This window comes from Malaclemys terrapin, chromosome 4, assembly GCF_027887155.1.
Source record: "Malaclemys terrapin pileata isolate rMalTer1 chromosome 4, rMalTer1.hap1, whole genome shotgun sequence".
Taxonomy (NCBI): domain Eukaryota; kingdom Metazoa; phylum Chordata; order Testudines; family Emydidae; genus Malaclemys; species Malaclemys terrapin.
The window spans coordinates 25,804,592-26,323,682 of record NC_071508.1 but is presented as its reverse complement, the minus strand read 5'-3'; the positions used below and the strand labels follow the sequence as shown (position 1 = coordinate 26,323,682).

The 519,091-nt window shown below is 51.1% G+C and overlaps 8 protein-coding genes and 1 pseudogene across 13 annotated transcripts; 4 read left to right on the top strand and 5 right to left on the bottom strand.

Moving 5' to 3' along the window:
- Positions 1–16,357: 16,357 nt before the first annotated feature.
- PTPN7 (protein tyrosine phosphatase non-receptor type 7) lies at positions 16,358–34,177 on the bottom strand. 2 transcript variants are annotated; one of them, XM_054026800.1, is made up of 11 exons: positions 34,094–34,166; positions 31,248–31,354; positions 29,587–29,821; positions 28,568–28,751; positions 27,775–27,859; positions 27,348–27,424; positions 22,415–22,552; positions 20,817–20,927; positions 19,223–19,380; positions 18,121–18,234; positions 16,358–17,013 (listed from the first exon to the last, which is right to left on the bottom strand). In XM_054026800.1, exons 3-11 carry the CDS (start codon positions 29,715–29,717, stop codon positions 16,920–16,922), a joined length of 1,092 nt encoding a protein of 363 aa, XP_053882775.1. In that variant the 5' UTR covers positions 29,718–29,821; positions 31,248–31,354; positions 34,094–34,166; the 3' UTR covers positions 16,358–16,919. The 2 variants fall into 2 exon arrangements, with proteins under 2 accessions (XP_053882775.1, XP_053882776.1); XM_054026801.1 differs by lacking the exon at positions 31,248–31,354 and having other exon boundaries at positions 34,094–34,177.
- Positions 34,178–64,951: 30,774 nt separating this feature from the next.
- Positions 64,952–139,298, top strand: LOC128835324 (receptor-type tyrosine-protein phosphatase V-like). The gene is made up of 40 exons (XM_054024710.1): positions 64,952–65,013; positions 78,909–78,986; positions 80,938–81,004; positions 82,027–82,293; positions 83,522–83,791; positions 85,243–85,512; positions 87,506–87,778; positions 88,502–88,768; positions 89,783–90,055; positions 91,597–91,866; positions 95,434–95,703; positions 96,486–96,758; positions 97,158–97,430; positions 97,960–98,229; positions 99,746–100,018; positions 102,895–103,167; positions 105,305–105,577; positions 107,031–107,303; positions 107,762–108,040; positions 108,263–108,397; positions 108,504–108,714; positions 109,176–109,243; positions 110,008–110,134; positions 110,463–110,510; positions 111,225–111,318; positions 112,069–112,159; positions 123,891–123,967; positions 124,873–125,007; positions 125,622–125,744; positions 126,626–126,786; positions 127,316–127,451; positions 128,310–128,389; positions 128,907–128,994; positions 129,722–129,812; positions 130,282–130,358; positions 130,847–130,981; positions 131,927–132,049; positions 132,862–133,019; positions 133,577–133,712; positions 137,657–139,298. The coding sequence occupies exons 2-40, from the start codon at positions 78,924–78,926 to the stop codon at positions 137,714–137,716; spliced, it is 6,831 nt and encodes a 2,276-aa protein (XP_053880685.1). The 5' UTR covers positions 64,952–65,013; positions 78,909–78,923; the 3' UTR covers positions 137,717–139,298.
- Positions 139,299–154,880: 15,582 nt separating this feature from the next.
- LGR6 (leucine rich repeat containing G protein-coupled receptor 6) lies at positions 154,881–370,963 on the top strand. Its single transcript, XM_054024751.1, has 18 exons — positions 154,881–155,242; positions 222,461–222,532; positions 246,193–246,264; positions 269,846–269,917; positions 293,701–293,916; positions 312,000–312,071; positions 332,774–332,842; positions 336,472–336,543; positions 337,622–337,693; positions 338,848–338,916; positions 339,970–340,041; positions 342,332–342,397; positions 344,482–344,553; positions 348,359–348,430; positions 350,449–350,574; positions 353,475–353,635; positions 366,902–366,982; positions 368,080–370,963. Exons 1-18 carry the CDS (start codon positions 155,022–155,024, stop codon positions 369,315–369,317), a joined length of 2,895 nt encoding a protein of 964 aa, XP_053880726.1. The 5' UTR covers positions 154,881–155,021; the 3' UTR covers positions 369,318–370,963.
- Positions 370,964–375,123: 4,160 nt separating this feature from the next.
- UBE2T (ubiquitin conjugating enzyme E2 T) lies at positions 375,124–399,089 on the bottom strand. 5 transcript variants are annotated; one of them, XM_054028374.1, is made up of 8 exons: positions 398,689–398,754; positions 396,810–396,934; positions 390,395–390,507; positions 389,082–389,151; positions 387,988–388,093; positions 387,195–387,293; positions 386,947–387,030; positions 375,124–375,491 (listed from the first exon to the last, which is right to left on the bottom strand). In XM_054028374.1, exons 3-8 carry the CDS (start codon positions 390,501–390,503, stop codon positions 375,363–375,365), a joined length of 597 nt encoding a protein of 198 aa, XP_053884349.1. In that variant the 5' UTR covers positions 390,504–390,507; positions 396,810–396,934; positions 398,689–398,754; the 3' UTR covers positions 375,124–375,362. The 5 variants fall into 5 exon arrangements, with proteins under 5 accessions (XP_053884349.1, XP_053884350.1, XP_053884346.1 ...); XM_054028375.1 differs by lacking the exons at positions 396,810–396,934; positions 398,689–398,754 and adding an exon at positions 399,025–399,089; XM_054028371.1 differs by lacking the exon at positions 396,810–396,934 and having other exon boundaries at positions 398,689–398,787.
- Positions 377,632–379,918, bottom strand: LOC128837313 (uncharacterized). The gene is made up of 2 exons (XM_054028370.1): positions 379,043–379,918; positions 377,632–378,097 (listed from the first exon to the last, which is right to left on the bottom strand). Exons 1-2 carry the CDS (start codon positions 379,419–379,421, stop codon positions 377,709–377,711), a joined length of 768 nt encoding a protein of 255 aa, XP_053884345.1. The 5' UTR covers positions 379,422–379,918; the 3' UTR covers positions 377,632–377,708.
- Positions 399,090–442,416: 43,327 nt separating the features above from the next.
- LOC128836066 (lens fiber membrane intrinsic protein-like) lies at positions 442,417–444,559 on the bottom strand. Its single transcript, XM_054026089.1, has 5 exons — positions 444,555–444,559; positions 443,729–443,859; positions 443,155–443,301; positions 442,799–442,933; positions 442,417–442,457 (listed from the first exon to the last, which is right to left on the bottom strand). The coding sequence occupies exons 1-5, from the start codon at positions 444,557–444,559 to the stop codon at positions 442,417–442,419; spliced, it is 459 nt and encodes a 152-aa protein (XP_053882064.1).
- A 692-nt stretch (positions 444,560–445,251) lies between these two features.
- Positions 445,252–485,673, bottom strand: LOC128837041 (protein NKG7-like). The gene is made up of 5 exons (XM_054027863.1): positions 485,485–485,673; positions 446,857–447,080; positions 446,413–446,559; positions 445,731–445,865; positions 445,252–445,527 (listed from the first exon to the last, which is right to left on the bottom strand). The coding sequence occupies exons 2-5, from the start codon at positions 446,891–446,893 to the stop codon at positions 445,487–445,489; spliced, it is 360 nt and encodes a 119-aa protein (XP_053883838.1). The 5' UTR covers positions 446,894–447,080; positions 485,485–485,673; the 3' UTR covers positions 445,252–445,486.
- LOC128836065 (cryptochrome-1-like) lies at positions 452,469–471,858 on the top strand (annotated as a pseudogene).
- A 1,934-nt stretch (positions 485,674–487,607) lies between the features above and the next one.
- LRIF1 (ligand dependent nuclear receptor interacting factor 1) lies at positions 487,608–514,033 on the top strand. Its single transcript, XM_054026088.1, has 4 exons — positions 487,608–487,938; positions 491,629–491,891; positions 507,276–507,554; positions 513,070–514,033. Exons 1-4 carry the CDS (start codon positions 487,608–487,610, stop codon positions 513,535–513,537), a joined length of 1,341 nt encoding a protein of 446 aa, XP_053882063.1. The 3' UTR covers positions 513,538–514,033.
- The last annotated feature ends 5,058 nt before the right edge of the window (positions 514,034–519,091 follow it).

Here is a 519,091-nt window from a genome sequence, read left to right as displayed (position 1 = left end):
TAGTTAAAGGTTAAAAACAATTTCCATTATGTCAGTCACTATGAAGCTGCTTTTGTTTTCTGAGACAACAGCCATTTTGTTTTCAGAATTGCTGCAGCCAGTGAAAGGAGGAAATTCCTGCTCTCTTTCATGGAGACTTTAAAGAAGTAATTTTGGGCTGAAAGCATAGGATTGCCACACATTTTGGCCAAAGTTTCCCAGTGAGAGTTTCTGTCTGAAGAACTTATTTTTGGAAGGAATTAGAAAAGATTTTGCTCACCTCTTAAATGAGCATGTGCAGCATAGGGACCATCTCTGAACCAAATTTCAGATTCCATACCCCAAATCACAATGACACTAGGGCTGTTTTAAAAAAAAAAAAAAAAAGATTACCAAGACTGTTACAGTGGCAAAGTGTATCACATTCTTCAGACCCACAAGTGGTCCATATGTTACATTACACATTTTTGGGTGATTTTCAAGACCAACCCACCCCTTGTAACACTGAAACAAACATGCAAAATTAAGGACCTCCTCCCAGCCCCTAATACATTATGTAATTTGTGGACAGCCCTTCACCCCACTGCTTTGTACTTTAAGCCAGCTGGACAGTTTTGCTCAAATAAAAACAAATCCTCAGACAAAGACCTGGAATACTTTATCCTGTAAGGTGAAAGTTTAACAGCAAGCAAATGAAAATGCTTTTGCAACCATAACTGCTGGGGTTGCTAGACACATTAGTTATAGACCAGCTCTCTGCTGTGTCTTCCTGGTCATGATGGTTAATTCTTTTGTCCCATCCTCCATTTCTCTATTCAGCTCACTCTCCTGTCCCTGGCGATGTTCTTGTCGCATGCTGTGCCTTGCCCCTGCTAACCTCCCCATCTCACCCTCTACCCCCAAAAAATGGAAGTGCACACAGACACTGGACGCTACTTCAGTTCTCAGTCTCTTTCCAACCGACACAGAACCTTTTGGGTTCCAACTTTCCATCCCTTTCCCTGGTAAATAAGTGTGGCCCAGAACATCCCAGTCAACTTCTACCAGCTGGTAAAAGTTTTCATTACAAATGTAGCTCATCTCCTGGTTACTGAATTGTTTGTGAACGGGTCCTGATTTCTGCAAATAGTCAGTGATTGCAGCATAGTTTAAAGGGTTTTTCCAACCTATTAGTTGATACCCTGGTCTATGATGGGGACATATATTGCCTTTTGGCTAAAAGACCCATTCCCCATCTCTCCACCCCTTGAACTTAGACTAGATTTGTTTTGTTAAGATAAAAAAGCAGCAAACAGATTCTTCCATTATCCCTGATAAAATACAACTCATTAGGCATGTAACCCACATGAATCTGCACACTGTACTGACCCACAACTGCATATGATACCACACTGACTATACCCAGGGTGAGCAAAGATTAGAATTCAGGCTTCACATAGTCATACCTTTACCCAATAAATGCATGGGGCATTATCGTTTAGCCAGCCAGTTCACAATGGTTGAAATTCATCCCATACAGAAGGCCAGAACAAGGGTTATCAACCATTTAAGTCCCAATTAAGCTCTCAAAATACTGTACTTACATGGAACTTATGTATTGCCTAAGCCTTGTGCTAACCCTCTACCAAGGAGTGAATTTTGCCCTCCAGGTGCAGACAGCTGATTCAAGTCTGTCCATCTATACAAGCAGCATTGCATGAGTGTTCTTTGCCTCACTCCTTTTCCCATTGCTAGCCAGCCATCTCAACTATGAGACTACTCATGCCAGTTCGCTTGCAGGTTCCATGGTTAGGTCAGTCTTCGGTGTCCTTCCCAGCCTCTCCGGCTGCTCTGTGGTCTGCTAAATGGAATTTACGTCACATGCACAATAGAATGAAGCCTGTGATTAAAGTGACCTTCAAAGGGGAAAAAAAAAAAAAGTGTCCTCTTGATTCTTTACACTGGATTAGAAAAGCCTTAGGCCTGGTCTACACTAGGCGTTTATGTCGAAGTTAGCGCCGTTACATCGAATTAACCCTGCACCCGTCCACACCGCGAAGGTATTTAGTTCGACATAGAGGTCTCTTTAATTCGACTTCTGTACTCCTCCCCGACGAGGGGAGTAGCGCTAAATTTGACATGGCCATGTCGAATTACGCTAGGTGTGGATGGAAATCGACGCTAATAGCTCCGGGAGCTATCCCACAGTGCACCACTCTGTTGACGCTCTGGACAGCAGTACGAGCTCGGATGCTCTGAACTGCCACACAGGAAAAGCCCCGGGAAAATTTGAATTTGAATTCCTTTTCCTGTCTGGCCAGTTTGAATCTCATTTCCTGTCTGGACATCGTGGCGAGCTCAGCAGCACTGGCAACGATGCAGAGCTCTCCAGCAGTGATGGCCGTGCAATCTCAGAATAGAAAGAGGGCCCCAGCATGGACTGATCGGGAAGTCTTGGATCTCATCGCTGTGTGGGGCGATGAGTCCGTGCTTTCCGAGCTGCGATCCAAAAGACGGAATGCAAAGATCTACGAGAAGATCTCTAAAGACATGGCAGAGAGAGGATACAGCCGGGATGTAACGCAGTGCCGCGTGAAAATCAAGGAGCTGAGACAAGGCTACCAGAAGACCAAAGAGGCAAACGGACGCTCCGGATCCCATCCCCAGACATCCCGTTTCTACGAGGCACTGCATTCCATCCTCGGTGCGGCCGCCACCACTACCCCACCAGTGACCGTGGACTCTGAGGATGGGATAGTGTCCACGGCTGGATCCTCGGACATGTTAGCGGACGGGGAAGATGAGGAAGGAGATGAGGAGGACGAGGCAGTCGACAGCGCTCACAACGCTGATTTCTGCATCTGTAGCTTTCACTCTATGCATCCGAAGAAGTGAGGTTTTTACTCACGAAAGCTTATGCCCAAATAAATCTGTTAGTCTTTAAGGTGCCACCAGACTCTTTGTTGTTTTTGTAGATACAGACTAACACGGCTACCCCCTGATACTTGAAAACTAATCATGAGAAACCCATTTTTTAAATTGTTAATATTCCTGTTCTGTTACAAATAAATGTTTAGATTTTTACAACACTTACTGGCTGATCCTTCCCCAGATTCTGTGTCCGGGGTAACGGCTGGGGAGGGTTGGTAGGGGATCTCTGTAAGGGTGATGAAGAGATCCTGGCTGTCGGGGAAATTTATTTATATAATAAATCTGTTAGTCTTTAAGGTGCCACCAGACTCTTTGTTGTTTTTGTAGATACAGACTAACACGGCTACCCCCTGATACTTGACAACATGCAAGGCACTAAATTTAGCCGTATGGAGTGGAAATCCATCAACCTCAACAAAAAACTTGCACAGATACAGACAGACATCATCTTCCTCTCCAAATGCAAACAGATGGACATCATACCAAAAGGACTGAAGGTAAAAAATCCATTGCAATCAACATACTACACTGAGTATGGTGAGAGACTGTGCCACACACTCTCAAAGAAACTGAGGAACCACCTGATCAGCATCCTATACAGCAGACAGGAGAAGATCAAGAATGAGCTCTCAGAACTGGAGACTCTCATACAATACCAGCCTTCTACACAAACTTCAACGTGGCTGGACTTTACAAAAATGAGACAAGCCATTTACAATGCACATTTCACTTCTCTACAGAGGAAAAAGGACTGTAAGCTATCTAAACTAATACCTGCCACTGGGGGCTATAACAATGGTACCCTCAACTCATCTAACAACATTGTCAATCTTTCCAACCACACACTTAGCCCAGCAGAAGAGTCTGTCCTATCTCGGGGACTCTCTTTCTGTCCCACCATCCCCACGAACATGATACAGTTCTGCGGTGATTTGGAAGCCTACTTTCGTCGTCTCCGACTCAAGGAATATTTTCAACGCACCACTGAACAGTGCACTGACCCACAGGAACCTTCCTACCAACACTACAAGAAGAGGAACTCTGCGTGGACTCCTCCTGATGGTCGAAATGACAGACTGGACCTCTACATAGAGTGTTTCCGCAGACGTGCACAGGCTGAAATTGTGGACAAACAACATCACTTGTCCCATAACCTCAGCCGTATAGAACGCAATGCCATCCACAGCCTCAGAAACAACTCTGACATTATCATCAAAGGGGCTGACAAAGGAGGTGCTGTAGTCATAATGAACAGGTCAGATTATGAACAGGAGGCTGCCAGGCAACTCTCCAAGACCACATTCTACAGGCCACTATCCTCTGATCCTACTGAGGAATACCAAAAGAAACTACACCATCTGCTCAAGAAACTCCCAGCTACAGTACGGGAACAAATCTACATGGACACACCCCCAGAACCCCGACCAGGGGTATTCTATCTACTACCAAAGATCCATAAACCCGGAAACCCTGGACGCCCCATCATCTCAGGCATTGGTACTCTGACAGCAGGATTATCTGGCTATTTGGACACTCTCCTCAGACCCTATGCTACCAGCACTCCCAGCTATCTTCGAGACACCACCGACTTCCTGAGGAAACTACAGTGCATTGACGTTCTTCCTGAAAACACCATCCTGGCCACCATGGATGTAGAAGCACTTTATACCAATATTCCACATGAGGATGGACTACAAGCTGTCAGGAACAGTATCCCTGATGAGGCCACAGCAAGCCTGGTGGCTGAGCTTTGTGACTTTGTCCTCACCCACAACCACTTCAGATTTGGGGACAACTTATACCTTCAAGTCAGTGGCACTGCTATGGGTACCCGCATGGCCCCACAGTATGCCAACATTTTTATGGCTGACTTAGAACAACGCTTCCTCAGCTCTCGTCCCCTAGTGCCCCTCCTCTACTTGCGCTACATTGATGACATCTTCATCATATGGACCCACGGAAAGGAGGCCCTTGAAGAATTCCACCTGGACTTCAACAATTTCCACCCCACCATCAACCTCAGCCTGGACCAGTCCACACAAGAGATCCACTTCCTGGACACTACAGTACAAATAAGTGATGGTCACATAAACACCACCCTATACCGGAAACCTACTGACCGCTATAAGTACCTACATGCCTCCAGCTTCCATCCAAGACACATCATACGATCCATTGTCTACAGCCAAGCCCTAAGATACAACCGAATTTGCTCCAACCCCTCAGACAGAGACAAACACCTACAAGATCTTTATCAAGCATTCGTAAAACTACAATACCCACCTGGGGAAGTGAGGAAACAGATTGACAGAGCAAGACGGGTACCCAGAAATCACCTACTACAGGACAGGCCCAACAAGGACAATAACAGAACACCACTGGCCATCACATACAGCCCCCAGCTAAAACCTCTCCAGCGCATTATCCACGACCTACAACCTATCCTGGAAAATGATCCCTCACTCTCACAGACCTTGGGAGGCAGGCCAGTCCTTGCTTACAGACAACCCCCCAACCTGAAGCAAATACTCACCAGCAACTACACACCACACCACAGAAACACCAACCCAGGAACCTATCCCTGTAGCAAACCTCGTTGCCTACTCTGTCCCCATATCTACTCTGGCAACAGCATCAGAGGACCCAACCACATCAGCCACACCATCAGGGGCTCATTCACCTGCACATCCACTAATGTCATATATGCCATCATGTGCCAGCAATGCCCCTCTGCCATGTACATTGGCCAAACCGGACAGTCCCTCCGCAAAAGAATAAATGGACACAAATCGGACATCAGGAATGGTAACATACACAAGCCAGTAAGTGAACACTTCAATCTCCCTGGTCATTCTATCACAGATTTAAAAGTCACTGTCATTGAACAAAAAAACTTCAGAAACAGACTTCAAAGAGAAACAGCAGAACTAAAATTCATTTGCAAATTCAACACCATTAATCTGGGCTTGAATAGGGATTGGGAGTGGCTGGCTCACTACAGAAGCAGCTTTTCCTCTCCTGGAATTGACACCTCCTCATCTATCATTGGGAGTGGACTACATCCACCCTGATTGAATTGGCCTTGTCAACACTGGTTCGCCACTTGTGAAGTAACTCCCTGCTCTCCATGTGTCTGTATATAATGCCTGCATCTGTAGCTTTCACTCTATGCATCCGAAGAAGTGAGGTTTTTACTCACGAAAGCTTATGCCCAAATAAATCTGTTAGTCTTTAAGGTGCCACCAGACTCTTTGTTGTTTTCATGATTAGTTTGATTAGCTTAACGGTTCAGTCATGGGCAGTGCAACTATTGAAAAAAAATCTAGCAATGTCCGGTTTTGCATGATTGTCCTGCCCAAGCCGCTCTACTGGTTAGTCACTGCTACAGCAGCTACAGTAAAATGCGGTCTATATGTCCGGGGATGGAGCAGAAATCCTCCTGTGACATCTCGAGGAAGCTCTCCTGGAGGTAATTGGAAATCCGCTGCATTAGGTTCTTGGGGAGAGCGGCCTTATTGGGTCCTCCGTAGTAGGACACGTTGCCACGCCACGAGACTATCAAGTACTCTGGAATCATTGCTCTGCACAGCATGGCGGCATACGGCCCTGGTCTTTGCAGGCTTTCCCGGAGCATTCTCTCTTTCTCGCTGTCAGAGATCCTCATGAGGGTGATGTCGCTCATGATGACCTGCTTTGAATGAGGTAGGGGAATGTTAGTGTTGGGACTGCTTTGCCGTTCCTTTACAGAACTGTAACCGCTGGTTTGCAGCCACGCGGTGGAGGCGGGAGAGGGGCAGCCGAAAGGGATCGTTCCCGGGGACAGCCGCGAGGGTGTGGGACAGGAGCAGACTTCCTGCTTGCCGAATTGCTGGCAGCAGGGACCGACATTGATTTCAATGTGAAATGAGGCCATTGCTAATATTAAAGTTTTAAGCTGCCACAAGTCTACGGCTTACCATGTCTGCCTGCAACAGAAATTCCGTTCTCCTGAGAGGCTTCTCAAATGTGCTGTAGAAGACCCCAGGCACTGAATGCGAAGGCCGAGAATTCGACCTTGTGCTGAGTGCGCATGTGAGAGGTGCTGTGCATGGTCTTGTTAACAGAGAAAGACTATGTTCTTTGTTCACAACTACATTTATCTTTCTGAGGAATTCACTCCCTTTTTCCCATTCCCACAGCCCCATCTGCGACTGTCTCACAACCTAGCCTGTCATCACACTCCCAGAGGCTAGCGCGGATTAGGCATAAGAAGAAGAGGACACGGGAGGACATGTTCTCGGAGCTTATAGCCTGCTCCAGAGCCCAGGCAGCACAGCAGACCCAGTGGCGGGAGAACTTGACCCGAATGCACCAAGCCAACATGGATCGGGAGGAGAGGTGGCGTCAGGAAGACCAGCAGGCGACTCAAACCCTGCTTGGACTAATGAGGGAGCAAACGGACACGCTCCGGCGCCTTGTGGATGTTCTGCAGGAACGGAGGCAGGAGGACAGAGCCCCGCTGCAGTCCATCTCTAACCGCCCTCCCCCGCCACCAAATCCCATACTCCCCTCACCCAAAGTGCACAGAAGGAGAGGCGGCAGAGTCCCTGCTAACTCTCACTCCACCCCTGCAGAGAGCTCGAGCAGCAGAAGGCTCTCATTCCCCAAAATTTGACAAGTTCTTTCCTTCCCGCCTGACACAAGCCCCCGTCCAAGTTTCACTTTCCCAGTTCCATGTTTGGTTGATAATAAAAAATACGTTTCTGTTAACTACTGTTTCCATCATGTTCTTTTGCAGGAGGGGGGGATAGGGGGTTGGTAATTCGACAGGACAGTCACCTTTGGCAGGGTATATAGTCGGGGGCAGGCACAGCAGCAGGGCACATACATAGTGCAGTGATGCAGTGACTAGTTACCCTGGTTAGTCTGGGAGGTTGTTTTCATGTTATGTGGTGGGGGGTGGGTTGCTCTGTGACTTTGTGGCAGGGGAGGGCAGTTACAGATCTTAAGCGGCGGTCCTTAGGCAGGATCACAGAGCCACACAGCAGGGGATCTGTAACCGTCCTCCCCCTGCCACAAAGTCACATAGACCCCCCCATACACACAGTCCCTATCAGGAGGGGTGACAGGCTCCGTTGAAACAACCATCCCACCGCAGCGGAGCCTGTCAATCCTTGAGTTTAGAAGCTGCATTCGCGCCACTACAGTACACCCGCTCCGCACCACAGTCTGCGTCCCAGTTTTAAAAAATTCCCGCGAATACAGTATTAAAGAAAACGGTGTGCTTTAACAAAGTAGAACTATTTTTATTTTGAAACGTGTGTTGGAAGTGGGGTGAAGGGGGTATGTAACTGGATAGGATAGTCAACATTAACTGGGCAAAGAAATGGGGGCAGGTTTAGCTTCTCAATACACAAACTTTAAAGTCACAGGTTACCCTGCTCACTCAGGAACTTTGCTTTCAAAGCCTCCCGGATGCACAGCGCTTCCCGCTGGTCTCTTCTAATCGCCCGGCTGTCTGGCTGTGAGTAATCAGCAGCCAGGCTATTTTCCTCAACCTCCCACCCCGCCATAAAGGTCTCCCCCTTGCTCTCACAGAGATTGTGGAGCACACAGCAAGCTGCAATAACAATGGGGATATTGGTTTCGCTGAAATCACAGCGAGTCAGTAAGCTTCTCCATCTCCCCTTGAGACGGCCAAAAGCACACTCCACCACCATTCTGCACTTGCTCAGCCGGTAGTTGAAGAGTTCTTTTTCAGTGTCCAGGGCGCCAGTATAGGGCTTCATGAGCCAGGGCATTAGCGGGTAGGCTGGGTCCCCGAGGATGACTATAGGCATCTCCACATCCCCAAGAGTTATTTTGTGGTCCGGGAAGTAAATACCTTGCTGCAGCCGTCTAAACAGACCAGAGTTCCTGAAAACACGAGCGTCATGAACCTTGCCCGGCCATCCCACGTAGATGTTGGTAAAACGTCCCCTGTGGTCCACCAGTGCTTGCAGCACCATGGAAAAGTAGCCCTTTCTGTTAATGTACTGGCTGGCCTGGTGTTCCGGTGCCAGGATAGGGATGTGAGTTCCATCTATGGCCCCACCGCAGTTTGGGAATCCCATCGCTGCGAAGCCATCTATGATCGCCTCCACGTTTCCCAGGGTGACTACCTTTGGCAGCAGTACATCAACGATTGCCTTGGCTACTTGCATCACAACAACCCCCACGGTAGATTTGCCCACCCCAAACTGGTTCGCGACTGACCGGTAGCTGTCTGGCGTTGCAAGCTTCCACAGGGCTATGGCCACTCGCTTCTGGACAGTCAGGGCTGCTCGCATCCGGGTGTCATTGCGCTTCAGGGCAGGGGACAGCAACTCACAAAGTTCCAGGAAAGTTCCCTTCCGCATGCGAAAGTTTCGCAGCCACTGGGATTCATCCCAGACCTGCAGCACTATGCGGTCCCACCACTCAGTGCTTGTTTCCCGTGCCCAGAATCTCCTTTCGACGGCATCAACATGACCCATTGCCACCGTGATGTTCTCGGCGCTGGGTCCCCTGCTTTCTGAGAGGTCTGTGCTACTCTCAGACTTCAGGCCATCACCGCGTTGACGTAGCCTCCTCGCCTGACTTTTCTGCATCTGCCTCAGGGAAAGGTGTATGATAAGTTGCGAGGCGTTGAGAGCGGCCACAACTGCAGTGATGGTTGCAGCAGGCTCCATGCTCGCAGTGCTGTGGCGTCCGCGCTGTCACTGACTAGAAAAGTGCGCGAACTGATTTCCCGCCGGCGCTTTCAGGGAGGGAGGGCGGGAGTGATGGACGGATGACGACAGTTACCCAAAAGCACCCTGGACACCTTTTTTTTACCCAGAAGGCATTTGCGGCTCCACCCAGAATTCCAATGGGCAGCGGGGACTCCGGGAACTGTGGGATAGCTGACCACAGTGCACCACTTCCAATGTCGACGCTTTCCCCGTTAGTGTGGACTCACAAAGTCGAATTACTGTCCTTAGTGTGGACACACACGTTCGACTTTGCAATATCGATTCCAAAAATTCGATTTAAGTAAAATCGAACTACTCTCGTAGTGTAGACAAGGCCTTAGATGCAATCTTGTCCCCACTGAAGTCAATAGGGATTTGGCCATTGATGTAGGACCAGGATTTCACCCTCTTTTTATTTAAGGATTGTGGTGGGGTTAACTTTGTTTCTTACATTACAAATTCAGGTGCTGTGACCCTCCGATTTTCCCATGGCTGAGGGAGGAGAAAGGCAGACTGGCTCCGTGGTTAGGGCCTAGGTTCAATTCTCTGCTCCAGATTTCCTGTATGACCTTGGGCAAGTCACTTAGGCTCTCTGGCTCAGATCCTCATAGGTATTTGGGGACCTAATTCCCAGTGGAAAGCAATAGGTGGTAGGCACCTAAAATGATGGATTTCAAGATCAGGGCCTCTGGTCCCTTCTGCACTATCCTACCACACAGAGGAGTGCTTTTAATGCAAACAGCTACCCAAATTTGGGGTCCTGTGGATTGTTCCAGCTAGAAGGAAAAATTGAAGATGAAGTCTGGTATCTTTGATCCAATTTTGTTGGTTTACTCTGGCAGCTCTCACCTTGGGACCCTTCAGGTGAAAACTCACCCCACTGCAAGTCTCCCCTGGTATGTTTCTGAGGGGAGAGTAGCAGCACTGGGGCCCTTCAGCCAAAGCCCCCCTTTCAGGGCATTGACATTCAAAGGTACTAAGGAACAAAAACAAACCACAGTCATCCCACAGACCTTCACAAGGACCTCACCCTTCTATTCAGGGCTTGTTTCCAAAACAGTCTGTGCTTCTGCCAATTCCCTTCCCAGGGTCTGGTCATCCCTTCCAGGAGGCTTGAGCCAACGGACAAGCAATTGCCATCTCCGGGCTAGAAGTGGGCATTTCTTCCCCAAGAAATAGCACTCCACCTGCCTTCTTGGTCAGCACTCAAAGAAGAGTGGGCCCTCTCCTTTTATCTCCCCTCTCCATGCCTGACATTGGCGGCAGGTGCAGTGGGGCGGGGCCAATTGTGTGACAGGTCCACATGTTTTCCCTAACCCTTTGATTGCCAATGGGGAGCCAGTCAGTCTCCTTAACCCCCTCATTGCCAGTGTGGGGCCTCTCTGCCCCACCGCAACAAAGAATAGCCAAAGTCCTGTTTCCACAAACACAGGAGGAACCAAACAATAGGAGACCATTTCTTCCCGAGCCTCGTTAGCCAGTTAGTTCAGCCCCCTCTCTGGGCTTCTCCCTGGGTCAGGGTCCCACACTGCTTGTCCCAGCTATGCCTGTCTCCTGCTGCTCTCTTACTCACACAGCCAAAACCCTTCCACACCACTTCTTAGAATTCCTGAGTGGCCTTGGGTATGTCTACACTGCAATTAAACACCTGCAGCTGGCCTGTGTCAGCTGACTCAGGCTGGCGGGATTCAGGCTACGGATTGTTTAACTGTGGTGTAGATGTCCAGGCTTGGGCTGGAGCTCGGGCTCTGGGACCCAATGAGAGGACAGGGTTCCGGAGCCCAGCCCGAGCCCAAACATCTACACCGCAGTTACACAGCCCCGTAGCCTGAACCCCACAAGCCTGAGTCAGCTAACAAAGGCAGTCACAGGTGTTTGGCTGCAGTATAGACATACCCTTAGAGCCTGCTAGTGCTTTTTTAACATTTAACCTGACAGAAATCAGCTGTTACACTCATCAGTTTAAAGGAGGTTTTAACTCAACCCACAACACTACATTATAGATTGTGAGCTGCTCAGATCCTATGTATCTTTTCTTGTTGATGTACACATCCTTGAGCTGTACACCCTCGTTAGTGCCTTCAAAACTTTCCCTCATTATCCCTTCTATGTATATATTGAATAGTTGCAGAGACAGGATACAACTTGGGTGTACACCTTCCCTGATGCTGTGTTTGGTTTGCTGCTTTCTGTCCCCGGTACGTAATTATATTTGATAATGACAGCTGTTGGCATAGTCTGTAGATACTTCTTTATTAGTAGCAGTATAGCACCTCTAGGCTCCATTGTGTTTGGTGCTGAACATACACAGAGGGCAGCTCGACACTACAAAGTTTTGTTGGCAGAGCTATGTCGGTCAAATATGTGAAAAAAACCACCCCCTAGCCAACAGCTATGCCAGCAAAACCCCTGGTGTGGACACCGCTCTCCCAACATCAGCCTGCCTCTGTTAACATAGTTGGGCTGGCTCGGTATCTAAAACTTAGATCGACCTAGCTGCATCGTTCAGGACTGTGACAAATTTGTCCCCTGTGCGAGAGGTAGCTCAACCTAACTCCTACTGTAGATGCAGCTACATTGCCAGAAGAATTCTTCTGTTGCCCTAGCCCTGTAGTGTAGTGTAGACATGCCCCTAGAGTCATTCGGGGATGGGGGGTTATGCCAACAGAATAACGTCTTCTGGCAACATAAACTGTGTTTACATTAGAGGGTTCCGCCAGTACAGCTATACCAGCTAAGCGTTTGTAGTGTAGACAAGGCCATAGTAAGAGAATCCTCATCCCAAAGAGCTTGCAGAGCAGTGTAAATAGAGGAGACAGCAAGGCCGGGCATGTGAGCAGAGGCACACAGCAGGTTATTGGCAGAACTGGGCATAGAACCCTGATCTCCAATGTCCAAGTCACTGCCCATTCTGCCGCTAGTTATGGCGGAACCCACATGCAGGGCAGAAAATAAGACTCTAATCAGTAATCACACTGGGCCCTTCTCAGGGTATAGCTGCAGCTCCGCTGCTGTCAGCAATGGAAGGAGTTTGCCATTGGTGTAGTTAGTTCACCTCTCCAAGAGGTGGCAGCGAGGCTGACCGAAGAATTCCTCCATGGACCTCACTGCATCTACAGTGGGGATTAGGTCGACCTAACTACGTAAGGCTTGTCTATGATTGAAAATAAATGCTACAGCTGCATAGCCGCACTGCTGTAGCACTTCAGTGTAGCCATTCAATGGGAGGGGTTTTCCTGTAGGTGGAGTTAATCCACGTCCCCAAGAGGTGGCAGCTAGGCGGACAGAAGAATTCTTCCAGCAGCCTAGCTCCCGCCTCTTGGAGAGGTGGGTTAATGGATGGAGAAAAGCCCTCCTGTCAATGTAGGAAGCATCTACGGGCAAGCGGCAAAGCTGGAGCTCCATACCTGTGCCATTGTAGCAGCTATAGTGTAGACATAAACGGAGTCTCCTTTACAGATGAAGGGGCTTGTCCACTGTCAGGGTGGATCAGCAGCAGAACCAAGTGGCAATAGAAGGTTTCTGTGCAGTTGCTCTAACCGGATCTTACAGTCCTTCCCCAGAGAAAGGAGATGGCCCAGGAGGGACCCTGCTTTTTCATCTGTTAAGTGATAACTCTTTAGTGAATGAAGCCTGCACTTCTGGTTTCAGAGACTTTCACTCTGGCAGAAACATGGGGAAAAAACATAAATTAAAAGGCACCAATGTAATGATTGGACTTGGCTCGTATTTTGCTGTGTCCTCTTTGCTATTATTTCCGATAGTTGTGCTCTTGCTCCAGCCCTGTGGTGAAATCACATGCCATGACAATGCCATGGAAAGATCACATTCTTGTCATGGTCACAGACGGTCAGCTGGATATGGATACAGTAAGCGTTGTCCTTAACCTGCTCTGCCCCACACTCAACCTCCACCCCCCGCTCAACCTGCCTCCAAACAAGCACACCTTCAGTTTCACGTCCCTCTGCAGAGCCTGGGACCCGAAGCAGAACCATCCCAATAGCACAGCAGGGCTGTTTTTACAGTATTTCTGGCCTGACTCAAAAGAAAAATGACCCAGGATCTCCAGGGAAATCTGTTCCTGAGCCATTTCCAGTCCCAGATCAACCGGACTAAGGAGAGGTTTGTGTGAGATTTGTCTCTCACTCTGAAGGAAACGGACCATTACAGAGGCAACCCTTGTTAAACACATTTTAAGTGAAAGGTTCATTAAACCAGGGTGGTTTCATCTCTCTTCCAGTCACAGAGTGCAGTTTTTAGGACACATAGCAAGCGGAGAGTAATATTCTGGGCTTTCATGAGGTTGTGTTTGTGAGGAGGGTGTTAATATTAGGAGCCACACCAGGAACAAACAAACAAACACCAGAAGAAACCATTTAAATTCACCATCCAACTTCTGCTATCGGCTGAGATCGCAGATCAGCCAGACGCTTCTTCTTAGTCCATAACAAGAGTTACAGACAACTGCCATCTCTTGCAACATTCCACATGTATCCGTTCTATGCGAGGTGTAGCCTGCTATGGGATAGGAAATAACCCAGACCCAACAGCATTGATGGCACTTTGCATTTTAATAGCTACACAGAGCCATTTAAACAGAGAGGCTCAAATGGCTGACTATCCTCTCTGGGGCTGAAATGACTGGCTGCCTCTCTCTTTTGTTCAAAAGCTATTTACAAAGAAAATGATATGGTTTTTACTCCTCTCTGCCTCTAAGGACATGATGATAAAAACCGAGTAATTGACATATTATATCAGGGAGACAAGGCAGGTGAGCTAATATCTTTTATTGGACCAACTTTCGCTGGTGAAAGAAAGAGACAAGCTCTGTAGCTACACAGAGCTCTTTGTCAGGTCTGTGACCGGAAGAAGCTGGAAAGCTTGTCTCTTTCACCAACAGAAGCTGGTCCAATAAAAGATATTAGCTCACCCGCCTTGTCTCTCAAATATCCTGGGACCAACACAGCTACAAATAATATTATATCCTCTGTTATAATAATTGCCCTGACAAACACTCTAGCAGGAGCATCAGCAAGCACATGTGGGAAGAGCTAATAAGGAATGACAGGCTTCAGTGATACATCAGAATTTCTGTAGTACTGGCTATTTTTATGACCAAAATGCTCCCTGAGCTGTCCCCGAAGCCCCATTGAATTTGCTGCTTAGAACCAGCAAGATTAAGCAGAAACAACCAACTTCTCTGCTCATGCAAGCCAAAGCCTTTCCAAAGCCTCCCTCCCCCCCATGCATGCCTGGGAACTGCTCTGGAGGCAGCCCCTGGGCTCAGCACAAGGTGTGCTGGGCAAGCGGGATAGTGCTGTCGGGGAGGATGAGGCTACACAACACGGAGTTCGGGATCAGGGGTGTAGAAGGCCTGCAGGGCTGTATCAGCAGTGTCAGGGACCCCACGCACATCCTCATTCCCCAGGAACGTCTACTGCAGGAAGCGAGCCTTGCTTTATTAAACCCAAATTTGACCTGCACCCACACAGCCCCAGAACGAGAGCTTCTTTCCTCATGAGGATTTAATGCTGATGAATTTATTATTATTTTTATTGTCGTAGTGCCTAGGAACTCTAGTCACGGACCGGACCCCAGTGTGCTGGACGCTGTACATGATTAGGTGTATTACAGTAACACTGCGGAGCCATAGTCATGGACCAGTTGCGGATTGGTCCTGCTTTGAGCAGGGGGTTGGACTAGATGACCTCCTGAGGTCCCTTCCAACCCTGATAGTCTATGATTCTATGACCAGGACCCCAGTGTGCTGGGTGCTGTACATGATTAAGTGTATTACGGTAACACTGCAGAGCCATAGTCATGGACCAGGACCCCAGTGTGCTGGGTGCTGTGCAAACAATGAAAACTGCTGTTTTGGCAGCCCAGGGTGCTGGAGATCTGCTTATTCCCAGGGAAGGTACAGCATGGGCAGCAGCAGGGCAATCTTCCAGTCACAGTCTACCTACCACTGTCCACAGGCGACACGTAGAGGTGAGAAGGGAGTTTGATCTCCACGGCCATTCACTTCTTGGACCCTCTTTTCAGACTGTCAGTGAGGGAGCCAATCAGTGCCAGTCACGCTTGTGGTTTTGTGCTGTGGAGGGAGACTCCCCAATTGATTTCACATCAGCCGCCGAACAGGCATCAAGTTTTAGTCTCTGACAGTTTGGTCTGGGTCAGGACCTGTGTCCCCAAGAGCATTCCCCAGGTTGTTCTCTCCCTGCGTAAACTCTCCCGCAGGTCCCCTGAGATTAACACCGCCAGAGGCGCGGCACTTTGGGGATGCGGAAGCCACAGAGCTACCCCCTTTCCCCTTCTGCAAAAGCCCTGAGGCACTCCATGGGAGTGGGAATCTCTGGGAGGAACCTGCACAGTCCCTTGCCTATGGGAATTAGCAAGGGAGGTGGTGAGAGATCACTTGAGTGCCCAAGCACTATACTGGTGAATCCCTTCCTTTCTGGCTCCCCCACTACGTGGCACTCCCTAGTACCTTGCTGCAAATTCCCCAGGTTCGAACGCATGAAGCGGAGGCCAGGTGAGCCCAGTAATGCTCACTCCCACCCCCTCTGTCAGCAGGTCACCTACGTGACCAGCCACACACACTGAACAGTAAATAGTCGAAGTGAGCCATTAGCAACGACCCTGGCACTCAAATTTGTTCACATCAACTCTGCAAGCCGTTCCAAAGAGCGAAGTCACTCCTGTGAATCAACGTTTACTCACAAAGGATTGACAAACAGAATCAAGGGTGCTATTTATTTGCAATGTAATGTAACCAGCTCCAGTCCGCACTTGATGTAACTGGTTGGAGGGTTCAAATGCAAACCATGCTCCAGCTCCTAGCATATATCCAGTTCCTTAGCACAGTTTGCTGGTCGAGTCGGGGCTAGAATGCCACAGGTTAGAAAGCAAAAGCCCGTTTCCGTCAGTGAAAATGGCATCATGCTCATAGCAAATGGCACCAACAAAACCCCACCGGAATCCCTCTTTTTGTTCAAATCTGCTCACAAACCAACCTGTGCTAGCAATGCATCGCTGTGTGTTGGGACACTTCTAAGCAGCTCTAGTTAATTACCCCAATTACAAGATGCCAGGAGGTAATTAGCGTGATTCAGGGCGGGTTTGCCACGGCTTTCAAGGGTGCCACAGTTCCTCTCATGCTGCCAGGGTGGCATGATGTGAGCAGAAAGGAGCCAGGGCTAGCTGGAGCCCTTTCCTGGTAGCTCTACTGTCGGCTCAGGTGCTGGAGACTTCAGAGTACCCCGGGGAAAGTCAGAGCCCAGCAGACGGCTGGGATTATTATGGGCCTGTCATCTCGGGGAGCTGCGAAGCATACATAGCCAGCGTGTGATGGAGGAATTGGTACTGTTCACTGGTCTGAATCATTCCACCTCTGGAAGAAGAAAAGATGGTCTGTGGTAAGGTTTAATTAAACTGCAGCCACCTGATCGATTAATTCCTTGGAGAACTCTCCGCTGCATTGGCATTCCAGCCCTGCCTGCTATTCCCAAATAACTACAGTGAAATGCAACCTCGCTGACCTGGAATTCTCTAAGCAGTATTGGGGATTTGGAAGCCTTAGCAGGTGGTTCCCAGCCCGGATTAAAGGACAGAGTCTGCTGATTTTCAATTGGTGCAAATGTGGAGTAACTCCACTGAAGTCAGGATCCCCCTGTTGTAACTGGGATCAGCATCTGGTCTACTCCAGATTCTTACTGGAACAAATAAATGCTGCTTCAGCATCTAAGTGTGGATAGCAGTGTTCAGACATGGGATTTGAATGCTCTGTTTGGCGGCCACATATGAAAAATAAACTCACAGCCTTGAAGCCTTGATACCTAGAACTGGACCATAAGGATAGGATCGGACCTTCCAGCATGTGGGGTCAGAATTCAAGCGAAATTCATTCAGGTTGTGGGGAGCTAGAGCAGACTGAGTCTCTGCTATCCCTGGATGCAATGTATCCCGGGAAAGCCGGCAAGGCATGTGGGGCCCTCCCAATGGACAAGCCCTGGAAGGATGGTGAAAAGGATTGCACTAGACCCTCCTGAAAGGGGATCCTCTGCGGTTTTGTGTAAATAAGTGAGCATCTCTTTGTAGAGTTCTAAAGCAGTCACTTGAGGACAACCTCACATCTTGAAGTCCCTAAGATCCATTGGCCCTGACTGTGGGAGCCAAAATAGCTTATTGTCGGGCTTGTGGCAAGGGCTGCTCTGAGCTCTGTCTCACAGAGGCCATCCCACATGTAGAACACCAGGGTGGGCGGGGTGAAATGACAAGGATCTGCTGACGTGTTGGGGGCTGTGCTTTGGAGACAATTCCCTGTGCCTTGAGGTTGATTCTATGGCTTGAGGCAGGTCAGATCCATTAGTGGAACATCCTGCTTAATGCAGGGTGGGCAGTTTGGATGAGATTTTCAGGTGCTCTGCGCTCACAGTTGGAGTCAGGTTTTCCATACGCCCCAGGTGGCCCGGGCCCCTTGCTGTCACTCTGCATGTACCTGTCTATGCGGAGCTGGCACACTATCCCCAGGATATCCACCTCTCCTTTGGCCTTCAGCTGTTGGCATCCAATCCTGGTAGCAATAAAGCAGCCCGTCCGACCAATCCCTGCACTGAATGGGACACAGAAGGCAGATCAAACTGAAGCTGGGTGGATGATACAGGACACTGGAAAGCTCCATGGACAGCGCACAAAGCCTTTTGTCTCCAGCTCCCTCCTGACCTGGGTCGGTCATGTCTGTGGATTGATCAGCTGCCTGAGGCTAGTTCCTTATGGTCCCTGCTTTTGTCCACATCACAACTGGGTCCCTTGTCTCCAGGATCAGCTATCTGTCTCGCTTAGGTTTATAGCCCCCTCATCACTGCAGTATTTGAGCCTCTCACAATCTCAGACACCCGGGAGGCAGGGCAGTGCTTTTACCCTCAAGGTACCAGTGGAGAACCAAGACACAGGGAGGCTTCGGCCCAGATTTCCACTGATGTCAATGGAAGTTAGGCCCTGAGCCAAAGTGACTGACCTAAGGTCACACTGGGAGTCTGTAGCAGAGCTGGGACTCAAACCTGGGTCTCCCAATTCCCAGGCCATCCTCCCACCCCAAGAGGCCAGCTGATGAATTGGTCATGGAGCCTGAAGGGCCAAAGGCTGACTAGGTCAGCGGGACACCTTCCACCAGCCCAGGATTCGCTTGTCAGTAATGTGGCGAGTCAGTGAGCAGGCGTGGAAGCTCTGTGGGGAGGTCACTTGCCTAGGGAGGGATTCATGGGGAAACCAGCAGGATAGCTCAGCCCCCGAAGTGTGTGCATGGCACTCAGCCCATTGCACGAGCCTCAATTCCCAGAGTCCTGCCGTGAAGCCAACCCGCTGCACCCAGGATGAAGGGAGCAGAAGAGACTCCCAACCAGCGTTCACACCCGCGGGTGCAGCGAGGAGAGCAACGGGAAAGAGGGCGGGTTCCTGCCGCATGCTCCTCCTCTACAAGTGGCTCGGCTGAGTGGCCAAAGGTCCCCTCCCAACCTCTGCCAGCCCACCCCACTGTTCATTCAGGCGGAAGCAGACTCCACACTCCTCCTCCCACCCTGGGGTGCAGGGAAGGCTCTCACCTGCAGTGAACGACCACGGGCCCCGTGCTGGGTGCAGCCTGCAGGATCTGCTCCACCTCCGACACCAGGTGCAGCAGGGGCTTGGCTGACTCGGGGGCCTGCTGGTCGGGCCAGGAGGGGAAGAAGACGTGCTTCACTGAGCGACATTCACCTTCGAGCTTCCCAGCCATCGGAGTGAAAGAGAAACAAGAACATAGGAACATGGCCTGGCCAGGCTGGATCAGACCCCAGGCCCATCCAGGCTAGTGTCCAGGCTCCGACAGTGGCCAGCAACAGCTGCTTCCGAGGAAGGTGCAAGAACCCCAGAGCAGGCAGACATGCGATAACCTGCTCCCATGAAGGTCTCCTCCTGATCTCTAATAGCTAGAGACCGGGTGAAGCCCTGGGCACCAGGCGCTCTCTCAGTTCCAATACTCTTTGTCTGCATTAACTCGCACACTGGATAGTCTCACTATCCGCGTAAATGTCCGATCCCTCTTTGACTACGTCCTTGATCTCAATGGCATGCGGATGGATACGGTGAGTACTGCCCTTCCAGTCCCAGAGGGCTCCTGTTCCCAAAGACAGGGACCCAGACACTGGGGCTAAGGCCAGCATGGTCTGACTATGCAGAGCCAGTGGGTCATCGCCAGCAATGCAGACAGGCAGGTCTTTCCTGAGGCTTCACCCGGCGGGATCCCCAGCCCTTGCTCCCCTCCTTCTGCCCTGACAGGCTATGCACTTGCCAAAGGAAATTCAACCCCAAAGTGTTATGGCCCAAACTCTCCTCTCCATTAAACCGGGGTAAATACACCAACTCCATTTGATTCAATGGTGAAACCCAGATTGCACCAGCATCACTGAGAGCAGGGAGTGGTTAGGGGCTGGGGATCCAGAGCTCTCCCCTTAACTCTGGCCACTTGTGGGGAGAGGGCTGGTGGGCTGGGAATTAAGGCCAGAGAGGAGCTCTGATGGTGAACTCCTTCTCCAGACAGGGAGAGGAGAGCAGGGCCAGCGCTTCCACTAGACGACCCTAGGCAGTCCCCTAGGGCGGCAGGATTTGGGGGGCAGCATTTTGCCACCCTCAGCGGAAATTCAGTGGTGGGGGGTCCTTCCACTCTGGATCTTCGACGGAAATTTGGCGGTGGATCCTTCACTCGCTCCGGGACCCGCAGCCGAAGTGCCCCGAAGACATGGAGCGGAAGGACCCCCGCCGCCGAAGACCCCAGGCCCCCTGAATGCTCAGAGGAGGAGCGCTGCTGCCTAGGGCGGCAAAAACCTTTGCGCCACTCCTGGAGGAGAGACCCCTCCCTTCTGCAGGGATCAAAAGTCTCCCCATCCTTCCTGGGATGGATTCTTTTACCCATGTCACTGCTGCTCAATCCCACCCCCGCACTCCTCCATCATAGAATATCAGTTGGAAGGGACCTCAGGAGGTCATCTAGTCCCACCCCCTGCCCAAAGCAGGACTAATCCCCAGACAGATTTTTGCCCCAGATTCCTAAATGGCCCCCTCAAGGATTGAGCTCACAATCCTGGGTTTAGCAGGCCAATGCTCAAACCACTGAGCTATACCTCCTCACTACTGTCCTGGGCTCGGGGGGCTCCAACTCACCTGGAGGGTGAGATCCCGGACTGTGTACTCCGCCTGCTCGCTCACTCCCTGAAGGCGGATGGTGAACGGGCCGTAGGTGGCTTCCTTTTCAGGCCAGTAATGGACGCATTTCTGGAAGTGGAAGGCAGGGATTCACTGTGAGGGAGCGTCCAAGGGCACCCGCTCGGGGTCTGAGCGCGGCTGGCACAGTGGCTTACGGGGACAGCAGGGGGCAGTGCTGAGTGTGGGGATACATGATGAACAGGGACATATCGCCGTCCCTTCCCCCATCTTCCAGCCTCCTGCGTGTCCCTTCCTGCCCTCAACTTGGGCTCCCCCGACCTCGTAGGTACCAGGCCCAGCAGCAGCCTCTGTGCAGGGCCCCCTGCCTGGCTGTGCTCCCCGCAGGCAGCCACGACTGTGCCATCCCACCTCCTGCCCAAAGAAAGAAGCAGCAGGGTAGGCAGAGGACACCTGGAAATCAGCAGAAGCGGCTGGAGTGGGGCAGGGGCAGAAGCTGGCGAGACGGCGGGGTGGCATCCAGGCTGGTTTGGCCGGAACAGGGCCAAGGTGCTGGAATCAGCAGAACCAGCCAGGACCCGGGGCCAGCTGGGGCGAACAGGCCACTGTCCCCTAGTCGGCATTCATAGTGCCAGCTGCCTCTGACCGTGACTGTGCCGCCCACCCCATCCCTCGGGGCTGGCTAAGAGCTCTTCCCAGAGCCAGGCCCGGGAAGTGCTAGCGGCTCAGCTTGCTGCTAGCCTGCTCCCCTTCCCGCCAGCTGCCCTGAGCCTCCTTATCCCATTAGCTCATCAGCCAGCCAGCTTCCCAAAGAGCCCTTTGCCCAGAGCCCGCGTGACCAGGGTGCAGGGTAGGGTCGGTAAGTGCAGCTCAAACTGTACGGTCACAGGGCTCGAGTCCCCTCTCACTCACCCCAGTGTGAGTCAGGAGTAACCCCACTGGGCCCAATCCGCCCTCACTCCGGTGTAAATCAGGAGTAACCCCACTGGGCCCAATCCCCCCCCACTCCGGTGTAAATCAGGAGTAACCCCACTGGGCCCAATCCCCCCCCACTCCGGTGCAAATCAGGAGTAACCCCACTGGGGCCCAATCTCCCCCCCTCACTCTGGTGTAAATCAGGAGTAATCCCACTGGGCCCAATCCCCCCCACTCCGGTGTAAATCAGGAGTAACCCCACTGGACCCAATCTCCCCCCTCACTCTGGTGTAAATCAGGAGTAACCCTACTGGGCCCAATCCCCCCCCCACTCCAGTGTAAATCAGGAGTAACCCCACTGCGCCCAATACCCCCTCACTTACCCAGGTGTGAGTCAGGAGTGACCCACTGGGCCCAATTCCCCCTCACCCTGGTGTAAATCAGGAGTGACCCACTGGGGCCAAAGGGGTTATTCCAGTGTACAGTGAGAGGATAGTCGAGCCCCATGTTTGGAAAGCTCCAATTTCACAGCAGTTTTGATTAATCTTCATTCTGTGTACGGTCTCCTATATCAGGGGTTAGTTGTAGCCCCCACTGCCACCAGCTCTGGGCGGTGGTTAAATGCCACCCGTCTCCCTTGGGTACCGTACAGCCAGCAGGGGCGAAGCCAGCCCGGACCGTACCTCTTTGCCTTCCTTGAGCTTGGTGATCATGACGATAAGCGGCACGCCCTCCTGCCACACCATCTGCCAGAAATCCACCACTGTGTTCAGCATGGGCCCCTGCGTGGCGATGTACTCTCGGGCGCGCCCTGCATAGCCCTAGGAGGGACAGAGGGGGAGAGAGGGCTAGGTAAGAGCTGCATTGGCAGGGACAACAGCCAGGAGTCTCTGGTCTCTCGGCCCATAAGTCACAGCGGGTTGTGGTGGATATGGAAGATTGGTAGTTTTGCTAATTATGCTAACTTAAGCTCTGTAGCAGCACCGTCCTAACCAGCCTCTGCACTGGAGCAGAGAGCTGGCAAAATCATAAGTCCATCAAATGCAACCCAAACAGCTTGCAATGCAGGTGTCTGCGTGGAGCATGCAAAGTCCAATGGATTGAGAGAATAAGCAACGAGGAGGCCCTCGAATGAGCACAGCTACCTACAACAGTGTAAGTAGTAAGGCAAAGAGAGGGACATATTTGGGGTGTCTTTTAAGAATGCCCAATATTAGGCTTGGGCACCCAGGGCAAGAGACGGAGGGGCCCAGCACACTCTGTAGCATGACAATGACTGAAGCTGCATTATTACATATAAAAGCATCTCGCGGCCCGCCAGGGGCTTATCCTGAACAAGCCATGAACCAAGTCTGGGAACCCCTGCTCTAAGGCCTGGTCTACACTTAAAAGTTAGTTCAACATAGCTATGGTGCTCAGGGGTGTGAAACATTACATTTCTGAGCTCCAGAGTTAAGCTGACCTAACCCCAGGTGTAGACACAGCTGGTGTTGACAGATGAATTCTTCCAACAACCTAGCTACTGCTGCTCGGGGAGGTGGATTACCTACATCAATGGAAAAACCTTTCTATGACTGTAGGAAGTGTGCTACATTACGATGCTACAGAGGCACAGCTGCGGCCCTGTTGTTGTGCTGGTGGAGCCATAGTGTAGACATGGCCTAACTATTAGGGACCATGAAGAGACCTAATGCAGAGGGGATGCAGATTATCCCACATCTGTTACTACAGGGTTCTTACACCTACCTATCTCCTAGAACTGGAAGGGACCCTGAAAGGTCATCGAGTCCCGCCCCCTGCCTTCACTAGCAGGACCAAGTTCTGATTTTGCCCCAGATTTTACCTCTGAAGCATCTGGTGCTGGCCACTATCTGAGACAGATTACTGGACTAGCTGGACCTTGGCTCTGATCTAGTCTGGCTATTCCTATGTTCTTATCACATGAAGATAATATTTTTTACCCAGGTGGGTGGTGCAGTAATTGATTAACATTTGTCATTTGATTAGCTCTTTCAAGAAGAAAAATCCAGTGTTGTCAACTCTCACAATTTTATCACGAGTCTCATAATATTCAATGTCTTTTCTCCAGCTCCTGGAGTCATCAAAATCTCAGTTTTATTTGTTTAAAAAGTAGTAGTAAATTTCCAGCCCTCATGATTATGTGGGAAATCCAGAAAATATGACCCAAGTGTAACCTAAACACTCAAACCAGACAGCAAACCACACTTTTTAAAAAAATCTCATGGTTTTTAAGCCAATAACTATTTTTGGGCCCCATTGTTTCTGAATGCATGAGGCTGGCAGTGCTGAGAGCCTTATTCAAGTGCTAGGTGTTATTACTGCAGAATGCTAAATTGCCAGGGGCTGTTCTGTCAGAGAAGTGTAGAGAATTCGTCTTTTAGGGGACAGAGGTTGGCAGCTCACAGGAGACACACAGCAAAGGTCTCCGGGGTCTGGCCAAGGTGAGTTCTTATCCCCACCAGCTACTCACTGCAGAAAGTTTTCACAGTGAAACCTTATCTGGAAATAGGCTCATTTCCATGTGGGGGCTGATGTGTCATCAAATGTGTTGGAGAGATCTTTACAAGAGATCATGCCCTGCCAGGTATTCAAATATGACACAAATTAGCCAGTTCCCTGCTGTGTTACAGCTATTTTTATATAGTGGCACAAGCTGAAACTATGTACAGTGGGTTTTGTGAAACACTGAAATCAGATATGGAAATGTGTGTGTGTGTGTGTGTCCATTTGTGTGTGTGCACAAGGGCAGAATCCAGATATCGAAATATGTGTAAGTGTGCAAGGGGAGGGTATGCACAAGGGCAGTGTGTGTGTGTGTGTGTGTGTGTGTGTGTGTGTGTGTGTGTGCGCGCGCACCGTGTATGGGTAGGGCAGTGATCTCACACTTGGATGGCATGACCGCTGTGTACCTGTGACGTGATGCATTTTCACACGGCAATGCAGTGTTACACTGGGTCTAGGCCTGACTGTTGGACTGCCCCATCAAACGCCCCTTGAGACCTTAACCGTCTGCTGCCTGTGTTCAGACAGCTGCATAAATGAGGCTTGTAACCTTACAAGAGACTCAGGTTTGGTGCCTGTGGCCTAGCCACAAGACTGGGAATCAGGAGTCCTCTAAGCTAAGCTCGACTCTGGCACTGACGTACTCTATGACCCTTGGGCAAGTGACCTAACTGTTCTGTGCCTCAGTTTACCCATCCAGCCCACATGGGTGATGACACTGATTTAGTATTTGTGAAGCTCTGGAAAGAGAAGACCTGCTAAGTGTTATTATTCCAATCCCTCTCTCACTCGGTACCAAATCCATTCAGATTCACCCAGGAAATGGGTTCCTGAAGCTCCCTGTGCAGGGTTGGGGATGCTGTGAACTGAGCATGCACCTTGTTGAGGTGCTAATTAAACCCTTGCCCTGCTTTCTCTTGGCCCCCCAAGTTAACTGATCCTGGTGTGTTTCAGTGGGGATCACAAACTGACCCTTACTCCCCCCCTGCAAGTCCCTGTTCCGCTGTTCGTTGCTTTTGAATGTTGGCTCCTATGGAAAATGTTTCACAACCCTGTAAACGCTGGTGAGTGGAGGGTGCAATACTTCCTCTGGCCACAAGAGGGCACCACCACCAAATCAGTCTAAAATCGCACTGCACAGAGGGTGTTTCTGCATTAGTGTTTCCTCCTGTAAAGTTCTGACGCATTTTTCCCCATTTATGTTCCCCAAGGTACAATAATGCGCTGTGTGTCTGTTGGGTAGGAGACTCCATCTGCTGAACCTCCCTTTGGGAGCAGAGTTCTAGAGAGAGACATTGCTCCCAGCCAGCAAACACACCTCCCTGCTTCCCAGATCCCACTTCTGACACCACTTGGCATTGGCTGAGCTGGTAGTTCTGGGGACCTAATCCCTGGGAAGTGGGTGGAGACCCATCAACTCATGTCACTCAGGCCAATGAGCACATCAGTCACTGCCTAGCTGGGCTGGATCAAACAGGTGAAATAAAAGAATTCCTACTTGACACCCACTTCTCTGAGTCCTCCCCCCCACACCCAATGGAAATTCCCCACCTCATTCCTGGAGCACGTCAGACCAAGGGGTCACCACCTCACAAGGGCTGGGATTCCCCCATTAATAATAATACACAGCTCTTCTCTAGCACTTATTATCAGTAAATCTCAAATCAGTTTACAAAGGAGGTCAGTAGCGTGATCTCCATTTTACAAATGGGGAAACTGAGGCACAGAGCAAGAGGAAGGTTAGCTTCACAAAGGTGCATTGCAATGCCTTAACGTCTAGGTGCCTGCTGCCCAGGGGAAGTCTCAGCCCCGAGCCAGGTGCCCAGGCCAGCCCTTTCCTGCAACCCCCACCCAACCACAAAGAGAGAGCCTCCCTCCACCCCACTGTAGGTAAGAGCCTGGTAGATGGGGCCCTCACCTGGGATGTGGGAGAGCTGGGCTGGGCAGGAGCCCCGCTGGCAAGCTAGGCAAGGGAATGCCTCGCTTGAGAGTCCTGTCTCAGTGCTCTGAGCTGCTCGGCAGCATCAGGACAGAGCCATGCCTGCATGCACCACCTGGCGGAAGCAGGTGCCTACAAGGTTAGGCAGCAGCAGCACCTGAATGTTGGACTTAGGTGCCTAAATCCCTTTGTGAACCTAACCCAAAGTGACCAGCCCCAGCAGCACAGCCTGGAATAGAATCCAGGGTCTCCTGAGGGCCAGTCTAGTGCTCTAACCACTAGATCACGCTACCTCTGCTGCAAGCCAGAGTGGGGAAATGGTGTCTGGCTAAATCCGTGTGCCTTGTAGACTCGGGGCAGCTGACAGCTCAGTGTCATAGTGTCCCCAAGGGATGGGGGCGGGGCCCCGTTCACTCCCCCCGGGATCCCTGTCATCTAAAAATCATGAGTTAAGTGCCCCACCCCATGAGACTGGCTTGCAAAGGAAAACAGCAAGCACCAGGCAGGTTCTTTGGCTCCTCTCCAGGGTTAGCAGCCTCTAGGGTCGCCTTTTCTAGCTCTGCTCTGCAGCCACAGAGGCTAGGAAGGGTTTTTAAGTGAACACTGAGATTGCCACACAATCCCAGGCTCCCGGGAGCTGGGGCTTCCCGACGCCCCGAACATCGCGAGAGTTGGCAGCTCTGCAGGCAGACTCTGGCTGGCTGCCTGTAGCCGTCTGGAGGCCGTGCAGATGGCTCAGGGTCCGATGCAAGGAGCATGCGTGATCCCACGGGCCGCGTGGCACTGGCCTGAGTGATCTACAGCAAAGGGCCCTGTGCATAGGCTTGCAGCAGGAATTGGGGTGAGCCAGCCGGGGCACGACACTGGAAGGAATGGAAGTGAAATGGCTGCAGCTCTAGCCCCAGGTCTGCCGCTGTGTGACCGTGGATGCAAAGCACCCAGCAGAGATTTCACTGCCAGCAGCCAGCACCCCCTGGCACACAGGTCTAAACTGACTCAGGGGACGCCACGTCCTGCCCGCTTAAATGCTCGGCCAGGTCTCCTCGCCCAGCCCTGCAGATCAGATCAGCTGGGTTCCCAGGCCCAGGGCTGTGGGCATGTGGAGAGCTCCAGCTCCTGTGGCTCTGCGGGTCTCAGGATGGGCAGACACTCACCTGGATGTAGTTGGCATTGATGTAGTCCTGCTCCTCCTGGCTGCCGGCTTTCCTGAGGCAGACGCGACTGTGAGGATCTAGGAGACGGAGACGAGATTAGCCCCGGAGCAGTGGAGCCCGCAAGGCAGGACCGACCTCGGCCCGGCCTCCACTCCCTTGCAAACACACTCAGTCCCAGGCCCTCACGCGAAGGGGCAAAATCCATTGAGGAACCCACACGTATGCACAGAGCTCAGTGACCATGGGCTGAACATTGCTCGCCGGGTGTCTAGGAGAAACAGGGGGCAGCTGGGCTGAAACCCAGGGGATGCTCGTTAGGGTGCACCCCTCACTGTCCCAGGACACACGCTCCCAAGCAGAACCTTCTCCAGATGCCCCCGGGCCCTAGCTTACCCCCCCACACACAGCAGGAGGGAGTGGCACGTACTCGGGAGGATGGTTTTGTATCTGTCCTTGGAGGCCCGTCCGGGGATGTCCAGCTCCTCCGGGTTGACAAAGTTGGGGGGGATTTTCTGCGAAGGAGAAGGAGATGGCTGCTGAAATCCCTTCGCCACCGCTCTGGCTGGGCCAGGCTCAGAGAGACGCCTGCTGCCCCCCAGGACTCTGCCAGCGCGACTGGGTTCTGGCGGGACCCATTTTCCGGCCCCTCCTGACACGTTTGTGAGAAGGGCTTGTTGGCAGCATTTGTTCCTGACCAGGCTACGGAAGGGCCCTTCCTAGCCAATGCCCGGGGCACCTGAGCATAAGCCTTGGGCACCATGCCTGCTCCCACTGCCCCAGGGATGGAGACCCCCGGCACAACCCGCCTGGAATGGGCAGGTAATGAGAGCAGAGACAAACATCCCAGGGGGCAGAGAACACTTCCTGCACATACTAATGATCCAGATTCCCAGCTGAGGAGAGCTGCGCCCCACCAGCACCGGGCCTGCTTCCCCTGTGCGGTCGGATAGCAGCTCTGCCAGCATAGCCCACTCTGCGAGGGCCGTGCCCCGGAGAACCCCCAGCTCAGTCCCCTAGATTGTTCTGCAGAGGGGGGGATGCCCAGTCAGTCCCGGCCACGGATTGGGTAGAGCTAGTGCCCTTCCCTGTGAGGTACTGAACACCAGGCCGACGGGTGTGCCCTCGGGAAGGCTGGTGGGAGGGGAGCGGCCTGACTGTGGGCAAGGGGGCACCCTGATGAGACTGGGAGGGGTGGGCAAAAGGCAGAGCCAGCGTCTCACCGAGAACTCCTCCTGAAGCTGTGCCAGATTCCTGGCTCGCTGCTGCAGCTCCACACCAGTCAGGACGTGGCTGGATGTCCTGAGGAACCGCAGCGTGATGTCCCGGGGGGTGCAGACTGAGCGGATCGGCTCCACACTCGCCAGCGAGCTCATGTCCAGCACCAGAGACACATTGGAGCCTCTCCTGCAAGGCAGAGCGGCTTGTTGAGATGAAGCTGTGCGCTCCCCCTTTCCCCCCCTGCCTGGCCCCCAGGCAGAGTCAATAGGGATGAGAGTGCAAGTCTGGGCAGGCATAGCTCTGCAGAGGACACTGTGCCGGGTGGGTCTGTGGGGCTCTAATGGCAGGATGCCATGGGGGCAGAGCAGGGTCCCTGAGGATATGTGAGGGGAGGTGCTGCCCAGGCTCGGGGGGGGGGGGCAGGAAGAGCACTTTACCGCCATCTTGGACCCACATGTGACTCTCCAAGGCCCTGGATTAGGGTCAGGCAATTCACCTGCAAACCCAGCCTGGAACAGCCCCAGCCCGACTGGCCCCCAGCAGCTCCTGCTCCAGGCCCTGCAGCCCCCTAGCAGCTGACTGGGCACCCAGCGCACATAAGACCCAGGCTGCTGTTGCTTTGGGTATAAAACGGGCCCAATGAGCGTTCTCAAACCATGGCCACGCAGGAGCTGTGGTGGGTGCAGACGGCAGTTCCCCACCCCTCCTGCAGGCTGGCACCAGCTCCCCGCAGCCCTGGGGCTTGGGCGTTGGATCCCCAAGGATGCAACTTCTCTCCCCATGCTGAGCCCAGCTGGGACGCATTCGCTGGGGGTCCCTAGGCCTGACTGGGGGCTTAATCCAGGGCCTGTCTCCCTCGGGGGCCGGCTGGCAGCTCAGAGCAGCAAGCGGCCTAGAGCCTGCTGTCTCCTCTCTCCGACGCTGCCTGCTGACGCTCTGCCAAGGCGGCTCAGTGCACTGCTCAGAGCCCTCTACCCCGGACGTGGCCTGTAAGGCCCATCGGTGCCTGGCTGCTGCTCACCTCTCCTGCAGCCGCACATGTTTCTTAGCAGAGGGACCGGGCGTGCCGACCTTGTCCATCGCTGCCTGGGCTGCCCGGCCTGGCAGACTGGCGCTATGAACTCCAGAGCATGCCGAGCAGTCCTGGACCATGCTGTGTCAGCAGCGGAGCCCTCACACTGAGGCACAGAGGGTGCAAACGGGTCCCAGCGGGCCAAGGCTCAGAGAGGATCAATGAGCCATCGGGGGAAAGGCGTCTGGAAAACACAAAACACCCGTTCAGCTGCCAGCAGGGGCGCAGCAAGGCCCACTGCTCCTCTCTGGGGCTGGCCAGCACAACCTGGATAGCCAGCGGGCAAGTGGCCCAGCGTCGGCTCAGTCAACAGAGCAGAGCATCTCAGCCCACAGCACTCCTGGCAATCAGGCCTATGAGTTGGAGCTGGACTCCCAGGAACGGGCCCCAAACTCAGGTGAAAACTCTGGCCTAGGTCCTTTGGCTGGTTCCTGCTAGCAGGGCCGGCTTTAGGCACCGCGGGGCCCAATTCGAAGGAGCTGCCACCAAAGTCCCACCGCTGTCTTCGGCGGCAGCTCAATCGCTGCCACGGAGGAAGGACCCCCTGCTGAAATGCCGCCAAAGACAGCGGCAATGATTGAGCTGACGACGACGACAGTGCCGGTACTTCAGCGGCAGCTCAATCGGCTGCCGGTGCCTTTGGTGGCACTTCGGCGGAGGGACCTTCCTCAGCGGCAGCAATTGAGCTGCCACCGAAGACAGTGGCGGGACTTCGGCGGCAGCTCCTTTGGGACGTTGCGGGGGCCTCTTAGGGGCATGGGGCCCGATTCTGGGGAATCGGCTGAATCGCCCTAAAGCCATCCCTGCCTGCTAGGGCAGATCTGTAACTCCCAGAGCGTGAGGGGGTGGACATGGTGCTGGCACAGCCCAGCTGCAGCCTCTGACCTGGGGGGCACGGTGCCGGTGCCGGCATGGCCCCGCTGCAGCCGCTGCCCCAGGTGTCCCGGCTTCTGCAAGGCGCCACAGCAGCCTTTCCACCCCGATGCTCCCGATGCTGCTTATGGTTGCCCCTCCTGGCAGAACCATGCGTCGTTCCTGCCTCTACACCACCCCCAAACCCTGCCACAGAGCTAGCCAGAGAGTGACGCTCCTTGCTGCCCTACGCCTTCACCCCCAAGTGCCCCACGGCACGGGCTGCCGTATCCCTTCGCAGACCCCTGCCCCTTCCCACGGCCAGGCCTTCCCTCCTCCCTTTGCAGTCACTTACGGCTTGGGCTAGTCCCACGCTCCCCGCTCAGCCTCTGGCAATGATTTGTTTGCCCCTTTGTGTCACTTGCCTAGTGACCTCCCTCTCCACCCTCACCGGGCCAGCTCCTCCACTGGGGTAAGTCGCTGTCGCTCCGGCCAGGCCAACAGAGCTGAACGAGTGACCCCAGCTGGGGATCGGGGCCCATCGGCTCCGGGCTCTCTGTGGAGCTGCAGGAGGGACAATGCGAGCGGGAGCCAGGGGCAGTGCCAGCTTCCCTGCCCTCTGCCATCAGGAGGGAGGGGAAGGAGAAGGGTACAGGGGGTGGAATGGACCGGGGTAGGGGGAAGAAGGGTAAAGACAATGGGGAGGAATACGGCTGTAAGCAAGCAGCGGGAGCAACCGTTCCCTGGCACTCTGCTACCTGAGCAATGGGCAGGGCTGGCGCTGCTTCTCTGCCCCAGGCAGCACAGCCCTATGGGCCAGGCTCTCCAGTGCCATGGGGATCCATCCTCTGCTGACACGGGAGCTCTGAGGAGAGAGGGCACCGGCTCAGAGAGATTCCCCACCCCCTCCACACCACTGCCCCCGCACCAACCGTTGGAGGAAGCTGGCTTAACCATGCAGTTGAGCAAGACGGCATGCCGCCAAGGCTGATTAGCTGGGGCAGCGGGGCGCAACTGGCAAGGCTGCCGGCAGCAGAGGGTCCAGCCTTGGAGAGCACGGGCTCACCCCAGCTGCCCAGCTTCTGGGAGGGTTGAGACTTGGGGGGCTGGCACCAGAGGGCGAACGCAGGGAAAGCGGGCAGGGAGTGGGGATGTGAGACAGCGGGCCAGCAGGCGGGAAAGGGCCAAGGAGATGGGTCCTCCCCTGCTTCCTTGCCTTGGTGCATGGGAAATTGCACCGCTTTAACTCAGGCCTGCTCTGCACCCAGGTTTTAGCCATGTCGATTAGGGGAGGGATTTGTTAGCTACACCGATAGCACCAGACACCATTACATTGGGATAAAGGCGCCTTATTCCCCTTCTTGTACGGAATAAGCAATCCCGGTGTAAACCCCTTTACACCAGGACAAACCCCTTTGTACCAGCACAGCTGCCCCTGCCCTTTCATTAAACTGGGAGAGCGACAGCAGGATGTTTGTGTGTGTGGACAAGGTCACCGATTGGCTTTTAAACCAAGACACTTCAGTTGATGCAACCCCCTGCGTGGGCTCCAATTTCAGTTTAAAAGCAGCTTGTTTGGGTTTAGATTAAACCTGCTTGCAGCTGACCTAAGCTAGACTGAAATCAGCCTACTGGAAACCCCACATCTGAGCATCTGTGCAGCCTTTGACGCCGGTTTCGCTATTGTCTCTAAAGCCACACCTATAATTAAGCAAAAACAATGAGGAGTCCTTGTGGCACCTTAGAGACTAACAAATTTATTTGGGCATAAGCTTATTCTCTAAGGTGCCACAAGGACTCCTCATTGTTTTTGCTACCACTCTGATACCTATAATTAAGGTGTCAGTAGAGTAACTTCTATGGCCCCAAAAGAGACACTCCAGACTTCCTCTAAAGGGAGTGAGAGGGGAAACTTGCATGAAATCAGAGTGATGTTCTCCTGTGGACAACCTTCCTTCTTTCCGCCATTTTGATGGAGAGAATCAAGCGGGCTCTGGTGCGCGCTCTCGGGCCCTGGCTAAGGGAAAGCTGCAGCAGCTGAACTTAAATCAGGTTTTAGGCCGGTTTTGTTAGAACGGTGCGCTAGGCTGTGTGGACAGGCTTATTCCACATTAACTAGGCTTAGTCAACGGAGGTTCCTCCGAGTGCGAAGAGGTTGAAACCAAACTGCAAGCCGCTGCTTTTAGCCTGAAATCTGAGCGTCCACACAGGGATTAAACCTTAAACTAACCTGGTTGGAGAGAGCCCTAAGCTAGCCTGGTGCAGCTTTCCTGTGCAGACAAGGACGTGTCGCTCTGCTACAGTCTGCTGGGTTCGGGGACTAGCCAGCCCCAGGCTGGGGCCTGCCTATCAACCTCACATGATCCGAAATACCGAGGAGCCAGCAATGGGGAATTGTGAGGGAGAGAGGTGGAGTCTGGAACAGAGATTGAGGGGCTAGGATGGGAGGTGGGGGGGTCTATATTTCTCCTTCTCCATCCAATTCCCATGGGTCCTGCAGCACCTCCTGGCTCTCACGGGGGGTGTCCAGAAGCCCTACTCATCTGGGCCTGGGCACAGCCTCGTCATGGGCTCAGATCCTCCTTTGGAACCAGTCCCAGTTTCAGCATAACTAGAAAGCTAGTCTAGATCTGCCCCACGATCCCCAAGCCCAGGCCTCACTATTAGCCTCTCCCCCGGGCACTCCGCTCTTGGCATTAAAGATGAAGTCAAGACCAGGCTGGCGGGGCTAGGCCTTGGGACCTCCCCACAGCAAGGGGGCTTAGAGGGCAGGACAGCCCAGAGGGATGGGGTTTGAGCAGGCTGTGTCCAAAAGTGTGGGGATGAGGCACTGCACACGGGCAGCTGGGGACGATGGGCCAAGCCGAATCCAGATCCTAACAGTGCCCAGGGCTCATGGGGCTATGGCTGGGACACATCTGTTGTGGAGGGGGCCAGGGTCACTGTACCACTTCCCTGTGGCTCACCATGCTGTGGAGGAATGTGGCACCCAGCTTGCCAGGTTTATATCCGGCTCCATGCCAGGGGGTCCGTGCCTGGCTGACTGGCCCCAGGGAGACGGGAGGAGTTTCCCTGGAAACTCCACCGTCCCTGCGTGACAGGCCTGAGGTGCACCTGTTTGGGCTAAGGGAGGGAGGGGCTGAGTTCTGGCCTTCCCCGCTCCTCCCGCCAAGGCCTGTGTGGGGAACCCCACTGGCAGGCCGGGGCAGGTGTCCCCAGAAGAGTCCAGCCTTGGAGTGTGATCACTGGGTAAAGGGCACCAGCCTTCTAATGCTAATGCAGCCCCTCGGCCATCTCCAGACACACCTAGTTAGGAGCACCCGGCCGGTGCCACACACGGTGAACCTGGGCGCCATGTCGGGACAGGCCCCACCATAGCCTCTGCCTGGCGCTGCAGTCCAGGTCCTAATCCTGTGCCCATCCCCATGGTATCTGTGCTGCCCTCTCCTCAGGAAGCCATCAAGGCACAGACCCGCCCTGCACATCGTCTCTGCCCACAGCTGCAGCCCAGAGGTGCCCGGGACCTGCTGCCCACCCGTCCCCAGCTCGGGGCCCTGGCTGCCCCATCGCTGCAGGCTAGTTCAGGATCGCGCCGGGTGCTTACCTGGGGCCCTGAGCGGGCCGGCCCCGCGGCTCCTCAGCGCTAGGGCTGCGCGTGGTGCATGAGTGGGTCAGGCGCCAGGGTTTGAAAGTGTTCAGGAAACTGCTTATCAAGGAGACTCTGTTGCCTCTGCTGCTTCCTCTCCCCGCTTCTCCCCCCACCCTGCCTGCCGCCCACGCACATACCGGCCACACGCTCCGCAGCTCCGCTCCATCCGGCCTGTGCTAGGCAGGCACACTCCCACCCCTCCCTGGTGAGCTCCCCACGGGGCTCAGGTGGGGCCAGGCCCTGCCCGCCCCTCTGCTGCCCCTGCGGAGCAGGGGTCTGCCTGCCAGGGCAGGACATGCTGCCACAGCGCAGGGGGCAGCGGGGCTGGCCCTGGGGCTGGCCCAGGGGGGGCTGTCGTCCTGCCCAGAATGAGGGTGTTCCAGCACATGGCCGCCCCAACAGACTCGCTGCAGCTGAGGCCGACCTAGGCAACAGAACAAACAGGCAGGGATCCCCAAGGGGGCATGAGGCGGGGGCTGGGGCGGGCAGGGCATGGGTTAAGCAGAAAGAGACTTTGGGTCTAGAGAAGCTTCCTGCTCCCCATGCTGTGGTACTGCCCCCTCCCCGGTGGGTGGGAGAGGGGTTCACCTGGCCCATACCTACCTGCTGCACGATGACCTGTCTGGCCCTACACAACCTCCCACTGTGCCCCAGAGTCCCCGCAGGGCTGTTTCCAGCCACCACTCCCCGGCCTGGTCTGCATGGGATCCCTCTTCCCCATCTGCCTCTGCCTCGACTGCCGCTGAGTTCTGCTCATGGCCTCAGTCCGGGGGAGGAGGGGGGAACGTGCTGTGCCCCCGCTTCAGACACTGCTCTCCTCCTGCCCCAGGGAGAGTCCGCAGCCAGCGAGGGTCTTTGCATTCCCTGAGGAGGATTCCCGAGTGCACAGCTCCATCAGTGCTCAGATCTGGAGTGAGGAGATCGCTTGAGCCCAGCCTCATCGCCTCCTTGCCACGCATCTTCCCTCTAACCAGAAACTTTCCGTCTCCTCCCAGCTCTGAATCCCCAGTCGTATTCACAGCCCCTCTCCCTTCCAATTCTGCCTCCAAGGAAACCCTCCTGCAAGCTCCCACTCCTCTCCCCTCCCCTGTCCTCTTAATGGCTGCCCCCAGCCAGGCAGGAAGTCATCCCTAGTCCATATGCGGAGGCCACTGGCCATTAAACAGGGAGGCGAGGAGAACTCCCATGAGATCAGTGCTTAACTTGTAATGAGAGGTGCTGGGGCTCAAGCAATTTTTTAAAATTCATAACTGATGCGGCAAGCCCAGGGGTGCCGGGGCTCTGAACCACCAGGCACAGAGGCACCGGGGCTCTGAACTGCCAGGCCCAGGGTTGCCGGGGCTCTGAACTGCCAGGCCCCAGGGTGCCAGGGTTGGAAGCGCCAGGCCCAGAGGCACCGGGGCTCTGAACTGCCGGGCGCGGAGGCGCCAGGGCTCTGAACCGCCGGGCCCAGGAGTGCTGGGGCTCTGAATCGCCAGGCCTGGAGGCCCCGGGGCTCTGAACCGCCAGGCCCAGAGGTGCTCGGACTATGAACCGTCGGACCCGGAGCTCTGAACTGCCGGGCCCGGAGGCGCCGGGGCTCTGAACCACCGGGCCCGAAGGCACCAGGGCTATGAACCGCCAGGCCCGGAGGTGTTGGGGCTCTGAACCACTGGGCCCGGAGGTGCTGAGGCTCTGAACTCCAGGCTCAGAGGCCCCGGGGCTCTGAACTGCTGGGTCCAGAGGTGCCAGGGCTCAGCCTGGGCATGCCCTGGCACAAATTAAGCATAGCATGAGATGGAGGGCCTGGGGCTTCCCTGCTGGAAACCTGCTCCGGGAGCCCCGGCCCTGCATGGTCCCCACAGCACACGCTCCCCGACTCCTCTGTCCCCAGGCTCTTTAACCCAGAGGCTGTCAAAGCTTCACCGTCAGGAGAGCTGTTCTCCCTCGGCCAGGCAGTAGCCACCATTCCCCCTCCTGCCTTTAACCTCCGAGACTTCCCATGGAGATGGCCGTGGCTGGAGGGTGAATTGAGGACAGAGCTCTGCGAACCTAACCCCTGGGGTAGATGTGACTGGTCAATGGGAGAATGCTTCCGCCACTCGGGGAGGTGCAGGAGTTCCTACCGACGGAGCTATCCCTGCGGGCTATCGGCTGTACTACAGGGCTACGCTGGCATAGCTGTGGCACCATAGCCATGCCGCTAGCCTCCCCTTGGTGTAGACAAGCCCGGACTCCCCTGCCCTGGGTCCTCTCCCACCAGCCCCACACACATCCTCCTACTCTTCCTGGCCCAGCCCCTCCAGCTCTTCCTGTTTATCTTGGCCCAGGCTCTCGAGAGACACACTTTGCTGCTCGCTTCCTTCCTCTCTTCCGCCCCCACCCCGCTGTGCCCGAACATTTGCCTCAGGGGCCCTGCTCCTCACCTTCGAGGTGCCTGGACCATGCTCTGCAGGAATGCTTCCTGGCTCTGGGCCCTTCCTCCTCCTCCTGGCCAGTAGTCACCTCAGGGATCCCAAACACCCTCTACTCCGCCTTCTCCGCAGCCTGCTTCCGGGATCAGCAGTGGTGCTGGAGAGCTGGAAGAGGCACCAGCGTTGGTGATCTCCAAGCCCTGCTCAGCCCCCCATGTGGCTACCCATGTCACTGGGCTCATAGCGGAAGTGCGTGCATGGAAGGCCTGGGGGGTGGGGGTGTTATATATTCATTCCTCTCACAGCTTTACAAAGATTCCCATCTCCATTGATCCTGGAAGTTGGGACGAACCCTGCAAAACATACAAGCCATGATGTAATAATAACCCAGTGCAGAGGTGTGCTGGGAACAGAGCTCCATCACCCGGGCCAAGTGCAGAGCAAAGAGACAGCCTCACCAGGCGGTTGGACTAAGGAAGGACATGATCCTAGACCCAAGTGCCTCCAGTGGAACTGCCCCATCTGCAGCTCCTGCCGTTCCTGCCCAGGCTTGGCCATCAGGAGGGCATCAGCTGTTTCCAGCCATTGCTAGTGGAAGAAGTGGGTCTCCCCGACAGCCAGGACTGAAATCATACAGCGCTTTGCACATCAGTTTCATGCCCTTGACTTGCAGCCAGAGCTGAAAAAGAAGCAAGGGCAGGTCCATGGATGACCCCTGGCCAAGAAGCCTGCTCCCTTCTGCACCAGCTGTAGGCTTCAGGGGAAGCTCCATGTAGAAGTCATGAGAGCAATCTATTGTAGGAATCACAAAGTCATGGCTAATGGAGAACGGGTAGGGGAAGAGAAGGGCAAACCCCACCCCCAATGCCAAACCCCGCACAAAAACTCAGAATGGTTGCTAACATGAGCAGCAGGGAATGAATTAACGATGTGGCTATTTACACGGCCTTTGTTAGGGTTCAGAGTCAACACCCCAGAGAGATATATGGAGCAGTTCACCCCTATTCTGAGCTTCAAGCCCCCATCAGTAAAACAGCCCTGCACCGAATCACACCTAGAAAGTTTGCTTGACAACAGTGTGGGCTAGAGCAGCATTTGTTTTTCTTTAGGTGAGATGACACAGAGAGCTAACCTCCGGCACTCTGGCTACCATTGGTGCTCCCAACCTAGGGAACCACACTAGTGCTGCAGCACTAGCAAAAACCCAGTCATGGGCAGAAATGCTCTCTAAGCGCCTCCCCCAATTATCCCCAGCTTCTCTGGACTGAGCCTCCGCCAGTTCGCTCCCATGCAGCTCCTGAGCTCAGCCAGGTGCTGGGAAAGCAAGGACGCCTCTCCATGCAACGGGGCTGAAGCAGAGACGTAGAGCGGAGCATCGCCTACATGCTGGTGGCATTGTAGTCCAGGCTACTAATAGCCCCCCCACCCCCACTGGCCTCACGTACGTGACCAAATGCAACCTGAGGCACTCAACATGAGAGTGTCACTGGGTGGATGAACAAATATATTTTCCCGCTCCTTCATCCGCATCCCCACCCCTATTCCCCTCCATCCCCAGACACATCCCATCCATCCCCAGACATGTCCCATCCCCAGATATATCCCATCCATCTCCATACAGATCCACCCACCCATCCATCCCCAGACATCTCCCATTCCTCTCCATATGCATCCACCCACCCATCCATTAACAGCCCTCATCCTGGTATCTAGGTGCCTAATTGCTGAGATTTCAACTGCTGGGAATAGCAGAACCAATCCAGCAGGATGCGACATGCTCTGAGCAGATCCACAGATGTATCAACAAAACCTCACAATACCTTGGAAAGGTCAATACAAATTGGATCAGTCGTGTTCAGCTGCGCCAGCAGCAGAGAGGATGCTGATGCATGCATCCTCCTCTCTCATTATGAGATAAGGGCCATGTTTTCAGCTTCCACAGACTTCCCCGGTCTTGGAGGCCCCACTATCACTTCCTTCAGGAGGGACACTGAGTTGTGCCCATTACATAGAGCACATGGCTCCCTTAATGCAGATCTAGGAACATGGGGGATCTTTACACTTACCTGCTGTGGTTCCTATAGTGGCTGTGCTAACATGGGTCCCCTGGTGTGTACAAGCTCCACAGGGCAGGCCAGTGTGTGGAGCCCAGAGAGCTGAACAAGCCTAGTTTGAACATTTGCAAAATTTATGCTGAGGGGCATCTCATTCCTGCGGCTTGTCTCATCCAATTCAACCCATAAGTTATGAGATGAAGGATAGGTACAGTCGTCAATATGGAACAGGGCTAACAGTAGGGTTACCATTCGTCCGGATTTACCCGGACATGTCCTCCTTTTTGTGCTAAAAATAGCGTCCGGGGGGAATTTGTAAAGCACTCACAATGTCCGGGATTTCCCCCCCGCAGAGCAGAGCGAGCGGCTGGGAGGGCTGCAGGGAAGTCCCGGGCTGGATTCAGGAGCAGCTGTAGAGGAGCCGGATCCGCCCTGCATTCTGAGCCGGCAGCTCCCTTGCAGCCCAGTCCGGCAGCACTGTGCAGGGCCAGACCGGGTTTTGTTGTGCAGGGCCAGGGACCGGGTTTTGTTGTGCTGGGGAGCTCAGCCACGTGTCAGGCTCGGCTGCACAGAGCCCAACACTCTGTTCTGAGCAGCAGGGTAAGGAGGTCAGGGGGCAGGAAGGTTCTGGAGGTGGCAGTCAAGAAATGGGGGGGGCTTTTTGGGGGGAGTGGAGAAAGTTTTGGGCAGTCAGGGTACAGGTCGGGGGTAGGGTCCTGGGGGGCAGTTGGGGGGGGTCTTAGGAGGGGGCAGTTAGGGGACAAGGAACAGGGAGTCTTAGGTAGGGGGTGGGGTTCTGGAGGGCAGTTAGGAGCAGGGGTCCCAGGAGGGGGCAGTCAGGGGACAAGGAGCGGGGGGGTGGGGAGCTGGGAGTTCTGGGGCGGGACTGTCAGGGGGCAGGAGTGGGGAGATGGATCGGAGCAGTCAGGGGACAGGGAGCAGAGGGGTTTAGATGGGTTGGGAGTTCTGGGGGGGGCTGTCAGGGGGTGGGGAGTGGTTGGATGGGGCGTGGGAGTCCCAGGGGTCTGTCTGGGGGTGGGGGTGTGGATAAGGGTTGGAGCAGTCAGGGGACAAGAGGCAGGGAGGCTTAGATAGGGAGTGGAGTCCTGGGGGGCAGTTAGGGGCAGGGGTCCCAGGAGGGGGCAGTCAGGGGACAAGGAACGGGGGGAGGGTTGGGGGTTCTGGGGGGGCGGGAAGTGGGAGGGGCAGGGGCGGGGCTAGGGCGGGGCTCCTCCCGTCCTCTTTTTTTCTTGCTGAAATATGGTAACCCTAGCTAACAGTGAAACTGAACCGGATGGGTGTCCTTTAACATATTTATTAAAGCTGGTCAGAAAATTGGGGGATGGGTGTTCCACTGAAAAATTTGACTTTTTGGCTAAAAAAATGTGAAATATTTCAATTCTGAAAAGCTGCTATAGTGCCTTATAGGAGTTGTAGTTTGGGTGCCTCATACTCCCCATTCTCCTCTATAGGCAGGGAACCCTAGTAGGACTACATCTCCCATGAAGCACCACAGTTTCACCTCTTGGTTAGGGGAGGCAGTGCATCAAGGGAGATGCAGTATGCCCCCTATAGGAGAAGGGGACACTGAGCAACTGAACTCCAGCTCCCATGAGGCCCTGTGGTAGCATTTGCAAGTGGAAATATTCCTAGTTTTGGCTGTAATATTTCAGTTTTCAGGTGTTTGGTTTTTCAGTGAAAGGTTAAAATTTTCCAAGGAAAGCAGACACTTGTTGCAAAAAAGTTAATTTAATCAAAATTGTGATTTTTCCATCAAAAACAGTTTTGACAGAAAAATTTTGACCAGCTCTGTTATTTGTTATTATATGGGGAGGGGGCGAGGAGGGGGAATGAGCAGTGATAGGGCAGATTTTGTGGATGTTGCAAAATGATCTGAGTTATTCAATGTATGCAATGTTATTGGAGCCGTGTTGCCCCAGACTATTAGAGAGACAAGGTGGGTGAGGTAATAGCTTTATTTGGAGCATTCCGTGTACCTCATCCAGTGCACTAAATGTCCCAATAACAACTATTTGGATGAAACTGGACAATCACTGTGCTCTCGAATGGCCTCGCACAGGAAAATGATAAAAGACAAAAACACCCTATCACCTGCGTAGGGTTGCCAACCCTCCAGGATTATCCTGGAGTTTCCAGGAATTAAAAGATTAATCTTTAATTAAAGATTATGTCATGTGATGAAACTTCCAGGGATACTGCCAACCCTACACCTGTGGGTGAACACTTTTTCACAAAGCGATCGCTCCGTAGCTGACCTCTCAGTCCTTGTCCTCAAAGGAAACCTGCATAACACTTTCAAAAGCCAAGCCTGAGAGCTGAAATTCATAACTTTGCTAGACACTAAAAATCATGGTCTTAATAAGGACACTGGATTTATGACTTATTACAACAATCTGTAACCCACTAACTCCCCTTTTTGTCCTATGACTGCAGAGATGCTAATGGGCCATTTCACCTTGAATGTTCCTTTCGAATATGTGCTAACTATGTAGGCTAAACTGTCTGTTTGTTCTTGTATTTAGCCATGAACTGAGTACCTTTCCCAGACCTAAAGAAGAGCTCTGGGTAGCTCCAAATATTGTCTCTGTCACCATCAGAAGTTGGTCCAATAAAAGATATTACCTCACCCACTTTATCTCTCTGAGCTATTCAAGACTGAGGAATTCCAGGAAGCCCTACCAATGCAAGGCAATTGGCCAACACACAACCAGTTGCAATCGCCTGTAGATATGTGCAAATGTAGATAATGATCATTGGCAGGAACAATTTGAACTTCACCATACATTGCTGGCTTCTACATGAGCTGTAACACCTCAGGAGAAAGCTCTGCGTGTCATTATGTCCACAGGCAGTGACAAGAGCAAGCAAAATGGTAGGTTGTATCTAAAAAGGAGTATCACTATTATTAATTAGATGTATTACAGTAGTGCCCTGAAGGCCTAGCTATGGGTCAGGGCTCCCTTGTGTGAGGCACTCTACAAACACAGAATATAAAGACAGACAGGGTTGGAAGGGACCTCGATAGGTCATCAAGTCCAGCCCCCTGCACTGAGGCAGACTGGAGCACATGATTTATGAGGAGAGGCTGAGGGAACTGGGATTATTTAGTCTGCAGAAGAGAAGAATGAGGGAGGATTTGATAGCTGCTTTCAACTACCTGAAAGGGGGTTCCAAAGAGGATGGATCTAGACTGTTCTCAGTGGTACCAGATGACAGAACAAGGAGTAATGGTCTCAAGTTGCAGTGGGGGAGGTTTAGGCTGGATATTAGGAAAAACTTTTTCACTAGGAGGGTGGTGAAGCTCTGGAATGGGTTACCTAAGGAGGTGGTGGAATCTCCTTCCTTAGAGGTTTTTAAGGCCCAGCTTGACAAAGCCCTGGCTGGGATGATTTAGTTGGGGATTGGTCCAGCTTTGAGCAGAGGGTTGGACTAGATGACCTCCTGAGGTCTCTTCCAACCCTAATATTCTATGATTCTATGATAAGTAACCTAGACCAGCCCTGACAGGTGTTTGTCCAACCTGCTCTTAAAAACCTCCAGTGATGGGGATTCCGCAACCTCTCCTGGAAGCCTGTTCCAGAGCTTAATTATCCTTAGAATTAGAAAGTTTTTCCTAATATCTAACCTAAGTCTCTCTTGCTGCAGATGAAGCCCATTGCTTCTTGTCCTACCTTCAGTGGACATGGAGTACAACTGATCTTCGTCCTCTTTATAACAGCCCTTCACATATTTGAAGACTTATCAGGTCCACCCTCAGCCATCTTTTCTCCAGACTAAACATACCCAATTTTTTTAACCTTTCCTCACAGGTCAGGGTTTCTAAACCTTCTTTTAGTATCTTGGTTGCTTTCCTCTGGACTCTCTCCAATTTGTCCACATACTTCTTAAAGTGTCGAACCCAGAGCTGGACCCCAGATGGAGCTCCCGTACTTTATGTACAGCTCTCCTGTTAATACACCCCAGAATGGCAGTAGCTTTTTTCACAACTGCATCACATTGTTGACTCACTATTGCCTAGCCAATTATTCCCCATTTTGTAACTGTGCATTTGATTTTTCCTTCCCAGGTGTAGTATTTTGCACTTGTCTTAATTGAATTTCATCTTGTTGATTTCCGGCCAGTTCTCCACTTTGTCACGGTTGCTTTGAATTCTAATCCTGTCCTCCAAAGCGCTTGCTCTCATGTGACCGGGATGTAGCGGTCACGTCTAGTGGTCAGAGCAGGAGTCAAAGGGCAGATGCCAGAGTTAGGGGTCAGAGCCAAAGTCAGAGGTCAGGAATTGGAGTTGAGGGTCAGAACTGGGTTACCTGGGATGAGGCAAGACAGGGCCAAGACAGGGGCAGGGCTGGAAGCAAGCAGGTGCTGGAGCTATCACAGCCATGGGCAAATGGTTTGAGCAGCCACCGAACTGCTGCTGCTGGCTCTTACCACCAAACAAGTCAGGTAGCCAGTCAGGCAGCCTGTTACAGGCCACCTGCACTCATTAGGTTATCCAGAGACTGGCTCCGCTGCAGGCCCTGATTCCTGACACTTGCAGCCCCTCCCAGGTTGGTGTCAGCTGTAAACTGTATAAGCATGCTCTCCACTCCATTATCCCGATCACTAATGAAAATATTGATTAGTGCCAGACTCAGGACTGACCCCTGTGGGATGCCACTAGATACATCCTTCCATTTGGGCAGAAAACCATTGATAACTACTCTTCTGAGGATGGTCCTTCAACCAGTTGTGTATCCACCTTATAGTAATTTAATCTAAACTGTATTTCCATAGTTTGCTTATGAGACTCTCCTGTGGGACTGTGTCAAAAGTCTTACTAAAATCAAGATACATCACATCTACGGCTTCCCCCCAATCCACTAGGCCAGTAACCCTGTCAAAGAAGGAAATTAGGTTGGTTTGGCATGACGTGTTCTAGACAAAGCCATGCTGGCTATTCCTTCTAACTCTATTATCCGCTAGGTGCTTACAAACTGATTGTTTAGTCATTTGTTCCAGTATCTTTCCAGGTATCCAAGTTAGGCTGACTGGTCTATAATTTCCCAGGTCCTCTTTGTTCTCCTTTTTAACATTCTCTGGGACCTCACCCGTCCTCCATGAGTTCTCAAAGATAATTGCTAACGGTTCTGAGATTGTTTCAGCTGGTTCTTTAAGTACCATAGGATGAAAGTCATCAGGCCTCGCCCCATTAATTTGAATACATTTAATGTATCTAAATATTCTTTAAGCTGTTCTTTCCCTGTTTGGGCTTGCATTCCTTCCCCTTCCTGTGAATATTAATTGTGTCGAGTATCTGGTCATCATTAACCTTTACAGAGAAGACTGAAACAAAATAGGGATTCAACACCTCAGACTTTTTGATGTCTGTTATTAGCTCTCCTTCCCCACTAAGTAGAGGACCTACACTTCCCTTCATTTTTCTCTTGCTCCTAATGTATTTTAAGAACCTCTTTTGTTGCCTTTTGAGTCCTTTACTAGGGATAACTCATTTTGTGCCTTAGCCTTTCTGATTTTGTCTCTACATGCAGGTGCTATTCTTTTGTACTCCTCTTTAGCAATTTGTTCATGTTTCCCCTTCTTGTAAGATTCCTTTTTGATTTTCAGGTCATTAAAGAGCCACTGATAGAGTCTATTGGCCTCTTACTATTCTTCCGATCTTTCCTTCATATCGGGATAGTTTGCTGTTCTGCCTTAATATTATCTCCTTGTGAGACTGCCAGCTGTCCTGAACACCTTTGTCCCTTAGATTTTCTTCCCACGGGACCTTACCCTACCAGTTCTCTGAGTTTGGTAATCTCAGCTTTTTTCAAGTCCATTGTACTTATTCTGCTGCTCTCGCTCCTTCCTTTCCTTAGAGTCATGAAATCGATCATTTCATGTTCACTTTCACCCCGATTGCCTTCCCCATTCAGATTCCCTACCAACCCCTCCCTGCTGGTCAGAATCTAGTCTAAAACGGCTATCCCCCTGGTTACTTCCTCCACTTTCTGAAACACCACAGGAATTTTGTGGCCGAGGCAGGGAGAGAATCCAATTCTCTAGAGCAGCATTCAACTGATTTATCCGTTCTCCTCATTTAGACCACTGCCTCCTTCACTCTGTGCTTTCCAACTTCTGCAACAAATGAATCTGAGTCCCAGTCCTCTTTCCACCTTGCCTCCCAGTCCCAGTCCCCTTCCCCAGGCTCTGCATGCCTGGCTCCTCTGCAAGGTCCTTGCCCAGCCAGTCCCAGTCTCCTCCTAGCCCTCATGTGGCTCCTTCCCCAATCACAATCTTTTCCATGCCCCAAATCCCTGGCTCCTGGTCCCTCACACCAGCTCCAGTCTCCGTCCAAAGGATCTTGTGGCAATCTAATCCCCTCCTCCCCACCCAGGTCTAGCTTTTCCCCTTAGCCACTGTGGAGGATTTGCACCTTACACTGAAAAATCTGGTGCTGGCCACAGTCAGAGACAGGATACTGGACTAGATGGGCCAGCTCCAAGATGGAATCTGACCAGGGCCTTGGGCCCAGAACCCCTGTTCTTGTGGAAAGTGCCATGTGATATTTAACAGCCCAAAGTGCACGGGAGATCAGTGTGCATCTCATCTAAAGGGCAGCCCAGCCCCAGGCATTCAAAAATCATGAGTCAGGCCCCCCAAATCATGAGATTTTTAACATAAATTTGAGGTGTTTTTTCCTCTTCTGAGCCTTTAGGGGGCATTCGCTTCACGTTCTCAGGCAAACACAAGGGCTTTTTGTGGTTTGTTTCAAATGAAAGCTGAGAGGCACAGGCGCTCTCCTGATTCTGGCAGCTGGGGCTTTTGGGAAAAAAACCACCAAATATAACGAGAGTTGAGTGCTCTGGAGCTATGGGCTCAGCTCTGAAACTGGGCCACAGTCCACCATCCCTCGCTCACGGTGGGGAGCTCCGTTGCAGTTAATGGAGTGAGGCTGGTAGAATGAGCCCATCAGAGAAAAGAGGGCCTCCTGCTAAATCCATCTGTGGTTCCCACCTGGCCCATTACCCTGGTATCGAAACACTTCACTCTACAGTATTTATTCGTACATGGCAGGGCAGTGCTATTACCCCCACGGCCCAGCTGGGGAAAACGAGGCACAGAGTGACTTGTTCAAGGTCACATGGGGCACTAAACCCAAGACTCCAAACTTCCAGGCTAGTGACCATCCTCCTGAAATGACCATGCCTCTCCCTTCCCTGGACTGACCTGGGCCAGCCCTGCTTAGCTGGTAGCTCTAACGAGCAAAGGGCCCACAATAGTACTGTTGCAGGACAGCAATGCAAGCTTGGCCTCCGCGGTGCTTCCCGCCCTAATGGGTCAGGGTTGCTGCGATTGCTATGCAATTGCTTCCAGAGTAAGCCAAGCAGGATTGTCCCAGCCCTCTGGGATCCAGAGCTCTTCATGCGGCACCAGCCCTTTGTCACAGGTTACATCGTGATTGCAGAGCCATTGACTCTCATGGTGATCGGGGGATGTCCCGGATGACTGGGAAAAGGCTAATGTAGTGCCCATCTTTAAAAAAGGGAAGAAGGAGGATCCGGGGAACTACAGGCCAGTCAGCCTCACCTCAGTCCCTGGAAAAATCATGGAGCAGGTCCTCAAGGAATCAATTCTGATGCACTTAGAGGAGAGGAAAGTGATCAGGAACAGTCAGCATGGATTCACCAAAGGCAAGTCATGCCTGACTAACCTAATTTCCTTCTGTGATGAGAAAACTGGCTCTCTGGATGAGGACGTGTTATTCCTTGACTTTAGCAAAGCAAAGCTTTTGATACGGTCTCCCACAGTATTCTTGTCAACAAGTTAAAGAAGTATGGGCTGGATGAATGGACTATAAGGTGGATAGAAAGCTGGCTAGATCATTGGGCTCAACAGGTAGTGATCAATGGCTCCATGTCTTGTTGGCAGCCGGTATCAAGCGGAGTGCCCCAAGGGTCAGTCCTGGGGCTGGTTTTGTTCAATATCTTCATTAATGATCCAGAGTATGGTGTGGACTGCACCCTCAGCAAGTTTGCAGATGACACTAAACTGGGAGGAGTGGTAGATGCGCTGGAAGGTAGGCATAGGATGCAGAGGGACCTAGACAAATTAGAGGATTGGGCCAAAAGAAATCTGATGAGGTTCAACAAGGACAAGTGCAGAGTCCTGCACTTAGGATGGAAAAATCGCATGCACCGCGACAGACTAGGGACTGAGCGGCTAGGCAGCAGTTTTACAGAAAAGGACCTAGGGGTTACAGTGGACGAGAAGCTGGATATGAATCAACAGTGTGCCCTTGTTGCCAAGAAGGTTAATGGCATTCTGGGCTGTATGAGTAGGAGCATTGCCAGCAGATCGAGGGATGTGAAGATTTCCCCTCTATTCGGCATTGGTGTGGCCTCATCTGGAGTACTGTGTCCAGTTTTGGGCCCCACACTACAAGAAGGATGTGGAAAAATTGGAAAGAGTCCAGCAGAGGGCAACAAAAATGATTAAGGGGCTGGAGCACATGACTTATGAGGAGAGGCCCAAAGAGATCAGGAAATTGGCCCCCAAAACCTTCCTACCTGACTACACTGTGTTTTTTGCCTATCCCCAGTGTGCAGATGACAGCGTTGCCCCCTCTCCCAGATTTATTGGGTACAGCGATTTGGGCTCTCGCTGCAGGAGCTCTCACCCCATCAGTCCATCCACTGATCTGCCTCCCAACCTCCAAATCAAGCCTGTTCCCCCAAATCCCACATCAGTTTTTTCCTCCTCCTTTCTGGGATTCTTCAACCTCTATCCCAGGCCTGGGGGGAGGGACTGCAGTTGGGTCCCCTCCCCCCATCCAGGCTAGGAGGTGGCTCCAGGGACTGTTCCCACTCGCACCCCTTCCTGGGGGTGCTGCAAGGAGAACTGTCCTGTCCCTGCTGCTCTGCCTGCAGGAGCTGTGATTGGTTGCTCAGCCTCAGGAGGCAGCCAATCGGGGAGTGGTAGGGTCCCCAGGTAGGGCTGAAATTCAGCAGAGGAGTTTCCCCTAGTCATGGCAGGGCTGGCACCAGCCTTGGCCAATATCCCATCACTCACAGAGAAATCACGAGAGATGGCAACACTGAAAAAGGCCGGAAGGGCAAAGTGAGGCACAGAGCCTGGAAGTGACTTGCTCCAGGTGACACAGCAGGGATAGAACCCAGGTCTCCTGGTTCCCAGTCTGGTGCATGCTCCCTGCCTAGACAGCCACCGGCCACATCTCCCTGCTGACGCAGGGGTCCTCACACTCCGCCCCCCCGGGGGATGACTTGGTCACATCCCTTTCCCCACACATGCCACCAGGATGACAGTTCTGAGCACAAAGCCCAAGCCAGCGCCTCACCTGCCCTGGGCCTGTCCTGCTGCCGATTGGGTGCGATCTCTGCCCGCTGCGGGCACTGCCTTCCTGGCACATGGCTCTCTGTGAGCACAAGCCTTTGCAGTGAGTTTCTGGTGCGGTTCTTCCCTCCCGATTGCAGACACGACTCGTCAATTCTGCCTGTGCTTATTGTTCCTCCCACTCCGCTGATTCACCGGAGAGCGGAGACCGTGACAAACAAGTTGGTACCAGAGGTGCAGTGGGGTGGGCGCAGGTGGGGTGCATGGAGGGTGTGTGTGTGTGTGTGTGTGTGTGTGTGTGTGTGTGTAAATAGAGGCATTGGCCTGACAGGGCACAAAGGAACAGGGCCTGAGAAGATGGGTCACCCATAGGCTGGGTAGGAGATGGGGAGGTGGAAGGGAAGGGACAGGCCAAAGAGGGCATGGGATAGCGGGGGGAGGAAGCAAGGGAGGTGATGGGGGTTGAGGGAGCCCAATGGCAGGTGGGGTCCAAAGGGGGAGGGGAGGGACCAGGGGCTGGGGGAGCTGCTGATGAGAGGTGGGGGAGGTTAGCAGGGGAAGGGGACGCACCATGCAGGGAGGGAACTGGAGCTGAAGGCCCCTGACAAGGCTAACCTGGCCCAGAGTCTAGCACAGGCCGAGGGGGCAGGCCGTAGAGGATTACCCCACACGTTGGAGCGCTTGGGGTCTGGAGCGTGAAGCACCTGTGAGTTTGGGGGCCTTGGTTCACTGCCAGGTGCCGGTGGGGATGGGGAGGCCAGCGCAGCCAGCCTGGACCCAGGGCCGTTCACCGAAGTGCAGCACTGCACTCTGAGCACTCAGTCTGTGCAGCGGGCGGGAGCGACACACAGAGGATGTGCCAGTGGGGAGAGATGGGCAGGGACAGGGCTGGCTTCTGTGCAGAGCGTGGGGCTGCTTGGAGAACGCCAGGGCTCTGTTCATCTCACTCTGCCAGTCACGTAGCTGCAGAGGCAGGCACCCCACACACATATGCACACCCGTGGCACAGCACACACCCCATTTGCACACCTGCGCGCACACACATTTGCATATGTGCACACCCTCCTGGGCATGCCCACTCCCCCACACCGCTGAGGTGATAAGGAGGCTGCTCCCCAGGTCCGCTGAGGTGATAAGGAGGGGGAGACCCTGCGGGAAGTGGGTGTTGTCCTTCACTCCAGCCTGCACAAGGAGACACAAAGGAGATGAGAGTTAGAGGACTGGGGTACTGCCCGTGCCACTGGGAAAGCAGTGCTGGGCCATGCACAGCCATGCCAGGGAGGTGCCCCGGGCTCAAACAAGGTCAGTGAATATCTTTTTGGGGTGAAGAGGTGAAGCAAGGGTCCTGGGGAGGTCATGCACCCCTGGAGAGAAACGAGAGGGGAGCCCTTAAGGAGAGCTCATAGGAGCTGTAGGCTACAGAAATCCATTCCCTCTAGGTGCAGCCAGCCAGCCTGGCACGACCCTCCCACTGATGAACGCTTGACCTGCCCAGTGTACAGAGCTCAGTGCAAACAGGCCTGTGCCGAGCGCTACTTAGACCGCCTCAGCTCTCCCTGTCATGCTTCCTAGCCTCAGGCCACACCACGCTCCCAGCTCCACCAGTGCAAATGCTGAACCTCTCCAGGGGCTTTTCCCATTCCCAAAGAGCAGCCGGAAGGGTTTAAATAGAGAACTGGAGCGTACCGGAATTGGGTAATAGCTCTTTAAATCGTTTGTGAGTCCTCCAGTGGTGCTCACTGGGTTCTATGTGTTGGAAGCTGACAGACCTGCCAGCGCAATTTCTGGATTCGTTCTGGCTGCGTGCAACAGCAAGAACAACAAAACAAGGAGACTCAGAATCCACGTCTCAGGCGGGAGAGCAGCGCATGTGTCTCCCTGGCCGGCTCATGGCGCCGGACACAAACCAGCTGCTTGTCTTTCCAGCCTGCAGAGTCCAGGACTCCTCAGTCCTTAAAGGAGCAGGACACCTAGAGTCACAGCTGTCCCGGCTGGCTTTCCATGAACATTGGATGGCTCCTTCCCTTTGGCTCGTTTGGAAACCCCAGCCCCTGTAGCTGTGCGCGGGTTTAGCCTAGTCTGCTTTGAGGTCATGGCCTAATGTGTCTGGCTGCAGGGGCGTTGGGTGCTTCAGCGCTGGTTCCTCATTTGCATTTCGAGATTCCTCTTCTGCAGTATCGCTTCCACCCACTGCGTCCTCCAGCCGCGATAAAGCACAATCATTTCCCTTCACCGGAACGACATCACCGTCAGCGTCACATTTAGGGCGCACTCACCCCTTATGGGCCCTTGTCATGGTCTAGATGGGCCCCTCCATTCTGCTGGGCACAAACCTGATCCCAGCCCCGCAACGTCCTCCCCACCGGCCCCTGCTTTGTGTTCTTTATGCAGCTGCTTTACGTGAGCAGCGGAAGGATGGCCCAGGGGTTAGGGCAAGCGCCTGTGACTTCACTCACCCAGCTGCAATTCCCTGCCATGCCCCAGATTCCCTGTATGATTTAAGTCACTTAGCCTCTGGGCCTCAGTTCTCCAGCTGTAAAATGGGGATAATAGCCCCAGCCTAGCTCACAGGGGGTGTGAGAATCACAGCTACTACGGTAACGTGAGCCAGAGAAGTACCTGAGCTAGGAGATGAGGCCCCAAAATAAGTGGGGCTTCCTGCTTGCTGTGAGTGCTTAGCGCTAGCGTGGAAAAGCAGGCTGCTTTTATTTAGCTGCTTAAATATGGACTGGGAGCGGCTGGACTTTGGGCCCCCCCCTCCGAACACTTCAACCCCCCTGCCTTTGCTACCACTCTAAAGCAAATTTACTGAGCTTCAGGATCGATGTTTCAGAATTCGGGGGGTGGGGGGAGAGGAGGAGGAGGTGTCTGATTTTGTAGATAATCGCAGAAAAGGTGCCACACAGCACTGCAGGAATCTGTGTTCTCCTCCCCCTGCCATGCTCTTGTGAGTGGCTGCCCAGGAGGCGCCGCCAATCCCATTGATGCTGCATCAGAAACAGCAGATCTAGAGGCTTCCTGGGATTTCTCCCAAGGAATATTAATCCCCAGACCTTGATCCTACAGCTTACTCCAGGTAGGTGGAAGTTCTCCCCTTAGCTTCCAAGTGCCACCCTGGTGTCACAAGGATTCAGTCACACACAACAAGAAGCAGGAGAGGAGCCAAACTAAGCCCCATCCCACCCCCCACCCCAAAAAAACCCCTCTGCAGGTGAGTCACATGCCCCAAACGCCTCCCACAGCACCTGCCAGCAACGTCCGAGCACAACCGTGCTGTTTGAATGAATGTTCCGGCAAGCAAATGACTCTACCAGCCTATTCCTCGGGCATGAATTTGCCCCCAAACCCCATTGATTGTCCGGATAATTTGCTGTTGTCTCTGCTCAGCTCTCCTTAGAAGCACTTTTGCCATCACTTTTAACGTGAGCGTGTTTGAATTAGCGCAGAGTCTCTTGCTCTTGGGGGCAGGAGGGCTCTCCGAGAAACTGCTGTACATCAGCCCCCTCCATCAGCCAGGCCAGCACAACTGCTACCACCAGCGGAGAAGGTCAGTGGGAGAAGGGAAAGTTCAGCACAAAGGGAGAGTTCAGGGCTGATGTCACAGGGAGATCAAAGCAAGGACGCAGCTCAGGCTGGCCGGCCGCTAACAGAAACCTTGTTTCTTTCCTGGGGGCATTGGCAGGTGCAAGTAACCATTCAAGAAACGCCATGAAATGGAAGAGGAAGTGGCTGGAGCTGAAAGAACCTCATTATAGCCCCTGACTGCGAAGAGCACAGGCCAGAATGTTCAGAAGAGTTCAGTTCCCATTTGGACGCCAAAACAAGTGACCAGGTGCTCAAAGCAGTTCAGCGGCTTGGGTGCTTAGCGCATTGGAAAACCTGCCACCCGCTGTGGGTGCTGCGCCCTTGCAAATCTGGCCCGAGGGGCTTCGAAGCGGTGCCTCAGGCTTGTGTCTGGTAGTGCACTTCACAACGTCGGAGCTGTTTCCTACAGCTCCTGTGCAGAAATACCTCAAGCTACTTTTTTGTAGATTTAAACCCTTGGTGCGGCGGGGGTGGTGATCAATAACAGGATGTGAAATTGACAAGGGGGACGAGAGAGAGAGAAAGAGACAGAGAGGGAAAGGAAGTGGTGAGAAACCATTCACTTCCATTTCTGCTGCAACAGATCCTGCACCCACGCACTGCAGTCCTGGTGTGAAGCGACATGGGCTGCTTATCTGGCCTGGGATCGGCCGTGAGTCTTTATCAAAACACACAAACCCTCCCCTAGTTTGCAATAATAAGGAGGGGATTGGCTGTGGAGATGGGCTTTTTAAAAAATCTCCTTGTTTGTTCTGTCTCCCTGTGCAGAGATAGGCCTGTTGGGGCAAACAGAGAAAACTGGGCAGAACAGCCACCGAATCGGCCTTGTTTCATGGGGCACAGTTCCATCCAATCTGTATTGCTCAATCCCATGGGAAAAGATCAACCATTAACAGGTGTAACGTGATGGCTGAATGTCTTGTGGGAAGAGCCGATTACGATCCTGGAGTGACCTCCTGTGTATCACAGGCCACAGAATCTCACCCAGTGACTCCTGTATTCATTCCAGGACTTCTGGGTGAGACAGAGCTATTGGCGAGATCCAGTCTTGTCCGCTGTTAATTATTTGTATTTCCATGGTAGCGAGGCGCTCCGGTCCAGGACCAGGGCTCTCTTGTGCTAGACATTGTACAAACACAAAACTAATAGTGAATGTACAATGGTCCAACGTCAGTTGGTCAATTATGCTCATTAAAACTCGCATCTTATTTCCTGTTTGAATTTGTCTAGCTTCTATTTCAAGCCATTGGCTCTTTCTCTGCTAGCTTGACGAGACCTCTACTATCAGAAACCTTTGCATCACATCGGTGCTTCTGTACCATGATCATCTCTCCTCTGGATCTTTTCTTGGCTAAACTACGTAGTTTGAACTTTGCAAGTAGGGCTGGCCAGACAATAAGAATTCCCTTGCATAAGAGATTTTCCCATTTGGGTTAGTGAGCGCTTTCGAAATTTTTCATGAAAAAAACAGAGCGTGCCCCATGTAATTTGGGGAATCTGTCTATGTACAATGTATGAATTCTGGCTGATTTTATGAAATTGCTGCATCATTAAATACCTCAGTGGCTAGCGAGTCAACCATGAGCTGACGCGATCCTTGCCGTGTATCAGTCATCCTGTCTGGAAGAAGCTTCAGAACAAACAAAAGAAGTTGTTAACCTCATTGACTGGGCTCTGGTCAAACAATGGATATGCTAAGAAGGGTGCCTGAGTCAGAAGACACTGATCTGTAGGGAGCGGGGGTTGGAGCACTGGAAAAAGAAAGGAAGGATGGTGGTGTTGTTAGGGCAGTAGCCTAAGACTCAGAACCCAAGTTCACTCCTTGTGTGACCTGGGGCAAGTCACTTAGCTGCTCTGTGTCTCGGTTTCCCCATCTGTAAAGATGGGGATGATAATTTTTCCCTACCTCACAGGGGTGTTGTGAGGATAGCTGATCTAGACAAAATAGAACACCTGCACCCCATTCCCTGCCTCAGTTTCCTCACCACTCTTGAGTTTGGTCAGAGACCTTTTGGGTCCAGGATAAATCCCTCCATGGCTTCCATGAGCGGCAGGTACCATAGGCTGGGGGAGGCTGTGCTTCCCCAAACAGCCAGGCATTGCCCCGTCCATGCTCTGCCCCCAAGCCACCCCCTCCTGCTTTCCACTCTGTGTGCGGCTCCAGTCCCCCAGTGCTGCGCCGCCCACCCTCCTGGCTGTCTGGGACTGGGGAGGATAGCCGGGGTGGGGGCTGGATGGGGAGGGGGCTCTGGGCTGGGCGGAAGGGTGCAGGCTTGGGCAGAAGGGGTGGGGTTGGGGGCTAGCCTCCCCCAGCTGTTGGTTCATACGCCGCCCATGGTTGGCTTCTCTGGATCAAGAAGGAAGCTAGCGATAGAAGAGAGAGCATGTGCCATGTAGAGGAGGGAATTCTGTTGTTTTGTCTAGACCAGTGTATTTAAAGACAAGATTAATTATGTTAAAAACGCTTACAAAGGCCTGGTCTACACTAAAAAGTTAGGTCGACCCAGTTATGTTGCTCAGGGGTGTGAAACATTCAAACTCCAAGCGACATAGGACGGCTTAACTAACCCTAGGATAGACAGCGCTAGGCCAACAGAATATGGATTGCCTATGCTGATGGGAAGACCCCTCCCGTCAGGATAAGTAGTGTCTACACTGCAGCGCTGCAGCGATAATGTTCCAAGTGTGGACAAGCCCAAAGTCTGTGTGTTATGTGCTTCAATTATCACACGGCCCTAGAGAGGGAAAAGGTCAGTGCACTCCCAGAAAGAGTGTGTGTAAGCTACTGGGCTGCCTGGGGCAGGGGGCTCAGCACTGGGTCACAGGGGAGCAGGCCAGCTGGACCATGAAGTTTCACTTCTGTGAAAGGGTCATGGACAGTCTGTGCCCAGGAAACGTGCCAGGGAGGCCAAAGAATACAGTGCTGGAGCCTACGCACATCAAGGGACACTTCGGAGCACATAGGTCCAGCGTGAGGGACCCCCAACATAGAAACCTGGTGAGTGTCCAGCTGGGGGAAGCTGTACCAGGGCTGTGACGTGGTGGCAGTGTGTGTGTGTGTGTGTGTATCAGCCTGATAGCAAGCGTTTTAAAAAGAGGCTTTTGCAAGGCCCTGAAAATGTGCTACTCTTGGACTGAAAGCCAAGAGCCGATTCATGAGTCTGCTCCGGGTACAGCCAGGTGGCACGTAGAAGTTACAGACAGCCCAGGAAGGAGCAGCCTTTGAACATGGTGAGGTTTGTTCAGGAAGATGGAGCTGGTGTTTATGCCATGCTCCCACCATCCGGGGCAGGATGGTACACCTGCTCCAGAGCGGGGTCCAGAGAAGGCCCCCACCTCTCCTACACATGATCGAGGAGATGGGCTACGTACACAGCAATGAGGAGGGTTGGTTTCCAGCGAGACCCTGGCGTCCTTTTCAGCATCCCTGGTTTGCAGGATCCAGTCCCCCTTCCTTTCATGTGACCTTCATAGCGAGGCGCCAAAAATAACTTCTCCTTCGGGCTTGTTGACACAGACTCTCCACTTGTGGCAAAGCTGGGGTGTGAATCTGCCCCGAACTCACCTGCCGCAGTTGTGGACCCAGCTGATGCTCATTAACAATGAGTTAACGTTTTTAGATCTAATCCTCTTAAAAACAGGCGCAGACGAAAGCACGTTCCCACACCGGTAATGCGTATCAGTGGTGTCCCGGGGGCCAAGCTAGTGCAGGGCAGATTCACAACCTGGCTTGCCGCAAAGGACTTGTTTGTGTCAACTAGCCCGTCGACTTTTCTTGTAGGGCACCTTGGGCTTCCAGCCCAGGGACCCTGCCTTAGGCTGCAAAGGACTGCACCTTACAATCCCTTGCTGCTTCCCCGAGCTACTCCTACCTTTCCCCTTCTCATTCCAGAGTCGACTCCTCGGCTCCAGAAACACTTCCTCCAGGCCATGCTTAGCCTCCAGAGTCCGCCTCTGTGTTGCACCGTGCCTGTCTCTGCTGGGCCTGACGCTGCTCCCAGGTGTAAGCTGGTGCACCGTTAACCCTTCATTTACCAGTGTGGGGCACACACCCATCACAGCCCCTGCCCCATGTGCCTGTGACAGTCATAACACAGCCGGGGCGTCCCCCCCGGGCAGTTGGAGGGTGCAGAATGCTATAGAAATGCTGAGTCCTGACATTACTGACAGCTCCGTGGGCAGGGCCCTGGCGCGTCCAGCACTCGCTGGGGCGCTCTCTGTACCAGCATGATGACAATGGCTGGGAACAGTTCTGCAGGCGACGCCTCTGCCTCCTGCTGCACCTCTGCCTCCTACTGCCCCCTTCCCCTGGGGACCGCGCAGAGCGTTTGAGTGCAAGGCTGTGTCGAGTTTGTCCCGTGGAGATCTCCCAGCCTGCAGGTGGCCAGGAGGCTCACAGCACAGCGGCTTAGAGAGTAGCCAGCTTGCAGGAAGGTCCCACCAGCGTGCAAGCCCTGAGACCTGCCTGGCCCCCCCGCAAGCCCCTCTGTTGCCATCAGTCACCAGAGTGACTCAGCTGTCCCAGCCTGCAGCCCACAGGGGAAATATCCTCCTCACCCAGCACATCCTGCCTGCGGCTGCGACCCACTGGGGAGCTGGGTGAGCATGGGAAGGGGGTGAGGGGAAGGGCTTCTGCGGGTAGTGTCGTGTGTGCAGCAAAGCAGCTTAGCTCTGCAGGACCCTGTGCGCTCTGTCTGGCCGCCTGCCTGGCTGGGCTGGACTCGTGGGGCCAAGCACTCACCCTGCCCTGGGACTGTGCTCAGCCCAGAGGGGGACAGCCTCAGCGACGGCTGGTTCTGCACGGCGTCACCCAGGGTGTGGAGGAGACACAGGGCCTGGTTCTCCTCTCGCTTACACCGGTGTCACTCCATTGACCGCAGTGGGGTTCCTCCTGATGTGCACCAGGGCGAGTGAGAGGGGAAGAGTTCCAAGCTGAAGCTGTGGCTGCTGTTTCTAAGGGTCTGTCTATGCTGCAGTGTAAGCCCAGGGCTAGTGACCTCGAGCTGGCAGACCCCGGGGTGTTAAACTAGGGCTGGAGCATCTGCACTTATTTGTAACCCCAGGTTATGAATGGTTGAGCGCTGGCTCCCAATCTGAGGCTTCAGCGTCTCCACTGGATGTGGGTCCGAGTCCGACCACCCCATCCCAGACTTCCTAGCGCCCCCCCAAACTGTGGCTGCTCGAGCCTTTTGTTTGTGTGGGAAAACTCAACTGTCCACCAAACTTAACTGTCCAGGACAAAGAAAGTGGGCCCATGGGATTGTGGGATACTTTTGGCTGACTTCCAGAGCATGAGTCCAGTGGGGCTGTGTCTACACTGCAAAGCAATAGGGCTTGAACCCTGGGCGTAGCTTGACTCAGGGTCAAACCCTCCAGCCCCATGGGGTCCTGGGTCTGAGCCCTGGGTTAGTGTGGTTTGTGTGTAGACAGAAAGGGGATTAGGTTTGAGCCTGAGTTTGAACCCTGGACATACATTGCAGTGTAGACATACCCTAAGGGACATCTGATCACTTCTGTACAATAGCAGCACCTGGGGCTAGACATCTGCAAGAGCTGTTTGTCCTGGGCTCCTGTGCTGGGAATCCCATGAGCACACAGGGAGTGTGGTGTGAGAGAGAACGCTACTGACCCCTGCTGGATTATGTGGATCAGCACCTGTGGAACAGACCTCGCAGCCACTAGAGTTGGGTAGGGATGGGGAGTGTGTTTTGGAGGCGACAGCTAATAGCTCTGCCCACAGGTGATCTCAGCCCACCGGCCATCTCGGGAGCTGGGTTGCTAACGGGCTGTCTCGGTCTCCGTTGGGTTTCTACCTCCCAGCTGGCAGGGAGAGGCACTCCGGTGTGTCCTAGGCCAATCTATTGAGTGCAGAGTGTGTCTGGTGTCTGGGACAGGGCGGGGCTAGGAGAATGGGGTTGATGGGGTGTCACACCTGGCGTCCAGCTCCCAGCACTGCCCATTTCTGTCTCCGGGCTGGCACTGGCAGGCTCATGCTGGGAGGCTGTTTCTGCTGTGGCACAGACTTTGCTCTCCTTGGGGTTTGGCCGGAAGACTTTTCCCTGATGCACGATCACATTTTAAATAATGGCGTTAAAAGAACACAATGAAGGTTGCAAAGTCAGGCATTGAGAAGGTAGGAAATGCCATCATTAAGGTAACCCACGCAGTTTTACTTCAGCTCCCATATACATATGCTTTCCAATCATTAATTACATGGTCACATAGTATTTTTCCCACAGGACCCCTGGAGGATCTATTTAATCTAATCGATCCCAGATCTTCCTCTGAAGAGCTGCTCTGGCTCTATTTAGTCCCCACAGACTATCTGAGGTGGTGCTAAGATTTCCTCTGCATGGGTCAGGTTTGCCTGGGATCCCTCTAAACTGTTGATTTTATTTGACCTTTATTTTGAGGCTGCTTTGTCAGCAAACGGGAGTGAAAAGAGCTAGAAGCTGTAGTAGCTTCCTGTGCCACTAGAGGGGGTTTCTTCCCCGATGCAGTGCACTGGCATTTTATCATGCTGGAGTTAATGTGTTTGTCTCCGAGGCAGCTGTGGGCTGATTGGTTTTCCGCTCCGTGAAGCACAGAGTCAGCACCAGGCCCGTGCCCAAGGAAGTGCAGAACTACTGTCCTACACATTGTCTGGCTAATGTTCATCCAGACTATTCCTACCAGAGAGATGCCCTTTCCCGGGTAAATGCAGGAGGAGAAGGGCGGCCCGTGAATTACGGCAATCAGTAAAAAGCAAAGGAAAAGATTCAGAGTGATTAAGGGATCTCAGCCAATCCAGGGTGGAATCCGGCCCACCAAGGCTGGCTGATCGGCATGTTAGTCTGAGCTGTACTGGTGTGACAGGGAGCGTTTCTCTGGGTGTCATGAGCTGATAGCAGCACTCAGAATGAGTTACTGGCCATACCCAGGTTTTGGAGATGTGGCAAAGTGTAACTCGCCCAGGGGACACTGTCACTGCACCAAGCAGCTTAGTCCACATGGCCTCAGTTCATGCCTCCACCCCTGGTCTCTTTGGAGGTGCAAGAAAGTTCCATTCACTTTTTTGTGGATCCCACCAGCCAGGAGCGAGAGTGTTGAAATCCAGGGAGAGAGGCTGCACTCACGGGCTCTCTGCCTCTCCCCCTTGGCAGCTTCCCAATGCACCTTTGTGTTTGTACAGCGCCTGGCACAATGGGGCCCAGGTCCATGCCTGGGGACCACAGGCGCCACCACAATACAGATCAGAACCAAGACCTCTAATAAGGCATAGGCCAGATGCCACAGAGGAGATGCTGAAGGTGTGGAGGCCAATTTCAGCCAGAGCTACTGGAGAAACAGAAAGCCCTATGGATTCAAACAGTGATCAATGGCTCCATGTCTAGTTGGCAGCTGGTATCAAGCGGAGTACCCCAAGGGTTGGTCCTGGGGCCGGTTTTGTTCAATATCTTCATTAATGATCTGGAGGATGGCATGGACTGCACTCTCCGCAAGTTTGCAGATGACACTAAACTGGGAGGAGTGGTAGATATGCTGGAGGGTAGGGATAGGGTCCAGAGGGACCTAGACAAATTGGAGGATTGGGCCAAAAGAAATCTGATGAGGTTCAACAAAGACAAGTGCAGAGTCTTGCACTTAGGATGGAAGAAACCCATGCACCACGACAGACTAGGGACTGAGCGGCTAGGCAGCAGTTCTGCAGAAAAGGACCTAGGGGTTACAGTGGATGAGAAGCTGGATATGAGTCAACAGTGTGCCCTTGTTGCCAAGAAGGCTAACAGATCGAGGGACGTGATCATTCCCCTCTATTTGGCATTGGTGAGGCCTCATCTGGAGTATTGTGTCCAGTTTTGGGTCCCACACTACAAGAAGGATGTGGAAAAATTGGAAAGAGTCCAGCAGAGGGCAACAAAAATGATTAGGGGGCTGGAGCACATGACTTATGAGGGGAGGCTGAGGGAACTGGGGTTATTTAGTCTGTAGAAGAGAAGAGTGAGGGGGGATTTGATAGCTGCTTTCAACTACCTGAAAGGGGGTTCCAAAGAGGATGGATCTAGACTGTTCTCAGTGGTACCAGAGGACAGAACAAGGAGTAATGGTCTCACGTTGCAGCGGGGGAGGTTTAGGTTGGATATTAGGAAAAACTTTCACTGCGAGGGTGGTGAAGCACTGGAATGGGTTACCTAGGGAGGTGGTGGAATCGCCATCCTTAGAGGTTTTTAAGGTCAGGCTTGACAAAGCTCTGGCTGGGATGATTTAGTTGGGGTTGGTCCTGCTTTGAGCAGGGGGTTGGACTAGATGACCTCCTGAGGTCCCTTCCAACCCTGATATTCTATGATTCTATGAATGTCAGTTTGTGGGGGGAGGGATTTGCCCCTCCCCTTGTTTTAAAAATGTTCTATTTCATTCAATTTTTTGTTTGAAACCTGTCTCCCCACAAGAGCTGCCCCTGTCCAGGTTTTCCAGGATCTCCGCTTTGTCCGGGAGCTTAGAGCACGCTGCCAGCTGGCCTGTGTTCTGGGCTCAAGAGCATCCTGGATGTCTTGGTTGTTTGTACCTTAGTGCCCTAGTCCCAGCTCGAACCTGATCCTTTGAGGGTCGCTCCTCTCTCATCATCGCAGCCAGGACCCTGCCCGTGCCGCCCATGCCGTCTGGAACAGCCCTGACTGTTGCAGGGCGCAGCCATGAGGCAGCCCCGGAGCAGTCGCCAGCTGGTCCTTAGCCTTTTCTGTTCCATCCCCTGCCGCCACTGGTCAATCCCTGCGGAGAATGAGAGTGGAGAGGAGGAGCACTCAGATCCTGACTTAGGGGCCCAGGGCTAGATCCCCACAGGGCCGGCTCCAGCATTTCTGCTCCTAGAGGGAGTGAGGGACCTGCCGCCCCCGAATTGCCGCAGGTGCCGCCCCTTTCCCTTGGCCGCCCCAAGCACTTGCTTGTTAAGCTGGTGCCTGGAGCCAGCCCTGTCCTTGTGGGCCCCGCGAGGGATGGTCCAGCTTTGAGAGAGCTGGGATGATCACACAGGCATCACTAGATGGCATCATGCCCTTCTCAAGAGCCCTGTGTCACGGAGAGTGGGGGAGTCAGGGCCCTGCACCCCTCTTCCTGCGATTCACCGTAACTCTCAGCCAGCCAGTAAAACAGAAGGTTTATTAGAAGACAGGAACACAGTCCCAAGCAGAGCGTGTAGGTCCAACTAGGACCCCTCAGTCAAATCCTTCGGGGGGCGGGTGTTAGGGAGCTTAGACCCCTGCGTTTCACCACCCAGCCCAAAACTGAAAGCAAAACCCCCTCTAGCCGTCTCTCTCCCCCTTCCCCCCAGCTCCTCCCCTCCCTTTGTCCAGTTTCCTGGGCAAAGGTGTCACCTGGCACCACCCCCTTCCTGGCTCAGGTTACAAGCTCAGGTAACCCTCAAGTAAACTCATCCCATACTATCCCATCCCCAGTGCAGACAGTCCCAGTAAAACTAGACGACATTCCCGGGTCAATCTTCCCTACTCCGTCACACCCTGCTCCATCCCCCTGGGCAGGTGGGGGTGGCATCTCCCCAGGGCTTCCTTGTGCCCTGAGCTGAGCTGGCCCCAGTGTGAGGGGTGGAGCTGGGCAGAGGCAATAGCAGGTTCCCCGGGGGATGGGACCCGACGGTTGGTGGAACAGCTGCAGGGAACGCCACTGGGTTGACAGCTCCCAGGGGGCAGTGAGGGGAGAGGATTTGCTTGGGGGGCACAGGTGGGAGGCTGCCAAAAACCCTTCTCCCAGTTCTCCTGGTGCCCTGTGGCCTGAGCCTGGCGGATGGGCACCCGCCCAGCAGCCTTACTGAGGGGCCATCAACCGTGCTGCCCAGCAAATGGGCGGCATGAACGCTTCTTCCTGGGCAGTGACTCTGAGTGCCAGGTCCCAGGAAGCACCTGGCCGATCCCAGACAAACACTGCCTTGGAGCAGGGCTGCTCTCTTGCTGGGCAGGGGGAGGCGAATTCCCCCCTCACTCCCCTTCACACCCCAGTGCTCGAGGAGAGCGATGGTGCCAAGGTGTTTGGGAATCGTCTGAGCCGAGCCTTTCTCCCTTTGCTCCCTTGGGCCTGCCGGATTCCTCAGGGACAGGGCCTGGGGCTTGGCTGCCGACTGCGATGGCAGCTCAGGCTGTGCCGGGACAAGCCCTCCGCCCCAGAGGGCTGGAAAAGAGGAGCCGTGTTTGGAAACACTTTGCTGCCATGTTTGGCCTTGTTCTTTTCTTTCCCAAATGTGATTTTTTTATTTTGTTTAGGATTTTCCAGCCAGCTCAAGTACAGAGCAAACAGCTGATCTCCCACCCCATGCCAACTCCCAGGTGAGAAACAGCAACATGGCTTCGGATGTCACATGAGTGTTATTATTAGAGAAGGGTCCCAAGGACTGACTGGATTTGTCAGTGGTACCTCTCTGGCCTCCATTGCTGTACTGGCCAAACACCTCACAATCTTTATCCTCCAGCCAGTGCCATTATCCCCATTTTACAGATGGGGAAACTGAGGCACAGAGAGGCTAAGTGATTTGCCCGGTTACCACGGCAGCCTGTAGCAAAGCAGGGACTTGAACAAGGGCCACCCAGTTCCCAAACTAGCACTCTATCTACTAGGCCATCCTTCTAGAGTCTGATTGATGCCCTTGGATTTTAACTGGGAAAGAGTCCAGCTCCCAAGTCCATGCATCAGGCTTTAAATGCCAATGAACTGTGGCCAGAATTGTCACAAGTGGCCACTGATTTGGAGAGCTTTGTTTCCTGGGCACCCGGCGGGAGACACTTCAGCTGTGGGCTCCCACACGCAGGTCACTCGTCTCTCCACCCCCGCCCCCCAACTGCCCCGAGTCCCTTGGCTAACCAGGGGTCCCTCTCCCTCCGTTTTTGTGCTGGTCTTGAGCCGTTCAGAGGTGAGTGCTGGCAGAGCAATTGGAATGAGTCAAGTGGCCCGTGCACCGGCCAGCTCAGCCCACTATGAGCAGCAAGAAATCCCTTGGGGTCCCTGGTCTCTGTTCACCTGGGGACGCACCTGACCCAAAGCCCGAGCCATGAGTGGCTCCAACCCCCATGAGCTGTCCAGCCTCCCTCCACCCTGTTGCCTTTCCCCCTCATCTCAGGTAGCAGCAGCCAGCAACCCTGCAGCCTCCACCCTCTGAGGCCAGCCCTATTCATCCAGCCCCAGCTGTGCAAACAAGCCCTGGCTGGCAGCCACACACATCTGACTGCTCTCATCTAGACGAGGCCGTGGCCCATGCTCCCTGGCCCCTGCTGAACTACACCCGAGTACCTGCCTCTCCCTGCATTGGGCCTGCAGCGCTTGGTGAGCCGCCACCATCATTAAGGCAGTGGAAATAACGCGTCCCAGCGTGGCCAGCCCTGTGTAGTCTGGGACTGCCCTGCACCTGCATGTTCCCAGGGATGTCTCGAGACATGTGCATTAGCCTCCCCAGTGCCCCCTAGTGGTAGTGTCCCAGCGCTCCTCCTGTCTGACAATCAGGCCTCGCAACTGAAGACTGCAGGGTCAGGCCCCCAGGGAAAATTCTCTCCTTTCCCTTCAGAGTAAGAAGACGCTTGTCCCACTCCTCCTAATCCTGAAACTGAAGCTGGAGTCCCAGGACTAGGAAAGGAGCAACTCAGTTTTCCAAATGGGGGTTAGCAGGGAGATCTCTGTGTGAAATAATGCAAAGATGTCCGTGCATAGGGACAGAGTCTGCTCTCGGTGACGACAGCGCAGACACTCTGGATTGCCGCACATTTTCAACATTGGGGATTTTGTTTCTTGCCTTTTTTCCCCCCGTTTTGCTGCTGACCCAATAGAACGAGTGGTGTCTGTCTAATGCTTTCTTGGCTTTCCCCATATGGCATGCTGCTGCTTTGTAACTGTGATGAAGTGGGGGATTTTCATGCAGAAGAGTGGGACTCAGTGTCCCTGGGTGTTACTGGTTTAACGAGGTGAGGGGAGAGGGAGTTTGTTGTTACAGAGGACCGGAGAGAGAACTTGGGACCACAGCCGATGGCCTGGAGAATGGACATCCCAGCGACTGGTGACCTGATGACCCGGAGATGCAGCGCAGGAGTCGCAGCCTGTTCTGGCCAGTGGGAGGACCAGGGGCTGTAAAGAGAGGACCCCAGTGACCTGACCGGCCGGTTCCAGCCAGAGGGGGCCAGAGGACAGAAGAGAGGAGAGGAGGCCCAGGCCACCCTGTTTATGACCCTGTTTACCTGGAGAGAAGACAATGGACAGAGGCAGGGCTTGGGGCCGGTGATATCAGATGCCCAGCTGGGAAGCAGGGGGGCTCTGGGCTGGAGAGTGGGAGCAGGCAGAGCCCACCTGGATGCAGGGGAGACTGGGATGTGCTGGGCTGAGGGAGACCAGGCCTGCGGTCCTGAGAGTTTCCTGTGCTGTGTTCAACTCTCAATAAACCCTCCTGTTTTACGCTGGCTGAGAGTCACTGCGGTCTAGAGAACAGGGTTGCATCCACCTTTGGGGGGTGGAGACCCCGGGGGTCCAGAGCGAGTGGACTTCCTGAGGGGGTCCACGGTGAGAAACAGGTGTGCTAAGGCTCAGAGGTGCAGCTTAACCCCAGAGAGAGAGTGGACCCCCGAGAAGGGCTGTCTCACTGAGAGGGGCAACCCCCACGGACCGCACGGGGCCAAAAGTGGGCACGATCTGTGAGTCCGTGACAGTAACAGCAGAGGATGTTTGGAAAATTCACAGAGTTTCATTTTTCTGTTGTCCGTGTGGTAAAGGTTCCAAAGCTGGAGATTTTTTGAAAAAGTTACAAAGTGTGGGAAAGGAGGTGGGTGTGTGACCAAAAACCCAAAGAGGGGAAAGATGGGGGGAGAGCTGGCCCATGCAGGGCCCCCAGGCCTGGAGGAGGAAATGTACCCACCTAATCCTAGCTAGTGGGAGTGAGTGTCTCTGTGACCTGAGCACAGGCCTGGGAGTCAGGAGACCAGTTCTGCCAGTGCCCCCTGCGTGGCTGTGGGTGGGCCTGCGTGCCTCAGTTTACCCATCTATAAAATGGGGGTGAGCATACTAAGCCTGGAGGTGTGTGAGGCTTACCCACTCGTTAGGGTATCTCCTTGGCATCCAAGCCAGTCACCTGAAAGGCCCCGTGCTGGCGTGGGCACTGTAAGAGGCAAGGAAGCCTGTGTGGGGCGGCCAGGGATGCTGCCAGTGGGAAGTGAGAGGAGTGCCCAGCCTGCAGGTTTGGGGGGTGACGCCCCTGGGCTCACGGGAAGAGCCCAACTCTCCGCCCCCTCCCAGGATGCAGAGTGCCATGGTTACCAGGCAGTAATGGACGCCCCCGTCCTGCTAGTTCCTCTTCTCCCTCATCCTGCGGCTGTGGGGAGAGAAGCAGGGCGGGCCCAGGCGGGACTCCACAGGGGCCAGCTCAGACTTGATTGCCAGAGAGGCGAGGCAGGAGAGAGCATGCACCACCAGCACTAGCGTCACCAGGAGAGCCCCTACTGGAGCGCCGACCGGAGAGTGCCAGCCAGGGAAGGTAACCGCATCGCCCCCTGCCTCGGTGACCCACTGAGCAGGGAGCATGGGGGCTGGGCCTGGCTCCTTGGGGGAAGTATCAGTTCCAACTCTGAGCTCGGTCATGGAATGAGCCAAACCCTGTCGGATCAGGCTGTGGCTGGGCTGAGCTGGGCTAGGTGGGCCCGTAGGGGCACTGGGACGGCCTGCCACTAGGCTCCTGTTCCCGGTGGGAATGGACAGTCTCACCTTGGCTTCCCTGAAGGGCGTGGTTCAGGGACTGCAAAGCACTGCTGAGCCTTAAAGCAACCGAGCCGACACAATGCCCCCTTGGTGCCCATTCACGCCACTCCTTTGGTGCCACCCTGCACCATGCGCCTGCGAAGTGGCATGCTGTGAAAGAGCCCAGCAGCAGCAGGCATCATCCCTGCTGGGTTTGGCCGTGCTGGGCTCAACTGGGGGCCCTGCTGGCCCTGGGAGGCTGGCGGCACTACTGGGCACAGGGCCCCTGCCCCTTCGCTGTGCTGGGGAGTTTGGCGCCAGGGAATTTTTCCTGTTGCTGGGGGTGAACTCAGCACTGGGCCATGCAGGGAGGGGAGCACGCCCTGTCACCACCAGGAGCATGGAGAGCCAGAGGGACCAGGCATGGGGGGCACCGTTCTGCACCCTGTGTGTGCCCTGCTGGAACCAGGGCAAGAGCGTCACGTGACACTCTGCGCCAGCCCAGCATGGCCCTTCTCGGCCTGGCCAGGGGGCAGTGACGCCCGGCCCACACCGGCTCAGCACAACCCCTGCCAGCTCGGGGGTGCATGACTCCTGGGGGAGATCAGCTAGGCCCTTTGCTAGCTTGCTGGGTGTGGACTCCCTCTGACTCACCAAGCCGTGGTACGCCTGGTAGCGGGGCCGCATGCTGCAGGGGCTGCTGGGTCCCCATTGCCCAGCACCTTGGCTGGTCCTTACAGTGAGCTCCAGCGGGTGCAAAGCGCTGCCGGGCATAAGGAGAACGTTTCTCACACTCTCAGCACGGCTGTACATGACGCAGGCCTAGGGAGCTTGCCTGGTAGCTGCAGCATCCTGCTCTTGGGTTCCTCTCTCTGCCTAAGGGCTCCAGGGGAGGCAGCACAGCCTAGTGGATAGACTGGGACTCAGGGTGCCTGGGTTCTATTCCTAGCTCTGGCAATGGCCACCTGGGGTGCTCCAGGCAAGTCACTTTGCCACCCTGTGCCTCGGTTTTCCCATCCTGGCCTCCTTTGTGGAGTGCTTTGAAAGCTACGGATGAGAAGCGCTAGGGACTGCATAGGCGCTCAAAGGGTTAAAGCGGCTGCTGTATCACAGCAACCCAGGAGCGGGTTCTGCCAGGCTGATACCCTGGAGCTAGTGCTGGATGTCAGGTCCACACCCTAGGCAGTGTTCATGCCTGATACAGCTGTATCCCTCCCCCCGCCCCAGGGCACTGCAGATTATACAGAACACGGTGCCTGAGCCTGTCAGAGGGGAGGGACCTGGGATCCACCCCCCACCCCCTCCGGCTGACTCCACATGCTGCCTGGCTCCCCAGCTAGGCCATGCATTTCCCCTTGCCCCAGACGCTTTGCTGGATGGAGGAGCCTGGCCCCGGGAATGGCTCTGCTCCCCTATTGGGCTTCGTAGGGCCCAGTGCACAGCCTGGGGGTGGCAGGACTGTGCTACATGGACTGGCCAGCGTGGGAAGGGGGCTCGGCAGTGGTCACTGGCTCCCCTAAGGACCCGGTGGCAGAGCAGGGTGAGCTTCCGTACTGTAATCCTCCGGGAGACCCCGGATGGGAGCCTGGTCCCTTCCGCGCCCTGGCACTGGAGAGTCTGGGCACATGCGTCTCCGAACAGGCCCTCCAACCCAGGGAGAGTCCATCCCTCCCAGTCCATCCCCTGCCTGCGAATGGTGCCGCCAGCTTCCGCCCCGCCTTGGGCTAGGCCTGTGCCATCCCTACTGGGCGCAGCCCAGGCCAGCTGCCGGGCGAGCAGCTGGTGTTGGCATGTGTGAGTGGCCCCAGCAGGTATCAGAGGCAGCTACTGATACACAGGAAAGGAGCAAGCCCCTTTGGATGGGTGGGAGGGGCTCAGGTCATTGGTCATTATGTCCCCACTGGGGCAGCTGCCTGCCTTCCACCATGGCTTGGTTCCCACCAGCATTGCTGCCGTGTCCTTGTCCGTATCTGTCTCTCCCTGCCGGCCTGGCCTCCTCTGACTCAGCACGACGCTACTAATCCTGAGCGGCTCCCCCCTGGGCCCAAGCTGAGCGGGGTTCTTCCCAATGGGCGGGTGGAGATGCAAGTCACAGCGTGAGTGAGTCACTAGCTCCGAGCGAGCCCCTGGCTCCGAGGTCCCTGGTCTGACTCCTGGGCACGGCAGGCCAGGCCAGTTCATTCAAACCCCTCTCAGCAGAGCGTCTGTCCCAGCTGGCGGCTGCTTGGTGGCCCGGCTGTCGTGAGTGGGTCTGGCAATCACAGCGCAGTTCCTAAGTGTCCTCCCCCCCAACCTACCACCACCGTGCCCAGGAACCGGCGCTCCCAACTCTGGCCACCGCTGCTTTCAATTATGCCCGGGGCTGCTCGGGGGCTCCACCCCCAGCTGTGGCAGCTTTTGCTGCTTTGTGGGAAATGTGATGACTCAGCAGCCCCTGACTTTCCCGGCCTGGTTCCAGCCGCTGGGCGGAGAAGCCTCCCAAGATTGTTTTTGGGTCAGGCACAGCTTGAGGTTTTGGTGTCGGTGGGGGTGGGGGAGTGGCGGGGGACAAGAAGGGAAGTTCTGGCTTCCGCAGATCCTGCAGGCTTTCCCAGCACCCGGCCTGCATGGCTGCGACAGGGCCATGCAGCGAGTGGTGCATTGCACCCGGCTCAGCCCTAATGAGAGGCTTGTTCACTCCTGTAGGGACGGCTGCAGCTGCCTGCCACAGCCCTGTGGTGCGGGGGACTGGGCCGGGACTGACCCTGGCTCCACATCGGGGCGTGTCCATATCAGAGTGCAGCTCTGAGTGAGTGGCTTGAGCTGATCTCAAGAACGGGCCTGATCCAGACCCCTTGAGCTCTGGGATGGCTCCGCTCCAGAGCTCAAACTCCCCACAGCAGGAGCGTTTGGACCCAAGGGTTTGGTTCTGGGAGGCAGAGTTTGGAGCCAGGGAATCAGATCCGGCCTGTTCCTGCCCTCAGTGAGGCTGGGTGGAGATGGGTGGCAGCTCCATCCAGGCAGTCTGACACCCCTCCCCGCTGCTGTTCCCTTAGATTTGCATCCATTTGCATGATTCTTCCCTGCCCTCATGCTGAGAGACAGGGACATGAGACACGCAGGAGGGCTGGGGAAGATATCTCAGCCCAGGACAGGCGCCCGGGGGGCACTGACTAATACCCCAGGGGCTGGTATCCACTCACCTCCCTGGTCGTGGGGGCACTGACTAATACCCCAGGGGCTGGTATCCACTCACCGCCCTGGTCGTGGGGGCACTGACTAATACCCCAGGGGCTGGTACCCACTCACCGCCCTGGTCGTGGGGGCACTGACTAATACCCCAGGGGCTGGTATCCATTCACCTCCCTGGTCGTCATTACGGTTCTTTGCACAGGCTCCTCTCCCTTGATTTCCAGGTCGGCAGAGCAGCCGGTTCCATTCCTGCGGCTGCCTGAAAGCACGTTGCCTTTGCTGCTCCATCCCCTGCCCCCTCTTTAGACCCTGACTTTAGCAGGCTCGAGCCGTTTCTGGGGCTCCGCACACCTGCCTGGCTGACTAAAGCCGTGGCCGATGGTGTTTCTTCGCTTGCCTGCAATGTGAGCAGTTTTGATCGCTGCAGCTGGTCGAGTCCAACATTGCAGGGAATGTTCAAGGGCCCCCCGGGGCACAGCCCTGTTGATTTGGGGGAAAACAGGAAACACCCTTTACTCCTTGTGCTCACTGCTGAGAGCCCCCTAGCAGCTGTGGGGCAGAGAGAAGAGGGAAGAGCTATGCTCAGCAGGTGAGAAAGGTCATTCCTTCCTCCCACCTAGTGCTGTCTCCCCAAGTCCTGCTCCCTCTGCCCAACTCTTCCAACCCAGGGGGAAGAAAGGTACTTTGGAGGAGGCCCCACAGTATGGGGGAAGGGGGTGCAGGGAGGGTGAAATACAGGGGGTGGGAGGGTGGCAGACAGGGAGCTTGTGAGGGTGGATGGAGGAATGCAAGGAGAGGGCTGAAGGCTCACTGTGAATGGGGCAGGGCAGAGGAATGGGGGGGGATCGAGGGGAGTTACCGAGACTCAGTGGGGCAGGGAGATAGCCAGCACCAGACTGGGAAGGGGTCCCAGCGGTTCCTACCTGCTCCCTGGTGCCATGGCAGCCATGCCAGCCCCTCCAGGTCCCGCCCTCGCCTCCCTTCTCCCCCTCCCCCCCCGGGCGTGCATGAGTTTATATGGGCGGAGCCCCCATAATATTTCCACTGTGGAGGTGCTAACCCTTCCTGCTCCCCCTGGCTGGGGCCAGGAGCCCCTGGTGTGTGCAGCGAATTCGGGCACCAAGCTGCAAAGCGTGCAGCCCTCTGGTTTATCTGCTTCGCACAGAGTCCCGCCCGCTGTCCTGTCTTCACTCGGGGCACCCATGCCAGTCAGCGCCCAGTCCTTAGCCAGCTCACCTGGGTTCTAGTGGCTAGAGCACTAGGCTGGGGCTCAGGAGACCAGGGCTGTATTCCCAGCTCTGCTGGGTGACCTTGAGCATGTCACTTACCCTTCCTGTGTCTCAGTTTGCCCATCTGTAAAATGGATTAATGATACTGACCTCCCTTGTAAAGCACTTTAAGGTATATAGATGAAAAGATGACACGAGCTAGGGATTATTAATTATTATTTATTATATGAGTTGCCTTGCCCCTGGCCCTCTGCTATAGCATGGAAACCCTGGGTTAGCTTTGGAGGTGTCTTCTTTCTCCTCAGCTGCCATTTCATTTAAGTCTTGTGTATGCTGGTTGACTTGTGAGAGCGTACCCCGTAGGCCGTGCCGTGCCTAAGACCGACTGCTTGGGAGAGGTTTAGGTAGAAGAGCTGCACTCCATCGGACAATGAGCATTTCTCCATGGGCTGCTTCTGCACCCAGAGAAACAGAACCAGCTACTGCAATAGTGCCCTCCAGTGCCTCGATTCTCAGTAATGTCACCCAGATTTTTAAACCATCTGTTTCAATCATCTCTGCTGCCATTATTAACACCTGGGTAGCGGAAAAGGTCTTTAATGTTCTGAACTTTAATGTGTCAGGCTGGCCTCAAAGCGTGTTTGTGAGTAAACACTTGAGCATGCCTTGCTGTGACTCAGTCACATAACTCAGGAGGGATTTTTTTTTTTACAAACACTGGGGATTTGAGGATCCCAAAAGCATGTGATTCACCAGGGACGATGCTATTTACAGCTCACTAGCCAATCAGGGAGAAGACACAACAGTAACAATCCCTAGCTCTTATCTAGCCCTTTTTATCAGGAGATCGCAAAGCTCTTCACAAAAGTCAGTATCATTATCCCAGTTTTACAGATGGGGAAACTGAGGTACTGAGCAGCAAGGTGACCAGCCTGAGGTTACCAAGCAGGCCCATGGCAGAACCAGGACTAGAACCACATGATAGCCAATACTTAGGTGACCAAATACACAGCACACACAGTTGCTGTGGCTGTTGTTTATGTTCTGGTAGCAGCTGGAAGTCCCAAATCCAGATCAGATTCCCCATGTGGTCAGGCACTGTACCGGCATAGGCAAAGGAGACCCCCCAGAGCTTACAATTTAACTAGAAGAGGCAGATAAAGTACTTTACAAAGAGAACAATTTGGCTGGCGGGTGGCAAATGGGACATTAGGTCTTGTTTGAATTTTTAAAATGGGGGGCTGTTGTGAACTAATAGGGCATAGTGAAGCACAGCTGCCTCATAGTGCCTCCTTCTGCTCAAGTGTGGCACACTCTGCCTCAGTTTCCTCCCCCCCAAGTCAGGGAGGTCTCCTCAGCTCTCCACACAGTGCTCTGTGCTAGAGAGGCAGCTTAGCCCTCTGGCCATGTCAGAAACAAATCTGACCTCTTCCAGGGTAGCAAAAAGTCCAGCCTAGGAGTTCCCACAAACAAGGAGGTTCTTCTACTCTTCAGAGGCTTCCCTTCAGCCCACCCTCTAGACCCTGTTCCAGCCCCTTTCTGGACTATCTTTGAGAGTCTTTCTGGTTCCAGTATAGAGCACTGGGCTACTAGGCTGGACCACCAATCTCACCCCTGCTAGTCTTTGGGCCTTGCAGCCTTCCCTGTCCAGTTAAGAGCACTGGTTCCCCTAGACTAGAGTACCTAGCCTCCTGCAGACCCCCCATGAACCAGCCCACACCCTAGGATTCCCCTCCTTAGGCTGGCTTGCTGAGCTCAGCCCTTTTATAAAGCCCAGGTCCTCCTCACCTGACCCCCTTAGGCTGGGAAACAGCTAATTAATTATAGCACAGGTGTGGCTGGCCCCATTTCCCCTTGAAGGGAGGGGGAGAAGAAGCAATTCCTTGGAAAGGCAGATCTGCTGGGGGCAGTTCCAGCTCTTAGCCTCCTGGGACTGACCCGATCCCTACCTTCATCCTGGCAGCTAAGGAAGGGCTGGATCCCTTTCTAATATGTTACTAGAAATCAGGGGCTGCTTGCTAAGTGTAAGTCCTGCTATTGTGGGGAACTTTCCCGGCTTCTGCACTACTCTGGTGAAATGGGCTAGTGGAAGGATCTGAGTTCTTGCTCCCACTTCCTTTACCCAGAGGCCTCCCTGCTCTCAAAGACTCCCCTTCCACTCTCCTGTGTGTGGCAGAGTCCTCGTAACCCCGACAAGGCTGGGCCCAGGATTCCTGGGAGGCTCAACCCCCAACCCTGCTGTGGTCCCCTAAGTCGGGGCGAGGGTGTCCCCACTCCGGAATGCTGTCTCTGCACTGGACACTTCCCTAACCCACTGATCATTTCATACAATTTAAAGCAAATACAAGTTATTTAATCAACAATTAATTTAAAAGAGAATAAAGAAAAAGTTAAAGGAAAACACATCACCCAGCTCTGTGGCTGGGAACATTACAAACAGTGGCTCTGGAATGTCAGGGCAGTTCACCGTCTGTTCCTTGTAGGTCCCAGGTCTCCTTCTCAGGCCTTGGCTGTGCTGCAGGGGGTTGGACACTTGCTCTGGTGGTGGCCACACACCTCCGGGCTTTGGGTGGTGGGACCCTTCTTCCCAGCGTCAGCCCCCCGTCGGGTTAAGATCCCCCTCCCAGTCTGGCCTGCACGGACCCTTGTCTGGGGGTATCTTTCTGCACTGGGCCCTTTGCCCAGGGTCCCCCCCTTGGCTGGCCCCAGTTGCTCACCGCACCCAGCTTCAGACTGCTCCAGCCCCAGCTCCACTGTTCTAGCTCCAGTTCCACTCTGCCTCAGCACTGCTGCTCTGCCTCCAGCCCCTTGGGCTGCTTCGCTGGCCCCTCTGGCTCTGTGGCTGCAGCTCTGCTCCAGCACAGGTCTGCTCTGTGGGCTGCTTCTGTGACTCCACTCCCAGCTCTGACCTGCCTCCTGGGCTGCTTTCTGGCCCCTCTGGCTGGCAGGGTTCTGCTCTCTCCTTAGCTTGGCCCCACTCTGTCTGACCCAGGCAATTCCAGCCTGTCCCCCTGACAATCACGCTGACCTGCAGCATTGGCCTCTCCCCATTCTTTTAGTGCTGGGAGCTAGCCAACCAAAACACCTCCACTGAATGTTAGTAAGGGGGTCCCCTTACATAAGCATGAAAGGGGGCTTGATCTGTCCCACTTTTATGAATGATGTGCTGGCCCCGATGGGAGCGAAATCAGGTAGGAAGGAGGGTTTGTGGTCCCAGAATGCACATCTCTGTGGGTGGGTTAGTGAGAGTGGGGCAGACTGTGGGGCAGGTGCCTGGGCCTGGTGAATGCTGCAGGGGTCTTTGCTCTGGTTTAGCTGTAACTGGGAGAGGGGATCCCAAATCAGTTGGAGACAAGACCTATGGCTTAATTCTAGCCCCCCCCCCCTCCCCGAGCCCTTGGCTGCCACTACCCAGGAGAAAAGACACTGGGAGATCTGGTGTGGGGGAGGGGGATGCCTGTAGACCCACTCAGTATCCCCCTGGGAAGCATTAACCCCTTCATGCCAAGAATGCCTGGGCTATTCTACAGGTCAGTGTAATCCCTGGGGTGTCCATCCCTCCTTTGCTCTGTCTGTCTGACTGTCACTCCCTCTCCTTCTTTAGTCACATGGGTCTAGCCCTGGGCCCCATGGGGATAGGCGCTGTGCAAACACAGGACAACGAGAAGTTCCCTGTCCCAAGCAGCTTACAGTCTACCCACAATTGCTGGCCTGGTCCCTCAGCATGGGACTGGGCTGAAGGGGGAATGCTGTATTCTCTGGGACTGTGCTGCAGGATTTGAAACCCCGGGATCTGTCTTCACTGGAGTGAAGCCAGGCTCTTACCCGGGTGTTGCCCCCTCCTGTCCCCCCACACAGTCTTCTCACCCGAAGGTGCTGGTGCTTTACACCTGGCCTAGGTGGCCTGGGCGAAGTCTGCAGTGAAGACAGACCCATAACCTCTGGATGGGCGATAGAGATTTACCCACGGTCTATGGCTCCCTCTGCAGATCTGCGAGAGGAGCACAGCTTCTGAGCCAAGGAGCCCCCATAAACCCCAGCCTCCCATTGTACCCACACTGCAGCTTTGGGCTGCACGCTCCACAATCCACCTAGCCATTGCATTGCCCAAGTGACATGAGCCCTGGCATCCCGCCTGTTCTGCAAAGGACCCCATGGGGGCACAGAAGGAGCTACGCAGCGCAGCTGGGTCGGTGCTGTCCCTTTCCACTGAATGATTGGGGATTAGCCGCTGTGTCAGGAACCTGTGACCCAGTGCTTTGATCTGCATTACCCTGCACCCCTGTAGTGTACAGGCACCACACCCCACTAAATCCAGTGTAACTCCACCTGTGTCAGTGGGAGGCGGAGAGGGTCGGGTCTGTGAAGGTGCATCTTTGTCCTGCGGGACTCCATTCAGCTAAGAAGGTATCTTGTTCTTGCTTGGTCCATTGCCTGCCTGCCCAGGGAGAATGGTGCCCAGTGCTGGATGCTGCCAAGTGGGGCTTGCAAAGGGGGAGAGACCTGGGGAGTAGGGGATGAACCACTCAGAGCCAGGCCTGCGAGTTCCATCCATCTGGGTGAGAGACTAGCAGAGCAGCAAGTGCCCCGGCATGACCCAGCCAGCTACCTCCGCTGGCTCTGTGCTGTTTAGGATATCAGGGTTCAGATTTCAGAGTAGCAGCCGTGTTAGTCTGTATCTGCAAAAAGAACAGGAGTACTTGTGGCACCTTAGAGACTAACAAATTTATTTGATCATAAGCTTTTGTGGGCTACAGCCCACTTCTTCAGATGCATAGAATGGAACATATATTGAGGAGATATATATACATATACAGAGAGCATGAAAAGGTGGGAGTTGTCTTACCAACTCTGAGAGGCCAATTAAGTAAGAGAAAAAGGGTTCAGTTGTGGTCCCTCTCTGACTCAGCCCCCTGGATCTGCACTTCCCCCTGGCCTGCAGGGGATCCTCCCTGCAGCCGAGTGACCTGGCATGGCAAGAGGGTGTGTTCCCGGCTGGCTGAGCCATGCACATCTCAGATCTGGGGGATTCCCTTCAGTCCAGCAGGGAGAGAGTTAGAAGAGCTGAGCCTAGTGGATTCAGGGGCAACTACAGCTGGAGCTTTATCGGGGTGGGACCTATTCCAGTGGGAGGAGCATGGCCTAGTGGTTAACATGGGGGAGGGGGGGCCAGTCAGGAGTCCTGGGTTCAATTCCCAGTCTTGCTATGTAGCCTGGAGCAAGTTGCTTCACACGTGCCTGCGTGTGTCTGTTTGCCCAGTTGTGAACTGGGGGTGGTGATCAGTCCTGTCTCCCCAGGGGCTGAACTCATTAGTCTCTGAAGTGCTTTGAGCTCTGGCTCCCAGGGAGAGGCGGGAGCATTTCAGTTGTGGAAGAGGGGAGGACGTTTGAGAGGAGCTGGGCCTTCCCTCCAGACGGGACGGGACAGGCCAGGCCCGCCGCTGGCGAGGAGAGCTCAAACTGCGGCTAAGGGCAGCATCTCCATCAAGCCAAGCAAGGCAGGTACAGCCCAGACCTCACAGGTCATGACCTCAGCGAATGAACTAGTCCCCACACTTTTCAGGGGCCTGGAATTTCCTGCTGTGCTCAAAGACAGTGGGGCCTCACCCTTTGCTCTGTACCCGTGGCTGCCCTGGGGGAAAGACACCTGCTTTGTTTCCTCATGGAGTCACACCCTCGTAACGTCACCTTCGGAGAAGGGGAAAACCCAGGGGCAGGGAGCAAGCTGTAGAGGTTTCAGTGCAGAGCGGATTCACCTCCTAGCGAGATCCAGGAGCAGCAGAGCGATGCCAGCACCCACACTCCAGCACGCTGCCTCCAGACAGGTCAGACACTGCATCCCCCGCCTGTCTCGCCGCATCCTCCTCTAGTCCAGATCTCCGGCTCCCACCCCCCATGCATACAGCTCTGCACTACCTCCCCCTAGTCCAGTCAGGGGCTCCCCAAACAGCTGGGCTGCTGCCCCTCAACCCTACCCACTAGCCCCTCACCTATCCCAGCCCTGGGCTCCCCACTCAGCTCTGTCTCTCCCCCTCAATCCTGGCCCTATTCAAGCCCCAGGCTGCCCACGCCGCTCACCCTGTTCCTCTTCTCCCTCCCTTGGGGCACCCCTCGCTGTCGCTGTGGCTCCCAGGGTGTCCCCCATGCCCCATCCCTGTGGACCGCCTTGCTGCACGCCTCGTGTTCCCACCACACAAACCTGTCAAGCGACATCAGGCTCGACAGTAATGTCGGAAGTGTCTGTGCGAACGTCGCAGGGCACTGGATGAGCCGAAATCCCCTAACCACGCGAGGCTGACGACCGTGCCGTTTCCAAGGGAAATTTAAAGCCAAACCTCTCCTGGCTGCAACCAGGACGTGCTGGAAAGGGGCCTTTCTAAACAGCCTCTGACTCAGCCAGCCGGCTCCAGCAGCCAGCCCAAACCCCGGCCAATGGAAAGAGACTCCAGCCCCTTGTCTGCCTGCCAGCACCCAGCCCTCCCCGTGACTTCCTACCGCCCTGCAGAAGGGGCCAAACCACGTACAGGGATCGCTTTGCTTCAGGCCACGTGTCCTCTGCTTTAGGAACAGATCCCTGCCTACTGGGGGATCCTGCTCGCACTAGTGCTGGCTACACACCTGGCAGGTGGGGGGGGGGGGAGGCATCCTGCAAGCAGGGGGGCATCTTGGCAGTGTCCCCTTGGCTTTTCCTGGGGCTTCAATGTGCACTGGCTGTTTGTAGAGAAACAACTAGGGAAGCAAAGTACAAACCGGAAAGACAATTTTCCTATAATTGTTCCCTGTGAATTGCTACCTGTGGGTATCTAGCTTCCTTCCTTTCTACCTGTTGATCTCCTACCCTGTCTATCCTCTCCAGTCTATCCTATCCACAGTAGCGCCAATGAGGGAGGATTCTCATCGTAGGTATTAGTTGGTCGATGTTCCCCCTTTCCTTGCCATGCACCTTCCAGGTGCTCCCCACGCCACACTGGGATCTGCGCTCCGATTCTCCTGATCCCGTCTTACTTCTCCAGCCACCAGATGGGACCTTTCCAAGCTCAGCCCCTAGGCCTGCCCTGCTGGGGCTGTTCGCTCCTTCCTGTCTGAGTCCCAAAGGAGCAGTCACGACGCTCGGGTATTTTGGTCCCCAGCAGCCTGGAGAATCAGGCCAGGCCCATGTTTAAGGTTCTTTTTAAAACTTCTTGCCACCATTAAACTCAGTGTCTGCCAGTCTGGGCTCCCGTTGCATTTCCCATGGGCTCCATGTCAGGCATGTGCTCCGTGTGTTAGGGCCCTAGGATACACACTGTGGGAGCTGATGTTGCAGAAATATGTATCTGAGCAGGAACATCTCACTCTGGCTCCCATCAGGTGGAAAGGGACAGGTTGTGGGGGGGCCCACTAGAGCAGGCCCCATGTCCTGGTGTAGCTGGAGCCCAGGACGGTGCTGATCCAGCCCTGGTAGGGTCTGCCTCCCCCCAGGGAGCCACCCCCAGACCTGGATGATCCCAGGAATCCAAGGGAAGCCAGGACCATCCATGTCCCCACTCTGGCTGTGACCCCCATCGGTACCCGCTCCCTGAAGTGTGACCCCGGGTACCCTTGGTGCCTTGGCAGAGCTCCCAGGCCTGTGACCGCAGTCTGGGACTCTAGTGACTATTCTCCTTTTCATGGATTTCTGTGAGCAACTTCTGTGAGGCTGGCACAGTGGGCGTCTGGCCTCACTCTCCCCAGTGCAGCCCCAGACCAGGCAGCCAGAGCTGCACATGGCCTGGGCAGGGCTAGGGGGATGGTTCAGAGTCTGAGGGGGTGTTGGGGGCACAGTTCAGAGTTGGCAGATGGATTTGGGGGGACAGTTTGGAATCTGGGTGTTGGTTCGGGGAGAAGTCTGGAGCTGTGGGAGCTGGGCTTGGGGCAGGTGCTTTGGCGGGTTTGTGGGGAGCGGTTCAGGGTCAGGGGAGGTGGATTGGGGGGACAGTTTGGAGTGGTCCTGCTTTGGCTGTTGCCCCAGGCGTGAGGCTACCAGCCGCCACCTGGTGCTGGCAGAATGGCCTGGGTCAGGCTGGGAACCGGGGGCCTTTGGGGCAGCTCTGCTCTGCATGGCCCCCATCACTGGGTGGCAGGTTCCAGCCCTTCCAGGCCCTGCTTGGCTCATGTCTGTGTCTGGGTGGGCAAGTCCCATGTACAGCAGGCCCTGTGGCCCATGCCAGCTGGAGGGGGTAGCTCTGGCCCAGGCAGGGCACTAGGCCTACAGGATCTGGAGGGGGAGTCCGCTGGGAAGTGGGGCTTGATCATCCCCTGCCCCACCAAGTTCTCGGGCTGCCTCGGGACCAGCCCGGCAGCTCGTCCCATTGCCCGGCCGTGTGGGCTCCTAGCCGAGCGTTGCCAGAGCAGCCATGCTGGCTATTGGGTCACACTCCCCTGGGCCGGGTGCTGCACGCTGCACCAGTTCTGGCTAGCCACGTCTTTGAATGCTTCCCCTCCCCCCAGCCTCCTTCAGGAGCCCAGCTCAGCCATCCTGAGCCAGCGTGGAGCCAAACGTGCTGTGTCAGCCCAAGACAGACCTGTACACCACAGGCACAGCTGGCCTCAGACTTCAACCCGCCTTTCCGTCGGGGAGGTGTGTGTGTGGGGGGGCGGGGGCTGCCCGGGATGCTCCCAGGGTACGTTCCTCTCCAGCTGGGAGCCCCGGACAGTCCCCTCCCGTCGCTGCACCAGCTCCTGCAACTTCACAGGACTCCTTCTCCCAGCTGGAACAGGTCCCGGAGCCCTGGCTACAGAGCTCACCCAGAGGCACACACCCGCCCAGAGGTACACCCCCCCACCAAGGCACAGCCCAGCACACTGCAAAACAGACCCACGTAGGCAAGAGACACACACACACACATCCACAGGAACACACACAGACGCACAGAGGAACATTAGAGGCAGACTCTTGTAGACAGGATACAAACACCCAGGGGAATGAACACACACGAAACTCATGCACTGAAGAGATCTCTCTCACACACACATACACTTACACACACAGACAGGAGCACAGGCACTGGAGATCTCTCTCTCTCTGACACACACAAAATCCCCCCTCAGCTCTCTCACCTCCGGCAGGCACACAAGGCCCCCGCACACGCACAGCTGGCTGGAGTTTGCCCTGAGCAGGCTGGCGCCAAGCCTGTAGCCCCACTGATGTCATCCCGTCCCATGTGAGCTTGGATACCATGTGGGGACGCAGGCCGGAGCTGCCACGGGGAACGGAGCTGGCCGGGGACAACTGCACCTAAGAGGGGACCAAACTTTCTGTTCCTTTTCTCCCCAGCCCACCTTGCTCCTGATGAAGCCACAGCTGCTGCTGCCCCTGCTGTGGGCATCCTGGCTCCTGGGGACCCTGGCCGAGGTAAGCCTGTGTCTCTTGCACCCCCTGTTTCTCCGCAGAGGACGCTAGCTTCAGGTTTCAGGGCTCGCCTGCCCCACTGGGGAATGACAGCATTCTTGTGGGCTGCCATTTCAGCTGCACAGCTGCAGCGCATTAGCAAGGTTTGCAGCCACAGGCTGGCTCCTTCCTCCTCCTCTCCCTCCTCGGTGCCCTCTAGCCCCTGCAATCAGAGCTGGTTGTTGTTGCCACGACTTCGCTTGGGGAATCGGCTGTTTGCAGGATGTGTGTGTGTGCACCCCGCCCCCCGCATACACACAAACACCTCCCCATGGTCCAGGGCTGAGGCAGGCAGGGGACCCAAGAGGGAAGAGACTCCAGAGAGATGATCAGTTCTCTGCTGCCTACTGGGGGCATGGGACCAAGCAGAGCCACTTCCCTTAGCACCGAAGGAGTCAGTGTCTCCGATCCAGGGGGTGGGGGATGCTCCCAAGAGGGATTGAACATCCGGCACTGCTGTTGGGGGGCACTGGGTGCTCCAAGCTTCTCAGGCTGCTCAGTTTGCACCCTGCCCCCCATCTGCCTCTTTTCCCAGCACCTCCAGCCCAGGCGGTCCCTGGGGGCTGGCCATAATTATGTAACACATTTTGGGGGTGATTTTCAAGACCTACCCCCCTTGTGACACCGAAACAAACATGCAAAATGAAAGACCTGCAGACTCTCTAGTGCCTCGGGTAATTTATGGACAGCCCCCCGGCCGCAGTGCCGACACCTTGATGGTAGGCGCGGAGGTAGGGGGCAGACAGGAGCCGACTGGCCTGATTTTTGGTTGCCGGGGACCAGTGGCTCGGACAGGGGTCATTCAGTGTGGCTGGGAACAAGGGCTGAAGCCATCACGGCTCCTGCTCCCGTCTGGCCCAGCTTGGGAGTGGCTGTGGGGTGTCCTTAGTCCAGGTCCTAGGGCACTGACTGCCTTGCGCCCCTGCTGGGAGAGGCCAAGGTCGGGGGAAGCTGTGCGGGGTGAACTCCCCTCTCCTCCCTAGAGGTGAGACCCCCTCCATCCCAGCCAAAGTCAGCCCTGGTGTAAATCCATTGCCCTCGGTGGAGCTGTCCTTGCTTATGCCAGAGCAGAGTTTGGCCCTGCAGGGCCAGGGTGGGGGAGGGATGAGTCTCCAGGCTGTCAGCCCTGCACCTACCGTGGGAGGGAGGAGGGGATTTGCTTCAAAGGGAGTGGGCGTGTTGGGAGTCACTAACGGGGAAGGGGTTCTGGGGCAGAGACCAAGGTAACCAGCTTTGGCTGCCTCCCCGCTCATCCTCCTCCCGTGGCATCTGGGATCTCGGCAGCTCCATCCACGCTGCAGATCCTGCTGTGCCTGGGCACTCCAGCCCCCTCCAGACCAGGGGGACTCCCCCCTCGGGGCCCCAGAGCCTGGGCGAAAGGCCTGGGCAGCCCAGGGCTTTGCATGGGGCAGTCTAGGTCCCGGCTGCGCTGCCGAACGGCGACATGGACAAGCCTGCTGTGACTGCACCCCCAGCCCCATTAGTGCCATAGAGGGAGCCCTTATCTCTGCTTGCCAGATACCCCGGGCTGTCGCCATAGTGATGCTGGGACCTGTGAGCAGGGAGAGTCCCAGAGCCCCAGCTCCAGCCCAAGGCTAAGCATCTACACAGCAATTAAACAGCCCCATGGCCCGAGCCCAAGTCAACTGACTCAGGCCAGCCGTGGGTGTCTGATTGCAGTGTAGACGTACTCCAGGTGATGGGGAATCCGCTGCATCCTAGGTAATTGGCTCCAATGGCTAATTCACCTACTTGTTAAAAATCTGCACCTTGGGTCTAGCCTGAATTTGTCTAGCTTCAACTTCCAGCCATCTGCTCTCCTGCCCTCGTTAAAAAAGGGATCAGAAACCTCCTCCTGATAGACTGTGTCTGAGCCACCTCACGGGTCTCACTCACACCGAATCCAATCCCACAGGGCGAGGGTTGTAACCGGACCACCTCCGAGGGGCATGCAGGAGCCGAAGCGGTGCCTGGTGAGAGAGGTGAGCAGCAGGGAGTTCTCTTCCTCTGGGGCTGGGCTGTGAGCTGGGCTAGCTCAGGGAGCGTCTCTTTAGCTCTTTATAGGCCTTGTTTAAGGCTCATAGTACTGCTAGGACAGGGGTGGGCAAACTATGGCCTGGGGGCCACATCCAGCCCTCCAGCTGTTTTAATCTGGCCCTCGAGCTCCTGCCGGGAAGCGGGGTCGGGGGCTTGCCCTGCTCCATGCAGCTCCTGGAAGCAGTGGCATGTCCCTCCTCCAGTTCCTATGCGTAGGGACAGCCAAGGGGCTCCGCACACTGCCCCCGCCCCAAGTGGCTAGGAACCACGGCCAATGGGAGCTGCAGGGTTGGTGCCCGTGGATAGGGCAGTGCGCAGAGACACCTGGCTGTGCCACCATGTAGGAGCCAGAGGGAGAACATGCTGCTGCTTCTGGGAGCTGCTTGAGGTAAGCGCTGCCCAGAGCCTACATCCCTGACCCCTTCCTGCACCCCAACCTCCTGCCCTAGCCCTGATCCCCCTCCCACCCTCCAAACCCTTCGGTCCCAGCCTGAAGCACCCTCTTGCACCCCCAACCCCAACCCCACCCCAGAGCCTGCACTCCCAGCCGGAGCCTGCTATACAATTTCTCTACCCAGATGTGGCCCTCAGGCCAAAAAGTTTGCCCACCTCTGTGCTAGGAAGTAAGTATCATAATGAATGGATTAGTGTAGATGTCACCACCACCCTCTGCTGGATGGTCTCAGAACTCCTTACTGTGGGTCATAGGCATTGCCCTGTTAGTAACTAACGGAGCAATCGTGCAATTTTGCCTGAGCGAGCCGAGGTGCAGCCTGCGTTGTGGTGGGAATGACCGTTCCCTCCCACTGGCCGAGGCCCTAGGCCCTGCAGAGCTGGGAGAAGGTGAGACCCAGGCCGGCGGGGGCAGTGCTTAAAGTGTGCAGGGGGAGGAGAGTCTCAAGGGGTCGCAGACTCGACCAAAAAAACCAAAACCAAATTAAAAATGGAGCTGGTGTTGATTCTGCAGGGAGCCTCCTGAACGTGAGCGTCAGCAACCAGGGCCGCCCTGACTCCCTCTTCCTGTCGTGGGATGAGCCGGACGGGGGTGCCCTGGGCTACACCCTGGCAATCTACACGCTGGAGCCGGACGTGCTGCTGCAGAACGGATCGGCTGGACCCAACGCTACCAGCTTCCAGTTCCAGGGGCTTGTCCCCGGGGCAGGCTACAGCATCGAAGTCACTGCTGCTCTGGCCTGCGCGGAGGCCTCCAGCCAGAGAGTCAGCAGCCAGACAAGTAAGGGCTCCCTACGTTCCCCGCTGCTATCACCCTCCCCTGCCCCAGGTTGGAGTGATGTGAGCCCCGAGGGGGGCACTGAGAGAGCAGGTTTCATGTTACCCCCAAACCAGGGGCTGTGATTGCAACTGGCCCTTGTATAGGAGGAGCCCTTTTCCAGAGCTTGCAAAGGGCAGAGGACAGGAAAAGTCCTGCATGGCAGAGGAAAAGGGGACGCAGGATGAAGCACTGCCTGTCCTCCCATTAGTCTCCCACCCCCTCCGGGGTGAGTCCCTTTTCCTGCCCCCTTGGCACTTAACCAGCACCAGCTCACACTCCCCCCAGGGCTCCAGAGACCAGCTGATGGCAGCCAGGTGGGGGCTCCGGCCAGAGCAGGGATCTCTGGATGGAAACATGAACCCCTTGCTGGCTTCTTTCTAAATCAGCCTGGCATTCAACCTTGCAGAGGAAGGCGATCCAGACCCAGGGCAGGGTGTCCTGCTGTACCTGCATCTCCCCCCCGGCTCCTTCAGTGTTTGGGAGAACCAGGGGCATGGCATGGATGGTGGCACCAGCACTGCTCTGAGGTGCAGCCCCACCCCACCCCCCGCTCTTTCAGCCTGGTGGCGGGCAAGGGAAACATGGAGATTCGGGGCTAGGGGGATTGGTGGGGAAAGGTGCTGAGGAGGGAAGCAGAGCGATGAGGGGTGAAAGGAAAGTGACAGAGGGATGAGGATGGGGAAGCAGGGCAGGCACTGGACTCCCAGGGCCATGGCTGGGGGCTATTTATGGTCAAACTTAACAGGATGACCTTCGTGGGAAGGTCACTCTGCAGAACTGGCACCCGGTGGATTCAGAGGGAGATGCTCCAAGCCCCCATTTTCCCAGTGAATTCCCAGAACCTGACTCTAGGGCAGATCCCATTAGATCCCATTGGGTCCCTAGTATGGGCACATGGAAATCCCTGCCAAAGCGTTTCCCAGGGACAGAGTGGTGGCGGAGCTGGGCTAACAAAGGGGTGATCTGCTCAGGGGGTCCAGCTGGGAGGGTGCTCTGGTCGAGAGGTCTGGCAGTGGGGTTTGGCCAGGTGGCTCTGGCATGGAGACTAACTAGATGGATCCAGCATGTGGGGGGATCTGACAAGGACCTTCTCCATGCTCTGTGGGTGCCTGGTCAGTCTCACGCCATGGCTGTGTGGCGGGCACACTGTGGCTATCAGGAGACGCTGTCTGTGTTGTGTTTGGCACAGGCCCTGCTCCCGTACACAACGTGAGTCTGAGCAGTGACGGGAGCCCCTCGGCCCTGCGAGCCTCCTGGACGGACGCCCCCGGCCAGAAGGACGGCTACCGGCTTGTTCTCTACCACCTTGACTCCCAGGGGGCCGTGAGGAACGAGTCTGTCCCCGGAGCCATCTCCACCTTCCTGTTCGATGGGCTGCTGGCTGGCAGCGAGTACGCCCTGAGGATCAGCACGCTGGCTGGAGTGAGGCAGGCCAGCACCAGTACCCATCAGTGGACAGGTAAGCAGAGCGGGTGGTCTGCAGCCGCGAACCAGGGTGGGGCTATTTGCCAGTCATGGCTGTGCCCTGGTGGGGACGGGCTCTCCTGGGTCTGTGGGAGCTGGGCCAACAGCCAGCTTTAGCCTAGGGTGACCAGATGTCCCGATTTTATAGGGATAGTCCCAATTTAGGGGGCTTTTTCTTAAATAGTCACCTATTACCCCCCATCCCCTGTCCTGATTTTTCACACTTGCTATCTGGTCACCCTAGCTTTAGCCAGGCCCGTTATCTGTGTGAACTGGGGCTGTGGGGAGTGAGACTGGCCTGCGTGTGAGCTGGGCATTGGGTGGGGAGGTTTGGTCCACCCCCATTGTATGTATGTGAATGGGAGGGGGGCGCCCCTGACTGGTGGTTGAGGTCTAGAGAGCAGATTAGCCTGCTCACCTCTGTTCCCATCCCGGCGCTGGGTGGGTTTATTTCTATTTACCGTGAGGTGTTCATCCCCGTGGTGCGAAAAGCAAGCGACACCTGCACCTAAACTGCCCCGCCCAGCCTCAAGGCCATTCACAGCTGCCCCCTTGCCTGGCCCAGACTGGTTGCTGTGCCCTCCTCCCTCCCTCCAGCAGCCTTGGGCCTGGGGCGGCTGGCAGAAGGGACCTAGCTACTCTGAGCTATGGAGCTGGTTCAGCGTCCAGGCCTGTCCCTTCCCACTGGTCCCGGCACCCCGAGACGGCCCTTTCCTATGAAGCAAGAGAATCCGATTTGGACTGTGCCCAGCTGCTCCTGCTTAACCTTCCCCTCACCTGGGGCAGCCCAGCCTCGGGCTGGCACGTGCCCTAACACCAGGGTTGCACAGAGGACACAGGCTGTCCTGGTGCAACGAGGGGCTGCTCTCAGCTGGGAAGGAAACAGGAGGAGAGCAGCATTGGCAGTGCCCCAGGGCCGGTGGGACAGGAGGCTGTCTGCATGGCTGTCTCTAGCACAGACGCAGCGAGTCCCACAGTAGCGAGGATGTCAGCAAGGCTGGGTGCCGGAGCCCTCAGGCATTCAGCACGCTCCGCTCAGCACTCAGGTGTGAGATCTGCTTGGGGCAGTCTGTAACAGCTCCTGCCAGCTCTGCCAGGCTATCTCTTGGTCCCGAGCATCCCGCTCTGGCCTCTGGGCACATCTCAGCGAGAGGAGCCCAATGACTCTCTTGAGGGCATTCAGGAGTCTCCCATAGGGAGCCGTGGCCAGGCCATCCCAATCCTCTATCCGGCATGCTGGGGGAGGCCTAGCTGGGAGCCACTCAGTCCCCCTTGGGCTTCTCTGGTTACTGCCCGGCTGTCCCACCAGCGCTGGAACCTGGTGCCAGGCAGGCCCTCCAACTCCACCCTGTAAAATGATCAACCTCCCCATCCACGCACCTCGTACCCCTGGCAGGCTGGGCACTGCCAGCCACACACCTCCCCAGCTCCTGTCTGTGTCTTCAGCACCCACCACGCCAACAGCGCTGACACTCCAGAGCATGGGCTCCAGCACCAGCCTCTTTGCCTCCTGGAGTGGTGCCGAAGGAGCTGCCTGGCTGCACTTAACCCTCCACAACCTGCTCTCCCGCACGGTGACCAGGACAGTATCAGCCAAGAGGGGCCTCTCCAATTACACCTTCCAGCACCTCAGCCCTGGCACCCCGTACCATCTGGGGATGAGCACCGCTGCTGGGCCGTACTGGGCAGTGGGGCCCAATGCCACCGCCTGGACATGTGAGTACAGCTCTCCGGGGACAGGGGAGGGGGCATAAGAACATAAGAGCGGCCATACTGGGTCAGACCAAATGTCCATCTAGCCCCGTGTCCTGTCTTCTGACAGTGGCCAATGCCAGGTGCCCCAGAGGGAATGAACAGAACAGGGAATCCTCAAGTGATCTCTCTCCTGTCGACCATTCCCAGCTTCTGGCAAACAGAGGCTAGGGCCACCATCCCTGCCCATCCTGGCTAATAGCCATTGATGGACCTATCCTCCATGAACTTATCTAGTTCTTTTTTGAACCCTGTTATAGTCTTGGCCTTCACAACATCCTCTGGCAAGGAGTTCCACAGTCTGACTGTGCGTTGTGTGAAAAAATACATCCTTTTGTTTGTTTTAAACCTGCTGCCTATTAATTTCATTTGATGATCCCTAGTTCGTGTGTTATGAGAAGGAGTAAATAACACTTCCTTATCTACTTTCTCCACACCAGTCATGATTTTATAGACCTCAATCATATCTCCCCTTAGTCATCTCTTTTCCAAGCTGAAAAGTTCCAGTCTTATTAATCTCTCCTCATACAGAAGCTGTTCCATACCCCTAATCAGTTTTGTTGCCCTTTTCTGAACCTTTTCCAATTCAGTATATCTTTTCTGAGATGGGGCGACCACATCTGCACGTGGTATTCAAGATGTGGGTATACCATGGATTTATATAGCGGCAATATGATATTTTCTGTCTTATTATCTATCCCTTTCTTAATGATGCCCAATATTCTGTTCACTTTTTTTACTGCTGCTGCACATTGAGTGGACGTTTTCAGAGAACTATCCACAATGACTCCAAGATCTCTTTCTTGAGTGGTAACAGCTAATTTAGACCCCTGGTGATGCAGCACCTGCCTTATGCCATGGCCCGTCACTGTGGAGCAGGGCATCTCAGGAACCAGGGGGCAGCGTGGCCAGCTCCCGCGATGGTGCTTTTTCTGAAAGCCCTGGCTCCTGGAGTCAGGTGATGACATTAGACTCTCAGATTCTGTTTTTAAAAAGAGTCAGTTTCCACTCCTCATGATTGGGGAGCAGAGCCTGAGACTGTGAACCCTTGATGTTCAGGTCAGACAATGGAGAGAAGGAGAGAGAGAATGGATCATTTGAAAACATCCCATGTTTGTTTTTTTTTAGGGCGATCCTATGATTTTTGGTGCCCCACTCCTGATTTGTGAGATTACAGATATTCCTGCACCCTCTTTTCAACTAACTATCCAGATAGCTACATCTTGGAGAGATGCTTCTTGTTAACTGTGGTGCAGTTACTTTTGGAAGCTGTGCATCTCACCAGCTGCCTGCTTTCTGCCATAGAGCGTCTCTGACTAGACTCATTCTCTGATGCAGCTGCTGCCTAGAGATTAACAAAATGTTATGTGGTGCCAAAACATTCCAAGGGTCTGTTCCGAACTGGGAGTTAGTTTCAAGGACAGGCCCCGAATCAAAGAATGAAACAGTAGCAGGAACAGGATGAGATGAAGCCGGGGAGAATTTAGGCTGACTATCCAGAATGATGTCCTGACGAAGAGCTCTATGAGGCTGTGGCCTTGTCTCCCAAGGGGGAGGGGTGCAGGTGCCATTACTTGGGACAGGTAAACCGAGTCTGGTGTAACATGGTGTAAGGAGAAGTTCTCCTCTGGCCTGTGTGAGAGGGAAGGGTTAGCTGGTCTCAGTCTTCTCCATCTCCTACATCTCTAATTCATGCTTCTCTCTCTTCTGGGGAACTCCCTTTGGGACAGAAGCTGGGGAGGGCAGGATAGAGATATGGGGCAAGGCTGCATGGGGGAGGCTGGCACTGCCTGCTCTAGCCAGCGCAGTCACTGACTTCTCCCTGAAAAGGAGACGGCTTCTGCCCTGGGCGAGTGGATGAGGCTGTCTGGGGGCAGCGTGTGCCTGGGGGTTCTTTTTAGGAGATGTTTGAACTGCTGGGCACTGACCCTCCACCCCGTGTTCTCTTTCCTCCCAGACCCCCTGAGCCCAGTCAACCTGACCCTGAGCATCACTGGGGAGGCTGGCTCATTGCAGGCTCGCTGGACCCCACCCGCTGGAAAGAGGGACTATTATCTGGTGACCTTGCATCAGGGAGAGAGCAGAGCCCTGGCCAGGAACGTGTCTGTGGGAGGAGACAGCACTCACGTCAGCTTCCATGGGCTGAGCCCTGGGAACCAGTACTCACTGCAAGTGACAGCCGTGGCTGGGCCGCACAGGGCACCTTCTCCGAGTGCTGCCGCCTGGACACGTAAGCAGCGAGCCTGTGCTCGGGACCCGAAGGCACTGAAGGGGCAGGGAGGCCAAGACAACCCCTCGCTGCTGATAGGCTGGGCCGTTAGAGGTCCCAGTGGGTAAGCCTGGCCCATGCGTGGCTCTGGGGTGGGCAATGGCACTGGAAGGTCCTAGAGGAGGGAGGGCAGGGCTGCCTGGCTGGGCATGCTGTTGGCACCGGGGTCACTCTTGGGGGACTGTGATGAATAAGGATCATTCTGACAGAGGAGTTCTGGTATCTCAGCTGGCCTGACACAAGGTCACCTGGCCATTGATCACGTGGTTGGTGCTCAGGATTGGCAAGCTTTGTGAGCATGCTACCTGCTGTCACCAGAAACCAGAGCCTGGGGCCTGGCCTGGAGTGTGGTGCCCGATGGCGATGGAGTGCCAGGCTTTGCACAGCACAAACCTCACCCTGAATGGGTCACGAAGACAGAGCTTCCCTGTTGGGGTCACCCTGGCTCTGTGGCAAGCAAAAGGCTGTCAGTCCTGCCTCTCCCCACAGAGCTGAAGTCCCTTTAAGTGAGTGACAGGGCATCAGAGTGATGCCACCAGCTGCCCCCAGAATTCCATATGGCTGTGCCTACGATCTCATGCATGGAGCAGTTGCTTGGGTGCTGCACAGGGAGGGGCCCCTAGGTGCCCCCGTGCAGCGTGGTTCTGAGTGTACTGACCACATGGGGCTCTTTCTGCTTTGCAGAGCCACTAGCGCCACCTGGCGTGAGCCTCTCCAGCCAGGGGAGCACCTCCACCCTGCATGCCCGTTGGAAGGAGGTGGCTGGAGCTGGGTACGTGGTGGCGTTGTACTCCCTGGAGCCCCCTGCACTGGTGAAGAATAGCTCTGAGGTGGGAGGTGTAACCAACCTCATCTATGAGGGGCTGAGCCCAGGGACCCACTATGCCTTTGTGATCAGCACGGTAGCTGGGCCTTACGCCTCCCCACCCCTGCGCGTCACCAACTGGACATGTAAGTGTCACCGGTGCCCGCCAAGGGGGCTGACAGGGATGGAGATGGAGCCAGGGGCATGAGTTCCCAGTGTTTCCCAGTGGGCTTCTCAGCTGCTCATCCTGGTGATGTCACAGATCAGTGCTTGTGACATCACAGGTGCATCCTTTGTGACCTCACTGACTAGAACAGCAGAAGGCTCAGAAGGACCATGGGGTTTAGTGACACATGGAATCCATGGGTCAGTCCTGTCCAGCGTCTGGACTAGCCCACCCGATCAGAGCATAGGTCTGTCTAGCCCAGTCCCCTGCCATACTGCATCAGGCCATAGGCCCGTTTACTAAACTACCTCCCCTCTGCTGCATCTGATTGGGCCACACGTCCACCTGGTCCGTTATCCACCTACCTCCTGTCTTAGATTGGGCCAGAGGTCTAGACTGAGTCCAGTGCCCACCCCCCGTCACACCAGTTCAGGCTGTCAGCCCAGCCAGCCGGCCTCCCACCTCTTGCCGCACTAGCTCAGACCATCAGTCCGTTATCCCGCCTCCCACAGGGACCAGCACTTGGCACATCATTGGGAAGCTAAACTCCCCAAAATGCCCTGGTGGCTCTGAGTGGAGGATCGGCAAGTGACCCATTAGTGGGGAGGGATAGCTCAGTGGTTTGAGCATAGGCCTGCTAAACCCAGGATTGTGAGTTCAATCCTTGAGGGGGCCATTTAGGGATCTGGGGCAAAAATCTGTCTGGGGATTGGTCCTGCTTTGAGCAGGGGATGGGACTAGATGACCTCCTGAGGTCCCTTCCAACCCGGAGATTTTATGATTCTAGACCCTCAGCAGAAGGCCTGATGGCTGAGGTTTGTTTGCCCTGAGAATATGGGGCAGGATTCTCCCCTGGGGCTGTGGACCCCGCTGTAGCAGTAATGGTCACAGGGGAGGTTGTTCCAGGCCAGGCAAGTCTGGGACCATGGGAGGCTCTAGCCGTCTGCTCCCGATCCATTGCCCAGCTTCAACTGCAGTCCCTTTTCTCCCCTAGATCCTTTGCCCGTGGAAGAGCTGAGCCTCAGCAACCAGGGACAAAGCACCTCCTTGCACGCCTCCTGGAAAGGAGCTGTTACCGGCAGCGTGAATTACAGCGGTGTCCTCCTCAAAGCCAGGTCGCAGGCCTGGCTCAGGAACGTGACCGTAGGGGAGAGCTGCACCAACGTCACCTTCCAGGGGCTGAGCCCCGGGCATCAGTATACCCTGGAGATGGCTGCCATGGCTGGACCTTACAGATCGCCTGTGCGGACGGCCACGGACTGGACATGTGAGTGGGGGCTACTCTCCCACACCTGCCTGTCTCCTGAGCCAGCTGTAGCATGGGCAGTTTAGGCTCCAGAGGAATGGAGAACAGTGACAGCCAGGGGTCTAGATACAACAGTGTAGCGATGAGCGCTTTGGGAATGCTGGAGCCGTGAAGATGGCTGGCTGGCTGGTCAGAGATGTGAGAATGGAGGTGGCTAGCCAGGAGGATTCTGAGGGCCCAGTTCAGCCTTGGTAAAAGCAGATGAGACTCTGGTGCAATGGGTGGAGTTAAACCAAGACCAAAGATAGCCCCAAATGGGCCTGATTCTCCCCTCCAGGGCCCTCGTGTGTCCTGCCCACTTGTGCAAAATGAGTGCCAACCCCTCGGGATACCCAGCATTCGACACTCACTTTGCACAGGTTTAAGCGGCACCCAAGGTGCCCGGCAGAATTAAATGGGGCCTGGAGTCTAGCTCTGGTTTAGATCCACCCCTATGCCCAGGCCAAGTTTCTGTAGGTCCCATGGTACTCTGTGTGGACATATGTGAAACATTCCTCTACACACGAGCTTGACGCCCTAGAGATACCTCCCATCATATGTGTCTGTTTCACCCGAGCAGTGAGATCCAGTAGTTCTGCCCCGTCTCCGCGCACGTGGAGGTGTTTCTGGCTTCCCACCTGTAGGCTGTGCTCTCCATGGAAGGAATTCCATTTGGGGTTACAGGAACTCCTAACTCTTGCTGGCAAACATTTTAAAAGCAGCAAGGTGGGTGCCAACTTCAGGCGTGAGAACGCTGCTCCGTGCAGTGATGTTGCTCGTACGCGGCGCAAAGTTGCTTGATCCTGCCGGCTGATCGTTGGTGCCAGGGCTGGCTTTAGGACCTGCAGGGCCCGATTCGAATACCTGGTGGCGGTCCGGGTCTTCGGTGGCACTTCGGCGGCGAGGGGCCCACTCCGGGTCTTCCACGGCACTGAAGGACCCCCCGCAGCCGAAATGCCGCTGAAGACCCGGAATTAAAAAATTAAAAAGGCGCTGGGCCTGATTCCGGGGAATGGGGAGAATCGGCCTAAAGCCGGCCCTGGTTGGTGCTTAGCAGAAGGCTGGCTATTTGTGGGGTCTGGCTGGGCAGATTATCTGAGATAAATGCAGCTGGAATCCCAGTCCCCTACCTACACTGTGTCCTTTTAGGACTGCGGTTAATACAAACTTATTTTATTAGTGGGCTTTTCTATGGTGCCCATCACCAGAATATCTGGACACTTCCCTAGCATCAGGTTCAGCCTCCCAGTGGCCCTGTGAGCGAGGGAGGTATTATACCCATTTTACAGATGGAGGCACACCAAGGCTGGCTGATCGGCTCGCACCATGACAGAGATGGGAATAGAACCCACATCTCCTGCCCCGGCAAGCCTGTGTCAAAACCTCCAGCCCAGCCCAGCCCAGCCTTTCTCCCTCACGAGCCCCAGCTCCAGATCCTGGGCCCCCATCCCACTCTCTGCATTTCATTCCTCTGCATCCATGGCAAGGCAGCTACTAGCCACTTACCCACCTCTTTCTTTCAGACCCTTTGGCCCCATCTCGCGTGACACTGACCAGTAAAAGACACCCCCCGGGTCTCTCTGCTGCCTGGCACAGCGCTTCCGGGGACAGAGACCGGTTCTTCATCCACCTCTACAGCAAGGAGATCTTGATGCAACAGAACGTTTCAGTGGGGCCAGACACTCAGAACTTCACTTTCCTGGGGCTTCTCCCCGGGATCCAGTACTCCGTGGAGGTGACAGCCCTGGCGGGACCCTACAGAGCCTCGGCGCCATCTGCCACGGCGTGGACGTGTGAGTACAGGCTGTGGCCTGTGGGGATGGTCTCCTGCATGGTGTGGGATCCTGGCATCACCTGCAGTACTGGAGACTCTGGGTCTGTTCACGCTGCAATCAGAGGTGTGGCTGCAGCATGTGTAGACGTAGCTTTGATCTAGCTGGCACCAATAACAATAGCAGTGAAGCTGCGGCAGCATGGGCTGGTGTCATGTTCCTGTACCAGATGTGGACTGGCTACAAGCTTGCTTATAAACGCCAGATGTGTTCAGCATAAGATCCTTTAATGCTCTGCCCGCTATGGCTGAGGTTAGCTTTAAATAAGATATTTTACACACAGTATAACAGCATATACTGAACAGTATAACACAGTTCAGCATTCCATTACATCTCCCCCTTTACGTTCTACATTCCTACCATTTACAGTATTCACAATGTCACGATTTGGGGTAGGCGGTCCAGACTGACTGATTAGGCTTTGGACTTCATTGAGGGTTTTGTTGTTCTTCCATCAAAGATCCATATATCAGAATATCGTCCATGAAAACTACAACTCCGTTTGAGTTCGTTAACAGTTCGGCCATCTTTCTTTTGAAAATTGTATGGGGCATTGGCAATCCCAAAAGGTGATCTTTGAAAGCAAAACCATCCAAACGGTGTGATAAATGTAGTCATATTAGCACTTTCTTTGGCTAAAGGAATTTGCCAGAATCCGCTTGAGGCATCCAGCTTGGAGAATACTGTCACTCCTTTCACTTTGGGGAGGAAGTCAGCCAGTGTTGGGCAGATAGATTGTTTCTCTCACAACTGCTTCATTAAGTCTTTTAAGATCCACACAGATTGATATTTTCCCATTTTTCTTTATAACCAGTACCACTGAGGCATACCATGCTACTGGCTCAGAGATTTTCTCAATTATGCCAATCCGCTCCATTCTCTTTAACTCGGTTTCCACTCTATGAAGTAATGGGATAGGAATGCTGTGAGGTGTACGTACACTATATGGTTCAGTATTGTCTCGAAAGGTTATTTGTACTGGATTTCCTCTCAAAAGTCCAGTATCACCAAATATTCCATTGAGTTCTTCTACCTTTCTCATTAGGCCCATCATGGTGTCACGCTGTGGCTGAGAAGGCTGTTGGTCTGTGGTCCTTTGGTCACATACAATCTGAATGCACAGCTTTTGTCTTTGTAAGTTGTTTCTGTGGTGAACTAGCCCATGCAGTTCAGAATACAACCAGGGCTAGTGAGAGCTGTGTCAGGTAACTTCAGCTCTGGGGGAGGGTTGAAGATGGTTGTAAGTACCCTCTGAGATATGACTATGACATCAGTTGCTGAGTCAGTTTTAAAGTCAATAGTCTTGCCGAGAATATTCAGTTTCACTCTCCAGGCAGGTTCTATGTCATCACAAGTGATAGATCGCAGAAACAATGGCTTTTGATTGTCTGCAATATGAGTCAACTCCCTGACTGCTTTGTTGCAGCAAACAGCTGCAAAATGTCCATATTTAATGCATTTATTAGACCGTGTGCCTCTGGCTGGACATGCATCATCTCTTGGGATATGATTTTTTCCCACACCTTGTGCATGTAGGCTGGAATTTGTCCCTCTTAGCCTGGGAGTTCTCTCACCTTGCCTCAGGGATTTTATGATAATGACTTTTAACACTCAAGTGTCTGTTTACAGTTTCTAAGCTGGTTTCAGGACTTTCAAGTTTGTCAGTTTCGCTAGAAAAGATATTTTCCTGTTTTGCATTCCACAAATCAGTTTTCAGCCAATGTATGCAGAGCTCTTATAAAACAGTCAACATTTTCCTGTTTCTTGAATTCTTTGGTGAAAACATGCTCTTCCATAAACCATGTTTCTCTGAGGTATAGAGTATGCATCAAACATAGCCAGAACCTTCTCATAGTCATCTTTGTGACTGTCTTTAATAAAATCAAAGGATTTAAAGATATGCTCTGCCTGCTTCCCCATAGAAGCAATTAAAGCAGGTATCTGTATATCTCCAGTTCATTTGTGCAGCTTGTTTGCAATTTGAAATCTTGCAAAATACTGCTTCCAGTCTGTCCATTGGGAAGGTTTGTGAAAGCTGCAGTTCTCTGGAGCATTGAAGAGTGGCATGTTGATGATATCCTGCAACCTTTGTTGCTGTTTTCCTTCTTTTTTTGCTCTTAGTTTACTCTTGGCACCATGTCATGCTTCTGTATCAGATATGGACTGGCTACAGAGCTTGCTTCTATACCAAATAGGTTCATTATAAGGTGTTTTAATGCTCTGCCTGCTGAGGTAAGCTTTAAATAAGGTATTTTACACTACATTTTACATGTAATGGCTGAACAGTGCAATGCACTTTAGCATTCTATTGCACTGGGTATGTTCCAGAGCAGGTAGCCTGCACTGCCATGGCGTCACTGCTATCAGTGTCCAAGCTAGCTGGGTACATCTGCAGAGGCTGTGGTTACACCTCCGGACTGTGGTGTAGACATCCCCTTGGTCTCTGCTTCCAGCGTTTGCAATGATACGACCACTAGCAGCAGATATCTCCAGTGGCTGGGGATGGGACACTAGATGGGGAGGGCTCTGAGTTACTACAGAGAATTCTTTCCCAGTGTCTGGCTGCTGGGTCTTGTCCACGTGCTCAGGGTTTAACTGGTCGCCATATTTGAGGTCAAGAAGGAATTTTTCCCTGGCTCAGATTGGCAGAGACCCTGGGCATTTTTCGCCTTCCTCTGCAACACGGGACACGGGTCACTTGCAGGTTTAAACTAGTCTCGGTGGTGGATTTTCTGTAAAGTCTTTAAACCATGATTTGAGGACTTCAGTAACTCAGCCAGAGGTGGGGTCCATTGCAGGAGTGGGTGGGTGAGGCTCTGTGGCCTGCGATGTGCAGGAAGTCAGACTAGCTGATCACGATGGCCCCTTCTGGCCTTAAAGTCTGTGAGCTTATGATACAGAGACTGCTAGGCCAAAGCGGATGGGTGAAGAGGAGTTCAGCAAGAGCCATGAGTGCTCAGCGCTGCTGGAAATCGTTGGGTGCCTAATATGGATTTAGGGGCCTGGCATTAGCCTCAGTGGCTGGGATGGCTTTGAGGGGCCTGCCTGCCAGTTCCAGCGTCCACATGTGGAACTGGGGTCCTAACTTGGACACGGGGTTCGCGCTATAACAGGCATGAAGGGAGCGGAGGAGAGGCAGCTTCCGAGGCCAGCTGTGTCTGCCCATTGCTCTCATTGCGGGGATGCTGGGCTGAGAGTTGTCTGCCCTCAGTGGCAATGCCAGCCTCATGTGTAGCGCTGGAAGTACACAGGGCACCTCAGAACTGTGTCCCAAACAGCTTGGGTTACGCACTGGCCGGCTAGATAACAGTCTGCTATTGCTGCTGCCAATGAATGGAACTTCTCCTTTTGCCCAAGTGATTTGTGCTGCAGATAGGAAGGTCCTGGGTTCTGTGGTGCCTATCACCATAGTATCTGGGCACCTACCATACAGATGAATTCAGGCTCCCAGCATCCCCATGAGCTATGGCAGTTTTTCTTCTTTCCCCCTGTCTAACACATCTTCCTGCCTTTGTTTCCCCTCCCCAGACCCTGTGTCGCTGGCCAACATGAGTGTGACACGCGGGCCAAGCCCGCGGGAGCTGCATGTGGGCTGGATGGAGTTGGGCGGGGCGGGAGATCATTGGGTGCAGCTCTACGCGGATGAGTCTCTGTCCATCATCAGGAACGTGTCCGTACGGCGCGGAGCTGCTCACGTCGACTTTGACGGCCTGGTGCCCGGGGTGCGGTACCGGGTGGAGGTCGTCTCGCAGGCCGGACCCCACCGCACCTCCTCGCAGACAGCCATCGGCTACACAGGTATAGCATGGGCCTGGTGGTGTGGGTGTATCCGCCTGCTGTGTTAAAGGGCCCCCCTCTCCATTGAGCCACTCAGGGTGTGAGTCTGTTACAGGCCTGGGCGTTCCGCTCAAGCCGTAGCAGCTCCTGCTCTTAGCTCTGGAGGTCCCTGGTTCAGACCCCGCTGCATCAGCCCAGAGGGCGGCCGCCACACCGAGGCTTCCACAGGGCACTGCTTTGGGGTACAGATCCCCCAAGACTGACCTGCTCATCCATATCAACGCTAGGCAGAATCCCGGGGATCTCAGCCAGGCCTCTGATCCAAACCAAACCCCTGCTGGTGGGCTGGTTTGGGTCAGGGAAGTGCCCCCCGAGTCTCCTTTACGTTTGCGGCTGGGCTCAACAGACTCGACCCCTCTGATTCTTAGTGCTCCCCTGGGGGAGGATGGCACTAGCAGGTACCTGGCTGCAGGGGCACGGCACAGGGGGAAAGGGGGTCTTGGCTGGGGGAGGAGTGCCGTTCTGCCCTAGCCCCAGGCCCTTGCTGCCCAGGAAGGAGTCAGAGAATGGGGCCCTCTGGCCCTCACCCCCGTCAGACACGTGCTATTACCCTAGGCTGTCACCGTCGTCGTGCAGCCGCATGGAACGGGAACGGGGTGAGGAACTGAGATCTCAAGCACCCACCGTGCCTTAGTCTGGCTGTGAAGTGCCTGGGGCGCTGGCTCTCCTACCCTTGCTCTAAGGACACGGGGCACGTGCTGTGTTTGCCCTGTGGGCCCCATGACACACTTTCTCCCTGCTAGCCCCTCTGACACCGCTGTCCCCAGCCGTGACCAACGGGGGCAGCACCTCTGCTCTGGCAGTGTGCTGGGAGGCCTCTGCAGGACAGAGAGATGGCTACCTGGTCAGCGTGTATGAAGAGGGCTCCCTGGCAGCTGGGAGACGCGTGAATGCGGGGAAGGACAGCACCAACGTCTCCCTGGCGGGGCTGGCACCAGGATCTTGTTACCACATTGGAATCTCCGCTCTCGCCGGACCCTACAGCTCCGACCCCCAGAATGTCACCGGCTGCACAGGTAAGCGCCCTGCCTGCCGCCGGGCTGTGCATTCGCAGGGTCTCAGTCTGGCTCAGAGGGGAGAACAGCCAGGAGCACTGGAGAGGTGATGGCGTTAGAGAGGGGGGTGCCCCTGTGCAGGGCTGGAGGTGTTGTCCTGCCAGAGGTGCCATGCTTTGGCACCATGTATAAAAAGCTGATCTCCTGGCCAGATTGCTACAGGAACAATTGCTGTCTGCCTCCGTCCCCCTGCCCTTTCAACTGCACAGGATCCTTCATCACGTCCCGAGCTGTTGCTGTGGGCTGTTGAAGGAGTGTCAGGCTCCTCCTCAGAGGTGGCTGCACGCGAGTGGTGGGATTTTCTCTTCCCTTGTGGCTCCCTCTTGCCCTGACTCCTCCCTCTCTGCCTTTGCCCTGCAGTTCCAGCTGCTCCTGCCAACGTGAGCCTCACCAACTCAGGCAGCTCCTCGGTGCTGCACGCTGCCTGGGACGAACCCCCTGGGAGCAGGGACCACTACCGGGTTATTCTGTACAGCCTGGTGCCCTGGGGCATAGAGACAGCTCAGTCCCTGGGACCCAATGCTCAGAACATCACCTGGACTCGCTTGGCAGCGGGCAGCAGATTCACTGCACAAGTCACTGCTGTGAAAGGTCCCTACGAATCCTCCTCTGTCAACGTCACCCAATGGACATGTGAGTGTGACTGGCCCAGATCAACCCCCCAGCTCTGACCCTACGCCCCCCTCTGCCCTGCTCAGAGCCTGGCTCCCTCTCCCCCATTCTGATCCTTCACTGCTAGGGACCCCTCTTCCCCTGCCGCCCCTGGGGAACAGCCCCACTTTGCCCAGCCCCACTGCAGCATCCCTGCCTTTGGCCTTCGGGTGCCAGGCCCCACTCTGACCCTGCCATCCCTGGGGGCCAGTCCCTGACCCCCACACCTCCTCCCTTACCCGGCTGCAGGTCCCAGGGCTGTTGCCCTCTGTGCTACATGGACCAGTACCCCCCTTGGAGCTGCCGTGTGGCCAGCTTGGTCCCTGGTGTCTGTGATGTGAGCTGCTCTCGGGAGATGCAAGCTGGAGACCAGTGCTTGGTAGCGCCCCCACCTGCTGGATGAGAGGAGGCTCCTGCTGGGGCGGGCTGTGCCCCTGGCAAGGACAGGTGGGACAGAAGCTGTGATTGCTTCTGCCAGCGGAGGCTGACTGTGTCTCCCCTTCTTTTCCAGACCCTCTGGCCCCTGCCAACCTCACCCTGGCCAGCCCCTCTGCCTCCGCCCTGCAGGTCTCCTGGACGGGGGCGGAGGGGGGAGGAGAGGGCTACACCGTGGATCTGTACGACGTCTCCTCCAGCAGGCACGTTGGCCACACTTTGCTCCCCTGGGGCGCTAGGAACCACACCTTCCAGAGCCTGATCCCGGGCACCCGGTACAGCGTGGGAGTGAGCACTGTGGCAGGGCCTTACCACTCCAGCACCCCCAACCTCACCCACTGGACACGTGAGTGCCCCTCCCTGTTGCCAGGGGCCCCTTGGCTCTCCCGTCACAGCCTTGGCTTGGTTTCAGAGTAACAGCCGTGTTAGTCTGTATCCGCAAAAAGAAGAACAGGAGTACTTGTGGCACCTTAGAGACTAACAAATTTATTAGAGCATAAGCTTTCGTGGACTACAGCCCACTTCTTCGGATGCATATAGAATGGAACATATATTGAGGAGATATATATACACACATACAGAGAGCATAAACAGGTGGGAGTTGTCTTACCAACTCTGAGAGGCCAATTAATTAAGAGAAAAAAACTTTTGAAGTGATAATCAAGCTAGCCGAGTACAGACAGTTTGATAAGAAGTGTGAGAGTACTTACAAGGGGAGATAGAGTCAATGTTTGTAATGGCTCAGCCATTCCCAGTGACTGGGCTAGCTTGATTATCACTTCAAAAGTTTTTTTCTCTTAATTAATTGGCCTCTCAGAGTTGGTAAGACAACTCCCACCTGTTTATGCTCTCTGTATGTGTGTATATATATCTCCTCAATATATGTTCCATTCTATATGCATCCGAAGAAGTGGGCTGTAGTCCACGAAAGCTTATGCTCTAATAAATTTGTTAGTCTCTAAGGTGCCACAAGTACTCCTGTTCTTCTTTTAGCCTTGGCTTGGGGAGACCCATCTCCTCCCAGAGTTGTGTCCTGCATGGCGTCCAGTCCCGGGTGCCACTTCCACTCCATCTGCCCATGTGCAGTTGGGACCTGGGGGACGCCACCCAATCCTGCCTGGTACTGGGGGGCACCTCCACGACGGGGTCAGCCATTGAGAACAGTAAATATATTGCCAGTGTTTTCCTAAGGCCTTCTCCCTGGATCCTGGCAGGGCAGGGCACAGGAGCTGCTCTACCAGTCCTACAGCTCTGTCCCTACTTCCCTCCTGCACTGTGCCTGGACACTGGGATCATGCCCAACATCCCAGAGAGGTCTCGGGGGCAGCCTGCCTTCCCTGCCTGCACCCCATGCTCCGGGCTGTGGGCTCTCGATGCCTTGGATCGGGACTGGAGTTGTGTGGGGGATAGGCAAGCCCTTTAGGTCCTTGCAGATCATCCCACCCCAAAGCAGGGACCGTTCTGATCCCAGCCAGCTGGATTTTCCCTGCCCCTCCTCCCCCCGCAACCCCTTCACTCACATCCTCCCACTACATCCAGCTCGAGCAGCCTCTGCTGGGAACATGGCCAGATCTCATGGCCCGGGGAATCCAAGAGAAAGGCGGGGGCAGGGCAGGGGGAGGTGGGGGAGTCCCAGTCGAGGCTGGTTCAGAAGCCCCAGTGGTGGCGAGGCAGTTCTGTGACAGAGCCGAGGCCATCGGCATCTTCCCGCCAGCCCCAACAGAGCCGGGTGGGACAGATCAGGGGCCCCAGCCCAGCTTGGACGTGCCCGGCTCTCCCCCGGCATGCCCTAGCTATGAGGCTGGGCTGGGCGGTCCACAGTTGCAGGCGCCGTACCCTGAAGTGTTTGGTTTCACCCCCAGGCCCTCTGGCCCCTCTGGCCGTGCGTGTGGCAAACCAGGGGCACCCCGACAGGCTGAGCGCGTCCTGGGGAGCAGCCACCGGGGGCCGCGATGGCTATGTACTAACCCTGTACCACGCGGGATCGGGTGCGGTGGCAGCCAGGGCCGTCGCTGGGGAGGACGCCCACAATTTCACCTTCGCAGAGCTGGCCCCAGGATACAGGCACTCGCTGGAAGTGGTCTCCATCGCCGGGCCCTACAGGGCGGCCGCAGCCAATGTCAGCGACTGGACCTGTGAGTGCTGGGGTTGTAAAGGGGGAACGCATCAGGGGGGTGCTGCTTGCAAATGGAGCAGGAGGCCCTTGCAAGCGCAGAACAGCATCTGGGACGCTGCTGAGTGCTGGCAGGTGCTCAGATGCCAGCCGGTGACATCAGTGGCTAAGGCAGGGGTGGGCAAACTATGGCCCACGGGCCACATCCGGACCGCGAGCCGATGTAATCCGGCCCTCGAGCTCCAGCCGGGGAGCAGGGTCTGGGGTCGCTCTGCGTGCATGTGCTGTGGCTCTGCACAGCTTCCAGAAGCAGCAGTGTGTCCCCCCTCCAGCTCCTACGTTTAGGGGCACACAGGGGGCTCCGCGCGCTTTCCCCCGCCCCAAGCGCCGCCAGTGCACAGGAACTGCAGCCAATGGGAACTGCAGGGGTGGCGCCTGTGGATGGGGCAGCGCGCAGAGCCGTCTGGCCACGCCTCTGCGTAGGAGTCAGAGTGGCACATGCCACTGCTTCCAGGAGCTGCTTGAGGTAAGCACTGCCCGGAGCCTGCACCCCTGAGCCCCTTTCTCACCCCAACCCCCAGCCCTGATCCCCCTCCCATCCTCCTACACCCCAAATCCCTCATCCCCAGCCCACCCCAGAGCCCACACCCCCTGCCAGAGCCTTCACCCCCTCCTGCACCCCAACCTCGATTTTGTGAGCATTCATGGCCCTCCATACAATTTCCATACCCAGATGTGGCCCTCGGGCCAAAACATTTTCCCACCCCTGGGATAAGGGGAGGTGGGCTACCCTCCCCTGCACACTGCCCGTTCCCATGGGGAGAAGCGTGTGCACACCGGTGTGCACACACATACACACTCACACAGACACGCACCGGATATACACAGCCATGTGCCCAAACACAGAGAGATGCACTCTCACATAGGTGCGTGCACATGCAGGGCCGGCTTTAGGCCGATTCAGCCGATTCGGCTGAATTGGGCCCCGCGCCTAATAGGGCCCCGCAGCTGTCCACTCCACCCCCAGCTCACTTCCCCCTCCTCCCCTCCCCTGAATGCTCCACCCCCTGTTCCTCCCCCTTCCCTGCTTCCCGCGAATCAGATGTTCGCGGGAAGTCTGAAAAGAAGCAGGGGCAGGCGGCGGCAGCAACAGGTAAGCTGGGGGGGGGCGCGAGGAGGGCTCCTGGGAGGCGCGGTGCGGCCCAGTCCGGCCCCGGCCCCGGCCCCGGCCCCGGCCCCGGCCCCGGCGGCTCTGGCTCCAGCCCAGCACGGGCCCTGGGGCACCGGCCCCGGCCGAGCGCGCCGGCCCGGCCCCATGGCTCCGGCCCGGCCTTGGCGCCGGCCGAGCACCCCCGGCCCCGGCCCGAGCGGCTCCGGCCCCGGCCAAGTGGCTCTGGCTCCGGCCCGGCTCAGGCCCTGGGGCGCCAGCCCGGCCCCAGCCGAGCGGCTCTGGCTCCAGCCCCGGTTTGGACCCCAGGGCGCCAGCCCGGCCCCGGCCGAGCGGCTCTGGCTCCGGCCCGGCTCGGGCCCCGGGGCGCCAGCCTGGCCCCGGCCGAACGGCTCTGGCTCTGGCCCGGGCCCCGGGGCAGTGGCCCCAGTTCCGGCCGAGCACCCCCAGTACGGCCCCACGGCTCCGGCCCCGGCCGAGCACCCTCCGGCCCCGGCGGCTCTGGCTCGGGCCCCGGGGCGCCGGCTCGGCCCCGGCCCCAGCGGCTCTGACCCGGACCCAAACCCCGCAACCCCAGCCCTAGCGGGGCCCGATTCCTGGGGGCGGGGCTTGCCGGCGGCCAGGAATCGGGCCCCGCTCTTGCTAAGGCCGGCCCTGTGCACATGGACAGAACATGCCCACGGTGACGTGCCCATGTGCACGATCACACAGATGGATGCACACGTGGATGTGCACACGCTCACACACTTCCACTTACGCAGACGTGCAGACATGGACACCTGCCTGCTCACACACATGCTAAGCGTTAGTGTGTACAGAGACTAAAGGTTCAAAGGCTAGTGAATGAGGATATTGGAAATGAGTGGCTGCATATCAAACAAAATCAGAACACGCTTTCTAGAGACTAAACTTAACTACCAAGGTAACCTCCAGTCTGTCGACATTTTAGCTCACCCAAAGTTCTCTCCCGCCTTTCCAGCCAGGACTGCCCAGCCCGAGACCTGCATTCGGGAAGTGAAAAGCGCTGTCCTTTCTGTTCTTCAGTGAAGGTTGCCCGGGTGTTATCCTTGCCTTCTAGAAATACCCCCTGCCCCGTTCATTGTCTTTGCTCCCAGACAGGAGAAAAGCTCCCCTCCTCCCTCCCCCCCCCCCGCCTGTACTCCTTTCCTGGTGATTTCACAGCTCTTCGTTTAACAGTTGACTTTGTATGTAAATGGGTGTCTGCTGTGTTAGCTTAGGGTGCTTGATTCACATTGCGACAGAGAGGGAGAGACACTTCTCAGCCTGGTTTCCTTCTTTGCTGGTGACTAATCCCTTGATATAGATTTCCAATGTATACATATCTCCTCACATAGCATCTGTGCTGACCTTTCACAGTGATGGTGGTGAGCGGAGTGACACCGGCTTTCATTTCAAACTTCACCTGATAGTCTTTGGGGAACCAGAATGTACAGACCAGAATCAGGAGATTCCTGTAACCCTCTTGCCAGGTGGCATTCAGAAGTTCGTGGGTCACAGGCTGTCACAACAGGGGCAGATGGCAAAGTAGCAGCACTGCATGGGGTGCAGATGGAGGAGTGCAGGGAAGTGTGTCAGTGGGGGGAGGGATGTGTGACAGCAAGGCCCCCCCTTACCCTCAGGACGCACATACCACGCAGTGCACTGTCTGTCATGCTGAGGATCCCATTCGCTCTGCCCTGTTTGTGATATAAGATCTGATGTTTCCCCAGATCCTCTGGCACCCCTTAACATGTCCCTGATGAATCAGGGGCACCCCGACAGGCTGACCGCATCCTGGAGAGCTGCAACAGGGGGCCGGGACAGCTACATGCTGACCCTGTACCACGCGGGATCGGGTGCCATGGCAGCGAGGGTCTCTGTTGGGAAGGACACCCACAATTTCACCTTTGTGAACCTGGCCCCAGGAAGCCAGTACCTGCTGGAGCTGGCTTCCACAGCTGGGCCCTACGGGATGTCTGCGGGGAACGTCAGCGACTGGACATGTGAGTAGCGGGATTTTCATAGTGAGCCAATCCGAGCCTTAGACGGGTTCCCCAGCAGCTGTCAACAAAGCCTCTATGAGTTCACAGCCCTGGGAGCCAAGCAGAACTGGTCCGCCCTTCCCAGCTGTGAATCCCAGAGATGGTCTGTGGCATTGATCAGTGAGTTCCCAGTTCCCTCTGGATCCTGTGACGTGTCACCAGAACCATATGCACTTTAGCTCCGCAGCTATGTGGGAGCCAGAGGTGAACCTAGAACCAGGGGGCATCTGCTCAGTGAATTCAGGATGAGTAAGCCGAGACCCACCCCGTTGGAGGATTGGGGTATGACCTCATACTTAGTGGCCATGACGGATCGAACCTGTGTCTACTCTGGAAATCGATTCTGTAAAATGAGCCCTGGGGTTATTGTCTTTCACTGATTTCTGTATCAAATCCACTCAGTTTCACAAGCAAATGGTTTTTGTTTTCCCCTAACAGCCAGCCCTCCCCACTCAGCCTGGGATCTGAGAGTCAAGCTGGGTTCTTTCCATCTCATGCCTCCTCCCCAGTAACCAGGAGCCAGTTGATGAGTATACAGGATTATGTCTCAGTCACAGGTTACACCTATAACTCTCCTCACCTGCGTCCGAGTTTCTGAGGATGATGTGCATGGAGGAAAGAGGCTGGCTTGACTCTCAGCTCCCAGGCTGAGTGTGACGGGCTGGTCGTTAGAGAAAAGCATCTTTATATGTATAAACTGAACTAATCTAACTGGAATTCCTTGAGACACAATGGCCATGAGACCCCTGATGCCCGTTTGGCCAATCTTTGAGTTGACCCGCAGGCAGCACTGGGAAGGATCTGGCCCTTGCTAATAGAACCGTGGCTGTTTCCAAATGCACTGAAAGGGGAGCGGGAGAGATTTAGGGTCAGATGTGCCCGAGGGGCCCAAGACTCAGGAAGAGTCACTGGGTCTTAGGCTCCTAAGCCCCCTGGGTGTTTATGAACATTTTACCCATAATCCTCTAAAAAGCAGCTTGAGACCCCAAACCATTAACAGAACTACACCTGCTGACAGACACACACAATCAGTTCCCCTCGTCCCTGTCAGCCTGCTGCGTCCTGAGTCCCCTCTGCCAGGGGGTGCCATCTGTGCCCTCCCCCTGGCCCATTTCCGCTCCCCACTCTGCCTTAGGGACCGCGCTGTCGCCTGCCATTACACAGCCCTGGTCTTGGGGCCTTGCACTTCGGCCATGTTGAGCTGTGATTTGAAGGCTAAGTCGCAGCAGGTCCCTGGATCCAGTACGCGCAGCTCTTTGAGCTGGTGCGAGGTGGCATTGGCGCCTGCGCGCAGAGCCGGGCATGTAGCTGATTTCTTGGTGCGGGAGGCTCACGCGGGATTTTGCTGCCAGTTTGGCATCAGTTTGACACTGAAGCTCAATCAGCAGATGCCCTGGGCTACACCTGGCCAGATCTAACAGAACAGGGGGTAAGGGGGAGTGAACCCCACGGCACGCTCCCTGGTACAGCTGTGTTAATCCCTCTTGGGCTGAGCTCTTGGCTTGCAGGACACCCATTACTGCTGTCTGGGAGCACGTGGGGCAAGGGGAGAGATGGACTGGGGCTGCCTCCCAAGCAGTGTGTGTGTGGGGGGGGGAGATCATGTTGCATCCTGAGAGAGGCTGCAGCAGAGTATGCCCTGCTGCGAAAGGGGTGTGGGAGGTTGTAAGTGGGGCACAATTTTTTCCTGGGGATCTCTACACAGGGCAGTGCCAAAAGGCGCAGTCTATCGCTGCCCTGAGACAGCTGGGAGCCGCTGTAAACTCTTCCCCATTGGCACAAACACATCTGGGAAGGGTCAGGGCTGCCTGTGCACGTCCCCCATGGGACGTGGCCGCATCCCGTCTCCACAGGGATCGCTGCACGGACCCGAACTCAGAATCAATAGCACCTGGGCTGGTCCGGGAAAGGAAATGGGAATCCTCTGCCCTATACCTGAACTGGGAACGTGTCACCCACCCTCCCCCAGAGGGACATGAGTGAAGAAGGCAGTTAAAGCCAGGTGCCTTTAGCTAATGATAACAAAGGCAGGCCTGGGTGGCTGACAAACCCCTGCTAGTGCATGCGGCTTTCATGGTCTCTCCTGGTGTTTCCCCAGACCCTTTGGCACCCCCTAATGTGTACCTGACAAACCAGGGGCGCCCCGACAGGCTGAGTGCGTCCTGGGGAACAGCTGCCGGGGAGCGAGATGGCTACACGCTGACCCTGTACCACGCTCGAGTGGGCACAGTGGCAGCTAATACATCTGTGGGGAAGGATGCCCACGAGTTCACCTTCTCAGGCCTGGCTCCAGGACACAAGTATTTGCTGGAGGTGGCCTCCACGGCTGGGCCCTACCGGACGTTCGCAGGGAACATCAGCGACTGGACGAGTGAGTGGTGGGAGTCCCAGTGATTTTGCCCGGTGCATGAGATACAACACTGCTGAGCTGGGTGGGGCTGTGCACACAGAGCAGTGGGCTGGGGCGAGGGAGTAGCTAGTGCTGCTGTGTGACAGCTTGCGGGCTGCAGGCACCCTGGAGGAGGTGGGTTTGGGCTCTGGTTTAGGAAGCTGATGGGGAGCCGGCGGCCCCTGAGGACCCCAAAGCCCTGGCTAGGGAGCAGCCAGTGGAGATCCTGCAGCCCGGGATTGCTCTCTTTGGCCAGGCATTCTGGGCTTCCCAGTGTCCTTTGCTCTCAGGGCCTTGCACCAGCCGCAGCGAACGCTTTTAATCGTAACAACGCAGCCCCAAAGCCATCATTCCTCCCCAGCCAGGGAAGGGCTGTTTCAGCCAAAGACCCCTAGCGCACGCCTGCAAGGTGTCGACGAGGCCAAGAACTTAGCGAGACTCCAGCAGGGATGGGAGCCTCCGGGGCTAAACCTGTGTCTTTGTTCCAATCTTTCCAATCAGGGGCATCAAACCTTCAAAATAAAAAATGACATCAGTGTTAGCAGACAGGGGGTTCAGCTTTCAGTGCATTCCCAAAGTTCTGTTGGACTTTTTTTCTGCAGCCAGGCCAGTCTAATCAAGAGCAGCTGAACGTTAGGTGCCCGAGCCTAGATTTAGGCACCTTCAAAAGCCCTTATGTGGGTTCAGAACCCAGCTCGGGCAGGTGGACATGCACTAGCTCGGCAGGAGCCAGCGTGCCAAAAATAGCCTCATGGCCATGGCGGCACAGGCAGTGGCTCTGGCTAGCTACCTGAGTACGTACCCGGGGGGCGGAGGGATTATATCACAGCCACCCTGCTATTTTTAGCACGCTAGCCTGAGCAGAGCTAGTGCATGTACGTCTACCTGCATGGGAATTATACCTCCCAGCTGCTGGATAGAGGGGCTAATTGCTTATCCACGTTGCCTTTGTTCTGGCTCAGGATGGTGAGGGGAGCTGGTGTTTCAGCCGAGATGAGCGTTTAAAGGGTGACACTTCCTGATAGGAAAATAATCTCATAGGTAAAATCTGAAAGAGTTCATAGATTCATAGATTCTAGGACTGGAAGGGACCTTGAGAGGTCATCGAGTCCAGTCCCCTGCCCACATGGCAGGACCAAATACTGTCTAGACCATCCCTGATAGACATTTATCTAGGAAACTAGATAAACTAGACATTTATCTATTTAGGAAACTAATTAAAGAGAGGAGTCCAAAAATGTCTCCGCGGGCAATCTGAGACGGTAACGTGGGAAGGATGTGAAGAATAGCAGCACAGAAATAAAAGATCTGCCTTAAATGAAGACTAGAAGGATTGTCTCCCATACCCGACTGTATTGCCCTGGGGTGGGCTGAGGGTTGATGTGGCAGACTCAGGAAATGACTCTCTCTCTCTTGGATTGTTTTTATAATGTAGCCCCTCTGGTTCCAGCGAATCTCTCTGCGGTGCCCAGGGAGAGCCACACAGTGCTGGCCGTGTCCTGGGGCCACACCTCCAGCCAGCAGGATTACTGCCAGCTGTGGCTGCGGGATCCTGGGAACCACACGCTACCACAGAGGCACACCCTGGCGGGGGGGCAAGTCCAGCACTTCTTCCGGGGGCTGGTCCCAGGCAGAAATTACTCGGTTTCCCTGAGCTGTGTGGCTGGGCCTTACTGGAGCAGCACGGGTATCTTGGTGGTGCCAATAGGTGGGTATGGGCCTGCGCTGGGCGGGAAGCTGCAGGGGCTGGAGAGCGCAGTGGGTGTGTGCAGGGCAGGGAGGGGGGTGAGCTAGTGACTGGAGGGAGATGCCCCCATGGAGCCACATTGCCTGGCATCCTGCGAAATAAACCTAATTCCACAGAGAGTCTTCCTTGGCCTGGTCCTCCTGTGACATGTCTCTCCCCTGCAGGCCCTGGGCACAGCCACGCCGGCCCCTGGCCTCCCGCGTGGCCCTCAATCCCGGCTCAGCCTCACCATCCCTCTTGCAAAGGCCCCGGCCAAGCCACTCCAGCCCAAGCTGGGGTTCCCGTGGCCCAGGTATCCAGCTTTGTACCTTGGCACCGTGCAGGCATGGAACTGCTGTGGGGCACACGGCCTGGTTCGGGGCTGGAAATGCCCCCACCCCATGCGGGGTCTGCCTAGCTCAGGGTGTCTCCTTTCTCAGCGCCTGACCCAGTGGAAGATCTGCAGTGCCACCCTGACTCCAAGGGCTTTTCCCTGAGCTGGACCTTCCCTGCTGGAGACATGGAGGCCTGTGAGCTGGCGGCAGAGAGGCTGTCCGGGGGCCCCCCCCAGGCTGAGGCTCGGGTGATCGCTCCCAGGAACAAGACCAGCCTGTGGGGTTTGGAGCCAGACTCTTCGTACCAAATCAGCGTGAGCGCAGTGGGCAGGAACGGGCTGAGGAGCCGGGCTGTGACTCTGGTCTGCAACACGTCAGCAGAGGGTAGGTCTTCCCACGGTCCCCAGGAAGAGCTGCCAGGTCGAGTTTGCCGGTTAGCTAGCAGGCCCTATTCCAGAGATCAGAGCCCCTGAACACGGAGCGGGGGCTGGGGCTTGGGACTGGTTTGTAATGAAGCTGCTGTGCTGGGGCTGTGGGGCGGAACTGCTCAGGACCAAGCCAAACTCCAGCCCTAACCCCCCTGGGCCGGCTGGGTTTCCATTTCAGTTCTGCCTCCGCCGCTACGAGCAGACGTTCCGCAGGTCGAGCCTGGCTCCAGAGTTCTCATCTCCCCTGATACATTCAGTGAGGAGAATGGCCGGATCGAGTACTACGCCGTCATCGTCACCAGCAACGAGTCGTGTGAGTGCCCACCTCTCACCTGCGGCCGCTGCGCTGAGACCCGTGGCCACAGTTCCCCGCCGAGGTGCGGGGGCTGCTGCTGATACGCTTGTGTCTTTAACTCCAGTGTCAAGGCCCACCCAGGAAATCGTGTCCAGCACCTGGTACGATCACTATTACGGACAGGAGGACTCCTACATGGCTGTGCTGCTCCCCAATCCTTTCCATCCAGACAAGAGGAGCACTCCCCAAACCTGGTCCGTGCCGGTGGGAACGGACGAGTGCGGCCAGTCCCGGGAGATCTGCAATGGGAAGCTGAAGGCAAATGCTCAATACAGGTGAGCACAGGAGGGGACCCCTGCTCTGGCGGATGCTGGCAGACAAGTGGGGGTGGAGGGGGAAAGGGAGCATGGCTATTTGGTGAGAACGGGGCTGCAGCTCCCTCGCACCCCAAACACATACGCCAGGGGGGCCTCAGTGGGACCAAGGTGGCTGCATTGGGCGGTGCTCTGAGGAAAAGGCTGGGAAATGTATGAATGTCCAGAAACCTGCCCCACCCTCCCACATTTCAAAATTCCCTGTAGGAAAATCAGGGGAAAATATCACAAACCAGCTCCCGTGTAGTCTTCCTGGCACCCATCTCCCCAGCTGGCCCAGACAAGCACCATCTCATTGCTGGTTTCCATTTCCCCAGCACCACGTTCTTTCTGTATGGGGCTGGAAATCCAGTGGCAGGGTCAGGCCAGTCCTGTTTCCTCTGAGCGGCTGGGACTAACCTCTGGTCTTGGCTTTGCCGTAGGTTCAGCATTGCTGCTTTCACCAAATACGATCTGGTGGATCCTTCTGTGTCCTTCACGGCGTTTTCAGGTAAGGCTGTTCCTCATGCTGCTTCAGCAGTGGTGTTACTAGCTATCACCTCTAGCTGTCTCTGCTAGGGGAGTTCCTTAATTGCTGCCAATGGCAGGGCAGAAAATCTCAGAAAGGAGCCTAAGTGTAGATTACATTTAATAATAATACCTAACGCTTGCTTGTCATCTGTGGATCTCAAAGCGCTTCACAGCCTTTACTGTATTGAGCCTCACACCCTGTTGTAAGGCAAGGCACGGCAGGGCAGGGCAATCAACCCCATTATACACATGGGAAACTGAGGCACAGAGCAGCTAAGGCAGGGGTTCTCAAACTGGGGGTTGGGCCCCCTCAGGGGGTTGTGAGGTTATTACCTGGGGGGTCGCAAGCTGTAAGCCTTCACCCCAAATCCCGCTTTGCCTCCAGCATTTATAATGGTGTTAATTACATTAAAACGTGTTTTTAATTTATTAGGGAGGTCACACTCAGAGGCTTGCTATGTGAAAGGGGTCATCAGTACAAAAGTTTGAGAACCGCTGAGCTAAGGGATTTGCACAGGAAGTCAGTGGCAGGGCCAGGAGTTGCACCCAGGTCTGCCAAGTCTTCAGTTAGTGCCCTAACCACTTGGTCCTCCTTCCCCTGTGATCCCAATGTCTGGTGATCCTGGCTGCGAAGCAGGGTGGGCGACTCGCAGCGGGAGTGTCTGGGTCAGTTTGTGGAGCCCAGCGGGATCTTTTGGAATGCACAGTATAAATGCAAAGAATCCCCGTGGTCTTTGTCTTCAGCGGCTGGAGCTGGCGCAGACCCCAGTCCTGTTACCGTGCCAGTCGTGGCTGGGATTGTTGCGGGCTTTCTCCTGACACTTGCGGCGATTTTCGGATGGGTCTACTGGAAGCGGGTCCGAACGAAAAGGTAAGGGAGGCCTGTCTCCCAAGGGATGAGATCTAGGATGGGCCTGGGAAGTGGTAGGAAAAGCCGCTGAGAGCGATGACAATGCAATTGGCCCTAACCAAACAAGGAGCTGACCGACAGCAGATGTGTATCAAAAGGGGTGGCCAGGTCCAGCATAGCAGGTGTGCGCTGTTGGGTGTGATGAATCCACTGAAAAGTTCCCCGAGTCATCTGTGTAAGTGGGAGGGAGCCGAGCTCTCTCCCAGACCCTTCCTGCTGCTAAACAGGGCGCTTGGCCCCAGCCTCGGTGCTGCCAGGATGGGTGACATCCCCTATGCTTTCCTTTCAGAACCAAGAAGAGTAACTTATCGCAAGAAATGGCCACGTACAGCTTGAGGTGAGTGTGCTGCTCCCAAAGCCGGGAGCTCTCCGGCAGGGCCGGGCGGGTGTCTGGGACTCAGGCTGTCTGCTTGCCTACCCACGTGCTAGTGCTCCACAATAGGCCACAAAGGGAGCGGGGCTGTAGGCTGCTCCAGAACCTGGGCCCCTGCCAAGCCGGTCCATCGGGTCTCTTTTTAAAGTGCCAGCAGGTGCCACGCCACTCACCTGCTAACCCTTCATTATCTAAGTCACTGGTAGCTGTACTGCCAAGCCCCAGCCGCCTCTGGGCAGATTCCCGTGTTGCCAAGTTCCGTTACAGCCTTCATCGCCCTGAAATGCATCCAGTGCTTAGTAACCAGTGCGCTAACACAGAGCAAAGGCCAGGCCCCTCCATGGACTGGGGACTCTATGCTACTACTTGGGGGAAAAGAGAATCCCCGTTAGCTGGGAGTGCAAACGTCCTTACCAGCCTGCAGCCTAGGGACTGGGAAGAACCCCTGCCACAGGAGGTGGGACAGGCTGACTGCCATCGCTCTGTGGACGTCCCAGTGTGAGACGGCACGGGGGACCGAGGTGTCACAGGTCATTAAGTTTGGAGTTCAGAGATTCCAAGGCCAGATTATCTGGGCTGACCTCCTGCATAACCCAGGCCATAGGACTCCCTCGAAATAATTCCTCTCCAGGGCGGCATTTTCTCCCATTGCCAAGGGCACAGTTTTATCTCCTGCAGAAATGTCCATCGGCCGATCCCCATCCAGAGCTTCAAGCAGTATTACGAGGCGAAGATGGCAAACGCCAACCACGGCTTCTTCCAGGAGTTTGAGGTGAGTGTCGCATGCAAGGAGAGCATGCTCCTGGGGACGCCGGCAGTGTAGACGCGTTGGCAGTGTCACGTGGGGGTTGGGGAGATCACTAAGCGGTTTTGCGTTCGCTGGGTACAACTGTACATCAAAGGTGGTGGGAAGGGGACATAATAGGAGAATCAGTTATATCTACACTGCAAGTGGAGGTCTAATTGTAGCGTGGCTTGGCATGCCCGCCCCAGCTCTATTCTAGCTAGTGTAGGTAACAACAGTAGTGAACTCATGGTGGCCCGGGCTGGCAACCGGAGAACAAGCCTGCTGGGGACTGTGGGTGTGCACTCGGGTCAACAGCCCGTGCGTCCGCGTCTACACTGCCGCTGTTACCGGTGCCACCTCCATTGCCCCGAGTCTGGCGCACAAAGTCACAGGTGCTGGGGCACTTTTATGGGAAGGTCTGACCACGGCTGCCCTCTGGAGTCCCAGGAGCCACCTCCTGAGTGGGTCTTTGGCCTAGTTCTCCTCTGCTTCTCCCGGGCTGTACCCTGGGGCGTCTTCATCAGGCTGCTCCTTATCCATATCGCTGTGAAAGCCGAATGTGGCCCCAGGAGCCCAAACAATCTCTGCCTCTCCAAACACTATGCAGACCCATTGGTTGTGTGTGGCAAGCTGGGGCTGCAGAGGCTTTTGCTGGGGGGCCTCCCTGCTGGCCCTCCCCATCCCAGCCCATCTGTCCCAGAGCGGCGTCACTGGGTTTCTCCTTGTGCCCTACAGGAGCTGAAGGAAGTGGGAAAGGAGCAGCCTAAGGTGGAAGCAGAACTTCCAGCCAACGTGTCCAAGAACAGATACCCCCATGTGCTGCCCTGTAAGTTCAGGGGCCCAGCCCTTATGTCTCCCTCCCTCCCCTTCTGCCCTTCCCTGGCACCTTCTGTCGCGGAGTGTGGGGGAGTCAGGGCCCTGCACCCCTCTTCCTGAGATTCACTGCGACTCTCAACCAGCCAGTAAAGCAGGTTTATTTAAGGACAGGAACACCGTCTCAAGCAGAGCGTGTAGGTACGACCAGACCCCCTCAATTAGGTCCCTCTGGGAGGTTCAGGGAGCTTAGACCCCAGCTTGGGGTTCCCTGCGTTGCACCACCCTGCCCAAACTGAAACCAAACCAAAACTCCTCCTGCAGCTCCTCTCTTCCTCCTCCCCCCAGCTCCTCCTCTCCTTTGTTCAGTCTCCTGGGCAGAAGGTGTTAATTCTCCCCACCCCCGTTCCTGGCTCAGGTTACAGCTCAGGTAGCTTCCTTCAAGGGAAGTCCCACATCCCCACTGCAACCCCCCTGCAACATTCCCAGGTCAAATCTGCCCTGCTCCCTGCTACGTCACATCTCTCCCCCCTTTGAGACTGAACTGAGCGGGGTCACTCTGACCAGTGACCTGGGGAAGTTCAGGGCTCCCTCTCCGGGACAATGCGTCCGCTATCAGGTTGTCACGTCCCTTCACATGGACCACGCCCATGTCATAATCCTGCAGGAGCAGGCTCCATCTCAGGAGCTTGGCGTTGGCTCCTTTCATCTGGTGCAGCCAGGTCAGGGGAGAGTGGTCGGTGTGCACGGTGAAGTGTCGCCCAAAGAGATATGGCTCTAGTTTCTTGAGGGCCCACACCATGGCCAGGCATTCCTTCTCGATGGCCGCGTAGTTCTGCTCCCGGGGTAGCAACTTCTTGCTCAGGTACACGATGGGGTGTCTCTCCCCCTTTTCATCCTCCTGCATTAACACCGCCCCCAGTCCCGTGTCTGAGGCGTCGGTGAACACCATAAAGGGCTTGTCAAAGTCTGGGTTTGCCAGAACTGGGCCACTGACCAGAGCCTCCTTCAGCGCCCGGAGAGCCTCCTGGCACTCCTCAGTCCAGATCACCTTGTCTGGCTTCCCCTTCTTGCACAGCTCAGTGATGGGGGCGGCTATGGCGCTAAAGTGGGGCACAAACCTCCAATAGTACCCTGCCATCCCAATAAAGGCTTGGACCTGCTTTTTGGTTTGAGAAGCGGGCCAGTCTCTGATCACCTCCACTTTGGCTGGTTCTGGCTTTAGGCAGCCGCTTCCCACCCGGTGGCCTAGGTAGGATACCTCAGCCATCCCCACCTTGCACTTCTCCGGTTTTACGGTCAGCCCAGCCTCCTGGAGTCGGTCCAGCACTTGTCTAACCTGGGACATGTGGTCCTCCCAGGTCTGGCTAAAGACACAGATGTCATCGATATACGCCACGGCAAAACTCTCCATCCCCCTCAGTAGCTGATCCACCAGGTGCTGGAAGGTGGCCGGCGCTCCCTTGAGGCCGAAGGGCAGGGTCAGGAACTCATAGAGCCCCAGAGGGGTGATAAAGGCCGATTTCAGCCTGGCATCTGCATCCAGCGGCACTTGCCAATAGCCCTTTGTAAGATCCATGGTGGTAAGGTACCGAGCACCTCCCAGCTTGTCTAGGAGCTCGTCAGGCCTGGGCATGGGGTAGGCATCGGCTACAGTGATGGCATTGAGCTTCCGATAGTCCACACAGAACTGGATCGACCCGTCCTTTTTGGGGACCAGCACCACCGGCGAGGCCCAAGGGCTGGAAGACGGCTGGATCACCCCCAAAGCCAGCATGTCATTGACCTCTCTTTCCAGGTCCTGAGCAGTTTTCCCTGTGACTCGGAAGGGGGAGCATTTTATAGGCGGGTGCGATCCTGTCTGCACCCGGTGGACAGTCAGATTAGTGCGTCCAGGCTGGTTGGAAAACAGCTGTTGGTACAGATGCAGCACCCCTCCGATCTCAGCTTGCTGGGCAGGGGTTAGCCGATCAGAGAGGGGAATTGCTTCCAGGGGGAAGCCAGCTCTTGTCCCAGGGAATAGATCTACTAAAGGGTCATCTCCCTGCCCCTCCCAATGTCCACACACGGCCAACACCACATTCCCCCTGTCATAATATGGCTTCATCATATTCACATGGTACACCCGGTGGTGGTGTGCCCGGTTCGACAGCTCCACCACATAGTTTACCTTGTTTAGTTGCTTGACCACCTTGAAGGGCCCTTCCCAGGCGGCCTGGAGTTTGTTTTTCCTCACGGGGATGAGGACCATCACCTGATCCCCAGTGGCGAAGGCGCGGGCCCGTGCTGTGCGGTCATACCAGACCTTCTGCTTCCTCTGGGCTCTGGCCAGATTCTCCCTGGCCAGGCCCATGAGCTCGGCAAGTCGTTCCCGGAAGGTCAGGACATACTCCACCACCGACTCTCCATCAGGAGTGGCCTTCCCCTCCCATTCGTCTCTCATCAGGTCCAGGGGCCCCCTTACCCGCCTTCCATATAACAGTTCGAAAAGCGAAAACCCGGTAGACTCCTGGGGTACCTCCCTGTACGCAAACAGCAGGTGAGGTAAGTACTTGTCCCAGTCCTGCGGGTGCTGATTCATAAATGTTTTCAGCATCATTTTTAGCGCCCCTTTGAACCTCTCCACCAGCCCGTTGGATTGGGGGTGATATGCTGAGGCCCAGTTGTGCCAGACCCCACATCTCTCCCACAAGTACCGGAGTAGGGCCGACATGAAGTTGGACCCTTGGTCCGTCAAGACTTCCTTGGGGAACCCCACTCGGCTGAAAATGGTCAGCAGCGCATCTGCCACAGTGTCTGCTTCGATGGACGATAAGGGCACTGCCTCGGGGTAGCGGGTGGCGAAATCTACCACCACCAGGATGTATTTCTTTCCAGACCAGGTCGTCTTGCTGAGAGGTCCCACTATGTCCATGGCCACCTTCTGGAAAGGCTCCTCTATGATGGGCAAAGGTCTCAACGCTGCTTTCCCCTTGTCCCGGGCCTTCCCCACCCTCTGGCAGGGGTCACAGGATCGGCAGTACTGCCGGACGTTGGTGAAGACCCCAGGCCAGTAAAAGTTCTGTAGCAGCCTCTGCCTGGTGCGCCAGATCCCCTGGTGCCCTGCGAGAGGGAGGGCATGGGCCAGGTACAGTAGCTTGTGGCGAAACTTCTGGGGAACCACCAGCTGCCTCCTGATCCCCCACGACTCCACTTCCCCTGGGGGAGCCCACTCTCGGTACAGGAACCCCTTCTCCCACAGGAACCTCTCCTTGCATCCTCTCATCATGGTCTGTACCACACTGAGGTCAGCCAGGCCCCTTAGCTTCCACAGGGAGGGGTCCTTCTGCAACTCGGCCTGGAACTCGGCGGCTGGGGAAGGGATGGGGACCTGCTCCCTCTCGTCGGCTGGGCCGGAAGCCCCAGCCACCCCGAGCCTTGTCCTTGGGTGTTCCCTCCCCACCCGGGTAGGGTTCGGTGCCTCCGGTGTGACATCCTTCCCAAGGTCAGGGTGTAGTGCCCCTCGCCGGCTCTGGCTACGGGTCACGACTAAGGCGGTCTGGGGGCTGCTTGGCCAGTCCTCTAGGTCCCCCCCCATCAACACCTCAGTGGGCAAATGGTGGTGCACTCCCACATCCTTGGAGCCCTCCTTGGCCCCCCATTTCAGGTGTACCCTCGCTACGGGAACCTTGAATGGGGTCCCGCCCACCCCTGTCAGGGTCAGGAAGGTGTTGGGCACCACCCGATCTGGGGCCACCACCTCGGGCCGGGCCAGTGTCACCTCTGCGCCCGTGTCCCAGTATCCATAAACTTTCTTCCCATCCACCTCCAGGGGAACAAGGCACTCGCTCCGCAGGGACAGCCCCACGCCAACCCTGTAAACGGAGAACTTTGAATCCGGAGCATCTGGTCCCCCAGAGAAGCTGGCCTGGGGCCCTTCTCTCTTTTGAGCAGTTGATAAGCTGCCAGCCCCTCTTGCGTGAGAAGCCTGCCCCTCGTCCGTCTGGGCCTCTACCAAGTTAACCCGGTGCGGGTTCGGTCTGCTCAGTCTGTCCTTGAGCTTGGGGCACTGGGCCCGAACGTGGCCTCTTCGGCCGCAGTAATAGCAGCTCATGTCCCGTGGGTCCCCTCGAGCCGGTCGGTTGTCCCTGACGCTGGGCATTCCCCTTGGGAGGGGATTCCCCATATTCCCCCTTTTGGAGGTACCCGGGTGACTCTCTCTCTGCATCGCGGCGGGCCTGTTCCTTTGGGGCTCCTCCCTGCCACCCCCTGACCGGCTCTTTACAAACTCATCGGCCAGCCGCCCTGCGTGTCGCGGGTTCTCTGGCTTTCTGTCCACCAACCACAGCCTCAGGTCGGATGGGCACCGCTCATACAGTTGCTCCAGTACCAGCAGTTTAACCTTCGTCTGGGCCCCATCAGCCCACTTGCTGATGATCCTTCCATGCGGACGGCTAGTTGCAGATATGAGATCTCAGGGGTTTTATCCTGACTCCGGAACCTTTCCCGGTACATCTCAGGAGTCAGCCCAAACTCTCGTAGCAGGGCCTTTTTGAATAGTTCGTAGTCCCCTTTCTCTGCCTCTTCCAGTTGGCGGTACAATGCCACGGCTTTGGGGTCCAGTAAGGGGGTAAGGACCCGGAGTCTGTCCGCGGGATCAACCCGGTGCAGCTCGCAGGCCGTCTCAAAGGCATCCAGGAAGTCATCCATGTCCTCCCCCTCCTTGCGTGGGGCCAGGATGCACTTATCAAAGCTCCGTGCAGTCCTGGGTCCCCCCTCACTCACCGCAGCCGGGGGTTCGCTGCCCCTCAGTCTTGCCAGTTCCAGTTCATGCTGTCTCTGTCTCTCATTCTCCTCCCGTTCATGCTGTCTCTGTTGTTCACGATCCTCCAGCTCTCTCAGTTTTAGCTCTTTCTCCCATTCCAGCCAATTCCGCTCCACGGATGCCGAACGTCGCCGGGAGGATCCTCTGCTGGCCAGCGAGCTTCGCCGGGAGGATCCTCTGCTGGCCGGGGGGGTCATGGCGCCCTCGGTACTTGCTGGGCTCCTCCCCACCCTTCCCCTAGGCATAGGAAGGAGGGGTCTCGGGAAGCCCTCAGCAGCCGGCTGACCACTCCCAGCTGGGACAGACACTGGTGCCTGCGCTGCATTTGCCAGGCTGCTCCCCTGAGACACAGGGATCAGTTCATTCGCGCGATCTTCCGCCTCCAGCTGGGCAATGAGCTGTTCTTTGGTGAGCCTCCCAATGCGCAGCCCCCTCTGCCTGCACAGCTCCACCAGGTCGCTCTTAAGCCGCTTGGCATACATCTTCCTGCTGGCCACTCACCGGCCTGTGTGCTCACAGCTCCCCACAGTTCCCAGGGAGACCCCTAGTGTGCCTGCCCTTCTCGAGGTCACCACCTCTCTGCCAGGGTCGAGCTGCAGACTCCTCCGCCCCCGGGACCACTCGCTGCGATCCCCCCGGGGGACCCTGTTACTGCAAAAGTCCTTCTCGCTGGTCACACACTCCCAGGGGTAATAACCGTCTCTCTCTCACTCTTCAGCACGCCTGGTCCCCGTCAATCCCCCTTCGTTTTACTGCTCCCCAGTCACTTACTGCAGGAAGCGCCGTCCACGGGGTGCAGTAGATCCCACCGCTGCCACCAGTTGTCGCGGAGTGTGGGGGAGTCAGGGCCCTGCACCCCTCTTCCTGAGATTCACTGCGACTCTCAACCAGCCAGTAAAGCAGAAGGTTTATTTAAGGACAGGAACACAGTCTCAAGCAGAGCGTGTAGGTACGACCAGACCCCCTCAATTAGGTCCCTCTGGGAGGTTCAGGGAGCTTAGACCCCAGCTTGGGGTTCCCTGCGTTGCACCACCCAGCCCAAACTGAAACCAAACCAAAACTCCTCCTGCAGCTCCTCTCTTCCTCCTCCCCCCAGCTCCTCCTCTCCAGTCTCCTGGGCAGAAGGTGTTAATTCTCCCCACCCCCGTTCCTGGCTCAGGTTACAGCTCAGGTAGCTTCCTTCAAGGGAAGTCCCACATCCCCACTGCAACCCCCCTGCAACATTCCCAGGTCAAATCTGCCCTGCTCCCTGCTCCGTCACACCTTCCATCCCAGGATCTTGGGGGGACACTAGCCAAGCCCCCACCCCAGAGGCAGGGGGGTTATTGTCTCCTTGCCACACCCAGGGACACCAAGACACAGAAAGCTTCAGGAGACATTTCCAGAGTGGCCAAATGTGGGAAGCAGCGTGGCCTGTTGGATAGAGCAGTGTCACGTCATCTCCGGTGCCTCGGTTTCCCCACCTGTAAATTGAGGATAATGGTGGTGAGTGGGGCTGGTGAAAAGGCGCTATATAAAAGATAGGAATTAGAATTTTGGGTGCCAATTTGAGACACCCAGAACCTGGTTTTCAGAGGTGTTGAGCCCCTACAGATCCCTTTAGTTTGCTGGAGCTGTGGGTGCTCAGCCTCTCTGAGAATCAGGCCCGGTTATGGCGTCTCTGGTGGGTCACCCACAATCACTGATCACTGACATTCCCACAGTTATTCCTGAGGTGGCCTGGTGAGACAGGGCAGGACTGGGTCTCTCATCCCACCTCAGATCTCACTGATGCTTTTAACTTGAATGGCGCCCTTTCTTGATCCCCTCCTCCTTCCAGTGACCCCCAAGTTTTGGTCACAGCATAAGGACAACTCCACTGCCCCTGCTGTTCTGTGCATCTGCCAGCAGGGGGAGCTGCGAGCAACAGGGGGCTGCTCCCTGACCCCTCCAGCCTCCCATCACTTGTGTTGTCCCTGTACTATTCCTGGGCGGGGAGGGGGAGGGAGCTCAGGGCAGACTCCCACCCCTGGCCCTTTCAGGCATACTACTGCATGGGAGGCTGAGAAGATCTTCAGGCCAGGGCCAGCTCCCATCTCACCTTGTATCCATGTCATTAACACTGACACACACAGCCCGGTGTGCCAGAGGAGAGAGGGGTATTGTGACATTTCTCGGGATGCCCAAGACTGTGAGTCCCCTTGTTACCCCCAGCTTCCAGTATGAGGGAGTCTTGTTTGGACTAACTGGGTGTAAGCTCCCTAGCATCACCCAAGCCCTCTCCTCTGGGCTCTGCCAGTCCTGACTCTGCCCTGCAGGTTAACAACAGTAACAGAGGGTCCTGTGGCACCTTTGAGACTAACAGAAGTACTGGGAGCATAAGCTTTCATGGGTAAGAACCTCACTTCTTCAGATGCAAGTAATGGAAATCTCCAGATGCAGGTATATATCAGTGTGGAGATAACGAGGTTAGTTCAATCAGGGAGGGTGAGGTGCTCTGCTAGCAGTTGAGGTGTGAACACCAAGGGAGGAGAAACTGTTTCTGTAGTTGGATAGCCATTCACAGTCTTTGTTTAATCCTGATCTGATGGTGTCAAATTTGCAAATGAACTGGAGCTCAGCAGTTTCTCTTTGGAGTCTGGTCCTGAAGTTTTTTTGCTGTAAGATGGCTACCTTTACATCTGCTATTGTGTGGCCAGGGAGGTTGAAGTGTTCTCCTACAGGTTTTTGTATATTGCCATTCCTGATATCTGACTTGTGTCCATTTATCCTCTTGCGTAGTGACTGTCCAGTTTGGCCAATGTACATAGCAGAGGGGCATTGCTGGCATATGATGGCATATATAACATTGGTGGACGTGCAGGTGAATGAGCCGGTGATGTTGTAGCTGATCTGGTTAGGTCCAGTGATGGTGTTGCTGGTGTAGATATGTGGGCAGAGTTGGCATCGAGGTTTGTTGCATGGGTTGGTTCCTGAGTTAGAGTTATTATGGTGCGGTGCGTGGTTGCTGGTGAGAATATGCTTAAGGTTGGCAGGTTGTCTGTGGGCGAGGACTGGCCTGCCTCCCAAGGTCTGTGAAAGTGAGGGATCATTGTCCAGGATGGGTTGTAGATCACTGATGATGCGTTGGAGAGGTTAAGCTGAGGACTGTAGGTGATGGCCAGTGGAGTTCTGTTGGTTTCTCTTCTGGGCCTGTCTTGTAGCAGGAGGCTTCTGGGTACACGTCTGGCTCTGTTGATTTGTTTCTTTATTTCCTTGTGTGGGTATCGTAGTTTTGAGAATGCTTGGTGAAAATCTTGTAGGTGTTGGTCTCTGTCTGAGGGGTTGGAGCAGATGCGATTGTACCTCAGTGCTAGGCTGTAGACGATGGATCGTGTTGTGTGACCGGGGTGGAAGCTGGAGGCATGAAGGTAGGCGTAGCGGTCGGTGGGTTTTCGGTATAGGGTGGTGTTAATGTGGCCATCGCTTATTTGTACGGTGGTGTCCAGGAAGTGGACCTCCCGTGTAGATTGGTCCAGGCTGAGGTTGATGGTGGGGTGGAAGCTGTTGAAAGCATGGTGGAATTCTTCCAGGGCCTCCTTCCCATGGGTCCAGATGATGAAGATGTCATCAATATAGCGTAGGTAGAGAAGGGGCATGAGTGGATGAGAGCTGAGGAAGCGTTGTTCCAGGTCAGCCATAAAAATGTTGGCATATTGTAGGGCCATGCGGGTGCCCATAGCGGTGCCACTGGTCTGGAGGTATATATTGAAACCAAATTTGAAATAATTGTGCGTGAGGATAAAGTCACAGAGCTCAGCAATAAGTTGTGCTGTGTCATCATCAGGGATACTGTTCCTGACAGCTTGTATTCCATCTGTATGTGGGATGTTTGTGTAGAGAGCCTCTACATCCATGGTGGCTAGGATGGTGTTTTCTGGGAGGTCACCAATGCATTGTAGTTTTCTCAGGAAATCTGTGGTGTCACGGAGATAGCTGGGAGTGCTGGTGGCGTAGGGTCTGAGTAGGGAGTCCACATATCCAGACAGTCCTTCAGTGAGAGTGCCAATGCCCGAGATGATGGGGCGTCCAGGATTTCCAGGTTTGTGGATCTTAGGTAGTAGATAGAATAACCCCGGTCGGGGCTCTAAGGGTATGTTGATTTGTTCCTGTGTTAGTGTAGGGAGTGTCCTGAGTAGATGGTGCAGTTTCTTAGTGTATTCCTCAGTGGGATCTGAGGAAAGCGGCCTGTAGAATTTGGTATTGGAGAGTTGTCTGGCAGCCTCCTTCTGGTAGTCAGACCTGTTCATGATGACAACAGCACCTCCTTTATCAGCCTCTTTGATGATAATGTCAGGGTGGTTTCTGAGTCTGTGGATGGCATTGCGTTCTGCACGACTTAGGTTATGAGGCAAGCGATGTTGTTTTTCCACAATTTCTGCCTGTGCACGTCGGCGGAAGCATTCTATGTATAGGTCCAGACTGTCATTTCGACCCTCAGGAGGAGTCCATGTGGAGTTCTTCTTCCTGTGTTGTTGGTGGGAGGGTATCTGTGTATCAGTGCGCTGTTCAGGGTTATCATGAAAGTATTCTTTGAGTTGGAGGCGGCGAAAGTAGGCTTCCAGATCACCACAGAACTGTATCATGTTCGTGGGGGTGCTGGGGCAAAAGGAGAGTCCCCGAGATAGGACAGACTCTTCTGCTGGGTTGAATGTGTAGCTGGATAAATTGACGATATTGCTGGGTGAGTTAGGGGTACCCCTGTTGTGGCCCCATGTGGCAGGTAGGATTTTAGACAGCTTACGGTCCTTTTTCCTTTGTAGAGAGGTGAAGTGTGTAATGTAGATCTCCTGTCTTATTTTAGTAAAGTCCATTTGTATGGAGGGTTGGTTATTTATGAAAGTCTCCAGGTTGGAGAGCTCTTTCTTGATGTTTTTCTGTTTGCTGCATAGGATGCTGATCAGGTGGTTCCTCAGTTTCTTTGATAATGTATGGCATAATCTCTCACTGTGGTCTGTGCAGTATGTAGATAGCAATGGATTTTTCACCTTCAGTCCATTTGGTATGATGTCCATCCGTTTGCATTTGGAAAGGAAGATGATATCTGTCTGTATTTGTGCAAGTTTCTTCATGAGGTTGATAGATTTCCATTCCATACGGCTAAATGCAGTGCCTTGCATGGTGTCAAGTATCAGAGAGGTAGCCGTATTAGTCTGAATCTGTAAAAAGCAACAGAGGGTCCTGTGGCACCGTTGAGACTAACAGAAGTACTAGGAGCATAAGCTTTCGTGGGTAAGAACCTCACTTCTTCAGATGCAAGTAATGGAAATCTCCAGAGGCAGGTATATATACCACACTGATATATACCTGCCTCTGGAGATTTCCATTACTTGCATCTGAAGAAGTGAGGTTCTTACCCACGAAAGCTTATGCTCCCAGTACTTCTGTTAACAACAGGTGCGCCCCGGTCTCCGGTCCCCTTTGAAACATTCCCCTGTAGTGCCCAGCCCTTATCTACTGAACACTCACCAAATCACCAGGTCTGCTGTCCCCAAGGGAACAGTGCACACGCCAGCTTGTGTGATTCAACACTGGATCAGCACCTGGCTCAGTATCACAGCACTGAGATACACTGATAGTGCAAACAAGGATACGTGAATTACCAAAGACTCAAGATTCAAGGGATAGTGAGTAAGGATAAGGGAAATAAAAGGTGACATATAAAACAAAATCATCACTCGCTTTCTAGCGACTAAACTTAATTAATAGACTCACCTCCTATCTGATGAAGTGTGTCTCACCCAAAGCCTTCTGCAAGCGTCTTCAATCCAGGCTGGTTTGATCCCGTTTTCATGAATGTAAACATGCTGCCCATTTACGTCCTGGGGCAGGATGAGGGGGTCTTTGTTCCCCAAAAATAGTCCAGCGAACCTTTGAAGTGTATCTCCAGATAAGGTTCTCTTCCCCTGCTGTGTTTCTCTACCTGTTAATTGCTTTCTGACATTTGGGCAATCCTTCATCTGCATTCAGCTTAGACGGGGATGGGGAAACCCATTGTGAATGAGACAATACTTAATGTACATTTCAACAGAGGGGCAGGAGACTAAACATCCCTTGTCTGACAGGACGCCTGGTTCTCCACCTCTGCTGTGATACAGACTCTAAGAATATATGTGCAGTAGACGTACATAAGTCCTTACCTAGTATCTGGGCAGATGTGACGAAGTGGGACTGTTCTTAATGTTTCCTCTGAATACTGTGTGGGTGCCTCAGTTCCTGACCGACACTCTGTCGCCTAGCAACTAATGGCCAGGCCCTTCCCCCCTGCAAGGGGATGCTAAAGGTGTGGGAGAACAAAGAGGTCAGGTGACCTCCTGGCCCCGGAAAGGAACTCAGCAGAGAAGGAGGGGTTCGAGGGGGTTTCAGTTTGGAACTGGCTGGGGACTAGGAGTGGGCAGACGGGGGTGTCTGGTTCACGGGATCCCAGAATGGGCCCGGCTGAGGGATCCGGTTCTCTGGACCTACAAGCTCTGTTTTAGACCGTGTTCCTGTCATCTAATAAACCTCTATTTTACTGGCTGGCCAAGAGTCACGTCTGACTGCGAAGTGGGGGTGCGTGCAGGACCCTCTGGCTTCCTCAGGACCCCATCTGGGGGGACTCGCTGTGGGAAGCGCACGGAGGGGCATATGCTGAATGCTCCAAGGTCAGACCCAGGAAGTGAAGCTGTGTGAGCTTCTTGCCCTGAAGACAGTCTGCTCCGAGGGAGAGGAGGCTCCCCAAAGTCCTGACTAGCTTTGTGGGGAGCAGTTCCAGAGCATCGCCCGGGGACTACGTGACAACTGCCTCCTCTCCCAGCTGGAAAAGGGGAAGGACCCAAGAAAGCAGCAGAGCATGCTGCCCCTGAGCTGGGCTCCCTGGGGGACTGAGGTCTGGCTCGGCCAGGTGCAGTGCAGGGAATGATCACTGTTTGGTTTCTTGCAGACGACCACTCAAGAGTCAGGCTGAGCCTGCTGCGGGAGGAGCCCCACTCTGACTACATCAACGCCAACTATGTCCCCGTGAGTGCTTGCTTGCCTCCCCCACCACAGCCCCCCGGGAACCCCCGCACATGAGGGGGGCATAGCTGGCACATTCAGGGGGCTCGGTCACAAGAGGGTCTCGGTCCCATTAACATCTGGGGCTGGCTGGCAGATGGCACTGGAGCTGGCGCAGGTGGAAGGTGTTGGAGATGGGGGACTGGCGCAACCAGGCTGGCTGTAGCCTGGGGTCTGTCAAGTGTGTGTTCATGTGTGTGCCCCCTTGAGTGTGCATGGGGGCGTGGTCATAGTTGCTGCTCTGCCGATTGAGGATACTCTCACTTGCAGCCTCTCTGGATTCACGACCTGATCTCTCTGTCTCCTCTTTCTCCTCCTAATCTGTACAGCTGCACTTGACTGATGCTGGACTTGGTCCCCCAGCCCCCATCCAGGGGACTGCCCCATGTAACGGACAGGGGGCACCCAGCATGCCTGGGAGCGTGTGGGCCCATGTATGCGTGTTGCATGCGTGTGTCAAAGGCAATAAACAGGAATGTCCAGACTGGATCAGAACCAGGGTCCATATAGTCATCTCTTTTCTCCAATGGCAGCCGCAGCAGCTGCTTTAGAGGCAGGTGCAAGGACCCCATGAGTCTGGGGTCAGATGCTACTCCTTGCAGGGTCACACTGAGGGGCTCGAGGGAGGTCCAGGAGCGTAATCTCTCTCATGCCAGTGAGGGGGAAACACACTCTTCTAGGGCATCCTATAATAACCGCCAGCTGCCATCTGCTGCCCTGGAAGTGTGCCAATCCTGGCACCAATGCTGAGGTCAATGGGCACCTGGCCCTCTCCTGGAGGGACCCGGCAGGTCATCTACTCATCCCCAAATCCGGGGTCTCACAGCCTCTGGCCCGGGCTGACTCTGGCTGTCTGGTCTCTGTCCCAGGGCTACGCCTCCCCACAGGAGTTCATCGTCACCCAGGGGCCAATGAAGAAAACCATTGAGGATTTCTGGAGGCTGGTGTGGGAGCAGAGCGTCTGCAACATCATCATGCTGACAGTGGGCATGGAGAACGGACGGGTAGGGCTGGTGCCAGGCGTGCGCTGCTCGTGCGAGGAGGGGCCTGACCCACAGCCAGATGCAAATGCGGCTCCATTAATGCAGCCGTGCTGGGCCCAGCAACGTAATAGCTAGAGGTCTGTTGGGCAGAGTGAAGGGGCAGTGGCAGTGCTGGATGTATGGACACCCAGCCAGGCGACGTCTGTCTCCGCTAGGTATTTCTAGCATGCCCATTACCTAATCTCTAGGTGCAGACAATAACTTAACTGTGAGACGAGCACTGTGCATGGGCACTAATGAACCCACACAGTCCCTTGGCATGGAGGATGCTGGCCCTAGCCCCATCCTATCAAAGAGGAAACTGAGGCACAGCAAGGGGACGTGAGCTGCCCAAAGACACGCAGTGGGGAGCAGACACCAAACCACTAGCCCATGCTGCATTTGCCTCCGTGCCCAGATTCTGCTCCCCCATGGAAGACGAGATGTGGCCCAAAGCCCCAGCTTGGAGCTGGAGCACGCTGAGCTGGGGAGTTTCAGCCGGGCCCATCTCTCCAGTGGCTGCAGCTGTCTTGTGTGGGCACCGGTCTCTCTCCCTATGCTGGTTTCCCTGTTCCCATGCCCTGCCTTCCCTTCAGGTGCTGTGTGATCACTACTGGCCCTCAGAGTTGTCTCCGATCTCCTACGGACACATCCGCGTTGACCTGCTCTCCCACAGCAGCGCTGACGAGTGGACCACGCGCACGTTCAAGCTCTGGCACGTGAGTGAGCGGCCGAGAGGAGCCCGGTGCAGGCCCCCGCTGACTGCACTGCCGTGGGGGTGTCTCGCTGGGGGGGGGGGTGTCCCGGGGGCGGCTGCCCTTTCGTCTCTGGCCAGCTGGGTTCCAACGAGGCCACAAGTGAAAGGGGTCGGTACACACCGGGACTCACCTTGAGGATTGTCAATAACCCACAGCTACCAGGGCGGGCAGCACACAGGTTCCTGGGCATTTCATCCCCCTCCCATTCGCCATCACCCCCTCCCTGCTTCCCCATTCCCATCATGGGGCGCTGTGCATCGCCCAGGATTGGTTGTTTCCAGATACTAAATCGCGTCAAAGGCAGCACTGTGCTGATGCATGTGCTCCATGCCCCCACCAGCTGGTATCCAGGCCACCTCCCACGTGGCTTCCCCAGGACTGGCCTTGCTACAGGGCAGCGTGTTGGCAGAGCCACATGGTGCAGCCTGCCCAGGCAGTCGCATGCTGTGGAGATGGCCGCAGGACAGGGCCCTGAACGTAACAGAGCAGGGGCCTGGCTCTGGTCAGTAGAGTCAGTTACCTGATCTCTCAGTGTCAGTGTCTCGTCCATGCTGTATTTACATGACTGCTCAGTGCTGATGTAAGAAATGCCCAGGGCTGGCCGGGGAGTGTCTGGGGATCCTGGAGACCCAGGGCCCAGGTCTGGCTGTGGGTCTCCGGGATGCAGCCCCAGTGTCAATCTCTCCAAGTTCTGGTAGCTGATTCCGGCCCCTGGAGGTAACTCAGGGAGCTGTAGTGGACAGACCTTGGGCTCCAGAAATGCCTGGGCACATTCCCCGTGAATAGCCCCGCTGCAACTCCGGCTTCACTGCGCACTAACGCCGAGTCACCGTCTGTGACAGGAGGACCTACAGGAGGAGAGACGTGTGACCCACCTGCACTACACGGCATGGCCTGACCACGGCATTCCCGAGTCCACAGCTTCCCTGATGGCCTTCCTGGACCTGGCCCGAGGCCACATGCAGAGGGCCAAGGGTTCTGGGCCAACGCTGGTGCACTGCAGGTGAGGCCCTGCCTGCCCTAGCTCTGCCAGGTGGGGGCTGCTGGAGAAGGGGTGTCTTTCCCTGAGATGGGAAATGACCTGGGAGATTGGGCCCCTCCTTGTATGTGGGGGCTGGAGCCCCGGGGTGGTGAGAGCCCTGGGGATGGCCCGGTCTGTAGAGGCAGCTCCCAGCTGTCAGTGAGTGAGGGGCTCTGCCCCTGCCCTATCCACGTGAGCGCTGGAGACTATGGAGATGCTTCCCCACCTTCCAGTGCTGCTCTGGGGCCATCTCCCCAGCCCCACAACTCCCCCCTCCCCCGGACAGCTCCTGGGCCCCACGACCCCCAGAGCTCTTCCCACACCCTGGGACAGCTCCTCGGCCCCACAACCCTACAGCTCCTCCAGAACAGGAGCCCGTGCTGCAGGCTGATGGCCATCTCCTCCTCCCCCCACCCACTGGGGCTGGTGCCTGCCTGGTGGGGGGCAGTGGAACCTGAGGGCTGGAGGGAGACCTGCCCATGTTAACCCCTTGCTGTCTGTGCTGTTGCAGTGCGGGGGTGGGCCGCAGCGGCACCTTCATCGCCTTGGACCGGCTGCTGCAGCAGCTGAAGCAGGAGAAGGTGGTGGACGTGTTCAATACCATTTACACCATGCGGATGAGCCGCTACCTGATGATTCAGACGCTGGTGAGGCCCTGGGCCTTTTCCCTTCCACCTTGCCGCCAAATCAGCAGAGCTGGGAGGGAGCCCAGAGCTCAGCTGGCCCCCACATCCCTCTGCATAACAGCCAGCTCCTGATATCCCTGAGCTGTTCCCCGCCACCCACAGGATGGTGCTGCCTGGGCCCCTGTTCCAGTGTCCTGAGCAGGGCTCAGATGTGCCCCTGTTAGAGCCGCCCTCCCCTGCCGTCTCCCAGCAGCCGTGTGCCCGCCCAGACCTCCAGCAGGAACACACGGCTCTTCGGAGCCAAGGGTCTTCCCGGAATTCAGTGTGAGCAGGCCGGGAGCACCAGTGTGGTAGCTGCGGGGGAGGAGGGGAGCGTAATCGAAAGCAGAGTGGCTTGTGCCTATCCCAAAACAACTCGGCAGGCCCCAGGGGTGAGTGGCTCCATGCTGTCCCGTGCACATCCAGGGGAGCGACAAGCTGCACAGGGCGCCTGTAAGTTGCAGCCCAGAGGTCAGCTGATCCCAGCCACTGGACCCTCGCAGCACACCCGGACATGCAGCCACAGCAGGAGCCAGGAACGAGCTGCCAGGGGCTAATCATGGCTGGTGGGAGCCTCCTCAGAAAGGCTGGCTGTGGGCGCTGGGTAACCGGGAGGGGATCCCCCACAGCCTGGTGAAAACGCCAGCCAAAGAAGACTGACTTATCCAAGCTACCCCAGCAAGGCAGCGGCAGGGTTGGCCAGGGCTCCTGACTAGCTGCTCAAGGCCATGCTCTGCCCAGTAGGCAGTGCTGCCCTTCGCCCCAGCGTGGTCCCACTCTGTGCGGTGCCGTGGTTCGGGTGGGCTCACTCTGCACTGACCGCCTGCCCTTGCCTTCCAGGGCCAGTATGTTTTCCTGCACAGCTGCATCCTGGAGAAGATCATGGAGGAGCTGCTCTTGGGCCAGTCTGGGACGGAGATGTAAGCCACCAAGCCCACCTAGCCCGTCCCAAACGTGTGGGCATTCGGGTTCAGTGCCTCAGACTCCGATCCAGACCCAGGCCTGGGCTTTGGCTCCAGGCAATAGGGATTCTGAAATCCCAGCAAGATGGCCTGTTCCCTGCACCGAGACAGGGCCAAAGTCTGGCCTCAGTCCTTTCCTTCCAAGGTGGTGAGCACCACACCCCTCCGTAGCACCATTCCAGTGCTGATACCGCAGGGGCCTAACGCTTCCTGGGCAGCCTCCATGGGGCTGACACCCCCAAAGCAGTGGGCTCCGCTACTGGGTCTCCCACCCTCAGCAGAGATGTACCCCCCAGGCCAGCGGGCCGGCCTTGGGATGCCCTCTCCAGGTGGCCAGTGGCTGGCTGCTCCCATGGAACTAGCAGGGTCAGGCCAGGGAGGGGAATCACCTTGTTGACCGAGTGGCCTGGCTCTTTGTGAGATGTGGGTGCACAGGGGTTTATTAACCCCCCACCTCCACCCCTTGTTTTCCCAGCTCCTGCCCGATCCCTCTCAAAAGCTTCCTGCAGCACCATGCCCAGAAATCAGCCAAGTCCAATGCGGGCTTCCTGCGGGAGTATGAGGTAGGAGTACCTGGAGCAGTGCCCTGCTGGAGAGCACAGACGCTAGCTCCCCCCACACACACACACGCTGGGGGTGAAGGGAGCATTAGAGGCTGGGCCAGACACACAAGCACACTCCCCCCCCACCACCACCACCATGAGCAGCTCCTGCTCAGTCAGGCGCCCGCCAGATCTGACTGTTGTGGAGATGGCTGGCGCTGGGGGCACCCGTTGCCTTGGCAATGCTGCCAGGCCTGGGACATCTCCCCAGCTGGAGGCTGGCCAGCACTGCTTCCCTCCTGATCCCCCTGCAGAACAGACACAGCCGGGACATCCAGCCCTCCCTGGGACTCCCCAGGGGCCCTGCGCAGGGTCAGGATCCACACAGGGAATCGGGGGCGGGGGGCAGGCAGAGGTGCTACACTCCATGGGCATCCCCCATGGCTGCTGCACCAAATCTCCCAGCCAAGCAAACCCAGCGGGCATGTGCTGTGCAGCTTGGCAGCAGCCCCATGGGGACCCTGAGGCACGGGGCTGGCTCCCTGAGCTGGGGTGCAGATGAAAGCTTTTCCTGGGAGCTCTGCCCTTTGGGCTGGGTTCACCCCCTGCTGTCTTCTGGGGCAGGGCATCCCACAGGAGCCATCCACCCAGTCCCTGCGCGCTCCCACCACCCCCGTCGCCCTGGGGCATAGTCGGGAAAGGCCCTGATCTCTCCCCCTCTCTCCCTCTCTCTGGTTCCCTGTGGCAGATCCTCCTAGAGGTTGCGAAGGACAAAGCCAGCTCTGCAGCACCATCTGCAGGCATCCAGGAGAGCCGCCCTGGCTCCAGCATCCTCCCATGTAAGTGCCACTGATGCCTCTCTATCCCCAGAGCTGGCACCAGCTGTGTGTGTGGGAAGAGAGGGGCAGCACCAGGGCTGGACTTGCAGCCAGCCTCAGGACCAGGGGAGCTTGTCGAAATGGGGCCCTCTCTAGCATCTCCAGGCTTATCTCCTCCACCCAGCCTTGTGGCAGAGAGTTCCCAAGGCAAGACCTGGCCACAGATGAAGTGTGCATGGAAGCGAATGGACTGGGACCAGAATGGGTTATGTGCAGGCAGAGGGCACGCGCCCTGGGCTGAGAGTAAGGGGAGAGGGACTGAGGGAGAGACCCAGTGCAGAAGTGACAGGCCTTATGCAGCTATGGCCCAGGCTGGCAGGGAGTTTGGGCTGGAGCCAGAAGGCTGGTCTCCTTGCATGGGGCTGGGTGTGCTGAGCTGGGCCAGACGGAACCGGCTCCCCCAGTCCCTCATGCTTGGCCTGTTTGGCAGATGATCGCTCCAGAGTGAAATTTTTGCCGCTGGAACAAGGCCCCTTCTCGGATCTCAAACAGACCTGGCTCCTCCCGGTGAGTTGCCCCACCCTGATCCCCTGGAAAGCAAACTCCCTCACCTCCCTGCCTGGCCCCCTGGCCCTCTACCCACCCTGATCCCCCTGGGGAGCAGAACTCACTCCCTTCCTCCGGTGCTCCGAGGTTCCCTACTCCCATGGGGAGCAGCACTAGCCTGTCTCTGTGGCCTGTTTCTCCATAGCCATCCTCCTCTCTCTGCGCTTGTTGCTGCCATGAGCACTGTCCCGGGCACTCCTGGTGAGGGAATCGCTGCGTAGGGCTGAACCCCGACTGTCCCCTTCGCTCTGGCTCAGTCCCGGTCCTGGGCCCTCTACCTGCTTGGCTGTCTAATGCTTTCTCTCCTCTCTTTGCTTCCAAAGCTGCCAGACCTCCCTCCTTTTCGTGCCTTCTGGCTCTGCCCCCTCGGCTGTCCTAAGGCAGGGAGCCCATGCTCTCCTCTGCCCCCTCCCTGGGGCAGGTGAGTAAGACTCTGGTTCTTCACACAGGGCTGCAATTCATCCAGGGATTATCTGGCTGTGCAAGGACCCGACAAGGTGACCACGGAGGAATTCTGGCGCTTGGTGTGGGACCATGGCGTCCACACCATAGTCACCCTGCTGCCATGCCAGGAGAAGGGCCAGGTAAGCCAAGCGGGGTGGGGGCTCCTTGAACCTCCCTCCCCGGGCTGTGCTGCATTTCCTGCGTGGTCTCTATGGTACCGCGCTGTCACACACGCAGGTTTGTCCCACCAGCCTCTGCCACCGTTTCCCGAAGCTTTGGGCCAGACTTGGAAACTCCGTGTGTGGAGCAGGCTGTGGTCCAGGTTAGGACCCCGCTCCCTGACGTGCATGGGGGATGCCTGGCTCCATGGCACCACAGGGGCCATGCGCATTATTGTGGGGGCAGTCGGCTCCCTCCCCCTACCAACCCTTTGTAACAGTTGAGGTAAAACCCAAAATGAGTCCCAACTCTGGAAGCAGTAAATGGCCCACATGGTCCCCTTTGGAGATAGACACCAGCTATTTAGTAGGGCAGCACCTAGAGAAGCCAGATGGAGACCGCTGGTTTTACAGGGGACAGCACATCAGGATAGATCTCTCTCCACTGATCTCTGCTCCTGAGGAGGGGGAGCCCCCATCCAAGGCCTCAGCTGCCGCCCCTCCCTCTGGGTTCCCAAAGGCAACTTCCCAGAAGGCCAAAGAACATGTGAAATTTGCATAAAACCCAGTGGGTCACAGCCGCCCTTCATGCCTCATGCTGGAGGTACAGCCCCCAGAGACTACAGGCCCCAGCATGCAATGCAGCCTGGTGGCTCAGCTATGGTGGAGCATTGCACGCTGGGACTTGTAGTCCCGTTGGGCTGCCACACTGTATTAAAGGTGAAGGTGGCTGCAATCAGCAACGATCTTTCCAACATACCGGTGGGCTGTCGGCTTCCGGGAGGACGGCCACATGGCCCTTTGCTAGGCAGCATCACCCTGACGTCAGCTGTGCCCTTGGCCCAGCACCTGTGAGCCATGCCAAGTGGGCACTGATCCGAAATGGGGCCACTGGGAGCTTGACGCACCAGTCGCTGTTGTGCACAGGTCCTGAGCGAAGCATGCTGGCCCCTGGAGGGCAGTCCACTCTACACAGAGATGTTGACCATCCAGCGGGGCCCGGAGAAGCACGTCTCGGGATGGAGGTGCATTCAGCTCAAACTGAAACACGTATGTGCCTCCGAGGGCAGGGGAGCTGGTTTCTTGAGCCCCAGGAGCTCCCCCCAGTCCCTGGGGGACTTGTTCCCATTCCCAGATCATGCCAGAGTCTCAGCCCGGGACTAGAATGACCCAGAGGCTGCAGTCAGGACAGAAGGGTATTGGTGGAGCGGGGTGGGTTATGGGGCTGGAATAGCAGAGGAGCAGCAGATGAGAAATGCTGAGGGGCATCAGCAGAGCTGGTGGGGAGCCCAAGCCTGGGACTGTCCACGGACCAGGTGCAGCAGGGGCACGGGCAGGGTCAGTGCAGGCTTACCCCGACCTGGCCACTCCTTGCTGATGTACCTCAGCCCTGCCCTACAGGCCCCACCTGCAGACGTTTCCAGCTTTGTGGCCCTTTGCCTTCTTGGAGCCAGTGTGGGGGTGGTCTGGGAGACACGGGCCCCGGGGGCCTTGACTGAGAACTTCTAACTCGTCACACGGATGCCACTGGATGCAGTGTGAGGGCTGGAGCAGAGCCACTGACCTAGGGAGAACAGCTCTGCCTTTAATGCCACTTTCCCCCTGTCCCTCTGTCTGCTACCACTGCAGCACCCCATCGCTGGGCACTGCTGACCCAGCATAGACAGGCTGGGTGACGGGACACTAGAGGACCCAATGCATCACTGTGGCAGGGCACCTAACAGGCCAGAGGCTAGGAAGCGGGGCTCTCTCTACTCCCCTGGTGTCCAGGCCTGTCTGTCGTGAGCGCAGCACCCTCCCATCCTGTCGTCCGCGCATGACCCCTTCCTCCATAATCACAGCAGCTCTCTCTGCCCTGCCAGGAGAAGAAAGTGAAGGAGAGGCAGGTGCAGCGATTCCTGTACCCTCTGTGGGGGTGCCAGCAGCCGCCAGATGTCCAACCCCTGGTGGAGTTCCTCGCTGCAGTTAGACGGTGCATGCCACACAGGAAGCGAGCCGGCCCGCTGCTCCTGCACTGCAGGTATGGTCACGTGACTCCCTCTTCCATGTCCTTATGAGTCCCCTGGGGCCAGAACCCCCTGGACGAACATCCCTGCGGGAGAGCCAACTGCAGGGCAGCCTGGGGCTGGCCAGATGACCCGGCAGTTCTCCCCCGCTGGTCTCCAGGGAGACGTAAGGACCCAAGGTCCCTCCAGGGCCAGACTGGGGCTCGGTTGCTGACATTCAGTGTATGCAGCCCCGTCAGGGGAGCCAGTGTGGGTATGTGAGAAGCCAGGGGCTGGCCAGCGAGCCTGGTTTGGGGTGCAGTCTCAGATAGCCAGTCATGAGCGCCCAGCGTGCCAGATGCCCTGGTTTCCTTAGTGCTCGTTCAGAGGCCAGGCCAGGTTCCCGGCCCTGCCCAGGCACGGTCTCTGTGAATGTCCCTTTCTCTGGGGGGTCTGTGCCCTGCCCTGCTGGGAGACAGGCTCCATAATCATCCAGGCCTTGTCCGTCTCCTACGTCTGTGCCTGTGCTGTGGGTTGCGTGGCGGGTGGCAGAATGGCTGATGGCTCTCCCTCCATCGGCTGCCCCTTCCAGCAGTGGCGTTGGCCAGATGGGGACGCTGATCGCACTGGATTGCCTGCTGCACCAGATGAAAGCGGAGCGGAGTGTTGATGTCTACGGAGTCACCCTCAGGCTGATGAGAAGCTGCTGCCTCATGACCCCGACGCCGGTAGGTGGCGAGGAGGGAGGGCGTCGGGGCCAGGTGTGCCCTGGGGAAGCAACGGCCAGGTTCAGAACAGAGGCCTGGAGCTGGATACAATAAGGGAGAGCTTCTCAGAACAGACCCAGGGACCCCTGAGTTCTCTGTCAGCCTCCTCTCTCCTCAGGCAGCTTCTACCGACCCAGCCTCGGCCCCGACTGAGCTCGCCGAGGCGGGGATCCTACTCCAAGCCCGACACGCAGCGTGGTTCTTAGCCCGGGCTCTGTGCCCCTCTCTCCGGGCCCTGCCAGGGGATGTTCCGAGGGGGGTGGAGGGGGAAGCAGCTCACGGTGGGAGGTCGCTCCATCTGCCCCAAGCCCAGTAGGGAGCTCAGGGGAAGGACTCTCAGGCCCAGATCCTCAATGGCATTTAGGCACCTAACTCCCACTGATTGAAGTTTTTAGGTGCTTAACTCCCATTGCTGAGGATCGGGGTAAATGCCTTCGATGTTAAGGTTAAAGCCAGCAGCTTCCACTCAGCCCAGACCCAGGAAACAACCAGGCAGATCTGAAAATCAAATCCTCCCAGTCCTAGCCCCCGGCTTGCCCTTCCATCCCTGACAGCCAGTTTGTTCCCATGTGGGCAAATCCCCTGCCGCCTCCCCCTCAGGATCTGGGCACTGAAAACCACAGGACCTGGTACACTTGGGTACTGGACGTCTCCTGGGTTGTCCTGTGCCGCCTTCTCTTCTAGATAGATTCTTACACGGCGCTCATTATGGCAGTGTCTGAGGGGCTGGCTGCACTGTGGCTGGGAACGTGCGTCCCAACCCGGGTGGACAGACATGCACTAACACGGGTGGTGGCTCGGGCTTGCCGCCTGAGTCCATAGCTAGCGAGTCAGGTGGCTAGACCACGCCGCTGCCAGCTAGGCACGCTGCTGCTATTTTTAGTGCGGTAGCTCAGAGCTAGCATGCGTCTGTCGCTCCCAGCTGCAGTGTAGACATACCCTGAGGGCCTATCTGAGCCTTCCTGACTGGCACCCTACAGCCAGGGCACTGATGGGAGACACCCAGTTCGCCCGAAGGTCAGGGTGAAGAGCCTAGAGGGCATCAGAGGCACCTCTGCCCGCATTCCAATGGCAGATTGGGTCGAGGCTGCCTTCGGAGCAGTGCAGACGCATCGCACCACTAGATGGTACTGTTACACCAGCCTCAGGATGCCAAACCCAGCATTTCACCCTGCACAGGCTGGACTTGGCCACAGCCCGAGCCGAGCTCTGGTTCCACAGACGTGCTTTTGGACAGGGGGTTGAAGTTAATTCGTTTATTTCGCAGAAGCCTTTAGGGATGAGCTCCCCCACATTCCCGGTCCCACTGATAATCAAAATCCTTTTGTGACGTCCCCACTGCCAAGCACCCTGCAAACAGCCAATTGGTTCACGAATGAATCCGAGCCCCAGGGGCCCTGGGAGCTGGAGGAGAGCTCACACATGGGGTTCTCTTGTATACACACCCCCTGCTCCTCCCAGCCGCTGCCCAGCTGGGCAAGGGAAGAGCAGTAGGACCTGAGCCCACCAGACCACACGTGGGGGCGGAAGCACAGGGCTCGCCCGTGGCTGTGGATCTAGGCCAGGCTGCTCTTATTTTGCATGATTCCCTGGGTGAAACTGTAACTTTGGTGCCACCATGGCCAAGCTGCAGTTGAACTGTGAGGTGGTCAGTTCTCCCGGAGGCCAATAACCAACAGGGAAGCCTGAGTGACACTTCCTGCTACACATCCCCACTCCAGATCCCGCAAAGGGTCTCTCCACATCTGAATCACTTGTGTTTACTCCCCCAGGCGCATCATTAGACCAGAACTCAGCCCCATTAGCTGTTCTGCAGTGTAACTGTAATTGCCGTCTGGCCTGACTTCGATACAGACTCCTCCCAAGAAGAGTATCCAAACACCAGAAGGGCCAGCGCAGGGCAGTTGATGGTGCTGGGTTCTGAAATTCCCTGTATTCCAGGAATTCAGGCATGGAATTTACCATCTTTGAAAAGGGGAACAAAGAGGATGCAGGGAATTATAGACCAGTTAGCCTAACTCTGGTTCCTGGAAAGATACTGAAAGAAATGATTAAACGATCTGTTTGTAAGCACCTATGAGATAATAGAGTTAGAAGGAATAGCCAGTATGGCTTTGTCAAGAACAAATCATGACAAACCAACCTAATTTCCTTCTTTGACAGGATTACTGACCTAGTGGATGTGGGGAAGCAATAGATGTGAGATTTTGATTTTACTAAGGTTTTTGACACAGTCCCACTTGACAGATAACTGGCTCTGTGGATGAGGTGAAAGCAGTGGACGTGTTATTCCTTGAATTTAGCAAAGCTTTTGGTACGGTCTCCCACAGTATTCTTGCTGGCAAGTTAAAGAAGTATGGGCTGGATGAATGGACTATAAGGTGAATAGAAAACTGGATAGATTGTCGGGCTCACCGGGTAGGGATCAATGGCTCCATGTCTAGTTGGCAGCCAGTTTCAAGTGGAGTGCCCCAAGGGCACAGTCCCGGGAACGGTTTTGTTCTATATCTTCATTAATGATCTGGAGGTTGGTGTGGATTGCACCCTCAGCAAGTTTGCAGATGACACTAAACTGGGAGGAGTGGTAGATACGCTGGAGGGTAGTGATAGGATACAGAGGGACCTAGACAAATTAGAGGATTGGGCCAAAAGAAATCTGATGCGGTTCAACAAGGACAAGTGCAGCGTCCTGCACTTAGGACGGAAGAATCCCATGCACCGCTATAGACTAGGGAGCGAGAGGCTAGGCAGCAGTTCTTCAGAAAAGGACCTAGGAGTTACAGTGGACGAGAAACTGGATATGATTCGACAGTGTGGCCTTGTTGCCAAGAAGGCGAACGGCATTTTGGGCTGTATAAGTAGGGGCATTGCCAGCAGATCGAGGGACATGATCATTCCCCTCTATTCAACATTGGTGAGGCCTCATCTGGAGTACTGTGTCCAGTTTTGGGCCCCACACTACAAGAAGGATGTGGAAAAATTGGAAAGAGTCCAGCAGAGGGCAACAAAAATGATTAGGGGGCTGGAGCACATGACTTATGAGGAGCGGCTGAGGGAACTGGGATTGTTTAGTCTGCAGAAGGGAAGAATGAGGGGGGGGATTTGATAGCTGCTTTCAACTCCCTGAAAGGGGGTTCCAAAGAGGATGGATCTAAACTGTTCTCAGTGGTACCAGCTGACAGAACAAGGAGTAATAGTCTCAAGTTGCAGTGGGGGAGGTTTAGGTTGGATATTAGGAAAAACTTTTTCACAAGAAGGGTGGTGAAGCACTGGAATGGGTTACCTAGGGAGGTGGTGGAATCTCCTTCCTTAGAGGTTTTTAAGGTCAGGCTTGACAAAGCCCTGGCTGGGATGATTTAGTTGGTATTGATCCTGCTCTGAGCAGGGGGTTGGACTAGATGACCTCCTGAGGTCCCTTCCAACCCTGATATTCTATGATTCTATGACAGTCTCATAAACAAACTAGAGAAATGTGGCATAAGATGGGTGCAAACTTACTGAAAGACCGTGCTGAAAGAGTGGTTATCAATGGTTCACTGTACAGTTGGAAAGGGGTATCTAGTGGGGTCCATCCTAGGCCTGGTACTACTCAATATTTTCATTAATGACTTGAACAGGCTCCCAAGGGAGGCTGTGGAATCCCCATCACTGGAGGTTTTTAAGAGCAGGCTGGACACACACCTGTCAAGGTGGTCCAGGTCCTACCACAGTGCAGGGAGCTGGACTTGGTGACCTCTCAAGATCCCATCCCGTTTCTATGACCTGGTTATATGAAATGGGGTGACTGCAGAAACACAGTGTCATGACAGTCAGTGGGCTTGACTGGTGTCTCTGAGGCAGGGTCAAGCCCCCCTGGCCTAGAATTACTCTCTGAACACCTCTCTCTGTCTCCTGCCTCCCTTCAGGATCAGTACGTGTTTTTGTACACATGCATCCGGGACATCCTCACCCAGAGACAGCCCTAGGAAGAGCACAGCAGCTCCTGCCCCCGAGAGAGCCTGGCACTGGGGGCAGGCTGAGGAGAGCGCATCGCAGGGCTGTTTGCACAAACCTGACTGAAGCTCCCTCCGGAGAGAAGGGGACCCACCTGGGGCAGAGGCACCAATCAGCTCCCCACCCCTTGAGGCCAGCACAGATGAGGAGCTAAGGCTGGGTTAGCCTGCATCAGTGGTTCAGAATCTCGGACTCTCCTGGTCTCTTCTCCCAGGACGCAGTGGGAGAGCCTATTGCACATGCATTGTCTGCACCAGCCTCCCCCAGGGAGTGCCCTTCTGCCGCCCACAGTGCTGCAGCCCACTCAGCCTGCAAGCACCCAGTGCGGGGCACGGGAACCTGTCCAGGATTCAAAGATTTTAGTGGGGCTGCATCCCTGCTGCCCGGGATTTCTGGGACTCTGGAAGGTCCATGAATCCAGTCGCCGTAGCACTTGCTCTGGCATCCTGCCAGCCTCCGTACTGCCCTCCCTGCCCCGCTGAGTACAGGACAGAATACATGGGGCGCCCTTTCTGCCGTGCCTGGCTCAGAGCCGGCATGTCCTACTGAGCAGGCTGCTGGGTGATGCTTATTTCCGTCTGGCAGGAGGGCTGGGAGGCCCAGGCGCTACGCACTGCTTCTCAGAGCGTCGAGCGGATGCTCCAGGTGTGCTAGTGCCTTTGGGAAACTCTGCTTGGTCCTCAGCCCTGGGTCACAATGTGTATGAACAATAAAGAAAACAGCCCTAGAAGCCAGTGTCCTCTAACGAACGGTAGGTTTTACCACACGCCCTGGCCTGGCCTGCAACCTTCCAGCCAGCTGGACTGGAGGGCACCATCCCCAAAGGGCAGCCGTGCACACCCACCAGGAGCATGCCGTTCGGCTGGCTTTCGAGCGCTGCCCCTTCGTGCTGGCTGTCCTAGCGCAGCCAGAGCCTGGCAGCTCGGCTCCGAGAGCTGAGTCCCAACCCCTAGCGCAGCAGACCTCTGCAGACCCTTGGGACAACCCTTCACATGGGACTCTCGTCTCTCCTAGCTGGGAGAACAGGGGCAGGACTCCTGCCCCCCGCCAGCATCCCGTCACCCCCACATTTATGCAGAGCCCGTGAGTAGGGGCCAAGGCACGACAGCAAAACCAGGAATAACAATCAAATGAGAAGACCCTTGCTGGCCAGTCACCCTCCATATAACCCTGTCTCTAAGGCCTGCTAGTTTATGTGAGGGAAAAACATTATCCACTAATTCGGCATCAGCGCACTGCTACCCTCTACCGGGGGAGCATGTGTATCAGCCATGTCCTCCAGTGGTCGCGCTAGAGGAGCTGTCTCTTCATCCCACTGGGATGTGGGGTTACATCAACATACCACCCCCGCAACGGGACCTTAACTCTGGCCCCTGGAGCTGGCGATACCCCCACGGGGTGCCAGTATTGGGGGTGCCATAAGAAATAGGAAGAACGACTGAGAGGTTTGTCTTGATTCCAATTGCAGCGTGGACCTGCACGCACTCAGCTGTGTTGGCTGGGGCTGGGGCTGGCACCACTGGGCAACCGGACCTGAGCGTAAATGAAGTTTTTGGACAATACACTTGCCTGGTTTTTCTTTGTTTTGTTTGTTTTTTAACCCTCAGCATGTCCTCGTCCCACAGCCCAGCTGCCCCTCCACTGCCTCTGGCTCCTTGGCAGTGACAAAGCCAGCCCCAGCAGGCACTGGCTGAGTGTTAGCACCATCACTGCCCCGTGTCCTCTCCTCGTGTCCTGTCTCTGCCATGCTCCCCAGCCCTCTGCCCCACAGAGGAGTGGGCATCAGCGGGGGTCCCACAGGCTGAGCTGCTGGGCAGTGCAGGGAGTCAGTGTGGGCATGTTTTGAAAGGGGGGTATAGATGTAAGTGAGGATTTGGGGGCAGAGCTAAAATCTCCATTGACCCCCGTCTCCCCAGCCCCCCTGCAGTGCACTGACCTTCCCTTTCCTCTAGGAGCAGCAGCATCATGGGGAAGGGGGAGCCTAGAGCCCTTCCCCATGGCTGGAGGCAGCAAGGGGAAGGAGGGGAGCAGGGGAGGGAAGATGCCCCTTCCTTGGCCTGGTGAAGCTGCCATGGGGAGGAATTGTGGGGGATGGGGGTATCTGTAGGGGAGGGAGGAGGGGACAGATGGCATCACTCCCCCCCCCCCGTGTATGTCATTGCAGGGGAAGGTGCCCAGCTCCCCCTTCCACCATGGTTCTGCTTCTGAGATCCAGAGAATAAAGGTCTCTTTGAGGTTAATCCCTTATCCATCAAGGGATCATAGGGAAACTACCTTGTGAGAAACCCAGTTCTTCCTGAAAGCTCTAGCCATCAGACTGGGTTTTCAAAAATGCAGCGTTTGGATGAGCCCTGGCGCTAAGAAGGGTCATAGACTTGGACTGCGCTGGGGCATCAGGAGTTGGACCAGTGTGCAGCCCTATGGGGCAAAAGAGGCAAGCCCTCACACAGCACCCTCTGAACCTCCACATCCCCGCACCGATCCCCCCACACCCTCCAAACCCCCACATCCCCGCACCGATCCCCCCACACCCTCCAAACCTCCACATCCCCGCACTGATCCCCCCACGCCCTCCGAACCCCACATCCCCGCACCGATCCCCCCACGCCCTCCGAACCCCACATCCCCGCACCGATCCCCCCACGCCCTCTGAACTCCCACATCCCTGCACTGATCCCCCCATGCCCTCCAAACCCCCACATCCCCACACCGACCTCCCCATGCCCTCCAATCCCCCATGCCCTCCGAACCCCACATCCCCACACTGATCCCCCCACGGTCTCCAAACCCCCACGCCCCTGCACCGATCCCCCCACGCCCTCCGATCCCCCATGCCCTCCAAACCTCACATCCCCGCACCGATCCTCCCACGCCCTCCAAACCCCCACATCCCAGCACCAATCCCGCCACATCCTCCAAACCCCCACACCCTCCGAACTCCACATCCCTGCACCAATCCCCCGACACCCTCCGAACCCCCACATCCCCACACCGATCCCCCCATGCCCTCTGAACTCCCACATCCCTGCACCAATCCCCTGAGACCCTCCAAACCCCCACATCCCCACACCAATCCCTCCATGCCCACCGAACTCCCACATCCCCACACTGATCCCCCCACACCCTCCAAACCCCCAAATCCCTGCACTGATCCAACATCCCTCACTGCTCCCAGCCCCCCATTCCCTAGCTCTGCCCTTCCAAAAGTCAGCAGAATCTGAAAATGTTCTCAGCAGCTCATGTTAGGGGTTGTGTAGCTGGGACCCCTGGACCAAATGTCCCAGCGACTTGCTTTCCTTTGATCACAGTCAGTCCCATTGTCCAGGAACCAGTCGAGGAGCAGGATTGCATTAACCCAGCTGCTTACTGGCGTCTTTCACCTTCCCTCTGTTTGTTTAATGCTAATTTCCTTGATAATACTCCTAATCAGAGCCTGCATGTGGAGTTTAGAGCACTGTGAAGAGCTCTTAAATGAGGGCAAGACTGCCAGACGGAGAACCATGAATGTGCATGAGACCCTGTCTCAGAAAGCTCCCACAGGGCAGGGCTCCACAGTATGTGGATTGAAATGGAGTCTCAATCCTATGCTGGTTCTGAGAGGGTTAACAGGAGCCTGAACGCTCACCTGCAGGGATGTTAAGTAGGTCAGTTAGCAGGTCCATCTGGTGAGGAGTCAGATTTCCTTACAAGGACTGAGAAAGCCCTGCATGGAGGGGAGCAGGGAGGTTGGGAGTTCCTGCTCTTGGAGAATGGCTACAGGAGGGGACTTCACTTCTAAGGTAGGACTCAAAATCCCAACCATGGGGTGTTTGGGTTTAGCTGAGCAGCAGAGAGTCAGGGACAATAAGTGAAGAGCTCAAGTTGAGGCCTGGGGAGCAGGGAAGGAGGTGAAGTTGGTACTGGTGGCTCCATTCCATCCATAGCCTGAAGGAAGAGGGGAGCCTGAGGGGAATCCACGTAGACCCTGGGTGTGGGAAGGGGCGTGGGAAAGGCCTGCAGACCGGCTGTGGCAGGAAGGAGCTCAGGGAGAAAGCAGGGGTGGGTCTGTACAACCAGACCTTGCCTAATGGCTGGGTCCTTGGACTAGAACCCAGAGAAGGGGAAGGGCCTGGGTTCCCCTGCCAGCGGCTGGGCAAAGTGGTGCAAAGCAAAGAACAGGGGTAGAACCAGAGATGTGGCCTGAGGCTGCAGGACTGTTGTTTGGACTCCTGGTTGCCCCATAAACCGTGGGACTAAATGAGACCTAACGGAGTCCCCAGAGGAGGCAGCCCACCGCAGGGCTGGAGCAGCTGTTGGCAGAGAGCGCTCTCCTCAGCCAGGCCCAGTCTGGGACCCTGAGGTCTACCCAGAATAATTCCAGAAATGTTGCTTCTACCAAGGGCCTGTGGGGGCCAGATCAGCCTGAGTGGCTGAGATCCGCTTGAGGAGGATCAGGGCTGTAATCTGAGCCTCAGGTGTGTGTGTGTGTTAAAGAACCAGGTGACTTTTGTAAATGTGACTTTTAGGGGAGCTGGATCTTGTGAACCCCTTGCTCAAATGACTCCAAATGTGGGTCACTCACTTACTCACTACCTCCCTTGAGGCACAGCAAATTTCAAGTATGTGGATTTTACAGCTCTGAGAATAGCTGTCTTTTAACCAGTCAGCATTCCCAGCCTTAGCCATCCCTTCCGTCTGCCCATGACTGAATGCACGCATCAGGCCCCGGGGACCTGCTCTGCCATTCACCCTTAGCCCCAGGCTAGCACTCTACACAGCAGTGCTGGCCTGGCATTGTCCCTCTAGAGCAGTGATTCTCAAACTTTAACAACCTGTGAACCCCTTTCACTAAAATGTCAAGTTTTGTGATCCCCCTTCTAAAAATGAATATTTCCAGGGATTTTCTCCTTTACCTGAGTATAAATTGTAAAAGCAGTGATCTTGGAAATATAAAATTTGTTTTTATGACATGCTTATTACACACTATTTATTAATTATTATTTATCATTACATTATGTTTATTACATTATGAAAACGGCAACACTCTTCCAGTAGCTTGTATCACTTTGAATAAGCCTGTTATAAGTCTGTTTCATCAAGGAGTATCAGATGTGAAACAGCATGAAGGTATTTAAGAAGCCAACTCAAAGAGTTCCTCCTACAGAAGCATTCAGGTCTTGAGCTGTCCAGGCAAACAACACACGTTACAACAAAGCTTAAACTTGTTCTTCATAATAATCTTTAAAACAATACTAGCTGCCTATTGGATATTTTTTGCTGTTTTTAAAATTAACCTCCCTTTCCATTTCTTATAAGGAGTCTTGAAGTTTAAATCTCCTCAGTGTGATAGATATGTTTGCTTGATCTGCTTAGCTCTTGGAAGTCCACGGGCTCCGGGCTGCTGGCCCCGTGCTGCCCGGGGTCCCTAGGGACAGCTCTGACCGCCATTAGGGAATTCTTTCCCGAGAACCCCCTGTAACATTTCGTGAACCCCCAGGGGTTCTTGAACCCTAGTTTGGGAACCACTAGGTTCCCACACCAAGAAAGTGCCATTCAAGGGGCTGGGAACCAAGGCCAGGAGGGACCGTTGTGATCATCCAGTCTGATCCCTGCATAGCGCAGGCCAGAGACCTGCCTCAATACAATCCCTGTTAACAACGTGCACCTTATTTCGTCTGGCTTCAACTCCCAGCCATTCGTGTCAGACCTTCCTCTGCTAGACTAAGAAGCCCGTTATTAAATATTTGTTCCCCGTGTAAGTACCTATGTCATCAAGTCCCCTCTTAACCTTCTCTTTGCTAAGATAAATAGATTGAGCTCCTGGAATCTACCACGATAAGGCAGGTTTACACACACACACACACACACACACACACACTTATCATTGATAACAAATGGCCATTTCTTTTCTCAGCACATTTTGCCAGCCAGTCTTTGTAATCTGTTTCCTTTAGCCACTGAAAGTGCAGTTTCTGATGCAAGTCTTTCGTTTTTGGGGGTGGCCTGGGACCACTCGTACCATCACCCAGATCGTCCCATTATTTAATATGCGTCACACGTCTCCTCGCTCTTGTGTGACTCAGACCCTTTCTCACACACCTGCGTGGTGAATTTACGTGTTGGTGGGCAGACAGCTGCTGTATGTTCAACAGTTTTGATCTGTTGTTGCTGAACCTCGGAAGTGGGAACACTGCAGCATCTTTAGCAGGACACAGAAACTTTTAACATTAGCTATCCCAGTGTACTGGGATAATCATGCAAATCTTTAGACCTACATAACAAAAAAGTGCAGATTTTAATTTTTCTGGCAAATCCGTAAAAAACTCAGCCAGGCCAGTCAAATACCAGCCAGGTGGTAACCCTACCTGGGGCAGATGAACTCCCCTGCATAGGGGGAAGAGTGTGGCTGCCCAAGTAAGAACCCAGGCTCCTGGAGCAGGTGTTCTCAGGATCCTGCTCTCTCACTGGCCATTGCTAGCATGATGGCCCCCACCAGGGACTGAAGCGGGGGCCTCCAGGGTGAAAAGCAGGAGCTGCTACAGCTCCCAGGCTGGGTTACAGCAGGTTCTTCTTGCCGGGGGGTCAGGCCCAAGGGGACCCACCCTGAGCAGTGGGTCACACAAGGCCATCTCCCGCCAGGCTGAGTCTGTGGCACGGCCCGTTGCCCAGAGTCTCTTTGCCCCTCCCCCTCAGGACATTGACAGGGCGATGAGGATGGATTGACGAGCTCCCACTCACTGCTCCAGCGGAGGCTGGAGCCACAGCTGCTTACACAGGGTGTCCTGGGAGCTGCGGTTTGGATGAGTAACTTCCCAGGCCTCCAGCCACGAGCCCCGGAGGGGGAGAGAGAAAATGGAAAAACAAACCCACCCCCAGCCTCTGGGCAGCATGTTGGCGGTGTTTGCATTTATCCCTACTCCAGCCCAGCAGCGTCCAGGGCCTTCTCCCCAGGTGAAGGTCAAACCCTGGGGGAGTCCCCCACTCCCTGGATCAATGGACCAGGCTGGAAATTCTCCCTGAACCATCTGGAAGGGGTTCATCCCTCTGGCATCAGGGCACGAGCACGCAAAGCCACCACATCACCCCCCTGCAAAGAGCTCAGAGGGTTAGCCTCCCTGTTTGAGAGGGGAAACCGAGGCACTAGTGTGAAAGCCTGCAGGGGGTGCCATCTAGATGAGTGACATTGTGGGGGATTTTAATTGCAGGTGCCTAGGATCCCAAACTGGCCTTCACAGGGCTCGCAGGGAGGGGCCCCAGGTCAAGCCACCGCTCATCTGTTGTGGGCATTTTGGGGCTGTTTCCTCGAGCCAACAGCCCTGCTGCATTGCTTGTCAAATCCTCTTTCCGGAGAAGTCCCTGGGTGCCAGTTGCCTCTATGGTTGTAGTCACATAAGCAAGTAATGAGAGAGCATGACGCGCACGGTCCCCGTTGGCGAGTTGCCCGTGCAGAATGGCTGAGAATGGGCCCTTGTTGTTCTCCTTAGGGTAGAGATGGGAGAGGATGCTGGGGGGTTGTGGGGGAGGAGGTTCATTAAGCCAGCAGGCAGAGACCGAATGAGATCCCTAGGCCACAAGCTGGAGCGAGGCCAAGTCACTAGAAAAAAGGTGCAATTTTTTAGCAAGGGGGGAATTGGAGCAGCTGCTCCAAGGGGATTTTCTAACTCTTGGGGTCATTCAATCGAGAGCAGCTGTCCCTGTCTAAAAGCTCTGCTCTAGCAGGAGAGACGGGCTCCCTGCAGGAGTCCCTGGGTGAGGATCACGATGGTCTCTTCTGGCTTTGACATCCAGGACCCAGTGGATCCAGGGGTCCAGTCCCGTCAGTTGTCCTGCCATAGTTCCCCTACTCCCTTGGAGGAGGATTGAAGCCGAGGTAAGTGACGTGCTCCCGACAGGACTAGTAGCCTCCGCTGGAGCGCAGAGTTGGGGTGGCTCTGAGATGCCTAGGAGGGAGCAGTCCCTGTGCGCCTGTGAGTGACTGTGCCAGCCCCTCTTTCCCCTCCGTGTGCACCTGCCCAAGAGCCAGTGGAATCCACCCTCTTGCTGTGCCAGTAACGTCAGGGGCACACTGTTTACCTGCCTCTCTGGGGGGTGGCAAGGCCTAGCAACACCATGGCTGGACCGTGCTGTGTAAGGGCCCAGGGGCTGTTCATTCGCAGGGGGCCCAGGAAGGGGCAGGCTGGGGCCTCTGTGAATGTGGAGACTGCTGCCCCCCCCCCCCTCCCCGCCGTCTCTCCAGTGCAGGGCTGCGCGCTGGGGCTCCTGGTGTGCTTGTTTTCCAAGTGTTTGTGTTTACAGTCTGGAACGCCTTTTGGGGCTGAGATAACAGACGGCCTGGCCCCTGGCCGGCCCCGCCGGAAGTGCTGGGAGAGGGAAACATTCCATCGCCCTTTGGCCTCACAAATGACCCCTCAATGGCTCCCTGGGGCACTACCAAGGAGCACAGACGCAACCCCAAACCCCAGGCATTTGGCTTCGTTGGCATACGGCCCATTCCCGCTGCTTTCTGCTGCATCCTGCTCTCTGCAGACCCTGGCAGCACAGCCCTGGGATAGCGTTAGGCAGAGAGAGCACTCACCATAGTACTGGATAGCAGCAGCCCCTCCATGCAGCCGTCCCAGCCTCCCAGCACAGGTGAAGGGAGAAGAGGAGAAGCAGCCACCCCCTGCAGGAAATGACTGCCACACAATGTCCATTCTGGAAACACCTCCCAGGTGCCAGGGCGAACAGGAATCCAAGGCTGCTAAAAGACCCAGCCCTGTCAGCAGCAGAGCATGAGGAGCCCAAGGAGCGACCATCAGCTTGTTTTACCATCATAAATTTCATTGCAAAGATTTTAACAAACCAATGATGTTAAAACCGAAATATCAGCGATTGGAAGGGCAGCAGGAGCCACCTACTCTGCCCTCCTGCCCACCACAGGCCAGAGATCCTGGCATGGTGTATATTCTACTTCCATCTCTACGGCTGCCTGGCATCAGAACCCAGGACCTCCAGCCCCACCGCTAGACCACCATTTAAACGTGTTATGGGGCTGTCTCCTGCCTTGGCTTCATATACCACTGAGCTGTTGACTCCGAGCTCTGAGCCCAACTGGAAGAGACCTCGAGAGGTCATCTAGTCCTGTCCCCTGCGCTCATGGCAGGATTAAGTCTTATTTAGACCATCCCTGATAAGTATTTATCCAACCTGTTCCTATAAACCTCCAATGACGGAGTCCACAACCTCCCTAAGTAATTTGTTCCAGTGCGTAACCACTCTGACAGTTAAGAAGTTTTTCCTAAAATCTAATCTAAATCCCCCTTGCTGCAATTTAAACCCCTTACTTCTTGTCCTATCCTTGGTGGTTAAGGAGAACATTTGATCACCCTTCTCTTTATAACACCCTTTTACATATTTGAAGATGGTTGCCATGTCCCCCCGCAGCCTTCTCTTCCCCAGACTAAACAAACCGGATTTTCTCAATCTTTCCCTGTAGGTCATGTTTTTTAGACCTTTTATCATTTTTGTTGTTTCTGGACTCTTTCCAATATGTCCACATTTTCCCCGAAGTGTGGTGCACAGAACTGGACACTGTATTCCAGCTGAGGCCTTATCAATGCTTAGCAGAGCGGAAGAATTACTTCTTTTCTTACTCACAACATTCCAGATAATGCATCCCAGAATGATGTTTGGTGTTTTTTATTTTTTTTTTTAATATTTTTGCAACGGTATTACACTGATTCATATTTAGTTTTTGACCCATTATAACCCCCAGATCCCTTTCTACAGTACTCCTTCCTAGGCACACATTTCCCATTCTGTATTTATGCAGTTGATTATTCCTTTCTAATCATAGTACAGTACTTTGCATTTGTCCCTATTGAATTTTATTCTATCTATTTCAGAGCATTCCTCCAGTCTGTCAAGATCATTTTGAATTCTTACTCTGTCCTCCAAAGCACTGGCAACCCCTCCCAGCCTGATATTGTCTGCAAACTTTATATGTATACTTACTATGCCATTATTCAAATCATTTATGAAGATATTGAATAGAACCAGACCCAGAACAGATGCCTGCGGGACCCCACACAATACACCTTCCAGCTTGATTGTGAACCATTGATAACTCCACTTTTCCAACCAGTTCTGCACCCACCTTATTGTAGTTTCATTTCTAGGCTATATTTCTCTAGTTTGTTTAGGAGGAAGTCATGTGAGACAGTATCAAAAGCCTTACTAAAGTAAAGATACATCACATCTACTGCTTCCCTGCTATCCAGAAGGCTTGTTACTGTGTCAATGAAAGATATTAGGTTGGTTTGACAAGCTTTGTTCTTGACAAATCCATGTTCTAGGTACTTACAAATTGATTAATGACAGGTTTCTATATGCATCCGAAGAAGTGGGCTGTAGTCCACGAAAGCTTATGCTCTAATAAATTTGTTAGTCTCTAAGGTGCCATAAGTACTCCTGTTCTTTTTACAAATTGATTGTTTGACTATTTGCTCCATTATCTTTCCAGGTACCAAAGTTAAGTTCCCTCAATTGTCCTTATTCCCCATTTTAGAGCTAGGTACGATATTTGCTCTTTTCCAATTCGGTGGGAACTTTCCTATCCTCGGAGTTCTAAAAGATCATCGCTAATGGCTCAGAGATCTCTTCAGACAGTTCTTTAAGTATTCTAGGATGTATTTCATCAGGCCCTCCGGACATGAAGACCTCTAACTTTATATAAAAAACAACAACAACAACGAGGAGTCCTTGTGGCACCTTAGAGACTAATAAATGTATTTGGGCATAAGCTTTCATGGGTTATAGCCCAGGAAAGCTTATGCCCAAATAAATTTGTAAGTCTCTAAGGTGCCACAAGGACTCCTCCTCGTTGTTTTGCTGATACAGACTAACACGGCTACCCCTCTCTAACTTTTAAGTAATTCTTAACTTGTTTTCCTAATTTAGCTTCAGAACTTACCCCATTTACACTGATGTTCATATGTTAGACGTCCAATCACTGCTAACTTTTTTGGTGAAAAATGAAACAAAAAAAGCATTTAACGCTTCGGCCATTGATGCATTTTCTGTTATTATCTTTCCCTTTCAGTGAGTAATAGTCCTAACCTGTCTCTGGCCTTCCTCTTGCTTCTCATGTATTTTTAAAATGTTTTCTTGTTGCCCTTGATGTCCCTAGCTAGTTTAGTCTCATTTTTTGCCTTGGCCTTTTGAAGTTTATCCCCACGTGCTGCTGCTGCTTTTTGAATTGTAGTCAGTCCACTGCTTTGTAGATTGATCAGATCAGCACAGCTCTCCCGATTTCCCATGGGACATGGGCATTCACCCCCCTGGATTCAGCCTAGGGAGCCAAAAAAGTTTTATCAGTTGAAATAAATGGGGTGGGACAGGTCATCAGGTTAAGAAAGCAGTGAGGGGTGCTGGCCAAGCTGTCACCAGCTCCTGCAGAGCCCTGCTTTAATCCACACAAGCCTAAAAGAGATGCACAGTCCCTAGACAGCTACATTAGCCAACCATCACGTGCAGCATGACTACCATCACTCTAACTGCTGGTGTGGTGAGAAAAAGAACACAGGGACTCCTAGAGAGACAAGGTGAGTAACAGAGGGGGTGGAACCCATTGTTTAGCATAAGTAGTTAACACATATTTCAAGGGACCAATGAAATGGCCTGTTAACACCTCTCCCATCATAGGGAGGAAAGAAAGGGAGAAAGCAGTGTGTGTTCACTTAGTGAAAAGTGTTCCCCCACAGGCCATAGGTTGTGTTTTTTTTTTTTTTTTTTTTTTTTTTTTTGTCTCTTATCATTTTCCTGGAAATGATTAAAGACATGTGACTGAACACTTTTCACAAAGTGATCACTCTGTATCTGACCTCTCCATCCAACAATGCGTTCAAAAGATGAGCCTGGGAGACTAAATCCATAAACCTTTGCTAGACACTAAAATTATGCAAAAACAATGAGGAGTCCTTGTGGCACCTTAGAGACTAACAAATTTATTTGGGCATAAGCTTTCGTGGGCTAGAGCCCACTTCATCAGATGCATGAAGTGAAAAATACAGGAGCAGGTATAAATACATGAAAGGATGGGGGTTGCTTTACCAAGTGTGAGGTCAGTCTAACGAGATAAATCAGCCACACCATCCGGGGCTTGTTCACCTGCACATCTACCAATGTGATATATGCCATCATGTGCCAGCAATGCCCCTTTGCCATGTACATTGGCCAAACCGGACAGTCCCTCCGCAAAAGAATAAATGGATGCAAATCTGACATCAGGAATTATAACATTCAAAAACCAGTAGGAGAACACTTCAACCTCCCTGGTCACTCAATAACAGACCTAAAAGTGGCAATTCTTCAATAAAAAAACTTCAACAACAGACTCCAACATGAAGCTGCAGAACTGGAATTAATTTGCAATCTGGATACCATCAGATTAGGCCTGAATAAAGACGGAGTGGTTGGGTCATTACAGAACCTAAACTTAATTTCCCCAATACTAATTTCTCCCTACTGTTACTCACACCTTCTTGTCAACTATCTGTAATGGGCCACGCTCTTACCACTTCAAAAGTCATTTTTCCTCCCTTGGTATCCTGCTGTTAATTGATTTATTAGTCTCTAAGGTGCCACAAGGACTCCTTGTTGTTTTTGCTGATACAGACTAACACAGCTACCACTCTGAAACTAAAAATTATGCACTGAATGGAGACACTGGATTTATGGCTTATTACAACAATCTGTAACCCCCTAACAACCCTGCCTTCCTCTCCTCTTCCCCCTCCTCCCATGACAGGAGAGGTGTTAACATAAGAACGGCCATACTGGGTCAGAACAATGGTCCATCTAGCCCAGTATCCTGTCTTCTAATGCCAGGTGCCTCAGAGGGAATGAACAGAACAGGTAATCATCAAGTGATCCATCCCCTGTCGCCCATTCCCAGTTTCTGGCAAACAGAGAACTAGGGACACTTCGGAGCATGGTTTTGCATCCCTGCCTATCCTGGCTAATAGCCATTGATGGACCTATCCTCCATGAACTTATCAAATTATTTTTTGACCCCTGTCATAGTCTTGGCCTTCACAACATCCTCGGGCAAAGAGTTCCACAGGTTGACGGTACGTTGTGTGAAGAAATACTTCCTTTTATTTGTTTTAAACCTGCCTATTAATTCTAGTTCTTGTTTTATGAGGAGTAAATAACACTTCCTTATTTACTTTCTCCACACCACTCATGATTTTGTAGACCTCTGTCATATCCCCCCTTAGTTGTCTCTTTTCCAAGCTAAAAAGCCCCAGTCTTATTAATCGCTCCTCATATGGAAGCTGTTCCATACCCCTAAGAATTTTTGTTGCCTTTTTCTGCACCTTTTCCAATCCCAATATATCTGTTTAGCATAAGTAGTTAATAAATACTGCGGGACCATTCAAAGTGAAGAGGCCTGTTGAAACAACCTTGTTTTTAGCTATGACACTGAGTACTTTCCCCAGACCTGAGGAAGAGCTCTGTGTCAGCTCGAAAGCTTGTCTCTCTCGCCAACAGAAGTTGGTCCTATAAAAGATATCACCTCCCCCACCTTGTCTCTCTCATATCCTGTGATTGACACAGCTACAACAACACTGCCTAGGGACTTGTCAGGCTCACAACTGAAACGTCAGGGGTAGAGGTTGTAACTTCAGTGTGAAGGGGCTATTTCTTTCTCTCTAATAAGCTACACACCCCAAAGAGTTGAGACTGGAGCCCTGCAGCCATAGGCACCTATCAGCTGAGCTAAGGGAAGAGCTTGGCTTGCCGTCTGCTATTAAAAACACTCTTCCGCTCTCTCTAAGCTGCAGCCAGCCACTAGAGGGCAACACACAAACATACAGGGGGCCTGATCCTGCTTCCACTAAAGTCAATGGCAAAAAACATCTGTTTATGTTAATGGGAGTGGATTGGGCCCAGAGCTAGGCACAGCAGAAATCATTAACTAAAGCTGGCCAGAAAATGGAATTTCCATCTCATTTCCAAATTGCCTTTTGTCTGGAAATCCTAAATTTACTGAGGAAACACTGAAATGAACTCATCCAAATGTTTGAATACAGCTGACACCTTATGATATACTATCAAATGTTATCTCTCTAAAGTATCATAGACCCATAGAAATATGATATTAACATGAATTGACAGTTAACAAAAAATTAAAAGCTGACACAATATGAGACAGTCCAAACTAAATCCTCCCCCTTCAAATCAAATTATTTGGGGGGGGGGGAAACGTTTCCAGCACAAATTTCGTCGAAACTGACACGTTCCTGGAAATGTTTCAGTGAAACAGCATTTCCCACCAGCTCTAATAACACATTCAACACAAATTATTTTCTTCCAGTCCAGCCGGCGGCTGGATCCCCAAGGACGTTTCACTGGACAAGAAGTTTTAGGGGCCAGTAATGAATCATTTTTGCGTTAGAGGGAGACAGAGACACCTTAGGTGAACCCATCCTTTCAGGGCAGGGTTGTTGTGACTGGCCTGGCACTCCCAATGGGTTTGAGTCACTTTCTCCAGACTGGTTGCCTGAAAAAATGTGGCAATTTTCCAGCCAAACCAATTGTCCAAGTCAAAGCTGTAGGAAAGCGTGTCTGGCTCAGCCTTTAATTATGGCAGGGCTCCCAGCTCTCTGTATAGCCCTTTCCCTTTAATCTAAATCCTGTGTGGCTGGGGATGTCAAAGCACTTTGCAAAGGTTTAATTAATGAAGCCTCAGAAATGCCCTGTGATGTACGAGGTGTTATTCCAATTAAATCAATTTGCAAATCTTGGTGAAATCCAGCCCCCACGGAAGTCCGTGGCAAAGCTCCCCTTGACTTCAGTGGGGCCTTAGAGTTTAAGGCCAGAAGGGACCAATGGCTCAGCTCTTTAGGCACCTAACTCCCATCTAAATTAAATACCTCCGAGGATCCGGGCCCATTGTGATCATTCAGTCGGACCTCCTGCATAGCGCAGGTCAAACAAACCCAGCTAGGGGTTCCTCACCCTGCTCACTGCTTGTGGCTGAGCTCGAGCAGATGTTTTAGAAAGAGAGACCCAGTCTTGACTCCAGAGGTAATGAGAATCCCCCATGCCCCTCGGTAAGTTGTTCCAATGATTGATTGCCCTCCCCATTAAACATGTGAACCATATTCCCTGTCTGAATGTGTCTAGCTTCAACTTCCAGCCATTGGATCTCCTTCTACCCTAGTCTGCTAGATTGAAGAGCCTGCAGAAATAATAATAATAACAGAAATCTTCTCCCCGTGTGGATACTTATAGACTGGGATCAAGTCATCTCTTGACTTTCTCTTGGGTAAGCTACTCAGGGTAGGTCTATATTGCAATCAGAGAGATTGATTGCAGCATGAGTAGCCGAGCCCAAGCTAGCTAGCTTTCATCTAGCAGCGGAGCCATCGAGCCTGGGCTATGCCACACAGGTTGTATGAGCCTGTCTGGAGCCCTGGGTAATTACTCGGTGGCTAGCCAGTGCCGCTGTGGCTTCACTGCTCCAGGATTCAAGCAAGTGAGATTAAAACTGGTTCGAGTACATCTACCTGAGCTGCAATCAGCCCTCCGAGTGCAGCGTCGGCTGCTTAAGCCTCTCATGCTTTACAGACCACCTCATTCTCCTAGCTCTTTTCCCGGGGAGTAACAGGGATGCAGACAGGTGCATTGAGTCACCTAAGGACACAGGGAATTAGTGGAAAAGCAGGTAGTGGAACCCAGGCTCCCAGTTCTCGCTCTGACCACAGGACGTAGGTTCGCACCCAGCTGGTGATGTGGGACCTGCAGCTGTGTTCACAGGGACACATGCCTGGATTCTTCTTTCTCCACTCCTGCACCTCCAGCCTAAGGGCTGCCCGCTCCAGGGTCATCCTAGCGTCTGTCTGGCAGGTGTTGGGTTGCTCTGTGGGCAGTTTGGAGCTGGAAGCCATGCGCAGGAGGCATTTTAGTTGCTCTGACTTTCTGGGCAGTGGACGGAATGAGCAGGGAAAAGCAGAGCAGCCTCGGAGAGGTCAGAGTCCGAAGTTAAACCTGAGACTACAGTCCCCAAAAGAGAGAATATGGAACCCCCCTAAAGAATCTGACTCCCAGAGGAGATCCCCAGGGTGATTTCACTCTGTCTGTCAGACTCCTTGCAGGAAGGGGTTTAGAGAAGGGCTGGTTGTAATTTTTGGAGGTGAAACCTAGTTTTTGTTTGCCTTGCCAAACTCTTTCTCCTTCAGTAACACCGTGGATAGAAGAGTCCAACACTTGTTTCTATGATTCCAGTGTGTGTGTGTGTGGGGGGGGGGGGGAGATGTCCTGTTGTGCACCTTTAGCATGTAGCATTTGACACTACATTTAGGAATAACCTTATCACTTCCGCTCTCCAGGTGTTGTCTGTTTATCGCCATAAGGCACAGTCCTTGATCAAAGGAGAGATGTCATCTGCCATGAAACATGGTACTGTGAGCTCAGAGAAGGAGCGGAGGCAGGATGGCCTAGTGATTAGGGCACTAGTCTAGGAGTCAGAAGAGCTGGATTCAGTTGCCTGCTATGTCACAGTCTCCCTTGGGCAAGCTAATTAGTCTCCCTCTGCCTCAATTTCACATCTGTACAATAGGGTGTGATGGGTAAAGAGGTGCTCCCATGCTGTGGTGATGGAGCCATAGAAGTACCTAAGATAGGTAGATAGCACTGAAGTTTTTGGGTGGCAGCAGCATGGCTTATTCAGACTAGATCCCCCGAATGTTAACCCCTGAATTCCCAGCTGACGGCTGGGTTTAGGGAGCCAGCCTCAGTGCACATGCCTCCAAAGGCATGGTTCAGGGGGTACCATTCAGTGTTTGAAGTGCTGGATGGGGCAGGATCAAACCCCTGTTTAAATTACTTTCTCCCGGAGGAGTCGGCTTTCCTTTCCCCTGCGCTGCTATCCCACAAAAACATTGCAAAGCAAAGCACAAGTCCTGGAGCTACAAACAGGTCTTTATTTGTTGGGGTATTTTTTTTTTCCCTTCTTCTTCTTCTTCTTCTCTTTGAATGAAATTCCTGCCAGCTCTCCGGGAGAGAGAGGGAGAGAGCAGAAAGTTCCTTTAGCTCCTCCTCTCCGAGGCTCTCACGCCCCTGCCCTGCCCAGCCTGTGAAACCCAATAACCAAGATCATTCAGCAATGCCTCCCCTTCACTGGCTGCATCTTTACTACACTCAGGAGTGCAGGGGATCCAGTGCCTGCTGGGTCTGAGAAATCAGACTCTGTCCGAGCAGCCAGCTGAGATCAGAGCCACTGAGCCAGTGCCAGCCACCCTCACCCAGCTCATGTGGGCTGCAGCTGTGACCAAGATGGACAAGCTCTTCTTCTGGTGCACTTTTCTATCCTCCTCCGCCACTCTCCAGGCGGTATCCACGGACCCAGGTGCTGCGCCCTCATGCCCGCCTCAGTGCCACTGTGAAGAAGATGGCATAATGCTCTCAGTGGATTGTTCAGAGCTGGGACTCTCCCAAGTCCCTGTCAGCCTGAGCCCCTTAACGGCTTACCTGTAAGTACCGAACTGTCATTTGCTTTGCAGTGCAAGTGCTGTCCTTGGGGCACAAGGATAGACACCCTCTCACCCCACCCCAGAATCAGCTACAGGTTGCTTGGGCTCGGAATTTGGGGCCACACTTTGCTGATATAAAATTTCTACCGCAAATTAGAAACAAAACAAAAAGGCAGCTATTATTTCAGGACCTGCTGAGCCAACTCCCCCCTCCTCCCTTTGCCCCTCTGCATAATGCTGTTTATACTGTGCTGTTCTGCATGCTTTGCTTCTTGATTGCAACGGATCAGAGGAGCTGGTTTGCTGGGCAGATTCTGATTGTTTGAGAGCATAATGGAGTATTTATACTGGACAATTACTGCCAACTGTCCTGGAGCTTTCTGTCCAGTATTTCAATAGCTGTGATAACCCACGGCTTTGGGGGCTTTCAGTCTGGGTTGGCCACCAGCAGAGTGTTGGAATACAAGCCAGGGCTCCTGCCTCCTTTCTAAACCTGTTGTTCTAGGCACTAGGCAGGACTGCCCCCTGAGTGTTGGAATTGTTTGTTTTAGACGGACAGTAAAGTTTCACCAGGTGGTTCAGTTCAAAGATGTTAATTTTCCAAGCGTTGGCCCAGCCCTGTTTCCACAGGGAACCCAACAGGGCTCAGTTCAAAGAGGATTTTGCAGGGTTGACTTCTAGCACCATGGATGGTCCCAGTGTTTCCACTCCGGTTAGGTCCCAGTTGTGGAGAGGACTGGGACTAACCTGCCCTCTTGAGAACTTCCCCATGCTCTACAAGGGAGGGCTTGGAAGGGCAGCGTTGCCTCCTCTGGGGACGGTGCCCTTCTCTGCATGAGACAGGTCGGCTTTGGCATTCCCTGGGAAAGACACTTTGTAGCTGTATTCACAACAGGTTTAGCCATGCTGCAGCAAGGATGGGAAGGAGCTTAGCTTTTGAATTTAGGGACAGAGCTGAAGGGCTGCCAGAGAAATGTATTCAACATAAAAACCACATTGTGTAGCTGGCAAACAGCAGCAGGTTGTGCTGAGCACCCCGGTCAGTGCAGGGGGCAGTCCTGCCTAGTGCCTAGAACAAAAGGTTTAGGAAGAAGGCAGGAGCCCTGGCTTGTATTCCAGACTTTGCCACTGATTTCCTCGGGCAGGTCGCTGCCTCAGTTTCCCCCCTCTCTGAGATGGAGATAATGATACTGACCCTCCGTTGTGAAGTGCTTTGAGAGCTCTGGATGGAAGGTGCTAGAGAAAGGTGCCATCTCCTCTTCCCAGTCCATTTTTGCCCGAGGCAGAGTTGGCATTCAGCCCTCCTCTTGCAGTGTCTCTCTCTGTCTCTCGCTGGCAGTCAGGTGGGAAGGGCTGTGCGGGATCCCATTCAGAGTGGATGCTTTTCATCGGTGAACAGGAAATACAAGGGAGCTGCCTAGTGCAAGGTACATATACCTTTAGGTGGGGACCCTGCGGTATGACTTTCACCCTCCGGTGTCTCCTAGAGTAGAAGCATCTCACCCTAAGCATCTTGTAGCCAGCCCTGGTTCTGTCTGCAAACAAGTATTGCTGGATGAGGGATGCCAGCTTTGGCCTGTGCGTCCCCAGGGCAGTGGATTGTAAGGAGGCTGCAGGGCTCAGCCAAGCCAGTGCTATTGTGATGGCAAAGTAAAGCCCCAGCAGGGACCCGTTCCATCTTTTAATTCATTTCAGGACCTGTGCATTCAGCTCCAGCCCTATAAGGACCATGCTCCCCAGCCCGCTGTAGGAACACAGTTTCCCTTCTCAGTGGGTGCGGGGAGGGTGCTGCTAGCCCATGCATGCTTTGCACTAGCCGCCGCCTGGGTCACTTAGGTCGCTAACATTATTCTAATAGGATTGTCAGACTATTCATAACTCCTTAGCTACATGAATCAGAGGAGTGCAGGATCCCTGGGGCAAGGACCCTACTAACCAGGGCAGTCGCTAGCAGTGTGGGTGTGCTGATGTGGCGGCTGTTTGCAGTGGGGTGAGGATTGCAGCCTGTGGGGTGTTGTAAAGACATTTTAGGCCTGATTGTCATAGACTCTGGGTCCCTCGCAGGCATAGCAGGTGGCTCAGGTCCTCTGAGAACCAGGCTGTTTCTGGATGAGGTCAGTCTTTCCCCTGACAGTCGGAGTCCTGCTGTGCCGATCAATTTCTATCCTGCCCATCCCAAAGTGTCATTGCCTTTTTAGCGGCTTCGCCCCTTCGCCGTGCTTTGCTCCGTGGATTTCCCTGGTACAGACATTAGCCCACTTTGCTCATGTGGTGGCGCCATTGACAGCAGTTTGGAGGAAACGTGCGGGCATTGTAGCCTCCTGAGCCCAACACCCCATTGGCGAAGCCGGTCTGGGGGAGTTATTGGCGCTTAAAAATTGCAGGCCCCATCATGCGAGGGATCATAGAGTGTCTGGCCCCCTGGCACTGCCTCTCAGAGACTTGGGAGAATGCCAGGAAGCTGGCTGCGTGATTAAAAGGCTTCAGATTGCAGAGCCTAGCCTGTCAATTAATATGTGACACCATGTAACATAAATACGGGAGATGCCCTGGGCTCGTGGTTACAGCTGGGGACTGGGGGGCTGGGTTTTACTCCATCTCCGCCACGGTATAACCTGCTTTGCTGCAAGTCACTGAGGGCCAGATTTTCCAGGGCTCAGCACCCACACTTGGAGCCAGATTTTCCAAACTACTCAGCAACATCGAGCTCTCTTGAAAATCTGTCACTGGCTGTGGGGGGCTGAGCCCTTGTGAAGGTTTCTGGCCTTCAGTCCACACTGAGGCACGTAAATAAGTGGCCAGGCTTTGGGGAGAGCCATGGGCGCTAAAATTCAGCGGCTCATTTGAATGGCTCAACGTAGATTCAGGTGCTTTCTGTTCGGCACCTAACGTTTGGACCTTTTAGCCTGTGCCTCTTTGTGCCTCAGTTTCCCTGCCTGTATAATGAGACTAATTATGCTCACCTCTGCGGAGCATTTGACTGTCTTAGAGGAATGGGGCTTGGGCAATGCGAAGGGTTTTTATAATAACCCCATATGATTAGGCTCTCCGTCTCAGACAGCAGGGTGAGAAACTGGACCCTAAAATGTTTCATCTCGAAGGTGATCAAAGCAGGGCCCGGGAGTCGGCGCCGGCAGCCCACTGTGTCCTCTTAGCAGTGTGTCGAATCCAATATCTTTGCTATGGGGATTGCCAAGTCCTGTTCCTGGCTGGTGGCAGCGGGGTGATGGGGAGAAAGACTACGGCCGCAGCCTGATTTCCCGATAGCCGAGGCAGAGAGCTAGATGGAGGCTGCTCCGGGTGGCAGCAGCTGCAGAGGGGAAAGCTCTCCTGGTGATCTAGGAGGGGTCAGTCCGCCTCAGTCTCTGCCCCGCTGAATCCCTGGAGAACCACAGTGCTCCGCTGCTGGCCTGCAGGTGGCAGGCTAGAGCCTGCCCCATCTCCCCCAAAGTCCTCTCTGAACTCAGGCCCCCATAGATGCAGCATGGAGCCCAGCCCTGCATGGGCTTTAGTGGCATCTCCGAGGGTCCCCCAAACAGAAGCCCTTTCATTCCCTGAGCTGTCTACGTGGGGAGTGGGGCAGGGAGTTCCCAGCTGAATTCTCAGCCGGCCTAGAGATTCTGAGCAGGCGCCTGGAATTTAGCAGCCCTGCTGGGAATGTGAAGCCCTGTTGCCACCTTCGCCGCCCTCTCCCCACTGTGGGAAAGGCTCTCTGAGGTTCTCCCACACTCTGCTCTGCAGTTGCTGTTTCCGGGGCCATGGGGAGCCGGGCAGGGAAAGCTGGGGACACGCTCATCACATCCCTCAAGCAGAACCTGCTGCCAGGAGCAACCTGGCCTGAGTTTGCATTCCCGTTTTCATCAGCCGTCTGTGCTGGCCAGCAGCAGGGCTGGGATCAGGGCCGGGCAGTTCTCACTGCCGCTCAGGTTGGGCAAAGCACAGTACGTATGGCTGGCCGGTGGGGTGTATTCCCGCATGGAGGCCTGGTCTGCCTGTACCCTACGTCGGTGCGGGGTGAGGAGGAGGATCCTCTCCTCTCCCCTGCGCTGCAGCGGGCTGCCCTGCTGAGGTGACGCGCCACTTCAGGGCCAACTCCCTTTGCTCTGGGCGCTAGCCCCAGCGAGGAAGCCAGACTTCCTCCCTCCCTCCCCAGGAGCAGCTCCACCCAAGGGAGTGGCCTTTGTACAGCACCTACCCATGCCCCACTGAGCCTAGCTTATCCTGCCAGGCGGCCGTGTGGCACCGACTCCAGCAGGTGCCATGGGAGCCTGGGCATGGGAAGCAGGATTCTGAGAGGAGGATAAACCTCTTTCCCGATTCATGTGTTTGCTGGGCCCAATCCAGGCACCCCTGAACTTTTAGGGGATGGAGGGATTTAGAATGGGACTGCCGAGCCAGGCCCACGCAGCCCCAGTCCCCTCCTGCACTGTGGGTGTGGCTAGGGCTCCAGAGGGAGCTAAGTGGGACCTCGGTGAGTTTCACTCTGTGCATGGGACTGTACTCACTGGTGGGTGGATATGACAGGTCGCCCTCTGGGCCAATCTGCGGAGAAGCTGAGTCTGTTACAGGCCCCCCTAGAAATTCTGCCTCTTTAGCTGAAGCTGTAGCCACTCAGGGTTTTAGCTCTGCCAGTCCCCAGTTCAACACCCAACACTCAGGCACAGTGGATCAGCCAGGATGGCGACCTCCACATGAGCAGACCCATCGTCTCCAATCTGAGCAGCCCAGGAACGTTGGGAGGGCCGGGCTTGAAATCCAGGCTCTGGGCAGCATCCACCTGTCACAACTGGGCCTTGTCATAATGCAGGACCCAATCAGAGCCCCGGATCCCAACACCCCGAACACAAAATTCTCAGGGTGGGAATTGGGAGGATGAGAGCCTGACCTAGCCCCACGTGTATCATGTACGTAGCACCAGTGGCGCACAGGGCTACACGAGCGGAACCCCCTGTCACAGGGCTGGCTGGAACACACAGGTAGACGAGATTTCCAGCCTCCCTGAATAACTTGCCCCTGCTGATTTCTCATTGGCTGTGGAAAGGAAATGTGGTGAACGGTGCCGCCTAGAGAGACCTTGCTGAGACAGAAACACAGCCGCAGCCTGTCTGCAAGGAGAGGCTGTTAGGCTCATGCCATGCACCTCGAGATAAACATGTGAACACTCTCGCTGGAGGGTTACAACGTAACCCTGCTTTATTTCTCAGAATCCAGACCAATAACGCATGAGAACCTGAAAACAGAGAGAGAAAAAACAGGCTACTCCCTAAGGAGCGAGTCCCAACTCACCACACCTTGCTTTAAAATGACTCTTTCCAAGCAGGGCCAGCTCCAGCTTTTCTGCTGCCCCAAGCGGCGAAGTGGGGGGGGGGAGGGGGAGATAAAGCCGCGATTGGTGGCAGTTCGGAGGCAGCTCTACCACGCCGCTTCATTCTTCGGCGGCAATTCAGCGGCAGGTCCTTCGCTCTGAGAGGGACCGAGGGACCTGCCACCAAATTGCCACCGTACACCCGGACGTGCCGCCCCTTTCCATTGGCCGCCCCAAGCACCTGCTTCCTTTGCTGGTGCCTGGAGCCGGCCCTGTTTCCAAGGGCTGTCTGCTGACTGACTTGGTCGACCCAGAGTCCACAGCTTCCCGCACCGCCCCCTCGCCTGTGAGCAGGACTGGGAATCCCTCACATCTCACAGAATGGCTTGTCATTTTTAACCAATTTCCAGTACACCACAGAACTGTTCCCCTGATGGATGGGAAGCATTTCCTCGCCGGTCCTCCCAGGAATGGGCTGTGTATGCAATGGGAAGCTCCCATGGTACTTAAAGGGGAAACAAATGGGACTCAGGCCAAGCCCCTGTCCTCTTGCTAACACACAGCAAAGCACTCCAGCTCTGAGCTGCCAGGGCCCGGCTAGCTGTTAGAGGTGAAGTGAAGACCCTAGACTAATTTGACTACCATTGAGGAGTGCCCACCTCACACGTAGCGGGAATTCCTGTAGTGGGGCCGCTGCGGGAGTCGGGGGGGGGAGCAGTGCCTATTTGGTGCACGGATGACTCTAGCCACACCAACAGGTTGCATTAGCAGTGGCCTGAGTGGAGGCTGCCTGTCTTCTCCCTGAAGGGGAAATGCAGCACTGAATGTTGCAGGCAGAGGGAAGGGCCTGGGGCTCTGAATCTAATGCAAACACCACTCCCAAACGCAGATGGGTAAAGCTGTTGGGGGCAGCTTGTGAAGACTGTGCAGGGCAGGGACTGTCTCATTCTGTGCTACTTGCAGCACTGGGGGAGAGCCAGCCCTGCCTGGAGGGCCAGCCCAAGGTCTATCGGTATTTCCTATTTGCATTGCTATAGCACCTAGGAGCCTGAGCCATGGACTGGGACCCCCATGGTGCTAGGGGCTGTACAAACACAGAACAAAAAGATGGTCTTTGCTTCCAATCTTGCCATCACCTAAGCCCAGAAGCAGTAAATAGGCTGGTGGACTTAAGGGGTGCTTAGGCCTTGTCCTGCCCTTTGCCCGGGACAATTTCAGCCCAAGCACGTTGCTGGTGCTCTGATATTTGGTAAGGCGCTGATAACCAAGGGTTTTCCCACATCAAAATAGAAACAGGCCCCAGCTCATGCTAATGTGCTGCGGAAGCTCGGGAACCACCTGACGCGGTCTCCCCGATCACCAGGAGTCTGTCTACACTGCAGTCAGGGACATGATCACAGCGCATGCAAACAGCCCTGAGCTAGCTTTCCAGCTACAGCAGCAGGAGCTGCAGGGGTGAGCTAGACGCCCAAGTACGGAGCCAGGGGTCCAGGTGGGCGTGCACAGCTCAAGCTGCCACAGCTGCACTGCTCTTGGTACCCGAGCTAGCGGGAGTCACTGCAAGCTGCAGTCTCCACCCGCTGCAGTGTAGACGTGCCCAGGAGCGCCGCCAGCTTTTTTGCCGCCCTAGGTGGCAAAAGGTCCCGCCCCCGAAATACCGACGACGACCAGGGCAGCAGACGATCCGGCCGCCATAGTCACCACCCCCCAAATGTTAGCACCCTAGGCGACCGCGTAGGTCGCCTAATGGGTTGCGCCGGCCCTGGATGTGCCGTTAACACATGACGGGGCCAGAGATCACGCAGGCATGTGGACTACAAGGAAGGGCCAGTGGTGGGGGCACTTGCCGAGGCTTTTGGAAACCTGGGTTCAATTTCTGGAAGTGTAATAGATTCCTTGGTTAATGCCTTAGCCTGGCTGGGCCTCAGCTCCCCATCTGTACAATGGGCGTAATAGCTGCCCAGGGTAAATCTGGTAAAGATTGCAGGGCCCTCGGATGCTACTGTAATGGGGTCCAGATCAGTGCCCCAGACAGAGACCCAAACGCTGCTGTGAGTCCTGACCAGGCAGGATTCCCCGTGACCGGAAATCTGCTTTGTCTCTCGTGTCAGTGTGGAGCTCAGCCAGTTTGCACAGAAATGTGTTACCTCCACTGGAGAGCCACGGAGCCGAATCAGAGTGCGTCAGGCTGCAGAGGAAACCAGAGGGCATGTGACACTTCGAAAGGCTGGCTCTCTGCATGAGCTTTTCTCCTGTCCCCGGGTGGGTCAGCGAATGCCATTTCTGAGCTCATGCTGCCAGAAATCCATAAGTCTCCCACTCTGCAGCCTTCCCTATGGAAACGAGACCTGCGCTGGGAGCCTGGCTGCAGGGTGAGGTGTGGCTGTTATAAAAGAAATGTTTTTGAGTGCTGGGGCCTGTATTCTCCTCCCGCAGGATATGAGTAAGTCCCCTCGATTCCAGTGGGAGTTACTCATATGCAGCCCCAGAATAGGGCCTCTGGGACGAGAACGGAGTGAAATCTGACGCAGAAGGAAAGCATTTTCCATGCATTACACCCAGGCATGCACACAAATGCAGGGACCTCGGTGGGAGTCATGTAGCTGAAGCCCAAGGCCTTAAGATAACACTAGATCCCTGGTGTAAGGGGCAGTTTACAAGAGAAGCAATGTGGTCTAGTGGGTAGGCCACTAGACGGGGAGCTGGGATCGGATCTACTGCAGACTCTGCCACTGCCCGGCTGTGTCACCTTAGCTTAGTCCCAAAGTGGCTCCTTGCTTTTGGCTCCCCATCTGTGCATTGGGGGAGGGGGACGGTAATAAAGATTCCCCACCTTTGAGTGGGTAGAAATGCTGCATCAGCGATCAGTATTATCCACAGAGTCTCACCATCTTGCAGTCAGTATTGATCAAAGTGAGTTTTAAGAATAAAAGTCTGATGTGGGTTGCTTGTGGCTCAGTCCCAGGGGGTCCTATTGCCTGCTGCTAGGAAGGATGCATTCGCATTCAGCTTCCTATTAAAGGGAAGGCCTCTTGTAACAGCAGCCTGGGAGTCAGAACGGCTGGGTTCTGTTCCTGATTCCTTCACCAAATTGGTGTTTGATTCTGGGCACCCCACCTGGGGCCTGCTTCTACGCCCACTTAAATCCGGAGCCGTAGATAGCAGACTGGACTGGGCAGATGTGTTGCTTTGTTCTTATGTTCTAGGATACATGACTAGAGCTGAGCAAATCATTTACCTCTTGTAAGTTATTGCATGGACACCGCCTCTTCTTGCATTAACGGGCGGATCGCAGCATTCTCCATTGGAAATGGATTTGTAAATTTACCCAGCTGGCCTGCAGATCACTGTGACTCTTCCTGACTTGTGCTGTGTTGGTTAGTTTCGGAGGTCATGCGGCATTGATGCTGTTCCCTGATTGGACAATGTGTGTTTATTCATGTCACAGCGCAATGTACAAGCAGTGCAGCAGGATTCCCTGTTAGAAATGGATACATTTGAGCTTCAATGCAGCTCGGGGGCTCTGATGTTAGGACAGAGGCAAGAGGAAGGAGCATGCTCGCGCTGGCATTCCCCTAGGAGAGCAGAAGGACTCTGTGCCTTGTGCTAAAGAGTCACAGGGAAGGGCAGGTTGTCCGGGCACACAAAGGAACAACATGGGTCTTTGGTCTGAGTCTTGCATCTTAGGTGCCTAAATAGCTTTGAGGATCTGAGCCCTCCTGCTTTGTGCCTCTCTGCGGAGCTCGTCTCCGTGGGAAGATTCTCTTTGCCCATCTGCGGTACCCAAGAACTTCGGCAGCATCGGGAAATGCCAGGGGGATCTCTGCAGGTGTGGAAATCTGCACCCCGCCGTGTCAAAGCTGCTTGAGTCAAACCGAACTGGGCCGGCCATTCTCAGCCCTACAGCGCGTCAGGCTGTAGGGGGAGACCTGCCTTCAAAGACTGGTAATAAACTGCTAATGAACTTCAGCTGTTTGGACTCCCTGAAGAGCCTAGACCAAAACCAACCAGAAATACATTGTCATTTCTCATTCTGTCCCCTCCACCCCAAAACCAATAGATTTGTTTTCGTTCTTAATGATCTGCCATTGCCTGGGAAGTGGGCTTCTAAGAGAAACCGAAAAATAACCTCAAAACTACAGCTGCTGGGCATGTGCTTCTAAATATCCTTATTTATCCACCAGGACTCATGTGATTCCTTCATCAGCCATACAGTAGCCAGGATTCCTTAGCTCCCAGCAGCTTGGCATTTAGCTAAGGGTTTGGTCTAGGGCAGCTCTCAGGACTCTGGGAGGTGCTGATTGGCTGCCAAAGAATTGGGGAAGTCCCCCCCCTCGAATCACAGTCGTGAGTTGCGTTGCTGCAGATAGTGGATGAGGATAACCGATTTGGCAACTGGGTGGCTGAACGGAAAAGTTGGGGTGGGGGCAGAGAAAGACATTGAATTCTTTGGGGAAATGAAAAAGTTTTAAAAGAATTGTTTCAGGTCAAATGAAAAAAACGTAGTTCAATCCAAAAATTAGCATTTCGTTTCTGAGGATTTTTTCCTTTTTAACTAACTAAATAAAATGAATGCGAAATTTGAAACAGTCATTTTGAATCAAAACATTGAAATGTTTTGACTTTCACAATGTTTTTTTCAACTGAAACAATTTGGTGAATATGACATGAATTCGCAATGTGTTTCAGATTACCTGGATCTGCATAGTCAGTGAAGAAAAGTGCCATCAGAAAAATTTTGCCCAGCTCTTGTCATGATATCCCTGAATGGATCAGGCAGGAGAATTAGCAGTGGGGATGATGGGAAGGTGTTGATTTTCCCAAGGAGTTGCGCAATCATAGAATCATAGAATAGAATCATAGAATATCAGGGTTGGAAGGGAACTCAAGAGGTCATCTAGTCCAACCCCCTGCTCAAAGCAGGACCAATTCCCAACTAAATCATCCCAGCCAGGGCTTTGTCAAGCCGGGCCTTAAAAACCTCCAACGAAGGAGACTCCACCACCTCCCTAGGTAACGCATTCCAGTGTTTCACCACCCTCCTAGTGAAATAGTTTTTCCTAATATCCAACCTGGACCTCCCCCACTGCAACTTGAAACCATTGCTCCTTGTTCTGTCATCTGCCACCACTGAGAACAGCCGAGCTCCATCCTCTTTGGAACCCCCCTTCAGGTAGTTGAAGGCTGCTATCAAATCCCCCCTCATTCTTCTCTTCTGGAGACTAAACAATCCCAGTTCCCTCAGCCTCTCCTCATAAGTCATGTGCTCCAGCCCCCTAATCATTTTTGTTGCCCTCCGTTGGACTCTTTCCAATTTTTCCACATCCTTCTTGTAGTGTGGGGCCCAAAACTGGACGCAGTATTCCAGATGAGGCCTCACCAATGTCGAATAAAGGGGAACGATCACATCCCTCGATCTGCTGGCAATGCCCCTACTTATACAGCCCCAAATGCCATTAGCCTTCTTGGCAACAAGAGCACACTGTTGACTCATATCCAGCTTCTCGTCCACTGTGACCCCTAGGTCCTTTTCTGCAGAACTGCTACCTAGCCATTTGGTCCCTAGTCTGTAGCAGTGCATGGGATTCTTCCGTCCTAAGTGCAGGACTCTGCACTTGTCCTTGTTGAACCTCATCAGGTTTTTTTTGGCCCAATCCTCTAATTTGTCTAGGTCCCTCTGTATCCGATCCCTACCCTCTAGTGTATCTACCACGCCTCCTAGTTTAGTGTCATCTGCAAACTTGCTGAGAGTGCAGTCCACACCATCCTCCAGATCATTAATAAAGATATTAAACAAAACCGGCCCCAGGACCGACCCTTGGGGCACTCTGCTTGAAACCGGCTGCCAACTAGACATGGAGCCATTGATCACTACCCGTTGAGCCCGACGATCTAGCCAGCTTTCTATCCACCTTACAGTCCATTCATCCAGCCCATACTTCTTTAACTTGGCGGCAAGAATACTGTGGGAGACCGTATCAAAAGCTTTGCTAAAGTCAAGATATATCACATCCACTGCTTTCCCCTCATCCACAGAGCCAGTTATCTCATCATAGAAGGCAATTAGGTTAGTCAGGCATGACTTCCCCTTCGTGAATCCATGCTGACTGTTCCTGATCACTTTCCTCTCCTCTAAATGTTTCATAATTGATTCCTTGAGGACCTGCTCCATGATTTTTCCAGGGACTGAGGTGAGGCTGACTGGCTTGTAGTTCCCCGGATCCTCCTTCTTCCCTTTTTTAAAGATGGGCACTACATTAGCCTTTTTCCAGTCATCTGGGACCTCCCCCGATCGCCATGAGTTTTCAAAAATAATGGCTAATGGCTCTGCAATCTCACCCGCCAACTCCTTCAGCACCCTCGGATGCAGCGCATCCGGCCCCATGGACTTGTGCACGTCCAGTTTTTCTAAATAGTCCCGAACCACTTCTTTCTCCACAGAGGGCTGGCCACCTTCTCCCCATACTGTACTGCCCAGTGCAGCAATCTGGGAGCTGACCTTGTTCGTGAAGACAGAGGCAAAAAAATCATTGAGTACATTAGCTTTTTCCACATCCTTGGTCACTAGATTGCCTCCCTCATTCAGTAAGGGGCCCACACTTTCCTTGATTTTCTTCTTGTTGCTAACATACCTGAAGAAACCCTTCTTGTTACTCTTAACATCTCTTGCTAATTGCAACTCCAAGTGTGATTTGGCCTTCCTGATTTCACTCCTGCATGCCTGAGCAATATTTTTATACTCCTCCCTGGTCATTTGTCCAATCTTCCACTTCTTGTAAGCTTCTTTTTTGTGTTTAAGATCAGCAAGGATTTCACTGTTTAGCCAAGCTGGTCGCCTGCCATATTTACTATTCTTTCTACACATCGGGATGGTTTGTTCCTGCAACCGCAATAAGGATTCTTTAAAATACAGCCAGCTCTCCTGGACCCCTTTGCCCTTCATGTTATTCTCCCAGGGGATCCTGCCCATCTGTTCCCTGAGGGAGTCAAAGTCTGCTTTTCTGAAGTCCAGGGTCCGTACTCTGCTGCTCTCCTTTCTTCCTTGTGTAAGGATCCTGAACTTGACCATCTCATGGTCACTGCCTCCCAGGTTCCCATCCACTTTTGCTTCCCCTACTAATTCTTCCCTGTTTGTGAGCAGCAGGTCAAGAAAAGCTCTGCCTCTAGTTGGTTCCTCCAGCACTTGCACCAGGAAATTGTCCCCTACACGTTCCAAAAACTTCCTGGATTGTCTGTGCACCGCTGTATTGCTCTCCCAGCAGATATCAGGGTGATTAAAGTCTCCCATGAGAACCAGGGCCTGCGATCTAGCAACTTCTGCTAATTGCCAGAAGAAAGCCTTGTCTACCTCATCCCCCTGGTCTGGTGGTCTATAGCAGACTCCAACCACGACATCACCCTTGTTGCTCACACTTCTCGACTTTATCCAGAGACTCTCAGGTTTTTCTGCAGTTTCATACCGGAGCTCTGAGCAGTCATACTGCTCTCTTACATACAAAGCAACTCCCCCACCTTTTCTGCCCTGCCTGTCCTTCCTGAACAGTTTATATCCATCCATGACAGTACTCCAGTCATGTGAGTTATCCCACCAAGTCTCTGTTATTCCAATCACATCATAGTTCCCTGACTGTGCCAGGACTTCCAGTTCTCCCTGCTTGTTTCCCAGGCTTCTTGCATTTGTGTATAGGCACTTAAGATAACTCATCGATCGTCCCTTTTTCTCAGCATGAGCCAGGAGTCCTCCCCTCTTGCGCTCTCCTGCTTGTGCTTCCTCCCAGGATCCCATTTCCCCACTTACCTCAGGGCTTTGGTCTCCTTCCCCCGGTGAACCTAGTTTAAAGCCCTCCTCACTAGGTTAGCCAGCCTGCTGGCGAAGATGCTCTTCCCTCTCTTCGTTAGGTGGAGCCCGTCTCTGCCTAGCACTCCTCCTTCTTGGAACACCATCCCGTGGTCGAAGAATCCAAAGCCTTCTCTTCGACACCACCTGCCATTCGTTGACTTCCACGATTCGACGGTCTCTACCTCGGCCTTTTCCTTGCACAGGGAGGATGGACGAGAACACCACTTGCGCCTCAAACTCCTTTATCCTTCTTCCCAGAGCCACGTAGTCTGCAGTGATCCGCTCAAGGTCATTCTTGGCAGTATCACTGGTGCCCACGTGGAGAAGCAGGAAGGGGTAGCGATCCGAGGGCTTGATGAGTCTCGGCAGTCTCCCCGTCACATCGTGTATCCTAGCTCCTGGCAAGCAGCAGACCTCTCGGTTTTCCCGGTCGGGGCGGCAGATAGATGACTCAGTCCCCCTGAGGAGGGAGTCCCCGACCACCACCACCCTCCTCCTCCTCTTGGGAGTGGTGGTCGTGGAACCCCCATCCCTAGGACAGTGCATCTTTTGCCTTCCAATCGGTGGAGTCTCCTTCTGCTCCCTTCCCTCAGATGGGTCATCTAGTCCACTCTCTGCATTAGTACCTGTAGAGAGAACATGGAAACGATTGCTCACCTGTATCTCCATTGCTGGTGCATGGACGCTCCTCTGTCTCCTTCTGGAGGTCACATGCTGCCAAACCTCTTCACAATCCTTCTGTCCCTGCTGCACCTGCTCTGAATCGTCAGAACATTGTGGCCGTAGAAGCATCTCCTGACGTCTGTCCAGGAAATCTTCATTTTCCCTTATGCAACGCAGAGTCGATACTCGTTTCTCCAGCCCTCGAACCTTCTCTTCCAATATGGAGACCAGCTTGCACTTTGTACAGACAAAGTCGCTTCTGTCCTGTGGAAGAAAGACAAACATGGCACAACCTGTGCAGGTTACAACAGCTGATCGCTCACCTTCCATATCCCCTTCCTCTTAAGAGTTTCCTTAGCTGTTGCAGGAACTACTCAGAGAAACCTGCAGATGAAAGCCTCGGTGCGCTCTCCCCAAGCGAACTCCCAGGCAAACTCCCGCTGTTAGCCTCTGCTGTTTGCTGATCAAGAGATCAGTCTCCATGAAACACGGACTATCGCCAATTCTTCAATGTAAATGCTCAAATTGAAGTCTGAATTGATTTTTGTAACAAGACATAGCCTTAACAATTCAGCCAGTGGGTCAGCTTATTTCTAGGTGTGGTGGGGAAAAATTGACAGAACAGTTTTCCCTCAGAAAATGCAGTTTCATCAAAATTGAAATGTTTTGCAAAACATGTAAATTTCAATGAATTTTTTTAATAGATTTTTTAAAAAAAGTTTGAATCAAAAAGGAGTGTTTTTTCTGGTTTTCTTGTTTCTTTCTGTTCCATTCTGATATGGAGAATGCTATGGAGGGGGGAGGGATAGCTCAGTGGTTTGCGCATTGGCCTGCTAAACCCAGGGTTTAATCCTTGAGGGGGCCATTTAGGGATCTGGGGCAAAAATCTGTCTGGGGATTGGTCCTGCTTGGACTAGATGACCTCCTGAGGTCCCCTCCAACTATGATATTCTCATTTCATTTCATTTCCACTTAAAAAACCAACTTTCCTAAACTTTTAATTGTAATATATTCTATTGACATATATGTTATATTTAATATTAGAGATTATTTTATATTTCAACATTATTGAAATAAAACATTTCAATGTTTGTTTTGATGTTTCTGAAACAAAATATTTCAGAATTGTTCCGCTGTAAATTGCGAGATTTTGTATTTCGTCCCGATTTGGAATGAAAGGAGATTTTGAAATATGGGATAAAAGTCCCATTCAACCAGCTACGCTTATTTCCTTCCCCATTGTGTGCTCATCCTCCCACTCCCCCAGATGTTGTAGCTCTTATTTATCCTGGAGTGGAAGCTGTTTGGGGCAGGGACCTTATCTTCCATAAATACAACCCTAGAGTGGTTTGGATACTACTCTGTATGACCAGAGTCCTAAGGGGAGCCAACTGAGGTCTCTCATTAAGGGTGAACTGCAAACAGGGCCAGCTCTAGCTTTTTTGCTGCCCCAAGCAGCAAAAAAAAGCGCCGCCCCTCAGCCCCCCCCCGCCAAGCGCCGCGCCACCCCCCTAGCCGAGCGCTGCCGGAACCCCCCCCAGAGCGCCGCCCCCCTGCCGAGCGCCGCACGCCGGAGCCCACCTGAGCCAAGCGCCGAGCGCCGCCGGAACCTCCCCCACTGCCCCCCCCACCGCCGAGCGCCGCGCTGCCGGAGCCCGCCCCCTGCCAAGCGCCGCCGGAACCCCCCTCCAGTGCCGCACCCGTGCCGCACCCCTCTCCCACCCCTCCCCCAGCGCTGAGCCCCGCGCTGCGCCGCACCGCCGAAGCCCGCCCCCGCCGTAACCCCTTCCAGCGCCGCGCCCGCGCCGCCCCCTCGCCGAGCCCCACGCCGCTGGAGCGCCCCCCCCGCAGAATGCCGCACCGTGCTCCCCCCGCCACCCCTTACCAGGTGCCGCCCCAAGCATGTGCTTGGGTGCTTGGTGCCTGGAGTCGGCCCTGACTGCAAAGAATGGAGCAGACAATCTCCAAAGCCGGTGGATATTCCAATACTTAGATTTACCAAGCCAGCATAAAACAGCTTCTATGATACCTCACTGGTTATCCAGAAGTCAGCAACACAGTTCCCTTAAAGTAACCCAGCCTCAGGCCTCCACCGAGACACTGAAGTCAAATATGATGAAGATTATTGAAAATCTTATTCATCGTATAAAAAGGGTTCTACCAATCCCAAAGGATCGGCCACATTACCTCCCAGGTTAATGAATATTCCAGATCTTACCCAAATACACGCTTACAGCCAATTCTTATTAACTAGACTCAAATTTATTAAAAAAGAAAAGAGAAAGAGAATGTGTTAAAAGATCAGTGTACATACAGACATAAGTACAATCTTGAGATTCAGATTCATAGCAGAGATGGTGAACTTTGTAGACGCCAAGAGTTCTTTCAGAAATAGTCCATTGGTTGTAGTCCAAAGTTTATATTTCAGGGCAATCCAATCAGAACTGGGATCTCAGTCCTTATGGCTTAGGCTTCCCCTGCATGAAGCCTCGGGCAGATCTGAGATCACAGGATCAGGACCCAATCTATTTTTCATACAGTTTCAGGCCTTCTTTGACAGCTCGGAGTCCTTTGGTGAACAATAGGCCTCCTGGGGACTTTGAAGTGGACCCATTTCCTAAGCATCACTGGTAATTATCTTCACAGATGAACATAATGCAATTGCCTGTTTTTCCACCATTTGCAGATGATTTGCTATACATTTCAAAGAGAGATGAATACAGCGATATCCTATGTTTACAGTTCATTTAAATGTTAAGATGTCCCTTTGATCTCTGAATTAACAGAGTACAGCATAGATGGGGACTATTTGATTACATTGTTGACCTCTACCAGTATATATGTAAATACACAAAAACACAAACATTATCTACTCATATATTTTTAAGGGTTGAATTTGAGTCATTCATCCTGCAGGGTGCTTCACTCTTTCTGGTCATCCATCACACACTGGCCTAGCGGGTCTTTGTGTCCCTCCAGTGGTTGGACCACGTAGGAGGCTACCAGCCTCCAAGTGCTTCTAGCTTGGAGAGAGAGCTGTTTAGCTGAAGTAGCACAGGGCTTAACTTTGGCATTCCACGGCATGGATTCTGTCCTTCCCAGGTGATCAATAAAAGGGATAAGAAACACTGCGCGTTACTTTTCTTGTGCAATGGCCAGCTGGGAATTTCTGCACTTATACCTTAGCAGCCATTCTACTGGTAGTGCTAACATTGGGGATAGGACTTATCTTCTGAGCATAGGAACTGCCCTACCACAGCCAGCCCACATTCTGGCTCAGTAGAAGAAACAAGAAACTCCACCATGGGCCATGATGGAAAAACTGGATGCAGGGGCCTATACAGGCCCATTTGGATGAAGCACACTGTGCAGGGTGGAGAGTAATGCATGCCAGGCTCCAGTAGCTCAACCTGGACTGTGCTTTGTTCACGGCTAGAGTTCCCTGACAGCAAGTGGACCAGTGTAAAGAAAATGCAGTGCAGTCTGGAAGACGGCACGGTATCGGGAGTAGAGCAAGGGTGTTGCAGTTGAGAGATCTGGGTTCTGCAACTGACCAGTGTATGTGACTCTGAACAAGCTCTGCACCTCGGTTTCTGTAAAATGGGCATCGTACCAGCGCTGGGAGAAATGTTTCATGTGAAACCTTTTTTCACAGAAAAATGCAGGTTTGGGTCGACGGAAATAATTCGCGAGTTCGGGTGGATTTTGGCCATTTGTTTCGGTTGGAGAAAAACTAAGTTTATTTCTGGCTTGTGTTTCGGGAAGATGATACGTTTTGGAATATCTCTCAATTTGAGTTAAAAACAAAGTAAGAAACCTCAGAATGAAACATTTAGTTTTGTGTCAATTGAAACATTCTGGTCGACTCAAAACGAAGCTTTTGTTGACGTTTCAGCGCTCCAAAACAACTGGAATTTTTTTGCTTTGGATCGACCCAAAACATTTTTTTTCATTTTTCAGTTCAGCCCCCAAACCAAAAAATCGGTTATTTGCACAGTTCTGCTTAGTTCTAGCCCCTCATTATGGTCATAGGGGCATTGGTCCTGCTTTGAGCAGGGGGTTGGACTAATTACCTCCTGAGGTCCCTTCCAACCCTGAGATTCTGTGATTCTATGATACTATGAATTGGATCATCTGTGCTTTTCTCTTTAAAAAAAATCATATCCTATGTGCATTCGCATCCATCCTGGCATATGACTACACAGCCCGCGGCAGCGAGCGTCCAAGCTGGGCTTGACAGATGCGAGTTTGTGGGGCTCGGGCTCTGAGCCTGTGGGGGAAGCGGTCGACTCGGGGTCGGAGGCTCGCTGCATCGATGTACCCAAGTGATTTATGCAGATTTGCGCAGCGCTGGCTAAGACATGAACGCTGGTGAAAGCACTCCCAGGGTTCTGGTTAGCAAGGAGAGAGCGGCTCTTCACCCACACCCGTGCTTTGAAGCTCACAGTGATGAGCCAGGGGTCGGGTCTGACCGGAGAACGTACAGCTACAGGTGGGATACTCCCCAAGGGCTGCTTGCTCCCAGCAGCACTGTGCATTGTATGTCTGGATTTCCACCTTCCCTGCAGCCCTGGCTCCTCTCTCCTGCCCGCCAGCCTGTCCCGCTCCCTCCTCCCAGAGTAAGCAGTGCATGGCAGCTTCCCTCTCCCTCCCTCCTTCCTTTCCTCCTTGCAGAAGCAGCTCATAAATCTGCCCAGGGCAATGAAAACCCTGAGCTCACAGCCCTTAGATCTGCACAGGAGGGGCTCTAGCTGGCGATTAAAGGAGTTTAGGGTTTGCTTTGAAAAGCTCTTTGATTCTGGCAGAAGCCAGGGTGCCAGAGGGCGGCCCGCGCATGCATCTCCCCTGCTGCACCTGCCTGAGTCAGGGAGTGGGAGACACTCGACAGCTGAGGCTGGAGCAAAACCATCCCCCCACCTGCTCCCTCCACCCTTCCTGGGGGTACAGCAGGGACCTCCTTTCTCTCTCTTGGCACCCAGAGCCAATGGGGAGCTGGACTGGGCCCCACCCCTGTGTCATCATGTGGAAAACACTCCTTGGGCCCATTGCCCTTATTAGCAGTATTGCGGCAACAGAGTCGGGGATCGGGGCCCTGTGGCACTAGGTGCTGTACGCACATACATGCAGCAAAGAGGCAGTTCCTGCCGTTGAGAGCTCACAGTGGATGTACAAGACAACAGCCAGCGAGCGATTATAACACACAGACCAGGGCCTGCACCGGGTACAGCGGGGCCACTCTGAGCAGCGATCTCGGCACAGCAGCTACCGCCCCATTGTCGAGTTCTTTGTCCGCATCCCAGCAGAGGAGAGTGGGAAGAGGCAGGAGGTGCCTGGTGGAGGTTTATGGGGCGCTCCCCACCATGGGGCAACAGGGGAGAGAGCACGAAGGTGCTTCTTGGACAGTTTTCCCAGTGGGCATTAGGGGCTGGCACCACTGGCAGAGCAGCGGCAGGGGTGGGCATATCTCCAGCGGCTATGAGAGAACCAGTCATGTGGTGATAGGCTGGGATGAGCCTTAAAAGTGAAGACAAACAGTTGGTGTTGATGTGGCAGGGAAGGGAGGGCGGGGGGCTGGCGGAGGGACACTCAGAAAGTCATGATGTGGCCAAAGCACCAAACCAGGGCGGTGATCTCTGGCGTGGTGTTTCGAATGGATGCAAGCGCCAGGAGGAGGGATTTGTCCTGGCTGGAAAAGGGGATGGTGCCGGCATCGAGGTGTGAGGTGATCGGAGCTGGCTGGGCAGAGAGGAAAGCTGTCATGCCGAAGGCAGCGGCAGGATTTCCACATGGCCTGGATGCAAGGATCTAGCGAGGGGACCGAGTCAAAGACCATGCCCAGGTGGCGTTGTCAAGGGTGACTGAGAAAGAAGGGAGAGGCGAGGGCTTGGGGGGAAAGATGAAGAGCTCTGTTTGGCCAGGATAAGCTTAGGCTGAGGGCTGGATGCTCACAAGGAGATGTCAGAGAAGCTGGCTGAAGTTTTGGTTTGGACAGGAGATGGGTCAGGAGTGGGGAGCAGCCCGGTGAGTTGTCCCTCTGGTGACTGGACACAGAAGGGACACAGGACCTACTCCCACCAACATCATCCTCAGTCAGCTCAAGCAGAAGAGGCGAAGGAGCAGGCTGCTGGGCCTGTCTCCCCCAGGCAGTGTCTGCATGTGTGTGGTTTGTATGTCCTTTGGACATGGCTTCAGGACACCGTGGGCTCCCCTGTGCAGGTCCACCTGAGCTGGCGTTGCAGGTAGCAGCGCCCCCCCCGCTGGTAAACACCAGGCCAGGAGGCTAGATGTTGAATTCCAGCAAGGCGCCAGAGCGTGGTCTGCAAAGGCCCTGCCTGTCCCGGGGGGCCAAACCCACTGAGCGGAGCAGGGACCCGGGTCTGTCAGTCATTTTCCAAGTGCAGGCCAGGCCCTTACAGAGCCGACTCTCCTTGGGCTCCTTGCCCAGAGAAGCAGGTTTCCTGAGGAGTGTTTCCAAGTCTCCCCCTGGTCTTTCCCCCTTTCTCCTTGTTTGAAATCCTTCCTGTAGCTGCCTAAACCCTCCTTGAAGAGCAGAGGGATTTTGAAATGAAAAGCGTCCCTCCCCCCCCCCCCCCGCACCCACCCCACCTCTGCAGAGGAGTGAGTCAGACACACCTGTAAGGTTAGGAGCCGCTCCCAGAACGTGCGGTCGCTCTGTGAGAGCAGCCACGGGTCCCACTACAAACAGACCCCGGGGAGACCGAATAGTTTCCAGCAAAGAATGTCCCCCCCCCACGGCGGCTAACTGACAACATTCCCCTCCTTCAAAGGGAAGGTGAGCCCCGGGCACAGCGCCGCCTGGTCAGGGCTGTGCCCACTGCAAAGGGAGAGAATGAGAAAGGAAATGTCTCCTGGGGAGGAAGAGATCTGTGTGCGCGGGGGAGGGGAGGAGTCTGCTAAGAGCTCACACTGTTCAGAGCTATGGTTTAATAGGGGTTCACTTTGCAACACAGGGTTCAGCTGAGATGAAGTGCCAGGCCACGCTGGGCTGCATACACGAGGGGAATAGGGTGACCAGAGGGCAAGTGTGAAAAATCAGGACAGGAGGTGGGGGGTAATAGATGCCTAAACAAGAAAAAGCCCCCAAAATTGGGACTGTCCCTATAAAACTGGGACATCTGGTCACCCTAGATGGGAATGAATCGGTGGTGTCAAAACTGAACATAATATACGCTGTGAAATGAAACATCAGGGAGGGAAAAGAACTGGGCAGGCTAAGGGACAATGTTTCAAGCCTGTTCCTGGTAAGTTTAGGGAGAGGATGGTGTGATGAGATGGCCTATGGTGGCATCTGGCCCATCCGCGACAGCTAGTAGCAAATATCTCCAATGGCTGGGGTTGGGACACTAGAGGGGGAGGGCCCTGAGTTCCTACAGAGGATTCTTTCCCAGGTGTCTGGCTGCTGGGTCTTGCCCACATGCTCAGGATCTAGCTGATCGCCAGATTTGGGGTGAGGAGGGATTTTTCCCCTAGGTCAGATTGGCAGAACCCCAGGTGTTTGGGGTTTTTTTTTGTTTTCCTCTGCAGCATAGGGCCTGGGTCACTGGTTGCTTTGAACTAAAGTAAATGGTGCATTCTCTGTAACCTGAAGTCTTTAAATTGAGACTTGAGGATGTCAGTAACTCAGCCAGAGGTTTGGGGCCTATTACAGGACCGGGTTGGGGAGGTTCTGTGGCCTGCGACGTGCAAGAGGTCAGACTAGATGATCACGATGGTCCCTTCTGGCCTTACAGTCAATGAGTCTGTTAAGAACAAATGGGGATAAACTGGCCGTGAGCAAATTTAGGCTGGAAATTAGAAGGTTTCTAACCATCAGAGGAGGCAGGTTCGGGAACAGCCTCCCAGTAGGCGTAGCATGGGCAAACAAGCTAACTGGTTTTAAGATGGAGGATGGAGCTTGATAAGTTTATGAATGGGATGATATGATGAGGTTGCCTGTGAAATCGGGGACTGGACCCAGGGACCCAGGAAGTACCTTCCCATCCTATGTTCTTATGTTTCCATAAGGTCTTAATGAAATATTTTTGGAGCAGGCATGAGCTCTGTGGACGAAACGTGCTCTGTAACAGTGAATAGCTCCTATACAGTACTTTTCAACAGCAGATCTCAAACCACAAACAATTCCAAGATCACGAATGTATGTCCCGATTTGGGATGGAACAGTTCAAAATCTGGGCATTTCCCGCTGGATGCACATTCTGTTTTCAACCAGCTCTAATCGTGAGGAAGCTGGCGGAGCTGTTCCCAGTTCTAGAGATGTGTTTGCATGCCCAGTCCTGCTGGAGGATGTGTCTCCCGGCTACTGCTGGGTGAGTGCATTGTTCCTCTTTCATGTCTCATACAATGCAGGATTTATTAGGGACAAAAACATGAAAGCTGGAGGTCTTGATTTATTGATGGGGGGATGAGAACATGCCACAACACGAGCTATACAGTATGACATCAGTTGGAGTAAAATCCATCCCAGTAATTTTCTGCACACAGGTTAGGCTAACGTGCTATTGCCATTCAAAGGCGTTTCTCTTTCTACAGCCTCCTTCCCAAGAGTATCCCACTCCGTGCCTCAGTTTCCCCACCTGTAAAATACAGATAATGATACTGCCCTCCTTTATGAAGTGTTTTGGGATCTGCTGCTGATGAAACATGCTATAGGTGAGCTATGAACTCTCATATAGTGCTTTTCATCCATAGATCTGGGCTCCTGAATTTGAAACATCTTTCTTTTTTAAACAGTTTTAACAACCAATTTGTGAATATTATATATCTGCTAAGAGGGGTACTACCCCTCACAGTTCCTTATGAACTAGAGGAAGTCATTACACCCTCCAGTGAAATGCAGCCACCTTGGGGCTGGGAGCCAGCAGCTTTGTTTAAAAGCAATGTCTCTCAGCTACGGTGAGGAAAGCGAATGGGGACCCTGTATACCGCTGAAAGGACCAAGGGAATATAGTTAGACTGGAGTTTGGCCAGGGCAGAAGAGGGGGTGGTCGAACCCTGACTCTTGTGAACCAGGCTAGGAGGTCTCAGATCTTATTTCAACTCTTCAGGCATCTACCTGGCGCTTAGCTGGGCAGAGTCTGAACATCAGTGTGAGGTTTCGCAGCCCAGCCTGTGGATCGTGGGTTACAACAGGTTCCAGAGGGTCTCCCCCCACTTGCCTGTCTGTTCTTTCAGCAGCGCTCCCTGCTCCTCGCTTTCCATTGTCCATACACAAAGCTGGGAGCATTCCTGCGTAGCTTTAACATGCCAGAAAGAGACTGGAAAGTGGCCAGGTTAGGAAGGGCAAGGATTCAAACTGGCTCTTTTTGCCCTGTGGGGTAGGTCTACACAACAATGAAAAACCCACTGCTAGCTCGGGCCAGCAGGCTTGCAGGGCTCTTACAGCGGGGCTGTAAAATTGCCATGTAGATGTTTGGGCTCGGGCTGCAATCCGGGCCCTGGGACCCTCCCTCCGTGCAGGTTCCCAGAGCCCAGGCGCCAGCCCAAGCCCAGAATCTCCTCCACAGTGTTACAGCCCTGCAGCCCGAGCCAGAGCCAGCTAGCACGAGCCAGCCGCAGGTGTTTAACTGCTGTGTAGACACTGCCTTGGAGCCCCCTACTGGTTCCTATCCCTCTGTCCTGCCACCACCACCTGGCCGCATCTGAAGCACTGCTGGGCCGGGCCGTGCAGCTGGACTGGAGGGGAAATTCACATTCCCTTTGATGTTTGGACACTTGAGCAGCCCGGGAATTATGGGGCTGTACTATGTTGGAATGTTTGGGGTTGTCATTTTGACTTAGATCCTTGGATGAAAGGCGCTAGGTATGTGGAGAAATTCTTCTTCTTATGAGCCTATAATATGTGGATTGGAGGTGAACGTACATACCAAAAGGTCCTGGAATATGAAACCCTCCTGGGGAAGTTCAAGCAACAGCTAAGGCCTTATCTACACAGGGGAAATTGACCAGCATAGCTCTTCCAGAATAACTCCCCCGTGTGGACACCATTCCAGCATAAAAGTGATCACTGCTGAATAGCTCTGCTCATCAATTTCCCCATGTATACAAGCCCCTGGGCCCAGATCCTCAAAGAGAAACCCATGGGAGTTAGGTGCCTAAATCCCATTGCGATCTGGACCATGGCGCTGCCATGCAATCTGTAGTTGGAGCAGAATGTGACCGTGAGGGGTAAGCCGCCCCAATGGGAAGTTCAAGAGACAGTGACTCCGGAAAGGACTTAGGAGACGTGGTAGAACTGAACCTCAGCTCCCAGTGTGCCGTGGTGGCGAATGTGATCTGTGGACCCCTCCTTTCCATCTGTCAGTGCTTGGCTGGCTGGGTTGGATCCAGAACCCCGAGTATGTCACGCTGAGTCACGTCTCCGAACACATTCCTTCCCCGGCCCTCGCCACCCGGCGCCCTACGCGCCAGGGAAGATGGTAATTAGCTTTGGTTTGCTCAACACAGGATCAGCAGGGCATGTGGCACTACAAAGCCTTTGCCACTCAGGCGCTCTTAAATTCCCTGGCCCTGTTCTGCCTTCAGATCTCGTTAGCGTTGGGGGACTTAAGTGAAAACAGGCACCACACACGGCTCCCCAGCAGTTAGCACAGTGCCGGGCGGATTTAATCAGACATCGCAGGCAGTGTGAAGCGTCAGGTTTCACCCCAGCCCCTGGTTTAGACTGTCCTTCTTGGGATGGTTAGGATTTCAGCCTCTCTCTCATTCCCCTCAGCTTCATGCATCCAGCTTGCAGGGCCCAATCCACAGCCCAGTGAGATCAGCACAAGCCTTTCCATGGGCTTTCGTGAGCTTTGGATCAGGCCCCAGAACTGCTCAGAGGGGCTATCAGTTAGTGGTGGTGGTGGTGGGGGGTATTCTGCTCTCAATAGGCTCCCACTAGGATCACGTGTATTGGGGAGATTCATTGCAGCTCTGGTACCCGGCCCTCCCCGACATCTCCCCAGGAGATGCACGTGTTTCGGCCGCCATGTTGGCTGACACCAGGGATTGAACTGGGGAACCTCAGGAATGAAAGGCGTGAGCAGCTACAGCTGGAGCCAGCTCTCTAGCTGTGCCGGGGATGGGTTCATAGCCGCTGCCGATCAGGTGCAGAGGGGGACATATATACACTTACCGGTGCTTACGCCTACATGTAGTGTGAGCAATGCACCAATGGTGGAGGGTCGTTTTTGCCCTTGTTTCTCAGCCAGATTGGCCTTGCACAGAGACGTCCTTGGCTAGAAGTGCTCACAGACTGAGAACCCGGAAGAGCTTGAAAATACCCTGTAATTAATGAACCTCCCCCATTACCAGGCACAATGGAACAATTCATTGTTACTGATGCATGCAGCTCTCGCATTCCGATGGCTTTTCGAGAACGGACGCTGCTGGTGTCTCCTCCAAGAATGTGAGGGCTGCTCTGTTTAGGGACAGGGCTGTTTCTCGCGCCCGGGTTGTCTTCAGTTTAACGACCCCAGAGACATTTGCAAGGAAACAGGTTCTTTAATTCTGCGGGGTTTCACTGCCTTTTTTCCTCTCCAAGCAGCAGCAGCAGCCGCCTCTGTCCATGATGCCAAATCTGGTTACTGTGGATCACATCCATCTTGACAGAACAAGGAGTAATGGTCTCAAGTTGCAGTGGGGGAGGTCTAGGCTGGATATTAGGAAACACTGTTTCACAAGGAGGGTGGTGAAGCACTGGAATGGGTTCCCTAGGGAAGTGGTGGAATCTCCTTCCTTAGAGGTTTTTAAGACCCGGCTTAACAAAGTCCTGGCTGGGATGATTTAGTTGGGATTGGTCCTGCTTTGAGCAGGGGGTTGGACTAGATGACCTCCTGAGGTCTCTTCCAACCCTAATCTTCTATGATTCTCTGAAATAGCACCAAGATACTGTCCAGGTAGAAACATCTCTGGTGACATCCCAATTCTGCCATAGCAACCATTAGGGAAGACACAGCCAGGTGGCTTGAGGTAACAAGGAATGGACCGATGTATTTTTATTGAGTCACCGAGATTTTGTTTGCATGCAAATGTTACTAATAAAATAAAACCATGAAGGAAAAGAGCATGGAAAATATGGTAGGAGCCAGTGGAAGAATTGGCACTGAACAGAGTGGGCCTGTTGGTCTTTTTGTTTATACCAGGGTAAATCAGGAGTAGCCCCATTGGTCCTGATTCCCCTTTCGCTCACCCTGGTGTAAATCAGGACTAACTCCACTGAGTAGCACAGGCATGAATGCAGTGTCAGGGAGCTCTGCATGAGGCCCAATGATTTTCCAAACATTCGAGTGTTTTCAGAAAGAAGCCCAGGTAATCGTGCGACTCGATCGGAGCAAGTCTCACTTGCTCTGTAAAATGATTGATTGGGAGCCAATAAAGACAGCATGTGAAGAAAGAAGGTAGTGGGGGTTGGATAAAGATGTGTGGCTGTGGTGCAGAGCCATGGCCCACGGATTGCTTTCTTCCCCATCTCCGGAGGGCATTGTGCCCAGGACAGAACAAGGTCATCTATTAACAATGTGCACCCAGTGGAAAGAGGAATTCCATCCCAGTGCCATTAGTCCCCCATCCAGCACAAACCCAAGGCGATCCAGACGGGCGCACTGTCCAGTGATAGCCGGCAGCTGAACGGGGAGCCAGGGCAGTTTTCCACCCAATGCAGCAAAGCTGCCGGAAACCATTAGCATCATGGGCTAGCCTAGCATAGCATGGGGGCTAGTGGCCTAGCGTGATTCGCAGGGACAAAGGCGGACCCCAGAGCTCCCTGACACACTTGGTCTTTGCTTGGCAGGTAGCCTAGAGGTTGGGAATATCCGCCTTAACTCTTTGAGTGCTGCTGCCCACCCTCTGGTGGCCCCGGTGATATGGGAGTGGGAGGAGGTGGGTTGGGAGGTGGCGATTACCAGCAGAGGAAACAGGACAGCTTTGGTAAATAGAGTAAGGGCCAGTTGAATGTGGACACCCCCATCGTTGGTTCTGCCTGGTTTCACAGGCCTCCAGACTCTTCACTGGTAGAAGCAGCTGGAACAAGAGGAGCAGACAGCTGCTCTAGCCCATGCTAGGATGATAGTTAATGTAATACAGCACCGGCTTTCCCAGAAAGGGTTCACAGAAGCGACCAGCGCAGTCTGGCCTCCAGGTGAGACTGTCCTAGCCCGCAGGGCAGCCCGTTCCTCTTCAGGGATCCAATCCCCATTCTCCCTTCCCTGCGTCCCACGTCCCCCCAAGCTCAGAGCACAGCCTCCCTGCCAAGCCAGCTGGCCTCACAGCCCAGAGCTCAGCCTTGCCACCCAGCCACATGGACTCCAGCTGGCATCCTCTGAAACCAGCAGCAGCATCCCTGCCACCCCAGCATGCAAAGGAACCCTGGCCCAATAGGCTGGAGATGGCAGCCAGAGTTCTGCAAGGCCCTGATTCAGTGAGGTGTTCAGCCCCTGATTTCAGCCAGCGATGAGGGTACTCTACATCTCCCAGCACCTCCTGACCTTTGGCCCGAAATCCATCACAGCTCTTCTCAAATTCCGTCCTCTGAGCAGCCTCCTGGCCGCATCCCTGCGTTAGATCAGCCTCTACAGCAGCTAATCTGCAAGCTGCTCCTCCTGGCTAGGAGCTGCACAGAACCAAGGAAAGAGAGCCCAGTAACACCTAGGATTTCCCTATCCCTGTCTGACTTGCTGAGAGTCATTTTCTACCCAGACTGGGAAGCTTTACCTGCAGCTGCAATTGGGTCTTTAAGACTCCTAACTAGGATCACCTGTTTCCATCCAGTGCCCTTAATTGCTCTGTAATTGCAGGCAGGTTAATGACTAACTTCCCTGTAATCCCTCTGCAGTTATTACTGAGAGGGAAGTAGTTGGGCTGACCCCCGACTCACAGGGTCATTTCCAAGCCTACCCCAAATCTCCCAAGCTGGTCCCCACTCCCCTTACCGCGAAACACCTCCATTGACTGTGATCCAGGCTTCCTGGAAAATCTGACCTTCAGTCTGAGACCAGAATGTTCAGCCCAAAAGGAGCCAGCCCGAGAAAGTTGGGAGTGAAGATGTTCTAAGGGCACCTGAGTCACAACCTTAATTGTAGCTTTTGCTGCGTGTGCTTCCAGCTAGGAGGAAGGTAGTTAAAGCAGTGCGCAGGGACCCAAAAGGTCTGTATTCAGGTCCTTTCTCTACCAAACACTTCCTGTGTGACCTTAAATATGTCACATGAGGCCAGAGGCAGTGCTCCCTAGTTGGTAGAGCACTGGACTGTATTCCCACCACTGGCCAGTGAGGTGATATTGGGCTGGTCACTGCCCCCACCCCGTGCCTCAGTTTCCCCATCTATAAAAAGTTCCCCCATATCTTCTTGGTAAAGTGCTTTGAGAGCTACTGATGGTATGATTATCATTCAAGGGCTAAGCACTGTTCTTTGTGACACTTCAAAGGAGCTCAACATGCACCCAATGCTCTGAGCTTGACTGAAAATCCAGCCATAATAGTGGGTGCTGTGCACATGGAAAGCTGGCCTTGAATCTCTCTAGGTCTCAGTTCCCCCGCTGCAAAACGAGGTAGTAACCCTTTCTTTCTCCCACCCTTCACGTCTCTCATCTATGCACCCTGTTGGCTCTCAGTCTGTGTATGTACTGCACCTAGCATCAGGGGGCCCTGGTTTTGGTTGGGAGCTGCAGGCACTGCTGTGCTAACACCTGCTGCCAGAGTTTAATCACTGTCCGTTAATGAATGCTGAATTCCATGGACATTGCAGGCTTTAACCAGTCCCTGATTAAACACCGGGATTGTATATCAACAAGATCCTGATTCACTCAGGCAGTGCAAATAGATACATTTGTGATGCCTTTTCCCCCAGATTCCTCAGTGTCTGCATCTACCCTATCCTTTCTCTGGAAGGCCCCTCCCCAGTTCCAGGGGGGCAAGAGATTTTCTGTTTCTGGTACTTAGAATTCTGGTGGAAAAGGAAATACAGGGTTGGGGAGAGAGGGTCAGAGCTGTCCATGTGTGACATTGTATGCAAACTGGGCCTTGGCCCATTAGAAACCTGATTCAGCCAGAAGGGGAGCCATGCTTTTGCCTGACCGTTTGGAAGTGCTTTGGTTTTGGTTTTGGTTAACACTTATTTTACTCAAATGCTTGACTAACAGGGTGGAGGAAAGATCTCCTGGCTAAAGATCCCTCCCCTTCCTGTCCAGAGTTTGGGCCAGATTCTGCTACCATTGAGGCATCTAAGCCAGAATCATGTTTTCAAGGGTTTAGCACATTGGGTGCTGAGCTGTTTTGAAAAACATCGGACCCAGGAGGGTCACAACAGGAGCTGCTGGGTGTTGCAAACTTTTGAAAATCAGCCCTTATTTAGGTCCGTAAATGGGAGCCGAACGTTCTGAAAATCTGACCCCAAAATAAGGGCTGATTCTCACTGGGATTCAGCATTAGAGCTGGTCAGAAATTTTTTTTTGTCTGTTTTTGGATAAAAAATGCCACTTTCATCAAAATCAGAAAAACGTGTCAATTTTGATGAACAATCCCGTGGGAAAAATATTCCAGAACAAAATTTAAAAAAAATCATTTCGGGAAATTTTCATTTTGGGGAATTCTGAAATTTCGTTTCAGAATTTGGAATTTTTGGTAATCCCAAATTTCAACCAGATCTATTCAGCATCCAGCTGCTCCCAGTGTGACACTTATGGCTGAACTGCTGTGAAGTATCATAGGAGTACCATGACTGCAGTGTATCATGGGAGATGTAGTCCAGCTGGACTTTTCTGTTTGGGCATACTCAGATGTCTGATGAAAAACATGGAAAACAGACACTTTTTGCAAAAATATAATTTTAATCAAAAACCCAATTTTCCATAGAAAAACAGTCTCAACAGAAAATTTTCAAGCAGCCCTAGTCAGAATAACAGAGCGTCTCCCCTTTCTAGCTGTCGGTTCCAGAACAGTAGGGGTTCCTCTCTGACAATCTATATAAAATGAGGTGATGGTTTCATTCCATTTCCTGTTGGATAAATCCCTGTATCACCAACACAGCTGGCATTAAATAATACCTGCAGTGCCTATTGAGTGGGCTGGAAGGCTGACCTCCTCTCTCACCTCGGTGGGGAAAACTCCAGTGCATTGATTCAGCACAGCGAGGAAGTGTGCACTGCAGTTGCCCGTTGGACAAAGAGGGGAGTTCACCCCCAGAGCTGTCTCTCTGCAACTTTGCAAAGTTTCAGGACAGAGGCTAAGGGTTGTGGGGAGGCGTCACACCTTTTATCGGGTAGGATTTAGGTTCAGATCGTAACACAGGCCAGGTCCACAGCAACAAAACTAGTTAGATGTTTTCAACTTGCTCCCGAGTGGCTTTTTCCATTCCATGTCTCCACCTCACTGCACAGCCTGATACAAATGGGAGCGGCTGCGGCTGAAAGGCACCAAGAGTGGAATGATGAGTGGCATTGGCGAGGTGAGGTGCAGGTCCAAAGCTTGAATAGCAGAGGGTGATTTGGCAGCGCTCAGCGGTAAAAGCTGGAAAGCCCAGCAGCTAACATGGGAAAAGCGTCTGTGATTTCCTGTAGTGAAATTCAGTAGGAAAACAGCCCTCATTTTGAATGTGGAAATGTGGGCTATAAGCTACCTGGCAGGTACTCCTCCATAATCAGGGCGGGCTCCAGCTTTTTTGCCGCCCCAAGCGGCGAAGCAAAAAAAAAAAAGAAAAAGAAAAAGAAAAAGCCAATCGGCAGCACTTCGGCGGCAGCTCAATCGGGCCGCTTCATGCTTCTGTGGCAATTCAGCGGTGGGTCCTTCGCTCCCTCTTTTCCTCTTCAGCAGCGCTTCGGCGGCAGCTCAAAGAGGAAGAGAGGGACTGAGGGACCCGCTGCCAAATTGCTGCCGAAGACCCAGACGTGCCGCCCCTTTCCATTGCCGCCCCAAGCACCTGCTTCCTTCGCTGGTGCTTGGAGCCGGCCTTGTCCATAACCACTCAAAGACCAGCAGCCCCACTGCTCAGTCCTCCAGTGGCTCCTTTCCCTACAGGAGATTAGCTCTAGATTTTGGGACATTAGCATGGACACTGAGGGCTTTCGGGAAGTTTCTATTTCCGATCTCCATGCAGCTCTCGTTGGCTGTCTAGCAGCAGGAGCAAACTCCAGCATGGGATCTAAATCTTATGCAGCTTTTGTCTGCCATTTTTCTCTCTTCATTGATTTAATAACCCCCTAGCTCTTCTATAGCCGCCTTCATCAGTGGATCCTTTACCAAGGAAAGCAGGATCTTTAACCCCATTTTATATATGGGGAAACTGAGGCAGGACCCAGTGGCAGAGCCAAGCACCGAACCAAGGTCTGCTGAGACCCAGCTCTAGGCTTTCTTTATCTTTCTTCCCCCCAGTGACGATGCTCATCTGTTTTTAAGTCAGTGGCAACCGTGTGAGGGACAGATGGGTCACACCTTAAATTGGGTGGGAGGGGTGAGACCCAGGCCATGTGAGTCAGAGCACAGCTGGCTCAGCGTGCTGAGTGCAGAACCAGGAGGTAACTGGAGCTAGGAAAGCCACCCGCGGGCTGGATGGGAAGCACCAAGAGCCATGCTGTGGGATGAGTGGTGGACCTGGGTCTTAGGGTGGTGTGAGCCATGCCAAAGTATGGGCAGAGAAGTCCAGTGCTGGATTAAAGCACAGGCAGCATTGGCACATGCTTGAGGCCCTGAATCCTGGAGTCATGTGACCAGGGCTTTAGAGCTGTGCTCCAGCTCCAGGCAAAAACCTGCAGCTCCACTGCTCCGCGCTCCAGCTCCGGGCTCCGCTCCAAAGCCCTGCATGTGACAATGTCAAAGATCTCAGCTAAAGTCTATTTCCAGCCCTTGCAGCCATGGGGAAGAGACCTTGAAAACCCAACTGGAGTGTAAGCGATGTCTGGCTGAGTCTGCTGAGAGTCTGAAACAATGGCTCTGAGGGGTGCGAACTGCCCATTCACCACAAAGGGTTGTTAATACTGCCACAGGCTGCTGTGGAATGGGAATTTGCTCATGTCACCCCAGTGGAGGTGTGTGTGTGTGTGTGTGTGTGTGTAGGGGATTTCTGAACCAACACTTGAAGGGGTAATTTAAGGTGAGCATATGGGGGACCGTTTAGGGTGAGCACATGTGGGTGGTTTAGGGTCAGCACCTGGGGGGGGGGGGCAACTTAGGGTTAGGACCCAAGGAACAGTGTAGAGGCAGCTACACTGGGAGGGGTGATTTAGGTGCATCACCTGAAGATTCTTTAAGGTTAGCATTCAAGGAGTTGTGTAGGGTGAGGACATGGGAGAGTTTTGGGGAGCATGTGGGGAGAGCTCTAGCGTGTCAGGGAGACATTTGGGGTGCCGATGTGGGCAGGAGAGGCTTAGGCTGAGCATAAGGGTAACAGGACGCACTGAGTCACAGCAGAAAAGGCACCAGCTTGTGAGCACACGTTCCCCAGGGGTCACACGATGATGAGTCTTGGAGTGTGACTAGAGTGCATCCCAGGCAGCAACGTCCTGCCTGAGTCTGCAGAGAGCCTGAAACAATAGCTCAAACCTGCTGCTCTAGGGTATCCCTGCTGAGGGCACCCCAGCACGCAAATGTGGGTGGGTGTAGGAGGCATGTGGGCCATACCACAGGGAGCTGGCATTTAGGGAGTGATGGGCTGCCGCATAGGTTGGAGTTGGTCAGCTGGAGATTGGGGGGCAGCCCCATAAGCTGGAGTGGAGGAGCTGTGCAGGTGGCATTGCAGGTTTGGCATGGGAGCCAGGACTGGGGGACCTTCCTTCAGGCTTAATGTATATGCACATGGGCTAGTGGGGGGGGGGGACGACCAGAAACGGGATGGCAGGGGCTGCATAGGGGAACCGGGCCATGGTATGGGGCAGGGACCCAGGCTGTGGGATGGTGAGGGCTGCATTGCCAGCTTGGTAGAGGAGCTGGCGCTGGATGGGGCACCCAGGAGGCAGAAATATCCGGAGGCTTTTTCTTAGCAACTCTAGACAGGCTGTGAAGGATTCTCTCCTTGTGTGATGGATGTGTTCTTGCTCTGCCCTTGGTGTCTGGGGATTTACAGCGCGTGAAAGGGAAGGAAGTGATATTTTTAAAGGAAAGGGAGGGAAATACTTTGCATATGCAAATTTTAAAGAAAGGTTGTCTGGCAGGCCAGGAGGAAACACCTTTGTAGCCAAGTCCTTAAAATGTACCTGCCAAACCCTGTCACAAAGACCGATCTGCCCCGACAGGGGCGCTGGTGCTTTGGAAGGAAACCATAGCACTTGCTGCTGTAGATGGAAGCCAGAAGCTCTATAGACAAACAGCTGGAGTGCAAAGCCTGCCAGCCTGACAGGCGTGCGCTCTGGAGGTGCTGGGCAGTGCAGATGGCCGCTTGTTTCTTTCTCAGCTTGTTTCTTTCTTGCTCCGGGGCTCAAACACCCACAGAAAAAAATAGGGGGTGCTCAGGACCCACTAGCCACAGTGGCTCCAGCCCTAGGGCTGGCCGCAGAGTCGGGGGGGAGACTTGCTGAATGTCACACAGTGAGTGGGGGATAGAATCCAGGGGGCAGATTTTTGGAAGCGCTCAGCCCCCTGGGAGCTTTGAAAAGCAAAGCTCCAGTTGAGGGTGCTGCGCCTTTAAAAACCGAGCTCCAGGTTTCCTGGTTTCCAGACCTTTGCCCTCAGCACTGCCTTCCTGCCTAGCTGATTAGTCCTTCAAGCACAGGCAATCCCAGACCCAGCTGATTTTCACCCCTGGTGTCAGGCGGACGGCAGTGGAAAGTTCCATTGAGCCCCTTCAGTGTCATGGTGTTGAATCGGAAAGAGCGGGTAGGACGGGCTGTCTGGTCACCAACCCAGTGCGCACCACTGATCTCTGGTATGTTACTCTGCTGAAAGCATCCCCTGTGGAAATAACCCTGGCACTGCTCCACCCTACTGCACCCGGAGAACAGCATTGACGGTACAGCAGAGGCACACTGGTTAGATGAGCTGGATGGAAAGGTCACTCCGACTGGAGGTACGGCAGGGCCCTGCTTTCCAGTTTGTATAGCCACAAGGCCTCAGAGCAGTGTCAACAGTCCTCTGTGACCCAAACATCAGCATGGGTGTCTTCCAAAAGAATTAAATGCACCAGGGCAGTGACCTAGGAAGCGTTCCTCACGCTAGCAGGGGACAAGTGATGCATCCTGGGGCTGAAAATCGTAAGGCGACTAAGCCATGGCAGCATTGCCAACTCACATGATCTTTGGTGCTCTTCTGAAATCCCCAGCTGCTGGAGTCAGCTGGTTACAGGAGGATCTCAGCTTTCCTTTCAAAATAAAGTCAATTTCCAGACCCTTGAGGTCATGGAGGAAAGCTGGAAAATGTGACCCCTAAACAGGGCCGGTGCTACCATTAAGGCAAACTAAGTGGTTGCCTAGGGCACCAAGATTTGGGGGCGCCAAAAAGCTGTGCCCCCAATTTTTTTTTTCTTTCCTGGGCTGGGCTGCCGGCGGCGCGCTGACACGTGCGGCTCAGACTCCATCTCCCAGCGCAGCGGCCGCTCCATGCAATTATTGTCATTGCCGGTGGGGGCGGTGTGCTCGGAGAGGGGGCATAGCAGAGGTGAGCTGGGGTGGGGAGCCCTGTGGCAGCTTCCCCCCCACACCCCGCTGAGGCACACACCCCCTGCGGCAGCTCCCCACCCCAGCTCATCTCTGCTACGCCCCCTCCCCGAGCGTGCAGTCGCCGCTCCACTTATCCCGCCTCCCAGGCTTGCAGCGCCAATCAGCTGTTTGGTGCTGCAAGCCTGGGAGGGAAGGAGAGTTAGAGCAGGGGCAGCGTGCTCAGGGAGGAGGCAGAGCAGAGGTGAGCTGGGGTGGGGAGCTGCCACGGGGGAGGAGGCGCCTCAGGGCGGGGGGGAGCTGCCACGGGGGGGGGTGCCTCATGATGGAGGGGCAGGGGCGGGGAGCTGCCGCAGGGCTGGCGGGGGAGGGAGGGGGGCACAAGGTGGAAGTTTCGCCTAGGGCGCGAAACTTCCTTGCACCGGCCCTGCCCCTAAAGGCTCAAAACCCAGAAGGTGGATTGCAGGAACCCAATATTTATTATTGCTGCCCCTTTGGTCCGGGTGGATGCCGAAACCTCAGGGCCTTGCAGGGCTATTTCTATCTGGATCAGAAGCTGACGATATGCGGGCTCGGAGTCACTCTCCCAGATCCTTCAGGCTTTCTGCGCCATCACACTCAGCCTGCACTCAGTCTTCTAGCGTCTGCATTGGAAACCCCTCAGTCCGCACAGCTTAGCTCTGCCATGCCATGTCACCCATTGCTTTGGGCAGTTGCTCTCAAAGTCTGCAGCTGTCTTTACTACATTAGGCTTAATTGCTCCTTCCATTGAGCCTACAAGAAGGGGCTTAGCACCCACTGCCTTTAATGAGATCTGTGATTGTCTTTGAATCTGAGACCCATCTGCTGGCATCCATTAGCACCTTTCAGCATAACCCTGTTAAAATCTCAGCAGTTTGAAGCCAATCTCATGATTTTGGGGGGCCCATTTCATGGCTTCTGAATTGTTGGGATTGGCAATACAGACATTGCTGGGTAAGAACTGGAACGTATTGATACAAGTGGTTGTGTTTAAAAACTTCTCTCTTTCCTTGAGCTAACTAACAAATCTTATCGCTGCACTTGCTGCATTCTCTGCACCGGGTAGAGGAGACAGCAAACGCAGAGGGGAAGATTCTAGTTATCTAGGGCAAAACTGGAAATAGCACCACTGCAGCAAAAGGAATGTAGCTGTTCAAGTCAGAAGCAATGTGTCAAGGAGAGTACTTTGTTTAATCACAGGCAAGGAAACGCTGTAGGATCCCAGACTGCATCAAAAGGTTATTAATTATGGGAGAATTATTAAAGCCAGAGTAGGCAGGTCTATACTAGAGAATTTGGCATTGCAAACACCTGCCACACTTGTATCCCTGGGTGCAATCCAAGCGTCAGTGAAGTTGATGCCTCAACTCCCATTGCCTTCAATGGGGCCAGAATTTCATCCCTTGTGGTCACACACCGAAGCGCCGACAACAATGCATAAGCTTTGCCAAGCACTGTTGCAAGTGCCTTTATTGTGAGCCAAGCTCCCAACCCGTTGTGTCCTTCGTCTGGGGGGTGGACTGGTGCAATGCTAGCGCAGATCAAAAACACTGGCCTTGCAGTTGGACTGCTGTTACTGGGACCCCGTAGTGCTGTCCCCTGATGCCTGACACCCAACCCCCTCCGCCGTGCCCCCCAGGCGTGGCGAGACCCAGCCTGCTTTAGAAATATTGAGAGGCATGCAATTCTTTCCCAGGGAATTGTGGGAGAACTTTTCTGTCCTTTCTGAGCACCTGGGGGGAATTGTGGGAAGGCATTGGTGGCATTGCAGTTAAAAGCAGCATGCACTTGAGTTAAGAGGTTTTGTCGCGTTAGGGACAATTTTGCAAGCCCTAAACCAGCTCAGAGCCAGACATCGGAATCCTAGCATTTCGGGCCAGAAGGGACCACCGGAGCATCCAGTCTCACCTCCTGGGTAACACAGGCCACCAACATCACCCAGCATCAGCACACTATACCCAACAATCAGAATGAGACCAAAGCATTAAAGCCCTCAGGAGACAAAGTGACTGTGCGCAACAGGCAGAGAACAGGAGAGACCAACCTGCCACCACTGCCCCAACGGCAGGGAATTGATTCGGTGCGATATCCCCAGATGATCCCAGAGTGAAACCCCCTAAGGGCCCTGTCAATCTGACCCCGGGGAAAATTCCTTCCTGATAGGGTTGCCAACTGTCCTATCGCACAAACTCAAACACCCTTGCCCCTCCCCCTGCCCTGCCCCTTCTCAGAGGCCCCACCCTCGCTCACTACATCCCCCCTCCCTCTGTCGCTTGCTCTCCCCCACCCTCACTCACTTTTACCGGGCTGGGGCAGGGGGGTAGGGATGTGGGAGGGGGTGCGGGATCTGGGCTGCGGGGGTGGGGCGGAGGGGTTCGGAGTGTGGGAGGAGGCTCCTGGCTGAGCCTGGGGCAGGAGGTTGGGGTGCAGGAGGGAGTGTGGGGTGCAAGCTCTGGGAGGGAGTTTGGATGCTGGAGGGGGCTCAGGGCTGGGGCAGGGGGTGGGGTGCAGGAGGGGGAAAGGGGTGCAGGCTCTGGGAGGGAGTTTGGGTGCTGGAGGGGGTTCAGGCTGGGGCAGGGGGGTGGGTGCAGGAGGGGGTGAGGGGTGCAAGTTCTGGGAGGGAGTTTGAGTGCAGGAGGGGGCTCAGGGCTGGGGCAGGGGGATGAGGTGCAGGAGGAAGTGTGGGTTGCAAGCTCTGGGAAGGAGTTTGGGTACTGGAGAGGGCTCAGGGCTGGGGCAAGGGGGTGGAGTGTGGGAGGGGGTGAGGGGTGCAGGTTCTGGGAGGGAGTTTGGGTGCTGGAGGGGGCTCGGAGGTGGGGTGCAGGAGGGGGTGAGGGGTGCGGGCGCTGACCGGGTGGTGCTTACCTCGGGTGACTCCTGGAAGTGACTGGCACATCTGGCTCTTAGACTCAGGGGCAGTTTCCATTGCCCACTGTTCCCAGCCAGTGGGAGATGCAGAGTTGGCGCTTGGGGCGGGGCCAGCGCCGGACTTTTAGTGGCCTAAAATCTCCTGGATTGGTTTCAGTAGCCTCCAGGAGATCGAGGCGATTCCAGGAAACTCCCAGCCAAACCGGGAAGGTTGACAGCCCTACTTCCTGACCCCAAATCCACTGGCAAGGCCCATTCAGTCTTTTTCCAAAACACAATTACACCTCTATCCGGTATCATTCATCCTCTACCCAACCTCTGCACAAAAGGAGGGAAAGAGACGTTCCGCCCTTCCCAGCAGGCCTCTCAAAGGAGGCCAAGCGAGCCCGACTGGCGACTGCACAGAGTAAACAAGGGCTGAATAGCCGCGGATGCTGAATGCACATCAACAATGAAGCCACCTCCCCTTGCCCCCGTCTCCACCCAATTCTAATTGGCCTCTCCCCCTCTTTTCATTATTCTCTTCTCCAAACACATTGGATGTTACTCAACCCTGCCAATTGTTCTCCCTTCTGTGCCAGGACAGACAGACGAGTTCCTGAGACAATAGACAATGACTGGGCACGAGAAAGGGAAGATTTATCGCCCTGAGCCAAACTTTGCCTTCATTGTCCTCCTGTGTCTTTTCAGCAACAGCAACGGAGCAACAGGCAGGGGCAGGATGAGTCCCAAGCTGGGGGTATTTGCGTCCAAGCCAGTGTTTTTCTATCTGGTCAGCTTGGCCACCCCTTATTCAAAGCCAAAAACGTTCATGACTCTGACAGACGAGGCAAATTCCTGCAATACCCCAGACAAACCTTCCTGAAGGAAGTTAAACCTTATTACATTTAAGACTATGTCTATAGGGGAGACCTTACAGCGGCACAGCTGTGCTGTGTAATGTCTCCTGTGTAGCTGCTCTATGCCAGTTGGAGAGAGCTCGCCTGCCGGGATAATTAAACCACCCCCAACGAGCGGCGTCTCCCGCTGACGTAGCGCTGTGCACACCGGCACTTTTGTGGCTGAAACTTATGTTGGTCAGGGAGGTGTTTTTCTCACACCCATGACTGACAAAAGTTTTGCCAACAAAAGGCCAGTTTAGACGAAGCCTAAGTATCTATGGTTCGTGGTGTTAAAAACGCAAATGATTCTGTATTACTGTGGGATTGTGGGTAATGTCTCTAGGGGAGAGACGTGACTCATGTAAATCCTGGGAAGTGGTAAAGTCTTCAAAGGACTCCTTCAAACAATGTAGCTCCCCCTCCCCCAGTTATGCAAAAACCCAGCCTTTTGAAGCTTTGCCCTGAGGAGGGGACTGTCGTCTGGCTGATTACCTGTTCATGGTCGCTGGAGATCAAAGCCCCACACTGCAGAAAGCAGTGACTCACAGATTTGTGGGGGTTCTCGTCCTGAGAAAAAGGTGTTATGACCCGGTAATCATAGGAAAAAAACCTGTGTGGGGTCTGAAGGTCTGTTCACCAGCCAGAGCCTTTGCTGGAGGTGGGGTGATCGCTGCATGCATGGAGGTTCTTTTATTGGGTTGAATATGTACTTTTCTGTGTTGCTTTTACCTTAAGAATAAATGTGCTTGTTTAAAAAGAACTGTGTGGTAGCTTGACTGTGGGCAATAACACCGTCTCTAGCTTCTGGGAAGGTGACGCTGGCTGGCTTTGGCAGTTTGACTTGCTGCGGCGTTCACGGTGTAGGCAGGGAACTGTGCAGCCTGGAAAACCCCCAGTCAGGAGGGAGAGAAATGCACATCTCTGCCCAAGAAAGGAGATGGTTAAGGAGCTGGGAGCCTGGGGTGTAGGGTTGCCACCTTTCTAATGGCTGGTAACCAGACCCTCGAGGCCCCGCCCCTGTCCCGCCTCTTCTTCCCAAGGCCTTGCCCCATTCCGTCTCTCCCCACAAAGCCTCTGCTCCAAACCACCTTTTCCCTTCAGACCCTGCCCCCAACACTCACTCCTCTCCCACCCCCAGTCACTCGCTGGACCGTCTCCACCTCCCTCCCCCCCGGCAGGCTGGAGTCCCTCTGCTCTGGAGCTGGGATGGGAGCTGCTGCAGCCTGACAAGGAGCCTGCCTACAGGTCGGAAGTGGCCCCAGCTGAGCAGGGGCTGGTGCCAGTGCCAGCGCCTCCCCCCACCCCGTGGTAGCCAGGCTTCTGGTGTCCGATCAATACATCTGACTGGACACTGCCAAGTCCCCTTTTCAACTGAACTTTCCGGTCGAAAACTGGGCACCTGGCAACCCTAAATGGCACCTGGACACAGAAGTCAAAAACCAGACTGCCCAGATAAAAATCCAGACGGGTGGCAACCCTACTTGGGTGGGGTTTCTTGCTGGACCATGGAAGGGGAATACAAATGCAGTTGCTCTGAACTTTGACAATGACCCTCTTACAATCTCAGAACTGTTAACAGTTACCTTTGAAAACTCCTGGAGGAGGGTGAGGTCCCAGAGGAGTGAAACACAGTACCCATCTTGACAAAGAGGATCCAGGGAACTATAGAGCAGTTAGCCCAACTTTGATAGCTGGAAAGATCACCAGAACAAATGACTAAACAATCAGTTTGTAAACACTTAGAGGATAATAGAGTTATAAGGAAAAGCCTGCGTAGATTGGACAAGAACAAATCATGCCAAACCAACCTAATTTCCTTCTTTGACAGGGTTACTGGCCTAGTGGATGGGGGGAAGCAATAGACGTGAGATTGCTTGATTTTAGTAAGGCTTTTGACACAGTCCCACATGACAGTCTCATAGGCAAACTAGGGAAATGTGGTCTAAATGAAGACAGTACTCAACGAGTAGTTATCAGTGGTTCACTGTCAAACTGGGAGGATGTATCTAGTGAGTCCTGCAGGGGTCAGTCCTGGGTCTGGTACTAGTCAATATTTTCATTAATGACTTGGATAATGGAGTGGAGAGGGTATATATGAAATCTGTGGATGACACCTAGCTGAGAGGGGTTGCTAGCACTTTGGAGGACAAGATTAGAATTCAAAATGACCTTGGATGAATTGGGGAATTGGTCTGAAATCAACAAGATAAAATTCAGTAAAGACAAATGCAAAGTGCTACCCTTAAGAAGGAAAAATCAAATGAACAACTACAAAGTGGGGAATAGCTGGCTTGATGATTGTACTAATCATAGAATCATAGAATATCAGGGTTGGAAGGGACATCAGGAGGTCATCTAGTCCAACCCCCTGCTCAAAGCAGGAGGATGAAAAGGATCTGGGGTAATAGTGGATTACAGACTGAATATGAGTCAACAGTGCGATGCAATTGCTAATATCACTCTGGGGTGTGTTAACCAGAGAGGTGTATACAAGACATGGAAGGTAAGCCCCAGCTGGAGTACTGTGTTCAGTGCTGGGTCCCACACTTTAAGAAGTATGTGAACAAATTGGAGAGAGTCCAGAGGAGAGCAACCAAAATGCTAAAAGATTTAGAAACCCTGGCCTGTGAGGAAAGATTAAAAAACCTGAGTCTGTTTAGTCTTAAGAAAAGAAGATGGAGGGGGAACCTGATAACAGCCTTCAAATATGTGAAGGGCTGCTATAGAGAGGATGATGATCAGTTATTCTCCTTGTCCACTAAAGGTAGGACAAGAAAAAATGGACTTAATCTGCAGCCAGGGAGATTGAGGTTCAATAGTAGGGAAAATGGTCTAACTCTAAGGGGAGTTAAGCTCTGGAGCAGGCTCCCAAGGGAGGTTGTGGAATCCCCCATCACTGGAGGTTTTTAAGAGCAGGTTGGACACACACTTGTCAGGGCTGGTCCTGCCTCAGTGCAGGGGGTTGGACTTGATGACCTCCTAAGGTGCCATCCAGCCCAACACTTCTATGGTACATGTACTATAAAAGTCAGAGTAAAACATGTACCAATGAGAACACTGAGCCTTTATCATGTATTTGGGTGGGTGCTTCAAGAGGGTGGCAGAGAACACTTGACTTTGAAAGGCGAGGATATGTGTGTGGTGGGGGAGCGAGATTTGCTTTGCTTTAAATTGTAACAACATTTTCAGCACCTTTCAGCCCCCCAACTGGTTCTTATGACACCCCCCGTCCTGGGGGTCATTACTCTCCAGTTAGGAAACAGTGTCTATCTCATTTATAATAACACTTGCATGTCCCTCAATCCCTGGGACACAAACCCACTCTCTGGGAGTCACAAAATGTCTACACTAGAAAGACGCCCCAGTTGAACTATACCTGGATAGGTATATAGGTACAAGATGTCCTAGTGAGAGGGGGAAGGGACGCAGCTGCTTGTCCCATTGCATTACATGTTTCCCAGTTGCATGAGGATTTGATTTGCTTGTGCCTTGGTTACTTCTGGTACCCTGGACTCTGTCCAGCACCCTCTTGCATATGCTGCTGTTTTCCTGCTTGCCCAGTTCATTGGCAGTACACCCAGTGTCCTCCCATACAAGGTGACGGCCTGCACAGGGGCAAGTTTTTCAATTCCTGCCTTTACATGGATGGGGAGGGGGCATGGCAACTGGTTTCTTGTTGGACCAGAGCAACAGAAAGGGTTAGTCTGCCCCTGTATCTAAGTCATCATAGTACCTGTCAGACCAGATCAGACCATCTAGTCCAATGTCACATGTCCAACGGTGCCCAGGAAACATGCAAGTGGGCAATTCTGGAATAACCTGCCCCTAGAAGAACCTTCTTCCCAAGCCCAGGCATCTAGTGGTTGACTCATGCCATGCCGCAGGAGGGTTGAAACTATTTTGGGATAGGTTGAATACTACAGAAACCAAATCCATGTTCCATCCAGACACCTGCCAAGCCTTTTCTCAATATAAGTCAGTGTGGAGCGCCATCTCCATCCAAACCAGTTCTCACCTTGGAGCGAATGATTGCTTTGCATTCCTGCTTGAGTGTGTTCAACGAATTTCAACCCCACGTTGTTATGGGATTGTTCCTGCTCTGATTCAGTCTAGCTTGGAACACAAGGTCTCGGAGACAAGCGAGTTGAACGGCAAGGTCCTGGCCCTGTCTCAGTTTCTAAGCAGGTGTCAGCTTATGACAGAATTTTCTCCTCTCGGGGCCACCGTTCTGCAGGTGTCTTATGATTGCCAAAGCAATCTGCAAACCTAATGTACAAACAGACAGCTCTTCCGGGGATCGGGTTGGGCCACTCTTCAGATTGTGGGCACCTCTGCATCTAGCTGGCCCTGAGGCCTCCATGTTGATCCTGGAGTTTCACATGCTAATGCCTAGAACCATCTCTACATGGTTGGTTTTCATTGGCGGGATTGAGTCTGTGGACTAAACAAAATGCTATGAGCCAGCTGTGGAAGTCACAGCAAAGTAAGAAATGAAAGAGGAGGGGGTTCTGAGGTGCCTTTGGTACAAAGGCCGGCCCTTTGCCCCAGTACTGGCTTGCAGGAAACACCATCTGCCTGAGCAGCTGCTCCACCATCAGCAAAATCTTCTGCTCTTTGCAGCAGGAGTAAAGTGGTGAAGATGAATAAGAGAGCTGAGGCTGTTGCTTTCCTTGGGATATTCCTTGGTGGTGGCAAGCAGCCACACCAGCATAACAGTGTGTCTGAACAGCTGTGCTTGCAGACGTACAGGCCCAGTGTGTCGATCTGCCTTGCAGCTGATGGCTTTGTCTCTCCCACCTCCTCTTCGGGTCCTACGGGGGTTGGACCTGGCTTAGCTTGAGGTTTAGGATCTGTAGTTTACTCCTTTACACCTTGACTGAGTGCTTAGGTTCCTGGCTTGGGTCTTGTAACGTCTGGGTTCAAATCTGCCACAGACCTCCTGTGGGACCGTGGGCAAATCACTTAAGACCAGGTTTTTAAAGGTGTTTAGGCACCTGTCAGAGGGTGGCTGTTCCCTTGAAAGGGAGATGGGGCTCGGCCCCATCTGTGACACAGCCAACTCTCCTCCCCCAGGTGGGGAAAATGAAGGTCATGTGACCCAATCAGGTCTCACGCTCATTTTGCTCCGGGAAGAAAGGGGAAGTGGTGGCTGCAAAAGGCTGTGGGGAGTCAGAGGGGAGCACAAGGCAGGCAGAGGCCTGTGGAAGACTCCAGGTAGGAAGGCCTGGGAGTGCCTGCTTGGGAAGAAAAAGCAGTGAGCCACCCAAAGGGGGTCAGCAGAAAGATGGAAAAGAGTCTGCGAAGGGCTGGAAGCTGAGTTCTGAGGGTGGGCAGCAGATTTGGAGGGAGACGATCGACCCCATGGGAAGGAGGGGCTGGGCCCAGTTTCCGACTGAGGCTAAGATTTTTTGTTTTGTTTTGCGCATGGGCTGAGGAGCTCTGTTTCCCCAGAAGGGGTGGGTATTTGTTAAGGACTTCACCAAAGGGCCAAGCCACTGCTGCAGCCAGACCAGGCTCTGGAGTTGGCAGGAGCCTGAGAAGGGGGGAAACTGAGGCAAGGCTGTGGCAGAGCCACCATACAGCACAAGGAGGTGCTCTGGAGGTGGCCGCCCTGTTTCTTCACCTGACTCCCATTGACTGAAGCTCAATACCCAGAGACACTGAGTTGCAGATTTTTCAAGGGCTGTCTACCCTGCGCACTAAGACCCAGGCTTGGGCACTTGGTGTTTCCAAGCCCGTGCATGAGCATCCACACTGCATTGTAAACCTGGGTTTCCAGTTGCTGGCTCTGGGTCTCACAATCTTCTGACTCGAGTCTGCAGCTTGACCTGCGTCCATGCTGCAAACTGACAGGGCTTGACCCAAGTTGCAGCAGGACTCGGGTTCTGGCCCTCAAAGCTGGCATGTGTGATTCCTCGCCCAGGGAGCATCCAGAGCCTATGCCCGGCCAAGCAGCACATGGGTGGTTCTGCTGGAGGGACACATGCACAAACCAGACAATCCTCCCAAGTTACAACAGTCGGAGCTCAGACTGGATTTCCAATCCTGTTCCCCTGTAGATCAGGGGGCGAAGCGTAGCCCCACTCTGTAACCCAGCCCGCAGACACCAGGCTTGGAGCGGACGTTTCACTCAGAATTCCCCTGGGATCCGCGGAACGAGTGATCCAATCCGGACGTTTACGTAAATAATTAAAAGTTTATTGAAGCTCTGGAGTCATAAAAAGAACGGACGAGTTCCAACAGCCACACTTATGCATGCAAAGAGGTAACGTCTGACGTGCAAAACAAGGCCTGAGTTAGCATTAAGGAATAGTTATCATGTCTGCCGTGGCCACTAACACACATGCCCGCAGGCAAGAGGTAGCAGATATGTCTGGAATCCTTGTAACATTGCCGTAATGGTTTGCTTTAGCAGGGTTTCAGTTTTGCAGCACAGATTCCTATGGATATGAATGTGATTCTCCAAGTCCGGTTTGCAAGGGGAATTCACATTTCCTAGTTGGAGGGGAATCTGGCTTGTGCAGGGAGCGCTTCTGTATTTCTTTGAAGAACACCTAGAGCAGGGGTAGTCAATAGGCAGACCGGGGGCCAAATCCAGACTGCCAGATGCTTATGAATGGACCCTGAAATCTTTCTCTTTACTTATTATTTTCTCTGGGGTCTGGACCTTCACCAAGAAATTTGGACCTTGACAAAAAATAATTGACTATCCCTGCCCTAGCGCGTTGGGGAGAATGTTACATTTAGAGCAGGACTGGGGGGTAGACTGGGAGGAGGGGAGAAATGTTTTGGAGAGAAGTCCGGTCCCTCTCCCCAGACCTGCCCAGGTTCAGGCTTTTGTGGAATTGCTCAGGGTGACCTCTGCCATCTTAGGACTTTTGGTGGTGTGGACTTCATGTGGACAGAACACAGGAGGCTAGAGAGACTGGTGCTCCAACAGCCTGCTGCTAAGTGACCCAGCATGGCCTATAGGCATGTGGGAAAATCTGGGCAGCAGAAGGGGGCCAGGGAAGGAATGCGTTAAAGGAATATGGAGCGGGGGAAAGAGGTGGCGACAGGAGATACAGCAAGTGATCAGTTATGATGACACCTCCCCTCCCACATTTCCTCTCCCCATGTTCCCCAGCAATGGCAGCATCTGCTCCCTCCCAGTCAGATCTTCAGGTCAGGAACATTTGGGCCTCCCCTTCCAGTGAGAGGGACGGAATCGTACCAGAGAGTCCTCACATACGGGGAGCCCAATACCACTCCCAGCAGGCCGGGCCAAAAGCCCAGAATGACACAGACGTGATGCGCTCCACCGGCAGCCCTGGCCTGATCTATGTGCAGGACACATGTGAGTGTGATATGTGTGTGGGACACACATGTGCAGTAGGCAGAGGAGCAGAGCATGTGTGCATGGGATGCGTGTGGGACACAGGCATGTACAGGATATGTATGCGCGTGGGTCGGACGTGCATGGGTGCGGGACGCACATGCCTGTGTTGTGTGATGTGGGCCTCTGTCTGGAAATAAAACAAAGTCCTGGTAATAATTACAACTTTTTGGAAGCAAATGTCTCTATAAACGTCTGCACAAACTCTCGAGAGCGGTGTCAGGCTGAGATTTGGCAGGAAGGGCCAGGGGACACCATGTCTTGGCTTGGAAAAACAGCCCCCCAGAAGCGCTCATTTGGGATGCATATTTTGGCCCTTGCTACATTTAGTTTGGAAAGACATCTCGCTGCAATAAATGCTGGTTAAATGCTACTTTCTAAAAAAAAACCGCAACCACTACCAAACAATAAAAACAACAAAATCCTAGCATCACAAACAAACAACCGCCTCAGGAGAGGGGAACATGCCAAGGCCCTGGCCCTGAATGGGCAAACAGCTTGATTCTGATCTCCCTTGCTCTGCTGTAAAACAGGAGTAACCACACTGGCCCCAGTGGAGTTACGCTGCAGTGAAACTGATGTGTGGGAGAAGAGAATGAGGTTGCTTTTCTCTAAGTCCTTCCATACTTTCTGATGGTGCAATTAGATGGCACGTATTATGCAGTGGGCCAATGCACATTTGGCAGGCAAGTTGCCACTTTGCTCTTAGCAGTATCGCGATCTTGCAAAGAGTGCATGGTCCACGATTGTTGCTTTGTAGCAAATGTCTCTCCCAGGGCAGTTCCCGGCCTGCGTGGGCCGGCCAGGGGTTCCAAAGATCTCAGCTCGTTGGGTTCTGAGCACTTTGGCCAATCTCGCCCTTACTGCCTATGCAGGGTTTCCAGCAGACGGCAGGTAATTTGATTTCTTTCTACCCCCCTTGATTGTGAGTCTGCAGCGCTGCAGGTGTGTCAGCTCCGTGTCGTCCAGTGAGGTGATGCCCTGCCCTGCTTGGGAAATCTTGAACTGGACCCAAAGTCTGAGTGTGTTTGGAGGCAAGGGTTGGGTCCACCTCTAATGTGATTGTCACAGGTCAGGGCAACTGCATATCTCTTTCCCTGCCGTGGCCCAGCTCGGGCACCTGCTCGCAGACTTCTGGCTCCCCAGCTGCTGTCTTTGTTGGGTAGAGACTCGCGTCTCACTCCCTTCTGACCGGGGCACTTCCCAGGCTGCGTGGTTCCCTGCCTTCACTGTGTTCTTCCTGGAGACACGCTGCCCAAGCACACCTGCTAGCTTTCCCTTTCGAAATGGTTACCAGATGAATTGCTGCAGTTCTCAGCTTCCCACTCAGCACGCCGTAGGCAAGCCTGGTTTATTCTCCCAGTGAAAACACTACAGAGAAAACATACTAAACACAATAAAAGAACCTATGTGCATGTTAATAACCTTGCCAGAGATCACCCCAACTGCAACACAGGCACGACCTGTCCCTCAACACCCCACCCATGGGGTTTCCTTGGTGGTCACAGGTTCATCACAGCGCCAGCTCAGAACAAGCACAGTCTTATGGGTCCTTGGCAGGCCGAGTCCTTCCAACCCTTCCTGAAGCATTGGGGCCCCCTGTGGACCAGAGGTCCGGTCCGTTTGCTAGATCAGGAAAAAGGCCCCGAGCCACTTAAAAACCAGGCTATTTATCCAAAACCCTTCTCTTTGTCTGGGCCCTGGAGAATGCAGTTTGAACCAGTACACGACGCCTCTCCAGGGGGTGGCTTCAAAGGACTGATAACAGAAGAACTACATCAGCATCCCTCTCCTCCTAGAGGAGTCCCATGCTATTGGGGCAGTGTCTTTTTAATGCAATGGACCCCAAAGGGATTAACTGTCATTCAAGAAAGTTTCTTCATTCCATCCGGTTGGTTCAGGCTGTTGCCAGTCTGTCACAGTGCTCTCTTTCCCTCTGAAGCTATTGACCATCCAGGGCAAGGGGGCACCAGCCACACGAGAGGGTGGAGAGAGCCCCTTAAAATAGGAGGCATGCGCTGGTTAGATTTTGGGAAACTGAAAGGGGGCTGGTAGACAGCCCTGGAGCCTGCCGTCCTCTGCACATGGAGCAGGCACCGGCCGTGCATTTTGTCCTGCTGATGTACGAGACGGGCCACCTCCCGGGAAAGGTGCTTTCGCTGCATCACCAGTCCTTGTCTTCTCTGCTGAGGCCGACTTTGTGCAGCCACAGGTTAGCGTTACGGGTACTGATCGCTGCCTCTCTGGTAACCCGCTGCCTTGCTGCACTATCACTGCGTTTTCTCTCCTGAGATTAGCATGTTGGTTTCGTTCCTGTTCTGAAATATGCCTGGTGGGATCCCCTATTATTCCCCTGCTGCCTTACATTCCCCCTCTTGCAGGGCCCTGTGACCCAGTGACCTCTGCACAATATGGGCCAGACTCTCAAACCCGCTCAGCACCTGCTGTGCAGAGCTCTGCTGAAAATTTGCTCCCAAAAGTGAGCAGGCATGTTGGAGGTGTGGAGACAGGGCAGGGAGTGAGATCGAAGGTCCGTCCCCTGTCCCCCTCTGCATTCCAGATCTGCTTTGGACTCGGGTGGTCATTGTCTTGGCCTCCCAGGATCCTGTTGTTCAGCACAATGCCAAGAAAGAGAGAGCGCCGATCCGTGCCCGTCCACAACGATAGCACTGTTGGCCAGAAAAGGCCAGGCTGGCGTGTAAATCCTCAACCATGGGACTTGTGCCTCTCTCCAGAGACATCTTGGATCCCTGCTGATCCCCATCCTGGCAGGGTGAAGGGGGGGGGGGCTTGGCACCCCTAGAATATATGGTCCTGATCCTGCAATATGCTGAGCACCCCTCACTGTCCATGAGAGCTCAGGGTGCTCAGCTCCTTAAGGGATTGGGCTCTGGTATCCATTAGCCTGAAATGCTTCACACATCATCCTGAGAGCATCTGTTTAAGCCATTCGTGAGGGGCTAGAACCTCATTGTCCATTGACGATCAGTTTCCTCTGGCTGGGTGGAACTGACCTTCACCTCCCTGGCCTATTAAATATTATTAATAATATGAACAGGAGTACTTGTGGCACCTTAGAGACTAACAAATTTATTAGAGCATAAACTTTCGTGGGCTACAGCCCACTTCTTCGGATGAAACCTATTAATAATATGATACTCGTATATAGATCTCAGAGTGCTTCACAAAGGAGGTCAGGATCTTTGTCCCCACTTTACAGGTGGGGAAACTGAGGCACGGGGCTGTGACATGAGTTGCCCAGAATCACCCAACAGGCCAGTGGCAGAGCAGAGCATAGAACTCATGTCTGCTGAGACCCAGCCCTGGGCTCCATCTACTAGCTGCCTTGCTGATCATATTCAGCCTGTTGCTCTTTGTTAAAGGTAAATGGTGTCTCTTGGGGTGGGGTAGAACACAGGGGGTTGCAGCAGTGGGAGTAAGGGTGGAGAGGAGAATCCAAGGAAGGTGCAGCGGAGACCTTTATACAACCACCTACCTGCTGGCAGAAAAGAACAGTTTACCCAAAGTGCTGCACATTTAGCTTGTTAATCATGTTTAAAGGCCACGATCCTGCATATTCTCCCTGCTGAATTCTCGGGTAGCTCTGGGTAGGGTAGGGGCGGGGCCAACTCCACAGCATTTGCTAATCCATAATGACCCTCTGGATCATTGGTAAAGGAATCACATGGTCATAGCTGGGGGTGTTTTTCCTTTCAAGTAAGAAAAATAGAATGATTATTTATTAGAGTGGCTCATAGCCAAGAATCCCCAGGCACTTTGCATACTTTACTGCAGCAGCATCCCCATTTTAAGGATGGGGAAACTGAGGCATGGAGAAAGGAAGTGGCTTACCCAAGGCCAGAAGGTGAGCTAGTGGAAGCATTAGGTATAAATCAGAGGTTCCCAGCCTACTGCTCCACCCAGTGGGTATGCTGCCTCTGGAGCCTTTCCCCTCACATAGCCACCCCTTCTCCCCATCCAAGGGCTTGTCTACATACTGAGAGCTATTCCGGAGCAGCATCTGTGTCTCAGGGTATACTGCCATTCCCTGTTTTTCCCTCCACCCCGGGCCAGTGGCTGGCTGCACAGTAAATCAGTACATGGGAAAACTCCGACTCAAAAATGGTCCAGGCAGAGCTTCCAGGGGAATGTGGAATGAGGTGCCTTCAGGGAGGGCTAAGTCCAGGGCCGGCTCCAGGGTTTTGGCCGCCCCAAGCAGCCAAACAAAAACAAACAAACAAAAAAAGCCACGATTGAGATCTGCGGCGGCAATTCAACAGGAGGTCCTTCGCTCCGAGCAGGAGTGAGGGACCGTCCGCCGAATTGCCGCCGAACAGCTGGACGTGCCGCCCCTCTCCGAAGTGGCCGCCCCAAGCACCTGCTTGGTAAACTGGTGCCTGGAACCGGCCCTGGCTAAGTCTGAACAGCAGCTTGGCTGGGCTAGGGGCTCTGAACAAACCATTCCTGCAGAGCTGGGCTGGAAAAGCAGTGTAAAGCCAGGTTTGCAAAGAGGCTGCTAAGTGTGGGTAATTAACCTCAGCCTGCAATCCCGGGGTTACTGACAGAAGGCAAAAACCAGGAGCTCCCTGGTCTTCCTCTGACCCTAAATCTTTGCGGGGGAGCAGGTTCTGCTCTTGCGGGAGCTAGCACTGGGTGCTGCAGAGAGGCTGGCAGCTGTTCATATAAACCTTTTTTGGCAACAAGTCTCAGTGTTTTTCCAGGAACCTTAGAAAATGCCTCCAGACGTGCTAGGTCAGGTACACGGGTCCTTAGCCCACTGGCTGCATTGCTATAGCTTTAAAGGACTGCTCCGCTACAGCACTGAGGGACTGGTCCTGAGATCCTCCTCTAAGCCATTGGATCTGATGTGGATCAGACCAGGAGTGACCAGAAGTCATGGCCAGCTGATGGACCTGCATGGCATGAGTTTGGGGATCTCACTCCAGTTCCCGCTGCTGGGCTGGGATCTACCTTACATCAAAACCATCATTTCCAGCAGCCCTAGCTGGGCACGTGGTCTGGAGGCCTGATCCTGTGCTTGGAGATCAGCACGACGGGCACTCTAGTCTGGGCTCTGGGAGGCCCACCACAGGTGTCTATGCAGCTTATCCAGTGCTGAAATAAGGTGATGCTGTTTTCCTACCTGTCTGAATGGGCTCCAGGCTGTGGGGCTAATGGGGATACACTCCAGTTGCCTGTGCCGTAGCTGGGCTGGGTCTGTAGGGCTAACAGGAGCAAAACACCCTAGACATGTATTTTAGCCTCTGATAGGCATGGGGACCGTTTTCAGCCAGCTGCTAGAGATCAGCACTGATGGGACAGCGGGTCCTGTTTTTATTTTTCCTTTCAAGGGATACAAGGTGCTGGACTGCCCACCTGGGGTGTTAGAGCTCGGTTTAGACAGCTCTGGCACTGCCTGGGTACTCCTGCCCCACTGCCGGGCCAACATGCCTCACACCTTCCCTGGAGGAGCCCCGCTTTGGGGCCAGGCAGGAAGGTCAATCTCCATGGGCCATTCAGCCCCCGGCCTCTTTCTGGAAAGCCACTTAGTGCCCATTGTGATAGTCTTGGTGATGCGGACGCTGACCTGAGACCCACGAGCTCATTACACATGTGGGCCATTAAACAGCTGTCAGCTGGACTCAAGCTTCTTGTCACGCCCCATCTGGCCCCAAATCAGAACAGCGATCTAGAGGCAAAAGGGTCCCCAAGCCGTTATCATCCAGACATAGCCAGCACAAAGCCATTGATCTAACGTGTGTGAAAAATACCCTGCCGTTTACCCCAGATCCATTTCAGTAGAGCCCTTTCCAGCCTTCTGATTAGTATGAACCTCTTGACATGGCCAGCCCAGAGACATGGGGCTGGATTCTGGGGTAACTCTAGGGCCCGCCAGGAATGGTTCCTGATTTACCCTGGGATACGGGAGCGGAGAGTCTGGGCCAGCATTCTCTGCGCACACAGGCCCTTCCTGCAGTGCTCTGCACTCTCCTGTCTATCTGTCTGGCCCTACCAACCCCAGCCCTGGCACGATGGAAACCACCATTGCCTGCTCATGCAGACAAAGTGCGTTGCAGTTGGGAGTTGATACACCCAGCCCTGGCACCTTTCCTTCATTGTTCCCAGCTCAGCCACAAATAGCATGAGAGGTCAGGCTGCCTCTGGCCCCAACTTAACGCGGCTTCGCCACAGGCAGAAGCATGCAAGTAGCAAATTGCCTGTGTTCCACACAACCTGCCGGCCCCTCACCTCTGATCTCCTGCCAACTGATTCCCAGGCGGCTTGGCAGGGCCTGGCTCCGGCGCTACCAGCAACAGCTGCACGCTGCCAGAGCCTGCCGGAGTGGGATGGATCGGCCACGTCACACAAACAGCTGTGGTCGCTTGCAGGCCTCTGAGCCCACGCTCCTGAAAGCAAGCTGGCAGGAATGGGGAATACCATGGGTACAAGCAGCTCAGGGTTCCCAGGAGTAGATAAGGGGTCCAGGAGTCAGAAGCTGAGTCGTGTCAGATGGGAGCCGTGAAAGGAGCCAGGTGAACAGTGGCAGCTCTAGGCAGATGGGCTGCCCACGGGGCCCACATCTGCAGAAGTACTTAGACTCCCAACTCCAGTTGAACTGAACAGGCTTTTGGCATCTAAATCCCTTTGAGGATCTCTGCCTAATTAACTACGGGCACTTAAGAAAGCAGCCATCAGGGCTGTGCTGAAGGCAGGGCCGGCTTTAGGAAGTGCGGGGCCGGATTCGAACAGTTTCGATGGGGCCCCGACAGGGATGACTAAAAAAAAAAAAAAAAAAAAAAACCACGTTAAAAAAAACACGTGGGGCTTGTACTCACCGGGCCGCGCTCCTAGTCTTTGGCGGCGGGTCCTTCGCTCGCTCCGGGTCTTCGGCGGCACTGAAGGACCCGCCGCCAAAGTGCCGCCAAAGACCCGGAGCGAGTGAAGGACCCGCTGCCAAAGACCTGGAGCGCCGCTGGGTGAGTAAAAATTAAAAAGGTGCCTCTAGCCAGGGAAGGGATTCTCTGCCACTTGCCCCCCACTCTGGGCGACCCTGCCACTGGGCGCGGGGCCCTCTTAAGCGCGGGGCCCGATTCGGGGGAATTGGTGGAATTGGCCTAAAGCCGGCCCTGGCTGAAGGAGAAGGGAGCTGCAGGCCGGCTGGCTGCACAGTCAGTACATGGGACATCAGTACAGGAGCTGCTTGTTACAATGACAAAATCTTTTAGTTTAAATATTGCTTCTTAGTACAGATTTCCCCCCTCCGTTTTCGTCCTTGTCTTATATGGGCACAAGAAGCAAATTCATTTTGCAGGGGCACTGTCTAGCGGGGAGGCTGATTGTGTGTGGGGAAGGGGGGGGGGCGCTGGTATGTGTGGAGTGATTGCATATCATATGCACAGGTCTGGGGAGGGGGGCATATGAGCATGTGCACACACCTGACCTGACGCAATTGATCCGACAACCATCGCCATTTTCCCCGCTCCTGGAATACCTCCCAGCCGATTGTCACGGCCTAGCGCTAATTTTCTCATGACAATTATTGGATGATTCAGTGTGTTAACGAGAGAGGCTCAGGCTCCTGAGCTCCCAGTATTTCCGCCCCGGGGTAGACACAGACACTGCGCTGTTTTGTAGGAGCTGCACGCAGGAAGCCATTCGGGGTATGTCTACCCTGCCGCTCGGAGTGAACCTCCCGGCCTAGGGAGGCAGATTCATGCTTGCTTGAGCTAGCACACTAAAAACAGCCGTTGGACACTGCAGCTCGGGTTGACGCTTGGCCTTTCAATCTAGGCAGGCTTGAGAGCTTCAGCTGCAATGTCCATAATACCATTTTTAGTCAAGCCCTGCTTGCACGAGTCTGGCTGTCCAGCTGCACCATAGATGTTCCCTTTTATTGGTCCTCCAAAGCCTAGGAAGTAAGCTGTGTATTCTTGAGCACCATCTATGGCACTGTGTCTATGAACGCGCTATTTACCGATGTTCCGCCATCTCTTTCAGCGAGCGCTCTCGTAATGACGTTGGCTAATTGCCTCATAGCCAAGCAAACAGCTTGCAAAGAGCAGTAGCTAAAGGCGAGTCAGATTGGACCAGCTTGCGGTTAATAGTCACAGCGGCTCTCTCTTCACCTTCTCTCTACATGTACAAAGAAACCTAACAACCCATATTTACCCGGCAAAGCATGTACCCTTCCAATAGCATCCTCGTAGTGCCCCAGTTCCTCTCCCCTCGTGGCTTGGAAACCATGATCCAGATTCACCAGTGCGCTCCTGGGGAGGGATCTCCCTCCTGCTACAGCCCCTGCACGCTGCCCTTTTACTGTCCAGAGGAGAATTCCACATTGTATGTGACAGCCATGGGGGCACATCTGGAGCAGGGCTGGTGGTAGGAGCGGGCATGTGAGGAGCAAGTGGGCAGTGCCGGTGATGTACACAGAATTCCCATTTGTAGATCAGCCTGTAAACAGCTTGGGAGGTTGCCACTGTAGCTTAGAACAACTCCTGTCTGCTCTAGGTTACACTGGGGACCATAGGCGCTGACTCTGTGGGTGCTCCCGCCCTGGTGCCCCCATGGAAAAAAAAATAGTGGGTGCTCAGTACCCACTAGCGGGCCCCGCCTATCAGCTCCTCCCCGTCTCCTCCCCAGTGCCTCCTGCCCATTGCTGATCAGCTGTTCATCGGTGGGAGGAGGCACTGGGGGGGGAGAGAGAGGAGTGAGGGCAGGAAGAGGCGGAGTGAGGCAGGGCGTGCTCAGGGGAGGGGGCAGGAAGAGGCAGGGGTGGGAAGAGGTGGGGTGGGGGCAGGGCCTTGGGTGGAGCAGAGATGGGGCCTTGGGGGAAGGGGTGGAGTGGGGGCGGGGCCTGGGGCGGAGGGGGGGGGGCTTGGGGGAAGGGGTGGAGTGCGGGTGGGGCCTGGGGCAGAGCAGTGGTTGAGCCCCTCTGGGGAAATGAGAAAGTCATGTGCTGCGGATGGTCGTGGCCGCCTTAGAATAAGGAGGGCACAAAGGTGACATGAAGCCACCTTTGCCCTCCTTCCCCTTGGGCTGTCCCTTTTTGTGCAGTGCTTCATGGGGGGGCAGCAGAGAATCTCAGCTCATGTGCTTTGCACTGCTCCAGTGATGCAGTGACGTAAACCCAGCTCAGCCAGAGTGGCACAAATTGACCAGAGCAGAGCTGGTTGGGAATTTTCCAACAGAATGTGTTTTCAGCGGAAAATGCCAATTGGCCAAAACAACATGTTTATGGACCCCTGTTAATTCTGGCAAAATTCCATATTGGGGTAGGGTGGGGGACAACATTTTCACAATGCGATGTTTTGATTTTTCATTTTGGAATGACTTTGTTTTGAAATGTATATTATATTATTCAAATGAAATCTCAGGATTGGAAGGAAGCTGTTTGATTTTATCTAAATGAAGTATTTGTATTGACCTGAAACAAACACACAAAAAGAATTCGTAATTTTGTTTTGTGGGAAATTTCAGAATGTTTTGGTTTTGTTCCATTTCGGAACTGAAAACTTGTTTGAATTCCTGGCAGTTCCCATTCAATGGAAAATGTGGTTCCTGTCCAGCTCTAAACCACAGCACGTTGGTTAATCAGCCCCTAGATCTATGTGATGAATTCAGTGTGAAAGCAGGCAGACCAAGCTCTTATGGGTTTGGTGAGAGTTCTTTTGGTTAAGCCTGAGCCGTTCTCTGGATGGGTTTCCAGTGGGAGACCCGAATTCAAATCCCTGATCTACCTGATTCAGGATCTCTTGAATCTTAGTCTGATCTTCTGCATAACACAAGCCATAGAACTTCCCTGAGTAATTCCTGGCTGAGCTAGAGCAGATCTTTTAAAAGAACATCCAATCTTGCTTTAAGAATGCAACTAATGGAGAATCCACCAGGACCCTTGGTAAGTTGTTCCCTGTTAACAACATGCACCTTATTTCTAGTCTGAATTTGTCAAGCTTCAATTTACAACCATTGGATCATCTTAGATCTTTCTCTACTAGACTGAAAAGTCCACTATCAAATATTTGTTCCCCAGCTAGGTACTTATAGATTGCCATCAAGGCCCCTTCACATTCTCTTTGTTAAGCTAAATCGATGGAGATCCTTGAGTCTCTCACTATAAAGGCAGGTGTTCTAATCCTTTAATCATTCTTGTGGCTCTTCTCTGAGCCCTCTCCAATTAATCTTCATCCTTCTTGAATAGTGGACCCCAGACCTGGACCTAGTATTCCAGCTGTGGTCGCACCAGGGCCAAATCCAAATGTAATTTTACCTGCTCCAATTGGCAGCTACTGGTTCCTCTCCTATTTCATGGCCTCCACTGGTGGCTGTCAACGCCAGTCCTGCTGGTGGCCTCTGAGAGCAGCTCCCACTTTCCCCTGCTCCTTCCTTTACTTATAACATCTCCTGCTGTGCCGGCTTCTCTGCCTGGTTTCAATCTGCTTGCACAGATGTCCAGGATCTTCCTTGCAGAGTCTGGCTGGCTGCAGAAGCAGCTGAAAGGAGGAGAGCCAGCTCCATAAGAGAGGTGTTCTTCACAGACCACCAGCAAGGTGTTGCCCATCTAGGATGAGATCCCACTGATTCAGCTATGGGAATAGGACTCAAAGGGTTTTTGTTAATATAGCAACATTGTGGGGATCATTGATAGGGCACAGACGTGGTTTAGTGGTTATGGGATGTTCTGAGGCTGAGTCCACTAATTAGAAACATGGAGAACTGGAGTGGAAGCACAGGGTCACATCATGCTCTCAGCTACTCCAGGGGAACAGCACTGAAGCCAGGGCCGTGCTTCCAGATTTCTCCTGGAGCACTGGAGATGAACTGATGCTCCTTTGCTCTCTTGCTGGATCTGCATTTCTCTGCGGAGGCCACTTGTAATGTGGTCCCCCATGTGGGGCTCGTCACTGTAACAGGGAAAATTTCAGCTAGCTCTGCAAGCCAAATTACCTCTTTGCGAGCAGTTGTGGGTCCAGCCAGAGCCACCCAGGAATTTCATGGAAACCCAGGAATCATTATAGGGAGATCTTGGGAGCTCCTTAAACCCATCATTTATGGCCTGCTTTTCACTGCACATCAATACGAGGTGTCCCAATGTGCTGAAGACTCTCATCTCCCATTGACTCAGCACCTTGCAGGATTGGGCCCAACGTTAGAGGCCTTTGAGGTAGGGGCTGTCATTTTGTTCTGTGTCTGTACAGCCCCTGACACACTGGGCTTCTGGTCCATGACTGGGACTCCTAGGCACTACTGTAATACACCTAATAAATATTGTAGAGTGTCTAGCACAATACAAATAATTAATTAATAACATCCTCCTCCTCCCAGGGGCTGTAGCCCATTCGCTTCCTCCCTCAGTCATATTGGAAACTTCTGTTCAGTCTCCTTGGTGTCGGGAAAGCTACCCTGTGTGGGACTGATTTTCAGGTGCTCAGCACCCACAATCGGGGCTATATGTTCAGAAGGGCTCAGTGCATTAAGAACATAAGAACAGACCAAAGGTCCATCTAGCCCAGTATCCTGTCTTCCAACAGTGGCCAGTGCCAGGTGTCCCAGACGGAATGAACAGAACAAGTTATCCATCCCCTGTCACCCATTCCCAGCTTCTGCAAACAGAGGCTAGGGTCACCATCCCTGCCCATCCTAGCGAATAGCCATTGATGGACCTATCCTCCATGAATTTATCTAGTTCTTTTTTGAATTCTGTTATAGTCTTGATCTTCACAACATCCTCTGGTGAGGAGTTCCACAGGTTGACTGTGTGTTGTGTGAAGAACCACTTCCTTTTGTTTGTTTGAAACCTGCTGCCTATTAGTTGCATTTGGAAACCCCTAGTTCTTGTGTTATGGGAAGGAGTAAATAACACTTCCTTATTTACTTTCTCCGCACCAGTCATGATTTTTTTAGACCATTGGGGCAGGTCTGGAACTGAAGACCTGAAAATCTGGCCCGGATTTCTTTAGAAAAACTGGCGCTATTAAAATACCATTGCCCCTTCGGCCCAAGCGATTCACTAATACTGGGGGCCTTGCTGGGATGTTTCTGTTAGGAGAAATTGATGAGAGGACTGAAGTCTTTCTTGGGTGCAATCCTATCTTCACACAGAGTCCTGTTCCCCTGAACGCAGTGAAAACAAACAGCAGCAGGTAGTTCCTTTGCTTACCATTTCCAAGTCTGCCTCTTCAGTGCCCTCTGTCTCTGCTCGCTCTCACAGCTGCTGGCTGTTGGCTTTCAGGCCTAACGCACACAGCTCCAACCAATCAATCTCCTCACCCCTGCATTTGCAACTAATCCCAGACAAACCGCTGAGCCCTCACAATTTAGCAGCGAATTGGGTCCCCGGCAATACAGCCTGTTGTGTTGGGCGGTGGTGGCTTCTGTTGTCTCCAGCTATCACTACACACAGGGGAGTTTAATTGCTCCTCCCAATTTGCCTTAAAGAAGGGTGCTTAGCACACCCATCACCATTAACAAGATATGGGATTATCTGGAGGGCAAAGAGCCACTTAATGGCAGCCCTTAAAACCTTCCAGCATAGCAAATAACAACCAGAGGAGCAGAGGCTGCTGGAGTCAAAGTGATCATGTGGCACCCACCCCCTTTGTACATTCACATAGGAACAGAACTCGTAGAGATTGCTGGACATGGGAGACCTCAGCCTGCTGAGCAGATTCTATACATCACGGGCTTGTGGCGTAGACAGAGAACTGACTTGCAAAGCGTTTGACGCAGCCGAAGCAGGACAGCTGTTGTTGCTGGCGGAACTGTCACCGCTCCATAATCAATCACAGGAGAGGGGCACCTGCTTCCTGTCGCGGAGTTAGGCCTGGCTAGAACAACAGCGGGGGCATCTCTTCAGCAAAGATGCGACAATTCATCCCTTTCAAGCACTCCAAAGCAGCTGCATGGAACCACCCGTCTCTAAAAGCAGTCGGGACCCCGCGGCCTGACTGTCCTCTCCGAGCAGATTTCTAATGGGGTAACTGCATGGACGTCGGGGGGCTCCTGATTTACACCGGCATGAGAGAAAGGGCATCTGGCTCCATGACCACATGGCCACTGCTTGGGTAATTTCCCCTTCCCCTAATCACCCTGCTTCATGGAGCTAGCAGCAGTGTAGGGCAGAGGCTGGTGATCCATGAGAAACCCACGCCCCCAACCTCACGAATCCTCAGTCATTGGCTCTCCTGGTGCACAGCTGCATTCTGGGACCCCCAGGAGGGCTGGCTAGAGCCCCTCGCAGGAGTTAATGCTGCTTCGAGATGCACTCCCTTGATGCCACGTTTGCTGCCTTCACGACACAGGTTTCCTAGGGGTCACGCACCACTTTGTGCAGCCGCTGCCCGGACATCCCATCCTGAGTGACGTGCTGGCCACACGGTTGTTATAGGGCTTTGAATGGAGCGCTCTGCAAAGCTGCCCTTCTGCCAGGACTGCCTAGTTGGGGCTGTTTCAAACTGGGGTCGAGTGCAGTGCCCGGTTAATGCACTGCAAGGCTCGGCACTGCCATTAAACATCTCCAGTGTGGTTCTCCCTCTCTGTCTGGGTGTCTTCACTCTCAGGGCCCCGCATGGTCCGTCCCCCGCCGATCTATCCCCTCTTATTCGCTATTGAAATGTGATTGCCCGTCTCCGACGGCCCCATGATTCCCACCTCCGTCGCCCTCTTGTTACGTTTTCAACCAGGCTCCTTCATGGTTTCTCCCACGCTGCCCCGCACACGCCCCATAAACATCTGCAAAGCCGCTCCCTTGTTCTCCTGCAGCTCCCTCCTCGGAGCTCTCTCCTGAGAGACCCCTGCCGGCCCTGCTGACCAGGATTGTCTCCTTGTGTTCCCCCATCTGCCTGTACCCATCTCTTGTCTCATCTTGTGCTGGTGATTGATGACTCTTTGAGTTCTGTATTTGTACACTGCCTAGCACAATGGGGGGACCGGTCCATGACTTGGGCTCCTTGCCATTACTGTAATGCACCTAATGACTAACAGTAATAATGGCAATGCAGCAGGCCAGGTCCTCAGCTCGTATAAATCGGTGTCACTTCAGCGTAGCTAGCTGTAGCCTGGTGCTTACACATCAGGTTTTGTTTTTAGAAAATCAGAGTCAGTGTCCCAGAAACAGCCCTGATGACAGACTCTCGAGCGGGTTTGTAGTCTTAAAAAAGCCTGATTCTGCTCTCGAGGCCACTGGGTTTACATCGGTGCAAAGTCACTGACTTCAATACAGCTACTTCTCTTCCCGTTCACACCAGCGGCCGCACCCTTGACTGCTGCAAAGTTGAACCAGTTTAGGGGATGTCAACGCTGCAGCTGCCGGTGGAATTCCCGGCTCAGGTAGACATATCCCCGCTAGCTCGGCTCGAGGAGGGGCATGCACATGGAGCAGGGGGGAGAGTGCGGGTTTGGGTGCCCAGGCAGCCTGCGGGAGCTCAGGACTGGGTATGGGGGAGCGGCAGGGGGAGATCTTGGGGCTGGGTGTGGGGGTGCCAGAGGGAGAGCTTTGGCCCCCTCCTTCAGAAAATTCTGTTGTACCCCGGCCTCCCAGCTGCAGTGTAGACGTACCCTTCGCTCACTTCGGTTCCCTCAGCTTCACTCACACCACTTCACATCGCACCTTTGAACACCCTGGTGGAGCGGATCTGATTTTCATTGAGTTACCCCAACCCCCCGGGTGAATCTACCCCACGGTGCCTGGGGTCTGCTGGCCTCACGCTGAAGGGGAATTCACACCAAGGGCTCTTCTCCAAGGAAACACTGGAGCACACAGTCTGGGAGCAGTGGGCTGCGCGGGCCTTTGGCATGAAGTGGCAGGTGAGATTGGCATCGTATTAATGAACATGCAGTGACCTCGTGAGCCAGTGCTGCTTATTTGGGGGAATGGAAAAAGGCGGCATTGCTGAAATTCTTCCAAAGAGCTAGAATGAGTGACTTTGCAGACCCGGAACGCCTGCCAGTCTTTGGAGGGGGCCAGCTGGTGTACCGGGCTCAGGGATTTAATCTTGAGAGCGTTGCCCTTCCAGGAACAGCAGAAGTGGAGGTTTCTCCTGACAGAGGGTCTCGTTAGAAAGAAACCACAAGGCACAATCCCCGGTCTTGGTTAGCTGCCTCATTTTGTTTTCTTTGGTTTACTTTATCCCCCATGATGGGCCAGCTCTGCCACTGTGAAGGGGGCGGGGCAGAGTCAAGGCTCCGCCCCCTCTCCCATTGCCCCTTCTCTGCCCACTTGCTTGCATGGGGCAGTAGTGGTCCTGAAGAACCGGCAGGCAGAGTGGAAAGGAGAGGCGGGAGGCTCGCACCTCTGTGGGCTGTATCAGCTGTTTGGAGTTTCCCAGACAGACACTGGAGAGGGAGACACTGTGAGTTTTAAGTATCAGAGGGGTAGCCGTGTTAGTCTGGGTCTGTAAAAAGTGACAAAGAGTCCTGTGGCACCTTATAGACTAATAGATGTATTGGAGCATAAGCTTTCGTGGGTGAATACCCACTTTGTCAGAAGCACTGTGAGCTTTGTCTCACCCCGACCTGCCCAGGAAGCCTTACCCCCAAATGGGATGCTGGATCCTGAGCAATGGCCAGACTCCCTGGGGGCTGCTAACAACCTCCCACAATGGGCCAGTTCTCCCCCACTAGCCCTCACCAGCCTGGGAGGACATGGGCCTAACGAAGTCCTTTAGCATGCCACAGACTCAAGCCTGGAATTTACCCCACCCACACTCCCCCAGAGGATCTCGCCCAGCTGGAGACAGCTCCATCTGAGTCTGCACAGCAAGGCGTCTCCTGGCCATGCGCTGGGAGCATCTTGAATCGGCTGCGGGGCTCGGATCAGCCAAGCCGTACAGCACCTGCACCGGACCTGCGCGGGCTGGAAGTGGGGAATCATTTATTTACCTCCCTCATGGGCACTGTGTGAGGCTATAAAACCTTTTCCGGCCTCTCAGCCTCACACCGAGATGTCTGGTGCCAGCACTCCAGTCATCTAGACCAGTGCTTCTCAAAGTCGAGCCGCCACTTGTTCAGGGAAAGCCCCTAGCGGTCCGGTCTGGTTTATTTACCTGCCGCGTCCGCAGGTTCAGCCAATCGTGGCTCCCACTGGCCGCGGTTCGCCGTCCCAGGCCAATGAGGGCTGCGGGAAGTGGCGCGGGCCGAGGGATGTGCTGGCCGTCCTTCCCACAGGCCCCATTGGCCTGGAGCGGCGAACCGTGGCCCGTGGGAGTCGCGATCGGTCGAACCCGCAGATGCGGCAGATAAACAAACCGGCCCGGCCCACCAGGGGCTTTCCCAGAACAAGCGGTGGCCCGACTTTGAGAAGCACTTATCTAGACAGTCTGTGCAAGGCTAGACAGTCCTAACAGGGGCTTAAAGTGGTGGGGAAATCAGGGCAGGACAGGGGAGAAGGAGGCATAGAGGGTGGGGGTGAGGTCAGGAGTGGGGTGAAGCAGGGCAGAGCCAGAACAATGTGCCCATGATCAGGAGAAAGACGGGGAGCAGTGCGGGCAGTCAAGGGGTGCTCTCAGAGGAGGGCAGTCAGCAGGCACATGGGGGGGTGAGCTGAGGTGGGGGCTGGAGCGGGGAAGGGGCGACGTGGCAGAGGACAGGGGGAGGGCAGGAGAAAGTGCTGCAGCTCTGTGCAAGGAAAGGGTTTGAGACCTCTGAGCTGTTCCCACAGGCCAGTGAAACGGATGTGCTGGGCTTAGGGAATTTCCCCAGTTCCCTTACCCCTCCTCATGCTGACCTGTCTGTGGGGGCTGCTGCTTGCAGCTCAGACAGGAGCATCCAGCTCTGGAGGCCTCGTCCCTGAACCACAATAAACCTCCTCAGCCCCAAAGGTTTGGCTGAACTCCAAGGCCAAGCCCTGGCTTAACCTCCAGCCCTTTGGAGCTTTGCCAAACTGTGCACTCGAGAGAAAACGTCCCAGGGGATGCCCAGGCCCTAGGGTTGAATCATGGGGGTTGGCTCTGCCCATTCTACAAAGCAGGGCCCGTGCGGATCCATCCGAGATTCCTCTGAGCAGTGTTTGGATCTAGGTTTGTAGTTCAGACCCGGCTCTGGGCTCTTCACCATCCTGGTCTGTAGAAATGACCCTAGAGGAAAAGATGGTCCCGTGGCTCAGCAACAGGCATGTGATTTTTCCCAGCACAGCGCACGCCCCTGTGTTTGCTTACGCAGCTCGCAAGGGGAAGCAAACACACCTGCCAAAGCGGTACGTGCTTCAGCTGCACACATGAAGAGTCAGGCTGTAGCCTCTCCGGTGACTGGCCTCCTAGGAAGCCCTCAGGACAGACTCGGTGGCTGCGGTGGACATGAACTCCACATTTGCAGGTCCACACATTGCTGCTTCTTTCAACAAAATCACCTGTGGCGGAAGCAGGTGCAACGCCCATCGGGACTAGTGGGCGCTTACACAGGGCTTGGGTTTGGTCTCCTGTGTCCAGTTTTATAGCCGACTCCTTCAGCGTCTCATTCCGCGCTCCTAGAGAGTCTGCCTGGCTCCGACTCTGCCATTCAGAGTGCTCCGGTTGCTACAAGAATTCACCCTTTGTTAGAGATCCTAGAGAGCAGAGGAAACTCATGCCAATGAGAAAATCTCTTTGCCCTACTGATGGCGTCACTGCTTTAAAAAACCTTGATGTCTTTCTGGTTGGAACAGGTCCAGCCCATTGTCCATGGTCTTAGCAGTGTATATGGGGCAGGGAGGCCTGGGGTCAGGGGGAGAGTAGCACCCTCTCGTTTACTTCTGCTTTTCTGTGCCAGCTAATAGGCCTGTTTGTGAAAGGCGAGTGACATCAAAGTAAATATATTAAGTTACCCCTGGGGGGTCAGATGAGTTATGAGCCCTGACTCTCTGAATCACGCTTCCATGAACGGTGGCTCCGTTTTCCTGTGTATACAAGTTTTGGGAGCACTTAAGGTGAATATTTAGAATTTGTTTTCTTGAAATCTTGCTCAACGTAACCGCGCGAGGCAAGGTGAGTGAAGCTCTCGGGGATTGGCAAGAGTCAGCTGTGAGGGATTTCAAAAGCTCATGGGATCTGCCTTCAAAGGTGCAGGGTTTGGGGGAAGGAAGGTTCCTGAATGGGAGATTGAGCTGGCAATTCCAGGAATGTGTGTCACTCAACTGGCAGCACTTTTGTTTAGAGCCAGACTAGATGGGCTGGGGCCAAAGAGATGATTTCAGGCTTTATTTAAGGTTCTGTGCAAAGAGACTGGTGCTCAGTAGTTAGTGGGGGGAAGGGAACAGGAGGGCCATAGCATCTGCCACCAGGTGCCTAGGTGATTGGAGCTGCTTTCTAGCACTTCTGCTGAAATAACAGTGAGGTGAGATTCACCTCTGCTGTAACTCCATTGATGTCATTGGGGGGTGGTCTAAGTGATGGGGTACTGGGATGGGACTCAGGAGACCTGGAGCCTATTCCCCACTCTGCCACTGACCTACCATGTGACCTTTGGCAAATCCTTTCACCACTCTGTGCCTCTGTTTCCCCACTTACCGTTTGCCTATCTCATCCATTTAAACTGTGAGCAGGGCAGGGGCTCTCTCTCACTATAGGTTTGTACAGTGCCCAGCACAATGCGGCTCCGTTCTTGACACTGTTCTAATCCAAATAATAAATAAAAGCAGGAATGCCCCATGAGTCTCTTCCTCTAATATTTATAACTTAGGTGTCTCAAGATGGACATCAAAAACAGAGTCAGCTTTTGAAAACTGTAGCCTAAATCAATGGTAGAGCTGGGAAAAGGACCCAGCAGTCTTGACCTCCAGTCTAGTGTCCTCTCCACAGGTCCAAGTGTAACCCTTCTGCCAGGTGTTTTTGGCAACAAAAAGGGTTTCCTTTTAAAATTTACAAAACACCATGGGCTCAAGCCTCACCGGTAGGGAAAACCTACAGCCAGATCTCCACTGGCTACTCTTAACAAGCACCGAGTCTGTGTATAAAACAAGGGGAAACTTTATTAAGGAGAAAAATTTGATTTTTCTTTTCACCCAAAAACTGAAATTTTTCAGGGGCCCAAACCCAAATATTTTTCAGTTTCAGCTATTTTTTTTTTCAGTTTTGAATAGTTTTCAGCTGAAACCCACCAAATTTTGACTGAAAACTATAGAATGTTCAGGTTTCCTATGAGAAATCCCTTTTTCTTCCACGCAAAAGGGGGGGAAAAAAAGTATTTAGTCAAAAAAAAGTTTAGATGGAAATTTGTTGACCAGCCCTAACAGCCAGTGCCTGATGCCCGCGCTCCCCTTGATGTGTGAGAGTGTCCCAGATCCACAGGGGATGTGAGTCTGTTACCACCCAGCAAGGGAGCCTTGACTCTTTAGTTCAAGCTGTAGTAGCTTCTGCTTTTAGCTCTGCAAGTCCCCAGTTATAATGCCAGTGTGTTGGTCAAGATGGCAGTGATCACAGACCCGCTCTGGTTGTATAATGGGACATTATGGGGGGACACTTTCCTACACCACCTGGTAACTTCCCAGCCTAGCTTCTGTAGCACAGCTGCACATCTACCTCCTGTTCACAGCTGTACTATCATGGAGCTTTACAATTCCATCTGCACCCTGGGCATGGGCTGCCCTGCCAAGCCGATTCAATGGAATAGCACTGGGAACTGCCTCCAGGACAGGCGCAGTTTTATGGAGCCACAACCGTACCTGCCTGTTCCTGTCTTGAGTTCCTGCTAACTCATTGCCCATGCTGATTTCCTGAAGGGAGAATGTCACAGGACAGTTACTGTAGGAGTGAGCCGACTCTGCACCCCTTCCTCGGGATAAATCCCCATTGACATCAGTGGGTCAAATCCTTACGTAGGCTCGTTGACGTAGTGGGATTTGCTGGGGAATGGAGTGAGTAAAATCTGGGCCTAAAACATCGTGTTTTGCCCTGGGGGGGGGGGGGGGGGGGAGAAGTAGGGGGAGGGGAGTATTTCCATTTCTGCATTTAAGTTGCCTTCTCTGGTGTAGAGGTTTGGGCATGCCCCTGGGATGCTGAGGGCCCTGGTTCAAGCCCTGCAGTGGGGAAGGGGTTTACAACATGTATCAGCTGCCTGGGAGGTCTTTGGGGTGAGGGCTAGCTCAGTGGTTTGAGCATTGGCCTGCTAAACCCAAGGTTGTGAGCCCAATACTTGAAGGGGCCATTTAGGGATCTGGGGATTGATCCTGCTTTGAGCAGGGGGTTGAACTAAATGACCTCCTGATGTGCCTTCCAACCTTGATATTCTATTGTGCCATTTGGTGCCTCCTTATTCTCATATGATAGAAGAGGGTGACCTGTCTACCTAATCTAGTCTAGGGAATTCTAGGGAACCCATCACTGGTATTTAGACACGATGAGTGAAATGCGTAAAACTTGCACAACACATAAGTCAAGCTCACACCGTATTTTACATGTTGGATTTACATGTGTCTCAGCTTTCTATTGGCCCATCTGCCCAGGAAGAATTGTGCCCCATCTTGACTAGATGACTAGGAGCTCCTGATGTAGAGTTTTAGCTACAGACTTACTCTTGATCTATGTAATAGCAAACACTGTTTTGTTACTGTTAATTGTATGGTCAGCACATGATGGACTGGTATGTTATAAAGGTTTGAGATGGAAGTCAGTCAAATCTGTCACCTTCCAATGAAGTATCTAGTCTCCTGAGAGTGAATGTGTCAGATATTAAACAGATACTAAACGGGGCCTCAGCCAGAAGCCACAGAACTTGAGAAAAGCCAAATCTGAAGCAGTTTTCTTCTGCATAAATAGGCTTGGCAGAATTCAACTTTTATTTTTGTTTATATTTTCAACAGATAATATTGATATTTAAGCAGCTTTTCAGTATTTACTGATTTCCACAGAAGTTGTTCAGACAATTATTTAATGACAATAAACATTGAGATTCAAAAAGTTAACGTTTTATAACCATTAAAACATGAATTGTCAACATCACAGGTCAAAATATGCCAAGTAAATAGCATTAAATCAAGCTCTAATTAGTCCTCAAGTTGCACTTTGCTTACTTTACTTCTCTGTAAATTTTGATTGTTGTTGATGGAAATATTTTTTTATCCATTTGTGCTTAGTGAAATTGACATTTACTGACATTGACCGATAACAAGCCGATCCTTCCAAACCTGTGTATAAAGTAGGACGTGGATTTTGCCTCCAGGTTTGGAGCGAATTCCAGGCCCTGCAGTCTTCGTCGTGACCCTTTGCCTGGCTGTTAAAAGTTCAGAGCAGGCCAAGACGTATTCCCTCTTCAACAACTCACTATCACCTCTGCAGGACAGGTGTGTGCTGCTGCCCTGGACACGATCCCCCAGCAGGGAGCAGCATGGATAATGGCTAGAACAGGACACTACTGGTCTAAAGAAATAATATTCCAAACCGCTCAGTGCCTCGGTTTCTCCAAGTGGAAATTAGGTAATAACACTTACAGGGCTGATGGAAAGCTTCATAAACCGGCTGATGCTTGAGATGCTCAGATGAAAGTTGCTATAGAAGAATATAGTATTAATTACTATGATTACATCTCTCATCCTGCTTTGTGCCCTGATATTTTCCCCCAGAGCCTGGGAGGTTATTTCTGCTTGCCATGTTAGAGCTGAGAAGCCTTTGGCAAGGGCGTATCCTCCCTCGCCAGAGCCCGGCCAGCAAAGTAGGGAGTGGTTTATGCCGTGCAAGCCACCAAAAATAACTGATCAGAGACTTCTGTCTTTCTTCTCCTTTAGTGATCTGAGCATGAACAACATTAGCGAGCTGCAACCCAGCACGTTCCATCATCTGCGCTTCCTGGAGGAGCTGTAAGTATGATGCGACTGCACAGAGCATAGCTTGTTCCGGGACGGCGTGTGGTGGAGAGGACTGTGGCTTGGGGAGGCAGCCAAAGTGACCGCAGTGGAGCTAAAATGCAAGAGGGGAATCAGGTCCTATGTGCCTAGGGGAGGTGAGAGTTACTACAGCAGATGCAGTGGCTTGACATAGTGAATTAATTCCATGCTGAGTTGCACTAGCCGTTACATTCTCCTCTCGCACCGATGGAAATCAGGAGTTGGCAGCAGACATTGCAATCCATGCAAAATCAACATGAGAGTAGCATCTGCGGTTTGGGGGCTATCCTGTCCCAGAGCAAAATAGGCCAAATCAGTAACTGCTCACACTGCTGGACGGGCTGTTTCACCTTCTGGAGATATGGGGATCTCCTAACGACCTGGACGTGGGCTGGCGAGGTGTAACTTTGATGAGGCATGTGTAAGTGCTGCCATTGAGGTGGTGTAAGTAGGCCATGGAATTCAGGAACTATCTGATTTTGCACCCATGGCGATGGGCTTCTGTTATATGCCAGCGTGAATGGCAATGTGCTCTCTGTGGCTATGCCTACACTAGGCGTGTGATGAGAACCAGCACGAATATGTGCACACGAGCAGGGAAACCACACCCCTAGCTCTTGCCGTCCACCCACCCGACCTGGCACTCTGACTACACATGCACCAGTAATATCAGTGATGCTGGCAAAATAACAAAATGAGACCATGTGCCAGTGACACACCTGGCATGGCTGGAGATGGTAGCCTGGTCTGAAAGGCTCACATTTACCCTAGTGCAACGCACCAGCATTAGGAGCTACTTAAATTCCATGTAACCCCTGAAAATAGGGCATAATGGGACAGCCCTTTGCCTGGGGCTGAATTTCACCCTGAGAAGATAATGCATTATATCACCTGACCATGAAAGAGGCCTCTATGGTTTGGTCCTGATGCCATGGCTGCTTGGAGCAGGCCAAATATTAGAGCTGATGGAAAAAAGTTGTGCCAGAAGAGTTTACTGTCAAAAAAAGGCAGCTCCATAGAAATGGAAACACTTTTATGTGATACTAAAATATTCATTTTAATATTGCATCAGGTTTATAGAGGACGTAATGTTGTATCTCTAACTATATGGTATATGTGTTGTTTTTAATATTTAATTAGACTATAAAAGTTGAAATGAAACATTTCAACACTATCATCCTTTGCATTTCCACAGCTCCTTCCACCCCAGGATCTCATATGGGGGAGCCAGTAGGATTATCCCCATTTTGCTTATGGATAAATTGAGAGCCAGAGAAGAGAATACATTTGCCCAGTGAGTCAATGGTAGATGGGGGACTAGAACCCAGGAGTTCTGGTCTGATGCACTGACTACTAGGTCACAGCCTATCACACTCACTGGTATTGTACCATTGTTTCCTTGTACTCCGCTGTCAGTTCACGTGTATCCATCTGTTGTCTTTTGTCTTAGGCTTAGATGGTTGTTTCCTTGGAGCGGGGGCTGTCATTTTGTTCTGTGTCTGTACAGCACCTAGCACATTGGGTTCTGGGTCTAGGACTGGGCTCCGAGGTGCTACCATAATACGCCCAATAAATAACATATGGCGCCTAACACAATGGGGTCTTAGTCCATGACTGGGGTGCCTAGGCACTACCATAATGTATCTAATAAATAATAATATCAAAATAAACATGTCAGAATGTTTTTTAGTTTGGGCTTTTCAGTCTGAGTAGAAAGGCCATTTTCCCCCCCAATGTCAGGATTTCCTGAGGAGCAGAAATTCCAGTTCCAGACCATCTCTCTGGCACAGGCTGCCCCAAATGTGGCACCAGCCACTAATCAGGGCCAGGGCCCTGGCCCACTGGGGGTCCTTGGGCAAATGGGCACCCTGTGCCCCAACCTGCTCTGCCTGCCTACCCAGAACTCCTGCCATGAAGTGGGTTTCATAGAATATCAGGGTTGGAAGGGACCTCAGGAGGTCATCTAGTCCAACCCCCTGCTCAAAGCAGGACCAATCCCCAGACAGATTTTTGCCCCAGTTCCCTAGATGGCCCCCTCAAGGATTAAACTCACAACCCTGGGTTTAGTAAGCCAATGCTCAAACCACTGAGCTATCCCTACCACCCAAGGGCTTGTTCTGCTCCTCCTGCCCACTTGCTGCTCCTACCAGGGAGTGCGGGAAGCCCCCGCGCCCTGACCCCACTCCCTGGCTCGAGCACCGGGCGGGCAGGGGAAGCCTCCATGCCCCGACCCTGCTCTCCGGCAGGAGCGCGGGGAGGGCAGAGGGGACGGCAGGCAGGGGTAGGGAGGGGGCCCCACTTGCTCTGGCCCAGGGCTCCACAAAACATTAATTCGCCTCTGCGTGGCACTCCCTGAGAGCAGGCAGAGCTGGCTCTTAGCTGCACCGCCTTTCATGCTTCCCAGCACGTGTTCACACTTGTGATGGCAGCTTACTGGCCCCAATTCAGCAATGTTGGTGTAAGACAGTGTAATGGTGATGAGACACATGTAAGCTATGCCCTGATCTTGCCGCTGATCTGCTGTCTCAGAGGAAGCAGGGGAGAACAACACCTTGCTGCTCTGAGCCTTTGTGCTTTTGAATTGTGTGCTGCACTCAGACACCACAGGACCAGGCGTTGTATTAGGGCTGGCAGGCGTGGGGTTCTTGCCACCAGCTAACCAGGACAGAGGGGTTGGCTGCAGGCTGCTATTCTAGGCTGGGCTGGGAACAGCGAGTAGAGGGCAGAGTTTGTGGACGGAGAAGGAGAGCAGGAGGGTAAAGGGAGATCCCCTGTGAGCAGCTGGGCGGAAGGCTGTGTGTGTGCTTAGGGAGAATCTCTCTCTCTCTCTCTCTCTCTCTCTCACACACACACACACACACACACAGACACACTTATTGGTGAGCAGATAGCATTGCCTAAAGGTTAACCAATCTGAGGACAGAGCAAAGCTTCAACATCTTTTATTTATTTTTTCAAAGCCTCATAATTTTCAAATCAGTCTCGTGGTTATTTTGGAACGGACTGCTCTTGTTATCTGCCAGGGCTGGTGATGACTGGCCAATGTACTAAATGGGAATAAGGAAAGCGAAGGGGGTGGAGAAGATGGCACATAGATCTGTGCGGTCATAGAGTCTAAGGGCAAAAGAGACCATTATGATCACCTTGTCTGACCTCCAGCATAACACAGGCCAGAGACCCTCACCTAGGGATTCCTGCATCAAACCCAATTACTTCGGGTTGAGCTGAGCAAGAGGTGCCCAGTCTTGATTTAAAGACTTCAAGTGATGGAAAATCCACCACACCTGTTGGCAATTTGTCCCAGTGGTCAATTCCCCTCGGTTAAAAATGTGGGTCTTATTTCAGGTCTGAATGTATCTAGTTTAGCTTCCAGCCACTGGTTCATGTTCAACGTTTGTCTGCTACATTCAAGAACCCTCTTATATTGGAAACCTCTTCCCCTTGTAGGCACTAATAGGCCAGGATGAAGTCACTTCTTAACCTTCTCTTGGGTAAGCTTGAAGTTCGAGCTTCTTAAGTGTTCTGCTATGAGGCAGGTTCTCCAGACCTTGATTCCTTCTTGCTGCTCTTTCCTGAACCCTTTCCAGTTTTTCAACATCCTATTTAAAGTGTGGATGCCAGAACTGGACACAGTATTTCAATCTGTGTCCCAAGGTAATACTGTTTTCCCACTTCTACTCAGTATTCCCCTTGCTAGGCAATTAATGGTTGCCAGGGCCGCCCCAAGCAGCCAAAACAAAAAACAAACAAACAAACAAAAGCCGCGATCGCGATCTGCGGTGGCAATTCGGCAGGAGGTCCTTCGCTCCCAGGCAGAGTGAGGGACCATCCGCCGAATTGCTGCCGAATACCTGGACGTGCCGCCCCTCTCCGGAGCGGCCACCCCAAGCACCTGCTTGAGAAGCAGGTGCCTGGAGCCGGCCCTGATGGTTGCCTAGCTGACAGTGATCATGACCTGACTCCATGTGTCATGTGCAAAAAGAAGAGAGAGAGAGTAGTAAATTAATAATTTGCACAATTAGCTTTCCGCAGCTCCCATTGGCTGGGAACAGCAAACGGCGGCCAATGGGAGCTGTGAGCAGCCGTGTCTGTGGATTGTCAATGTAAACAAACTGTCTCATGGCCCGCCAGCAAATTACCCTGATGGGTCGCGTGCGGCACATGGGCCGCAGGTTGCCCACTACTGCTCTAGAGGCTTTTAACCCTGCTGATGACCCAGGTGGGTGTCAATATGATGCCACATGATGGAATTTCTGTTTGTTCAGTTTGGTTTTATAAAAATCTAGGAAATTAAATAGACAAAAACTATTTTAAAAGAATATGAAGGTTGCAAAGTCCAGTACTCTGGAGTTAGGAAATACCAGAACAGGATGTTGGTGCATCACCAGTGCACCATCAGCACCAGTCGAGTCTTGCCTACCACCTCCAGAACCCCATCCAATCTTGCAGTTTGCTTCCTCACCCCATTCTGCTGTCCTTCTGTCCCGTGCAGAACGTTCTGTCCTCCCTTCTTACCAGAATGTCCTGTTTGAAGATTGTCCGTCTTCTTTGGACAGTTAGAGATCTTCTCTTCGGCATATTTGATGTCCTTGTGAATGGGGCTGAACATCCATCCTTGAGCGTATTTTATGCACTACCCTATTCCTTCCCTCCGATGAACTCTTCAGAGATTTTCCCTAAGTACCTGACAGCAATTGTATAGGCAGACATGTGATAAGAGGGAAGGTCCCCTCATGGATCAGTAACTGGTTAAAAGATAGGAAACAAAGGATAGGACTAAATGGTCAGTTTTCACAATGGAGAGAGGTAAATAGCGAGGTCCCCCCAGGATCTGTGTTGGGACCAGTGCTGGTCAGTATATTCACATATGATCTGGAAAAGGGGGTGAACAATGAGGTGGCAAAGTTAGCAGATGATACAAAATTACTCAAGATAGTTAAGTCCAAAGCTGACTTTGAAGAGTTATAAAGGAATCTCACAAAACTGGGTGACTGGGCAACACAATGGCAGTTGAAATTCATTGCTGATAAATGCAAAGTATTGCACATTGGATAACATAATCCCAATCCGACTGGGGCTGGTGCTAGGTGCTTCAGAGGGCAATTATCAAGCGTTCCATCCCCTGTCCTCCAGTCCCAGCTTCTGGCAGTCAGAAGTTTAGGGACATCCAGAGCATGGGGTGCATCTCTGCCCCTCTTGGCTAATAGCCATTAATGGACATATCCTCCTTGAACTTCTCTAGCGCTTTTTTGAACCCAGTTATATTTTTGGCCTTCACAACATCCCTTGGCAATGAGTTCCACAGGTTGACTGTGTGTTGTGTGAGGAAGTACTTCCTTATGGATGTTTAAAACCTGCTGCCTATTAATTTCATTGGGTGACCCCTGGGGTTCTTGTGTTATGTGAACAGGTAAATAATCCTTCCCTTTCACTTTCTCTACACCATTCATGATTTTATTCACTTCTATCATATCCTTCCTTAGTCTTCTCTTTACTAAGATGAACAGTCCCAGTCAAGTGGAAGCTGTTCCATTCCCCTAATCATTCTGGGGACATTTGGGGGCATTTTTGTTGCCCTTCTCTGCACCTTTTCAAATTCTAATATATATTTTTTTAGATGGGGTGACCAGATCTGCACACAGTATTCAAGGTGTAGATGTACCATGGATTTATATAGTAGCATTATGATAGTTTTTGTCTTATTATCTATCTCTTTCCTAATGGTTCCTAACATTCTGTTTGCTTTTTTGACTGCCACTGCACATTGAGTGGATGTTTTCAGGGAACTATCCACAATGACTCCAAGATCTCTTTCTTGAGTGTTAACAGCTAACTGAGACCCCATCATTTTGTATGTATAGTTGGGATTTTGATTTCCAATGGACATTATTTTACGTTGATCAACATTGAATTTCATCTGCCATTTTGTTGCCCAGTCACCCAGTTTGGTGAGATCCCTTTGTAGCTCTTCATAGTCAGCTTTGGACTTAACTATCTTGAGTAATTTTGCATCTGCAAATTTTGCCACCTCACTGTTCACCCCCTTTTCCAGATCATTTATGAATATGTTCAACAGCACTAGTCCCCACTATTTACCTCCCTCCACTGTGAAAACTGACCATTTATTCTTACCCTTTGTTTCCTTTTTTATCCAGTTGCTGACTGGCAGCAGTGGAAGGATCATTTATCACTAGGGATCAAGGAAGGCTTTGTGGTTACGGCACAGCACTGGGAGTCAGGAGCTCGGTTCCTGGCTCAGCCATTAACACTCACTGTGTGGTCTTGGGCGAGTCACTTTCCCCTTCCATGCCTCAGTTTCCCCACCTGTAAAATGAGATAATGATACTCAGACATGTGCTGTGAGCTGTAACTCATTAATATTTCACTCGGGGCTCTTCGGAAGACAGGTGTTACAAATGCAATCAGGGATATAGCCCCAGGGGGCTCCCAGGCAAAGCAGATGCTCAGCTTCACCAGACTTTGAAGAAGCAATGTATCCAGAGACTCCCTTCCCAGGATGGCTCTCTGACAGCTGTCTGTCAGGCCATTTGACTGCATTCTTGGCACCCCCTGCTGCCTGCTCTCTCCATCCCCGCCCTGCCTCGAGCTTTGGAGTGGGAAAATATCAAACTGCGTTCAATGCTGGCAACAAAGTGTGGGGAACATGTACAGTCCCCACACAGGCATTGGCTAGCTCTGCCTGCCAAGAAAGACGGCTCCAGTTCTCTGGGAAAGGGGTCTCCAGAAATAGGGGCCTGGCGGTTAGCATCTTTTCTTTTCTTTTCTTTTCTTTTCTTTTCTTTCAGCTGATTAAAATTGCTAATAAATCCCACTTAATGCAGCCTGAAGCCAGGAGCCAAGCGAGACAAGGGCAATCGGCACAGAAGCGATAGAAAGGGAATTTTGAATGCTGGTCTAGGAATACGAACATGTTGAAATGTGTTCCCCAGCAAGGATTTCTGTTACTGTGCTTCGAACCCCGGTGTCCCCCACGGCCGTTCACCTCGCACCTTCTCAGTTCGGGGCACGTGTGGCCGGTTCCCAACCGCTAGGTCTCCTCCTGGCAGAGCAGGGCCTGTTATCATGGGGATTGTGCTTTGTGTGCAGAGGCTGGAGTAGGGTTACCATTCGTCCGGATTCTGCCGGACATGTCCAGCTTTTTTGAGTTAAAAATAGCGCCCGGGGGGAATTTGTAAATGTCCGGATTTCCCCCCCTGCAGAGCGCGCGCGGCTCACAGGGTAGCCGGCCGGATCGTGCCACTCGCACAGGCTCCGGCAGCCAGAGCCCCTCCTCAACTTCCCCTTCCTCTCCCCTGCAGCTGAGCTCACTCCCCTCCTCTCTCTCCCTCCCTCCCTCTCCCTGCATTCGCAGATTGCCGGCTGGCCGTTCGCCTCGGGCCTCTGGCAGTCTGGAGCTCCGCCCCCTGCTCCCCTCCCCCTGCTGCCGAGTGCGCTGCTCCGCAGCACTCTGTTCTGAGCGGCACGGTAAGGGGACCAGGGGGTCAGAGAAGCGGCAGGGAGGTTCTGGAGGGGGCAGTCAAGAGACAGGGAGCAGGGGGAGGGTTGGATGGGTCAGGAGATCGGGGGGGGGCTGTCTGGGGGTTGGGGGTGTAAGGTTTTGGGCAGTCAGAGTAAAGATGGGGAAGTCTCAGGAGGGGGCAGTTAGGGGACAAGGAGTGGGGGGGAGTTCTGGGGGAGGCTGTCAGGGGGCAGGAGTGGGGGGAGGGATCGGAGCAGTCAGGGGACAGGGAGCAGAGGGGTTTAGATGGGTCGGGAGTTCTGGGGGGGGGGCTGTCAGGGGGTGGGGAGTGGTTGGATGGGGCGTGGGAGTCCCTGGTGTCTGTCTGGGGGTGGGGGTGTGGATAATGGTTGGGGCAGTCAGGGGACAGGTAGGGGGTAGAGTCCTAGGGGGCCAGTTAGGATGGGGGGAACGTCTCAGGAGGGGGCAGTCAGGGGACAAGGAGCAGGGAGGCTTAGGTAGGGGGTGGAGTCCTGGGGGGCAGTTAGGGGCAGGGGTCCCAGGAGGGGGCAGTCAGGGGACAAGGAGTGGGGGGAGGGTTGGGGGTTCTGAGGGGGCGGGAAGTGGGAGGGAGTGGAAGGGGCAGGGGCGGGGCTAGGGCAGGACAGGGGCGGGCCTAGGGCGGGGCTCCTCCCGTCCTCTTTTTTGATTGTTGAAATATGGTAACCCTAGGCTGGAGTATCACCAGAGGGCACCAGTCAGGGGTCAGGGCCCCACTGCATCATGCGTGAGCCAGAAAAGGATGCAGACAGACAAGGTGCAACAAATGCAGGCAACAAATAACAGGAGGAGGTGGGGAAGGGCGGATGCCTGTGAAGCTGGTGGGTTACCACACAGCCACCAACTAGCCTAAGGGCCTGCTACCCTGCTGGTGTCTGCAGGGGACAGCAACGTTCTGGGATCTCAGCAGGGGAAGGTGGAGCATCTCGCCCCATCTCTCTCTCTTGCAAGTGGGGTGGAGGGGCCAGAGCCCTGCTCCCTGGGACAGGGCAGTTGTGTGCCATGGGTAGGGTGACCAGATCACCACACTAAAATATCAGGACACATTGGGGTGCCATCAGCCCCGCCCACATTCCACCCCTGCTCCTCTCCCACACTCTGCCCCAGGTCCCATCCCCTCCCCACTTGGCCCCCCTACTGTGCCCTTCTTCATCCCCCAGCCTGCCGCTGGCTTGCTGCATCCCTCCTCAGTCCCCCACCCACCTTTCGCCTTCTCACCCGCTCGCCTCTTCATGCTCCCGCCCACCATTCACACCTACAGCACAGACTTCCCCTCTGCCAGATGGGTGCTTGCCCACCCCCTGCCGCTTCCCGCCCCTGCACTGCCCTCGCCCCGCGCCCATTCCACCCCCTTCCCCCAAGTCCCCTCCCCTGGCCTGCCTCTTCTCTGCCTCCTCCCCTGAGTGTGACGCGTCCCCGCTCCTCCCCCTCCCTCCTGGAAAGCGCTAAGCACCGCCAAACAGCTGTTAGGCGGCTGGAAGCACTAGAGGAGGGGAGGAGCGGTGACACAGTGCACTGGGGGCGGAGAAGGAGATGAGGAGTGGGGAGCTTGGCTGCAATTTTTCCCCGTGGGTGCTCCAGCCACGGAGCACCCACGGGGTCAGCGCCTCCCTCCCGCTCGCCTCCTTACCCGAATATTGGGACAAATGGGGTCCCAATCGTATATTGATCAGGATGCAGGACAAAGGGTTAAATATCAGGACAGTCCCGATTTTATCGGGACATCTGATCACCCTAGCCATGGGGACAGTGAGATTTACTGTGGCATATGGAGGCTGTATTATATGGGGCTGTCACAGAGTGGTACCCTGAGGGTCCTTTCCAGCTCAGTGACTGCCCACAACCGCTCCAGGTCTTCTCGACCTTCACGGTGCTTTGTTATGAACTATATTCACAATCCAGAGCCAGCTTCTCCACTTGCTTCTGGGCAAGGGTACGGTAGTCCTAGCAGCAGCCAGTCCTGCCAACTTCTGCCTTCCTTCCGGCTGCCTGCCAGCATTTCCTTCCTGTTTGCTTATACAGGCCTACCAGCCGGGGACACTTCCACCCCATTAGCCTCTCAGCTGTATCGTCCCTCAGTTAATGGGTCACCTCTGCCAACAGCCTGTCTTTCAATCCGCGCTCACTTCATACAACAGGTGGGGAACTGAGTGACAGGCTGCTGAGTCAGTGCATCCCACTACAGGGGCCCTGACTCATCTCTGACCCAGCCACCCAAGGTTACGAGGCATTGCCTTTACCGGGACCCAGTGCATTATGGGGGCCTGACATTTCTGTGGCATGGCGATACCGTATTATGGGGCGTTAGCATTCCTATGACGCAGCTGCACTGCATTGAGGGGCAATAACCTTTCTGTGACGTAGTCCGACCCACTAACATGTCTTTGATTTAGCTGGGCTGCAACCTGGCGCACTGACATTTCTATGACATAGTGGTGCATAGGTCCTCGATACTTCTCTGAGCCAGCAGCGTGACGCTCGAGGGGACACTGCAGTGGGTGTGAGCTGTGTTGTGGGGTGCTGGGGTTTCCGGGACGTATCAGCACAGCGTTGTTGGACACTGACGTTTCTGTGAAAAAGCAGCGCTGCAGGATAGGTCCATCCCATTTCTGTGTGACAGGGTCGATTCTTATTGTGGGCGCTGACAGTTCTGCGACCCAGCAGTCCCGCGTGACGGGTTGTTGATATTTAAGTGACAGCAATGCTGCCTTATGGGGCACGGACGTTTCTGAGCGATGGTATTGGCATGGCATTAAGCAGTGCCGTGTTATGGGCCACTGCTATTTGTAGGAAAACCCGGTGGTGTATTATGGGGCATTCTGACACGTATACTGTTGCTGCATTTTGGGGTATGTAGATTTTTGTGTCATAGTGGTGTTGCCTTATGGCAGGTGTTCTCAACCTTTTTCTTTCTAACCCCCCTTCTCCCCCTCTCCCCCCCAGTATCCTGTAAAAACTCCACGGCCTCTTTGTGCCAGAACAACTATTTTTCTGCATATCAAAGCCAGGGCCAGCGTTAGGGGTTAGCAAGCAGGGTAACTGCCCAGGGGCCCCACAGCACAGGGGGTGCCGTGTAGCTAAGTTGCTCAAGCTTCAGCTTCAGCCTCCAGTGGCAGGGCCCTGGGCTTCAGCCCCAGACCATGGGGCTCCGGCTTTCTGATCCCAGCAAGTCTGATGCTGGCCCTGCTTAGCAGACCCCCCTGAAACCTGCTCATGGCCCCCAAGGGGGCCTTGGAGCCCTGGTTGAGAACCACTGCCTTATGGGACTTTGACATTTCAGTGCCATAGCAGTGTTGTGCTATCGGGTCACTAACATCCATAGGTGCTGGAACTAGGGGTGCTGCACTCCCTGGCTTGAAGTGGTTTCCATCATATTCAGGGTTGACAGTTTGGTTCAATGGCTCTCAGCACCCCCACTGTACAAATTGTTCCAGCGCCCCTGCTAACACCTCTCTGACATAGCAGCACTGCATTATGGGGGCACTGAAGTTTCTGGATCTAATCCTGCTTTAGTGCAGGGGGCAGGACTAGATGCCCTCTAGAGTCCCTTCCCGCCCCACATTTCTATGAATCTATGATGACGATGATGCTTGTAGTGGGGCGGCTGCCCCAATCCAGGAGAGCAGGGGTTAAAAGCAGCCCTTGGAGAGGGCTGTGGCTGGGACCCAATTAGAAAAGGGATTAAGAGCAGCTGAGGGAGGCTGGCTTGGTAACTGGCCACAGGTGTGGCCAGCTCAATCAAGGCACAACTGGCCCTGATAAGAAGGCTGTGAGTTAGCAGCTCAGAGTCTCACTCCAGTCTCGGAGTGGGAAGGACATAGCTGCCTGGGAGCTCAGGGTACCCGAAGCAGAGCAGAGCAATTCTGCGGAAGGGCAAGAGGTGCTGGGGAGCTGTAGCTGAGGCCTTGCTGAAGGCCAAAGGAGGTACTAGGGCTGCAGGGAGACAAGTGGGCCCAGAAAGGCAGCAGGTCCAACCCCCTTGCCAGTGATGAGTGGCCTGTACAGACTGCAGTTTGCCCCAGAGAAAAGGGGCTAGATGATGACTGGCAGTAACCACTGAGGTAAGGTGGGTATAGAGGATTGGGGGATTCCCCGGGAGGGGAGATGCAGAGTGTGGGGGTACTGCTGTGGGCAGAACTCCAAGGCAAAGGGTACCGGGGTATGGAAGGGACATGGGCCTGAGGAAGGAGAAACACCGGCCAGCAGGAGACGCTCTGAGTGCTGGAATTGAGCTAATTCCTGGACTGATCAGCAGGAGGTGCCATGACGGTGAGTCAGCAGTCTCTTACAATGCTTTTGCATAATTTGGATACAAAACTAGGGTTACCATATCTAATAAATAAAAAAAGAGGACCCTCCACGGGCCCTGGCCCTGCCCATTTCCCCACCCCTAGCCTTGCCCTAACTCCGCCCCTTCCCTGCCCTAACTCCGCCCCCTCCTCCCTCCCACTCCCAGCCAGGGGGAAAGGGCTGCCCCAGCGCTACCAGCTTCAGGGTTTGCCGGGCAGCCCCCAGACCCTGCGCCCCTGGCCGGCTCTTCCCCAGCGCAGCTGGAGCCTGGGAGGGGAAGTGCCCAGCGCAGGGTCTGGAAGCTGCCCGGCAAACCGTGAAGCCGGTAGCACTCGGGCTTTGGGCAGCCCCTATGCCTCCAGACCCTGCACCCCCAGCCGGGCACTTCCCCTCCCGGGCTCCGGCGGCGCAGGGTCTGGAGGCATGGGGGCTGCCCAAAGCCGGTAGCGCTCGGGCAGCCCGGCTCTTAAACAGAGCCGAAGAGTCGGGGAGGAGCAGAGCTGCCATTTTCCCGGACATGTTCGGCTTTTTGGCAATTCCCCCCGGAAGGGGGTTTGACTGCCGAAAAGCTGGACATGTCTGGGAAAAAGAGGACATATGGTAACCCTATAAAACCAATCAGAGATTGGTTCTGCGTTATGGTTCATTCACGTTTCTGTGATGCAGCGGCTCTGCATTCCGGTGTATTGTCATTTCTCTGACCTTGTGGCATTGCTTGACGGGGCATTGACATAGCAATGCTGAGTTACGGGGCATTGCTATTTCTGTGCCAGAGAGGAACTGCGCTCTTTGGATACTGACATTCCTGGATAGCCACTCTGTCATGTTTTATTAAAACGTCTGTGCCTTGGCAGTGCTGCGTTATGGGGTCCTGACATTGGTATAGCCTAGAGTCATCGCCTTGTTCGGCATTCAGATTTCTGTGAGATAGCGGTGCTGCATTAAGGAACATTTCTTAGATGTATAGATTGTATTCCAAGATTTGAAGGCTAGAAGTGACTACTGTGATTGTCTAGTCGGATCTCCTGAATAACAAGTTCAATAGCTGTACTCTGTTTCATACAGAGGCACTTATCAGGGCACAGAAATGGGGAGCATGGGGGCCATGGCCCTCATCACTTTTTACCAGCTGTTAGGGCGAGCGACAGGGGACAGGCCTTGTGTGAAAAGGGTGGCACGGGAGCGGGGATCCGGGGGAAGAGGCGAGGCAGGGGCCTTGCAGGAAGGTGTGGGGCCTCAGGAAGAAGGGGAAGCACAAGAGTGGTGACTTGGGGAGAGGGGTGATGTGAGGGTGGGGACTCGGGGGAGGGGGGGGGCAGGATTACTGTTTGGGTGCCAGTGGCCCCCCACACTTTTTGGGAGCTTCCACCTTTTCTTGAACTTACAGGCTGTGATCAAGTCACCCTTTATTCTTCTTTAAGTGAAACAGAACTCATGGAGCTCAAAGCATGTGATTTTATTTGTAATTTTAAGACCAGAAGGTGTCATTAGAGCATCTTGTCTCATCTCCTGTGTATCGCAGGCCATTACATTTCACCCCGTTCCTGCTGTACTGAGCCCAATATCTGGCACTTGGCTAAAACATCTTCCAGAAAGGCATGCAGTCTTGATTTGAAGATCGCCAGATCCACTTTCCTTGATAGCTTGTTCCAATGATTCATCAGCCTCCCTGTTAAAAAAAAATGTGAGTCTAATTTAAATTTTGCCTGGCTTCAGCTTCTGGCCATCAGTTTTTGTTCTGCCTTCCTCTTCTAGGTCAAAGACCCCCCCTTAGTATCCATTATCTTCTCTCCAGGAGGAGACTTATGCACTGTGATGAAGTCACATCTCAAACTTCTTTTTGATAAACTGAGCAGATTGAGTGCTATCTGGCAGGCATTTTCTCCAGCCCCCAAATAACTTTGGCTCTTTTCTGCACCCTCTCCAAATTTTCAACAGCCTTTTAAAAATGTGGACACCAGAACTGGACACAGTGTTCTAATACCAGTCTCACCAATGCCATTTACAGAGGAAAAATCACCTCCTTCCTCAAAAGTCCCCTGCTTATCCAGCCAAGAATTGCATCCGTGCTTTTTGCCACAACATCACACTAGGCGCTTTGTTTAGTTGTTTGTCCCCCATAATCCTTCTCAATCCCTGCTTTCCAGGACACAGCACTCCATTCCATAGGTCTGGTCTGCATCCCTTATTCCTAGATGGATAACTTTTCATCTGGCTGCATTAAAACACATTTTGTGCCAATGGGCCCAGCCTACCAAGTGATCCAGAGCGCTCTGACTGCCCTGTCCTCGTCACTTTCTGCTCTGCCAATTATTGTTTCATTTGCCAATTTTATCAACCACAATTTGACATTTACTTCCAGATCACTGCCAAAAGTGCTGAATGGGATCAGACCTAGTACTGATCTCTGCAGAACCCCACTAGAAACTACTCTCCTGCGATGAAAATTCCCCCTTGACAACTATTTTTTGAGATCTGTCAATTACCTAGTTCATAACCAATTTAATGTGTGCTTCATTGATATTGTGCAATGTTCATTTTTTAAATCAAAATGTTGTGTGGTACTAATCAGATGCCTTATAAAAATCTCAGTATATTATATCTCTGCAGTTACCATAACCCCATGTTGACTGTCACTGCTTCTATTCCTATTCTTTAATATTTTATCACTTGAATCCTGTATCAGCTTTTCCACTCTATTCTCCAGGTCATCCTGCTTGTCCTTACTGAATATTGGCACGACATTAGCATTGTTCCAGTCTTCTGCAATTTCCCTGGTATTCAAAGAATTATTAAAAATTAATACCAGTGGGCATGAGATCGCCTCAGCCAACATTTTTAGGACTCCTGGGGGCAAGTTTTCCAGACCCACTGATTTTTAAAAAAATGTTTATCCCTAGCAGATGTTGTTCAGAATCGTCTTCAGTTAGTAGTGTACTGGAAAGTACTCAATCACCTTAATATGATACAAGCACATTATCCTGCTTCCTTCCAAATACAGAATGGAAATACTTATTGAACACTTCTACCCTTTCTGCATTATTAGTAACAATTTTATGAACTAACAATGTGCCAATACCATTGCTAGGATTTCTTTTGTTCCTAGTATACTTTAAAAAATCGTTGTTTTCCTTACTGGCCCTGCCAGCCATAGTGGTTTCCCTGATGTCTTTAGCTTCCCTTATCAATTTTCTGTACTTCATAACTTCTAATTTGTAGTGATTGCTCTCTATTTCCACTCTTTTCCATTTGTTATGTTGCTTTTTTGTTTCTAACCACTGCCTTCACTTTGCCACTGAACCAGGATGGTTTGCAGTGTAGATGTCTTGGCTGGGGCTGGAGCCTGGGTTCTGGGATCCTTGCAGGATCTCAGAGCCCATGCTGCAGCCCAAGCATCTACACTGCAATTTTATAGCCGAGTGAGCCTGAGTCAGCTGACCCTGGCCATCTGTGGCTGTGCAGCGGGTGTTTTATGACCATGTAGATGTACCCATAGCGTGCATCTGTTGTGCTTCTCACACACATGCACATACAGCTCTCTCAAACAATACCCACCCCCCTGCATTGGTATTCATCCCCTACTCAAATCCCTCCACCCACATATCTCAGATTTCTAGCCAGCCTTGCATGTGGCCTGAGCTTTGGGTGGTGCCTCCTGTGTTTCATCTGTCTCCTCCATAAAGGAGCTTAATTGCTTTTTACATGTATCCTGGATGAAGCATGGCTATTATGTCTACTAGCTTCAAGGAGGTTTTTACCCAGCCCTGAGCATAACAATATACGGCCATTGACATTTCTGTGACATAGTGAGGGCACTGACACTTCTGCAGCAGCTTCAAATAAATCTGAAACCAGGGCATTTTAGGGAGTGCATTTTCCCTACCTATAGGCTTCAGTTTACCTCAGATGGTGGCTAGCTCATTTGCTGCCCCTTTGTGCAAAAGGGAATTTCTCACTTTCATTTACTCTGATAGAACTTTACATTGTGCCACACAGCATTTTTTACCCACAATGCACTGTTCCATTTGGGAAATTGCAAAATGTGAATCTGGATGATTTGCCAACACATTAGGGATTGGATGAATTTCCCCTTCCGTGGGATAAAATGGATTTGAGATTTGCACAGGATTTGAACTACTCATCTCCTGCTTTTATCCTTGACAGCCACTGCCTCTTAGTCTCTCACTGTGACCCATAATGGTGGAAAATCACCTTAGCCAGATGTTTCTGTTTAGATGATCGACAGTGATATCGTTAACAATATTGATATTTAACTTTTCAACATTAGGTTTCAAAGTCAACAGCAGATTGAAAAGCATGGGTCACTAAAACCCCTCAGAACTGTTGTGTCAGGCTCTCTGCAGACTCAGGCATGCATCGTAGCCAGAATTTTCAAAAGAGCTTAGCACCTACAGTCAAGGCCAGACTTTCAAAAGACTTCAGCTCCCATTGATCACCACAGTAAATGACCAGATTTTCACAAGTGCTCCGCAATTTGGGTGCACATTGGACGCTGAGCTTTTATAAAAATCTAGGCCCCAGTTATGAGTGCTAAGCAACTGAATATTTGGCTCTGAGCAACAATGGTGCAAATATAAATGACTGTGGACCTGATTCTACGTCACACAAATTGCACTGCTCTGGCAGTGGGAAGGGGCTTTAGTGTAGAAGTTACATCTGCTCCGAGTTCCCTTTATGGTACCAGGGAAGGATTCTGCCTCCCAGCTCTTCCTCTTTTACAATACTGCAACAACGCATAGGGTGATAAAAGCCCCTGAGATACATGGAGAATTCCCCCAGCAGTCACCCCAGAGCAAAGCAAAGAGGCCTTAATGTAAATGGAACCAGGCCCTTCATGCTAATCTGGAATTTTCCCACTAAATATATTTTTGTTGGGAAATGCCAATTCGTCAAAACAGAACCATCTCACATGAAAGGGTCAGACAAACTTCCCATCTTTCAAAAACATTTGGAAAAAACAAGTTTTGAAATTGTCAGTGTGACAGGTTGGGTCACAGACTCCCTTGGGACTGTCACCTGATGTGCTGAAACTACCTTTGAGCCCGTTTTCCCCACCAGCTTGGGACTCTAGAACCCTGTCTTGTTGAGCCAGACACGCTACTCTTCTGCAATACAGACCAAGGGTCTGAAGTACACCCCAAAGCTGCAGGCTTTAACTGAAAACCACTCAGCAGGTATTCCTGTCTCCAGCACCCAGCTCCCAATGGGATTAACACCCCAAATAAATCAATGTTTTACTCTGTATAAAGCTTATACAGGGTAAACTCATAAATTGTCCACCCTCTATAACACTGAGAAATATGCACAGCTGTCTGCTCCCCCAGGTATTAATCACTTATTCTGGGTTAATTAATAAACAAAAGTGATTTTATTCAGTATAAAAAGTAGGATTTATGTGGTTTCAAATAATAGAACAAATTAAGTTACCAAGTAAAATAAAACAAAACACGCATGTCTAAGCCCTAATACATTACAAAACTGAATACAGGCAAATCTCCCCCTCAGATGTTCCAATAAGCTTCTTTCACAGACTAGACTCCTTCCTAGTCTGGGCCCAATCCTTTCCCCTGGTACAGTCCTTGTTAGTTCAAGCTCAGGTGGTAACTAGGGGATTTCTCATGACCGCAGCCCGCTTTGTTCTGTTCTACCCCCTTGTATACCTTTGGCACGGGCAGGAATCTTTTGTCTCTCTGGGTCCCAATCCCTCCTTCTAAATGGAAAAGCACCAGGTTTAAGATGGATTCCACCATTCTTCCTGGGCTGGCTTACACAAACACAGGAAGGCTGGGAAAACTCCGGGTGGGAATTTTTCAAAATCTCACCAATGGCTGGATTGATCACTGCCTGCTGATCTGGCAGTTATGTAGACAAGCCCACTGTTTAATGAGCAGGGCAGAGGGAAGTAAAGAGCACATGAGTGAAATTTGCAGGTGATACTAAACTGGAAAGAGTGGCAAACACCAATTAGGGCAGGGAAATAACTGGCTTGACTCTCTTCTCATTTACAACACGTTTACACCTGTAACTCCATTGGCTTGACTCCTGATTTACACCTGTGGAAGTGAAAACAGACTCAGGCTATGTCTACATTTAACTGCAACAGCAGCCTCGCTGCAGCGCTTCAGGGTAACCACTGACTCTGGAGAGAGGAGGGGTTCTCCCATCTCTGTAAAGAATCTACCTTCCCCCAAGAGGTGGTGGCTAAGTCAAAGAAATAATTCTTCGGTCAGCCTAGCACTGGTTACGCTGGCGGTTAGGTTGGCTTAACTAAATCGCTGGGAGGGGAGGGGATTTTTCACACCTCTGAGCCATGTAGCTGGTTTGACTTAGCTTTTTAGTATAGACCTGGCCTCAGGCCTTGCATTCCAGAACCTTAGTAGCCCTGTTGTGGCTTCTACCCACCCCTGAGAAGCTCTGGTCTATGTGTGAGCGTATTCAGTGAGAGCCAGGCACATCAGGGCACCAAAACTATTTGTGAACTTAGGTCAAATGTGGTGAGTTATTTTTGATGGAAGGAAAAAAAAAAAACACTGACAAATATTTTTGGAAATGTCAAAACTTTTTGTTTCAGAAAGGAGACATTTTGACTTTGTTTCCAAATTCCACTAATAAAAAAAAAACCACCAAAAAGATGAAAATGACACAAAATGAAAATCTAAAACAAAATCAAATTAGCCAAGGTCAAACTAAAAGTTTGGGGCTTTCCATTTTTGGTGAGAAATACCAAAACCAATTCAGTTTTGGGTCAAACCAAACTCTTTGACCTTTTTTTGGTTTGAGGGCCAAACTGCTCAGCCGCAGGTTGAGCCCAGCCTAGGTACTGACATGAAGGGGTAGGTGCATTAGAAACATACCAGACAGCCAGCTCAGAACTAGAGAGACCACTTGTCATCAAGTGTTTTATAGGCATCACAACCAAGGAGAGTTCTGAGAAGGGTTTTCAAGGAGGAGAATGTGGTGGCTTGTGGGTGTTTATCCGGAGCGCCTTCCAAGTGTGAGGGGCAGCCTGGGGGAAAACACGAAGGTTCTTGTTTGAAAACGTGATGGAGGCTGGCAGAAGTCAATATCTGGCTGCTGAATGAGACGATAGGTGGGTGGGGATAGGTTGTGCTTCCCATGCAGATTGGTGCCGACGGGAAGAATCTCTGGGTGGCAAATGTCACTTGGCTTCTGTGAATGAGCCAGCCCCGCACGATGCTGTTGCCACCTCTCCGCCGGCCCTTCCCCACGCCTCTCAGCGGTGGCCACTGCGGCAGACCCCTCCCCTCCTCCTGACTCTGATCTGCAATGCTGGGAGCTCTGGTGTCTCCAGAGGGGAGAGCAGAGTCAAACTGGTCCCTCAGCGAGATGGGCCTGAGCCCCAGCCCTGCACACCCCAAACAGATGTGGGGGTGTCTGAGGTCTGGAGCAAAAGTGGAGATTTTATAGGGACAATCCCGATTGTGGGGGCTTTTTATTATATAAGCACCTATTACAACCCCCCCCCCATCCTGATTGTTTTACACTTGCTATGTGGTCACCCCCAGTGGAGATAGCCCTAGCTCATCTTCTTGAGGTGGACTGACACCTCTTCCTAGAAGAGCAGCTTCCCATTCCCATCTGTGCCCCCAGAGGGTGAATTCCCCAGCTCGGGTCTCACAGGCTGCTTGGAACCATATTTCCAGTTTCCTGTGGAGAAGGGGTGAACTGTAATACTGGGGGCAGAGGGGGCCGCTGGTCCCGAATTAGCCGCCATTGTCAGCATTGCTGTGAGAGTCGTTGTCTCTGCTCTAAATGAAAGCAAAGGAGAGAGGCTCCGTCGGCTTGAACGTCATGGTATTTTGGCTTCCAACAGTGCATTTAATGGAAGGAATCTGCCCGGCAGGCGGGTGACTTTCAAGAGAGCCTGGAAGGGAAGGGGGAGGAGGCTGCTGATTGACAATAAGCACGGGAATGCAGCACCGTGGGCACAGGGGGATCATTATGTCTCGGGCGTGCCCAGGTTAAATGGCCAAAGAAGCTGATGCTGGGGAACTGGACACTAGTGCTGACAGCCAGCTCCCCCCGATTTATACCCCCCCCCCCAAGCTCTCTTCCCACCAGGGAGTGAATAGGACAGTGCCTGCTGGGGTGGGTGGCTTCTTCCCCAGGAACCTCCCAGACTCTGCTCATGCTTCCTTACTGCTGAGTGCAACATGTGCAAGCCCCTACCTGGCCCTGTCACGGGAGCAGAGTTCAGTGCTCGACTGTTTGACTGCGGATCAAGGGGTCCTTGGTTCAGATCCAAGTTCCCCCTTATAAGCTTAGTCTGGGGGGGGGGGAGGGATTGCAGTGCTCTGCTCTGGGTCACCCCGCTAGGGCACACAGCAAGATGGGGCACGGTCTGGGCTCTCGTGTATCGGGTACATTCCAATCTACCTGGGAACTGGCTGCTGTTTGAACGGCCCCCGTCTCCCATGCATTACCAAGATTCCTATTGCAGGAACCAGCATCGCCACTTTGGTTTTGTGAGGTGGCTGTTCAAAGCAGCCGGGGGACTGCTGCTCGGGAAGCTGCCCCCCGCCCCCATAGTCTCATCTCCCAGGCATCCTCTCCCCATGTGGAAATCGGCCATCAAAGGGAGCAGTTTCACCGAATCGCACTCCCCTGGTGACAAATAGCCCAGCTTGCCAGGCAGCTTACATACCACAAAGAGGCAGGTTCCAGCCTGCTCCCACACATTAAAGAGACGACCCTGTGCTATTTATGCTGTCGGAGGCCTAATTATGGGAGCAATTTTCCCTGGATTCCAGCGGTGGGGTGGGGGGTTGAGTTGGGACTGAGTGAGTGCTGGCACAGACACAATTGCGCATGGCCAGCAGTGAGTGGGCATGCCTGGGACTGATCCCAGAAGCTTCTTACAACCGACAGTCTGTGGCCTTTTTCAAAACACTCGCTGAAATATACTCTGCAGCTTCTGAAATGAATCCATCAGTTAGCACCCGGTTCACACCCACGCCTTTAAAAAAGGAACTGGATTTCTTGCCAGGTCTTAATTCCTACATCCCCTCATACCTATGCCCAATCTCAGGCATTGGTTGCTGAGTCTTACGCCTGATAAGGGCTTTCACGGGTCCTCCCGATGCCCTCCACCCCCAGCCATTGGGTGGCACCACTGCCATGGATGTGCTGTCATCTCTCATGAATCTCATGGGATTTCATGTTAAAGCCCCAGCTCCTGGAGTCATGTGAATAAATGGGGATCACAGGTTTCCTTAAAAATAAAAGTAAGTTTCTAGACTTTGTGGTTGCAGAACAGAGCTTGAAAATGTGACTGCATGGATTGGCTTTAAAATCAGGAGATTTAAAAAAACTAATCTCATGATTTTTGGGAGAACCAGCTCAGGATTGTTGAACGCACAGAGTTGGTGATGCTGCTCCAGTGCGTTGGCATCAGGCATCATGTACAGAAAGTGGTACCCAGGTGGCAGATGCATTCCACCTTGAGGAGGAGACAGGGCCTTGTGGCTAACGCATTGAGTTTAGGCTCAGGAGATCTGACTTCGGTTCCTGGCTCTGCAACAGAGCCCCCATGTGATCGTGGGAAGGTCACATGTCCTCTCTGTGCCCTAGTCACAATCTGTAACCGTGACTGTAACAATTAGAACTGCTCAGAGAATGGAGCTGAGGAGTGGTTTCATCAAAAGGCCAAAATCCATGTGAACGGAGTCATAGAGTTCAAGGCCAGAAGGGACCCCCAGATCTGACCTCCTGTTTAGCACAGGCCACCAGCCCGACCCTGCCATCCCCAAAACCAAGCCCCACAACTAGAATTAGCCCAACATTTTACAGCCCTCAGAAGACTAAACTATTGTGTGGTACAGGCAAAGACTAGGAGGGACTGAGGTGCCAACAATACCCCAGGCCCTGGCAATGGCAGGGCATTGATTAAGTGAAATATACCCAAATGGACCCTTTTGAATCTTACTGAGATTGTGGCCTCAGTGACATCTTGTGGCAGTTAGTTCCACAAACCAATCCACATCATGTGAAAAAGGGTTTCTTTTATTGGTTTTGAATTTACCACCTTTTTGATTTCGTGTCATGTCCCCTTGTTCCCATGTTGTGAGATGACAGAAGCTCCTGACCTCCTTTCTGCAGAGCATTTGCCGCTTTGTATTCCTTTACCATGCCCCCTTTTTCATTCGCCTCCCCGCTAAAGTAACCATCTCAATCGTTACAGTCTCTCTCCTCATGTGAGATTTTTCCCTGCCCTGATCATTCTTGTCACCTGTCTCTGAACCCCCTCATCCTCTAAGAACATAAGAACGGCCATCCTGGGTCAAACAAATGGTCCATCAAGCTCAGTATCCTGTCTTCCGATACTTTAGAGGAAATGAACAGAACAGGGCAATTATCGAGAGATCCATCCCCTGCCATCCAGTCCCACCTTCTTGCAGTCAGAGGTTTAGGGACACCCAGATCATGGGGTTGCATCCCTGACTATCTTGGCTAATAGCCATTGATGGATCTACCCTCCATGAACTGATCTAACTTTTTTTTTAACCCAGTTATACTTTTGGCCTTTCATAACATCCCCTGGCAATAAGTTCCACAGGTTGGTGTATTGTGTGAAGTACTTCCTTATTGTCTTAAACTGTTGCCTATTAATTTAATTGAGTGACCCCTGATTTTGGTATTATGTGCAGGGGTAAATAACACTTTTTTTTTTTTTTTTTTTTTTTTTTCTCCAGACCAGTCATGATTTTATAGACCTCTATCATATCTCCCCTTCTCTTTTCCAAGCTGCAAAGTCCCAGTCTTTTTAATCTTTCCTCGTATGGACGCTGTTCCATGCCCCTAATCATTTTTGTTGCCCTTCTCTGCACCTTTTCTAATTCTAATATATCTTATTTGAGATGGGGCGACCAGAACTGTGGACAGTATTCCAGTGTGGGCGCACCATGGATTTATGGGGTGGCATTGTGATATTTTCTGTATTGGTCTCTCTCTTGTAGCAATGGGTGTGACCCAGGGCACCCAAACCCTCCTGAGCTCTGGAGGAGTTTGGAGCTGGCTATGAACTCATGACTCTGCTCAACATTTTGAGAGTGATGGTGATAAATTGGAAGAAGTTCAGAGGTGTGACCCCAATGAGCAGGGATTTGGAGAGACTGACCTATGGGGAAAGCATTAAATCTGTGAAGTTTGGCGATGTGTGGGGACACGCTAACAGGCCTCCTCTGGTCAAAAGGTGCCAGCCAGGGCAGAGAGGGTGGCAAAAGAGGGCATAGGAACGGGGAATAATCCCATTCATAATGAGCTTCTGTGTCCTAGCGAAGGGGGATCGTTCCCACAGTGCTGTGCCATCACTACCAGCTCTTAGGCCAGCAAAGCAGGGTTTCTCCTTGCAGTCACTGTTAGTGGCTATCTTTATGGAGGAAAGAGTCAAGGCCTCTTACAATGGCAGTCATAAGTCTAATTTCCTCTCTCCTGCCTTAGTGACTGTAACAGAGTCCTCTTCCAGTGGGGCATGGAATGCCCCCAGCCATGGGTCATCACTGGGGACTGAGTTTGGGTCATTCCCTGCTAGAAGCATGAGCCTCCCTCACCAATAGCCGGTAGCAGTAGTAGAAGGCCATTATCCACCCATATGAGTTAGCCACTAGAGGTGGCACACTAACGAATGGGGTACTGAGTGCGAGTCTTGCGTTCAGCATTCAGTCGTATCCACAGTCTTCTCCTGGGCTGTAGCAAGAGGCATGAGGTGCAGGTTATTATGTGTCCTCTGACAAAGCACCGGCGTGTTAGATGTTGATGTGACACTGGCTCCTCTTTTCTGCAGGCGCCTCTCTGGAAACCAGCTCTCCCAGATCCCAGGAGAAGCCTTTTCTGGCCTCTACAGCCTGAAGATCCTGTAAGTACCCCGTTTCCAAGGCACTGCTGTTGGACTCCTGCAGGGCCATTGTCCCAGGGGGTCACACGTGACATGGGACTTTGATCCGTTCAGAGGCAGCTGCCAAGCCACAAGGCATCCAATTACCAGTTTCCGAATCCACACAGGTTAAAGTGCCAAGCCAAATAATCCTGTGGCAGCTCCAGGGCATGCTGGGGGCTCTGTCCTGCTGCTGGTCACAGCTACCGTCTGTCCGCACCGTTTTCTGTGTGTTCTGCAGGATTGTACAAGAATAGAGAGATTCCCCGCCCTGCGGTGAGTCTGGGCAGAAGGAACCTTTCTGGGCTCTCTGTTTCAACCCCTGGCTAGGGGGAACTTTTGGTTTGGCTGGTTGTTTGCTCTGACGCAGCTTGCACTGCTCAAAGAGGAAGGGTTACTCAGTGGTTAGAGTAGCAGCGTGGGATGGGGGAGACCCTGGCTCAAGTCCTGATCCGTTGCATGACCTTGTATCGAGTAGATTGCCATGCTGCAGCTCAGCTCCATGACCTGTGTGCCCCTGGATCACAATACTGCCCGGGAACCAGCGACCGGCCCAGTCCTGAGGTCCCTACGCAGGGGAGTTTTGCCTGAGTAAAACGCTTGTGTGATTTAGCTGTACTTTGTAACTTCTCCTCCTTCACAGGTTCTGTAACCTTTCCTCAGCTCCACATCACGCCCTACTCCCTCTTATCTGGCCTTGTCTTCCTGAGAAAGGGGACTAGCAATCCCTAGGCAGCATCTTTCTGGGACCAGACAGCCTTCTTCCTCCATCCCCGGTGCAACATCACGACCCAGAAAACCCCTGCTGGGTCTCCTAGCAGCCAATTGCCCAAGCCCTTCCAACGGGAAAGGCGGTGTGGGGCTAGGGATGGCCCAGTGGGCAGAGACATATGATGGGCAGAGGTTACCAAATTCAAAGGGTGGAATGCATCACTGCAGAGATGGGGTCCTCCCAGATCGGAATGTGCCTGACTTTTTGCCATTCCAAGACGGTCCGGCACAGTCTCTGCTCAGCTATCCAGCTGCCCGTCCCTCTCTTCTCTTGAGAGACCTTTCTGAACATCTCTCCTGCAATAAACATTTCACCCTGGAGGCGATGTTTTGAACTCGCCCGCACTGTGAAATCGGCGCAGCCAGCACGGTTTATACGAAACAAGCAGGTACAAACCTGCTCTCAGGATTAGAGAGTGCAGCCCTGTTTACTAGGTCTTCTGAAGATGTAAAGTATGAATCCTGCCCTAAATCTCTAGGCTTAGCAATCAGATGCTTCTTTATCCATAGCCTGCATTAGGCAAGGTATCAAAGGAACTGAGGAGAAACCGCAGCTCACCCACCCAATTTCAACAAGGGGAACTTTCTACTCCGGGAACTCGTGGGTTTTGAAAGCCTCTTTTGATCAGTTTATATTTGACTGACTCCCAGCCAACTGTGGATGCAGAATGTCGGAACATCCTAGGAAGGATGTGTTATTCCCTGAGTCTGCACAGCGCCCCCTGCAGGCTAACGGGGAGCCAGCTCTGCCTCTCCAGACACCAGAGCAGACTGAGTGACACCCGTGTCCTGTGACAATTCCTGGGAGACGCCAGGCTGGGGCCTTGCCAGGTGCAGTGGGACCCCTTGGGCAGAGAGGCAAGGAAGGGAAATGTACATGGGGACTGGATCCTCCAAACGCTTACTCCAAGGCTGCCGTCTGCATCGCTGTATTCCTCTGCCGTCAAGGCAGGGAGCGAAGGCTAAGCCCAGCTCTTCCTGCCGACACTGGCCATTTCCTCTGCTAGGATCCCTCCCCTGCTTATGGAACAAGGCCTCAGGGCCAGCTCTCAGCACAGGCCCAGCATGCAGCCGCGTGGGGCCCTATTTTGCAGCACCCAGGCCAGGGATGGAGGGGGACTGTGCGAGGAGGCGAATCCAGGCTTGGCCCAACCCAGGAGGCCCCACACATCTTAAAGCCCTGGGGCCATGCAGTCTCCCCTGCAGCCCAGAAGGGGGCACTGACAACCTGAAGGTGCATCCTGCAGACCAAGACTTGCCGTACCTTGGGCTCCATTTGCCTGGGCATGGTGGCTGCAGTTTGCTCCCCCAAATCCAGCACTGACAAGGTCACCCCCCAGGGGACAACATCTGACTAGCACCTCCGCCCTTCCACAGAGAGCCCCTGTGGGAGAAGGCAAAGAGAGGCTTAAAATCCCCACCCCACCCCTGCCACCTCCAGCCTAGGAAAGATGCCAGTTGGTTGCTGTCTGTACAGCTGTAGGGAATGCCCAGCTGAGGGCCCAGCTCCCTGTGGAACAAGACACCCCCTTACACCCTGCTTTGGTTGCCAGGCCTGCAGGTGTGTATGGAGGAAAGCTGCTCGATCTGGCTGGGAGGCAGAAGTTCCTTGTGGGGGAGGGGAGAAGGCGAGCTGGCTCCATGAGACCCACTCCTCACCCCCTCTGGGGTGAGTCCAGGCTGAAGGAATCTTTCCAGGCACTTAGTTTCAAACCCTGCTGGATGTGGGGAGTTTTTGGCTCAGTTGGTTGTTTGCTCCGACCGAGTGGTTAGAGCAGTCACCTGGGATGTGAGAGACCCTGGTTCAAATCCCTGCTCTGCCAAGTGCCAGAGAATCTCCCTATGACCTTGGGTAAGTCACTTAGACTCCCTGTGCCTCCATTCCCCATTTGTATCATGGAGATGAGAGTGTGGATGCCTATGAGGGTAAATATGGTAAAGATTGTGAGGCACTCAGATACAACAGTAACGGGGTGATCATATAAGTTCCACAGGTATATCCCTCAGCTTGGGGGTGGGTCTCATGGGTGTGGCTTGACCTGTCTTCCCAACTGCACTGAACACTGGGGCCTTTTCCATGCATGGAATAAGGCTACACTGGAAAGCAGGACTGGTGTGACTGTAGATAGATGTGGTGTGACTCTAGTGCACAAACAAGGGTCATTACCGCCTGCCATGGTTACAATATAGTTTCCAAACTGTTATGGGCAGGGCTACACAGATTTTGCCCGGGACCCCTAAAACAGAGCGCCCTCCCCCTTCAAAAAAATTACTACTGAGCGGAGGGTGAGCCTGTCCTGCACTCACCCTGCATGGTGTGTCCTGTCCCATGGGGCTGGGGGCATTGCAATCTGATACATGGGGTCGCAGTGCCACTCCAGTTTGTATCAGAGAGCAATGCCACTTACTCAAATTTGGCCCAGGTGCCCCTCTGTCATGACAAGGAGTGGCCAGGCCAAACCTGAGAAGCACCAGGTCACCATACCACTTGGTTTGGGGGCCCTCACAACTAGGGGAAAAGGGAAAGCTGCCCCACATGATATTCTCAAACTAGGGAAAGGTGGCCTAGATGAAATTACTATAAGGTGGGTGCACAATTTATTGAAAGTCCATGCTCAAAAGTGTAGTTATCAATAGGTCGCTGTCCAACTGCAAGGATATATCTAGCAAGGTCCTGCAGGGGTCAGTCCTGGGTCTGATACTATCCAGTATTTTCATTAATGATTGGATAATGGAATGAAGAGTGTGCTTATGAAATTTGCAGATAAACCAAGATGAGAGGGGTTGCAAGCACTTTGGAGGACAGGATTAGAATTTAGGAAGGAAAAATCAGAACTACAGAATGCTCAATAGCTGGCTAGGTGGTACTGCTGAAAAGGATCTGAAGGTTATAGGGGTTCACAAAAGGCATATGAGTCAACAGTGTGATGCATTTGCAAAAAAAGGGCTGATCATTCTGGGGTGTATTAACAGGAGTATCCTATGTAGGACATAGGAGGTAATTGTCCTGCTGTACTTGGCACTGGTGAGGACTCAGCTGGAGAATTGTGTCCAGTTCTGGATGCCAAACTGGGGGAAAAGGTGGACAAACTGTAGAGAGTCCAGAGGAGAGCAACCAAAATCCTAAAAGGTTTAGAAAACCTGACCTATTCAGAAAGGTTAAAAAAACTGGGCCTGTTTAGTCTTGAGAGAGACTGAAGGGGGACCTGCTAACAGTCTTCAAATGTGTTAAGGGCTGTTATAAAGAGGACGGTGATCAACTGTTCTCCATGTCCGGAAGGTAGGACAAGAAGTAATGGGCTGAATTTGCAGTGAGGGAGATTTAGGTTAGAGATTAGGGAAAACTTTCTAAGTCTGAGGATAGTTAAGCTCTGAAATATGTTCCAAGGAAGGTTGTGGAACCCCCGTCACTAGAGGTTTTTAAGAACAGGCCGTACAACACCTGTCAGGGATGGTCCAGGTTTACTTGGTTCTGCATCAGCGCAGGGGGCTGGATTAGATTACCTCCCAAGGTCCCTTCCAGACTGACATTTCTATGATTCATAATTCCAAGACCAGAAGGGACCATTGTGATCATCTAGCCTGACCTCCTGTGTAACACAGGCCCTAAAACTTTCCCCAAATAATTCCTAGAGCAGATTGTGACGGTACCTCCCATAAGGATTTATGGAAATATGTTTAGAATTTGTTTTATGCTAAATATACCATGTAACATATCTCAAAAGTTATGATCTACTGAATGTTAATCCTATTTGTATGCATGTATCATTCTTGTATTCGAAGTTATGAATACTGGCTTGATTTCTAAATAACCTTAGTAGAGCATTTGGTCAGTTCCTGGAGAAAGGAATGTTGAAGTTAAGTATCTAATCAAGAAACACTTAAAGGACAGGTTTCAGAGTAGCAGCTGTGTTAGTCTGTATCCGAAAAAGAAGAACAGGAGTACTTGTGGCACCTTAGAGACTAACAAATTTATTAGAGCATAAGCTTTCGTGGACTACAGCCCACTTCCTTGGATGCATCCAAGGAAGTGGGCTGTAGTCCACGAAAGCTTATGCTCTAATAAATTTGTTAGTCTCTAAGGTGCCACAAGTACTCCTGTTCTTCTTCTTTTTACTTAAAGGACAATGGATCATGGAATACTCCAATCCACATCAGAGGTCTACTTTAGGATGTTCAAGGTAGCATGTAAACAATGGATGCTACCTGTAATGGACATGTGACTTGCCTAGGTGACTCCTAAACTCCATCTTGGAGCTGGACTTTGCATAGGAGTGAGGAGGGGGTCTCCACCCACAAGAAAGAGTCTATTTAAACCCCTGAGAGACCCCTCCATTTGGACTTTAGCTGGATAAAGAGGGAGCCTCTCCACCCCCCCCCAGGATACTTGGAAGAAACTGGAACAAAGGACAGTAACTACAGGGGGTGTGAGTGATTGCTGGACCCAGGCTAAAAGGAGATTAGTCTGTAAAAGGGAGAATTCTGGCACTGGTGAGGATCTTATCTGTATTCAGTTTGATTAGACATAGATTTGTGCATTTTATTTTATTTTGCTTGGTGACTTACTTTGTTCTGTCTGTTACTACTTGGAACCACTTAAATCCTACTTTCTGTATTTAATAAGTAAAAAGTGATTTTATTTAACTCAGAGTATGTATTAATACCTGGGGGAGCAAACAATTATGCATATCTCTCTATCAGTGTTATAGAGGGCGAACAATTTATGAGTTTACCCTGTATAAAGCTTATACAGGGTAAAACGAATTTTTATTTGGATTTAGACCCCATTGGAAGTTGGGCATCTGAGTGTTAAAGACAGGAACACTTCTGTTAGCTGCTTTCAGGTAAACCTGCAGCTTTGGGGCAAGTAATTCAGACCCTGGGTCTGTGTTGGAACAGACGGGAGTGTCTGGCTCAGCAAGACAGGGTGCTGGAGTCCTGAGCTGGCAGGGAAAGCAGGGGTAGAAGTAGTCTTGGCACATCAGGTGGCAGCTCCCAAGGGGGTTTCTGTGATCCAACCCGTCACACAGATCTTTTAGAAAAATATCCCATTGTGATTTAAAAATTGTCACTGAAGGAGACTCTACCCTGGTCCTTGATAAATTGTTCCAGTGCTTAATTACTCTCACGGGTAAGAAATTGTCTTATTTCCAGTCTGTATTTTTCTATCTTCAACTTCCAGCCATTGGATCATGCTCTGACTTCCTCTGCTAGATTGAAAGGGCTATGATTAAATAGTTGCTCCCCATGCAGGTACTTACAAACTGTAATCAAGTCAACCCTTAACTTTCTCCTGGTTAAGCTGAATAGGTTTTGCTCGTTGAGTCTATCACTCTAAGGCAGGTTTTCTAATCCTTTCATCATTCTTGGGGCTTTTCTCTGACCCCTCTCCAATTTATCAATGTCTTTCTTGAATTGTGGGCACCAGGACTGGACACAGGATTCCAGCAGCAGTCACACCAGTGCCAAATACAGAGGTCAAATAACCTCTCTGCTCCTACTCAAGATTCCCCTGTTTCTGCATCCAAGGATTGCATTAGACCTTCTGGTCACAGTGTCGCACTAGGAGCTCATGCACAGTTGCTTGTCCACGACAACCCCGAAACCTTTCTCTGTCACTGCTTAGACACAGGCACCCATTCTGTAGGTCTGCCCTGCATTTCTTTTTCCTAGATATATACAATTACATATAGCCATATTAAAACACATATTGTTTGCTTGTGCCCAATTTATTAAGTGATCCAGATCATTTGCCTGTCCTCTTCATTATTTACCACTGCCTCAATTTTTCTGTCATCTGCAAACTTTATTAGGAATGATTTAATGTTTTCTTCCAGGTCATTAATAAAAATGTTAAATAGTGTAAGGCCAAGACCCAATCCCTGCGGGACCCCACTAGAAACATGCCCACTCAATGACGATTCCCCATTTACAGTTACATTTTGAGACCTATCAGTTAGCCAGCTTTTAATTTAGTTAATGTGTGACATGTTGATTTTATATCTTTCTAGTTTTTTAACCAAAAGGTCATGCAATACCAAGTCAAAGTATAGTATCAATACTATTATCTTTATCAACCAAACTTGTAATATTAAAAAAAAAAAATCAAACTAGTATGACAGGATCTATTTTCCATAAACCCATGCTGATTTGGAACTAATTCTATAACACTGCTTTAATTCCTTATTAATCAAGTCCCATATCAGCTGCTCTATTAACTTGCCTGGAATTGATAGACTGACAGGTCTTTAATTACCCAAGTTTACCCTTTTAAAATATTGGCACATTAGCTTTCTTCCAATCGTTTGGATCTTCCCCAGCGTTCCATGGCTTATTGAAAATCCACATTAATGCTCCAGCAAGCTCCTTGGCTAGCTCTTTTAAAACTCTTGGATGCAAGTTATCTGGACCTGCTGATTTAAATCTTGGTCCCCTAATACCTGGTCCTGCATCCTGGAGCACCCTGCCTGCCTCCCAGCAGCCCCTGCTGCCAAGCTGTGCCCATTGATTGAGAGTGATATTAAAGATCTCACAGAAATCCCCCTCACTGCAAGAGAGCGAATCCAAAACTGCTTTAGAATTCATCTGACCCATTGCATCTTCCTCTGGGGAGGTGCACAGGGCTTGCTGGGATAACAAGGCAAAGAGAGAGAGAGTCTGTGCTTGCAGTGACTGACCCATGCAGTCTCCACTGTTGGGATTAGTCATGTAAAGGGGTTTTCACTTTTCAGAAGCAATGCATTCCCAGCCCTCTTATCACTGGGCATGTTCAGCATCCCCGAACCTTTGCTGAGAGGGCTAGGTGGAGGTTAGGTTCCTAGCCAGGTTTGCAGGGATGCATTAGCCTCTTGTGTCCTCTTGATTTACTCCTCTCCTCTAAGAGCTGCTCTAATTGTTTTCTGTAATGATATTGGCGGCTCCCTGGGAGTGAGGCCACTGGCTAGGATTGCCAGGCGTCCGGTTTTCGACTGGAACACTCAGTCGAAAAGGGATGCTGGCAGCTCCGTTTAGAACCGCTGACCGGGCTGCTAAAAGTCCAGTCAGCAGTGCAGCAGGGCTAAGGCAAGCTCTGTGCAGCTCCCGGAAGCAACGGCATGTCCCTGCGCTCCCTAGGCGCAGGAGCAGCCAGGGGGCTCCAAGTGCTGTCCCTGTCCTGAGTGCCAGCTCCGCAGTTCCCATGGCCTAGGGGTCACAGGGACATGCCGTTGCTTCCGGAAGCTGTGCGGAGCCAGGGCAGGCAGGGAGCCTGCCTTAGCCCCGCTGTGCTGCCGCCTGAGGTAAGTGCCGCCCGGCAGGAGCCCGCACCCCAACCCCCTGCCCCAGGTCAGAACCCCCTCCCGCACCCTAACTTCCTCCCAAAGCCCACACTCCCCACCCCCTGCCCGGATAGAGGATTATGTTCTCACCAATGTAGAAACATTTACATACTTGAGCAGCACCATCAGCCAGGATGGTGGAACAAGCCAGGACATCTGGAACAGAATCAGTAAAGCCAGGAACAGCTTCAGGAGCTTAACTACAGTCTGGAAATCATCAAAATAAAACACCAAAACCAAACTCAAGATTTATCAGAGCTGCGTACTTTCAACACTGCTTTTATAGTGCAGAATGCGGGGGAATGAGAAAGTATGCCCCAAAGCACTGTGCCACTGAATAAGGACAGCAAGAGAGGCACACCCCAACCCAAAGGGACAGAGGAATCATTTCACTGGGCTGTTGGGCCATATGCAGTGCTTGTGGAGTCACCTACACGTGTGCACTGTTGGTGTGGAAAAGGCCTCCCTCTGATTGGGTAGCTTTCACACCTGTCCTGTCAGACAACTTCCTGGCCTCGGTTACACACAGCTTTGCCACCTCTCAACTGGACCACACCAGTGCAACATCGCAGGGTGTGAAACCATTACAGTTCAGAACTCTGCCGTGCATCTCCTTGGCAACATGGGCTACCAGGAGCACATCACATCTGTCCTCCACTGTCTACGTGGGCTTCCCATAGAACAGCGAGTCCATTTCAAGGGCTCAGTCCTTGTTGTCAAGACTCTCAATGGCCCAGATCCAGGGTATCTAAAGGATTGTGTAAAGCTCTGGGATCACGGCAGTGCGTAAGAGTTCAACAGAACTTTCTATCCTAAGGGAAAAACTCATCCCAGCAGGAGACAGAGCTTTCAAGAGGGCCAGACACCGACTGTGGAACAGTCCCCCACAGGAAAACAGGACCTTCTCAAACCTCACTGCCTTCTGCTCCAAGTGCTAGGCACACTTCTCCGTCTGGCCTCCTCTGATATAAACATGTGTCTAGGAGGTGATACCCAGAGATTGAATGTATAGATATTGACAGGCGTGAGCTATCCAAAGGACCAGCAATCAAGGGGCAACAGGCATGAGCTGCCTTAGAAATACTTTGTGTGTAGTTGTTAGAGGTGAATTTCATTCTGCTGAAGTTTGATGTATTGAAAACTACGTATTGACATTATAGGCTGTCACAGTAGATGCTCAGTGTCTTTTCCTTGTCCTGCTTGCAAGGTAGGGGGCTCTGGAGGGAAGCATGAAACCTGGGCCTAGCAGCAGTCAGTTCTCCAGACAAGCAGCCTTGGGTAAGACTCACTGCCTTAGGGAGCAGCCTGCTTTGTCTCTCTCTCTGTTTTTTTTTCATAGATTCATAGATTCTAGGACTGGAAGGGACCTCGAGAGGTCATCGAGTCCAGTCCCCTGCCCGCATGGCAGGACCAAATACTGCCTAGACCATCCCTAGTAGACATTTATCTAACCTACCCTTAAATATCTCCAGAGACGGAGATTCCACAACCTCCCTAGGCAATTTGTTCCAGTGTTTAACCACCCTGACAGTTAGGAACTTTTTCCTAATGTCCAATCTAGACCTCCCTTGCTGCAGTTTAAACCCATTGTTTCTGGTTCTATCCTTAGAGGCTAAGGTGAACAAGTTCTCTCCCTCCTCCTTATGACACCCTTTTATATACCTGAAAACTGCTATCATGTCCCCTCTCAGTCTTCTCTTTTCCAAACTAAACAAACCCAATTCTTTCAGCCTTCCTTCATAGGTCATGTTCTCAAGACCTTTAATCATTCTTGTTGCTCTTCTTTGGACCCTTTCCAGTTTCTCCACATCTTTTTTAAAATGCGGCGCCCAGAACTGGACACAATACTCCAGCTGAGGCCTAACCAGAGCAGAGTAGAGCGGAAGAATGACTTCTCGTGTCTTGCTCACAACACACCTGTTAATGCATCCCAGAATCATGTTTGCTTTTTTTGCAACAGCATCACACTGTTGACTCATATTTAGCTTGTGGTCCACTATAACCCCTAGATCCCTTTCTGCCGTACTCCTTCCTAGACAGTCTTTTCCCATTCTGTATGTGTGAAATTGATTTTTCCTTCCTAAGTGGAGCACTTTGCATTTGTCTTTGTTAAACTTCATCCTGTTTAACTCAGACCATTTCTCCAATTTGTCCAGATCATTTTGAATTATGACCCTGTCCTCCAAAGTAGTTGCAATCCCTCCCAGTTTGGTATCATCCGCAAACTTAATAAGCGTACTTTCTATGCCAATATCTAAGTCGTTGATGAAGATATTGAACAGAGCCGGTCCCAAAACAGACCCCTGCGGTACCCCACTCGTTACGCCTTTCCAGCAGGATTGGGAACCATTAATAACAACTCTCTGAGTACGATTATCCAGCCAGTTATGCACCCACCTTATAGTAGCCCCATCTAAATTGTATTTGCCTAGTTTATCGATAAGAATATCATGCGAGACCGTATCAAATGCCTTACTAAAGTCTAGGTATACCACATCCACCGCTTCACCCTTATCCACAAGGCTCGTTATCCTATCAAAGAAAGCTATCAGATTGGTTTGACATGATTTGTTCTTCACAAATCCATGCTGGCTATTCCCTATCACCTTACCACCTTCCAAGTGTTGGCAGATGATTTCCTTAATTACTTGCTCCATTATCTTCCCTGGCACAGAAGTTAAACTAACTGGTCTGTAGTTACCTGGGTTGTTTTTAGTTCCCTTTTTATAGATGGGCACTATATTTGCCCTTTTCCAGTCTTCTGGAATCTCTCCCGTCTCCCATGACTTTCCAAAGATAATAGCTAGAGGCTCAGATACCTCCTCTATTAGCTCCTTGAGTATTCTAGGATGCATTTCATCAGGCCCGGGTGACTTGCAGGCATCTAACTTTTCTAAGTGATTTTTAACTTGTTCTTTTTTTATTTTATCCGCTAAACCTACCCCCTTCCCATTAGCATTCACTATGTTAGGCATTCCTTCAGACTTCTCGGTGAAGACCGAAACAAAGAAGTCATTAAGCATCTCTGCCATTTCCAAGTTTCCTGTTACTGTTTCTCCCTCTTCACTAAGCAGTGGGCCTACCCTGTCTTTGGTCTTCCTCTTGCTTCTAATGTATTGATAAAAAGTCTTCTTGTTTCCTTTTATTCCCGTAGCTAGTTTGAGCTCATTTTGTGCCTTTGCCTTTCTAATCTTGCCCCTGCATTCCTGTGTTGTTTGCCTATATTCATCCTTTGTAATCTGTCCTAGTTTCCATTTTTTATATGACTCCTTTTTATTTTTTAGATCGTGCAAGATCTCATGGTTAAGCCAAGGGGGTCTTTTGCCACATTTTCTATCTTTCCTAACCAGCGGAATAGCTTGCTTTTGGGCCCTTAATAGTGTCCCTTTGAAAAACTGCCAACTCTCCTCAGTTGTTTTTCCCCTCAGTCTTGATTCCCATGGGACCTTACCTATCAGCTCTCTGAGCTTCCCAAAATCTGCCTTCCTGAAATCCATTGTCTCTATTTTGCTGTTCTCCCTTCTACCCTTCCTTAGAATTGCAAAGTCTATGATTTCATGATCACTTTCACCCAGGCTGCCTTCTACTTTCACATTCTCAACGAGTTCCTCCCTATTTGTTAAAATCAAGTCTAGAACAGCTTCCCCCCTAGTAGCTTTTTCAACCTTCTGAAATAAAAAGTTGTCTCCAATGCAGTCCAAGAATTTGTTGGATAGTCTGTTCCCCGCTGTGTTATTTTCCCAACATATATCCGGATAGTTGAAGTCCCCCATCACCACCAAGTCTTGGGCTTTGGATGATTTTGTTAGTTGCTTGAAAAAAGCCTCATCCACCTCTTCCACCTGGTTAGGTGGCCTGTAGTAGACGCCTAGCATGACATCTCCCTTGTTTTTTGCCCCTTTAAGCCTAACCCAGAGACTCTCAACACTTCCGTCTCCTATGTCCATCTCTACCTCTGTCCAAGTGTGTACATTTTTAATATATAAGGCAACACCTCCTCCCTTTTTCCCCTGTCTATCCTTCCTGAGCAAGCTGTACCCATCCACACCAACATTCCAATCATGTGTATTATCCCACCAAGTTTCAGTGATGCCAACAATGTCATAGTTGTATTTATTTATTAGCACTTCCAGTTCTTCCTGCTTATTCCCCATACTTCTCGCATTTGTATATAGGCATCTAAAATACTGGTTTGATCTTTCCTCCCAGTTTTTTCCTGACTCTCCTTTCTCTCTGCCAATATAGCCCACACTCCCTCTTGTTTCCGACTCATTTCCCCGGTCTCCATGTTCCCCACTTACCTGTGGGCTTTGCTCACCTGTCCCCGTCGAACCTAGTTTAAAGCCCTCCTCACTAGGTTAGCCAGTCTGTGTCCGAATAGGGTCTTCCCTCTCCTCGAAAGGTGAACGCCATCTCTGCCTAGCAGTCCTTCCTCGAATAGCATCCCGTGGTCTAGGAAGCCAAAGCCCTCCTGGTGACACCATCTTCGCAGCCAGGCATTCACCTCCATGATGCATCTGTCTCTGCCCGGGCCCCTACCTTTAACAGGAAGAATTGAAGAGAATACCACCTGTGCTCCAAACTCCTTCACCCGTGCTCCCAGAGCCCTGTAGTCACTCTTGATCCGCTCAGTGTCACACCGCGCAGTATCATTTGTGCCCACATGGATGAGTAGCATGGGGTAGTAGTCAGAGGGCCGGATAATCCTCGACAATGCCTCCGTAACGTCTCGGATACGGGCCCCCGGCAGGCAGCATACCTCTCGAGATGAAATGTCAGGGCGACAGATGGGCGCCTCCGTCCCCCTCAGCAGAGAGTCTCCGACCACCACTACCCTACGTTTCCTATTCGCAGTGGTGGCAGCAGACTCTCCAGCCTTAGGGGTACGAGGCTTCTCCTCCTTTACTGTAGGGAGTGATTCCTTCTTTCCTGTATCAAGAAGAGCATAACGGTTACCTATAACCACGGCAGGAGGGTTCGGAGCAAGGGTGGAGCACTGCCTGCTGCCAGAAGTAACCAGCTGCCAGCGTCCACCCTGAGCCATCTCCTCCTCCACCAGTGGTGTATCAGCAGTCCTGTGTACTGGGACAGCTACCTCAGCTGTCTCCACATGGACACTGTCGAGGAATTGCTCGTGGATACGGATGCTCCTCAACCTAGCCACCTCCTCCTGTAGCTCTCTCACCTGCTGCCTGAGAGATTCCACCAGCAGGCACCTTTCACATTGGATGGTCCCCCCAGCCTGGATATCCGTAAGTGGAAATTGCAAGTTACAGTCTTTGCAAAACCACACCAGGATCTGGGTAGAGGCATCCATGCTTAGGCACTCTGTCTGGCTACAGGCACAGGTGGAGGAGACAGTAGCAGTGCTGGCACAGGTGTTGCGGGTCTTCCTAACCATCGTAAGCCTCCCTCTGTCAAACTCCCGTCTGCAGCCCCCTGTCAGCTGAAAGGGTTGTTTAAGCAAACAGTTAGAATGTAGTTGCTTTATAGGTATTAAGGGGAATCAAGAGAAAACAGATGGAACCGGCAAGGGACCCTCGCCCCCTTCCTAACTCCCTTGCGAAACTCCCTGTTAGCAGCCCCTGTTCGCAAAGCTCCCTGGTCGCTTGTGCGCTGCTTTATAAAGCCCTGGCCTGTATGAATGCCCCGCCCACTGATTAAGGCTCAGCCACTTACCAGAGGCTTCTAGCTTTCAAACCTTCCTTTGAAGCTCACAGCTTCCAACTGCCAGCCACAGCACACGGTCCTTCAAACAACCAAAACAAACAAACAGACTGACAAACACAAGCTCAGCACACAGCAAGTAACCCTCAAACACAAACAAACACACACTACAGACAGTCACTTACCCCAAAAGGTTGCTGTATTGCTCCTCCTTCACCTGGAGAACTCCCTTGCGAAACTCCCTGTTAGCAGCCCCTGGTCGCTTGTGCGCTGCTTTATAAAGCCCTGGCCTGTATGAATGCCCCGCCCACTGATTAAGGCTCAGCCACTTACCAGAGGCTTCTAGCTTTCAAACCTTCCTTTGAAGCTCACAGCTTCCAACTGCCAGCCACAGCACACGGTCCTTCAAACAACCAAAACAAACAAACAGACTGACAAACACAAGCTCAGCACACAGCAAGTAACCCTCAAACACAAACAAACACACACTACAGACAGTCACTTACCCCAAAAGGTTGCTGTATTGCTCCTCCTTCACCTGGAGAACTCCCTTGCGAAACTCCCTGTTAGCAGCCCCTGGTCGCTTGTGCGCTGCTTTATAAAGCCCTGGCCTGTATGAATGCCCCGCCCACTGATTAAGGCTCAGCCACTTACCAGAGGCTTCTAGCTTTCAAACCTTCCTTTGAAGCTCACAGCTTCCAACTGCCAGCCACAGCACACGGTCCTTCAAACAACCAAAACAAACAAACAGACTGACAAACACAAGCTCAGCACACAGCAAGTAACCCTCAAACACAAACAAACACACACTACAGACAGTCACTTACCCCAAAAGGTTGCTGTATTGCTCCTCCTTCACCTGGAGAACTCCCTTGCGAAACTCCCTGTTAGCAGCCCCTGTTCGCAAAAAAAAAAAAAAAAAAAAAAAAAAAAACTTGTATGTTCTTGTATGTTCATCTGAACTCTGCGAAATAAAGTAGTGTTACGTTGCAATCTTCCAGCGAGAGGATTTCTATCTCACTTCTCTGTACGCGGGGAACATTAAAGATGTCTCCTTGCCAACTCTCCTGAAGCTGTGCCAGCTTCCCTCTCCTCCACCTACTCAGAGCTCTCAGCCATCATGCTTCAGCCAGGTCCAAGAAGAGCTCAGCCTCCATTCACCCCAGTTTTTGTGATGGTGGCTTTGCAAGACCCCCTGGGAACAGGTCAGAGCCCCAATCCTTTCACACAGCCTGCCCCCTAGCAGTGGGGAGCAGCTTTCGGTCTGAGCTGGGTTGTAACAGGTGAGCGACCCAGTGGGAAATGGGCTATGCATCCTCTTGCACCAAGATAGAGCAGGAGCGACTCCACTGAAGTTCAGGGGGCTGATTCTCCCCCGCCGGTCCCCTGTGGCGTCACTCAGCCTAGTACAAAGTGGATGCAAAATCCTCCCACAAGGCCAGGTGTGCCTAGACACCCTGGCTGCTGTGTGTCACTTGGCTGCACTCCTGGCTGGCGGGGGGGGGGGGGGGGTGTTGTAGTGGCATTGCATTGTGGGAGCATCACAGCGCCTGCTGGTGCATCAGGTGCCTGGCAGAGGGAGACTGATGTTAGCAGAGTTACTCCTGGTTTACACCGACATGGGAGGAGAATCCAGCCCCAGTGGAGAATCCTCAGCCATCAGACCCCACTCCCACCCTGTCCCTAATGATTCATCGGCCTGATTCTCATTCACACCAGTCTGGCAGTGTAAAGGGGCCTTCCTGCTTGAAGGAGCCGAGGTGTCAGCATAGGTGCTGTAACTAGGGATGGTGGGGGTGCTGCCGCACTCCCTCGCTTGAAGTGGGTCCCAGTATATGCAGGGTTGACCGTTTGTTTCAATTGCTCTCAGCACCCCCAATATACAAATGGTTCCAGCACCCCTGGGTGTCAGTGAGAATCAGGCCCTTATTTATAGGGCAGAGTTGGCATTTATCTTTGCCAAGCATGATTCCTACAGGAGCTGCCCTGGCCCATCAGGCTGCAGCGAGCATGCAGTTACAAGCCATGCAGGCAGGGTGGAAGGGGGGAGCCTCTCTAGATGTGGCAGGGAGTGAGGAGCACGCAGGGGGCGGCTTGGGGAGAGCAGCTGAGTACAGAGACGCACAGGGCATAGGATGGGAGTGTGGAGAGAGAGAGGGTTAGGAGGCATCGAGCGGGTGTCAGGGAGGCAGTTCAGCGCAGGAGGCTGCGGCAGAGATGCGGGCAGCATGGGAGGACATTCCTGTTATGAAATGAACAGCTTTCCCCAGCAGGCATAGCGTGAGGCATGAATCGATGCTGTCTTTTTAAATAACATCTCTCTCCCCACCCCCCTTGCCTGGAGTGGTGGGTGAGCCGCCCTTGATCTCTTCTCTCGCCCTTTCATCTTGCTGGATCATTAAAAACAATAAAGGGAACTGGCGGAGACATTATCAGAGGAAGGCCTGGATCAGCCCCATAGACCAGGCCCCCCCCTTCCCCATTCCCGGGCCCCGCATTACGCACACCCTGGCCTGCCTGGAGTAGTCGCGGGCTTGCAGGCAGCTCGTGCCGCATGGGGTCCTTAAGAGAAATGGGTACCGCCCTGTCTGCTGGCCCTTGCAAGAGTTACGGGGAGCCCTAGTGGTGATGCTGGACAAGTCCGGGAGCTGGAGAGCCAGAGAGAACCACAGGGTCTGTCTGTGTCCAGCAGCCTCTGTTGAGAGCCCAAGTGCTGTCTCTTCTCCATGGCAGCGCCCCCTGCAGGGCAGATTATGGTGCAGTCTCTAGGGGGCTGCACTCCCTGTATTTACACCAGAGATCCATTTGGCCCTCAGCGTTGATAGTGGCGTTGGCGCCAATCCACACCATCCTTTGTGCAGCCCCACACAAAGTGGGGAGCACCCCCCCGCTCCAGGGGCTCGGACAGCTGGGTGGGTGGGGGAGTCCACTCTCCCCAGGGAGAGATGGGATAGTTGGGCAGGGAGCAGCCATCCCAAAAGCCGCAGTGGACTGATGGGTGCTGCTGGACCCGGCTGCTGCTGAGTCTGAGCTCTGCTATGTTGCTGCCTCCCTTAGCCTAAGGGCCTTCCCTTCTCTGGGCCACGGTTCCCCCATGTGTAAAACGGAGCGGGGGGAACCAACTTGAGCTGCGACTAGCCAGGCTTAGTATGATGAACGGGGGGACGCTCATGTTTAAATCCCAGGCTAAGAACCAGGGTTGTGAGCTCTTGGAATTGCCACTTGGAAAGACCCCCAGAGCAGGCTGGGGGCCATCCACCGAGCAGATCGGGGCAGGGATGGAAAGAGTTTAAACAGCTGCCGGGCGGTGGTGTTCCAGGGGGAGGAAGGATATCCCAGTGGTTATGGCGCCAGTCTGGGCCTGAGGAGACCAGGACCACCCGGGGGGGGGGGCAAGTGGGGCAATTTGCCCCGGGCCCTACAGGGGCCCCCACGAGAATATAGTATTGCAACTTTTTTTTATGGAAAGGGGCCCCGAAATTGCTTTGCCCCAGGCCCCCTGAATCCTCTGGGTGGCCCTGTCTGTGCCCCTTTTTCTCACGGCTGCCGCCCACGGTGGATATTGCCCTGCGCGAGGGTCTATCTCAGCTGAGACAACCCAAAGCAGTAAAAGTGTCTTTGAGTTGCAAGACTCTGGATCCCCTCCCTGCGGGGGAGCAGGGCTAGTAAAGAAGAAGTGCTCAGTTTTACCCTTTTCAGCAAGGAACTGCAACTTAACAGCCAACAACGCCACGAGCAGACAAATAGCTCTTTTGCATCATTGCTTAGAGGCAGAGGGACAAAGACCAGGCCACGTGCTCGCCCCAGCAAGGGTGGGGGCTACGGAGCCTGGCAAAGAAGATCCTATTGTACAGAAAATACAGCAGCAGAACTTCCAGGCGAGCCAAGTGAGGAACGACAGGGCCGAGGGAGCCCATGACCAACCCATGGCCTCACTGTCATGGTGAGCTTGGTGCCGTTCAATGGTAAGAGACTGGGGACCTTGATTTCAATGGGAGTTAGGCACCTAAATGCCTTTGAGGCTCTGGGCCCAAGACTTTTCAGGCAGCAGTGAACACGGGGCTGGAAGTTTCGACTCTGCAATGCGGGATGCAAAGGAAGCAGGACAGCAAGATTTGTTTCCGCACATACCACGTGTCACATCAATGGATTACAAGAGAGAAGCTAGATAAAAGCATAAATCCTTTTGCTGGAAGGTTGCAGTGTAACACTGCTTTAGTTCTTAGAATTGAGAATGATAACACACAAGAACCAGAGAGAGAGAAAACAGTCTGCTCTCTAAACCAGACAGGCACAACTCACCCCATCTTACTCTAGGCTGGCTAGCTGCTGGCTGACTGCTGTCAGTGGTAGGTGGCAGGCTTCACTGCAGAGCCCCCTAGTCTGCAAATGTCCATCAAGGCAACAGAGAGCTTACCTGAGCGACCACAAAGATGCTGACCCCACCAGCTGCACAACTCGCATGAGCAGAGAGGCAGCCGGGGCATTGCTTAGTGATGCCCTCACACCAAAATCATTATGAAAGCCAAAGTTTCAGCCCACTTGCCACCAGGTTGGTTCCAGAGGCAGGTGGGGGACAGCTTCTAGGGGCACCAAATGGCTGTGCGACTCTTGTGTTCCCTCGGCTGCTCGGAGTTGGGGGCGAAAATATTTTCTGCTGTAGGGCCACTATTGCTTGCCACTCCCAGATGTTCATGTGTGGCCACACTTGAAGGTGGGAGGCTGTTGTGACTCAGGGTACATGTACATTGCAAAAAAAACCACCACCACCAAACCGTGGCAGCAAGTCTCAGAGCCCAGGTCTCAGGGCCGTAGCAACAAAGAACGGTGGCCCCCTCCGAACATATGTCCGGGCGGGGCCCCTTACAATGCAGAAACTGGAATGTGGTATTTATTTTGCCAATTTTAGGGGCCCCCTTCCTTGCGGGGCCCCCTCCGGTCGGAGGGTACGGAGGGCGCTCGCTCCGCCTCTGCCAGGTCTACAGACTCGGGCTTGCGCTACGGGGCTAAAAAGAACAGTGTAGACGTTCTGAGTCAGGCTGGCGCTGGGTTCTGAGATCCACCCCCCTCGCCGGGTCTCAGAGCCTGCACACCAGCCTGAGCCGGAACTTTTTTAGTCCCATAGTGCAAGACCCACCAGCCTGAGTCTGTAGACCTGGCCTCTGAGGCTTGCTGCCACTGGGGTTCTTTTTTGCAGTGTAGACATAGCCACAGAGATTACAGTCTAAGTCCTGAGGCTAAATATATACAGTAGTAACTGGAGCACCATATGAGGGGCAAAGGCATCCCAGCTTGTGCGTTTCACTTCCCCAGCAATCACGCTCTCCCACGTGCTAGGGAGCATCCATCTCCCATGGGCCATGCTGTTCATTTCAGACTCAAAGTTACTTCCATTCTGCACAGATTTGGGGTCATCCACCTGCCCTTTGCATGCTGGTCTTATTTGCTGCAGAAATAATGTCTCCTGAATGAGTTATGGGCACAAAGCCCAGCAGGTTATGGTTTTTGCCTACCTCAGAGAGAGAGAGAGAGCGAGCGAGAGAGTGTGTGCATACGAGCATGCACCCTGCACTGTGCGTCTTTATTGCACACTGGGGCCCTGGGCTGATGAGAGGTCCGATAGAAAGCAGAGTGCTAGGGAACCCGTTTTGAAGATGCAGTTACCAAGAGTTAACCTGTGCTCAGAAACATTCTCATCAGTTAAGCTAGAAGATGCTGCAGTCCCCATAGCAGATCCTGGCACTTTAGCTACTAGCATCTTTAGCTGCTACATTACAATCAGCGCAGCTGAAGGGCATGAAGGAAAGGTGGCTGTAAACCACCTCCCTGTTCCCTTGATTCTGGACTGGCCCAGGGCTGAGACATAGAGCAGCCTCAGGGCTGCTCTAAGTTTCATGCCCATTGCAACAGGCTGTATGGAACACCGTGCAGCTTGAGGATCTGGCCCCTCGTTTTCATGGGTGTTGAGGTTCATACTAAAAAGAAGGAAGGACTCTGCCCAGATGCACATGCCTTAGGTTGGCAGAGGAATTCCCACCCTGCCCGCACCCCCCGCCTCCATCCTGTTTAAGGCCAGCCTGCCAATGCACCACCAAAACAGCCTGTGCAGCCCAGCCGGTGTTTACTTGTGTGAATGCAAATGACTGTTATTAACTGAAGAGGCTATTTACTTAAAGCAGCGGGGCTGGCAGTCAGCGCTGGCGCTCATTTGAACCATTGTTCCACAGGAGAGCCCTGCCTGGCCCACAGCCGCTGCACAGGCGTCTCTCCAGCTCCTCTGCTTTGCTTTCTTCTTACACTCCCTCCATTTGCCATCCCTCTCCTGATCATTTTCTCAGCCAGCTGGACACAAAGGAACCAGATTCGGGTCTTAGCCTGCAGCAGTGTAAATTGGAGTCGCTGCCGGCATCCTTGCTGTCCCGTTCTGTGCCTCAGTTTACCCCTCTGTAAAATGGGGATAATGATACTTCCTGAGGCCTGCTGTGAGGGAGAGAGGATCAGGATTGGGAGCCCGCGGTGTGTGCAGCGGTCGGGCCATCCTGGGGGTGGAGGGATCAGGACTGGGGCAGCAGGAGCTGAGATCTGAACTGTGTGAGGGTATTGCATGGTGCCCAGGGGAAGCTCTGGAGAGCGCTTGGGCAGGGCCGTCCTTAGGCCTATGCAGCATACGCAGCTCGTAGGGCACCCGAAAATTTGGGGAACCACCGGCACAGCAGGTAAGAGCGGGTCAGGTCCCGCACACCCAGCATGTGCTGCTGTCTCCTTAGGCAGAGGCCGTATTCACAGAGCCAAATGCACCAACGTATTCTGCGTGCGGGCAGGGCCGGCTCTGGCTTTTTTGCCACCAGCGCGGCAGGGGAGGGCGCCGAGCAATCCCCCACCGGCCAGAGCGCCGGGGGGAGGGCGGCAAGCCCGCCGCGGCTCTGCTCTCCCCGGCGGCCAGAGCGCCGGGAGCAGGGCGGAGAGCCCGACCGGGGCTCTCCGCTCTCCCCGGCGGCCAGAGCGCCGGGAGGAGGGTGGAGAGCCCGGCTGGGGCTCTCCGCTCTCCCCGGCGGCGAGCCCCCGGCGGCCAGAGCGCCGGGAGGAGGGCGGAGAGCCCAGCCGGGGCTCTCCACTCTCCCCGGCGGCCAGAGCGCTGCGGGGAGGGCGGAGAGCCCCCGGCGGCAGGAGCGCCGCGGGGAGGGCGGCGAGCCCAGTCGCGGCCCCACTCTCGGGCCGGAGCGCCCCGCCGCGCTGTCCCCCTCCAGGCGCTGCCCCAAGCACGTGCTTGGTGGGCTGGTGCCTGGAGCCGGCCCTGCGTGCGGGAGAGGGTATGGGGGTCTCTGCGGGGAACCATGGCTCTTCATCGCCATGAGGCAGACCGGGCGGTTCGGTATCCTTTGCTGCCTCGTCCCTCCCAGGCTGTTTCAATACCTCTTTGTAATAATTTCCAGTAAAGTGTTGACAAATTTAAAAAATTATCTTATTTGCATCATTCTGTCAATAAATCAGAATTTTTTCTATAGCGCTACTTCTTTAGTGCAAGTATAGTCCATCAGCAATATGGTGTGTGCTTCATTTGTTTAACCTGGTTTTAATAAAGTGCATGTGGCAAGTTTTCCAATACTGTAAGCTTATGTTTGTGTTGCTAAGAGCAAGTTGGGCATAGGGGCACCAGTTTAATAATCCTGCGGAGGTCCCCATAAATCCTAAAGTCGGCCCTGCGCCAGGGGGAGGGGAACAGGATGTAAGGGAGGGCAAGGTGCCCCCTATTTGTTAGAGGCTTTTGGTGAGTTTTTAGCTGAATTCTTATCCTGACACCTGCTGGATTTTAAACTAATGTTGGGGGGAGGGATGGTCTCTTGGAGTTTGAAGTCATGGGATTAGCAGTGCTGGGAATACAGGGACCACAAACTCAATGGGTCAGCAATCAAATGTTTGTACTTCAGCGTGTCACTGACCTGACAGTGCCCTGCCAATGCTTTGGTTGAGGAGGGCTGGAGGGAATCTTTTGATCCCAGCTGTAATATTTGCTGCCAGAAATGGCACCCTAAATATTGGACACTCGTGGGCCTTCAGGGTCTTGGGGATCCAAATCCCAATCTGCTCATGGATTTTGCAAATGGCTTTCTCTTTATAATAGGCCGGGCTAACTCCCCTGCTCTAATTCCCCTCAGAAAGCCAGATCCAGTTTGACCTTTGTGACTGGTCCCCATCTCTGTTACCCAGCTGGGCACGACAGCATGTCCAGTGGGAAGCTGCACAGTCCAGTAGGTTCTATCCCTGGCTCTGCTATTGGCTCGCAGTGTGACTGTGTACAGGTCACCAAAGCCAATCCGAAATGTTCCCATGGAACTAATGGGATGGTTATAGCCCTCATCTCTCTCTCGCCAAAGCAGCCTGAAGGCAAATCAGCTGTTCCCTTAGTTACTGCATAACCTTTGCGGTCCTTTACCATCTTCAGAACCCGCTTCTGTATCTTCTGGAGTCCTTCCTCGCCTCCCCTGCGTTCAGTGCTACAGGTGTGAACTCACCTGTCCTCCGCAGAATGCCTGGGTCCCTCAGCCTCAGCAGCCGCAGCTCCATTCACTTCTGCACACTGCATTGCTGTTGAAATTCACCCAGCCCCCTTGCTAGCACGTCGGGGTGGGGAACACTCCCTCCACAGTCCTCATAATAATAATTAATAATGTATTAATAGCAGTAACATCTGTAGCCATGTGGACTCTTGTTATTCTTAAAAACACCAAGAATTAGATAACCCAGCCGCCCGAGAAAGGCCTGCTCTGTGCTCCCAGAAGAATACACAACTCCAGGGTCCATCCCTATTAGCGTGGGGCCAGTCCCTCTGCATCAAGACTGGGGATCAGGAAAGGACCCTTTAATGTCCCATGCACCCTACTGCCTACCCCAAACTTTCCCATCAAACACCTCTCACGTTCCCCGTGGGCCTCTCTGCTGCAGGATCCTTGATCACCATGGGGATCGCTACACCCCAGCTGCAGGTGTAAATCCCAGATCAAGTCGACATCTGCCCGACCGACCATCTGAAAGTAGCCGTGTGGCCATGGCAGCCCAGGCAGTGGTCTGGGCTAGCCAATCAGATAAAGAATCATAGAATCATAGAATATCAGGGTTGGAAGGGACCTCAGGAGGTCATCTAGTCCCACCCCCTGCTCAAAGCAGGATCAATCCCCAACTAAATCATCCCAGCCAGGGCTTTGTCAAGCCTGACCTTAAAAACCTCTAAGGAAGGAGATTCCACCACCTCCCTAGGTAACCCATTCCAGAGCTTCACCACCCTTCTAGTGAAAAAGTTTTTCCTAATATCCAACCTAAACCTCCCCCACTGCAACTTGAGACCATTACTCCTTGTTCTCTCATCAATACCACTGAGAATAGTCTAGATCCATCCTCTTTGGAATCCCCTTTCAGGTAGTTGAAAGCAGCTATCAAATTCCCCCTCATTCTTCTCTTCTGCAGACGGTATGTACCGAGGATCTCGGATGGGGCTGTGTTTGGGTAGCTGCCCACACCACCCTGGCCACAAATGTTGCTGAGCAGAGCTAGAGAGGGTATGTCTTGCTGAGCTGGGAATGACACTGCCCAGCCGCAGGGCAGACTCCCTGTTAGTGCTCCTCTCCACTGGGATCGCCGCTCACTTATTTGCAGCCCACAAGGAACCCTGTGCACCCCGAGCCTCCCTCCCACCCCCTCCCGCATTGGAGAGAGCAGCCCTTTGGCTTGAGGCTTTGCGTCTCCCAGCCAGGGGAGTGGGGGAAGCCTCCAGCCTGTTGGTTTTTTTAAAGCCTTTTCTTTTCTCATTATAGGATGTTGCAGAACAACCAGCTCAGCCGGATCCCCGCTGAGGCACTGAGGGATCTTCCAAACCTCCAGTCTCTGTAAGTCATTAAGGATCCCCACTGGGAGCTGCTGGCTTCTCAGCGCTGGAGTCGTTAATTCCTCCGTCCCTTCTGCCTTGTCTTTCCCCTCGTGAGCTACTGTCCCTAGGCTTGTGGGGAGGGAGGGCACCTGTTGTGGCAGGGCCACTGTCTTGTTAGGGTTGCTGGAATTAGATCTCCCCATGTGAGAAGGCCACTGCAGCTGGTAAACGTTTCCAGGAGCCCTGGAAAAAGGCTCTCTACGAGGCAAGCTATAGAATCATAGAATCTCAGGGGTTGGAAGGGACCTCAGGAGGTATCTAGTCCCACCCCCTGCTCAGAGCAGGACCAATCTTCAACTAAATCATCCCAGCCAGGGCTTTGTCGAGCCTGACCTTAAAAACCTCAAAAAAAACCAACCCTAGCCCTGCAGTTACTGTCTAGCCTGGAGCAGCCCAGAGCCTAGCAGGCTTGAGTAGGGGACTCAGGCCTTGTTTGCATGCGACAATTTAACTATAGAGGTACAAACCCTGAGCCCTGGTGTGGCTGCACCTAGACTGGTATAAAAGTGCTTAATACCCCAATAGTGGTTCCTAGACAGAAAGGGGAATAAGCCATACCAGTATAAGGCACCTTTATACCATCATATCTGCAGCCACACTAGGGCTTGTACTGGTCTGACGATATCGGTTAAAAAAAAATCACCCCCTGTAACTGAACTAGTTGTACTAGTACAATTTTCAGAGGTAGCCCTGGCCTCAGAGCCAGGACAGCAGGGTTCCATGCCTGGCTCTCCCATTGCATTTAAGGTGTAACTACTTTGACAGTTGGCCTCATCTACACTAAAATGTTAGGTTGACCAGCTACATCGCTCAGGGGTGTTAGAAATCCACACACACACCCCAAGCGGGGTAGTTAGGTTGACCTAACCCCCAGTGTAGACAGTACTAGATCGATGGGAGAATTCTTCCACCGACCTATCTACCGCCTCTTGTGGAGGTGGATTAACGACAGCAACGGGAGAACGCCTCCCATCGGTGTAGGCTGTGTCTACACTGAAGCGCTGCCGCTGTGCCGCGGTAGCATTTTAAGTGTAGACAAGCCCTTATTAGCGTGACCAATGGATGATGTAATTTCCAGGCATTTTTCACCATGTAAAAACATTCTGTTTTCATCCCCCTCCCCCCCCCCCCCACCACTACCACCAGGTTGGTGAAGAATTAGAGAGCTGAAATGTCAGGGTTCTTTTCCCCACACAAAAGTGAGATTGTTTTTAATGCTCCACGTTTTCCAGCGGGTTTGTGACTGGGCGCCGTTCTCTGTATGGTTTAAAGCAGGCTGAAAATGTTAATTCTGTCGGTAGAGCTTTCAAGTATTTATGGCTACCAGTAGTTGGTGCTGTCGCTGACTCTGCTCACGATCACCCCCTTCCTCCCTCTGGCTCTTCTGCCTTCCCCTCCTGCTCCCCGAGATCTGTCAAACAGGGGAAACGCTTCCCACCTGCGGGAGGAGCGCTGAGGCCTGGGTGCAAGGTGCACCATGTGATCTGTTCTATGCCAATCCTACAGCAAGATTAAAGATTAGGCTGTGGGGGGAGGGGCAGCCCCTTCTCGGGCAGCATTCGCCAGGGCAGTGCTCTGGGCCTAACGCAGGCAGACCCCTGCTCAGCACCCCACCAGGGGCAGACATCTACCTGGAGGGCAGCTGGGCAGCCAGCAAGCACAATGCCCATCGCCTGGGCTTGACAGCTCCCCTTTCTCTGAATTTAGTGCGGCGTTCCCGGGGAGTGACCTGCTCTGCAGTGCACGTGCGAGCCGGCTGGTGTGGTGTTCTGTCCCCCTCTGGTGGTGGCCGGGCCACACAGATGTTGAAGACCCTGCTTGTGCTAACAGAAAGTCTCTCTATGCTTTTAGAGGCAGAGGTGCCAGGTTCAATCCCCGCACCTGAAAACCCTCCCCAGTGTGACACATGCAAAGGATGCAGAGAGCTCCAGGAAGCTAAGCAACGCAGAGACTTGTTTAAAGTTCAGGGGGTACGACCCATCATGTTTCTCCAGCACAGCAGGCTCAGACTGGGTCTCTACTAGGACAGGGTGCTTAGGCACTGCAGCATCCATCTATCTAGATTGCATCAGGACAGAATCACCACAAAGTTTGCTTTTCGATTCACCTAGCCCACCCCGCAGATCAAGCACAGAGCAGTGTCTCGCTAGGCTGTTCCCAGGCTGGTATGGGGAGCTTCTGTTTGTATATTCTTCTTCTTCTCAAATTTGCAGTGGTCTGGTCCACTAACATGACACTGAAAGCAGAGGTGCATTCGACCTACACCCACGCAGGCAGTGGTGAGCCGGAGCTTCCCACACGTGGGACCCGAGGCAGCACGGAAGGTATATTCCAGCTGCACACACTTGCAATGCTCTGAGCACAGCAGAGAGTAGCACAGGGCGAAGATGTGTTGCAGTTAGTTTTGTGGTGTGGGACTGACCTGAGCCTACCCGGAGCACTAGCCACATCAGGTTGCATCCACGTTCCGGCTCAGCTCCGTGAAGCCACGAAGCTGGTGCTCAACATCTGAGCCAATGCTTGGAGATCACCTTCAGAGTTCCCGGGGGGCTGGTGTGACTCCAGCAAAGCTGCTGGAGTTGCTCCCCTTTGACACCAGGGTCGTATTTGGCTCCATGGGATTCGCTGGGATTGGATTGGCCTGTGGGATGCAAACCCAAGCTTGGAGGGCTATTCCGAAAGGTTTGAGGTCCTTCGGCCACTGAACCCACTCGGAGCCGGGATCAGAGAAACACTGACTCGCTGACACTGCTGCGTCTTTTGCTCTTTATGCAGCAGTGATAGTATGGAGCAATCACATGGGCCCAGTGGAGTTCAGATAATTAGTTTACTAACGATATGTAACATGCCAGGCCTAGCTACATACACAGGCGGCTGCTCTGGATGGATTTTGGTAGCATCAAACAATAGAACACAGTGAGCTCCACTAAAGGATTCACAAGCTATTTAAAGGGATACTACCCTCCTCCTCTATACCGGGGTCGGCAACCTTTGGCATGCGGCTCGCCAGGGTAAGCACCCTGGCGGGCCGGGCCAGTTTGTTTACGTGCCGCATCCGCAGGTTCGGCCGATCGCGGCTCCCACTGGCCACGGTTCGCCGCTCCAAGCCAATGGAGGCAGCGGGAAGTGGCCTGAGCCGAGGGATGTGCTGGCCAACGCCCCCATTGGCCTGGGACGGCGAACCGTGGCCACTGGGAACTGCGATCAGCTGAACCTGCGAACGCGGCAGGTAAACAAACTGGCCCGGCCCGCCAGGGTGCTTACCCTGGCGAGCCGCGTGCCAAAGGTTGCCGACCCCTGCTCTATACTATACTCATAAAAAAAAGACCTTATCTTCTGTGTGTTCCCGTGCAGCAATTTTCCTCTGAGAGCCAAGATTACTACAGAAATACCCTTCTATGACCTCCCCATTCCACCTATTCTGTTTGACGAGTGGCCATTAGGATAAACTGGGTCTGATTTGAGAGAGATGAAAGGTTGTGGAGTAAACAGCGTTCCCCTGTAGCAAACTTCACTGTGTTTTAAGGCAGATATAAAGCTAAGCTGATTTGCTCAGGTTTCATTGCTGTTGCCAGTACATCTTTGAATGCAAGTAACTGGCCCCTGGCCATGAGCCCCTGGGTTCTAGCCGTGTCCCCATAGAGACAGCCATTTCTGAAGAAGAGAAGGCAGGTCTGCATTAGAGATTTTTTTCTCTTCGTAATTCAAGTATCGGTGAGTAATTTTCCACAAGTTTATGAGGCTCGCGTATATTTATTACCGGCATAGTAAGCAGATTGGAACATCCATAGATCATTGTAGCGTGGCTTCCAAGCATTACGAGTTGGGGTATGTGAGCCCTGGCTTGTTCACCTTGCCCAGAGCTTCTGGTCTTTCCATTCAGAAATGGGAAAGGATTTTATGGCACTTCGTAACTATTCATCACCCTGAATTCTGGGGCTTGCCTGGCACTTCGTAGGCTATTAACTAACTGACTGCTGTGCCGTCAGGGAACACACCATAAAACATCATAAGCTGACGGGGCTTGCAGACTGGAGCAAACTTGAGTGTGTGGGGGGAAGCATGGACAAAAACCGAGTGTGTGCTGTTTGTTTTCTCGCTCTTGCAGCTCTATGTGTTAGAACAAAAATCTCCTGCAGTCTGGGCAGGCGGCTGCATCAGTGACATCACCGTCTGTTGCCCCGGCAGCCGTTATGAAGTCACAACGCAGTGACTCCGATGTGAGATCGGAGCACAGTCGGGTGCGGAGGGAGGAAACTCGCATGTAAACATCCACAGGAGCCTCCTCCAAAATGCTGGAGAACATTCGGGTTAGAGACAAGCCCGCCTCACAGTGGGTTTGATTTGCTTGGGTTTTTTGGATGAAATCAGGATTTTGGCTTCTTGTGACTGTACAAGTATTTGTTGGGTTGGCTGGATGACCAGTTTTCTGCCTATGTTTGCTGTTTAGTTTGATTCATGCTTCATGACCAGTCATCTAAGTCACATGATATTGTTTCTGTCCTCTGTTTGGATAGCTGGAACTGTTTAAACAGGAAAATAACAAGTAACAGTTAGGAAAACTCTTGTTCATTCATAAATTCCCTTGTTCTCATTTCCTTGTGAGTGTTCCCTTGGAGGCCAGCCGCTCCCCGAACAAAAAGCCATGTTGTAAATACAAAAGGGATGAACACCAGTGAATTGACCAGCCATGTGGAGTTCAAACGAATGCTCCTGAGTGCTCCTTTGCAACATGTGTCCTTAGGACTCAGCACTGAACTGAAACGAATGGTCCCAACTAAGTTTGGGACCTCATTAAACATAAGAACAGAGGGCATGGGGAGAAACAGACCAAATTTGGATTGAAAGCAGAGGGGACCCTGTGCATGTGTAAACCGCAGTCGTCAGCAGGCGGGATCAAACCTGGGATCTCTGGAGGCATGAGCCTCTGCCGCATGAACTAAAAGCCAACTAGGTATAGAGCAAACTCAATCTGTCTCTAAGTGGTCTTGGTGCCACTAGCTGGGACAGAACACCATGGCCCAGAGGTGTGTGGGTTACACATGTTGTACTGGGGGAGCACCATTGTCCTATTTTTTCCTGGTTTTTAGATGCACTCTTCGTTTTTGGAGCATGACAGTTCCGATAAGTCAACTTAGCTCCCTCCTGCAAAATGTAGAGTGATCTCAAGCGGGAAAGCAACGCCGGCAGGATTTCCAGCCAGGCAAGGTGAATCTTGGTGCAATGGGCCGTAGCAACAGCCAACAGCGCGCCTCTGGGGTCTGCAGCGTGTTCCCAGCTTGCAGATTGTGTATGTGTCTGTAGCGCTCTGCCTCCCGTCGAGAGCTGATCATTTTAGCAGAAGTGTGCCGCTAGTCCAAGGCCATGTGGGGAGCTTGAGAAAATATCACCCTTTAAGTACCCCCAAGAGGGTGCAGGAGGAATGTAGCAGCCAAAGCAGTGAAAAGGAAGGGGTAAGAAGTGGCCCCCAACCTACGTTAACCTCCAGCTTCTCACACTATTCCAGCTCCTCAGCACAGAGGTTACCCCATCTTAGACTGCCTGACATGCCTAGTGGGTATTGATAGGTGTGTGGGGTGGGGTCTGGCTCCCCTAGACATCAGCCCTGCAGTCAAACTGGAGGCTGGGACCCCGCTCCAGCAAATGCCAGGTTTTATTTATTGTGCATCACGCAGCTGTGGTTGCCTCTGATTTAGGAGTGCACAATTCATGACCGACTCCTGCTGGGCGTTTCCTTGCAGCAGGTGTTGACATGCTTGATCCTGTCTATGCCATGGGGACAAGCTGGCCTAAGGGAGCGGGTATCATAACCAGTGCCGGAGATGGAGACGGAGCTTTTCCTCCTACCGGCAGCCATCCTGCACTGGTGCTGCTGCAGCTACCTGCTGCCCGCCCGGCGCTGTGCTCCTGCTGATCCAACTTTCTCTATCCTTCCCCTGCTGGGTATCTGGTCCTCCCCTCCTGCTGCCCTGGGCCCCTGCTGATTTTAGACTCACCTGTTTGAAATTTCCAAGGGGGGTGGTTTTAAAGCTGTCTATTGCAGCAGGAAATGCACCTTGTTCCCCCCACCTCATCTGCCCCTCCCATCCTACCGGCACCATATCCCCCCTCATTCTGAGATCCGTGGTACACCCCTGATTACAGGTTCCATCACTCTGCAGCCACGACTGATGACTCTCAGCCAGAGGCGCTCGGTTTTAGAATCACCTCCATCATCTACTGCTGTGGGGAGCAGGAACCCTACAGAGCTCTGGGAAGCTGTCAGCAAAGACGTCTCTGGAAGAAGAGTAGCCAGACAAATGGAAAGAGGAATTTGGATTTAAAAAGAAATGAAATCCCAGAGCCTTATAAAACGGTCCAACTGCCTGCTCCGGAGGGGCTGCTTCTCATGGGGATTTGCTCTGCCTTTTGGGTCCATTCTGAAACCCAACGGGAGGGATTAGAGAGAAGAGCACGTACACCTGATGGCAACGTCTGGACAAAACAGACCAGGTGCCAGCCTCTTATGTAATGTTCCAGTCCAGTTGTGATCTCCTGGCAGGGTGTCTGGTTACCAGCGGTTTATAGGTGCGGTAGCAGAATGCCATGTGTACTCTGGAACAGTCGTGTGTCAGTCTAATTAACGACTCTGCGGTTTGCGAGCTCTTACCTAAAGCAGATGGGCATTGCGTCTGTTCCTCTGCCAGATGAAAGGAATCCAAGGGTTTCAAAGAAAGCAGGTGCTATAAATTATAATTACTGGGCTTTCAGAAGGAGAGTGAGGGTAAGAGGGAAGGGAGCCACGATGGATTAAAAGATCAAGATAAACTCTTGGTTTTTCTCCCGCGAACGATAGTCAAACGTGACGGGAATGGCTGGGCCCTTTGGTAGCTTCTCTGCAGAGCCTCACTGGGGAAGGGCGTTTCAGAGGCAGCGGGCTGATTCCACAGGGGGAGTTGCCTCGGGTAGTTTTGCAGCAATTTGAGCTGCCAGGGAGGGTGTCAGTGCTCCTCCAGTAATCTCCAGGGAGTCGCAGCCGCTTCCCTCGTCTGGTTTTGAGTCCACACACTCCTGGAAGCGCCACTGGGCAGGCTCCCCCAAAACAGCTGCTGCCGTTCAGTCCTGCCGTGGCGGACCGCATGGTAGGACCTAACAGCCATGCGGCGCTCTGTCCAGCCAGAGCAGGTAGGGGCATTCACCTCACTAGGTCGATACCATCACAGATTGAACAAGGAGGGGAGAAGGGGCTATTTTAATCCCTGGCTCCCTCTGAATCCTTTGGGTTGGAAGGGATCTCAAGCATTCCCTCTCCTGGCACTGTGGCAGGATTGGTGTCACGATCCCTCTGCTACACAGGCCATGCAGTCTAATGGTGCAGGAGACGGGGACTCAGAAGCAAGATCCCTGGGAGCTACTTTTCCCCAGGCAGGGTATAAGGAATTCCCATTCAAGTCAGTCAGTGGTACTCACGCAGCCCCAATCCCTCTAGCATCTCGTAACACCCCTGTTACGTCCTAGGACTGGGGAACAGGCACATAGACAAAGTGATTTCCCAAGGGAACTGGTGGCAGAGCTGGGATTTGAACCTAGGTCTTCTAGGTGCTAGTGTAACCCACACACTTCCTGGGTGTGGTGTTCTTCCCTATCTAGTGGCACCGAGACCACTTAAAGAGAGAGAGAGAGATTAATGAGTCTGCTCCACAGCTTTAGCTAATAGCCACATCATCCCAGTCAAAACACAAAAACATGCTGAGGTACCCATAGGAGGCGTTACACTAGGCCAGCACCTGAACCACCAGCCATCCTGGCCCGAGCTCTGCCATTCACTCTGTGTGGGACCTTGGGCAAGTTGCTTTGGCTTCTTGTGCCACTGCTGGACTTGACAACATTTAGCCTAGCACTCCACCTGAATGTCTTTCCTCTTGACATTATCAGATAGATCCTGCAGAGGGAAAGTGCTGCCACATTAACAAAATTTGCTCGCTGTGGCTGCCATCTGACGTCCAACTGAAGTCACCGGAAAGGTTCCAGTTGTTTCAAGCCTCATAGTCCATCTCATGCTTTGTCTCTACCGATGCTCAGAGCCTGCCTGGGGTTCTGAAAGACCCTCCAGACCTGCCACGTGCCCACATTTGGGTTATTTAAAGTAACTCAGCTTTCCTTGCCGACCTCCCAGGGAAAATCACGTCTGCTGAAGGTGAAGAAGGTAGTATGGAAGGAGGAAGAAAGGGCAATGGACAAACCTTAGTGCAGGAAGGAATCATGCTAAACTGTTCTGCCAGTTGTGGGGCTGGATATATGTCTCTGGAGTACAGGTGTGTCATACGCTGGTGGGAGAAATGAAGATCATGTGACCCAATCAGGTCTCTACCTTATCTAGCCCAGAGGCTGCGGGAGAAAGGAGAAGTGGTGGTGATGAATGGCTGCAGACAGGCTGTGATGGGATGTTGAGCTAGTACATGGTCCCCAGCGGGCTGTGAAACCCTGCACTAAAGTGCTGAGTTTGCAGGCCACGGATGCCAGGTCTTAAATGACGCAGTCCCAAGAGGAGGGCTGTGAAACTCTGAACTTAAGGGTGGGTGAAAGGGAGCTCACTCTGGGAGCTGGGCTACGTTAAATAAACTAGACCCCAGGAGCGGGGAGGAGGGAGCTTGTTTTAAAGAATTTTGCAGTGAGTGAATTATTTTTGGAAACCTCAGAGAAACTGAGGCAGAGTGCTGCAGGGCCTCCCCATGTCATGAGGGGGTGGGGTGGAGGCTGTGACCCCTGTAGCAAGATGCCTCCAAGTTCTTAATTTCTGCCTGAGACACCCTTATATTCTGATATCCTTAGCAGGAACCCTTTGGAACGTGATGGAATCACAATAAAGACTCTTCCAGCCCCGGCCCCTTAGGGGAGATAATTATTTTTATATATATGGCTGGAGATTAAAACGCAAGGAATGACTTCTAGGAATTTTCAGGTATGTAGGCTTTGATGTAGGTAAAGAGGAAAACACTCCCCAACCTGATCAAATTCTCATAAGCATATACATTTTTATGACAGATGGAAGGGGAAAAAAATCATTTTGGAATTAGCATGGCCTGAAGAGCGCCTGTGAATTCTCTCCATTTTCATCTCTCACCTTTGATTTGTTTGAGATTTGACAGCTTGCCATTAAGAGCAATATTGTTCCTTGTAAATCGCATTTGATGGAATACGGGTAAAAAGAAAAGTCACTTCCACTGAACGTTTACAGGATAGAAAGCTACGGAAGTGGAAGAGGCGTCTATAAAACAGGGATAATGTAACATCAATTTACAATCTGCTGGCGCAGAATTTATCTTATGACAAGGCTAGCTCTGTATTGTTCATGTAATTTATGGGCCATAAGGAGGGGTTGTGGAGCACAGTAGAAGGGGAGTTGAGAAGAAGCTATTAAGTAGCTGAGGAACTGGGAATCTTGAGGGACTCGGATTCAGACAAAGCAACCACAAGTACTTTCCTTCTGAGCTGTGTCCATTAGAGCAAGGGTCCTCAGGTTTTTCAGAGGATGGACCGCATCTTAACAGAAATAATGCTTGGGTTGGAAAATGCAAGTGCTCTGGCAGGTGGATCTCCTCCCTCCAAAAGGCCCTTCTTCCACCAGTAGCTGCTTTGGGAGAAGACTGAAGAACTATCTCATCTCTGAAGTCCTCTCCTGTCTCCAGCCCAGCAGCAGATTTTGGGGAGAAGCGTGGCAGCATTTGTGGGCTTAGTCTCCTCTCCTTGCTTGCATGAGAATGTGTGTTTTCCATTGGGCATTTTCAGCGCATAATAGCACTTCTCTACCATAAAAGGGCACAAAACCAGGGGCAAGCCAGTGGGCCAAGTTTAACCACAAGAGATCAGCCTAGAGTCTGAAAAATCACTTGGAACGGGCATAGGGAGAGGCGAATTCTCCAAGCCAGGGCTGGCCCTCAGGGCCGGCTCTAGGCACCAGTGTTCCAAGCATGTGCTTGGGGAGGCACTTCTCAAGGGGCGGCATTCCAGCCCTTTGCGGGCAGCTCTTTTCAAGGGGCAGCACTCCAGCGTTTTTTTTGTTTTGTTTTTTGTTTTGCTTGGGGTAGCAAAAAACCTGGAGCAGGCCCTGCAGGCCCTAGACCAAATGGCACCCCAGGCGAGGAGCGGCTTCAGTGCCTCCCCCCCATTTGTTAAACTTTTGAATGCCATATTTTAATTGCATTTGTAGCCCATTTCATGACTTTGATGCACAATTTGCATGCAGAATTTATCCCTGTCATATAAGGTGATACATTTGCACAGGAGGATCTGTATTTATTCATGCCACATATAAGCAAATAAAAAAATGTTTCCTCTAAGCATATAGAAACTTTTTAATTTTAAGAATAACTGAAATGTATTAACATCAAGAAATTGAACTGTGCACCAACATTGGATGGACCAGTATTAAATAATGTTACTGTAGGTGACAGCCTTAGAATGTTAACCCTAGTCCTGTAGTTCAAAAGGTCGCTTTTCTCACCTTTGCCCTGGCAAACTGAAGCACAGCATCAGAGAGATCCAAAGACTGGCCAATGGCATTTTCAAGCCATAAAATAGCAAGCAATGTCAGTTTCTCGTCGGCCATCATCGATCAAAGATATGTTTTAATGAGCCTGAGCTTCGGAAAGCTGCACTCACCACTTGCGACTGTGACAGGCAGCATGAGCAAAATCCTCAAAGCTACCATCAGGAAAAGTGTCCTTCAGCTCTGCCTTGTGAATGAACTTGAGAACCTGGAGTGGAGAGTGCTTCGCATATTGCAGAATTTGACAGCTGATGTCCAATTCAACCTAGAGGGCTTTATCACTAATGTCTGAACATTCCCCAGGTGTCAGCGTCCAGTCAAGGTCCGTACAATTGTTCAAGAGTCCTGTCCACCAGCAGTTTACTAAGGTCATACAAAACCCCCATGGGTCTTTTCGTGGTGCTTCATTTGTCTGAACCTTTCTTCGATGGACTCTCGAGCAGCGTCAACTGCTCCCCTTGTCCAAAGCACATGATGGATCTGCTGATCTCTTACTGCTCCATCACATTGATGCTCTGTAGTTGGAAGAGAACTGGTCAAGCTTTGTTCCCTGTAGCAGTCTGGGAGCCACCGTGGGCTGGAGGAATCAACTCGCCAGCCACTGATTCACACGGCACTTTGAGAACCATGCCATGTGCTGGACAGATGTCGGAATATAGTTTCAAATCAAGATTCCAATGAACATTTTGCCTTTGCAAAGGCATCTTGCAGCAAAGTAGTGGCCTTTGTTCCACCCCAGGGCCAGAGACTTGGAACCACTTTCAATCCAGCAGTTGGTGCAGGAGCTTTACACTAGCTGAGTTCCCACGGCTGGGGGAATCCCTAACTGGACAGCTATGGCTACATTCTGACTTCGTTGTGCTACTCAAGAGGTGCAAGGTGCTGGAATCAGGACAGGAAATCCTTCCCTAAGTGAAGTGACCCTGGTCACACTGGGGGCTTGAAATAGAACCAAGGAGAAAACCCATATCTCCTGAGTGCCCTACAAGACCACCCTTCCCCTTAGTTAAGCTTCAGCCATGTCCTTATCTCATCCAGATACTAAGAAAACAAAGACACTACACCACCTGGATCTGCTGAAAACAACACCTAGAACTGTCTCTCCTCAGAATCCTGGTGTCATCATAGCCCAAGGCACATCACTGTCTCCCCATGGGGCCTAAGATGCACACTGGGCACATGAGGATGACAGAACACAGCCTCCTGGAACCCCGCAAGAGAGCAGTTACCCTGAACAGCCCTCTGGAACCCCTCAGAGAGACCAGATCCCTCCAGGGTGGTTTCTTCTGCTACAGCTGGGGCCCAAAATTTCTCAAGCGATGGAACGAAAGGCTCCAGATAGAAAAAAGTGAAACAGCACAGGCACTTGGCCTTTCCCCACCATCAGCTGGTGAATCTAGAGCCATCTTTGCACTATACAGTGGTCTAATGTCAAAGTTAAAGGGATCTGGGAATCAGAGGATGCCATGTCATACCAAAGTTGTCTTAACAATCCTCCCCAAGAAGAGAAAATTAGAGACTGAGCAATGGCCCGTGAGATTGTGTATGATCTTACAGGTCTAGAACCCAAGTCTGTAGAGCTTCTAGGTTGCTAACTGCACCATGCTGCAATTAGTTAGCATTCCATTGCCCATGACTGTCTGTGTCCACAGACCGGGGAAAGTCCTGCCTCAGGGAGTCTGACAGGCAGCAGCCTCATGGCTCCCGATTGGCTCCCCACACTATATAAACCAAAAGGGCATTCCAGGAAGTATTTAAGCTTAAGTGTGGAATTTCTGTAGCTGTCACAGCCATTTCTGCTCCTGGGTTGGACTTTGCCTCAATTTGGACTTTGCCTCTTGACCTGGAGCCTGACTTGAATTCTGACTCTTAGTATCCACCTTGGTCTGGAAGCTGATTATGAACTCCTCTGCTATTCCCAGCCTCAGGTTTGACCCTGCTCTGACCCTTGGTTGTGACAGCCCTTGTTAGGGTCCTGACAGACTGCCACCATCAAGAGATGCTTTCTTAATCAGGAAGCGAGCAACCCCATGGAAGGTGAGATCCTACCCTCTTGTAGGGAGCGGATGACCTAAGACTCAAAGACTTAGGCATTCCTAGCTCCAGTTTGTGCTCACTCTGAATGACTGAGATTCAGTGATGTGAAAGTTCATGGGAAGCAAACTTCAAAGTAGCTCATGTAAATTTTCATGGAAACCAAATTTCTCATTTGCATGCAAATGTAATTATTTGTGCTGTAAAGTGCTCCCATGCTCCTCCAGTCTGAGAAGAGAAACAATACACATGGCTTAGCTGACTAACTCAGCTCAGCTGCTTACAGAGAATAGTACACAGTCAAGACCCAGAATTTGTAAAGAGGTGCAAGAAAAGTTGGTAAATTTTTCAAAATAAATAAATTGGTGTAAGTCACACATGTCCTGCCAGCAGAAATGGAGGCTGTAATCACTGAATGCGTTGGGCCACATGCTCAGCTGGGGGAGATCCACTAAAGTCAACAGAGATATGTCAGTTTACATCGGATGACGATCTGGCCCGGAATGTAGAAAGAATTTTTCACTTAGCTTGAAGTAACAATCTCAAATTATGGGATCACCACAGGTACTTGCACTGTCCCGTTCATCTTTAACGCTCCCTTTAAGCACTTGAGTCATTTCCTCTCTTCTAATTTCCCTGTTCTCATGAGCTTGTGATTATCTTGCTGGTGGTGCACTGCATGAAGAAGCCTGCAGAAAAATTAAGTGTGCTGTATTATTCCTAAAACTAAAGAGCAGGGGTGGATGGAAAATATGATGCTGGGGTATGTGCTACCTCATCTCGTCTAACCTCTGTCATCCCCAACACAACATTTTTGGGATTCACCAGCAGTGCTCCCAAGCATACTGATTCTGCAGGATGCCACATGTTTTGATTTAATTCTGCTGTTGTTCCAGTGATGTGACAGAAAGAGACAACCCCCTCCCCCCCCACACACACACAAAAGACCTGCTGCAACCTTACAAAGGTGTACCTAAGCTGGTAGACCGGAAATCTGACCCCACTGAAGTCAATTGGTGTTTTCCTATTGTTTTCATTTGGGCCACGACTTCAGCCCCTGAGTCCCGATATCACCTCATCTTCCATCCCAGGGCTGCAGTTTCCTTCCAATATAAGCAGCCTGGTGGCATGTCAAAGACTCAGCTTCATGTTGCTTCTCATCTGGACCGTGGCAGGAGACAAGCACCGTAGCACCTATCTGCAAGCACCGAAGCTCACAGACACATAGCTCAGATTGTAATCTCTTCCAGAAGAGGCCCATAACTTCTTGCCTGTTTGCATGGGGCCTAGAACACTGTAGGCACTAAATAAATAATAACACACACTCTAGAGTATGAGTCATAGGATAACTCCCAATATGTTTTCCATTGACCTTTATTAAGGGGACTCGTGACCCTGAACTCTCTCACTTAAGCACATTAGTATCCAGGACTTGTTACATTTCCCCTGGTGACTGAGAAGATTAATGATGGGTCCCAGATGTTACATACAGTAGATGTGTCAGTGCAACAGGGAAGATGAGTCCCAGATGTTACATACAGTAGATGTGTCAGCACTCCTACAAACCTGATGAGCTACAGTGAGGATCCATCTAAAATGGGCTGAGGATGGCAGGTATAAAACTAATGATCTATATTCTAGTGTCATATCTAGGCAGCCCGCACTGTGGTAGTTGGGTACCAAGAGAGGAACCTAGATAGATAATGGGATCTGATTCTGGTCTCCCTTGATACCTGTGTCACTCCACTGACTTCAGACAGTTCCTCCTAATTGATGCTGGGGTGAGAGCTGGATCAGACCTGGGGGTAGAGGATGGGTATCAGAGGGATTACGTTGCCTCCCAGTGCAGGGTGTAGGGCCTCACTCATTGCTCTGGTAGGAAAACAAGGTGGTTTTTATTTTTCCTAATGACACCCATAAACAAAATGTTCAGAGGAACAGGATGATATCCAATCAGTCATTCTGAGAGCCTCTGTGAACCAACAAGTCATACTCCTAGCTACGTCCCTTTCCTCTATCAATGTCCTCTGACCTGGCTCTATCACCTGAGTATCTGAGCACCTCACACTCGTTTTGATCCTCCTACATCCTTGGGAAGTAGGACAGTGCCCTTATCCCCATTGTTCACAGTGAGAATGGAAGCAGAGAGAGGCTAGATGACTTGCCCAAGGTCACACAGGGAGCCAGTGGAAGAGCAGGGACTTGACCCCAAGCCCTAGCCTAGTGTCCTAACTATTGGACCATCCTTCCTTATGCATGTCAGTGTTACATAGATAGGTTGGCCCAGGTCCTCAGGTCTAGTGCAGCAGCTTTTCATTGCAGCACAGGTAGTTTATGGTGACCAAGGGAGGGTCGCCCCGGATGTAAGGGGCGTGACTGGGAAGTCCCTATGTCCCGTGGGACTAGTAGGAGCAAGCACAACTTAGAACAGCCTGCAAGCTGCTTGGAGAAGGACTGACCTGGCCCAGCCCAGAGTAGGCTCAGGCTGTGGGAGCCTAAAGGCCATCTCTGCATGCCCTGTCCAGAAGTGGGCTGTGCCCTGCTCTGCCATAGCCATATGAGAGATGACCCACTGTGCGGTGCCTTGTAAGGGCCCAGGCTGATGGCCTGGGGCTCTTCTCCGTTACTGCTGCACAAATCAGAAGCTCCGTTGCTGGTGACAATGGAGCGAGCATCCCAGAGCGTGGGGGTAAAGGCTGGCTCCTCCACGCCGTGACGGGTTTCATGTCTAAAACAGCTTTTGCTGCACTGGATGTGTCGGGGGCAGGGCTGTCTTTATCATGGGTTTGGGCAGCACCCAGTGCTGTGACGCTACAGTGGTGAGCACAGTATAAGAACCTATGGAGAATAAGGGCCTTGATCCTGGCGGGGACTTCTGGACGTTGCTTTAGTGACTGACTGAGCCGGTCATAAGAGGGGCAGCTGTACCAGATGTCTGGATTCCCAGAATCTCCATTAGCCAATCAGCCGCTTCTGTTCCTTTTAGGATCCTGTATAGGGAGCTGGCTTGAGGAGGGCCTGGTTAGGATCTCAATGAAAGGCATCCAGAGGCCCCTGGCTCACTGCCAGTGACCTAATGCTACACAGCGGACTCCAGGCCAGTTGATGCGGTGGCTCCTCTTGAGCTCGGATCCCTCGGCAGGCGTGACTTGGTCATTGTGTCACCCTTCACTGTCCCTTTGGAAAGGAGGGGGGAGTGGCTGGCTCTGGGGGCTGGTCCTGGACTGGGCCATCTTGTGTTTGTGGTGTGAGCTCAGTAGTGGCCAAAGGCTGCTACCATCTCAGGGCAGGTAAGCAGCCAGTCCCCTCTCCCCAAGGTTCCTCCTTGCTCCCCTCCAGTCTTCTGTCACCTGTCCCCCTTTCTCTGTTTCCCATCCCCAAGGCCTCCCCCCATTAGCCTCTGTAAGGTCTCCCCCTTCTAAGGCTCCCCCAAGAGCCTCCTTCTCCCTGGTTCCAATCTCCTTTCCCAAGGGCCTTCCTCCTCACAGGTCAAACCCCACTGCAGCTGAGCAGAGAGGAAGCCAGGGAGCTGGGGCTCCCCCACGCAGCCAGCTCAGCCCCCACTGCCTGCCTAGGTTCCCCTCGCTCCACTCCCAGCTCTGGTCTGAGCCAGGAAGGGAAGGGGCCAGGCAGCAAAGGGCTGAACTAGTCCCACCTGCAGCCTCCTGCTTGCCAGGCAAGGTAGAGAGTGGCCCCTCCTGGCAAGAACCTGCGACTGCAGCCATCACCCGCTTGCCTTGGTCCATCTGGCCAGTCTGCGGGTGGCAGGGAGACAGAGCCGGCGCTAGGCATAAGCAGACCAAGCAATTGCTTAGGACCCTGAGCAACTCAAGGGGGCCTCTATTTGCTTTTTATTATAAAAACTTGCCTGTTTTAGTATGGGAGGGGGAATATTCCTGCTTAGGGCCCCCAATGGGCTAGCGCCGGCTCTGCAGGGAAAAGGTGAAAGCATCTGCTGCTTCACACCCTGCACCTCTGCACCCTCTAACTCCCCTCCCCCTGCCAAAAGCAGGAGGTCACCACATCATTGCCCCTGGGGAAGACGCACCACCATGCTCCCCTGTAACTAGTGAGGGCTTTGCTGATGGCCCCTGTTGCTATTGTTGTATATTATTTGCATAACTGTAGCACTTAGGAGCCCCAGCCATGGACCCCATGGCACCAGGTGCTGTACATTATATAGTAGGTGTATTACGGTAGCACCTAGCAGCCCCAGCCACGGGTCAGGTCCTCATGGGGTCAGACGCTGTACAGACACAGAACAAAGAGACACCTCCTGTCCCAAAGAGCATCAACCTGAGTCACTTTGTCAGGGCGAAAGCCAGCGCTCACATCCAGCTGACTCCTAGGCTTTAGTAGTTCCAGAACCTTAATTCCAACTTCAGCCCTCTCTGAGGTGGGTTCCTGGAGGCAGAACTGGCCTAAGTTCCTGTACCAGCCCATGGGAAAGGACCAGAGTCGAGAGTCTGCCTGTTTCCCTGGCTTAAGGCACTCTGCCCTTGAGTCTGTGCTTGCACATTTACGCCTGATTCTCCGAGGTTCTGAGCACCCCCAGCTCCCCTTCCTAAGCCAAGACCACATCAACACTAGGAAAAAAGGTGTTTATTATTGTAGCACCTAGGAAGCCGGTCATGGCACACGACCCCATTGTGCTAGGCGCTGTACAACCACTGAACAGAGATGGACTCAGCCCCAACAAGCTTACAGGCTAACACATGTGCACTAGTGTGTTAAAATCCTAATGTAGACAGGGTATGTTGTCATTTTAACACATTAGCTGGGGAGCCTAGGGTTTACCTCGACCTGCTAATGTGTTAAAACAACAACTTGCCTTGTCTGCAATAGGATTTTAACACATTATGAACACAGCCTTCTCCTAGTGGAGACAAGGCGTTGGAGGGTGTCAGTGTTATGGGCTTTCAGTTCAGCACAGTTCATGAGCACTACAAGCCTCTGCTCCCCCACCCCCACCCCAACAACACAACAGGTTAACGATGGTCAAATATTGCCACACCCAGCCTGGGCATTTGTCAGTAGTTCACATTCCTTCCTATCACAGGGAAACGTTCCTCTCTCCTTGTCCGACAAACTCGGGTGTTTGAAAAATGCGGCAGTTCCCTGCAGAAACTTGGGGATCCATGCACTTCTTTGATCCCCCTCCTGAGTCACTCCTCCCGGTGTCTGGCTGTCTCCTGAGGCTTTTACAAGGGAGCATCTCCCTGTGCCGGGCTGTTTGCTGCGCTGAGCAGCAGGTGTGAAGCCAAAGATCCCCAGGGGAAGGACTTGATTGCAGGGTTCCGTGTCAGCAGTCTTTTCGCTGCGCCGCCATCCCAACTTGTGTCGTGGTTACACAATTCCGACCGGAGGGGTTTTGGAGATGGATGTGGCTGGGATAACAAAGCCCTTTTGTTTCCACCAAGGGCACCGAGTGTGGAGTTTAAGCCCGGGGTTGATTTCACTGCCAGAGCATCCTTCCGCGGAGGATTTCCCTGAGCTGTCTGTGCCAAGAGCCGCGCTGATTGCAGTTCAAACAGAACCCGACAATCTTTTCCATTGGGGTCCTGTTCAGCAGCCAATGGGCAGAGAATGTGTTTGTGTCTGGGGCTTGCAGGCCTTGCCCAGAAGTTTGCAAGAGCTGATTGGAAACTGGAAGCAGGACTAGGGGCCTCTTGCAGATTTGATTTGTGGACTGGCAAAACTGCTGTGGCAGAGACTGAGCTGAGCCTCTGGAGAATTCTGGGACAAGCCTGCAAGACAGTTTTTCCTCTTTCCCCAAAATACGCCCAATTTCGCTCCACAGCGATTACTGCACAACGCAGGCATCAGGAGCTCCCAGAAAGTCTGTGGTGGGACAGGGAATCGGACCTGGGTCTCCCAAGTCCCAGGTTAGCGCCCTGACCAGTAGGCCCTCCACCAGTAGGCCCTTGAAGTCTAATACTTGCCTTTAATACTCAGACAGGTGTGTACGGTATCCTAAGCCAATCAAGAGGAAGAACATGACCATGTGACTTGGCCTCACACTTGGCTGGCCGGTTGGAGCTTCAGTGTTTGCAGCTATCCAGAAAGGACTGGGTGTTTGCATGCGCAGCACCGTCAGGAGCTGATTTGCAAATGCATGCGCCCGGATTGGAACCCAAGCTGGAGTGGAGGGCCTCTGAGCTGGGTGTCTTAATCTGCCTCGACTCATGGCCCAGGGTCCTCATTCATTATTTGCTAAGTAGTCCTCATTTCAAAGCTCCCACTGAAGCCAACAGGCCAGGTCCTCACTCAAGCAAAGCATCTGGGAGCTCTGCCTGAGCAAAGCGCTGAGGCTTTGGGCCCTAGACATTACTAAGTTATCAGAAAGGTTTCGCTGCAGTGGAATCACCTCCTTCTTTTCTTATTATGGGAGAGTGGGTAACTCAACCGAGCCTTTCAAGATAAACTCAGATAGGAAGAGACAATTGCCTTTGAGGCACCAATTAGACATTTCTGGTGAGATCAGCTCTGCGCAAGCTGAAGCAGATATGTACGCAGGTGCAAAGAGACAGCTTCATCACCTGACCTAGCTCCTTGCCAGGAAGTGCAGTCTCAGATGGGAGCAAGGAGGCTGCCTCTTCCATGCCCTGCCTGTGCCATTCCCGGATCCTCAAACATAATAAGGGCAGCAGTACAGAGTTCTCCTTGGGCACTGCCACCTTCCTTTCAGCCCATCTGCCGGGGCAATGCCAGCCTTGCAAGAGAAAATGCAGCAGGCCCTCCCTGGTTTTGGGTTAGGATAGAGCAGGCAGGGCCCCAGCACGATGCTGCTCATGGTATTTTAGTGGCGTTCTCATTTTCCATAGATCAGAGGCAGTTTAATGTTCTCCGTGCTCCTAAAAAGTCTGTGACTCTGCATTCTGTCTTTGAGACACTCCCGGCAGATTTACGCACTGTTGTTAAATCTGTCTGTATCCTGCAGCGAGATATGAACTGGGGCAGACAGACAGCAACCCTGCCAGCTGAGCTAATGGAGCATCCCCCTGGCCTGCTCAGCTGGGGCGCTGATAGGCTTTCATGTACTGTGCAAACATCCGTTTGTTAGGGTGGGTTTCTGAAGCCGTCCAAGTCTCTGTGGGCTTGTCTACGTGAGAAACTTGCAGCAGTTCAGAGTGAACATTAGGATGTCCTAGTGCTTACGGCACTCGCCTGGGAGTTGAGAGAGAGAGAGACCCCCGGTCAAGCTCCTGCTGTGTCACAGCCTTTCTGGGTGACCTTGGGTGAGTCACTTAGTCTCTCAAGCCTGGATCCGCAAAAAAGACTTAGGCGTTGTGACGAAAACCACAGGAACAATATTAAGATCCACAAAACCAAGTTAGGTGCCAGGGCTCTCTATAGAATGAAGGTGGAGAAGCAGGCACCTTAGAATGTAGTAAACATGTGAGGTGGAGTGGAAGCTAGCCAATGGGAGATGCCAGTGAGAGTGCTAAGCCCTCCCCTGCTCTGAGCTTGGTGCCAAAGTCCGGGCTGCAGGGAGGCACCTGGCGCTTCTTGTGGTTCACACACTGGGGGAAGATAGACATTCAGGTGGCCGATCTGCTACCGGTGGTCGGAGGCCTCCACACAGAATAGCTGTAGGGGAGAAGAGGAGGACCACCCTGATAACCTTCAGTGCAGGGTTTAGGGCACTGTCACCTGGGAAGTGGCTGATCCCTGTTCAAAGGCTTTCCCCCTCCTCTGGCAGAGAGGGACTTGAATTGGGAATCGCCCAGGTCCAGGGTGCATGCCATAATCTTCAGCCCAGTGTTATCAGGGAGGGGGTCCTCCTCCCCCTCCTGTTTGGTGTGGAGTTGGGGCGGCCTCTGAACACACCTACTGGATTGAGCCCCACACCTGACTTAGGCATCCAAGCTCTTGTCTTCCGCGGTTTGTGAACTGCCCTGGGGCTTAGGTGGGAGATAGGCACCCCAGCACCTAGACTGAGGTGCACTGCGCATGCTCAGAGGCAGAAACATAGGCACCAAAGCTACTTTTACTCCAAAAACATAAGCACCAAGCAGTTTTAGGTGTCTACGGGGTTAGGTGGTCGCCAGCGGGAATTTTGTGGAGCACAGTGGTGCCTAAAAATGGTACTGTGCCTCAGTTTTCCCCATACGATGGGGATAATAGCACTGCCCTACCTCCCAGCCATGTTGGAAGGACAAATACAGCGAAGATTGTGAGCTTCTCAGATCCTATGGCGTTGGGGGCTATATGGGTGGATACAACAGAGAGGTTTAAGGGTTTAAGGTCAGACCTGGTCTGTATTAATATTGGTATAACAGGGCCAACGGTACATCTACACTGCAGACGGAGGTCTGATTGCAGCACTGCAGACATACCTGAGCTAGTTGTAATCTAGCTAGTGAATCTGCAGCAGCTTGGGCTTCAGCGTGGGCGGGCCACCTGAGCGCTCACGTGGCGAACCGGTGCTGCCACAATGACGCTGCTGTTGTTACCAGAGCTGGCTAGATTCAAGACATGCTGCAGTCACACTTCCAGTTGCAGTGTAGACACATCCTCTCACATCCCCTGTGCAGGGGAGCAAAGGACAGCTTACCTGACCCCAAGCTCTGAGACGCAAGCGCTCGGCTACTATGAACAGCTTGGGGGATAGATGGCTCTGGTTCTGCTGCGTGAGTGATCTGCCTTACTTCTCCTTAATCGAGACAGAAATGTAGGCCCATTTGCTAACTCTGTCTGTATCGATTTAGTGCCTGTCTTCCACCCACAGCAGGGTACAGGGCCGGCTCCAGGCACCAGCCTAGCAAGCAGGTGCCTAGGGTGGCCAACAAAGAGGAGGGTGGCACCTCTGGCCATTCGGTGGCAATTCGGCAGCGGGGCCATCACTCCCTCTTGGAGTGAAGGACCTGCCGCCGTAGAATGAAGCGGCGGTAGAGCTGCCGCCGCTTGTGATCACGGCTTTTTTTGTTTTGTTTTGTTTTTGCTGCTTGGAGCGGCAAAAATGCTAGAGCCAGCCCTGGCAAGGTAGCGTCTGCAGCTGTCTCACCACCATCCCTAGCTAGCAGCCAATCAGTGTTTCCCCTCAGTACCACCGAAAGGCAAAGGATGGTAAAATCCCCACGCACCGTGTTATTGTGTGTAGAACTGGGCTTAACTCTGCCAGCCAAGGCTCACGTGCACAAGGACCATTCCGATTAAATTAGTAGTAGAGACTCCAATAGGAATCAGAATCCTGTTGTGGTAGCAGCTGTCTACACACTGTAAGAGGCTATCCCTGGCCCGCGGAGTTTACAAACTACATAGTCAAATCAGGATTATCATCCTCCTTCTACAAAGGCACTGCCCCAGGTCACACAGGAAGTCTGTGACTGAGGTGGAATTTGGAGCCAGATCTTCTGAGACTCAGCTCATTTCTTTAACCACAACACCATCCTCCTCTCAGGGTACTTCCCCATATGTTCTGAGGGATAGTCCACCCTCTGTCTCAGCTTCTTCCTTTCTTAAGGCTTAAAGCTAGAAGGGGGCAAAAAAATGTAAATTCTTTTTCCCTGGAAATTTTGAAAAATGTATAGTCTTTTTAAACTTGCTGTCAAATTTCTTTTTCTATGAAAATGTAATGTGAAAAAGATTAGCTTTTGAAAACCGTTTCAATAAAGCGGTATGGTATGGGGTAAAAGAGATCTGGTTTCCAAAAAAAACCAAGCAATGATATTTATCTTACTGAAAATGAAAACACTGTACCAAAAAAATGACAGTTCTTCGTTTCCATTGTTTAGCCCCTCCTCCCCAACCCCCACCCCCCAAAACAGAAATTTTCAACAAAATCAAAATTGCCACAAAAAAATTTGTTCTGATTAAAAAGCTAGTAATTGTCCAAAAATGTTTTGATGAAAAATTTTGACCAGGTTTTCTTAAACACAACGTGTGCTTCAGTAAATTTTGGTGTCCTGATGTCTTGAAGAAAAAACAATGTGCCAAACTTTGCCCTGAATTATACTCCATGTAACTGTGTTAACAGGGTATAAGCCAGGGCAGAAATTTGTCCATAGTCATTTATCATATCAATTCCTAGGCAGCAAGACACATCAAACTATCCTGCTTATTTCTTATGGGTAAAAGAGTGAATCTCATTACAGCTAAGGTGAACTTGGAGGATATCACTGATTTTTGGTAGATTTTTGCTATTGATAGAGTTTGTCGGAAGAATTTTGACGGAACAGTTTTCTGTTGGAAAACACAATTTTGTCAGAATCTAAACATGTCACAGGAACATGTCAATAACAGGAAAAGCTGAAACAATAATTTCGATCTTCTCACTTTTCAGCAAGGTTTGGTTTGACTTTATCATTTTGAGTCATTTCGTTTTGACTTTAATATCCAATTAAAAATTAATTTTAATATTATATTATAGTTACAGATAATATTCAGTATAATACATATGTTCCACATTTTATATTATGATGTTTTGACATTATCAAAACAAAATGTTTGCACCTTATTGAAATGAAACAGTTTGACATTATTGAAACAAAATCTTTGAATTATTCTGAATGGAAATCTTTCAGAATTTTTGTTCCTGGGGAAATTTGGAACAAAATCAAATTTCAAAGGCAGAATTTCTCATGGAACAGCATTTCCAGTTTCTGACCAGCTCCAGTCATTGGGTTTTCATGACTGTAAAGAGTAGTTGGACTAAGACCTGAACTCCTGTGGCCCAGAGAGCATCTTCTGAGAGATGGTCTGATGGATGCTCACCGTTGATGCTCCCTCCCTCTTTGTCTTTGGTTTCTGGGTCAGGCATTCATATCTAATCCAGGACCCCAGGAATTCAGTCATTCCTGGCTGGCGGCTGTTCGGTGAGTCTATATGAAATAAGATGATGGGTCTTAGTTCATTTACATTGTTAGAAACACCATCAGAACTGGCAGTTGGCAACCTTGGGAGGGGCAAAGGTTTGAATGGGCTACACAAATGAACTACCCTCAAGGTCCCATAAGAGGTGCTGCTAGGTCACGGTTGCAGCACCTGTCCTGGGTAGGGCTTGGAACATTGCACTGTGGCTTCCCCTTGCTTTAATTGCTTTTTACAGACCAGCTCCGTCTCCAGGGCTGTCAATTTCTCATGAGTCAGCAGCAAGAAACCCACTTAACTAACAATAGAGGCACATTATGCAACGCTCGGTGAACCTCTTACTCATCTGCACTGTTTCTTTCCCCCAGACGCCTGGATGCAAACCTGATTTCCGTGGTGCCCAAGAAGAGCTTTGAGGGACTGCCCTCCTTACGTCACTTGTGGCTGGATGATAATGCCCTGACAGAGATCCCTGTCCAAGCTCTCAACAACCTTCCAGCCCTGCAGGCCATGACGCTGGCTCTCAACCTGATCTGGCACATTCCTGACTATGCCTTCCAGAACCTCAGCAGCCTCGTTGTACTGTAAGCTGTCGACATTCACTATACATTTATAGGCTGTTTGTATTTATGTGTGTGTGAGAATGAGCAATGCCACTCTCTAGTGGCCAGGCCAAGACGATCCGGATAAAAGACCTACTATTGCTGCCACATAAAGAAAATCTCTTTTAGCTCAAATGGTAGCAACCAGTGTTTTGAATCGAGCTGATTTAAAAAATGCTAATTATTTGTCATATTAATTTTTCAAATTGTTTTTCTTTCTAAATTTTCCACAATTTTTTTTCAGTGTTTCAATGAAAAACCATGACGTTTTCATTTTCTGAAAACTGTTTTGTGTAAAAATGTTCTGGTTTTGCAAACCGAAACCCCACATATTTTAATGAAAATGTGTACCAAAAAGTTTCTGGTTTTTCATTAAAAAAAAAAAACTGGAAAATTTCTACCAAAGTTTCTTCAAAACTTTTCGTTTTTTGTCAAAAAGCCTTTTTTTGTTGGAAAGAAACTTTGACCAAAAACTTTCCTAACCACTCTGGGTTTGGGAGGTGACGTACAACAGTTCTGATCTCAGCACTGTGTGTGTGTGAGAGATGAAATGATCAGTGGCTGGGGCTACGATTCTTTGTAATAATTCTAAACCTACTTGGTACTTTCTAGATTCTTTTTACTGTGCAATTGGAATGTAAAGACATAATTTACAGTATATTGAACAGTCTAGGAAAATGATACTGCTTCCAATGACTGCTCCACTCCAGATGGAATACATTTATTTCACAGGCACTGAGAAACAGTAAACACTCTACAATCTGTAATTATATGGCAAACGGATGCCTTGTAATTTCATACTGGGAAGCATCCCTTACATTAACTGGGGGCTTACATGTTATTTGTCTTCTAAATGGAAACTTACATCTGCAAATTAGTTGGCAGTTTATTGGTTGGTGTTGATTAGTAAGTTAAAGTGTAATTGCCAAGTAGCTCAGAACCCCTCTATGTACATGCTATAGTTACAGGCTTGCTTATGGGAAGTAAAATGGAGTGCTACATTATACACGTGTTTTGTAGCTAGCGATAAAGTATCATCAATGTTTGGTGCTTAGGGAAAGCTTAGCAATTGCTTAGATCTCAGAAGAAAAAGCGTTTGCTGAAGCCTTATAGAAATATGCACTTTTCAAACTTTTATTAAATATTGACTTCAACTGCTAGATGGAACGTAAAGGCACATTGGGGAGAAATACTAGTAACAGCCTGAGAAATGTCAGATAATCAATTTGTTTTCACACAGGATAGGACCAAATGTAGTCATCCCAAGGCACTTACAGTCAGGGCCGGCTCTAACTTGTTTGTCGCCCCAGGCAAAAAAGAAGAGCGCCGCCACGCCGTAACACACCCCCCAGCGCCGCGCCACCCAAACCCCCGGAGCGCCAGGCCACCGAACCCCACCCCACCCCGAGTGCTGCACCGGGCCACCAACCCCCCCCCCACAGCACCGCGCCGGGCCACTGAAACCCCCAGAGTGCCACGCCGCCCAAACCCCTGCCCACCCCCAGCACCTCACCAGGCCGGCCAACCCCCCCCCCCCCCCCCGAGTGCCGGCCGGGCCGGGCAGCCCAAACCCTCTGAGCGTCGCGCCAGGCCGGCCAAACCCCCGCCCCCCGAGTGCAGGGCTGACCAAATCCCTGCCCCCCCCCAGCGCCTCGCCGCCCCGCCCAAACCCCCAGAGCGCCGGGCCACACCGCCGAATCTCCCCCGCCCCTCAGTGCCACACTGCCGAAACACCCCCCGCGCTGCCCGGCCGGAAAAAAAAAGAAAAGAAAAACCCCTCGACCGCCACCCCGACCAACAACAACAACAACAAAAATACCACGAGTGCCCCCCGCCACCCCAACATTGGCCGCCCTTTCTCAGGTGCCGCCCCAAGCACGTGCTTGGTCGGCTGGTGCCTGGAGCCAGCCCTGATTACAGTCATCAGTTCAACCACTCGTGATGCTATTTGGCTTCAACTGCTTTTCATAGAATCATAGAATATCAGGGTTGGAAGGGAACTCAGGAGGTCATCTAGTCCAACCCCCTGTTCAAAGCAGGACCAATCCCCAACTGAATCATCCCAGCCAGGGCTTTGTCAAGCCTGACCTTAAAAACCTCTAAGGAAGGAGATTCCACCACCTCCCTAGGTAACCCATTCCAATGCTTCACCACACTCCTAGTGAAAAAGTTTTCCCTAATATCCAATCTAAACCTCTCCCACTGCAACTTGAGACCATTGCTCCTTGTTCTGTCATCTGGTGCCACTGAGAACAGTCTAGAGCCATCCTCTTTGGAACCCCCTTTCAGGTAGTTGAAAGCAGCTATCAAATCCCCCCTCACTCTTCTCTTCTGTAGACTAAATAATCCCAGTTCCCTCAGCCTCTCCCCATAAGTCATGTGCTCCAGCCCCCTAATCATTTTTGTTGCCTTCCGTTGGACTCTTTCCAATTTTTCCACATCCTTCTTGTAGTGTGGGGCCCAAAACTGGACTGTTATCTCAACCTCAAAAGCATGCTGCTCTCATACTGGGAATCCCAAACCTTGGGTGGGAAAAAACTTCTTCGCTGTGGTGGGAAAACAGAAGAGTCCTTGACCACAAGACAGAAAGGCGCACCCTCCCGCAGACGACTGGATATGGGACTTGTGTAGGAGACTAAACAGACATTGTGGGAGATCATTCAGGATTTTTGTGGGGCTCACAAGTGTCCCACAGAACCAGCCTCACAAATTGCCACCATGCTCACGGTTTCCCCATGTCGGCACCTAGCCCACAGAAGATCTGATGCTCCCCTTGTGCCCCGATCCATGAGCTGCCTTGCTCCACGCTCAGCCTCAGACAAGGCTAACAAGCTTTCCGAAACCTCAGCAAAGAATCTCAGCCCACCAGCCAGTAAACTTCCCTACCGCCATGCAAAGAGCATGTGTCTGTCCAGGTGTGAGTGGGCAAACTTGCACACGCAGGCAGAAGAGAGGCTAGCCGCTCCCATAAACTTAAGTACCCTTCTAGTCTGGGAGTTATTTAATATAAGTACCTGTGGGAGAGGGGAGCTAAGAGCAGATGTGGAGGAGTACCAGGAAAAAGCTGTCATTTATAGGCTGATTAACGCTCACAGACGCCCCTCATCAGCAGTTTTGTAGCTGAGAACACGACCTTCCCAGATGCAGCTACGTGCTTTCCTGCTCCGCACACCTTGGGCTTTTGGGAAAGACACAGCTGATCATCCGGTGACGATGGGATGAACCCACAGCAAAATATACCTGCTTCAATCTGGAATAAATTAGGGGCTTCAACCTCTGCTTATAAATTACACCCCCCACTGAGGAATTCCCTGACCTGTTCCCATTTCTGCTGCAGGTTTGTAATAAGGGTTGCAGAGTGTTTTGAAAGCAGGCCCCTATGTAATCACTCCACCATGTGTCCCTTCCCTGTCTTAGATAACTGCAGCTTCCTTTGCTGTGAGTGTTAGCGCAGTGATGTTGCGGGCTGGCTTGTTTGATATGGGGGGAGGGGTGTGAGGGGGCTGGGAATGAGACACTGAGACTTTCACTCCGGAGTCTGACCCAGCATGACAGGGACAGAATGTCACTTAGCATCTGTGAGTAGGGCTGGTTGAAAAATGTCCATCAACACTGGTTTTTGACTGAAAATTGGGATTTTTGAAAAAATATTTTTTTCTTTACATTGAAAACCAAAAGGGCTACAACCAGAAATATTTCAATTTGGATATGCTACCACTGTGCATCATGGGAATTGTAGTTTATCATAGAAATGTAGGACTGGAAGAGACTTCGGTAGGTCATCTAATCCAGGATCCTGCTCTGAGGCAGGACTAAGTATTATCTAGATCATCCCAGAATGGTGTTTGTCTAATCTGTTCCTAGAAACTTCCAGTGATGGAGTTTCCATAATCTCCCTAGGCAACTTGTTCCTGTGCTTAACTACTGTACCCTCACAGGAAGCTTTTCCTAAAGTCTAACCTAAATCTCCCTTGCTACAATTTAAGGCCATTACATCTTGGCCTGTCCTCCATAGTTAAGGAGAACAATTTATCACTTTCCTCTTTAAAACATCCTTTTATGTACTTGAAGACTGTTATCGTGTCCTCTCAGTCTTCTCTTCTCCAGACTAAACAAACCCAGTTTTTTCAATCTTTCCTTGTCATCTTTTCTAGACCTTTGATCATTTTTGTTGCTCTCCTTTGGACTTTCTCCAGTTTGCTCACGTCTTTCCCGAAGCGTGGTGCCCAGAACTGGACACAGAACTCCAGCTGAGGCCTCACCAATGCTGAGTGGAAGAATTACTTCTCACGTCTTGCTTTAGTTATGTCATGTCCCCATTCTCCTCTGTGGGCTGAACTCCCAGGCTGGACTGCATCTTCCAGGATGCGCCAGCACCAGGGATTCCCCCGAAACGCTGCCTCCCCTGCTCCTTGGGGCATCATGAACGTACTGCAGGGATTGATTCAGCGGGTAGGAGAATGGCTTTTCCTGGTGGGCAGCCTCTCTTACTCTCCCCATGAACCCAGCCGGGAATATCTAACCTGCTGCCTTTCCTGGGGAGAGAGATGGGAGGCCACAAAGACAAGCCCTGGCTGCGATTACCCGGGAAGGGATGGGGAGACGGATTGACCAGGCTGAGATGGTGTTTGCCACCAGGGCACCTAGCCTGTTGCTCCAGGCAGAGAGGTCCTAGCTGTGCTTTGTTCTTTCAAAGGCCTAATAAACGCAGCTGCCTGGAGCAGAGGGTGGAGCTCAGTAAGCCTCCGGCATTTGTGTGGGGAAATCTGGGCTCTGTCATACCACACCATGGCTGGGGGTTGCAGCTTCATTTCCTCATGTCAGTGCGAGCCTGAGCAGAGCGGCTAAGGGTGACTGGGCCATGAAGTCTGAGCTGCCCTCTGGCCCTGGAGCTGGTTGAAGGGCTTGCTTCCATTGCAGTGCTGCTGGCTTGGTAAAGACTCTGGGCCGTCCTGCTCTAGTCACAAGCGGGGGAATTCCTCTGAAGTTACTGCAGACCTACAGCAGCACGAGCGACGCCAGGATCCCCCTGGAGCCCTGTCTTGTCACATGGCCAAGGGTGCTCAACTCCATGACAAACAGCCTGACTCAGGTGCCCATCCCCTTGGTATCAAAAGTTGGCCTTCAGGCTCACTGTGCTTTGCAGCGAGTGAGCTCTCACTCAACCCCTCTGCTCTTTAGCATGGGAGGGATGAAAATGGGGCAGGTGCCACTCAAAAGTGGGTGAGAGGAACCGGAACAGCAATATTGCCTGCCCCCAAATGTTCAGAAGTCCCTCCAGGAACATGCTGCGTATTCAGGGCCCCACAGGCTTTGGGAAGTCGTGGCATGGGGGGAATGGGTCAAGTCAGGGATCAGCTGCTCTCTGTGCCGGTCATCTCTTGGCGGTCAGGTGGGGAAATACACCCTCCTGCTATTACTACCACTGGGGTTCCGCTCTGTGAAGGAGGCTTGCTTCATGCCCAAGAGAGAAGGCTTCCATGAGACACCAGGGGCCTGATTTCCAGGGGGTCAGGGGAAGCTGAGCACCCAAGCTCAAGATGACTTCAGAGGGTGCTTTGGGGACTCAGCACCTCTGAATATCAGATCCCCAATGTCTCAAGCTGGGATCCCCAAACTTGGGGTCTTCTGATAAAACGGCCGTAGCATTGGTATGAATCTCTGTGTACCTCAGTTTCCCCATCTGTAAAGTGGGGTTAATGATCCACCTTCGTAAGACACCTTGGAACCTTTAGTATTAAGAAAAGATATTGCCTAGAGCATCTGGGATCCATGTCTTGGCCTTTTAGTCCACAAAAGCTGCTTCTCTCGCTGAGGGCTGAGCACACTTTGCCTGGAGAAAAGTGAGTTTCTATCTTTAGTACTCATAGAAGAGATTAATAGCGCTCTCTGAAATCCCCTGCTGCTGTCAATTCCAGCTGATTTTATTCATCTCCAAATGAGTCTAACCACTGCTACCTGCTGCTCGGGGTTGTCCAGGTGAATTTGCACAGTTCCCGTGACCAGGTGCCTCTACTGAGCTATGGCAGATTGGGACTGTGACGTTGTGCAGTCTATATGGTTTTATAAAAATATGATAAGTGAATATAATGTAACTGGAATATGCTTCATGCAAAAGGTCTCTTGTTAGGTGTCATTACAAAGTTTATAATCTACTGAGTGTGATCATCTCATTTGTAGAAATGTACCACTCTTGTATCTAAAACTAGAAATATAAAACATAACTCTGAGGGCCTATTGTAATTATGTAAAGTGTGGGCCATTAAGGATGGTTTGGAATCTTGATGACTCCCATTGTCTGCAGCTGGCTGTATTTACCTGTGAGTCTTCCTGTATATGTGTGTGCTGGCAAGTGAGTAATGAAGTCTTGCAGTGACATGTGATCATGTCACCTGAACTGGAATCCATCTTTAACCTGGTGCTTTTCCAGTGAGGGGGGTGGAAACCCAGAGGGACAAAGGGTTCCCGCCTTATGCAAAAGATATATAAAGGGGTGGAAGAGAACAAAGGAGGGAGAGGAGCCATCATGAAGAATCCCCTAGCTATCACCTGAGCTGCAACAAGAGCTGTACCAGGGGAAAGAATTGTGCCCAGGCCGGGAAGGTGTCCAGTCTGAGAAAAAACTTACTGAAGCATCTCTGAGGGTGAGATTATCTGTATTCAGTTTGATTAGGCATAGATTTGCGCATTTTATTTTATTTTGCTTGGTGACTTACTTTGTTCTGTCTTTTACTTCTTGGAACCACTTAAATCCTACTGTCTGTATTTAATAAAATCACTTTTTATTTAGTAATTTACTCAGAGTATGTATTAATACCCGAGGGAGCAAACAACTGTGCATATCTCTCTATCAGTGTTATAGAGGGCGAACAATTTATGAGTTTGCCCTGCATAAGCTTTATACAGGGTAAAACGGATTTATTTGGGTTTAGACCCCATTGGGAGTTGGGCATCTGAGTGCTAAAGACAAGCAAACTTCTGTGAACTGTTTTCAGATAAACTTGCAGCTTTGGGGCAAGTGATTCAGACCCTGGGTCTGTGTTGGGGCAGACGGGAGTGTCTGGCTCAGCAAGACAGGGTGCTGGAGTCCTCAGCTGGCAGGGAAAACAGGAGCAGAGTCTTTGCACATCGGGTGGCAGTTCCCAGGGGGGTTTCTGTGATCCAACCCGTCACTGGGACTTCGAATGTTTTTTGGCCAAGACCAAGCCATGACACTCCCCTATGTCATCTGAGTTCACAGTGCGCTGGCGAGATCCGAACTCATTTCAGACTTTGAATTTGATCCAAGGCAATGGAGTACAAGTGACTAGTGGAAAATGAAGCTGGTCACATTGGTCCTCCAAGAGAAAAAATGGAAACTGCTACAGACTAGGGACCGAGCAGCTAGACAACAGTTCTGCAGAAAAGGACCTAGGGATTACAGTGGACGAGAAGCTGGATATGAGTCAACAGTGTGCTCTTGTTGCCAAGAAGGCTAACGGCATTTTGGGCTGTATAAGTAGGAGTATTGCCAGCACAAAGAGGGACATGAACATTCCCTTCTATTCGGCATTGGTGAAGCCTCATCTGGAGTACTGTGTCCAGTTTTGGGTCCCACACTAGAAGAAGGATGTGGAAAAATTGGAAAGAGTCCAGCGGAGGGCAACAAAAATGATTAGGGGGCTGGAGCACATGACTTATGAAGAGAGGCTGAGGGAACTGGGATTGTTTAGTCTGCAGAAGAGAAGAGTGAGGGGGGTTTTGATAGCTGCTTTCAACTATCTGAAAGGGCGTTCCAAAGAGGATGGATCTAGATTGTTCTCAGTGGTACCAGATGACAGAACAAGGAGTAATGGTCTCAAGTTGCAGTGGGGGAGGTTTAGATTGGATGTTAGGAAAAACTTTTTCACTAGGAGGGTGGTGAAGCACTGGAATGAGTGCTGGGATGATTTAGTTGGGGATTGGTCCTGCTTTGAGTAGGGGGTTGGACTAGATGACCTCCTGAGGTCCCTTCCAACCCTAATATTCTATGATTCTATTAAATGAAAGTGAATTAACAGAACAGGTAATCATCAAATGATCCATCCCCTGTCACCTATTCCCAGCTTCTAGCAAACAGAGGCTAGGGACACCATCACCATTGATTCTTGTTCTGCCTTTCTCCCCTGAATCTAAGAGCCTGTTGCACCCCATATTTTCTCCCCATGAAGGCACTTACACACTGTGATCAAGTCACCTCGTGATCTTTTTAATAAGCTAATCAGATTGCATTTCGTAAGCTTCTCACTCTAAGGAATTTTTTCCAGCCCACAAATCATTTTTATGGTTCTTCTCTGCACTCTTTCCAAAATTTCAATGTTGTTTTTAAAATGTGGACCCCAGAATTGGACGCGGTATTCTTGTATTGGTCTCACCAAGGCCATATACAGATGCAAAATCACCTCCCTACTCTCTACTCCCCTGTTTATACATCCTAGGTTCTTAACAGACTGGTATCATTGGCACTAATTCTTTCCCCTTTTTTGTAGTCGTTGCACTTAATAGGCAGAAAGACCGAGCTGCTCTCTTCCCCGGAGACTTCCAAGTGGCGGGGGGAGCCTGTACTGCTACTGTCTGTGCTTGTTGCTAGACACAGGACTTTGTTCTCCAGGGCTCCTTTCACCCACAGGAAAAGGTATTTGAAAATAAGAGCGAAAAGGAAAACGAGACAATTTGCCAGAAGACTTCCGCAAAAAGAATTTGGAATAAATCCTGTTTTAATCGGGTGCAGGGCTACAGCCTGTTTAGAGAGCTTTTAATGGGACGAGAGACCCCTGTTGGGAATTGCTATTTGTTCTTTATTGGAGGCAGGTGACTCCTGTAATTTTTTCCTGATGTGCTTTTCCAGTTTCCCAGACTGCAGGGTATGCCAGCCGCAGCTGCAAGGCTGTCTCTCGCCTGGTTGCTTTTCTGATGGAGAGAAACATGTTCAACAACAAATCACGCCTCTTTTCAGCAGGGTGCATGTGCTCGTCTAACTCCGCAGGGGAGGGAGCCCATTTCAAAGTGCAGACAGCAACAGTGATGCATGCTACTCACATGACAATATAAACTCTCCGTGCATCCTTCTGGATGCCACGCCAGTGGGGAGACCAACTCTGACTCCTCAGTGAGTTGGATCCCTGTTTCAGGCAGATCCACTGGATTTTCTTCTACTCCATCATTTGCAAGTTGAGCTATTGTAACTCTGCGTGTTACAGGTCCCGCTCTGTGCTGATCCCCAGAGGATACGAAGTGATCAGAGCTGCAGTGTGAGAGCCTGGCACACTAGCGCAAGCTGTAGCAATTCATGCTTCAGCTCTGGAGGCTTCAGCTCAGTCCCAAGTGTTCTGGTTGTTGTGCAAATACTCTCCTCTGTACAACGTGAGTCTCCAGAGCTGGGAACATTTCGGGGTTCTCAAGGAGACATGCCTGGATGTCTCCCCTTTTTCAACAGCCTCTGAAGAACCTTGCACCCAGCATATGCCAGCAGCTAAACGAGAGTTGGGGAACAAGCTTTCTGATGCCCCTGTTGGCTGCAATTTCTTTTCGCATTATTTATTTGGATGGTTGGTTTTTTGATTCGTGATCTTTTACAGATAGATTAAAGAAGTTGGGCTTGATCTTCCCCTGGTGTGAATCAGCCTCACTCTATTAAATCAGTGCATCTCTGGTGGTTTCCACTATATGAGGTTCTGGACCATATTGGGGTCTAAAATCATGAACAATAGCTAGGATTGGATTTTGTTTGGTGTAGATTCTTATACCCAGGATGGACTGTGCTCTAATTAATCCAGAAGTTAATAGGCTAGAGGCAGCAGTGCTTAATTTGTGCCAGGGCTGAGCCCCGGCACCTCTAGAGTTGGCAGTTCAGAGCCCTGGCACCTCTGAGCTTCCCACGTCAGTTATGAAAATTAAAAAATGGCTTGAGCCCTAGCACCTCTTTCATTACAAATTAAGCACCGTGAAGCAGGAACCACTGGGTGAAAGCTCTGGCCTGTGTTACACAGGAGGTCTGACTAGGTGATCATAATGGTCCCTTCTGGCCTTGGAATCTATGAGCTGAAATTGTCTACATGTTTGGTAGGAGAGTTGGGCTCAGGTGAGCCGTGTGTGCCAGCAGCAGGGCTCAGGTGAGCAGGGTGTGTCAACGGCAGCGCTCAGGTGAGCCGGGTGTGCCAGCGGCGGTGCTCAAGTGAACCGGGTGTGCCAGCGGTGGTGCTCAGGTGAGACAGATGTGCTCAGGTGAAAGCTCTGGCCTGTGTTACACAGGAGGTCCGACTAGGTGATCATAATGGTCCCTTCTGGCCTTGGAATATATGAGCTGAAATTGTCTACATGTTTGGTAGACGAGTTGTGCTCAGGTGAGCCGTGTGTGCCAGCGGCAGAGCTCAGGTGAGCCGTGTGTGCCAGCGGCAGAGCTCAGGTGAGCCGTGTGTGCCAACGGCAGAGCTCAGGTGAGCCGTGTGTGCCAACGGCAGTGCTCAGGTGAACTGTGTGTGCCAACGACAGTGCTCAGGTGAGCTGGATGTGCCAACGGCGGTGCTCAGGTTCTATTCATCAAGGCCCTGCTAATGCCAGGAACATCTTGCAGGATTTCCTGCCCTTGCCATCAGGGAGCTCAGCCCCATTCTTAGCATTTTCTCAGCATCTTGGGTCCCACATAGAGCTGGATGGGAAATCTTTTCCCTTGTGAGAATTTGTGAGATTTTGCCCCATGATCCTGGTCTGCAAAGAGAGATGCATGTATTTGTAAACAGGCAGCTAAAGTTTGTCCATTGACTTTAAGGGGAGCTGGACAGGCAGAAAAGTTTCTCATTAATTGATCTGTTAATTTAGTCAAAACATCCCTCCAGAGAGCGCCATGTACGTGCACAGCAGTAAAATATCTCAAGTCTCGGTCAAACCCGCTGTAGTTTACCAGGCAGAACTGACTCTCTGAGCCGGGCTTGAACTGACAGACACTGGAGAAGCTGCAATTCCACTTGCTGAAGTAATTTGTTTAACATGGATGGGAAGAGGGCAGAAGGAAAGAGGTGTTCATCTCTTCAATTATTTCCCATTCCAGCTCGCACTATGAGTCAAAGTCTCCTGTAATTGTTATTTCAGAGTTCTCCGGTACCAACCGCTAGAGTTAAGGCCGGGCTGCAGTTTTCATTATAACCCCGCTTTTTCAATCACTCACAACTTTCTCAACAACAGCAACGACAAAAAATATGTCTTTGGGGCTTGGAACTTTCTTTGCTTGGTCTCCAAACGTCTTCAAGCCAAGTTTAAGCAAAACTGGCTCAGTCTTTGTTTCATTCCTCTTCACTGTTATGAATGAAACGGACGGGATCCTGCAGCTCAAACATTTCTAAACCTAGACATTTCCAGTCGGGCTTCATTTCTGGTCCTAATGAATGGCCAGGTTGTGCCACCTTTACTCACATTCAGTCATCATGATGGCACATCCCAAAGGGACGTCACCTCCTTGGAGATGGAGCGCTGCCTGGATCAAACTCTATCTAGGACATTCAGTGCTACCTTACTCCTCGAGTGGTCCCCTTGAAATGGATGGAAAGATTGGATGCGAAAGCTGCTACCCAACAGGAGTGAGGGAATCAGAATCTGGCCCCGTAGGAGGAAGACAGCTGTTTTTAAAGTCATGAATGTTCCAAGTCAAGGCGTATTCACATGGGTGGGTGGGAAGACATTACCTATTTTTTTCTCTTTGTGATGCCCTGTAAAGGTGTAGAACACTGGCCAGGATGCCTCTGTTAAGACTGCCTGAGTTGAGAGAGGATCCGTAACAAGACCTTCATTTCCCCAACCTGTCTGTCCAAATGAAAGCTCTGCATTCTGTACTGCTCTCTGCCAGCCCCTCCTAAGGGAATGCTACTTAATACATCGCGTGCCAGGCCTGGAAGATGAGTAATTTGGGGCAGGATCCTAGGGGGAGCGAAGTCCACAGTTGAGGACCCATCACATCTGGAGCCAGAAATGTTGCCCCTGCTATCTGAACTGCAAGCCCTGTCTTTCCTGTTTCTTCATGCCCATCCTTGTCGTTTCAAATGAACACATGCACTATAGGATTGGAGTTTTGTTCTGTACCTCACTCCTTTGGCATCCCCCGTCCCTGGGAACATGCGTTGAGGCACTAGCTACAGTAGATACAAACCTTTGGCTTGGCAGTGCAGTATCCAGGTTCAGAGGGACTCAAACAATTGGCGTCATCTTGGTGTGAAAGCCCAAAGTGATGTAAGGGCAACTTGATCTGAAAATGCCCCATAAAATTTGATGGAGGAAGCCATCTGGACATGGAACATATGTTTTTTGTGACAAAGAGAAATAGCTCCTCTAATCTCCTGACTTGGATTTTTATCTAAATCTTTCTCCTCCTCAGAGAATCACAATTGATCCAAGTTTTCTTGCAGCTGCTTTTTCCTCCCCCCCACTTACCTCTGGGAGCAGCCAGTAAATTTTCCTGTACTGCCCCACCCCTGTGTCGCCCCAAAATCTGTGTGTTCTCATCAGAATGACTAGATGGAAATGTGCTTCTCTGGGAGAGTCAAGCTGGTTTCCAAACTGCACTCGGATCGTCACAATCCTCCATTTAACTACCACACAGAGCCTGCCTCCTCCCCGGCTCATAAATCCTCCTGCTTTTACCATGGAACATTTGGCACTGGGAAGCTCGGTGACGCTGCCTGCACTCGAATCCAGGTGCAGTGAGAGATTTTTTTTCTGAGCCAAGGCAGATTTAGAGCAAGCACGAGTAACGCAAATGTCATTGATCCACCTGCTAGCGTGGCCATTTTAAAGAGGCTGTATTATATGATATGATAGATTATGTTCCAGAACGCAGACAGGGAAGAGACTGACCATAAATTCTGTGATAATAGATTAATGCTTTACATCACAGCGGATACAGAATCTGTCTGCGTTTGAATGTGAGGGGCTTGGTATTTATTGGGGCGAGGCCCCAGGCACATAAAATGGACTGATCTACTGAAGTGGAACTCAGTGAATATTCTGTCCCCCTGAGCTGCTACTAGGCTGGTGAGTCCTTACTCATGTGAGGAGCCCAACTGGAATCAAGGGCACTACTCAGGTGAGCAAGGACTCGCAGTCTGTCCCCTTGGCGTTGCCTTCTCTGCTTCACAGCATGTCCCCGGGGCACCTGGATCCATCTGTCTGGACTGAAAAGATCACAGGAGTAGGATTCTGTAACGCTATGCCTTGGTTCAGCCAGGGGGCGCTCACTGACTGGAATGGGAGTCGGGTGGCTAATACCCATGCACACACTCAGACAGCTTCTGACAACTTGGAAGGAAGAATCCAGTAACACAGATCCTGGTTCTGCCAAAAATGAAGAGAGAGGCCTGGCCTGCGCTTAAAATGTAGGTTGATATAGCTCCGGCACTCTGAACACTGTAACTATGATGCCCTAGCCCCACTGTAGACACAGCTAGGCCAATGGCAGACTGCTTCCATCAATCTGGCTACCGTCATTCAGGGAAGTGGTTTTCCTAGAGCCTGTAAGCTACGTCTACACTATGGGGTTATATTGGCATAGCGGCAGTGACATAGCTCTGTCGCTATAGTCCCTGTAGTGTAGACAGAAATAACACACAGGACTTCCCAATGGGAACCCATGGGACTGTACCATGCCTGGGGTCTCAAGGACAGATGTAACACAGGAGACTTTACTGCTCTTACAATAGAGATGGCACACAGATCTCCAGCGGCAGAATCAGCCCAGAAGGACTTCATAATGCACAGGCCCTCGAGCATCAGAAATAACACACACAGTGCACAATACGTGGCACTGGGACAAAAGACAATGAAGGGAGGAGAAAAGCGGGTAAGATTTGCTGATTCAGTGTGGATAAGGCACATCAGAATGTCACGTTAGCCACTCGGCTCCGGGGTTAGACATTTTTAAAGCATTAAACTGAAGATAACCTTGATTGCAGTCAAACTGGAGTAAATCCAGAAGTCTAAATCTGGAAGCATTTCCATCTTTCTGCGAGCAAGAGATAATAAAGCTGTGACTGTAGACATCATGGCATTGAACTAAAAGACCAAGAATCATGGGGCTTAGAGGTTTTATTTTCTTTGTTTCAAAAACACTTCTAGGTAAATGCAGCCTGGATTCCACCCATGCATTGAGATCAGTGGGGCAGGGGAGGCAAATGAGGACAGGGCTTTGGACCATAGACATTGTAACATTCATTGCAGAAGAAGGAAGTCTGTGCTTAGTCTACTTGGATCCACCCATTGGGTCTAATGCTATGAATGGTTGTTGAAGATGCTCAACTGGATAGGGCCCAACATGAGTTAGTCGTGTTGGTTTGAGCTTTTCAAAGCCCAGGGCTTCCTAATAAAATGAATGGGAATTGGGCATCCAAACCCACTAAGGAGCTTGGGAAATCTCTGTCTTAGATCCCACGGTGGTGCAAATTGCACGGCACGTGTGAACTGGGCAGGAAGCTCTTTTGTCCGTGTTACAGTTGTGCAGCTTGGCACCAGGGCCACCGAAAGCAGGTTCGGGCCCTGGTGAAATTTTTTTTTCGGGCCCCCCAGGAAGGGTCGACCGGCTAAACAGGGCCGACGAGATGGGGGGGAAGCCGGGCCCGGAATTTTTTCGGGCACCCCAGCAAGGGTAGACCAGCTAAACAGGCCAACGAGAGGTGTGGGAAGCCGGGCTCCTTTCCGGACCGCCAGGTCCCGGTAATTTGTACTGGCTTCCCCCAACTCTCGTTGGCCCTGCATGGCACTGAGTGGTTGTGCAAACTGAGCGTCATTTGCCGAGAGGGGTATGGCAGGAGAGGCAGTTCACAGGATGGTGTCCCAGAAAGGGCCAAATTAGAGATGCTGCATGGGAGGGTGCTGAGCTGCTGTAACACACACTATCTTCTAGTCCCAAGTGTCTTGGTGACACTGGCTTAGACGCCTCCAGCTCACTCAGACTCACTTCTGTGCCTTTCTCCGGAAGGGGAAAGGGCTCCAAGAACCTCCACCCAGAGCACATGCCCCCTTTTTCCTCCACCCCGGGCACACCGGGAACTTGCATCACTCCGAATGTAGGCAGCTCTCATATCAGCAAAGGAAGGGCTGGCAGGCTCTTTACCCCCCAGCCTTTTGGGATTTACCACAATGGACCAGGCAGTAATGCGGAGTTTAAAGACTTTTCCGTTGTAAAGGGAAAAGGGAATGCCTGAGTGAGGGCTGGAACTGGGCCTATTGTGGTAAAGATAATGTTAGAGATAACGGAGGACACACCCACTGACTAAGAAGAAAATAGGCCAATGAGCACCAGCATTATGCTGTATCATCCACCTCAGTGGTTATTTACCAGGGATCTGGGGCCCCCTGGACGGCTGCAGGCAGGTTTCAGGGGTTCCGCCAAGCAAGGCCAGCGTTATTCTTGCTAGGGCCCAGAGCAGAAAGCCAAAGCCCAGCTGCTTGGGACTGCAGCCAGGGGCCCCACCACCCGGGGCTGAAGCCGAAGCCTGAGCAACTTAGCTTTGCGGGGGGGCCTGTGTCGTGGGGCCCAGGCAATTGCCCGGCTTGCTATCCCCTAACACTGGTTTTGGCTTTTATATGCAGAAAACAGTTGTTGTGGCACAGGTGGGCCGTGGAGTTTTTATAGCATGTTGGGGGAGAGGGGGCTCAGAAAGAGAACCCCTTGTGATGGGTTGAATCACAGAAACCCCCTGGGAGCTGCCACCTGATGTACCAAGACTACCCCTGCTCCTGTTTCCCCTGCCAGCTGAGGACTCCAGCACCCTGTTTTGCTGCGCCAGACACTCCCGTCTGCTCCAACAAAGACCCAGGATCTGAATTACTTGCCCCAAAGCTGCAGGTTTACCCGAAAACAGCTCACAGTAGTGTGCTTGTCTTTAGCACTCAGATACCAACTCCCAATAGGGTCTAAACCCAAATAAATCCGTTTTACCCTGTATAAAGCTTATACAGGGTAAACTCATAAATTGTTCGCCCTCTATAACACTGATAGAGAGATATGCACAGTTGTTTGCTCCCTCGGGTATTAATACATACTCTGAGTTAATTAATAAGTAAAAAGTGATTTTATTAAATACAGAAAGTAGGATTTAAGTGGTTCCAAGTGGTAACAGACAGAACAAAGTAAGTCACCAAGCAAAATAAAATAAAATGTGCAAATCTATGTCTAATCAAACTGAATACAGATAATCTCACCCTCAGAGATGCTTCAGTAAGTTTTTTCCTCAGACTGGACACCTTCCCGGCCTGGGCACAATTCTTTCCCCTGGTACAGCTCTTGTTCCAGCTCAGGTGGTAGCTAGGGGATTCTTCATGATGTGTCTCCCTCTTTGTTTTGTTCCATCCCTTTATATATCTTTTGCAGAAGGCGGGAATCCTTTGTCTCTCTCTGGGTTTCCACCCCCCTCACTGGAAAAGCACCAGGTTAAAGATGGATTCCTGTTCATGTGACATGATCACATGTCACTGTAAAACCTCAAGCCTTCATTCCTCCCAGCCTGACTCACAGGAAAGCTTAGATTCATAGATTCATAGATTATAGGACTGGAAGGGACCTCGAGAGGTCATCGAGTCCAGTCCCCTGCCCGCATGGCAGGACCAAATACTGTCTAGACCATCCCTGATAGACATTTATCTAACCTACTCTTAAATATCTCCAGAAACGGAGATTCCACAACCTCCCTAGGCAATTTGTTCCAGTGTTTAACCACCCTGACAGTTAGGAACTTTTTCCTAATGTCCAACCTAGACCTCCCTTGCTGCAGTTTAAACCCATTGTTTCTGGTTCTATCCTTAGAGGCTAAGGTGAACAAGTTCTCTCCCTCCTCCTTATGACATCCTTTTAGATACCTGAAAACTGCTATCATGTCCCCTCTCAGTCTTCTCTTTTCCAAACTAAACAAACCCAATTCTTTCAGCCTTCCTTCATAGGTCATGTTCTCAAGACCTTTAATCATTCTTGTTGCTCTTCTTTGGACCCTTTCCAATTTCTCCACATCTTTTTTAAAATGCGGCGCCCAGAACTGGACACAATACTCCAGCTGAGGCCTAACCAGAGCAGAGTAGAGCGGAAGAATGACTTCTCGTGTCTTGCTCACAACACACCTGTTAATGCATCCCAGAATCATGTTTGCTTTTTTTGCAACAGCATCACACTGTTGACTCATATTTAGCTTGTGGTCCACTATAACCCCTAGATCCCTTTCTGCCGTACTCCTTCCTAGACAGTCTTTTCCCATTCTGTATGTGTGAAATTGATTTTTCCTTCCTAAGTGGAGCACTTTGCATTTGTCTTTGTTAAACTTCATCCTGTTTAACTCAGACCATTTCTCCAATTTGTCCAGATCATTTTGAATTATGACCCTGTCCTCCAAAGTAGTTGCAATCCCTCCCAGTTTGGTATCATCCGCAAACTTAATAAGCGTACTTTCTATGCCAATATCTAAGTCGTTGATGAAGATATTGAACAGAGCCGGTCCCAAAACAGACCCCTGCGGTACCCCACTCGTTACGCCTTTCCAGCAGGATTGGGAACCATTAACCTTGCCTGTAAACAGAGCCCCAGTCAATTGTCCTGGTTGATGGGAGCCATTAAGATTGCAAACCACCATTAATGGCCCACACTTTGCATAATTACGATAGGCCCTCAGAGTTATATTCCATATTTCTAGTCCCTGATACAAGAGTGGTACATTTATACAAATAGGATGATCACACTCAGTAGATTATAAGCTCTGTAATGATACCTTACAAGAGACCCTTTGCAGGAAGCATATTCCAGTTACATTATATTCACTCATTACCATATTTTTATAAAACCATATAGACTGTACAACATCACACCCCGATCTACCTCGCTCTTGTTTGCTGCACCCTGTGGCCATCCTGAGAGCCTAGTGGTTTAGTGATTCTGCAAGGTGCATTTCCTGCCCCAGTGCCCTTCGTGCGCGAAGCAGCACTCAGCTCTCCCAGTGCCCCTGCGCCGTCACCGCTCAGGGGCTACTGGAGAAAGGCCAGTTGAGTTCGGCCCCATTTAAACATCTCCATTTTCTCTGCAGGCACCTGCACAACAACCGGATCCAGAGCCTGGGGATCAACAGCTTTGAAGGGCTGCACAGCCTGGAAACTCTGTGAGTGGCCTGTTTTTTCTTCGGCAGGGAACAATGCCCGTTTTCTCTTCTCTGGATCCCTGCCAGCTTGCTAGCAGCGGAGCCAACATGGGTGCTGTGTGTATCCATGCCAGGCCCAAGGGCTAAGCGTAGCTCAGGTGCATGGGGGATGGGTAGTGTGCCTTGGATGGGCGTTCCAATTAAACATGGGGTTACTGGAAGGAGCTGGCGTGTTTTGTAGCCTATTTGCTGCTTCGTGTTATGTTATTTTGCTTCCTTCTTGTAATGGCAGCCCCTGGAGGAAAGTGCTTTGAGACTGAGCAATTCCACCCGGTCTCATAGCCTGTTAGCTGCTCTCCAGCTCCACTATTCCCCCACAAACTTTAGGGCCTGGCATGCATACAGCTGCTAACCAGGTTGGGGAGCCAGACCAGGCCCCTAAACACACTGGCTACACCCCCACAGGGGTATAGCATGATGACCTTTATCGTGATCTGCTGCTCTGCCCTGGTCTCTTATCCCATCACTGCCCCCCGAGTATGCACCTAACTTTTCACCAGTCGTCAGCCTCAGCCACCCAGCTGTCAACACCTCATGTGCCATCTCTGCTCACTCTCCCACCATCTGGAAATCGGGGCCTTCTAAGGGCTCTCAAGCTGGACACCCAAAAATGAAGGCTGGTTAAAAAATCAGTGGCCGGGTCTGAAAAATCTTGGCCAAGGTATTTTACAAGCATTTTATTCCACCCAAACCACTTCAAGGACTGTCTTTTGGGCTGGCTGTACAATATCTAGCACAACGGAGCCCTGTTCTTGGTTGGTCCCTAGCCACTATTGTAATAACTATGATTCTTATTAATAATAATGATGACGAAACGGACAAATTCTCCGCTACAGTCTGTCCTGCGGGCAGGCTAGCATTAGCCTAGACTCCAAGATTCTTGTAAGTCAGGCGTGGATCTGCTGTAGGACAGGAACTCCATCAGAAAACAGGACTGCTCCTAGCTACCAGCCCTGGGGTGTTGCTGAACTGCAGGAAAGAGCGAAAAGCCTCGCCCAGGAGGAGTGTATGCGGCTGCCCTGTGAACGGCCCGGGTTTAATGGGCCATGCATTGGCCTCATGTGAAAAACAAACAAACAAGCAAATAAATCCAGGCTCCAAAATGTCTGAGCAGGCGGCTTCTTGCCCTCAGTTGCACAGAAACTTCTCCCTCTGTGCTGGCCTTGGGCAGAACCCAACGAAAGAAGGAGAAGGGGATGGGAATAAACAGAGAGACGACGTGTCCTGTCATAAAAGTGTCGCTCAGAGAGACACGGTCTGTTCTGTGCTCAGCGAGAAGCTGCTCAGATACTGCAGGCAAACTGCTGGGCCCAGATCTTCAAAGGTATTTAGGTGCCTAACTCCCATTGGGGCCTAAATACCTTTGAGGAGATGGGCCGTGGTCCCTAGGTGTGCTCCCCAGAGGGCTGGGGGCAGGGCAGTCTCAGGAAACGTACTCTCCTTGCATTTGGACCGACAGAGCCCGAGGCACCCAAAACAGGCAGGAGGGTGTTAGACTTTGGTACTGGTGGCTTGGGAGGAGGAGGGGGGTCTCCTCCGGATTGCCACTGGAGGTGTCTATGTGTACTTATAACGGAACCACGAGGCACTCGGTTACCATGGCGGTGGGCGCGTACCGAGAAAAAGAGAGGCTTGGTTCGATTTTAAGACAGGCACATTACAGATCAGTGAAAAGAAGCCGAGTCGCACATGGGGTGAGGGGAGGCCGCCGTCAACGTGACGTCTCTGCTGTCTGAGTGTTCCATGTGTGTCCCTCACCATGGCGTCTGATCACCAGCCCGGCCTAGGGCCTGCTTGTGGCAGTTCTTTGTGTTCAACTGTTTGCTTGGATGATGTCAGTGTAGACCAGATGGAACCTTCGTGGATTACAGCCTCCCCAACCCTCCCTCGCCCCAAAACGTAACATCCAGTGTAAAACAGAGGGGGAAAGAATCGGAGACCAGCTGGGAGAAGAGAAATCTCTGTGCGTACAGCTCATTTCCCACTGTCTGGGGTTTGTGTGTGTGGCATGCAAAGCCAGGGTAGTTTGCTGTGATGATTACATGGTGGAGGCATCAAGGCATCTCGCATAAATGGCCAAGAGCTGCCCACTGGTCAGCCAGCTCCAGCTATTTCATTGTCTGGATTCTTTTCAAGCCCCAGGTGACACCTTTTCTTGGACTGGCACGTGCGTTGCTCCAGATTCCCATCTCCCTTCAGGCAGCACTATGGGGACAGAGTCTAGCTGTAAAGTAGCCGGTGGAGATGGGAGAGGGGCGCTCCCTGCTGGCACAGATCCCCTAGGAACCACGTGACAGCGGCATACGTTACACCAGCCTCCTGCTCAGGCCAACCTGGAGTAACCCACCCAGCTGGCTTTCTGCCCCCTCCCTTGTGCAGAGCCCCAAAAACAGGTGCAGCATGGGACTAGGCTGAGCAAGCTCCCCAAACTGTCCTTCCCCACAGCTGGGGGATCCCTCTCTTTGTCTCCCTCATCTCCTGCCCGAACAGGGAATTACCAGTCAGGCACCACCTCTGCGGCTGGAGATTCGTTGCTTTGTCAACTGATCCAAGGAGCCCCCTTGTTGCGTCTCCTCCTTTCTTCCAGGCGCCTACCTGGGGTGCGCAGGAGTGAGGATAAGGAGTGTGCCCAGAGCTTCCGCCCATGCACGCCCCTTCCCTGTTGCAATTGCAGTTCTTGAGTGCACCACTGGGGGGCACACCTTGTCCCCCAAAGGGCAGGGTTGGTTGATTGGCGCTGGCGCTGCACTCCACAAAAGGGGTGTAGCAGTGGGAGCCCGCCCCTTGTGCTGTGGGAGCGTTCTGTGGTCTGGCCACTATACCACACTGCCTCCCCTTCGGATGCCTCCTTTAAACTTCTTCCTCTTGCCTCCAGTACAGGCTGGGGATATTTTGCTAATCTCACATATGGTATTTAACCTATTCTTCAGTATTTCATGGGCCAAATTCTGCTCCCAGTTATTTTATGGGTGTAACACTCGTGAAGTCAATGAGATGGCCAGGGTGTTGCTCAGAGCAAAATCTGCTCCGGTGTTTCCAAGAGGTGTGTTTTATTCCACTGCGGATATGGGGCCATGTGCCCTGTTGTTATGGCTATTACTTCTAAAGCTCAGAGGGGTAAAGACATTTTGGGTGGGGTTTTCAAAGGCACTGATGGGAGCTAGTTACCTAGCTCCCAGAGCTGGAGATTCCCCACCACGTCTAGACAGCTGGATTGGCCAGGATAGGCAGGGAGAGAGATTGTACTTTGTAAAATACAATCAGATCTTTTAAATCAGCAGTTCTCAAACTGTGGGTCGGGGCCCCATAGTGGGTCGCGACCCCAGTTTACTGGGGTCATCAGGGATGGCTTAGACTTGCTGGGGCTTGGGGCCCAAGCCAAAGCCCAAGGGATTCAGCCCTGGATGGCAGGGCTCAGGTTACAGGCCCCTGGTGGGGGCTGAAGCCCTTGGGCTTCGGTTTTGAGCCCTTCCCCACTCGAGGTGGTGAGGCTCAGGCTTTGGCTTTGCCCTGCTCCTCCTCCCCACCTCCACCACCTGGGGTGGTGGGACTCGGGCAGGTTCAGGCTTCGGTCCCCCCTCCTGGGGTCGTGTCGTAATTTTTGTTGTCAGAAGGGGGTCGCAGTGCAGTGAAGTTTGAGAAGCCCTGTTTTAGATTCAAGAGAGAAATGGCTCCGATTGCTCTGTGCAGTTCCTCCGCAGCTCGGAGCCGGGGGCACTCAGGAATTCTCCTCTACGTGCCCAATCTGTGCGCAGACGGATCACAGTGAGAACTCCCTTTGGGCAGAGACTGCTGCGCTAAGCACCTGGAAAGAGGTAAAGAGAAAGCGGGGTTGTGAGCTCCCCTCCTCTGCCAGCCTAATGAGTAGTGCCCCACAGAGCCCAGGGCAGCTATGCATTGCCCCCTTCACAAGGGGTGTGCAAATGGCATGATGGAGCAGCAGACCCGCTATCCCAGCTGCTCAGGAAGGTGCAGACACCAAAACGTAGCAGGAGAAAGCGGCTAGGTGAAAACGTTTGCCCCACAGCCTTGCTACTCTGATGTTGGTCTATCTCCAGTTATTACTCTCAAAGGTTTTCATGTGAGCCGCTTACTAAAAGGGTATTTCCCCCTCTGGCTAGCCCAGATCTTCATTATTTAGACATCTCTCATGCAAGATAACAGGAGGGAAGATAAAACCTCTATCTCTCATGTGGTTTGGCATCCGTTCCAAGCCTCTTGGAGAAACCCAGTGAGGCGTGACTGCTAAGACTCCCAAGGAGACTGGGGGTAAATTGCAGCGCTCAAGAGACCTTATGTGACACATTCTTTATATAGCACCTTTGGCGTGAGTATGAAAAAAGGGTAGTATTCCTTTAAATAGGTTGTGAGCCCTCTAATGGTGCTCACTGTGTTCTAGATGCTGTAGTTAGGCCTGGCATATATATTGTGTAGTAAACACGGGGCTGTGTATTTTCTGCATGGTATAACTGCTGAGTAAAGAGCAAAAGAAGCCTCCTTTAATGACAAAAAGCTGGGCAACAGTTACTAAGAAAACAGCGAACCACAATAAGAACACCGGAGGGCGAAAGCCAGCAGCTGGTAGCTTCCCCTGCAAAGGCAAGGTTGTGTTATGGTGAGAGGAAAGGGCAGAACTGTAGGGCAGGAGGCTTTGGGTTGAGCTGTCAAGAGGTGAAAGGAAGGAGCCAAGTGGCGCTAAGGAAAACCACGAGCTTTAGAAAGAGCAGAAGTGAGGAATGTCAAAAGCCAAGACGCCAGCCACAGCGTTAGCTTGTGTAGCGAGTCCCGTTGGTCTTGTAAAACGTACCTCAGAATGTACCGCGTTTGGGGCTGTAAAACACAAACCGTACAGCGCCGGGGCGACGCACACACGTTAACTCAAGTTTCAATCCCTCAGCCCAATTCTGCAGCTGCCCATCCCCCCCACCCCAGAGCAAGGGAAGGGTCTCTTGTTTCCACAGGGACTCATTGTTCTTCACGGGAGCCCACATTGCAAAAGCCCCAGGGAGGAGGGCAGCTGAGGGAGGGGAGAGATTTTTTCCTCCATCCTGTTATGATTTTGCCACAGAGAAGACAAAGCTTCTTATGCCAAAGCTGCAAGAAGGGGCGTTTGTGGCCCGAGGTGCCGGTTCCCGTCCCATCCTGGCAAGGAGACGGGTTTCAGCAAGCCGGCAGGGCCTCTGATATGCTAATAGGGGAGGTGGGTGGCATAGCAGGGATTCCAGCATGTCTGCGAACTTGGATGCCTCTCAACTGAAAATTGGCTTTGGCTGGAGCCCTCGAACAGCACCGTCTGACAGGGAAAGGGGCTTGGCTCTGGTGTGCCCACGGTCCTGCGGAGCTCAGTGATTTGAGCATTGGCTTATTAAACCTAGGGTTGTGAGTTCAATCTTTGAGGGGGCAACTTAGGGAACTGGGGCAAAAATCTGTCTGGGGATTGGTCCTGCTTTGAGCAGGGGGTTGGACTAGATGACCTCCTGAGGTCCCTTCCAACCCTGATATTCTATGATTCTCATGGGCCTCCCTCAGCTCCCAGCTCACTTTACTGTGCAGAGGCTGTGCGCACCTTGCTGTGCGTTATGGCTGGTGATGCAGGCCGGCCTGAGGGCTGGCTGAGATCGGGGCCCTGTTGCACTGCTCCAAAGAGCTCACCCTGGAAATAGACCCAGCAGGCAAAGGGAGGGGAAGGGGTAGGTTACTCCAGCAGAGCGGTGTCAGGTGCCATGGCTCACTTGGGGGAGGGATGAGCTTACAAGACAGAAAAGGGAAGGGGGTGCTTAGCAGGGAGGGGAAATGCGGGGCAATAGAGTAGAGCAGAGAGCAGGAAGGAAGGATAGTTCTCAATGGGTGTTTGCAGAGCACTGTCGAAGGGCTACAGAACTGACCTAAGAGAGAGGGGGGTGAAGAAGGCTTGGGAGCAGGCAGTGCCCTGGGGCTGCAGGGAACAAAGAGGGCAGGAAGAGCAGAGATGGGGCATGGATTCGCAGGAGAGAGGGGAAAGGAGGGGAGCGAAGAGGGGATGGGGAGGCTGCTTCCAGGCAAAGGAGAGGCAAGAAAATCAGAGGCAGAATGGGAGAAAAGGCAGCGACTGGTGTGGAGAGGGATGGACTCTTCTGTGTAGCTGGGAGAGGCAGCTCTGGGAGGGGATCAGATGCCAGGGTGATGGGCCCAGCCTACGGACCTCAGTAGACCTGAAGAGAGAAGAGGGGGATAAAGAGACAGTGAGGAAGGACCCTCCCAGCAGGGAGGTGAGCGAGGAGTGGAGTTATGGCTGCTTCTTTCCTGCCCTTCGACATAGACATCCAGCATCTCTGTATGTGAGGCTCGCTCAGGGGCAGGATTCGGAGTGTTTCTGCTACGATCTCACCAGCTTCTGCAGATCCTGCAGCTAAATCACTGGAGGGAAAGGAAGCAAATAAGCTACAGTACTCCCAGACGCCCCCGGAGCTGCCTGGGGAGCGCCTGAGTCATGGCTGGGGGAGAGGGACTGGTACCACCCCCACCGACTGTGGTAAAACTGGGGGAGGCAGCGGCCCCCAGCCTACTGCACCCTGGAAGCCTGTGGGTGGAGATGGCAGCCCCCTGCAGAGCTGGGGCGGGAGGAGAGGTCCCCAGGCCATAGCTAAAAGGGAACGTGACCAACAGCCACGCCTTTGGCCTGAGCTACTCTCTGATCCCCCTTACAGACACACACCCACGAACACCAATACATGCACACTCACCCTATGCATCACACACACACACACACACCCCTACACACGAACACCAACAATCGCACATGCGCCCTATACACCCTGTACACCACACGCAAACACATTCTATGCATCCCCATGCACACACATCAACGCACACACACAGGCCGGTCCCTTGTTGAAGCACACTTCCCTTCACCCGCTAGCATGGACTGTGCAGTGCTTTGCAGGACTGGTGGTGGGGCTGTCCCTTCACCCATCCGTAGAAGGCCACAGAGAATCATGCATTAAGTAACTGCCCCATTCCTGCCACATCCCCAGGCCTGATCATACCACCAGTGCCTCCATGCGAGCCACAGGATGCTGAGGTCTTTCCTGGACCCAGGACTCCTCACTGGTTTGGAGAATACAGCACCCCTACAGCTGGGGACTTGTGTGTGCCTCTCCAGCGCTTTGAATCAGTGGTTCCCACCCAACGTGGAGTACGGGGCAGTGTACACAACGCCCTGTGATCAGGCTTCATCCCGCCTGCCTGGGGTGACCTGCATGTTCCCCATCTCTGCAGCTCCCCAGTCCCTGACACTTCCTCCTCTAATCACAGACGGGAGATAAATCACTTGGAGGGAACAAACCTTCCCTTGTTTAAAAGCCTTTTTATTTAAAAAAAATAATGTTCATAAATTAAAAACGTCTCCCGAAAGGGCTGATCCCAAACCCGCTGGCCCCAGGCGTCAGATCTGCCTAACCTTGCCTCACAGGAAGTGCCCTCACCACAGACTTTCACAACGCGCTGCTCCCATTATGTGGGTAATTAGACGGGCTTTGGAAATGCAGAGAGCAGGGCTGGAACCTACTGATGCCGCTGAATGTTTAGATTTTCTGGGGGGTGGGGGGAGGGAATGTGCCCTGGGCCACAAAAGCAGGAAGGAGGAAGCTGGGAATCTTCCAGCCGAGACCCCCACAGGGTTGACTTAACCCTTTCAGGAACATGGGGCACTTGTCGCTATCTGGGAGAAGCTGTTTGCCAAAGGATGCCCAGGCACTAGAGCAGAATTTGCCTTCCCCAGTGGTGTATGGGAATGCCTGGGCCGTGCACGCTCGGGAGCCCTGGGCTGTGCACAGTCATAATCCTTGGGCCGTGCACAGTCGGAATGTGTGGGCCATGCACAGTCTAGATCCCTGGGTCATACACAATCAGGACCCCTGGGTCATGCACAGTTGCAACCCCTGGGCCGTGCACAGTCGGGACCCCTGGGCCATGCACAGTCGGAATGCCTGGGCCGTGCACAGTCGGAATGCCTGGGTCATACACAATCAGGACCCCTGGGTCGTGCACAGTCAGGACCCCTGGGCCATGCACAGTCGGAATGCCTGGGCCGTGCACAGTCGGGACCCCTGGGCCGTGCACAGTTGGAATGCCTGGGCCGTGCACAGTCGGAATGCCTGGGTCATACACAATCAGGGCCCCTGGGTCGTGCAGAGTCGGGACGCCTGGGCCATGCACAGTCGGGACGCCTGGGCCATGCACAGTCGGAATGCCTGGGCCTTGCACAGTCCGGACCCCTGGGCTGTGCACAGTCGGGACCCCTGGGCCATGCACAGTCGGAATGCCTGGGCCGTGCACAGTCCGGACCCCTGGGCTGTGCACAGTCGGTACCCCTGGGCCATGCACAGTCGGGATGCCTGGGCCGTGCACAGTCGGCAGATGCAGCTCTAGACAGTCTGCAAAACTTCAGTGTGCCTAACCCTCCATGCCCTGGTCCCTGGGCATGTGCAGATTTCCAGCATGTAGCGGTGGGGAGCATGCGCTGACCTCTCAGATACTACATTTCCCAGCACTCATTAGCAGCTATCATCTCATTCTCCCCTCAGTTTCGCCGGCAGAGCATTCAAAAACAAAATTGCTTCTCCCAGAAACCTGCCACCCTAGGCAGCTGCCTAGTTCGTCTAGCACTAGAGTGTCCACTGCACAATCAGGATCCCTGCGACATGCAGTCAAAATCTGTGGGCTGTGCACAGCTTTCTGCAGTGGAGACCCACAGCTCTCTCTCCCTTCTGACCAGGGTATCTCTAGGCTAAAGCGCTCCCTGCCTTCGCTGGGTTATTCCCTGCACAAGACAGCCGGCCTAAGCAGGTCTACTTCACTTCTGCCCTCAGCTGGTATGCAGTGTAATTGTGCCAGTCATAAGTCACCACACAGTGCATCCTTTGCAAGCACGTGTATTCCTCGGGCAAAAGCCCTTAAGGTTTCTCTAAGCTATTGCACATCAATGATAGATCTGTCACAACCCCAACTTGAGACATCTCCTGCCTGATTTTCAGAGGTGCTGAGCGCCCTCGTCAGGTCCAGGGTGAGTGTGGGAGCTCAGCACTTCCTGACCATCAGTCCTGGAGGGCCTCGCAATTGGAACAGCCAGAAAAGTGAAGCACTCACCTCCCATGGCCCCTGACAGAGACTTTGGCTTAGTGATCCGCTCTGTCGTGGGTGCAGCTGGAGAGGGGTTGTTAGCAGCAGGGCAGTTTGGGGGCATAGGGTGACGTAGAGAAAGGGGAAATGCAAGCAGAGTCAGGGAGACAGGCCACCTGTCAGGGAGTTCCCTTCCACTGGTACAGGGTGAGTCTTCAGGGCCACTGTCTGCCGGGCACAGCGCACTGGGGGCTGTGTAAATAACCACTAATAACAAGAGTGGGAGCCAGGGAAGCCAACCGGAGAATGCACTGTAGCATCGGGAGCGCTCCTGCTCTGCCACCTGACCCGTCTCTGATTTCCATGGGCCCTTTGCTTCCGGCCTGGCATGTGCACATACCTGAGGGCACAGACTGAGCCTCTGGCTTCACTGATCAAGGGCCGTTAACACCTCTCCTGCCTCGGGATCTTTGGTGAGGCCCCTTTGTCCCCTCAGAGGGAGCTGGGCTACGCCCCAGTTTCACTTTTCTCTGGAATATGCCCCCAAGGCAGAAGCAATATTTGGGGACTGAGAATAAGGAGAACCCCATGGGGTAAGCTTGGCCCACTGGGTCACGTGTTCCACCCTGAGCTGCTCCTGCTGGTGGAGATGTTCCATGTGGGGGTTCAGGATGATGATCCCCATCCCGAGGGGTAACTGCTCACCCTCATTGCTATTTCTTTCCCCCTTCGGGCCGGAGGAACCCCATCCTGTCCCCCTGCCACCTTCCCAGTGTGACCCCTGTCCCATCTCCCCAACTCCGCAGCCTTGCCCGGTCCCATCCCCCCAACTCCACAGCATTACCGTCCCATCCCCTCCAACTCCCTTACATCATCCCACCCCCATGTGTGACCCCATCCCATCCCCCCATCTCCCCAGCATTGCCCCATCCCTTCATCCCCAACTCCCCAGTGTTATTCCATCCATCCCCCAGTGTTACCCCATCCCAGCCTCCCAGCTCTCCAGCTGCTGATCTCATAACGACCGGACCAAGGCCAACAACCTCCCCAAAGATGCCCTTCGTTCTTAGAGCTGCTCTGACATGGCTCCTTGTCCCCTATGCTTCATCTTGCTGGAATTCCCCTCCAGCCCTGATGGCCTCGGCGCTGCCTGCCAACAAGTGGCTGACTCAGGGCAGCTGCTCGCGCTGGAGGAATGAGCCCTCTGTTCCCCGAACATGTGAGCATGAATCGGTGCCCGGTGAAAGGTAGGAAGAGTCAGTGCAGGTCAGAGCGAGGCAGGTTGTGGGCAGACAGGTTCCACCATGCATCTCCCATTGCACCCGCAGCTCTGCCCACGCACCTTGCTCCTGAGCGTCAATCTCCCTGCTACTCCAGTCTTGCCTCCCTCCCTCCAACTCTGCCCACGTCCCTCAGTCCCACACTGCAGCCCCCTCTTTTCTCCCTGGCCTGGGTTCCCCACACACAACTCTGCCAAGGCCCCTCAGTCACAAATCACAGCCCCCTGCTAGCCTAGTCCTGGGCTCCTCATGCACAGCTCTGCCAGTGTCTCCGTCCTGCCCCACAGTCCCCTCTAGCTCAGGATTCTGCATGCACACCCACCCCTCAATCCCAACCTGCAGCCCCCACTGCCGAGCCAGCCCTGACCTTCCTCTCCTGAGCAGAGTGCAGGGTGCAGCTTTTTAGTAATGTGCACAAACAGGGGTTAGTATGAGCCCCCCGGACCCTAACTCATTTCACAAATGACCAACAGGCCGTCGGGCTTTGAGCTTGGCATTTGAGCATTGCCCAGCCCCCATCATTCGCCACACGGTTATAGTCTGTGAGCTGAATCACCGAGGTCCCCATTGCTTTGTGTCTTGTGCTATGTGCTTGTGTCTGCGGGACCCCCCATGAGAGCCCGCCTCTCAAAGGCTTATGTCCAGCTTGTTAAATAAATCAGTTGGAATTGAAAACATATTTAATTCCGTACCTTCATCTGTTACAGAACAGACAGAAACACTGGTTGGAGCAGACACATTCTGGGCACTGCTACATCTCTAAATAGGGAATAGAGCCCTGCTAGAGAGGGACTGGCAGCTGGAGATGGATAAGGCAGGAGCTACAGACAGATGCCTTCCCCCTCCAGTATAAGTTTCAATCCTGTGTAAACCCCTGGACAGTGACGCAAACACTGTACGCGAGGCAAAGATGGGGCTGTTGCCAAGCAAGGCTGGCAAGAATAAATGCCTGGATGGAAGAAATGCTCCATACTAGCCAAAAAGCTGGCTCTGGAGAGCTCTGACCAGCTTTCCCCAAAGCCAGACCCTGAGTGCTTTCTCTGCCAGGGGTTTGCTGCGTTCTTCTGCCTAGAGGGAAAAGCGTTTGCACAGGTGAGAAACAGCCACAGTTCTCCCCCTGCAGACTCGCTTCTTCCACAAGCAGGGAGCCAGACCAGACCGCACATGCTAAAGCACCTCCCAGTGCAGCCTTCATTCTGTGTCTTGCATAGCACCAAGCATTTGTTGGTGCCAATAGGGGATAAACTCACCTCTTCCCCAGTGCACACGTAAGACTTCAGTAATGGCTCAGCAGGGGTGGGCTGTGATTGCTGGTCCCGTTCCCCCCGGCTGTGACCTGGCAACAGCCAATTTTTTATTTTACCCTATTTCCCACCCTGACCCTCTGGGTTTATCTCACACACCTGTTACACCTTGTTCTTTAGCCAGCAAGTTCCAAAAAAGAACTAGAGAAGTTATTAGCCAGGATGGGCAGGGATGGTGTCCCTAACCTCTATTTGCCAGAAGCTGGGAATGGGTGACAGGAGAGAGATCACTTGATGATTTCGTGTTCTGTTCATTCCCTCTGGGGCACCTGGCATTGGCCACTGTCGGAAGACAGGTTACTGGGCTAGATGGACCTTTGGTCTGGCCCAGTGTGGCCGTTCTTATGTTCTTATGACTGTCGCTCATCACCTGGCACCATGGTGCCCAAACTAACTGTGGCCTCTAGATGCTACCACAAAATAAATATGAAATCATAATCATTGCTGGTGGTTTAATGGGCCTGGATGGTCCAGGAATGGGCTACTTCCGAGTTGCCAGTTCAACTCTGGCTGTGGCCGCATGCGACCCAAAGTTGCTGTTATCAGATGTTCGTTTGGTGGCCTCTGTGAAATGAGCATAGGCCCTGAACCTCCAGTCAGCTCAGGGTTTAGTCCCATTGTAACAAGGACAATGCCTGGGCATTTTGAAGGGAGCCCTTGTGTTTTTCTAAAGCCTATGGAGCAGTGGCACTGACTACACCTCTAACTAGGCGTCTCTGCACTGTATCAGCATAGCCTTGCTGATGCTTGCCAGCTTGCGGTGTGGGAAGACCACCCGTGCTGGCATCCTAATCTTACTTAATTCACTCTTTGGATCAGGATTGGGTGTCTCTCTTTAAAAGCTCAGCCGGAAGCTATGGGCTTGATGCAGATGAGATTCTCTCACCTGTGCTATGCAGATGATCATAATGGGCCCTTCAGGCTTTAAATCTATGAATTAGTGATGCTTGAGTTACTCACCATAACCAGGGCCGCAAGCACCACCAGTAACCCAATTTGCCCGCAGTCTGGTTAGCTGCCAATTAGGTGCACACGCCACCATAACTTCCTACACGTGTGTCTGCAGTCGCACTAATTGAGTCTCCTGGGGAGTTCTAGTGACATCCTGGACTTTGCAGTGGGACTGAAATAGCCAGCAAACATCTCACCTCCAGTTTCTAATCTTATTCCATCAGCAAGTTTATTAGCTGCAAATTTGTGGTGTTTTGTGGCTTATGGAAGAATTTATAGTTCCATATAATTTTCGGTTTTGGCTTTCTTTGTGGAACCACTAATAGCCTCTAACAGGCAGAAAATTGAGTTTCACTTATCTTGTGTTTCCCCCCCTCCTCTTTTTCTGGCCTATTTTAAGTGATTAATAGTTCCAGGCTGCGCATCGTCAGTTTCAAATCACCCTGGCAGTTACCGTCTGACATAAGGGCTGTGCTGATGTCAATTTGCTTTTATTTCTAAGTAAACAACAGGGTTGGTTGAGATCTTGCAAATATGAAGCTAGAGGCTCTCTATAAAATTAATAATAAATAATGTCCCACCCAGCTCGCTATGGCTCCAGCGGATGGCGGAGGGGGGGAGGGGAGTGACCTTTAAGCGGTTTTGATTGTAACTAAAGGAGCAGACACGATCGCCTTCAAAGTCCAATTGCGGCGTCTGGAGCTGGTGTCTTGGAGCTCAGCGAAGAGAAGTGGTATTTTTATTATAATGTCTCTCGCACGCCATTCCCCACAACTCTTGGCAGGCCAATTGGGCTCTGTAAAGCCCTTGATCGTGGACATAACACCCTCCTGTGAGGCCTGTATCATTTATTCCTTACGTGGAACTCAACTCGTACAATACTGGGGAGGATGGGAAAGGGATGGTGTGTCGGCATCTTCCCATCAGACAGGGTGGGCATGGTATCCCCTTTCCCAGCTGGGGCTGTAAGGAGAAAGCCGCCCACCACCCAGCAGCGAGCACCCAGCTCATGTAGTGGGTGATGTACAGATGCTGAATGCAGACCTGGCAAAACGAGGAAGGTCACTTCTCCCTCCCCTGAGCCAGGAGGAGGCTTTGGCCAACCCAGGTAGTCACGGCAGCACCCAGCTGTAGTACAGTGCCACCTGGTGGCAAGCATGGGCTTTTGCAGCTTTCCCCATGTCTTTGCAAGGACCGAACCCAATGATGTGAAGATGAGAAAAAAATTTAGAGAACTAATTATTAACCCTTCTGAACAAATTTTAAATACTGAGGGAGGAAAACAGATTCACAAAGTGTTTTATAAAGATTTTTCACATGACACAGATGGCTGTTATCAATCACTACAGGACAAGATCACTCTCTCTCTTACTCTTCCCATACACCACATCTATCTATCTATCCCCATACACCCCATCTATCGATCGATCTATCTATCCCCATACACCCCATCCATCTATCTATCTGTCTCTTGTCTTTATACTGAAATCATCATCATGGTACCTGAGTACCTGAGCTCAGAGTGGAGGATGCGTCACTGAACTAGATTTCCATCAGTCTTTAGAAAACATGGCTGAGATTCCCATCTCTGCTCTCTTTATACCACATAACAGGGCTGGAGGAGCATCAGGGGCCCCTAAAATCTCTGAATATGGCCAAGGGAGGATCCCCGCAGCACAGGCACAACGGAAGGAAACCATAACAATGTTGCCCTCTGAGGCTCCTGTCACAAGCCTGGCGTGGAGCTGGGAGTGAGGTCATGGCACACAGCACTGTGGAGATGCCAGTGACCCTGGGGGTGGCTTCTGTAACTTTGACATTCCTCCCCCTCCCCACCCCCAAGCACTCCCTTCCCCTCAGGCTGTACGTTCTGTTCTGTACCTCTTAGAAGCACAGCTCAGCATCCCTGGAAGATTAAAGCTGGGAAGGCCCCAGTTCTGTAGCCAGAGGTGACTTCTTTGAGTGTCTTTGTCCAATCCTGGCTCCACAAAAAGGGCCTCTTCAAGTCTAGAGACGCTGTGTGTGATGCCGTGTCCCCACTGAAGTCAATGCTGAAACTCCTACTGACTTCCCCTAGGGTCAGGCTTTCCCCATATCTGCGCCCAGTCCATCTTTTCCAAAAGACAAACCAGGAGAAGAATTAAAGTTCTGTCACCCACAGGAAAACCAAGACAGGTTATACAGGATGGCCCAAATTCATCCACAGAACAAAAGCAGTGGCGTTACACCTAGGACGGAGTTGACCCCAGATGCTGGGCTCATCTGTATGGAGACAGACCTCCTGCCGTGTCTCTGCAGAATTAGTGTCGCTGAATATTCAGCATTTTCTCCCTCCCACGCGGTTCATCACTGCTTCAGCTCCCGAGCTGAGGAATCTGGGAAGTACCTGTCCTCTTTGGCCAACACTCTTGACAATATGATTAATGCCTTTGTTGTAGGTCATCGGTGTCCCATCAGTAGGGCTTCATGTTGGTCACAGGGGTCGTGGAAGTCTTGGATTCCATGACATCCTGCGACCTCCGTGACTCCTGCAGTGGCCAGTGTGGCTGACCCCAGACTGCCCAAGCAGCTGCTCAGGTGGCCCTGGGGACAGCCACACTGGCCGCTGCTGGAGCAGCCCCATCCCCGGGGCCAGCTGCACCGGTCACTGCTCTGGCTGCCCGTCCCCAGCTGCTGGTGCCGCCAGAGCTCCCCCAACCAAGATTCAAGGGGTATTTATGGTATAAGTCATGGACAGGCCACGGGCCGTGATTTTTTTTTCTTGCCCATGACTTGTCCATGACTTTTACTAAAAATACCCGTGATTAAATCATAGCCTTACCCATCAGCACTCCCAGCAATGGGGGGAGGTGCTGATTTGCCCTCTACGGGAGCAGAGGCAGGGTTTCCCATGCCAGGGACCTTCTCACTGAAAGTCAAGTCTAGAGATTTTTCTCAACGGTTACAGGCGGGCTTGCATGAGTAAGGCATGAGCCACACCTGAGTAAGGACTTGGGGAACTGGCCCCACATGGGGGGCGGGAGAATCATGGAAGTGAAAATAACTCTGCTTATTGGCCTCACTGAATTGAGTGAGATGGAAACTCAGTATAGATCAGCTTTTTCCAGAGTGGGGTGCACCCCGGAGATGGACCAGCCAGAGGGGCAAGGGGGGCGTATACACCTCTAACACCACATAGCGGAGGTGCAGGCAGATGCAATTGGTTTCTTCTTCCAGGACGGAGGCTCTTAGGAAACACTGGGGCAAAAGATATCAGGATCCTTTCGAAAAGTCCAGCGTCTCTCCCAGACAGCCCAGGGTTACCTCTAGTCAGACCAGAACAGCATGACTGCACCTGGGTCTGCTTCAGCTTCCCAGCCAGCACAATACATGGCAGAGTTCAGGGGTGGTTCGTCTATCCAGAGGTGTCTGCTGAATACAATAAACCCTGTATCTGCCAAGTATTGACAGGGGAATCCGGAGATGCCCGCAGTGCTAGGAAGAAAGGGTGTATTTATTCAGGAGGAACTATTCCTGTACATACTTGCAGACACATTGACGTGCAAACAAAATGTTTAGTCTGCTGATGAAAGAGAAGGGAGCCTGTGTAATAGATTGCCTGACAGGGGAATAAATTGGAAAGGAAATACAATTTCAGAGCAAGAGAGGGAGCAAATATTAGAGCTTGTTGAATTATTCCTTGCAAATAATATTGGCTGCGAATTGAGGCGCTTTTTTTCTGCTTTTTTTCTGCTAGTGACTCATCTGGGAGCCAAGCCTAGTTTCTGCTGGGAAGCATTTTCCTCCTGTTAACTGCTCACAAACATACCAGCTGGTCATTGGGGTGAAACTCACCCCTGTGCAGGGGCTTAGCCACCACTTAGGACCTGCGAAGGCTGGAGCAGGACTGAAGCGATGGCTTGGCCTTGTGCTGTCTGTTGCCCAGTGGGGAATCCCTCCCTATTTGTTTTCCATGATATGTGATTGGCCACATAAGCCACATGGTATTGTCACAGCTCCCTTATTAGTTGACTGAAACTTTTTAAGTGAGAGAGGTAGGCTTGTCCACTGACTAGAGCACTAGCATAGAATTTCGGAGACTTGGATTCCAATCCCTGCTGTGCCATAGACTTCCTATGTGACCTTGACTGCTATGTGCCTCAATTTCCCTATATGTGTAATGGTGACAATAGCCCTGCTGCACAGGGTTGTGTGAGGGTAAATATATTAATGACTGTGAGGTGCTCAGATACTCTGGTGATAGAGTCCAGCGAAGTACCATAGGTCGGATAAGAGGTAAATCTTTCCCCGCCCCCAATAACAAGCAGTACGAGCAACAGAGTCAGCCCACTTAGTCCTGAACACGGTACCCGGAGCAGACTTGATGGAGAAACTGACCCATTACATGTACTGACCCTGGAGCTCAATGCATGGCTTTAATGGATCAAACCAACCCATCCTTGATTGACAAGGGAGCTCTCTTAACTGACCTGGGGTGGTTCAGACTTAGGGATAGCATTGTCATGTGTATCCTCCCCTTGGTTTGTATAGGTAGCGCTCAGTGAGTCCAGTGGGATCCCAAACCATGCAGCTCAGGAGAGACTTGTAAGTGGCAAGACCAGGGCCGGCTCCAGGCACCAGCGAAGGAAGCAGGTGCTTGGGGCAGCCAATGGAAAGGGGCGGCACGTCTGGGTCTTCGGCAGCAATTCGGCAGCGGGTCCCTCAGTCCCTCTCGGAGGGAAGGACCGGCTGCCGAATTGCCACCGAAGAATGAAGCGGCGGTGGTAGAGCAGCCGCCGAAGTGCTGCCAATTGCAGCTTTTTTCTTTTTTTCCTCTTCGCCACTTGGGGCAGCAAAAAAGCTGGAGCTGGCCCTGGGCAAGACAGTAGAGAGCATGAGCCCAACAATGGACCCTTGATTGTCTCAGGCAGCAGGACAGCTGTGTGTCCTATAGGAAGGGGTGAGGCTGCCAAGGATTAGGGAATTTTTAGGCTATTTTAATTCTTTTCTTTTCCATGTCACTGAGTCAGGCTTGGCAGCAATATCACTGCCACAAGTACAAGCTGACCTGAGATCCTAGACTGGGAAAGGGAATTACCATGTTGGGGCGGGGGCAGGGGAGAATTACAGGGCAATTACCATGTAGGGGCGGGGCCAGGGGAGAGTTACAGGGTAATTACCATGTAGGGGCGGGGCTAGGGGGGAGTTACAGGGTAATTACCATGTAGAGGCAGGGGCCAGAGGAGAGTTACAGGGTAATTACCATGTAGGGGCAGGGCCAGGGGGAGTTACAGGGTAATTACCATGTAGGGGCGGGGCCAGGGGAGTTACAGGGTAATTACCATGTAGGGGCAGGGCCAGGGGGAGTTATAGTGTAGTTACCATGTAGGGGCGGGGCCAGGGGAGAATTACAGGGTAATTACCATGGGGTGGGGACCAGAAGAGAATTAGAGGGTAATTACCAGGTGGGGACCCAGGGGGTGGGAGTTAACAGGTAATTAGGCAGCAAATAACATCTCATTGCTGTAAATTCATGGTTCTTTCTGTCTTGTAACCCACAATCCAGGTTTGATGGAATTACTTTGGGGATGATTACGTGTAATTACACAGTAATCTGCAGGAGCCAGTAATTACTCTAATGTTCGAAGGGATTCACCTCTTAAAATCCAGGGAGTTACCTGCCAGTAGAAAGGAGTCACGTGCTATGCATGCCTTGCAATGCTCAGTGCTACAGTCTCTACTCTCTTGGTGCCCTGGCCTGTAAGGGATCAGTAGGACTGGATTGTACCAGCTCAAGACGGAACTGCTTCTCCACGGAGAGTATCAGCTGCATTAAAGCCCCATTGCCAGAGCTGAAATGCTAGGACAGACTCCCCTCTCCAGGGGCAGAATCCACTCCTGTCTTCAGCACCTTTGCTAGCCACCCCCAACCCCTACTCTCTTCCCATTGTGGGACACGGACTGGCAGAGGGGTCCCCAGAAGATGTATGAAATGGACACGAGTCTAAGTGAGCCTGTCAAGGCTGTATCCCCACTTTGAACTTTAGGGTACAAATGTGGGGGCCTGGATGAAAACTTCTAAGCTTAACTACCAGCTTAGATCTGGTCCGCTGCCACCATTCCCAAAAACTAATTCCCTTCCCTGGGTAGCCTTGGGAAACCTTTCACCAATTCCCTGGTGAATACAGATCCAAACCCCCTGGGATCTTAAAACAAGGATAAATTAACTATTCCCCTCCTTCCTCCCACCAACTCCTGGTGGATCAAGATTCAAACCCCTTGGATCTTAAAACAAGGAGAAATTAACCATCCCCCCTCCTTCCTTTCACCAACTCCTGGTGAATACAGATCCAACCCCCTTGGATCTAAAAACAAGGAAAAATCAATCAGGTTCTTAAAAAGAAGGCTTTTAATTAAAGAAAAAGGTAAAAATCATCTCTGTAAAATCAGTATGGAAAATAACTTTACAGGGTAATCAAACTTAAAGAGCTCAGAGGACCTCCCTCTAGCCTCAGGTTCAAAGTATAGCAAACAAAGATAAACACTCTAGTAAAAGGTACATTTACAAGTTGAGAAAACAAAGTAAAACTAAGACGCCTTGCCTGGCTTTTTACTTACAAGTTTGAAATATGAGAGACCTGTTTAGAAAGATGGGGAGAACCTGGATTGATGTCTGGTCCCTCTCAGTCCCAAGAGTGAACAAACTTCCCAAACAAAGAGCACAAACAAAAGCCTTCCCCCCCCCCCAAGATTTGAAAGTATCTTGTCCCCTTATTGGTCCTTTGGGTCAGATGCCAGCCAGGTTACCTGAGCTTCTTAACACTTTACAGGGAAAAGGATTTTGGAGTCTCTGGCCAGGAGGGATTTTATAGTACTGTACACAGGACAGCTGTTACACCCTTCCCTTTATAGTTATGACAGAGCCAAAGCCCACTGAAGTCAATGGGAGACTCTCCACTGATGTCAGTAGAGTTGGATCAGCTGCTACGCTGGTGTGACTATACCTTACTCCTCCCTTCCCCCCCCACCCCCCCCATGTGCAACACCAGTTCAGACCCCATTAGAGTCTCAACCACCGGCCACCATTTAACCTGCATCTCCCACTCCCGCATCACCACTCAAACTGCCGCTCAGACGCCCAGGGAGGGTAAGAGGGGGCATCTCACATGATGAGAGGGTCGGAAGAGTGTAGCGAGACGAGCAGCTAACCGGAGGATGTGGGACGGTGCAAGCGAAATGAAACCAACCCCCTGTTGTAAGTTCCATCTAGCGCCTCTGCGAGCCAGTTACACTAACTCCCCCTCCTGTGCACACCAAATGTCAGTAGCTCTCCAGGCATCTAACCGCCCCGCAACCTTGCGCATCATCTCCACATTCAGCCCAGGATGTCCAATCCCCGTCCCAAAAGCATGAGCATCAGGAGTTAATGCTGAGGCTTTCTCAGAGCCTGCTGCATTGCAGTGGCTATGGCTAGCCGTGCTGAGCACCCTGGGGGCGAGCAGCAGAGCATTCCCGCTGGATGGCCCCCTGATCTGGAATCCCCTCCCCCTTCTTGCACGCCACATTTGGTGGCTGGGAGATGGGGATCAGAGAGGTGGAACGGCAGCTGCTGTTTGTATCTTGTTTTTGTAAACATGCCCAGATGTGGCCCCGGAGGGCAGCAAATGTCTATAACTACAATAGCATGTGAGAGTGAGACTCCAGGAGGGGGCGGGGGGATCGGGCACAGTGAAGATAGTGAATCAGCCCAACTCAAACCAACGCTGAGGACTGTTGGGGGGCAGGAGGGGGAGGAGGGGGAGGATTCCAGACAGTCACATCTTCTAGGCGGCCAGAGCCTGGCCTGGCCCATGCCTGACAATGCCCCTAGCTGGGAATATTCCTGCGGCAGGAATGTGTGTTGTTTCCAGACGTTGGTGGCTGGATCGGCACAGCTGGAAAAACCCATCTCCGATGCTTAATAACCAAGTTTCCATCCCTTCAGAGCACGGACATGCTCCGCTGAGCTCCTACAGCGGCCTTAATGACTGCTTTTCCTCTCTTCTTTCAGGGACCTGAACTATAACAAGCTGTTGGAATTCCCAGTAGCCATCAGGACGCTAGGCCGGCTGCAGGAGCTGTGAGACTTCTTATTTATTGCATTCCAATTGAATTCACGACAAGATAGTAACCAATAAAGGGCCGCGCCCGGCCTGAGCTGGGGAGAGCAGCCACGCCAAGCCTTCGTGCGCTTCCTCCAAACTCCTCCCTACCCTCTCTGCGATCCCCATTAAAATAGCACATTCCTCCCCACCGTGGCAATACATGCCTCGCGGGGCCTCATTAGCATGGAAAGAGCTTTCTACAGTCGTGACACCAGCAGGCCAACGGTGATGGGTTTTAACAGATGTGGCCTCTGGCAGAACGCAGGGGGCGGGGGAGGAGAAGGGAGGAGACCACCAGGGAGCGCCCACATGGAGCCGGGAGGCAAGGTTGCGCACTCCCCCCGGCCTCACAGCTCTCCAGCGCTGACTGGCCTTGGCCTCCTTGTAGGCCTGGCTAAGGACCTGAGCCAAAGCCCATTACAGCCATAGAGTTTAGGGTCAAAAGGGACCACCAGATCATCCCTTACAGGACCTCCTGTCAATGGGAGATGCTCCGTTGACATCAGTAAGGTTTGGATCAGATCCTAAGCTGTTGTGACTGACCCCTTAGTCCCTCCCCCACAGCGCATCTCACCCACCTAGACTTGTTTAGAGCCCCACCTCTCACTGACGTCCACGCCCAGGATCGGGCCCATAGAGGCAGCGTACCCGTGGAGTTAGCCTGGCACTTATAAGGTAACCCCCTGCGGTAGCTGCTATTCTCAGCCCCAGCAGCACCTACAGCCTCCTCTAGCACCCACAGAACTCTGGGTGTCCGCACCACACATGGCTGGCTCCCCTCTAACTGGCAGGGCTGGGGGAAGGATCCATATGGCCCGTCCCCGATTAACATACAATTCCTGTGCTGTTTGGACACACACGTCGCCTGTGCAGCCTACCATGTGCTTGTGTCTGTCTCTCTCGGCACCAGGCCTGGGAGTGACCTTTGGCTGCCGAGAGCCGTGGCAGGGTGCGGTGGCCTGTTCCTCCCATCAATGTGATCTGTGCTATTGTCTCCTTTTCCTCCCTCTTACCCCAAGCATTTTCCATCCCCACCTCGCCCGCACTCTCCTGCCACACCTATAGGGTTACCATATTCTGTACCTCCAAATGGAGGACACTCCACGGCCCCCGCCCCCGCCCCCAGCCCCGCCCATACCCCCTCCCCAACCCCGCCCCCTCCCCAAAGTCTCCGCCCCCTCCCCTGCTTCCCGCGAACATTTGATTCGCGGGAAGCCTGAAGCAGGTAAGGAGGGTGTGGGGGGGAGGAGGCGCAGCCCAGGCTAGCCCCCCCGGCGGCTCCAGCCTGGGTCGGCTCGGGCCCTGGGGTGTCGGCCCCGGCCCACCACCCCCGGCCCGCCCAGCACTGCCGGACCCCGGCTCCCCGGCGGCCCGGCTCCCCGCGGGCCCGGCCGACCCGGCTCCCCGCGGGCCCGGCCGACCCGGCTCCCCGCCGGCCCAGCTCCCCGCGGGCCCGGCCGACCCGGCTCCCCGCCGGCCCGGCTCCCCGCGGGCCCGGCCGACCCGGCTCCCCGCCGGCCCGGCTCCCCGCCGGCCCGGCCGGCCCGGCTCCCCGCCGGCCCGGCCCCCCGCGGGCCCGGCCGACCCGGCTCCCCGCCGGCCCGGCTCCCCGCGGGCCCGGCCGACCCGGCTCCCCGCCGGCCCGGCTCCCCGCCGGCCCGGCCGACCCGGCTCCCCGCCGGCCCGGCCGACCCGGCTCCCAGCCCGGACCCCGGCCCGGCACCATGCCCCCGGCCCCGCACCGCCGGCCCCGGCCGAGCACCACCCAGCCCTCCCGATTTTCCCGGACATGCCCGGCTTTTGGGGATTTCCCCCCGGACGGGGATTTGAGCCCCCAAAAGCCGGACATGTCCGGGAAAATCCGGACGTATGGTAACCCTACACACCTACTCCTGCTCTATATCGCCCGCTCAGTTCTTAGTCTCCCGCTGCGACAGCCTAGTGCCCCTGTGCTATGCCAGCCTCCTCTCGGCCGCACCGGTCACACCCATGCCCAGAGTCGCCATCTGCACATATGTGTGGGAGGGCCAGCGAGAGAGGCTGCTCACCAAGTGGCTTCAGGGAGGCCATGGTGGCCACATCACTGTCCGGCAGAGCAAGGGGAGTGTTTGTGCTCGCCCAGCCTGCTGGCAGGGTCACCAGCTCAGCTAGTCAGTGGCTCCACGAGGGGGCAGAACTATTGTCCGTGCAAGTGCCAGGGAGGGGCCCTGAGACAGGGACGAGCCCATTTTGCAGCGAGCCCTGGTTCCCTGTTTATTTATCATCACTGAGGCCGTGCCGCTCATTCGTGGTGATGTAGAGGGGGGGCATGGGGACAAGAGGCAGCCCCGTTAGGATTTTGAGGAAGGGTTGGGTGGGAGACAGAATTTGTTTTGGTCAGCCGGAGGAAGAAGAATTCCCTGGGTAGGAGGAAGATCTCTCATAGTAGAACCAAAGGCAGATCTAGAGCCAACAGCTGGAAGCTGAAATCAGAGTGGAAACAAGAGGCACCTAGTTAACAGCAAGGGGGAATTAACCGTTGAAACGGGTTCCCAGGGGACGTGCTGGCTTGGCCATTGCTCAGAGGTTGGCTGGTTCATTCTCAGCTATCTCCTATAGCTCAGCCACACAACGCTGGGCTCAGCGCAGGACTCCCTGGGTGAGCGTCTCTGGCTTGAGTTAGGCTGGGGGCAGAGTGGAGGATCAGAGGGGTCACTCCTGGGCTTTACCCAATCTGTGACAAGGTGGGAGGCAAACGGTGGCCAGGAAGTGCTACGGCCAGCCCTGCATCAAGCCAGCCGTACCACGAACAGGCTGCAAACAGAGTTAAAAGTTGGACAGACGTAATGGTGAGACTTTAAAACAACCTAAAATCCTTGGCTACATAAAGTGGCATAAAATGGGCCCATTCCTTTCATTGTGCTCCCAGAATCGGACATTCGATCCAGGAGTAATCCCGCAGATTTCAGTGGAGCTATTCATGGCGTGCCATGCTACTCAACATGAGCAAGGCAAGCAGAAGCAGGCCCTAGGTCTGATGTAGCAGGGCTGTCAATGAGGCTCCTTCTACATTAGTTTGAGGGGCATTATGGCTGAGACAGAGTCTACGGGTGAGTCTGCACGACAGCTGGGCCACTGCAGCACCTGACGTTAACAGCAGGGCTTTCCCCTTGATATAGTTAATCCCCTTCCCCAAGAGGGGGTAGCTCGGTTGACAGAAGAATTCTTCCATCAGCTAGCCACGTCTAGACAACCGAACTACAGCACTCGGGGCCAAATTTTGCACAGCCCTGAGCAACACAGTGAGGTCAATCTAATTTTCGGTATAGACCACGCCTAAGGCTCTGATCCCATCCTAAGGGTCGTGGTGGATTCTCCATCAGTGGCCATTTTTCAATCAAGACAGGATGTTTTTCTAAAAGCTCTGCTCTAGGGATCATAGTAGAGATGTGCTCTGACCCGTGTCCTACAGGAGGACAGATGAGATGATCGCAATGGTCCCTTCTGGCCTTGGAATCTATAACTCTGTGCATCCCCTCTGTGTTTCAAATCCTCTGCCCCTTTTAAGGGGGTTTCCTTTCCCATCTTCTGACCCAGTCACATCCTGGCCTTTCTCTTCCAACAGGGGTTTCCATAACAACAACATCAAGGCTATTCCAGAGAAGGCATTTGTTGGGAATCCTTTACTCCAAACCATGTAAGCAATGTGAACCGGGCTTTCCTATTTCATTGTGTATGGGGATCTCAGAGCTTCTTTTCACTGGCTGGAGGCTGTGTCCATCATTTCCCAGGGTCGTCATCCGACATGCATGTGCCGAGGAGGGGGGGATGGGATGAAAGAAGGACCCTAAGAAAGAAGGTTTGCCTCTTAGTTCTTCCCCTCCTGTCCTCTAACCCCCTCCTTTTCCCATGTGTCCCCCCAACCCCAGCTCTGACTGCTCCAGTCTCACATGAAGCCCTTACAGAGGCGAAGAGATGAACGGATCATTTGTACGGCAGTGGTATTGCTGTGTGTAATACACAGCGAGGGAGGGGTTTCTCCACACCTGCCCAGATGTTAGCCCATGGTGATGCTTAGAGCCCTTGCTTGGAACTTGTTTGTGATAGCTGTAGCTGTGAGCTTGGGCTGCGGCTAGGGAGAGCTGAACCAAGCCAGTTTTGCAGGCCAAGATCACCTCCCCAGATCCAGAGGGTTTGAAGGCCCGTGGGTAGGATGCAGAGGGTTGCTGGCACCACTCCCATCCCACCATGCAGGTTTTCCAGGCACTTCCTCCCTTTGCTTCCCCCACCACACGTTTGGCAATGAATTGGTGGAAGCTCTGATGGGCTGGTGCTGTCCGTCGCATGGGGGAATCCACTCAGAGGGATGGGAAAATAAAATCAGAGCCAAGCAAAGCGACCCTCAGCCCCATTCCACGCGGCATGTGCAGCAGTTTGGCTTAACGGGAGCAGAGCCATTGCACCATGCGCCTTCTAGTCATGGCTTCGGAGCAGTAATGGGACTTCACAGAGGCACCTGCAGTCCAGCAGGCAAAGCCAGTCCTGCGGAGCGCTTCTCCACGTGCAGCAGGATTACAGGCCCCTCCCTTCAGTGCTCAGCCTGGATTGGAGCCCGTAGCATAGGCAGGAATGATCTGGAGCAGGTGGGCTCACCACGAGGTTGCCGGAATCTCTTGCACTGCTCATTTCTAGTTGCTTCCGCTGCTTTGGACTAACACTAGCATCTCCTTCAGTCCGCACAGGGTAACTAAGCTGGGTATTTGTCTCCTTTGCAGCCATTTTTATGACAATCCCATCCAGTTTGTCGGACAATCCGCTTTCCAGTTCTTGCCAAAGCTGCACACTCTGTAAGTTCATCCCTCGGGTCCTTAAAGAGGTAACACAACTGGCAGTCCAAGCCTCTAGGGCCAGCAGACTGGGCATCTTCCATCCCCCTTCCCCCTTTGCCTTCCAAGCCCTTGTGTCTGGAAGTACCTTCACCAGGGGATCTTGGCAGAGCTTTGCATGGCCCATGTTAATGATCCAGGTGTCCACGATCATTCAGAGCAACCTCCTTTCTCACTGCAAGCGGGGCAGGGGCTGGCTGCTAGCCCCAGGCCTCTCCAGTGTCCCTGCACCTCTCTGGAGAACCATCCCACTCACCAAATATCGGTGTGCCTCCCACCACGGCCCCACTTGAACCTCAGACACTCCTTAACTTGCTGCATTCTCCATGTGCCAAGTCTCACACCACTGTGCAGCACTGCCCGGCCCTGGCAATACCATGCTGCCAGGCAGAGGTGTCAAGGGGACAGCGGCTCACAGATCAGACACCGAGTAACGTGTTGCCATAGCAGTGTGTCACAGCTGGAAACAGCCGCTTTCCCCTAATAGGCATTCGCTTGCATCTCCTCTGGCACCACTTACCATTGTGTAGTGCATCTTCTTGACCAGCCTGGCCCCCACATGGAGTGTTTTGCAGCCAATCCTCCATTGGTGCACAGCAGATGAGCCCGTGGCAGAGGTAACCTCAAATGCGCTCACTTTACAAGCCTCATAAAGCCATTGGGTGCATAGTTATATGCTCCAGCTAATAAAATAACTTCTAACGAGAACCACGCAGCGTTCTTTAGCTCCCTGGGATAAAGGCACCGGGGAGCTTGGAGGAGATCCTCTAGCATCATTTTGTTGTTGTTTGAAGCAATTTGCCAAGAATGTCAGGGTTTGGAGGAGGGGATTCTGACCCTGCCAAGTTTCCTGGGGAGTAAACGTCTGAGTCCCTGGTTCAATGCATCTGTGCCCTGCTTCATGCCCCAGTCAGCGGTGACACTCTCCTGGAAGAGGTATCTTCAGGAGTGGGGGTGCTTCCCACCTTCCTAGCTAGGCTTGGGCCACCACCAGTCAGCTGCCAAAGCTTTTGGAGAAGAGGGGATTTGACGCTCCAGCACCTGCCCTCACTCCTTCCAGTTTGCTCTGCCCGTCTTCCATACGCCCCCCCGAGCTTGTCCGTCCTTCTCTGCAGGTCACTGAACGGAGCGACAGACATCAGAGAATTCCCAGATCTTAAAGGAACCACCAGCCTAGAAATTCTGTGAGTGGCAAGTCTCCTTCTTCCACGTTCCTCATGGTATTTCCTTCCAGGCTTGGGCATGGACTCGGAGGAGACAGCGTTTACCAAGCTATGCAGTGCAGGGTCTTAAACACCATGGAAGACTCCACTGCCTATCATCTAGGCTCCTCACTGCAGCTGCTGCCAGTAGCTCCTCCTGGAGTCCCCCACCCTTGCCCACCATGTATCTCTTTGCCACTGTGTTCTCTGGCTCACCACCTCCTCCCCACTTGGTCTGTAAAGCCAGCTACCCACATGGCCCTCCAGAAATTTTATCCAGCACCAGCCATTCAGTCCCAGTGCTACCACATCATTCCCTGTGGGGGGGGGGGGGGCGAGGCTGTGCTGCCCATAGGTGTGTGGCAAGCCGGAAGGCAGGGACAAAGAAATCCAGAGGGTGTGAAATTTGCAGTCTTTGAAACTCACTGACCCTTCCCCTGGGCGTGCCTTGAATTCCAGTTCAGCTCAGCTTTAACCCCAGTGCCCTCCTCTTCCCAGAACCTGACCCAGGGCAGTCAGGAGCCCGGACTCCCAGGGATGAGCCTTCCCTGCAGTGCTCTGTCCTGGGCTGGCCTCACCCCCCATTCTGTAAGGCCAGCTACCTCCCGTCAGTCCCAGGACCCTTCTCTCCAGGACACTCACGGGAGATCGGAGAGCTCCACAAACAGGGACCCCACTGACACCTCAGAACCGCCCACCATTTCTGCAGGGCCTCAGATTCCCTCGCTGCGCAGCCCTGATCCCTGGACGGAGGGTGCTCTGGGGGACCAGCACATTCCCCTTCCACAGTCTCCAAGGAGAAGCCCATTGGCAAGTTAGGTGTAGAACCAAGCAATCCGTGAGCCCCTGGGTGTGTTAAACTCGTCCCTCCCCTCCCCCAGCCCAGTGCAGGGTCCTTCCTCCCTGTTACCAAGTCACCTTTAATTTCTCACCATGTGCTTTGCTCTTTCGTTTGCTCTGTCCTCCCCCAGCGAGGGCTGGGCTCTCTGCATGCCAGCTTCTCAATAGCCCCTTCTGTCTCCTTCACGCCCCCAGGACCTTGACCCGAGCAGGGATCCATCTGCTTCCCAGAGGAATGTGCCAGCAGCTGCCCAGCCTCCGAGTCCTGTGAGTAACCCACACACTTCTCCACCATATTTCACTGCCCCCTTCTTTGGTGTGCTTGTCTGATCCCAGCACAGCGCCCAGTGAGGCAGCTCTGGGCTCCGGGACATTAGCTAATAAGACACATGCTGGGGTTGTGTCTCTCTGCTCTGAGGCTTTGTGTGCTATTCGCCCCAGTGTCAGGACGGAGTGGAGTGGGTGCGAAGTGCTTCCAAGTCAGCATGGCCATGTTTTGCCTCTGCTTTGCGCGGGTGCCAATGGCACACCCAGTGCAGGGCTGGGGGGAATCCTACCCGCTTTGCACAAGGCATTGCGCCAAACAAACCGAGGCCTCTGAGCCCTCCCAGGCACAACTCCTGGAGGAGCGAGGGCTCCCCCTGTGTGCCTACAATGCAGCACTGATTAAGGGGGTCTGGGCCTGATTCCCTTCTCACTTACCTGGTGTAAATCAGGAGTGACCCCAGCAATGGTGTGACACTGGTGTCAGTGAGAGGGGGATCAGTCCCTAAGACTTTTCTGATGCGATGTGTGACCGTCACCAGAGCTGGCTGGAAAGTGGGGTTTTTCCCCCATGGAAAATTTCAACTTTTTGGCAAAAAATTGAAAACTGAACATATTCAGTGGAAAACCTTTTGGCAAAAATAAAATGAAAATTTGATTTGGAAATGCTGCCGAGGTGCCACGGGGGACTGTAGTGCTGAAGCCTTATGCTCCCGTTCTCCTCTATGGGCCGGTCTCTTTGGTCAGACTACATTTCCCATGATGCACCCTGGTCTCCTTTCTTGTTGAGCCGCTGTGGTGTATCCTGGGAGTCCCTGGCTATGGTGAATTGTGCGAGACCTGGTCTGGAAGGGGAACACAGATCGTAGAGGGGAATGGGAGCATCAGGCAACTGGAGGCACCGTGGTAGCAATTCTGAATCAAAAAAATTAGGTTTTGGCCAAATTGTTCAGTCTTCAGGTATTTGGGGATTTTTTTGAAAAAAAAGGATCCAAATTTTCCACCGAAAGCAGAGACTTTGTGAAAATTTTCATTTATCCATCCAAATTTCAGGTCACTGACTGTACGTCCTTGGGCAAGTCACTTCATCACTCTATGCCTCAGTTTCCCCACCTCTACAGTGAGGAAAATAGCTCACAGGAGGCATAGTTAATGTTTGTAAAGTGTGTTAAGATTCTGGGCTGGACAGTGCCATAGAAGTACAAAGTATAAGGACTAACGGTTGTACGGGGGGAGGGGGAGTTTGAGGGCAAATGCTTGCTGACTGGTGCGGTGTGGGCAGGGCCGGCTCCAGGCACCTGCGAAGAAAGCAGGTGCTTGGGGGCGGCCAATGGAAAGAGGCGGCATGTCCGGATCTTTGGCGGCAATTCAGTGACGGGTCCCTTAGTGCCTCTTGGAGCGAAGGACCCGCCACTGAATTGCCACCGAAGAATGAAGCGGCGCGGTAGAGCTGCCGCCGAAGTGCCGCCAATTGCGGCTGTATCTTTTTTTTTTTTTTTTTTTCCGCTTCGCCGCTTGGGGCGGCAAAAAAGCTGGAGCCGGCCCTGAGAGTGGGGCACAGATGGCCCGGCAAGGACTTGGGGGGGGGAATCACATTTTGAATAACGTCCTGGGATGGGGGAGATGCAGCTGACAGGCAGGAACATCCTGCACTGGCTGTAATGATACACTGAACATGCCGTCCTCCCAGAGAAGGGTTAAAAATCAGGATCAGGCCGGTGGTGCAGCTTGGTGCATGTGCAGTGCCTGAGAACAGGCACCATCACCACCACCCTGACTACCCTGTGAGCTAACATGTCTCCTGGCCTCTGAAAGTGCATCTGCCGCGCTCATCCATCACCAGGTGCAGGAGGGGAGCCTTGACATGCACAATTCCCTGCTCTGTCCATGCAAAGGCAAGGCTTCATGCAGGCCTCCCCAAATGTTGCCGCTGCCTCTGGGGCGGGGGCTGGGTGGGGAGAGCTACGCAGCCCTGCCCCTCAAGAAAAGCCAATCCCCAGCGGTAAAAGCGGCTCGTATGTGACGGATGGAGCTGCGCTGGGGCTGGGTGAGCAGGTGAGCCATTGAGCAAGCTGTGCACAATGCAAGGAAATGAATGAGGAAATCAGTGCCAAGTGTCAGGTGTGCGCTGAGCGGATCTGCCTCTTTGCCAGGGTTTCCTGCTTTCCCCAGCTGCACGGCCCGAGGTCAGTCCGCTCCCCTCCTTAGCAATATCTGCTTTCCAAGAATGCTCTCGGGATGGCCTGCTTTGCTTTTAATCTCCTGCCATGTCTGTGGCATTCCTTTCCCACAGCGAGCTCTCGCACAATGAAATCGAGGAGCTGCCCAGTTTCCACAGGTGCCAGCGGCTGGAAGAAATGTGAGTCGAGAGATTCCCTCCTTCAAAGCTTGATTCGGGGACAGGGGGCCCTCTTGAGGCAGTCCTGGCTCGGAAGAGACCCGAGGGACTGAGCAAGGCGTGGGAGACCCAGATTCAAGGAGATAAAAACTCAGCTGGGTTTTGCCAGGACTCAAATCCATGTTGGGGGTGAAAAGTTCAGTTTACTAACACTGGACCCAGATCCCCTGAAATAAGCAAGAGAGACTATGCTAAGGGCCCAGCCCCATCTGGGGTGCACTGAGAATTAGTGTTATTATATATGGAGATATACCTACCTCATAGAGCTGGAAGGGACCCTGAAAGCTCATCAAGTCTAGCCCCCTGCCTTCACTAGCAGGACCAAGTACTGATTCTGCCCCAGATCCCTATGTGCCCCCCCCCTCAAGGATTGAGCTCACAACCCTGGGTTTAGCAGGCCAATGCTCAAACCACTGAGCTATCCCTATTATGTGGAATAGTGGCCCCAGCCATGGACCAAGGCCCATTGTGCTAGGTGCTGTACAAACATAAAACAAGGAGATGCTCCCTGCCCCAAAGAACTTAACCCACAAGGAGCCTTCTCTGGAGAGATCCCAGCCCCAGGATGAGAAAGAAGGGCTTGATTGCATTCAGCTCTGCTTTAACTTCATACAAAGTTTAATTCCCCATCTGAGCATCCTCTGATCTATTCCAGCCGATGGCATTAATAGGACCCATTGAATTTGCCTTGGGCCCAGGTATCCTGCGATTCTACAGCTGCAGAATTGGCTGTGGAATTCACCCACTTGCCATAGAGCCGTGCTCCACAATCAGACCTTTCATTTAAAATGATATGTGTCTAGCCTTTATGGTCGGGGAGAAAACCTTGAAAATAGAAACTGAGTTTAATTGGTCATGGAGTCTGCCTGAGTCTGCAGACAGCCTGAACCAAGAGATGCTCGGGAACAGCACAGAGACCTGGCAGGGGAGCAGGCAGACATGAGGGCTGAAGGTGAGTCCTCCAAAGCATTACAGCTGAAGATGAGATGCTTGAATGTGTTTCAGTAGGCAAGAGGAAGAGAGGGTAGGACGCCCACTCACAGCAGGACAGATGGCATTGCTTGTGAAGCACGGATTCCCCTTAGGGGCGTGGTGGAGTCTTCATCAGCTGGAGTCTTTACAGCAAGATTGGGTATCTCTGTCTAGAAACTCTGCTGTAGCTCGACCCCAAGTTATGGGCTGGATGCAGGGACCTCTGGGTGAGGGTAGGCAGCAGGTCAGAGCAGATGCTCAGAATGGCTCCTCTGGCCTTTCTGAATGTGTGACTTAGAGACAGACTGGGCTGCGAATATGAGCTGGTCTTGTGGGCAGTGCAGAGAAGAGCTCCGTGAAGGATCGCACCTCCTGGAGTGCATGGGGAGTGTATGGTTCCATAAGCCAGTGCAGCATGGCTCCAGCCAGGGCCATGATTCTTTCCCACCCCCTTGGGTGGCTTGTGCCCTGGGTTGCCAGAGGGGCATGGTCGCTGCATTCAGGGGAATGCAGGGATAGGGCTTGCACGTGGTACATGGCTGAGACTTAAAGAGGGTGCAAAGCATGGGATTTGGAGATGGTGGGTCAGAGCGCATGCCTCTGCATGGCTTTTTGTAAAGGGCTGGATTGCATCTGCTCCTTGCACATGAGTGTGCGCGCGCGCACACACACTCACTCTCATGCTAGCGTCAGTCACTGTCTAGCCCTATAGCGAAGAGCCATTCGGGGCGCGCGTTCTGACTCACTGCCTCCAAGCTTTGCACTGCTGTGGAGCACCCAAGCTCCATGGTGGGAGGGTGCATGGAATGGGAGCAGCGGCCCGGAAAGGCTGGGAACGCAGGAGCCTTTGACAAGCCCAGACAGATGGTTCTTTTGCTGGGGGGGGAAGGGTGTGTGTGAAAGGGAACGCTGTCTGAGACCCAACGTGGTGCTTGGGAGAGGGCTGGGTTTGGGTTGCTTTGTGTCCTGACCCACTCACCCCTTGAAATAAGAGCAGGGTTGACAAGCTTTCTTCTGCTGCCAGGGGGCCCAGAGAGATCCTCTCTCTCATGCCAGCCTCTCTGTCTTTTCAGAGGCCTCCAGCACAACAGGATCCATGAAATCAGAGCAGACACCTTTGGGCAGCTCGCGGCCCTGCGCTCCATGTGAGTACAGCTTTGGCTTCGCCGGCACTGAAAACTGCGGGGCTCTTTGTTGTGGGGAAGGGGAACTGTGGGCTCACTGCCAGGTGTGTGCAGGGTGCTCACGCAGTCCCAGACCTGAAAGCTTTGCTTGCACTGCTTGGCTCTTGGGTCCCAAACACACGCCCAGGGGAAGCAATGGACCACAAGGCTATACGGGCACATGGAATAAAAGCCCTTTGGGCTGGTGAACCCAGCTCCAGGCAGAGAACTCATGGATTCTGGCAGTGGCTGGGTGCAGATCATGCCAATAATGGCAGTGCATAAGAATGACCATACTGGGTCAGACCAAAGGTCCATCCAGCCCAGTATCCTGTCTGCCAACAGTCGCCAATGTCAGGTGCCCCAGAGGGAGTGAACCTAACAGGTAATGATCAAGTGATCTCTCTCCTGCCATCCATCTCCACCCTCTGACAAACAGAGGCTAGGGACATCATTCCTTACCCATCCTGGCTAATAGCCATTAATGGACTCCATGAATTTATCTAGTTCTCTTTTAAACTCTGTTATAGTCCTAGCCTTCACAACCTCCTCAGGCAAGGAGTTCCACAGGTTGACTGTGCTCTGTGTGAGAAGAACTTCCTTTTATTTGTTTTAAACTGCTGCCCATTAATTTCATTTGGTGGCCCCTAGTTCTTATATTATGGGAACAAGTAAATAACTGTTCCTTATTCACTTTCTCCACACCACTCATGATTTTATATACCTCTATCATATCCCCCATTAGTCTCCTCTTTTCCAAGCTGAAAAGTCCTAGCCTCTTTAATCTCGCCTCATGTGGGACCTGTTCCAAACCCCTAATCATTTTAGTTGCCCTTCTCTGAACCTTTTCTAATGCCAGTATATCTTTTTTGAGATGAGGAGACCATATCTGTACACAGTATTCAGGATGTGGGCGTACCATGGATTTATATAAGGGCAATAAGATATTCTCTGTCTTATTCTCGATCCCTTTTTAAATGCTTCCTAACATCCTGTTTGCTTTTTTGACTGCTGCTGCACACTGCGTGGACATCTTCAGAGAACTATCCACAATGACTCCAAGATCTCTTTCCTGTTTAGTTGTAGCTAAATTAGCCCCCATCATATTGTATGTATAGTTGTGGTTATTTTTTCCAATGTGCATTACTTTACATTTATCGACATTAAATTGTATTTGCCGTTTTATTGCCCAATCACTTAGTTTTTGAGATCTTTTTGAAGTTCTTCGCAGTCTGCTTTGGTCTTAACTATCTTGAGCAGTTTAGTATCGTCTGCAAACTTTGCCACCTCACTGTTTACCCCTTTCTCCAGATCAGTTATGAATAAGTTGAATAGGACTGGTCCTCGGCCTGACCCTTGGGGAACACCACTAGTTACCCCTCTCCATTCTGAGAATTTACCATTAATTCCTACCCTTTGTTCTCTGTCTTTTAACCAGTTCTCAATCCATGAAAGGATCTTCCCTCTTATCCCATGACAGCTTAATTTACATAAGAGCCTTTGGTGATGGACCTTGTCAAAGGCTTTCTGGAAATCTAAGTACACTATGTTCACTGGATCCCCCTTGTCCACATGTTTGTTGACCCCTTCAAAAAACTCTAATAGATTAGTAAGACATGATTTCCCTTTACAGAAACCATGTCGACTTTTGCCCAACAAGTTATGTTCTTCTATGTGTCTGACAATTTTATTCTTTACTATTGTTTCAACTAATTTGCCCAGTACTGATGTTAGATTTACCGGTCTGTAATTGCCGGGATCACCTCTAGACCCCTTTTTAAATATTGGCATTACATTAGCTATCTTCCAGTCATTGGGTACAGAATCTGATTTAAAGGACAGGTTACAAAACCTAGTTAATAGTTCCGCAATTTCACATTTGAGTTCTTTCAGAACTCTTGGGTGAATGCCATCTGGTCCCGGTGACTTGTTACTGTTAAGTTTATGAATTAATTCCAAAACCTCCTCTAATGACCCTTCAACCTGTAACAATTCCTCAGATTTGTCACCTACGAAGGACAGCTCAGGTTTGAGAATCTCCCTAACATCCTCAGCCATGAACACTGAAGCAAAGAATTCATTTAGTTTCTCCGCAATGACTTTATCATCTTTAAGCGCTCCTTTTGTATCTCCATCGTCCAGGGGCCCCACTGGTTGTTTAGTAGGCTTCCTGCTTCTGATGTACTTAAAAAACATTTTGTTATTACCTTTTGAGTTTTTGGCTAGCCATTCTTCAAACTCCTCTTTGGCTTTTCTTATTACATTTTTACACTTAATTTGGCAGTGTTTATGCTCCTTTCTATTTACCTCACTAAGATTTGACTTCCACTTTTTAAAAGATGCCTTTTTATCTCTCACTGCTTCTTTTACATTGTTGTTAAGCCACAGTGGCTCTTTTTTAGTTCTTTTACTATGTTTTTTAATTTGGGGTATACATTTGAGTTGGGCCTCTATTACGATGTCGTTGAAAAGTGTCCATGCAGCTTGCAGGGATTTCACTCTAGTCACTGTACCTTTTAATTTCTGTTTAACTAAACTCCTCATTTTTGCATAGTTCCCCTTTCTGAAATTAAATGCCACAGTGTTGGGCTGTTGAGGTATTCTTCTCACCACAGGAATGTTAAATGTTATATTATGGTCACTATTTCCAAGCGGTCCTGTTATAGTGAATGGAAGTGAATGAAGCACGGGGCAGAAAACACATACACTAATATATGTATGTGTGCACCACAAATACACAGATGCCCTCCGTACACACATCATGTACACTAACCACACATATTAACCCCACAGAAACACCACACGTGCTAATCACACATAGACATATGCACACTACGCAGCACCTGTACTAACTGCACAAACACACAGACGCTACACCCCGCACATACTAACCACACACATTTACACACTACTTACTACACCTACCAACTGCACACAGATGCTGTAGTGTACACCACACATGCCACAGCTACTAACCACACACATTCACACACTGTATCCCGCGTGTACTAACTACACACACACAAACTCATACGGACACACAACCGCCCACTAACCCCATCCATTCGCGCCATGCATGCTAATGCGTGCACACCAGCACTTCGCACACACTTGCACACCCCATCCCTACAGATTCCGGCCCTGCTTGCCCATTCCTGGGGCCCTCCCTGTAGTGTCACTGTACCGGGAGTAGAAGGTACAGGGCCAGTAGCCTGCTGCTTTGGCACTAAGGGGAAGCCGTGAGCTGCCAGGACCTCGGAGTTTAGTATTTCAATGCAAAAGTCCCCAAACTTGCAGAAAGAAACCCAAGGTGGGGAGGGGGGAGAATCTTTCCTCAGGGGTCAGCCAACTTGGGCCCACCAAGGCATCCAATCCAAGGATTCCAAAGCTCCAGGGGGTACGGATCTGGCTTGATTTCGGATGGCTTCTCTGCTGAGAGAGAGCCCAGGACATTCAGTGATAACGCCCAGAGTCCCAGCAGCCTGAGGGAGAATGGAGGGAAGGAAGAAGGGACACGGAGAGAGGAAAAGGAGAATGCACATGCCAGCAGAGGGGACTCAAGAAGTTTTACTGGGGATCCAGTCTGGGCTGATGGGAATTTGGCCTTCCTCAGTAAGGGAGGGGTCTCCCCAGGGCGTGGTGAGAACCAGGGGAGCTTGGACATTGAGATTTGGAGGGGTAGTGGCTGGGTTTCACATCTTAGCCTACCAATCTCGATAGCTTCCCCATTCACAGGCACCCCACCATTCTCCTCAGCCCCTCTCACCGCCATGTACTTGCCTTGCAGAGACCTGAGTTGGAATTACATCCAGTCGATTCATCCGGAGGCCTTTGCGACCCTCCACTCGCTCACCAAGCTGTAAGTTGCTTCGAGATTACTCCTGCAGTGGGACAAGGAAAGTGCTGTTGTGGGTACCTCAGGTTCCCTCGCAGAAAGCGGGCTGGGCAAAGATGCTCACACACGCCAGTGATGAGTGTGGTATAAATGCCCACACAGACAGACTGGCAGACAGGATGCCTTGGTGGGCCCTGCATGGTTGCTGTGGTGCTCATGAAAACACATGCACCTGAACGTGCCTCTCAAGTGAAATCTTGAAGCTCCAGAAAGAGTCACAGAGTTTAAGTCCGGAAGGGACACAGATCATCCAGTCTGACCTCCTGTGAATCACAGACCACTAAACACCACCCAGCCACCTCCATCCCAAGCTCCACAACCAGAATTAAAACAAGGTATTACTGCCCTCAGGGGACTCAACTGTTATGTGCCACAGGCAGAGAATAGGAGTGACCAAGGTGCACCAGTGCCCAAGGCCTACAATGGCAGGGATTGGATTTGGTGAAATACTCAGATGATCATAGCAAGTGACCTGCACCCCATGCTGCAGAGATAGGTGCAAACCCTCAAGGTCCCTGCCCATTTACCTCCCATGGGGTCCATATTTTCCCTAGACACCTTTTGCTAATGGTCAGCGTGGATGCTATATCAACACGGGACTTAGACCCCGCTCCTCAAAGGTTGCTTTCGTTGGGAGTTAGAATCCTAAATACCTTTGAGGATCTGGGGCCTTCCTCTTCGTAGTCGGCCTTCTTCCATGCCATGATCCTGCCGTGAAACTAGTGATGGCTCACCAGTCTAAATGTATCAGGGGATGGGTATTGACCAAAAGTCATCATCGTCTGATGACCATTCAGTAGCTTACATGCAAAGATCCGTTGGTCTCTGTTGCTAACGGACAGGCGCCCAGTCCCCAGAATTGCTGGGTAGCAGTCTGAGCAGGGGGCCAAGGGCTGAGTTTGAATGGGACACACTCTGACCCCTTCACTAGAGAGCTGAGGCAAAGTCTCACCCTGGTCAGGACTGAGCCGCGTTAACAGGGCAGGATGAGTACGCTTGGGCTGTGGCTGTCCATGCTGTAGCTGATCAGGGGATGAACGAAAGACTTCACCCTATAGCCGAAGCTAATGTATGGGCAGAGCGTCAGCAAACTGAGTACGTGATTGCAATCAAGGGTAGGACCCTACTTTTGATGTCATGTGGAAAATACCAGAGATAGTGCTTTGCCACGCTAATTGGCCTTCCAAGACCCAAACCCAGAAAATCGTCTAATTTATGAGACCTCAAGAAAATGGAAAGTGATGGATGATGGGAGCGGGGGAGCAGATCAAAGCATTCTAATACCATGATTACGAGACCAAGGTAGAAAACCAAAGTAGAGCTTACAGCAATGGCCAGCAGCGATGGAGTCTTCCTAATAGTGGGAGGCAACAAGGCCCCGCCCACTCTGTGGCCCTGCCCCTCCTCTACCCCCCAAGGCCCCGCATCCTGGCCAAGCCGGAAGCTGGCGCTGAACCAGGAAGCCCAGGCCCCTCCACCTGCCTGGGGTGGGGAGGCCTGAGAGCAGCCTCTGGCCTCTGTCCCCACCCCCAGCACTCCCAACCAGGGCAGGTGAAGGGTCCACGGCTTGCCACAGCTGCCCACATAGCTCTTACCCCGACCGGGCTCCAGCTTCCGGCCTTGCCGGGGGGCAGGGCCTCAGGGGGAAGAGGAGGGGCAGGGGCGAGGCCTGTGGCGAAAAGGGGGTGGCCCAGGCCTGTCCACTTTCAACAAGTGGGAGGGCCATGGCCCCTCGGCACCCCTGGCGACAGCACTCCCCTAATGATTGCTGTATCTTTTCATTCATCCCCAAATTGGGACTGGCCCCCAGTCAGTGCCCAGCAACACTTCCTGCCCTCTCCATTTCAGTATCATATTTTGGACATCCGCCAGGTCAAGATGACCATGGGCCATCTGCAGAGCTGTCCAGCCTCTCTTGGTTAACACACCTCTGATCAGCAAACCCCTAATCCTGCTGCCCCTCCTTCCTTTCACAACAACAGAGATTTGACCGACAACCAGCTGGTAACCCTGCCGCTGGATGGTTTGGGTGGACTGACCCATCTGAAGCTCCAAGGCAACCCAGCGCTGTCTGAGCCCTTCAGCAAAGAAAGCTTCCCTAAGATGAGGTATGGTTTGGCTCTGGGAGCCTGGTCCACCTTTATCCATGTGGGTCTCTCCAATGGGCCTTTATTTGTTTATTTCAATCAGACTCCTGCTCTCCTTGTTTACTGGACATTTTCCTGCCATTCTTCCAGGCCGGCAGGTCGAGAAAGCCCGGCTTCATGCTAACACTCCGCATCCATCCTTCCAAGCCTTCCGTGGGAAACCGATGTTCCGCTTACCGTCCCATTGCTCACATCCACCAAACACACACACAAGCGGAGCTTGTGAAGCCAGGGGCGTGAGCCTGGGGCGTCTCTGAGCGGAAAACATTCTCAGAAGCCAGTTCTAGCTAATGACATCCAGCTTTCCTTCAGTAAACGCTGTTTGTGTGGCCGGGTCTTGTCTGCTATGGATTAATGAGCCGCCCGAAGGGGTCACATTAAGCAGCTAAACAAGACAATGTTGCATAAGGCACTGAGGCCACCTCTGCACTGGGAATGCCGGCTTTGTGTTCCCAGCGGCGCTGGCAACCCTCAGCACCTATGTTAGCAGTGAGTTCTTAGCGCCGTCCCCTTGTCACAGTGAGCTGTGGCTCGTGTCTGAGCCACATTCATGCCCTGACTCGGAGGTGAAGGCCAGCATTTTTCAAAAGTGGCCTCTGATTTGGGGAGTCCTCGTTATTGGGTGGTTTTCAGAGGTGGTGTATGCTCCAAGCTGGAGCCACGGGGTCTCGGTACCTATGCAAATCAGACCCAAAGTGTCTCAAGTTGGGCTTCCAAAAATGGAGGCTGCCAGCATCAGAGGCTGTTTTTAAAAATGTTGGTGTTTGCAGCTGAGGGATTGGTGGGGATAAGCCTCACACTGCCTTTTAAATCTGCCTCTCTCTTGATCCCTGCCTTGTTATAGCAGCATCCTGTTCTGTGGCTGTTTCCCAAGAGGTAGCCCAGAAAAATTGGATGGCTTGTTATATCCCATGTCCTGACATGCAGGCTAATACCATGCAGTGACATTGGGCCAAATTCAGCTCAAATTCACCAGGCAATGGTATGAATCCAGACTAACCCTAGTGATGTCCATTTAGCTGGTTTGGATTTAAATTGGTGTAACTGACATGGAGAAGGTGGGCCTTCGACTCAGACTCAGCCTGTGCACCCACTGATCTTTCCAAAACATCAGCTTGCCAGTGCTAGAGAGACAGTATCAATCCTAATTACTGCCCTTTCTGATGGGGGTATCTGGAAACAGTTCTTAGCCACCTCCTAAGGATCTTCACTTTCTTACCACCTTTTGGTAATAGGATTTAATCTGGAGTTTACAACAGGAAGCAGATCTGTATACAGAGTTCCCATCGCCTCCCCGGGCTCGGCCAGAAATGTTTGGTAACTTAAAACGAAACCATATTTTTAGACTATAGAGTTTCCCCAGATTTACTAATCCTGTCAAAAGACCTTAACTGCCGGAAAAACTGAAGGCTGTCTCGACTGGATTGCCAGGCTTTACTGGCTTCCAGAAACGAAGCAGGCGTTTGCTGTCAGTGGTAGAAGTGCCATTTCAGCCTGATAGCCCTGATATTTAACCCTGATGATATTCAGCTGCGGTTTAATTGACCTTGTAATACAGGATGTAATTACTGGCCCTGCTTCTGATTAGCAGTCAGCTGCATTCAGGTATCTCACTGAATTCAAGAAACGTAGCTAGGCTTCCTTGAGTGGGCTGGCAGGGCATGACCCAGGGCCATAGGGCTGGCAGAGCTAGTTGGGGTATCCCCGACTTCTGATTCTAATCTAACCCCTGTGCCCAAGTCCCCTCATCCTCAGAGTTTTTGGTGAGTCCATCACCATGCTGGATAACTACCGTCTCGATGCCTCCGCCAAAGTGAGGTGCACATGCAATGTTCTCAAGAGCCTAGGCAGGTGCAGGTAGCACTGGGGCATTATCTAGGGACTGTAATGGGAACTGAGCATCCAGCCGGTGTTGGGTGATATGCTGTGGGCTGAGAGCAGTAAAAGGAGGGCACAGTGGAGGCCTGGCCTGAGGACTGGGATCCTAAGTTGCATTTTCAGAAGAACAAGCTACTCCACATGCTGGAAGGTCACTCAGGTGAGAGGCACAACCAAGCCACAGCGTGAGGTGCTCCAGTAGCAGACTGCCCCAGGGCGGCTCTGTAGTTTATGCACCTTCCAAACAGTTGGCAAAAAGGGTAAAAATATACCCCCCAAGACACAGGTACCTGCTTGAGGGCCAGGGAGGGTAGCACTCAGCCATCTGGCTCCCAAGGAGTGTCATGAGTTATTACTTGTAAAGCAAGGTGAAGCTGGGAAGTGTGCGCATGACACTTAGCCATGTTGTCACAATGCTCCTCAGCTTGCTGTGAGGTTAAATACCTGCTTTTAACTTGTTCTTTGGATCCTGGACATGTGTACTAACCGGTTCAGGAACAGGACACCCACCTACTCCTGCCCTGTGCTGCCTGAGTCACTTACAGCAGGGCAAAGGATGCAGAATGCCCCGCATCCTGGTTTAGTCGCGTTTTGCATCGACTGCACCGAGCATAGGGCAATGGGCAATCAGGCCCTTGGTTTCACGAACAGTGACGTGTTACATTCTCAGCACACACACAGAGAGAAACCTCACTGGAAGGTTGCAACGTAACATGACGTTGTTTCTTGGACTCCAGAATGATAACACACAAGAATCCAAAAAGCAGAGAGAACAAAAACAGGCTGCTCCCTAAGGCACAACTCTCCCAACCTGGCTTTTAAGCTGCCTCTTTCCAGGCTGATCCACACATTGCAGGCTTTGCTATAGAGCCCCATTGCCTGCAAGCAGGAGCAGGAAACGCTCCCCACTCTTCAAGCGATAGCTTGCAATTCCAACACAGTCCACATGAAGTAGCTAAGAGACCTGCTTTTCCCCTCCCTAGAATCCTAGAAGTGCCCTATGCCTACCAGTGCTGCGCCTATGGAGTCTGTAGCAACTTCTTCAAGGTATCCAGCCAGTGGGAGACAGAAGACATGAGCCCGGAAGATGAGGATGCCCACAAGAGGAGCATGGGGTTGTTTCCGGGTCATGCTGATAACCACTGTAAGTAAATTAGGCTGAGCTGTGATCAATTCATAGGCCAGGTTTGGCTGTATATTTGGGCCTGATTCTGCGTTCTCTTACACTGGGGTACATCAGGAAGAACTCCAGCGAAGGCAATGAATGGCATTAGATCAGTGTAAAATAGAAGCAGACCCACAGTTTTCCATGTCTGGCTTGTCAGGGGGTGTATCATTTCCTGGATGCTGACACCTTGGGCTGCAATCAGTATCACTGTCTAAGGGCCCAGTGGAGCTAGGCTGGAATCTCCAAAACAGCCTGGATTGGACAGAATGGCCTGGAACTCGTCAGCAGCTGGGGGGCAGGCTCCCTGCTGGCCTCACATTTAGGAAAGAGCAGTCCCCTCCCACAATTCTTTTACTTTCAGGACTATTTCTCCCCTCAAACAATCTGACCTGAGTTAGTGACTGGGCCATCTGGTCATCCTGTGACAGTGCAACTGCCAGGCAGAATGCTGATCATACAGCATCTCTGTCTCTAGTGTAACACAACAGATAAGGACGCCGCTCAGGGTGAATACTGATTGTAAGAGAATAAAGAAGGACGAGAAAGCATAAAGCACAAAACTGGAACAAGGATTGGAAATCACAGAGGGTACAATGAAAACCAATCCTTTTGTGCCTGGCGATCAAAGCATCAGGCAAAAGTGGCCCACAGTCAGGCACGAATAAAAGGAAACACTGCTCCATCCGGCAAACACTGTCAGCCTATGGGCTCAGATGAGATAAATACTGGGGCTAGATTATGCAGGAGTGATAGCATAGTTAAGGTTGAATGAAGCTTTCTGTTTCAGAGCCAGTTTTTCAAAGCACTGTAAAATGCACATAGAATCATAGAATATCAGGGTTGGAAGGGATCTCAGGAGGTCATCTAGTCCAACCCCCTGCTCAAAGCAGGACCAACACCAACTAAATCATCCCAGCCAGGGCTTCGTCAAGTCTGACCTTAAAAACCTCTAAGGAAGGAGATTCCACCACCTCCCTAGGTAACCCATTCCAGTGCTTCACCACCCTCCTACTGAAAAAGTTTTTCCTAATATCCAACCTGAACCTCCCACACTGCAACTTGAGACCATTGCTCCTTGTTCTGTCATCTGCCACCATTGAGAACAGCCTAGGTATTGAAAATTGCTGTTCTCCTGAGAGCCAGGAATAGAGTTGGTGAGCAAATTTGGGGTCATTTGGTACAGTGGATCAGCAGATATAGCCTCCTCCCCCTCCCCTCACTGAAAAAATGACCAGCCTCTAAGATGATCTGGTTCTGATTTATGCCCAGAGCTGGAATGAGAGGTACATATATGCAGGAGCCACATAAATTGACATCAGTAGACATCCCCTGATCTCATCTCGTGAAGGACACCAAAAGCCAGCTGCTAATTGTAATATTTCCAAAGTTATTAGACTGGCTGCATAAAGTGCTATGCAGGCCGCTGCAACCCAGATCCAGTAGAGGAGCATGTCAGTTTCAAGACCATTGGTTACAGTGCTCTAAAATTGACAGGCGCATTCAGATCATCTTGAAATTTGGTGTGCCGTTGGAGAGCCTGGGGTAGAGTTTGTGGCGTAAATTTGGGGTGATTTGATCAGGCAGGCTCCCAAGACACATTCTCCTCCCAAGTGACCTGTCTCAAAGTACTCCCGAATGTACATGCTTAGGCAGATTATCTTGAAAAGAGCTTTAGGGTGCAAAGTCGGGACCATGCAGTCAAGGGTCTCCTGAGATAAAGGCCCTCCACACACACCCAAATGACCTGCCTTTAATTAACAAAGTGCTCTAAAACATACATGCACAGCCCAATTTGCCTGAAAACTGAGGGATCATGGGTCAAGCCCATGACTTCTGCCTTTGTCACTCTAAAAAGCTGCCGTCGTAGGTTTCACCCTGATGAAATGCATCAGTATTCTTAGGAATCGATGTTTGTTGCACACCAAGCAAACACTGGCAGCTTCCCCCAGCAGCGTGAGCTGGATGCTTTGGTGGAGGCAGGGGTGGGAGGGGGAACCTTCTGATAAAGGCGAATACAAATATGAGACCCACAGTTCCTGTTTAGCTGCTGATATCCAAACCAACAGAGCGAAGTAAGAGCATTTCACAATGCAGCCGGGAGACTGCTTGATTTTTTACATGTTTGTGTAAATACGTGACCCCACGCACATTGACTAGTTATGGAGTCACTTGAAAGGAGAAACAGATCAGGCTCAATCCTCCTTCTGGGCCAACAAGTGCCCGGTGTGTTAGAAGGGGACACTACTCCCCTACCCCTAGGACTGCTGTGCACTGAGCCGGTCTCCTGGCATACAGACCTGCCAAATGGATGATACAGTAGCAGGTGATCAGTCAGACATAAAGGAGCCCTGGCCATGCCCCCTGCATCAGCAGCAGGGAGGGAGGTGGCATAGGCGTCCACTGGTGCTGTGCCCTTGTACGCTGAGGCCTAATGTTCGTTTTAGGTGCACGCTCTGCCGGAGGTACGGCACCAAACAGTGCAGAATCCGGGCTGTGCCTTTTTTTTGCAACTCTAAGGAGAATGCAGGGTCCACCCTTGCCTTGCCAGGCATGCTGTGCTAACCCAGAGCAGGATTAATGCTTCGTTGAAAGCATGGTTCTATCAATTTTTATGTCAGAAGTTGCTGTGGTGCCCTCTCCCCTGGGCCAGGAAGTGAGAAGAGTTGCTCAAAACACCAGAACTGCTCAATTCCCAACTGCAGGAAAATCTGAGATTTCAAAATTTCATTTAGCCCCAAAGAGGGACCAAAAGTCCAAATCGCCTCATTTTTCACAAAATGAACTATTCCAAACTCTTGCCTTTATCATATTGACCATATTATATATTAGTAGAACCATTCCAACTTTTATATTACATTGTCAATTATAGTATCATAACATTCAACTCAAAATGAAAGGTTTGGGTAATTTCCCATAAAAATGCTGACAAAATCGATACATTCCCCCAAAAATGTTTCCATTTAATGGGCTCGGCATTTTCCAATGGAAAACATTTCCTTTGGAAAATTTGCTAGAAGGAACTTTTGGAACAAAATGTATAACTAGATATGGAATGGAATGGGTTCCCTGGGGAGGTGGTGGACTCTCCATCCTTAGAGGTTTTTAAGGCCCAGCTTGACAAAACCCTGGCTGGGATGATTTAGTTGGGGATTGGTCCTGCTTTGAGCAGGGGGATGGACTAGATGACCTCCTGAGGTCCCTTCCAAACCCTGATATTCTAGATGACCTCCTGAGGTCCCTTCCAAACCCTGATATTCTAGATGACCTCCTGAGGTCCCTTCCCACCCTGAGATTCAATGATTCTATTATATTGGTCTGAATTATGGGTATACAGCTATGAAAATGGTCCATAGACCTCACATTATTGACCAGGGCAGTCTGTACCCCCTCCCCGCTCCAATCTATTGGAGCCTATGAATAAGCTTCATTAGTGAAAACTAATAAACTTAGCTCTTGTGAGTGCGGCAGGCCCAGGAATCATGGCAAGCTGGGTAGTAACACTGAGTAGGTGATGTAGAACCATGTATTAACATCAGCGCTGCAGGAACCTCTTCGCAGCCTTGTCATTTTTTCCATCATTAATGTGTCCCATACTTTAACAACATTGGTGCACGCAGCTGGGGCGTTGGCCCAGCGAACTGCAGCCGTTTCAATGAAATGTAAAATGAACTGGCTGTGCTGTGAGTGTCAGCGACACTCCCTGCAGATCCCCTCCATTCAGGGACTAGCTTTCTCACTGCCATTTGAGTCATTTGATCGCTCAGTGGCTACTCTGTCGTGCTCCGATCCTGCCGGGGGCTGAGCGCCCGGAGCTCCCGTTGAAGTCAATAAGAGTTAAGGGTGTTCAGCACCTTCCAGGAGACCCTGAGCTGGATTAGTTCCAACACCTTTTAGGGTGTTCGTAGGGTATTAGGACCAGGAAGTGAAACAGAACAATTCTGAGGGATGAGACTCTTGGCAGCCCAGAGGGAGGAAGAGCCACCTAGGCCTATACTAAATGCCTGTCCGAATAATTCCCATGGTCTGAAAGTGCAAAGATCGTGCATGGACTGTACAAGCATGTCCTTAGCTAGGTGTGGCCCTGGCATGTCTCGGTCATTAAACATTCAATTATGGACCCTTGCGTCTCCTGTGCATGACTCACTTTTGCTCATGTGAGTTTTTTTTTTAAACGCATGTATAAATTGCTATTTTAACATATTAGTAATTGTTTTATTCCCAAGGCCTCCTGTGTGGCCTTCAGCAATTGTAGCCAGGCCTTGTTACATGAATTTAGAAGGACAGTACATTAAGTGCCTCAGTAAGGAGGAACAAAGCTCTCCGCCCATCCCCCAGAGATTAAGCTTCTTGCTTAAGAGCAAATAACCCAGGATTTTTGCCCAGGATGTAGCAATGGTGTGAAAGGCAGGAAACTGGCACCATACAACCAGATTGCTCCAGGCAGATGGGACCTGCTAGCCATGATAAGCAGTCGACCTATGAGAAGTTTCAAACCAAGAGCATCAGACTTGGCCAGCTGGTGTGTAAAAGTTGTTCCAGTCACACGTGTTCTGTGGGTCTTTGTCTCTAGAGAGTATTTCAGTACAATGCTAGGGCGTCCCCTGTACGAGACAGGCAACTGCTTCACCTAACAGCTGTGGAAAATGGGAAAAGGCCACCTCATTCTGGGCACATGTGGCTAAAGAAAGGAATCCAAGAACTACGTATGGCTTCCCTGAATGTGGGAACAATGACTGTGAAATCAAGAGAAGTGGCCAAGATGTTGAAAAGGACACTGCACATTGCCTGTAAACAAAAAGACAAAATTGATGGGATTGAAATCCATGAACATCAGGGAGGGTTACAAGATAATGTATCAGGGCTCAGAAGCAAGGCGGAATGGATCAGGAATAATCACAGCAGAAATATTACAGGAAAAGATAGTGGTCATGTAAAGGAAGAGTGATCAGCTGATAAAAGTTAGAGCACTGCGCAGAGAACAAATATACATGCTGGAGATTGGTTGTATGACTGAAAAGAAGAAATTCTGAGAAGATAGCACTGGACCAAGTGCTAAGTGAAGAACCAAAGGTGAGTACTTGATGATTGGAGCTGACCCCAATGGACACGTTGAGAACACAGTGATGGCTACAACAATTGTCATGGAGGATGAGACTTTGGAACCAGAAGTGAAGCTGAAGGATACTTTAGGGTTCGCCAGAACCCATGGCCTGAGAATTTAATTACATACTGATCCCAGACTGACTACTTCCTGCCAAGAGGAAGAGATCTAAAAAACATGAGAAACTGTAACGTGATCTCAGGAGAGCAGATAGCAGAGCAACATAGATTGCTTGTCATGGACTTCCAGATGAAAAGGCTACGGGGCAAAAGACAAGTTGTGGAACAAAGGATAAAGTGGTGGAGGCTCACTGATAAGTCTGAAATTTAAGGATGAGGCTCTAAGGAGGTTGGACAATGACCAAACCGATCATGATAATACCAGCGAAGACTGGGGGAAAATAGCCAAACAACATTACAGAAAGTGAACAACTTTGTCTGTGGGCAACCAACAGGAGGGGAATGTCATGGCTAGGAGATGTGGCGATGGTCCAGCAATATGCAGGAAGCAGTAAAGAAGAAGAAGGCAAGGTTTCAGTGATGGCAGAAAGTAAGAACGGTGGAAAATTATGAGGAATACACACTGGTAAAGAAAATGGCGAGAACCGTGAACGTGGAAGCTAAGGGTCAGGCATGTAAAGCCCCATACACAAGTCTATTAATGAAGGAAGGGGAAAAAGGAATCTATACATTAGCCAAGATTAGGCAAATAAGCACAGAGGACTTGGAAGTTGTGAAGTATCAACTGTGAAAACGGAAGAGTGCTGAGGGAAGATGGGGAAATCACTACGAGGTGGCCACGGTTCCATGAGAAACTGTTCAATGGGGAGGATGTGAAGAAACCGTTGAGGGAAGTACGTGCAAGCAACAACCTTACAAGACCTATCCCCGTGGTGGAGAATTAGCTAAGTCTAACCCTGCAGCTGGGAGCATGCTTCCTAGCACAGTTACACAGACACATACTAGCTCTGCTTGAACTTTCATGCTAAAAATAACAGCCTACCCAGGGAAGCACTGGCGGCAGCTCGGGCTAGTCACCCAAGTACGTACCCACCTGGACCCCCTGGGTCTGTACTTGGGTGGCTAGCCCGAGCCACTGCCCATGCTCCCCCAGCCATAGTATTACTTTAGCATGCTAGCTTGAGCAGGGCAAACACGTGACCGTCTACCCATGCTGTGAAGCCCGATTCCAGCTTCAGACAATCGCCTCAGACAATGCTAGAGATGATGACAGGTAAGAAAGGAGTGGGACCCAATGTGGGACCAGTCCAGGCATGTAAAGCATTAGGCCATGAGGGAGTGGCGATGATAACAAACTTTTTCAATTTAATTCTCCACATTGAAAAAAAGTCCTGATGTGTGAAGGAAGAGCACATCAAGTATCGGATAGGGAGATGTGAAAGAATGTCGTAATTACCGACCCATCAGCTAGGGTTGCCAACTTTCTAATTGCACAAAACTGAACACCCTTGCCCCACCCCATGCCCTGCCCCTGCCCCTGCTCCAAGGCCCCGCCCTTCTCCGAGGTCCCACCCCTGCTCACTCTTTCCCCCTCCCTCTGTCGCTCGCTCTCCACCACCCTCACTCACTCGCTCATTTTCTCCGGGCTGGGGCAGGGGGTTGTGGGGGCATGAGGGGGGCGGGGAAGGGCTCCAGCTGGAGGTGCAGGCTCTAGGGTGGGGAAGGGGATGAGGGGTTTGGAGTGTAGGAGGGGGCTCCAGGCTGGGGCAGAGGGTTGGGTTGGGCAGGGGGTTGGGTAGCAGGAGGGGGCTCGGGCTCCAGGAGGGAGTTTGGGAGCAGGAGTGGGCTCAGGTGAGGGGGTTGGAGTGTGGGAGGAGGTGAGAGGTGCAGGCTTTGGGCGGCGCTCACCTCAGGCGGCTCCCCTTAAGTGGCGACATGTCCCTTGGCTCTTAAGTAGAGGCGCAGCCAGGCGACTCTGCGTGGTGCGTGCTGCCTCCACCTGCAGGCGCCGCCGTTCCTCCGCCTAGGAGCTGAAGGACATGCCGCTTCCAGAGAGCCACATGGAGCTGGGTAGGGAGCCTGCCAGCCCCGTGCCAACCACACTTTTAACGGCCCAGTCAGCAGTGCTGACCAGAGCTACCAAGGTCCCTTTTCGACCGGGCGTTCTGGTCGAAAACCGGACACCTGGCAACTCTACCACCAACTTAATGAGTCACACGATGAAATGACTGGAAAGAATTATGGAGGAAAACTTCAGGAGGAGTTGGAGTATCAAGCGGTTGACCACCAGTTCAGGTTTATGCCAGGAAGGTCAACGATGAATGCAATGTTTGCAGCCTGAACATTGCAGGAGATACACAGGGAAAGATGCAAGAAACTGCACTTATTGTCCATGGATTTAGAGAAGGACTATGACAGAATTCCTAGAGAATTGTTATGGTGGTGCCTGCGGCCACAATATCTTATGGAGACATATGTTCAGACTATCATGGACATGTATGAGGGTAGCACAACAGTAGAGAGCACAGAAGAAACTGCACCGACAGCGAGTCATTCACTGGGAGGGTGGGTATACATCAAGGCTCAGCCTTAAGCCCATTCCTTTTTGTGACTGTAGTGGACACCTTGACTCAGGAGATTAGGGGAGAGGCTCCGTGGAGCATGTTTTCACCAATGACATTAGATGGTGCCATGAAGATAAATCCGAACTGGAAAGGGACCGAGAACTACGGAGGGCTGCATTACAAGAAAATAGCTGATGAATTGGCCAACAAAAGACTGAATATATGCAACGCTCCATTGAGAAGCCAGTAAAACAGGGTGGTATTCAGTTCATGTCTGTGCAACAACTTCCATAGCTCATTCAGTGTTGAGCGATGAATGTGGATGATAGGAGCCGTGCGACGAGTTCTTGGTGAAATGGAGGGGGTTGATGGGACCTCTATGCTCTAAGGACATGCCAAGTAAACTAAAGAGCAAAGTGATAAATCCATGATTAGCCAGCCATGATGTATGGGTTGGAACGCTGGCCAGTGAGGAAGAGAGAACAACCACTGCACACTGCCGAAATGAGAATGCTCAGGTAGACGCTGGGTAAGATGAGGGCTGATAGGCTACGCAATGAAATGGTATGAGCCATGACGCAGGTAGCCCCCATCATGGAAAAGCTGAGGGAGTATCACCTGATATGGTTGGTCATGTGAGATGACAAGATATGGAATAGGATGGCCAGAGAGTACCAGAGCTAATAATCATGGGACAAAGACCACAAGGAAGACTTAGAAAATGGTGGTTTGAGATGCTGAAGGAGGACATGAAAAAGGTTGGTGTCAGCTTAGAACACTCACTGGACAAGAACGCTTGGAGACCAAGAACAAGAGCCACCAACCCTGATGGATGGGACATGACGAAGGCGAGGAAACAGCAGCATATAACAGTTTGCATTCAGCCACTTCATTGCTGTAAGACAGCCTGCAAGAAAGGCTGAGGGACAGGTTTTCAAATGATAACTAGCTCCTTCTATCAGTAGATCTTAAAGCACATGACAAAGGAGGTCAATATGGGGAAACTGAGGCACAGAAAGGCAAAGTGACTTGTCCAAGGTCAACTACCAGGTCAGAGCCAGAAATAGAAACCAGGTCTCTTGAGTTCCTAGTCTGGTACACTATCCACTAAACCACACTGCCTCCCAATGAGCGCTACTTCCATTTAGCCTCCTAAATGTAGTGACCAGGTTTTATTTAGCAGCCATCAGCTTCGAGAGCAGGATGAAATCAGTGGGGTTGTTTTGCCCAGTTGTGATTGGTCTCTCTTAGTTCACAGCTTTGGCAGGAGAAAGGACAACGAAGATGGCAGCAAAAATTAGCAAGGCCATAAAATATAAGCCTCATTTCCTAAAACCAACAGACTATCAGAACTCAGGGGAGAGAAACATTCCGTCTTTCTGTCTGATGCACAGTTATCATCAATGAAAGGTCACCATTCGCCAACAGTCACCATGCTATGGTATTTGACATTGAAATTGTCAACTCTTTATACATATGCTCTTCAGGGCACGGACCATCAAGAATAGAGCTGAGCAAATATTGATTTTTCACATTGATGGACAAACCAAAAAGTAAAATAAAAATCAGTTCATTTCTAACCAAAAATGAAACTTTCTTGGGTTTTCTTACCAAAACAAACAAACAAAAAAATGAACAAAAATTGTTTTCAGGTTGAATGAAATGTTTCATTTGACCTAAAACAATTTTTTGTTGTTGTTTCATTACTTTTTGGGTGCTTTTTACCCTTTTTTAAAAAAAATTAAACAAATTGAATGAAATTTAGAAATGAAACACCATGTCAAAATGAAAAGTCAAAACATGTTGTTTCCAAAATGTCAAAATGAACCATTTTAATTCTGTCCATTTCTTTTTTTCTATTTTTTTATTCAGCCGAAACTATTCGTCAAATTCAACTAGAATTCCCAAATAGTTTCATTGGGGCAACTTTACTATTTGACCAAAAATAATTGCCCATTCTAGTCACACCTGTATGTCTGTAAAACATGTAACACAGTGGGTTTCCGATCTCAGCTGAGGCTTCCAGATGCTAGCATAATACAAATGATAATAAAGATGTGGGATACCGCTGTTCCCCCATACGAAGAGCAGGAAATAACTTTAGATCCCATTGTGTGGTAACTGTTGACCAAGCTGATTTTGTCAGTTCATAATTAGACTGGCTGCTGTCTCAGGGACCCAACCCAGAGCCCCTTTCTCCTGGCTGTAGAAATTCCTGTTCCTAGTGAATGACTGGACTGGGTAGCTCACTTCTGTCTGGGTGGCACTTTGCATCTGTGACAGTCACATGTAAAACACAGACTGGCTTTTTATTCCCACTTGTAATGGATTCTGCACGCATCCGCCATCATCTCTGACTGTGCTCCCATGGAGGTCAATAGGAGTTTTGCCACCAGTTTCAAAGGGAACACAACGGTGCTTCTTTGTGTACTTGGGTTGTTTTGACTAAAGGATGTTTATGGGAACATGCGCCTTTTCCAGACATATTGCCTAGCTCGCCTTCTTAGCAGCTCAAGCTAAACAAACAGCAGAAGATCATCTGTCTAGACAGTTGGGCAACACAGCCTCTTCTATCCCGGTTGCTGACATGCTCGGAGCTGTAATGTGGCTACCGTAGAAAAGCAATGCAGCTCATTGCCAGGCCGCCTTTCATTCGTAACATTATTCATAAATTATGAGGTGTGAGAGCCCTGGTTATGGCAGAAAACAAGATCTATACGGAGTGAGAAATAGCTAATACAGAGTGTCACTCTTCGTTAGCTCTGCCCTCTGCTCTACAGAGTAGCACCCCAACGCTCTGCTTTCAGGCTCCTGGGATCAGCCCATCAAGCCATGGAATGACCAGCTGAGCGCCCCTGCCCAAAGACTTGTAGGCCTCTTAGCAGAGTCCAAATAAACACATTAGGGGATGTTACAAAACTAAGGCAACCTGCCCTGCTAGAACAGAGCTGGGCACTGTTAGACTATTCCCACTCACTGAGGAATAGCTCATTTATTCCAGCGCTTTCCCCGCTGACGTGTGCCCACGTTCCCAATGAGGAGAGGAACTCCCAGTTTACATTTCCTGCCTTGGTTGGAGTGGCCTTGGCCCAGGACCATCCTGCAGTATGGAGCATCTGTCAAATGCAAAGCAGTCAAGGCCTTATGTACAGCAACGTTCCCAAACAGGAAAGGGCTGGGCCAGAGAAACTGAAGGCTTCCATTGTCAGGGGATCAGGACACAGTGTGCCAGGGCCTGAGAGCAGAAGAAGACTCGATGGGTTTACAAGACTGTAAAGTACAAGGAGGAAATATTTTCCACCCCACTCTGGGTGTTTTCTTGCCAGATTCCAGAACAGCAGCAATATTTTAATGCTTGGGCAAACAGATGAAAAGCAGCCTGTTTTTTCCAAGGCTTCCTGAAACCAAGAAGGCCACAGAATCTGTCAGAGGTGCTGAAGGCAGCACATTATTTATCATTATTATTATTATGAAATAATACTCTTGGCCAAATGTACAAAGTATTTAAGGACTGGAAGATGCAGACAGGTACCTAGTGGGATGGTCAAAAGTTCCTAAGCAGGTTAGGTGCCCATTGGGTTGGGCCGCTAAGCTGCTTAGGCCCTTTAGTGAATCCCACTAGGTGGGTATCTGCATCTCTAGGCGATTATATACCTTTGTAAATCTGGTCCTATGTTCCCTTGGCCATGGCCTCTGCAAACAGCAACAGTTGCTTCTTGCATTGGGCAGCCACCCCCATCAACAACCTCCCGCACCCCACTGCCCCCACATGGACAATCCCACCTCCATAGATCTAGCCCTAGGGGTTTGGCTGAAGAGTCTCCCTGAGTCCTACAGGGCAGGAAACATGGGCTGTGGTGAGATGCTCCCAAACAAGGGTGCCGAGAACACCCACAAGGGCTCCAAGCCAGGGTGTGCTAGCCACAGCAGCTCCTCAGCTGGTGCTGTGCGTTGTGGTGGTGCAATGGGAGAGCACTCACCCTTGTTTTGGTGTTTCCATAGCTAAGGATTTGCAGCAATCAACTGGATTATTTGGGGCCAGATGCCATTGATATGTGAGTGGCAATGGAGAAAAGCAGGTCTTGGATTAGCCCACAGGCACCTGATTCTTACAGCAGGAAAAGGCCTAGTCCTCAGGGTGCAAGCGTAAAGACTACAACTGCATTCTCCCCCTCCTCTCCCCTGCCCCACCCCCCCGCCCTTCTCAGCTGCTGCTCCAGCCAGCACATGAGCCTCCTCCGGGACAGCCCACGAGTTGTGATCGGGGTGCAGTTGCAAGGGAGCACACAGCAGGCCAGACTCTGAGTTTATTTACACCTGTGTGCAACCGAGACCGAACCAACCAGCTTCATATTTACAATGGCCCCGCTGAGATCAGAATCCACTGGCTCAGGGAGCTGGGCCACTTGAAAACCCACAAAGGTTCCCGTTGGCAAAATTCAGCAGGACCAACTCCAAATGGTCAAAAATGGGGAGCCAGGCCCCAAAACATTGTGAGATTTTAAATAAATAAATAAACAAACTTTGGGATCTTTGTCTTTGCCTTCCAGTTTGAGGCTTTAGGTTACTATCATATTACTGTAGCACATAGGCATGGGTCAAGACCCCACCATACTTAGATTATCAGCTCTTTGGGCAGGGACCACCTTTTGTGACCTCCTGCTCCAGGACTAGGGCACCTCGGTGCTCCAGGCATACAATTATAACACTTGCACTAGATGCTGTACAAAGGCAGAACAAAAAGACGGACCCTGCCCCATCGAGTTGACACTCTTGGGTCATGTGTTCAGGCTTTTCTCCGCTACCAAGAGGGCTAGGAACATCCACTTTTTTTTTAAGGCAAGCTGAGATGCCCATGTAATCACATGACTCTGGGACCTGGGGCTTTAATTAAAACATCAAATATTGTGAGACTCATTTTTAAAATGGTGAGGGGCTGGCTTCCCCGCCAACTCAACAGCCTTCTCCAGGGACATGCACCCTCTGCCCTCTCCACAGCAGTAAACACAAAGGGCAAGCAAGACCGCAACATCCCCTTTAATCCTGCAGGTTGGTCTCACAAACACAGGCAGTGGGAGCGGGTTCGAAGAGCCACAAGAATGATTAAAGGGTTGGAGAGCCTGCCTTATAATGAGAGACTCAAGGAGTTCAATCTATTTAGCTTAACAAAGAGAAGGTTCAGGGGTGATTTGATCGCAGTCTGTAAGTACCTACGTGGTGAGCAAATATTTAATAACAGGCTCTTCAGTCTGACAGACAAAGGTCTAACAATGTCCAATGGCTGGAAGCTGAAGCTAGACAAATTCAGAATGGAAATAAGGTGTACATTTTTAAGAGTGATGATAACTTACCAAGGATTGTGGTGTGGTTCTCCAACATGGGCAACTGCTAAATCAAGACTGGATGTTTTTCTAGAAGATCTGCTTTAGTTCAAACAGGAATTAACTCAGGGCAGGTCTCTGGCCTGTTCTAAGCAGGGGGTTGGACTGGATGATCACAGTGGTCCCTTCTTGCCTTGTAAAATTTGAAAAGCTCCCGGCACTGGCCTGGCACTGACCTTGTGTCCCGGCAGTGTTCTGTTCCGAGCTCATTTTCCCTTTTTCCTTTTCCTGCCTAGATGACCTGGACATGGATGACTTCCAGTTGGAGTTTGAGGAGTCAAAGCTGCACCCCACCATCCAGTGCACACCCAGCCCCGGTGAGCAGCGAGCTGAGGGGAGACCCCGCCTCTAAATAAGACTCGAGGCCCTTCTAATGCAGCCAACTCCCACGTCTTTCCCCCTACATCTCACCACTCGTTACATACACACATAGACCAGAATCCAGGCTGGGTCCTGGGGGCAGAGGTGGGATTCCTCTTTCCCATGCTGAAGTCATGGAGCTAGTGCCCTCTCAGGTGGAGAGGGAGGACTCACGGTAACCCCATCCTTCTACAGAGCTCTTCCACCTCCAGCCTTTTCCTGTACCAGGTCCCATGCCTAGGAAGGCTGTATGTCCTAGCAGAAGAGGGGATTGGATTGGCCCCATCACACACTAGTATAGGAAGCTGCAGAACAAACCACCTACCCTGGTACCACACAGAGCAGCCGTGCTTCACATGTTCACCCAAGGCTCCCGCACATGTGGATTGCTTTGCAGAAGCTAGTCTTGACTTTCCAGGGGGAAATTCCTTCGCAGCCCCAAATATGGTGATCAGTTAAATCCTGAGCATGTGTGCAAGACCCACCAGGCAGACACCTGGGAAAGAATTCTCTGTAGTAACTCAGTGTCCCATCTAGTGTCCCATCTCTGGCCGGTGGAGATATTTGCTGCTAGCAGTTGCAGATCAGCTCCATGCCATTGTAGGCAGTTTCATCGTACCATCTCCTCCAGAAACTTACCAAGTCAGAGTAAAGGGGTGACGTTCACACCACACATCCCGGGGCCATGCACACAGATGCCAACACAGCCCTCCTCGCTTCTACACTCTCTGTCCTGCTCAGGAATGTTCGCTCCTACTTATATGCATTGTGCTCTTACCCACTGGGCAGTACCAACACCCCCTTAGGCAACTGGGGGGGAGGGGACATTGGGGAAGAGCTCAGGGGTAACACTGGAAGCACAGGGCCCTTGGAAAGTCTCCTGGATAAGAGGTGCCCTCAGTGGGTCTTGGGCATTTGTTCCGACCCACTTCTGCTTGGTAGCACTGAATGGGAGTGGTACTGGCTGGGTCAAGCCCTGGCCAGGATCAGGCCGACATGCCGTATCAGCGACGCTACAGCAGGGTCGATGACTTTGGGCCTCGTTTCCTTGCAGGTCCCTTCAAGCCTTGCACTCAGTTGTTTGAGAGCTGGATCATCCGCCTGGGGGTCTGGGCCATTGCGCTGGTCTCAGTGCTCTGCAACGGGCTGGTCAGCCTGGCCGTCTTCGCCTCGCCCAGCTACCTCTCGCCAGTCAAGTTCGTCATCGGCTCCATAGCCGGGGCCAATATGCTGACGGGCGTCTACTGCAGCATGCTGGCTGTGGTCGACGCCCTGACCTACGGGCAGTTTGCCAAGTACGGGGCCAGGTGGGAGACGGGCGCGGGCTGCAGGGCGACAGGCTTCCTGTCTGTCTTTGCCTCGGAGGCTGCCATCCTCCTGCTGACTCTGGCCACTGTGCAGTGCAGCGTTTCGGTCTCCTGCTTCCGGCTATATGGGAAGTCGCCTTCCTTCAACACAGTTAAAGCCGCCACGCTGGGCTGCCTGACACTGTCCTGTGCGGCCGCAGCGCTGCCGCTCTTCTCCGTTGGGGAGTACGGCGCGTCCCCTCTCTGCCTCCCATCCCCCATCCCCGACGGGAAATCCTCCACCCTGGGCTTCATGGTGGCCCTGGTGATGGTGAACACCCTCTGCTTCCTGATCATCACGGGCACCTACATCCGGCTCTACTGCAACTTGCTGAAAGGGGAGTTCGACACCCTCTGGGACTGTGCCATGATCAAGCACGTGGCCTGGCTGATCTTCACCAACTGTCTCCTCTACTGCCCGGTAGCCTTCCTCACCTTCTCCTCCATGCTCAACCTCTTCCTCATCACCCCGGAGGTCATCAAGTCAGTCCTGCTGGTGGTGCTGCCCTTACCTGCTTGCTTGAACCCCCTGCTTTATCTGCTCTTCAACCCCCACTTCCGAGACGACCTGCGCCTGCTGCGACACAGGGGCCAGACCAAGGGCAGCTGCCCCCAGTCATACGCCTCAGATGACATGGAGAAGAGCTCGTACGACTCCACCCAGGCGCTGGTGACCTTCTCTGACGCCGATCATATATTTGAGGCGTCCGACACCTTGGGTGTGCACCCCGTCCTGGATGCCTACAGCTTCCCCTCGGTGACGCTCGTCCCCTGCCAGCAGAGGATGGGTGCCAGAGGGCAAGAGAATGGCTACTCTGCCCACCACCCCTGCCTGACCGATGACGAGCTGCTGATTTCCTCAGAAAGCAGGGATCCAGCCAGCAGCAGCCTCCGAGTCAGCTTCTTCCCTTCCCCACCCGCACCGTCCTTCACATCTCACTTATAAACCCTCCGAGTAGCCACGCAGGCAGCCCCTCATCAAATGAGTCAAGCAAGAGCCGCCCACCTGGCCTTGAGGGGACGAGACGCAGGCTGATCTGTGTCAGGCATTGACACGCCCCCACCGCATCATAACCCTGGGCAACAGGCAGCACAGCCTGAGCCGTCATCCCAAGGGCTCAGGGCTTTCATGGCAGGACACAAGTGCACGACTGTACAAAGAAACACTGTGTCCCCTCCACCCCTGCCTAAGAGGGGACCCCCCGAGCCCAGAGAGGGAGCTAGAGAGACCCCCTTCCCGGGGCTTCCCTAGACAGGCCCCTAGCATACCAAGTCAGAGCAGGAGGGTCCTGCAGCTAAGGAGCCAAAATGCTTCTAGCCCAGGGAGACGCCCCTCCCCAAGGGAGTGACCCCACAGCCTCTGTGGTGGAGCGGAAGCTCTTGCCAAGCCTGCTGCCCTCTGACCCTACCAGCTGTGCCACTACCCCACACTCAGTCCTGCTGGTCGTGTGTCCTGGAAGAGGACAGGCGAGCGCATGGAGCAGGTGGGAGTGACGTGGCAGCAGGCAGCATCCACAGCGGCAGCAATAACCCATTGCAACCCCATGGCAGGTGGGAGCATCCTCATGCTTAGCACCTCTCGGGACATGTTACAGACACCCTCCGGTGAGCGCCGCCACGCCCTGGGAGGGGAGTCAGATCTGTGCCTTCCCCATTACGCAGCTGGGGGAACCAAGGGAGGGGATTAAGGGCAATGTTTTCAAAAGTGGCTGTTAATTTGGGGCCTCGCATTTGCCCTTCTCCAGGGCCTACTAGAGGAGACAACCACCCTTCCACAGTGCCAGCCTTCCAGCGGCACTCACACAGTCCTTTGACCCCTTCCCACTGGGCCTAATAACGAATAGGGCCGTCTGCTCCCCCACCAGCCGGGATCAGTGGGCGAGTAGCTGACCCATCACAGGCACGGCTGAGCCCCACTCCCTTTAAAGGGCAGTGACAGCTTTGTGATTGCTTGCTTTCGTGTCCAGATCCTCAAAGGCATGTAGGCAGCTAACTCTCATTGGTCTCAATGGGCAGTAGGCCCCCTAAATACCGTTGAGGCTCTGGGCCTCTGTGCTTATATATGGATAAACCCTTCCAGAGCTATTTTTCTCGGTTCCTTCTTATTACCCCAAATATGCATCCTCTACCACGCTCAGGGCTGCCTGCCATTTGTTCTCCTCAATCAGTGTTAACATTATCAGCCACCATGCTCTGGGATATTGCCTTACTGGAGGTGTTAGTCTGCGGCAAACACAGTCTGCTTTTAAAGGGCACCAGATTAATATCATTCTGATCACTTATTCTTAACATTAATTCTATCCTATATCAAACACAAACCATGGACACATCCATCTCCCACATGCCTGTACTAAGAGAAACTCTGAATTGGATGTAATGCCTTTAATACACCATGTATATGTTACTGTATGTATATATGATGCCATATATAATATCCAGCATGCGTGCGTGTGTATATTATGTGTATATTTATATATAACCAGTTTCCCTCCCCTGCAGACCATTCCTTTAAATTCCTACACCCTCTTTGTGTATATGAACTGTAAAGCATCCTGTATGAAAGACGCTATAGAAAAATAAATTGTAATTTTAAAATAAGTTATAATTGCTGCAGCTTTCCCCTAGAATGGGGTTAAAAACCCATGACTGGTTGGTTATGTCTCATTAACATTAGTATCGCGGTCAATAAGCTTTTGGGGATACAGAAGAGAAGGTAAAACAAACACCATCTGAGACAGAACCCTTTGGACTTGGCTAACTCCATTCTGTGTCTGTGATATGTATAAAGAAGAACAGGAGTACTTGTGGCACCTTAGAGACTAACAAATTTATTAGAGCATAAGCTTTCGTGGACTACAGCCCACTTCATCGGATGCATATAGAATGGAACATATATTGAGGAGATATATATACACACATACAGAGAGCATAATCAGGTGGGAGTTGTCTTACCAACTCTGAGAGGCCAATTAATTAAGAGAAAAAAAACTTTTGAAGTGATAATCAAGCTAGCCAAGTACAGACAGTTTGATAAGAAGTGTGAGAATACTTACAAGGGGAGATAGATTCAATGTTTGTAATGGCTCAGCCATTCCCAGTCCTTATTCAAACCGGAGTTGATTGTGTCTAGTTTGCATATCAATTCTAGCTCTGCAGTCTCTCTTTGGAGTCTGTTTTTGAAGTTTTTCTGTTGTAATATAGCCACCCGCAGGTCTGTCACTGAATGACCAGACAGGTTAAAGTGTTCTCCCACTGGTTTTTGAGTATTTTGATTCCTGATGTCAGATTTGTGTCCATTAATTCTTTTGCGTAGAGACTGTCCGGTTTGGCCAATGTACATGGCAGAGGGGCATTGCTGGCACATGATGGCATATATCACATTGCTAGATGTGCAGGTGAACGAGCCCCTGATGGTATGGCTGATGTGATTAGGTCCTATGATGATGTCACTTGAATAGATATGTGGACAGAGTTGGCATCGGGGTTTGTTACAAGGATGTAATGTAGACATGCCCTGAGAGTCAAACTGGGCTCCTTCTGTGCATCTAATGCAGAATGCAGAAACTTTAACACAGACAAGCCCTGAAGGTGAGTGGGGCTAGCAGTAGGAGAAAACATCCCTTTATAGGTAAATTGAATGCATTTGCTCTGGATTCGTTGAGCCTCACACAGAGTTCCCCAAGGCAGTTCAGAGCAGAACCACATTTTAATTGTTCAGTGGGACTTCCTGCATGCGCAAGCACTTGAGTGAGGGGAGGTAATTGACTTTCCACACGTTCATCGTCACTAACTACCTCAGAATGTAGGAAGGGCTGTGCCCTGTTCCCCACATTCAGTCCCTACTGGAGAAGCAAACTCCTGTTGAGCTGTATGGGAAATATTTTGATCAGGGCTGGCTCCAGGCATCAGCTTGCCAAGCAGGTCCTTGGGGCGGCCACTCCGGAGAGGGGCGGCACGTCCAGCTATTCAGCGGTAATTCGGCGGACGGTCCTTCACTCCGGCTCGGAGCAAAAGACCTCCCGCCGAATTGCCTCCGCAGATCGCATTTTTTTTTTTTTTTTTTTGCGCCGCTTGGGGCGGCAAAACCCTGGAGCCGGCCCTGATTTGGACGCAACTATTATTATTACTCTGTATGGAAGGTGAGGGGAAGAGGGTCACCGAAGCAAAGGCTTTAATTTCCCGGCTGCCTATACGCTGAGTCTGCATGGAGTGGTTGGAGGGGCTCCCTGCAGCTTCTGGGAGAGCAAAGGCCTGAGAATTTAACATGTTCCGGTCCCAACTTCATTGAGGAGTTTCAGGTAGTCAAAGACATGAAATTTAGGCCTAGAAATTAACAGACTAGCTACAGGGAACTGTTCTCTTTTAAAAATCAAATCTCATTCAACTCTCTCCTCTGAGGATAAGTTGACTTTGAAGGCCCTGCCCAACCTCTCCTCTGCCTCACTCCATTCCTCCACCTGCCCGTCACTGCCTCATCTCCTTGCACTCAGCCCCAGCTACTGCAAGCACCCCTCCTTTCTCCATCGAGCTCCCATTCACTTCAATAGGAGAGGTTGCAGAATTAGGCCCATAGATTCACATTTCCCTTCATGCTGGCCTTGTGCATGAAACAGCCTTCCACCTCTTTTGTCCTTCCCTGCACACTTTCCTCCCCCATGTGCTCTCTGTCCTGTGTTGCCAGAGAAGGGAGTCTCTCTTTCTCCGGGGTAGGTGAAGTGCTAGGTCTAGTTACAGAATTAAGCATGTAGGAATAACATTCAGCACTTACAGTGATTCTTGCTCCATAACTAGGGTTCCTGAAATTACAGTAATACACAAACCATGGCACAAAGACACAAGAATTCCATATTCATCCACATCATTAGAGTGCATTGCCCACAAAGGGATTTCTCTGAAGCATCTAGTACAGCAGCCCCTAAACTTTTCAGGCACTGGGGCCACAGCTCCCGAGGAGGGGGGAAGAGGGCACAGACAGGGTAAGGGGGCAAAGGCTGAGGGCAGGGCAAAGGCTGGGGGCAGGGCCAGGAGCAGAGCTACAGCCAAGTTCACAGGAGCCAGGGCCAGAGCAGAGCTGGGGGCTTAGCGGGGCTGGGTGATGTTCCCTCCCCGCTCTCTGTGGGGGCTGCCCTAGGCTTTGCCATACCCCCCCACCACCCCCCAAACATGTCTTCACGGCCCACTGGGGGCATGCCCTACAGCATCATCAGAAACAGGATACCGAACTAGATGAGTCTGATCCAGCATGGCAGCTTCCATGTTCCTATTCATGAAGGCTATTAGCCTAGTCGATTTAACACGTATGTCTTGCATAAATACCCTGTTTCCCCGAAAATAAGACATCCTCCGAAAATAAGGCCTACTTACAGTTTTGCCTCTCGTTGTAATATAAGGCATCCCCCCGATAATAAGACCTCCCCGATAATAAGGCATCCACCGATAAGGCATTTTTCATTTCTGAAAAATAAGACATCCCCTGAAAATAAGACCTAGCGCATCTTTGGGAGCAAAAATTAATATAAGACACTGTCTTATTTTCGGGGAAACAGGGTATGTAATTTTCTATAGAGCTGTGGCTCTTGTGTCTAAGGCCTGGCCTACACCAGGAAATTAGGTCGGTATAATTACATCGATCAGGGCTTTGAAAAATCCACACCCAAGAGACATAGTTAAACTGACCTAACCCCTGGTGTAGACAGCGCTAGGCCGACGGGAGAATTCTCTTGCTGCCTGAGCTACTGCCTCTCAGCACAGTGGATTCCCTACGCCAACGGCAGAACCCATGCCACTGGCAAAGGAAGCATCTTCTCTGAAGCACGGCCGGTGAGCCACTACAGTATTTTAAGTGCAGACAAGCCCTAATATAAGCTAGTGACAAAGCACTTCCATTCACTAAACTACTGCTTAGTTCAGATTCAGTTTAATGGCCCATTGCAGAGGTGGTGTAAAATGGACATTTTCAGGACTTTGCCAGAATTGCTCAAGACCCAAAACTCCAACTGAAATCAATAGGATTACAGTACCTCTGAAAGTCAGACTTCTTACACCTATGTACTAGTGCATAAGGGAAGTGAAGTTGGTAAAACTCACATGTTGGGAAGTCAGAAGGAAGTGAGGAATAGCAGTTGCTGCATTAAATTACAATTTCTTACATAGCCCAGTTAGCATAGCAAGAGAAATAACTCTCACCTTTTTCAGTCCCTCAGGTATCAAGATTACCAAAATTTAGATTCCTTTACATTCAATGGCCACATGCAGACTTGAGGTGTAAGTTACAAGTTGATGAGTGGATGCAAATATGCCTTAAGGGACTGGAAGGTATAAATTACACCAGTTTAAGTCTCCCCGTAGACTCTGCTCCAGTTTGGGCTATAAAACATTAAGCCATCTGCTCAGCTTGTGGAAGTAGTGTTCTTCTGATTTATGAGCTGGTTACTGATTGCACAGGTGGGAAGATGGCTGGGGAAAGGGTGAGATACAGAGTATACAATATGTCCACACTCATGTATCATTTACTATTATTACTCCAACAAGGGAAACTAAAGTGTCTGCTACAGGCAGGTGTGCTGATGTTTCAATTGGGGCGGGAAACAGCAAAATATTACTTACGAATTCAAGTACATCCTTTAATTATTTGCTCCAATTTCTAGCCTGTCATCAACCACAAAAACAAAAAAGCCAGACTGGCCACATACCGCCCATAGGCAATGTTAAGCAATTTCTCATTCACACAATAACCATCATCACAAGAGAACTCTAAAACATGTAAGACTGATTTATTATTCCCAATTCTGCCTTCCTTCACAATATTTAGAGACAAACAATGCAAGACAAACAAGAATACAAAACATGTAATGTTACTGAAATAAAATAAAAGCAGCTTTAATTTGAAAACAACCCCCTGCCATCGCAAGTGTTAGCTCACTCACAGAGAGACAAGTGAAACCTGCCAGTGTTACACATTCAGAAAAATGTTTATTTACACAGAGAACCTCTATGAATCAAGGCAGGGTTTTTTCCCCTTCCTGCTGATATCATTTGCTTTTCTCTTCTGGGAGATGGCAAATTCTTTGGGAGTGCAAGCCTCGCTTTGGGTCATTTCCTCATCTGGAGTTTTGGAAGCCTGGTACAGAAGACACAAAGGATTCAAACAAAGAAGGTTACCTTTATATTTGTAACATTCACAGTCAGTTTGAAAGATCAAGTCTGCCCTAGAAGGAGCGTTCACTTCCTGGAGACACACTATCATTTCCTCTTGGAAAATTATTGCCAGAATTACACATTTATAACACAGTGTGTGGGGGGAAATATCCCAAAGCACTTCAGACTACTGTATACAAATCCAACACTAAGGGTATGTCTACACTATGGGATTAATCTGAATTTATATAATTCGAATTTTGGAAACAGATTGTATAAAGTCGAATGTATGCGGCCACACTAAGCACATTAATTCGGCGGTGTGCGTCCATGTACCGGGGCTAGTGTCGATTTCCGGAGCGTTGCACTGTGGGTAGCTATCCCATAGTTCCCGCAGTCTCCCCCGCCCATTGGAATTCTGGGTTGAGATCCCAGTGCCTGATGGGACAAAAAACATTGTCGCAGGTGGTTCTGGGTACAGCCTCACCCCACCCTCTATGAAAGCAACGGCAAACAACCATTTCGCGCCTTTTTTCCTGGGTGAACACTGCAGACTCCATACCACGGCAAGCATGGAGCCCGCTCAGCTCAAAACAGCAGTCATGAACATTGTAAACACCTCGCATGTTCTTGTGCAGTTTATGCTGAGCCAGGACCAGAAAAACGAGGCGAGGAGGCGGCGGCGACAATGGCAGCACAGCGACAAAGCGTGATGAGGACATGGACATGGACACAGAATTCTCTCAAACTGCGGGCCCCGGTGCTTTGGAGATCATGTTGTTAATGAGGCAGGTTCTATCCATGGAACGCCGATTCTGGGCCCAGGAAACAAGCACAGACTGGTGGGACCGCATAGTGTTGCAGGTGTAGGACGATTCCCAGTGGCTGCGGAACTTTCGCATGCGTAAGGGCACTTTCATGGAACTTTGTGACTTGCTGTCCCCTGCCCTGAAACGCCAGAATACCAAGATGAGAGCAGCCCTCACAGTTGAGAAGCGAGTGGCGATAGCCCTGTGGAAGCTTGCAACGCCAGACAGCTACCGGTCAGTCAGGAATCAATTTGGAGTGGGCAAATCTACTGTGGGGGCTGCTGTGATGCAAGTAGCCAAAGCAATCACTAAGCTGCTGCTAAGAAATGTAGTGACTCTGGGAAATGTGCAGGTCATAGTGGATGGCTTTGCTGCAATGGGATTCCCTAACTGTGGTGGGGCGATAGATGGAACCCATATCCCTATCTTGGCACCGGAGCACCAGGGTACCCAGTACATAAACCGCAAGGGGTACTTTTCAATGGTGCTGCAAGCACTTGTGGATCACAAGGGACGTTTCACCAACATCAACGTGGGCTGGCCGGGAAGGGTTCATGATGCTCGCGTCTTCAGGAACATTACTCTGTTTAAATGGCTGCAGCAAGGGACTTACTTCCCGGACCAGAAAATAACCGTTGGGGATGTTGAAATGCCAATAGTTATTCTTGGGGACCCAGCCTACCCCTTAATGCCATGGCTCATGAAGCCATACGCAGGCAGCCTGGACAGGAGTCAGGAGCTGTTCAACTACAGGCTGAGCAAGTGCAGAATGGTGGTAGAATGTGCATTTGGCTGTTTAAAAGGTCACTGGCGATCGTTACTGACTCGTTCAGACCTCAGCCAAACCAATATCCCCATTGTTATTTCTGCTTGCCGTGTGCTCCACAATCTCTGTGAAAGTAAGGGGGAGACCTTTATGGCGGGGTGGGAGGCTCAGGCAAATCGCCTGGCTGCTGATTACGCGCAGCCAGACACCAGGGCGATTAGAAGAGCATACCAGGAAGCGCTGTGCATCAGAGAAGCTTTGAAAACCAGTTTCATGACTGGCCAGGCTACAGTGTGAAATTTCTGATGGTTTCTCCTTCATGAAAACCCGCTCCCTTTATTGACTCATTCATTCTCTGTAAGGAACCCACCCTCCCCCTTCCCCCAGCTTGCTTTCAAAGGAAATAAAGTCACTATCGTTTAAAACTCATTTATTATTTATTAATTGATTATAAAAAGAGGGAGGGAACCCGGGTGGGGTTTGGGAGGATCGGCGGGAAGGAAAAGGCCACTAAAAAAAGGTTAAAAAAATGACAGCCTTTTGCTTGGGCTGTCCACTGGGGTGGAATGGGAGGGTGTACGGAGCCTCCCCCCCCCCCGCGTTCTTACAAGTCTGGGTGAGGAGGCTATGGAACAGGGGGAGGGGGGGGGTTATACAGGGGCTGTAGCGGCACTCTATTATCCTGCTGCCATTCCTGAAGCTTCACCAGATGCTGGAGCATGTCTGTTTGCTCACGCAGCAACCCCAGCGTTGCATCCTGCCTCCTCTGATCTTCCTGCCGCCACCTCTCATCTCGAGCGTCTCTCCTCTCCTCACGTTGGTCCCTCATGTCCTCACGTTCACTGGCTTCTTTCCTATACTTTGAAACCGTGTCCTTCCACTCATTCAGATGAGCTCTTTCACTGCGGGTGGATTCCATGATTTCGGCGAACATCTCGTCTCGCGTCTTCTTTTTCCGACGCCTTATCTGAGATAGCCTTCGGGACGGAGGAGGGAGGCTTGAAGAATTTGCTGCTGGAGGGAGGAAAAAAAGAAGAGAATTTTTTTAAAAAAAGATACATTTTGCAGAACAATACTTATATTCTTTCACTGTGACCAACACTATTCACATTACATAGCACGTGATTTCTGTGCAAGGTCGCATTTTGCCTCTTAATATTGAGTGCCTGTGGCTTTGCTGCTAGAGATCACAGACGCAGGTCCGGGCAACAGAATTCGGCTTGCATGCGGCCATGGTAAGCCATTGTCTTTCGGCTTCTGTGCCCTCCTTTCCCACATATCAAGCAAAGTCCGTTGAGTGCTGCGGTTTTCCTGTTAAACTTCAGCAGCAGAAAACAAACTAACCCCCCCCCCATTCCAATTCTTTGGATGATCGCTTTATCCCTCCCCGCACTGCGTGGCTGGTATCAGGGACGATCCCTCCTAGCCAAACGCGAAAAGCTCTGGGCCAATTCCCCCCCCACCCCCCCGCACTTGGCTAACTGCAGGGAAGGATTTCTTTTCAGCCACAGGCAAACAGTCCAGTAGGAACGGCCACCTCTGTCCCCTTAATTAAATTCCCGTATTTCAACCAGATTACCATGAGCGATATCACTCTCCCGAGGATTACACAGCGAGATAAAGAACGGATGTTGCTTGAATGCCAGCAAACACCGGGACCATACGCTGCCAGGCTTTGTCATGCAAGGATACCAGATTACTTGCTGCAAGCATGGAGCAGTCAAGTGTCCTACCATGGAGGACGGAATAAGGCTGCACTGCCCAGAAACCTTGTGGCAAGGCTTTTGGAGTACCTCCAGGAGAGCTTCATGGAGGATTTCCACTCCATCCCCAGACACGTTAACAGACTTTTCCAGTAGCTGTACTGGCCGCGAATGCATCCCAAGTCCTCAGGGCAAAGTAATCATTAAAAAACGCTTGCTTTTAAAACAAGTTTTATATTTTAAAAGGTAAACTCACCTGAGATCCCTTCCATGGAGTCATGGTCTTGGATACTGGCTTGGGAGGGTACTTCAGTCAGGCTGAGAAAAAGATCCTGGCTGTTGGGCAGAACGGAGTGTTGGGTGCTCTCCGCAAGCTCGTCCTCCTCCTCTTCCCTGTCAGCAGAATCCTCAGGTCTAGCTGATGAGATTATCCCCGCCTCAGAATCCACGGTCAGAGGTGGGGTAGTGGTGGCAGCCCCCCCTAGAACTGCATGCAGCTCGGTGTAGAACCGGCATGTCCGCGGCTCTGACCCGGAGCGACCGTTTGCCTCCTTTGTTTTTTGATAGGCTTGTCTGAGCTCCTTGACTTTCACGTGGCACTGATCCGAGTCCCTATTGTGGCCTCTCTCCATCATGCCCTTGGAGATTTTTTCAAAAGTTTTGGCATTTCGTCTTTTCGAACGAAGTTCTGCTAGCACTGAATCCTCTCCCCATATAGCGATCAGATCCAGTACTTCCCGTCCATGCTGGTGCTCTTTTTCGATTATCGGCCTGCATGGTTACCTGTGCTGATGAGCTATGTGTGGTCACCTGTGCTCTCCGCGCTGGGCAAACAGGAAATAAAATTCAAATGTTCATGGGGCTTTTCCTGTCTACCTGGCCAGTGCATCCGAGTTCAGATTGCTGTCCAGAGCGGTCACAATGGTGCTCTGTGGGATAGCTCCCGGAGGCCAATACCATTGAATTGCGGCCACACTAACCCTAATTCGAAATTACAATATCGATTTTGGCGCTACTCCGCTCGTCGGGGTGGAGTACAGAAATCGATTTTAAGAGCCCTTTATTTCGAAATAAATGGCTTCGTTGTGTGGACGGGTGCAGGGTTAATCCGATTTAACGCTGCTAAATTCGAATTAAAGTCATAGTGTAGACCAGGCCTGAAAGTGTATAAATTAACCAATTTAGGCTGGAAATTAGAAGGTTTCTAGCCATCAGAAAAGTGAGTTCTGGAACCGCCTCCCAATAGAAGCAGTGGGGTGAACAACCTAACTAGTGTTAAGACAGAGTTTGATAAATTTATGACCCATGTTATTTGATGGGGTTGCCTGTGATAGCAGGGACTGGACTTGATGAGCCAGGAAGTCCCTTCCACACCTATGTTTCCTTCTGCCACTCTGGAACTTTCTAACTCTTCAGACTTCCCGAATTTTGGGAGTGAAGGAAAAAAGGGGAAAATTAATCAAAAAGTGTGCCAAAAAACATTCCTGTGAAAATGTCAACCAACTCTAGTTAACTATGTTTTTATTTAAAGTATTATCACTGACATCCGAGTCATCACCCATGAGACAAATGAGGCAGCTCACACTTTAGAACTATTTGTTTCTCACTCAGGCAGATGGTGACACTTGGGTCACATTTTCAAGGTTGTTTTTTCCCCCCCACAGCCATAACGAGTAGAGCCTTAGGTTATGTCTACACTAGAAACGCTACAGCGGCATAGATGTAGCGTAGAGATTCGCTACAGTGACGGAAGGGGTTCTTCTGTCACTGTCGTAAATTCACCTCTCTGGGAGTCAGTAGCTAGGTTGATGGAAGAATTCTTTTGTCAACCTAGCACTGTCTACACTGGGGATTACGCCAGCTTAACTATGTCTCCCAGAGGTGTGAATTTTTCACATCCCTGAGTGACATAGCTGGGTCGCCCTAACTTTCTAGTGTAGACCTGCCCTAAGTTCCCCTCCTCCCCTTTAATTACATGATCACATACTATTTTTCCTCAGGACTCCCATCTCATTCAGTACACAAGATGAGCAGTGTTCAGGGAACAAATCAGGCTTGCATAGTGAAAGAAGCCATTGTCTATAGTGTTAAGAGTGTTTTCCCTTCACCCTCTCCCCTGGTTCTTGTCACCCAGACAGAAAGCAGAAGACCAGAAATCCGAAGTGCAGGCAATGTGATGTTTATTGGGGTTAGTTTCCAGCAAGCATGTATCCCACAACTCTGATATCGCAGAGCCTTGTTTCCCAGTGTCCTGTCCCAGCCCTCCTCAGCAGGCATAATTATACCTGAGATGCACGCCCATAGTCCCACCCCTTACAACTTATGGTCATGTTCCATTTTGGGGGGTCGTGGGTCTTCGTCCCATCTCTTTTGTACCCCATGGCAGGGGTAAGGAGTGAGGTTGTGCTATGGTCAGGGACAGGCATTTCTTTGGCCTTTTAGTGTTTTATACATTCCCCCCAATCCCCATTTGCCCCTCCCCAATGGTTGCTTGACCTTGCCTTGAGAGAGGAGTTGAGGCAGTCTTAAAGTGTGCGCTCTAGTAACACAATCTGCTCGTATCTGTTCCCAGTATGCTAATAAACCCATCTGGCTAGGCAGAAGCAACATACACAGTGCATTTGTCCTTTGTTCTCACATATTAGTAAGAATGTAAGTATATCAAGACTCAAACAGGCAAGCAAAACCCAAAATGCTATCTTAGGCAAAAATACAGGCCTGAATCTTACATTGGCATTAGCACTCTTAACAGGTAGGAGCCCAGCCTCATTTGTTGCAGAAGTTAACTGTGTCGTGAATAAGGCAGTGAATTTCAGGAAGAGAAAGGATGGTCTCGTGGTTAGAACAGTTGAATGCCACCCTGAAGAACTGGATTCGGCCACAGAGCTCCTATGTGATGCTGGATAAGTCACGTAAAATCAACATTTTCACAGGTGGCCACTGTGTTCATTTTCTAGGTGCCCAACTTGAGATTCTGGAGCCTGATTTGTAGAAGTGCTGAGCACTTACAACTGCTAATTGAAATCAATGGGAACTGTTGTTTGAACATACAAAGTGCCATAAAAATGCTAAGTGACCTGAAAAATCAGGCCCCGCCCGTCTCAAATTGGGCATCCAAAATTTGTGGACACTTGGGCTATTTTGGCCTCAATATCTGTGCTTCAGTTCCCCCACTATAAGATTAAATTAATGCCTCCCTACCTCAATAGGGCTGTTGTGAAGATAATTTCATTAATGTTTCTGAAAACTCAGATACTGTAATGAAGAGCACCCTAGAAAAGCCCACAAGGGAATTAATAATTCTGTCTCCAGAGCAGGATTTGGATGATATGTACTAAGTGAGGCACAGGGTAACTCAATGAGGAGAATAAAAACACTGAATAACCATGTCAGTGAATACTGTCCATCTGTTGCACTGAATGAAGCCGGGGAGCTCTGGCAAAAAGTTTGTACTTTGTCTTTACCTAGCACAATGGGATTCTGCTCCATGACTAGGGCTCCTAGCTACTACAGTAATACAAATAAATAATAAGTGTGTAATCATTTAATTAAAGACTGAGTATTATGAAAGAAGGGGGCAAATTCAGATTGTACAAGCAACCTTAACTCTGACACTTCCTAACTCTCAAGTGCTTGACTTTGCAACCTTAACACTCTTCTTGTCTTTTTTTTCCCCCAAGTACATAACAGGATACAGAGGAGTTACAGGGCACCTAAGGAATACAAGCTAAAATAAGCAACTAGAGGAGAGCAGCTGACTGGAAAGATTGAGGTGAAGCTGGTGGAGAAAAGAAGCACCTTTGCAATATCACCCTGCATCATACAGCCTCCCTCTCAAATCCTTGAAACAACCCACAGGCCTAGTGTCCACTTGGATTGGATATTCCAGTAGCTACGGCCACAGGGGAATGCCCTTTTCAACTTACGGCCAGTATGCAGAGCCATGCACGGATACAAAATTTGTACCTGCATCCGATCTGCAAGCCGCAAACGTGATCCATGGATATCCGCAGATATAAAAGGGATATCTGCAGATTTGTAGGGCTCCATTGCTATGACAACTTTGCATCCTCCTGGCAGGTGCAGGCTTAGCCACATTGATCCACACATTCATGGACCTCCAGGCTTGATTACTGTAATTCTCTGTTGATTTCATAGCTAGGTACAATCTTAAACAAACCTGCCATTAGTTCAGAATGTTGCAGCAACACAGGTGTCAGGTGTGCATTATCCTACTACTCTGCTCACAATACTGGCACCCCATTGAAAACTGGGCACATTCAAGGTCTCAGTCCCCATCAGCAAAACCTATAGGGCTGAGAGACTGTTACCCAAGGGATCTCCTCACCCTGCACCATCACGGCCTCCCGTGACAGTTACATTGCAATGGACCTGCCAGTCACAAAAGCAAGGCCTGTATACATAGGAGACAGACCTTTCAAATGAAAGAAACAATCCCTGCATAAAGAGCTTACAGCCTAAGTTAGACAGGACTTTGGGACAGACAATGCTCAAGGATGCAGATAGGGGAGGACAAGGCTTACACAAAGTAATGTCACAAGGCTGATTAACCCCATATAAACAGTTCCCCATAGTTTTAAAATGTGATTTAAATTACTAATTTAAGGGAGGAGAGTGGTCAGGTTAGGGGAGATCAGCAGAAGAAATGGGGTGTTGGGATAGCACAATGGCTCCATGGCACGCAGGATCAGAGAGCTTGTTTGGGGCACACAGGGTGCCCAAAGAGGTGCTTGGGGGAGAAAGACAAAAAGGGAGTGTGACGAAAAGGCAGGATTAGCTGAGCACAAGGCCCAAGTGGAACAGGGGTTGGTGGAAGCAGTGAGCCAAGGGGCAGGCACAGAGCTGTGCAGAGCCTAGGAGGCAAGGACTTTGTCAGACATCAGTCCCCATTTGCCATGAGAAGCTGAGATAATACAAAACCAAATACACCACCTACTGGAGGAACAAGACAAGTACATTCTCCAGTAGGAAGGTAAGTTGGTCAACAAGTACCTCATTTTCATTAGTCTGGGGAATGAGACTGCCCAGCTATTTTCCAGAAGTCAGACAATTGTCAAGGGTGCAGGTGCCTCCTAGTGTTACAATTGCAAAACAATTCTAGTTGTTTCCTCTACAGCTTGCTGGATATTTGAGCAGAAAAAGGAAACACTAACCAACTGAGGCTGAAGGCTGCCTTTGACTCCTTTGTTAAAGCCATTTTATTTGAAAGGTCAATAAACAGAAGCTATTCCGCAGTTGCTGCACTTCTCTAATCAAGCACTATGAAGAGTTCTGAGTCACGATCCATCCTAGCAGCTAGTTGGGGGGGGTAGTACCAGGGTCCCTGCTTTTCCCTCTCCTCCACACATCTAGGACCTGATTCTCCACGGTCCAGCACTTCATGCAGTCATTCACAGCAGTGCAAAGTGAGTAACGCTGCCAACTGAGCACTTTACACTGGCCTACATGACAGCACACGGTACAGGACAATGGAAAATCAGACCCTAAGTAGCCTTCTTTTATCTCTCCGTAGCTGATATGTTGAGAAATTAGAGCATCCCTTCTATCACGAGCTCCACTCCCTCCCATTGCATCCAGGGGAGAATACTAAAACAGTCTCTTTGCTGAGCATGTGGAAATGGGCAGCAGCTGGCTGCATGTTTTTCTGCCTCAAGAGACCACATCTCTAAACTTGTCCTAGCATTCTGCACCTACAACCATTTGTCTCATGCTGTGCAAGGGGCAATTTCTCCTCCATCACCACTATGACAGACCTGTTGCCCTCACTCCTTTCACACTTGGTCTAGTAGGGCCTCAACTTTGTACACATACAGGAGCTTGCTCAAAGAGTAAAATCCCAGGGAACTCCTACTGAGCCTATTAGCCACCCTAAACATAGGACTTCAGGTATACACTTTATCTGAAAATGTTTTTAATGTTACCTAAGGAGTTCTGGGAAGACTCCTGACCATGGCATTTCATCAGGCGAGGGTGCAGAAGGATGCCTAGTTATATCCTCTCATCCTTTCACTAATATGCTTCAGCATAAAAGATCTCTCCCAAACAAACATGATACTAAGGAAACCCACCTGCCAGAAAGTCTTCAGTGGGTTGACAACCAACTCCCTTGTCCCCATTGAGCATCACCACAGCACTGGGGCAGCTAGAGACACAGTCCATTATGACTAGAATAAATTTGTTGGAGAACTAAAATGTCTAGCTCCATCTTCAGGAGCTACACAGAAGGAAAAGAGTTGAATAGCAGGCCCTATATGTTTTACCCACATGGTAAAACCACAGAGAGGAGTGACCATCACCTTCCATGCCTGTGAATATAGGGTTAGTACATTCGTAATGCTTACAAAGCACGTAACATTGGCTGGGCAGCTGGTGTGTCTGCCCTCTGCTTTCTACTCTAATCATAATCATTGCAGTAGTTCGTTATATCCAGCCACTGTGTCTCATTATATATACTCAGACTGCAAAGTCTTTGTGGCAGGGACTCTCGGGGTGGTGGTGTGTGTGTGTGCGCGCGCGCTAGCACAAAGGGGTCCCAAGCCTTGACTGGGACTTCTAGGCATGACCACAATACAAATAAATAATAAAGTATGGAATCAACTTTTCTTAAATTCATTTAACCTCTCACAAATACTAGTAGAGGGATGTTGTCACAAGGCAGGGCTCCTTCCCAGCTTGCCAAAACACTCTGCCACACCCACAGTCTCTTTAATGCAGTTTTATTCCCAAACTTAAAGAAACCAACAAAAACATTCTCAGCTCACCCTTTGAATCTCAGGCTTTCAATACCTCTCCTCGACAGGGATTCTGGCAGTCCTGCCTCCTGCAATTTCCTGTCTCACTCTCCATCAGCCAGTTCCTTCTCATAGCCAGCCCTTCAGTGGAACTCACTCTACAGCAGCAGGTGCAACCCTGCTCCCTTACCTGGCCTACCTGGGAGCACCTGCTCTGGCATAGGGGAGTTGGACCTTCTCAGGTACAGGGGCCAGCCACCCTGTGACAGTTGTCATGAGCAATCCCCATGTTAAGAGGACATAATCCCCTTCTATAATCTGCATATGACCATACATTTCCCAAATATAACTGTACATTTATATTACACAAACAGAAAGCCAGCACAAGGTACAACAGGAAGGGACATTTTGACAGACCCCAACTCTTAAAAATATCCCAGGGCACTTTTCGTAAGTCCATGTAGAGCAGACACAAGAAGTAGAAGGACTCACCTGAGATAGAGGTCAGGTATACTCTAGAAATGTTGCCAGTATAATAATGTCAGTTATGGGTGTGATGTTTTTAAATAAACGTTTTTAGAACCAGCAAAGAGCCCTAGTGTAGACACAAGCTATGTCTACACTAGGAGCACTTTACTAGTACAGGAATATCAATATACCATACCCGGAAAGCACACTTCGTGTGGACACAGCTACGCCGACAGAATATGGTCTACATATATGGTAAAACCACCTCTCCAACCACATCACAAATGACACAAACTATACTGGTAAAAGAGCAGCTTTGCTGGAATACCTGCATCTACATTAGGGGCTTCTGCCAGCACAGCTCTGTCAGTCAGGGATCACACACCTCTTCACATCCCAACTGACAGTTATCCGAGTAGAAGTCTATAGCGTACATCTAGCTGCAGTTATATCAGCAAAAAAGTCCTTTTGCTGGTATAAGCTGTGTCTACACTAGGAAGGTTTTGCCTGCATAACTATACCAGTATAGTTATACGGAAAAACTTTAAGTGTATCCTAGGCCACATGCACAGGAATCTCTAGCTATGACAACAAGGGTAGGGAAACAAAGTAAAGTTTACCTAAACAGAATTAACAAAAATTTCTTAAAGAGCAAAGTTAAATTCAGAGAGTTCACATTAGGGCACAATCACAGCCCTGGCAACCCAGGGACTCAATTCTATGAAGACCGGCAATCCACTCCCAATAAAATAATACTGAATTGGAACTTGAAATAGACATCCAAAAATGCACTGGGGTCAGTGGGTTAGAGGCTATTGAAAGTGATGCCTATATCTGCGTCACTCATATTACTTCCTGAGGATTAGCAAGATTATACATGTGAAGATTAGCCTACACCCAACTCCTTTGTAGCAGAGTCAAAGCATGGTACATTTCTTACCCTCTTTTGCTGGCTTGCATGCTTCTCAGTCCATTGTTTGGCATTTTTGATGAACACTTCCTTGTTGTATTTATACTCCGAGGACTAGAAATAATAAAGCAAGAGACAAGGAGGATAGATACTTAATCAAGCACCTGTGAACACTCTTAGTTCCCTATATAGAAGAATGAGCACAAGTACCATATAATCTCTGCTCTAACTTGCATGCACCAGCATTTGCACCAAGGGAACAAAAGAAGAGTACGTACTATGTCTGCCATGAGGGGGTCATCAGGGTTAGGCTCGCTCATCAGAAGCTGTATGGAGGTCAGCAATGTGGAGATATTCAGGGATGGCCTCCAGGCACCCTTCACAGCAACAGAATAATAAAAACAGAGCTTAACAGGGAGAAGAAGTCTGATCATTAGCTGACATACAGAAAACAAATTTTCCTCTGGAGTTTCCAGACCTCAATGCAGTACATAAGGTGGTTACCACCAGGTGGTCAGTTTATACAGCAGGGAAAACATCTGATGCCAGGTTAGTGGATCTCAAACCAGTAGGGTTTTGACCTCTCCTACAAAGGAGAAAAACCGACCTGGCTCTCACTCTTTTGGTTCACCACAGCTACAGTGCTAACTTGCTCTACAGCAGACAGACAGAGGGACAGTGCTCATACCAATTAGCCCTACAGCTTCTATTCGGGCCATTTCAAGAGAGCAATTCTAGTGACACAGAGATCTCACTCCAACTTAATTAACACTGACCTGCAGTGTCGTCTACATCTGTATTGTATCAGGATCCAGGCTGTGATTTTCAGAGGGGCACCTGACTCATAGGTCCCTTTGAAAATCCCAGCCCTTAAAGCATCAAAAAAAGCAAAGGAAAATACATCGTAGTGAATAACCAATGGCATGCATTATACAGTCGCCTGTATCAGGAGTATCCATGTAAACAAGAGCCAATATTAAATATCAGTGAAGCTTTTTACAGCCGGGACAATAGGGGAGTTTAGCATCATCTGTAACTTTGTTGATCCCCACTAGAGTAGCACTGCCTTACTTTGGGTGGTAATCTCAGAACATCCAGGCAAATCCTTCCAGCAGAGTCAATGTTGGGATGGTAGATGGGTGTCAGAAAGCGAATCTTCGGGGGTTCAAATGGATATCTTTAAAGAACAGGTGTTAAAGAAACAGATTTCATTTGAAATATAATCTAAATTGAATGTTCAGTTCCATTAGCATTCCATTTGCCACATTACCACAAACGACACTATAGTGTCCTCTCCCCAGCCACCTGCAAATTCCAACCATCTTCTCCTCAGCAAGTTTTTGGAGGAAACAGCCCCATCTCTGGTCATGCCCTCTAACACAAAGGCCTTGACTGTTTTCAGTTTGGTTTCTGTCCTTTGCACAGCACTAAATTCCCTTTTGCTCGGAAGCTAACTTCTCATTGCCTCAGATTACTTGCTTTTCTCATTTTCCCTGACATCTCTTAGTTACATCAATTCACTTCAGCTGTAAACAGGAAAAAGATGCAATACTGGGTCAGACCAAAGGTCCATCTAGTCCAGTATCCTGTCTTCTGACAGTGGTCAATGCCAGGTGCCCCAGAGGGATGAACAGAACAGGTAATCATCAAGTGATCCATCCTCTGTCACTCATTCCCAGCTTCTGGCAAACAGCAGCTAGGGACACCATTCCTGCCCATCCTGGCTAATAGCCATTGATGAACCTATTCTCCATGAATTTATGCACCATACAGGTACTTCCCTCCCCCCCCCTTTCAAAATTGTTTAAAGGCATCAAAATAATTTAAGGATCCTGACAAAGTATTTCTAGATTTTTTTTGTGCATTGTTATACACCTGGGGAGTTTGAAAGTGAAATCTTCATATTACAAAATAAATAAGTACATTAATAAAATCTCTCTCACCTAAAAACTGATTGATAATGTCACAAACAGGGAGGCTGAAGGCAAAAAACCAAACTATTACACTTTATGCCCATTGCTCCAATGCTCCTAATATACAGGATACCACCTCTTCGTATCTCACACAAACGGACATGTTTGACAGGAAGTTAAAAAAAAAAAATTCCTTCTTACTATGTGTGTTCCCCCTTCTGCCCACCTTCCTAGATGCAGTGATTTAATTACCTTTCAGGAACAACTACTTCCAAGTTGAAAACTCCTTTATCATATGGCGTGTTTGCACCACCCAAAATTTCTTAAAGAAAAAAAATTAGACAACTATAACATTCAAAATGGGTAAGTGTTCCCCCCGCTCCCACTCTCATCATGCTTCTGCTACAGTCGTGCATTCCCATCACACCGTTTCTAACTGTAACAATGTCCGGATCTGCCAACAGAAGTGACCATTGCCACCTCGTCACATTTTGTTCTACCCTGCTGTGCAGTAAGGTCAATAACCCCTATGTTTTAAGTGAGAACTAGGGAGAGCCTAAACAATCATTAGTTATCTAATTTTGGAAGAAGAAGAAGAAGAAGAAAAAAAGAGAGTGACTTACAGGTTGGAACCTCTTCACTGACAAAAATTGTATTGCTGGAGCTCAGCTGAGCGAGTGCTCCGCATAGTCAAGAAAGAGTATGTTATTTCACTAATTCCTTCCGTGTGTCTGACCTTCCTATCTTTACACCCAGGCAAAGCCTTGATACTTCCTCCCTTCTCATACTTCAGGAGTCATGGCCAATTTCAACTTCTGAAGGAGAGACAATTTCTCAAGTTCCAGACTGTGAGCATGATACAATAACTATGGTGAATTTTCAGCCAATACTTGAAAAAGACGTTGAAATAATGTTCAGCCCTAGAACCAGGACTGAGAATTGGCCTAATGACCCAAGCAATCTCTTGGGTTAAGGTGGCAAAGCTAATGTTTAGGATTATAGGGCCATAATCCTAAATACTGCTCCCCTGTATTGTTTCTTCTGGAAGCCAGTGCCTGAAATGGAGTTAATCTAAAGTTATGGAGGGAGAACTCTGTGGATGCCTGGCCTTCCTTGTAGCAGGAAACCTGAAACCTGAGTCTCCAAGCCATCTATAAAACCTTGTTAGCAAAGCACATCCAACCCCCTACATGCACAGACTCCTTCAGCAGTGTTGAAAAGCCATGAGAGGGGGTTACGGCTATTTCTAGCAACAGTAACTCATGTTACAGGGAGCATACCAGTGTGGCTGTTTCCTTAACTACTCCCCCGGGTCCATGCCGCCTAGCCACATGACCAGGGATCCAATCAATAGGGAACATAAAGAAGGGGAATTAAAAAAAAAAAAAAAGATGAAGAGTGGACAAGAATCAAACAAAAATGTCATGGACTGGGGTTAATTTCATCCCCAAATTGCTAAGTACAGACACTGCCCAGTAAACATTACCACAGCAGAGAGAATTTTAGTGAAACGCATACCACCTCCACTCCCCCAAAACCCCCCAAACCATGATGGTAATACATACGGGCTCCTAGATCATCCATCCGGTTTTTGTTTTGCCAGAACATAATGCCTGGGGGAGGCTCTGTGGTCAACAGATGCAGCTCTCTCTTCAGTCGTGAAGTTCTTTGCATTGTGCTGAAATATTGTAAGGAGAATTAACACCTTATAGCTAGCGCCTTTCATACTGTAGATATGGTACTGGCTTTCACAATAATAAGTCAAACACCAGTTGTGCAAGGAGGACAGTCATTTGAAGCAGCCATTAAATACTCATCAACAGCCAGCACTTAGCCTTTAATATTAGAAGCTATTCTGTTGAGGGTGACGCAGAGCCATGAAAAACAACAACGATCCTTGGAATTCTTTAAAAACATCTCATCTCTATGGCAGCAAGAACCAAATTTTATACACCCTCATGTAGCCCAACCAGGTAGTAAGATGATTTGGTCCACCAGAATGGATAGAGCACTGGGCTGGGACTCAAGAGACCTCAATTCTATTCCCAGTTCTGCCACTGGCCTGCTGCATGACCTTAGGTATGTCACTTTACACCTCTGTGCCTCAATTTTCTCCTCTGCAAAAATGGCAGTAATGACACTGACCTCTTTCGTAGAGCATTTTGAGATCTAGTGATGAAAATCTAGGTATTATTATTATTAAACTGTACTAACCAGGTTAAAACAAAAATTTGCTTTATCCTAGATATAGATCTTGGCTAAAGCATGGAATTTTGGTCTTTTTTTTGTTAATCCTTCTTCAGCAGGGTGGGGTGGGGGGAAGATGGGCTAGATCAGGGTTTCTCAACCCGCGGGTCAGTACCCAAAATTGGTGTTTCAAATGGTCACGTGACAGCTCCTGGGCTGGCTGGGCTTGCCTCCTTGTTCCAGGTACTGCAACCTCTGGGGTCCCAGCGCCACTCAGATTTGGCCCATCTATCATGACGACGGGAGTCTGGGTAGGCCAAATTTGAGTAAGCAGCAGTGTAACCCCATGAGCAGGTCACAACTCCACTCACACAAATGGCTCTTGCAGCCAGCCCCACAGCACAGGAGCTGCAGGAGCCAGCACTGTGGGATGAGTGCCATGCAGGATCCGACCAAAACCACTCCAAGGCCTCCATCCCTAGACTATTTACTGGGTTACAATGGACCATAAACATTTACAAATGGGTCCTGAGCCCAAAAGATTGAGAACCACTGGGCTAGATAACCTCTTGAGGTTCCCTCCAGACCTACATTTCTATGATTCTATAACTAAAAACTGACCTAACCATCTTATAAGCCAGCTCATGCACAACACAGGTTCAAAATAATCAACCATGCTGGGTAACCAGTTATGAGACCACCAGGCCTGTTGGGACCAAAACACGTTATAACATGTTGTGGCTGCAATACAGTACAAATGTATGTGGTTAAAACCGTCCTGAGCAATCTCCATGAATATTCCCAGTCAAACACAAAAACATCCTCACCCACCAACTGGGACAAGAAAGAGAACCAGGAAACTTTCCCTCATCTGCCAAAAAAATGGTTACTGGCAATGGGGAACAGATTTTGGCAAATGGGAATTAAAATGGGATCCAACCTTGCCTGCAGCAAGATAGATGAATAGTAATCAGGAACTGCCTAATATGGGAACGGTCTCACCTGTCAGAAATTATAGCCTTCCTGCACTCCATGTCAGTGGTTACTTCAAAGCAGGGACAATCTGCCCCTGTGTGTGTGTGTGGAGGGGGGAGGAGGTACGGTGTCACTCACCCTGCACCAGGATAACTATGTATCCCCGTGCCCCCACCCAGCTGTGGGGAAGAACCAAGCATTCCCTTGTGCCCCCACCCCCGAGTCAGGGTCAACTCCCCCCCCCCCCCTTAGGGCTAATTGTCCGCCATCTCCCCATGATTACCCCACATTGTTTTCTCCCCAGGAATTGAAATTAGAGGCGGTGTTTGAATTTACGGGGGGGGGGGGGGTGAAAGCCAAGGGGTGAGACGATGAGGACGAAGGTGGGTTGTATGGCATCAGAGTAAAAACTGAAAAATGTTCCACAAGCATTTTATTAGATTTAACTCATTTTAAAATCATCACACAAATGAAGTTGGCTATTCAAGCCTTCTGTGAAGCATTACATCTACATCCTTCTTGATTTCTTGTAATTTTGCACAACTCTGTTAATGAACTTCTCTAATGCAGTGCATTCATCTTTGGTGGCTTCTCGTGTGTCCGGTACTTCCAGTCCTTCAACTGATAGGCTCATTAGTTCATTCATAGACTCATAGACTTTAAGGTCAGAAGGGACCATTATGATCATTCACGTGATCAGGCAGAAGGCGACTTTTTTCAGAACACAAAATCCTATTCAATGATGAAAAAGAACACTCAACTGTAGCTGTTGTGACTGGGAGTAGCAAGAGATGAATTCCTACTACTTTCATCCCAGGAAACATAGCACAAAGATCAGGTTGAGCCACTAACAATGATAAAAAAGAAGCTGCAGTCAAATCTTCATTCGTTCATTGCATGGCAGTCCACTCTACGTTCAAATTCTCTATTCTGTCCTGATCACATGGCAGCCCCATTGCTGGCAGTGCCTTACTCCACTCAATTGCCGGTGTTTTATAAGACAGACATCTGTAAAAGCTATACAGAGGTTGAGTAGAATCCAGAAGTTGCTGTTGTAGATTTGTAAGAATCAAGTCAATGTACTTTTTCAGCTGGCTTAAGCACTTCTTGTCCTCTTCACTTAAGGAAGAGTCATTAGTCTTTCATTAGTTAACTTTTGGATTGAAGTCTTTGCTTCTTCCAGTACGTTTTCAATGGATATTTCTCTGAATGATCCAACTGTAGCTTTTATTGCTGGACAAAGATCTACTACTGTTGTAGCAGATGCCTAGATGGCATTGTTTAATGACCCAAGTGGTTTCAACAGTAGACTTACAAGAGAGAGAATAGTGATTGTTTTCTCTGAACATAATAGCAAAAGTAGTGCACTAGTCTCACTACTTAGATCGGTTCCCTCTTGGTAGATACTTTCCAAAGCCAGTAATAAGGGTTGCAGTAATTTTAAGACAACAGCCAAGGATCGCTCATGAGAAAGCCAGTGGGTTTTCTCTTGGACTAATTTGAACTTCAGTCCCAGAGAATCTTCTATTTCTTCCAATACATTCAGTCTTTTTGGACTCTTGCTGAAAAAAAAAAAAAAAAAAAAACAGTACAATGAAGTCATTACAATTATGGCTTTTTTAATGTCTTTTGAAGATTATGAGTACTTGTGGCACCTTAGAGACTAACAGATTTGACTAACATAATGAAACCTGTCATTATGCAAGAAACCTTTGAAGATTATGCAGCTCGTACTAGTGCTAGCTGGAGTAGACAGCCTTTGCAGTGTGTATAGGAGAGATTAGGGTTACATTTTTCTCTGAGCAAAGCTTGTACTCCACCATGCCTTCCAGAGAAGTTTGCTGCTCCATCAAATGCACAAGCAGCCATGTTTGGGGTCCAATTTACAAACATTTAACTCTTCTAAGATGTGGGTTGTCACAGATGCAGCCGATGCGTCTTCTATAACCTGAACATCTAGAAATGCATCCACTGGCCTACCACTGACATCAAGATAACGTACACAATGACTTAATACTTGACACCCACTTGCATCAGTGCATTCATGAGCCATGTATGCAAATTTTTTGAATGTGGTAAGAGAATTCTTCACTTTTTCAACTGCTGAGTCTTTCACTGTTGCACCACATGCTTCTAACCACTTACTTGAGTTTCTTGCAGAAAGTAAGTGAGCATTTGCCGGTCTTGTTCAGGGTTAACAAGTGACAATGCACTTAACACTGACCTCCAGTTTGTAGTGTGTGGTATCTCTTGCTTAAATAGAAAGTATGATGCGACCGCCATGTTTGTTCCCACAAACTACGTTGTGCATTCAGCATTCTTAAATGGCCTCATTAAGTAGTTCTAGACTTGGTTTTGACAGTAACTGGCTTATAAGGCTTTCTGCATGTTGATGCAGTACAGAGGCTTGGTGTTTTGCAGCCTTTTCATGTAGTTTATCAGCATTGGCTTTGCTGACAGGTCTGGCAAACTAAGCTCCTCCAGTATTATCAATTGTAGCAGTGGGAAGCTTTCCTTCTTCGTAAGCTTTTTTGCAAGAGGTGCACCACCTTTTGTAACTTCAATAAATGGAGAAAGCTTGACCGACAAACATCGGGAACTGCCTTCAGGTTGTGGAGACACTGTTTCTTCAGTAGGTAGTTGTATTTGTGCTTCAGACTGTTCGGATGTAGATACACCATTTGAACCTTCAGATGACATGTTGATACATTACTGATTCTTGGTATGTTCTTCATCTTGGCTGATTTTGGAGGCCTTTGAGTGGAAAAACTTGTTGAATTGTTTTTTGTCTTTTCATTTTCACTTTGACCTGCAACATATAAAACATAAGAATGTGACATTACCCAGGGTACAATCTGGACTGTTGAACAGCTGTTTCCCCTTAGTTTTTGAACCTGGGGTGTCTTTTCATAGAATCATCATAGAATCATAGAATATCAGGGTTGGAAGGGACCTCAGGAGATCATCTAGTCCAACCCTCTGCTCAAAGCAGGACCAATTCCCAACTAAATCATCCCAGCCAGGGCTTTGTCAAGCCTGACCGTAAAAACCTCTAAGGAAGGAGATTCCACCACCTCCCTAGGTAACCCATTCCAGTGCTTCACCACCCTCCTAGTGAAAACGTCTTTCCTAATATCCAACTTAAACCTCACCCGCTGCAACTTGAGACCATTACTCCTTGTTCTGTCATCAGGCACCACTGAGAACAGTCTAGATCCATCCTCTTTGGAACCCCCTTTCAGGTAGTTGAAAGCAGCTATCAAATCCCCCCTCATCCTTCTCTTCTGCAGACTAAACAATCGCAGTTCCCTCAGCCTCTCCTCATAACTTACGTGCTCCAGCCCCCTAATCATTTTTGTTGCCCTCCGCTGGACTCTTTCCAATTTTTCCACATCCTTCTTGTAGTGTGGGGCCCAAAACTGGACACAGTACTCCAGATGAGGCCTCACCAATGTCGAATAGAGGGGAATGATCACGTCCCTTGATCTGCTGGCAATGCCCCTACTTATACAGCCCAAAATGCCGTTAGCCTTCTTGGCATCAAGGGCACACTATTGACTCATATCCAGCTTCTTGTCCACTGTCCTTTTCTGCAGAACTGCTTCCTAGCCATTCGGTCCTTAGTCTGTAACAGTGAATGGGATTCTTCCGTCCTAAGTGCAGGGCTCTGCACTTGTCCTTGTTGAACCTCATCAGGTTTCTTTTGGCCCAATCCTCTAATTTGTCTAGGTCCCTCTGTATCCTATCCCTACCCTCCAGCGTATCTACCACTCCTCCCAGTTTAGTGTCATCTGCAAACTTGCTGAGGGTGCAGTCCACAACATCCTCCAGATCATTAATGAAGATACTGAACAAAACGGGCCCCAGGACCGACCCTTGGGGCACTCCACTTGAAACCGGCTGCCAACTAGACATGGAGCCGTTGATCACTACCCATTGAGCTCGATGATCTAGCCAGCTTTCTATCCACCTTATAGTCCATTCATCCAGCCCATACTTCTTTAACTTGCCGACAAGTATACTGTGGGAGACCGTATTAAAAGCTTTGCTAAAGTCAATGAATAACACATCCACTGTTTTCCCCTCATCCACAGAGCCAGGTATTTCCTCATAGAAGGCAATTAGGTTAGTCAGGCATGACTTGCCCTTGGTGAATCCATGCTGACTGTTCCTGATCACTTTCCTCTCCTCTAAGTGCTTCAAAATTGATTCCTTGAGGACCTGCTCCATGATTTTTCCAGGGACAGAGGTGAAGCTGACTGGCCTGTAGTTCCCTGGATCCTCCTTCTTCCCTTTTTTAAAGATGGGCACTACATTAGCCTTTTTCAAGTCATCTGGGACCTCCCCCGATCGCCATGAGTTTTCAAAGATAATGGCCAATGGCTTTTACACTGCTTCGAAGTGAGAACCACCACTCCTGGTCTGTTCACACACAGCCTCCAGCATGTAACTTGCTCCCAGCTACACAGTATGAGTGCTATAGTCAGTCACTCATGAATTACACTGCAGAACACCAGGAAACTCTCCAGTCCCAGACTTTCTCCCAGAAATATGCATCTTGTACTGCCCAGCACTCTACTGGACAATGCAAGCTCATATAAAATCCATCATTTCATAAACAGAAAGTGATATGCACAAACCCTGTTATCTCAGTTAGAGATTCCCAAACACTTTAATCCAACACTCTGGTTTAGATAAATCAATAAAACAAGTTTATTAACCACAAAAAGAAAGATTGTAAGTGATTACAAGTAATGAGGCATAAAAGTCAAAATTGGTTACAAAAAAATAAAAGGCAAAACGCAACTAATAACTTACTTAACAGGCTATGTGAATTCAAAGTACAATGTCTTTCTTGCCACATGCTTTTGCAGTCTCACTGGCTAGAATCCTTTCAGCCAAGCTCCCTCCCCAGTTCAGTGTTTCTTCAGGTGTTTCTGATGCTGTGAGCAAAGAGAAAGGAGTGTTTGGGGGCTTCTCTCCTCATTTCTTATAGTTCTCTTTTCCCTTTGACGATCATTTCCATCTAGGGTTCAGGCAACAGGAGACTGGAGGACAGAAACTTCCAGCTGTTTTGCTGTCAATATGTAAAGTTCTCACTCACACCTTTCTTCCTGCCAAAGAATGGCCAATTAACCAGGTGATAGTCCATCTGATTTTGTTGACATCTGGATAAAGTCTTTTGTCTCTGGGGAACCGGTTTGAAGCCGGTTCCCCAGATTTGGAACATGCCTTATAAAGTAGAATTCTATAACTTCACATACAATGTTGCCACACATTTTACCAGGAAAATAAAGTTTGACAGATTATGAGTTTTCAAATGACACCTCACAAGGCATACTTTGTACAAAATTTATCCTAGCCTTGTAAAAAGGGTGAACATAAGAGTACAGACTGTCATAATTAATAAATTAAATGTTTTGTTAGGATAATGCAAATTTAACATAGGACAATGCAAATTACACCAAACAACAGTTTTAGATGTCTAAAGCAAAATATATATCAATTTTTTTAATGTATTTAATTTAAATTGACTTTTGAAAAATTATAAAAGTGTTTAGTTTAGAAACTCCCCAAGATAATGACCTCTCTAGATAGCGACAATGTGAGATAACGACCTTGGCAAATAAGGCATTTTAAAAACCTTGCCTAATAGGAAACATATATTTTTATAAGTTTCCCAGTCACAAATCTAGCATTCTAGAGCAGTCATTAAACACACTAATTTAGTCATCCCAAGAACAAGAAATTATATTAATTCCTTCTATATATATGCATAAACTTTCATGAAGTTTCAATAAAAGAGGAGTTAAGCTTGCTGTGGCTGCCCAGTTACTGTAAGCAAGTTTCATACATTTTTGTCAGCAAAGCAATTTGGCGCTAACTCTTGGTCTCACATTTTAAACATCATAAAACACCAATAAACATCAGCATTTGAATGATGATGATTTACTGTTGTTTATAAATCATAATTTGAAATTATTAGGTTGGCCAACCTCTCTGAAATGAATGAGTCAGCACTGTCGTAACAAACAGCTGCGGGAGGCAGTCTTTGTTCGTAGGTTTCAAACCTATTATGCATTTTCAGGAACAAGTATTTTATCATACATATGCTTTTAAAGTGTGTGTTAATGTTTCAACTTCAATTCAAATTTCCAAACAACAAAATGAATTTTTTTTCAAACTAGAAAATTTTAAAAACTAGATCTAGCTGGAAGACCACTGGCCAGGGGAAGGTAGGGAAATCCCTGTTTGGGGACATTCCCCAGGGGGAGTAACTGTTCCCATCCCCCCACTACAACCAACCTGCCCCAAGGACCAGAGTCACTCCCCATGGGGACTAACTTCCCCCCAACCCTACATGACCAGCCCACCACCAGAGTCCGGGTCACACACACACACCCCCGGTTGGGGGCACCTACCTGTCTGCGACCACCCCACTCACAGGGTCAGGATCAGGATCAGGATCACTCCCCCATGGAGGCCACCTGCCCATCTCCAGAGTCAGGATCACCCCCCAGGAGGGCTATCTGTCCCCTATGACCACCCTGCCCCGCGGATCAGGGACAGCTCCCTGGGAGCTAACTGTCCCCCTCCGCCATGACCATCCCGCCCGCCATGCTGAGGTGGCCCCGGGCTCCGCGCGCGGGTGACCGACCGCCCTACCCCCGCTCGAGGCCCCGCCGCCCCCACTCACCCGCACAGCCTCGGCCTCAGGACACTGCCAAACGAACGCTGTGGGCGCGTGGTGCAACACGGGACGGCACTGGCGCCCTCGCCTGACCACGCCCAGGGGCGGGACTTCCCGGGGCGCCTAGCAACCATCCGGGCACACTCTGAGTCGCTCTGCAGAGGTGCCGATCTGCGGGGAGCGAGGGGCTGATTGGCCGGAGAGGACCCGAAGGCATCGCCCTCGGGCTTCAAACCGTGGGAGCGGGGAGGAGACGCGGTGTGGGATTGGAGGAGCCGTCCCAGGGCCCCGCCCAGCCACCCCCCCCCTTCTCGCATGCACCCTCCCCACAGGGGGACTCACAGAGGGGTGGGGTGAGGAAGGTCACTGGCCTCGCTGCTGCCCTGTGCCTCCCAGGCAGGGCTCGGGGGGTGGATGCGGCCGCGGCTCGAGCCCAGTCCACCCTGGGAGGGGGGTTCTGACCCCCGTGGTGCATGGGGCGGGCTGGGTTTACGCACTTTAATGCACACACATCACTATATGGGGGGGTTGGACCCAGCTACTGGAGTCAGCGGATTGGCTGAGAATGTCACCTGTTAACAGTGCTCACATGTGTGTGTGCTGGCTGGGGCTGGGGGAGGTTTTGCCCCAGCTGCTGCAGTCATGGGATTGTGTTAGAATTTCACACACGCTCATGGAAAGGGGGAGGTCTCACCCCAGCTGCTATGGTCAGGGAATTGCCTGAGGATCTCCAGCCTGGTTTTCAGCCACTCAGGGTGGTGAGAAACGCCTGATGCTGTTGTGAAGTGAGAGTTGCGTCACCCCAAAGGCTTGTAAATGAGAAGGTGGTTTTATATATATATATTTAACTCTCGTGATTTTGGGGGCCTGACTTGTGATTTTTTTGCTTGTGCAGGGTTAGTCACACTATACAGTAGCTGGCTGTGGTCAATGTGTAAGGTCAGTTTGTGCCAGGGCAGCTTACAAGGGGTCGCAGACCCAGCAAAAATAAGGTTTTAAATCAGTCTGGGTCGCTGAGGGGTGCACTTTAAGCATTGTCTTTCCAAAGCTGCTGCTCCTAGATTATGATAGATCCCCAGAAACTTTATTCAGACCACTTTAAGAACTGGTTGAGGTGAATCCTTGCTTCCCCTTCCCACAAAGGCCTTGGCTGCACAGCTACTTAGACTATAAACTCTGTGGGGCAGGGACTGTCTTTTTGTACTGTGGGGTCCTAGTCCATGATAGGGGCTCCTAGACCCTACTGCTATACAAATATATAATAATAATATATCACTCTCTCATAACAGCATCTGGGCTACAGATTTATAACCTGTTGTAACCTGGTCATTCCATAAATATGTGGAAACTGAGTCCCCTGACTGAGTTATAACTGGAGGAAGATGGGGCTTTAGTCTCTCTTTACATGATGGCAACAATAGACCAAGTTCAGCTATCTGGTGCCCTTGCTTATCAGACACCAAATAAATCCATTAAAGAAAAATGCTTTAATATTATTCCCATCTCTGGATATTTGTAAGTCTCAGCCTAGTAAATGCTTGTACCAGACTCCAAGACCTCAACCTGGGCTTTGTGGTTCCTTGTAAACTGATTCCTTAAAAATTCAGATACAATTTCAATTAACGATTGAATTCCTCAACTGTCTCTGGACAAAGAGAGGCTGCAGTGTACAAAACAGCCCTAATACAGGCAAACAAACATTTATTTAACCCATCGCCTTATTATTTAGACAGCACCATACATGTGCATGGTATTTTATAAAACATATAAACAAAGCTCCACATATTCTGTGATTCTGCAATATCAGCTTCAGTTGCTGCCACAGAACCATGCTCCAGAAAATTAGCTTTTGTTTAAAAAATGTAATTTCTAGCTCTTACATTTAGGAAAATAATCTCAAAACATGACCTGTGTGTAAGGGCTTGCCTACATTGAAGTTATGCCATAATAGCTATTCCCAAATAACTATTCCTAAATAGTTCCATGTGCGGACGCTCTTACTCTGCACTAAGAGTGTCTTGTTCTCCATTCATTTAATGCAGTGGATTAAGATAATTTGGAATAAAGCATGTTTATTCCAGAATAAGAGTGTCCACATGTGAGTTAATTGGGAATAGATAATCCCATTTTAATTCATACCCTATTTTATTCCAGATTAATTTTCATGTGTAGCCAAACCCTGGCCTACATAATGCCCATTTGAATCTGTAAAGAACCTCTAACAATGGCTCTAAGAGAGAGGTGGGTAAACTAGCTAGCCCCTAGCCCCTCCCCTGCTGTCCCCCCTTCCCCACAGCCATACGGGGAGCACTCTGACCCACCGCTCCTGCCGAGCTGTGCGCCTTGTGCCCGCCCACCTCCCAGGCTTTCCAATAAGCCAGTCCTGCCGCTCTGAGCGGCATGGTAAGGGGGCAGGGAGCGAGGGGATTGGATAAGGGGTAGGGGATTCTGGGGGGCAGTCAGGGGACAGGGAGTAGGGGGGTTGGATAGGGGGCAGGGGTCCCGGGAGGGGGCGGGCAGGGGACAAGGAGGGAGGGGGGGTTGGATGGGTGGGCAGTTCTGAGGGGGGCAGTCAAGGGGCGGAAAGTGGGAGGGGGCAGATAGGGGGCGGGGCCAGGCTGTTTGGGGCGGCACAGCCTTCCCTACCCGGTCCTCTATACCATTTCGTAACCCCGATGTGGCCCTCGGACCAAAAAGTTTGCCCACCCCTGCTCTAAACGATGTAAACTGCCCCGGCCATCTCACTCGAGGCCTGTCAGGTCCTGGACTCTGCAGCTGTGGAATCTTGCATTTTTCCAAGATACCACAGAAATCCGCATTTTTCTGCTGAATTTATCATTTTCCTGCTGCTAGATGCTGAGCTTTTTGTTTTCTGTCTCCCTACCCTGCTGGGACCTGCCCGCAGTTGCCTCTTGCTCTCCAACTTTCTTCACAGGAGGGAGGTCATTGGATTACATGTTTTCAGTGAGGAGGGGCAGGAATGAGACAGGGAACAAGCGCTAGAGTTCAGCTAGGGAGTGTGGGGAGTCTAAAATGCAGGCTGGGCCGCTAGGCAGCCTAGAGACCAGAACAGCAGCCAAGGCATGGGGAGCCGAGAAGATTATTTGCTGATGCTGACTACAAGTTCCCCCCTTTCCTAGCTCACATAGGGTGTAGGAAGGAAATTCTAAGCCAAGCCACTCAGACAACATTGTAACTGCTGAATTCCATAGAGCAGTGTCAAATTAATGATCTGGAGGATGGCATGGACTGCACTCTCAGCAAGTTTGCAGATGACACTAAACTGGGAGGAGAGGTAGATATGCTGGAGGGTAGGGATAGGATACAGAGGGACCTAGACAATTTAGAGGATTGGGCCAAAAGAAACCTGATGAGGTTCAACAAGGACAAGTGCAGAGTCCTGCACTTAGGACGGAAGAATCCCATTCACTGTTACAGACTAGGGACCGAATGGCTAGGCAGCAGTTCTGCAGAAAAGGACCTAGGGGTTACAGTGGACGAGAAGCTGGATATGAGTCGACAGTGTGCCCTTGTTGCCAAGAAGGCTAACGGCATTTTGGGCTGTATAAGTAGGGGCATTGCCAACAGATCCAGGGATGTGATCATTCCCCTCTATTCGACACTGGTGAGGCCTCATCTGGAGTACTGTATCCAGTTTTGGGCCCCACACTACAAGAAGGATGTGGAAAAATTGGAAAGAGTCCAGCAAAGGGCAACAAAAATGATTAGGGGGCTGGAGCACATGACTTACGCGGAAAGGCTGAGGGAATTGGGATTGTTTAGTCTGCAGAAGAGAAGAATGAGGGGGGATTTGATAGCTGCTTTCAACTATCTGAAAGGGGGTTCCAAAGAGGATGGATCTAGACTGTTCTCAGTGATACCAGATGAGAGAACAAAGAGTAGTGGTCTCAAGTTGCAGTGGGGAAGGTTCAGGTTGGATATTAGGAAAAACGTTTTCACTAGGAGGGTGGTGAAGCACTGGAATGGGTTACCTAGGGAGGTGGTGGAATCTCCTTCCTTAGAGGTTTTTACGGTCAGGCTTGACAAAGCCCTGGCTGGGATGATTTAGTTGGGAATTGGTCCTGTTTTGAGCAGGGGGTTGGACTAGATGACCTCCCGAGGTCCCTTCCAACCCTGATTTTCTATGATTCTATGAAATTAAGAACACAACAAAATCAATCTATCATTGAAACTAAACATTCAAGAATTGTAATTCAGAGACTATTTTCAGCTCAAGCTGCTGCTGTTGGATGACTGGGGATGGGGTATTTCCTGGGTATACAATGAATTATTATAACAGCTGCCACTTTGTGTGATACCAAGGGATGAACTGGGGACCTCCAGAGCACAAAGCATGCATTATAACAGACTAAGCTAGAGAACCAGGATAGCTACCTAAGCTCTATAACATATCCTCTGTGGCTTGGGCATAGATAAGGTCACATAATACATTGTTTAGTAGGTTAAATTAACATTGCTGCAGAATTAGGGAGTCCTTGCAATTTAATTTAGGGGGCCTAGCCACAGAATCTGGTCCTAGTGCACCCTGAAGTAGACAGGGCCCTGTACACAATTCCTTTGTATTCTGAAGCAATCCGCATGCAATGGTGCCTGCTATCTGCTTTCTCTGGTGCAGGAAGGTGGGAATTCTGTAGTTAATTCAGACAAATTCAAAAATTGTTTTCTTTACTGCATTAAACATGAAAAAAGAATATGAATATAGTATCCCATTGTTTATTTTTATATTACACATGAGGGTTTGTCTACACAGCAGGTGGGAGGTGTTATTCCCAGCTCAGGTAGATGTACATGCACTAGTTCTGTTCAACTAGCACCTAAAAATAGCTGTGTGGTTGCAGAGGTTTAGGCTAGCTGCCCATGTGCAATCTCACCTGCCACTCTATGTATGGACTCAGGCAGCTAGCCCAAGCTGCTGTGGCCACACTGCTGTTTTTAGGTGCTAGTTCAAGCAGAGCTAGCATGTGTACGTCTACCCAAGCTGGGAATTACACCTCCTTCCTGCTGGGTAGACATACTCCAAATGATTTGAAGGTGCCCCTGCTATTATATGTAAAACTAGCCACACTCAAATACTTTCCCCGGTGATATATAAACAAAAAAGAAATCCAGTTTAAATGACTGGTTAAAAATTACGTAAGTGCAGCGTTTATTCAACCCAGCCCAGAGCCCGTCAATAAGTGTGGTGCACTGTGGCCTTTATCTATGTTTCATGCAATGGTGTTGCTTTTTCCCTGAGGCAATATGGTGTCCAGGAAACGAATGTGATGATGATAAACTGGGTTCCACTGTATGCAATTCAAGGATCAAAGCATTTGCAAAGGGATATCTATATACATATGTATGGAGGACCAATGTTTATCTGAAGGTGAATTATTTGCAAAAAAGTGTACTGTGCATTTCAAACTCACAGGAGTCAGGCTGAAGTGAATCTATTCTACCACCACATTCAAATTAAATTTAGGACTAAATCTTGAGGCAAAACACTAGATATTGAAATGTATGGTTCAAACCTGCACTGGCAAGCAGGCCTGGTCTAGTGTCTCTCCATCTAGGTGGTATCCCATCCATGTACCCAAACTTCTTTAGCTTGCAATAGCCAACAAGATCACAGCACAAGGTGCCATGGCAGCAGATGGATAAAAGCCATTAAGTTACAAACAGTACATCCTATCATTTGTACACAACAGATACCACCTCAAAAAGATCCCTTTCAGATGCAAAAGGAAAGGGATAGTCTTTAATGGCTGTTAAAAATGCCATCTTCAATCTGCTGCTGGCTAGAAGACTGCACCCCATCCTGTAAAGCGCTGACCTGGCCATTATATTTTACATTTTCACACTCTCCAGGTTGGATTACTGCAGCTCACTCTAGCTAGGAATGAGCACCCCAACATTATAAAAAGCATGAATTGGTCCAGAATGCAGCAGCCCACCTCCATACTGTCATTAGTTGCTGAGAGTACCTCACCCTGGCACTCTGCTCACTATGCTCAGGGCTGGCTCTGGCTTTTTGGCCGCCCCAGGCAAAAAAAAAACAAAAAAAAAACCCTGCGGCGCGGCTGGAGCGCGGGTGCAGGGGGACCGGCTGGGGGGGCGAAGGGGGGGGAGCGGGTGGGAGAGAGAGAGAAGGGGGCGGCCAGGGCTACAGCAGGGACGCTGCCACGCGGCCCCTCCCGCTGCGCCGCCTCCTGCCGCGAGGGCTCTACTCCGGTCGGCGGGGAGGAAAGGAAGAGGACTGCCCTGCAGGGTGCTCCGATCCTCTGCGCCGCCGCCCCCTACAGGGCGGCCAGAGCGGAACACACACACACAAAAAAAAAGCAGCCGTGCCACCCTAGGATTGGGCAGAATGCCGCCTCAAACACTCTGCCGCCCCAAGCACCAGCTTGCTCAGCTGGTGCCTGGAGCAGGCCCTGACTATGCTGCTGTGTTATGGGGAGCTGGTTCAGATTCCACCTCTGCACTAATTTTTTTAAAAACTCTTTATTTAGGAAGTTTGAACAGGTTTATAAATTTTTGCCATGTAAATATCAGAGACAAAACAATAATTATTATAACAGTTAGCTTTTCGAGAAACATTATTGCCACTTACAAAGCTAATCTTAAGCCTCACTTCTTCAGCCAAAGCTTTTCCACAGCCATAAAGCAATGTTGAAAATAGTTTAGCTGATAGGTTTTGTTCTCTCTACAAATACACTTTCTCAGCCTATTACAGAAAGCGTAATAAGAAACTGGCAGCTGCAGATCAATTCCTGGTGTCGAGAGACCCAAATGACATCTTTTCCCACAGTAGGACAGTGTTTGGAGCTATAATAATCTATCATTGGTTCTCAACCTATTTACCATTGTGGGCTGCATCCAGTACTACCTGTATGGCCCTGAGGATGATGTCACATGGGCTGCAGCTCTGTGCTGATTGGGCCACAAGTGGCCTGAAGGCTGAGAACCACTGGCTGGAGAAAGATTTCTTTGGTTGTGTCAGAAGGCATGGAGCTCCCTAGCCAATAACTGCTCGATCGCCTTTCAGTCTTGCGTGTCCTGTATGAGCTTTGAACATGCTGATTATATCTGAGTATAGAATAATAGCATTTAAAAATAACAATGAATAACGCAGTATGGGGCTATTAGGAAATTTATTATAAAATAGATTTATCCATTTTTCAGTAATTTCTCTCTGAAAAAAAATGAGACCAAAAAAAAAGCACTATCATGACATCATGGCAAACAGTTAAATAACCCAAACCCACTCACCAGAAGATGTGAGCACCTCATTGTAAGACAATCTGATTTCTTTACTGCTCTTGCTGCCAGCCCCAGTATCAACTCAGCTCTTTAATGCATTTGGGAGAAACATCTTAAAATTCACCAAAATACATAAAAATATACCAGCTGTTATAGAGGAAATGAGGCTGCATTTCCTTTTGCCTGTGGATTCTGCCCTGAGGTCCTAAGATGACCTATTGTAACCTGATTGTTTAAAGCTTACTAAAGGTTCCTCCCTCTGCTCATATCAGTCACATGAAATTGTATAATCTCAACTGCAGCCTTTGCCAGCAGAGCTGGAGTGACCTAAATTCTGTCTGATGACCCCGTTCTTCAAATTATTATTATATAAGGAAGCTGGCGCTACATAGGAGAGATCCTCAGGAAGGAGCCAGGGCTGATCCTAGCAAATCGCTTGAAGATCCCCAGAAAGGAGACAGCAGCTGATTCTGGGAAGGGCCCAAGGATCACCAGGAAGAAGGTAAATAACATGAAACATGCTTAACAATGCTGCAAGCAAACCAGGAAATGACAGTCTCTCTCGCTGGGCCAAACTCGTGGCCATCGGGTATTTGCCGTGTTTTTAGGGGGAACCCTGCTCCCATCCAGTCTGCTTCTAAATCCAATATAGCAATAATGATGTTACTGTGACCCTTACTGCACAGGAAAGGGCAGACCCCTTCATAAGAGACACCTCCCTGTCCCTGCCCAATCCCCCTCTGGAGTGAACCCCATGTGAGCCAATCTCTGCTCCACCCACCACCAAGTCCTGTGTGGCAGCACTACAGGCCTCTGGCCATGTCCTCAGGCCTGCTACCCCCACATACCCCAGCCATCCAATGCATTTTGTGAGAACCATAAACTTATTAGGGGGTTCTGGTCTGACTTTTAATCTAACAGGCTGGTATCCAGTTTAGGCCCTTAAAGGTTCTGGACCCATGTTGCTTATTGAAAGCAATCAGTACCAGTTTCTTTTTTATAAATTGTATTAAAACTTTTAAATTAAGATTTAAAAAACAAGAAAAAACTATCACTGGAGCTAAGCCATCATTATTAGTACTAAACAAATAACTCCATCAAATCAACAAGTCGTGCTACAATATTGGCTTGGACTTGTATCAACAGATTAATACCAAAAGTAAGTTCCTAAGTAGGTAGCTATATTTGGTTATTGATTGTACTAAAGAATTTTACCAAAGACAATCAAATCTATAATTTGAATCGAGTAGCCTAATACTGAAACCAGATCCTCAGAGCCAATTATAAAGCATCCTTCTTATGGTTTGTCTACATAGGAAAATTCATAGATTCATAGATTCATAGATTATAGGACTGGAAGGGACCTCGAGAGGTCATCGAGTCCAGTCCCCTGCCCGCATGGCAGGACCAAATACTGCCTAGACCATCCCTAATAGACATTTATCTAACCTACTCTTAAATATCTCCAGAGACGGAGATTCCACAACCTCCCTAGGCAATTTGTTCCAGTGTTTAACCACCCTGACAGTTAGGAACTTTTTCCTAATGTCCAACCTAGACCTCCCTTGCTGCAGTTTAAACCCATTGTTTCTGGTTCTATCCTTAGAGGCTAAGGTGAACAAGTTCTCTCCCTCCTCCTTATGACACCCTTTTAGATACCTGAAAACTGCTATCATGTCCCCTCTCAGTCTTCTCTTTTCCAAACTAAACAAACCCAGTTCTTTCAGCCTTCCTTCATACGTCATGTTCTCAAGACCTTTAATCATTCTTGTCGCTCTTCTTTGGACCCTTTCCAATTTCTCCACATCTTTTTTAAAATGCGGCGCCCAGAACTGGACACAATACTCCAGCTGAGGCCTAACCAGAGCAGAGTAGAGCGGAAGAATGACTTCTCGTGTCTTGCTCACAACACACCTGTTAATGCACCCCAGAATCATGTTTGCTTTTTTTGCAACAGCATCACACTGTTGACTCATATTTAGCTTGTGGTCCACTATAACCCCTAGATCCCTTTCTGCCGTACTCCTTCCTAGACAGTCTTTTCCCATTCTGTATGTGTGAAATTGATTTTTCCTTCCTAAGTGGAGCACTTTGCATTTGTCTTTGTTAAACTTCATCCTGTTTAACTCAGACCATTTCTCCAATTTGTCCAGATCATTTTGAATTATGACCCTGTCCTCCAAAGTAGTTGTAATCCCTCCCAGTTTGGTATCATCCGCAAACTTAATAAGCGTACTTTCTATGCCAATATCTAAGTCGTTGATGAAGATATTGAACAGAGCCGGGCCCAAAACAGACCCCTGCGGTACCCCACTCGTTACGCCTTTCCAGCAGGATTGGGAACCATTAACAACAACTCTCTGAGTACGGTTATCCAGCCAGTTATGCACCCACCTTATAGTAGCCCCATCTAATTTGTATTTGCCTAGTTTATCGATAAGAATATCATGCGAGACCGTATCAAATGCCTTACTAAAGTCTAGGTATACCACATCCACAGCTTCACCCTTATCCACAAGGCTCGTTATCCTATCAAAGAAAGCTATCCGATTGGTTTGACATGATTTGTTCTTCACAAATCCATGCTGGCTATTCCCTATCACCTTACCACCTTCCAAGTGTTTGCAGATGATTTCCTTAATTACTTGCTCCATTATCTTCCCTGGCACAGAAGTTAAACTAACTGGTCTGTAGTTACCTGGGTTGTTTTTATTTCCCTTTTTATAGATGGGCACTATATTTGCCCTTTTCCAGTCTTCTGGAATCTCTCCCGTCTCCCATGACTTTCCAAAGATAATAGCTAGAGGCTCAGATACCTCCTCTATTAGCTCCTTGAGTATTCTAGGATGCATTTCATCAGGCCCGGGTGACTTGCAGGCATCTAACTTTTCTAAATTACACCGGTATAAAACAAGGTGTGAATTTAAAGTGCTGTAGTTACACCAATAGAGCTCTGCATGTGGACATTTACTCCAATATAAGAGTGCTTTTTTCTGTTTAGCGTGTTATTTTGGCAGAGGTTAAAGCTAAACCAAAATAGTCATTCTTAAACCGGAATAAGTGTCCACATGGGGAGTTCTGTCGGTATAACTACAGCACGTTGAATTCACACCTTACCATATACCGGTATAACTTACCCATGTAGGCAAACCCTAACTCTTTTGTGATGGGGTATACAAACCCCACACTGGGATGGAAGCAGTTAAAGGACAGTACTGGGCCCAGCTAGCCTGTTAAACCTGCAGAGCATGCGCCAACTGGAGAAAAGGTTGAAAAGAGAGCAACCCCAGCTCAGAAGTCTGGAAAAGAGTACAGAGCTACCCTAAAGGCTTCTGCCAAAAGGGGCTAGAGACGCCTCCCTGAAGTACCAGGACTGAACTGTGAGCCTGCTCAGGGATGATGGTTTGGTTTCCCTTTCCCCTATCTGGGACCAGAAGCAGTGGTAGGAAGTGACCCGGGGAGGGTAACTCAGAGGGTCCCTGTGACACTCTGTATCTCGGGGAAACACCTTGAATCCCAATGCTCATCCTTATGATTGTGTGGTATCCAATGCAAAGTTTGTCATGTCGGACATCCTCGGAAAGTTCATGATGCACTGAGCATTGTTGTTATAGTAATGTTATAAGTTGTAATTTCATGTATATAGTTATGAGGCTGAAAACATGTTCTCATGGCTTAAAACAAGCCAGGCAAAACTCTCCAGGAACAGAGGGGCAGTTCACACCTCATTAGGGCATGTATGGGACAAACCCAGCTCAGCCTAACACGAACAAAGGACACTGGCCTAGCAGCAACAAAGTGAGTCACCCCCCTTTCCTTGGTCAGTCAGGGACTACGCTGAGGTAATGCTCACCTGACTCTGAAGGGGTCACTTATACTCACTTAAAATCTATCTTTTGTAGTTAATAAATGTGTTTGTTTATTCTACCTGAAGCATTTGGTTTGAAGCGTGTCAGAGACTCCCCTTGGGATAACAAGCCTGGTACATATCAATTTCTTTGTTAAATTGACAAACTCATATAAGCTTGCAGCGTCCAGCAAACATAACATGACACTGCAAGACGAAGGTTCCTAGGGTTGTGTCTGGGAGATATTGGCTAGTGTCATTCGGTTGCACAATCTAAGTAGTTTACATGCCAGAGGCTGTGTGTGATCAGCCCAGGAGTGGGGGTTCTCACAGCAGAGCTGAGTAAGGCTGGCTCCCAGAGTCAAGGATTGGAGTGACCAGCAGATCACCGGTCCAGATAACACCAGGGGAATGTCACAGTCCCCCCTGGAAGTCTAATGCTGCTGACCCTCCTAGGGCCCTGGGTCAGAGCCTGGTGAAGTGGGTGGGCCTGGGCTCCCCTACCACTGCCCCATGACTGAGTGGATGCTAACCACTAGGCATTCCAGCCCACTGGGCATTACACCTTTCCATTCCCTCCTCCTCTGAGAATTATTATACTGGATGCTCATGATAAGCAGAAACCTAACAACTCTTATTTATCAGAAGTTACAGGTAAAAACCTGGTGAAATGTGCTATATAATATACCTAGTTCTTATCTTCAAGACTTTTGAACTCAGAACACTCTTTAATGAGTGCCTTTATGAGACAATATTTAGGGTCATTTAAATCTGGGGAACTTGTCTTACTAGTACTTCCCTCGTGTGGGATTTATGAGTGCCTCCAAACCCATGCATGCCTACAGCCACACTTTCAGAGCCTGACAATAAAGAAATTAAAAGGCTGGGATGTCTCGCAGCTAACAGAAACTTAAATAAGAATGGCCAGACTGTGTCAGACAAATGGTCCATCTAGCCCAGTATCCTATCTTCCGACAATGGCTCGGGCCAGATGCTTCCGAGAGAATGAACGGAACAGGGCAATTTTTTAGTGATCCACCCGTCGTCCAGTCCCAGCTTCTGGCAATCAGAGGTTTAGGGATACCCAGAGCATGGGGTTGCGTCCCTGCCCATCTTGGCTAAGAGCCACTGATGGACCTATCCTCCATGAACATATCTAATTATTTTTTTAACTCACTCACACTTTTGGCATTCATGACATTCCCTGCACGAGTTCCACAGATTGACTGTGCATTGTGTGAAGTACTTCCTTTTGTTTGCTTCAAACCTGCTGCCTATTAATTTCATTGGGTGACCCCTAGGTTCTTGTGTTATGTGAAGGGGTAAACAACACTTCCCTATTCAGTTTCTCCAAATCATTCATGATTTTATAGACGTTTATCATATCCCACCTTAGTCATCTCTTTTCCAAGATGAACAGTCCTATTCTTATTAATCTGTCCTCATACAGAAGCTGTTCCATAACCCAGGAAACAGCTTTTTTGCTCATAGCACCAAGGACACCCTTTTAGCCTGTTCCCTGACCCAAAATCCTCTTTCCCAGTGTTTTCCAAGGTCAGCAATCACACTTTCAGCTGCTCCTTCAGGCTGTCTGCCTCTCTCTCAGGGTATGTCTACACTACAGTAGCACAGCTCTGGCACTTCAGGACCGTTGTTTGAATGCTTCCTACATCGACAGAAGGGGTTTTTCCATTGAGGTAGGTAATCCACTTCTGTGAGAAGCTAGGTCTTCTGTCAACCTAGCCACATCAATGCCGAGGGTTCAGTAAACCTAAGTACGGTGCTTAGGGTGTGAAATTTTTCAGAGCTCTGAGCAATCTGGTTAGGTTGACCTAAGATTTAAGTGTAGACCAGGCTTCAGTCTGTCCTTGTCTGATCTCAGTTTGCGTGATCTCTTTCTCGCTTACACACACACATGCACAAAACAATACTCAGCCAAAAACTGCTGAGTGGTTTCACACACACCTTTAGTCTTTGGTGGGGCTCAGGCTTAGAGTTATGTTAACTGAAGGGTTAACTAACAGTGTTTAGGCCCTGACCCAGAGCCCATTAAAGTTCATGGAAGAACTTCTGTTGACTCCAGGGCCCCATGACTAAGATTTTCAAAGGTGAGTAGTGATTTGGGGTACCCAACTTGAGACACCTCCAGCGCCTGATTTTCAGAAGGTGAGTCCTCAGCACTTCCTGAACATCAGGACCCTTTAAGGCATCACAAGCTGGATACCCCAAAACCACTCGTCAGCTTGGCCCAACATCCTTACTCCCATATTCGTAACTTCACCACGGACCCACACGATGACAGGAGAAGAAAGGTTCCTCTCCTACCATCAATGTTTGTTGACAAGAGAGGCTAATAAGTGATTCCATAAAAGGGAAGTGTGGTTCATAAGGGATCAAAGCACTCACTCAAATACTCTTTTGATATTGTTCAAGCCAGACACCGCATTGTGTTGCAGCGCTGACAGGAAGCTGAAAGCCAAGATGTGGTTGTGCTTGACTTTATTAAAGTTATACCCCTGAAGGCTTTGGCCCATGCAGGTTGACATTGAGTTCCCATTACACTTTTTGCAAGAGTAGGAAAACTGTGCAGCAAAGACTGAATTAGGCAAATAATGGATTTTTTTGGTTCTCCAGCAATTCTGAAAAATTGAAACATTTGTTTTGAGTCAAAAACCAAAACTGAATTTTTTCTATACTTCTGATGAGAAAATAGTCAAAACAATATTTCTGGTCAAACAAAATGGTTTGTTTGAACCAAAATGAAATATTTTGTTTCAGTTTTAAGCAGTTTTAACACATTTTAATTGTATTTAATAAATGTGAAGGAAATTTCAAAACAAAAAGTTGTTTTAAACCAAAAAATTGAAATGTTACTTTTTGGATTTTTTTTGTTTTGTTGTTGTTTGGGGGTGGGCTGTTTTGTTTGAACATGAACAATTCAGCCAAACCAACACAAATCTGTGAAACTTTTTGATGTCTCTGAATCTGCATTTTTTGCCCATAAACATTTCGGCTGAACGATTTTGCCCAGCTCTAGCTGGACACAGGATTGCCATTCCCAACCATAGAAAAATTTTCATTCAGGTCCCCCCAAATCATGAGACATTTAAAAAAATATTGGGTTATTTTTACTGATTGCTTCTTTCTGCATTCAGACACAGAGGACTTTGAACATTCCTTATAAAGAAACAAAACTGCATCAAAGAAACATCTGACTACTACCAATTTCTACTCCCAACTGGAACACCCACAGGGCTACAAACTTTGACTAGCCACTTGGCATGAAAAGAGACTGTCACTGCTTCTGTGCTATGAACTGAAGGGATCTGTCACATGCAAGCAAATGGCTAGGACTAAATGAATTTAATCAGGAGATCTTCAATGATCTGAAATACAAAAAAGAGTCCTACAAAATGTGGAAACTAGGTCAAATTACAAAGGCAGAATATAAACAAAGAACACATGTATGTAGGGACAAAATTAAAAAGGCCAAGGCACAAAATGAAATTAAACTAGCTAGAGACATAAAGGGTAACAAGAAAACATTCTGAAAATACATTAGAAGCAAGAGGAAGATCAAGGACAGGGTTGGCCTGTTACTCAATGGAGGGGGGCAGGGAACAATAACAGAAGATGTGGAAATGACTTTTGTTTCAGTTTTCACCAAAAAAAAGTTAGTAGCGATTGGAGGTCTAAAATAGTCAATGTCACTGAAAATGTGATAGGAAAAGAACAAGTTAAATATATTAGAGAAAGAACAAGTTTAAAATTATTTAGACAAGTTAGATGTCTTCAGGTCAGCAGGACCTGATATAATACATCCTAGAATACTGAAGAAGATATCTGAGCCATTAGCGATTATCATTGAAAAGTCATGGAAATACAGGAGCGATTCCAGAGAAATAAGGAAAACCCAGGGAATTACAGGCCCATCAGGTTACTTCAGTAATCGGAAAGATAATGGAGCAATCAATTTGCGAAAACTTAGAAGAGCACCCCAGCCCCACAGCACTGGGCGGGAGGGAGGCACAGCATTAGCCTCCTGGAGTCCGGGGATGCGGGCCAGCCCCCTCTAACCCTAGCCCCAGCCCCAGCGCTGCCATGGGGGAACAGCATGGGCAGTGAGCAGGAGAGGACCTGCGGGCAGAGCATGGGCGAGGCCATGTAGGGCTGTTTGGGGAAGCTCTGCCTCCCCTGGCCTGCGATACCCACCACCCATGAGTCTAGCCCGGCTGAGCCTGGTGCCTGACCCTGAGCACGGGCAGAGCGTGACTAGGAGGCGCTTGCTGATTCCCAGGCTCACAGCGTGGCCTCTCACCAGGGCCATTCCTGGTCAGGTTCCCGGTGATGTTGGGGGGCCCGGGCAGGTCTGTAACACAAACCAGACAGCGGGTTTCAGTGGGGTTGGACAGCACCGGAGGGGGAAGGTCACTAGTGATCACTGAGCCGAGACGTGGACCCTCGCTGTGAGATGGGGGATGAAAAAGTCCCTGAAGTGACACAAGACCCGTGGGCGGGGAAGAGAAGCGACAGACCAGACTGAGCCCCACCCAAGAGGCGCCCAACATAACCCAGGGGCCAGTTTAGGGCCGCACCGGGGAACCAGAACCGTGGGAAATGGAAACCCAAGGGACCAAAACTGGTTGGTCAAAATTGGGCCTAATTGGCAGAGTCACTAACGAGGGGCCGGGCTGCTCCGGCCTGGGTACTTGAGCAAGCGTAACCAGTGCCACTATCTGCCTGGCACCTGGGCATTCAGCGGCCTGCTCCCCAAATGTGTCCTCCCCAGGGCGGGACAGAGCCAGGGGTCTAAATAACCCCACTCCCACCCCCACCCCAGACCCAGCCACCACCAGGGACATCAGAGACCCCCGTCATGGGTCCTTTGCCTCCCCTCTCAGTTCGTCTCTCCCCAGCCCTCTCCTTTTGTCCTATGGCTTAGCTGCCAGGCCTGGATATTTTGCAGTCTGGCTGCGCCTAGAGCGGCGGCTAAAAGTAACATGCAGAACAGCCAGATACTGATACTGGCTGGCTAAGCCTGGCAGGGTCCATCCACGCTGCCCTCAAAGCCCCACGGCACCGAGCCTCAGAGCCTGGGTCCGTTGTGTCGGGCTCGCGGAACTCGGGCTGTGGGTCTTTGATTGCAGTGCGGACATTTCCTCCGAGGTCTGTGTAGACGTTTGGGGTTGAGCTGGGGCCTGACTTCAGACATGGGCTAGGGACTGCGGGGCTGGTTCCTTCTAAATCTCCCACCGGCTGAACGGAACACGGGCCATCCTTACACTGATGCCTGATTTGATCCTTCACCTTGCAAAGGCAGCCGCTGATTTTCCCTCTCCCCTGGATCTACAGCGCGAGGGTCACAGACCATTTAATGCGGGTTTGCCCTGCGGCAGGGCGGGCTGAGGTATCTGGGCACTGAGCCCGGAGCATGTTTAGTGCCGGACAGTGAATGGGTCCCATTCACACTCTGCCCCATATAGAGCATCCACCGATCCTGGCAGAAAGGGGAGGGGGTGGAGAAGACGTGGAGGGACAGCCTGGGGGAATCTCAGGGGGAACTGGGGTGGCTGGTGTGAGGGGAAATCCCAACAAGGGGGGATTGGAATGGGGGCTGTGGATAGCAGCACAGGAGGATTCTGGGGGCAGGGCAGGTTGGGGGTAGAGAGGGGAGCCATAAGCAAGGGGGGCAGGAAGGGGTGAAGATCCCAATGGAGAAGGGGCTGCAAGGTGTGGAGGGAAGGGGCCTGGAGTAGAATTGGCTGAGGGTGCATGGTGGGCCATGGGGATCCCAGCACAGGGCAGAATTGGGGGAGGGGCTGGAGGGCAGGGCTGGAGAGCCCAGGGGTGGGATCCCAGCAGAGGGAGCTGGGGGCTGGCATGGAGGGACTGGGTGGGTCACTCACAGCCGATGTGGAGCCGGATGGTTCTGTTTGTGGAAGGTCCCTGTGCTGAGCTGTAGGTGACGCTGCAGACGAGCTCTTTGCCATCATCCTGCCATGGGGCAGGCGTGAAGCTGAGCGCGGAGCTGTGGGCCCAGGTGCTGTTCGCCAGCTGGGCTGAGATGTTCCGGGCTGTGTCGCTGAATGGCCCCATCCAGGTGACTTGGGGAGGGGGCCCGGAGCAGCGCCCAGGGGCCGTGCAGTTCATAGTCACCGGCTCCCCGGCCACCAGCATCCCTGGCCTCCCCTGCGCCGGCGAGATCTGGATCTCTGGCTCCTCCGTCAGCTCTGAGATAGGGGAGAGGGGAGAGAATCACTCGGGGACATGGGGCGTTTGCCCTTTAGGAGCGCTGGCTGCGATCCGGCCCCAGGACGGGGAATGGCTGGCTCAGGGGGGTTGATGAGCGGTGTCATAAATATAGAGGGAAGAGTAACAACTTTACGTATGCAGTAGCATAAAATCTTTCTTTGGTAGCTGTACTAAATCGCCTTACCTGTAAGGGGTTAAGTAGCTCAAATAACCTAGTTGGCACCTGACCAGAAGGATCAATGAGGAAAGAAGATACTTGCAAATCTGTGGGGGTGGGAGGAGGATTTGTTTGTTGCTCTCTCTTTGTTGTTCCCTCTCTGGACGGAGAGAGAGAGACCAAGCAGGTACAACATCTCCTGAAAATATACCTGGAATAATAGATCTAAACCCACAGAAATTGTAAGTAGGCAAGGAAAGGCATTAGGTTATCTTTTGTTTTAGCTTGTCAATTTTCCTATGCTACATATATAGTTTTATTCCTATTTTCGTAACTGGGAAGCTGAGCCAGAGGGGAATCCTCTGTATTTTACATCTTTTATTTACCCTGTGAAGTTACCTTCCAAACTGATTTTGCAGCTGTGATTCTTTTTATATATATAAATAAAGTTCTTCTTTTCAGAACCTGATTGATTTTCAGTGTCCTGAAGACAAAGAGTCTGGTCTGTGCTCACATTGTTAACCAATTGGTTGGTATATTATTCTCAAGCCTCCGCAGGAAAGGGGGTGGAAGGGACTTGGGGGGATATTTTGGGAGGATAAGGTTTCCAAGTGACCCTTCCCTGAATTTTTCTATAAATCACTTGGTGGTGGCAGCAATACCGTCCAAGGACAAGGGAAGCTTTTGATACTGTCTCCCACAGTATTCTTGCCACCAAGTTAAAGAAGTATGGGCTGGATGAATGGACTGTAAGGTGGATAGAAAGCTGGCTAGATCATCGGGCTCAACGGGTAGTGATCAATGGCTCCATGTCTAGTTGGCAGCCGGTTTCAAGTGGAGTGCCCCAAGGGTCGGTCCTGGGGCCGGTTTTGTTTAATATCTTTATTAATGATCTGGAGGATGGTGTGGACTGCACTCTCAGCAAGTTTGCAGATGACACTAAACTAGGAGGCGTGGTAGATACACTAGAGGGTAGGGATAGGATACAGAGGGACCTAGACAAATTAGAGGATTGGGCAGAAAAAAACCTGATGAGGTTCAACAAGGACAAGTGCAGAGTCCTGCACTTAGGACGGAAGAATCCCATGCACTGCTACAGACTAGGGACCGAATGGCTAGGTAGCAGTTCTGCTGAAAAGGACCTAGGGGTCACAGTGGATATGAAGCTGGATATGAGTCAACAGTGTGCTCTTGTTGCCAAGAAGGCTAACGGCATTTTGGGCTGTATAAGTAGGGGCATTGCCAGCAGATCGAGGAACGTGATCGTTCCCCTTTATTCGACATTGGTGAGGCCTCATCTGGAATACTGTGTCCAGTTTTGGTCCCCACACTACAAGAAGGATGTGGAAAAATTGGAAAGAGTCCAGCGGAGGGCAACAAAAATGATTAGGGGTCTGGAGCACATGACTTATGAGGAGAGGCTGAGAGAACTGGGATTGTTTAGTCTCCAGAAGAGAAGAATGAGGGGGGATTTGATAGCAGCCTTCAACTACCTGAAGGGGGGTTCCAAAGAGGATGGAGCTCGGCTGTTCTCAGTGGTGGCAGATGACAGAACAAGGAGCAATGGTCTCAAGTTGCAGTGGGGGAGGTCCAGGTTGGATATCAGGAAAAACTATTTCACTAGGAGGGTGGTGAAACACTGGAATGCGTTACCTAGGGAGGTGGTGGAGTCTCCTTCCTTGGAGGTTTTTAAGGCCCGGCTTGACAAAGCCCTGGCTGGGATGATTTAGCTGGGAATTGGTCCTGCTTTGAGCAGGGGGTTGGACTAGATGACCTCTTGAGGTCCCTTCCAACTCTGATATTCTATGATTCTATGATTCTATGAAGGAATTTGTGCCTTGGGGAAGTTTTTAACCTAAGCTGGTAGAATATAAGCTTAAGGGGTCTTTCATGCGGGTCCCCACATTTGTACCCCAGAGTTCAGAGTGGGGGGAACCCTCAAAAGCGGTGACTGTGCTTGCTCTTACCTAGCACGGAGATGATGAGCGCAGGGCCAGTGCCATCAGAATTGGAGCGGTAAGTGTGTTCAAACATGCCTTTCTCGACGTAAAGGTAATATTTCCTTGCATCCGTCCGTCGGGCATCACTGATTTGCAGGGAGCAATCGCTGTGCGCTGGATCCCCCGTTAGCCAGAACCGGCCCTGGGTCTCCTGTGACCCCCAAGAGCTGGGGACACTGCTGGCCACAGAATGATCCTGGCCCACAGTAGCAGGCTCCTTGAACCAGTGTCCATATTCCTGGGCCGAGGGATTGTCGGTGTCATACGAGGCTGGGTATGTGAAGTTGCAGGGGACGAGAACGCAGAGACCTTCCTGCACGGACACTGACTGCGGCACCGCCAGGATAAATCCAGGTGGCTGGGACAGGGACCCTGCAGGGGACGGGAAGGGATCGAAGTGGGACCCATAGAGAGCAGAGACCAACCCTGAGCTGCACCACCCAGCCCTGCCAGTTCCCCTCACTCCCGAGCCCAGCCCTGAGCTCAACCCCCCATCGAGGTCTATCAGTGCCCCGCACTCCCAACTAACAGCTCCATGAGAGCCCAGCCCTGGGTCCTTGACCAATTCTCATTCCATTTAGTTTCCATTCCTCCCTCCATCAAGCCCCCTGCCCGCTCCCTGTCACTCAGCGCCCCCTAGCACCACACTGGGGCACTGGGCTCCCCTCCCCCTCTGGCCAGTCTCCCTTCCAAGTTTTGGGACAGACCTGGCCCCGCTTAGCACAGGTTCTGCCCTTCCCCCTGCACTGGGGCTGCAAGTGCTTCTTACTTACCCCTCCAGAGCAGGGCGAGGAGCAGGACCCTCAGCATGGCAGGACCCCCTGCTCTCCAGAGGGGGTGCTGAGGCGGGAGCTCCCTTTCCCAGGTGTCATGCTGTGGCAGCAGGGCTCTGCCCATGGCTGGGGCGTCTGGCTGGGACAGTCCTAGAGACAGATGGGGGGGTGAGACGTATGAGAGTAGATGCTGTTTGGGGACACATAGCCTGGGGGACCATCAGTACTGCTGGCCTCTGCAGGGGCCTGATCTAGGGCTGCTGGCAATGCAGTGACCTCCCTCCTCACAGAAAACCACAAATCACCAAACCGTCCTGAGAGATCGTGGGCTAAAAAAATCCTTAAATTGGCAAAAAAACCTGAGATTTTCTCTAATAATCACAAAAGCGGCCAGAATATCCCGAGCTGGTGATGGAAGATGGTCGGAAGGCAGTGCTGCTCAGTGCCTGCTTTGCTTCAGTCTTCGCACAAAAAAACGATATGTGAGTGGACGACTAGCGATGTTATCACAGACAACAAAGGGGAAAGGCTGCAGATCGGGATAAGTAAAGAACACATCAGGGATGTTCCGGCCAAATTGAATGAACTCAGATCAGTGGGGCAGGATGCCGTTCAACCCAGGGTGCTGAAGGAATTAGTGGAAGAAATCTTGGAGCCACTGGCAATAATATTTGCAAACTCATGGATGCCAGGAGAGGTCTCAGAAGACGGGAGAAGGGTTAACAGAGTGGCCATCTTTAAAAGGGGGAAAAGGAGGAGCCGGGGAACTATAGACCAGTAAGTCTTGCCTCGAAAAATGGAAAGCTACTAGAGCAATGTATAAAACCTTCAATTTGTGAGGACCAAAGGGTGATCACGAGCATGGATTTACCAAGAACAAATCCTGCCAAACCAGCTTGGTTTCCTGCTTTGATGGGGTAACTGGGTGGGGGCTGGGGGAAAGCTCCAGAGGTGATCCCGGTAGTTGAAGGCCAATAAGCCTTCAATAAACCTTGAAAACTCATGGCGATCGGGGGAGGTCCTGGATGACTGGAAAAAGGCTAATGTAGTGCCCATCTTTAAAAAAGGGAAGAAGGAGGATCCGGGGAACTACAGACCAGTCAGCCTCACCTCAGTCCCTGGAAAAATCATGGAGCAGGTCTTCAAGGAATCAATTCTGATGCACTTAGAGGAGAGGAAAGTGATCAGGAACAGTCAGCATGGATTCACCAAGGGGAAGTCATGCCTGACTAACCTAATTGCCTTCTATGATGAGATAACTGGCTCTGTGGATGAGGGGAAAGCAGTGGATGTGTTATTCCTTGACTTTAGCAAAGCTTTTGATACGGTCTCGCACAGTATTCTTGCCGCCGAATTAAAGAAGTGTGGGCTGGATGAATGGACTGTAAGGTGGATAGAAAGCTGGCTAGATCGTCGGGCTCAACGGGTAGTGATCAATGGCTCCATGTCTAGTTGGCAGCCGGTTTCAAGCGGAGTGCCCCAAGGGTCGGTCCTGGGGCCGGTTTTGTTTAATATCTTTATTAATGATCTGGAGGATGGTGTGGACTGCACTCACAGCAAGTTTGCAGATGACACTAAACTGGGAGGCGTGATAGATACACTAGAGGGTAGGGATCGGATACAGAGGGACCTAGACAAATTAGAGAATTGGGCCAAAAAAAAACAAACAAAACCTGATGAGGTTCAACAAGGACAAGTGCAGAGTCCTGCACTTAGGACGGAAGAATCCCATGCACTGCTACAGACTAGGGACCGAATGGCTAGGCAGCAGTTCTGCAGAAAAGGACCTAGAGGTCACAGTGGACGAGATTCTGGATATGAGTCAACAGTGTGCTCTTGTTGCCAAGAAGGCTAACAGCATTTTGGGCTGTATAAGTAGGGGCATTGCCAGAAGATCGAGGAACGTGATCGTTCCCTTTATTCGACATTGGTGAGGCCTCATCTGGAGTACTGTGTCCAGTTTTGGGCCCCACACTACAAGAAGGATGTGGAAAAATTGGAAAGAGTCCAGCGGAGGGCAACAAAAATGATTAGGGGGCTGGAGCACATGACTTATGAGGAGAGGCTGAGGGAACTGGGATTGTTTATTCTCCAGAAGAGAAGAATGAGGGGGGATTTGATAGCTGCTTTCAACTACCTGCGGAGGGGTTCCAAAGAGGATGGAGCTTGGCTGTTCTCAGTGGTGGCAGATGACAGAACAAGGAGCAATGGTCTCAAGTTGCAGTGGGGGTGGTCTAGGTTGGATATTAGGAAACACTATTTCACTAGGAGGGTGGTGAAGCACTGGAATGGGTTACCTAGGGAAGTGGTGGAGTCTCCTTCTTTGGAGGTTTTTAAGGCCCGGCTTGACAAAGCCCTGGCTGGGATGATTTAGTTGGGAATTGGTCCTGCTTTGAGCAGGGGGTTGGACTAGATGACCTCCTGAGGTCCCTTCCAACCCTGATATTCTATGATTCTATGATTCTAAGCCACTTCAGTGAAGGGGAAACTGGTTGAAATTATAGTAAAGTGAAACTATAGTAAAGAACAGAATGATCATATGCATAGATTTGTTAGGGAAGACTCAATATGGTTTTTGTAAAGGGAAATCATGGCTCACCAAACTACTAGAATTTTTGGAGGGAGTCAACAGCATGTGGACAAGGATGACCCAGTCCATGTACTTAGATTTTCAGAAAGCCTTTGACAAGGTTCCTCCCAAAAGGCTCTTATGCAAAGTAAGCTGTCATGGGATAAGTGGGAAAGTCCTCTCCTGGATCAGTAACTGGTTAAAAGATAGCAAACAAAGGATAGGAATAAATGGCTAATTTTCACAGTGGAGAGAGGTAAATAGTGGTGTCCACCAGCGTTCTGTATTGTTACCAGTGCAGTTCAACATGTTCATAAATGATCTGGAAAAAGGGGTAAACAGGGAGGTGGGAAAATTTGCAGGTGATACAAAACTACTCAAGATATTTAAGTTCAAAGCTGACTGTGAAGAGCTACAAAGGTATCTTACAAAACTAGGTGACTGGGTAACAAAATGGCAGATGAAATTCAATGTTAATAAATGAAAAGTTATGCACATTGGGAAACATAATCCCAACTATACATATAAAGTGGTGGGGTATAAATTAGCTGTTACTACTCAAGGAAGAGTTCTGAGAGTCACTATGGATAGTTCTCTGAAAACATCCTCTCAATGTGCAGCGGCCATCAAAAAACTGAATGTTGGGAATCATTAAGAAAGGGATAGATAATAAGACAGAAAATATCATATTGCCTCTATATAAATCCATGGTACACCCACATCTTGAATACTGCATGCAGTTTTGGTGGCCCTATCTCAAATTGGAATTGGAAAAGATTCAGAAAAGGGCAACAAAAACGGTTATGGGTGTGGAACAGCTTTTATAGAAGGAGAGATTAATAAGACTGGGACTGTTCAGCTTGGAAAAGAGAGGACTAAGGGGGGATATGATAGAGGTCTATAAAATCCTGACTAGTGTGGCTGAAGTAAATAAGGTAGTATGATTTACTCCTTCCCATAACACAAGAACTAAAAGTCCCCAAATGAAATTAATAGGTGGCAGGTTTAAAAGAAATGTAAGGAAGTATTTCTTCACACAACAAAAGTGAACCTGTGGAAATCTTTGCCAGAGGATGTTGGGAAGGCCAAAACTATAACAGGGTTCAAAAAGAACTGGATAAATTCATAGAGGATAGGTCCATCAATGGCTATTAGCCATGATGGATAGGGATAGTGTCCCTAGCCTCTATTTGCCAGAAGCTGCGAATGGGTGATAGGGGATGGATCACTTGTTGATTACCTGTTCTGCTCATTCCCTCTGGGGCACCTGGCATTGGCCACTGTCGGAAGATAGGATACCCAGTATGGATGATCTTATGGAGAAATGTGGGCTTGGTGGAACTATTAAGTGGATACATACTAATTAAACAAGCGCAAACAAGAAGAAACTTAATGGAATGACGTGGGATTGGAGGGAGGTCCCAAGTGGGGTTCCACAGGGATCTGTTCTGGGTCCCATGTTATTTAACATCATTATCAATGACCTGGATGTAAGACTAGGGAGCAGACTGATCAAATCTGCAGATGACACAAAGCTAGTGGGGGTTGCCAACACTTTGGAAGACGGAGCTAAAATTCAGAGGAATCTTGAAAAATTGGAGAATTGAGCTGTGGACGACACAATGAAGTTAATGATGGACAAATGGAAGGTGCTCCATTTAGGGAAGAAAAACCAAATACACAAATACAGGATGGGGAAGAACTGGCTTGGCAGCAGCACTGCTGAAAAGGAGCTGGGAGTTGTGGCGGATCATAGCCTTGACATATGTCAGCAATGCGATGCTGTTGCAAAAAAACAAATGCAATTTCAGGTTGCATGAACAGAGGCAGAGCATGGAAGTCACGAGAGGTGATAATACCGCTCTATGTCTCAGCTGGAGGACTGTGTCCAGTTTTGGTCACCAATGTATAGAAAGGATGTAGAGAAAGTGGAAAGGATCCAGATGTAAGTGGGGGAATGGTCCCGCTATTGTGGGGAACTTTCCTGGCTTCTGCACTACCCCGGTGAAGTGGGCTAGCGAAAGGATCCGAGTCCTCTCTCCCACTTCCTTTACCCAGAGGCCTCCCTGCCCTTGAGGACTCCCCTTCCACTCTCCTGTCTGGCAGAGTCCTCGTAAACCCCGACAAGGTTGGGCCCAGGATTCCTGGGGGGCTCGACTCCCAACCCTGCTGTGGTCACCCAGGACAGGGGCTAGGGTGTCCCCACTCCGGGGTACTCTCTCTGCACTGGGCAACTCCCTGACCCACTGATCATTTCATACAATTTAAAGCAAATACAAGTTGTTTAATTAACAATTAATTTTAAAAAAGAATAAGGAAAAATGGGAAAGGTTAAAGGAAAACACATCACCCCGCTCTGTGGCAGGGAACATTACAAACAGTGTCTCTGGAACGTTAGGGCAGGTCACCGTCTGTTTCTTGTAGGTCCCAGGCTCCTTCTCAGGCCCTGGCTGTGCTGCAGAGACGCTGCGGGTCGGACACTTGCTCTGGCGGTGGCCACACGCTCTCAGGCTCTAAGTGGCAGGACCCTTTTTCCCAGCGTTGCCCCCGCCCGATCGGGGTTATGATCCCCCCTCCGAGTCTGGCCTGCAAGGCCTCTTGGCTGAGGTGTCTCCCTGTGCTGGGCCCACTGCCCAGGGTCCCCCTCACTCTCTCCAGCTGCTCACCGCACCCAGCTCCGGACGGCTCCAGCCCCGGCTCCAGCCCCGGCTCCAGCTCCACTCGGCCTCAGCCCGGCTGCTGCTGCTGCTCTGCCTTCAGCTCCCTGGGCTGCTTCTCTGGCCCCTCTGGCTCTGGTTGCTGCAGCTCTGCCCCCAGGGCAGCTCTGCTCTCTCTGGGCTGTGCTCTGGCTTTGGGGCTGCAGCTCTGCTCCCAGCAGCTCAGCTCGGGCCCCTGCTCTCTCCTTAGCTCGGCCCCACCCTGTCTGACCCAGGCAATTCCAGCTCACCCGGAGGACAGGACCCCCATCCCTGGCCTCCGGACTCCCTGATTAGCCTGCCCGCCCTGTCAATCAAGCTGATCTGGAGCATTGGCCTCTCCCCATTGTTCCTAGGGACTGTCAGTCTTAGCTTCCTGATTTGCCACCGACCCTTCCCTTTTTAGTGCTGGGAGCTAGCCAACCAAAACACCCCCACTGAGTGTTAGTAAGGGGGCAACAGTCCCCTTACACAGAGGTGAGGGATAAAGATGATCAAAGGGATGGAATGGAAACCCTAGGGGCACAGCCTGAAGGAACTGGGTATGATTAGTTTGGGAAAGAGATTGGTGGGGTGGGAGGGGACATTATCACAGTTTTCAAATACTGGAAAGGCTGCCATAAAGAAGTTTGTTCTCTCTCACCCCACGGGGCAGGACGAGGGGCAACAGGTTCAAACTACAGCAGAGTCAGTTGAGATTAAATCTCACAGAAAACTCCCTAGCTGTGTGAGCAGTCGGACAATGGACCAGATGCCCAGGGAGTTCGTAGAAGCTCCTTCACTGGAGGTTTTCGAGAGGAGGCTGGACAGGATCTGTCTGGGGTGCTTTAGACCCAACCAATCCTGCACCTTGGCAGGGGTTGGACTAGGTGACCCCTGCGGTCCCTTCTCACCTAGTGGATCTGTGATTCCAGGATTCACTAAAAAATCCCGAGATTTAACGTGAATATCATGACATCGGCAACACCCCCCCCCCCCCCAAATTCGCTAATAAATCCTGAGATTTCCTCTAAGGCCTTGGCTACACTTGCGAGTTGCAGCGCTGTAAAGCTGTCCCCAGCACTGTAACTCACTCCCCATCCACACTGGCAAGGCATTTGCAGCGCTGTATCTCCGTGGTTGCAGCGCTGCATGTACTCCACCTCTCTGAGAGGAATAGCGAGTGCAGCGCTGCCGCTGCGGCGCCAGTGTGGCCACCCAATGCACTGTGAATGGCCTCCAGAATTATTCGGCAGTATCCCACAATGCCTGTTCTAGCCACTCTGGTCATCAGTTCAAACTCTACTGCCCTGGCCTCAGGTAACCAACCATGTGACTGACCCTTTACATTCCCCAGGAATTTTAAAAATCCCCTTCCTGTTTGCTCAGCCCGGCGTGGTGTGGAGTGCTATCAGCGAATCTTTCCAGGTGACCATGCCTCCACGCGCCAAGCGAGCCCCAGCATGGAGCAATGGCGAGTTGCTGGACCTCATCAGTGTTTGGGGGGAGGAAGCTGTCCAGTCCCAGCTGCGCTCCAGCTGTAGGAATTACAATACATTCGGAAAGGTATCAAAGGACATGATGGAAAGGGGCCATGACTGGGACGCCCTGCAGTGCAGGATTAAAGTGAAGGAGCTGCGGAGTGCCTACCGCAAAGCCCGCGATGCAAACGGCCGCTCGGGTGCTCCCCCCGCGACCTGCAGATTCTACAAAGAGCTGGATGTGATACTTGGGGTTAACCACACCTCCACTCCGAGCACCACCATGGACACTTCAGAGCCGGTGTGGGGGGAGGAGGAGGAAGAGGAGGAAAATGGGAGTGATGGTGGTGGGCCGGATGGAGACACCCCAGAATCCCTGGAGCCATGCAGCCAGGAGCTCTTCTCGAGCCAGGAGGAAGGTAGCCAGACACAGCGGCCGGTACTTGGTGGAGGACAAACAGAGGAGCAGGTTCCCGGTAAGCAGGTTTTTTTTTTCAGGAAGGAATTTTTTTGGTGCGGGTTCTTTGGGAGAGGAGGGTTAGGCATGCATGCCTAGATGCGGAATAGTGCATTGATGTGGTTTATCACATCGCGGTAATCGGCCTCGGTAATCTCCTCGAATGTCTCATCCGGAACGTGTGCAATGCGCTTGCGCAGGTTTATCGGGAGAGCCACCGTGGACCTTGTCCCAGCCAGGCTAACGTGTCCACGCCACTGTGCCGTGAGGGGCGGGGGGACCATTGCTGCACACAGGCAAGCTGCATATGGGCCAGGGCGGAAGCCGCATTGCAGTAGAAGACCCTCCCTTGCTTCCCAGGTCACCCTCAGCAGCGAGATATCGTCCAGGACGAACTCCTGTGGAAAATGTTGGGACAGTGTTCAGTGTAGGTGCCCCCTGAAGCTGTTGGCTCTCCCCAAGGCACAGAAACCCAGAGGACAGTGCAGCCCTGAAACAATCAGTCCCCATTACTCACCATTTTGAGGCTCCCGTGGGATATGTGTGCTCTGTTTCGGATGGGAAAATTATGCTATTGTGTAGACCCTGTGTGTTTTCTACTCCTTAAGTGCGGGGGGAATCATTACTCTGTCTGGTATAAACAATGCTGCCTATGTTAAATGTTGCATTTTGCCTATACAGCTGCATCAAACTTGAGACCTCAGCCGTCCCTCTTATCACCTGCTCAGAGACTGCGAAGACTCAGGAAGAGACCGCGAAAAAGCAAAGAAGACATGCTGCAAGAAGTGATGAGGCAATCTATTAAAGAGAATGAGAAAGCACAGGACTGGAGGGAGAGAGAAAGCAGGATCTGCCAGGAAAATGCAGCGCACCGGCGGCAAAGCACCGCGCACCGGCAGCAAAGCACTGATAGGCTCATAAGCATCCTGGAGCACCAAGCAGATGCTATCCAGGAGCTGGTAGCCATGCAGAAAGAGGAGCAGTACCGAAAACACAAACGCCACCCCCCCCCACAGCCCTTGTCCCAAAACTCTTTCCGTTGTGCCCCACTGTCACCTCCAACCCACTTTCCCCAACTTCCGTGTTCTTCACGCCACCCGCTGCCTTCAACACCAGTATCTTCACCACCCAACCCTGAAAACCATGACCCTTACCCTCTGCACTCAACCCCTATCACCATGCAGTATAGCTGCCCTGAAGTGCAGCACTCACTGCACAGCACACCAGACAGGACATACACGAATCTGTGATTGTACTGTTCACCACTCCACCCCCTTGTTTCTTTTCAATAAATATTTTTTTTTTCTTTTCAATAAATGGATTCTTTGGCTTTGAAAACATTCTTTATTATTGCATAAAGTAAAAGACTCCTTAGCCCAGGAAATAACAGGCACTGCAAGTCTGCTTGTTTGCTAAGCAGACACTGATTCCTAAAGATTGGAACTACTGCACTTCACTCCTGTGCAGGGCACCAGATATCACTGCTGGTTTTCAGCCTCAAATTGCTCCCTCAAGGCATCCCTAATCCTTGGAGCCCCGCGCTGGGCCCCTGTATTAGCCCTGCTCTCTGACTGTGCAAATTCAGGCTCCAGGTGTTGAACCTCGGAGGTCCATGCCTGAGTGAAGCTTTCACCCCTCCCTTCACAAATATTATGGAGGGCACAGCACGCGGATATAACCGCAGGGATGCTGTTTTCAGCCAAGTCCAGCTTCCCATACAGAGATCGCCAACGGGCCTTTAAACGGCCAAAGGCACACTCCACAGTCATTCGGCACTGGCTCAGCCTGTAGTTGAACCGTTCCTTGCTGCTGTCAAGGCTCCCTGTGTAGGGTTTCATGAGCCACGGCATTAACGGGTAAGCGGGATCTCCAAGGATCACAATGGGCATTTCAACTTCCCCTACCGTGATCTTCCACTCTGGGAAAAAAGTCCCGGCCTGCATCTTCCTGAACAGCCAAGTGTTCCAAAAGATGCGTGCGTCATGCACCTTTCCGGGCCAGCCTGTGTTAATGTCAATGAAACGCCCACGATGATCCACAAGCGCCTGGAGAACCATAGAGAAATACCCCTTCCGATTAATGTACTCGGATCCTAGGTGGGGTGGTGCCAGAATAGGAATGTGCGTCCCATCTATCGCCCCTCCACAGTTAGGGAACCCCATTTGTGCAAAGCCATCCACTATTTCCTGCATGTTACCCAGAGTCACGGTTCTTCTGAGTAGGATGCGATTAATGGCCTTGCAAACTTGCATCAACACGATTCCAACGGTCGACTTCCCCACTCCAAACTGATTTGCGACCGACCGGTAGCTGTCTGGAGTTGCCAGCTTCCAGATTGCAATAGCCACCCGCTTCTCCACTGGCAGGGCAGCTCTCAATCTCATGTCCTTGCGCCGCAGGGTGGGGGCGAGCTCCTCACACAGTCCCATGAAAGTGGCTTTTCTCATCCGAAAGTTCTGCGGCCACTGCTCGTCATCCCAGACTTCCATGATGATGTGATCCCACCACTCGGTGCTTGTTTCCCGAGCCCAAAAGTGGCGTTCCACGGTGCTGAGCATGTCCGTGAATGCCACAAGCAATTTCGTCTCGTATGCGTTACGCGGCTCGATAGCATCGTCGGACTCCTCACCCTCACTCTCACTGTCACTTTGGATCTTAAGGAATAGTTGGACAGCCAAACGTGACGTGCTGGCGAGACTTGTCAGCATACACCTCAGCAGTTCGGACTCCATTTCCCACAGACAGATCGCGCTGCACAGAAACCGTTGAAAGATGGCGCCAAAGGTGGACAGAAACAAAGGGATTTCTGGGATGCAAAGCGATGCATCATGGGACATTGGGACAGGACCCAGAATCCCCTACACCCAGGCCCCCTTCCCACAACCCACGGTGCCAGAATGGGAAAAGGTGCTCTGTGGGCTAGCTGCCCATAATGCACCGCTCCCAATAGCGCTGCAATTGCCGCAAATGTGGCCACGACAGTGCGCTAGGCAGCTGTTAGTGTGGACAAACTGCAGCGCTTTCCCTACTCAGCTGCACGAAGTCAGGTTTAACTCACAGCGCTGTACATCTGCAAGTGTAGCCAAGGCCTAAGCAGCAATTCACCCCTCACAGAAATTCTGCCCTTACCCTCTTCACCTAGGGCTTGCTCTAAAGGAACACTTCCCTGAGCAACAACAGACTCTGTCTGGGTCTTACTTACATTTAGGATCACCTTTGGCCCATCAGGCAGATTTCTACACAATCCCCTTTCAGGCAAACCCATAGACTCACTAAATGAAAGGTTAGAAGCATTCTCCTTTCCTTTGCCACACACAAGTTTAGGATTTTTTTTCTTTTTGCTACAAGTTGTTAAACTGTCAGTAGGTACCACAACTAAATTACCTTTTTGCTCTTCTTGTGCCCTGGCTAGGGTATCACCCTGATTAGACAAAGTTGCTACACCCTTTTCCAACCACACATTAACAACAGGCAAAATACAAGCACCAGAATTGTCTGGTCTCTGGGATTCTGCTAAGACACTAACTGGATGCAACTTAGTTAAAATGCCATCCTCCCTAACAGACACAAACGTAGGACCATTCCCTTCCTGGGCTTTAGTTGAATCCAGAACCAACTCTGAGACAACTGAATTACTCTCAACCATTACAGGCTGAAAGGCACCTTCTGTCTGCTCCACAGACAAAGAAGAGTTGGAGACACATTCTCCTTTACTAGACAAACAGTTTGGGATTTCATTTTCCTTGTCCCAGCACACAAGACTATTCACAGACAACTGCTCAGAGTCTGAGGTAGCTTCCTCCATAGGCAAGTCAATACACTTGACAGCCACAGGCACATTTCCTTCACTGTCACTATTCTTCACACAGGAAACAGGTAAGGTATATATGCATCTGAAGAAGTGAGGTTTTTACCCACGAAAGCTTATGCCCAAATAAATCTGTTAGTCTTTAAGGTGCCACCAGACTCCTTGTTGTTTAGGTAAGGTATAGGGACACTCATCTTCCACTATCCTTGTATAAGGGGAGTGTTGCCCCCTTACTAACATTCAGTGGGAGTGTTTTGGTTGGCTAGCTCCCAGCACTAAAAGGGGAGGGGTTGATGGGAAATCAGGACCCTGAGATTGACAGTCCCCAGGAACAATGGCGAGAGGCCAATGCTCCAGGTCAGCCTGACTGACAGGGCGGGCAGGTTAATCAGCGAGACAGGAGGCCGGGGTGGGTCCCGTTCTCCCTGTGAGCTGGAATTGCCTGGGTCAGACAGAGTGGGGCCGAGCTAAGGAGAAAGCAGGGGCCCAGGCTGAGCTGGAGAGCAGAGCTGGGCCAGATCCAGAGGAGGCAGAGCCGCAGCCACAGAGCCAGAGGGAGCCCAGGGAGAGCAGATCCTGTGCTGGGAGCAGAGCCGCAGCCACAGATAGGGTGACCAGATCACCAAAGACAAATATCGGGACGCGGGGGGGGCTGTGACGTGGGGGGGCGTGGCGGGGGGCGGGGCCAAAAAAAAAAAAAAAAACCTTCCTCCGCAAGCGCTGGAGGGAGGCCCGGGAGACTCAGGGGAAGCGCGGGGCCGGGGTGAGTAACTTTCCGGCCTGGTCCCTTGCAGGCAGGACTCAGTTGGGTGGTAGGGCGAGGAGGGGGGCGGCCCGCGGGGCCAGGCGGTGGCTGTTCTCACCCCCGGCCAGTGGGACTCGGGAGCAGCCGCTGCTGCAGCTCCCACTGCCGCGGGGGCAGGAAGCGGCCATGGCGCTCCGCGGCTGCGGCTCTGGCGCCCCCGAACCCCCCGAGCCGGGGCCTGCTGCGGGGACCCAGAAGCGCGCACGCTGCGCCCAGCCCCTGGCCAGTCGCGTCTGGGCTGCTGCCCAGCTGGTGCTATCCCGCGGCGGCCCCGGAGTGGGGGCAGCAGGCCCCAGACCCCCCGTCCCGCTCGGGTCCCGCAGGGGAACGAACGGGGCTGGGCTGCCGATGCCTCCGCCCCGGGGCCGCCGCGGGATAGCACCAGCTGGGCAGCAGCCCAGACGCGACTGGCCAGGGGCTGGGCCCAGCGTGCGCACTGCTGGGTCCCTGCAGCAGGCCCCGGCTCGGGGGGTTCGGAGGCGCCGCAGCCGCAGAGCGCCATGGCCGCTTCCTCCCCCGCGGCAGTGGGAGCTGCAGCAGCGGCTGCTCCCGAGTCCCGCTGGCCGGGGGTGAGAACAGCCACCACCTGGCCCCGCGGGCCGCCCCCCTCCTCTCCCAACCACCCAACTGAGTCCTGCCTGCAAGGGACCAGGCCGGACTGTTACTCACCCCGGCCCCGCGCTTCCCCTGAGTCTCCCGGGCCTCCCTCCAGCGCTTGTGGAGGGAGGGGGAATGGTGAGCCCGGGGAAGAGGCGGGGATTCGGGGAGGGAGCCAATCGGGGGAGGAGGGGGCGGAGTCGGGGCGGTGGGGGGGGGGGGGTGCGAGTACTTCCGGGCTCTAGGCTCCGGGGCATTTCCTTGTTTGTCCAGTGTCCCGACCGCATGTCGGTCGGGACGCGGGACAAACAAGGAAATATCGGGACGGTCCCGATAAAATCGGGACGTCTGGTCACCCTAGCCACAGAGCCAGGTGTGGTGAGCAACTGGGGCCAGTCAAGGGAGGACCTTGGGCAAAGGGCCCAGTGCAGAAAGATATCCCCAGCCAGGGGTCCTTGCAGGCCAGACTGGGGGAGGGGGATCTTAGCCTGACGGGGGGGCTGACGCTGGGAAGAAAGGTCCCACCACCTAAAGCCCGGAGGTGTGTGGCCACCACCATTGCAAGTGTCCAACCTGCAGCATCCCTGCAGCACAGCCAGGGCCTGAGAAGGAAACCTGGGACCTACAAGGAACAGACTGCAACATGCCCTGATGTCCAAAGACACTGTTTGTAATGTTCCCTGCCACAGAGCGGGGTGGTGTGTTTTCCTTTAACCTTTTCCATTTTTCCTTATTCTTTTCTTTAAATTAATTGTTAAGTAAACAACTTGTATTTGCTTTTAAATTGTATGGAATGATCAGTGGGCCAGGGAGGTGCCCAGTGCAGAGAGGGTACCCAGGAGTGGGGACACCCTAGCCCCTGTCCTAGGTGACCACAGCAGGGTTGGGGGATGAGCACCCCCAGGAATCCTGGGCCCAGCCTTGTTGGGGTTACGAGGACTCTGCCAGACAGGAGAGTGGAAGGGGAGTCCTCAAGGGCAGGGAGGCCTCTGGGTAAAGGGAGTGGGAGCGAGGACTCAGATCCTTTCGCTAGCCCACTTCACCGGGGTAGTGCAGAAGCCAGGAAAGTTCCCCACAATAGCGGGACCATTCCCCCGCTTACATAATTATCGTCACGAACAGAATCCTATCCACAGGGTCCACCCCATTGGTTTACTGGTTGAATTCTAGTTGCACTGTCCGGGCCTGGTTGAGCACCCTACCATGGCTGGAATTGAAGAACTACGAACCCAGTTTGCTGAACTTCAGCGCAGATTATCAGACCAAGCTGAGGCATTACAGCAAGCTAGAACAGAACAGAGAGGAGCCTTATCGCTGGCTAAGGCAGTGATAGACCAACAGGCAGCAGAAGCTAAGAAACCCCCTACTATTTATGTCCCATGGGAGCAGAAGGTCACAGAGTTTGGTGGCTTCCCGACAAGACCAGGAGACATTACGGTAGAGGAATGGGCCAAGTCTGTAAAGGCAGCTCTGCGTGTGTTAAGAGTACCTGAAGAAGATCATGTAGACTTCATAGAGGAACACCTCAAGGGCCAGCCCAAGGCCACAGTAAAGTTCATGGCAGTGGCAGACAAAAAAAAATGTGGAAAAGGTATTTGAACTCCTCCTAGAAGTGTATGGGGACAAGGTACCTATTGGAACCCGACTAAAGGAGTTCTTTGAGAGAAAGCAGGAGCCCGGTGAAACTATCCGGACATACGCATATGACCTCCAGGAGAGAATGAGCAGAGTGGAGCGGCGAGACCCTCAAGGAGTTCCAGACCCAGATATGGTTCTGAAAGAGCAGTTAGTGCTGGGACTCCAGGATGATTCCCTCCACCGTGAAATGAAAAGGAGGTTTAAGGAAGAGCCCAGTAAGAAGTTCCGTGAACTCATGCAGGCTGCTATTATGTGGTCAGAAGAAGAGGAAGTTCCTGTGGAAGAGACGGCCAAGACTAACCCCCGTACATGAAGTGGGGGCCTTGTGAATGCAGCTGCTGGGGAAAAGGCCCTGCCCCAAACACAGCTAACATTGGAAAGCTTAAGTGAAGCTGTCCAAAAACTGGCGGTCCAGCAGGGGGAGATGCTGAAAGTGATGACTGAGATGATGAAAGGAAAACCCCCCACTAATATGCCAAGATATCCAAGGGCCCCAGGATCCCGAAGATCTCCACTGAAGGACGAGCTGGGAAGATACATTTGTTACACTTGCAAAAGGCCAGGACATACTAGCCGAGATTGTACACTGAGAAGGAGACTGAAGTCCCAGGCGCCTGAAATTCAAGAGGCACCGGGAGCAAGCAGCACACTATCAGAAGGCTGAGTGGGGACTGAAGGGTTTCTACAACTGTCCCTAGGAAAAGGGCAGCGTGTCAGAAGCGAGGAAGAGGACCCTGGTGATGATAGTGTATTCAACGACTTCTGTGGCCGAGCTTTCGGGGACTGCTTGACAGTGGAAATAACCATAGCAGGGGTGAGAACCCGCTGTTTGATAGACACTGGCTCAGAAGTCACCACTATTTCTGAATCATATTTTCGAAACTACTTAAAAGAGAGAGATCTGACCATGCATAATACCCAATTTGTACAGCTAACGGCAGCTAATGGACTTGCCATCCCTGTGGTGGGGTGCCTTGAAGCTGATGTAGGATACATGGGTCGAACAATCCCTGGGAAATGCATCTTTATTCTAAAGGACACAGCTTCAGGGAAGACTTTAATGGAGAACAGAGTACCGGGAATTCTCGGGATAAATATTACAAGAGAGCTGAAAGAATTACTGTTGGTAGGAGAAGGAACCTAGGAGATGAACTGTCACGGGCAGCCTAGGAAGGACGCTACACTGAAGCGGGTACTAGCCCAAGTGGAGAGACATGGACGTTTCCCGGATCCAATGGGACAAATTGGCTATGTTAAGGTGGCAGGGAGACAGAAGGTGGTTATACCTCCCTGGAGTGAGAAGATTATTGATGGACGCTGCCGGGTGCCAAGTGACTTTGACGGATACAGAGTGCTTGTCGAGCCAACACCTGGGGCCAGTCTCCCTAATGGGCTCCTGGTTGTAAATGTACTTGCTAATGCCAGCAAAGGAAAAGTGCCAGTCAGACTGTTAAACTCAAGTAAGAAGGCCATAAAGTTGTGCCTCCGAACTAGGGTGGCAGAGGTACACTGACCTGAAGGAGTGGTGCCCCCAGTTGGGGTGGCCTTGGAAGAAAATGGGGATGAGCTGCAGGTGACAAAAGTAAAAAAAGGCACACAGGTTATCACATCGCAAGAGGCACCTGATAGAGAGCTACCCATTCCAGTCCAAGTGGACCTCCAACAGTTAACCCCTACACAGGTTGGCCGTTTGCGGGCGCTACTGGAGAAACATCAAGAGGTCTTTTCCAGAGATGAGCGGGACTTTGGTTACACCACCACAGTGATGCACCAAATAGCCACTGGAGATGCTGTCCCGATAAAACAGAGACACCGGCGGATTTCACCACGAGTGTTCCAGGAGGTAAAAAAACACATCCTGGACCTAGTGACTCAAGGTGTCCTTAAAGAAAGCCACAGTCTGTGGGCATCACCCACAGTGATTGTAATAAAAAAAGATGGTGGGGTGCAATTTTGCTGTGACTACAGGAAACTGAATGAGGTAACACACAAGGATGCCTACCCGCTACCCCGGGTGGAAGAGTCACTGGATGCATTAGGAAGTGCAAGAGTGTTTTCAAGCCTCGATTTAACTTCTGGTTATTTCCAGGTTGCAGTGGAAGAATGAGATCGGGAAAAGACAGCCGTGATTACTCCATTTGGGCTGTTTGAATGGACACGTATGCCATTCGGCTTGTGTAATGCACCTGCTACGTTCCAGAGACTAATGGAGGGGGTGTTGGGAGACTATATCTTAGACACTTTGCTGATATACCTGGACGATGTTATTGTGTTTTCCAAGGATTTTGAGAGTCATATGGAAAAATTGGACTTGGTTTTCACACGATTGAAGGAACACGGATTGAAGCTGAAGCCAAGCAAGTGCTGCCTCCTACGTGAAAGTCAAATTCTTGGGCCATGTGATTTCAAGGGATGGAATCCAGGTAGATGAAGAGAAGACCAGGGCGCTGAAAAATTGGCCGGTCCCCATGAAAAACCAACCTTCCACACAAACTTCCTCATGGGTAGACTTTACAAAAACTAGACAAGCCATTTACAACACAAACTTTGCTTCTCTACAAAAGAAAAAGGACACTAAACTGTCTAAACTGCTACATGTCACAAGGAGCCACAACAGTAGCTCCCTTACCCCACCCAACAATACTGTTAATCTTTCCAGCTATTCTCTTAGCCCAGCAGAAGAATCTGTCCTGTCTCGGGGCCTTTCCTTTTGTCCTTCGAGACCCATGAACATGATACAGTTCTGGGGTGACCTAGAATCCTACTTTCGCCGTCTCCGACTCAAAGAATACTTCCAACACACCTCTGAACAACATACTAACCCACAGAATCCTTCCTACCAACACTACAAAAAGAAGGATTCTGCATGGACTCCTCCTGAAGGTCGAAACAACAGACTGGACTTCTACATAGATTGCTTCCGTCAACGTGCATGGGCTGAAATTGTGGAAAAGCAGCATCACTTACCCCATAACCTAAGCCGTGCTGAACACAACGCCATCAACAGCCTCAGGAACAACTCTGACATCATAATCAAAAAGGCTGACAAAGGAGGTGCTGTTGTCATCATGAATAAGTTGGAATATGAACAAGAGGCTGCTAGGCAGCTCTCTAACTCCACATTCTACAGGCCATTATCCTCTGATCCCACTGATGATTACCAAAAGAAACTACACCATCTGCTCAAGAAACTCCCGGAGAAAGCACAGGAACAGATCTGTACAGACACATGCCTAGAACCCCGACCAGGTGTATTCTATTTGCTACCCAAGATCCATAAACCTGGAAATCCTGGACGCCCCATCATCTTAAGCATTGGCACCTTAACAGCAGGATTGTCTGGCTATGTGGACTCTCTCCTCAGGCCCTACGATACCAGCACTCCCAGCTATCTTCGAGACACCACTGACTTCCTGAGGAAACTACAGTCCATCGGTGAACTTCCAGAAAACACTATCCTGGCCACTATGGATGTAGAATCCCTCTACACCAACATTCCACACAAAGATGGACTACAAGCCATCAGGAATAGCATCCCCGATACCATCACGGCAAACCTGGTGGCTGAACTTTGTGACTTTGTCCTCACCCACAACTATTTCACATTTGGGGACAATATATACCTTCAAGTCAGTGACACTGCTATGGGTACCCGCATGGCCCCACAGTATGCCAACATCTTTATGGCTGACTTAGAACAATGCTTCCTTAGGCTCTCGTCCCCTAATGCCCCTACTCTACTTGCGCTACATTGATGACATCTTCATCATCTGGACTCATGGAAAAGAAGCTCTCAAGGAATTCCACCATGATTTTAACAATTTCCATCCCACCATCAACCTCAGCCTAGACCAATCCACACAAGCGGTCCATTTCCTAGACACTACTGTGCTAATAAGCGATGGTCACATAAACACCACCCTATATCGGAAACCCACTGACCGCTATACTTACCTACATGCCTCCAGCTTCCATCCAGGACACACCACACGATCCATTGTCTACAGCCAAGTTCTAAGATACAACCGCATTTGCTCCAATCCCTCAGACAGAGATAAACACCTACAAGATCTCTATCAAGCATTCTTAAAACTACAATACCCACCTGCTGAAGTGAAAAAACAGATTGACAGAGCCAGAAGAGTACCCAGAAGTCACCTACTACAGGACAGGCCCAACAAAGAAAATAATAGAACGCCACTGCCCGTCATCTTCAGCCCCCAACTGAAACCTCTCCAGCGCATCGTCAAAGATCTACAACCTATCCTGAAAGATGATCCCTCACTCTCACAGATCTTGGGAGACAGACCAGTCCTCGCTTACAGACAGCCTCCCAACCTTAAGCAAATACTCAACAGCAACCGCACACCATACAACAAAAACACTAACCCAGGAACCTATCCTTGCAACAAAGCCCGATGCCAGCTCTGTCCACATATTCAAGTGACACCATCATAGGACCTAACCACATCAGCCACATCATCAGGGGCTCATTCACCTGCACATCTACCAACGTGATATATGCCATCATGTGCCAGCAATGCCTCTCTGCCATGTACATTGGCCAAACCGGACAGTCTCTATGCAAAAGAATAAATGGACACAAATCTGACATCAGGAATCATAACATTCAAAAGCCAGTGGGAGAACACTTCAACCTCTCTGACCACTCAGTGACAGACTTGAAAGTGTCAGTTTTGCAACAAAAAAACTTCAAAAACAGACTCCAGAGAGAGACTGCTGAACTCAAATTAATATGCAAATTAGACACAATTAACTTAGGCCTAAACAGAGACTGGGAATGGTTGGGTCATTACACTAATTGAATTTTCCCCCCAGCCCCCATGTTAAGTTCTCCTCACACCTTCTATGGGTCATCTTGATTATCACTTTAAAGTTTTTTCTTCTGCTGCTACTGATAGCTCATCTTGTATAAATATCTTCTGTCTGTGTGTTCCATTCTATGCATCCGAAGAAGTGGGCTGTAGTCCACGAAAGCTTATGCTCTAATAAATTTGTTAATCTCTAAGGTGCCACAAGTACTCCTGTTCTTCTTTTTGTGGATACAGACTAACACGGCTGTTACTCTGAAATTAGTCTCTAAGGTGCCACAAGTACTCCTGTTCTTTTTGCGGATACAGACTAACACGGCTGCTACTTTGAAACCAAGCAAGTGCGGCAGGCTCTAGGTTTCACGATTTGTTCCAAAGTTTGCGCACATTGCTGCACCGCTATATGGACTAGTGGGCCAACCTGCCCAAAGGAAGGGAAAGGACCAATGTTTTGTGTGGGATGATGCCTGTCAGACAGCTTTTGACAAATTAAGACATCGGCTGATGTCACCACCTGTGCTTGCATAGCCTGACTTTAGCCTGCCATTTATAGTGACAACGGACGGGAGCCTGCACGGCCTAGGGGTGGTGCTCAGCCAGAAGCAAGAGGGGGCCGAGCATGTGATCGCATATGCGAGCCGAGGGCTGAGGAGGTCAGAAAGAAATGACAAAAACGACAGTGCTTTTAAACTAGAACTGTTGGCCTTGAAGTGGGCTATCACTGAAAAATTTAAGGATTATTTAGTGTACTCTAAATTCACGGTAATCTCAGACCACAATCCACTCTGATACCTGGCAACGGCTAACTTAGGTGCAATTGAACACCGCTGGGTGGCCCAACTCGCTGAGTTCACTTTTGAAGTAGAGTATAAACCTGGAAGGCAGAACATCAATGCTGACACCCTGTCTAGATTAGGGTTACCATACGTCCGGATTTTCCCGGACATGTCCGGCTTTTTGGGCTCCAAATCCCCGTCCGGGGGGAAATCCCCAAAAGCCGGACACGTCCGGGAAAATCGGGACATGCGGGGCCCGCGGTGCTGGGCCGGGGGCTGGGCCGGGGGCCGGCGGTGCTGGGGGCACCGAGCGCCGGCGGTGCCGGGAGCCGGGGGCGCCGAGCGCCGGGGGCCGGCGGTGCCGGGGGCCAGGGGGCGCCGAGCGCCGGCGGTGCCGGGGGTACCGAGCGCCGGGGGCCGGCAGGGCCGAGCCCCGGGGGCCGGCGGTGCCGGGGGTGCCAAGCGCCGGCAGTGCCGGGGGTGCCGAACGCCGGGGGCCGGCAGGGCCGAGCACCGGGAGCCGGCGGTGCTGGGGGCCGGGGGCGCCGAGCGCCGGGGGCCGGCAGGGCCGAGCGCCGGCGGGGCCGAGCGGGCCGGGGGTGCTCGGCCGGGCCGGGGGCCGGGGGGTGCTGAGCAGGCCGGGGGTGCTCGGCCGGGGGCCAGCACCCCAGGGCCCGGGGCTGGCACCCCAGGGCCCGAGCCGACCCAGGCTGGAGACACCGGGGGGGCCAGACTGGGCCGCGCCTCCTCCCCCCACACCTCCCTTACCTGCTTCAGGCTTCCCGCGAATCAAATGTTCACGGGAAGCAGGGGAGGGGGCGGAGTTGTGGCGGGGACTTTGGGGAAGGGGCGGAGTTGGGGCGGGGGCGGGGCTGGGGGCGGGGCCGGGGCCCCGTGGAGTGTCCTCCTTTTGGAGGCTCAAAATATGGTAATCCTAGTCTAGATTGCCTCTGGAGGAGGAATCAGAAGAGGGCGAGGACCTGGAGAAAGACTTCCTAGTCATTCCTGCAGATGTCGTGCGTACGTGTTTGTGGCTAGAGAATCCAAAGCTCGAGGACGAAGTGACGGTAAAGGATGCAGTACAAAACCTGGTAAAAGGGGAGAGCGCAATAATCTTGGGATACTCATGGGAGGAGATTCAAACTCTGCAATGAGAAGGTGATGTTAGACCTGTCTTAGTGGCAGTCATGAGCCAAACGAGGCCAGACCGGAGATTTGGGGCCAGATACCCCCAGTCTAAGAAGCTAGCCAGACAGTGGGAACGACTTAGATTACATCGTGGAGTGCTATTCAGGGTAACATATCATCCCCAAGATGGTGAAGAAATGTGGCAGTTAGTGGTGCCTGTGTCGCACCGCTGTCAAGTTTATGAAGCCAGGCATGATCATGGGGGGCATTTTGGAGACAGGAGCACTCTGGAGGTAATGAGGAGAAACTATTACTGGCCCACGATGGGTAGCGACGTGCAAGTGTGGATCCGTCAGTGCCAACGGTGTGCCTTAGCCAAAGATGTGTTTCCTCCCAACCGAGCCCCTTTGACCTGTACTAATGTGACTGCCCCAATGGAGGTCCTAGCGATGGATTACACATGGCTAGAGAGATCTTCAGAGGGGTATGAGAACATACTGGTTCTCATGGACATGTTCACCCGATTCACTGTTGCAGTCCCAACTAGAAATCAGACAGCGCAGACAATGGCCAAAGCCCTCATAAAACACTGGTTTGTGTACTATGGTTGTCCGGCAAGGTTACACTCGGATCAGGGGAGGAATTTTGAATCAGAGGTGATATCTGAATTGTGTAAACTGTATGGCATAGCCAAAAGCCGAACAACACCCTATCACCCGCAAGGAAACGCTCAGTGCGAGAGATTTAACCAGACAATGCACGACATGCTAAGAACACTCCCGCCGGAAAAGAAGCGAGCCTGGCAGGAACATCTCCCTGAGCTGGTGTTGGCCTATAACAGCCATGTCCATTCGTCGACAGGTTACGCTCCTTTTTATCTCATGTTTGGGAGGGATCCCAGGTTGCCATTGGATATTCTGGACAGAGAGGGCCCTGAGGAGGATGAGGTGACCAATTTGGATGACTGGGTCAAAGGTCACCATGACAGGCTGAAGATAGCTTGTGAAGTTGCTCTCAATACAACTAAAGACACAGCCTGAAGTAGGAAAAGGACTTATGTTCACAAGTCCAGTGGGGCTCTCATCAGGCCTGGTGACCGTGTACTAGTTCGTAACCATAGACACCGGGGGCGTAATAAAATACAGGACAAATGGGAGTCAAATCCCCACATTGTAGTCGCTCACAACAATCCCGAGCTACTAGTTTACACCATCCGGCCTGAACGGGGAGGTCCTGAGAGAGTAGTACATAGGGACCAGTTGAAACATTGCACCCTTAGTCCAGACAGGGACCATAGGAGGCGTAGATCAGTACACCCCGAGGAGGCTGAAACCAATTGGGAAATGGTTCTAGTCCCACAAACTGAATACAGAGGGGGACAGAGTGAGGCAAACCCAAACCCTAACGAGAATGGCCAGATCCTTCAAACTGACCCAGTATTACCCGAGGATAGGGAAATAGAAAATATGGGTAACGAACCACCAGTCTTAAGGAAGTCCCAGAGGGCTAATAAGGGTGTACTTCCTGTTAGACTTAGAGATAATTATGTTATTGGTTCTATGTAGTGTTTTAATGAATATTGTTATGTATGGTATTAAGAAGTAGATGGGGAATGTTAAATATGTTAAATGTTCTTTTGATTAGGGTTACTATATTTTGAGCCTCCAAAAGGAGGACACTCCACCGGGCCCCCGCCCCGCCCCCGGCCCCGCCCCAACTCCGCCCCTTCCCCAAAGTCCCCACCCCAACTCTGCCCCCTCCCCTGCTTCCCGCGAACATTTGATTCGCGGGAAGCCTGAAGCAGGTAAGGGGGGGTGTGGGGGGAGGAGGCGCGGCCCAGGCTGGCCCCCCCGGCGTTTCCAGCTTGAGTCGGCTCGGGCCCTGGGGTGCCGGCCCCAGGCCCAGCCCCCTGCCGAGCACCCCCGGCCCACCCAGCACTGCTGGTCCCCGGCCCGGCCCCCGGACCCCTGGCTGAGCACCCCCCAGCCCCGCTGGCCCGCTCAGCACCCCCCGGCCCGGCCCCCGGACCCCCGGCCGAGCACCCCCCGGCCCGCTCAGCACCCCCCAGCCCCGCCGGCCCCCCGGCCCGCTCAGCACCCCCCGGCCCAGCCGAGCACCCCCCTGGCTCCGCCGGCGCTCAGCCCCGCCGGCCCCCGGCCCCCCTGGTCACCGGCCCCCGGCGCTCGGTGCCCCCGGTCCCCGGCACCCCCGGCGCTCGGCCCCACCGGCGCTCGGCCCCGCTGGCCCCCGGCGCTCGGCGCCCCCAGTCCCCGGCACCGCCGGCGCTCGGCCCCGCCGGCCCCCGGTACCCGGCACCACCGGCGCTCGGCCCCGCCGGCCCCCGGCCCCCCTGGTCCCTGGCCCCGCTGGCGCTCGGTGCCCCCGGTCCCCGGCCCCGCCGGCCCCCGGCCCCCCTGGTCCCCGGCACCGCCGGCGCTCGGCCCCGCCGGCCCCCGACACTCGGCGCCCCCGGTCCCCGGCACCGCCGGCGCTCAGCCCCGCCGGCCCCCGGCGCTTGGCGCCCCCGGTCCCCGGTGATTTCCCCCCGGACGGGGATTTGGAGCAGACATACACACCCCTGCTCTGGGGTGTTGAGGGAATCATCCCCACAACACTGCAGGCTCCACCTGGCCCCGGCGGCTCCCGGCACTATCCCCAGGGGGCAGCTTAGGCCCGTACTCAGCTCGAGTTGGATTCCTGGGCCAACAACGTTACCCCATCTGAGGGAAAGAGGAGAAAAATGAGCTTAGGGCAGCAATGGGACTGACGGGATCAACATCCATGAGAACCCAGCTGCCCCGCCCCAGAGGTGGCTGCATCAGCACCAGACGAGCTGTCCCTGTGCGGCGTTATGTGCAGCTGTTCTCCAGCTGCCCTGCCCCAGAGGTGGCTGCCTCTCAGCGCCGGGCGAGCCATCCCTGTGCGGTGTTGTGTGCGGCTGTTCCCCAGCTGCCCTGGCCCAGAGGTGGCTGCATCTCAGTGCCGGGTGAGCCATCCCCATGTGTAACCAGCCTCACCCCAGAGGTGGCCGCATTTCGAATGTCCCCTCCGGCACGCTCACCGGTCAGCAGGAAGAAGAGGATGGAGGCCCAGCCGAGGCCCCAGGACCAGCCAAAGGAGATGTGAGGCCAGGTGGCCTTTATGACTTGAGCAAACTCGCTGGTGAACACAGTCAGCGCAATCAGGACGCAGAAACCTAGGGCCAAAGGGAACAGCACAGATGCCCCTTAGCACCTGCCAGGCACAGTCCCAGGGCCCCTGCCCCGTCCCACCACCAGGGGGCACTGCCAGAGCCCAGAGCAGGGTCTTTGGGGGGGTGTCTCCCCGAGGCTGGCTGGGGGGGTACATGGTATCCACGAGCCATGGGACCCGGGGGCTGGGAGCAGCAGGGGGGAGGAGGCCCCAGGGTGGGGGTACCTGTGCTGAAGCTGCCCATGGTAGAGACCACGAGGGGGGACATGGCATCGAAGTCGGAGCTGCTGAGCAAGGCGAGGAGGGAGAAGGCCGAGAGCAGCCCCGCGAGCAGGCCCAGTGTCAAGAACGTCTTGGTGGCCTCGATGTAATCTGAGGAACCAGAGAGACTGGGGGGGGAGGAGGCGGGGAATGGAGAATAACCCTGCAGCAAACTAAAATAGAACCCAGCAGTCCTACACCCCCCCCCCCCGCTCTAACCACTAGACCCCACTCCCCTCCCAGAGCCATAACCCAGGAGTCCTGGCTCCCAGCCGCCCCCCTGCTCTAACCACTAGACCCCACTCCCCTCCCAGAGCCAGAACCCAGGAGTCCTGGCTCCCAGCCCCCGTGCTCTAACCAATAGACCCCACTCCCTTCCCAGAGCCAGATCCCAGGAGTCCTGGCTCCCAGCCCCCCCTGCTCTAACCACTAGACCCCACTCCCCTCCCAGAGTGAGAACCCAGGTTCCCTTCTCCCCTGCCCCCTGGAGCTGGCTGGAGGCAGCGGTGGGTTGCCGGGCAGTGCTGGATGCCCTCACCAGGTAGTTCTGAAGGCACGGCACACACCAAATTCACACAGATCTTCCAGAGCCCCGAGTGGACGAAGTCATCGTCCCATCTCGCCTCCAGCCAGTGGTCGGAGCTCAGGGCCACCGCCACTAGCAGGAGGCTGAGCAGAGCAAGGACGGTGCTGGGGACCTAGAGAGGCAGCATCACGGGGGGCGGGGGGCTCGGGGGCGGGGGGCAGCGCTGGGATCCGGGTAGCACCTGGGTGGGGTGAGGGGGGGGAAATCCCGGCCCAGAGCAGGAAGGGCCAGAGCTGGGTAGACAGACAGATCGGGGGTGTCTGGGGTGGGATGAAGACGAAGGGCTGGGGGGCCCTTATCCAGACACCAGCCTCTCTGGGTCACCAACTGCCATGGAACCTTTCCCCCCCCCACCCTCCCAGGACCCCAGCGCGAAGCCGGGGGAGACCCCAACCTTCGGGGGCGGGGGGGTGGATGGCTGGACGGATGGAGGAGTGAGGGGGGACGGCAGGGTGGAAGTGTTTGGGCTGGCTATGGGGCCAGATGGACCCTCGGGTTCCCCATGCCCTCCGGGCTCTTCCAGGGGACTCTGTTTCAATAAACCCCCCTGTGCCCCAGGGTGCCTAGGGCAGCCCACCCGGAGAAGGCCAAGGTCAGGGCGGGCTGCGAAAAAGGAGAGCAGATTTCCCCCAAACTGGTGGTTACCGTGGTCGTTCGATTCCCCAGCCAGTCCCAAGCTGTACTCCTAACCCCCCACCCCACCAGTTACGGAGAAGCTGCCCCACAGCTAGTCAATGCATCCTGTCAACAAAACGATGGGAAGCATTTGCCCCCTTACTCCATGGTTCCTGCCCCGTCTCCACACAGGGCACGCGATCCGCTCGCCGTCAGCCTATCGGAAACGGTCAATCCTTGCGAGACATTTTCTTCAAACTTTCCATAATTGAGAGGGTCATTTCACGCCCCTGCAGTCAACCTGGACGAGAACAGACTGTTTTCTCCCCGCCGGACGTGAATGAACATCACAGAGTCTTTCCAACATGGACGGAAATTCCTCAGCATCTTCACTGGCCTTAGAAACTGGACATGTCTGTTCCAAAGCTTGGCCGTTGAGAGGAGAAGACCTGCCAGGCGGTGGCAGATCTTTCTTCTCTGCTCTCCGTGGGGCCTCCCAGCCCAGCACCAACCCACCCCAACCCTGCTTAGCAAGAGAGCCCAGCGAGAGACAGAACCCAGGAGTCCTGGCTCCCCCCAGCTCTAACCCACTAGACCCCACTCCCCTCCCAAAGCTGGGGATAGAACCCAGGAGTCCTGGCTCCCTCCAGCCCCCTCCCCCAGCTCTAACCCACTAGACCCCACTCTCCTCCCAAAGCCGGAGAGAGAACTCAGGAGTCCTGGCTTTCCCCAGCCCCCTCCCCCAGCTCTAACCCACTAGACCCCACTCCCCTCCCAAAGCCGGGGAGAGAACCCAGGAGTCCTGGCTGTCTTCGATACCCATCCGTCTCTGAGGGGGAATAAGTCAGCAGACAGGAGGCTCTGAGAACTGGCCCTTTAATCTCCATGGAACAAGTGGGTCTGGGAAAGGAAGGGAACAGAAAGGGGGGACTCTGTTGGGGGCGGATCACGGATCTGTGGGAGCCCGCAGGGACACACACACACACACACACACACACACACACACACAGGGCGGCTGGGGGAATCGGCCCGGCCAGGCTACATGCTCCGTCCGGCTCCCAGCTCTGTCCCCAGGGGGCAGCGCAGGCCCCACACTCAGCTCCACGAGGATCCTTGTGAAAAAAGTGTCGCCACACCTGGGAGGAGAGGAGAAAAACAGAGTAAGGGCAGCGATGGGTGAGCCAGCCCCGTGCTGCGTCGCTGCTACTCCGCGGCCCCACCCCAGAGGTGGTTGCATCTCAGTGCTGGGCAAGGGGTCCCCGTATAAACAGTGCCAGCGTCCCACCCCAGAAGCAGTTGCATTTCAATCCTCCCCAGCCCCCCACCCCGCTGCACTCACTGGCTAGGAGGGAGAATGGGCAGGTGGCCCAGCCGAGGACGTAGGACCACCCGAAGTGGACTCGAGCTGGGGCACTCATCATGGCCTTCGTGCTTTGGGATGTGAACATGGCCATAGCGACGGTGGCACAGAGACCTGGGGCCAAAGGGAAGAGCACGGAATCAGCTGGTCGCAGCGGCTGGCGCAAGGTCCGGGACGCCGCTGCTGGGGCATGTCGGTGTGAACCCCGCGTGGGCAGCTCTGGCTCCTCGCTCACACTGGGCTTTGCGTGGCCACATGAAGGGGGAGAAAGCGGGTGGGCAGGGCGGCCGCTGGCGCAGAAGGGGCGCGGGGCATCGAAGCAGTGAGGCAGGGACGATCGGCTTCAAAACTCCCACCAGCAAGGAGGACCAGGACGGGGGGGACCAGGACGGGGGGCTGTGGGCAGGCTGCTGGGGGTGACCCCGGGTGGCACGGCCCACGGATGCTCAGGGGACACAGCCTTGCCCGCTGGCTGGGGGGGCCCGGGCTGTGAGCTGCAGCAGCAGAACATTTTAAGGCACCTGGGGTTATAGGGCAGGCGGAAACTCCCCCCTCTCTGGGCTGGGGAGAACCCCTAATGTGACAGCCAGGTCCCTGGTGTGGGAGGGACCACATATCCGTAGGAGTTGCCGGGGGGGAGGAGGCCCTGAGGGGGCGGTACCGGCGCTGAAGCTGCCCACGGCGGAGACCAGGGTCAGGGACACAGAGCCGAGGTGGGAGCGGAAGAACAAGGCGAGGAGAGCCAAGCAGGAGAGAAACCCAGTGATCACAGCCAGGATCAGGCAAGCCCTGCTGGCCCTCATGAGATCTGAGGAGACAAGAGAAACCAGGGCTGAAATGGAGAATAAGATGGCAACAAACTACCGCAGAACCCAGGAGTCCTGGCTCCCAGATGCCCCCACCCCTGCTCTAACCACGAGACCCCACTCCCCTCCCAGAGCCAGGGAGAGAACCCAGGAGTCCTGGCTCCCAGCCCCCCCTGCTCTAACCCATAGACCCCACTCCCTTCCCAGAGCTGGGGCTAGAACCCGGGAGTCCTGGCTGAGCCTGTTGGAGGTGGCTGGTGGCAGAAGTGGGATCCCTGGTGACACCCGGCTGCCCTTACCTGGTACAGTCAAAGGTATCAGACACCTCAGATTCATACAGAACTTCCACAGCCCCGAATGGATGAAGACTTAGTTTTCCTTCGTCAGCAGCCAGTGGTTGGAGCCCAGAGCCGCCAGTAGCAGCAGGAGACTGCACAGGGCCAGGCTGGGGCTGGCGATTCGGAGACACAGCATCGTGGGGTGGGGGGTGAGGCCCGGGGGCAGGCTGGGATCTGGGAAGCACCTGCAGGGAGGCAGGGGGGGATCAGAGTTAGATGGAAACCCCAGCCTAGACCAGCTGATCTGAGCCAAGCCCTTGGCAGTCTGGATGGGTGGCTGGATGGGGGGAGGGATATGGGGGGATGGAGGGGTGGGGATGGGGGGACGGAGGGGTGGATGTGAGGATGGATGGAGGTTTGTGTATGGGGGATAGGGAAGATGGAGGGGTGGGTGTGGGGAGGGATATAGGGGGATGGGGTGGATGGAGGGGTGTAGATGGCGGGATGGGTATGGGGGGATGGAGGGGTGGGTGTGGGGATGGCTGGATGGAGGGGTGGGGATGGGGGGAGAGATATGGGGGCATGGGAGGATGGAGGGGTGGGGATGGGGGAGAAATATGGGAGAATGGGGGGATAGAGGGGTGGGGATGGGGGAGAAATATGGGAGAATGGGGGGATAGAGGGGTGGGGATGGGGAGCGATATAGGGGGATGGGGTGGATGGAGGTGTGGGTGTGGTGGACGGGGATGGAGGAACGGAGGGGTGGGTGTGGGGATGGATGGATGAATGGATGGAGGTGTGTGTATGGGGAGATGCGGGAGATGGAGGGGGGACAGAGGGATGGACTGATGGGTGCAGGAACAGATGGAGAGGTGGGGGAGGAGGGATGGAGGGGTGGGGGAGGTGAGGTGAGGATGGATGAAGGGGGAGGGGTGGGGGAGGTGGGGTGGGGGTGGGGACAGACAAAGACGAAGGGACGGGGTGTCTGGGGGGGCCCTTACCCAGACACCAGCCTCTCTGCATCACCAACTGCCATGGAACCTCCCTCCCCCCCCAGCCTGGGGGACCCCAGCCCAGCCCCCGGTGGGCAGCTCCCGGGATGGGGGGGGATGAAGGGGTGGCTGGGCCTGCGGACGTGGCGAGGCGTGGCAGGCTTTGGGGTTGGGGAGGTGTCAAGGCTGATTCCCCCACGGCACTTCGAGTGCAGAAGTGGGGCCCACAAGGATTCATACTGGCCACTCCAGGCTTGTGTTAAACTCCCCAGGTTACAGCTTCTCTCTGGCCTTGGCTGGGTAAACGCTGCCACCATCCAAATGCAAAAAGCCCCCTTGGACCCAGTAAGGGGCACTTGGGAATTCCTCCCTGTGGGGCACCCTCAACCCTTTCACCCCCCCTCCAGGGAATAGCTGAGACAGAAAACAAAGGAAATTATCTGTTGCCATCAGCTAATCAAACAGCATGTGCACAAACCTCCTAGGACACAACAATCCAAATCCTGCTCTTCAAAAAGGTAAATTTTATTAATAAAAAAATAAAGAAGAAGAAAATACATCTGGGGACTCGGGCTCTGGCTGGATTTTAAAAGAGCAGCTACAAGGATTAAGCGCCAAGAATAGTTTCTTGAGGTCCCGCTTAAAGGTGACAAGCAAATCAAACGCCCCGGGGTGAGCACCGAGGAGTCCACCAGCCATACCGAAATCAAGAGGACAAACCTAGGGCATCTTCCTAGGCATTCCTGGATCAGCTCACCTGGCCGGGCTTTCCAAGAGCAGTTTCTAGGATTTTTTCATACCTGGCTCTGCCCTGGCCGCCCCTCCCCAGAGAACAACAGACAGACAAAGGGGGCGTCTGTCCAATTTTAAAAACTTCTCGCCGTCCCATTGGCTCTCTCGGCCAGGCGCCCACTCCCTTTTCTTTACCTGGGGGCCTTTTAACCCTTTACAGGTGGAGCAATTCGAGAACATCCACCAAGAGGGATTTTACAGCTCCTGGCTGGCTGGGTGTCTATAAAAGGGAGCTACCCCCTCACCCCCCATTTATCACAGGGTGTCTGGGGACGGACGGACGGACGGACGGAGCAGCCGGACGCGTTCCCCAGACAGTCAGGGCTGCGCTGGGGACTCTGGTTAATTTAACCTTCTCAATCCCAGCCCCCCACCCCGTCCCGTACGTACCACAGGGCTGAGGGGATCCCCTCCCCCGGTCTCTGTGGCAGGTCCCCCCTCGAAGGGTTAATGCCACTCCAACCAGGCTGCAGCTTCAGGGCTACCCCCGCCCCCGAGGGTGCCTCTTGTACCCGCACTGGAGGTGGGGTCCCACCCACACTGGAGGTGGGGTCCCACCCGCCCCCACCCAGCCGTGCCCTCCTGGGTCAGACCCCTGCTTCCGGCTTCTCTGCTCCCCTGGGGGTCTCCCATCCAAGCACCAGCCAGCTCCACCCGTGCTTAGCAAAGAGCCAACGCGAGGATGGAACCCAGGAGTCCTGACTCCCCCAGCTCTAACCCACTAGACCCCACTCCACTTCCAGAGTCAGGGAGAGAACCCAGGAGTCCTGATTCCCTCCAGCCCCCTCTCCCAGCTCTAATCCACTAGACCCCACTCCCCTCTCAGAGCCGGGGATAGAAGGAACCCAGGAGTCCTGATTCCCCCCAGCCCCCTCCCCGAGCTCTAACCCACTAGATCCCACTCCCCTCCCAAAGCTGGGGATAGAACCCAGGAGTCCTGGCTGTCTTTGATACACATCCGTCTCCGAGGGGGAATAAGTCAGCAGGGGGAGGGGTGGAGGTGGGCATGGAGGGGTGGGGGACGAGGAGGAGGGACGGAGGGGTGGGGGAGGTGAGGTGAGGATGGACGAAGGGGGAGGGGTGGGTGTGGGGATGGGGAGGAGGGATGGAGGGGTGGGGGAGGTGGGGTGAGACAAAGACGATGGGCTGGGGGGGCCCTTATCCAGACACCAGCCTCTCTGCGTCACCAACTGCCATGGAACCTTCCCCCCCACAGCCTGGGGAGTGAAGGTTACTGGGCATGCTCAGTTTGAGTGAGCATGCTCAGTACACCCAAAGTAGGGAAACGGGAGCAGGAGCTGTTTGTGCCGCTACACCTCCTGCCCTGTCCCCCCCCCCCCCCCCCCGCCCAAGCAGTGAGATTCCCCCAGGGGTGGTAATAGGGTGAGCAGATGTCCTGGTTTTATAGGGACATTCCTGATTTTTGGGTCTTTTTCTTATATAGGCTCCTATTACCCCCCACCCCGGTCCCGATTTTTCACATTTGCTGACTGGTCACCCTAGGTGGCAATGGGGCCTCCTGCCCTGCCCCCTCACCAAGCAGTGAGATCCCCCCAGGGGTGGCAATGGAGCCTCCTGCCCTGCCTTCCCCCCACCCCCAAGCAGTGAGATGGCTCCCAGCACAGGACCAATGGTGCTGGGCACTGCCCATACAGAGAAAGATACGTGATCCCTCCTCCCTCTCTATCTCTATCTCACACATGTATGCACATGCACAAACACACACACAAACACCAAATATCAGGGGGTAGCCGTGTTAGTCTGTATCCACAAAAATAACAAGGAGTCTGGTGGGCACCTGAAAGACTAACAGATTTATTTGGGCATAATCTTTCGTGGGTAAAAAATCTCACTTCTTCAGATGCATGGAGTGAAAATTACAGATGCAGGCATTATATAATGACACATGAAGAGAAGGGAGTTACCTCACAAGTGGAGAACCAGTGTTGACAGGGCCAATTCGATCAGGGTGGATGTGATCTACTCCCAATAATAGATGAGGAGGTATCAATTCCAGGAGAGGCAAAGCTGCTTTTGTAATGATCCAGCCACTCCCAGTCCCTATTCAAGCCCAAATTAATGGTGTTAAATTTGCAAATGAATTTTAGTTTCTGCTGTTTCTCTTTGAAGTCTGTTTCTGAAGTTTTTTTGTTCAAAAATAGTTACTTTTAAATCTGTTATAGAATGTCCAGGGAGATTGAAGTGTTCTCCTACTGGCTTTTGTATGCTACCATTCCTGATGTCCGATTTGTGTCCATTTATTCTTTTACATAGGGACTGTCCGGTTTGGCCAATGTACATGGCAAAGGGGCATTGCTGGCACATGATGGCATATATAACATTAGTAGACGTGCAGGTGAATGAGCCCTTGATGGTGTGGCTGATGTGGTTGGGTCCTTTGATGGTGTTGCTAGAGTAGATATGGGGACAGAGTAGGCAACGAGGTTTGCTACAGGGATTGGTTCCTGGGTTGGTGTTTCTGTGGTGTGGTGTGTAGTTGCTGGTGAGTAATTGCTTCAGGTTGGGAGGTTGTCTGTAAGCGAGGACTGGCCTGCCTCCCAAGGTCTGTGAGACACCAGGAACCCCTGGCTCTTTGCCCCTCCTTGGATAGTGAAGCAGGAACCTCCCTTAAGTGGTAGTTACAGAGGGGTCCTCAAAGCCTCCCCTCCCCCAGCTGTGATATGAGGATCCTACTAACACCTATCCCAATACTGAAATCCTCTGCTTCTGCTCCCCCCAGTGAGGATGGGGCAGCCCCTCCTCCCTTGGAAGTGACAGTCCCACTCCAAGAGTGGCATCCTCCTGAATGTGCCCTGAGTGTGCATTCCTAGCCCTGCCACTGGCCTGCTGAGTGACCTTCGGCAAATCACTTTCCCTCTCTGTGCCTCGTTTTCCCTTCTGTAAAATGGGGATAATGATATAAAGTGATTTGAGATCTACAGATAAAAAGTGCTAGATAAGAACTAGCTATTAGTTTTGGAATGAAAAGCTGAAAATTTCCACGAAACAACGATTCTGGCAAAATGTGTTTTGATAGTGTTAAAACATCAGTTCCAACAGTATCAAGCCATTTCATTTTGATTTGTTTTGTTTAGACTTTTATATTAAAACACTAAATATAATATATGTGCATAATATTAATTATATATAATTATGTTTAATGTTTTATATTATATTAAAAGTCTAAAAGAAATTAATCTAAAGGAAACATTTTGACTTTCCCCCATATAATAATTTCATCCAAGTTGACATGTGCCCACAAAAGGTTTCAGTTTCAACAAAACTGCATTTTTCGAAGGGAAACTGTCCTATCAAAAAGTTTGGACCAGATCTAGTTATTAGTATTGCTGAAGGCTGGGCGCCCCCCAGTGGAGGGGGAAGACGGGAAAGAGTTTAGTCTGATTTTGATTCTCTGCTGATTTGTAATGAAGGGAGATATGCTGCTTTGGGGGAGACTGGTGCATTTTATGAGTGGGGAAGTGTGTAGTCGGAAATAGGAGGGGAGGAATGTGTGTTGGGGGCAGGGGGTTCATTACATCTGTAAGAACAAATGTGCCTATCTGATGCTCTGTTCCAACTGTTTGATATTATTTTTGTTGTAACAGTTCCCCAAGAACCTCGCTGTCTCAGCTATGCCCGTGTTGTGAGGTGTCATATCTTCTAGAGCCTGCCCAGTCTAATTGCGGAAAGCTTCTGGCAGTGGTAATGTGCTGCGTGTATTGATCAATTCTCTTACAGTGCTGTCAACTGCTCAAAGTTCTGTTTTAGCTGTTAATGGGCTTCCCTCTTTAATGGGGATTTGGAAATCCCTTCACTTCAGGAATTCCCTCTTTTACAGATCTCAAGTAAATGCCCAACATGCCTCACCGGACCATTCATCTCTTCTGTAAGGGACTTCGGCTCCATGACAACCCAACTCTGCTGGCCGCACTGGAGTCCTCAGAGGTTGTGTATCCAGTCTACATTCTGGATAGATTTCAGAGTAGCAGCCGTGTTAGTCTGTATCCGCAAAAAGAACGGGAGTACTTGTGGCACCTTAGAGACTAACAAATTTATTAGAGCATAAGCTTTCGTAAATAAATTTGTTAGTCTCTAAGGTGCCACAAGTACTCCTGTTCTTTATTCTGGATAGAAAGTTCCTGATATCTGCAATGAATATGGGAACTCTGCGCTGGCATTTCCTGCTGCAGTCCCTCGAGGATCTGCAGAGGAACCTAACTAAACTGGGCTCTTGCTTACTGGTTATTCAAGGAGAGTATGAGTCAGTTCTTCGAGACCATGTTAAAAAGTGGAACATTACCCAGGTAACTCTAGATGCTGAGATTGAACCATTTTACAAAGAGATGGAGAGGATCATACAAGTTCTGGGGGGAGAGATGGGATTTGATGTGCTTTCTTTGATGGGCCACATGCTTTATGACATCAGATGGTACGTAACTGCCACAAGGCAATTTCTCAATAATCTTTTGTTTATGTTTAGTTTTAACAAATATCAGTGGGAAATGCCTAGTGATTCTGATTCTTTTAGATTCTAATATTTGAGCTTTTAGAGAGTTGAGCTTCCTGGGATGAATGTAACATTGTGTGTCAGTCAGTAAGGACCAGAGGAGGGAATGCACATGAATTGGAATTGGAATTAGAATTGGGGCTGTGACTTGGTATGCTAGTTATAATGTTTTATTAATATGCACCCTTTGGCCGGTGGTGGGTTTAGTTCAATCCTTTATATAATCTACTCTTTAAAAAACAAAATCTAAATCGGCAGGGAAGAATGTAATTATGGTTTTTTTACCCATTTCATCTGATTATATCAGTGTTTATTTTCAAGCATTAGGGGTTTTCTAATCAGCTTAATGTTTTGCCCATGAAAGAAATTAAAATGCAAACACCACCAATCAGATACTGTTTGTGGTTTATTCAAAACCGAATGGCTGCAGATATTGGAGATTTATTATGAATTTGGAGATCAAATCGTGTTTTACATTATTAATTAATAAACTGCTGATCCTGTAGACACTTGCGCATGTGAGCAAATCTGTATATATGGAGCGCCCTGTTGAATTCAAAGGGGTATTTGCATGCATAAATTTATTCATGTGGATAAGCATTTACAGGATTGGGGCCTCAGTAATTGATTGCTAGACAGAAGTGACAGCAAAGGAGGGCTCAATCAACATTTTAACTTCTCCTGTCTGCATATTTCGATGATTGCTAGTATATAGGTCATTCAATTGTTTTTGGCTGGAGGATTAAATTTATGATTGCTCGCGGGTGCTATGGAGAGATGGAAATCTGTTAAGGTCTGAAACTACATCTTGTTCCCCATGGGGAGAATTCCCCATGGCAACAGAAAGGCCCGTTTTAGTCACTGCCACTCCATCTGGGTGCTGGGCTCTGCCCCCACAAAGCAAATTGCATGATTGAGGCCTTGAGTGGTCACTAACTTTCATAATAAGGCTGATTTCCTTCCACTCCTCTATACACCACATCCCACAAAAAGAGTTGTGTGGCCTTTGGTTCTTGCAGGTGTCATCTGTGGCCAGGAAAATTCCTTTTTGTTTTACATTTCTTGCTAGGGCAAAGATTGTAAGTGGATTTAAAAATAAAAAACATTTTGGAAACCAACATGGATCTAATCCATTGAAATTAATAAAAACAGAGTCTTTCCAATTCTATTCATAGTCTGTTTAAAAAATTGTAAAACTTGCAACCCTGCAAGTGGATTGGTCCAAGTGGACCTGGACACTTGCACAGAATTCCATTGAAGTCAGTGGGGCTTTGCATAATGGACTGTGACATCTGTACCAGGAACCTCATAACAGGGATGTTCCATCTCTATGCTATAGCCAGTTTATTCATCAGCTCTGCTTGCATGACTGACACCTGCCGCTTCCATTTTCTACATGGTTTATATTCATACTACAAGTGGTCTTGTCTTGGTTCAGGATTTTGGACATGAATGGTGGGACTCCCCCCTTGACATACAAAAGATTTCTTCATATCCTCTCTGTACTTGGGGACCCTGACATGCCTGTACGAAACCTTACAGCTGAGGATTTCCAGTAAGTAATTTTCATACAGCAAAAATAGACAACCCAGTAAAGAGCTCTTTCTCTCTTATCATCATGAGGGAAGGATATGGACAGTTTAAATGACACTATTAGATGATATATTGCATTATTTGAACATGTAATTAAATAATGGGTTATATGTACAAAGAATGTGCAACTGTGACTAAGAGGGTTAAAATAATAATAATACTTAATACTAAATTATTATTATTTATTATTTATTGCATAGCATCTAGGAGACCAAGTTATGGACCAGGTCCCCATTGTGCTAGGCACTGGGCAAACACAGAACAAAAGACAGTAACACTTGGATGTGTAAGCAAGGGAATATTGGTGGCATTACCTCAGTATGTTACATTGGTGAGGCCATTATTGGGATACTGTGTCCACTTCTGGTGTCCATACTTTAAAAAGGATGTTGAAATAATTGAAGGGGTTCAGGGAAGAGCTACAAGTGTAATTTGAGGTCTGGAAAACCTGCATTATAGTGAGCCGTTAATGAAGCACAATCTATTTAGTTCATCCAAGAGTCTATAAACTGATCATGGTCTATAAACACCTACATCAGGAGATGGTTTCTAACAGCAGAACACTTTCTAATCTAGCAGACAGAGGCATGACATGAGTCAATGGCTGGAAGTTGAAGCTAGGCATAATCAGATAGATTTTTACAAGTAAAGGTAATTAACCTCTGGAACAACTCTATTCTGTATAAGTCTTATATCGTGCTTCTCAGCATAGTATCTGAGCACCATCCCACAATGCATTAAGCAGTGACAAACATCCGTCATGTGTTGCTTGGTCTCTCATTCTCTCCCCAGGGAAGAAGCATATGCAGTGGAATATCTTGTTTAATAGATATTTAAAAAAAAATACATGTTGCTATGTGCTTGTTAGAGAAGGCAAGGTCTCTTGGAGTGGAAGGTGGTATGGTTTGTGATGGTCCTTAGTTCCTGGGGCAGTTCATTTCACTGTCTCAGTCTGACCTCCAAGGAAGTTTTGTCTCCTGCACAGACAAGCTTTACCCTTACAGTAGATAGTTCCATTGGACCAGAGGAGTGGATTTGTTGACCACAGTCTACACATCCTGGAGTTTTAGGCTCTTTTCGATACTGTGGGCCATGCCATGGAGTGCCTCGAAGATAAGGACTGAGACCTTGAACTTGATTCAACATTCTATGGCAAGCTAGTGTAGGGAACAGAGGATGGGTGTCATATATTCCAGGTAGCCTGTGATGCTGAGCAGACGCATAGCAGTGTTCTGGACTAGTTCTGTTTTTTAAGTGCTGAAACTCATGCCCAAGTGTGTTGCATTGCTGTAGTCCAACTGAGAAGTGACAAAGTCTTGAATAACAAGCCAGGTTATCGGCCACCAGAATGGGACGGAGTCTCCTAACCAATCGGACAGGATAGAAAGCATTACTTGTGAATGCTGCTGTCTGAGAGCCTAGCATCACCAAGGAGTCCAAGAGTACTCCTAACTGTGAACTGAATTGACCAACTGTGGGTGTGAACCTTCAACCAAATTGTTCAAAATGCCCTGCCCACCAGTGTTGCCTCTGTCTTGCTCGGGTTCAGCTTCCGCCAGCTGTACTTCATCTGTGAGCTGATCTCATCCAAGCACTGGGCCATCTTGATGGTAGTGGTGTGGTCATATGTTGTGAAGGACAGATAGAGCTGTTTATATGCATCCGAAGAAGTGGGCTGTAGTCCACGAAAGCTTATGCTCTAATAAATTTGTTAGTCTCTACGGTGCCACAAGTACTCCTGTTCTTCTTTTTGCAGATAGAGCTGTGTGTCATCTTCATATTGCTGGCAGCTGAGTCCATGTTTTCTGACCAGTTCACCTAGTGGCTGCATGTCAGTGTGGTAAAGACCTGGAGAGAGAATTGATACTTGTGGCATTCTACAGCTGAGAGGTCTAATAGTGGAGGTTTAGTTACCCATCACTTCTTGTTGGGTGCATCCCTCCAGGAAGGACTGAAACCATTTTAGTGTATTACCCGGTTTCCCTGTTTCAGGTGAGACAGCAGTGCCCAATGGTTGACAGTGTTGAATGCTGCAGAGAGGTCCAGGAGGATGAAAATGAACATTTGTCCTTCATCAGTTGACATAAGGAGATCATCCATCTGTGCCACTAAAGCAGTTTCGGTCCCCTCTCTGGGCCTGAATCCAGATTCTGCCAGGTCTAGATTATTGGATTCAGTTAGATGAGCTTGTAGTTGACATTTAGCTAACTTTTCTGTGAGCTTGCTTAGGAATGGGAAGTTTGACACTAGGTGGTATTTGGCTAGAGCTGATGTAACTAGAATGGGTTTCTTCAGTGTTGGCTGGTCTGTTGTGTGTTTTCAGGAGGAAGGGAATGACTAACTAAGGGATGTGGTGGAATCTCCATCACTTGAAATCTTTGGATGTCTCTTTCTAAAAGATACACTGTAGCTAACCTGGAAATCATAGGTTTAATGCAGGAATCACTTGGTGAAATTCTGTGGCCTGGGTTTTGCCAGTTTCTACTATATAGTCATAGTGGTCCCTTTGGTATTTAAAATCTATTAATTTAATGCACAAGGGGCCAGAGTTAAGGTTACACGGGCATTTATTTCATCAGACCTTGCTGATGCAGTAGACAAGATTACATTGTGTGTGTGTGTGTGTGTGTGTGTGTGTGTGTGTGTGTGTGTGTGTGTGTGTGTGTGTGTTTTCTCTCATGCACACAGGTATTACTGAGGGAAGCTGAGTCAAAGAGATACGTTTTTTATTTTGTTCTGAAAGCAGTGAAGTTAGTGATCCAGAGGGGAGTTGCATCAGGGCAGGAAAGATGATGTAGTAGGTAGAGCATTGGACTAGAATTTCAGACACCTGGGTTCCATTCCCATCTCAGCCACAGACTTCCCGTGTAACCACAAGTCAGTCACTTAGACTCATAGACTCATAGACTTTAAGGTCAGAAGGGACCATTATGATCATCTAATCTGACCTCCCGCATGATGCAGGCCACAAAAGCTGACCCACCCCCTTTCCCTTAACTCAGCTGTTGAAGTCCCCAAATCCTGTGATTTAAAGACTTCAAGTCGCAGAGAATCCTCCAGCTAGCGACCCCCACCCCATGCTGCAGAGGAAGGCGAAAAACCTCCAGGGCCTCTGCCAATCTACCCTGGAGGAAAATTCCTTCCCGACCCCAAATATGGCGATCAGTAGAACCCCGAGCATGCAGGCAAGATTCTCCAGCCAGACCCTCATTGACCATTGATACTATTTACCAGCGATGGCACGTTGTTGACTAATGGACTAATATCATGTTATCCCATCAAACCATTCCCTCCATAAACTTATCTAGCTTAATCTTAAAGCCAGAGAGGTCCTTCGCCCCCACTGTTTCCCTCGGAAGGCTGTTCCAAAATTTCACCCCTCTGATGGTTAGAAATCTTCGTCTAATTTCAAGCCTAAATCTACCATGTGCTTGAGCTCCCATCTGTAACATGAAGAACAGGAGTACTTGTGGCACCTTAGAGACTAACAAATTTATTAGAGCATAAGCTTTCGTGGACTACACGAAGTGGGCTGTAGTCCACGAAAGCTTATGCTCTAATAAATTTGTTAGTCTCTAAGGTGCCACAAGTACTCCTGTTCTTCGTTTTGCGGATACAGACTAACACGGCTGCTACTCTGACATCTGTAACATGGCCCTCACAGGGGTGTTGTGAGGATAGAATTAATTGATTATGGTGAGACCCCCAGATATCACTTAGTCCTGCCATGAGTGCAGAGGACTGGACTAGATGACTTTTCAAGGTCCCTTTTAGTCCTATGATTCTGTGATTACAGTGGTGAGAGCCATGTGAGTAGATAGATAGATTGTCTTATGGGTTCTCTTACACTCTGTTTACTTTTCCTTATTTTTTTAATTCCTGGTTACCTTTTTAAATGCATGATGAAAGATAAAGAGGCTCATGCTTGCATAGTGCTGTGCTCCATGAAGGGCTCACGTTACGCCAGTGCTCCGAGATCTGCACTGCCTTCCAGTTCATTTCCAGGTGTCACTGAAACATGGCTGCACCCATGTTTCAGGGTGAGTAAAAAGGCCTTTTGTAACATAACTCTCTTTTTGATGTGGGTGCTGGATGACTCAGGGGCCCTGACTGACCCTCTTCTTTTCCTTCCTATTTGAGGGGACACACCCCACCCTGTTGCGCATCAATCATCGGAGGGGGTGGGGCCAGCCCCAGCAGCAGAAATGTGGGATTGCTCAAAGGGCCACAGCTCTGGGAGACCAGGAGCACCCTGAAGGGCAGGGGCAGAGGGGAACCTCCTGCTGGATTAGCAAGGGACGGATGGGGAGGACAGTTGAAAGGAGCGACTTTGCCTCCTGTCCCTGATAAAACCTATCACAGCCCAGAGAGGCCCATCTCCAGAGATGGGAGAGACAGCAAGGGGGTGGGGCAGGAACAGGGGGTTTGGAGGGAGGGATAGCTCAGTGGTTTGAGCATTGGCCTGCTAAACCCAGGGTTGTGAGTTCAATCCTTGAGAGGGCCACTTAGGGAACTGGGGAAAAATCTGTCTGGGGATTGGCCCTGCTTTGAGCAGGGGGTTGGACTAGATGACCTCCTGAGGTCCCTTCCAACCCTGATATTCTATGATTCTATTTACAATAAGAAGGTACAAGCCTGAGGATGGAGGGGAGGAGGTTCTCCCTCCCCACCCCCAAGACTAGGAGGAGACTGCTGGGAAGGGGAGGAGGGGCCGAAAGGAAAGCACCTTGGCCCTCCCTGCCACAAACACAGCAGACTGGGAGTGAGACGGTGTGCTGTGCAAGGGCTGTGCTGCAGGGAGCTCAGCAGGCCAGTTGCTGGACCCAGACCTGAGCGCTGCTCTCCTGTCTCCATCTGCATCCTATAGGGCTGAGAACTGCCTCTCTGCACTCCCATTCCAGTGGCAATGATCTGTGCATGTCCCCACCCTTGCCACCACCACAGGTTGGGGTGAGCACATCCCCTGCTCAGACACAACCTATCGCTCACCCTGGCCTTCCCGGATCCAGTGTCACCCTGACACTGTCTAGTGTCACACCACAGTGGGTCTCCCTGTGTCCTTGCTTGGACTCATTCATCATGGAAGGGTCTGCTCAGAGGTGCAGCCACGGGAGGTGAGGGAGGCATGTCCCCCGACTTTTCACTGTGCTGCTGCTGTCTTCTTTAGTGGCTGCAGGAGAGGCTCATTCCATCTCCTGATCACAACTCTCCGCTAACGTTTTTCAAGGAGGCTGCAGACGGGGACCCCTGACTACATTACCTCTCTTGCTCTGGCTTATTGCTCTGGTTGCATTGCCCTGTACCATGATTAAAGAGGAGACAGGAGTGATCTCCTTGGCATGCTGGATGGGAAGTGCTCTTCCTCCCTCCTCTTCATCATGTTCTCTCTTTGAAAGAAGCCTCTCTTTTCAATTAGGAGATGTAAGCCTCCTCCTGAGCTGCGCCTGGCTGAATGTTACAGGATGCCCCTCCCCGAGGATTTGGAAATCCCCTAAGAGAGTCAGTCCCCCTGGAGAGGGGGAGAAACTGAAGGGCTGCAGCGACTAGAGCAACGCTTGAAAAATCAGGTGAGTCTCGCTTTTGATGTACCCGTTTCTTTTCCTCTTGCTCTGGATGCTTGCTAATAGCTCCATACTGACCCAGGTTATTATGGCCCTTAGCCCTGCTGCAGATGGCTGGGTCTGATCCCAGCTGGCAGAGAGGCTGGCCATAAAGGATCACTCAGCACCAAAGCACCTTGCTTCATCCCAGCTCTTGGCTTCTGGCAGGGCTGACATCCCTGGGCTGGCATAGATGTCTCCAAGCAAACAACTCACGTCCTCCTGGCATTTCAGAAGCCACCTACCAGGCTAAGTGGAAAAGATCTGTAGTTTGGTACAGTCACACCCAAGTGGACCCTCTTATACATTCAGAATACTCCTCTGACAAGACCTGTCAGCTTTTTTGGGGGAACCTGAGCTTTTGGGGGCCCATAGAGTAGAAGCAACCTAGTCTCTGGCCTCACACAGAAGGTTGATGTACACCTCTACCTCAATATAACGCTGTCCTCGGGAGCCAAAAAATCTTACCGTGTTAGCATTCAGCTCAGACTGTAGACGGGCCTCCATTGTGTAGCAGAACATATACAATGCACACATGACCACCCAGAGAGAGATAAGGGTCTCTTTCCTCCTGCCTAACAGAAGCATGTTTGTCACCTTCTCGTGACTTGCCTTAACTCATAAAGATGAGCCTGGGAGCTTAAATTCCTAACAGTACTAGACACTAAAAATCATGGACTCAGTAGAGATACTGGTTTTATGTCTCGTAACAACAATCTGTAACCCACTAGCCCTCCTTTGTCCTATGCCTGCAGCGGTGTTAATTTCCCGCTTCATCTTGAATAGGCTCTTGTAACATCTGTTAAGTCCTTATGCTGAACAATCTGTCCCACCTTGTATTTAGCTGTGACACTCAGATTGCCTTTCTAGATCTGAAGAAGAGCTCTGTGGAGCCTGAAAGCTTGTCTCTCTCATCAACAGAAGTTAGTCCAATAAAAGATATTCCCTCAATATTCCCACAGTCTCTCTAATATCGTGGGACCAGCATGGCTACAACAAAACTGCAAACAATTAGCAATACATTCATTTTGAAATTATTCTGATGACCAGTGGGCTACTGGCTCTCAGTAGAGACCTCACATGCCACCTACTAGTGCAAACAAACCATTGTGTTTGGTTACATAGGCTTGTCTCATAGATATCAAATAGGTTCTTGTAACAGGCTGTAAAGCCTCATCCTTTTGGTAGGTGATGATCCTGCTGGAAAGTGGCTTTTGCTGATTCACAATTGCAGGGGGGAAATTTCCCTACTAGCTATAAGAAAAGTGGTAGTGGCTTTCCCTGGGAGATATGGGCTATGGCTACACTGGCAATTCACAGCACTGCAACTTTCTCACTCAGGGGTGTGAAAAAACACCCCCCTGAGCGCAGCAAGTTACAGTACTGTAAAGCACCAGTGTAAACAGTGCCCCAGCGTTGGGAGCCGCGCTTCCAGCGCTGTAAGCTAATCCCCTCGTGGAGGTGGAGTACCTGCAGCACTGGGAGAGCTCTCTCCCAGCGCTGACGCGCAACCACACTCGCACTTCAAAGCACTGGCGTGGGAGCGCTTCCACGGCAGCGCTTTGAAGTTTCGAGTGTAGCCACGGCCTTAGAGTGTGGGCTGAGCTCTCCTCAAAAGGAGGAACCCCGGGTCATCAAAGTCTAAGTAGAAGACTTGGGTTACATTTTGTATTTCATTTTGATTTGAGTTCTTTTCACGCATAATGCCCACCTCCAGGAAGGGGCACAGCTTGTGTGGTCTGTGTTTGGAGTGTAGTGGGGAAGCCATCTGCCCACAGCTCTTTTCTGTTTCATTAACAGGACATACGTTGTGGTGTTCTGCCTATCAGTACACACGCATTTTCTGCCCGGTCCGCTTTGGCAAACGCACAGATCCAGAAGGGCAATATATCCGGTAAGAAGACACAATGTAAGAAGACACAATGTAACAATCCTTTTTTTTATTATTATTCTAGGTACTTATTTGGCACTTGCTACTGTAGTACCTGAGTACCTAGCAGTCTTCACTGCCAGTATTCTGTAGTCCAGTGGGGTAGGGCAGAGCTATTATCCCTGTTTTACAGATGGGGCACAGAGCGACTAAGGGACTTGCCCAAGGTGACACGGGAAGCTTGTGGCAGAACAGAATATTGAGCATGTGTCTTCCAAGTCCCAGGCCGGCACGCTCACCACTGGGCCATCCTTTTTCTCTAATGCAACAGTTTATCAGTCTATACCACGCTTTCTGGTCCTGTCCTTGTGTTTTAGCAGAAACCTGCACTGGGACTCAGGAAAGCTGGGTTCTATTCCTGCCTGTGCCACTGGCCCAGTGGGTGACCTTGGGCAAGTTACTTTCCCCGTTCTGTGCCTCAGTTTCCCCATCTATAAAATGGGGATCATGCTCCTGACCATCTTTGTGAAACATTTTGAGAGTTACTGATGAAAAGCACTGTAGATCATTAGTGTCTCATCATTGCTGATAAAGATATTGATCAGGCTCATGTTTAAGTAATTGGCAATTTTACAATAGACTTCAATAAGAACAGGATCCGGCGCTAACTAGGTATTTGTGTCTAAGCATACATTCTCCTTTTTCCCTTGCCGCCTCCTGCTGTCTGATTCATTTAGATCTGTCTCAAACTCTTACAGCTGAAAGAGACATGCTGAAATATAAACATGGTTGCTTAGCACTCTTGTGCATTGAAATACTCAAGTATTTGCCTAGAGAATTTAAATATATATATATATATATATATATGTATGTATGTATTTTTTTTTTTTTTTTGTAGAAAATACCTCCCAGTGCTAACGAATTTTCCTTCCAAGTACATCTACGAACCTTGGACAGCACCAGAAGAGGCACAGAAGCAGGCAGGATGTATTATAGGTAATTCTGAGGCCATGTTAAGGATTTTGCTACTGATATGGTTGTGTGAAATAAGTATTTGCTTGAGACGAAAACGTAACATTTGAAACAAGGATTTGGCCCTTACATTCTGAAATGGATTAGCCTAACATTTTTGGTTGTTTCAGCTCTCAGATAAAGATGACTCATTATTACACACTGCACAGGGCTGGCTCCAGGCACCAGCCAACCAAGCACGTGCTTGGGGCGGCACCTTAGAAGGGGCGGCCAATGTTGGAGTGGCGGGGGGCGCTCGCAGTGTTTTGATTTCTTTTTTGTTCGGCAGGGTGGCGCTCAAGGGTTTATTTTTTTTTTGTTTCAGCCGGGCAGCGCGGGGGGTGTTTTGGCGGCGCGGTGCGGCGCTGGGGGGTGGGGCTTCGGCGGCGCAGCGCTCGGGGGTGGGGGTTTGGCCGGCGCTCCGATCCGGGGGTTTGGCCGGCCCGGAGTGGGCTCGGGGGGGGGGGTTTGGCCGGCCCGGCGCTCCGGGAGTTTGGCTGGCCCGGCGCGGGCTCGGGGGGGGCGGGGGGCAGGGGTTTGGCCGGCCCAGTGCTCGGGAGTTTGGCCAGTGCAGCGCGGCGCTCGGGGGGGGGGGGGGTTGGGCGGCCCAGCGCAGCGCTCGGGGGGGGTTGGGCGGCGCTGGGGTGGGGGTTGGGCGGCACGGCGCTGGGGGAGGGGGGTGTTACGGCGGGGCAGTGCTCTTCTTTTTTGCCTGGGGCGGCAAAAAAGTTAGAGCCGGCCCTGACACTGCAATATGACTTCAGGGTCTGCTGTGCCTTAATATTGTCCCATGTGCCAAACCTAATGCAGTCCCTCAGGCTGTTGTCTGTCAGATGTACTCACATGGCCCCCATTGCGATAGTCTCTGAATGCCAAGCAATGATCAATATATCCTCCTTTGCTGCTGCAAGGTAGAGATGTGCTGTCATCCCTGTATTACAGATGGGGAGTTGAGGCCCAGAGAGACAAAGGGCCCAGGCTCACACAGGAGGTCTGTGGTGGAGCTGGGCACTGAATCCACTGCTCCCAAGTCCCAGGCTAACACCCTAACCACTCAGCAAAATAACAAATGTAAGAGCAAATGTGCCAACTGGACAGGACATATTAGAAAATACCATCAAAGAAAAAAGGTTCAGGTGGTTGGGACATGTATACCGTATGGAAGATGGGAGGTACACTAAGCAAGCATTGAATTAGGTATCCATGGGAGGAAAAAGCAAGGAAAGCCAAGAAAGAACAGTGACGGAGGATATTGAATGTGCAGGCATCACCTGGGAGGAAGTATCACAACTCGCAAGCAACCATAGTTAGTGGAGGAACTGGACTTCCTGATGTGTCAGAGACACAGGAGGAACTAAGATCTAAGTGTGACGGTTCTTGTGGTACACAGGACTATGAGTCACCTTGTTACACCTCTGCCTCCAGCATAAAGGAGACTTGCTGGAGCTTAACTGGGTGTCAGCTCCCTGACATCACCAGCCTGTTCGCCAGCTAACCACCCTCTTCTGGGCAATGCCAGCCCTGACTTTGCCTTGCAGGTTAACAACAGGCGCCCCCCAGTCTCCAGGCCCATTTGACACATTCCCCTGTAGCGTCCTGTCCCTTATCCCCTGAGCACTTCACCAAATCACCAGGTCTGCTGTCCCCAAGGGAACAGTGCACACGCCAGCTTGTGTGATTCAACACTGGATCAGCACCTGGCTCAATATCACAGCACTGAGATACACTGATAGTGCAAACAAGGATACGTGTACTACCAAAGACTCAAGATTCAAGAGATAGTGAGTAAGGATAATGGAAACAAAAAGTTATGTATAAAACAAAATCATCGTGTACTTTCTAGAGACTAAACTTACCAGGCTAACCTCCTGTCTAAAAATGTTTACCTCCCTCCTGAAAAGTTAAAGTCACGGGGGCAGCATTTCAATGGAGGTTAGTTGTGATCCCATTTTCATTAATGTAAACATACTGCCCATTTACTTCCTTGGAGTAGGATAATGAGCTGTCTTTTTTGTTTCCCAGATAAAGTCCAGTGAATCCTTGATATGCATCTCAAGATATTCCTCTGCTGTGTTTCTCTGCCTGTTAGTTCCTTTCTGAAATTCTTACAATCCTTCATCTGTGTTCAGCTTAGACAGGTGATGGGAGACCCATTGTGAGTGAGACAATACTTAAAGTACATTTCAACAGAGAAACATCCCTTGTCTGACAGAAAACCTGTTTGTCAACTCTGCCTTGATACAGACTTTAAAACATATTTTCAGGAGATATATATATATATATATAACTCCTTATATAATATCCTTATCCTTACCCCGGCTTTCATTTAAGATCTCACACAACATTTATTGGTGAACCAGAATGTACATACCGAGAATCAGGATATTTCTGTAATCCCCTTGCCACTTGGCATCAAGAAGCTCTTGGGTCACACTAAGATTTTCTTATTTCTGGTTATCTTATTATCTCGCCCTCATGCAGAGACTAGTAGAAAACGCAGACTGAAGAGGTGCATACACCCTTGGTACAGGGGTGAATTTAATTCCCAGCTTTCCAGGCTTACCATTTTGTATCTAGTTGAAAAGTAAAAAATAAAAAGGCATGAATACTTTAATTTCAGGTGCAAATCCTTTTGAAAAGATAGTGTTTAAATAAATCACATTTGTAGAAATGCCTGCCCATATTTTCTGTCAGGTCAAGATTATCCACTCCCTATGATAAACCACAAGGAAGCCAGTGACCGTAATCTGCAGCTCATGAAACAGGTCAGAGAAGAACAGTAGGGAACAGCACAGCTCACAAGAGGTAAGATAAGCTAAGAGACTGCACATTCAGTGTGATTGCAATACAAGCACTAGCCATGGTTGTGAATTAGTGTGCTCTTTCGGTGTGATTGGAATTGTGCTGATAACTGATCATTAGAGCCCTGCGCAGATACAAAAATGCGGATCTGCATCTGCAATCATTAACTTGTATCAGACCATGATCCGCACTCCACATTTTATATATATCCATCAGGGCTGCCCGATATGTAAAACATTTAAGAGAGATTTGCAAATGGGTTTCTAAATCTGCACCTGGCCGTGTACTCTAAACCTACCTTTGTGCTTACAGTGCTCGATTCAGCAAGGTGCACTTAATGCTCCTCCACACCTCCTTAGAAGGACACAACGAATTATAGATTGTCACAGTTCAGGGAAAATGCACCTGTATTCCCACTCTGTGGTCCAGCCACGTCACCCACTCTTAGGCTCCTGGATCCCCAGCCAATACCTCTCTTGGGCGGAGACATGTGCCACTCTCCCTTCTGACCCGGGAATTTCCAGGCTGCACAGCTCTCAGCCTACAGTGCGAATTCCCCAACAAAGTCAGACTGCCTAAGCAGGCCTGCTTTACTTCTCTCCTCAGAGGCTATAAACAGTGTAATACAGTTAACTTACAGCACAGCTCTTTCTGCTAAAGCATTATAGAGAAATCACGTTAAAAACAGTAAAAGAACCCACACCCATGCTAACAAGCTTACCAGAGACCACTCCAACTAGGGCTCTGGCAGATGATCAGTCCTTCAGACTCCACCAAGGGGTTTTCTGCGGTCAAAGTTAATAACCATCTTGGCTCAGAACAAGAACCTTCATGAGTAGGTCAAGTCCTTCCAACCCTTCCCCAGAAGAACTGGGGCCTCCTTTGGAAAAGATGGTCCTGTCCATTTGCTGGTTCAGAAAACAGGCCTTGAGTCAGTTTAAACTCAGGCTATTTACCCAAAAGTCCTTTCTTTGCCTGCTGGTCTCTAGAGAATCCAGTTTGAATCCAGTATGCCTCTTACACCGAACTACAATCTCACCAGCCAGTATACTTCATCTGTACAGCCAATATAGATTACATACCACCAATTACATGCTGTAAATACTGATCTACAAATCTGGTCACCAGTGGACCAAATAATCACCTCTGTATAAAATGTCTGGTAACAATGAGGAATGCGGAGTTCTCATTTCTTCTCTATACGTTGCACACATACACACTCATTCAAATGAACAAAAAATTATGCCCAAAGAAATGGGGGGGGGGGTAGGGGGAATGGGTTCATTTATGCTGTGATTGAAAGGATTACAACTTTGTGGGAGTGAATGGAAACAGAAGAAAGTGCTGTACGTGCACTGGCACTGAAAGAGTTACATTTGCTGAAGAATGTAAAAACGAAATGGTTAGTTGGCATAAACTGAGTGTTCACTAGGGTTATTCAGAACCATCCAGATTTCCAGACGTGGTATATTAAGTATCCATTTTGCTTTGGGAAAAACAAAGGAGCATGATGTACTTTTAATATGTGATTTAGTTAGACTTCTTGGCTTATTACACCCTAAAGAGACCTCGAGTTCATAAGGGATTGTGGACTGAAACATCTGGAGTATGACTGAGCAGATTCCTTCCCAAAGGTCATGGATTTTGGATGATATAGAATGAAAAAGATACAGGGCTCAAATTTTACATTTCTTGCATAATTGTATTGTAATCTTGTGAAAAATGCTATATGATGTCAGAATGAAATGCTTCTCTCAAATATCAGCCTGAGTTTGTTTGAAATCATAACTTACTGGACTCCTTCTAGAACCCATGCCTGGTCCTGAGTGTGTGTCATATTGATGTCAAGGTCTTATTGTTAGTTGTTAGTGTTAAACCTAATAGAATTGCTGAGTACATCTGCTTTTAAAGACATGTGTTTCAAGGGGCTGCAGTGAAACTAAGGAGCCTTAGTGAAAGATGCTGAACATGAAGCTTTTTCATTGACTGTACAGTTATAAAGCTGTTCAGCATTTTTGTTTCAGATCATTAAAAATATCATATTTATTCTAGGTATGAACTCCTGCCGTTAGATAAAACTTTGCCCTCCCATGCCAAGTTTACTAGGGAATTAATTTCCTATTGCTGTGGAAATTCATAAACTTCCTTGTTTATATTTATGTTTGGCATATAATTTGTGCCATAGGCCTACTCTGCCCTTAATACAAAGTGAGATTTTACCAAAGTAGAAATTTGGCTTTCTGATGGCTCAGCTGGAATATCTCTGAGCTAAGAGAAATTCTTTTACCTCTTGGCTGCAAATAGACAAATTCAGACTTTGTAATTTACCATTCAGCAAGATGGGACAATTTTATATTAGGTATCTTAAATTGTTGCTCTGGTCTGAAAATGGACTGCAAAAATGGCCTCCTCTTACTCAGCTGATCATCTCCTTGTGATATCAGTGCCTCTGAGTAGGTTATTCTAAGCTAATGGCTACAGGGGGCTCGGCAACCATTTATGCAAACTCAACAAGTGAGGAGGACAGAAGATCTGCCATTTGCCTTCTGGTGTGCCCCCTCAGAGCTGAGCTCTGTGCCCCACAAATACTGGGCATCCCCCAAAAACCTGTCAGACGTTGTACTAGATTAGATGTTCCATTGAATTGGTCCAGTATGACAGCAGGTGGGATACAGGACTATATATAGCATTGATCTGATCAAGTGTGGTAAATCACCTTTGAGCTAACCACACGTGAAGATTTTAGCCTAGAGGAAACTCTTTTGAGAAAAAAGAACAGGAGTACTTGTGGCACCTTAGAGACTAACAAATTTATTAGAGCATAAGCTTTCGTGGAAGTGGGCTGTAGAACACGAAAGCTTATGCTCTAATAAATTTGTTAGTCTCTAAGGTGCCACAAGTACTCCTGTTCTTTTTGCGGATACAGACTAACACGGCTGCTACTCTGAAACCTGTCTTTTGAGAAAGTTATGAAAAAGAGATGGTTACAGAAAAGCCTTTGACAGAGTCGAGTGGAGTTGCTGTCTTACAACACTAACTATATTAATCTTTTCTCTTCTTTGCTAAAATGGATTAACTCCATATATAATGAATCAAGGAGTCAGAGCAGACATTGTGTAGGCATGTCTGAGAGATCTTCTGAAACCCCTTGTGCCCCACACCATTCAGATTCAAGAAATAGAAGGTGAAAATTTTAAATCAAATTATTCTAATTCCTTCCTGCAACTCAAGCCTCAATTTTTTCTTCCTAATAATTTTTTTCTTAATACTATAACTATGGGATTTACGTTCATAGATCAGAATATACCACACTTAACTAGTGAGATTTAGTGAAAGATGTTCAGTTGATGTAAATCTGCATAGCTCCTTTGAAATGGAGCTCCCTTGATTGACATTTGCTGAGGATCTGACCTAAAATATTTTGAGAAATGCACTTGATGTAAGTAAATGTGGTGCTTATGCTCCAAATCTGATATTGGATAAAGAAATCTGAACCACAAAAAGTATCTGGGAAACTTCTCTGGGTACTCCTTTCAGTTGAGCTGTATATGGGCACGGGGGTCTGCTTGCGCAGATCCAAGTGCAGGATCAGGGCCTTTAAAGCATAACATTTCCTCAATTTCTTTTGAGATCTGATAAAAAATTGTGACTCTAGAAACAAATGTGTATCAAAGGGAATCAAATGTTATTGGAGATCTTACACAACAAACTTGAGACTGCACATAGTATGGAGATGTGTAAAGCTGTAAGACAGCTGATAAAGTATAAATACCTAGTGAATGAACAATTGGAACAGGGAAATAAAAGTTTTTGATCAAAGGTATCTCTCCTTGGTCATCTTTTCTGAAGATGATTCCACACAGAAATTTCTCCATATTCTTTTTTCTTGGGTAATTGTATGCATCCCATAGTAATAGAAATCTGAAAGGTGCTGTCAGTACCTGAATGTATTTGAGAAATTTCACAGAGAACTGGTTTATAGGCTGTGAAACAAGATCTTTCAAAAAGCCCTCTCTCTCCCCTATCCCTTCTCCCATACACACAAACAAAAACCCTCTCTAGAAGTCATTGGCTAAATACAGTGGTGTGAAATAGGTGGCTTCTTTCATATTATTTCCCCTAGGCCAAATTCCACATTCTTTGGTCATGTTAAGTAGTACTTACTCAGAAGATGTGTCCCATTAAGCATAGTGGGAGTGAATAGTATTCATTCCAACTAAGGGTATGTCTTCACTTACCGGAGGGTCCGGCGGCAGGCAATCGATGTTCTGGGATCGATCCTGGAAGTGCTCGCCGTCGACGCCGGTACTCCAGCTCGCCGAGAGGAGTACGCGGCATCGACGAGGGAGCCTTCCTGCTGCGTCTGGACCTGCGGTAAATTTGGACTAAGGTACTTCGAATTTAGCTACGTTATTAACGTAGCTGAATTTGCGTACCTTAGTCCGAAGTGGGGGCTTAGTGGGGACCAGGCCTTAGGGTGTCAGAGTGCATTTCAAAGTGAATACAATGAAAGGAGGTGTATCTTTGATTCCATTGCTGACAAAGTAGGGAGAGAAAGGGCTTTGAATGACCACCTGAAATTACAGCTTCATTGATTGTGCTGCTTCTCTGTAGAATATAGATGAAAACCCAACTAGTTTGAATTAGCCTGAACTCACAGAAAGTTTTATTATCCACTGTGCCACCCAAAACACCACTCAAGGCCCATGTAAGCCCTTGAAATAGAATTTAAGTGATGGGACCAGGTCTTATGCTGCACAAGGGGACTCCCACCCAGAAATACAGCTACAGCTGTATCATTAGATCTGAGTGTCCTCCAGTGATCAATGTAGATAGTCCATAAATCAAATATACAGTGATTGATAGTTCTAAGCATCTCCTTATTAATTTGTATGTTCAGATGGAACAAATCATTCCCATTCCTGCACATTACCATGCCAAGATGAATGCATATTAGCCGTTAGCGCCTCACAGTCAGAACTATACATTCATCAGTTAATCCCCCCATCAACCCTGTGATGTAGGCAAGTACTATTATTCCTATTACAGATAGAAGTGGCTTGTCAGTGTCAGAGCCAGCAGTGAAACTATAGAGTTCCTGGCTCCCAGATCGTTCATATTGCCTGCCAATTTAAGATGTTTGTACGTGTGCTCTGTAATTTTACCTGCCAGCAATCATCACTGAACATCACATCTGATAGAGCCATAGAAATAATAATAATACCTAGCTCTTATATAGCACTTTAAGTAAATTTCAAAGCACTTTGCAAAGGAGATCAGTATCATTATCCCCATTTTACAGATGGGGAAACTAAGGCACCGAGAGGGGGAAGCAGACCTCCCAACAGTCCCAGGTCTATCCTGCTTTGACCTCCCAAATTCTCCCTGTACCAGCTGAAGTGAACATTTACCGCATTCAAGGCTGCCGGGGGGAATTACAGTTTGCCTTAGGACCCCAAATTATGTGGCATTGTGACCTGGCACATAGGGTTGCAGCGCCACTCAGGTTTGGTCCAGCTGTCCCTCTGTCTCCATCTACGGAGGGGCAGACGGGCCAAACCTGAGTGGTGCTGTGTCCTGCTTTAGCCACTTGAAATTTGCGGAGGTGTGGGGAAGTGACTTGCCCAAGGTCCCCCTGCAAGTCAGTGGCAGAGCTGAAAATAAAACTCAGGTCTCTTGAGTCCCTTTCCAGTGCTCTACCCACAAAGCTGCTTTTGTGCAGTAGTTTTATGCTTTTCCTTTTTCTCCCCCTCCCTAGATGACATGGATGATACAATGGAAATGGGGCTAAAGCGTGAACGCTCTGAAGAAAATTCAAAGAAAGGAAAACGTGCCAGGAACAGAGAACAGACATAGATTCTGTAAGGACTTAACCAAGATCTGCAGAATGGCAAAGAGAAGATCCAGACTCTTGTTGGGGGAATCATGTGAACAGTTAGTGATTGTACTGGATGAATGGCTTGTACTATATTTAAGTGCATTTGGGAACATTTAGTGTGCACCGGCAGGTAATACATGGATCAACTAATGCACAATGCAGTGCACTTTAAAAATCACCCTCCTCCCCCCGCCCCCACGCATTCATATTACTGCTCTGTGTAGACCAGCCCTAAAACTGCACTTGGTTGTGTGTGCCAACCCTACCTGTGAGCTCACAGTGCTCGATTCAGCAACGTGTATTAATGTGCATGTGGAAATATTAAGCACGCATGCAGTCCCATTGGTTTCCATATGACTACCCGTGTACTTAAAGTTAGACATGTGCTAAATACCTTGTGAAACTGGGGCTGCAACCCAGTTTTCGATAGCAGCACTATAGGCCATCACAGTAAGTTCCTGCAAAAATATGGGATTTTTTTTTTAATTGAATGCAAGCAAAAAGTCACTTTAAATTGAAATGTTTGTGAAATTTCAAAGAGAAGTAGAGTAGCCCATTGTCTGGTTGGGGGTTTTATTTGGGGAGGGGGTTGGTGGTTTTGTTTTAAATAGATTTTTGTTGTTGTTATGGTTGAAGTTTCTGACTTACGCAAAGTAGAGTCCACAGAACAATCCACCATCATGCATGGTGTCCTCCTGTGTCTCTGGGACAACCCCTTGAGGGACTGGTGGGAAGGGCAACTCCAACAGCAATCTGGCATCTCCAAGTTCCTTCATCCCAAAGAGCCCATGAACCTAGTACGGAAATGGCACGAATCATGACAATCAACAGGCCATGGACAGAGGTCAGAAATTTCTGGTGATAATGCTGGATCATACAGTGGCCTTTGACAATGCTCATGACAAGGCGTTGCTAGTACATCTGCAGGACCTCGCAGGAATTAATAAAATCACATAGCTACACAGGCCAGAAGGGGATCAGTCCTGTCACCTCTGCTGTACAAAGTCTACATGAAGCTGCTGCGGGAAGAGATGGCATGCGGATGATATTCAGCTCTACGGTTCTTCATCAGACGCAGTAGTTGCCAGGGGACCTGGATGAAAGCCAGGTCTCTAAAACTTATTTGGGAGAAGATGGAGGTGCTGCTCATTAGCAAGGGAAAGTATTTTTGAGAGGAAGCACTGGTGCAATTTGTTACTGCTCCATCTGCTCAGATGTGGTCAACCCCCACAGTCTTGGGGTTTAACTAGACACCTCACTGCTCCTAGCCATACAAACTGCATTAGTGTCCAGAACATCTTTGCCAACTACAGGTGGAAACGGGGGCTTGGATGTGGATCTTGCCTTGTCATAGTCAAGGTTTCAGTCATTACTCACAAGCCCCATATGGCCTAGGCCTAAAATCTCACTACCTAAAAGAGCACCTTTCCATCTCTGATCTATGCTTATCAAGAGCACTGTAACTAACTATCTTAAAGGTGACACTTGGGATAGCCAAAGATAGGACCTTTAGTAGCAGTTCAGTACCTCTTAAATTCATTACCACCAGAAATGTATTGTTGTGCCAATAGGTGCTGATCTCATATACATTAAATCATTGATGTATAGGCTTGAAACTCTCCACTGAAAGAGTTTAAATTAACCATATTAAGCACCCGATCAGCTAGTAAGGGGATTGTGTGGGTTAAAACACTGTCTTGTGGGCAGTTTAACACTTTCTGAAGTTCCTTTGTATTGCAAAGCGGTTGCACAGAAGGAGGGTTGATGCCCACACTCACCTTTTGAGGCTATATAGTGCTAGGTGAGTGGGTTTGGACATGGGGGTTCCCAGGTAAAGCCCAGAAGCTGAAGCAGGAGCAAGGAACAATGTGTTGAGCACAAAGATTCCAAAAGAAATGGAGACCCGAGACATCTGCTTCCTGGTCACAAAGCAGTGGTGCTTTAGCTGAAGTTTCTGCAGGAGGTAGTTACCCTTGTAGAGTTTGTGACCACTTGTTCAAGGGAACAGGACTTGGGTACATTTTGTAAATAAACAAAATCCATATCACCAATTTCTTCTCCAGGGGGAACCTGACTTAAAAGACCCTGAAATCTGCTACTGCTCGGCAAAAGGCCAACAATAATTAAATGTAAACTTGGCTACACATCCCGCTGTGTAGGCTTCCCACTTATTGAGAGTTATGATACCCTGAGCACATAGCCAACTGATCAGTCTTTCTCTGTTCCCTTGAGTGTGATGTTTGACTGTTCATATTTGGCAATGGTAGTGACTGGATTTAAGCCATGCAAAGCGCACTCAGCTACCAAAGTGATGAGTGCCTTAAATACAAAATAATTCACCATATTGTGTGATGTTATGTTTGTTTTATACACAAAAAAGCCAACTTTGTGTTTTCAGGCTGAATAACATTTATTATAGCTCCTGCTATTTTTTTTCTATGCAGCTTATCTTTGGGGAGGTCTGTGTTTACATTGTGGCCAAAGTTGCCTATATTGGACACTTGCCATCTTACTTATTGTCTTCTGCAGTTCCTTCCCCAACTGCATCCAAGCTTTTAAGGCCCTTTTACTCTGCTCTGCTCCTTTTACCTGGTGTAAATGGGCCAGAGCAAGAGTGAAGATCTCACCCTTAAATTCTAAATGACGTCATGTAATAAAGGATGACCCAGGAATGTTAATAAGAGATTGTACTGCCTCCACTTAGGCTGACAACGGGTTTGAACTTGGGCCCTTCACTGCTAAAAGCACAAGCATTACTGCTTGAGCTAAAGGAATAAATTCACTAGCTGTTAAACAGTAGCAGTTTCATAAACCTGTATTTTTTGGACCAGCCCATGAAGGGAGACAAAGGCAGTTTCTTTCCTAGGGTGAGTTACATGCTTCCTCCATCTGGTGACACTCATCCTGAGCATGTGGGGTCTACTGGAGTTGAAGGCCTGCAGAGGGCAACATTTTGTAACTAACCCTGCTTGGATTGATAATAAGGTTTAAACCCAAGACCTTCAATGGTAGAAACTTCACAGCTTGAGCTAAAGGATGATGCGTACAATTTTCAAAAATCACTGAGTGAGTTAGGAGTCTAAGCCCCAGGGACTTTCAATAAAACTTACCCTCCTAAGTGCCTAAGTCACTTTTGAAAATAGGACTTAGGAACCTAGTCACTTAGCCATTTTGAAAATTTTTATCTGTAATCCATTAGCTGAACACGTTAGCAGACTTATAAATGTCTGATGTGAACCAGCCACTAGAAGGAGACAAAGGACTGCAAATTCTAATTTGGATTACAGATCCACCACTCTCTTTTATTTTTTTCACTGTGTAATAGATTTTGTGGTTGTGAATCTTACAGATGAAGTTGCAGCTTTTGTCCAGTTACAAACAGCTCTTCTCACTCACTCCAAATTTTTTCTTTGAGCCTGGAAATTTCTATACTTGGTGTCAGCACAAAGATTTTTTTTAAGTTACATGAAAATCCATTCATCTGTTAGTAAACCAAGCAGATAACCACTGTTTCATCACCATTGAAGCAGGCCATAAATCTTTCCATTGACATTGCAATCTGCTAGATGAGGCCTGAGTTTGGTCTTTCGTGGGTTTGTTTGCAAGGAGTTAACTCAAATTTGACTACACTTTAAAACTTCAGCCTTCGTATTGTTTGCCGCTAGAGTTCAAAATGCAGAATTTGGGGGGGGGAAATAGTTCTAAGATATTGAAAATAGGGTTCTGGCATGTATAATACAAAGTGTCACTGTTACAAGTTGCATAATCAGCTGTAGCACTACTAAAGAATTTAGTTAGACACAATTTCAGCACTCCAGTAGACTGTCTGCAATCTATATTGACATGGAGAAGACTTATCCACAGAGTTGAGTGGAACTTATAGTTGGACATCGTGGAGTAGATAATGTCCAGTGTGTACTAAATCTAGTACTTTCAGCCCAATTAGAGTCCAAACCTTAATTAGTGTTATCTCTGGATGCAAAGAAGGCCTTTGACCGGGTAGAGTGTCAATATTTGTTTTGGCTCATTTTAAAAAATAGATTTTCAAAAACCCTTCTGTCATGTATAAATCACATCAAGCAGCTTTCGTTATTAATGAGGCTAACCACCCAACTGCCCCCCGTTTAGATTGCACAGAGGGGCAGAAATGTCCATCTTCCTCTCCTCACTTTGGCCTTTCGTGATCATTCCCCTCTATTTAACATTGGTGAGGCCTCATCTGGAGTATTGTGTCCAGTTTTGGGCCCCACACTACAAGAAGGATGTGGAAAAATTGGAAAGAGTCCAGCGGAGGGCAACAAAAATGATTAGGGGGCTGGAGCACATGATTTATGAGGAGAGGCTGAGGGAACTGGGATTATTTAGTCTGCAAAAGAGAAGAATGAGGGGGGATTTGATAGCTACTTTCAACTACCTGAAAGGGGGTTCCAAAGAGGATGGCTCTAGACTGTTCTCAGTGGTAGCAGATGACAGAACAAGGAGTAATGGTCTCAAGTTGCAGTGGGGGAGGTTTAGATTGGATATTAGGAAAAAAATTTCACTAGGAGGGCGGTGAAGCACTGGAATGGGTTATCTAGTGAGGTGGTGGAATATCCTTCCTTAGAGGTTTTTAAGGTCAGGCTTGACAAAGCTCTGGCTGGGATGATTTAATTGGGGATCGGTCCTGCTTTGAGCAGGAGGTTGGACTAGATGACCTCCTGAGGTCCCTTTCAACCCTGGAATTCTATGATTCTTTCCTTGAATTTCTATGCATACTGGATTAGAATATATCCATTAAAGAACAAAGGGAGTCAGGCTTGGGAAAGTTGCCCCGTCAAGCCGTCTGGAGTGGCTCACAAATGTGAGTGCCTACCTCAGGGCAGACTGTCAGAAAACAGGCAGATACCCCAAACTGGTGGTGTGTTCTATAATTAGATTTCACCTAGCCAGTGACAAATTTAAACTCCTGGATCACTATACCAGTCTTACTATAGAGTCACAGACAGTCCCCTTAGACTCTCTAGTCTATCTTGCCAACCAGACAAACTGGACTTTGTGATAAAAGGTCACTTAAACCAAAAATCACACCACACCAGTCCCAAGGGACCAGTCATTTACCCCAGATCAATTGGTACTCAGCTTTTACACCAAAGACAATACTGGCAGCCAATTCTATACTAAATTGACTAAAGGTTTATTAGCTAAGAAAAGGAAGTGAGTTATTGACAGGTTAAAGCAGGTAAAATATATGCACAGGTAAGTCACCATTTGTAATTCCAAATGGTGGCAATGATGTAATAAACTGCCAGTTTCCCAAAATTCTTTTCAGGGTACCCAGATTGTCACTGGGGATCTCCACTTTGCATCTGGAACACTTCCCTGTAAGAGTCCAGAGATAAAAGATCTTTCCTTGAATCCATTCTTACAGCTTATTCTCACAGAAGACAAGCTGACAGGGTCACTACCCAGATGGACTTTTCCTTTGATGATGATGAGTGAGGAATGCACTTAGAGTCTTTGACCACCGGTCATCACACACAGTGGCCACTTGCTTTGAAATTAACACTTTTCTGTTAAAGATTTTCATTTCCATTCCACAAGGCTTCTTTTTCATTTGATGGGTTATTTAGTTGCAGGGGTATACGCAATGTATATGTTTGCTATTACATTATAATAGGATACATATACGTTAAAACAGTGCACATATACCTCTACCCCGATATAACGTGACCCGATATAACACGAATTAGGATATAACGCGGTAAAGCAGTGCTCCGGGGTGGGGGGGGGGCAGAGTTGTGCACTCCGGCGGATCAAAGCAAGTTCGATATAACGCAGTTTCACCTATAACGCGGTAAGATTTTTTGGCTCCTGAGGACAGCGTTATATTGGGGTAGAGATGTAATAAGTTCTAGGGCTGTCAAGCGATTAAAAAAATTAATTGCAATTAATCGCGTGATTAAAAAATTCGCGATTAATTGCACAATTAATTGCCCTTTTAAACAATAGATTACCATTTATTTAAATATTTTTGGATGTTTTCTACATTTTCAAATATATTGATTTCAATTACAACACAATGCAAAGTGTACAGTGCTCACTTTATATTATTTTTATTACAAATATTTGCACGGTAAAAAACAAAAGAAATAGTATTTTTCAATTCGCCTAATACAAATACTGTAGAGCAATCTCTTTATCATGAAAGTTGAACTTACAAATGTAGAATTATGTACAAAAAATAACTATTCAAAAATAAAATAATGTAAAACTTAAGAGCCTACAAGTCCACTCAGTCCTACTTCTTGTTCAGCCAATCGCTTGAAAACGAGATTGTTTATATTTGCAGGAGATAATACTGCCCGCTTCTCATTTAAGATGTCACCAGAAAGTGAGAACAGGCGTTCGCATGGCACTATTGTAGCCAGCATTGCAAGATATTTATGTGCCAGGTGCGCTAAAAATTCATATGTCCCTTCATGCTTCAACCACCATTCCAGAGGACATGAGTCCATGCTGATGACACTGGGGTTCTGCTCGATAATAATCCAAAGCAGTGTGGACTGACGCACGTTCATTTTCATTATTCGAGTCAGATGCGCCAGCAGAAAGTTGATTTTCTTTTTTGGTAGTTCAGGTTCTGTAGTTAGCACATCGGAGTGTTGCTCTTTTAAGACTTCTGAAAGCATGCTCCACACCTCGTCCCTCTCAGATGTTGGAAGACACTTCAGATTCTTAAACCTTGGGTCAAGTGCTGTAGCTATCTTTAGAAATCTCACATTGGTACCTTCTTTGCATTTTGTCAAATCTGCAGTGAAAGTGTTCTTAAATGAACAACATGTGCTGGGTTACCATCTGAGACTGCTATAACATGTTTCAGAGTAGCAGCCGTGTTAGTCTGTATCCGCAAAAAGAAGAACAGGAGTACTTAAATGCTCTAATAAATTTGTTAGTCTCTAAGGTGCCACAAGTACTCCTGTTCTTCTTTTTGCTATAACATGAAATATATGGCAGAATGTGGGTAAAACAGAGCAGGAGACATACAATTCTCCCCCAAGGAGTTCAGTCACAAATTTACAAATTTACAAATAAACACATTCTTTTTTTAATGAGTGTCATCAGCATGGAAGCATGTCCTCTAGAATGGTGGTTGAAGCATGAAGGGGCATACGAATGTTTAGCATATTTGGCACGTAAATACCTTGCAATGCCAGCTACAAAAGTGCCATGCGAACGTCTGTTCTCACTTTCATTGACATTGTAAATAAGAAACGGGCAGCATTATCTCCCGTAAATGTAAACAAACTTGTTTGTCTTAGCGATTGGCTGAACAAGAAGTAGGACTGAATTGACTTGTAGACTCTTAAAGTTTTACATTGTTTTATTTTTGAGTTTAGCTATGTAACAACAAAATCTACATTTGTAAGTTGCACTTTCAGGTTAAAGAGATTACACTACAGTACTTTTATGAGGTGAATTGAAAAATACTATTCCTTTTGTTTATCATTTTTACAGTGCAAATATTTGTAATAAAAAATAATATAAAGTGAGCGCTGTACACTTTGTATTGTGTTGTAATTGAAATCAATATAATTGAAAATGTAGAAAAACATCCAAAAATGTTTAATACATTTCAATTGGTATTCTATTGTTTAACAGTGCGATTAAATCGGCAATTAATTGCTATTAATTTTTTTAGTTAATCACATGAGTTAACTGCGATTAATCGACAGCCCTAGTAATAACCCATTCATTTTCATGAAGTTTAAACACCGAATTCACACTTATACATTTAACAGTTACATTGATCTATACTAATACACAAGTGAATTGACGTGGGGCTTCAACATGAGCTGGCACCTGGTCTGTCAGTGTCACAGCCCCTTTGGCCTGAGTGGGTAGCCAAAGTCTGGAGTATTGTGGGATTGTTTCTGGTAGGAAAATAAATGGTGATATAAGTCAGGTCTGTTCTTGGTGCAATCTTGTTTATTTACCAAAAATGCACACATAGGCCTGTTTGAATGCTATAGAAACAAACAGAAGCAGGCAGTTTCCTTGCCTAGAAATCCCAAGTCTGCCCTTCCAGTGAGCTCTGTGCCTAAGAAGTCCTGTCTCTCTGCTTCTCTCAGAGCCAGCTCCCACACCCTCTCCTGACTTTCAGCCTTCAACAGATAGCCTACCCCCTGCATTTGCAACCAGGGAAACTATTGTTAATCTATCTGTTTACATACAAGAAGGAAAAGTGGAATCTGTGCTTCTCCAAAGAATGTGACCGTGGCCTGCTGTCACAGTACAAATGTTTTCAAACATTTCTGCTCCCCAGTGTTTGGGGTCTCTCTCCTTGGAGCCATGCCTCACAAGGCAGGAGAAAGACATGTGCAGGGGGTGGATCTGCTCCAGTGGTTGCACAGGGAAAGTGTGTGGCTTGCAGTTTAGATTGGAAAGTTCATGGGGAAAAAGTACAATTGCTTTGTGATTCTTTCTTTCCCTGTTCCTTTCTCTGCTCTTCACTAGACGAAGGGGCTGGATTTCCTGACACTGTGTGGGCTGGCTTGGGAAGGGTAAGCATTTGCAGTGGTTTGCTTCTCCCTCTCCATGCAGGCACTATCTTCTATCTTAGTATATAATGTATTTCTGTTTGGATTGCCTTCCAGTCCTGTAGGTATTATGTCCACAAATTTTGGGTGCAGCAGAAATTCTAGCTGGTTCTTAAGGTCCAATGGTAGTACAAATGTTCTGGGTCCATGTTCATAGCTCACCAAAACCCCTCCATTCAGCAATAGCTAGAGGGGTGAGCAGCAACACCAACATCTCTCTGGCATAGACTGTTGGATCCCCACCACAGGACTGGGAAGCCACGTCCCTTTTCCAGTCTGGTACTTTCAAAACTGCTATTTTTTCTGTCTAGTTGATGGCCAGACTTAAAAAAAGAGAGTGGGAACCATTAACATTGCCCCTAAAATAAATGCACCCCCCAGCCCACCGACCCAATCACACACGTAAAGACATTAAATTTTTTTAAAAACTATTATTTCATGCTACCTAAAATTTTAAGCATGTGCTCGTTTCTGAGGGACTGCAAACGTTATCTGAGAAATAAGGGTAATGAAACAACTGCATTCCTGAAATGCCAAAAAGTGTCTGTATTGTGGCCTTCAACAGCAAAGTTATGTTATGTCGGAGGATTTTTTACCCGCTTTGAAGGGAAAGAAAAAATATAATGCTGCTCTTGTGATTGACTTGGCAGGACCTTTTGGCTGAGAAGGATGAGCTCATTCTGCCTGGGAGCCAGGAGCAGCAGCCCAGGCACAGTAGGAGCAGAGGGAGGACACTTGAGGACCTGCTCATTGGCCTCAACAGAAGGAGCCAGAAGCATTTTGACTTTATGGGAGGAAGGGAGGAATGGGCTGCTCAGTGGGAGGAACATTTTCGCCAGAGGCAGGAGTCAATAATGGAGCAGGACACTCGGTAAAGGGAGCAGGAGCTTGCCCAAAGGGACTGGAAGCATGCTTTGTTGTAGTCCCAGGTACAAGTAGTGGTGGAAAGGATTCAGTCCTGCCTGCCATAATAGCCACTGCCGATGTCTGGGAACTGGCACCTCCTCCTCATCTGCCATCTACTCCTCCTCCAGCATCTACAGCGCAGGGTGCTGCTGAGATGGAGGATTCAAACCCCACCCCCAGTGACAAGACAGGGGCTGCAGGACTCCAGGCACAGCACCCTGCACTGGCATCCAAAGCCCCTACTAGGAGAAACCCTGTGACCATGTAGGAGGGGAACAATGAGCCTGACTGAGACTGTGCCTGAAGGCTATCATGTGCCCCGCCCCCAAACCACATGCAAGAGATGCTCTTGTTTGTCCCCCCGGACTCAGTAGCATAGCTAGTGGGGGAGCGGCAGCTCCCCACTGAGCACATTCCCCAAAAGTGGCGCCTTTTTAATTTTTACACTCACCCCAGCAGTCTGGGTCTTCGGCGGCAATTCGGTGGTGGGTCCTTCAGCCGCTCCGGATCTTCAGCGGCAAGTCCTCCAGTCTTTGGTGGCAAGACTTGGGTTTTTCTTTTTTTTTTCTTCACTGCTTCGGTGCCTTTTTTTATGGGTTCGTTCCCCCTGCTAGTAGAACCTGGCTACACCACTGCCCGGACTGTTTTCTGCAGCCATTCCCCCCTTGTCTGAGGGAATGGGAGTTCAAGGCCAAGAACACAAGGTCATAGACATTATAGTTTGAATGTTCTGAGGGAGTCTGATCTGTTTTGCTTTCTTTCACGGTTGCTTTTAAAATATGTTCAGAGTTATGCTACATTCACTAGTTTCAGTAAATGTTATTTTTGTTTACTTATGTGTGGACCCTTCATTCTGGCTGTGATGAAAGGGTAAATTGTTTTGTCATCCCCCCCCCGGCCCCCTGCTTTAGACCCCACCAGTCGGTACCGTGAGTCACATAACTCCCCTGGGTAGAAAACTGAAGGTCCTTTCTGTCCCCCCAACCCACCCCAACTCCCTCCTGTCCAGGTATATGTTAATAGAACATAGTAAACTGGAGACATGTGGAAAGTGCAACATGCATGGAAATGACAGATAAATTTTATTAATTGGGGAAGAAAAAGAAAAGGGTAGATAAAGTTCCCTGTGAGTTTGACAACACTTAGAACAGGAAAAATAAATTGAAGTAACCGAACAGCACTAAAATGACCTCTCCTCAACCCCCTCCCCCAACCACCCCTGCAAACCATGACTGCTTTGAACCACGGGGTTACTCACAGTTAACAGCTAGTAAGTGCCCTTATTCCCAAACCCTACAGTCGCCAGAATCCAGTTGTGAAAGTCCCTCCCAACCCCTTCAACTGTTGTCAAGATCCTACTAGCACTGAATAATTCCCCCTAGACTTGGTCTGCCTAACAATTGTGAACATTAACAGAAAATGAAAAAATAATAAATGCAATTTAACTGGGCAGATATCCTTGGCAGAACAATCACAAACCAAAAGTTGTCATACCTGCTGAGGGGCCTGTGATGGGCTGGGTCTCAGAAAACCTCTTGGGACTGCCACTTGATGTGCTGAGACTACCTCTTAGCCCATTTTCCCTGGCAGCTTGGGACTTCAGTACCCTGTCTTGTTGAGCCAGACACGCTAACTTGCTGCAAACATAGACCCAGGTGTGAACCACATCCCCCAAAAGCTGCAGGCTTAACTGAAAACAGCTTAAGAAGTGCTCCTGTCTCCAACATCCAGATACCCAGCTCCCAATGGGGTCCAAACCCCAAATAAATCCGTTTTACTCCATATAAAGCTTATACAGGGTAAACTCATAAATTGTCCGCCCTCTATAACACTGATAGAGAGATATGCACAGCTGTTTGCTCCCCCAGATATTAATTACTTGCTCTGGGTTAATTAATAAGCAAAAAGTGATTTTATTAAGTACAACAAGTAGGATTTAAGTGGTTCCAATTAACAACAGACAGAACGAAGTAAGTTACCTAGCAAAATAAAATAAAACACACAAGTCTAAGCCTAATACATTAAGAAACTGATTACAGATAAAATCTCATCCTCAGAGATGTTTCAATAAGCTTCTTTCACAGACTAGACTCCTTTCTAGTCTGAGCCCAATCCTTTCCTCTGGTACAGTCCTTGTTCCAGCTCAGGTGGTAGCTAGGGGATTTCTCATGATTGCAGTCTCCTTTGTTCTGTTGCACCCTCTTATATACCTTTGGCACAAGGCAGGAATCTTTTGTCTCTTTGGGTCCCCATCCCTCCTTCTAAATGGAAAAGCACCAGGTTTAAGATGGATTCCAGTACCAGGTGACATGGTCACATGTCCTGTGAGACCCCAAGCCTTCATTCTTCCCAGCCTGATTCACAGGAAGGCTTGCAAGTAAACAGAGCCATCTACAGTCAATTGTCCTAATTGATGGAAGCCATCAAGATTCTAAACCACCATTAATGGCCCACACTTTGCATAACTACAATAGGACCTCAGAGTTACATTTTATATTCCTAGTTTCAGATACAAGAATGATACATGCATACAAATAGGATGAACACACTCAGTAGATTATAAGCTTTGTAATGATACTTTACAAGAGACCGTTTGCATGAAGCATATTCCAGTAGCATTATATTCACACTCATTAGCATATTTTCATAACATCATATGGAGTGCAAAGTCACACCCTCCTACTGAACTTACTGCCAGAGACTTGGACACTGTCCATGGCAGAGGCCGTATACCTAAAATTCCTCTTTGACTCTCCTCTGGGGCAGACACTCCTGTGTCCCCCAAAAGGGAAGATGACCCTGATCCAGATGTGGACTCGCAGCTACCAACTATGACAGACCCTTCACTGGCCAGCAAAATCCCCTCCCTTTCACTCAGGCTGGGCTTGCTTCCAGCTACAGAGTCCTTGGGGTCTGTTCCCACCGCAGCAGTCACCAGGACCCCAACTTTCACCCCCAGGATTCATATCTCTGTGCACCTCTTCCACTCCATTACAGCCAGTTCATGCTTCAGGGTCTCAATTTATGCTTGTCTCTGGGCCTCAATTTCTTTGTCTTTTAAGTCCAGGGTTTGCTGGTGTGCAGCCCCTTGTCTGGCTGCTTCTACCTCCATGGCAGCCTTTTCCCAGGCAAATTGCGCATCAGTTTCCATTTGTCTCCCCTTGAGACTGTCACTCGATCGGCTGGGATACCACTGAGAACCCCCTCCTGCCAGAACAGGTGCCCCTCCACTCCTGTCTTGCTGAGTTAGACACTCCAGTCAGCATCAGCACAGACACAGAGGTTGGGCCACACCCCTCTACAGTTCACTGAAACTGAGATGCACTCATCTCAGGGCCTTCTTAGTTAACAGAGACTTTCCCAGCACCCAGTGTTCAGCCTTTCTGGGCAATTTGCAACCTGTGCAGTTCTAGCTTCTTTTGATCGTCACTCTTACTTATTTTGCTTACTTTTCTGTCCCTATTTCCCTTACCCAAAATAAGCAAACAGAAAATAACAAACCGGTAACCACTTTGTCTGTTCTCCAGCCACCACACTTAAAACTTACTTAAAATCACTACCAGTATCTCAAAGCAATGAGCTGTGCACAGATCCTGCTCAACTACGCCATTGTAACGGGTTGGGTCACAGAAACCCCCTTGGGACTGCCACCTAATGTGCTGAGACTCTCTCTGAGCCTGTTTTCCCTGTCAGCTTGGGACTTCAGTACCCAGTCTTGTTGAGCCAGACGCACTAGCCTGCTGCAAACACAGACCCAGGTGTGAACCACATCCCCCAAAAGCTGCAGGCTTAACTGAAAACAGTTTAAGAAGTGCTCCTGTTTCCAGTACCCAGATAAATCCATTTTACCCTGTATAAAGCTTATGCAGGGTAAACTCATAAATTGTTCACCCTCTATAACACTGATAGAGAGTTATGCACAGCTGTTTGCTCCCCCAGATATGAATTATTTGCTCTGGGTTAATTAATAAGCAAAAAGTGATTTTATTAAGTATAACAAATAGGATTTAAGTGGTTCCAAGTAATAACAGACAGAACGAAGTAAGTTACCAAGCAAAATAAAATAAAACATGCAAGTCTAAGCCTAATACATTAAGAAACTGATTACAGATAAAATCTTACCCTCAGAGATGTTCCAATAAGTTTCTTTCAGAGACTAGACTCCTTTCTAGTCTGGGCCCAATCCTTTCCCCTGGTACAGTCCTTGTTCCAGCTCAGGTGGTAGCTAGGGGATTTCTCATGACTGCAGTTTCCTTTGTTCTGTTGCACCCTCTTATATACCTTTGGCACAAGGTGGGAATCTTTTGTCTCTTTGGGTCCCCATCCCTCCTTCTAAATGGAAAAGCACCAGGTTTAAGATGGATTCCAGTACCAGGTGACATGGTCACATGTCCTGTGAGACTCAAAGCCTTCATTCTTCCCGGCTTGACTCACAGAAAGGCTTGCAAGTAAACAGAGCCATCTACAGTCAGTTGTCTTAGTTGACGGGAGCCATCAGAATTCTAAACCACCATTAATGGCCCACACTTTGCATAACTACAATGGGACCTCACAGATATATTTTATATTCCTAGTTTCAGATACAAGAATGATACATTCATACAAACAGGGTGAACACAGTAGATTATAAGCTTTGTAATGATACCTTACAAGAGGCCTTTTGCATGAAGCATATTCCAGTTACCTTATATTCACACTCATTAGCATATTTTCATAACATCATATGGAGTGCAATGTCACAGGGCCCTGCCCCAATTACCTGTAATGAGTCATTACCTAAATAACCAGCTAATGAAAGATAGTGGGAGGGGAACTAAACTGTGTGTTGAAATTCATATGAACAGGAATGTTCCCTCTTGTGTTATTACAGCAGCCGGAAGGAGTGTGATATTGAATGGTACTGCCTTTAGATGGATGGAAATAAGTCTGCTGGATATTGGGTGGCATCCTAATACTGAATACTTGATATCTTTATGCACAAGAAATCCTACGCTGTTAACATGTTTGTCCTCTCCACTGTAATAGAGTACATGGCCTTCTTCTGTTAATGCCTCTCCAAAGTTCTTCCATCCGACCTCAGAGATTCCTAGGAGGTGCCAGGTGTATTGTTCCATTGGTACAAGTCTACGCTCCTAGAACAGACTATGACGATGAGCAAATTGAAAATTTTTACAATCAGCTCCAAGACATCATTGATAAGGTACACAAGAAAGATATCCTGATTGTACAGGGAGACTGGAATGCTAAAGTGGGTACTAATGCACAGGCAGATTGGCGAGATTATTGTGGCCCTTTCTGTTATGCGGTAACCAATGAGAGAGTACTGAGAATTTTGGAGTTTGCCAGCTATAACAATGTGGTTCTTGCAAACACATTAGGAGCACATAAAGCATCCAGACGATCAACACGGCATGCACCTGATGGTTTACATCATAGTCAGATCGACTACATCAGGGGTTCTCAAACTGGGGGTCGAGACCCCTCAGGGGGTCACGAGGTTATTACATGGGGGTAGCGAGCTGTCAACCTCCACCCCAAACCCCACTTTGCCTCCAGCATTTATAATGGTGTTAAATATATAAAAAAGTGTTCTTAATTTATAAGGGGGGGGTCGCACTCAGAGGCTTGCTATGTGAAAGGGGTCACCAGTAAAAAAGTTTGAGAGCCACTGGACTACATCATGGCGCAAAACTGATTTTGTTCTGGGATCAACAGAGCTAAAACAAGGAGCTTCCCCGGTGCTGATACTGGAAGTGATCATGACCTTGTGATGCTAAACTTTTGTGATGCTAAACTGCGGCTAAGGAAAATCATTAGGCCAAAGTTCACCAGAATCAAGTTTGACTTTGAAAGACTTAGAGACCAAAGTATTGCAGAGTCATTCCAAGCAATGATCATCGGAAAATTTGCTCCGCTGCTTGCTCTAGAGGAAGACATAGAAACAATGACCAACAATTTGAATGTTGTAATGAATGAGGCAGCAATGGACATTCTTGGGAAACGTCGTAAGAAGACAAAACCTTGGGTCACAAATGAAATACTACAAATCTGTGACATCAGAAGAGAACTCAAGAGAGACAAGAACAGCACTGAGGGAGCTGATAAATACAAAGCGATTGACAGAAAGATCAAGAAAGGAATGAAGGTGGCCAAGGAGATATGGGTTGAAAAACAATGCTCTAAAATTGAAGAGTGTTATCAATAATAAAAATAGCAAACGAGCCTTCCAGATTGTAAAAGATCTGATGAAGGAAAGATGGACCAAAGCTAATACAATTCTAGTCAAAGAAGGGAACAGTCTTACAGAAGAAAAGGACATCAGCAATAGGTGGACAAATTACTGCTTTGATCTATACAACTACCAGACAAATGGAGATCCTAGAGTCGTAGACAGCCCAGATTCAACAGAGGAGGATGACTTTCCAACACTGCGTGAAGAAGTGGAGTCAGCTGTGAAGTCACTCAAGAATAGAAAGGCTACAGGTATTGATAACATCCCAGCCGAACTGATGAAATTCGGAGAAGAAATAGTAATAGATGTACTCACCAAGAACTGCAACAATATCTGGCAGACCGGTGAGTTTCCCTCCACATGGACACAGTCACTAATGATCACTCTGCCAAAGAAAGGCAACCTGCAATTGTGTCAAAATTACCGGACCATAAGCTTAATTAGCCATCCCAGCAAAGTGATGTTGAAAGTCATATTGAACAGATTGAAACCACAAGCAGAGAATATCGTCGCTGAAGAACAGGCTGGCTTTTGTGCTGGAAGAAGTACCACAAAACAGATTTTCAATCTTCATGTTCTATCTGAGAAGTACTTACACCACCAGTCGTTGTTGACTTCAAGAAGGCGTTTGACAGAGTATGGCATAAAGCTTTCTGGGCAACCATGAAGAAGTACAGTGTTGGTCATAAGCTTATTTTTACCATTAAACAACTGAATTCCAAGGCCAGCAGTGCAGTTCTTGTCAATGGCATAATAGGAGAATGGTTGTTCACCACTGTTGGAGTCCGACAAGGCTGCCTTATTTCACCCACACTGTTCAACATCTATTTGGAGCGCATGCCCTAGAAGATCACATATGCACAGTCAGCACTGGGGGGGCGAACAATCTCAAATCTTTGGTTCGCTGATGACATTGACAGCCTGGCAGGTAGCGAAGATAAACTTTTCAACCTTGTGAAATGATTGGATGAAACCTCCACAAAATATGGTATGGAAATCAGTGCAGAGAAAACCAAGCTGATGACAAACAAACATGACAGGATCAGCTCACATATCACTGTCAGTGGACAAGAGTTGGAGACACTGAAACAGTTCAAGTATTTGGGGGCAATCATCACAGATGAAGGATCAAAGGCAGAAATTATGGCAAGAACCGCACAAACAACAGAAACAGTGGCAAAGCTAAAGCCAATTTGGAGGAACAAGAACATCTCCCTGGAATCCAAACTGAAACTGCTGCACGCATTGGTCATCTCCATTTTTCTGTATGTGTGTGAGACATGGACCTTTACAGCAGAACTTGAACGGAAAATACAGGTAGCGGAGATGAGATACTTCCCTAAAATCCTGGGCATCTCCTACTTTGACCAAGTCACTAATGAAGAGGTCCATAACATCATCACCCAATGCGCTGGGTCATATGAAAACCTCCTGATGACCGTGAAGAAGCACAAGCTAAAGTGGTACGGCCATGTAACAAGATCATCTGGCCTATCCAAGATCATCCTCCAAGGGATAGTACAGGGGAAGAGAAGAAGAGCTAGACAGACGAAGAGATGGATTGACAACATAAAAGAGTGGACAGGAATGGACTTTGCAGAGACTCAAGCACTGACACACAATCGTCAGGGGTGCAGACAATTGGTTGATTGCTTGTCAATGATGGTGCCCCAATGACCAATGTGGTTATGGGAGTGATGATGATGATAATGGAAGGGGTGTGGTGCTTTGTTTGGGACCAGGCTGAGGTCACCCCCTGCCTGCTCGCTGTTCCAAGATGTAGGCACAAATTACATCCAGGATTTCCCTGGCCTGCTGTGATCCAGCACCAGTATGAAAGTATACTGGATCAGGCTGTCGGTAAAGGCTTTGCAATCCAGTCCTGTCCTGTGACCACTCTGTCCTTAAGTAGCTGCCTTTAGTCTCACAAATATTATGAAGTGCACAGCACGCCACAATAATGTGGACGGAATTGGCCACATTGGCATCCAACTGAGTATGCATGCATCACCGAGCCTTCAGCCATCCAAAGGCACACACCACTACCATCCTGAAACTGTAGTTTGTAGTTGATTTCACGTTTTTCAGTACCATTGATGTCAGGGTAGGTTTTCATTAGCCAGAGCAGGAGCAGGTATGTGGGGTCTCCCAGAATAAACATGGGCATAGAGACACCATACAAAACCATGTCATTTTTGGGAATAAAGTCCCTTCCTCCCCTTTTAAATATACCGTAGTCTCAATGTCCTCAGCGCCCTGGCATCATGAACCTTTCCTGTGTATCCAAACTCCAGCGTTCATGAACCTGCCTTTGTGATCGAAGAACGAGTGAATAGTAATCTTTTCGATTGACATATTCACTCACTCCTTTTGGTGGGCAAAGTATGGGAATGTAGGTGCTATTGATGGCCCCCATGCAGTTTGTAAACCCCATTCTCTGGAACCCAGCTATACTTTCTGGAACTTTGGTGATGGCAACCACCTATGGTTAGATGAGAGTGTTGATAGCTTTGCAAACCTGTATCATCATGAGCCCGAAAGTGAAATTCCCTACAATGAAGTGGTTTGTGACTGACCAATAGCTGTCCAACATTGCCAGCTTCCAGAGGGCAATAGCAACCCTCTTTTGCTCCAATATGGGTCTACAGAACTGAGTGTTCTGCCACTGTAACGTTGGGGCCCGCTCCTCATGGAGCTCCAGGAATGTCTGCTTCTTCCTTCTGAAGTTCTGCAGCAACGGGTCAATATCCCATGTTTCCAAGACAATGTGCTGGTTCTCCTGGTCCAGAAGCAGTGGTTCACCCAAGAACATACAGTCAAACACTGGCAGGGGGTGTGGGGTGCAATCTCTGGGAGGGAGATTGGGTGCAGGAGGGGGTGCAGGCTCTGAGATGGAGTTTGGGTGCAGGAGGGGTCTCAGGTCTGGGGCAGGGGGTTGGGGTGCAGGAGGGAGTGCAGAGTGCAGGCTCTGGAAGGGAGTTTGGGTGCGAGAGGGGGTTTGGTGTGCTGGCTCTGGGAACAGGCTCAGGGCTGAGGCAGGGGGTTGGGGTGCAGGAGGGGATGAGGGGTGTGAGCTCCAGCCAGGTGGTGCTTATCTCAGGTGGCTCCCGGTCGGTGGCGCAGCGGGGATAAGGCAGGCTCCTTACCTGCCCTGGCTCTGTGCCACTCCCAGAAGCGGCTGGCATATCTTTGTGGCCCCGGGGGAGGCCAGGGGACACCGTGCACTGCCCCTGCCTGGAGGCATCGCCCTCGCAGCTCCCATTGGCCACGGTTCCCAGCCCATAGGAACTGTGGAGTCAGTGCTTGGGGCGGGAACAGTACGTGGAGACCCCCTACTCCCTCCCAGCTGCTTCCAGGAACGGCGCAGGGTCAGGGCAGGTAGGGAGCCTGCCTTAGCTCCGCTGCGCTGCCAGACTTTTAGCGGCCTAAAATCTCCCAGTTTGGCTTCAGTCGCCTCCAGGAGATAGAGCATGATTCTGGGAGACTGCTGGTGAAACCGGAAGGGTTGGCAACCCTAGGGGGTCAGTGAAAGGTAACTGGGGGTGCACGGCGAATGAAGGGGCCAATGTGGGTTGGCGAATGAAGGGGGTTTGTTGAGGGGGATGGGATGAGGGGGTGCCAATGGGGGCTAGTGGGTACAATGGGTGTCAGTTGGGGTGATGGGGAGTCAGGAGGCAGCTGGTTATTCACAATCTGATCTGCACATGTTGGACTGTGCTCATACAATTGTTTAATTCTCATTTTTGGAACAGGAAGTAGTTCCTACCTACCGGAAGTGTTTCCCAAGCGGAAGTGATCTTGAATCGCGCCTGCGCAGAGAGGCCGCAGGCGGCAAATTCCGCTCTTTCCTATTTTTTCCTCTGCGTGACCCGGAAGTGGCTGAAGATTGAACGGAAGCTGCTTCCGACTGGCTGGAAAGCAAAGGGCCCTGCTGCGAGGGGACCAGTAGGATGTGCGGGAGGCGCCCGCAGCCGGAAGTGCGTTTTAACGGCCTCATTCCGAGTTCGTCCCTCCGAGCGGGGAAGTGACGTGAGCCGCGGGCAGCGCCTGGCCCCGCTGTAGGGAGCCCACGGGAGACGCCCGCGCCCAGCAGGGGGAGTCCCTGGACCCGCCTGGCACGGGGGGCCGGGGCCGCTCCGCTCCGGAGGAGCCGCCGCGCCTGGGGAGTGCCCTGGACAGCGCCCCCGTGCGCCGCGGGCGGCCGGGCGCCTCCCGGGCCCGCTCCGCGCACCATGTCCGGCCCGCCGCTGGGGGCGCCGCACAGCCCCGAGGAAGGGCCCGGCAGCGCCGCGCAGTGGTGAGTATCGACCTCCGCCCCCGAGAGGTTCCCGGCGGGGCCGCTCGCAGGCAGCGCGGGACAGTGCCCGGGGAAGGGGCTGCGGGTTGGAGTCTCTCGACAGAGCGGCCCCACCGCTGCCCCTGGGCCGGGGCTGGGGAGGAGCCTCGGAGCCTGGCCCCCGCTCGGAGAGAGCCCTGGGCCTGGGGACGGCAGCCAGTGCAGGGTCTGGCGCCAGCCAGCTGCTCTGGCCTGCCACTGAGCTAGGGCCGCACCGGAGGGGGACCAGGACCCAGAGGTACTGGGGGAGAGGGGAGGGGCTGTTGCTTGTCACTGGGGTGAACCGAGTTTGGGGGTTCCCAGTCACTCTCAGAGCGCAGTGTGAAGCCGGGTAAGTAACAATCATCGTTAGGCTCATGGAGGCTTACGAGGACAGAGGGAGACATTTGCACTGGATCCTGAAAGGAATGGGAATCGGATTAGGGTAGGAAAGGATGGGGCGGGGGTGTAGCCTACTTTCCCTGCTCTACCCTAATGCTGGATTGGCAGGTGGTATGTTTTCTCTCTGTTCAGCTACCGAGGAACAACAGAGAGTGTGTGCACAAGACCTGGTCTTGCCTCCATAGTTAAACAAAGAGCACATTATTCCCCTGTAAAATTGCATTTTGCTTTTGATTTGGCAGCTTTTCCTAGTGACCAGAGTTGCTTTGTCAAAGAAAAACTTCCCTAATTTGGGGAGCCAGTTTATCGTTCCCTGCTCTAGGTCAGTCCCTTAAAGACATCATTGGCATGGTGTATCAGTCTCAGAAGACCTTCTCTGTATATAGGCAACGATTTTCTTGAAAGACTGAGTGGGATCTAAACCAATAGTGTAACTAGATAAAGACTGCCCCAAAAGTCTTAAGGGGGCAGCCATCAGTGAGGAGAAGGGCAAGCACTGCTTTCACTCCTTCCTCCATGAACATCACACAGATTAGGTCTGTGCCATTTTCAGGTTTCTCCCAATAAAAGGTATAGAAGGGTCTCTTCTTATGCAGACAGGACTGGCTGCAGGGCTGTTCCCAGGGATGGGAATGGGTAGTGGCTTTACAGGTGCAATAAATCTCTCTTGGTTGGCCAAAGATGGTTTCCTACAGGAGCATGAATCAGAGCAAAACTTCCCCTTTTCACACCTCTGAGATTGAGTGGTCTTGTACTCCATACTAGATACTAATATAGAGAAGGGCAGTTATTTGTTCCCACTTGAGCCTTTTTTGGTCAGTCAGTATCTTTGCAGGCATGGGTTAAGAACGTTTTTAAGGGAGCAAGCCAAATCTAATCAGTGCAATGTAATAATTGTAATCTAAACAGTCATTAGAAATAGCTCATCACTGTCAATAACTAAGCTAGGACTAGTTTGTCTTCTAAGTAGCTCCTTGTTAGAAGAGTGCCTAATGATTCAGCTCTATGAAAGGAGAGCTGCAATGCTGTTGTGACTGAGTGACATGCAGCTTCTGAGTCACAGAATCCCTACCCTACAGGTTACAGAAAGATCTAGGATGCACTGATCTCACCAGTAAGGAAAGTTTACCTACTTTCCGCTAATTGTAGTTCTAGCCTTCAACACTGTTGTCTTTCTTTCTCTCTGCCAAGAGGCAACTGAGGAAACTCCATGATGTCTAAAATACATTTTAAAAAATGGAGAAAACATATTAGGTCCTGTTCTTGCATCAACCGTTTCACTGAAAACAGTGAGGAGGAGCTCTCTTGCTCAGAATCAGGTTCTGACTGTGAATCAGGACAGGTTGTTTCCTGTGGAACTCTTATGGAACAGGCAAAATCTATCGAACAGATGAGTTTGGAAAATGGTAAGCTGGAATACACTTTAGAGTTGTAACTATTCACAAAGAACATTCTTTGTCTGGTTCCAGACCTCAAAATATCCAGAAAAGCAACCAGCTGTGAAAACAGAGCTTACTTATTGAATCTTGAGTCTGTAGAAAATGCCCTACAGTCTGAATAATACCTGGACTCTACTTGTTCTTAGTCATGACTGTGAAATCTGAAGTTCTTCACACCCTCTGAGATTTAGAAATTAGATTGCTGCATAGTATCAAGATTTAAAATGGACATGGAATTGCAGCAATGGCTTCTTAGGCTTTCTTATTTCTGTGTATCTCTAACATTTAATGTTTGATTAAGAAGATCACTGGAAATTCCTGTGATTGGCGCAGCTTTGGTTCAGAAGTTAACATAATCATTCTTGTTCTGGCAGTCAACAACTCCTTGAAAAGTCACCAATTTTACAAGCCTTGTGTACCCAAAGTTAGAAGACATTCTCACCCTCACAATCCTGAAGAAGAAAAGGATTTGTTATGCTTCTGCCAGAACCATCTGGTTAAAGCCAAAGCCCTGTGTACTCTAGAGCAAGCTGGAGGTTCTCAAGAACAAGCCAGACCTAAATTCTGGAGCAAGATCACTGGCTCCTGTAGCCTCCGCTGCAATTTCTGATTTTTTTTCTAGCTATAGGTTTGAGTGTCAAAAATATGCAATTAATTTCCTTGTGGAGTTTGTTTTTTATATTCAATTTATTTTATTCTGTCCACACACTTCCAATTTACAATATGCATTAGATTGTCATCTTTAGGTTTCAGAGTCAACATGTTAAGAGAGTGGGGCCTGAATCATGGTTTCATCACAAATTTGTAGAGAGTCAGCAGTCCACTAGTGGATTTATTCACACTGAGGATCACAAAATGAACAATTTGATGACTGGGATTAAAGGCATGCTAATAGGTAGCTAAAAGATAAGGAGGGAAACTGACTCTGTCCTCTTGTTTCTTTAAGGTATCATGCAAGCCTGAAATGGTATTGGCTTTTGCTTGTTTTGAATTTTTTCCTCTTCAGAGAGAGATGCATGTAATATTTGTTCTTTATGTCTTTCACACTGGAAATTCAGGACTTGCCTTTTGTAATAGCATAGAGAGCTGGTAAGACTATAGTTGAGATGCCATGCTAGTTAACCCTGATTGAGGGGAACATTACTTTTGTTCAAACGGGTAGGACAGGGAAATAACTATTGAAAGAACACCTATTAACATACATGCTTGGATGAACATTTGGGAGAACAGGTTCTTAAGGATTCAACACCCTTCCCCTTCAGTTAATGGCTGAGAAAGTTCACAATAGGCGAACTCTAGGACCACCAGATTTGACATTCCTGTTTATTCTAAGGTAAGAAAGAATCAGGATTTTAAAAATATATATATTTATTTATTTTGATATGGAGATCCTCAGACTGCCTTTATATATCAAAAACAACAACAAAAAGCATTAAAAAATGCCCCAAACCCGGATTTTGTTCTGCTTTTGCAGGTCACTTTTGACCGTTCAAGCATTTTCTGCTGTCTTCCCACCACTCCCATTTCTGAACAGGAAGTTTAGAAAAATTGTCATGCGTATTGTCACACCTGAACAAAAAAAAGCCTGGCTCTTAAGTTCAGTAAAGGTAGCATCCCTATGTCAGTTTCCTTTACCCGTGACATGGTGAAAAAAGGTAGGACACTTACACCTGGGCTCTCTTCCAAAATTTCATACTGAAGAAGTTGGATGGATCATTCTAGAGATGATTTCAACCATCTTATCACTGCTTCTCTTCCTGGAAGTTCATCACCTTCATGTTCTATTCAAGGGCTTGGCTTATTTTCAAGATGTAGTGCATTTTCAAGAGTCATGACCCCAGGGGGAAAATAGACATCCTATAATTACAGTAAAATGGCAGTGAGAGATTGGGATGGCTTATTGAAGAACTAGGGAAAGTTTGTATAAAAATTTCATTTTATTTAAAAAAAAAAGGTGGGGGGGAGTGAAATGTAGCAAAACTCAAAAATCTGAAACTGTTGAACTCATTTTAAGGATTTCTTTATCAACAATGTCACCAAGAAGCATAAAACTAAAATTAGTAGCTGGAGGTAGGTCCTCTTCCCGGTTCCTTTAGCAATGCCAGAGCTGCTAAGCTCTGCTTGAATTATAGGAGGCTAATTCTTTACTAAAAGAGTTAAGTTTCATTTAAAAAAATAGATCCCATTTACTCACATGTGAGTGGACTGACTGGTGACTCATCATTCCATTTAAATATACAAAATAATTCATAATCATATTCTCTAAAGGAAAAGAGATCTGCAATATGGAGAAAAATGGCTTTTAACTCTCTCTGCTCCCCCCACTTTATGATGTATAAAGGAAGGTTGAGACTTTTTTTAAAAAAATTAAATAATTAGAATGTTTTAAAAACATTTGAAATGTCAGTCCAGGTCTTTCCTAGTTTTGATAGAAGACTCATCAGTGATCTCCAGTGTATATGGTGAGCTTTTTCAACCCTTAATTGAAGCAAAAGAAGTGTCACATCTTAACAAAAACTGCTTTTTCTCCTAATTGTTTAATGTATGTTTGAGTTAAACAGATGTAAACAAAACAGAACTTTTAAACTGTCTAACTGAAAATTCCTTTCCTTCCCCATTGTTCAGCTTTCAATGTCTTGTAATGCTACATCTTGTTAGTCCTCCTTAGCAATTTGTCCGTAAGACAAGTGTACCTCTACAGTACAAGCTTAGTATTGTCTAGAAAACAGTATCTGTTGGTGAAGCTTGCCTTTTGCCTTCCTCTTACACCGGGTTCCACGGGTATAATTAGGGGTATGGTGCAAACACCTGTTCGCTTCTTTCTGACCAACAGATATGCAGAGTCCAGAGCATACTTGCTATCGTTAATGCCTCTATCATCTGCTTCTTCCTTTGTTCGTGATCATTTGGATGATTAAAAACAAAGCCATAACTCTTTGCTGCGGTGGAGGAAGGAGGAGCATGCCTATCATGGAGTTCATTCTTACTCCTTTCCTGTTTTCATTAATAGTCACTTTGAGAGTGGGTTGGAGTGCCTGTGGATTGCACAGGAGATGTGCAGAGCCCCAAGTATTTAGCAGTTCCACGGCTAGGGAATTTTCTGCAAATTCTGCTCCTGGCTGCAGAATCTAAGCTTTTACGTTTAAAGGAGGAAAATTTCTAGACCACATGGTCATGAAAGAAACCTTCAAAATATGATCCATGTGTTACAAACCTGCGTGTGACCCAGGAGTCAGATGCTGTCTTCCTGAGTCTGCATGAACAATAGCTTTGGGAGGTGTAAAGTGACCCCATTCATCTCAATAGGATGTTTTAGTCTGAAAAGTGACGACAGCTATTTAAGTGTCCACCTTAATTGTTTCATTGGGGTCATTTAAGCAAAAACACTTAGATGAAGTACTTACCATATCTTCTGGTGCCAAAACTCCCATCTGTGTCCTACTCAGCTAATAAAACCTTCATTTTCCACTCACAACTTCCACACTGCAAATATGGGTTGTCAATACAAAAATATATTGGGGGAAATGTTAAATATTTATTTATTTATTTAAATGGAGCTGCTGCAGAGATTTCTACCTGCTGTACTGGAGTGCAACATTTAGACTGTGGCAAAGTGAACATAAACTATCCTTGGAATGAGGTTTCATATCAAAGTGCTGGAGCTGAAAGCTTAACTTTCTAGATTTCAGAGTGAGGAAAGCTCTACAGGGTAAAACCATCCAGCCAATACCATGGTGATGATGTGTTGCACCAACCACCAGTGGGAAGCCTGACCTCTGTAGCTGTGGCAGGAAGTTGTCCAACTCTGGGAGTGGAGCATCCACTATTGGATCACCCCAGTGGCTCTATATTTGCTAGGAAAGGACAATATACTGGCAGACCTCTTGAGCAGATACTACAATTGGAAGCATGAATGATCCCTCAAAGACTCATCCTTTTCCACAAGGGCTGGAATGCCCAGCTAGATTGCTCACTCACCAGAAACAGAATACTACATACTTCCAGACGTTCTTGAGAGCAAGCTGGACTCAGCATTGCTGATGGAGGCCCTTCATCTTAACTGGGTCAGTAGTTCTTCTATGCATGCCCCATGATGCTGTTGAAGCACAAAGTCAAATGGAACAGAACCAAGATGCTGTTGATTACCCCAGGCTGGATTTCTTCACAGTTTTGGTTCTCAAAACTTCCAGAACTGATATCAGAACCATAAAACCTTCTTCCCAGTTCAGTGAATCCCTCATGTTGTGGACTTGGACTATCAACTATGACTGAAACAGTCAAAACTCATTGAGATCAATCAGGTTCCACATGGCAGCCATCTTGGCTTTCAGCCCTCCAGTGTGCTGACAGTCTACATTCACCCTTCAGTAACCAAGTTACAGAAACAGTTGCTCCATGTGTTCCCTCTGGTTTATGAGTCCCTTCTACCATTGGATTTGAGTAGTGTTCTCACAATGATAATGGGGCCCCTGTTTGCACCTTTATCAGGTTATTTTCTGTCTCATCTCTCTGAAGGTGGAATGAATCATAGCCATAACATGAACCCAGAGAGTTAGTTGAGATGCGGGCCTGAGGACTGATCCTCCCTACACCATGTTCCATAAGATAAAGGTGCTTCTGTACACTCACTCCAAATACCTGTCTAAAATGGCTCTGATTCTATCTCCATCAGGCAATTAGTCTGCCATTATGTTTCCTCGAGTTTCATTCACATGCAAGGAGCTCAAGCTTTTAAATAACGTAAGGCCCTCTCGACATTTACATAAACTTATTTATAAGTTCCCCCAGCCTTTTTGTGCTGTCTGAGGGGTTGAGACCCAGAGTCAGAATGTCTCAGGCCAAATGGATCAGACTGTGTATATGTAGGGGTTTACTTAAATTGTGGAGAAATGACATATTTTTCATGGATTGATCACGGCATAAATAGCAAATTTTGTGGATGTGTTAGACATCCACAAAATTTGCTATTTATGCCATGACCAACCCACAAAAAATGTGTGATTTTGTCTGCAGCATTTCTCATACTGGGAGTCCCAACCCGAAACAGGGTTGCAAGCCACTTGTAGGGGGAGTTGTGGTATTGCCACCTTTATTTCTGTGCTGCCTTCAGAAGTTACTCCTGGGGGAATTTTGAGCATCTGCGGACATGTAGAATTCATGTCTCGCATAATTTTGTTTTTCCCCCGCATAAAAAACATTTTGCCTAAGAACTGCTGTAGTTCCACCTTTTGCCCATTAGGGGCCGCTGTGGCGCTAGAACAGCTCTGGTGCCACAGCGGCCTCTTGTGAGCAAAAGGCAAAACTGCAGCACTTCTTAGGCAAAATGTTTTTATGCTGGAAAATATAAAATTCTATGCCCAGTGCTGCAGAATTCCCCTAGGAGTAGAAGTTTATCACAGCACCCTGCCTGCAGAATCAGGTTAGGACAGAGTGGGGCACACAGGGCTGCTGGGGGGGGTCATAGGTGGGTTCAGAATGGCTAGTGGAGGGGACAGACAGGAGCATGGGCCCAGGAGCTTGTGGGGTGACAGCATTGAGCCTGGGGATGGGGGAGGGGGGCTGTGGAGACCTATCGGGGTGCGGGGACAGGGGCAGATGTGCTTGACTGAATGGGAGAGGCTTGGGGTTAGCCAGGGTCTGCATGGGGGAGGCTTCCCAACACCCTAACAATCCCCCCACCCACCAAAAGAAAAACCTCCCATCCACACCCAACGCCTTCCAGGTTCTCTCCTAGGCTCCTTCCCTCTCCCTCAGCTCCTCCGTTACTCCTGACTTCACCAAGTCTTTGCACTGCTTCTGATAGGTGCAGAAAATACAGTTCTGTATTGTAATTTAAATGAATTACACAAAGTTGTGTGTTAATATGCCTAGTAAGGAATTTATTTGTTAAAAAAAACACCACCACAGGAATCTTTTTTTTTTTTTTTTTTTGGTCTGTATTGTTACAGACATACTTGCTGACAGATATTTTGAAATAAATTACCAAAATAATTCTGACTGGCATGATTATATTGTGTTATTTTGACAAATAAAATATGCAGAATTTTTCAGAATTTTCAAATATTGTGTGCAGAATTTTTAATTTTTTGGCGCAGAATTCCCCCAGGAGTAAGAGTTGGGTGGCTGGAGAGCAGTGGCTGCTGACTGGGTGCCCAGCTCTGAAGGCAGTGCCCAGCGAAATACGGATGGCAATACCATACTATGCCACCCTTATTTCTGTGCTGCTGCTGGCAGTGGTGCTGCCCTCAGAGCTGGGTGCCCCTCCAGCACCCGCCGCTCTCTGCTCTGCCTTCACAGCTGGGAGGCCGGAGACCAGATTTCATGGGGGAGACCAGATTTCATGGTCCATGACACAATTTTCACGGCTGCGAATTTGGTAGACCCCTATACATATGTGGTGGTTATTACGATCAGGCAGGTGTTCTAGGGAAACTGAGCCCCCTGGCTGCAGGAGCAGTAAATACCCTCTAGTGAGAACTGGTGGACCTGGCTGAATGAGAGAACAAGTTATCAAATAGACAAGTCTGTCTTTCTTTGTAGCTTTCCCCACTTAGGGACATGTGTGCAGGCAGGGAGCCAGCAGTTACCTTTCCTCCCTGCCTGAATGTTAACAACCTGCTTCTCCTCTCTCCAGAGTCCTAGAGGTATGAAACATAGAAAGAGGAGCAGACATCTCATCTTCTCTTTTTACATTCAGCGTCATGCTCTTTCCCCCACGGTGCCCAGTTTTTTGGTGGATGGGGATGTGGAGGGGGAGTGGTAAATGTAAGAGCAGTAGAGTGGTGGTGTGATGTCTTCTCCCAGGAATAGTGAAAAGTTATACTTCAGAAAGAGGGGCCTTGTGGGCAGAGGAGGAAGATATTTTGGGGTTTTTGATTTTTAGCTGAGAAGAATGTCATTCCCTGCCACTCTAGTATATAATAATTAGGCGTGAGTACAAACTAAGTGACAGAGTTCTGTAACAGCTGACCCAGTGATGTGTATCACTAGAGAAGCATACGTTTTACCATTGAAAATACTGAAGACTATCTGTTATTTTCTGTAGTTAGCCAGCTTCTAAGATAAGACTATGGTATGTGTACAATAATTGGTGCGAATTAATCAAAATATCTGTGTTCTGATCATTTACACTACTCTTTTCTTCTTCCTCTTCTTTTGTTTTTTAAGCATTGCAGGCTGTATGTACCAAGTAGTTCAGACGACTGGGCCGGATGGAAAAAACCTTCTGAAGTTGCTCCCAATCTCTAAATCTTCTGGAAATTTTATGCCACTAGTTCAGTCATCAGTTGTGCCTGATACTGCTAAAGGGAATGTATCAAGTCCAGTTCATTTTACTTTTAAGACACAGATTGCCAATAGCACCACATCTTCATCTGTCAAGATACCTGTTTTTAAGTCCACTAATCCTGGAAAGATCATTCTTACAAGGACGTTGGATAAACAGGAAAATGTTAGCGTGATCCCTGAAAAAGAGAGCTTGACTACAAAACCAGTTTCTAATGTTCAGAGTAATTCTGTTTCAGTTGATAGATTGTCTTTGCAAAATGTTGCTGTGTCAACTTCATCTAACCAGAGTAATACAGCATATGTGTTAGTCAACACAAAAAATCTTCCAGTGACTGTGAAATCTCCTGTGCTGCCTTCTGGGCATCACCTACAGATACCAGCTCATGCAGAAGTGAAATCTGTCCCAGCTTCTTCTTTACCACCTACAGTACAGCAGAAAATACTTGCAGCTGCCGCTACAAATGCCTCTGGAGCAGCCGAAGCCACAAAAACACCAACTGTTATTTATGTGTCACCAGTAAATACAGTGAAAACAGTAGTTCCCAAGCGCTTGCAAACCATTTGCCCAAAACCTGTCACAGAAGTATCAGAATCATTAATACTGACAACTGCACAAACAACGGTAAAGAGTTCTGTTCCGCCGGTGGGAACTTCTGATGGCCAGCAGACTCCAATGAAATGGGTTGTGCAAGAAAATTCCCAGGCATCAATACCTTACCTTGTTCCTGTGAAGTCATCAAATAACATGGCTTCAAAGATCTTGAAAACCTTGGCAGATATGAAGAATGTAGAAAAAAATTCTGCAAATATTTTACCAATCTGTTCTAACAGCCCTAGTGGAAGTCAGACAATCACTCCTATTAAAGATAATGCTCTGGTGATGTACAATGGGAAAGTGTATCTGCTGACAAAAAGAGGGTCTGATGTTCTGTCAGCCCAAATTGACCAACAAGCCTCTCCGGGTACTGATGCTCCTTTTAAAAAGGACACCTCTCAGCTGATAACCAATAAGGTGGTAAATCTAGTGTTGTCAAAAAATAAAGGTATGACACTTACCCAAAAGGATCCAAAGCCAAGTGTAAATACAGAGCCTGTTCCACAGCCTGATTTAAGAAAGAACTTAAAACCTGCACCCACTCTGCTTGCAACACCACGTGTGAATCAGCATATTATTACTACAAACCAGTGCAGGCCTTTGTCCGCAACAGGGGGAATTTCAAATGAAGTGAACCCAGTTAAAAAAATGGTGATGGATGAAAACATGCATTGTAACAGCAAAGAGAAGAGTCATTCCCCCAAAGCAGCAACTGCTGTTACTCCTCAGTCAAAACAACATTATGCTTTCAGTGAAGAAGAACAAAAGGTAACTGTCTACAGCAAAATGTGCCCACGTTTATCTGTACCAAATTACGTCTACATCCTGATTCTATGTGACTGAAGCCAGTGTCATTCAAATCACATTTTTCTCTAAACAAGCATGCTGCCCTGCCCCCCAAATGTTTCTTAATTAACCAAAAAGAAAAGCAATAAGGTTTTAATCAGTAAAATTGTATTATGCAAATGAACAAATGTGAGAAGAGGAAAGAAAGGGAAGCTTACTTCTGTGTTAGCCAATGATTGCCTTTTTTAATCTGGAACAAACTAACTAAAAACTCCTACTGAACCATACCCCTTATTCCAAGTTGTGCTCCCTTTCCGATGGAACCAAGGAGGAGCTCTCCTTCCGAAAGGAAGAGTGAGTCCTGTCCCATCAGTCTGTTTTCCTATCAGCCAAGTCCCAGCCTCTTCTGGGCATTTGGCAAAGAGGGGAATGCTTATTTGAAACTGCTTTGTGCTCACTTTGCAAGAGACAGAGACTGAACCAGCAGAGTCACTGCAGTGTGAGATAATGGTATTTGTGCAAACCAGCTGAAGCCTTGGAAGTCCAAGGGGACTGGGCTACCAGGTGCAAAAGTGGATGCCAGGCAACCATAGACTTACCTCTGACGATATCCAACTGGAGGGGAGGAAGACACAAGTAGAGAGGCCAGTGGTTGACTTTCTTTGATAGTTTCTTCTCCTAAGAGCTTAGTAAAAAGTAAGGTTAAAAAGTCACAGTGCCTAAGTAGAAGTGAGGACTTTAATATAAAAAACATGCACACAAAAAATAAAACCAAAAAATAGTCTGATATCCTTTTTCATAGGGTGTAGTTGGCTGACCCTCAGCCTGAGCTCTGCCATAGTTTCTTGCCCCTGGGTTCCCTACGGGAGCCCCCCCCCCCCCCCCCCCCAGCAATTTCACCACTTCTGGCAGGAGTTCAGTTCACTCCCAGGATCTCTTTTGAGTCCAAATATCTCTAGTCCATGCTGACTTTCCCCAGGTCTTGCCACCGGTTATTGGCTGAGAGCAGCCTTCAAACGCCTCTTGCCCATATCAGGCTTGCAGTGTCAGTCTTCCCCCAAAGAAGAGGGGTGTGGGGTAAAGGAAAGGGCAGCCACTACCCTGGCCTGGGCTCCCCTTGCTACTGAAGCTCACTGCCAGTCCCCAGCAGCCTTTCCTCCTGGGCAAACTCCCTCCTCCCCCCGCAGTAACGAGCGTCACTTTTTAAGCTCCCCTTTTCCTGATGGAGCATGTTCTGTAGGTGTACCTTATTGGCACTGCCTGAGTGCAGGAATGCTCTGCCTTTCCATCAGTGGGATGGGGGCGTAACCCATCACATACCACCCCTCTTCAAGTCCAGTCTCCCCAGTCCCATCTCCCTGGGAAAAAAATGCATTTGCATGCTCTTTCCTTGCTTGGTGCTGCACTCTGAAGCTATAGGGCTGGAGTGCTAGATATCAATGCATAATCTGAGAGGTTGAATCCTTCATGGAGGGTAGCCACTGCAACGGCTGTGACTAGACATGGTCTGTGACTAGAGAAAAGGGACTACCCAACAGGTAACACGTGAGGAAGTACGCAGCCCATTTGATAGCTACAGCTTCCTTCTCAATAATTCAGTCTCTCCCTGGGGAACAACTTCCTGCCTAAATATGAGATTGGGTACGCTCCTGGGAGAGTGCCGTTCTCAGGCAAACATCGGAAGCATCTGTATAGAAAATAAACTCCCGGGGGAAGTCTGGGTTGGCAAGGACCAGTGCCTGGCTTGGTCGCATCTTCAGAGTATTCAAGGTTTCAACCCACCAGGCATTAGTGTCTTTGCCTCTTAGCAGATGGGTATGGGGAGCTGTGATTGATGCAGAGTTGAGGTGATAGTATCCCATCAGGCCCAGAAAGCGCCGTGTATCTCTACTCGTCTGTAGCGTGGGGCATGAGTTTATTCATGGACTTTGTCCAATACAGGTTTCACAATGCCTCCTCTTATCTGATACCCTAAAATAAGTTACATCTGTCACAGCCAACTTACACTTAGATGGGTTAGCTGTGGGGCAGGCTTCCTGTATGGATGTAGGGACTGGCTGAACCTCTTTAAGTCAGGATCTCCCCTTCCCTCCTTCCCCCAGTCCAGTGCGGCTTCCTTTGTTCTTCGGGGGTTGATGATGCCGTGGGCAGCGACCAAGGGAGAGACGATTTGGGGCGCTGCCCTCTTGTAGCCCTTTCTCTTGCTCAAGAATCATCTCTCACTGATGTTCAGGAGACAGAAAGTCTGTGTGGCCAGGAACTTGTTTGTGACTGCCTTCCAGAACATGCTGGAACAAGGCCTGGGCAAAATCATATGGTGGAATCTTGTATCTTTACATACAGTGTTGCCACACATACTTTACCAGGACAATAATGATCAGCAAATCATGAGTTTTCAAATGATACCTTACACAGTATGCTTTGTACAAAATGTATCATAGTCTTGTAAAAGGGGTGAACATAGGGGTACAGACCGCCTTCCCTTGGACCCATCCTCTGACCATCAACTGGGGGGAGTCCTCCTACAGGCCCCCTCTTTTATCCATCCCTCTGTGTAGTCTCATTCCATCCAAGGGCATTCTTTTTTCATATTCCCCTGTTGTCCCCGGGAGCAGCAGATTATCGAGCTCTTCCCTGCGGTTCCTTTCTGGTGGGGAGTGGGTTTAAACTATGGGACCTGTGTCTGAGGTCAAGGGCTCCAGCCCAGTTTTTTGCCTCACCAGGTGGTTATTCAGGTGATACCTCATCTGAGCGTGGCCCCATGCCTCGCTGAGGTCATCCCCTCTTCATGTGGGTAGCTTGGGTTGCTGGGGTGAGGTTTGTACATGTTTTCATTGCACCCAGGATGCAGCGTCTGCTCCTGGGCAAACCTCCCTCCCCTCCCGCCCCTGCTTGCAGTAGCAAACTTCACCTTTTTAAGCTTCTCCAGGTGGAGCATGTCCTTCAGGTGCATATGGTGAGAGTTGGTAGTGTTTTTCCTGGAATCAATCCGTGAGGATAGAAAATGAAAATGTAGGGGAACCTTTGATTCTCTAGCCCTGTGGTGAAATTATACTTATCTCCATATGCTTTGGTAGAGGAAGTCAAAGTCTTCCTACATAGCAATAAGCCGTTGACAGGAGAATGGATCAGGTATGGGGACAGAAGGAAAAGGTTTTGAAGCAAGGACAGAAGAGAAGATAACAGGACGATGCCGAGTAGCAATTACCATGTCATCCTGGGACATGCTACCATACTAAACTAAAGTCATATTTGCTGTATGATACTTGGCTAAGTTATTTTTGTCATCACAGTCCCACTAAGTCCCTCATTCAAAAGAACAGCATCCGAGGACGAGGAGAGAACAATGCAATGTGACGCCAATCATACCTGTTCCCTTTGGGACAGGCAACTGGGTAGTACAGCCCTGGGTTTTGTTCTTAACTGTTTATTGCAGGGTTTTCTAGCTTGTGGATTGTGACTCTCAGGAAGTTGCAAGGGGTTTCAGGAGAAGCAAAGGAGGGAACATGAGGCTATTCCCCAGCCTGGGAGTGTTGTAGCCCTCAGCATTTCCCTCCGTTGCAGGGCTCTTGATTAGCTGAGTGGAGATAAGAACTCTGCTTAGCAGCATGGAGCAGTTCCAGGATCAGCCAGCAGGGAGAACTAGAGGCAAGAGTTGTTTCCTTCTTGCCAAATGCATTGTGGGGAAAGAGGAGGTGCTTGGTCCCCACATGCTGTGCCAAGCTGGGGAGGGATCCAATCCAGATATGTAAATGTTGTGCTCTGAGGGGGAGAGATCCACTCCCTTTGGGCGGTGGGGTGGGGTGAGGCAGAAAGAAACTTTGAGGGAGACAGAGTAGCAATTTTACTGGCAACAACCCTTCCCAGCCACTAGACACTTTTTTTTAGCCTTAACCCACAAAAAAATAATACCATGACCCAAATCCCACAATCTTCTGTATCCACAAAGGATTGTAGGGTACAGTGAGTGGCAAGTCCGAGTATTTGGCCGTTTTGTGGTTGCAGACTAAGAAAGGCTGAGGATCTCTAGATGAGAAATTCATTATTTTAAAATATTATTTCATTTCTTTGTCTCTAGTCCCATTTTGGCCCGTGCCTCCCCTCTGCCAGCCCAACCATTCACATGAGCCAGGCATGCTTCTTATCATTTTATACGTATTTTAAATCACTGCTACAAATTATGGGTTTGGTTTTGGGTTTTTTAGTTCATTATGTACCTCTGCACCCAAAATGGGACTGAATTTATTTCTGTCGTCTGCTTTGTGATACCCTTGTGTCAGAGCTTTCTCAGTTCCTGAGGCCTTTGTGGAGATCAGATAGTGTCAGATGTTTTGCTTCCTCTCTTCCTCTCTCCTCCCACATGTGCATGCTCAAACAGGTGTTTGTTGTGTGACAGGCCCTGATGGTTAAGAGTGGCATCAGGTTACAACAAAATTATGCACAGAGGACTGTTAATACCAAACTTCTAGAATTATCAGTCATCTTTGAAATGTAGGCACCAGCAAACACACTGTGATCCAGGAGAATCTTGTTGTGATAAATATTTCCTATTTAGTCATCTGTTCCTTGGTAATTCTGGGACCTTAGGATAAGTGGCTACCTTTGCCTCTCATAGCACTTTGTTAGTATACTGTCAGGACTTGATAACTTGAATTTATATGCTGTTTTAAAATAAATAAATGAACATGACAATGAAAAGGCAAATGATCCATATTATAATATTGTAATTTCTCCAAGTAAGCCAATATCTAAAGTTTAATGAACACTTTTTTACCAGAATGTCAATGTTTTAATGATCACAGGTGTGTTGATGAGTGGCTGCATCACTGCTTATATACTGTATTCTTATTATTTCAGATTCAAAATGAAAAGGTGTGCTCATCAGAAAAGGCCACTGAACTCAAACACAAAAGAGAACCCCATGGGAAACACTACCTGGAATTAAGAAAGAAATTCGGTCTCTTTAAAGAGGAGAGAGTATACCTTAATAGAATTCCCTTTGGAACTCCTCCGGCAGGATCAGAAGCAAGTGTGTGCTCCAGGAATAACTTTAAAAAGAATAATGATTCTTGGAGTGCATTACCACAAGAAACGGCAATAATAGCTAAGCAGCAGGACCATGGTGAAGAGGAAAAGGTATCTCAATGTTTATGTATTTTGATGTATACCCTCCAATAGCCTATGCTTACACTTTTAGAAGTAGAATTTCACTGCTAATTAAATTACAATTTAACACAAGTGAAATTAATATGAAGGAAAGGGGAGAGAAAATAGCATACTTAGCGATTCAGCACTAGTTCCAGACTGTCGCTACCACAAGTACAGGCAGTTGGTTGCCACTCATCTGTCATGCAGATGGCACTCAGCTCACTAAAAACGCTTCTTTTCTCCCAGATTCCTTCAAACCACCTCTCACAGCCTCCATCGGTGGTTCCTCTTTTGTTACTAACCTCGTCAAAGAAGCAACTAGAACTTCAGGCAGAGCTGTTATCTTGACGAGTTTTATGGCATTTTTTAACTTAGTCTGTGAAAATCTGGAGGTGGGAGGAAATTATTTGCTTGTAAAACTCTCCCTCAAATAGCCACCATCATAGCATCCACTCGAGTGCTTACTGAGGTCTGTGTCTCCTATGATCCAGAGCAGCCATCCAGTACCTAACAGAAGTCTTAAATCAGACAAGACATTTGCTTGTCTCCTCAAGTTGGCATGGACCAGGATGACCTTCAACAGTGGCCTACAAGAGGCCATATCAAACAGCAGTCAGATTGTATAATCCCTCTGAGGAAGAGTCTTCTCGTCAAGACTGAGTATCCTGGCCCTGAGCTTCAAAGAATCTAGTGTTCTTTTTTTAAGTTCTTTGACCTCACGGACCTGACCCTCAGTGAGGTCTTAGAGAAGAAATCATTCATTCAGATTCTTGACATATGCATTCATTGTCCTTGTTTTTAAAGAATAGAACAACATGTTTACATCCAGAAGACTCACATTAAGTACAATAAACCCAGATACCAGCATATTTTGTCTTGCAGACCAGTAGTGAAGTCTAGTTCTTTCAGGGATAGGGAATATCCAGCTGGAATCAAGAGACTCCTCTCCTTAGTAGGTAGGGTGTCAGTGGTGCTGGGCAAAGTGAGAAAACTGTCTCTCTCCTTGAGGGTTAGCCCACAATCCTGTTAGACAAGTGTTTCTTGTCTTGTGGAGACGGAAATATCTCAGAATTCCAGCCCTCCTTCTTCCCACCCTTTTTCCTTTGACAACTGTTTTCTCTTCTCACATTCATGATCCCTCATCGAAGAAATCATATCATCAACAAGTTGCATCATCTAATCAGTGTTGGAGCCTCTTTTCTGTTCCCATCAGGCCAGTTGCTATAAAGAGTCAACTCAGTTTAAATTATGGTCTCCCTTCCTCCCCAAAATCCAGAGCAGTCAGACCACTCTTGGATACATTTTGTGAACATTCAGCCATTTCCAGAAGTTCAAGATGGAGTCTCTCTCTCCACTCTGTCCTGGCAGCTAGGGACTAAGAGGATTTCTTTGCCTTAGCTGATCTCAGGGATGCCCAATGTGTCCAGTGCCCACATGCATCAGGAGTTTGTTCTTAGGGCAGCTCACTTCACTCCAGTTCAAATCCTTGCCTTTTGGTCTGACATCCAAATACATGTGCCTTTACCAGGAGGATTGTTGCTTATTGCCAAGGCTATAAGGAAAGCAGGCATGTGTTGATGGCTCATTCAAACAAAAACCATGTCTGAAGCCACGTGAGTGGTGTTACAGCTCTGAAACAAAGGAGCATAAAGAGCCACAGACTCTTGAGAGGCTTTACCACTGGGCAGAGTAGAACCGAGGTTAGTCAAGGCCTCACTTGTCTTCTGACAGCTCAGCCAATAAGCTGACAAGGCTTAATTTTTATAGGAGTCAGGCACCTAACCATAGGCTCTTTTACAAATCCCATTAGACACCTTCTGTATCTCTAGGCACTTCATTTCCTTTGTACATCTGCCCCTTAGTTTCACTTGAAATAAACAGGACTTAGGCTTCTAAGTCACTTAGGTGCTTTTGACCGTTTTATCTCTGGTCTTGATGTAAACATTTCAAGTGATGGAGAATTTACCATATTCCTTGGTAATCTGTTTCAGTGTTCAATTACACTCACTGTTCAAAATTTGCATCTTGTTTCCAGTCTGAACTTTGTTGACTTCAGCTTCCATCAACTGAATCATTTTAAGCCTTTGCTAGATTAAAGAGCCCTCTAACATCAAATATTTTCTCCCTGTGTGGGTAACTATAGACCCTGATCAAGTTGCTTCTTAACCTTTCTATCAATACGAAAAATATATTGAGCTTATTTTAGTCTGTCATTGTAAGGCATATTTTCCACATCTCCCATTATTCTGCTGCTCTTCTGTGAATCCTCTCCAGTTTTCAACTTCCTTTTTTTAAAGTGTGAGTCCATGAACTAGACACGCTATTCCAGTAGTTGCCTTACTAATGCCATATACATCTCCCTCCTCCTTCTTGATGTTCCTCTGTCTGTACCCCCAATGATCATGTTAGCCCCTTTTGCTAAAGCATCACACAATCTGCAGATTAGGGAAGATCAGGCTGTGTTCCTCACGTATAGAACAATATCTTTGTAACCACAAGAGCTAGAAACTTAATTTTAAATGAAAGCTTAAATTCTTCAGAAATTGCTCGACTGAAATCCAGATGTGATGTATCTAGTTTGTCCCTTCAGTCACTTATTTTGTACATCTAATTAAAAAACAAGAACAAAAAGCAATGAGGTTTGTCTGGAAAGATCTGTTCTTCATAAATTCGTCCTGCTTTTTGCTCTTGCTTCTGTCACCTTTCATTAATACCAACTTCCCCGTCAGTATTTGTTCCATTATTTTATTAAGGATAGGAATTAGATCTGTGGAGTAGTAGTTGCTACTACTTTGCCTTTTGAAAACTAGTGCTTTGTTGGCTTTTCCCTGTTGTTCCAGCATTCTTATTTCTTCTGAGAAATAATTGCAGTGGTACAGTAATTTTGATTGATAATTCTACAATACATTAAGATTCATAGAAGTAAGAGTCCTTTTATCCATCTAAGAAGGCAGTATCCAACTCCACATTGTTCAAAGTCTGACACCAAATAGTTCCACTCTACCCAATCAAAAGCTTTCTCATGATATAATACTAATAATATCAGATGCCAGCTCTCCCTAATTTTCAGTAATCATCTGGATTTTTTAATGTAATTATTAAATTACTAATTCAGGCTTCAATCTACTGATTTTTCAAGCCTGCACATTTTACATATATAAATGTGTGTGTGAAAGACAGAGATAGAGACTCACTCACCACTACTCAGCTTTGAACACAGCAATTAGAGTTGCAGCCATAGGGGGCATTCTTCTCCATTACTCAGGGAGGTCTGGGCCCAGGACTGGCCAAGATAGTTAAGGGCCCTAGGCAGGATAGGAGGGCAGCTTTCCTAGGGTCGATCCTCCCCTTCTTTTTGTTTGGGATTGGGGAACACAAGAGTGCAATGGGGGAAGCCTCCTCATTGGCCATAAAGGAGGCGAGGGGGAAGAGAGAGGTCCATGCAACCTTCCTAATTTTTTTCATAAACATTTTTAAAAGTCTCAGAGCAAGGCTGGCATCCCTGTGAAAGCCAAGAATTTTCCTTTGATTAGGCAGAGTAGGTATCTCCCAACACACATCCAACGTTGTTAGATGTCTTGTCTTGGAGGAAGCCTGTCGTGTGTGTGTGTGTGTAATATATATATAATGTCATAATGTATTTAATCTAGTTCAGAGGTGGGCAGACTACAGCTCGCGGGCCACATCCGGCCCGTGGGACAGTCCTGCCCAGCCCTTGAGGTCCCGGCTGGGGAGGCTCGCCTCCGGTCCCTCCCCCGCAGCCTCAGCTCGCTGTGCCGTCAGCGCTCTGGGCAGTGGGGCTGCGAGAACCGCCAGCTGTAGTATATTAAATTGCTCCCCATAGGAATGTGCTACTTACAGAGCACCAGCACTGGCAGCCATAAGTAGTACACCATAAGTAGCACATTCCTACGGGGAGCAATTTAATACACTACACCCGGCCCTCCATACAGTTTCGGAATCCTGATGTGGCCCTCAGGCCAAAAAGTTTGCCCCTCCCTCCCCCCCGATCTAGTTGCTGAAACCTTGGTTGGTATGTTTACATCGTGGTTTAACGGGAATAGGTCAACAGGATGATTCAATAATATATTCTCCCTGGATTTGGGAGGACTACTCTGGTTGCTTCTTTCATTGATGCTGAACGCTTTATCCCAATTGTTAAAATGTCCATAAGTGGGCCTATTCACACTCATTTGATGAAGCTCCATAGACAACTTAAGATATGCATTGAGGTCCTTAATCGTAGACCATGGAAGTTTTTCCATTGACTCCAGTGGAAGTAGAAACTTGTGGAGGGTTTTCTTTCTTCAAAAAAATATAGGAAATCCCATTAAAATGTGTTAAGGTATCACAGTGAAGCACTTGAAATCCAGGAGACATCAAAACTGAGTTTACCCATGAAACGTGAACTCTGTCCCCTTGTGAGTCTTCCTTATAGTAAAGTCTTCAATGATGTGATTACAAACCATTAATTTCACAGGACCCCTTCCCCATTCAGGTACGAATATTGGATGATGAGCAGTGAATGACACACAGGAGCAACAGTGAATTTTAAATAACATTAGAACAGAAGTGGAGAGGAAAGCTGCACACTGTAGAGTTGTCTTTCAATATTTCATATAGTTTAAACTAATTTAATGTAGTTCTAAAAATTGTTTCAAATACAGTAGCTACATGTACATGGCTTACATGCTAAGTGTCGCAGTAAGACGATACTTGAATATTTTAAACCCTGCATAGTTTGTCCTGTTTGTGGTTGCTTCAGTTGAGGAAATGTAAAAACTGGTGACTTATGCCTGGTCTACACTAGAAAATTAGGTTGCTTTAGCTGCATTGATCAGGGGTGTGAATTCACACCCCTGAGCAGCATAGTTAAGCCAACCTAAGTCCCCGCGTAGACAGCGCTAGATCCACAAAAGAATTTTTCCGCCAACCTAGCTACGATCTCTCAAGGAGGTGGATTGCTACACCAATGGGCGAATCTCTCCCGTCAGCGCAGGTAGTGTCTAAACTGAAGTGCTACAGCAGCACTGCCACTTCAGCATTTTAAATGTAAACAAGCCCTATGTGTGTTCTTACAGTAGTAATTTATGGCAAGGATGCAAAGATAACCTGGTTCTTTTCAACTGCTGCAAGTAACAATCAGTCAGTCAACAACAGTGATGTAGTTCAGTTAGATGGCTTGTCAATTTTCACAGTTGTTGGTGTGCATTGTTGGAAGATAGGATCAGCTCTTGGTTTCCTCTTGTTCTGTTGGTGTTGGTGGGGGACAGAATTAGGATTCTGCAGGTTTACATACTTTTTAATATTTATTTACTTAAGGGTAACCTTAACCTTGGAGCATATTGCATCAAACCATTTAATAAATTATTTCAGCACAGTAACCTCAGATAACTACAACAAATAGTTGTTCTAGTATGTGCTTAATTTACCTTGATGATAAAACATTGAAATGCTATGCAATTTAGTGTAAATATGTTTTTTTGTTTTTCTTGATATACAGATAATTGTGGACCTGGAACAGGATTTGACTAAAAAAAGAAAAGCAAAACTCTCACCAATGCCAGAAAATGGAAAGAGAACGAAAATGGTGGTGAAATCAGCCATAAATCCAAGCGTGGAAAACAACAGCACCAGTTCTGTAATACTTAACAAGCGTATTTCATCCACACCAGTCTTATCACAGCAGAAAAATTCCACAGGCTCTATCAGATCGTCTCTAGGGAGGAACTCTGAGCAAGACCCATGTGTTCAAGATAACCAAGTTCAAGACACATGCTGTTCAGATTTAGTTTCTTCCGAAGATGATGTTTCGACTAGTGAAAGTTCCTTTCGAGACGATGCTTTCCTTTTGACTCCACCGGACTTGGATGAAACGATCAGGGATGAAAAAATAAAACGACTGAAACGGCTATTAACAGAACGAGCAGCAGCACTGGAAGAGATGCGTAAAAAGATGCAGCAGACCTGAAAAATCTAACAAGTAATCTGGACCATATTCATTTCGATTCCCTTGACATCGGTGACTCAAACAAGAGATTAATTTGGTTCAGTGCCTCTGAACGTTTAAAATGAACATATAATCTAATTACCTGGTATTCACAGGACATTAATGGGAGCTAAAATGCATGTATATATAGGAGAGTAGACCCCAGGAGTAAGGAACAAAAGAACTGGATTGTCCAGAAATCTGCTTTTGGAGAGCCCATGTGTGTCAAAGAATTTAGTGTGCAGAGGATATGCTATTTGAGTTGTCAGTGTGGTGTATTCTCTAGCTTTAGAGCGAGAGCTTTCTTTACTAGTGCTAGAAAATTCTTGTGCTTTGGAATTTCAAGGCCTGTTTTTTGGAAATGAAATGTGAATTGCAAACCTCAACTGTAGATTTTTTTTATTATCATCATTATTATTATTATTAGTGCATGCTCACTTGTGAATTACAGGAAATAAACTATAACATTGTTTCAATACTTTAGTGGTCAGTGTTTAAATAAAGATTATTTGATCTGGTCATTAGATTTTATACAATAAAAATTGTACAACAAAAAAGGGGGTGATCTTATTTATAGAGACCATTGTACACATCTGAAGAAAGAGCAAGATATAGATGGCATAGCAAACTATACCATTGGCTACTGTTGGGACTAATACATATGCAGATCTTTTAGTGTTATTGTTATAAGAAATATAGAGCATTTGTCACCTTGGTATTGGAGTGTCTTTTACAGGATTACATTGAGGGCATACGCTTTGCTTTCTTACTGCCTAGTTCAATCTGGCCCATTATTCAGGAAATCATTTAGCACAAGGACTGTTGTAATTTGCTGCTGCTGCCTAACCGCCTTCCCCAATGGGGCATGTGAAAGGAGGGGAGGAAATGTGACTCAGGTTAACCTCACTCACAGTGTATCCTGAAGCTACTTCTGGGCTGGTGCAGTGTCTTGTGATATTCTGCTCAGAGCCTTGTCTAAATTAAAAATATAATCCTAAACACAACGAAGTCCCTGCCTAGTCTATACGCCTATAAGAAATCAATGGCAGAGGCCTGGGCCTGCTTCTTAGAAGATTGTACCTCCAGCTTCCTCCTTGAGACAGTGAGCTCAAGCTTTCAGCAAGAACCTTGTCCAGCATACAAGTGAAGTGAGGGCTCATTGGCCAAAAGAAGGCTGACTTGCGAATGGGAGCCTGCAAGACCGGCCTTGAACTGGGGCAAAAAAAGCAGTGGTACTTCCAAACTCAAACTGCAAGCCAAACTCTGCCCAGTTGAGACACCAAAGTGAAGTAGTTGACTGTACAGATGTTCCAAAGATGTTCATATTCATATGTGCTCTGCTGGGATTGGCTTTCCCTTCTTGGGATTCAGATTCAATCCTGGGCTCTGAAATTAGCTCCCTCTGGGGAAGGGTTCTGCTGTTTTCTTTTTCCCTGCTCCTCCCTTTTGGCTCCACAGGCTAGACTGTGGGGAAAGTGCTGATAACTTCATAAGCATCACCTGTTTGGGGAACCTAAATGAGAGGCTGCTCACCGTAGACCGTGCATGTGTTTATCCTGCTGCTTTTTTACATACTTTGATCAGCCGTTACCTATGTTGACAAATTAACATATTTGGACCTCAATGTTAAACCCCAATCCCTTGCTGAGGGATGAATAGAATGGTGCGCCATACCCAGAGCAATTGTTTCAGTCTCTCTGCAAACTCAGCCAGACATCGCTACATCAGCTTCTTTCTAGTCAGGTTGTCAATGATTTCTTTGCAACCATTACAGTGGAGACTGGGAAAAAAAAGATGAGATTCTGGGAAGCAAGATTATATCATAACCTCAAACAGGAAGGTCATCAAGACTTAGACTAAAGGCATCTATATCTCATTGATTTTCAGTGGGACTAAGGATCTTATGAAAATTTTACTTAAAATGTTAATAGACTATAAGATTCATAATTATAAAGCCAGAAGAGACCATTTGTGATCATCTTCTTACCCAACCTCCAAATGTTTAAGAAATTGTCATTGTTTGAAAGCTATGCATGGTCCTGCTGCAGTTAAGCAGATAGAGAAGAAAATAGCAACAAATAATATATTTAATGCTGACCTCTCTCAAAGATACTGGGTGATTGTGTTGATTTTAGATGTGTTCTCTCCTCAGCAAGCACTTTCTACTCACAAATAGCCAGTGTTGTCAGTTGGCTTGCAGGTCTGTGTTCTTTCAGCGTACTGTCCAGCTCTGTGCAGACAGCTGGTTCAGCAGACCTCAATAGTATTACCGTGTGTGGTTAAGTGCTGAGGCTGGACTGTCGTTGCCTTAGTAATGCCGTTCAGGCGGTCCAGTGCTTCTGTTCTTGGAGCAGATAAGACCTCGCTGTTTCTCATAAAGAAGGATCATGGGCACGGTTCAGTGACAAAGGCACTCAGCAAGGTTTATTGCCATTAAAACACAGTCCTACCACCCTGGCTCCATGGTTACAGATATGCTAACACATGAGTGCCCTGTGGCAAGGAACAGCTCAGTTCGCGGCGGGACTTTCCGCTGCCCCCTCGGCCGAACAAAGAATTAAGGTGAAGTACCCCAACATTTATAGGCTAAAGCAAACAACTAACATACACCACCTTACGTATTTCATGACATCTGTTTGTTACCATCCCTTGTTCCTGATATCTTGGGCAAAACATCCCTATTCATTGTTTTGTCAAACCATCTTATCTTGTACCAGATTGGGGGTGTATCTGTGCTTGCCTTGAAATCGATGTACGGAAATATCTAGTGCCTAGTACACTAGCAACAGCTTTGCCAAGTTCATGTACTGGGCAGTGAACTTGTGAGCATCTGCTTTAATATATGGTCTGATTTTGGTTCACCGTGTCTGGTTCAGGCCTTAGATCTTGCACCAGGTCCAGTGTGCCAGGCTCTCTACTATGGCTGGGGTGGTGTGTTGCTTAAAGCTTCTTCCTGGGAGCCCCAGTCATGGAGCAGGACCCAGTTGTACAAGCACAGGATACAAAAGACACCCTCTGCCCCCAAAGAGCATCAATCTAGAATATGTATGTTTCCAGACTTCGTTAGCATGGAAGAAAGCCTGTGTAGGGAGAGAGAGTTTGCAGAACACAAAGCACATACAGCAGTAGTTGTTCCATGGGGAACATTCATACAGGAGTGCACATGGGGGCAGATATCTAATGGGAGAGTGTGTGTACAGGGCAGACATCCCATAGGGTAAGCCTGGGTAGGGGAAGTAGGTGTCCAACAAAAGAGCATGCACAGGTGGGTGAGTTTATTATAGGGGAAGGTTACGTTTGGGGATGAGCGTTGCATGAGCCACCATGGGTGGAGTGAGTGTATGGGAGCAGATATCTCATGGGAGAGAGGGCATTGGCGCATGCATTTAATGGAGGGGCTATGCCTTATATGAAGGGCTTTGTGTACTGACACAGGCATGTCGGACCAGGCATGGCATGGGGGGAGCATGCATAAAAAGGTGAGTGCCTCAGGGACACCCTGGCACATCGGATTGTGTGGTGTGGGGATAGATTTATGAGATGCTCAGATGGAGCAGGTGAATCATAAAGGGCAATGCCTTTGCGACTCAGCATCTCGTGTGGGGGAGTGTATAAGAGGTGTAGGTGCTTCATGGGGAAGGCACAGCAGAGTGAATGTTTTTTGGGGGGGAATCATTTCTCTGGGAGGGGGAAAACATGCATATGGGTCCCCTTGTCTCACAAGGGGAAAACAGGTGGGGCTGTCTCCCACAGGGTGTTCATGGAAAAGGGTGAGAACAACGTCTGAGGGGAACGTGCTTGGGTGAGCCTCTCCCACGGGAAACATGCGTGGGGGTGGAGGATTCTCATGGCGGCCTGTGCATGGGATAGGCACGCGAGGAGGAAGGGGAGAGTGAAACTGCTGCTGCCCACTGGGTCTCTTGTCTGGTGCTGCAACCGGCAATCGCCATACGCTCATGGCAGACGTCACTCCTGGCTTCCCCCAGTACTGACTGATTTCTGGACGGATACTCTCCTCTGGCTCACCTCTTCTGTGAACATTCAGCTGGGGATTCTGAAACCTAGAGCATCCTCCTCTGGGTCGAAAGCCTTATAAACAGCTAAGAACAGGCCCTTTGTTGTTCCTCCTTCCAGACTACCTTTCCCTGCAGCAAGGGGATTCATTACGGCTGAAGTCTCTTCCTGTTACGGTGGAAGATGGGATGGTGAGTGAAAGCGAGGAAGAGAATCCTGGCCACGGGGGGCCTGTGGGAATCAGACCGTGTTGGATTGAGCAGGAAGATCCAAAGGGAAGGTTTCCGCGAGGTCTAGCTGTGGAAAACAGGCACTGGAAAAGCCACCTGGAAAAGAGAGGGGCAGATCTACTCACGGTGCAAGTTGTTCTGGGAAATGCAGAGGGATCAGTGTCTGCTGGAGGGGAAACCCCATCAATACACTGAATGAATGTGGGAAAAGCTCCCCTCTAGCCTCAGCACCTCCCTCTGGGATAGAAGCCAGGGGTGTGGGCTTGTGCAGCTCTCTCCTGATTGCTTGAGGCCTGGGAGCGGTGGTGGCAGATAGGACACTCTGTACAGCAGGAAATTGCTGCCGGAATCCCAGGCTGGAGGGATTGTTCATTTGAGGATCATCTGGTGGGAAGCCTGGGCGGGCTGGATCTGGCTGCTGGGAGGATGGGTGGTTTAGGGATCATTGGGCCAGTGAGTGGTGGGATAGGAGGGGAAATGTGTCTGTCTTTTAAAAACAAAACCATTGTTATAATCAAGAGAGAGGGGCAAGTCCCAGTTTGTGTCTAGCTGCAGTGCCTAGAACGTTGGAAACGCTGGGGAGTTTCTCTTTTCCAAGGAAGTCATGTTGGGTTTGTTTCCAGCCAGCAGAGATACATTTCTCCACCTCCATTCCATTTGCCATCTGACTTTAGCAGAGAGTGCCGGATTTCTCACAGGGACAGGTTCTCTTTTGGGCTCCATTCAGGTGACACAAGGGAACAGAGACTGGCCGCCTCCCCCTTGCTGGGGATTGTCCTCGGGTGGTGGACTCTCCAGCTGGCTCCTACAACACCTTGCAGCCCCCCCTGAAGATGGTGGGGAGTGGAGGAGGAGGAGGAGACGGAGCATGCTTTGCTCTGGCCATGCCCAGGTGGCAGTCCAGTGAGTGGACAGCGTGAAAATCAGGGAGTTATAACCGGCTCCTTGACCCTACCCGCTCCCTGCTGCACACCGTGAAAGCAGAGAATCTGACCCATGGATTTTATTGTGTCTGGGCTTCAAGTTAATGCTTCTCCATGCCTCTCCCAGGCATTTTGTCAATGCAGGGGATTTGCAGCATTACAAACAGAAAACAGAATGGTTTGCAAGTGTGGAATTTCTCCCAGATCTGTTGGAAAGGTAAAGCTCCTTTATGGCTGATGTCCGCCAGGTACATCGTCTGGCGCCATCCTACACAAAAGATTGGCTTTTTCTAACCAGTGGTGGCCACAGGAAGGTGTAATGAGCAAGAGCTTATTGGCCTGGACTCACAGGTGTTGAAAGAAGGAATT

What these genes read in the sequence shown, in the direction of transcription:
- PTPN7 (XM_054026801.1), bottom strand. Translation starts at nt 29,717, where the DNA reads ATGGTCCAGGACTGCTCGGCATGCTCTGGAGTTCATAGCGCCAGTCTG. An exon ending in AGCTCAAGGAAGGCAAAGAG is followed by an intron (nt 20,928 to 22,414) that starts GTACGGTCCGGG and finishes TTCCACTTCCAG; the next exon opens with AAATGCGTCCATTACTGGCC. An exon ending in TCCGGGATCTCACCCTCCAG is followed by an intron (nt 19,381 to 20,816) that starts GTGAGTTGGAGC and finishes ATGGCTGGGAAG; the next exon opens with CTCGAAGGTGAATGTCGCTC.
- LOC128835324 (XM_054024710.1), top strand. Translation starts at nt 78,924, where the DNA reads ATGAAGCCACAGCTGCTGCTGCCCCTGCTGTGGGCATCCTGGCTCCTG. An exon ending in TCCTGGGGACCCTGGCCGAG is followed by an intron (nt 78,987 to 80,937) that starts GTAAGCCTGTGT and finishes CCAATCCCACAG; the next exon opens with GGCGAGGGTTGTAACCGGAC. An exon ending in CCGCTGCTCCTGCACTGCAG is followed by an intron (nt 133,020 to 133,576) that starts GTATGGTCACGT and finishes TGCCCCTTCCAG; the next exon opens with CAGTGGCGTTGGCCAGATGG.
- LGR6 (XM_054024751.1), top strand. Translation starts at nt 155,022, where the DNA reads ATGTGGGCTGCAGCTGTGACCAAGATGGACAAGCTCTTCTTCTGGTGC. An exon ending in AGCCCCTTAACGGCTTACCT is followed by an intron (nt 155,243 to 222,460) that starts GTAAGTACCGAA and finishes CTTCTCCTTTAG; the next exon opens with TGATCTGAGCATGAACAACA. An exon ending in CCAGTGCACACCCAGCCCCG is followed by an intron (nt 366,983 to 368,079) that starts GTGAGCAGCGAG and finishes GTTTCCTTGCAG; the next exon opens with GTCCCTTCAAGCCTTGCACT.
- LOC128837313 (XM_054028370.1), bottom strand. Translation starts at nt 379,421, where the DNA reads ATGATGGAGAGAGGCCACAATAGGGACTCGGATCAGTGCCACGTGAAA. An exon ending in CTCCATGGAAGGGATCTCAG is followed by an intron (nt 378,098 to 379,042) that starts GTGAGTTTACCT and finishes TCCTCCCTCCAG; the next exon opens with CAGCAAATTCTTCAAGCCTC.
- UBE2T (XM_054028372.1), bottom strand. Translation starts at nt 398,487, where the DNA reads ATGGGCAGGTGGCCTCCATGGGGGAGTGATCCTGATCCTGATCCTGAC. An exon ending in GAAGTAGTTGTTCCTGAAAG is followed by an intron (nt 388,094 to 389,081) that starts GTAATTAAATCA and finishes TGTTCTTTAAAG; the next exon opens with ATATCCATTTGAACCCCCGA. An exon ending in TTCTGAGATTACCACCCAAA is followed by an intron (nt 387,294 to 387,987) that starts GTAAGGCAGTGC and finishes GTTGCTGTGAAG; the next exon opens with GGTGCCTGGAGGCCATCCCT.
- LOC128836066 (XM_054026089.1), bottom strand. An exon ending in CGTGCCTTCAGAACTACCTG is followed by an intron (nt 443,302 to 443,728) that starts GTGAGGGCATCC and finishes CTGGTTCCTCAG; the next exon opens with ATTACATCGAGGCCACCAAG. An exon ending in CCTCTTCTTCCTGCTGACCG is followed by an intron (nt 442,458 to 442,798) that starts GTGAGCGTGCCG and finishes TCTTTCCCTCAG; the next exon opens with ATGGGGTAACGTTGTTGGCC.
- LOC128837041 (XM_054027863.1), bottom strand. Translation starts at nt 446,893, where the DNA reads ATGAATCTGAGGTGTCTGATACCTTTGACTGTACCAG. An exon ending in GATACCTTTGACTGTACCAG is followed by an intron (nt 446,560 to 446,856) that starts GTAAGGGCAGCC and finishes TTGTCTCCTCAG; the next exon opens with ATCTCATGAGGGCCAGCAGG. An exon ending in CGTGGGCAGCTTCAGCGCCG is followed by an intron (nt 445,866 to 446,412) that starts GTACCGCCCCCT and finishes CTTTGGCCCCAG; the next exon opens with GTCTCTGTGCCACCGTCGCT.
- LRIF1 (XM_054026088.1), top strand. Translation starts at nt 487,608, where the DNA reads ATGAAGGAAAGATGGACCAAAGCTAATACAATTCTAGTCAAAGAAGGG. An exon ending in CAACAATATCTGGCAGACCG is followed by an intron (nt 487,939 to 491,628) that starts GTGAGTTTCCCT and finishes AAGTGACGTGAG; the next exon opens with CCGCGGGCAGCGCCTGGCCC. An exon ending in ACCATGGTGAAGAGGAAAAG is followed by an intron (nt 507,555 to 513,069) that starts GTATCTCAATGT and finishes CTTGATATACAG; the next exon opens with ATAATTGTGGACCTGGAACA.